This window comes from Bacillus rossius, chromosome 3, assembly GCF_032445375.1.
Source record: "Bacillus rossius redtenbacheri isolate Brsri chromosome 3, Brsri_v3, whole genome shotgun sequence".
Lineage (NCBI taxonomy): Eukaryota > Metazoa > Arthropoda > Insecta > Phasmatodea > Bacillidae > Bacillus > Bacillus rossius.
This window is the reverse complement of record NC_086332.1, coordinates 126,947,424-127,524,139: the sequence shown is the minus strand read 5'-3', so window position 1 is coordinate 127,524,139 and position 576,716 is coordinate 126,947,424. Positions and strand designations below refer to the sequence as shown.

Genomic DNA, 576,716 nt, shown 5'->3' with positions numbered 1-576,716 from the left:
GTTATTCCAAAAAATCAGTTTTTTCGATTTCTTTTAACGACGATAACTCACAAAAGAATTAACCGATTTTGACCTGGTTTGCAGCGATCGACGTAGTTTTTTATGCTTTAGAGCTGATTAGCTAAGCAGTTAAAAAGTTATTTAAAAAAACAGTGTTTCAACTTTTTTATTTTTGAGATTTCTCAAAATCTACTGGTCCGAATCGATTCAAATTTTTAGGAAATCTAAATTTAGTAGAATTCTTTGGAACCCCACTTAGTTCATTCCAATTGGTCAAACCGTTCAAAAGTTATAAGAGGGTTGCATACAGGGAAACGAGGGAAAACATTCAGGGAAGCTTCCTAGGGCCTCAAAACGTCTAGATCTGATAACAACTCGATTTTCGAAAAACTGGGAAAACCAATAACTTCCCGATTTTTTAAAATTTCCAATTTTCTTAGCGGAAAGTTAAAATACGCACCTACAGACTCTGTCTCATAGGTGGCGGGGAAAAGAGTTAGCAATGGATAAGTAAAGTTGTAGGTAGGGATTTAACAAAAATGTATTAAGAATATATTTATAATAAAAAAAGATCATCAAACTAAGTTAAACATTTCGTTTTGACCGGATTCTCATGAGCATTGACGAACCCGATCAACTTTGGAGCGCTGTAACAGCTTTTCAAATGAATGAAATTTAAAAAAAATATAGATAAATTTTTTTCTCAAAAGACATTCTACAAGATTGGTCTGAGGTAATTTTTTGTAAAATGTATGAAAAAAAAGTTTATTTGATTTTGGAAGGTTTTTTTAACAAACAACTAAATTAATTCAAAAATTTGAACTACTGCAAGCAAAAAATACTTTATTCAATTTTTATTTTAATATTAGCCATTGTATTCTACCTTGCTTACACTCTATCATCGAAAAAGATTTTTTTTTTGACAGAGATGAATACCGTAAATTAATACACAAAACATACATGTTTTCGTATGATACAATAACAGCTAGTGACAGTGACGAAACCAAAATTATTTTGATAGTTGTATAGAAAATCCCCAACAGTAGTGGTGGTATATTTACGGATTTCGTTGTAGATGGGTACTATTTCACAATAAAAAGGATCGATCGTCAATTATCAAAGCAGCCATATTTCGTATCTTCTTTGACAGCCTAAATACAGCACCAAATGACGTACTTGGCTAAAAATTAATTCCAACAGCATGTGTAGATTCCGGGAGGAGGGGAGAATCTCAGGGTGGCCCGAACCTCTCTGAAATAAAAAAAAAAAAGCCCGTCGGAGGGGGCCCGCTTGCATTTGCAAAATCTTCACGTTATCCCGCGGGCCTCATGGGAATCCTACAGATTTTCGCCCGTGATTCCAGCTATACATTTCACTGACACCTTGAGCACAACAGTCAGTGCACACTGAGTTCTTACATACCACCCGCACTTGTCTTCGATAAAATCTGAACTCAGGTGGATTCAGCGTAACTGACTAAGCCTGCAGTCTGAATCCACCTGTAGGCCGCTGTTGCAACAGCTAAGAAATTTACACTGCTCGTAAACAGTCTGTATGTAACTCGGAACGGGATTCCAGTTCATTCGTGTATATTTATTCATCATATTATGCAACGTTAAAGTCATTAAAAAATATTTAAAAAATAAAATGCTAAACATGTAATAAGTGCCAGAAAGTAATAATATGCTGTAATATTTAGTGTAACTAAATACGACGTGAACCCTAGAATACAAAGTTGACGATGTGTCGTTGGTGGGAACACTTGTTTGTTCGTGACATTTTTTTCTCTACAGAATTTTAAAGTGAGTTTGACATGCACTTTTTCTTCAGGAAGTAAGTTAAAAATTTGTTTGTCTTTATTGCGATTTCAAAAGTTGATTTGTGTCTAAGAGTAAAAATGTTTAATATTATTTTCATCATTTCATTCCCAGTTTTATTACTCAATCTATTAGTAAGACGTGATTTCTCGTCGCGGTGCGGAAGACTTTTATGAATGAAAGCATAACTGTTCGTGCAAAACCATTCATCACACAAATGTCAGTTTGAAAGTAAAATGATGGAAATTTTTTTAATTATAATAATTTTGACAATTTTTTTCCTGAAAACACAAGCTAACGCATCAATTTTTGGTGACAGCATTTTTTGTCATGTATGTAAATCTCTTAATTATGTAGAACGTTAATTAAAAAATAAAAATATATGTTTTAAACAGAATTGACGATTGTTTGCATTTCATGGATATGGACTGGATCGCAACACTAATTTAATGTTTCAAGTTAATAAACACTGTCAGGAAGCAAGCAAGGCAATGCGAGAACATTATCCTTTTGATTAAATGTAGCGAAAGGGAAAAACAGTCATCTTTCTTGCCACGATCTTGTTCGCAGATAAGGCAGGTATGAGCAGCAAATGGACTCCACACAATGACAAAAGAGCCTTCCCCTCCAACCCTCCCATTATTCCGCCCCCCTCGCTGAAACGCCCTCTCCCCCCTCCACCCAGGCGCAGGCGACAGGCTCAGGTATATCGCCCCGCCCAACCACTGGCCGTAGCACGAGGCCAGTGGCCCAACGCGCTAAAAAATTTTACTAGGGAGGCCCCTTAAATGGAACTGCATAACAACATTTGCTATACACATCTATAGCTGTAAGGATGTACTTGAGACCACTATTTATCTAACTGTACATTATCTCCACCAAATAAACCTGTAATAAATCACAAAGCCCATAGGTCAAAACACACCTACGAGGAAAAACTCTACGAATTCCGCGATGCAGCTCATTAGCAATCCCACATTGTGCGATGCTCATTTCGCAATATATTCCGCATTCTTCAACTCTTCAAGACATACATTCAAATTATCTCAATGCAAATCTGTAGGTATTCTGTCATATGTTTACCCAGGTAAAAAATGTCAACATGTGCATGTCTACACATATAAAAATACTACTGTATGATTCCTAGTTCCTCACACATAATATCGTCGAATCAAATCACTGAATTGGCCCTGGCCTCGCTAGGAGGTATTACATCAACATTTTCCGTGTATTTGAAATATCCCAAACCTTCCACGGCTCTAAGAACAGTAGCCAACCGTTGATACTTTGGTTGTTGCAGCGACTTTGAATATAGATACACATTCTCGATCCGAAGACCGTTCGGTTCCTTGATAAACTAAGTAGGACACATGTTTTTCCGCATTCGGACGGGCCGACAATCAAACATCTTACTGTCGAAGGTAATAAAGACCTATGCCGCTGGCCTCATCGGCCTGTGTAATTCGCACAGGCAGCGACTCTCACTGTGGCACTACTTCCATTACGCAACTAAACAGAAAACTATAAAAACAGTATTCTTATACCAAATTGAATCAGTAAAGTGCTATGCGTTGTACACGAAAGAAGGTACAAAAGGTGGAAAAATAATAAACTCTGTTATTAACAAACTGCCAGTAGAGTTACATCTGACGATATAATTTCTGCTGTCCAGCTGTCCAGGAACAAAACTTTCCACGAGGCTAGCACGCTGTGATACAGGTGTCAACTCCCTTGATGAGGCATGTAGTCTCCACGATAATAGCTATTCTAAAAGTGATACCCTAAGTGACAGACACATAGCCAATGGTATATTAACTAACAAATCCGCACAAAAAGCAAAGATTCCCGCAACGAAATTCAGGGGAAAAGACGCAGCATAGGGTGTCAATAAGATAATAAGAGTAAAACATAAGATTGGTGGCAGCTTCTTAACGAAGAAAAACAGTGCTAAAAAAGGTGGACTATTACATTTCATATTCCCAGCGCTGGCAGCGCTAGGCAGTCTGATAGGCGGAGCTGCATGAATAGCCACACCGTGAACAAGGCTAAAAACCGGGCTACCCCAAGTCCGGGGGAGGGGTCAAGGGGAGAAGAAGGAAGAAAGGTGGATAAAGGAAATGAAGATACTGAGTAACCTGCCAAAGCGACTCCTTACCAGCACAGACCTAAAGACAAAAATTAGGAAATTAAAAATTCCACATTTTAGAAATTTGTTTTTGAAGGATAATTTCTGTCGGCGCAGCTTCAGGTTGTGTACTTGTTCCAGACATTTGTTCCTGAGGGCTGGGAATTATTTCAGTAGTACTCTCGTAGGGTAATTCCTGTATGGTAGTGAGTTTTGCTCTCAACCTATGTGTGAGGGCGGGTATTTGTGGTCGGCATTTGTCAATTTATTTTCTGTAGACACCATTCAATTTACCTGCTGATAATACGGACAGTATTTGTGGAATCTAGTGGCGACGTGGTTAAGTCGCATGAGGATTCGTAATATGTTTGCTTTTTTTGTCTTGTTGTGAACATCATTAGCATAAGTGATTATGTCTTGAAATTGACTACATACAACATTGAACTCCTCTAGTGGGTAGGGTTACCAACTATTTCGCCCTGACCATAAGGGACACTGAACCCCACCTGACAGAGCGGGGGGTCCGGGGGCTCTCCCCCGGAAAAATTTGAATTTCTAGATGCAAATTGGTGCTATTTTAGCATTTTTTGTATCTGAAAATAAATTATGCACCTGGTTGAAATATTAACATTTTTTGTATTGGCCTAATAATTTTTTTGAGTGATGATTTTAATACATAAAGATATTTTTAGTTAACAAAGTATAAAAATTCCAGACAACTCATATGTGATTGAACATTGCTAAACTAACTTCAACTCTCTCCATTGCAAAATGTGATCAGAAAAAAAGTGGGGGATGGGGAGGTTGCTAAAGCCACTTAGCCCTTCCCCCGCCCCCTTAGATTAGAACCACCACTAGGGACACCATAACAAGCAACTTAAAAAAATATATTTTAATAAATGTATGCCTAACATATATTTTCTCATTTTTCATTTCACCAAATAAACCCAACTTTAAATTTAATGTCCTCTCGGGTATAGAGTACACAATATACAACATGCAAGACACAAACAACAATGTTTCACAAAAAAACTTAAATTGGCAACAAATGTTTTACAAAACTATCTACATTGACAAGGGGCTACTCCGCTACCTTGCATGTAGAAAACTCATATTTTTCTACTTTTTTTGCTTGAAGGAGTATTAATTGGTCATTTTTAATTTTTTCAAAATATTCCTGACAGCTGTAATTGTAATTAAGTGTGACAAAAATTTCTGATTTAATCAGTTTCAAGGAACACCTGTTTCTGTCATCGCACCATTTTTTTTTTTTTATAATTAAAAACATTCTTTCAACAAATGAGTTTGAGCCAGGTATGCTCAACACAAAAGAAATTAGTGTGTACATGTTGGGGATTTCAATGATGGAAATTTTTTTGAAAATATATAACCATTTCTTCTCTAAACTATCAAAAGACAGACTAGAAATTTATTTCCGAGTTTCTTTACACTTGCAAAATTCTTCATAAAAATCATCCGAATTAAAATTTTCAAAGCACACAAAAGATTTCAAGGAACTAACTACTTCTTCAAACATTGAAAACTCTAGTTGGTTATGCGTTAGATTCACAACACGTAGTTGTTTGCAAATATTTCCATCACTGAAATCAAAAGACTTGTCCAAATATGAAAGGCTGGCATGGTAAAAAGTAAGAAGATTGTCAATAACTATCGTTTGTTCGTGGGGCAGAAGATTTTTAAGCAATTTTTTTGCCTCTGTACCCACAAATTTGTCATTAATTCTGTTAACAAGTTTTTCTCTGAGGTCAACCATAACATCGAAAGTTTCAGTGACAGCTAATTTACTTTCTTCTAATTTAAGTATTGCTGCATGAAATATTTTTGAAACATTACAGAAGAAGGCTAAATAAACTTTAAGTTTATCTTCCCTTGTGCTGTCGTCATTTTGAAAAAACTGTTTCAAATAATATGGACAGTCCGTTATACTCTTAAAATAACTAGATACTGCATCAAAGTTCTGCCAAAGTCTGTCGACAGCTTTTCCTAACGAAAGCCATCTTGTTGGAACATGCCGTAATAGTTCACTGTATTCAATTTCCACAAAATCAAAAAATGATATAAGCTCTGCCCTTCTCTTAGCAGAACATGAGAAATGACCATAAGTTTTTCTGATAACATTTTCAACATCAATAGCAAGAACATCACTAGCATGTATACAACAATTATGAATCACGTGGGCATTGCAGTTCGCTTTAACTATCGTACTATTTTCAGTTTGCAAAAGTTTATGTACACTTTTATTTTTTCCAAAATTCACATTTTCATTATCTGCGGAGTATGACACCATTTTGTTGGGCGAGAGCTCAAATCGCTGAATACAATCATTCAGATTTTTGTGTATTTTGGCTGCAGACTCGTCAGAATCTTCTATGAAATTCAAAACCTAAAAAAAGCAAAATGAGTTGTGAGTGAAAAGTGTTTTACGGCTTTTAACAAGAATCTTAACAGATATTAAGAGCAGATGTGGATATGGAGCTGGAATAAAGGGTGGAGGAAACGGGAGTACCCAGAGAAAACCCACCCAACGGCATCTTACAGGCACGATTCTCACTTGCAAAAATCCGGAGATCCAGACGCCGCGGCCGCCACCCCTTCAATGAGTTAATGAAGGCTAGGACTACATAAAATGTAGATTGATAACATTAATATTAACGGTAAATTGCTTACCTTCCACTGAATTCCCTCGCAGGCATCAAAATAACGTACACAAACCGGAAACATTTTTCTATTTCCTTTGTTCGATGCATCTGTAGCAATCGAAAATAACTGTGCACACTTTTCCGGAGATTTCAGAAATGTTACGAAATCATTTACACTTTTAGGAGCCATAACATTCATGACAAATGCTTCGGCTTTTGTTCTTCCACACGATAATTTCCGCGCTGTTTCTGAATCACTGCCAAAAACATGCCGTATCGATTTTTTATTACAATCAAAACTGTTATAACTTAAACCATGCTTCGTATTGTGATAACATAGAGCTAGTTCAGATGCTACAACAGAATTTTGATCGCTAGTGCCTTGTTTTATGAAATAACTCTTTATCTTAGTTTTTTACTCGCATTTGCTTGTTGAACCGTGTTTCTATGTAACAATGTTGAAGCATGCTGTTTTACATCGTTTTCGCCGCCGTGTGCTATTGAAAACTCTCTTTTGCAAAGTAAACATTTGGCTTTGTAACTATTGTCACTACATGTTAGCCACTTATAGTAATGTTCCCATCGAACAAATAAACGCACAGCCGTTTCTTTTTTCGCGGTGGCGAATCGCACATTTTTTCAACTCAACGTTACCCGATTTACTCAACTTTATCCGTTTTCAACTCAACACAATATCAACATAAACATAACAGACTAAGCGCGGACAAGTGATGCCACCTGTCGGCGTCAACATGAACTATTTGGTGGCCAGTGAACTGCGAAGTAAACGGAGCCTCGCAATGTCGCAATACATATAACAGGCGGTGCGGCGCAGGCGGGAAAATACTTTTTCAATTTTATGCAGGTGTGTGAATTGAACTTTAAACAAGATACGGGAAATATCACGTCCCGTCCTGCCTACGTACGGGATAATTCTTTTAGTCACAGAATACGGGAAATGCCGTACAATACGGGACGGTTGGCAACCCTACATCAGAGTAATGTGAATGCAACCCATTCCGAAGTTGAGGATGAATGTGAGTTATACCTGACACACCTCGACACATCACAAAGAAAAGCAGTGGAAAATCTATGTCATAACTTCCCAGATGACTTGACAAAAAAAAACGGGTCGTTACCACAACGCCTAACGTACAATAACGCCGAATACCATAACGCCGAATTCCAAATTGACCACAACGCCGACGACCCGAAAACTGCTGTGTACCACAACGCCGAATGACCACAACGCCGAATGACCATAACGCCGAAAAATGTTGCTGCGGGAGTGCCAAATGAGCAAACTGAAAACAACTAAATGAATTTATGTGTGTTTCTCAAAAGTACCTTAACGCCGAAATACCACAACGCCGAATGCCATAACGCCGAATAGGTAATTGACAATAACGCAGAATTCAATGTTGACCACAACGCCGAATCCGTATTTGACCACGGCGCCGAATCCCTAGCGTGTTGCCTACCAGCCAGGAACCTAAACGCAGTATTTGGAAACTTATTTTCTTTATAACGAAAGCAGCAAAGTTTAGAATCTTATCTGTAGTTGTAAAGTGGCACAATTAATTAAAGTAAGTTAAAATTGTCAGTTATTATATGAATTGTTAGCGGTGATTAGTAGCCCCGGATACTTGGTGAACGGAATAGTTATTTATAAAATCATTCCTCTCGAGCTGTCTCCTCAGTTAATGCTTCGTTATCATTTCATTATAGCATTTAAACTCACTTCCATGTATCATTATTAACCCGCATGCCTAAGTTTCATTGTGCACTGTGGAGGTACATATAACTGAAGTAGCTATTCAAATGCTTGGAAAACATTTAAGTCTTGCAAGATGACTACATAACATAATTATGCATTGTATTAAGGTGGTTTGGACGCAATAATAGTTGTAGTTTTATATTTGTACCAATGTCCAACTTTTAAACATTGATTCCGGTTTTCAATGGTTTCCCGAAAGGATAATGCTGAAATGGCGCGGTTGAGATATTCGGGCGTTTTTAGGGTCTTGAAAATTACATTTCATAAATTCCTTACATATCGCAGGGGTTTGTGAATTTTTTCATGTTAATAATAAATCTTGTTCTAGCCGCAAATGCGTTCTTAAATGCGATATAAATGTTTTTAACAAAAAAAAAATAAGCATAGTACACCTAATAATTTTTTCTTGAACCATTCGTATTTATGTTACAGATTTTATGAAAGTATAATTAGCGAACATATTTTGCTGTTTTTTTTTTCCCCAGGGGCTTTATCTTGAGCCTAGCATAGATAGAAATTAGTGTGATGCAATAAATAATAAATTAAATATTATTTACTTGGCTACTGTAAATTGTATGCACCTAATTATAAATTTATATTATTAAAGCGTAGCGACGAATTAGTAAAATAGCATGTATGTAAACTGATCGAGCTAGAGTTAGGTCCCGTTCGTAAGTTTACTGCGCTCAAGAAAGGTAATTGGTTCGTGCAGGAGCCCAAGAACAAACTATTCTCTATACCACGAGGGTAAACGTTGCTTCCGAAGAGCCCGCTAGAATGCGTGGAGTGCTCTGCTAGGAGGTGCTTGGCGCGGCCAGTGTGCTAAGGAAGGCGCGCTGTTGTCACTTACTCGTCTGTTCTTTTCCAAGTCAACGAAGAGCGCCGGAAAGTCCAGAACACAAAACGTGACAACTTCGTAGTCGACAGTGTGAATATTTATTTAAACTAAATATATGTATGTTCAGTTCGAAAGCGTAGGTCAGAGATTCTATTGGGTTTGCCATAAATTTACGTTGCCGTGATGCAGTAGGTACTGTGCGTATAGTGAAAAATCGTTTAGTTTTTCTAGTAAGGCCTGTTCTACAATGCAACGGTAACGGAACAGACGGGATCGAAAACGAAAACGGATCGTTGTTCCGTTCCGTCCGTATTTTTCTCTTTCTACAACTACACAGACCCGTAAGAAAAACAGCCGGTAAATAGCAAGCGTGACGTCACATAAAACTAAGATTATCAAATTAATTACTTTTTAAATCTTTGTATATGTACGGTAGTATATCTGGAAATATATTAAATAGACATTTGGAAAGGAATTCCGAAATAATGGAATGCATAAATCTCCTCGTCTTACGTTTAAACATTTCATTTTAAAGTTTTTCTCCAACTTGTCATATATATAGTAAATATTTTACCATGAAAATCAGCAGTTCGTTAAAATTCATCACGACGAAAAACACGCGAACATTTAAATCACAACACTTGTTTCCATTTTGTTTCTGTAAAATAAAAATAAAAAATAAAAATTTAACAAAAATAAATCAAAACAAATTGCGGGAGGTTATGCTGTCCACCCTGGATAGTCAAGGTCACTGTGCGGAATGAGCGTTTTGTAGTAGGAGTGTGGGGGTGGTGGTGGAGGGTTAAACCAAATATTTTAGAATGACAATATAGGAAACTCGAGCCTTTTAACATGGTGAAAGCTGGCGACACCCGACAGCAGCGACCCTGGTGGCTTTGCCTAAAGGAACGCCCGCGAAATTAAAATTCCCATGTATTACAATGGGAGATACCAGCACAGATTTACTCTCGTCTCTTGAAATATTGTTGTTATCGTGAAATAAATTTACGGTCAATATATTTTTACTGAAACAGAGTATTCATATTTCAAAACAGTTACCCAATTTACAGAGCTATATTGATTTTTAAGACCATTAAATATAGTGTTACTGTAAACATAACAGACAACCAAATGACGCAAATCAGACAGTTTTTAATAATGAAACATACTTAACTCTAAACCTGAAATTTTGTAAATCACATATTTTATAAATATTCCGTGAAAGTTTAAAAAAAAAAATTTCCTCGAGGAACTGCTTAAAGTGAAAAAAACAACTTAAAAATTGAATATGAATTGTCCCGAACCAAAATTAAGTATTTTTAATGTTGCTAATTTAAGTCAACCAAACACTTATACAATTGAGATTAATTTAATTTATTTAACATAACCAAACACTTAAAACTAATTTACATTATTTTTATGTTGAAAACCAAACATAAAACCTTTGAAATCAATAATTTAGGTAAACTGCTTGAAATACTACAGTGACAACTAAGTCATTCAGCATGAGTGGAGCGCAAAAATACAAATTTGAGGATATTTAAATTATTTTTTAAGTAATGCTCTGGTTTAAAAATATACAATAAAAATTTAAAAACAAAATTATATTAAAAATAGATTAAAAAAATATTTTAAAACATTGAATGTTGAAATATGTATCATTGTTTCCAATAAGGCACCATCAGTTTTAAACAGTGGAAAAGGAATATTTGATTTAAACTATACACAAGTAAACATGGCTATAGCAAATATTGTAGTTCCTATTAAGATATTTGGCTATAGTTTCAGCCTTCGGAAAACTAAAAAACGACTTCTAGCAGCTAGATACATCGTAATTATTGCAACCAAACATTGCACAAACTTTTCCAGTCATTATAAATAACTTAAACAGGAGAAAACAAAGAAAAAACGTCAATTCAAAATTATCAAAATAACATTGTCTCAAATGCGCTTACAACGTAGGTCCAGGCTAGGCCGCCAGAATGCGCTGCTGAATGTGTCGCCCGTTTTTTTGACGACTTTCCTATATTGTCCTAAAATATTTGGTTGAACCATCCTCACACTACCATAAACCTGTTTAGGGACTTAAGTGGGGGGGGGGTGTGTGGTACATATCCCACATTGTAAACAAACAAACAACGTCTACCATCAAATACTAAGTACTATAACTACTATTATAAACGTTCATTTAGTAGTGTGTCAACGATGTGAGGGATATAATAGACTATAGATGATGATAATACACACAGATTTACGCAATTACTGAATGCTGGTTGTGATCTGCCATACCACTGGCGCTAAAATACTAAATTATTCCACGCTTGATAACTTAAAAAAAAATTATTTTCATATTTGAATTATTTTCACCTTGTAAACACCGCTCTTAAAGTGACAATAGATGGTTAAAACCACTATGCAAGACTAATTTATATTCAAAGTCATCCACCACTGCCGCGTCATAAGCTTGGAACAGTTTACCGACATCAGATTAGTCATCCCATGGCTGAGGGGATGACACTGACATCACGCAAAATGTTTATTCAGATCTGTATAATTGTGGGTGTGAGTGTACATGAACGTAATAGAATTGTAATTTTTTATATTAGTACTTAGTCTGCCACTTAGGAGTGTTTTTGTGTATTTGTAAAATTTATGTAATTGTATCGTTTGAGCATTGATTTTTAAATAACATATCAATAAAAATAAAGTGTATTTTAAATGTGTCCAGTGTAAGGAACGTTAGCATGCCCTCTGCGCTTTTAAAGACGTTCATAAATGAGAATGAATCACTGGAATATCAGGTGTAGGAATAGCGATATATATATACACAAAAGCATAAAAGTGACTGCCTTAGACTTTCTCATGCCAGGTAGGCATGAATACTTATCAGCAGAAGTACGTCATAAGCACAGGGATATTGCCGTTAGGGTCCTGTACAAGCAAAAAAAAAATAATAATATATAGGTATATTCCATATAATTAAACTGAAGACTATTCATGGTAAATTTAACACTTCTGAGCACCTGGTTACTTTTTTCTCTCAATCAATTTGTATCCTTTCACTACTTATTTATGCTAAATATTTATATTTTTCTATTCAGGATAGTCTGTTTTTTTCAACCCAACAAAAATTATATGTCCGAAACCTCCACGAAATATAATATTGGTCGTTGTTGTTATTCAAATAGTAGTGATTTTCAAAGTGTCCACTTTACCGTGAACGGCCTACCTTGAAAATGAATTATGTAACATGTTAGAAAAATATGAAGATATAATCTTATTAGATGATTTCAACATAAATATGTTAAAACTTTCCGCTGTGAAACAGTTCTACGCAGGAATCCTAAATATTGCGCAACGATTTAAGGTGGCCGCCTGATAGCGGGTATGTTTTTAATGTTCGAGGCGTGGGAAGGGCGGGAGAGCTAAGAGCGATACAGACACGCGCATCAAGGTCCTTACGCCTATATCCGCCAGGCGGTCTTCTGACATGCAGCAACATTGTCGAAGACTCCCCTCTAAGACAATTTCAGTGGGGATCCTATCATTTTATGACGAAATATTAAATATGAAGGTTTTCTACACGTTCCTAAACCATTTTCAAGTCAGTGAAACTTTATTTTCAAACCTAAAATTGACGGTGAAAATAACCATTTTAGCCATTTTCAGCTTCCAAAAGAGGTTATTTATATAGAGGATTGTATAAGCTGGCAATGGTCTAGGAACACGTGTAACATACGTTAAGTGGTATTGGTAGCAAGTGCCGAGCACACACGCGGTACACTTGTGTGATACGTGAACTGCTGAAGCTCTGCACAGTATTTATAGTGGCCGGTCTAAACAACCTCTTTAAACAATTTCACGTAACTGGATATAATAACCCAAAGATATCACATGAATACCAGAAGAACCTCGTATTTTACAAAAAAATTCGAAAACTCAGCAATTATAAAAAAAAGAAGAAATTATTTCGTTATGGGTATATTTCAGCATATTGCCTATCGCATGTAATTTCATTCTGAATAATTTAATATTGGTTTTTACTTATTGTATGCTCGTGTAACATGCATATTTTGTCTTTAACAAGCTGTTTTGAGAAAAATATGCAAACTATGCTTACAACTAATGTATACAGAATTAACGATATTTAAAATAAACATCAAACTGTGAATTTTTCACACTTGAACGCCTTTAAGGGGCCCGCCTATTGCAGCGCCCTTAAGTTCATTTGTATCCAGCTAGTACATTTTCTGAAATAGCACCCTAAACACCCCAGTTTTGGCTATTTAGACGCGACCTAAAAGGTGTTTATATTGCGCATGTTTTCTTGAAAGAAGTGTGTGTTTTTTTTTCGTAGATAAACAGCATAAAGACACTTTACTAAATCTGTAAAAAATTATTCTGACATGCTACAATGCAGTTTAGGCACATGTAGGAGCTCCTTAGGGAAATGCCAGTTAGTTTTACAGTGGTTATAATTTTTTTAAATATAAATATAGTAGGCTTATTGGTATTAAAGAATCTCTCCATTATTTCGACAGTATTATACAATTATGTATAGCCTATTTACATTATTTTATAGCAATGAATCAAATAGTTTTTAAATTTATGCACCTAAAGTATTGTAAATATTTTTATGAAAATAGCCTTAAATGGTATAATACTTTTTTTTTGCAGATAAGTGGTGCACTATTTGCAAAAAGCGTACATTTTAAAAAATACTTTATGTGTAAATTACGAACAACAAACTACTACACTTATTGAGACAAATGTTTTAAGACGCTCGTCCACTCACAGGTTACTTGTGTGAATGTGACACTAAATCGATATACCGCCCTTATCCTCGGTGCCTCCAACTCTGAGTCGCCCTTCACGCACAAGCAATTGAACGAGCATGCAGCGTGTGCCTACGGGACTTTAAGCGGTAACCCTATCATTTTTGTTATAACTACGTAAGTCTGAATCGAATAATATATTAGTAACACATCCGCACTGCAAGAGTGGAGGTTAGCTACAGCATTAGCCTCCCACCTAGGCGATCCGGGTCCAATTTTCAACGAAAGTTGGCAAATTTTTCGGGATCTCGTGTTTCTCCTGCCCATCATTCCCGGCGCTACTTCATATCTAATTTATTTCCTCAAATCAACTCTAAGGAGCTGACATTTCAAAAGGCCGCCTCCTCTTCTCGAAACCCTTGTAAAAACGTCGCATTTTCGAAATAAAAAACCTTCAACTTGACCTTGAATTGTAAAAAAAAATTATTCTTTTAAAAATATATTTCATTTCGATCAATGTTCCATTTGCCCTATAAAAAATAATAAAGTGTTATGTTTTAACTAGGGGAAAAATCAGTACTGATACTGAATGTGCAAAAAGATAAACATGTTGGCTGTATGTTTAGCTTCACAGTTGCAAGAGAGTGCGCTTATCTTACGAATACAGCATTTCAATGCCTGGCAGGTAGGCAACAAGTTATGGTTTCGGCGTTATGGTCATATTAGAATTTCGGCGTTATGGTCATATAATGGTTTCGGCGTTATGGTCATAATGTAGATTCGTTGTTGTGGCATTCGACGTTATGGTATTTCGGCGTTGTTGTACATTTGAATTCTCTTTCAGTATATTTAGTGACTTTCTTCTGAGTTTGTTTTTGTGGCAGTACTGCAATGACATTTTTCGGCGTTAATGTATTTCGGCGTTGTGGTCATTCGGCGTTGTGGTACACGGCAGTTTTCGGGTCGTCGGCTTTGTGGTCAATTTGGAATTCGGCGTTATGGTATTCGGCGTTATTGTACGTTCGGCGTTGTGGTATTTCGGCGTTGTGGTGCGTCCCCAAAAAAAACTAGGTCGCACTCACTTAGTGCAATATGATATAAAACTTCTGGATAAATCCCCAGTCAGATGTCATCCATATCAATTATTGGGTCCCAAAATGTAAATCGTGAGCGAACACATACAAGACCTATTGGACAAGGATGTAATTGAACCATCGACTTCCAGTTTTTCCTCTCCAGCATTTTTGGTCCCCAAAGGTCAAGGTCACCGCTTAGTTGTGGATTTTAGAAAAATTAACAAACAGATAGACATAGAAATTGTACCATTACCTGATTTGAATTCAGCTTGCCATTGGTTTAGCAAAGCCAAATATTTTAGCGTTTTTGATCTCAATTCGGCCTACCATCAAATACCACTAACACCGAAGTCATAACACAGCACCGGCTTTTGCATACCCTGGAATTTGTATCTATATAAAGTAGTTCCATTTGGACTAGCCACAGGCGCACAGGTACTGACTCGCCTCCTAGACCAAGTTTTTGGTGATTTAAAATTTAAATTTGTATTTAATTACCTGGATGACGTTGTAGTGTATTCCGAATCTTTTGAAGAGCATATAGCTCATTTGTCTGAAGTTCTCATCTGGCTGCATAAAGCAGGACTGACAGTAAACACCAAGAAGATTAAATTTGCAGTTTCCGAAATTTCTTTCCTGGGACACATAATTTCCAGTAGAGGAGTAACGATTGACCCAAGCCGCACTCAAGCCATAGCAGATTTCCAACCTCCAAAGGATCCAAAAGGGATTTTAAGATTTATTGGAATGGCTAATTTCTATGCTAAATTTATACCAAAATTTGCAGAACATGCAGCCCCATTAAATGCACTTCGGAAGAAAAACACATCTTTCAATTGGGGTCCTGAACAAGACTAAACCTTTAATTATTTGAAACAAGCTATAGCCAGCCCACCTGTTCTTCGAATGGCGGATTTCACCATTCATACTACAGACAGATGCATCGAGTGTCGCCATTGGTGCAGTTCTATCACAAGAGTTCGATGGCCACAGGCCCAGTGGCGGTTATTGCATTAGAGCACACTCGCACGTGAACCCCCTCGCCTCATTTAAATAAGCGCCTAATGTAATACTTAAATATCATACACATCAAATAATAAATAAATGCAACCCATTTGGTCTTATAACCATTAGCAATATTGTCCAAACCCGCCGCTATAGAGTAAGCGCAGCTATGCTGGGATCGCACGTGCGATGGAGGCTAGGCGGGCGACGGCGCGCCGCTCGGCTCGGAGCGACGTGGTGGGGGTAGCTCCCCATAAGCCAGCCTAGGAGCACAGTCCAGGCGTGCGCAACACTATCCTGTGCGCGGCGCGACATTTCTTGTCCTGTTTCTCCCATTTTGGCTCGCTCTTCGAGAATGATGACGGCGCTGTTTGTCACGTGTTATTGTTCTACTTTAGTGCGTTTAGTGCGACGTTTAAAAAGTTTGTTTTAACTACTAAGTTAAGTTAATCGTTATGGCCTTGAGTAAGTTAACAGTCTCGGACATAAAAACATTGGTGTTATCTAATTTGTCATTGGAAAGGAAAATCGAAATAAAACAAGCAGGCAGGCCAATGCCTAAACTTACTACAGTGCAAGTGACTAAGTCAAAAAATAGGGAGATCAGGAGAGAATTTATGCAGGACATTTACGAGAAAAACTCGTGGATCTGTGGATGCGAAGAAACCAACCGGCTCTATTGTTTTCCCTGCCTGCTCTTCGCGAAACGAAGTGGTAAATCTAGTTCTGTAAGTTTTGGCGTCTCAGATTTGTCTCACTTAAGTCAAAAATTAAAGAAGCATGAGAGTGCAGAAACACATTTGAATTCCGTCCGGGAGTTTCATCTTTTGGGGAAATTAGACATTCGCCAACAACTTGATTGTGCCTACCGTTTGAACATTAAACAACATAACGAGCAAGTTACAAAAAATCGTTATGTATTGTCTTAAATTATAGATTGTATAAACATTTGCGGGGCGTTGAACTCGCACTGCGAGGTCATGACGAGTCAGCAGAGTTAGACAAATCTTTGAAAGACCACCTTGCAAATGCAACTGTTTTCTAAGGGACTTGTAAAGAAATCCAAAACGATTTGCTAGATTGTATGCTTTAAGTCTGCCAAGAATACATCAAAAAATAAATTTCATGTGCAAGTTTTGTTTCAGTGATTGCAGACGAAACGACAGACATATATATCATCTTTATTCCAATTGGTTATAGTTTTTCGCTATGTGTTACCTAACGGGCAAGCAGTATAACGATTCTGGCAGTTTGTAAATCCTCCAGGTCATGATGCTGCGTCAATCGCAGAATGTATTCGCATTGTTTTGGAAAGTATTGTTGACAAACCCGAGAAATTGATATCTCAGAGTTATGATGGGGCTAGTGTAATGAGTGGGCATCACAATGGTGTTCAGGCCATTATTCAACAAAATTATATATATGCACATTATGTGCATTGTTATGCGCATCAGTTGAATTTAATTGTGGCACAATCTACAAGCAAAAAACAAGTCCGTGTATTCTTTTCCAATTTGAGTGATATAACTAACTTCTTTAGCCACTCACACAGAGAATTGCTGTTATTGATGGCGTTGTTGGCAGGATAATTCCTCGTGCTTCTTCTACAAGATGGAATTTTAAGAGTCGTACTGTTAACACGGTGTACGAGTAGGTACAGAAAACAACTGATCGAATGCATGAACAAAATTGAGTCGTCATGCAAGCAGACAACAACAATCTACTAGTCGTGAGCTATTCGGCGTATATTGAATGATCCAATGTTTGTATTTTGGCTGACAGTTTTTCACAATATAATGCCGCACGTAGACATTTTGTTTAGTCAGCTACAAAAAAGGAGCATCGATGCCGATAAAGTCAGGAAACATTTTGACAGTTTTCGACTTTCATTTGAGAAAGAAAGAGAGAATATGGATAAAGTGAGAATGCGAACTGAAATGTCGGTGCCAGAGCAGCATTCTAAAAAAAAGAAAGTGGAAGATGTTCATGTAAATAGAACTGTTGCAGCCAAGGAAGTATGTGATGTGATTACTAATCAGGTAAAGGAGAGGTTTTCTTTCACAACATATTATTCTGCGGTATGCCTTTTTGATCACGTCCGGACCACCCTCTTCAAAAAAAAAGGGGAGGGGGGTTTTGACGATTTTTTATTTAAAGAGCCCAATGCTGTGAACCCCCATTTTCAAAAGTCACCAGCCGCCACTGCACAGGCCACCAATAGCTTTCGCCTCTCGCACTCTAACTCATCAAGAGAAAAAATCTTCCTCGGTTTATGAACTCGAGTGCCTAGCAGTTGTATTCGGAATCGACAAGTTTCGGCAATACCTTGAGCACAGGGAATTTTTATTAGAGACCGAGAATCAGGCCCTTGCTTGGCTTTTGGATCACCCCAAGCAACTAGGAAAACTAGGCAGATGGATAGCAAAAATCTCCTCACTTAAATTCACAATTCAACATATCAGAGGTGTTGTGCGTATCTTTGAAAAACACTGTAATTATTAATTTTTGTCACATGAATGGGGGCCAAATACCATCACCCGGGGTCTTGAGCTCGATACCCGGGGTGAGCCTAGTAGTTGCTGGTGTCTCTGTTGAGGTGTTAGTTCGCCGGGAGGGCGCCAGGCTAGTCTTAAAGCGTCTAGCCATTGTTGTGGTGGGTCGTCGGCCCCAGCGTGCACTACTAAGCTCCTAGGCTATTGATTAGGATATGGTGGCTGAACACAATAAACACACGCGCGTAATTACCTGACAGTTATTACTTGAACGGATGAGAAACGCGGGGAACGGCACGTCCGTCCTAGTTGATGACCCGTTGTCGACTGCCGTTGACCGCGGCCGGCCTAGGAGGGGGGGCGGCAGCGTCAGCCTGCATAGGCTAGGCTAGGGGTGCGGTCTCGCAGCGGGGTCCGGTACTGGCGGGGTGGAGACCGGGCTTCACTGTCACAGGCGGTACGACGTCATAGTGAATGGTTTTTAGCGAGTACTTGTGCTGGACCTGGGAGAATCTCTCCTCGAGGTACTTCAGACCATACCAATTCCAGAGCATAAAGACTATGTACTAGTCGAAGCTCTTGAGCTGAGGTATGGCGACGACACATGGGCGAGGTGTATAGAATGGCCATGAAGACACGTCAGCAGCAAAACTCGGACACCCTCCAGAAATTCGAAGCTGACATTGAGTGACTTGTGCACCTCGCCTAGCCAGATTCACCAACAAAGTTCCGACAGCAGCTAGCCACCAGTACATTTATAGATGGACTCAGAGATTTGGAGGTTCAGCAGATGCTTTGTTTGGGCCAGCAGTAGAATAGCTGCGATAGCTTGGTACATGCCTTGGAAATAGAAGCAGCATACAGTGCTTCAAGAAACACAAATATCAGGACAACAAGAGCTCGACTGGAACCCTCTAATGGAGAGAATGCCAGCAACACAACTAAAGAAGGAGATATTTCTGGTTTTAATACTTTGATTATTAAGTCTATTTAAATTTACAGATGTATATTATGATAATGTTACTCTGCATTGTTTCCCCCCAAGGTCTGAGGCAATTCTGTTCAGTATACGGGGTAATACTGTGCAGCATATAATATTGCAAATATTGAGTGAAAAAAAAAAAATATATATTATAACTTCAGAAATTATTTACAATACCAAGAAGTAAAATGTAACTTATTATAACATGTCAGATAAGCATGTAACATGCCAAAAAACTAAAAATTCTTTTCCGGGTAAATTAAAACATGAAAAAAATGCACTCAATTTTTTCAATTGGCATTTAGGGCCCACTTTCAGCAGCAAATATCACAAAATTTTTAGCAGCTTCGTATACACTGCACTCGGAATACACCAATCCACTGCAAAGCTTGCATCGATACTAAAGCTGTTTGTTTTTTTCCTGAAATCTCCACAGAGAAGGCAAATTGAATCCCTGTAATAAGATGCTCCAATGTCTCCGAAATTATCAGAGTCATTTTCATCCATCTCATCATCATTGAAGAGTTTGCGTAGGGGTAGTCATAGGCCTAAATCGACATCTGATGATGATTCAAAAGATATGTTCTAGCGACAATATTTCTGTTAAATAGCTGAGGCCTTAACTTAGATGCTAACTTTTTGTACTTGCTCATTCCTTTAGGTTTAAAATTCTATTTCTCTCTTGATTGCTCTTTGTTTTCTTATTTCTTTTAAAATTTGACTTTTTTAATACCTTCAGCTTATTCTAAAACCTATTTGTTAAAGGTCAAAGTAAAAATTTAGGAATTCTGTTATCCAGCACTTTTTTTCAACTCGAAAGGGCTGGTAACGGTATTATTCTTTGAAGCTGAGTCCAATTGCAGTTTAAGCTCGTAGGCCTAAGTATTTGTTTACATCGTGGCTGTCTTTGAAATAGAAGGCACAGCATTCTCATACATTCATCATATTTAGCATCATCATCCTCAACCTCCTATAGGTGTAAGGCTGTCTCTTCTTCTGGATGCAAAAGCACATAGCTGTCGTCACTAAATCTGATAGCGTTTAGATGGGAAATTCCTGTTTTGCTGAAGTCAGAGTTAACCTTTTATATATTTGCATTCCTTGTGAAGGCTGTACTTAAAATAGAACAAATGCCATGTGGTGTTATTTTCTTTAAAATGTCACATTCTTGATTAAATGATGATTTTAATCTGCTGAAAAGGTAACATTATTGGTTGTAGCCTGTGAAAGCAATGTGGTGGTAGTGTAACGACTACAATTTCATTGTCCTTGCAAAAATTGTAGGCTTCTAGGATCACATGGGTAGTGTGATTGTCTAAAATCAAAATAATTGTATGGATCTTGAATGTTCTAGTAAAGTTCGCAAAATGCTTCAGCCACAATGGAAAGAGATGTTCGGCCATCCAACTATTCTTTCTACAGTCATATATTGAATTCGGTGGCAGTTTTTAAAGTAATCGTCATCCTAAGCCGTTAAGAAAAGAACATGGAAGCCACAAAATAGCCACTAGTGCTCACTGTGCATCACATTGTAAATTTTTCCCCCTACTCACAGCTGATTGCTGAGCCAAGTTGTTTAGCTCCTCTGGGTGCTCAAATTTTCCCTGGCTTTTGAACCGATATTATAATGGTTTAATCCAATTATAAATTCTAGAGACATCAAATTTATCGATTGCTGTCACCAAAGAGAGGTTAGAGAAAAAAAAGTTTAAATTTGTTTGCATTAAAAGCTGAGATCCGATTAAAACTCGTAGCTTCAGGATTTCGAACACTGACTGATGGATTTCTTGTAAGAAACTCAGTGAGCTAATCCTTCTCTGCCATATCGAATGACTGGTTAAAATTATGCTGAATATTATTTGCCTCAATATACTCATACACTAATCTTCTCACCACCACAGATTATTTCCCATAAAATGAGTTAGCTAACAATAACATGTGCTTAGTTATGTCTTCTTCCTGTTTCTTAGGAAATGCAGGCCTTCTGCCTAAGCTTACTTTAGGACAATCCCCATTTTCCAACTTCACTCTTAAAGTGGAAAAAATATATTCTGTACCTTCTTGCAGCTTGCTGATTTAGTTTTACATTTTCAATAACATCTTAGCATGTACAATTAATCTAATGTTCTGTCTACCCTTTTCTCCTGTCCAGTGTTCGGATTATTTTTCCACCATCTGTAAAATAACATGTAAGTTTTCACAAACTTTAAAAATTGTAATTATGTCGAAATATAACCTATTCCATAAAAAATAATAATAAATACTATATGAGGCAATAGCATTTACATTTGAGCAATACTGTGCATCCTGCGTGGTATTGCCCTATGATGATATGAATCCATATTTTTAATTCTAGCCCAAACACTAGGACGATTAACTACTAATGTTTGGTGTTTAAAACTATCTTATGAAAGGTGTAATTAAATGCAGTTACTTTAAATAATAATTCTATTTACATATTTATTTTACTTCTATACTTCTGATTCTCTAATTTATTAATACAATTTGGTTAAATAAAATAAAAACAAAATCGAACATCATCATGCTGTCTGGGACTGATTGGGATGCCTTCCACAATGTAGCAGCACTGCACACCTTTTGTTACTCCCTCTATGAAATTGGAAAAAGCGATGCACAGAATTACCCCACTGCACAGTATGGGGACGCGGATTTGTGTCGAAAAGAATAGTGACTATTCCGGGGCGACTGAATTGTTTCGACCCGGCGTAGTGACTATTCCGGAATTCCTACGGATTTCCATCGAACGGAATAGTGACTATTCCGTCTACGAAATAAATTCTGAAAGGTGGCCCGGATTTGTACCGACACGGAATAGTGTATATTCCGCACAATCGTAGGAATGACAGAATTGTGTCGAAACGGCGTAGTGACTATTCTGTTTGTTGTTAGCATCTACAAATAGCACACGGAAAAGTGTCGAAATATTTTAGGTGAAATTCCAGTGACTAACCTGTAAGCCAGAACCATACCGATCCGGAATTCTGTCGAATCTGATATTTTAAAACTAGTTCATATAAAATGACGGTAGATTGCAGGCTTTAACATTTTGAGCAATGCTGCCACCTGGCAGCGAAGCTAAAAGCTGAGTTTGACTTGAAGTTGAAATACTATACATCAGCAAATCTGGATATAAATTTGAACTATTATTAAATCCAAAAAGTAAACATACAGCCACGAAATTGGGATTAAATATTGACTGTAGTTTATTTAAATTATTGTTCTGTACATGTTGTATACAAAAATCTAAAATACCTAGATTTAAAACATATAGGCCTATATATTTTTTTTTAGTTAAATTCATATTTTTTAATTTTGAAATGCACTCTCATTGGTTGCCATTTGTAACGTTTCCGTGCATTGTGGAAGCAGCAGATGCGACAGTGAAATGTCAGGGAGATCCTTCTCCGTTTACGTTTTCGATGTCTCCGTTTCCTTGCCATTGTAGAACGGGCCTGAGAGTGCATTTCAAGATTAAAAAATATTTATTTAACTAAAAAAAATTATTATTATTAATTTTTTAAAATCTAAGTACAGGCAGAATTTGCAAATATATAAAATTAACGACAAATTAATAGAGAACACTAAAAATGTTAGTTTTTCAAACAAATGTTAACGTATTTAGGACATAAACAAACATGGCTACCACCATATCCAAATACTCGGCGTCTATTGGTCGCACGGAGCAACGTAAACGGAAGAGCTTAGCATTGCCGAGCTACTCATACAGACGCAAACGAAACTAGTACGAAATCAGGCCTTTATTTATTTATTTATTTATTTGGTTGCCTCCTGTTTTCTCCAGTACATACTAGAAGGGAGTTGTCAATATACAACATACAAACAAAAAATTAAAACATATAGACAAACACAAATCTTAAATACAAAACATAATCACACTCCTGGATACTACAATCTTTGTCTTGGCAATATTATTTAGGTTGCTGATACATCCTAACCACCATACTTGCTGAAATACAAAAACCAACATATTAATATGCTTATACCCTAAGGTATTCTTCAACTGAATAAAAGGATTTTTTTACCAAATATTTATTTAGTTCTTGTTTAAACCTATTTAAATGGACAATTCCCTTAATTTCAATTGGTAATTTATTAATTAGTTTGATACTACTGTAGTAGGGTCCTTGTGAAAATAGTTTTGTTCTATGTGTGATTAAATGTAAATCACATCTATTTCTAGTTTGATAACTGTGTATATTACTATTTGATATTACTGTGGAGTTACGAATTGTGTAAAGTATAGTATGAAAAATGTACAGGCAAGGAAAAGTCATAATATTTAATTGTTTAAACAATGGTTTGCAGTGAGTCCTTTGTGTCTTACCATTTATTATTCTAACTATCTTTTTTTGAATTTTAAACACTTTTTTGAACAGTGATGCGTTTCCCCAAAAAATAATTCCATATGTTAATATAGACTGTACATTTGCAAAGTATAATGCCATTACAACTTCTAAAGAGCAGATTTTTTGATAGTATGTATAACATAGCACATTGAACACAATTTTTTGTATATGGAATTTATATGTATATGCCAATTTAAATTTTTATCTATCTGTAGCCCTAAAAATTTAATATGGTCAGTCATGTTAATTTGTTTACCATTTACAGTAGCAAAATCATGTTTACTGGCTAGACTATTTACTCTTGTAAATTGTAATATAGTGGATTTTGATAAATTTAGTACTAGTTTATTTTTTATAAACCAATTATTTGCTTCCTCTAGTATAGAATTTACTTTAGTTATTAGTTCTTTTTTATTTTCTGCTATTGCTAATATATTTGTGTCATCTGCAAACATGATAGCGTCTCCATTTATTACTGATGTAGGAAGATCATTTATAAAAATTATAAATAATATGGGACCTAAGATCGAGCCTTGCGGTACTCCTATTGAAATAGTCATAGGTTTTGATATAGCATTTGTATATGTACCTTTATCATCACATTGACGTATTAATGTTACTTGTTTCCGATCTTGTAGATATGATTTAAATAATTTTAAATGTTTATCTTTTATGCCATAACTCTCAAGTTTTTTTAATAGTAAATAGTGGTCCACACAGTCAAATGCTTTGGACAGATCTGCAAATATGCCCATAATATGGTTTTTCTTATCAATAGCTTTTAAAATATTTCCTATGAATTTGTAAACTGCTTGTTCTGTAGATTTCCCTTTTTGGAACCCAAATTGACTCTGAGATATAATGTTATTTTTATCTAGATATAATATAAGTTGTTTTGAGATTATTTTTTCAAATATTTTTGAAAAATATGATAGAAGTGCTATTGGTCTGTAATTGTTCATATCAGTTATTGCACCTTTTTTATATACAGGAATTATTTTTGTCCATTTAAGTCTGTCTGGGAAAACACCTTCAGTTAAGCACAGATTGAATATATATGTCAAAGGAAGTTTTATAAAATGAGAACACTTTTTTAGTAGTGAGGTTGGTATTTCGTCAAGACCATAAGAGTTTTTGTTTTATAATTTTGCAATAGTCTCTAAAATATCTTTTTCTGTTATTGGGGTGAAATATAAGGAATTTGTATTCCTCATTTCTAAATTTAATTCTTCACATATTTTTTGCTGATTATCAGGGGTCTTCACTCCTTTTATTAATTTATTTGGAATGGTAATAAAAAAATTATTAAATTCATTAGCTATTTGGTTACCATTACGAATTTCCATGCCATCCACATTTATAGTTATATTTTTATGTATTAGTCTTTGTTTAGTTTCCTTATTGATTAATTTCCACATTTCTTTATTTTTATTAGAGGAATACAGTAGCTTTTTACTATTGTACTGTTTTTTAGCTTCCAATATAAGTTTATGGTAAATTTTCTCATATTTCTTTGTATATAACTTTAATAAGTCACTGTTTGTAGATCTTTTTTCTATATGAAGAGTCTTTAGTTTATTGTATGAGATTTGCAATCCTTTAGTCATCCATTTATTTGTTTTTGTTATGTTCTCTCTTACCAATTGTTTAGGAATACATTATTAAAAAGTAAAAAGAAAATATTTGAGAATTTTATTCCAAGCTATATTTGGGTCAAACTGTGTATACACATCAAACCATGTCTCATCATTTAATAGTGAATTAAAGAGAGTTATATTTTCCTTGGGGAACTCGCGGAAATTCTTCACTTATGCGATTATTGGAACCTTGTTCAGGCCCTTGAGCCATTTTACGTCCGCATCCGCGCCGCGCCGACTAAAAAAAAAAACAGCGCCAGACCATTTTGCTGGAAGCCCTTGCGAAAGTGCTCCAATAAATGGCTGTAGACATGGGGAAAACACTGCAAATTCTAAATTTTAATGCAAATGGCGTTCGTTCAAAATCCTACGAGTTAGAACAATGTTTATTCGTGTACGGGATAGATGTGGCATTAATTTCGGAAACAAAATTAAGGCCTCACCATCGTTTTAATATAAGTGGCTATACAATCTATAGAACCGACCGCGACACTATAGGGGGCGGAGGAGGCACAGCCATCCTCATTAAGCACGGAATAAATCATCATCCTATAGAAATAACTGGCTTAGAGCATATTAAGGCCACCAGCATAAATATTCGTAACAAAAATGCGCACATCTGTATGTCGGCAGTCTATAAACCACCGAACAAGCCTCTATTGTTTAGGGATTTAAATAAATTAATTAATCCAATGCAACATTTTTTCATAGCAGGTGATCTAAATAGTAAAAACGAAGACTGGGGTTGCAGGAATACCAACCCAGCAGGGAGAATATTAACTGAACATGCGGCTAGAAATAACTACGAAATTTTTGCTCCAAATTCGCCGACTATCTACCCAACTAATGGGGGCATGACGGAAATTTTAGATATAGCTATTACCAACATCCCGGGAGCACAGGTTACTTCCGAAAAATTAGATGAGTTAGACTCCGATCATTTTCCTGTGTTAATAAAATTAACTTTTCATGCCCAGTTTTGCGCGGCAATTTTTAGCCGAACTTTCGGAGTTACCGACTGGGACAAATTTCGCGACGATTTAGAAACAATTTTTATCGAAACACCACCGATAAATACTCCAGAAGAGCTAGACACACGGGTTAAGCTGTTTACTGACACGGTTACAGATGTGCGCAAAAAACACACGAAATTAGTAAACAAAAGAGAATTTACACGAATTCATTATCCAGATGTTGATATTTTAATCATTTTAAAACTTCAGGTGCGAAATTACTATCAGCGAACACGAACACCGCAGGCTAGGACGGAATACAATCGCTTTAAAGCCCAAGTTACTCGGAAAATTAAACAATTAAAAATAGATAAATTCGGGAATATAGTCACAGAAGTCGCAACACAACCTCGACAAATGTGGCGGCTCACGCGCACATTAAGAGGCAATAATAAATTTATTTCTACTCCCGCAATAATTACAGACACGGGCATAAAATATGGCGCAGCTGACAAAGCAAATGCAATAGCAGATATTTTTGAGAAACAATTTTCACCAAATGAGGATGTAAATGACCATCAGTTTACTAGAACCACTACAGTAGCAGTAAATAATTATTTAAAAATAGCCACACAAATAGAGCCGGAAATTATAACAATTCATGAGCTACTAAGAGTAATTCAATCGCGACCTCAAAACAAAGCAGGCGGACCTGATGGAATAAATTTCGAATCATTTAAAAAATTACCTCTTCCAGCAATCGAATATCTATTAAAAATTTTGAATGCTATATTTATTTTAAAAACCTATCCTTCCGAGTGGAAACTCGCGAAAGTAATAACGATTCCGAAGCCAGGGGAAAATGCGGCTTTACGCAAAATAGTACTAGCAAAATTTTCGAAAAAATACTATTAAAACGACTTAAAGAGCACTCCGACCAACACAACATTATCCCAGATAACCAATTTGGTTTTTGGAGTGGCCACTCAATATCTCATCCATTAATCAAGCTTATTGAGGATGCCACTGATGGATTTAATTCACGAGCGAAGTTTACAGTAGCAACAATGTTAGATGCGGAAAAAGCTTTCGACTAAGTCTGGATTCCTGGCCTAATTCATAAAATGGTTACTTTTAATTTTCCAGACACATATATTCATCTGGTGGCCCATTATTTATGGCGCAGAAACGTTTTTGTCGCGATAGATGGGGCGAAGTATTCTACTCGGGAACTCACAGCTGGGGTGCCGCAGGGCTCCCCCCTCTCTCCCTTCTTCTATACTGTGTATACAGCCGATATCCCACGCGAACATGCCCATGTACAGCTCTATGCGGATGACACTGCGGTAGTTTATCAATCCTCTAATTTAAATTTTGCCCTAACTATTGTCCAAAGACAGCTCACGTCACTAGAACAGTGGTGCACTCGCTGGCGCATTAAAATTAATGGAGCCAAGTCAACCACTGTAATTTTAACTAAAAAACGTACAGCTCCTGATCGCGAACTTAAAATATTTAATCAAGAAATTCCATACGAAAAATCTGTAAGATATTTAGGCCTAACTCTCGACTCAAGTCTCACCTGGAAACATCAGGTTAATAATGTTTCAAGGATTGCCCTAGGCACTTTAAGAACCCTATACCCAATGTTTAAGGCCCCTCAATTCCCTAGAAGGAAAAAACTTCAACTATATCTACAAATAGTTCGCCCTCAACTTCTCTATGCTTGCGAGATATATGACTATGCAGCCAAGTCACACATAAAGAAACTTCAAATAACCCAAAATAGATTCCTGCGGGTAATATCCGATTGCGACTGGTATAATAGCAATTTAGAAGTACACCAGCTCCTAAAGTAGAATATGTCTCGGAATTTATAAAACGCCAAAATAGGTCTTTTTATGGCCAACTCCCGGCACATCCTAATGTTTTTATAAATACTATCTCTGACTACGACCCAGCTGTCCAGCGACAATTTAAAAAACCGCGACTTGCCTAAGCCAAGGCCACATACATCCCAGTGCACACAGCACCGAAACGAGTATACGCAGCCGTAATTTGGCCTAGCGGGGCTCTGACTTGTTTTGATATAGTTAGCGGTGTTGCCTGGCCAAGTACTGTCCATGACCTTGGTGAAAGTATACACCGTTGAAGCTGGACTTGCCAACGAGTGCCATGCCTGGGCTGGGCACACGATTGCGGTTACTTCTGGCCCATGCGGGGCTCTATATTATAATGTAAAATCATTATTAGTGTTGCCCGGCCAAGTACTGTCCATGCCAATGGGGAAAGTTAATAGCCGTACACCACCGTTAGAATTTAAGCGTAGGAGTTGTGGCCAGGGACTCGTGATGAAGGATTGGGCAATTTCTCTAACTGCCGACTGCCTTTTGCTGGTGACAGGCGACATGAAGCTATGTCCTCTCCTGAGTGCGTCCCAAAGCAGCAACTCACGGGAAATTAAATTACATTTAATATTTCACGATTTAAATTTTAAATTTAAATGAATAACTCATTTCTCTATAGTGCCGAGTGCTGGGTACACACTCGCGGCTCCTTTTGGCCCACGCGGGGCGCTAAATTTTATTTTCAGGCCTTTATTAGCCCAGGCGGGGCTATAGTTTATGCTAGTTGTTTTCCCCAGATAATTTTTAATAAAATTACAGGTATCATCGCAGTGTTTATTAATACTATGCGCTCTTTCCCTCATCGGACTAACTGTACACGATTATATGACTCCTTGGTCAGCCGGGTATGTGCGGCCTTGGAGCTTTACACTACACTCAAACAACGAGATTAATTAGGCCATTCTTGCGCAAACTCCACACGCCTCTAAATACAGACATCACGACACCTTCATGCATCAGTTATCCAACTAACTGAGGGGAAAGGGTGACCTCCCCCCGCCTGACATCTACACTATTAAAAATAGAGCCAAGCAACATGCGACAGCTATTTTACAACTTGCAGGACCGTGAGCCACCATTAATCTTAAAATCGCACACTTCGCGCCCCCCGTAGTTTCCAATGATTCGAACAAAGTGACGGGGTCGCAATATTTATATTGGCAACCACATAGCGAGTTATGGGAACATAATAGTTCCTGGTATCGCTGTCACACGCTCTCGGCCGAGCATATGAGGAAACAGCGGCGTGCCGAGCTAATCCGTACGGGTCCGTCTACGTCTGCGTGCTACCATAGAAGTTCTGTTCCGTGAGATCCGTCTCTGATTACGTGATCCGTCTCCGTTTCCGTGAGTGCCATTGTAGAACGGGCCTTAAAAAGAACCGTATCATTATGTTTTTTACAACTGACTTTCTGAATTATGAACATGACTTTTGTTGCCTTATTTTGGATGTCAGGAGCCACAGGAATGAAATTTATTAGGAAATGAGAATTGAAATCGTTAGAGTTAATACATTTTTCGCAGTTGGAGCTTTGTTTGCATTAACATTATTTTTTAAATCACGCCTTATTTGAGCCGTGAGCCGGCTAGTGTAAGCAATTTAGCCTTGCGTACATCTTGGATACAACTGTTTCTTAGAACATGCTAGGATTCAAAAACTGTATTTGACACTTCATCGTCGGATTTAATAGCTCCCTTATATTTTCTGAAAGCAATATCCCCTCGAGCCATCAATAACAAGATGCCGGTGTCATCTGTGCAGACGGAGGACGCGCCACACGCCGGGTTTATAAGAATAACTATAACACTTTGTTAAGCAAATCAGTTTTATCAAACATTTTGATATTTCTGTAGCTAGAAAATTAGGTGCGCCAATGGAAAAGCATGGTAAATAAGATTGTGGTGCGATAGACCCGGTGCAGGGAGATGCCCATGGCACACAACTTTGTTAGAATTAGAGGTGATGATTAGGTCAAGCCACTAACTACCTAGATAGTAAAATAGACTTGAATCAAGCTTGAATCAAGCTTGCCATGACAAGCCTACAAGCTTGAATCAAGCTTGTCATGGCAAGTTTGTTAGCTTGAATCAAGCTTGATTCAAGCTAACTAGTTTACACTTGACAAGCTTGCAGCAGCAAGCCTGCCATGAAAAGCTTGCAGCAAGCTTGCCATAATGTGATTGAATCAAGCTTGCAGCAGGCTTGCCGCGACAAGCTTGCAGCTGGTTGCCATGACAAGCTTGCAGCAGGCTTGCCTTGACAAAATTGCAGCTGGCTTATTGTGACAAGCTTGCAGCAAGCTTGCCGCTACAAGCTTGCAGCTGGTTTGCCATGACATGTTTGCTGCTGGTTTGCCATGACAAGCTTGCAGCAGGCTTGCCGCGACAAGCTTGCAGCTAGTTAGCCATGGCATGTTTGCTGCTGGTTTGCCATGACAAGCTTGCAGTTGGTTGGCTGTGACAAGCTTGCAGTTGGTTTGCCGTGACAAGCTTGCAGCTGGTTTGCCGTGACAAGCTTGCAGCAGGCTTGCCTTGACAAGCTTGCAGCAGGCTTGCCTTGACAAGCTTGCAGCAGGCTTGCCTTGACAAGCTTGCAGCAGGCTTGCCTTGACAAGCTTGCAGCAGGGTTGCCATAAGCTTGCAGCAGGCTTGCCATGACAAGCTGTAAATGGCTTGACACTAGATGTCATGAGATGCTTGCTATGCAGCAAGCTAGTAGTGATGTGCTTGAAACAAGCTTTAACAAGTGTGCTTTCATATGCTTGTAGTAAGTCTGACTCAAATTATTATACTATCAAATTGGTTTTGCTGCAAATTAGCAGAAAATTTCAAGACTGCTATTAGTTGTCTGAAGAGTAAAATAAATTTTGTACAATCAGTGCAACACTGCTGCTGATACAGGCGTAAGAACACATAATGCTTATATTGTTCTGTCAATAATCATTATTGTACATCATTCTACAAAAAGCCAGCTGCAAGTAAAACAATTACAAATTGTCGATGTAGGACGACAAGCTGCATTAACTCTCTTTCTACTTTCAAGAAAAAAAGAACATCAACTATCGAATAAATCTATTTGCAGATTAATGCTCCGATTAAAGCAAAAAATACCTGGAAAAATAGTAAACTCGGTTTTGGACCTGTTTTCTACAAGTAATTAAATAAAATACTGCCCATCTTGTTATAATACACTAAAAAGTTAGTACCTACTCTTATCAAAATCCGTATACATCAAAAGGTAATCAAGAATAAAATTATATTTTTAAAAACTAAAAACACACGCTTTAATTGTATGAACTAAAAAGGAAAAAAAAAATCTTTAATTATATTACTTTGTTCAACAGCGACATAATTAATTACAGCTCTGTACAACGTCGGCGCTACAGGTCGTCAACCTGTGTGCGTAGTTAGCCGCCCAAGTATGAAAATGACATACTTTATAAATATAATTGTTTTATCATCATTTGATCACATACAATTATCATTTGATCAAATTTCAAAATCACAACTTTTATTATTGAATCTGAAATAGGATCATTTGATCAATTTTTATCAACCAAAAGTACCATTTGATCAATCATAGTTTCATAAATATATCGAATTAAAAAAACAACAGAGAACGCGAAGTCCCCCCCCTCCCCGCACACATTTCAAAATCTCAACTTTTATTATTGAATCTGAAAGAAGATCATGTGATCAAGTTTGATCAACCAAAAGACCATTTTATCAATCATAGCTTGAAAAATATATCGAAAAATAAAACTCGAAGTAAGGCCATCCTCACATTTCAAAATCGCAACTTATATTAATGAATCTGAAAGAGGATCATTTGTAAAGTTTGTTTAACCATAATTACCATTTGGTCAATCATTTTTTAATAAATCTATCTAATTAAAAAAAAAGAAAACGCGAAGGTGACACCCCCCCCCCCCCCCCCACATTTAAAAATCGCAACTTTTATTATTGAATCTGAAAGAGGATAATTTGTTCAAGTTTGATCAAAGAAAATTACCATTTGATCAATCATAGATTCATAAATACATCAAATTAAAAAAAAATCAAAAAGGATGTTAGCCCCAGCCGCCCCCCGCCCCCCGCCCCCCACATTTCAAAATCACAACTTTTTTAATATTTAATCTGAAATAGTATAATTTGTTTAAGTTTGATCAACCAAAAGTACCATTTAATCAATAATGGTTTCATAAATAGGCCTACATAGTTTTGAAAAATTCAAATGATAGTATAGCCCTCCACATTTTTAGAAATTTTACTTTTGTTGATATTGTATATGAAAGAGTATCAATTGGTAAAATTTTACAAAAGAAATTCCTTTTTTTAGATTTTTTTTTTTAATTTAAATGCCTAGTTATCTCCCTTACTTACACTGTAGAAGCTAACTAGTGTACCCAATAAACGTTATTAATATGAGTTTAATAACTTTCTACACGCTAGTTTTAATCTCACAATGTTTGTGAATAAATAGTGTTGACAGATTTAGTCTTAAGTTAAACTAGTATGTTCATGCTTTATAGTGATAATTATACCCTGAAATGACTTAAATTTCCATGTAATAGTTCGTGTATTTTCAGGTTTAGTTTTGTGTGTACGTTGATCAAGTACAATTGAACAATATATTCTGTTAAACAAATAATGTTAACGTGCTTTAACTAGTTTAAATCATTACTTAATAACTAAACCAGATGGAATTCGTTTAGTTTTCTGTCACTTAACCATTCAATTATTTTTTACGTTTAGTTTTATCTTTAAGATTGATATAATTTTTCTCAATATTCTATTTAATAAGAAATATTATGTATCAATTAATGACAAATAAGTTACAATATTTATGGGTTCAAGAAAATACTTAATTTCCAGCTAAGCTCACGGTTGGAAAGTTTGGACCTCTGAGTTTGTGAAACAAGAAATACACAGATAAAATACTAATGAAGGTTATTAAATAATGATCTGATTTTAATATTGTGTTACTAAAACAATTACACCTGTAGTAACTACTAAATTTTACAGGGATTAATATTCCAATAACGTAATTTAACAGTTAGAGTTAACTGTTGAAAACAAGATAAGAATTTACAGTCCTTATACAAACATTTAAAGTGTGTGATGATTTAAGAAAATTCACTTTTTATAATTAAGTTCCAAATGTTGGTTGTTGTTTAAAACAGGGTTAAAATCATTGAAACAGGGATGGCGTTAACCAACCTCGGCAGCTGTATACGAACGTTCATGAAGGTCTAGAATGATGTCTTGGATTAATCCCTGGAAACTGATGTTGTAAGTTCTTCAAACTCTTATAGCCTGCTGGACTACAACTGAAACACTACTCGTATAATTTTAATTGTGTAATGAGTTTTCGATGAGATTAGCCAGTATTTTTTTTCAACCACAGATATCTGCTTAAAATTACTTCGTTAATTAAAAAAATACCAATTTAGTTACGTACCTTCAAAATTCAAAACGTTTAAAAATCGAATGCTATTTAATCAGATTTAATAAAATTTTAAGTTTCATTCTATCGCCAACATAAATAGTAATAGTTCTATCAGAACCTAAAATATTTTGTAAAAATCTATTTAAACGCATTTGTGACGTATTGAAAAATTGAAAAGCAAGTATCAGTATTATGATGTTATCTGATTTCTTAGGTACTACACACAGTACAGATAAATAAAATAAAAATGCTTTCAAAGGAAAATACTTCAACATGATAGTCCAGGAAACCAAGACTTAAAAAGGCACAAACCTAATACAGCCATTAATGTTGTAAAAAGCATAAATTGTTAATATTAAAGATATGATATTAAGCGATTAATTCATGACATTTTTTTTATCTTTGCCACCCGGTTAAAAATACGATTTACACCAATTTGAAGAGCCCAATGCGAAAAACGTCCAAATAAATGTTTTTGGTTATACCTTTAGCTTTAAGACAGTATATTTATAAAGAGTCTAACGTAATTAGTTAGCTTATTAAAGCGGCCCGAGCGTTGCAGTGTACTGCGGCCGTACTGATCTCTCACGGCCACCGCCGTTCCAGCGCGGCATTGCGACACACTGCGTACTGCGACACTCATTCAACTGGGTCTTATTTAGGGATTACTTAAAACATAGCTAATTCATATGATAGGGTGTATTTATGTTACATGTATTGAGATTATGCATTTTTTTCTTATATGAATGTTTTTTGATACAATAGAATTAACAATAAACGATTTCTGCTTGGAACTTGTAAATGAAAAACTCTAGAGGACCTCTGGTTTTATATATGCATGGATTAATTCTGTTACAACAATTTTATTATTAAAAATTATTTTCGTAGCAACTAATTTTTTTTTCTGGTACATCGTTTTATTTTCGATCAGAACAATGCAAAATTTTAATGTGGCCTGTATTCGAAAATATTAAAAATTATATATTTACTTCTTTAAAATCAGTTTACTACATAGAAATTGAATAAAACGATACATCGTAAATGTACTCTGAGTTTTTTTTTTTTCACTTTTATAACATAATTCCTATAATAATAGGTAATATTTATTTTAAAGAAAATAAATAAAACACGAGTTGTGTAGTAAAATGTATAGGTAGCATTACATATTTTTTTTATAAGTTAATGTATTTGAGTGCTGCGCCTAGCTGACGTCTTGGATTGATAGTGGCAAAGAGCGGTAGTGGATGTTTTTGCAAGAGTTTGACCGTATTTTATGACCCTAGCTTTGAGAGGATGTTCGTCCCAGAAATCCTAACGGTTAAGGAAACTATCCATTCTCTGTAGTCACGTACGGGTGTGCTACTCGCGCAAAATCGTCAAATATCACAACTTTCCGGGACGCTCGGTCATTTCTCGGTTAGCTCTGGTTTCACCATAGTAAACGGAACAAAATCTTGTCTGTAGTGATTTCATATTCCTATTACCGTAGCAGTATGGCGTTTGAAGAAAAACCAAGTTTGCTGTTATCTGAGAGCCTACTTAAAAAAAGTATTTATGGAGTTATTAAATTATTTACGAAACACATTTTTGTGAATCGTTTGGGAAATTATCATTTAGGACTTAAATGCTCGTTATTGGTGTGATCACAAGGGTTACATCGGTAAACTTTTGACATGTTACTAAGAAACGTTCATTCTACAACTGTACAAAGTTTCTTCTTTGGGATAATTTTCCATGTATTAAAAACCTTTGTTTCTTAACAGCGAAATTCGTCCCGACCCGAGCCAACTTCGGCAACCTCGCAGTAGTACACACTACGCGGCTCGGATCGCTTCGGCGGTCAGACAAATTGTACTAGACTCTCAACAAATAAACTAATGTAAAGTTTAAGAACTTTGCAACTACTTTTTTTTAATGTTTTCACATCGGGCTTTTCATGCGTATTTCCATTTGTGCCATTGTTTTTTTCATAACACCTCTCTCCTAATATTGAATACATATCATATTTAGTCAAACGTAGTGAAAGGTTTTTAAATTTAATCATAGAGATTAATGTTTTGAGTTAATTTTGGTTTGCTATTATGAAGGTCTACTATAGTAATTACGTTTAAGGAGTGCCATATTGTTAAATTGCCAATAAAGTATTATTTAGTACTTAACTACATGTTTTCGGTGTTACGCGCAAGGTTTGCGGAGGTAAACATTTCACATGTTGCTAGAGAACGTGTATGTTACTACTGTTTCAAATTTAAGTTTGGAGCAAATTTTCCAAAGATTAAAACGCTTCGATTTCGTGGGTGTGGAAGTGGCCCCAGCGCTTGCGGCTGTGGCTCTGTCGCAGTGCGTAGACGACATTGATGCGCTCGGAAGGCTCTAGTGATGAAATAAATTAAGCTAGACCTTTAAGAGATATGTAGCTGTAAAGCTTAAGAATTATACAACAACTTTTGTTCAAGAAATATTTTCGGAAAATCCTTTATTTTTAAGTGAATAATATTTTTATTTCCTTGACTGGTGTAAAAAACTTATTTCATTAATGAAACAATTTTTTTCTTACCTTTTATATTAACACTTAGAACTTTATTCATTATAAATGTGTGTAGTAGTGCTTTAAGATTATTTTCATAAAGCTATCGAGAGTCTACGGTAAAGAGTGCGTAAATGGAAAGCATTTTAATGAACTGCTGTCAGTCGCTGTCATCTAGGGCTTACTGCAAATTTTCGGTGATACGCACAAGGTCTACAGCGGCAAAATTTCGGTATGTTATTAAGCATAGTCGACTCTACCACTGTGCTATCATATTATTTATCTTTTTTGGTATCCTTCCACCCAGCGGTCAAAGTAACGTTGTCAAGGGTCTAAAACTCGTGCCCAAGCGTCTATTACGGGAAATGTGAACATATTACAACTTTTATAAATTAACTATACACCAATTCTTACGCAAACTTCACTGTACGCAGTCACATACACCTTTACGCTTTACCTGTAACTATTTTTAAATGTAGTTTAAATAGAATATAATTAATGTCCATATGGTTTATATATAATACTAGCTGCAGTACCCAACGTTTGCCAGGCTGAACCCAGGGTGATATATTGTCCGCGAGTAAGGTCGGGCTTCAACCAAATTCACTCCGGCCGCGGGATAGGCATTTACATGCAAAACAAATTCTGGCGCGATTTCCACAATTTTTGTGATAACAGTGTCAAAAAAAAACATGTTGTAGATTTTGAAGACCTTTAACAGTGCTATGGCTTCAAAAGTTTTAATTTTTTTATTTCAAGATGGTGATATGTGATATAATATTCAAAGTATCATAGTTTTCAGGCTATTAATTTAATCGCTTAAACAACTGTACTGCACCCTTGACTGAGTTGAATTCTTTAAAAACGTCAGCGGGGCTGATACTATACTCTATCTCTAAAAACAAAGACACAGCATCAGCATGGTTATTTGTAATGGAAACATTGAGGCCGCGAGGCTCCAGCACATGGTTTGTTGACGAGGAGTGGCAGGGGGGTGAGGTTGACGCGCGGGGTGGCGGAGACAAGCTGCCGTGTTGCCAGCTCCTTCCTGGAAGGTCGCTCACCCCTCGCGACTGTGAGCCAGGGAGACGGACACGCCTTGCGCGCGGGGTAGTGACAGTTCTGCATTTACAACTTCACTGGTTAGTGTTTAACTCTTTACAGGACAGCAAATAAAAACAAAAAATGATAGCATGATGGTCATGCATTAAAAATAATAAAAATTGTGCTTGCGCAGTTCGTCTTCACAAATTAAATTTGTACATTACTTTAAATAGTTTTTTCATATTTAATTTAGGAGGATTTTATGTCACACTGTTATGCACACCGAGGCTTCTTCGAAACAATCCTGTCCAAACCAAATGCTTATTTTTTTTTTTTTTAACTTAACATTTATTGTGACAAGAGATCTCAAATTCCTATCTGAATATCTACACACACTTGATAAAATTTTATTTTAATAGCGAGTTTTAAAAATAACACAGAATAGTTTTTGCTATCTTTAGATTTAGGCTGCTCCTGAAAATTCAAATGTTTCTGAAGACGCACAAACGATAACATTTGTTTCAAACTTTGATATTTTTGGTAGAGCCGTGTAGATAAAAAAATCAAACGACACTCACATTCTGTCAATTAGACATTTTTTTAAGAAAAAAATTTGATGTCGTCGAGGTCCGTGGCTAGCTGCGCCCTCGGCTACCGAGCATGATGGGAAGGGATGGGGAAAGGTGTGTGACGCCAGCGTCTCACCGAGGTCACTCATTCTCTCTTGTGTAGTATTAGTGTTCGCAACGCTCGACTACGTGTGACTTATTCAACGAAGTTTTATCAAGTCTTGGTACGCAGTGTGCGATTATGGGCAGCACAAAATTCCTCAAGAAACGGCCACAATAAATTGTCAAAGCGAAAGAAATCCGCAAAAAAGAAAATGCTTCTGGCACGTATGCTAAAAATAAAATAGGTACCTATGTACATTGAGTGTTATAATTATTATTATGCATACACGGATATGAGACATTTATATGTGACCTACTGTAAAACTTTTAAAATAAGGTTGAAAACTGACGGTCCTAGAAATTCATTTTTAACATTATTAACAGTTGAAAAAAAATTTATTTGCTCTAAACACATTTCAAACGGATTTAAGGTTTCCATTTATGCTTAAAAATAATTTCTATATGCCTATCGATTGAAAATTTATTAATGATACATTACACTTGTGTGCTTGTGACAATGTTTACCGTAAAAGTGCGGATGCATACGGGACAATTTAGATTTTTATATGCAGCTATAAATACCATTTTTATTAGGATGCAATTTTATGTCTATAAAATTTTTTTGTAATCTTTACTGTCAATTTCACGTGCTGGCATTTATTGCCAGCGACAATAGATTATAAAACAGAAACTGAAAAAACAATCCAGAAATATTTCTGTAAACTATTCTTTATGTTATTCCATTTTAAAATTTTACCATGTGTATATTTTTTTTAGACGTATACGCAAAACAAACTTTTTATTAAAATTTCACTTAATGTAAGAATCTATTTACGTTAAAAGTAGTACTAAATTAGATTTTCTGAGTTTTGGTGACGCCTTTGCCCACTCACCGATGGACTGCCATTGTGATTATACACACGTCTTATATTTGCTACAATGTGACTGAGAAACGTTATATAAACGTTTATATAGTTTTATTTAACAGTAATGAATAGTATCAAAATGTATATGATTAATATCATGTTATAATTGCATGTCTAACATCTAACAGGTGCACAATGTTAGTATATTTAGGAGTATCATTTCTGTGACAAAACAACTTATGTAATTAAGGTTGATTGCATCCCATCACTGCAAGTCACTTTGGAAGAAAGAAATAATATCGTAGAACGAACAAAAATGCAAGCTGATTGTGAGCTATGGCACAAAATGAGACGTGTGCCAGTCATTTCGGCGTTGTTTGTCGCCGGAAAGAATCTACGTCATGTTCAAATCTTGTTAAACAGTTACTCTACAAGCCCCCGTTTTCGACACTGGCAATGTAATACGGTCGTCACAATGAGCATATTGCCATTCAGAGGTTTCAAGCACAAACCGGATTAGTTGTACAGAAATGTGATTTATTTTTTGATCTATAATACGGATATTTGAGTGCTAGCCCCGACGGACTTGTGTTCGAAGAAAATGCGATTGTTGAAATCAAGTGTGTGCCTTCTGTAGTTGACCAAGGGCTCCAAGAATCTGCAATAAGAAAAAGAAAGTTTTTTCTACGTGTGAATGACGATGGAAGTTTAATTCTTAAACGTTCACACCTTTATTTTTATCAGCTGCAAAGGACATTAACAAAGCGCGAATATTGTTACTTCATAGTGATGTCTGGCGTTCGTCAGAATTTACATTTAGAAAGAGCAGAAAAAGATAAGCTCATGTGGAAAACAGAAATGTTGTCGAAACTGACTAGATTTTATCGTAGGTGTTTACTGCCTGAGGTAGTGATGCCAAATCAAAGCATAGGCAGAGCCATTAGAGAACCAGACTACATTTTGGAAGCTGAAAGAAGCTTGGTAGAGAAACAGCAATCAAGACGTTAAAAACTGAGCTGGAAACAGCAAGGGATAAATGAATGTAAATATAATTGAAGTAAGATATTTTTGTTCTTTGAAACTCTGGACGATTAGCCATAAAATGTTCTGTTGTGTGTGTTCAAATTTGTTCTAACATCGAAAACATTAAGTTAAACGAGAGAGAGAAAAATATTTTTGGAAGTAAGTTCATGAGTTTTATATAAGGTTCTAATTTTATCTGAAGTTTATATTTTATGTTCTGTGGAGACATACCTTTTAAAATATTGTTTACAATGAATTTCGAATAACTGTTATATGTAGTTGTTTATTTTGTGTATACTACGATGTAAAAAAAAACGAAAATTGATTTATTTATTGAAATGGATGTTCTAGTAATATAGGTACATGTCTTTTGGTCTCTATGTTGATGTAAACTGCGTTTCTACTATCAGTGATATGGTTTTTCTTTTCAATATTAGTAATTTCTTATTCTTCAGCTTTTTTTCTATAGTGCTTTATAGAGTCTAGATTACATACAGACCACCAATTTTGAGATATATACAGGTAAATAACTATGCACTGGCAAAACGTCTGTCGGGATCTGAAAGTGATATAAATTATTTTGCACACTTGACATTCAAATCAAGAAGACAATTACTAACTACATCTGATTTCGAAAAAGGTCCCATTCACCCTGTGTTCAGCCCGGGCAACGTCGGGTACTGCAGCTTGTGTGTGTGTGTGTGTGTGTGTGTGTATATATATATATATGTGTGTGTGTGTAATTATTTTTCATGCATTAAACATAATTTTTACTCTATTGAAAATCTCTGTATGTATAAATAAATGCTGATATATATCATTATTTCCTTGGTAATGGGAAACAAAATGGAAATTATATATATATATATATAGGCTATATATACATATATATATAGGCTATATATACATATATATTACTTCAGTTTATAAGTTTGCAAGTTAAGAACAAATATCCATGAACGATACGGGGCTCTTGGTTTGCCTATTGTACTTTCACTTGGCAATTGTTTTATAAACTTAAGTTTTAATACGTCAATGTATTAGGTCCTCATTTTTTACATTTCGTTAAATTGTCAATGTGTAGCAAGTATATGTATGTACATCGTGTTTTATTTCTTACGAAATATTTGTGTCTTGACTCATCTCGACTACTGTTAAATTATTCAGTATTTTACAAATTGTTTAATATTTCAAAAATAGTCCTGCCCTATAACTCGAATCTTTATATTATATATATATATATATATATATATATATATATATATAACATAATTCAAACATTTGGTCACAAGCGTAATATTCGCATACATTATGTGGAGAAGTTAAAATATTCTAAATTAAAAAAAAATATAGGTTTGCTCATAAAATTAAATGTGTGCTTGTAGGAAAACCCACCAGAGTGTCCGGTGTTACGGGACGTGTAAGTGCACGTAATCCTTGAACATGATATGCGATAGAGTCCAGTTTAACTGACCATTGGTTGTAGAATTATAACTAAAATAATATATTAAAAAATACATTATCAATTTAGTATCTGAATTCATCTCCAAAAAACCCTGCTCTATACGATGCCCATTGAAGATTCCTGCTGTCCCGGGCTTCTAGTGCTGAAACACTGCTGAGTGGGTGTGCCTCGTCTGACGGTCCACCCCTAGCTAGACACGCGGCTGTTCTCAGTGGGACACAGAGCTGGAAACACCGGATGAACACGTGATCCCGCCGGCGCATCCCTTCCACCCTTCAGCCCACTCGCTGCCGCGGTCATATCTCTGTCTGCGATCTCTCGCTCTCATCTCCACCCCAGCACTACCTGTTGACCATGATTCACAACCGCGACCTTGAAGCTTGCCCTTAAAACGAAATGTATAGCACTATATGAGAGTGTGGTGGACATAGAGAAATAACACACAATTGCTGTTTGTATGTATATGAGCCTTTGTCCTATAAAAAAAACTTTTCATTTGAAAAAACAAATATTTAGGTCATTAATTGAGATAAAAACTATCCTACCCCTCAAGTTGGACTAAGTTACGTATATGTGCAAAATTTCATTAAAATCGGTTAAGTAGTTTCGGAGATTAGCGTGGACGAACATCGTGACACGGGATTTTTTTGTATAAAGATATATCAATAAAAATATACAGCATTTCAGCTACCTATATATTTATATTCAAAATCACAACGACTAAAATTATGATATTTAAAAAATTCTTCTGTCTGAATATGCTTACTCATATCAGCCTCAAGGGCAATATAATATTTTATAGTTATTAAAAATCAAAATAACTATATAATTATGTTACTAAAGACCAGAATTTTCAAACAGCTTTCAATCTATCTTAAAAGTTCTATTTTAAATGTAGTGCAATAAAATGTCTCACAGAAAACTCATTTATTAAATTAACAAGTTATTGTCATCTTATTTTTCTGAGACATTTGCCCAAAATGGCAGATCACGGCCATCGCTGTTTTCAAACCACGTTATTTCGCACTGCTTCACAAGAAAAAGTCAGCTAGAACTCTGTGCCTCTGGAAGTGTGACCCCACCCAATCAATATTTACAAGAACAATATAATATTAAGAAATAAACTCTTAAGTAGGTTTTTTTTTTTACGAATATGAACTGATTTATTTTTATTTATGGAAGGGCCACGGGGTGTTGCGCTTCGTCTCGGAAGCAATAGCATGGCTTTAGCAGAGGTTTAAGGTGAATTTTTGAATTCGTAGGCATCGTCTGCAGTTTGAAGTGCATTTCGGTTTGGAATCGCTGTAGACAGATAATTTTAAATAAAAATTTTTATTCTTGGTAAAATTTATGTGCACCTATTTGAGATACCAGACGTTTGGGATAAGTTACAATTGAACCTTAAATGTGCAACATTGCAGCTCGTAACCTATAATTAGTACTCAAATAAGAAACGAAGATATCTAACTTAAATATAAAAGATAAACTAGTTTTGAAATAATATCATCTAATCCAGGCCATCATAAAATGGCTTTACAGTTAAAATTATATATAAAATTATATTTATGAAAGCATGAAAGACAAGCGAACTTAATCAGAAACACATAAGAATTATCAATATCCAAAATTTAAAACAAAATATTTTTCCAAAAAATTGGTTGTTGGTTGTAAAGTCGGTTTACGGACTTGTTTAACGTGACAACGTCATAACAAAACATTGATGAAATGATTGCATACTTTTATGAATAAAATTGAATCATTTTTATTGAATTATCGCTATTTTGTATGGATACAAAGAAGGAGTGAAATGAAATCTACAATTTAATTGATAAATTTACTTTTATTTGAACTCATTAATTCATTAATGTTTATTACTTTAACGAAGAGAATATTTTAACTAGAACTTTTATACATGTTTGCTATTTAACTTCTTCCAATCTGTGCGTGCAGCTGGCGTTCATCGATTTATTAGACGTTGTCACGTCAAAAGTGTCCCGTAACGCGCGTTGTCCCGTTACACTGTGTCCCGTTACACTGTGTCCCGTTACGCTCATTATACGCTTCCACTCGACTGGAACAACCATCGATTTGACTTTTTCGAGGCACATTAAACTTGAAACACTCCCATTCGTTTCCTACTTTTCCTATCACCGTCCTATCCTTAACAGAATAACACAGATTGGAAGAAGTTAAATAGCAAACATGTATAAAAGTTATATTTAAAATAATCTCTTCGCTAAAGTAATAAACATATTTGAATTAATGAGTGCAAATAAAAAAAATTATCAATTAAATTGTAGATTTTATTACACTCCTTTTTATCCATACAAAATAGTGATAATTCAATAAAAATGATTGAATTTTATTAATAAAAGTATGCAATCATTTCATCCATACAAAATAGTGATAATTCAATAAAAATGATTGAATTTTATTAATAAAAGTATGCAATCATTTCATCAATGTTTTGTTATGACGTTTTGACGTTAAACTATCGTCCGTAAACCGACTTTACAGACAACCAATTTTTTTTCTGAGATGGTGTATTTCTATTTGTTGTAGCTTAAGAATTTACGAAATTATTAAAGTTTTTAAAAAATTTGTTTTTGAAAATAACTTTAGATAAAGGTAGTTAACGCACATTGAGCCTACCCCACACAAAACCATCAAATAGGCCTATACATCAGGAGAAACCTGAATGTTAGACACTGCAACTGAAACAAATGTTTTAATATTAATATAGTAAGCTATTTGTTTGTACTATTTTCGAGTTCCCAAAAATTGAGAAAATATTCACTTCCAACGATGGTCTTTGTAAAAAAAAAAACTCGCTTTATATATTACACAGAAAATAAATAAATATAAACACACATATACCTAACTATAATTTTATCGTATTGCAAAAATAATGTTTTGAATTAATAGTAATTAAGTAAGCATCAAACAAATAACAATAAAAATTTCTCCTAAAAACCGACTTTCCGCCTTATTTTCAACTCATTAAAACACCAAGAAACGAACGAAAAAGATGAACAAAACTTGCTGCCTACTCTTGCAAATTTGTTTTAAAATCTGCGTTTTTCAACCAAAAAGTATATAATGGCAACTTCAAAATTCCACAATTATTTTAAAATCGTACTTAAAAAATTAATTAAATAAATGTGTGGCATCATCAAAATTGCATACATTTAAATATCTTTCTTAAAATTGTTTAAAAAGAAGTTGAATTATAAAATATTTATGCTGTATAAGATGCAAGAGAATCGGCAAATTAATTTAAATTTTAAATATAAATCTATCAACATAAATTTCACATAAGTTAGCTAACTTTTGAATTTATTAAAATTTCAGTAATGATGTGGTAACACGTTTTATAATATTTTTTTGCAGAATTCAAAAAAGCTGAACCTGCAATCGGCTTAATGTTACAATAATAGCATTACCGTATGAATTCTACTCAACTTGTTAGTAAATATAATACAATATCTTTAATGAAACAGGGCTCACGCGTATACCACTAAGTCAGTTTTATAATTATCACATTACCATGTGCGGAAAACTACAAATATGTGCAACATATTATTATAAAACATAATACATGCCGTACGTGATCTAGAACTCCTGTCGAGCTGTGTCAACCGATTATAATTCAAGTTTTTGGTCTGGTATTGTGGAACAGGAGATTGGCAGTTTTGATGTTTCAGAGACATTTATTTTGTTTATATTTAAAAGTAAAAAATTATTCTGTATTGCACAGAAAATAGAGAAACATAGTCAGTGTATGAATTGACAACTTATGCACTTAAAAAGTACAGGCATAAAATAAATCATGTGTGCAAATAGAAACCGAGATACACAATAAATTATAAAATTATAAATGGAAAATGGTATACTGGCGCACCCTGCTCAGTGATAATTCGCAATGAGCTTCAACAATTAGTTATGAGTAACATGACAGATGGCGTTGCTAAACCACGCGAACACTGCACTCTAACGTCGTTATGTAGGTACTACTTGAAAAATTCATATTCGAATAAAATCCGGATCGAACCATGTTTGACCAAAATACATGAATTCCATCGAAAAAAATTCGACACTTTTCCGCATACAACTAACCCGACTTCCACCATACCCGGAATCTTCACTACACGGAAATGTGTCGAACCGGAATAGTGACTATTCCGGGTCGGCACAAGTCCGTGCCAACTTGTGAGATTTAAATCTTGTATGGAATAGTGACTATTCCGATTCGACACAAATCGGTTTTTTGCCATTGTTTAGGCGGAATAGTCACTATTCTTTTCGACACAAATCCGCGTCCCCACTATTCCTCCTAAACAATGGCAAAAAACGGATTTGTGTCTAATCGGAATAGTCACTATTCAATACAAGATTTAAATCTCACAAGTTGGCACGGACTTGTGCCGACCCAGAATAGTCACTATTCCGGTTCGACACATTTCCGTGTAGTGAAGATTCTGGGTATCGGTGGAAGTCGGGTTAGTTGTATGCGGAAAAGTGTCGAATTTTTTTCGATGGAATTCATGTTGTTACTGTAGTTTGGTCATACATGGTCCGATCCGGATTTTATTCGAATCTGAATTTTTCAAGTAGTACCTACATAACGACGTTAGAGTGCAGTGTTCGCGTGGTTTAGCAACTCCATCTGTCCTGTTACTCATAACTAATTGTTGAAGCTCATTGCGAATTACCACAGAGCAGGGTGCGCCAGTATACCCTTTTCCATTTATAATTTTATAATTTATTGTGTATCTCGGTTTCTATTTGCACACATGATTTATTTTATGACTGCACTTTTTAAGTGCATATGTTGTCAATTCATACACTATGTTTCTTTATTTTCTGTGTATAATTTTTTCTTTTAAATATAAAAAATAACTGTCTCTTAAACATAATTACTGCTAATCTCCTGTTCCACAATACCAGACCAAAAACTTGAATTATAATCGGTTGACACAGCTCGACAGGAGTTCTAGATCACGTACGGCATGTATTATGTTATATAATAATATGTTGCACATATTTTTAGTGTCCCGCACATGGTGATGTGATAATTATAAAACTGACTTAGTGGTAGACGCGCGAGCCCTGTTTCATTAAAGATATTGTATTATATTTACTAACAAGATGAGTATAATTCATACGGTAACGCTATTATTGTAACATTAAGCCGATTGTAGGTTCAGCTTTTTTGAATTCTGCAAAAAATTATAAAACGTGTTACCACATCATGTCCAGTACTGAAATTTTAATGAATTCAAAAGTTAGCTAACTTATGTGAAATTTATGTTGATAGATTTATATTTAAAATTTAAATTAATTTGCCGATTCACTTGCATCTTATATAGCATTAATATTTTATAATTCAACTTCTTTTTAAACAATTTTAAGAAAGATATTTAAATGTATGCTATTTTGATGTTGCCACTAATTTATTTAATTAATTTTTTAAGTACGATTTAAAAATAATTGTGTATTTTTGAAGTTGCCAATATGCCTATACTTTTCGGTTGTAAAACGCAGATTTTGTAACTAATTTGCAAGAGTAGGCAGCAAGTTTTGTTCATCTTTTTCGCTCGTTTCTTGGTGTTTTAATGAGTTGAAAATAAGGCGGAAAGTCGGTTTTTTAGAAGAAATTTTTATTGTTATTTGTCTGATGCTTACTTAATTACAATAAATTCAAAAAATAATTTTTGCAATACGATAAAATTATAGTTAGGTAAGTACATGTGTGTTTATAGTTATTTATTTTCTGTCTAATATATAAAGCGAGTTTTTTTTTTTTTTACAAAGACCATCGTTGGAAGTGAATATTTTCTCAATTTTTGGGAACTCGAAAATAGTACAAACAAATAGCCTACTATATTAATATTAAAACATTTGTTTCAGTTGCAGTGTCTAACATTCAGGTTTCTCCTGATGTATAGGCCTATGTGATGGTTTTTTTTGGGGTAGGCTCAATGTGTGTTAACTGCCTTTATCTAAAGTTATTTGCAAAAAAAAATTGTCTTAAAATATATCAATATTTAAACCATCTTTATGTTTATCGTGTTAACGGCACCGGGTTCGCTCCACTGTTGGAGAAATCTGCATGTCTGCGCTAGTTTACGATTGAAAGCTAAGATTTATGAATTAAGAATTAGTCGTATACTTAACATATTAATCTATGCATACTAGTGGTATGGTTTATGATTGTCGTGTAGGAATTCTGACGGGTCATGTGCGAACCATATGATGACACAAGACTGAACAATTTTTTTTTTTTAAGACATAAGAGAAGCGCCAATCAGAGCACCGTAGAAGGTGTTGGCACAAAAAAAAATGTTTCGCTGGGAAAATAGGTTATGATGTATTGCAAAAGGAGTTGGAAATACAGAATTATTAGTTTCAAGTAAGAAATGAGAAGAAACTTAAGAAAAAAATTGTACCTACAAAAAAATAAATAATTTTTGGAAAAATATTTTGTTTTAAATTTTGGATTTTGATTATTCGTAGGTATGTGTTTCTGATTAAGTTCGCTTGTTTTTCGTGCTTTCATAAATATAATTTTATATATACATAACTTTAACTGTAAAGCCATTTTATAATGGCCTGGATTAGATGATATTATTTCAAAACTAGTTTATCTTTTATATTTAAATTAAATATATTCGTTTCTGATTTGAGTACGAATTATAGGTTACGAGCTGCAATATTGTACATTTAAGGTTCAATTGTAACTTATCCCAAACGTCTGGTATCTCAAATAGGTGCATCTATATTTTACCAAGAAATAAAAAAATTTATTTAAAATTATCTGTCTACAGCGATTCCAAACCGAAATGCACTTCAAACTGCAGCCGATGCCTACGAATTCAAAAATTCAGCTTAATTATTCAGTTTTTTAAATTTTTAATAACGATAAAATATTATATTGCACTTGAGGCTGATATGAGTAAGCATATTCAGACAGCAGAATTTTTTAAATAACATAATTTTAGTGGTTACGGTTTTGAATATAAATATACAGCTGAAATGCTGTATATTTTTATTGGTATATCTTTATACATAAAAATCCCGTGTCACGATGTTCATCCACGCTAATCTCCGAAACTACTTAACCGATTTTAATGAAATTTTGCACATATACGTAACTTAGTCCAACTTGAGGGGTAGGATAGTTTTTATCTCAATTAATGACCTAAATATTTGTTTTTTTCAAATTAAATGTTTTTTTATAGGACAAAGGCTCATAGACACACAAACAGCAATTGTGTGTTATTTCTCTATATCCACCACACTCTTATATAGTGCTATACAGTAGTATAGGAATGACGGAACTGGCACAGGCGTCAGGCGGTGGAGCGTGGAGCCGGTCAATGACCGACCAAACTGACGTCACAGCGGCCATCTTGGATGACCTTGACCTTGACCTTTGACCTTGACCTGGAATTTGATCCTCAAAAATCGCCAAAAATGACCAAAATTGGGCAAAAATTGCCCAAAATTCCTCAAAAATCGCCAAAATTTCAATTTTTTTGAAAAAAATTTCCGCCAAAAAATCTCAAATATTTCCACAGTTCAAAAATTAGGATTTCGAAAATCCTCAAAAGTCGCTTTGCCCTAGAAAAAACGAAAACTCCTAAAAGCGGCTTAAAACTCCTAAGAGCTAGCCGCTTATAAGCCGCCGACCTTGAAAATAAGGATGTCATGGCAGCCATATTGGATGATGATGTCACCGTTGCAAATTTTGTACGGCCGCCATCTTTAACTTTTTTATTATCCGATTTTAATGAAAAAAAATTTTAAAATTATAAAAAATCCATTTAATAAAATTTTAATTTTTTTTTTTTAAAATGTACTTTACGACACGGAGCTCAGAGTCCTCGGTTCGAACCCGGTGAGGGCAAAAAATTAAAAATGACATCCGATCCTTCCCTCGTGGAGGGCGCTGGCATACTGACTCCCACCACTTTTTTCAAAGCATATATATCGTCACCTAGTATGACGTCATGTCCGCCATCTTGTCTTCGATGTTGGAAGCCATCATCATTGTATCGTCGGCTAGAGTGCGCTGATGCCATGTTAGTTTAACTCTTACCCGCTAGAATGCAGTAATCATTTATTACTAAGGTGCCCGCCATCTTGAAATTTGGCCGCCATCTTGAAAATCCGTAATTATTTAGCTAGAAATTCGGGAAAAGTTCCAAAATTTATTAAATAAATTTGCAATCAATATACTGATTGACCCGGTCAGTTCCTATCCTTGGTTCGACCCCTGGCCGATACAAAAAAATTAAATATAACATCAATTTAACATAATAGTAACAGGTTCGAGGAATTAAACACCGCAAGTTCTTTTACAAACAGAATATTTATTACATAACTTCTATTCTACTACAGGATCACTTACGAAAGCTAGCAAATTTATAATCAATCATTTAGTTCCGCATCGGTGTGAAATGACTTATTCTTAGCTCCAATCGGTTTATACTAGACAGAGTCCAACCAGATCCTTTACTGACATAGTTCTCCTCTTCTTGACAGAGTTTCTGGATACCGTGTTTAACAGTTTGCTTCACATCGTTAGAACTGTAAATTACTGTAGCCGATGTCTTGAATGCACACTTTTTCACTTTGTCATCTAACGGATATGGCTTTCCATATAGACAGTCCAACCACAAGTTATATTTTAATGGTCCGTTTGTTGCTACGTCATCAGTAAGCTGATTGATTATGTCCTGTCTGATATCATCAAGAAAAGTACAAATATCCTTCGACTCACCGAACGTATTTAGATAATAGTAGTCTTTCAACGTTCCACGAAATGCAGTCTGCGCCAAGTAGAAGCCATTATCGTTCACTTGTAATGCTCCGAACACAGTCTTAGGTTTAGGTCCATGTTCAGTCGTCATAGCAATCGGTTGCTGCGCATCTGTTTTTTTGATTGTACGCTCACGTGCCTTCAATCTAAAGCGAGGAGTCGAAATGTCTGCAGGTAGTTCAGCAGTAGGCACACGGACTTCACCTTTACATATTTTCGCATGTCGTCGCAAACTATCAATTCGAGTAAACCATTCATGACAATCATCACATCGAAACTTTATACGAGAAGGATTCTTTTTGCATTTGCTCCGCTCATGTCTTCGTGCATCATGGGAAAATGTGAACGACATATCACAGTAGCTGCAAGGATACCGTGCCGATGTAGACGAACCTTTCAGACCCGATCCAGATATGGACGTTGCAACAGTAGTACCATTTCCAGGCATACTCTTATGAACATCGACGCATCGCTGTTGCACCGAAACCTTTACTTTCTGCCGCACAGCAGGACCTTTACATGTCTTCATGTGCGTTTTCATATTATCTTTTCTGGCAAACTGCTTATGACATTTCTCACAAACAAACATTTTACGATATAGGTTCTTGGCACATTCTCTCTTCTCATGCCGTCGAGCATTGCTGCTGTTTGAGAAAATCTTGTCACAGTAACAGCACCGATGTTCGTTAGTTGTTGTCGATTCGGCATCCATTGAAGTCTCCATCGAGGGCGAAACGAAGTTCGTCGAGTTTTCCTGCACATCCAGCACTACCGGGATTAAAGTCTCTTCTGCTGGTGGTATCACGTCTGTTGAAATCTCCTCCAGTGTTGTCGACGTGGTTGTCAACGGAATCTGCTCCTTCTCCGTCGTAGCTGTCGTAAAGGTTCCCGTAGACGATGGTACAACCTCCATCGAGTTCGACGTTAAAGTCGGTAAAGATGCCATCGAGTTCGCAAGAACAGGTAATTACGTGATTAATGCACCAGAAGAAATAAACTAGGTGATCCTTACACCGCCGACGTCAGTAACAAACTGAGCGCCCTGCTGTCTAGGACTCGCTTATATACATGCACCGTATGGAATAATACGCTAGTCAAATCAAGAAACATCTACAATAATACTAGAGTCAAAACAACATTAAAAATAGAAGGACCATCAACAAAAAGGAAGCACATTCTGGAAGCACAATAAAAAAAAGGCAGCACATTTGGAAGCACCGACATCTAAAAGACAGCACCGCCATCGAAAAGGCAGCACATTTTGGAAGCACCGACAACGAAAAGGCAGCACCGTCATCGTAAAGGCACGGACCGCAAGTCCGTGTCATGTCAATATCAGACATATAGACCATGAACACAGTACACACAGGAAACGGATCGTACACACAGGAAACGAAACGTACACACAGTACACACAGGAAACGGAACGTACACACAGTACACACAGGTAACGGAACGTACACACAGTACACACAGGAAACGGAACGTACACACAGTACACACAGAAAACGGAACGTACACACAGTACACACAGAAAACGGAACGTACACACAGTACACACAGAAAACGGAACGTACACACAGTACACACAGAAAACGGAATGTACACACAGTACACACAGGAAACTGAACGTACACACAGGACACACAGGAAACGGAACGTACACACAGTACACACAGAAAACGGATGGCATCAACAGTCTTTTGGCTCCAATATTCATTGTCTCCAATATTCGTAGGCTCCAATATTCGTTGGCTCCAATATTCGTTGTCTAAAATTTTCGTAGGCTCCAATATTTATTGTCTCCAATATTCGTTGGCTACAATTTTCGTAGGCTCCAATATTCGTTGGCTCCAATATTCGTTGACTACAATTTTCGTAGGCTCCAATATTCATTGTCTCCAATATTCGTTGGCTACAATTTTCGTAGGCTCCAATATTCGTTGGCTCCAATATTCGTTGTCTCCAATATTCGTTGTCTCCAATATTCATTAGCTCCAATTTTCGTTTGCTCCAATATTCGTTGACTCCAATATTCGTTGGCTCCAATAATCATTGGCTCCAATATTCACGGGCTCCAATATCAATTGGCTCCAATTGCTCCAAATGCTCCAACAGGCTCCAAAAGGCTCCATCAGTCTTTTGGCTCCAATTTTCACTGACTCCAATATTCATTGACTCCAATATTTATTGGCTCCAATATTCATTGGCTCCAATTTTCATTGGCTCCAATATTCATTAACTCCAATATTCATTGACTCCAATATTTATTGGCTCCAATATTCATTGGCTCCAATTTTCATTGGCTCCAATATTCATTGACTCCAATATTTATTGGCTCCAATATTCATTGGCTCCAATTTTCATTGGCTCCAATATTCATTAACTCCAATATTCATTGACTACAATATTTATTGGCTCCAATATTCATTGGCTCCAATAGTCATTGGCTCCAATAGACATTGGCTACAATAGACATTGACTCCAATAGTCATTGGCTTCAATATTCATTGGCTCCGACAGTATTTTGACTCCAAAAGTCATTGGCTTCTAAAGTCATAGGCTCCAACTGCTTTTTGTCTCATCAGCGCCAAATATATTTGGCTAGAATGCTACGGGTCTAAGAGACTATGAACCGCAAGACTACAAGTCTAAAAGGATCTAGCTGGTTACGAGTTATACATGCCTGCGAGGATACAGAGCTACGAAGCTTCTAGAACTCAAGTTTAAGTGACCGCGAGGATACAGGACTACAAGTCTGCATGAGTACTTGACTACGAAGCTACTCATCTACAAGGCTCCAATTGCCGCATCTGTCTTCGTCGGAATTTTCTCTTTTGATCCATCTGCCCCAACAGCATTATGTTATAAGAATTACAAGGCTACTTGATTACGTAGCATCAAGTCTACAAGGCTCCATTGCATCATTACTACGAGACTACAAGCCATGAGGTTACGAGACTATGCGATTGCAAGTCTTAAAGGTTACGTGATCGCGAGGCTATAGGACTATGAAGCTTCCAGTACGCATAGTCACGAGACTGCATGACTAATTGGCCGCGTGGCTACGAAACGTCACGTCTCTAACTGACTACAATAGCAATATTCAGTGGTGAGAGTAAATTTATCTCATGCAAAGGTACTTGGTGCAAGTAGTACCGCTTTTCAGCATCAGATGACGTCACGTGTTGCTTGCAGGTAAATAATATTTCCTTTATGCGGGATGCGGGATGCTCACTATCGATCGCATAAGAAGGATGGCTTCGATAGTCTCCAAGGAGAAGGAAGTTCATCCTTCCTGCTAGTGCTTCTCAGATTTCTCACGGTCCGCCATATTGGAATTCATCGTCACGGCGGACATATTGGATGGGTGTGACCTTGACCTTTGACCGAAACCGCAAGATTGATCGCAAGCACACGGATTAACCATCAAAATATTGATAAGAATAATCAGGAGCACACGGAGAAAACCATCATAAAATTGGCAAGAATAATCAGGAGCACACGGAGAAAACCACCAAAATATTGTCAAGAATAATCAGAAGCACACGGAGAAAAACGACACACGTTTTCTTTGATATCATAAATTTACAGGAAAATAATATTTAATAAATAACAAATAAATTAATAAAAAATTTAAAATGACAAAAAAATACCAAAAATACATAAACAGATTCTGCTAGCTTGTGAACTTTTCATTGTTGAGCAAAGATATAGTTCTAATACAAGCCAGAATTTTATGTATTTTTGGTATTTTTTTGTCATTTTAAATTTTTTATTAATTTATTTGTTATTTATTAAATATTATTTTCCTGTAAATTTATGATATCAAAGAAAACGTGTGTCGTTTTTCTCCGTGTGCTTCTGATTATTCTTGACAATATTTTGGTGGTTTTCTCCGTGTGCTCCTGATTATTCTTGCCAATTTTATGATGGTTTTCTCCGTGTGCTCCTGATTATTCTTATCAATATTTTGATGGTTAATCCGTGTGCTTGCGATCAATCTTGCGGTTTCGGTCAAAGGTCAAGGTCACACCCATCCAATATGTCCGCCGTGACGATGCATTCCAATATGGCGGACCGTGAGAAATCTGAGAAGCACTAGCAGGAAGGATGAACTTCCTTCTCCTTGGAGACTATCGAAGCCATCCTTCTTATGCGATCGATAGTGAGCATCCCGCATCCCGCATAAAGGAAATATTATTTACCTGCAAGCAACACGTGGCGTCATCTGATGCTGAAAAGCGGTACTACTTGCACCAAGTACCTTTGCATGAGATAAATTTACTCTCACCACTGAATATTGCTATTGTAGTCAGTTAGAGACGTGACGTTTCGTAGCCACGCGGCCAATTAGTCATGCAGTCTCGTGACTATGCGTACTGGAAGCTTCATAGTCCTATAGCCTCGCGATCACGTAACCTTTAAGACTTGCAATCGCATAGTCTCGTAACCTCATGGCTTGTAGTCTCGTAGTAATGATGCAATGGAGCCTTGTAGACTTGATGCTACGTAATCAAGTAGCCTTGTAATTCTTATAACATAATGCTGTTGGGGCAGATGGATCAAAAGAGAAAATTCCGAGGAAGACAGATGCGGCAATTGGAGCCTTGTAGATGAGTAGCTTCGTAGTCAAGTACTCATGCAGACTTGTAGTCCTGTATCCTCGCGGTCACTTAAACTTGAGTTCTAGAAGCTTCGTAGCTCTGTAGCCTCGCAGGCATGTATAACTCGTAACCAGCTAGATCCTTTTAGACTTGTAGTCTTGCGGTTCATAGTCTCTTAGACCCGTAGCATTCTAGCCAAATATATTTGGCGCTGATGAGACAAAAAGCAGTTGGAGCCTATGACTTTAGAAGCCAATGACTTTTGGAGTCAAAATACTGTCGGAGCCAATGAATATTGAAGCCAATGACTATTGGAGTCAATGTCTATTGTAGCCAATGTCTATTGGAGCCAATGACTATTGGAGCCAATGAATATTGGAGCCAATAAATATTGTAGTCAATGAATATTGGAGTTAATGAATATTGGAGCCAATGAAAATTGGAGCCAATGAATATTGGAGCCAATAAATATTGGAGTCAATGAATATTGGAGCCAATGAAAATTGGAGCCAATGAATATTGGAGCCAATAAATATTGGAGTCAATGAATATTGGAGTTAATGAATATTGGAGCCAATGAAAATTGGAGCCAATGAATATTGGAGCCAATAAATATTGGAGTCAATGAATATTGGAGTCAGTGAAAATTGGAGCCAAAAGACTGATGGAGCCTTTTGGAGCCTGTTGGAGCATTTGGAGCAATTGGAGCCAATTGATATTGGAGCCCGTGAATATTGGAGCCAATGATTATTGGAGCCAACGAATATTGGAGTCAACGAATATTGGAGCAAACGAAAATTGGAGCTAATGAATATTGGAGACAACGAATATTGGAGACAACGAATATTGGAGCCAACGAATATTGGAGCCTACGAAAATTGTAGCCAACGAATATTGGAGACAATGAATATTGGAGCCTACGAAAATTGTAGTCAACGAATATTGGAGCCAACGAATATTGGAGCCTACGAAAATTGTAGCCAACGAATATTGGAGACAATAAATATTGGAGCCTACGAAAATTATAGTCAACGAATATTGGAGCCAACGAATATTGGAGCCTACGAATATTGGAGACAATGAATATTGGAGCCAAAAGACTGTTGATGCCATCCGTTTTCTGTGTGTACTGTGTGTACGTTCCGTTTCCTGTGTGTCCTGTGTGTACGTTCAGTTTCCTGTGTGTACTGTGTGTACATTCCGTTTTCTGTGTGTACTGTGTGTACGTTCCGTTTTCTGTGTGTACTGTGTGTACGTTCCGTTTTCTGTGTGTACTGTGTGTACGTTCCGTTTTCTGTGTGTACTGTGTGTACGTTCCGTTTCCTGTGTGTACTGTGTGTACGTTCCGTTACCTGTGTGTACTGTGTGTACGTTCCGTTTCCTGTGTGTACTGTGTGTACGTTTCGTTTCCTGTGTGTACGATCCGTTTCCTGTGTGTACTGTGTTCATGGTCTATATGTCTGATATTGACATGACACGGACTTGCGGTCCGTGCCTTTACGATGACGGTGCTGCCTTTTCGTTGTCGGTGCTTCCAAAATGTGCTGCCTTTTCGATGGCGGTGCTGTCTTTTAGATGTCGGTGCTTCCAAATGTGCTGCCTTTTTTTTATTGTGCTTCCAGAATGTGCTTCCTTTTTGTTGATGGTCCTTCTATTTTTAATGTTGTTTTGACTCTAGTATTATTGTAGATGTTTCTTGATTTGACTAGCGTATTATTCCATACGGTGCATGTATATAAGCGAGTCCTAGACAGCAGGGCGCTCAGTTTGTTACTGACGTCGGCGGTGTAAGGATCACCTAGTTTATTTCTTCTGGTGCATTAATCACGTAATTACCTGTTCGTGCGAACTCGATGGCATCTTTACCGACTTTAACGTCGAACTCGATGGAGGTTGTACCATCGTCTACGGGAACCTTTACGACAGCTACGACGGAGAAGGAGCAGATTCCGTTGACAACCACGTCGACAACACTGGAGGAGATTTCAACAGACGTGATACCACCAGCAGAAGAGACTTTAATCCCGGTAGTGCTGGATGTGCAGGAAAACTCGACGAACTTCGTTTCGCCCTCGATGGAGACTTCAATGGATGCCGAATCGACAACAACTAACGAACATCGGTGCTGTTACTGTGACAAGATTTTCTCAAACAGCAGCAATGCTCGACGGCATGAGAAGAGAGAATGTGCCAAGAACCTATATCGTAAAATGTTTGTTTGTGAGAAATGTCATAAGCAGTTTGCCAGAAAAGATAATATGAAAACGCACATGAAGACATGTAAAGGTCCTGCTGTGCGGCAGAAAGTAAAGGTTTCGGTGCAACAGCGATGCGTCGATGTTCATAAGAGTATGCCTGGAAATGGTACTACTGTTGCAACGTCCATATCTGGATCGGGTCTGAAAGGTTCGTCTACATCGGCACGGTATCCTTGCAGCTACTGTGATATGTCGTTCACATTTTCCCATGATGCACGAAGACATGAGCGGAGCAAATGCAAAAAGAATCCTTCTCGTATAAAGTTTCGATGTGATGATTGTCATGAATGGTTTACTCGAATTGATAGTTTGCGACGACATGCGAAAATATGTAAAGGTGAAGTCCGTGTGCCTACTGCTGAACTACCTGCAGACATTTCGACTCCTCGCTTTAGATTGAAGGCACGTGAGCGTACAATCAAAAAAACAGATGCGCAGCAACCGATTGCTATGACGACTGAACATGGACCTAAACCTAAGACTGTGTTCGGAGCATTACAAGTGAACGATAATGGCTTCTACTTGGCGCAGACTGCATTTCGTGGAACGTTGAAAGACTACTATTATCTAAATACGTTCGGTGAGTCGAAGGATATTTGTACTTTTCTTGATGATATCAGACAGGACATAATCAATCAGCTTACTGATGACGTAGCAACAAACGGACCATTAAAATATAACTTGTGGTTGGACTGTCTATATGGAAAGCCATATCCGTTAGATGACAAAGTGAAAAAGTGTGCATTCAAGACATCGGCTACAGTAATTTACAGTTCTAACGATGTGAAGCAAACTGTTAAACACGGTATCCAGAAACTCTGTCAAGAAGAGGAGAACTATGTCAGTAAAGGATCTGGTTGGACTCTGTCTAGTATAAACCGATTGGAGCTAAGAATAAGTCATTTCACACCGATGCGGAACTAAATGATTGATTATAAATTTGCTAGCTTTCGTAAGTGATCCTGTAGTAGAATAGAAGTTATGTAATAAATATTCTGTTTGTAAAAGAACTTGCGGTGTTTAATTCCTCGAACCTGTTACTATTATGTTAAATTGATGTTATATTTAATTTTTTTGTATCGGCCAGGGGTCGAACCAAGGATAGGAACTGACCGGGTCAATCAGTATATTGATTGCAAATTTATTTAATAAATTGTGGAACTTTTCCCGAATTTCTAGCTAAATAATTACGGATTTTCAAGATGGCGGCCAAATTTCCAGATGGCGGGCACCTTAGTAATAAATGATTACTGCATTCTAGCGGGTAAGAGTTAAACTAACATGGCGTCAGCGCACTCTAGCCGACGATACAATGATGATGGCTTCCAACATCGAAGACAAGATGGCGGACATGACGTCATACTAGGTGACGATATATATGCTTTGAAAAAAGTGGTGGGAGTCAGTATGCCAGCGCCCTCCACGAGGGAAGGATCGGATGTCATTTTTAATTTTTTGCCCTCACCGGGTTCGAACCGAGGACTCTGAGCTCCGTGTCGTAAAGTACATTTTTAAAAAAAAAAAAAATTAAAATTTTATTAAATGGATTTTTTACATTTTAAAATTTTTTTTCATTAAAATCGGATAATAAAAAAGTTAAAGATGGCGGCCGTACAAAATTTGCAACGGTGACATCATCATCCAATATGGCTGCCATGACATCCTTATTTTCAAGGTCGGCGGCTTATAAGCGGCTAGCTCTTAGGAGTTTTAAGCCGCTTTTAGGAGTTTTCGTTTTTTCTAGGGCAAAGCGACTTTTGAGGATTTTCGAAATCCTAATTTTTGAACTGTGGAAATATTTGAGATTTTTTGGCGGAAATTTTTTTCAAAAAAATTGAAATTTTGGCGATTTTTGAGGAATTTTGGGCAATTTTTGCCCAATTTTGGTCATTTTTGGCGATTTTTGAGGATCAAATTCCAGGTCAAGGTCAAAGGTCAAGGTCAAGGTCATCCAAGATGGCCGCTGTGACGTCAGTTTGGTCGGTCATTGACCGGCTCCACGCTCCACCGCCTGACGCCTGTGCCAGTTCCGTCATTCCTATACTACTCTATACATTTAGTTTTAACTCGCGGACAATATATATCTCCCTGGGTTCAGCCTGGGAAACATTGGGTACTGCAGCGGGTATTATAAATATAAACCACTGATGTAGTTAGTAGTTGTCTTCTTAATTTGAATGTCAAGTGTGAAAATTAACTTATATCACTTTCAGATCCCGACAGACGTTGTTCTGCCAGTTTATAGTTAGTTACCTGGTATGTATGTAATTTAGACTTTATACAGCAATATAGAAAAAAAGCTGAAAAATAAGAGATTACTAATATTGAAAAGATTCCATTATCTAGCAAATGCTCGGCCTGCATTGCAATGCCTCATTCAGTTTTGTTTTGTAATATGTTTGAAGTAGTTCCACATATACAAAAATCATCTATCCATCTCTCTCTATATATTTATCTCTATCTACATCTATATACATCTATGTATCTCTCTATCTCTATTTATCTCTTTATATCTACATATATTGTAAATATGCCATATTCACAGCACTATGAACCTGAATAATTTTTATTTTGTCTTTGGACTCGAATGAACGCTATGAGAAAAGATTATTTTATTTTATGTGCTTTGTTTTTGCAAAGGAGTGTAATATCTTTGCTTACCAGTAACAAAGAAGTTTTTTTAAATGAAAAAATGGAAGACTGGATTGTTAATAGTTAGTTCGGAATAAACTGGTTTTTCTGTATGAAATAATTAAGGAATTATATGCCAAGAACTAGGTGATTTAAATTGGAATGAAATCACCAAACTGGTATAATAAATGAAGAAATAGTATTGAGATGTCAATATGATTGGCATTAACGTATTGGTACATGAAGTTTCATCAAGGTATGTGTGTTACAAATATGAATAATTGCAACTAGATAACATCCCAGTGGTAGAGAAATAGAGGACTCATGGCTCCAACTGAGTTATAAATTAGCTGGCAAAAACTTTTAAATTTTGATATTTTTCAGAAAATTTGACTAGTGTTGTGCACCCAACTATTAAAGGCAACGCTAGATACTAATATTTAAATATTTCTTTAAATTACCTTCTGCAGTGATCATATTTTATTCATGTCAAAGTTTATATACACAGTCGATAGTAATATAGAGGTCAAATATTAAAAATGTATCTAAGTAATATAATCGTACATGCAAATCTATGACACTCAACTTTACACTTGCAATATTTATATTAAAAATAATATATCAATTATACTGTAAGGGTTAGCTTCCCTGCAGAACTGACATCATAACGTGGGGCCTTTCGAAAAATCTAGTTGTAATTTTTTTTGGTGATTACTATAAGTATTGTACAATGGAGACTCGTGGTCGCAGCCGTACGAGCTCTGTACGTTATTCTAGGGACAACAGTGAACAATCTGTTACCTATAGGTTGCAACCCATTGTAGCGTCTCCTGTACAAATAGATAGTTACGATATAGAGGCAAGCCAGCATCTGGAGCGGCTAGAGCCTGCCGTGTTAACTGAGCAGTCAGGTCCGTCAGGATCTCCGACGGATTTGTCTTCCATGATGCAGATGGTCATGGAAAGTTTATCACAAATGAAAACTGACCTTACGCAACAAACGCAGCAAATGAAAACTGACCTTTCGCAACAAACGCAACAAATGAAAACTGAGCTTAAAACTGAGTTTACGCAACAAACACAACACCTTACGCAACAAACACAACACCTTACGCAAGAATTTAGGCAAGGACTGAATGAAGTAAATAGCAGTGTTGTAACAATCAGTAACATGTTGGAGACACATATAGAAAGTATAAAGCAACAGCTGATAGATGTACGGAAACGATGTGAGGATTCAACTCAATCATTATCTCAGGCAATAACTGACCGTCATAATTAATTGGCAGGTCGGGTAGAACAAATAGCTGAGCAGGCTGCACGAAATAATAACAACATTAATGAAATAAACAGTGCATGTCATGCAATAGTTAACGAGGCAATAAACCAACACCATGCTAAAGTAGACGAACGCATTACACTCGTACAGGAAAAACATAATGAAACTAACGCACAGTTAGACGTACGTGTAGTACATCTGGAAGAAAAAGTGCTTCAGTTACGTCTAGATAATGTAACTAATACTAGTGTACCATCAGCAGATGTAACGACCAATGCTGATAAGCACGCACACGAGCGTACTCGCACAGTTAACTACACGCACGACGAGGCGCAAGACTCGCCTAGACCTACGTCATGTAATAGAGTATTAGATCAGGTAGCGGTTATGCGTCACCCTATTCGTCAATGGTCTGAGTCGATTCCACAGTTCTCAGCTGGAGAAAACGAAAATCCAATGCGATTTATTAAAAAATTTGAAGACTATGCGTCCATGTTTAGGTTGACAGACGAAGAATGTTTGAGATGCATTAATTCGGCACTTAAAGATCACGCGTATTATTGGTGGGAGTTAAGCCAAGTCTCAACGCACACTTACGCCGAATTCAAAGACAAATTCCGACAACAATTTTGGAATGCACGAGTGCAGGGAAATTTGAGGTCACGCCTGCATGCAGAGAAATATTATCCAGGAAAATCCAAATCCTTGGAAAATCATTTCTTACAAATGTATGAGAAAACGAGATATTTAGATCTACAAATTGATCTTGAAGAATTTGTGTCTATGCTTATGTCTCAGCTTCCAATTAGGTACCAAATACATTTTACCGGAAGACATTTCGACGGCATCACGGAATTTCGTGAACAACTAGTAGCATTCGACCAATTGGAAAGACTGTCACGGAACTCTACTGAAGTAGAGAAGCCAACACAGCAAAAACCAGCGCCCTTGTACCAGCCATGGAAGGGAAATAATTAAACTAGACACGTGACCCTTAACAGTTGGCAGTACTGTAAAGGTATCTATCCGAACAAGTTATACAACCATTATAGAGGAGGAAAGAAAAGAAACAACTGGTGGGGAAAACGCAACCGAGCTGACAGCGACGACGAAAATTATAGCCAAAGACAACTACAATAGCAGCCGCGAAGTAATGAGCGGGAGGAGCAGTCGAGCAAACAGCGGCCGCGAGGAGGAATCAGCTTCGCCTCGTCGGAAGTCAGACAGTGGGTCGTCACACCATCAGTACCGTCAGCCACAACAGCAGCTGACATTCTAATAAAACGTTGTGCTGGCCCCTAGTTGTGGTAGCCACTGCAATAAAATCTCCCTGATCTTGTATTATACGTTGGCCACTATCTAATTAATATTATGTGTTCTCATGGGGTTCTTGGCGCCTACCCTCTTTGCAGTAAATACCAGGAACGCTGCTACTGGATGGTCTGCCCAGACTGATAGTCCAGCTAGCACGTCACTGCCCTGTGTTACTGTCCAGAGAGTAATTATAAAAAGGAAATTTAGTAGTGTTGTGTGAATAGTGGACATTTGCATATAAATGAAATAATAATAAATGAAAAACATATGATTTTAATAGGTTCTTGAATATGGGTGTGAAGTTACGTTTAACATGTGATTAAGCGAGAACAACCGAGGTGTAAAACCTAGGTGTCGGTAATTAGATGCAAATGACGTCACTGGAAACACATTGAATATCATGCCGGGTCTAGCTATACGTTGTCGGAGGCTTGAGGCTCTCTTCACAGGACCTCCAGGTGGTCTGCTGCTACACTGGAACACTGGATGCTGTAAGCTGTAATTGACGAACTACAGAAGCTCTGAGGTAGCCGGGTATCTGCTGAAGACTCGACTTCCCTCTCGTCCTAGAAAGTCTGGTATAATCTGGATCGGTCTCACCAATCGTCGTGGCCGATCGCAGCTGGCGCTGCCCTCAGATGTCTGGAACCACTACGGGACGAAAACGGGACCGACGCGGAAGTTGGCACTCGACGTCGCCGATACTCCCTATCTAGGACTTATTTAGTCCAGATACAATTCTCTCAACTCGTAGAGCGGAGAATTCTAAGTAGTACACGATCGCGGATGACGCGAATCTTCTATTTCTCGGGCGGCAACCAAGGCTTTGGTTCGCCCCAGCCCGAGAAACGTCTTCCCGCTGCAAGATGGCGATGGCGTCTCTCTTTTTTCCTCCTTATAACTATTTACTTTCAGTCCCTAGCAACCAAGGAGCTATAGCTATCAGCAAACAGAATAAGCTGCATAGTGAAATAAAAACTTGGATGTTAGAGTGTAAGAGAATCAAACTAAGATCAAATGAATAAAGTTTCCAAAGAATAATTCTTAGAAGACCCTGAAGTTAAAAGTGTGTTGTCTATGGCAATAAGATGTGTTATATCTGTTATACCTTGGTTGTCCTCTTTACAATAAAATAGTTAAATACATAATATTCGCTCATGAAATATACAATTAATATTACAATAATAATAAAAATAATAATTATATAACTGTAAACAGTTGTACTGGTTACAGAGCCGCTTCAATGTTTGTTGTGATCTTTTCTTCCAGAAAAATCAAAATAAACTTTCTAAATATACAATGAATTAACATGACTATGTTTTCTTGAATAACAAATCTTAAAATTCTCTCTTCTCTTCGTTGAAAGTCAATCAGAGTCTGTGTGAGATAAATTTTACGAAGTTACAATCAGCATATTATAAAAATAATAATTATTAACATAATATTCAAGATAATAAAATAAAACATATCCCTTGTCTTAATCTAATAGGTAACAAGTTGTTATCTTTTCAATCAACATCATCACTTATTTAAAACAAATCAAATTATCATTATATATATATATACATATATATACAATATCACATATCATCAGTATCTAGTCCTGAATAAAGTGACTTAGTGTTTCTTTTTTTTCTTTTGTAGATAAAGATTAATAAAATAGTTATCTGAGAATAAACATGTACAATAGACACAAGTACGTCAAAATGTTATTGACGAATTCGTAGATCGTTGACAAAATACCTGACAATGTTTTCAGTTCAGATAATGCACGAAGTTACAAATAAAACATTACGTAGTTATCACGTATACACACTCGTGTTCTTGAACACTTTCTCTTTGTCGACGAAAATGCACTCACTAGTGTTCACTTTCTTTAGTTTGTCTGACAAAAATATTTTAAATAAATGGTTGTTCTCTGCTTATGCAAAATTGCTTATAATAGTATTGCAATGTCTTTATTACAAGCTCAATAATAATGGTTGAGTATAATGATCCTCAAAATTAGCTCATAAGGCAAGCTTTTTCTTTTGTAAGAAGCATGTGTCAAATGACCAATTTAATTAAATTAAATCTCATCAGATTCATATATTCATAACCAGAGTAATGAAATACTAGCTCTTTGTTTAGCTTAGCATGTAGAGTAGGAACAATTCCTAAATAGAAAAGAATATGAATGTCGAAGCTAGGAGAAATGAAACGAAGTAGTGTATGTGTAAGTGCAATAGTGACAGAACGGTGTTCAGATATGTAAGTTGGTTGAAGGACGAACGGTAACGTGAACTATATCTCAAAAGAATCTCAGGTATTAATAATTGTGTATGTGACAGTGACGTGTTTCGCCTGACTAACAGCTGGCTCTTCTCTCTTAGATGACGCCTCTCAACGAACGCTACTGGATCTTAACGAGTCATCCTCATGATCTTCAAATCTTCTATGACGTAGACATACAGCAGATATCAAATTCTTCAATAATTTCCATGATAAAATAATTATGTGGCATGGCTCAAATCTTACGCACTGGCTAATAAAAATTCACACCACCTATAGGTGTGACAAACATCGACGACGAAAATCGCATATCCGCGACAAATGTCCGCACTGGCCTACATGCTCAGTGGACAAAAAAAAATCGTCGATAAGTGCTCTACGCACAGAAATGTCCTCACTGGTACTCTGACACAGTGGACACTAAATTAGCCTCAAGCATGCGTGCTTGTTTTAGCGATGCAACATAGTGCTCCCTTACTGTTGGGATAAACATTAATTAAAGCCAAACAATAAATCTACTTCATGTCGAATGTCACTGATGACTTGAACAAACATCATCTCTTACATATACGTTATAGATCAGCGTATCTAAGCCTTAGGTTGCTTATAAAACCTTAGCTGTGTTAAATTAAATCTTCCGATGACCTTGTCACTGTCAGTTTCCTTGAGAGTGTAACAGTTCTCATTTATTCGTTCACAAACTTGAAATGGTCCTTCGTATAATAAAAACAACTTCTTCGTCACCTGTTTCCACATGTTACTAACAGGATTAGTTCGTTTAAGCACTAGGTCTCCTATATTTAACTTCGTTATTCGTTTCGGCTTCTGTAGCTTACTTCGACGTTCTGCAGCTAGATGTAGACGAGCTGTAACAAACTTCTCTATTTGTTCCCTCATGTCTTCGCTTATCGATACTTGTTCTTTCGTGTTCTTATCGTGGTCGGGTAATATGGTAATCGGTAACGCCTCTGATCGATCCGCAGTAATAATCTCATGGGGTGTTAATCATGTCGATTACCGGCGCTAAAAGTCACGATATTCGATGTAGACTTAGCCAGTATCGGTTCTATGCCTTGTGGATTTGCATAGTATGTGATAGGGTTGACGGGTTCTTGTCTCGCAAAATACCCTGCGTACTGTGATGACGATGAAGGTTGATTCTGGAATGTATTTTGTGAGAATTGAATAGCTTCATTACCGGCGGCTTCACTTCTCAGTTGGTTAACCGATAACTTGCTAGGGGAGTTTGTTTTGTGTGGCTGTCGGTTCCGCGGACTACCGGATGACTTCGCCTCTCCTCGATTTTCGTAATAATGTTTCGAGTTGTCGTAGTTTTTACTCGAATATTTGGGCGAATGTCTGTCGTCCTTATAGCGCGGCGACCTGGGTGGCCGTCTCGGTGAGGTAGGCGGGGTTCTAGACTGTTCGCCCCTGCCTTCTCGCCTAGGCGTTGAATCATAAAAAATTCCTCCGCGTCTGTATTCTCCGCGTTCCTCGCTGTTACGCCACGAGCGGTTGTGTTTTGAGCGTTCAAACTCGCGTGACTTCGAACCTCTATGGTAAACATCGTTGTTGTTACGGCCTGAATACCAAGTGTTTCGTCTATGGGCCGGCTTATTCTTGCCCCAAATTAGACTGTTCACGTGCGGCTGTTTACGTTGGTTGTTGTCTGGATAATTTTCATTACGCCGCTGATTCCAAGGCTGATACAGCGGTGGTTGTCTGTTTACCGGCGATTTTTCCGATTCCTCTCGCTGGCTATTTCTATTCTGACGGTCGAGCCTGTCAGATGCGAGTAGCTGTTCCCTGAAATCTGCTATCCCGACAAAGCTTCTACCTGTCAGATGTAATTGGTAGCGCATCGGAAGTTGGCCTAGAATCATTGCCACGAATTCATCGTCGCTCATGACAACGTCTAGATAGCGGGTACGCTCGAACATGTCGCTTAAATGAGCCTCCAGCGTTTTGTTTTTCTTTGGATCGTATTTTTCGCCGTGTAACTGAGCGCGTAAATTCCCCTGAATTTTTAAACTCCAGTGTTGTTGTAGGAAAGCTGCTTTAAACTGTCCAAATGACGATATGGAAGTTTGGTGAACTTCCCACCAATAATATGCGGTACTTTTCAAACAGTTGTTCAAACACCTCAATTTTTCTGTGTCCGAAAGATTAAATCTCTCCGCGTATTCTTCAAATAATGTTATAAATTTACGTGGATTTTCCGTGTATTTTGAGGAAAATACAGGCATTTCATCTGACTAATGCCTAGCAGGGTGATTTAAAGCTGCTGTATCCACTAATATTACTTGTTGTCCGGTTGCAGTGTTGGTAATCACGTCTTGTGAACGGTAAGTAGGCGTAGCCTGGTGTGACGACGCGCACGGGTCTCGCTGCGCTGACGTCATCGTTTCCGCCGCAGACGCGCTCGTTGTGTCAACGTTTATCGGTGTATGCGCTGCCGCGCCAGACAATGACAAATGCTGCACGCAGTTCTCGAGCTGGATCAATTTTCTGTTCACGGTTAGAATATCGTCTGCACTAGTCGCTTCATGTCGTTGTAGCGCGGTATTTACGTTCGCGAATTGTGTTTCGCTAAGTTGAACGTAATTGTTGAACTGCTCCTCGGCAGTACGTTTCGCAACCTCTATGCACGTAGTTTCTATGTTAATTACGTGTTGTTGTAGCTCGGTTACTTGAGCATCAATTTCTTCAAATCTGTTCATTACCGTTTCACGAATGTTATGAACTTCCTCCTGCGTGTCGCGAATTTGTGTCGCTAGTTGTCTGGTTACGTCACCAATTTTAGCTTCTACTTTGTCTATCAATTCAAGGTGTTGTAACCTGTTCTGTTCCGCCGCTTCCGACCTCTGGGATTCTAACGCAGTATTAATTTGTCTAGCCATTTCGTTAGTTAGTTTTTCTGACTGTAACTTGTTTTGTTCTGTTACTTCCATACACTGGGATTCTAACGCAGTATTAATTTGTATAGTAACCACATTCAATGCTCGCATTAAATCCTCCATGGAAATATTATTCGTGTTTTCTTTAGCTGCCTGCATAACTGGTTCGGAAGCGTTACTTTCCTCTATGCGCGCGGGTTCGGGAGCAAAGCTACTTTCCTGACCTGCCTCAATGCTTAGTGTGGGTGTGTATACGTTGGCCACTATCTAATTAATATTATGTGTTCTCATGGGGTTCTTGGCGCCTACCCTCTTTGCAGTAAATACCAGGAACGCTGCTACTGGATGGTCTGCCCAGACTGATAGTCCAGCTAGCACGTCACTGCCCTGTGTTACTGTCCAGAGAGTAATTATAAAAAGGAAATTTAGTAGTGTTGTGTGAATAGTGGACATTTGCATATAAATGAAATAATAATAAATGAAAAACATATGATTTTAATAGGTTCTTGAATATGGGTGTGAAGTTACGTTTAACATGTGATTAAGCGAGAACAACCAAGGTGTAAAACCTAGGTGTCGGTAATTAGATGCAAATGACGTCACTGGAAACACATTGAATATCATGCCGGGTCTAGCTATACGTTGTCGGAGGCTTGAGGCTCTCTTCACAGGACCTCCAGGTGGTCTGCTGCTACACTGGAACACTGGATGCTGTAAGCTGTAATTGACGAACTACAGAAGCTCTGAGGTCGCCGGGTATCTGCTGAAGACTCGACTTCCCTCTCGTCCTAGAAAGTCTGGTATAATCTGGATCGGTCTCACCAATCGTCGTGGCCGATCGCAGCTGGCGCTGCCCTCAGATGTCTGGAACCACTACGGGACGAAAACGGGACCGACGCGGAAGTTGGCACTCGACGTCGCCGATACTCCCTATCTAGGACTTATTTAGTCCAGATACAATTCTCTCAACTCGTAGAGCGGAGAATTCTAAGTAGTACACGATCGCGGATGACGCGAATCTTCTATTTCTCGGGCGGCAACCAAGGCTTTGGTTCGCCCCAGCCCGAGAAACGTCTTCCCGCTGCAAGATGGCGATGGCGTCTCTCTTTTTTCCTCCTTATAACTATTTACTTTCAGTCCCTAGCAACCAAGGAGCTATAGCTATCAGCAAACAGAATAAGCTGCATAGTGAAATAAAAACTTGGATGTTAGAGTGTAAGAGAATCAAACTAAGATCAAATGAATAAAGTTTCCAAAGAATAATTCTTAGAAGACCCTGAAGTTAAAAGTGTGTTGTCTATGGCAATAAGATGTGTTATATCTGTTATACCTTGGTTGTCCTCTTTACAATAAAATAGTTAAATACATAATATTCGCTCATGAAATATACAATTAATATTACAATAATAATAAAAATAATAATTATATAACTGTAAACAGTTGTACTGGTTACAACATCATCTGCAACGGTTCAGCAACGTTCCGATTTCGGCTGTCCACCACCGATATTATCATATCCACCTCACGGATATTTTGATAGGCAGGCTCCTATACCGCCTAATGGCAATACATTACAGTCAGATCAACAACTTAGCAACATGACTGATGACCTCACTGCTGTTATTAACGACAGGCAGCGGTCATCAACAAACTGTTAGGAATGTAATAATACCTACGAGGGAGGAAGTAGAATCACTTGTCCACGATCGTCTGGTGGCAGAAGCGAAAAGTCGCCAGAAGCGAAATAAAACCTCTTGAATTAGCAACTTTAAAGTTGGAGATCTAGTACTAAAAAGGACCACACCAACAAGCAACAAGTGGTCACAAGTCACGCGTAAACTATTCATGTTATACAGCGGACCATATCAGGTGGCAGGCATAATTATACAAAATTGCTACACGCTACAAGATGTTACGACTGGACAACATATTGGTAATTTCAACATAAATCTATTAAGGTCATATCATACTCCTGTAATATGAAGAAACATACAGCGCGGTATGAAGCTACTATTAAGTTTTAACTACGTCAACCTGTATTATTGTGTCAGTATAAATATATATAAAGAAAGTTGAGGACATTTATATTAACCTCAATTTGTTCAACGGTGTGTATAATGTCACTTTATTTGGTTAAAAGGAAAACTGATGAATACAAGTGTCTGGTGAACTGGATTAGTGTACCATGTTTAGTGTTTATTGTGTAATGTTTTGTATTCGTTGTCCAGTTTATTTAGTTTGGAGTCATGTGTGAACTCCCGGGCTATTTTAGGTTCAGTACGAACTTTAATGTTCAGATTCCTAGGCGTTGACCTATTTGGGATGTACTGTTAGCCTAAATACTTATTGTACCATTGACCCGCACTTCGTTAATCAAGGTTTTTATCTGCGATGAGTATTGTATACACACGCATAGGAAATTTATTTATACTCTAATAAGTATAAGTCTACCTATATTTAATGACACAATATATGAGAATCATATAATAGTAGTGAATACAGCCTCTCTAAGTAGAGTATTGGCATCACATAAAGTCCTACGTCAGCATCACATACGCGTTGCAGTGCAAACATGTCTGAACTAATCTATATTGATCCCAACAGTGTATTGCTTGATTTACTTACGGTGTGATTCTTTTTTTTTTTGTTAGCATACTTCCTCGTCTCGCAGTAGAAAAATCAAAACTCGTAATTGTAATCCCAGAGGGTTACGTGACACTGAAGTGGACGTCCCTTTCGTCTACATATCCTAAATACTTACAATTTGGTTTTAACTAACGAATATCCATACAATTTTATGAGATAACTAGTTAATTTTTTTATATATCCCACACCTACATTTTACGGTGTATGTGATTATCTTGTTTAGGTAATTTAAGAGTTGTGAATTTAAATACGTTATGGGATATAAAAGTTGTTTTAATTTATTAGGTTTAATATGATTTTTTTCATTATATTATAACCTAATCACGTATTGGCAACCATATGTTGTATGTAATGGTAAATTGAATTTAATTTAAACTTACTTTGTTATTGTCTTTAGAATGTAATATAGTGGTACATGCATGCTATAGATATCAATTATAGTAAATTAGGTATAATTATCCAATATTTGTATTTGCTATTGTTTAAGGCAAATGAAAAATGATCACTGAAGAAGTTTTTTTTAAATAAGTTTTATTAGGGTCGCAAGTGGTGAAGAGGGTCAATCTAATATTTAAGGCGCAAACGAACAGTTAAAGTAATCATGAACGCTTAACGTTAAGTGCGCGAATGACTAAACATAATGACAAATACAGTGTGAGACGTGTGTTATAGAAGAATTTACGACGAGTAACTGTACAGACGTAGAATACATCAACATAGTGTTCATGGTTGACGACAATGGTAACGAAAGTACATACCATTGTTGATCGTGCAAGCTGGTCTGGTATCTCAAGTTTCCCAGCGATCCCGGAGCGGAGATGCTCTCAGCAGTATTTCAGACATGGGATTGTCTGGAAATGCGACGACTCCTCGTTACGGCAACGATGTTTCAGTATTTGACATCGGACGAGGATACTCTCTTCTAGGAGCGAGGTACAACGATGGCACCATCACAACCGAAGATGCAAAACGAACTTATTTTGAGGGCAGGGTAAAGTATTTTCATCAAGTGTTTCCTGACAACAGTGGCAAGGTAAGCCGAGACTTCGTTTAAAACTTGCAACTGTGCTTGGAGCGGCGAGGAATCGAACCGGATATCCTAGCAGCGAACGGTTTCCGACGTCTGCACGCTCAGTGTTACCAACCTTCTGCAGTGATTCAGTTCCATAGTTTAATAGAACCATACAAACTTTAACAAACTTATGTGTAAATTTAGTATGGAAGCAGCAATCTGTAAATATGCCATATTCACAGCACTATGAACCTGAATAATTTTTATTTTGTCTTTGGACTCGAATGAACGCTATGAGAAAAGATTATTTTATTTTATGTGCTTTGTTTTTGCAAAGGAGTGCAATATCTTTGCTTACCAGTAACATAGAAGTTTTTTTAAATGAAAAATGGAAGATTGGATTGTTAATAGTTAGTTCGGAATAAACTGGTTTTTCTGTATGAAATAATTAAGGAATTGTATGCCAAGAACTAGGTGAATTAAATTGGAATGAAATCACCAAACTGGTATAATAAATGAAGAAATAGTATTGAGATGTCAATATGATTGGCATTAACGTATTGGTACATGAAGTTTCATCAAGGTATGTGTATTACAAATATGAATAATTGCAACTAGATAACATCCCAGTGGTAGAGAAATAGAGGACTCATGGCTCCAACTGAGTTTTAAATTAGCCGGCAAAAACTTTTAAATTTTGATATTTTTCAGAAAATTTGACTAGTGTTGTGCGCCCAACTGTTAAAGGCAACGCTAGATACTAATATTTAAATTTTGCTTTAAATTACCTTCTGCAGTGATCATATTTTATTCATGTCAAAGTTTATATACACAGTCGATAGTAATATAGAGGTGAAATATTAAAATTTATCTAAGTAATATAATCGTACATGCAAATCTATGACACTCAACTTTACACTCGCAATATTTATATTTAAAATAATATATCAATTATACTGTAAGGGTTAGCTTCCCTGCAATATACTTCCCACTATCTCTATATGTTCTATCTAAGTCTCTATAGGTATAGCTCTATACATCTATAGGTATATTTCTTTATCTAACCCATTTCATTCTCCTATCTAACCCATTTCATTCTCTATACCTCGCTCTATCTCAACTTATCTCGCCGTCTCTATCTCACTATATATATATATAAATTGACGTCGTCCGACCGAAGGCCACCCTAAAGCCCGACCTACAACCGCCAGTATTCAACCCCGCTAACGGAACGCGCCCCTAGCCATGGCCCACCCGAGTCAGGCGAGCCACCAGCAACCAAGGTAGAACCCGGCCCCCTAATAAACAGACCGACATTACAGCCGACCACGTTGCAAAAGCAAACACAGAATATTAAACAATATTACGTATAAATTAAAAGTTTATTAACGATAGTGCGACATAGGAGTGCCCGGGCACTCACGTGTGTAAATACGTCGATACATGTGTGAGTGTCCCCCTGGCGGCCTTCTGCCTAGATTAGTTAATTAACCATGTGACATAATTATTAACCCCTTGTGTTCGTTATTAACCCCCACCAGAGCAGTCCGGCAAGAGAAGAACAGTCGCTGGTGTGACGTATAATTTAAAGGACATAATTCGTAAACATACTAACTCCAATTTGTAGAAGGGACGAGTGATGTTAATTTAGCCTTAATAATTAATGTAGGAATTTAGCGCCCTTAAAATCTCTTATTAACGTGTCACATTAGAAACTAACGTAATGAGGTCAACCCTGGCGCGAGGGCCACAGAGCCTCGGCCGGGCGCCATGACATCACGCCAGTACAGCGCGACTCGTGGACCGGGGCGAACGCACGTCTCACGGAGAGACATCATCCATTGTCTGCATTGAACTCACTTCTGGTAATTATAGTCACTTCCTCGAAACCTCTTTTTACTAATCTCTCCGTGCGTACCCGGTCCAATTTTCGGTCCAGGACTTAATCCGGCCGCATAACTTTTAAAAAAACCCTGCACCACACTTGGTCTGCGGGGTAGTTTCAGCATACGGCACGGGCCACCTCCCGAACCACAGAACTTGAACTAAAACCAGTCGCTCCGGCGCTGACACCACCCCGTCAGGGAACTTGGACGAATTTAGCTGCGGTCCGCCTCCAATCGCCCTCACCCCTCTTTTGAGTAACTAGGCTCAGAACCGCCTAGTGCCACGCTAATACCTAATATTTAGTAACTTTGTGCGACGCCTTGAATCTGGAATGTCTTCTTTTGTAAACTTGTGCGACGCGCCACCGCGTAACATTCAATAAACTTGTGCCACGCACCTTCGCGTAACATTTTTTGTGAACTTGTGCCACGTCTTATTACGTAACTTTTCAGACTAACTTTGTGTAATTGTGTAACTTCTGTATTGTGTGACGTCACCCTCTGTACGACGTGGTGTGTAATCAACGGTATTACACCAAACCCAAAGTCGCATGAATAAACGACGCACGTCATTTGTTGCATCACTTCAACGTCTTATTAATTAACCATATGACTCCCAACCACCGCCAAGTAGGGAATTCCTCCTAACCCACGCAACACCGCCGACGGTCCTAGTGGGCCACACAGGGCAACCGACCCCACGACCCACCTATCGACTAGAAACAGAGCTAGTCTGGCACCCACCCGGAAACATTACACCGACAACAGCCATTCCCGCTAGGAGCCGCACCGGGACTCGATCCCGAGACCCCGGACGAAAGCTATATATATATATATATATATATATATATATCACTCTATCTCTGTCTCTCTTTTATATTTAAATAAATTGTGTCATGTGTGCGCACTTATACAATAAAAACAGACGAAGTGCCGCTATATAAAATTACATAAACACATTTTTTGACACGATTCGTGCCCCAACTATGGAAAAATAGTTATACCGTCTCAGTAACCTTCATGGGCATGCGCATAACAAATCACCAAAATTTCATTGCAATCGGATGAATGGTATAGGAACGCATACGGCACAAACAAACGAAAATTAAAGACATGACAAACACATCAAACGATGGTGCGTTTAAAATTCAAGGCAACTCTATCTATTAACGAAATTAAGAACAAAACTGTTATTAGCGCCTTTATTTTGCTAGCCGCTGCAAGCTCCACTAAGCGGACTGGTCTCACCAAGGAGAAAAATATTAATTTGCCAGACCTTACTATGTGTATGATCGTGTGTCAGACATAGAGAAATGACACTCACTCACTATTTGTATATCTATGACCTATGATTTTTTTCTGTTATAAAATGAAATTATCTCTTTTTCACTCCTTTAGGGATGAAATTTCATTTTAATATCGGGTATATGTGTTAATCCAGGTTATAAGCTAGCTGTAGGCCAAATTTCATTCAAATCCATTCAGTAGTTTTTACGTGAAAGAGTAACAAACATCCATCCATCCATACTTACAAACTTTCGCGTTTATAATATTAGTAGGATATGGACATTAATTATATTCTATTTAAACTCTATTTAAAAATAGTTACAGGTAAAGGTGTATGTGACTGCGTACAGTGAAGTCACACTCTATATGAACACTTTTTAATTGAACACTTGAAATATATTTTCTGCCCATAAATGCGTTTAATATAGCTTTAAAATCCCCTGGTAAATACCCGCTCAAATTGTTAACGATCGCGCTAAAGTTGTTTTGTTTAAAAAATGTCTTAAATTGGTAACCCCTCTAATCGGTGTATCGCTGCTTTATCAAATTTATTGAAATTTAAAAGTGTATTAAAAACATAGTTTCATTTATTTTATAAAATTGTTTTGTTTACTGTTCTTCCGAAGCTTTCTACAACGCACCAACTAGTTCTTACAGCTCTCAATAGATAGTGCTAAGTGCCACATCCGCTACCATCTTGCAGTGCAGCTTGGAAAGCATGGTTTTAGTTTTTCTTGCAAGCTCTTCTTTTGGGATTTTTTTTTTTATCCAAGAAAGTTATTTGGTAATTCAAAATGCTGTGTGTGTTATAAACGTGTGTACTTTAATCGTAAAATAAGAAATCATCTCTAAATGTAAATTTTCTAATATTTTTTTTTGTCTCAATGATACAGCCTCAAATGAGGTAAGAGCACTGAAATTGACACGTTGAAATATGATGTGTCAATTGGTTACGATTACGTGTCCTAGAATTAATTTTATTGTAAATAAAATAAGATTGCTTATTGTTAAAACAATTGTACATATTTACGACTTACTGGAAATTTTATTTCCTTTGCGAAACATATGTGTGATAAATAACACATTTACCGAAAAAAAAAATTGCTAGTTGAATTTAGAAGTAATCATAGTCCCTCAATAAATAAATTCTATGCTATTTAATTATTATGATTAAATTTAAATTTTATGAATTACAAAAGTATACAACTATGAATTTATAAACTTATTTTTCTTTGTAAAATATTATTTGGCAATAAACTTCACATTCATAGAGATATGACTTAGTTGGCTGGGTATTAGTTTTATTTTTTTCACAGATATGGAGAACAACAAAGATCTACCCTGTAGACCTTCACTTCGGACTGAACGCAGAAATGCATTGCAGACTCAAGAAGAAATGCTTGAATATTTTCAGTCGCTGCCATCAGATTCTGAAGATGATCTTTCTGCTGATGATGATGAGTTATGGGTTCCAGAAATAGAAGTGTCACGTAATTCCCAGAGAATAGATATTCAGAACAGTAATATTAGCCAACTTGACAGTGATAGTAATAGTGAAAGTAACAGTGAATGTCTTCCAAAGTCCCCTCAGTTTCAAGCAACTGGTGTGTCTACTTTGTCATCTGAACAGCCTAGCAGCTCTTTTGTGTCAAGGGAAACACCAGGGAAAGGAAAAACCAAACCAAGTCCTGAAATTTGTATAGCAAATAAGGACAATGACTTTGCTAATTAGATTCCTAGTTTCTCAGGCATGAAAAAGTGTAAAATAGCTGGGGAAATGCCTATTGAATATTTTACAACTATATTTCCTGATAGTTTTTTGAACATCATTGTTGGTGATACTAACAAATATGCAGTACAGAGTGGAAAAGAAAAGCCGTATCTTACGTTAAGGGAACTCAAGATCTTCCTAGGTATAGACTTAGTGATTACGTACTTACGGTACAGTAGGTTACGACAGTATTGTTCTCCACAGCATGGAATGCGTTTACCATTGGTGGCAGACAACATGTCATATTCCATGTTTTCTACCATCAGGAAATATATAAATTTTGCTGATAATTTGCAAACACCTTCTGACTGCTGTGACAGATTGTATAAGCTACGACCTGTTATTGAACATTTGAGGCATGCTTTCAGAGAGGCAGTAGACCCAGAAGAATTTCTGTCTGTAGACGAGATGATGATTCCTTTCAAAGGAGCATCCAGTACCTTCGAAACAAACCACACCCTTGGGGTTACAAGGTATAGGTATTAGCAACAGCTTCGGATTATGTGCTTTATTTCGAGATATATGAGGGTAACCCAGGAGGAATGAAGAGGTCCAGCGAACTTGGTGTCATCGGTGATGTAGTAGTCAGGCTATGAGAAACAGTGCAATCAAAATCTCACAAACTTTTTTTTGACAACTTGGTCACATCAGTAGCTCTGTTGAATAAATTAAAAGAGTTGGGCATTTTTGCTTCAGGAACTATCAGAACTAATAGACTTGCAGGGGCAGACGACAAACTGGCACCAGTAACTAAACTGAAAAAACAACCCTGTGGAAGTCATTCATACACATTTATTTATTTTTCTGAAGTAAACATACGTTTTTGTAATGAATGTCATAACAATAACTTACAATATCATTGAAGAAAATAAATCAAACTGTAGTACATTCTTTTCTAGTGATATGTTTTCATCAACAATACTTCTGCCTCATACGAGGCTTATGAATCCAAGATGACGACAGCACCACTAGGAGACACAAGCCTCATATGAGGCAGTTTCATTTCACAAAGAAATTCCTATAAAAAAATTCTGAAAAAATTTCAACTTTATGTACACAAAATAACTGTGCGAGAAACATGATCAATTTTTTTTTTATTCGTTTATAAAAATTCATGCATGAGAGGGTTAAAGCGTGTGTTTTTAGTTTTTAAAAATATAATTTTATTCTTGATTACCTTTTTATGTATAACAGCTTAGCTCTTGGTATACGGCATTTGATAAGAGTAGGTGTAACGTCCCTCGTGCCCCAAAATTATATTATTTTAATTTAATAAAAAAAAATCCTAGGAAACAGCTGAGCAAAAATATAAAGAAAAAGACAAGTATTACCAGAGGGGGCATGAGGTGGTGAACAAGACAATTTGATACTCCCTGCACACAAGCAACTTGGGAGCTAGAGAATATTTTAAATAGATATAGGATAATAAGAAATAAATAAATCACTACATAAGTAGATTGGTCTATAAGTTTTCTGGTTTATTTAAAAAGAATTAAATTAAATCTGTCTGTCATTTGTTTTGGATTATTTAAGATTCACAATGAAGGGTATTAACAATATATTAAATTTATTAAAAGGGAGCCGGCCCGATATTATTAAAACAAGTCATACTATACATTTAACAACAGATCAATCACAGAAACCAAAAATTTGAAGTATCCTTCCTGACATATTATAGCATGCTTGATTCGTCCACTTACTACAGTGATTATCGTTTCATCTAAAAAATTTTCACATATTCTTGTTGTTTTAAGTTCCTTATGCCACTGCTCGCTGGGATTCATTATGATAAGTTCGTTCGTTGGTTGTAAGGGAGAAGTTATATTTGAGTAGACCAGTTGCACAAGGGCGCCCATATGATAATTTGTAGGGGGGGGCCAGACTTAGGGGTATGAAGTATTTTTAATATTTTGGAAGACTTAACTGCGGCTTGTTACTAGCCATAAAATAGTTCCAGTTCTGACCCTGTTAAAATTTTTTGTCCTGTTACTAAAATAATAGACCACAGTACTCATTCGCCATAAAAAAATCTTTATTGGCTACTTTATTAATTAAATATTAACTATTTTATTGAAACAAATGAATTTTTAGAAACACAAATGCAGGAATAGAGTCCTTATACTTTTGAAGCGTTTCGGGTACACGGATATCAAGAATACAGTCCTTCAACTAATTGCTCTCTTTACCCCTAAATAAATGTCGCGTACAAATTAAATTAAAATAATTATAAAGTTTAAAACGTGTTGATCAAAAGATTCAACTTTGGGAGAGAAACGATTTGAGTATGTTATCACAGTCAGAAAACAGTTGTTTTTAAATGTAACACCTGAACTACGCTTATAATTACAGTCAAAAATTGTTTCACAATTAAATGAATATTACTATGTTTCGATATGAATCATAATTGCTTATCATTTAAAATTAGCACAGATGGATTCAGTAGTAAAGCACAGAAAAAATTAGTTTATTATTAAACTAGACTATTTAACCAAACAGTATTTAGATGTTAAGGAATTAAGTGACACCAAAACCAATGAAAATAATCGAAAATTTCTAAATGCTGACATAACTCATATATCAGCTTTCCACAGAAGAGTTTAGTTCGGCGCAATTAATCCACACAAAACAACTGGACATACTATGTCGACGCGTATTTTAAGAATATAAGAAGATCCACATCGCAGTATAATTTTTTTTTTCGTGTCGTGTGGTGCGGGCCCCCATTTGTGGTGCGGGCCCATAGGCTACAGCCTAGATAGCCTGCGCGTAAATACGGCATTGATAAACCCTTAAATAACATGTTCAGAACTTAACTTCAGAATTAAGAGTACATTAGAACCTCGATTTTACGGAGCCCGGACTGAACGAAGCCGCGATTTTACGAATACATTTTTTTCAGGAACCATCTAAAATTCGGAAAATTTGACACCAAAATATATTTTTAAAAAAATTAAAAAAACACTATGAAAACATATAAAGATATTAATTTTTAATGCACAGCGTATTCATATTTTAAAGCTAATACAACAGCCATTTACCGTTAGTGAATATTGTATAAGTTATTGCGGCATCAAACTCAAAATCGAAAAGAAAAAATGGACTAGGTACACTTTATTTGTCGCAAAGTTCGAAATTTCTTAGATTGAAAAATTATGCCAAGGCTGTAAAAATATTTATTTTACCGCAAATGAACTATACTCAACATTCCTTACCCATTCCAACATTTCCAGCTCGTGAACATAGCAACTGAGCTTGAAACCTTGAGAAGCGTGAGAGAAAGAAACGATATTGAGTAGCTACTTCCTCTCCTTTCCGCTAATATCCAGCAACCCAAGCCATTAGGCATTATCTTGACAATTTTCGCATTAATTACCTTCGCTGCATCGGTTTCCCAGTAAAAAACGCTCAAAAATGGTATAAGTGACGCAGCAAGTAGACGTGACGAGCGGATTTTCAACTAAGCTTTTTTTTAACTTACTATACAAACAAATAATTCCCTATGGCTATCACAAATTCAAGGGCTTCTCGCACTAAAATGTACTGTGTTTTTAATGAATGTCTGTCGTTAAAGAGCAGCGTTTTTTTTCACCAAATAAGCCTATGATTAAAGACCGTAAAAATTCGCGGATTCCTTTCGAGACAGGCTGGAATCCAAACTCGTTTAGCTTAATGCTGCGTCAGTGATTGGACCGCAATTTACCTGAAGGACTCTGAGCCAATGGCAAACACTCAACAAAAGAAGTATCGAATCATAAGAATCGCAGTAAACAGTTTCCCCGAGTCGGTAGCCAATGACCATGTGATAGTTGCCAGAGTACATAGGAGAATCGTTTAGTCTATCCTAGTGGTCATTGAAACCGCGAATTTTTCCAGTCCCTACCTATGATCACTTTTATGAAACAGTACAGGTGTACACTGAACTGTGTGCTTGTTCTCCTCGATTATGTTACTAAAAGTGCGTTCATTAATATTTTTCAAGCTGATTTGTTAAAGATTAACTGATAAATATGATAAGGTGAAGTCCATAAAAATGCAAGGCAGGGAATTCTTCCAGCTCATCAACCCGACCCTGGATAGTCTCGTCTGTGTTCAGTCGTCTCTGGCAAGGAGTGGACAAGTTTGCAAACTCAAATATAAATTTATTTTAGTAACACGCGTCTTACGAAAAGGAAAGATATCCAAGAAAGGCATGTCGGACAACCTACTGTCACCACACAAAAGTTAACATGATGCAATGCGTGGTGCAACTGTGTTTAGTCGCTGTGATGTCGCTTTTATATCACTCGTGCAATGAAGCAAGTTGTGGAATGTTAAAAAAAAAAAATAAGGGGAGGGCAGACAGCAGTCATTGTTTTTACTATTTAATATTATATATATTCCGTTCAATAAATTATAACATGTATCTTCACAGGGTGGGGTGTTTGAAATTTTATGAAGATAACGATTTTACGAATGCAATCCAAGCGACTGTGAGCATACGTAAAATCGAGATTCCAGTGTAAATTGCTTTCGAGTCTACTGAAGGTAGCGGAATCCTTATCCCTTTAAACACTTTTGAAGGGAAAAAGTGGTTTTCCTCTAAATTAAAAATTCCAACATAAATTTTACGTTGTAGACTTTTCTGAACAATAATTCTTATTTGAGTAACTTTAAAGGTGTTAGCTTACCTTAAAAATTGTGAATATTCTGAGCGGATGTGACGAATGAGGAAAACTAAGAAACACTACATAATAACAATGGTTTTTATCTTTACACTTTTCACTTATTTATTTGCACTTAAGTTATTTATACTGACTGAATACACTAAACTAAATCTAGACCAGATGCATAAAACTGTAGGTAGACCTAAAGACTATTGAAAAATCTCTGTTTTGAGATGTTATTTGTGAACATACACATTATTATGACGAAAAAGTAGCAAAACATTTCGCCGTCTACAAGCACATGTCAACTGTCGCGTCGTCTAACTCTGACTGGTCTAAATCTGTTGTGTTGTGTTATCGCGCGAGCTTGGGTAGGAATACGAAGGGGAATGACTCGCCACGGGCGTTGCGCTTGAACAGCGTTTTCTCCCTGTACACAACACCTTATATCGCAGCAGCAGAAACTAATGCTTGAACTAACATAACAAATGAAATAGACATGTAAAAAACGATATACAATAATATCTTCGTGTTGAATCACTTCTACATAATACCGAATTTAAATAATTTTCTTTAAAGTAAAACACCTGACTACACTATATTTTTTTCCTTCCCTGAAAGCTAGGGGGGGGCCACGGCCCCCCCCTGCCCCCGGGTATGGGCGCCCTTGCAGTTGCAAAGTAAGCCTTGTCCAGCACAAAACATTTTGCGTAATGCAGGAAAAACTGCTGCCACCATTTACCAAGCGTTAACAGTGATTTAAAAAAATACTACTACACTGCTAATTAGTCTTCTTTACACGGCACAAAGAATCATGCAAATTGTACAATGGGGGTGTCTTAAATTAAATAAAATTGTTTGGACATAGCCTATTTTGCAACAGTCAGCTGGACATGGCTTATTTTGAAACTGCTGGGTTTGGACAAGATGCACTTTGCTAAAGGAATGTACAACATTATAACTAATTAATTTTATATTGTGTATTTTAGCTACAGATGCAGACTTTGGAACAGACAGGTCATTTAAATTGTAAGTTAAGAACACTAAACAAACCGACTTGCTTACCATTGTTTTCAACACAATTTGAACATACATACGCAACTAAAAAAAATTACAGGTTTGCAATGAGCAAACAGTGAGTTTCTTAGTTTGTCCTAAATACTACATACTAAGTTCATCATCAGTCATCTGTCATGATACACAAAAGGCTTTCCACATCTTTCAGTTTCTCAGGTTTTATTGGTACTCCAGGGGCGAATATTCTATGTAAGCATTGTAAGCAGTGCTTACAGTTTGAAAATGTCCTACATATGTGGTAATGCATTCTGAAGTGGCATCTATCAATGATAAACGCTTGAATAGCTAACATACAGTCTTTTATCATACCGCCGCATTGACGATTTGCTGTTTGTAATTGTTAGACCGTGGACACCCCTCCCTAACCGCACGGCATCCCTACAGGCTGGCTGAAGCCGGCCGAGCTGCCTCCTCGCCCTCTCCCCTCTGCGGCAGCGCGACACCCCTCTGTAAGCACTTCTCCTCTTGAATACAGGCAGCTGTGAGCTCTTATTGGCTAGACAGTCACCCCCTCCCTCGAATGTGCGTGCCAGAGGGAGGGCGGTGGTCCGCTCAGCTGGGCATCCCGTTACCATCCGCCTGTAAGTTGACAACCCAGCCGTGCACACTGTAAGCAGATAGCTTCCTGCTTGCAGCCACTATCAGCCGACTGGAAATTCAGACACCGCTTATCGAAGCGGGGAAAGGGGAAACTCTCCTATACGACGATCTTAGCGCCATGATTGGCCTGTCAACAGCTTTCTTGTTTTAATCATGTAACGCACAGCGATTATCAATAATTGAAACGTGGTTAAAGTGCGAGATATTATAAACGCATCAGGAACAAGTTTTAGAAATTTTTTTATTTTATGTGGTGTTAAAAATGCATTGAAAGGGTAGAACAATTTCAGCAATATCTTGAGAAACTAGGTGACAGTTTCGATGATTTCTGGTGCAAAATTGAGGATAATTTGGTAGCTTGACAGAAGATAGTCAGCCCAAAAAAAGAAGGGATAGATAACATTTCGGATGACAAGAATACTTGTTAAAGACGATTATATTTTGAAATCATAGACACAATTAAAGAAAAAATAAGTCAAAGATTTGGTGATATTGGCAGTCTCTTCTTCATTGGTTTGCTCAATTTCATTGAATTTTCTGTTTATTCACGATCTTTTCCCGAAAAACTATTCCAGTCCTTAAAATTTTCTTATGGACAATTCTTCGATTTTGCCAGACTGAGAAGCGAACTTTCCGTTGTTTATTCTTCAAAAGAATTTCACAAGAACAGCCTGGCCGAGTTACATAAATATTTGTAACTTACTTGAATGATTTGCACGAAACTCTTCCCGAAGCATAGAAACTTATTTGTTTGGTGTTGACGATTCCGACCACTAATTCATCTGCAGAAAGATCCTTCTGTCCTGAAGAGAATAAAATTTACAGGTATGTCCGTAACTCTCAAGGGCAATCGCGGGTCTCAGCATTGTCTTTGTTATCAATTGAAAAAAAAAAGGTATTGCAAGACCTAACAAAAAATAATATGTTTTACGATGATATGATCAACATGTTTGTGAAGCAGGGCCGTCGAAATCAGCTTATGTATAAGTAGTGACTGAACACTTGGGTTACGTTTGGTATTTTTAGAACTAAAACATTAGTGCATAGTTTTCCTTTCATGACACAGAGAATTAAGTTCATGAGCGTCGTCCATCTTGGCGGAGCGAGTCACCACCAGTACCAGGCTCATCAAATCTGAGGGTGAGTTTACATCTACTAAGGCAGGGATTTACATCCACTCGTGATAAATTAGTAAATAAACATTATAAACATTTTACTAAACCAAATTCTCTATTCCTTAGGCATGTTAGCTTTCTGAACTGTCTCCTAGTAGTAAGTTCGTAATGATTTAGTAATTTAAGTTAAAATGGTTTAATGCATTGCTTACACATGCAATCAACCCACGCCTCGCCACTGTGGTACTCCCAATTTCAATTCTTGTGGTGTTATGTTTGAAATGGTTTTGCCACGCCTGCATATTGATTTAGCAGCTGCAACATCTCCTTTTACGAGAACACTTCCATTTTCTAAACGATGTATTACGAACCGCTTGCATGGAGCAAATTAAAAATGCCAGTTACCAGGTATCTTTAATATTACTTCAGCTGCACTCTTCCAATCATAAACCTTATAATCTTCTACGGGTCTAAATAGCTGGCAATGCTCCCTGAACAGTTTATAGTATTCTTCAGGAGCAACTATGGTGTCTCTCTTCTTTATCACTCGTTCAATGCGGCCAAAGACCCTATCGGGAGGGATGTATGAATGTCCCTTGAACTGACTAAATATTTGCCAATTACTCACCTGTTCCGCTTTTGTTGATTTCTTTTCCATGTTGATGGATTGCGACGTCTCTTCCTACCTTGTCTTGGCTCTGCAGGGTTAATGTTGTGCACCTTCCTACACTCATTTTCTGCTGATTCCATTTATTTCAATACTTTGTCTGCCTAAAAACCTGAATATTTTTCTTCATGCCTAAGTAGCGCAGGTAACTTACACAATTAAAGAATAAGAACATTAACAACAATGAATAAACAGTGTTACCTACTTAATGTTTAAATTATGTCTAATGGACAAGACCCGTTTTGACACCACGCATTTGAAAACACTAGATTTTTAAAGAACAAGACCTATTTTGCTACAGTATTCGGGATGGACATAACTTGTTTTGTAACAGTAGCAAATTTTAACAAGGCATGTTTTGAAACTGTACTGGAATTTTGTGCTGCTTTTAAACAGAGACAAGAATTATTTTGTTCCAGTTTCTTAACTGTCACTGATACATACCACACAAAGGTGCACCCAAAACCACCATAAACTCGTTTTTCACTTTTTGTGGACAAGGCTTACTTTGCAACTGGCCTACTCATTTTAAATATCACCCGGGGCTTCAAAGTTGGACGTCTGGCTGGGATAAGGCTGTTCTTTAAAAAGACTCGAAGCTCAAGGACCTGTTTTTTTCCCCCTTACCTAACTAAAACTAAGTGTATTTGGGAGGGGTCCGGGTTAAAGAGGGACCTAAGTGCGTCTCAGGCTGAAGTCAAACACAGTTGGTGCGAAAAGGCCAACAAACGGGAATTTAGGGAGGAAAAGAGACCGAAGTACTCACCAAACAGGGTGTAGCTCCTGGACTCACGAATAGTCTCGCGCAGAACTCCAAAAGGCGCTGACCGAGAATAGCGCGGAGGACGTGGAAGAAACCATGATTTAAGAAAAAAATAATAATACAATTTAAACTAAGACATACCTTGTTGCCTAATGACAACGACTTACAGGCTACTGCTACATTTTTAAACTGGGATCACATCCCTTAACACTGTGAAGCGTCAATATCGCCGCTTCGTTCGAAATCCGCGCGTCAGCGCGGGCGGTAACACGTCGTCACCTCCCTTCCCCCTCCTGGTGTGTGCTTGCTGGCTCCTCTCCTCCCCTCCTGCGGTCGGCGCATGCGCGCTGCACCGAACCCAGGCCTTATAAACGGCTGTAAAGCCTTAATTCGGTCTAGTTTGTCTTGTCTTGTCTCGTCTAGCTTGTCTGGTCTCGTCTTAGTCTCTTTCGAGAGCTCAAGTAGCTTTGTAATCAAGCATGTAGTCAGTTAGGCTTAAATTTGTCCGACGTGCGTGAGCGATCTTGGGGGAAAGAAAATGTAAGTTTGGAGTGAGGCGGTGGCCCTTGCCATAGTGTAAGCTTTTGTAAATTTTTGTCTGTTTTGTTTAAATTCCCTTTCGATCGCCACCTAGAAAATTATGTTTGTATTTAATTGAATAATTTAACTTCACTTTGTTTGTAACTGTTCTCCCCTGAGACGTCGACGTACGTTAAACGTAACATAATTGATCTGTTTTAAAATGTAACTTACGTCTGTAACGCATGTAACGCGCATTATGTAGTAGGTTTTCCCTACATAACGACTTTGTTGTAATTTTGCTGTTTTCAATGTGTCTACCTTGTGACACCCTCTTTTGATGGTTCGTAATGGGACCGCGCAATGTTTCGCCAGCGTAACTTGTAAAACTAGACTGTTCTCTATTTTTTGTGGCCTTGATAATGGCTCGTTCACTTGAAATTTTGCTGTGTGTATAATCACTTGAATTGATCTTGGATATTGTATTGACCATATTGGTTGTTGTTAATTAATTAATCAATTTGTTTTTTTGGCCTAATAAAATACGTAATTAATGTTGAATACTGTTGTTGAGAAACAAATACCATCCTTCAATCCTTGCCATGCTATGGACTCCCACCCCGCCTCTATGCTTTTAGGCATTACAACTGCTGACTACATGCCTTATTCGAAAGATTTCTTCGTCGCCGCGAAATGCCTCTCAACAGAGGGGACGCCGAGATGACGCGGTAAGTAGCCGAAGTCTAAGTGCCGCAATGGCGGACAATGCTCCTACTGTAGTTACCAAACGACGTGAGGGCTGGCCTTCCTAGTCCTCTTCCCCCCCACCTCGAAGAGAGCGATCTACCCCCCAGGTCAGGCATTCCGCTTCTCCCCTCCCTACAGAAGTTCAACAGCTATACAGCTTACTATGCGTCCTGAAAGCATTAGTCCAAAGGCTCAAAGTGCACTTCGTGTGTTCTTGGTTTGTAAAACCCGATAAAAAAATGTGTTCTGTTGCAAATGATCCTTCTGTCGACAAGAAGTCAAGCTATAACTTATTTGTCATTCCAATATTTAATTTTTCGAATAAATACATAAACACAACGAAGCTCTGCATGAGAAACTGTAGTGATACATTTAGTTTAATAAGTTCAAGCGGTAATGTAATGGTCTGACCATTCGTTTTCCAGTTTGGCGATCCTAATAAAATCCACTGTTTCATACCTCATATCATCTTCGTAAGCTCTCAAGCCACGCTTTTTAACTTTTATCAAAACCTCTCCACTCCGTTAAGCTGAGTAAATGTAGAATATATAACAGATATGTATATACAGCTGTCATAAATCATCTTAAAACTAGACTATAACATCCATCACAAACTGGAAACTTAGGGCGCGGTTACACGGGACCCTGAACTACTTCAGGTGAACATGTTTAAGTAAACACGTTTACAAACGCGAAAGTGTACGGTTACACGGTAGTTGCTGAAAAGTGTGTTCAGCTCTAAAACCGATTGTCTACTGTCAACGAATGACTGTTGTTGATCTTCTCTATTTTGTATCCAGAAAACGCGGGATTTTCTCACTTGTTTATACAGTATTATCAGCAGTAATTTAATGTGTTTTCATATTACTCAATATTTTTTTTACAAATCGGGAATTCAAACAACATACACAGTAATTTTTTTAAAACTTTTTTTTATTATTTTTGAGCGAGAGTACCTATCTCAGTTTTAAGATAATTAATGTCAGGATCAATTAAAAAAAAGTAATATAATTACCTGTTGATTTTTTTTTTGTTGCATTCGGTAAAATATTACTCTACTTGTGCCAGGATACTTTCCATCTTGGATTTCTGCAAAGGACTGTTTATATTCTAAACAGCCAATCAGAGGCTAATGTAGAAGATATGTCGATCTGAACTACTTTGCCAACCTGTTTGAGTTAAATGGGAAATGGCCTCGAACTAAACATGTTCAGACTGTGTGTAACCGCACTCAACAACTGAACATGTTCACCTGAAGTAGTTCAGACTCCCGTGTAACCGCAACCCTTATATATATATATATATATATATATATGTGTGTGTGTGTGTGTGTGTGTGTGTGTGTGTTTTCGCCAAGGCTCATCTCGTACAGGATTGGTAATATAAAATAATATACTATGTACAAACATGTTGACATGTCGTTAGTTTTATATAGAAATTAATGCAAACTAAAAATATTTTTTACACACGAGTTAAAATATGTATTTATGAGACAAAAGCAAAAAAAAATACTGCTTTTCTTCAATGGTTATGTCTGGTAAGTAGGGTAAGAGTTTCTAATACATTGACGATGTTTTCTTTATAATATTTCAAAAATAACTGATCTATTTAATTTAAATCCGTATCATAATTTTGAAGACAAAATTAAATGTACATATATAAATATATCCATTTAAATTATTGAGAGCAGACTTATTTATAGACTCTTGTTTTAACATCGTTTAAAATTCGACATGTCATGACCATTTATACATGTTTAATTGTACTATGATTACAAACATTTATTTCGTGATTATTCGTCACAAGCTTCAACAACACTCCTTATTATTTCTCTTTCCTTGCTATGAACAACTTTCTTAAACCTCTTCGGCCGCGCATTACTTGCCATTGTTCACAGTCCCATCACTACTGCAGCGCAGAGGAAGGTCAATGTGTTTGCAATGGCTCCTAGTGCAGCTTGTAGGCGGGGCCAACATTCTCTTCTACCCCGACCTCCCCTCGCAAAAGGGTTTCCTCACCCCCGCGCTGGTAGCCCTCACGGGTTCTGGCGACTACAGAAATAAAAACGGGCGCTCGGGCCTAGGGGAAAGAGGGGGATAGGTTCGGCTCTGGGTCGAGAACTTCCGGAGGTGACCGAGATGGGCGTAACAACAACACATAATTTGATGCGCCGAAGGACGACCACCGCGCTCTCTACCGGCAGGCATGAAAGGCAACATACAATCGACTTTTACTGAACGCGAGTGAAAAGCATAGGGCCTTATGGCGCAGCCGGTGCTGCTCTCTGGAGGCCTAAAGGGGAAGGAAAGAAGGAGGTTAGCAAAGTCGCCACTAGGTGTCGCTGGCGTTAGCTCCACTCGTGGGTGACATTTGCAGAAGTAACTGTTTCTGCCACTAGATGTCGTGGGTCGTCCATATCTGCACATATTTTTTTCTGTGGCAAATCGTCCTTGAAGTAGGCCACTACCTGGCGAGTTCACATCAAGGCAATGATCCTGGGCCAAATTCTGAGAACCAAGGGGGAGGGGAGGCTGGGGGGTGTGGGTGGACAAAAAACGCAACGAGGCTGGGAACGAAAGTCCACGGGATACTCTGTCATGCCAAGACTCGCTGAGGTCAGTGGGCCTCTAAGAAATAGAGCTTGCAAGCCAGAAGCTGCTCTATGCCAATTTAGTCATGTAGGGAAATAATATTACAGACCACGGACGTGAGGGTAAGCGGGAGAAATGTCATCCTGGCTGCTAACGTCGTCAGACTTGCAAAAGATCAGATTGGTCCCTGAGAAAAGGTGCCTCGGGCCCCTGCCGCAAAGTTTAACTATGTAGAGTACACTGCCTAACAAAGTGTAAATCACCCTTGTGTAACCAATAAATATGAAAAACAAGATTTCCAAAAATAATTTAAAATTATAATAAAAATTTTAAAAAAACATGCTGAAATACCTAATTTCCAGCACATAGGTACTTACTATTTAGTGTATTATAACAAGATGGGTAGTATTTTATTTAATTCCTTGTTGAAAATAGATTCAAAACCCGGTTTACTATTTTTCCAGGTCTTTTTTGCTTTAATGGGAGCATTCATCTGCAAATAGATTTATTCAATAGTTGTTCTTTTTACACGCATTATATTAGCTGCAGCTGTATGTTTCTTTGTATGTTTGTAACCGACTCCTTTGCACTCCATTATTATCCACTTTAAATGGACAGATTTAATCTAAACTTCGTACACTTATCGAGGACCAGTGACAATACACTATGACGTCGTACCAAGTGCTCCTCTGGCTCGCTGAGGCCATTATTGCCCGTTGCTGCTTCAGGCTTGCGTGTGCGCTGGCACCCGTGCGTGAAAGTGTAACAAACGGCCTTGGCCGAGAGGGGAACGCCCTGCAGAGGCACCACCATAACAGTGATGTGTCTTTTCATAAGAGTTTTGTTTATGTAATTATGTAGTGCGTAAATATCTATTTGTGTTGTGTACCTGTAGATGTGTTTCCCGGGCGACTGAGTCACGTCTCCCTGACTGTGACCATGTGGGCTCCACGCACTCGCACACGAAGGGAAGAGGAGGAATACATGTGCGCGCGCCAAGGGGGGAGGCCGCTGAGACGTCGCGGAGAGTGGGTCGAGTTAGTCGCCTGAGTGGGATGAAATAGTGCGGTCGCGTAGTTGTGAGTGAGAGTCGAACGGACACTGTCAGTCGTGTCACCGTTGTCACTTCCCCATCATTCGCTTCTTCGTCGGTCACGTCACTGTCATTCACGTTGTCGGTCACATCACCGTCAGTCACATCACGTCAGTCATGTCACGTCAGTCACATCACAGTCAGTCATGTCACCATCGTTCGCGTCGGCAGTTATGTCACAGTCTTTCGTGTCATCGTCATTCACGTAACTGCCAGTCACATCACCATCATTCATGCTACTGTCAGTTGCATCACTGTCGTGTCACCGCCAGTCAGGTCACTGCTAGTGTCGTGTCGCGCTTAAAGTGCGTGGAGCCAGGCCTCGCCCTGATGGACTGTCACAGATGGGAGCCGTGACAGCCCATGTACAGTATGTGACGTGTGCAGTAAACTCAACTTAATGTTATAATCTCTTTTATTTCACCCGAGTTAGGGTAGTTCCCTTGCCACGTGGCACGAACCTTCTCTGCCGGAGCAGCTGTGCAGCGACTCCGAACCACGGGAACGGCACTGACGTCGACAAAATGGCGCCCAACTAGTGTGGCTGACCATGAGCTATTACATAGAAACGGACATTAAAAGTGCGGATTTTCAAAACTTTCAGGATCCGCGAGGATGCTGCAGGGAGTCGAGAGGTGACAAGAGCGGCGCGGGAGCGGAAGCCGACGCGCCAAAATGGTGTGAGATTGCGCCATCAAGCGATAAGAGCGCGTCATACAGGTATCGAGTTTCGTTCGGCCCAGCGAGTGAGTTCACTCTTCCTCCTTTTCCCCTTCAAGGGATCGCGCCGGATGAGTGCAGACAAATTGCGCCCTTCGGGTCGAGCGGGAGCCGAGTCCAGCCGAGCGATGATGAGTACAGCCGAGTCGGACCATTCAAGATCACCGCGCCACTGGGTAAATGTCCGCGGGACGAAGAGCGTGCGGAAATGGGACCTTCGTCCGTGGAGGGGGGAGGCAGGCCCCCCTGCCTGTCTGTTCCCCGCCACCTGACGTCTCGGTCCACCGCTCTGGCCGGTCAGCCGCGCAGGACTTGGAAAGTTACACACCTGTGCGCGTGAATATGGACGGTGTCTGCCAGGTGTGTCATAAGCCACATGGGGCGGACAGCTTGCGAGGGGAGGGCACTACGCTATGGTGCTCATGTACCCCTAAGGAAAAGACTGTAAAAAAGGAAATATATAACTATGACACAAAGCAGGCCGTGATAAGGGGGCGTATGACGTGTGCGATGGTAGGCTCTCCCGGGTGACCAGGCGAGACGGCGCCGTGCTATGTGTGCGGCACTGTCGGACACTGGATTTGCACGACTGCATACAAATTCGGTAATTTCAGGGACGGACTATTTCTATGCGCAGCCTGTAAAAACAGTGTGCGGTGCTATGGGGAGGCACAACCGAAACCGGTACCGCAAAATGCAAGCATGGCGGTGTCACTACCTGTATTCACGGGGTGAGCACATGAAGATCCACATGCATTTCTGCAAGCATGCTGGAATAGACTATCAAGACACGCGGTGCCCAAGGACGAGTTCACGGACAGAGTTAGTGGACAGCTCCAGGACAGTGCCCAAGCCTGGTGGGCGATGGCAGGCGAATACCTGATGTCTTGGACTGAATTCGTTACCCGGGTCGAATCCCGTTTTGATGACACGTGTTCCCGTGCCAGCTGTTGGTACCAGCTGTACTGTCAAACACAGTGGGCCGGGGAAAGCGTGGAAGGCTTCATTTATCAAAAGCTACGCCTCCACCGACGTCTGACGACAAGCGGCTCAGTCTCCGAGATACTGCCAGTGATCGTCAAGTTACTGTCACCGGAATTACTACCTTTCATGCATAATTCCTCGGGGAGAAGCGTGGACGATTTCCTAGCCGTGGCAAGGGAAACCGAGAGAGACATCCAGGCCATACAGAGTGCAACGGAGACCACGATATAGTGGAGGCCCAAGCCCAACCTGGCGGTGCTGTCACCAGAAGATGCTGGAGCGGTGGTGCGGTACACTGGCCCGCCAGCACCGCCGGACAGATCCTCCCAGTCGTCGGGGTCGCGGGGACGCAACCTTGAGCCACAGGGCCAGTCGCAGCTGTCCTGGCAACAGGCCGACCGAGAGGAGTGACATGGAAACCCGACAGCCCGCGAAGAGCGGCCTCCCTGCTGTAGGAATTGTCCAACAGAAATGTACCACGAATGCCCCATCATGGCAGCTGGAGAAAGGGGAAACGGAGGTGCCAGAACACCATCGGGAAACGCCTAGGTGAGGGCGATGAGACAGATGGGCCACTCTCTCTGAAACTCCAACCAGCCACGCCGCCCCGCCTACCTAACATCGGCGGGAGCGGTCCCCGCCAGCCCGACAGGCCGTGCCCCGAGTCATCGGCGAGCTCTGCCGCTCGCCCCACGTCGTCGGCGTCCCCGCTAGCAGCTGCAGGCTCCAGTGAGCTACCGCCCCGCCCACCTGACGTCCGCGGGGGCGGTACGCACCGGCCCGACAGGCCGTGCCCCGATACTCCGGCGAGCTCTGCCGCTCGCCCTACATCGCTGGGGGCCTCGACAGTAGATGTGGGGCTAGAGGATACACTGTCCCGGCTCGGGCGCATGGGTCCCGAGGAAGGCAGTCTGCTGCACATACCAGTCGTGGTGGACGGCCGGGAACTGGAGGCGCTGGTAGACACAGCCGCCAGCCACAGCTATATTGCCGCCCACCTCGTCGCCGGTGCTGACGTGACGGCTGAGGCGGGGACAGTCCTGCTGGCCACCAGGGGAGCTTGCACACACACATCTGGGCGCTCCCAGGTAAAAATCCACATAAGGGACCATGTTAGCCAAACGGACACCATAGTGCTGCATGAGCTACTAGAGGAGCTGATCCTGGGAGCCCCCTGGCTGGCACAGGTCGATGCTACAATCAAAGTCCATGCCAGGTGCTTGCATCTTGGTACCCGCGGCCGCTGGACTGACTATGGTATCCACCGGCCTATTCCATCCCCACCAAGCACAGTTGTAGGTTTGGATGAGCTGTACCACGGAGTTCCAGCCGAGCACCACGTCGACATCGACGAGGTGATAAGGGCTCATTCGCAAGTGTTTGCAGCTGCGGACCAGTTATATAGGACTACAATTACAGAGCATTGCATACCCCTGGTGCCCCATGCCCCTCCGTTCCAGAAAGTGTTCGGGTTCAGACCCTGTGAACAGGATGCCATACAGGCGCAAATCGAGGAGATGCTGGCAAGTGGCGTCATTGAACCTAGCAATTCACCTTATAATAGTTGTATCGTAATGGCCACCAAGAATGATGGATCGCTGAGATTTTGCGTAAATTTCAAAGCAATAAATCACCTCACCATTTTGGCACCACCACCATTAATCAACATCACGGATGCCCTCGCTGGCTTGGGGAATGTCACCATATTTTCAAAGCTTGACCTCAAGTTGGGGTAGTGGCAAGTGCCAGTATGCCCCCCGACCGCCCCAAAACAGCCTTTACTACCCCAGACTGCAGGCGCTTCCAGTTCTGCGTGATGCCGTTCGGCCAGATGGATGCTCCTGCGACCTTCCAGACCATGATGGTCCATGTCCTGGATGGCTACATCGGCAAGTTTGCTCAAGCCTACCTGGACGATGTGATCATCTGGTCATGTTTGTGGGACTAACACGCACACCTCTGGCCTTGGTGTTTGAGCGGCTCACCAGTCACAGGCTGACGTGCGCCCCGAGGAAGTGCCACATTGGGGCAGAGAAGATCGAAATTCTGGGACATATTGTGGATGCGGATGGTCGCCGCCCGCTGCCCAAACAGCTGTCCATTATTGAGGGCAATCAGGCACCCAAGACACCGAAACAGCTCCAGAAACTCATGGGGCTGTTGAAATGGTTGAGGTCATTTGTTCCCCACTTCGCCTCGATAACCGCGCCCATGACCGACTGCATTCACCAAAGCACAAATTCCGGTGGACCCAGGCTGCCGACCAGGCCCTGGCCAGTTAAAATAACAGTTCCGCAACTGCCACACCCTGTCGCGGCTGGTGCCGGACGAACCACTGTTCGTGCAGACTGATGCCATCCAGGAAGGCATGGGGGTGGAGCTGTACCAGCTGGACGGCCAAGGCCAGAGACGTATCGTCGAGAACACAAAAGCCAAGTTTGGCCCAGCGGAAAGACGATACCATGTCAATGAGCAAGAGTGCCTCGCTGTGATGTGGGCATTAAAAAGATACCGACACTACCTCGAGGGGCGCCCCTTCATTCTCCGCACGGACAGCCAGTGCCTCAAATGGCTGTATTCCGTGCAGAAGGGCAAGTCCAAGTTCACCTGGTGGGCCCTTCTCCTCCAGAGCTTCCACTTCATAGTGGAACATGTTGTCCGGCCATGAAAATTAGCTCACTGACGAGCTTTCCTAGCACCCGGACCCCAGAACCATAGTCTACGATGACCAGGGGTAGGACAACCTCCTGCCCCCGGTTCCGATTACCAACTATTCGGACCCAGCCCCCGACGAGGCCCTACTGTACACGCTGCCTGGGCCCAGCACACCGAAACCAGCCACCCCATTCGCCACCATGGCATAGCTGATGGCTCACGTGCATGGTGCCCAGCAGGACGACCCACAAACGCGAGCCTGACTGGCCGAGTGTGGCGACCAAGCATTTCCCCATCAGCGTAGTCTCGATGGCATGCTTCAGATCCGTGGTGCTCGCATAGGAATCCGCTGGAGCATTCATGCACCTCCTGCTGCATGGCCAGCCATCCTACTGTTCATCCACAGTCATGAGCTGGCAGGGCTCCCTGGGGCTGAACAGGCCCTGTGAGAAATCCGCAGGACTTTCCATTGGCCGGAGGTCTTGGCCGACATCAAGTGGTTCGTGCGTGAGTGCCAACGCTGCCAACAGTGTAAGGCGCGTAGACCTGATGGTGTGGAGCAGCAGGTTTCCCGATGCCCTGACCACCCATTCCACGAGGTGGCCCTTGACATTATGGGCCCCTACCCACGCACCTCCCGGGGAAAGCAGTACATCATTGTAGTCACTGATGTGTTCACTCGACAGACTGAGGTGTTTTCTGTCGCCAATGTCAAGTTGGGAACAATCATCGCCCTACTGGACCGAGAGGTGTTCCCACGGTATGGGTATCCGCGAGTGCTGCTCACGGATAATGGAGTCCAGTTTACGGGTCACAGCTGGCGGAAGGCATGTGGGTGGTAGGGGGGTCCATCATCACACCACCCCTATCTATCATTGCAGATCAAATCCCACTGAACGCCGCAACCAAGACATTAAGACCCAGCTCCGTATCCACCTTGATGAGGACCACACTAAGTGGGACATTCACCTCCCCACACTCTTGTACTGCCTCCGCCGGCGCACGAACGAGGTCACAGGATATTCTCCAGCTGAGCTGCTCCACAGTCACAACTTGGCATTGCCAGCCGAACTGGGTGTCATTCACACAGAAGAACCTTTCCCAGTAGAGAACCTATGGGCTGGGGCACGCAGGCATCAGGCCCAGTTTCTGGATCATCGAACGCCCCAGTCCTTAAATCCACCCCCGCAGATCATTCCAGGCCAGTTTGTGCACATAAGGCTTCAGCATCTGTCGGCCAGGGGCCGTGGGTTTTGCGCAGGCCTCGCGCCCAAGTGGTCCGAGCCCAGGGAGGTGCTGGCTCACTTGGGAATGACCACTTACCTGATGCGGCAGCCGAATGGCTGAACGGCCAAATTACAACATGATGCCTTGCGGCTAGCCACGGTCCCGATGCCACAGCAGCCGTCAACTGCAGGAGCTGCGGATGGTTTTACACACCGGGACAGCCCCAGTGACCAACCACAGACACCGTGGGGAGGCCATGGTGCCAATTCTGACCCGATGCCTTTAGACACCGACCCTGGAAGAAACCACTGCAGTAGGGAAGGAAGGAGAGCAGACTCACCTCAGGTGCCGACGAACTTCGGTGACGAAATGGTCACTGGCAATACCAACCCAGTGGGTTGCGAACTTTCTTTAAACCCCGAAGCTCCAGCATTTTCCCAAGAAGCTATGCCCACCCAACAAGCATATGGGTAGGAGCCCAACAGTTTCACCAAGGACCACCTGAATGAGCTTGCTGACAGGCTGGACTCCAGGTATGCCCAAAACTCCGTCGTTAACTAATCCCATACCCCAATCCCTGATGGAGAGGAATCTGAGTTACCAACCATTGACACCATCCCTAAAATCATATTCCCCGAGGAAGTAATGGAAGGGTTAAATGGGGATGGGTGCCACCACCACATAGGTTATCCACCTGAAGGGCCCTGTGGCCCCGAGGAAGGGTTTCATCATTGAACTCCTTGATGAGGTGTAGGAAGGCAACCAGCACCCCACCTATGCACCCAGACACCGCCCCGAATTCCCAGGTTCTGTAAATAGCCCGCCGTTCCACTTGTCACCGCAGGCCTCCCTCCGACCAGTTAGACTATTGGCCATGGGTACCCACCCAGCGGGTTCCTCCTACATCCACCCATGGGACGCCAATATGAATGCAAGAGTGCCTGAGTGTTAATGGTGTATAGCGTCGGGTTCGCAGCTACTTTTAAACACCGCGCGTCAGCGCGGGCCTTGGCACTTCGTCCCCTCCTTCCTTCCCCCTCCCAGTGTGTGCTTGCTTGCTCCTCGCCTCCCCTCCTCGGGTTGGCGCATGCACGCTGTGCCACACATAATCTATTTAAACGGCAGTCAAAGTGTAATTCGGTCTTGTCTTGTTATATTTGTTGGCTGGTCTCTTTCGGCAGCTCGAGTAGCTGCATTGTCTTTGTAATCCAGCATGTAGTCGGTTAGACTTAATTTGTACGACATGCGAGAGCGACATCGGGGGAAAAATGTAAGTGTTGTTTGGCTTTGCGATTGAGGCGGTGGCCCTTGCCCTAATGTAAGCTTATGTAAATTCTCATCCATTTTGTTTAAATTCTCTTTCTGTCACCTCCTAGAAAATTATGTTGGGATTTACTTGAATAATTTAACTTCACTTTCAACCTTTTTTTTGTAATTGTTCTCCCCTGAGACGTCGACGTAGGTACGTAAAATGCCACATTATTAATTAATTTATTTTAGAATGTAACTTAACTTGCGCGCATTATGTAGTAGGTTTTCCCTACATAACGACTTTGTTGTAATTTTGCTGTTTTCAACGCGTCTACCTTGTGACGCCCCTTTATGATGGTCCGTAATGGGACCGCGCACTGTTTCGCCGGCGTAACCTGTACCTTGTTCTCTATATTTTGTGGCCTTGATAATGGCTCGTTCCCTTGAAATTTTGCTGTGTTCATTGTCAATTTAATGGATTCATTCATTGTTAACATAATTGGTTTTCCTGTCTCGCTGTTGTTCACGTGTTCATTAATCAATTTTTTGGCCTAATTAAATGCCAAGTTAATAATGTGAAATTATGTTATTATGTCATCAAATACCATTCCTCAATACTTGCCATGCTATGGCCTCCCTCCTCGTATCCAAGCATTAGGCATTCAACTGCGCAACTCTGCTAGGAATTGAGAAGGTTAACGTGTATTTGTTCTTTTTTTGCATGTACCATGGGGACTCCGGCAACCGCGTGGATATACCGTTTGCGGAGAGACGACCTAAACCAGGGTCTAACCGAGGAATCTGTTCCGTTCGAGGAGGACGCAACTGTGGCTACCCTTCGTGGGTTGCTTGTTCAGCCCGTGCGAGGCGCCTGGGAAACGTCAGAAGAGGTACCGTCTCTGCAGGTCCCAATCCTCGCTAATCCTGTTTCGTCTAATTCTAGATTTAATGAAAAGGTTTTCTTTGCTAATTTAAAACTTCTCCCTCGTCTTGACTGTTGTGAACCGTGTGCGGTTCTGGATTTTTTGATTGCGGCTGCATGCTTAGCTGGGTTAAAACTAGTCTGTGAGGCGGAGCTTCTGAAAGCTCTCTTAAGCCTCTGTGGTGCGGTTTTTCTGCCACTGCTCACTGACGTCATTAGCCGGAATTTAACTTTCGCGCAGTTCAAGACGTCTGTGTTACAGTTCGCCTGTCCGCCATGTGTCTTGGAAACGAGTAAACGTGAGTAGTATTCAGGTTTCAGATGCCTGATGAGCCCTTATTACAGTTCTTAATTCTGTTGCGGCCTATGCTGAGGTGCTGGAGTTGAACCTCCCTGAGGCTAAATTAACACAAACTATAGTATGCAACTTTTCACCGCTGTTGTTACAGTATAGCGCTATGCTAAGCCCTCCTCCCAGTCTGAGTGGTCTCCGCAAGTGGAGCTCAGACGTGGAGAATAGATTGTTGGTTGTTAAAAAGTATCAGGAGGATTCATTCCATGCCTACGCCAGGTAGTTTTGCTTCGAATTCTAAAATCAAATCTCCTAATTTTCACTCCGCTTCGCATGTCAGTTCTGAACCCATCCCAGGTGTGCCAACTGCTGTACCTTCGGCCACACAGTGTCTGAGTGCACGCAGTCCGCTATAAGCAGCGAACAGCGAAAATGTTTCCGTTGTAAATGCACAGGGCATTACAGAAATCAATGTCCGGGAAACGGGCCTTGACCGGGCCAGCGAGTGGTCGCCACGGTCGTCGCTTGAGGAAAGCCGCTCATCATTTGTTCAATAATTTTGTACACTTTCGTCTGTTTGGCGAAATTATTCCGGCCTTAATAGATTCTTGTGCTACCCATTCTTTAATCAGCTCTGAATTGTTCGATGCATGTTGCATCAAATCTCCGCATTTGCTAAGCCGTGTAAGTACTGGCTCTGACGTAAAAATTTGTGTCGCCAACGGCGTGATTGTTACGAAGACGTTGAAGTTGATCTTCACTTAAAAATCGCGGGTTTCTCATGGAATTGGCGATTAAATGTTGTTCCCGGGTTGTTTCACCCGCTCATTATAGGATTATATTTTCTGGGGAAAACTCGATGTTTGTTAGACGTCGGTAATCAGGAACTAATATTCGGCTTTCATCCTTCAAATTAAACTCATTCATCAGAACTCCACTCCTATCGTCATGTTGTGCGCCGACAATTCTGACGTCATTAATAGGGACGCGGTTATAGCTGACATCATGAATATGTATTCTGACGTAATTACCAGCCGGATAGGCAGGTGTGATGTCATGCCCTATAAATTCTATCTTAAGGACACGACTCCCGTCAGGGCAAAGGGACATAAAATTTCACCTCCCAAATTGCAAAAATTTAAAAATATCATTGATCGTCTCTTAGATGCAGGAGTTATTGCTCCCTCTGTTTCTGATTTTAGTTCGCCTTCTTTTTTAGTCCCTAAGAAGGAGGCTGGTGAATTTAGGCTTGTTCATAACTATAAAGAACTTAAAGATAAGATTAAGGAGGACGGCTACGAGTTGCCAACCGTAGAGAGCGCCCTTCAACATCTAGGGAATGCCGCCATATTTTCCGTCATTGATTTAAATGCTAGCTTACACCAATGTCTCTTGCACCCGGACTGTCGCAAATACACTGCATTTTCTACCCCTTGGGGGCAATTTCAATTCAATCGAGTGCCTATGGCAGGCACGTAGGAACCAGGGGGGGCGACCCAGGCGACTGCCCGGCCATAACATTTCATGGCCGGGCAAAGTGATGGTTTTGCCCAGCAATTGAATCAGGTGAACAAGAAGCATTGTCTTCGTTGCGATGTTAATTGGTTTTGTGGGATTTTCTTGTCTGTGCGTTACTTTATTCTTTGCCGAAGATTTAAATTTAGACAGTCTCCTTACACAGTTACAGCTATTGAAGAATCTTCGTGGAAATGTCCCCGACACTTGTGCAGCATTCGCTGAAAAGTTGAGTAAAGAGAGTGAGTGATACGACGCGTGCTTTGCTCGATCAAGTAACTCGACTCATGATACTCATCATGACTGTGCCTGCTCCAGCCGCATCTGCAGAGCATTCATTTAGTGCACTTCGTCGTTAGAAGACATACTTGCGATCTTCAATGTCCCAAAGACGTCTCACTCATTTGACTTTGCTTCATATCCATAGTGATAAAACTGCATCAATAGACATCAAGTCGGTTATGAAAGAATTTGTCTGCCTCAAGGACGAGAGAAAGACCGTTTTTGGTAAAGATTAATTTTTCTGTTGCTACTCATCAAAACATGAAGTCTGAGTGCTGTAATAATTATTTCCTTTACATCAAAACTTGTGACGCCATTTCTAGTAGCTGTGTAGTTGTCAATGAAAAAATACGGATTGTTCGTACAAATTATTCTGAGAATTTTGAGAATGTTTTAATGTATTGTAAATTAAGTTATGAGGAACATAAAAATGCTATGATAGTAATATGTCGAACGGCTCACTATTCCGCGTTTTGTTATATTGTGATTTGACTTTATCAAATTGAATTTGTTATTTTGTCATATAACTTATCATAAGATATTTAGATTTTCAGATTTATTAATGGTAAAGTAGTTTTTCTGTCAAGTTTTAAATTAATATTCAGTGGACACTAGGTACACCATATGCTTGTGTCAATACATTCTGAATATTGGCATCATCTAAGAATATTTAATTAAAGGTGTGTAACATTAAGAGTTCTCCTGTCCTGATATTCAAATGAATTTACTTAAGAGTGGGCAATGAGTGGGATAATGACGTCTTTATTAAATTGATTACTCAAGGCTCAGCCTCACTTAAATATTTGGTTATAGCTTCTTTTGATTATTACAGTTGTTTGTTAGCACATATTAAGAAAATGTAACTATAGCTATAGATAGTTGGCAAAATATATTATCTCACACTACAAATATTAATCTTCAACCACCGTCATGTAGTTATGATGCAATTAGTCAAACATATTTTTAATTATAAATACATCTTTGCCTTTTCTACAGCTCTAGATAACTTGATGATATCTGGGGACTAAATTTGAAGGTGCCTGTGATTAATGTACTCTGTGCAGTGGGAAAATTCAACAAATTGCCTTTAAAATGAATTCTATGAGGCGAAAACTGAAAAGTGAACACTGTTTTGTGATGCCGAGCCTTAAGTAAATATGTTATAAAAAAGTTAAAATTTCTGCTAGTAGTACATTCTATTTTTATGTACGAAATATTCTTAAATAGCACCATTTTTCTCCTTAGAATACAATTTTTTTTCTACCGGGAGAGAGCCCCCGGACACCGCCTTTGTTGAATCCACCACTTATAATGATAAACTCCTTTGCCCCCCCATTAAATATTTGCTTCCTACGCGCCTGCCTATGGGTGTGTCTTTTGGTAGCCTGGCGATGAGCCGAGTGCTAGATCACATTCTCGGCGACTTGAAATATAAATCAGTCATTAATTAAATTGACAATATTATCGTCTACAGTGCTAATCTGGAGCAGCACAAACAACATTTGTGTCATGTGTTTGACAGCCTCTGAGCCGCTAATTTAACGGTAAATCCCGATAAGATTCACTTGGGAAAATATTACATGAAATTTTTAGGTTACATAATTTCTAAGGTAAATTGATCATGGATCCCGATAAAGTTTCCCCTATTGTAAATTTCCCTCCTCCTAGGAACGTCAGAGGAGTTCAAAGATTTCTGGGCATGACGGGATATAACGCTCGCTTCATTCCCGATTACGCTGAGGTCTGTAGTCCGCTTAATAAGCTGCGTAAAAAGAATGTTGTTTTCGAGTGAGGCGATGCTCAACGGAAGGCCTTTGATGGTCTTAAGCCCTTAGTGTCTTCTCCCCCTGTCTTGGTTCTTCCTGATTTTCAACGCAGGTTCGCCCTCCAGGTAGATGCGTCAAGCATCGCGGTAGGTACCATCCTTGGGCACATTGAAAACGATAGGTTACGCCCTATCGCCTATGCCAGTAGAACACTCACTGACGGGGAACGATGTCTGGGTACATACGAGAAGGAGGCCTTAGCGTGTCTGTTTGGCGTCGAGAAGTTCGCGTCTTATCTTGATTGTCACAAATTTGATTTGTACACGGATAATCAGGCGCTCAGCTGGCTCTTTAACCATCCGAACCAGCTCGTTAAGCTCGGGCGCTTGGTGTTGAGGTTGTCTCGTTTTAAATTTAAATTTCATCACATTAAGGGTAGTGATTATGTGGTGGCTGATGGGCTTTCGCGAATGTTCTCGCCGGATTAGTTTGATACACTTGTTTCGTCTGCGGCTGAAACAAAGCCGATTTGTGCCGCTGTTTGTAAAGTTTTTCCCGAGTCATTAATTAGCATTCATCAATGTCAGCAGGAGGATCCATTGTGTATTCAAATCCATAAGGATTTGAGAGCCGGTAAAGCCGTGCCATACATTGAGGAACAGGATGTAGTGTATTATACCGGGACATCCGGTAGGCAAAAGAAGGCTGTTGTTCCTGCCTCCCTTCGCCCTATGGTGTTGAAATACTTTCACGACTCCTTGTTGGGTGCACTTGGGCATCGACAAAAGTTTTCGTCGAATTAGCGCGCATTTAGCCTGGCCTGAATTGCGAGCTGATGTTCAATAACACGTGAGATCTTGTCGATATTGTCAAGTCTCGAAGCCCCCGCAGTGTGCCAAAGTCGGCTTGTATTGCGCTGATGCTCCTGTTGCCCCCTGGCATGTGCTTCACATTGACATTTTTGGTCCTCTAACAAGTTCAAAAAAGGGTTACAATTGTATTTTGGTCATCTTGGACATTTTTTCTAAATATGTGTTACTCATTCCCATAAAAAAAAAACCGTTAGTATTGTTAGAGCATTACGAGACCAGGTGCGGAAATTTTTTGGTGCTCCTGCCATGATCACTTGTGATAACGCTCGTTATTTGCGTTCTGTACAGTTTAAAGACATGTGTTTTCAATGGGCTATTAAAGCCCATTTACAGCAGTCCTTACTGTCCCCAGAAAAAACAATCAGCGCATAAACAAAGTGCTTAAGGGTATTCTTACAGCTTTCTACAGGAATGATCAGTCGCTATGGGATAATGATCTGGATTTTATTAATGTAGGGCTTAATTCAGCTGTTCATTCCGCCACTCGATTCCCTCCTTCGATCCCATTCCTAGGTAGAGAGTTGACCCACACCCTCCTTTACCTGTGGGGACTGCCGCCACTGGAATCCACCTCTGATGACGAGTCACTGGAGGCAGTGCTTGATAGTGTGGCGTGCAACCTCACGAAGGCGCTTAAAACTGTGGCAAATTTGTATATTGCTTCCCGGAGACCTCATGGTTTTGTAATTGGAGATCTTTTGTTGGTTAAGAATTTTTTGTTGCCTAGTTTGGCTGATAACATAAATTCTAAATTAATTCCTCAGTATGTTGGTCCGTACGTCATAAATAGATTTTTAGGTGACAAAACTGTTTTATTGCATAGTGCTGCTGGCTCTAAGAAATTCAAAAAAAACCATGGTGGGCATCTAAAGAAATTTAATGTGTAGTTTAGCCTTGATGGTCTGCTTTTGTTTTGGTGTTCGCGCCTGGCCTTGTGTTTTTTTCAGCTTGTGTGGTTATCGTTTCCCCCTCCCCCCTTTTCTTGTCGCGAAAGCCACGCCCACAAGAGGATTTGCGCCGCTGTGGACCTTACGCTCCTCTGCCTGCCCGCACCGCCGTGTTGCTGGTGCCCGCCCTCGCCGCTGCGTCTACGAGGCCGCTCGCCACTTCTGCCGTCTGAGTTTGTGACTGCATCATTGCGAGCCGTCCGGATCGCCATGCACGCATGTGCGGTCCTTCGCAGGCTCTAAGGGCAGGGGCCCGCCCTGAGGAGCCTTCTTCGAGTCGCCGCGGTAAGCTCGATGGTGAGCCTGGCTGATCGATCGGCCGTCTACTCTGCGGTGCTGGCGTGCCGACGTGCTGGCATGCGACCCCCGTCCCGCTCGTCTGGAGCCGCGACACAGGCCGTGAACGAGTCCGCTCGACGCACGCGGTCGCAAAGGAAGTCCTTGCCCCTGTGAGCATGCAACTCGCTTGACAGGGGTGCGAGGTGAAGAAACGACTCAGCTGAACGTACGTGGTTGCACCTGGAAGTACTTGCCCCTGTGAGCAAGCAACTCACTCGACAGGGGTGCTAGGTTAAGAGCCGAGTCAGCCAGGCGCCTGGTCGTTTGCAGCTTTGGGGACGCCTAATGTTGCCGTGCCCGGAGGCGCGTCGGCTTGTCGACTTACGAACTTTGGTGCTCGAATCCTCTTATGACCATGTACTTTCTTGGGACGTCCCGCAAATTCAAGAAAAAACTTCAGCGCTGAAGATACATTCTGGTCAATGTAATTGGAGTTTGTAATAATTCAAGAAACATTGGCTTATGTATTTGGCATATTTAATCACGTGTATTTTGGACTGTATGTGTACATGTTTGAAAATTATTAGTTTGGACTGGCAGTTAAACCTTTTCGTGGACACTTCAAGTATTTTTGTAACCTATTTGACATTGAAATTGACATTCTGGTGGTGCTTGCGAGGGTGGCGGGTACAGCTAATCAAGGGCAGGGGAATTGTAGTGTCGGGTTCGCCGCTACTTTTAAACACCGCGTGTCAGCGCGGGCGTTGGCACTTTTCGTCCCTCCTTCCTTCCCCCTCCCAGTGTGTGCTTGCTTGCTCCTCGCCTCCCCTCCTCGGGTTGGAGCATGCGCGCTGTGCCGCACCTAATCTATTTAAACGGCTGTCATAGATTAATTCGGTCTTGTCTTGTTAAATTTGTTGGCTGGTCTCTTTCGGCAGCTTGAGTAGCTGCATTGTATTTGTAATCCAGCATGTAGTCAGTTAGGCTTAATTTGTACGACGTGCGAGAGCGACCTCGGGGGGGAACATGTAAGTGTTGTTTGGCTTTGCGAGTGAGGCGGTGGCCCTTGCCCTAATGTAAGCTTATGTAAATTCTTGTCTGTTTTGTTTAATTTCCCTTTCTGTCACCTCCTAGAAAATTATGTTGGGATTTACTTGAATAATTTAACTTCACTTTCAACCTTTTTTTTTTGTAATTGTTCTCCCCTGAGACGTCGACGTAGGTACGTAAAATGCCACATTATTAATTAATTTATTTTAGAATGTAACTTAACTTGCGCGCATTATGTAGTAGGTTTTCCCTACATAACGACTTTGTTGTAATTTTGCTGTTTTCAACACGTCTACCTTGTGACGCCCCTTTTTGATGGTCCGTAATGGGACCGCGCACTGTTTCGCCGTCGTAACTTGTACCTTGTTCTCTATATTTTGTGGCCTTGATAATGGCTCGTTCCCTTGAAATTATGCTGTGTTCATTGTCAATTTAATGGATTCATTCATTGTTAACATAATTGGTTTTCCTGTCTCGCTGTTGTTGTTCACGTGTTCATTAATCAATTTTTTTGGCCTTTTTAAACGCAAAGTTAATAATGTGAAATTATGTTATTATGACATCAAATACCATTCCTCAATCCTTGCCATGCTATGGCCTCCCTCCTCGTATCCAAGCATTAGGCTTTCAGGTGAACTGTGTGTGATCGTAGCATCAGCGGGCAAAATAGCCTCGGGGAGGGGGGGGGGGCATTTGACATCGTCCCAAGTGCTCCTCCAGCTCACTGAGGCCATTATTGCCCGTTGCTGCTTCAGGCTTGTGCGTGCGCTGGTGCCCATGCGCGAAAGTGTAACAAACGGCCTTGGCCGAGAGGGGAACGCCCTGCAGAGGCACCACCATAACAGTGATGTGTCTTTTCATAAGAGTTTTGTTTATGTAATTATGTAGTGTGTAAATATCTATTTGTGTTGTGTACCTGTAGATGTGTTTCCCGGGCGACTGAGTCACGTCTCCCTGACTGTGACCATTTGGGCTCCACGCACTCGCACACGAAGGGAAGAGGAGGAATACATGTGCGCGCGCCAAGGGGGGAGGCCGCTGAGACGTCGCGGAGAGTGGGTCGAGTTAGTCGCCTGAGTGGGATGAAATAGTGCGGTCGCGTAGTTGTGAGTGAGAGTCGAACGGACACTGTCAGTCGTGTCACCGTTGTCACTTCCCCATCATTCGCTTCTTCGTCGGTCACGTCACTGTCATTCGCGTTGTCGGTCACATCACCGTCAGTCACATCACGTCAGTCATGTCACGTCAGTCACATCACAGTCAGTCATGTCACCGTCGTTCGCATCGGCAGTTACGTCACAGTCTTTCGTGTCATCGTCATTCACGTAACTGCCAGTCACATCACCATCATTCATGCTACTGTCAGTTGCATCACTGTCGTGTCACCGCCAGTCAGGTCACTGCTAGTGTCGTGTCGCGCTCAAAGTGTGTGAAGCCGGGCTTCGCCCTGATGGACTGTCACAGATGGGAGCCGTGACAGCCCATGTACAGTGTGTGACGTGTGCAGTAAACACAACTTAACGTTATAAAATCTTTTATTTCACCCGAGTTAGGTAGTTCCCTTGCCACGTGGCACGAACCTTTTCTGCCGGAGCAGCTGTGCAGCGAGCGACTCCGAACCACGGGAACGGCCCTAACGTCGACAACTAATTTAATAAGTTTATCTCATTATCCTGATTAGGATCGACAGGATTACATAATTTCATTACCCAGCCACTGTGTGAGAGCAAGTGAGACAACCGTGCAGTCGGCGCATGCGTACCGTCTACCTACTTTCCAGCTCGAGCACTCGGGCTATTAGTATTATTACAATATATTATATCCTCGACAGTTGGTTTTTTGACCGTGCGGATTAAGGCGCGAGTTAAAACAATAATGAATGAAAAATAGTAGTATTATTTTGAAAAAAAGCGTGGGGCACTTTGTTCCATATTTATCGTACATCTAGCGCCCGATGGTAGAGCAGCCGACATGTCATTGGAAGGCTCTGGGTTCAAATCTCAGTCCAGGCTATCCGAATTTTTCTCACATATTCTATACACTAACATTGAGATGGTCCTTTCCTCATCCTTTCTCAATCCTTATCCTTCCCAAAATTCCTGTTACGTAAATGTCTAATGTTTCACATAATAATTAATCCGTAACTTCCAGCCTTTCCTGCTTCACAACATTAATTTCGTACAGTATGTAGGACTGGTCGATATGACTTGTTCGTAAATAACCTTATACCATTAAGTCTCACTGTATATATTAAGAACGTTAAAATCTTTGAATGGCTTCTAAAATCGAGATTTGACTATCAATACAACTGTAAACATCAATAAGTTGGAAAATATTTACAGTTACTTATAGTTATCACGGAATCAATAGTATATTAGAACAAATAACAGTTTAAAAAAATTTAAAAAACATGCTTTTATAAATAAACCAAACTAAAAAGTAGAAAATAAAAACTAAAAAAACACGCTTTTATAGAAAATCCAACTAAAAAATAGAAAATAAAATGTAATATTTGTAAATTAAAAATAGTGTAAAAAATGTATGTTATTTAAAAAAAAAGCTTGGGGTGCTTTTAAAGATATTATTAAAATGATAATCCTTCTACTCATATCTGTCAATAAAATAATTATAACTATTGACACCATGCAAACCCATGATTTTTTAAAAATAACCTACTTTTTTATTTAACACTATTTTTAATTAAAATTTATTAAAATTTATTTTATATTTTTTTTGTTGGATTATCTATAAAAGCATGTTTTTTTTAAATTTTTTTAACTATTATTTATTTTTCTTGAAAGTAGAAAGAGAGTTAATGCAGCTTGTCGTCCTACATCGATAATTTGAAATTGTTTTACTTGCAGCTGCCTTTTTGTAGAATGATGTACAATAATGATTATTGACAAAACAATATAAGCATTATGTGTTCTTCCGCCTGTATCAGCAGCAGTGTTGCACTGATTGTACAAAATTTATTTTACTCTTCAGACAACTAATGGCAGTCTTGAAATTTTCTGCAAATTTGCAGCAAAACCAATTTGATAGTATAATAATTTGAGTCAGACTTACTACAAGCATATGAAAGCACACTTGTTATAAGCTTGTTGCAAGCATATCACTACTAGCTTGCTGCATAGCAAGCATCTCATGACATCTAGTGGCCAGCCTCTGACAGCTTGTCATAGCAAGTTTGCTGCAAGCTGGTCATGGCAAACCAGCTGCAAGCTTGTCAAAGCAAGCTTGCGGCAAGCTTGTCATGGCAAACCAACTGCGAGCTTGTCAAGGTAATAAGCCTCCTGCAAGCTTGTCATGGCAACCAGCTGCAAGATTGTCAAGGCAAGCCTGCTGCAAGCTTGTCATGGCATACGAGCTGCAAGCTTGTCACTGAAAACCAGCTGCAAACTTATCACAGCAAACCAACTGCAAGCTTGTCGCGGCAAGCCTGCTGCAAGCTTGTCGCGGCAAGCCTGCTGCAAGCTTGTCGCGGCTAGCCTGCTGCAAGCTTGTCATGGCAAACCAGCTGCAAGCTTGTCACGACAAACCAGCTGCAAGCTTGTCATGGCAAACCAGTAGCAAACATATCAAGGCAAACCAGCTGCAAGCTTGTCGCGGCAAGCTTGCTGCAAGCTTGTCACGATAAGCCAGCAGCCATTTTGTCAAGGCAAGCCTGCTGCAAGCTTGTCATGGCAACCAGCTGCAAGCTTGTCGCGGCAAGCCTGCTGCAAGCTTGATTCAATCACATTATGGCAAGCTTGCCATGGCAGGCTTGCTGCTACAAGCTTGTCAAGTATAAACTAGTTAGCTTGAATCAAGCTTGATTCAAGCTAACACATTGCCATGAAAAGCTAGATTCAAGTTTGTAGGCTTGTCATGGGAAGCTTGATTCAAGCTCGATTTAAGTATGTTTTACTCTCTGGGTAGTTAGTGGCTTGACTTACTCATCATCTCTAATTCTAACAAAGTTGTGTGCCATGGGCACCTCCCTGCACTGGGTCGATCGCGCCACAATCTTATTTACCATGCTTTTCCATTCGCGCACCTAAGTTTCTAGCTACAGAAATATCAAAATGTTTGATAAAACTGATTTGCTTAACAAAGTGGTCTAGTTCTTCTTATAAACCCGGCGTGTGGCGCGTCCTCCGTCTGCACAGATGACACCGGCATCTTGTTATTGATGGCTCGAGGGGATACTGCTTTCAGAAAATATAAGGGAGCTATTAAACGTGACGATGAAGTGTCAAATACAGTTTTTGAATCCTAGCATGTTCTAAGAAACAGTTGTATTCAAGATGTACGTAAGGCTAAATTGCATACACCAGCCAGCTCACGGCTCAAATAAGGCATGATTTAAGAAATAATGTTATTGCAAACAAAGATCCAACTGTGAAAAATGTATTAACTCTAACAATTTCAATTCTCATTTCCTAATAAATTTCATTCCTGTGGCTCCTGACATCCAAAATATGGCAACAAAAGTCATGTTCATAATTCAGAAAGTCAGTTGTAAAAAACATAATGATGCGGTTCTTTTTAAGGTCCGTTCTCCAATGGCACGGAAACGGAGACGGATCACATAAACGGAGACGGATCTCACGGAAGAGAGATTCCACAATAGCACGCAGACGGAGACGTAACGGATTAGCTCAGCAATGCTGAGCTCTTCCGATTACGTTGCTCCGTGCGACCAATAGACGCCGAGTATTTGGATGTGGTGGTAGCCATGTTTGTTTATGTTCTAAGTACGTTAACATTTGTTTGAAAAACTAACATTTTTAGTGTTCTTTATTAATTTGTCGTTAATTTTATATATTTGCAAATTATGCCCGTACTTAGATTTTTAAAAATTAATAATTATTTTTTTAGTTAAATAAATATTTATTAAACTTGAAATGCACTCTCAGGCCCATTCTACAATGGCACATAAACGGAGACGCCGAAAACGTAAACGGAGAAGGATATCCCTGACATTTCACTGTCGCATCTACTGCTTACACAATGCACGGAAACGTTATAAATGGCAACCAATGAGAGTACATTTCAGAATTAAAAAATATGAATTTAACTAAAAAATATATATATATATGTTTTAATCTAAGTACGGGTACAGGGACAATTTTATATTTTTGTATACAACTAGTACAGAACAAAATAATTTATATAAACTACAGTCAATATTTAAGCCCAATTTCTTTGCTGTATGTGCACTTTTTGGATTTAATAATAGTTCAAATTTATATCCAGATTTGCTGATGTAGGTATATTTTAATATAATCATGTATAGCAGGTTTTCTAACATTAACAGTCAATGTATTATTTATGAAGAAATTATTATTTCATCTATAGGTATGTGACTATTTTTGCATTTAAATTACTTGGAAATAAACCTGATACTAAGATTCTGTTAATGGCATTTATAATCCTATTATGAGAACGTTTATTTTGATGTTCTTTGCGACACTTGCGAAAGACCGTGGATAGCAGTGGCGTGTATTCAATAGATGCTAGGTAAGCAGTGCTTACCCTGTTATGTTGCTTGGTGTAATTTAATAATTTTTGCTATCTGGTGATTTCATCTCGTGTGCCAATGCGATCCGATCACCATAGTGAGCGCATCGGGTAGCGTGTCACCCGGTTGTCATGGTAACGTGAAAGCCGGGCCGGCGAGGAGGCCGGGTGGAGGGGTGGGGAAAGGATTCGCGTATCTTCGTGAGACTACTTCGGTAATGTTCGCTCAATGCCCACTCTAGACAGAGCAGCTGGCCTTAGCCCTTAGCTGTGTGTGCGAGCGTCGGAAAGCAGAAGTTGCGTTGTGTCGTGCAACAAACAAATACCGGTAAAAATTTTATTTTTACAACTTATAAGGCAAGTTTTCATTGCGCAACAGTGTCCTTTTTAAGAAAATTTTATTCTGTTTGGTGTTTACTGTTTTCGTTTTAAGTGCTAGCCAGTCAGAATGTAAACTTCATCTGCGACTGCCGTCCATGTGCCAACAAGGTAAGCTGTGAGTTCTGCAGCGTATGCTGTCCGGGATGGAGCCGGACTCTCAACCCGGCCCCAGCCGGGAACACAGCCACTGCATTGTTTGCAATTTTTTGAGTACTGATTTTAATTATTTTTCTTTTGAAGATAAAAAGTGTTTGGTAGTGGGGAGACCAACTCCTGATTTAGACATAAAAACAACAGGAAAATATTTTGTTAGACATTTTAATTGTAATTTATATTCGAAAAATGAGTGCCCATTACTTGGAAAACGTTTTTGCTGGCCAAGTTCATTTTATATTTCTACCAGGAAAACTGCAAAAATAGCCCCATTTTGCACCTATAAATCCAAATCTTTCCGGGCGAGGGCCCCCCAGATCCCCCGCCTTAAGGTCGGGGATGGGTGAGACAGCTTACCCACACAATAACTCCACCACACGCCACTGGTGGATAGTATTTCAACTTCAAGTTGACGTCGTACCGACCATGGCCTTTAAGCCCGTGCTCCGCACCGCCAGTACCGTATCCCGTTTTCGGAGCGCGCCCCTTGCCCAGCCGGATTGAGTCAGGCGAGCATCCCGGGCGTGACCCCAATAGACAACAAACCTTATTAAAAGTCACCGCGGCCACTGGCCTTAATTAAAATGCCCGTGAATGTCGGAATAGGAGAAGTCCCTCTAAAACAATTCACAGTGGGACAACATGGTAGTAAATTTACAGTCGCCAACTTGATGTCACAATTTAAATAATTAAATACATTAAAACTATTGTTAAGCCTTAAGCACCCAATTACCAGGTGCTACATTTTAATTGGGCACCTGGAACATGTTTTAACTGGTAATATAGTAAATTAAATCAATATAAGTTTTTTGACGCCGACTCACAAAGAAGAGAAAGTTTCTCTTCCTTGCGAGGTGGCCATGTCCGGCAGTCTCGAACCACTCCGCGCCGGGAACAGACGTGTGTCCGTGGGCAGCATCCAAGTTTCTTTCATTTTATTACTTTTTATTCTGTACTAAATCTTTAAATTTAAAACCTTTTGTTAATTCACCGCTGCCCACGTCGACTCGGCGCGTATTTTGCGGAGCCGGGCCTATCCCGACCGTCTTAAGTGTGATACCGCGATACGTATCGTAGCACAAAACGTACGGTGCTGGCCGACTTCAGCGAAAGTGTTTTTACTTAAGGACGCGTGCATATGCCTGCCGGCTGCACACACAAAACGTACGGTGCTGGCCGACTCCAGCGAAAGTGTTTTATTTAAGGACGCGTGCATATGCCTGCCGGCTGCACACACGTAAGTGTTTCGCCGAATTTAGGAGCCCGCTCATAGAGCACCCCCTGCACCCGTTAATGTTCGGCGCTGGCCGTCTCCAGCGAGCATCGACCCGCGTCCCGCGAGACTGCCGCGGTAACCATTAATGTCAAGTAGCGTTGTTTTTTCTGTGTTAATCGTGTAACGGCTAGACGTCACCAAGTGTTGGTGAGAGTGTTTTGTAGCGGGACTAGATTAAAGGTAATTCTCACCAACTCGTGTATACTAATTTTCCGGAGTCTCCCGTCCTCCACACGGCCGAGCGGCCTTCACAGTCAAGGGAGAACCATTCAGGGTAGATTCAAGCCGTGTACCTGGCGGGGCACGCGGGGGCAGAGTACCCACGACCCAACATCAACGGCCTAGCAGTCCGCTAGCCTGGCGCCCCTCCGGACAACAAGAGCACCGCGACGCCCGTAGCGCCCGTCAGGTACCCCCCGGGCCTTTCACATAGGTCGGGTGACGGCAAAGTCAAACTCATAGCTTTTAGCTTCATTGCCAGGTGGCAGCTTGCTCAAACAAGATAAGCCTGCAATCTATACCGTCATTTTATATGAACTAGTTTTAAAATATCAGATTCGACAGAATTCCGTATCGTATGGTTCTGACGTATAGGTTAGTCACTGGAATTTCACCTAAAATATTTTGACACTTTTCCATGTGCTATTTGTAGATGCTAACAACAAACAGAATAGTCACTACGCCGTTTCGACACAATTCCGTCATTCCTACGATTGTGCGGAATATACACTATTCTGTGTCGGTACAAATACGGGCCACCTTTTAGAACTTATTTCGTAGACGGAATAGTCACTACTCCGTTCGATGGAACTCCGTTATTTTACTTAGTGATTCCGGAATAGCCACTACGCCGGGTCGAGACAATACAGTCGCCCCCACAGTATTGCTCCATTCTTCCCTTGGTGTTTATTTAAAGGTTATTTTATACTGATGCCGTCCCCGCTGCCTGTCCTGAAATTATGATAATTAAATTACGTTAACTAGAATTTGGTCTCGAGGGCGGGGTTCTTTGCCTCGTGGCTGCAGGCAGGGACGCGTCTACAATGGGCTCCCCGGGCTGTTATAGCCACCCAGGTCGCTGTAACTATTAAAAACACATGTGAACATAATTGGTTTTATTGCGGCGTCAAACGTTACAGTACTTCGCTTCGTACAATACACTTTTCACGTGACTAGCCATATTATCGTCGACCTCATCTCCGCTCACACGGCCCTCGATTGGCGGTACTGGTTAGCGTCTGGTGGTATTCCGGGAGACTACTACTTCGAGGGGCGCAGGCTATCCTGTCAGCTACGGCGACGACGATTAAGGCGCGCGGTGAATTTAGTGATTAGGACGAGGTAGTCTGGACGGTGCGTTATAAAGAGAGTTCACTAATTACAGATTGAGAAACTACACGAAGCACTAAAATGGACACTTACACATGGTTGATGGCGAACACTAACACTAACATTTGAACGATAGAAATTACGTAGTACACAAACGACTCGTAGTCGAGTCACACATTTTATTGAAAGACCGTATGACATGTCATATGGCCGAGTTAGGGCTGACCGTGGAGCTGATGAAAGTAGATTTAGAAATATTACCTATGGACGTTACATGCTGGATTAGGCGCGAAAAGTTGGAGGCTCCACGTGCGCGGGGCTGCCGGCCCTGGTGAGTGCTGGAAGGCTACTGACTATTCTCCCTGGCAACCCGACCAGGGAGGGGGAGAGAATCCATGGGAAACCACGGAGCGCGGGAAGATGATGCCGGCCAGTTTTGTGACGAAAAGAGTTTACAATATCATTAATTAATTATTAAAGAATATTTGGCATATTAAAAGTTTTATTTAGAGTTTGTTATTTAAATTGCATGTGCACTGAATCCCCTTTTGAGCATTGCCACACCTGGCCGGGCGCTTCGTATACACAGCCGGCCATGACTTACATCACGCCGTTCGCGGCACTGCTCCCCCCTGCACTATGCTACACGCGCGGGCGTGTTCGTAGCACTAGCACTGATTAAGGTGTTGAGGATACATAACGGCCTGTGCTCTCAGAGGGAGCACCGACGGCGGCGTCAATACTTTATTCATTAATAAATTGTTTAATTAAATTGTTAACCAAATTCATAAATACATATTTATTAATGTTATTGAATACATAAAACACATATATAAATTTTGTACGAAATACAAAATCCGGCAGTTACACATGTTCAAACCGACATTAAGTATAGATTACATGGAAATACAATTCTTGCCACTTCTATGTATGTGACATTGTACTGTTTTGTGAAATGGCCCAGGGAGGGGGGGGGGTATACATTATTATAGCCCACTGTGGATTACTATAAACCCTCTGTAATCTTATGTAGCTTTGTTTATATATTATATTTATAACTTCTTTTTTATTCTTTTAATCCAGGAAGCTTGGTATTCATACCCCATGGACCCCTCTCCAGGCTACATATATTTGTCCAATGATGGCTCGATAGCCTTATGAAATTACCTGTTCTCTATAGACCTTGTGTAACCATTTTATGGAGATTTTTTTATTGCATTGTAATTATTTAATTGTGTAGTGATGTTTTGGTTCTTAAAGTATCCAACCACAGTAGTGGAGACTTTATTGAAACTTCCACAAATATATATATATATGACTGTTATGCATCTTTTTTACTTGCAACCCTTTTACCGTCAAAATAGGCATTTTTAAATAATCAATATGCAATAATTCAATTGGAATTTCGCAGATGATAATATTTTTTTCTATTTCAAACTGAATCAAATTAAGACTTTTGGAGATTTCTAATTAAATTTAAAATATTTAACATTCCATGTTTCAATGTTAATGAAAATGTTTGCTTATATTTGCCTGGAAATTTATGTTAACGTTTTATTGTGTAATTTGTGATAGCGTTATACACAATAGTGTGTATATTTGTATGTAATTAATGTATATTAATTTATATTATTATCGGTAGTTGATGAACATGCATAGTGGTTTTCATCTCTATGGTGCAAGTGAGGTAATAAGTTGATGCTAGAACTGAAAATTTTTACCTACTAAACAAATAATTCTCTTTTAAAAGTGTTTGTATATATTTTGACAGAAAACATAGCATGATTAAACTACGCTTTGAAGAGAAAGCGTAACTGCTTATACTTGTAGTTTCTGGAGAGTTGGTTATCCTGAAAACTGGATTCTGATCAGTGAACTCTTGGCGAGTCTCCGCTTGCAATTCGGACTCCATTTTAGTTTAGTGGGGAGGATTTTGTTCTCCCGCGTTTCGCAACGTTTTTTTCAACGTGAACTCCTTTTTATATTGTGAGACAACTGTTCGCAAGTTCTTTTGGATAAGATTTAATTCCCGTGTGTGTTTAAAGAAGTTGTTATTGGTGAAGTGCATCTGTATTGTGGTGTGGAATTTTTTCGGAAGTTTCATTCGTCACTGAAACCACAAAGCAGCGTGGCTTGCCTTTGTTTCTGTCAAGTTAAGAGGTAAGGGATTTCATTTTGGATAAGTATGCTTAAGGAAAATTATCATTGTTTTGTGATTATTATTTTTTGTAGAATTTAAGATGTTTTGAAAGTTACTTCAATAATTTCAGGATCGCTTAGTTCTTGCTTAAAGTAGTCGCGTTGACCTCTATGTATGTTGCCTGCCCCAAAATATTTTCGGCTAATAGTTTAGTCGAAAATTTCATATCGCTGTATTTTCTAGTTTCGATATAGATATATATATATATATATTTTTTTTTTGCATTTTGATTTAATTTAGACAGAAGTAAATTAAAGGTTAGTGCAAGTAGACAACATATGCATGTTTTTTTTTTTGAAACAAATTGAGGTTTCGGAGAAACCTATTTTAGTTTCTATTCAAGTTGTACAAATCTTGAAATGCTGTAAATGAAAGATCTTCAGAGGCTATGTAATATGTAAATTTTAGCGGGGTAAGTTTTGTATAACGTTACCAGTTGATTTTTGGATGTTTTCATTGAGTTTTACATGCACATTCCGTCAGCTCAAATCAACAAAACATTTTCGAGGTGTGGAAAAAACTAGACACAAATTGGTAATTCGTTCAAGAATTGATTACATACGCTAGTACGTATTGGGGTTTAAAATTGGAATCAAAATTTCAAAGGAAATGTGACGTGAGTTTTATGTACAATAATGTAGTTCTGTGCTAAACGTCGTAATTGCACTGGGATTGCTTCGACGTCACACCCAGAGCATGATCTTCCATTGGCGACGCTTTGTGAACAGCTGGCTAGCGCCATCTTCTTCACGTGTCCTTATTTACTTGCGGAATTTAATTCCAACCAGAATTATTGTGTTGGCTAATGTACTAAGCGGGCCATGTCGGTAAACCTCCAGCCTGAAATGAAATGTAAACAATAATGGGGGCAAAATTAACCTCTGTGAAAAAAAAAAAAAAAAAACGTAATTGATAATGGCGACGAGTCTTATGTTTCTATTTCGAAAATTGCATTTTTTATTTTGCATATTTTGTTATGAATTTATTTTACTATGTTCCTTATTCAAATAAATGTTTTTGATAACATTTTATTTAATTTTTTGCATATTAACATGCATGCTGGTTATGGCAGTAAGTTATGTTTTTATTTATTGAACTGGGTGTTCATAAGAATTTGAACCTGTAGTTAAAAATTTTTAAAATGTCCATTCTAATATTTTTAAATTTTAATTTATTTGTGTACTAATAAAACAAAGTTTGATAATACTGAAGAATAGCCACTTTTCTGAATAAATTTTTTTGTAAATCCAGAATGCTTTATATTACTTCCTGACACATTTTTCAATCATTCTCTAAGAGGGTGTTGTAATTCTTTAAGTAGTTTACTCTTTTAATGAGTGGTTATGTTAGGGTTTTTGTATTACAAAAAATGTGTGATACAGTGGTGTAGCCAGGATTTGGGTCATTCTACAGAGAAGGTGCTATTCCGGTATGATTTTTTTTCGAAAGTAAATTTGGGCCAGTGAAGTTGAAATTTCTTTCCCATACTTTTGTGAGCATTCCTTATGCCTCTATACTATCAGTCATATTAATTCTCTATGCAATTGTTTTTAAAGTAATATTGTTAATAGCACTTTTGAACGGAGGAGACCAGTAAGTAACGGAGGAGACAAAATCTTGTTATGGAGCAGAGCATTTTTTAATGGCGGTGAGGAAGTAGTGTGCTTGAATATAAAGTAAACAATAGTACTTAAAACAGACCCTTTTAATTAAAATATTAAAAAAATATACTTTATCTTTGTTTGAAATACCTCAATTTAAAATGTGCATTTTTGTTGGTCTAAGTTTTGTCCATGTAATCTGATGGGCTGCAAGGGTCCCCTTGAATGCTGGTATGTGTTCCGAGAGATGTTTTTCAATTTCTGGAATGAGGATGCTGTTCATAGCCAAAACTTGAATCCCAGCTGTTGCGTTTGGAAGGCAGTGAAGAAGAATTTCAAAATCTGGGATATCGGTCCCTGTTGCCACCAGCCGGTCAGCTGTCCATTTTAAAGCCCATCCTATGCCATCTGGCGCTCCTTTGCCATGACCACTTTCAGAGAAATGCCATTCTATTATCTCACAATCCAAAATGTTTGACAAGTAATTACTAGAGACCTGCAAAATTCGCAGATTCATTCGGTGATAGGCTAGAATTCAAACACATATACCTCTTAGATAATTTTGCTATTGGCTTACTGTTCATCTGGACGAATCTCAACCAGTTATAAACCTTCAACCAAAGAAGGATCGAATCACAGACAAACCAGCTGGGACAACTTACATGTCGGCAGCCAATGAACTTGCGTTATTTGCCCGAGTGTTCAGGGGTATGTAGTCTATCCTGAAGACCATCGAAAACGCAAATTTTGCAGGTCTCTAGTAATTACTGATCAAATGAAACATTTTCCTGTTCCTATATTAGGTTGTAGGGCCATCACTAACAAAGTGAACTACTTTTAAACATTGCACAAAAGTTTTGATTTCTTGTAACACAGGATTCAAATAAGCACAGATAGCAACAGAATCGTGTCTCAGATTGTCAGATAATGTGCAAAATGATAGTGATTTTGGTAATTTTCCCTCTGAATTAGCAATGTATACCACTATTATGTGCATAGATACTTGTGGTTTTGAACTTCCAAAATGAGCTGATTGAATTTCATTTGCATATTTACATGCATAATTTTCAGAGAAATCCACGTGTATAAGAATTTCTTCTTCAGAAAGACTCTTCTTTATTGCATCTAAGGTTTTGTACTGATGAGTGATATTAGCACAATGTTGCATGTATCGATCAACACTATTCAACAAAGCATCAGCTAGCCCTCTCTTTGAGCATTTCAGGTCTTCTTTGATGGTCCGCTGGCAAAGTTTTTATTAATTTTTATAGTCACTTTCACCTTTTTCTTCGCCCATTTCTGAACAGATGTTTCCTCAATGTTAAATTCCTTGAAATACACTTCTTTGTTCTTGCAAATTTGACACTTTCTTTCCATACATTCCTCACTTTCAGATTTGCAGCACAGTGACATAACAACAGCTTTTGGGTCATTTTCTTTAATCATGTTTAGTTTGTGCAGTTTCTTTACCAAATAGGCAAAATTTTCATGTATCATACACTGGCATGTATCTCTGTCTTTAGACTTTGGTACAAGAATCCAAAATGGGCGGTATGTACAAAAAGCAGCATATGAAAGTTTTATGCTGGAATGGAATGACAGTCAATAAAATTTTTGTACAAATTCATTAAGGTGTCATTGAGAAACCTGTTCTGTTTCTTTTGTTTATTTTTTGTTATGGTATCCCTTTTCCCGGGAGACAATTGACTGGACTCGACTGTTTCCAAAAAATTAGCAACCAATTTTCATTTTTTGATGTTGCCTATTTTTGTAGTATTACCAACATGTCTCATTCCTTGTGGTACCATTTTACGAGAAGTTAGGCATTTAAACTACTCGAGACACTTATACTTTTTTACTATGTTCCCAGATAGTTTACACAAAAATTCTCGTTTCTTCTTTAGCTCTTTTTCTTCAACACTAAAAGCACCTTTGATTTGATGTGTCACAACTTCGCCAAAAATCAGTTTCCTACGTATTAGTGATGAATTCTTATGTCCTTTTAAAAGTTTTCTTATCTTAGTTTGTGGTGTTCCATTTCTCGTAGCAAATTTCTTGTTTGTATTCCTATAGAGCCGCTTCCTGTACTTCTCACACTGTTTTTTTCATTTCTGCAACTTTTCTTTCTAGTTTTGTAATTTTATCTAGAAGTTTCCTTCTGTTTTGTCTTCTTTTTTGCTATCCAATTGCTGAACGCTGAATACTGTTACCATTCTGGATGTTTTGCACAGGGTTAGGTTGAGGCTTGTTTATATCCACAGTTTCCAACATATTTTTTCTTCTCCTTTATTATGTTCCTACATTTCCGTGTTTTCTCTCTCCAGAGTTTCCTAATCTTTCTTTGTTCACGATCACTCATTTTGCTTCTAGCATTTTTTATCTTCCCACATTTAACACGTTCATGATATCTTTTTCGTTCCTTTTCCTTCATTTGTTCATATTTTTGTGTGGATCTTTTCTTATTCTTTCTCTATACCTCCTCATCCGTTCTTTTGCTTCAATAGTACTAAATTTTGCACTTTTTTTTCCATACACCTGCTATTTTCAGTCAGCCTAAAATAAGTAAACAAAATTATTTTAAAGAAGTTCGTCCAAATACTTTAAACATACAGACCAGTTGAAATAAACGGTACTTTGCTATACAAAGTTATATTGTTTAAGTACAAGCAGTCATTAAATACGAATGGATATAAACTATTTCACAGCTTCTAATCTTTCTCGATTCTCTTTTACAAGTACATTTGCTAAAGCGGTTATACACAACACATTTAGATATGCCACCACGATTTATTTCCACCATCTCTAATATTCCAGTTAATGTAGCAAATGTAGAAAAAAAAATTAAGATTACTGTACAATTCAACTAACTGTAAATTGCCTAGTTTTTTACATATTTTATTTTAAGAAAAGGACAACGTAGATCTACTACATAAATCAAAACATATCCTCCATTACAACAATGATATCCTCCGTTACACTACCTGTGTAATGGAGAAGACATCTATGGAGGAGACAGCAGACAAGTTTTCTTTTTTCTATGTTTTTATATTTTAGGTTAGGAACTTAATTTTTACATTTAATTACTGTGGGTAATCAACACTAACTGCCACACTGTACTACATAATACAAAATAAGTAATTTACAACTATATGTTATGAACAGTAAAGACACAATGCTGAAAACCACTTACCTACCAATATTTTACAGTGATTATAAAGTATCACCATGCTTAGTGCATTGCAGCAGCTTTTGCTCTCAAAACTTTAATATGGCTTCCTTTCCCTCCTTTTTAAAATAAACATCACACCACCTATGCACTCTAGTGAGAATTATTGCAACTTAACATATGAGTAACGGAGGAGACACACTGGTAGTGGGACACAATTCCAAATTATTTCTAAATAATAAAATTAATTATTTGAAAAACAACTAACATATCAATGGAAGTATTACATATTCTAGAATTCATAGCACTTAAAAAATTTGTGATAATGTAAAAAATATTACAAAATTCATCCAATTTATTCTGAGAACTGTATGGTGGGACATGTAACGGAGGATACTAACAACAACTTATTTGTGGGAAAAATCAATAAAATAAAACTTCTCAATAAATATTGTTCCTTTATATGCTTAGTATGTTTTGAAGTAATGCATTACCATGTACACAAATTCATTTTTAACAATATTTCTTTTACATTTTTGGTTGGACATAATATACACCTTTTTTTTAGAATGACCCATTTGTGTATGAGGGGTGTTAAGAAGCATGTCTCCCCCCCCTCCCCCCCCCCCCCCCCCCCGGTATTAAAGCGGGGGGCCCGGGGGTTCACCCCCGGGAAAATTTGGATTTTAAGGTGTAAAATAGTGCTATTTTAGCAGTTTTCGGTACTTAAATTTAAATATTGTAATGGTAAAAATTTTATTAATTTTAATATGAAATTTGTTTGAGTGATGATTAAGAAATTAATTAAAGATTTGGTGCTAAGGGGGGTTTAAACCCCTAAACCCCCCCCCCCCCTGGTTACGCCCCTGGTGTGATATCGTGAGAATAGTCTTTTGGGTTAGGTTAGCTACATTTAAAGTAGGGGGGAGGGGGGCACATTTCAACATGGGGCACCTTTCAACAGCTTGAATTTTATACTAATGGAGCCTAGTTTAGATTGGTTAATGGGAAACTAATCAAGCTCCACAACAGAACAACAGCTAGCAATGGATTTCCCTCCATTTCTTTTCATTAGTGCTTTGTGATTCAGTAAACACTGTTTTATGTGTTAAAAGTAAAAAGTGATCATTGTTTTCAGCACTGCATTTTACAGTCTCTACTTTGATGGATGTACCAAGTAGGATTTATTTACCCAATTAAATAAGAAATTCTGCATCTAAAAATTATATGAACATCTTTAAAAACAGTTTCTAAAAGTAGTAACATTACTATAACTTCAATGATTGCTCATGGGGCAGATATCAACAAACTGCTGGGGGTAGATTTCAACAGTGTTGAAATGTAACCCTTTACATGTATATGGTTCCTCTAAGCAATAACATAGGACTATTACAGCCTTTTTGTAGAGTTCAATATGCCTAGGCCCATAATAAAATGGCTGAGTCAAATTCTATGCCAAAAATAAGTGAACTATCATTAAAATTTTAGGCATGTGTATGTAATGTTAATACTTATACCTTTTGTGTTCTCAGTATTCCAACTCAAAATTATAATAAAATTAAAAAATATCAAAATTAGGGTTAAACATTAATGGATTTAATGTGTATTTACATTATAACTAAATTTACCAGTTAAATCAAAAATTGAAAATTGCAGAAAATGATTGGCGGTTATCAAATCCTGGCAAAATGGTAAACATTCATAACCTAGCTGCTTTGACGAACACAGCATATATTGCTTCATTTACTCCTATAACATCACAGCAGCTTTTAAAGCAACATGTACTTGGCAAGTGTCTCGTCTCAAGACGATTCTGCTGTTTCAAACTTCACACCAGAAAAATCAAAACACTGTGAAAGAAACACAAGTAGACCTGAAGAAATTCTGACACCTGAAGATGTTTGGCCTTTTCCAAAAGCAGAACCAAGAAGAAAATTAAAAACTGAGTTGAAGATGAAACAATGAAAAGGTTAGAAAAGAAGTCAAAATTAGGCATGAAGAAAATGTAATTAGAGAAAATAATCAAAACTGGAAAACACAAGCCTGCAAGAAAATGTTTCAATGATGAATATTGTGATAGTGAAGGTAGTGAAATTGTTTTGTAAGACGAGTCTGATTGTAAAGATATATAGATCAACTTTTGATTTCCACATCAGAGTTTGAAGAAAATGTATATTTGGAAAATAATGATACAGTAATTCAAGTAAATGATTTTGTGCTAGTTTCTTTTGCAGGAAAGAAGTACTAAGTCCTATTTGTAGGGCAAGTAGAAGACCAAGAAGAAAACAATTACTAAGTTAGACTCATGCAAAGGAATGAAGACTCGTAGAAATTTTATTTCCCCGAAAAAGACGATAGGACATTGTTGACAGAAGTGACATGATGAAACTCCGCAGTCAACCATGAGTGGAGGAACATCTCGAGCCATTTCTTCAATGGCATTTGCTGTAAACTACCTTCAGTTAACAAGAAAATAATGTAAAACATATATGTTATGCTTTAAGTGGATAAGATGATTTAACCATATCAATTAATTTTAGTTATATTTTTTATTTTGTTGCATTTGTATATTGTTATACATATATTAGCTTATTTGACTTATTCCAATAAATGTTTTATTGATTTGAATCCCCCTCTCCCCTACTGTACTTTAAAAAGTTTGGCTTTTTGATTAAGTTGGCGAATTACAATATAGTTAATTATTTAATGCTATGTTTGGTTATTTAAAATTTATTTAAACCTTATTTAAAATGTAGCTTTCTTAATGCATATGCAATGTAGAGCAGCGAGGTGGATGATGGGTATGTGGAGGAGAAGGAAAGGATAAGATGGGAAAATGCATAGTCAGTAATTGTTCCATATCACATATCAAAGTTCATTCCTTGATCCTGATGGCATGATCCAGTAAATATTGATCCTGTGGTACATGATCATGGTTACTACAGGACTAGAAAACTGGGAAATGTCAGGGAAATTAAAATGGTCAGGGAATTCCGGGAAATGTCAGGGAAAATTCTACGAATTATGGAAATTTTAAAGTTGCGTATAATTCAAACAAAGCTTTGTTTTGATGCGCTTGTACTGCTACCGAACGTCTCCGCTAAAAGGCTGCTGCTTAAGGCACACGGCAACTGCATCGTTTTTTTACTTGGTCTACGATTGTCCGTTGCAATAGGCTGTTACAACTACCTACCATAACTTCTGGCCAAACTAGGCACTCGTTTGTTCACTAGCGAACCCAGGCCTTCATTAGTTTGTGTTTTGATCCTTTTTAATTTGCCCTTGAGACTTTGTATTATGTTCCGTTCCATGCAGTGAACTACTGAACGGGCATGGTTTTGTTTATCTTTTGAAGGCTATTTTCACGTGGAATAAGGTGAGTACAAAGCTTATTACGTGAATTTAAAGGTGTTGTTTCAGGTGAAGTTAGTTTTTGATGCGATCATAAGAAAATAAAGTGCATTTTGATAGAGGCAATACCAATTCTCATTTTGAAAACTACCAAGCTGATACGAAAACACGTGGCTTTTGTGTGTGGTTAGGTTTTTGCATTTTTTCTACCTATTTTTTTAAATTACTTTTTTTTTCAACCGTTATAATCCGTGAGTTCTGTTACGTGACACTTACATTGTGTATAAAAAAATATGTATAAGGGGTATTCCAACGTAACAAACGTTACGGTTTCACACAGTTTGCAGCATGAAAATATTTTTTGAAGTAAAGAAAAAACAATTTCAAATCTGTGTGTCAATCCAAGTTGTATAGGATAATAATATGTAAGATTATAATATTAACAAAATTACCTTGAGCTGGCAGGTGTCATAGGATACACTTTGATGTAATGTAACAAACGTTACAAGAAATGACACACATTGTAATTGTAGAAAAGTTTTCTCAAATCTCTGTTCTCTTTTTATTTCAATGCTATCGAAAAAATTAGATTTTAATTATAGAAAACTATGAGAACAATTGTACGTAATGATTGTTTCTATTTAACATATTCACACTGAAAAAAAAAATTCAAACAGAATTTAACAAACGTTACAGCTCTGTAACAAACGTTACACAGTCAAATAAAACCTTCTTCACTCAACCTGTACAGCAAAAGTGTTCTTAAAAATGAACTTTCCTCGCACTTCCTGAGGCTTACGCAATTTGCACAATACCAAATCTGCAGAAATATCATCCAGATCATCATTTTGTGGATACACGAAATATGTGTTCTTTCCTTCTCTCCGTCGCATGAATTGCACTTTCAATGTGTTATTCATATTATTAATTAAGATTACATGTCCAACGTAGTTCTGTCCAGTTTTTGGATAATGAACCATTACATAATCACCAACTGCTAGTTCTGCAGATTCTGTATTCACATCAGTTACAGTAGATGTAGATGTGCTTCCATTGTCAGTGTCATGAAAGATATGACACTGTTTAAATGGTTTATCATCACATGTATTTTACAAGAGTATAGCTGTGTGTGGAACTGCAACCTTTACACACCGGGCTTGCTGTATTCCTACTGCTGGCAAAACATGTTCCCATTTTTCTTCATACTTGGCTGCTAGAACTTCAATGTAACTGACAGAAACGTAAAAACAGTGTATGTTCTTAGTGTTACATCTTGCAACATCGTAAAACTGTTCAGCATTTTGGACAGTTGCATTACCTTGTAGAACTCTCTTCCATACAATGTGCTTGAGGGTACCTCCAACCCCATCATGTGGACCCTTGCCATGATATGACTCTTGATAGTTCCACTCAACATTGCATCCTACAATATTTGTTAAAGTACCTACACATATATGACAGTACCTTTCGATTCTTGAAATGTTGAGCTGCACCATCAGTCCAAAAATAAATTTTAGTAATGGATGAGCACATTAATGAGGACAAATAATTCAGTAGCACTTCATTGAAAGCTGCAACTTCAGTGGTACGATGGTTCTGAGTATCACTGATGACTGCTAGACATACAGTTTTAATATCACTGTTTTCAGAGCACCGGAAGTAACACACTGCAGTGTAAATTGTAGTTGAAGTTTCGGGTGAAGCATGGTTCCAATGTACTGCCATAACTTCGCTCTGGAATTTTGCTGTGTAGTTCTCTGCAAAATCTGATAGGAAAATGAGTTGTCCTGGCTCTAGTGAATCCTTTTGCTGCTGTTCCTTCCACTGTCTTCTTTTATTATAAATGTGGCCAGTAAGTTGATTGAGTTCATACTTGAATACTGAAGACAATTCATTTATTGTTAGTACTTTTTCGACTAGATGCCCACCTTCCCACTGCTTGATACGGACTTCATCACAGTCATCATCAACTTTCTTTGCCATTAGAGCTGCAATGTCACCACATCCTTCACATCTCCTCTTCATGCAATTTTTATCTTCTACGTTGCATACAGTTCCTTCAGCAGTTCTGTGGTAGTTCTCGGTTTCTCATTTGTTTTCATGGTGTTGAGGAAATCAGCAGCTGCATATTTTCACAGTATGGACAACAGCACACACACTGATCTTTATCAGAAACCAACTTAACATGCTTTGGTCTCATTGCACAGAACATTGATAGGCCTATCTTTGCATCAGGATTGTGTCCTTGAAAAAATGCAAATGCCTCTTTTAAATTATACATGAGAAGCCTCTTTTGCTTGTGCTCCTTCTTTCCATCTTCATGCACTGTAACAAAATCTTTCTTCCCTGGAAGAAGACGTGAAATATCATCAGAGTTGTAAAATTCTTGAACTTTTGATGTAGTTTCTTCAGTTATTGCCAAGGAAGAGTGTCTGCTTTGTTTGACTGGCAGCAGTGGTACATGGAATGATTCAGCAAGTCGTTTCACAACAGTGGTTCGTTTTGTAGGGCTTTTAGGCAAGTTTCTTTGTGCTATTTTGACTGCTTTTCCAAAAGAATTCATACTCTTATATGGTGCACATACAGCAGTCTGCTCTGATGTACACGAGTTTAAAAGTAATGCTTTTTTTCTGTTTCGAAACTTCTGCACTCTTTACGAGTAGCCTCCCTTTCTGCTGCTTTCTGTGATTTGGATTTTGGTTGTTTTCTAACTTTCTTCATAATGTTTCGACATTTTTCTAATCTTTTTACATTTCTGTCTGGGCCCATCCGTGCTCTGTACTCCCGCATTCTCTGTGCAGCTGACTTTGGTGCTTTATTTTCCATTCTGAAAACACACACGCACACAGTGTTTTATCTTAATTATTTTATTATAATATCAGGTCTAAACAAACTATGCAAGCTACAGTATGGTGCAATAAGTTTAACACTACTGCTTCCAAGTATCCATTTATAAACACACAAAACTACAAAATGCAAAAGATGGCTAACTTTGAAATTGTTGTATTTTGTCTTGCATTCAACACCTAATTGTAAACAAATACAACCTGAAAACTATTTACTACATAATTTCTAATCCGGGCCTGGTCATTATTTAAATATTTTAGCCATTTAAGTCATACAAGTGTAACAAACGTTACAGTAATATTATGTAACGTTTGTTACTATTTATGTAACGTTTGTTACGCAATTTTTGCATATAACTACACAATTGAGAGGGATGAATCACCATCAGTTGTTAGTATACATAATAAGTGCAGATAATATGAAGTATCTTTTGAAAATGTACATTTGTTTTCATATAGCATTGCCAAACATAAGTTTTTTGTAAAAAACGTTACATAACCAAACACTTATCTTTTAGAGTAAATATTTCTTTCCAGTAGGTTGTATTATTGTACATTTTTGTATACACACGTACTAAAGAAATTAGTTTCAACACGGAAATAACATTTGGTTTTACATCATCAATTTTTATGGACATAATAGCAACACAGCAAAGTACTGATACTAACCTTGTCAACTGTGATGCATCCATCTTGTACTATGCATGCTGGGAAAAAACATATGCTGGTTCTATATTGAAGAAAAAATATTTTTTATTTAAAGGCATACAGTTAAGAATCTTTTGGTGTGCAGTTACAGTTATTTTTAAAAATTTCTCATTTTGTCCCTCTTTTCATGGAATGACCCATAACTAGGGTTACCAGACGTCCGGCAAAAGGAGGACATGTCCTCCTTTTTATGTATTTTTTTTGCGTCCGGACGGATTTTCCTTAATGATCCAAAATGTCCTGCTTTTTTATAAAGTGAGATGATTCCTGCAGTTACACTCTGAGTAAAGCGCGCGGTGCGCGCTAATGCGCTGTCCGCAGTCACCCCACTAGTAAGTAGTTCTATGACAGCTTGACAGGTAGCAGCACATGCAGAAGCACGTGTTTTTAATATGGTGTATATGCGTAGTTTGTTTTATTCTTTATACTGAAACTGTATTAAATGCTAAAACATTGTAAAATATCGTACTCCATTGTAATTAATTCATGGCTTTTTTTTTAAAAAAATATATTGTCCTCCGTTTTAGTGAAATGTCCTCTTTTTGCGAGGTGAATGTCCTCCTTTTTTGTTATCAGTGTCTGGTAACCCTACCCATAACTGAACATGTTTTTCCCCAGAATCGTTAGTTAAGATTGTAAGAGTATTGCATGTTGTAATGCTGCTATTGTTATTCTCTAAGTAGGCCCGTTATATTGCTAGTTGTGAATTTGTAATAGTTTTTGTATTAGTGTAGTTATATATTTTTTAAAAATTCATAATGTTTTAACCTAACCTGAAAATATTAATATGTACTTTTTTTTTTAGCTTAGAGATGTCAAAGAAAACTACTTTTAAGGAGCATTGGCTCAAGGAGCCACAGTTTCAGCATATCAAACCCTCTGCTAAAAACATAAATTCTGCGTACTGCACTTTGTGCTATAAAAGTATTCAACTCAGCAATATGGGTCGAGTATCTCTCACCAGCCATGTCGAAGGAAAAAAAAACACACAATTCTACCGTCAAAATAACACAAATAAACCTTATTTTACCTCATGTTGAAATTTTTATATTACATTTAATCATATGCACGTTAATATTTATGGTATGTACTTCAAAAGAAAGTTAGGGAATTTTTCTCTTAAATTTCTGGAAAACAGGGAAAATGCAGGGAATTCTAAGATTCTATTTCTGTAGCAACCATGATTGATGCTTTCTGTTTTAATTTGGTACGTGAAAAGTTCCTGCACATTAAAACTTGTCATATAACCAAAATAATGATCATAAGATGAATACATGGTGTTACATATCACATGAAAGGCCACACCAAATGCTGCAAAATGACACCTGTCTCACCTTTCTAACTTAACTTGGAGAAGAGTTATGGTAATTTTAAAATATGCCTGTCGTGCATTTTTGAGTTTTTTTTCGAAAATTTACAAAGCAATATTTTCAAAACGGATGGATATATCATTCTAAAATTTTATACTTTTGTTAGTCTGTATGGAGGTAACATCTGTGCAAAATTTCATCAAAATCTGAGAAGGTGAGGTAAAATTTTTATTAAAAGTGTGTTGATGTGACATGGTCCACTCTTCCGGCTAAAATGCAGTTTTGTGGCCTTAACTCGCAAGATTTTGAAAAACCAATACAATTTGTTGGGTATTCCCCATTAAACACATTATTCATTTCATTAAGATTTGTCAAAATCAGCCGCTTTTGCAGGTGAGTTTTTTTGTTCTCTGTCCTTCCGAATTGCAACAAAATCTTTCTTTCCAGGCATCATCCTGCTGATATCATCCCTGTTATAAAAATTGGTGACAAGCTGAACTGTTTCTGGATTTAATGTTTTCCCTTGTTTAGGGTTGGGGCTTGAGAAACAACCTTTTTCTTTCACTAGTTTCTTCACGGCTCTAGCCACAAAATCGCTAACTCTAAACTCATGTACAATTTTTTTTCGAGACCAGCCTTGGGGCAATACTGATAGAAGCATCATTTTTTCACTTCTACTAGTGAGTTGAGAAAACTTTAGTTTTAACTAACTAATAATCTCAGATTCATCCTTTTCATTTTGTGATTTTTCAGTATAACATTCTGTTTGAGGCCCAATTAATGTCTTCTCAAATGTTGCTTTAACTTGTTCAAGTTTTTGTTTAGTGTAAGAATGACTTAAGTTTCTGTTTCTTGATGGGGGATTCTCCTACCAGCTCCAATGATTTATTTAAAAACTCTAATGATGAATCAGTATCTATATAATTAATATCATGTTTACTACTACTATCTGCCATTACAATGTCCTCATCATTACTGCTTTCATGGTTTTAATCTAAACATTTTTTTAACTGCTTGTTCAGTTTTATTCTACACCCATCACTAATTTTTATTCCTTCCACAACATCTTCAAATCCCAAGGCACACATCCAATTAGTTACATTTCTTAGCTTACCTGACTGATTATGTCCTTTTGGTTTGAAAGGATTACAACACTTCACTGAAAACACTACCCAATTTATCTTTTCATCTTGATTAGTCATGGTGAAATAAAACACAACACAGACTGCAACCACTAAACCTAACCTAACATAACCTAAACAGTATGTACTGTTTAGTGAAATGGACAAACTCAGCCACTGTCAGAGGAGTTTTGGAATAAACAATAACTTTTATATCACTCTGCAAGGCCAGCTTTTAATTGGCTCAGTATTTTCAAACTGCAAAATTGCATACCTACTCTAAAGTAAGGTGTCAAAAAACAAATATAGGCTACACAAGTCATGATTAAACAAGAGCCTCATTAAATATCCAGTTATATAAAAAAAAAAACACAGATAAAGAACATTGTTTGCGGCAGCATGGAAATCAGTACAGGGTCATTCCATGTGAAATGACCCTAAATAGAATATTTTTTTCTTTTTTTAAAATTTAAATTCTATATAAATTCAATAACAGTATTCCAAAGATTATGTGGAAAGTAAAATGTAATGCTAAATTTGTAAACTAATGGCAACGGTCTATTTACAAAGTTTTGACAGTTAACTGAATGTGTTACTCTGACAATAACCCAGAAGTTGGTTACACTGAAAATTTTACTCTTAACAAACAGCTGATAGGTGGCAATTGGAATGGTTTCTCCAGGCCTAGAAGAATATTTCCACAGTATATAAAAGTTGATTGCAGGTAAATATATACATTTTATTCACATTTAAAAAGTTACTTGTACCACGTCACACCCGTAACACTGTTTAGTACTTGAAGTTTGAAACAAATGAAACTAAAAGTAATAGGGAACTGAAAATTTATATGCACTAACTAGCTCAGTCATATAACCTACAAATTTCAATCACAATTTTTTTTAGTAATACTGCTAATAAGAGCTGAAAATACTGTTACGGGTGTGACAATACATTAATAATCAATGTGTACATAGCATATCAGACATGTTTGGTTTAGATACACTGCACATTTCTTAGAATTTTTTTGGGTGTTTCTTAATACTCTTAGAGTACCTACCCATAAGTTCATAATTTTCTTGATACATGTATACTCATCTATACATTGGTAGTGCTAACTTAACCTATAATTAACATAACCTTGCTAATTTTTTCCATTAAATTAATAAGTTATTACATTTAAATTATTTATTACTATTTAATAATGATCTGGTAAGTTTAAAGTGCTTATGGCAGTGATCATGTACAGTAATATACTATAAGATAATGACTGATTGTCAATACTGGAAAATGTTACTAAGACAGCTTATTTTTTCCTTTGTTATAGCCTATATAGTACGACTAGATGTCTTCTACTGAGAGGGTAAAAAAGTATCGGCAAAAGTTACACCAGAATAAAGAATAACATGAAAAACATTTGGAGAAGGAAAGGGAAAGAGACAGAAAAAGACGCGACAAAGCAAGAGAAATGTGTCAGATAAGCAAAAAAGCATTAAAACGTAAAAGGCTGAACGATGCAGACAGACAAAGAAAACACAGAGAGAAAATAAAGAAGAGAGGAGCAGCAACAATTTCAACAGGACTGACACCTGATAGTCATATTCTTGTATCCGTTCTTTTGGAAGAGCTGTTAATAAAGTAAGAAAGCACCTTCCGTCTAGTCCAAGGAAGAAAAGTGCAGTGGTTAAGAAACTTTTGGAAAAACCCGGTCGAAAGGATGTTGTAATCATTAAAAATCTTCAAACAGGTGAAAAAGAATATTTTCAAAAGAGAATTATGATTACAACAATAGGAGAGGCGTACGAGCTGTTTATTTCTGAATATCCAAATCTAGAAATCAAGAAGTCCAAATTTTACTCCTTGCGACCCCCATATGTTCTGCCAGTAGCAGAAACACCACATAATGTGTGTGGCTGCAAATACCATTCCAATATGCAGTTATTAATTGATGCTGTGAGGAAAGCTGTTACGTTCCCTTGTCAAATGGATGATCTTCTAGTTACTGCAGTATGTGCATGGCTAATTTTTGTGACCAGTGTAGACACTTTCCTATAATTGGGCTTATTGATAAAGACAACATGGACATAGATGTCAAGTGGCAACAATGGAAAGATGTCAACCTCATAGAGCATACAGGAAAAATACACAACTGCATACAAGAAATTCAGAATCAATTTCCACAATTTAAACTGCACTGTTACATTAAAAGAAAGCAAGCACAGCATTTCAAAGCTACAAAATTAAAAGTTACAACAAATAATGCTGTTCTTCAAATAGACTTAGCAGAAAACTATACAGCAGGGTTTCAAGACGAAATTCAAAGTGCACATTGGCACAAACAACAAGTATCACTTTTCACTGCAGTTGCTTGGGTTGGTGTCTGCAGACGTTGTTTTGTAATAGTCAGTGATGACTTGAACCACAACAAATACAGTGTCTGGGTTTTCTTAAATAAATTGATCACTGTCTTGAAAGAAGAATTTCCCAGCCTTGCACGGGTTCATATATTTTCGGATGAAAGTGCAGCTCAATTTAAGAACCATTACATAATTCTGTCTTTGACATATTTTCAGCAAGATTTTGGTATTGATTGCACTTGGAACTTCTTTGCTACATCTCATGGCAAAGGGTCTGTAGACGGTGTAGGAGGGACAGTGAAACGTACAGTTTGGCGTTTAGTCAAGTCACGTCAGTGTGTTGTACAGTGTGCAGAAGACTTTTTTGACTGTGCTAGGAATGCCTTAAAGGGGATAACAATCCTCTTCACATCTGCCATTGAGATTATTTCAATGTATGAAACTGTGTCCTCAAGATGGGTTAATGTTGATCCGGTTCCAAGGCTCCAAAAACTTCACAGCTTCCAGCCTGTGACTGAAGGCGTTGTTAGAGTTGCTATAACATCTTATGGTGAAAACAGTTTGGTTGTAAACTTGAAAAATGCATATAATGAGTGTGAAGTTAGTGATGCTCCACAACCAGGCCCATCTGCATCAGTCAGCATAGAGGGCACAGACAGTATTGAAGTTGGCGACTTTGTATTTGTGCAACTTAATGTAATGGGTCTTGGGACCAAAACCACTAGCCAGAAAGACTATTTTGCTGAAGTGCTTAGTATTGACATTGAAACTAACCAAGTAGTTTTAAAATACATGCATCCAAGTGGCAAGATGTGGATCTGGCCAAAAGAAAATGACATTTCAACTGAGGACATTTCTGTTATTGTGAATAAATGTGAACCTCCCAAACTTGTCAATAACCGTGGACAGTTTACATTTAAATAATTTCTTTTTAGTCAAAATGAAGTTTAAAGGATGGTTAAAGTAGGTTTTTTTGATTTTAAATAAATAAATAATTTTTAAGAATTGATTTTACAAATCTATCTTCATTAAAATGTTTTGTCACACCCGTAACGTCACACCCGCAACATGTAGAAAATTTTTTAAAAATTATAAAAAAATAGTTGTGCTTGTTTAAAATTCATTTTCAGATAATTTTAATCATCAGAATACACTTAAGTTATTTTTTAAGAATTTAAATTATTTTTTCCAAAATTTTATTAACAGACATTTCCAGTCAAAAACACCGTTGTTCATAAAGAGAGGTATTTTTTGTCACACCCGTAACAATTTTAATTTTAGCACCACAGTACCTTAATAAAGAGTTTAGATATATTTTAAGCTTTTGGTTTGTGAACTAATCATTTAGAGAAGAGTACATCCACTTTAAAAAATTATGCTTACTTAAAATTTTTCTGGACATACTGTTTTGCATTGCAGAATCTACCAATTTTGTCACACCCGTAACAATGGAATGACCCTACAGCCACAAATTTAAACACAAATTTCCATTGTTAGTCATTTAAAAAATGTTACTGGCCTTACCTGAGTATTTAGCAGTCTTAGCACTCCACATTTCTTCTAAATTTTATTTACTCATGATCTCATCGATTCTCCACCTCAAAATTTGGCACAAATCTAACCAATATACAGGATGTATCAAAATTCATGTTACAACACTTGAGGGTAGAAAGCTCTTATTATTTGCAACCATTTTTGCCCATAAACATGTTGCCGGAAACGCGTAGTTAAGCCTCTGTAGCCCCAGAAAGAGTCAGCGTAGGCAACCCGTTGTAGAGTGTTATGTTGTGGATGTGCGGGCGTTCGAGTAGAGAAATAACCTTTTTAATTGTGGCACAGATTTTAATTTCACTCTGAAATCAATCACAGCTTCTGCTTTGTTTCACAACATTAAAATTGTTGCATACGTTTTAACAACGTGACAGCCTAAAGCAATGGTTCAAAAACACGCCCACCTTGAGAAACAGAGGTGGCAACTGCGAATCATGTTTTTACGCTGGAGCATGTGTAGAGTCGACCTTATGATTTTGAACGCTTTAATGATTCGCTGTGTAAGCTCTTCTACCGTTTCTACTGGCGTAACGTAGATAAACCATTTTAAGTAACCCCAAAGAAAGAAATCTAACGGGGTTAGGTCCGGTGACCTTAGCGGCCATGCGACAGGGCCCGCTCGTCCATTCCATCAGTTTGGAAAAGTTTGGTTTAAATACCCTCTCACAAATGAGGTGGTGCCCCGTCATGTTGGTACCACATCACACGTCGGACATGCAATGGAACCTATTCAAAAGACCTGGTAGTTCGTTCTGAAGGAAGTGGAGGTATCCGGCGCCGGTAAGTCGTGGCGGAAGAAAAAAAGTCCCGATGAGTACGCAGTCAACAATACCGGCCCACACATTAATTGATAAACGTTCCTGGCGAGCTGTAACACACGTTGCATGCGGATTGACATCATTCCAAACATGACTGTGTTGCGAATTGAGAATAGCGTCTTGAGTGAACTTGGCTTCATCGCTGAATAAAACCGCTAACTCGGGGTTTCTCAATACTCTTCGAATGTACCAACGAGAAAAGGTCATGCGAAGAGGATAGTCCGCCGGACCCATGTGTTGCACTTTATGAAGGTGGTACGGGTACAAGAGTTGCTCATGAAGAACTCGCCAAACAGCCATTTTGTCAGCGTCCATATTGGAACCTTCTGCCCTTGTGCTTGTATCCGGACTCTCCTCAAATCTCTGAAGTACATCTTCAAAACTGGGAGTACGAACCCTGCATGGAGCACCAGCATTTGGTCTTGTGACGGCACATGTACCAGTATCACGCATTCGCTGAGTACCTAAGTCTTGCAAACATAGTGTGAGCTGGAATCCTACGACCCGGATATCGTTCTTCGTACAGACGACAGGCGGCTCGTCCATTTTGTCTAGCCTTCCCGTAAACAAGCAGCATGTCCGTGTACTCACTAAACGTGTACTCCATTGAGCTCCACTAAAATGTTGCCCTTTTCAGAACCACAGCGAAAGAAATGACACCACGAGTTTGCTTGTACGACAGAACAGTCGACAGACCACAAGTGATATCCAAACACACTGCGACACTGCGATGTCACGCTGCGCAGTGCTATGGCACGGTACAAACTGAAAATGGTGTTTTTTAGAAATTCAATATTAAAAACTTTGAAATTAATTAAAAATATTTTTTTTCCCTGAAGTTGGCCATGTTACATATCAAATTGAAGCCCATTCAATGGCATTTTAAATGAGCTGTCAAACAGCCTTCTAGCACCATTGGTTGGAAACCTACAAGTATTTGAGTGATCCAAAACATTGCTAAAATTGGATATTTTTGCAATTTTCAAACATTTATACAAAAAAGAAATACTTGAAAAAAATAAAATAATAGATTTAATGTATTTAGTTTATATTACTAATACACAAAAAAACATGAAAATCTTAGGTGTTAAGTCCTCTGGTTGATTTCATATGGAATGACCCTTCATTGAAATTTTGTGTGGAAAATATAATGTCCTTTCAGAGAATAATTTTTTTTTTTACAGTAATTGTTTTTGCCAGATATATAGACAATATAATTTAGTGTTGGAAAGAAAGACTTGACATTTTAGGGTCTTTTTTTGCAAAGCTTCCATTTTCAAAACCAAAAAAGGTTTGAGTAGGGGAGGGGTAGGAATTATTTTGTTTTGTTTTGTAAGAGTATTAATAGCTTTTTGTCTTGTTACTTTGAGTGTTTTTGGCTTGTTGATTCCTACTGTGCCCTTTTCTGCTCTCAAGCCATCTTTATTATCTGACCACAATCAAAGATCAAAGAACAATTAAAATTCATACTGCCAACCTACATACATAACATCATGTGGTGATTCCATATAAAGTGAACAAATCTGAATAACCTCATCTTTTATGAGTTTGATCTTTTTATATTAGATATAGGGTCATTCCATGTGAAATCACCCAAATTTAATTTATCAGGTTGCATGACTATTTTATTAAATTTTTATATTTACACCATAGATGTACCAACTATTTTACATTGGGTGATTGCCAAAATAAGGTACCTAAACTATGTATGGTTCGAAAAAAAAAATTATATTTTATACACCTGTAAAGATTCTTAAATATTCCCCTGGTTGCGCCAAATTCAGTACAATAAGTGGTCAAGATCGATACATTAAATTGAATTAATAAAATGTAAATATAATTTTGGGGCTGTCCACAGAGTGGACTCTTACTGTCCACTGAGTGGACAAATTTAACCTTACCATTGATTTTGGTACTCTTTTTATTGCGTGTTTATGTACACAGCATTTCAACTTACTAGTGTGATAGTTAAACAATTAACAAGGTAGTTAGTTGTACTATGCACAGATTCTGACAAAACAAAAGTAAAATGTATTAGAAAAAATATAGCCTACACTTGAGACTTATTTACATTTTAAAAAATCTATAGTAATGTTGTACTGATAACAACTGAAGTTAGTTTGCTAACATAACACTTCACTTATGTAGAATGCTACAATGTTATAAAGAGAAAATGAATTACAGGATATCATATTGAACACTGTTTTGCAATACTGATATTGCAAAACCTTTTTAACAGAAGTGAATCATTAAGTTAAATTTTAAAGAAATTATACTTAATACCATAATTCACATATCATAACGAGAAAGATCAAAGTTAAAGGCGTATTGATTACGATGGAAGGTCACTGGCTGGCATAACACTTCACAAATGTCAGATGCTTCAATGTCATAAAGCTTCCTCTCGTGTTCTTCTGGGAGACAAAACTTCGAATAGCCAGTTTTTTGAAGAAAAATAACTTTATACTCATTACTGTCTTTGTCATAGGATTCTATGAAGGCAAGAAAGTTTTGTTTCATTTTCTTTCCGCTGCATTTAATAATCACATAATCATTAACACTTGGTTTCATTGCAATAAGAGACACTGATTTTTTCAACTCCTTTTTCAGAGGAGGAGGTTCAGCATCTTCATCACTGTCCAAATAAACGTCCTTGTAAAGCAACTTCCTTTTGGCGGCTGCTGCGACTTCAGTTAAGGAAATGATTAAATGTGACAAAAAAGTAAAAACTTTTAAATGTAAATGCACTATAAAGTTTTTGAATGATAAACCAATAGTATAGTTATTGCCCCAGTTAGTAATAACTTACTCCATAGAAAGCAACACACCTGAATTGAATTATGTAAACAAAATAATGACTAAAAATATAAGAAACCTAATGGTAATATTAATATTATTACTTAATATTTAAGAAAAGGATACACTTGAGTCCAAAGGTAGTAACTTCTCCCAGATGATAATGGCTGCAGAAAATCCCAGCTTCACACTCCAGGCATGTTAGATGTCGGGCTTGTAACACAAGGGAAGGCTTTTTCCAGGTAAGTTGGTGTACTTTCGCAGTCCCTTTGAAAGTTTTAAGGTTTTGGGGAATTTTGTTCTCAATATCATGTATCAATTTTTCTGCAATGGTAAACACACCTTTGCAGTTTTCTTCAAGTTTGGCTTCAAGCGTTTTACAGTTAGGAATATCAGTTCCTCTTGCAATAAGGTGATCTGCTGTCTTAAGGGTTGCTCCCACACCATCTGGAACACCCTTACCACGGCCACTTTCACTAAAATGCCAATGCAGTTCTTCAGTTCCAAACTTTTCTGAAAGATAACCTACAAGGTAGAACATAGTTTTATTCTTATATTAAGTAGGTGCACCATCACTTAAGAAATGTACACATTTCAGTCTCGGAATCCCAGCTTTTATGTCTTCAATGACAGGAGTCAAAAGAGCTATAACAGAAGCTGGATCATGTCTATTGCTCTCTGATAATGTTCCAAAACACCTAGGTTCCTTATCATAGCAGTACACAACAACAGTATGTATTGTAATTTGTGGTTTCAACCCTCCAAAATGCACAGACTGTATTTCGTTGGCATATTTGCAAACATAGTTTTCGCTAAAGTCAATATGCAGTAATACGTCATTTGGTGAAAGGGTTTCTTTTATCTTTCCTATGTGTTCATATTGTTGAGATATGTTGAATCTATGCAACATATATTCAAGTATATTTCTACAGAATATTTCAACCAGGTGCATTTGGTTACTTCAATTTCACTTTTGAAAGTTTTATGGCATATTTTTTCTTCTCCCTTAATCAAAATAGGAACTTTTTTGGTTACCCATTTATGATAAGTAGCCTTTTCATCTTGAAATTCATTTATTTCAGGAGTTCTTCCTTTGCATTTTCCACATTTTCTTTTGTAACAACTTTCTTTCATGAAATTACAACACAACTTTTTGAATACAGCATCTGGAGATTTTTCATTAATTATCATCAATGAATGTAGCTTTGAAGTAATCAGAAGCATATTTTGGTGTGTTTTGCAAAGACAGGTTTCTCTGTCTGTAGCTTTTGGGAACAAAATCCAGAACGGTTTCAACTGGCAGAATGTTCTGTAACTCATGTTCCTGTAGACATGATTTTCCTTGATAAATATCTTGTGTAAATTAAACAGGCTGTCATTGAGGAAACATTTCTGTTTTTTGTTTTTGGTGATTGTGTCCTTTTTTCCGGCACACTTTCTGCTAACTCTTGTCAGTTTCAAAAAACTTTTGTACATCATGTTTTCTTTTCAGAAATCTTTTTGCAATAGGGGAATCGTAAACTCTAACATTTTTTAACATTTTGTAGGATGTCAAAGATTTTATGTGATCACAGAGTCTGTACTTCTTGATAATTTTTTCAGTTAAAACTCCTACCTAACATAGTTCTCTTTTTTTTTTTTTTTTTGAAGATTTCTCAGTTTTAAAACTGTCTTTTATTTGGTCACGGATAACTTCAGCAAACAAAACTTTCTTTTTAACTTCTTCGGAATTAGTGTTGTTATTACTAAATAACTTTTCCTAGGGGTTAGAGTATCTGCATTAGGTTGTAATGAATCTCGTATTCTCTTTATTCTTTTTTTTTGTATCAAGTTTTCTTCGTAGTCTCTCATTGTCCTTTACCAACTTCCGTTTTTCTTCTAGCATTTTCTTTCTGTTTTTCCTTGAACGTTTTTTTCCACATTCAACTCTGCAAGTTGAAGGTACTACAGCATCTGAAATTTCTGGTGGCATTTCAAGAGAATTAATTTTTAATTCTTCAGTTTCTTTAGCTTTTTTTTTTCTCTTTTCGTTGATGTCGTTTCCGGTCTCTCCATTCTTTCTTGACTGATGGTTAATCCCTTTCACTCATATTCAAAATTAATTTTTTCCTCTTATGGTATCTTTCCCTTTCTTTAGCTTTTTCTTGTGCATACTTTCTTGGGTTTTTAGTTACCCTTTCTCTAGCCTTTCTCTATCTGATCTTTTTCTGCTCCCTTCGTTGTTTGATCTTATCAGCGGAATTTGAAGTTTTCTTTTTTATGGGAGCCATTATTTTGAAAGATAAATACAAAATCTATCAGAACGTTTATTGGGCTCTGTTGTAATGATAAAACATCTGAAAGAGTAAAATTAATGCTTTTTTTAATGAGAATATACAGACCACAACCGTGCTGCATGAACATTTGTCAAAGCAGAAAATAATCAATTCAGCAGATTGCAAGGTAAATTATTATTAACATTTAAGGCATTACAAAATCATGTACCTGTGACAATATTTAAATTGTCAAATATCTTTCTTTACAAGTATACTGGATCTAATGAATGTAACAAACAATACTAAGTGCAGCTGTATGGTAATTTTCATAATTGAATCGGTGATTGGAAAAAGGAAATAAGTCCAAATTTGGCGAAAATGAACTGAGATATACAAAATGTTCTATTTCTTTCTGCCTACAATGTGGTGTGAAAAGGAAAAAAGTCCGTTACATAGTGCAACTGCTGTGGTTACATCAAAATATTGATGAATGGAAAAAGGAAAAAAATGTCCAGGGTATATTTCCTTGTTCCAATCAATAAACATGTACTGAAACAGTACCACAGTTTTATCACTTAGCAGCGCCACATGTCAATAACTTTAAGGCAACTTCTTTTTACATAAAATACGGTTTTCAGTACCTGCAACACCTTGTTACATTATCTGTGATCTCTATGAACTTGCCTTCTTGTTCTGTTTGTATTGCAAGAAAGTATAAACACTGCAGCAAAGTAAAGTTATTCTGGTGTGTTTAGTTATTAGTGCTAGTGAATCAGAATTTGAAGATCGTAAGAGAAGAAGAAAGGTGTGAGAAATAACATGAATATGCAAAAGAAAAGAGGAAGTTAGCTGAAACAAGAGGATTGCAGTACACATCAAAAGGGTTTCTTGTACATGCTAAAACTACTGGTACACCTTGCAGGTGAGCATATTATCATTGTTGTATTTTGTCTCAATTTCTTGAAGGGGTCTCCTTAGATAATTCAGTTTGGAGGTCACTGCACACCTAAGAATATGCATATATTTGGAGAGTGTTTGGAAACAGCCTTTGTGTTAATGTGTAACATAGGCCTGTGCTTGCCAGCTGCACACAGTTAAGAGCATTATTTTGCTGTATATGTATAGATAAAATGGCCAGTATAAAAATATTTTATTTAAAGGAAGGTTTGAACTTGTGCAGCATTTATAAGGAGAGGGAAAGCTCATACACCAGGACATTAACATTTTTGTCTTTCTTTCCAGTTGTCGAAGTAAGTGTTTCAACAAATTCACAGAAGAACAACAAATAGCCATCATTTCAGATTTGTACGATGGAAAAACTAAAAATGAGCAAGAATTGTACCTTTGTGAACTTACTGAATGCCTTCCAATCGCAAGACTGAGAAACAGAAAAGAGAACCAGCCTTTGTTAAAACTTCAGCTTTCAACTATTACGTTAAGAATGGGTCACAAAGGACACATGTCTGTCGTAAGGCATTTCTATGTTTACATTCAGTTGGTAATAAGGCTGTTCATCGCCTAACATCACTCTTGGCAAGTGGGAAGTCCCCTAAAGATAACAGAAGAAAACGTCTTAATCGGGCAAATGTTTTAGGAGGTGAAGTGATTGCTGCCATTGATGACCATATCAAGTCTTTTCCCAAGCACTATACACATTACAGTGGGAAACCAGCCGTTTACCTGGATGCAGTTTTAACTGTAAAAAAAATGTACGAACTTTTCTATTACAAGTATTCAAGTGTTCATGTTAAGTATGAGTTCTTCCTGAAATACTTCAGGGAGAACTTTAACTATAGGTTTGGCCGTCCACAAGTAGATGTATGCTCTACAAGTGAAGACCTTGGGGCCAAGTTAAATCCACTTTTCTCAATGAGACAGCGCAAAGGGTGGCAGCGGCAGAGTTACTCATTCATAAGAGACGTGCATCAAAATTTTACAGAAAACTTCAAGACGTCACCAAGCTTTGTAAGGAAAGAGATGATGTAGTAGCCATTGTATTCGACTACATGCAGAACTTGCCTTTGCCATGTCTACAAGTTCAGGAGATGTTTTACTTGAGAAAACTGTGGCTCTATGTGTTTCGAATACATAACCTAAAGAACAATACAGCAACATTTTATTGTTATCATGAAAGGCAAGCAAAACGTGGCCCAGACGAAGTGTGTACATTCCTGCTCGACTATTTAAATGACCTTCCACCAACAGTTAAGGAAGTATATTTATTTAGTGACTCTTGCGGTGGTCATAATCGTAACCATACCGTAGTGAGGTTTTTACTTTACTTAACTGTCAGCAAATATTCAGTGTTATTCACCAGTATTTTCCAGTGAGGGGGCATTCTTTTTTACCATGCGACCGAGATTTTTCTGTGATAAAAAGAGAAGTAAGACGTCATGATCGTGTCTAATCTGTAATGGAGTATATCGAAATGATAGTTAACGCCAGGAAAAAGAATAGTGCCTATCAAGTGAAGTTAGTTGAAAACCAAGACATTATGGACTTCAAAAACTGGTGGCCGGAGTTCTTCAAGAAAAATAGCAAAGCACTTGGTTTTCAAACGAAGGAACAGTTCGCACTGGCTACATACAGACATGTTATTTATAACTCTGAAACGCCTGGATATGTTACAACTTCTACGTTCATTGATGGGATTGTTTCAAATACTTTCAAGCTGTTGAAAGCTAACGTAGAACCAAGGTGCCCCTCTTGAAAAGCTTACAATACAGAATACACACATTACATTGAACCCGCTTAAGATACAAGATGTAAATAAAATCATGAACTATATTCCACAAGAATATAAAGGTTTTTATCAGGGAATTGTTGATTGGTCACCAGCAACAATGGTAGATTCAGAAGTCGAGAGTGAATAAGACATTGTGATGTGTCAGCTTGCGAAACATGTTAAATTAGATCTGATAAAATTCTTCTGTGTAGTGGTATGCAATTTTAAGTGTTTGCATAGTTATTACTAAATGTGTGTAGCATTATTGGGTTACAATGTCTAACATATAATATATTTATCTATTTGTATTACATGTATATATGTATTTTTTCGATTTATTGGAAAAAGGAAAAATGTCCTTCATGCAACTATGTAACATGTTGTAATACAATGAGTAAAACATGGATTATTTTACTTTACTAGTATTAATCTTAAGTAGCACAACAAATTTTCTTTTCGACAATGATATGAAAAATTGTTTGTTAAAAAGATGAGGTTTTTCCTTGTTTTCTCAAAACAGTGTATTTGGACTTATTTCCTTTTTCCAATCACCGATTCAATTAATGTATAAATTTCATCAATGATTAAGTACATAAATATTTTATGGTCTGTTAATAGGCCTATGCTGCAATGTCAGCAGTTCTGGTACTCAAAATAGCACTAACACTTCCATACAGTTCTCATTAATTCAACTCTGGAAATATTTCACTACGTGTACAATGATGTCCCCTCCGTAGCCTGTGAATTCCATGGAGGGGACGTCCACGGAGGGGACAGAAACTGTACTTTTGTTTTCTAGTCCTTTAATTTTTAAGGTTAGAATATCACTTCATTTGTAAAAGAAATTTATACGTAGTACTTTTTATCTATTCATCTATTAGAAGTGACAGATATCATTTCTCACCTTCAAAAAGTTGTCCACAGTTGTCCAACCGTTAAATCACATGGATCAACAAATGTAAGTACCAATAAATCACACTGTTAGTTTGACATCCGAAACCTGCCAGCTGCGGAGTTACGCGAGCTGCCGACACGTGTTTTCGAGAGATTTCTGCCGTCGGGACGGCTCGCGATGTGATGAGACTGGCCCCGGCCGCTCTCGTGAGTTCTGGAATTGCGCCGGGGCCTATATATATGCCCGAGGACGTCAGGGCAGAGTCAGTTCAGAGTGTTAATTCGAGAGATCTCCCGCGGCAGAGTTTCCGGGCGATAGAGTCGCGGGCGCGGCGGAGTCCCGAGCGAAGTTGCGAGCGAGGAGTCGAGTGGGATATCGGCGAAGGGGAAGTGCGTCGGCGGCGGCGGAGTGTGGCGACGGAGTCCCGCGGCGGAGACCCACGAGGGGTGCTGCGGCGAGAGTTGCGCCAGAGGTGCGGCCCAGCGAGGTGTGGAACGAGTGACTGGGGAATAGACCTTTCTTTAAGTGTAATATATTATTTGCCATTTTAGAAGATTTTTGATAGTGATATAAGTAGTGGCAATAAATAAAACTGTGTAGTGTAATAAAATCTTTAATTGGGCTATCCTTTACGAACCCGCGGTAAATCGTAACAATATGTTGATAGAGCATGGTTTTAACATCTCAATTCAAGATACATATGTGTTTGAAATGTTAGTGAAAATGATAATAAAAACATATTTGAAATGTGTATTATGATTTTATCTTGAACCATAGTTTACATCGAATAATATGTACAGCACGTAAATATGTTGATGTCTAAAGTGCGCGCGAAGGTATTTCCCGAGGGAAGCCAAGATGCACATAAAGTTCTGCCATTCCAGATTACACCCAAACAATTTACCTTCGGCCAACCTCGGGTTTATTTATATATATTTATATTTCTCTGTTTATTTTGATGTAGCTATACTAACCTAACTAACCGTCCATAGTGTTTTAATGTAGCTAACCTAACCGACCACTTTTAATATTTGAATTCATTTTTCCTGCGCAAAAAATAAAACAAATCCCGAAGTTGGCTGAAAGTGAATTGTTCGAGTGTGATCGGGAATGGCTGAACTTTATGTGCATCTTAGGTCTCCCATTTCCCGACGGGCCGTCAAACTTCGCTCACCTGCGCGCGGATTGTCAACTTCGATCAGTCGCGGAGGGTCGTGGCCCTGGTCGGGTGGAGTAGAACTGCAACACTGCAACTCTCAGCCTGGTCTGCGCATGCGCGGGTAGAACCCGCACTTTATGGGGAGGGGGGCCAGCCGACCGCCTTCACGTGTCTGAAACAGGCCAGGAGGGAGGAGCAACACAACCTCCCCGTCTGAAGAGCCTGACTCGAATGACAGTTACTCCCAGTTACGCAGGTACTTATACTGACCAGGCGGAGTAGTCGGGTACTGTTGTTACCAAACGACGTGAGGGCTGGCCTTCCTAGTCCTCGTTTCCCCCCCACTCCGCGCTCTACCCCCCAGGTCAGGCATTCCGCTTCTCCCCTCCCTCCAGAAGTTCAACAGCTATACAGCTTACAATACGTCCTGAAAGCATTAGACCATCGCACACTGGTCCCAAATCCCGAAAAGCTGGCCAAAAGTGGAAAAAAATATGTTCTTTCTAGGAACATTTGACTGTTGGAGTAGTATAAGTGGTACCTCTAGCACGTATCATCATCGTTAGGGATGGGTAAGGGTCCCTACCTGGCTCAGGAATTCAGTTTGTTTCGAAGCGTTGAGCATTTCGCATTGTTAGCGTGTGACGTACCCAAACATTCCTCAAGTTCAAACACGTATAGAAAAGTGAACCGATTAGGATTCTGCAAAATGTATTGTTCTCCAGAATGTAAGTGAATTTCAGATGTGTTGCCCTTAATTTATATTATTAATAATTTTAATAACAAATTATTAATAAATGATGACGTGATTTCTATATCACTTTTGAAGAAGTTTTTAATAAAAGCCATAAGTTAAAAGTCCCACAAGATCCCACTCTGAAAACAAATGGCATTCGTAGTTCACTAATATTTTTAAAACATGTCAAAAAATTAGCTGCAGCTTTGGCTTCTGTTATGATTTTTATTTGATGATATGGATGCACTTTTAAACCCGCATTTTTCACATTCAGTTCTGCGTTTTTTTATGAAAAATTATTTACAATAAATTGGTAAAAACATATTTTTAAACACCTTTAATTCTTAATTTTCGGTATCTGCAAACGACACCAAAGAAATTTCTTGCACAAGAAAGGAAATTTTTCTATTTGTGAAAACTGTATTAAATGAAAATATTAACACGATGAATGAAATTGTTGAAACAGAGGTATCGTAAAAGTTTAGACATCAATACATTTTGCCAAAAAATTTAAAAGATGCAATTGCGAAATTGGTACCGAAGTTTAGAAAAAAGTGGAAACAGGTTAATAGAATTGAAAGAAAGTTCTTCGAAAAATTTGTTATTTGGCTCATCGTACCTACATTGATTTCAAAACCACAAGAAATTTCTTGCAATATAACGTGAAATCGGTTGATCAATTCTTCATCAATTCCTGTTACTAAAGCGGAAATTTGAGAATTTTCGAAAAAACTCAGAGCTGTATTTCCGTCATTTGAATTTACATATCCTTGTTTTGGTTGATGAACAATAAGCCCTAATTTATCACGGAAACTTTGTTGTATGTATTTTTTTTCTTCTCTCAACACTTTCCTTATCGTCCTTGCACCCTTGCCACTTTTCTATTTCTAATTTGTAACTCACGTGCAAACAACATTCAAAAAAACCGTATCCAAGCATGCAGAGGCGATTTTGAATTCGAAGTGATCTTCATTGATGGGTTTTTGTAAAATACTGTCGATATCATTAAATTCTTTTGATGTAGTTTGACAAAGGTAGCAACGCATACTCGACAATGTATTCGTTATAGCATTACAAACTTTACTATCTACCATTGTTAACACAAGTTTGAAATTGATGTTAATTTGTTTTCCATCCATTACAGTTTGAAAGGGCGCAATGTTTCTTTCTTGCATTTAGTTACTATCAACTTCGTGTCTGGTAGCTTCGGCAGTTTCTTGAATAAATTGAATTTTAATTGAGCGGCAAAATCTTGGCAATGAAGGTCGAGGATTTGTCCAAATAATGAGATGTGAACTGACTTTATCATAGATTTGCAACGGAACGAGCGAAATAACGAAAATTTTGGCATCCGATTTATGACCATCTTCATCGCTAAATGTTTGTTTGTAGGTGCTTTGACCAGAAGTGCCATCACATCCCCATTTGCATACTAATTCTAAATTAACAACTTCGTTTTCAGGAAGAATTTTAACTACATCTGATTGTACCTTTAAAATTCTTTCAACTGTATGATTTAACAATGCTTGAAGTGTAACTGTAGCTTCAATTTCAGTTACAGAAATTTCTAAATTTTCAGGGTAACACTTTTCCTTGATACTGACTTTTGGACAGTTTATTTTCTATAACAAATGATAATGCTTCGTTGCCTGACAGTGTATTCTCTGTAACACTTTGTATAGCTTTCTGGTACTTTGATGCTTTTTATGGACTGCCTTCTGTGACATCCTTAATTAATTTCGAAGCATGTACATTTCCTGAAGCCTGGAGACCCATTTGTGTAGCGTAGGCCAGTGCTTGACGCTATGTTCTTCTCGAACCTTTTCTGTCTTCCTCCGTTTTGACCGTTCACTCAAATCGTCCCAACTTAACGAAGGACGCCCTATTGTTTTGTTCGCGGAAGCCACCGCACCTTTATTTTCAACTGTGAAATATAGGCCTATAATATGTGAGAAACAATTTCTGAGCTATGATATAGTCGCCATTTTGATTTTGACTTTTGGCCAGCTTTTTAGGATTTGGGACCAATGTGCATCAGTTCAAAGTGCACTTCGTGTGTTCTTGGTTTGTAAAACCCGATAAAAATGTGTTCTGTTGCAAATAATCCTTCCGTCAACACGAAGTCAAGCTATAACTTATTTGTCATTCCAATATTTAATTTTTCGAATAAATACATAAACACAGCGAAGCTCTGCATGAGAAACTGTAGTGATACATTTATTTAATAAGTTCAAGCGGTAATGACGGTCTGACCATTCGTTTTCCAGTTTGTCGATCCTAATAAAATCCACTGTTTCATACCTCATATCATCTTCGTAAGCTCTCAAGCCACGTTAAGCTGAGTAAATGTAGAATATATAACAGATATGTATATACAGCTGTCATAAATCATCTTAAAACTAGACTATAACATCCATCACAAACTGGAAACACACACACACATATGTGTGTGTGTGTTTTCGCCAATGCTCATCTCGTACAGGTTTAGTAATATAAAATAATATACTATGTACAAAAACGTTGACATGTCGTTTGTTTTATATAGAAATTAATGCAAACTAAAGATATTTTTTACACATGAGTTAAAACATGTATTTATGAGATAAAAGCAAAAAAAAAAAATTCTGGCTTCTCTTCAATGGTTATGTCTGGTAAGTAGGGTAAGAGTTTCTAATACATTGACGATGTTTTCTTTATTATAATTAAAAAATAACTGATCTATTTAATTTAAATCCGTATCATAATTTTGAAGACAAAATAAAATATACATATAAATTTATCCGTTTAAATTATTGAGAGCAGACTTATTTATAGTCTCTTGCTTTAACATTGTTTAAAATTCGACATGTCATGACCATTTATACATATTTAATTTTACTATGATTAAAAACATTTATTTAGTGATTATTCGTCACGAGCTTCAACAACACTCCTTATTATTTCTATTTCCTTGCTATGAACAACTTTCTTAAATCTCTTCGGCCGCGCGTTACTTGCCATTGTTCACAGTCCCATCACTACTGCAGTGCAGACGAAGGTCAATGTGTATTAAATGGCTCCTAGTGCAGCTTGTAGGCAGGGTCAACTTTCTCTTCTACCCCGACCTCCCCTCGCAAAAGGGTTTCCTCACCCCCGCGCTGGTAGCCGTCACGAGTTCTGGCGACTACAGTAGTTGATTTCGAAGGTTTTATTCAGATTTTACCAAAATTATCACGATTTAGAAGAGTAGGGATTTTTAGTCTCTGAACCGCCACCTTAAGGGGCCCCCCCTCGCGGCTTTTTTTTCCCCCCATTCAAGCTCGAGAGTTGAAGTTGTGCCTTCTAGCATGGGGCAGGGGGAGGTCAGTCGGGGACAAGGAGCATGTAAGTATTAGCTCCATGGTCGGATAGTGGGGGACACAACCTTCCTCTTCCCTTCTGTCTTGACGCGACCTTGAGCGGAGCACGGGAGGAGGGGAGAAGACAAGCAGAGAATGATAGAACGGTAGCAGGCCGTGGTGTTAGGAACGCGTAGTTGGCGACCGCTCGCTGCCCTGTCCCCAGCAATGCATGTTTCTGTTCTGTATAATCTACACGCTAGGCTATCCCGTACAAGACACACAGTATTAGCCTTTATTACGCCAATAGTTTCCCTATTTATAATGCTCTATTTGCTACATTTTTTAAACATTTTTTAACATTGCTGCATAAATAAGGGTATATTATAGAAATACAAGTCTTGCAATTTTTTAAGATTGATATAACATTACCTTACAGACCTAATAGATTACTGGTAACTGAATGATAAAATTTTCTAACTCTGCTTGAACCCATAAACATGCCCAGTTTAATACATTTTCCTGTCATTAAACTTTAGCGTAGATTTAACTTATATGGATTTTAAAGACCTTGTTCGAAAGGGGAATAAGTATGGGTAAAAAAAGGTAAACATAGTTTCTGATGAAAAGGAAATTTTTTGGACTAGGGCAGGGTTTCCCAATCTTTTTCAGTCCGCGGCGCACATACATGTTTACTATTTTGTCTCGGCGCCCTAACCTATTTGGCTCGTCAAAATAGATAGGTACAATGATACTAGTTAGGTAGATAAGCGCAAAAAGTAAAATATCAACGATATGAATCTGAACTGTATATTTATAAGAATATAAAATTAACACAAAAACATTCAAGAGAGACTTAAAAAACAACAAAAATAAAATACAATAGCTACCTAGCTAGTCAATGTGATGGGTGAGCTTGGTGATCTTCACACATTTTTTCAAAACATGGAATAAGGTTTCACTGCTACTCGCATTTCTTTCCCCACATTGATCTTTGAGCAATATTTGCTTTTGAGTACAGCTACAGCTGAAAATCCAGCTTCGCACAAATAAGATGTTGCAAAAGGAATGAAAATTCTTATAGCTTTCGGAGCTAAAGTGGGATATTCATTTTGAACCGATATCCAAAACTCCACCAAATCGGAACATGTGAGAATCTAGTTCTAAGGCTGCTGTCGCAAGATAGTTCAATGAGACTTTCTTCTTCTTCCAATGTATATTCTGGCGGAGCTTGTGCATGTTATGGGTCTTGGATCCACGCATATTAATGACATCGTCTTCGGCAAAGTATTTTGAAAACCATTCAATGAACTTCGAAAGGTGTTCTGTGAAAAGGGTCAACAGGTCTTGTGAGACAACAAGCTCATTTTAAGGTGAGGTTTCGGAGAATGGTAAAGAGAATCGCTTCACGGAGCCCTTCTTAACTTTCTACGGCGCCCTTCTTAACTTTCTACGGCACACCAGGGCGCCGCGGCGCACACTTTGGGAACCCCTGGACTAGGGTTTTAATAAACTTTGAAGAAAACATTTGTATCTATTTAGTTTATAACCGAATCTGGAACATATGATTCGTACGTTGGCGTTTCAAATTCTTATACTTCAGAATTTAATTCTCCAGTTATTGTTGGTTTAGGTTAGGTCCGATTATTCTTCTCGTAAATTAAGCCCAATCCACATGATAATAAATTTCTGCTATACTTTCAATTTTACCCATGGAGATAAAAATGAGCAAAACTTTATGTAGCAGAAGAGAAGAAAGAATTAGTTATTCCATACACACGATACCTAGAATGCTAACAGAAAACCAGCCAACGCAGTTGCTGACAAATCAAGCTTATCGGGCTAGGATAGACATGTTAATGTCCATTTAACCAGTTACTGAAAATATATAAAAATGTCACGGGTGTATTTTAAATTAATGTAACCTGGTGGATGAATTTTGGTATTTAATCTTCTACACTTCACGTGCAAAAAAAAAATTAAACAAATTTTGTGCGGTATTAAAAAAAGCAGAGAAATTTTCGAATTAATGAGAATGAATATTGCTTAGAAAGTTGGTTTCAAAATCTAGCAATATAAAATTAAAACGAAACAAAGGAATTCGGGTTGGCTTAAATGTCGTTTATTTATTATATATTCATAATTTTACATTAATAAGACAGCTCATTCAACTAATTCACAATATTAAGTGTGCTATATTTATTGTTCTAATTCCAAATGGTCCCGATTCACTGATTTTATAGGCACGTACATACTGATTGGTTACTATCTTATTCTACTACTTTAAGAAATTGTAACTAATAATTTTCGTTAACAAGTGAGACAAAGAAACACGGTCAGTTTAACGTAGTAGTTCGTATAGTAAACTTAAATCTGAAGTGAAGGATAACCATCTCACATTTTCGTTTAGGCTAACAGGTGTGGGGTTTCTATGATTTACTAAGTTTATTCAGTAATAATATTTGGAGAATAATTTCCTGACAAACGTAGATAATTATTTGTTAAAACTACTTGTATAAAATAATCAAACTAAAGGACTGAGCTCTGAATTTAATGTTATTATAACAATAGGATAAACAAATAAAATATATTAGTAGGTATATTGTTTTAAGCACATCTTTAATCAGTAATATTTTATCCAAAAAGATTATTTTCCATTACCTAGGTTGAAAAATAGCGCACTTTATCGACGCACAACTAAGACTTTGGGAACTTTAGGAGGAGATTATGTATTATCAATAGAGTAATGCAAGTGTCCTTACGTATTTTAAAACTTGAGATTACTTCTTTATATGACTATGTAAGTTTACCAAATACATTTCAGAGTAGTCCAATAGCATAAAATTTCATTTAGCAAACTAATACGTTTCCTAATGTTTGCCTACACAGGTTTATGTTCTTACACGCGGGTCCACCATCTTGACAACATTGGCTCGTGAGTAAAGCAGAAAAAAATAAAACACGTTATAGTGTGGTTTTAACTAATATTTCCGGTATATAAACCTTTACTCCCAGTGTCAAACCCCCTTGAAAGGGTACTGAAATGCTACCCATACGAGAGCAGGCGTGCTAACAGAAAATTGGTATGAAAACTGCTGAGGGAATGGGTATCGTAAGGGCCTGGCGTTATTTTTACGTCATTGATCAAAATTATAACTATGGACCGCTTAGTATTCACAAAGTATCAATACAAGTGCCCTCTTAAATTGTTTTTATTGGAATGCTACATGCTGAAACTTCTATATGTGGTCGCAATCAGCATAAATATATATATGCATTTAATTATGTAAAATATATTTATGTATTTACACATTTATATATATAAATGTGGGTGTGCATATAAAACTAGATTTATTTTTGTTAATATTTTTTCCCAGTGTATTGTACAACTGTAGAGTTGGTTGAAAACCAGTGATTTTAAACGAGGGACCTTAAATACAGTACAATAAGTTCAAATTCAAGTTAAACATACCAAATTTAGACCAAAGTATCACTCTCGGATTTACTACACCTGTAATTTACGTAATAAACAGTAGGAAATCAATTATGGCATATCTCATTTTTATGGTTCATGCTTTTCCGAAATGTATGTTTCATAAGGTATGTGGCAGTATTGTTTTGTTGTTTACTACATAATTGACAATCTACAGGTCCCATTTCTGTTTGGTTCTACCTGCTACAACGACAAGTATAATATGTGGTTACGCTAGATGAATTGTAATTATTTCGTATGCTTTAGCCCGAATCATAAGATAAGGAACTTGTGTGTCGCTGTCATATTAAAACTTTCTTAAGCTTTGCCAAGTTTTTGGGAATATACTCTTTTGGCTGATATTCGTCCTCATGCTCGTGTGAAAACTACCGCGCAGACTGATTGTACATATTTACCCAAAAAATATGTGTAAGGAGTGTGTGTGTGGAAAACATTTTCTTGTTAACTTTTAAATTGATGAATGCTAATACTCAGCAAAGTTACACATTCAGCATTTTACAAAGGGAACTATTAACAATGATAAAAAAAATATTGGTAAACACATGTTTCTTTATTTATGTGCACAACAGTATGTTACGTAAAGGGAAATAGGAAGCCATTTTTGTAATAAAAACATAAGGGAGTTATTTTGTTAGGTCTATATGCCACATAAAAAATTTAAAAAAAATTAACTAATGACGCCTAAAATTGGTATCGGTGACATACTGAATTTTTTAGATTTATTTATTTTGGTCTTATGAGATCACTTAGATGCCTGTAAAGTTCACAGACGTAAAGCAATTACACCTTAAGAAAAATTTGGGAGTTCTTTTTTTCTACCAACCATTTGAAAGATTAATTATTTGATTTAATAAAAAAACATATTTTTTCTTAAATGCAATGTGTTTTGAATTATTGCCTTATCGCAGATTCCAAAAACAAACTGTGCATCGAAGTATAACTTGTTTTTTCTTTCTGAATTTAAGTTTTGTAGGTAATTGTAACAAAAACCAAACACTTCAGACATGAAAATGTTTTACTTTATTATTTTTCATGCAAAATCAAAACTTTATTTTTTTAATTCATATGCCTGAACACTTATTTTTGTCTATCTCATACCATGGAATTTTTTTTACAAATTAAAGAAAAGTTTTTTAATACCACTCTGTCACATTTTCAAGTAAAGACAACAAAGTTTTAAAATTCTTTAAATCAAAATTTAAATTATGAGGAAACATTTTTTAACATCCTTTATATTTAGTAAATAGTAGTTTAATTCGATATTTTTTTTAATGTTTCCAATAAATGGGAGTGATGCACTACTTGGACTCTTATTAATAATAGCAGGGACATATTTGTGACACAGTAGTTAGTAAAGTAACAGAGTGCTAGGTAATTAAGTACCTGACATACCAACTTAATGTTTTAATATTTTGTTGAATTACTAAGACAACAAAATATAATATCTCTTTTGAAAAGCTACTTTAAGACTTACTTGTTTGTAGAACTAATCAGTCTCATTATCTCTCTTTAGCCTAATAAACTTGACTGATAAAACTTGTAATAAAGGCACATTTCTCTTTTGAATTCCTTACAATTTGGAACTATTGTTAGCAAATTTAAGAACATCATGTCTCTTACATCAGTGCAACAGTTTTGTAAAACATCAGTCGAACATCTCAAGTCTTCATCCACATTTTTTTTTTGCTAAGAACTTTCACCAAGAGATAAGTACCATTATTTATTAAAAGTGGGCGAATCTTTTTCTTAGGCAGTTCAAATGAAGTACCTAGAGTTATGTCCTCAGATTTTTCCAAATTAATAAGAGGTTGTTCATCTTCATTTTCTAAAGTAAAACTAAACACAATGTCATAAAATCCCTTTGTGAGGCCTGTAATTATAATAGCTGTAGTGGTTCTTCCAAATCTGAAATTGGATAGACGACTTCTGTGCTTCAACAAGCTCCTGTCACTTTTTCAGGTAGTAAACTAAGTTTTCATATTGTAACATTAACAAAATTTGTTGCGAAAGCAGCTCAACATCTGGTAACTCGACGTTCCAGGCTGCTGAGCGAAACTTTGGTGGTCTTGAATAAGTCCCTTTCAATGGAATAATACTACTTGCAAATGTTATCAACAGCTGGACGATATTGTCTTTACTAACAAAAAAGAGCTTTGTCTTTGTGAATGACCAACAATGTCATGTCTGATGAAAACGTAATGGTCTGCTAAGAGTTTGATTGATATCCTCCTACGTCGTGAGCAACTTACTCCCTAGTGATCACCGAATTTTAAAAAATAATTTGCAGGTCAAACGTTCTGTTCAAAGAATCTTGTGGTAATGAGATGAAAATTATATTATATAGTTGCCTGTCCATCAGAATAAAATGTGGACAGTCTTGACATAGGGCGATTCTTTTCGGATGTAATCAAGTACCGGATGAAGGTGAGCCCAAATAGTTGGGCCATGTTTAAGGTCAGAAGAAACATTTTTCGTTTTCATAATTCAAGTAGTTCAATACTGCTGTATGCAAAGTTACTTGCTTACGCGATCCTCCAAAATACACTGACTGAATTTCTTCATGGTACTTACAGGCATAGTTTTCGCTGCAATCAATATGTAAAACAATTTCGGTTTTGTCAATCCATTTATACTGAGAACTATGTTACTCATCAAAAATTACAACTAGATCACGAAACATACTTCTCAGTCACACATGTCTTGATAGAGGTGCCTCAATGCCAGAGGTGTAAAATAGCATAGTGCGAGATTCTCAGTATTCACCTAATTATAAAGTGTACATCAAATTCGGCACATACAACAGATTTACTTTCAACAATTGGATGGTGTTATGCAGAAAGTAACCAGTCCACAAAAATGGAAAAAATGAGTTTATTGTGTAACCACATTATACACATTCATTCCTGTATTTTTCATAATAGAACCAGTCCACAATGTTGATTGGTGCCACCAAAACAAAGGATGTTTTAAATCCCAAATCAAAAAATAGTGTACTTTAATTTTGCTGAATGGAACCAGTCCTCAAGTTCCATTCTGTAAAATATCACAAATGCGACACATATTTTCTATTTGGAACCAGTCTACATAGAGTTCACTCTGCAAAACAGACTGTTTGTATTATCTAGATGGAACCAGTCCAGGCAGGTTCCTTCCTGGAAAACAGAGTTTGTGCTATTGAGTACATTGGTCTGGCCACAGAACGTCATTCTGCTAACAAAACGTTAAGTTGTGTTGCAGAAACTTGTTTATCTCTTTTACAAAATGTTTCTTTTAGTAAAATCAGAATGAAAAGATTGTTTTGTTTATTAGGCATGTTGATGTTACCATCGAATAACATGTGTTGTTTTTAGTGCTTGAAAAATGTCTCGTCACCGTACTTTGAAAATATTTCATTTGGCGTAATCATTACAAGGAAAGTTAGTAGCAAACTGTATATAGAATAAAATTTTTTTATAAAATTATAATATATAACTTGATATTTGATGTATTAAATATAGCTATTTTAATTCTATTAACTTAATTGGTGTATTTTTAATAAGGAAAACATATTACTTGTGTAGTAATATTGTGAAAAGAAACGTGAAAAAATTTTTAGGGAGTATCAACCTAGAAGCAAATTACATCGCCATCGTCTTCAGATTTGTCAGAAAGTCGTGAAGAAAAAGCCGATTGTGTATAAAATATTGTGTACAACGGTTCTGAGGAGGTACTCAATTCAACTGATGACTCCAAATCCAGTGGAATTCAGGTAGGCCTAATAGTTTCACTTAAGTTATTCATTTATTTTATTTTGTTCTGCTGAACCCAATTAATCAATCTATTTCGCCTTTTATGTATAGACTGCCAGCATACCTACAGGAAGTGACCTTCCATGTGGCGCGATTAATAGTCAGAAGGACCAACAACTACTGGAACTTGTCATGGAGTTAGAAGTAGAACAATGCTCAGCTGCACAGCAACCATTGTATATATTTGAACTTCCTGCTGATGATCCACTTCTTCAAGGATCTACAAACCCTAGTCATGAGAAGAAAATTGCTGACCAAGAGACAGAAAGAAATTGTGTCATTCAACATGAAATTTTGTTGGAGGTGGATTTAGAACATGTAAATACTCTGCAGCCACTTCATAAGTTTGATGTTTCTTTATTCCACGAGTCAGGAAATGGAAAGCCCACATTACAACAGAGTGTAGAGTGTGATACACCCCAGGATGAAGATGTTGATGAACGTGTTGGCCTTGAAGAGGAAAATGATGGTGTCGAGAAAGGAAAAGGAAGAATCAAAAAGGGAAGAAAACAGAAACATGTTCAGCAGAACAGAAGTGATTGTAAGAAAAAGCAGGACAGTAATGAAACCTACATAAATAGTAAAGGAACAGAAGTAGCACCACTTGTATTTAAAGATTATGACTGTCAATGCACAAACAAATGTTCGTCAATAGTTGATGTAACAAAAAGAAAACATTTGTTTAATGAATTTTATAGATTGGGGTTGTACAACAATCAAACGACTTTCATAACATCTCTTGTTTCAGAAGCAGAAAAAGTACAGTTTTATAGAATATATAACTATGAAAGTGCCCAAATATACATCACACTATACAAGAGAAGAAAACAGTACATCTGAATTCTTACCATTGGGCATGACCATATCTAAGATGTATGAACAATATAAAACAAAAATACCAAATACTGTGAGCTACTCTAAGTACAAGGATGTGTTTTATAAGAACTTTAATCTTAAGACCAAAATTCTGAACATGCAACAAATATGTTTTTTTATGTTCTCAAATAAAGAATGGAAATGACAAATGTCAGAAAGAAAGGCTCCAGGAGGAACACAAAACACATTTGTCATTAGCAAATATTGCCAGACAACAGATGAATGCAGATTTGCTTAGAGTAAAGAATGAAGAAAACTTTGAATGCTGTACTTTTGACCTTGAAAAAACTTTACCATTGCCTCGCCTGCAAACAAATATTGTCTTTTACAAACGGCAGCTGTGGGTGTACAATGCAGGAGTACACAGCGGCAAAACCGACGATGGCTTCTGCTATGTATGGATGGAAAATTAAGCTGGAAGAGGTGCGCAAGAAGTGGGTTCTTGTCTATTAAGACATCTCAAAGAATATTTGACAGACAACAAAACTGAACTGATATTATGGTCGGACTCATGTGGTGGCCAAAACAGAAATATCAAACTGATATTGATGTTGAAATGTTTCTTAGGGTCTTCCGAAGCACTGATCTTGCGTGAAATCACTCTTAGATTTCTAGTATCTGGCCACAGTTTCCTGCTGAATGACACAGATTTTTCCTACATTGAGCGATCATTGAAACACCATCAAAGACTCTACAACTTTTCAGACTACATTGACATCATGAAAGCAGCTAAGAAGACCCACTAAAAGTAACAAAAATGGCAAGTAAAGATTTTGTTGGGACAGCAGCTGTTGAAAAACTCATTACTAACAGAAAAGTTTCTGTAACACATGACAAGGTGAATTTGTTGTTTGCAAGAGAAATAGTGATCAGAAGAGACGAGCTATTTCTTTTCCATATGAAATATGAACTAGGTTCGGAAAGAGAGTACAAGGTTGACATTTCTAAGAAGAGACCAGGAAGACCGATGGAATGTGGCTCTTCCTAACATATGACCAGCTTGTTCCTTTGTGAGAAAACGGGAAAACCATAAATCCTGCAAAAATACGAGACCTAAAGAGCCTAATGCAACTTGTACCACCATGCTATCAGGGGTTTTATAAACACCTGAGAGCATCTGCTACAGAAGAAGGTGAAGATGTCAATGGTTTAAATCAAGACCTTGACTTCAAAGTAGATGATGAATAAACACTTAATATGTTGTTGCAGAGCTGGTTCGTAAAAGAAGTTCAGGATTTTCATGTACAAGGTTTTTTTAATCTCACCGGCATTTTAAATTTGGTTTCTAAAATCCCCTAAAATATTTTTCATGTTTATGCTATAAAAGATTATAATAGTTTCTATTTTAAATGTTATAATGACATTCTCATGTGAAGTGATGCTTATGATGGATAATGCGCAAAAGTGTAACACTGATATTGTTTTCACATTATCAACATTTTTGGTTGTAACACTAGTTTATAATGAATTATTGTCATATTATTTTGTTTAATGTATAGTGAAACTTTGAATACTAAAGTTATTTATGTAAAATTTTGTACATTAGTAGTGTAACGACAAAACATAATTCCTTCGAGCCTGATAACAACAATATTGCATAAGATACATACGGAACACATTTTTTCTTTCTGCAAAATTCATATGTTGTAAATACATATTTCTGCAGAAAAGAACCAATCAACTCATTACACTATTTTTAACTGATAATGAAATAAAATGTGGTTACGTTGTATGAGATAAGATAGCTTGTTTTAATCTGCTTTGTTTGAGAACACTATTACATTGATCTATGTTATGTGTGAATTAAAGTTAACCTTGAACTTTGGGCCTGTTTTTCTCAGTTTGGTTTCATTGTTGATTGGTTCCTTTCTGCATAACACCATCTAATTATATAATCATTCTGAATATAAATTACAAAACATTTCAAAGTATTAGCTTCCGTGACAGAGCGGTAGCCTAATAAACACTCACCTGCTTCCACACTCTCCGAGCGACTGGCGCGGCTCGGCTCGCTGGGCGCAGAGATGCACGGCACAGTGCAATGGAAGAGAGGGAAGTGCACTGCTACCTAGCACTCGAGGTCAAAATAGCTAACGCGCATTATCTGTTTTGTAAAATGAGTGACAAGATAACAAAATTCATATACAGCGGAAACACCCAGTAAAAAGTTCACAATAAGTAAAAAAAATAATGTAAATAAGAATGCAATTCTAAGATATAAGGGTATATCTGAATGAGATTTTTTAAGGAAAAAAAATATTAACTAAATATTTTGGACGAATACAGATTATTTTGTGAAGATGCATCATTGTCAATGGGAAAAAGTCCCCTTTAAAATTTAAAAAAAATTATTATAAAATTTTATGTTTTCCATACCACGAAATATTATTGTGTAAAACTAAAACACAGTATATATATAAATTGAAATGCCATTATAGTTTAAATACTGGGATGCGTCATATTACAATACTCTGTGATAAAGTTGGTATCCTGTTTTTTATAATATCCTTATAAAAAGAACATAATCACTATATGTTTAGCAGTGAAGAAACCTTGACAGTAGTGACGAAGCAGTACGTTTGTAACAATGAGCATAAAAATGTGTTGCATCAGGGTCGGCAAAAGCTATTTTGCAGTTGCAGTCACTTTCTGAGGGAGTTCTCTTATGGCCATACCTCGTGAATAACGAGGATCGATTTCCTCTGGTAGTAAACATTTAATAAAGAAACAGTGAGTTTTTCTTTTCCCTAAAATGTGTCGTCTTTTGTGTATTTTCTGCACTTATATTCCCTTCTGTGTCCATACTACAAAATAGCAGTACTGTCGTGAAATATGAAGTTGGCTTTGCACTTGGTACATGTATGGGTGATGTTACTTTAGTTGAAGTTGGTTATCCTTGAGTGTACAGTAAGTAACTTTCTTATCTTCCACTGCTTCTTGGGGAGTGAGGTTGCTTGCAGTTACTTACTGGACACTTCACTTCAACTATTGCATCGCTACCAATCAGACCATCAGGTGTCGCAGCAAGCCATGGTAAATCTGGATCAACTAAAATACCAGCTGTCTCTATTTTCTTCTCCAGTAACATCTGAAGCTGTGTAATTTCTAATGGCTCGTTAGCTATGCCGTAGTTGGTCGCAGTACATCCTGAAAATTCGTTATATAACAAACAAGCGACAGTTTTAGCATGTGGCGTGCTTGCCCGCAATCTGCATATTTTTCCACAATTTGATGCAGTTATTCGCTTCGATCTTTCAACAATCTACAATGGTGAATTTCTCTGCAATTTTGTTGGCTGCTCTAACTTTTGTATTTCTGCTTTATTTAGTGCTAATTGCGCAAGAAAATCTTCCTTCTTTTTTTCAAACAGGATTTTATTCCAGACAGTAGGTATTTTTCCATAATGTATATCTGGTCCAGAAAATTATAATTTTCTGGGTCTTGGCTTCTCATTTATGTTTCCTGGAACGCCTTTTCTTTGTAGAACTTTCTTTTTGATGTTCTCGTTGTTTAGTAAACTTGCCCGGGCTACTGCCTGTCATTTTCTTGTGAATGAATCTTTGCGATTTGCCACAAGTGTTATGTGAAATCACGGACAGTTCAGTTCTTGTTTTATAACTACCCCTAAGGGCGAAGTTTACCCTTTTGCCTCCAACATGTTTACACAACACACTGTTAAATCCTTCAACCATGTTAGTATTTACATTATGTATGAGTGGTATGCCCAATATTTTTAGCAGCAAGTATGTCGTCCCAAATCCCAACACTTTGTACACAAATCAGGTACGTACCAGATTATTTTCTTCTTGCTTAGGACCATTACAAAAGTAGTTCCGGTCATTGCATTTAGAATGGTCCCCAAATACATGATACGGGCCATTATCGATGTCTTTCCGAAGTTCTTCAGTACGTTCATGAAGGGGTAATTCTGTCTGTGATGCTCTGTATTTTACTGCTTGTGTGACAGCTGCGCGTAGGCGGAGAATTCGAGAAGAAAGTGCTGTACGTGCAGATAAGGGTACTGGGCCAATACATTTTTTTTTGAAACAATTTCTCTGATTCTACGGAGATAGTTCCTCTGGATATGGTTAGAGCTTTCTATCATCTGAATTGAGAAGTCTTGTCCATATGTTTTGGCCTTAGCAAGTAGTGTTGTGACACTGCTGTCTCCATCACCTGAAATGTGTGATAAAACATGTGTCACTTAGCGAAAGAATACAATGCACTACTTTTTATTAATTAATCTGACATTTTTGTGGCCTTGGGAAAATAGGTGGAATTAACACAAAGTTTACGTGTAACAAAACAAACAACATTTTGCAGGCACAATTTCTAGTATAGTACTGTTTTTTTCCAGTGGGAATTGGAAAACGAATATTTGTATTTACTTATTTTTGGAACTGTACAGTACAATAGTGTTAGATAGACTATTTGTGTTACTGTTTGCCCGTAGGGGAGTATCAACAACTTTCCGCATGACATGCCAATGTCCCGATACTGCTACATTCATTCGAATACATACTTATATGACTACAGTATCATTTTTCAAAAAGTGATATTCGAATTTTCAAAATAATAAAATCACTAAAAATATCGCTTAATAACTATTTATGGTATGGGGAGAATAAATAATTCCCCACTTAAAAACCTCATGCTGACATCATTATCTCAGTGATGATATACAGTTCGATAGAGAGCTGGACAATTTCTATGAGCTTTAAAGTATCATTGAACAATGAGAAAGCAAATGATATATTTTGAATTGTTTCTAAGATTATTTGAGATGAATGTGTTAGCTAAATAACCTTTATGTGCTTATACTTACTTACCTATTTAACACTTTTACTTTAAGTTGTGCATAGACACACTATTCTGAAAGCCTTGGACAAAGATATCTGCTTTCATTGCTGATTTTTTGTTCCAGTTCCTAAAACATAGGTGGTCTTTCGGTGTTTCATTCCTTGAATCCCTACGAGCGCAAATGCAGCAGTACTTGTTTCTGACACTCATGTAGAGTACCTTTTTAGTACGTACACCCATTAATACAAGCGTAAAAAAAATTATAATTATCACTGAACTAACACATACATTTCACTAATAAGAATAACACCATGGAAGTTACATTTTACTTACCACTCCTGGAGTGCATTGTAATTTGTTTTGAATGAAAGTTTACTACTTGCTCCATTAGCAACTACCGTGATACATGGCACCCCATCAGAATCTACTTCTCCTGCTGCAATGGCAAGCTCTGCTTCTTTTCCAGCAGACAGCATTCTCTCCCAAGCCATGTCATGGATCACACTGGACAGTTTTTTTTTGGTGGCTGTTAAATGTTTCTTTGGAACATACATGGCATATCCAATGTTGAAGTAATTTCCTGTAACTGCTTATTCTTGACCGGTCATTACCATGACATTTACACATGATGTTATATCAATGTTGTCCTTTTGTTTCTTTGTTATCAGATGTTAGTTTTTCCTTGAACCCGCACATGTTACAGAGTGAAAGGTACTTTCCATTCCTTTAATTTCCTCACATTCCAGTTCCATGTTTACAAAAGAGCAACCAAATACAGCACTTTGGTCACTCAGTTTTTGAATCTGTGCGAACATGTGAGACATATCAAAAATTCTTCGACCCGTGACTCTCTTTTTCAGAGTGATCTTCTTGTAGATAAACCGAATATGTTCCAGGACATAGCATTTCCACATTGGCTGATTCATGAAGTAAGTCAAGCTGTAACTTATTTTGTGTTTCACCACTGCTTCTCCTATCAGTATGTTGAGTATGCTTCGGTGTACTTGAATGCGTTTTAGAGCACCTGTCAATAGCAGTTACTGTATCTTCGTCATCTTCATGCATTGAAGATGGTAATAATATTGTACCATCTGGCTCCCTTGTTCGTTTTGTCACTGTAACTGGACAAACATATCCATCCATCAGCATTGGATGTAGGTGTGTGTAAACCTTCGACGTTGACCTATACACAAACATTACACTAAAAATTAAATTTGTAATGTAAAAATGTCATTTTGAATTAATACTAGGCCTAATGTACAAGTCATCATGCTGTGGACCTCTACTTGCAAGAGGCGCGAACTGCCACTGCGTGAGGATATGTTTTGACATGTGGTGGAATGACACAGAATGGCTGAAACAAGTTCTAAAGATGAGGGTTAATATGCTAAATGTATAGTGAATGGCCTTCAAAATTATTAATGTAGTGCACTAATATCTCGCGTCACTTCACATGAAAGAGGAAAAACAATTATTTTCTCGCATATCTGTATTGATTCATGGAATAGCTCATTTTTTTAAATATCTATACGAGGAATTACTCATGTTAATGTGCTGTGCTGAGGTTGAACCCAAGCTAAATGATTGACTTCTTATTTACTTCAGACACACACAGTACGTGCGCGTAGACCCCCTGAACGTTAAGTCATGTATGAGCCGATGTTAGCGCGCAGGAGAATAGTGCAAGAAAACCCACGTTTGCATAACGAAGAAAATATGGCGACAACTCATTCCGATTCCAGCCTGGATTGCTATGGCGGGGTGCTTTTGTACTAGCCATGCTGAATATGGTCCACGAGGTGCACACCATTTTTGTTTGTACATTGGGCTTTATATGATAAACACGCAAATGTTTCAGTTATTACTTCAATTCGTGTATCGACATTTTACGAATATTCTTGTTCAAGACAAACAAAGTGGGCATATTTCCTTTTAACTACATGGTGCGTGCAATAAGAAATATCTCATAAGAATATTTTCAAAGTGCAATTGTCGTTACTTACTCTACTGGTTTCTTCTCTTATACTGTTGCTGTAGAACAACTAGGGTCTACATCAGCATACAGTATGTGCGAAATATTTGTCCTCGGATCGTCGTCCTTCAGACACACATTGCTAAAATAAATTCATTACTAGTGATACATTTTAATTACACGTTTCTTTTGAATAAGCACAGCAAGTTTAAAAAAAAGGAATGTTACCTCATATTTACATAAATACATTTTACAATAATTTAACGAACGATCTTTTCGTCAATAGACTCTACACGTGTTTTACTTTACAGGAAAGTTCTATTAAAAATGCTGATAATCCTTCGATTTTTTAATGTTAGTTATATAGCATTCGTTATACATAAAACACGTAAAAACGACCGTGTTCATGAATATCGTAAATAGAATAAACGTGGTATACAACTGGCCGGTTTTTTTCAAAGCTTTAAAACTGTTATTATTATGAATATCGATGTTAAAGAAGGTAACATAAAAATTAATTTTAAAATTTGAGATATTTGCTAAATGTTTTCGTTGCAGGGTTTCAGGTGGTAAATTGTTTTGTATAATTCACAAGCAAAATTTAGGATTGCAGCTAGCGTAGCAACTGTAGGCAATACATAGTTGACGGTCAGCAGTCTGGAGTCGCCAGTCAAAATTACATAACATGATCAAGGGAGTATTTTATTAAACCACATCATCGCGGAAGATTTTCTGAAGAGTGAAAATATTTTGGTAACCGGCGGTCGGGCAGTCCGACTGCTGACTGTAACAATGTAACAATTTATCTACGACTGCCGCCTACCGGGTGCCGGTTGTCAAACTGCGGACTGCGCATTGTGAATAAGATCCTAGACGCCGAAACGCCCGGCGTCGCCTCTTCATAAGCAAAAGAAACTAAGATGTGAACATTTATTTCCAAGTGGTTTTATTCTGCGGGCTATAATGTCAAAAATCTACTCAGGCATGCAGTCCGACTGCCGGGCTTAGGTGCTTGATGAGAATGTAACGTGAGACGAGTAGAACGATATATGCACAGGCGCTAATTTTTTTCCGCTATGCGTTACACGACAGCGCAGAGAGACGTTTTGGTGACACGAGATATTGGTATAAACACTGTCGTTTTTTCTTATTTATGCCAGAACCACGAATGTGCATTTTACAAGTTTTGAGATATTTAGATTTGAAACTTTAAACCCACTTTAAAATTAGGAAATATTAATCTGATGTAATGTGTTTATTCACGTGATACAGTGACAAACTAAACAAATAGAATAAGTATTTTGTTGAATGTTAATAATGTCCTCTACCCTGACATTTAAAATGTTTAAAAATTAAGTATGACACATTTGTGCTTTTGGCATATAAAATCCAATTAAAAGACACAATTTTAATTTTAAATGTAAATATATTCATCAACTTTATTGGTTGGTTATCATTATCAGCTCTTTAAAAGTGTTTATTCAGCACACAGTATGAAAACACTTGGAATAAAATAAATTTACAATGGAAAACAATGGGTTCAGGTATAAATTCTGTCGATATTCTTCAAGCACTCTAAAAAAATCATTTCAGTACAACTTAACAATAGAATCTGAAAACAAAACACCATAGAGTTCTAGAATATTATGAAATATAAATTGTTATAGGTACTACTTAACAATACAAACTGAAAATTAAAAAAACACAACATTTAGTGCCGGTAGTAAATCACATCAACTCTTCATCTGGCTCATCATTGCCTGGTTCTGGAAGTGCATCACGTACACCTTCGCTAGTTTTCAATGCTCGGTAATATGCATGATGTTCTCTTGGAATTATCAACTTGTCACACAATGTACATAGAGCTTTGTACTTGGGCGCAGAGATTGAGAATGTCTCGTTGTGTGCTTTTGTGACTCCTTGTGTTTTTGAGGGCCGTCCTGCTGTCCTCTTTATTTGTATTGCCTGAAAAGGTTTGTTGAAATCAGTTTTAAAGAACAGCGATTGACGTTTCTATTTCTCGTAATGTAGCCAACATATGGATCTGGTGGGAATTTTCGGAACTCTTTTTGAGTCTAAAACAGACTCAAAAAGAAAGAAAAAGTCTCAAAAGTCAAGAAAATCGCCGTGCAACATTGTTCTCACTACAAGTGGGCGAGGATTATTCTTGTTTGTTTGAATTATCTGCGCCCACCCTTCAAGAACATAAACAGGAAAATTCTTGTATTTCTTTTCTATCTTCGAATGTATTGAATCACACTCCATTTCAGTATGTCCTGTTTCGAAGAGTTTATGATCAATGGTTTTGAGCCCTGGATGAGTCTGACAAAGTGTCATGCACATTGATATAAAAATTACATTCTTTTGCTGTCCATCACATCTATCTGACATCATTCGAACTTCTTCGATGTTCTGTTGACTCATTATATAATCATAAACGCAACTTTCTATTTCAATAGCTCCTCGCTTGCCTACAAGTTCATTCCAAAAATAACATGTTCCATCTTGATTTCCCAAGTTGTAAAATATTTGCCCACACAGCCCTTTGGGAGTATTTAAAAGAGCCTGCAAATCAAAGTTAAAGGCCAAAATATGTTGATCATCTTTTGCAGCTAATTTGTCTGTGTTACGTTCTTGGCGGACCATTTCTGCTTTTCTTTTATGTCTATCATGCTCTTCTGTTTCCTTTTGCTTATCTCCTTCTGTAAGTGAATCATAAGCCAGGCATTTGCAGCATTGGTCTTTCTTTGGGAAAAAACCCCCAAATTATACTCATTAAAAATTGCTCTATACTTAGCAAGGGACACAGAAGGTAACTTATTATCTCTGCATTCTGCCTGGAATTCAGGGTGCATTATGAAAATATTCAAACTGGAATCTAAATACTTTCTTGTGCTCTTCTGTCTGCATAAATGGGATTCAACACAAGGATAACATAAAATATGCTTTCGGATACGGTTCTCGTCTTCTTCCGAAAACTTATTATGAGGGGTATGTTTACATGTTGCATTTCCTTCGAAATGCCAAAATCGCGAATGTTCCACATTCGTGATTTTAGCTAAAGTATAATTTTATATTTCAAGACAATTTCACGAATGTACCACATTCACTATTTTGGCATAACAAAAAATGCAAATATTCCACTTTCGTGTAAAAAAAACTTGCAATTATTGCTACAGGAATAGAGATACAACATTCGTGTTTATGGCAAAACATAGATATTTAAAAATACTTTCTACCTATGTACATATAAAAAAAAGTGATTTTTGCACATTCGTGGTTCTGGCATAAGGGGGACGATGTCTATACATATGTTGCTAGACTATGACGTTTCTGGTTTGAATCACCGGGAAAAACATAGACGTGTGTACTAATCATACGTCCAATAATAACATGCAACAAATGCTATTTATGACTTTATTCTTTTTAGCTGTATAAAATTTTCAAATGTGTAGAGGTGTTCCCACTACAAACTATCACGGTAAGCCACGGACATCCGGCAAAAAAACTATTTGTTTTAATTGTGACTGTAGTGACAAGCTTATATGTCCAAATAAAACTTACACTGTCTCAAATACTGAAATGTTTAAGCACGTTTGCAAACACCGGAACAGGTTGTAGATCAGCTAATTGCTTTGGGCACCAAATTCTGCTTACCAAATAAGTACCCCCCCCCCCCACCCCGGGGCTAAAAACAAGGCTCTTCTTATTCTTACTTTCATTCGCCATTGCAGTTATTTAAAAAAAAAAAACTTTTTCCATTTTTCGTCAAATTCTTTATTTCAATTTGACGTTTTTAAAATGATTAAATGCATTTTTGTTAACAGTGTTAGTTGCATATAAAGTTATACCGTTAAAAATATTAATGGACACATATATAATAAAATTAATACTAAACTTACAAAGCCATGTAATAATTGATTTGAATATAACACTTTTATGATGAAATATTACTTACTTATTCCCAACGATTTGACGTTTTCTGCCTTTAATGGTTTTGTTCTTCCGAGGTGCATTCAGTCGTAACCTTGCCTTATGTCCCCGCCTGTAGTCACGCTGAATTTCCATGCCGTTCGGCCGCAACACAACTGAGGAATACGCGTGTACTCAGCCCGGTCTGGTGTCCACAGGCCCGCCCTAGCCGGGGTGTTCAGTCCAGTCGTGCGAAGCACAAGTGAAAGAGGACGGGAAGAAGGGGCAGCGCGGAGACCCCCCCCCCCCCCCCTTCCTCCCGTCTTATCATTCAAGGTCGGCATATGCCGGGAAGCACATTCGCGCAGTACACGTCGTAGAAATCACTGGTTTTCTCAAGATTTTCATTTGTGACCGAGTGCAATTTGCATACTCAGCGAAAGAGAAAGGATTTGTGCACGCCCCAAAACTTGTTTTACGCAACAGTAATGAAAACTGTGAGCGTGGCGCGCCCCTGAAAATACGCTAATTAGCTTTATTCGGCATGCATTTACTAATTAACTATATGTCTGAGACAGCTTAAGAAACTTTAGGGACATGCCCGGTACCTTAATCTCTTTTATATCCGAAATCGATAATCGCATGTCAAATAGTTTCGATAAAAACTATTAATTGTTAAATCTCTGCAGTTCACTTTGCACTGCATGTTGGCGGAACTCTTAAGAGGATTCATCTTAAGGCAATTTTTTCTGCTGTGCCTTTTCAGTAGTCTTCTTATATGAAGGAAAGTGAGGAAAATTAAGAAACCCGGTGGGCAGAAATATAGTCGAGGAAGAGTTGTAAAATCAGCTGGTGGTCTGAAGAGGAGCATTAATTAGAAAGGTTCCGACAGTCTCACAGTGACTAAGGTAAGGTGGGTAAGTTGGAAAAAGAAGGGGGGGGGGGATTTGGTGAGGGGGAAAAGGCTCCTTTAGTTTTTTTTTTTCGCTAACCACAACCAGTAAAATGATTTAAAAAAACTTGTCAATGGAGGAATTGAGGAACCCGCCCTCTGACGTCACGACGTCACGCGACTCGAGGGGCGGGGATGCACTGTGGGACGCAAAGCAGTCGCTGCCATGCTGCATGTGGTCGTAAAGGAACCATTTAATATTTTTCCGTTCAAGCGTTTAAATAATGGTAAAGTGTTTCGTTACTCGCCGTTACGCCTGAAATAGCATTTCACAACTTAAAAGTTATGCACATTGAAAATTAAACACTTAGTCGCTGCAGAGTACAGAAAAGATATTGCCGCGTTGAAGTTTTAAAGAAGAATACCGATCCAGTATTTTTACATTCACGTCGCCTAGGAAACTTCGTTGCAGATCAAACGTATTTAGGCCGACAACACGAAAAGAAAAATGCGAATGTCTAAGAATTATTTACTAGACAAAGACTGTTTCATTATTTTACATTGTATTGACATTGACAGGGTTCCCACGCTCCTTGAAAGTCCTTGAAAAGTGCTTGAAATGGTTTGAAGTAATCAAGGGCCCTTAAAAGTGCTTGAAAAAACATTTAGGTGCTTAAAAGTGCTGGATAAAATTTACACTGTTTGTAAGAGTTATAATTACGTTATATTTATTTGGGACAAGTTAAAAGTGGGGCACCGCAATTTAATTTTACGATATTTATGGTATGTTCGAATAGTTTTCATCACATAGATTAATGCCCCGTTTTTCGACGGCATACCATAAGATATCTTCTATGTACTATTCTAATCGGCAGTTATGGTGTCATCAATATTTTTGTTCTGATAAAAGTTCGGTATAATGTTAAACTCAGCCAGTTTGCAATGTTACTGTTCCTCCGATAAGATTTTATCTTTCTGTTTGTAAGTAATAGACAGAAAAAAAAACAATTTTGCACGTGTTCAAAATATACGTACTAAAATTATTTCATAATATTTGGGTCCTTGAAATTTTTTAAAAAGTCCTTGAATGCGCTTGAAAAGTGCTTGAATTTTTTTTAGCTAAAAGGAGTGGGAACCATGAATGTCTAAGAATTATTTACTAGACAAAGACTGTTTCATTATTTTACATTGTATTGACATTGAGATCAGTGAAAATAATCACGACCAGTGAGATTGAAATCATGCATTTATACAGACAGCGTGAAGGGTCTGCATGCCACGTTGCGCAGTCGCGTCTGTGTCTGCTATCTCATCTAATAAGATACAAGTTCAACAAATGAGATTACAAGGTTTGTAGGTATTCGTTTTTATATATCTTATAATTATAGAGTACATAAGCCATATAAAAATACACCTAAATCGTGAAAATTGTACATGACACCTGCATCACGACATAAAATAGGTAATTATTGAGTGTGGGGGCTTTGCAGTAAAAATAGCTGTAAGTCGGAAAATTGAATTTATGAGTTCATCGTTACAACGATTATAATTATTGTATTCTTATTCAATATTTTCGTCGTTTTTAATGTTTTCAACAAACCATATCTGGACTTTATTGCCATTTACACCATTAAGTATTTCAGAATACAGTAGGGAATTTAGAATCGCTTTTTTGCAGTGACAACATCTAATAAATCGATGAACGCCGGCTGCACGCACGAAAAAGGATGACTCGTCCCGTTACGCACATTGTCCCGTTACGCTCATTGTACGCTTGCGCCGCATCTATCTCTCTTCCACTCGATAGGAACAACCATCGATTTGACTTTTTTGAGGCACATTAAACTTGAAAAACTCCTATTCGTTTCCTACTTTTCCTATCATCGTCCCATCCTTAACAGAATAACACAGTTTGGAAGAAGTTAAATAGCAAACATGTATAAAAGTTATAGTTAAAATAATCTGTTCGTTAAAGTAATAAACATATTTGAATTAATGAGTGCAAATAAAAGTAAATTTATCAATTAAATTGTAAATTTCATTTCACTCCTTCTTTGTATCCATACAAAATAGTGATAATTCAATAAAAATGATTCAACTTTATTCAAGAAACTATGCAATCATTTCATCAATGTTTTGTTATGACGTCACGTTAAACTATCGTCCGTAAACCGACTTTACAGACAACCAATTTTTTTTTTGTAAATTAAAGAAAATTAGTACTATTCAAATATTACTTTTTTTTTTCATGGAAAGGCCATGACTCTCCTGAAATACCTTGTAAAAAATTTTTGCGAGTGCGTGTAAATCCACAATGGACAGGAGGTAATGTACACACACACGCACGCACGCATGCATGCATGCACACACACGCACGCATGCATGCACACACACGCATGCACACACACGCATGCATGCATGCACACACACACGCACACACACACACTTAGAGTAGGCAACATATTTGAATTATCAGAAGTTAACGCTAAAGAAGTGAAGGAAATAAATTTTTCCAATATATGTGAGTTAAAATAACGTTTAAATACATATGTGGGATGGCGGATGAAGTCCTTCAGATCATCATAAATCGACTTCGGCTTCAGTAACATGGACTTAAAAAAACATTTTTTTAGTTTTGAGGACAACTTCATTGTAAAAAGCATACAGGTTTTCTGATTTTTTTGTTTACTGGAAATTTATTTTGCAGTAATTTTTTTTTTAGTAATCAGCCAACATTTTCCTTATAATCAACACTGCAACATTTCTACACAAAACGAAAATCAAAACTATGTGCCCTGCTTTAACGCATAGTATGCGTGAGGGATTTCCAAACCATTAGGTTTTTCCCCTCCACAAAAGTAAATAAATCTGGAATTTTCGTTTTCTTTGCCGTGGATAGCAAAAGGCTTTCACAAACACGTCCTTTCCGCTTGTCGCTATCCCCACATCGTTATAATACTTAGAAACACGAAAAAAAACTTTACTCTTTTTTTGCAAAGGACCAAATGTTTTTACGTCCGTGTGTATGCTGCCGTGCCGTACCGTTGTCGCCTGGCCACAGACCGGGCCGTGAACTCAGTCTAGCCAGTGGCAGGGAATTCACTCAACCAAAAGCATCGTCTGCCCATTCAGCTGCCGGTAACAGTACGTGCTTGATCACTCATAATGCCTCGTGTTCAAGTATTTGAGACATAACTATAAATATTACGGCGCGCAGATTGTCATGAAGACTACGCTTATGTTGGTCGCACTTTAGTTTTAAGCAAGTCAACTGTGCGCACAATAGTACGAAATAAGGACTCTTATCAAAAGTTTATTCATATTAAGTATTTTTAGTAGGTGCAAAAGTGGGTATGATTTTTATCACATTACATTAGAATACCAATATTTCCTCATTGTCGGACATAAAATATCGTCATTGTTTCCTATGATAATTATTAGTTTCTAATTAGTCACATAGCTTGGATACATTTAATTTCGATATCGATTTCAAAACTAAAGGTTGTGTATTAGAATTTGTATTAATTTAAGTAGTTTAGTTTTAGTAGTTTTTTAGTTATGATTTTTAGTCTTCAGAATAAGTTATTACGAGGTTAGAAGATAGTGATTTGTATATAGCGGGTGTGTGGGTGTGCGTGCGTGCTCGCGTGAGTATGAATTAAGAAGGAATATCGGCGAATAAGGTAGATACCTTAATATGAACGGAGGTTAATAATATAAATACACTTGTGATTTAGCCTACATGTTCAGTGTTATGTAAACACGTAAGTATGCTTTTTGCATTATATTTTTCACGTCCTAATATTGGTTGTATTTATAGCTATTTAAACAAATACAGGGGAGCTGAATTTTTGCCCCTTGGAAGGGCAGCCCTTCAAGATTTTTCTGGCAATGGTTTGTTTGTACAGCGACGGGAAGGGCAGCCCATCCAATTTCTGAAAACATGTTTCTTTAAGTGTTTAAATAATCCTGAAAACTTGCCCCTTGGGAGGGCAGTCCATCAGGATTTTTCTGACAGTGGTTAGTTTGCAAAGCGACTGGAAGGGCCACCCTTCGGGAGTGCGTCGTTTGCCCTACAGGCGTTTGCCCTAAACGCATTTTCGAAGCATATTCTCGCATTCCTCATTCCAAACAGGCGTTTGCCCTAAAAGCGTTTGCCCTAAAGGCGTTTGTCCTAAAGTCGTTTGCTCTACAGGCGTTTGCCCTACAGGCGTTTGCCCTAAAGGCGTATGCACAAAATTTTTGATAATCACATTCGGACCAAGCTCCGGCATTTGCCCTAAAGGCGTTTTCCCTAAAAGAAGTTTTTCGACAGTCGTTTGCCCTACAGGCGTTTGCCCTACAGGCGTTTGTCCTAAAAGTTTGCGAATTTTCAATAATCCGAAAATGAATGCTTGCCGGCGTTTGCCCTAAAGTCGTTTGCCCTACAGGCGTTTGCCCTACGAACCGTTTCGAAGATAGATGTCTTTACGTGTGTCGCCCCTGTTGACAAATGTTGGAACCATTCTCCAAATGAGTACAAAGTACAAAATTCACAAATTAGATGGCAGCACATACGGTTTGCTTTCCCAACGTTGAAGTCTAAGAATGCAGCTGGTAATTGAACCTTACTTACAACAGATGGTGCGCCAATCTCAGTGACTGGATTGTATTTTTTAAATCATTTTTTAACAGAGATGTTGACGATTTAATATTTTCCATTGTTGGGGGGGGGGGGGGTAACTAGCGAACAAATTAACTTAATTTAATATTGCTGCTATATATAAAAACAAGCGTTAGCAAAAGGAGCTTACAAAATTTTATTATCCTTGCCTGCTGGAATTTTCACTTGAAGTCGTCCAAAAAAACGATGACCCTAAAATAATTTAAGGCAGAGGATTATACATATGCATTTATCAAAACATTTTCAGTGTTTAAAAGTTACTGTTAAAATAGTCTTTTAGACCTTCATGCCTATTTTCAATTTTTATATAACATGTGCCCAACTGAATCTGTCGTTTTATTAATATGTTTGTAGAATGCGGTGAAAATACTTCCATCGAGAGTGTGCATATTTTGCTAATTCGCCCAGACCATCTATAGCTTAACCCCTAATAAGTTTTATGGGAACAAGTGAAGTATAATAAAAGACTGATTTAATGTGTGACATCCAATGAAATGTACAACTTTTCAAAATGCATTTAATCATATCATCCATATTGCCACAATATTTGAATGAATGTCATAGGTATGAGTGTAAACTAGGAACGATTTTGATATATCGTGGAATGTACAATAATGAATTACGTAAAAGTATAATACACAAAGACAGATCATTAATTATAACTCTGTTTCAGATGCTAATGAATCAGCATATTCGCAAAAAAAGTGCAATTATAGTTAATATATTTTCAAAACAATTAAACAAACAGAATTTACTGGAAAATATGTTATTCATAACTTAGTAGGAGCAAGTGACGTCTTTTCACCATCACCTATGTTTAATAAATAAATACGTTATTTGCTATTTTTGTTTTGTCTCATTGCTATGTTCATGCTGTGCTGGAAAGACTTCTAGACTTCTAGATTGCAATGACAGTTTTATTTTTGAGCGCGCAGTGTATGCCATGTTGTCTACGTGTCGTCTTTGAAATCGTACAAATGACTTGTAGTTTTTATTAGTTTAGTTTCATATTTTGACATGGTTTATGAATCAAAACAAAACATCAATTTGTATACAACCTTAGTACACATAACATGGTAATTGTATGGTTTCTCAGCCGTATTTATAGTGATATGCGATTACGTAATAGAAAAGGTGTTTTCGTGTATGCTGCTGAAAGAGTTCACTCCTTAAAATTTTATTTATGTGCTATGTGATGAATGCCCTATTGCGATACTTATGTAGGCCCTACCCGGCAGCCTAGTATTGAGAGCTAGGGCGGTTTAGCATTGAGCTTGAAACCATTGTCATCAAATCCCACTCGCAGAAAGCAGTGCTTTACTTGTTTTTATTTCGTTCTTATTCATGGACACTATTACTAAAATTATTTAATACCGCGATTTGTAGTTTTTTTATAAGAATATATGTATAAAGTTACACAAATGTTTCAAATTAATAGTTTTTAGGGTATTCCTTAGTAGGCATACTAGGCAGAGATTTGCTTAATTAAGTGTGGTAGGGACGACATTTGGAAATTTCTGTGATCGGAAAATGTCTTATATATAACATTATATTATTTGTTTATATTTATATATATGCAAGTGATTGATTACTATCATGTGTTGAATATTATTATTACTAATTGTGTGGGCTAGTTTCAAAATTTCCCGATATTTTATAAAATTTATTTTAATTTGTAACTTATGTTTTAATATTTGTTATTAAATATGAATATATTTTGTCGCATATAAGGCAGGTTTGTTACTAACAAACTCAACATTTTCGGTTAATTGGAAAACAGTATCCTTCCCCCTCCTTTTACCCATGTATGTGAAGTATAATTACTACAGTTCATACTAGATAACTTATTATCCATCTCAAGTTTCTTTCGACACATAAATAGCGTGACTTAGATAAATCGAAAGTAATTAACCTCACAAAAGCTTTGAAGATAAAGGCTGTATTTTTTTTTGTCCTTTTACATTTTGTTTCCGTGTCATACTCATTTGAATCGTAAACAATATGGATCGGTATAAACTGATAGACTGTAGATGATACCGGCCCAACAATATGTCACATTCATATGAAAGCAGTTAACATTTTTGCATTGTTGCAACGAATGTATTTGTATCAGGAATTCAAATATGCGCTTTTTTTATTTTTTATGTGCCTTCTTTTCTTCCACTTCCCCTTCTCCCTCTAAGGACATAATGTAACGCATTAAATAACAATACAACGGAGTTGACAGTTGTCTTTCTCGGAACATAACCGTCAAATATCGAGTAAAAAATATATTTAACAATATATAAAGTATTAATATTGTATAAACGAACATATAATTTAACGTTTTGAGTTTATTATTCGCACATTAACCATCATCACTACTAATGCATTTTGACAATTCAGATAAGCGCTATATGCGTAAGTAATTACTTATTATGTTTTTCTTATTTTTATTATTAATAACGTATGCTTCCCAATTAATACTTAACTTAGTAATTTTGTTTAATTTTTCTTTTCAGGTATCAATATTATTTATTTATTTATTTTTGTTTTGTGTCTGTCAGGTTACACAGCTTGTTTACCTCTTGTAACATGGGAAATTACCTCGGCTACCAAATCTATAGATTATCTATTTTCGAGATAAAAAGTCTATACAAAAGTACTGACGAAACAACTATTAAAAGCCTATTTACGTTATTGTGAACTAGAAAATATAGTTTTTAATTTTTTTTTATGTTTGTCTATTTGTCTGTATTTCTCTTCCGGCATCAATTGAAAACTACTGGTGGTATTTTGATAATTTTTTTTTCAAACAAAGGTCTTCGGATATCGTATATACTATGCTATATGAAATTGCAGAATTCCACCCCTAAAGGGGTGAAAAAAGGGTAAATATGGTTTTAAGATTAACAATTGAATCTCCAAATTTAATGTAGCAAAATGAAAGATATTTGGTACCAATAATAAACGTAACTTACTGGAACTAATAACTGCAAATTTTAATTACTAAATTCAACCCCTAAGCGGTTAAAAAGGGGTGAAAATTGTGTTCATGATTATAATCATATCTTTGAATTTAATAAAGTTTTACAAAATATAATGGGAACCAATAATAAACACACAAGAACTATAAACAACAAAATCATCATATTTCGAAATTCAACCCCAATGGGTGAAAAAGGGATAAATATGGTTTGAAAATTGAAAAATTATATCTCCGAATCTAATAACGCGCAGTAAAATACCATGGGTACTAATAATAAACATTCAAAAACTACCAACAAAAATTTTATCATTTTGCAAATTTCAACCCCTAAAGAGGTGAAAGGGGTACATATATATGGTTTTAAAATAAATGTTTTATCTGTGAAAATAATCTATTATAAGAAAAGATATTGACCACCAATAATAAACATACTAATTCTACCAACCACAATTTTTCCATTTAGGGGAATTCAAGCCATAAGCTGTGAAAAAGGGTTATAAGTATATATATATTTTTTAAAATAACTAAGTATAAAGAAAAGAAATGTTAGTAATAATAAAGACTTAAACACTACTAATCAAACTATAATCATTTAGCGAAATGCAATCGCTAAGAGGTTAAAAAGGGGTGAATATGATTTTGAGGTAATTAATGCAAATTATGGAAACCCCAGAACAAAACGAACTGGAATACTTCTTCATTGTGTACTTCAGCTGTATGTTGTGTACACATTACGAAATAAAATAGTATGAACAATATGTAGGAGTTTAACCGCATTAGTACTATTATGCTAATTAAGAAAATGTTTAACAGCTAGTATTCGCATTATTTACCTATATGCTCGTAATATTTTAAGTAATGATAGCGTAATGTACGTCTGACAGCTGAAATTGAAATAAGCAAAGCCCCGGGAAAAAAGTTGAACCTTTTTCCAGCGATATTTTTGTTAAATCGCCAATACTGTTTTTTTATTATACGATTTCTTTTTTTGGTCGAAGACCTTACATCATATAATGTCCCGAAATATTTTACAGGAAAAATATTCGATAACATTGAACTTAGCGCAGGGAACCATCTGTTGGTGAGTCTAGGAAGTTCATACCAAACGAATTCCCACCAAACCTCCATATAGGCTTACATTAGTGCCATCTAGCGACGTTTTTGTAAACTTTGCATTTAGAGGGAAAACATTTATTGAGGTACTGCCACCTGCGGAGGAAATATAAACTACAAGAACACTGTTTGAATCGATACATAATTGAAAAAACCTACATTACCCAAAATAACCTAAACTTCATTTACCCTAAAGTCATTTGCCCTACAGGCGTTTTCCCTAAAGGCATTTGCCCTACAGGCGTTTGCCCTACAGGCATTTGCCCTAAAGGCGTTTACACAAAATGTTTGATAATCCCATTCGGACCAGGCTCCGGCATTTGCCCTACAGGCGTTTGCCCTAAAAGAAGTTATTCGACAGTCGTTTGCCCTACAGGCATTTGCCCTACAGGCGTCTGCCCTAAAAGTTGGTGTGGTTTCGTTAATCCAAAACATAAGTGCTTGCCGGCGTTTGCCCTACAGTCGTTTGCACTAAACGGCATTTGCCCTAAAGTCGTTTGCTCTACAGGCATTTGCCCTACGTTTAGGGCAAACGCCTGTAGGGCAAACGATGTGTACCCCACCCTTCCAGTATATTAAAATGTGTCTATTTTCGTAATTTTAAAATCCTGAATTGTTGCCCCTTGGAAGGGCAGCCCATCAGGATATCTTAACAGTGGTGTTTTTGAAAGGTTGTCTGAATTGTTGCCCCTTTGAAGGGCAGCCCATCAGGATTTTTCTGACAGTAGTGTTTTTGAAAGGTTGTCTGAATTGTCGCCCCTTGGATGGGCAGCCCTTCAGGATTTTTCTGGCAGTGGTTAGTTTAGGTTAGGTCAGGTTAGGTCACTTTACTAACTAACCACTGTCAGAAATATCCTGAAGGGCTGCCCATCCAAGGGGCAACAATTCAGACAACCTTTCAAAAACACCACTGTCAGAAAAATCCTGAAGGGCTGCCCTTCCAAGGGGCAACTATTCAGGATTTTAAAATAACGAAAATAGACACATTTTAAAATACTGGAAGGGATGCCCTTCCAGTCGTTTTACAAACTAACCACTGTCAGAAAAATCCTGAAGGGCTGCCCATCCAAGGGGCAACAATTCAGACAACCTTTCAAAAACACTACTGTCAAAAAAATCCTGAAGGGCTGCCCTTCCAAGGGGCAACTATTCATGATTTTAAAATTACGAAAATAGACACATTTTAAAATACTGGAAGGGATGCCCTTCCAGTCGTTTTACAAACTAACCACGGTCAGAAAAATCCTGAAGGGCTGCCCATCCAAGGGGCAACAATTCAGACAACCTTTCAAAAACACTACTGTCAGAAAAATTCTGATGGGCTGCCCTTCAAAGGGGCAACAATTCAGACAACCTTTCAAAAACACCACTGTCAGAAAAATCCTGATGGGCTGCCCTTCCAAGGGGCAAATTTTCAGGATTATTTAAACACTTAAAGAAACATGTTTTCAGAAATTGGATGGGCTGCCCTTCCAAGGGGCAGCATTTCAGTCGCCCACAAATACACCGCCGTCACTGTGTTGTCTCAAATTTCACACTATGAAATTTCTTTTGTCCTTCCTTATCCCTTTCTGTGGAGGATTACTCATTATTTTGCCTTTCTGGTTTCTGTAGTAGATATGCTTATGAATTTCATTTAAGTTATTTTAAAGAAATATTCAAAATATTTAATGTGAAGTGAACTTAGCTGTTCTAGTAGAATAATTTACAATCAGTTTACCAGAACTAATGTTAAAAGGTTTATTCAATAATCGACTCTTTAAGCGGCAAATTTTTTACTAATGACGCTTGTTTTAAAGTAGTTTATTTTAAAACAAAACACACTAATTAGCTATCTTAAAAACTGGAGGTAGCCTGCTCGTTTGTGCATATATAGTGTTGATTCACGTAAATGCTTGAAATGAGTTTTCTGCTCAAGCTTATTTATTCATTTTTCAAATATTGGAACAAATACAAACAGCGTATGGTAAAATGAAGTATGTCCCTTCCTGCAGACTTTGCCTGTGTTATTGAACGTGCTGCCACAAGTCTGTATAAGGACTTCTTATAGCTCATTAGTAAATATGCATAGTATTAACCATGCAGCATAGAGATACTGTAGATTATTGGTAGGGAAAAAATTAAGTATGTTTGAGTTTCATTGAAAATGTACCCACGAAGAATTCTCATTTTTGCTGTTTTCATCAAAGAGTGGTGGCAAATCCTCATTATAATCTTCAAACACAGCCGATCTGTAAAGTTAAAACTTACTGAGCGCAACAATAACGAAATAAAGAGAAGTTATGCTAACACAATAAATACTTAAACGAAATGTTATATTGGTAATCAAACATGCTTATAATATAAACATTTAAGTTGACAGTTTATTGATCGGGAAATATAGTTCCAGACAAAAAGTATGTTCATTTAAAACAGTAATATGTAAATGTATCGATGCAAAACCTCGATTTTGTATCATTCTATGGTCTCATTTGAAAGTATGAGGAATCTATGAAAAAGTAAATTTTTTAATGATTATTTGTTTTTACTTACAAGACCTCATTATTAATGCAATGGCGAGGATAACATGCTATCAAAATATTTTGTCCTGTGTTTGAGATTGACGATGGATAAGACTTCTTTGTATTAACCAGAATTCTTCATAAAATGTTTCGTAATCTCGGTAACTACCACTTGGGCCAATAATGCTTCATTCTGTGCATTAATAATAAACATAATATTACTTCCGTAGCATGTTTCCTTTAAAAACTTATACTGATATGTACATATAAATTGCCCTAGTTAAATATGTAAGTTATAAGTAGTTGATCGATTAACAACAGCAAGGCGGGCAGTGGAACAAGAATAACGCAGTGGTACTCTGTTTTCAGTGGGTCGTTTATTACTCCTCTCCTGCCATAGTTTTTCTACCACTATGCCGGACGACACAAATAGCTTACAAATCGTAATCAAAGCAGTCAGTTTTAACGGACGTTTCTCTGCTTCTTCAAAAGAAAATTAGATTGTTCGCTGCTTTACTTATATATATTTTTTTTCAGTTCAGAAACAATTAAGAAATTGCTATTCAAGATAAAAAAGCGTTTTCATTAAATAGCTTTACAAAAATCCTTACTTTATACTTTTTTTTCCAGATCGTGACATGGTACAAAACGTATTGCATTTTATTTTGTGTGAGCCTGCCTGCTTGAATTTTTATGTAGGTTCTGTTTTTGGTAAATAAATTATTTGCGTTCATTTGTGAGACAAGAAGAAACTGAAGAATACAATTTCTTTGGGGTTTTAAAAGCTCAGAAATATTACAAAATTGTCTTAAACGAATATGATGAGTTAAATAATTCACTTATAATTATATATTTCTTAATAATGGTGAACAGCGTGCGCTGCGAACGTAATAAACAACATTTATTAACTTACGGCTCGGTCTCGGGTATGAGAAATTGGCCTAGTGGCACTCTGGCCGTTGAGGAGTGGAAAGATGAGCAGAATTCACAACACAATACCTTACCCCCTCTCTAGACCAGCGAGGGAGGTAGGTTTTCCTTCGCCCCTTGGTTACCCTTCACCCACTACGCATGGAACCGGTATTTATGCACTGCACCCCTCCCCCACACCATCCCGTAAGTTGTTATCTCACTGGCGACCGCGAGGGAAAATCCTTCCGTCTGGCCTAGGCTGAGTAGCCTCGCATTTCAGACATGTGATTTGTCACGGCCACTATCGGTAACACACCGCGCCAGTCTGAAGGCGTCGTCTGCGTTTCAATCTGTTCTGCTTTGATATTAGTTTATATAGACCTAGTAACACAGGATTTTGCCCTGGTTTTATAGCTGGTTTGTTTTTATATCTCAGAGCTATGGATAAGCAGACCTGCCAACTCTCACGATTTTGGTGTGAGGCTCACGATTTTAAGGTCCATCTCACGCCCTCACGCCAAAATAGTGTTTCCTCACGATTTTTCGGAGCCCCAAGATTTTGTTTGTAAAAGTTACAAAACAAGTTTTACGAAAGCTTACAGTAACGAGTTTCCATCAATACTCGAGTCACGTAAAGGAAGCAATTTTGCGTTTTGTAGCGTGTGCCGTGCTGATTTTTCTATCTCGCATAGTGGAAGAGGAGACATTGTGAAACATGTCGCTACAAAAAACACAACTAACACGTGAAGTGTATTGCTTCCAATAAAAAAATTAATTTTGTTGTGAACAGTGATAATAGTGTTACACAAGCAGAATGTTATTTTACATCTTTTTTTTAGTTGCGGCCCTGCATGATCACTACACGACAGCGCTAAATTATGTTCAACTAAATTAAATCTGCAACCTATAATTTGTTGAAATAAATTTTGAAGCAGACACAATGTAACATATGTACTGGTATGTCACTTAAATTTAAAGATTCTCATTTGTTGTTTTTTATATATAACCTGTATTTATGGGCCTGAAAATTTTTATCGAGGGCCTCATGATTTTTTTAATTTGAATGTTGGCAGGTCTGGCATAAGCGTATCAGGATAAATAGTTTCGAATAACATATTGGGATATAATAATTAAAAAAAAAAATAGAAATTCATCTTATTTTCAGTAAATATGGTGTTTATAAGATCTTGTTTGGCTAGCCTTGCCCTGCATTCCTACTCCAGATATTACAATCTGTAAGTAAGAGGTTTACTTTGTCCAATGCCAAACAGCAAATCGACACATAAACACACTACATTTCTTGAAAACACTGTATCGTTTTCATGTAATTTTCATAACACGTCAAATTCGGCCATTAAAAAGACTTAAAGGAAACTACGCAGGCAAGATTTAAATATACACTTTTGACAATTTTCACAATTTTGTTTTCTTTTCATATACTAAATAGGATAAAAACTAAAGGATCATCCCTAGATAATAGATGTTTAAATTTTATTTTAAAAAATAATTCACACTGTTTACTTCCTGAGATTCGCGCATACGCATACAAGCTGAGTCACTATTAAAAAAAACTACGTCCCCAGTCCTCTTGAATAGACGTATGGGAACGTTTTCAGTTTTCTGTATAATCAGTTTTAAGACACAGTAATTTACAATTTAAGAATGTAAACATCAACGCAAGTTACTCTCCAAATGAACAAAGTTGTCCGATTAAACGTAAAACGTCAAAGAACCATATTCTAAACTCATCAGCTTAAATGTCATTCTGTAAAAAAGGGAGCATGAAAATGTTCTGCATTTCATGGAGTATCGAAATTCGATACTATATATATATTTTTTAAGAAATAAAATCGTACATATTTGGTACTTACTACACCAGAAAGTGAACTATAGTTGTTTCTGTAAGATCTCTACCCCAGGCAGCAACAGCTACAACTGTGAATAATGGAATGCCATCATGTCCTATGTGACCACGTTTCTTGGCCTCTTCAATTTCTTCCTTCACAGCTGTTTTCATTTCAGCTTGCGCAGCCTTCGCCCAATGTTTCTCCGAATTGTCATGATATTTTTTAAATGTGTTCGGTGCCATTTATGGGATATCCATTGTAGTCATCATTTCTTCTAGCTGAGACTGTCCTCCGCCAGTACTTATTGATGCTGACACAGCAACAGTGTTTATGTACATCCATGGATGTAGAGCTCCGTTTTATATATCCATGGATGTAGAGCTCCGTTTTATATTCGTCCAAACGGTGGATTTCAAATCGCACATTTGGGATTTCAGTACTATTCCCGAATTAAGGCCTTCTATTTTCTCAGAAATGGGAATCATATTTTTCAATGAACAATGAAAGGGAATGTGATCACCTAAGTGTTTTAACTATTGGAAAAAGAAGCCGATATCAAAAATAGGTACGTCTACCTTTAAAGGAGACCTGCCAACTCTCACGATTTTGGAGTGAGGCTCACGATTTTAAGGTCCATCTCACGCCCTCACGCCAAAATAGTGTTTCCTCACGATTTTTCGGGGCCCCAAGATTTTGTTTGTAAAAGTTACAAAACAAGTTTTACGAAAGCTTACAGTAACGAGTTTCCATCAATACTCGAGTCACGTAAAGGAAGCAATTTTGCGTTTTGTAGCGTGTGCCGTGCTGATTTTTTTTATCTCGCATAGTGGAAGAGGAGACATTGTGAAACATGTCGCTACAAAAAAAAAACACAACTAACACGTGAAGTGTATTGCTTCCAATAAAAAAAAATAATTTTGCTGTGAACAGTGATAATAGTGTTACACGAGCAGAATGTTATTTTACATCTTTTTTAGTTGCGGCCCTGCATGATCACTACACGACATCGCTAAATTATGTTCAACTAAATTAAATCTGCAACCTATAATTTGTTGAAATAAATTTTGAAGCAGGGACCATGTAACATGTGTACAGGTATGTCACTTAAATTTAAAGATTCTCATTTGTTGTTGTTTTTTTATATCCAACCTGTATTTATGGGCCTGAAAATTTTTATCGAGGACCTCATGATTTTTTAAATTTGAATGTTGGCAGGTCTGCTTTAAAGGAATATGCACATTTCTGTGTACTCGTGGTATCAACATCATTGATGTTTCTGGAAAAAAACAAAGGGCACCATATACGGCCAATGATAAATGCGTACTGCGAAGTGCAATATAAAACAGTTTATTTATATGGTTGCTATTTAATACCTAAAAAAAAAAACAATAAACAGTACGCTGGTACAATTTGTAATTCTTCATATACTTCACAAGTTTAAGGACAGTTTAACATAACTGGAACCGGAATAGTTTTTTTTCCTATGGGTAAAACGGCAAAGTTCCAGTAAAATAATATTTAGATCCTAAGGCAACGCACAATGGAAAATGAAGTGGTAAGGACTATGATAGGCTGTTCAAATAGACAACTTTTGCAAGGCATTGCTTAAATTCTAGATTGTGTGTATCTAACAAAGTATGCACAAGACAATGCAACTAGTTTCCCCTCGTAATTCTAAAACAAACACAACGCATTTTATAACAGTCGGCGAGTACGTTTAATTTCAGGGACATACAGGGTCCGGCAGGAAAAATTTTCAAATGTTGATTTCAAAAGACCTAAACTTACCGTGAACAGCCTACACTGTAAAACAATACATACAGTAAAAAATATTTATACTTTTTTTTAATTTCGAAACTAGCTGGCAAGAATTTTATGGTGACAATACACATTATTTACGATAAATTTTGCAATTAATTTGTGTGTGGTTTACCAGCATCATATATCTTGTAAAATGAAAATATTGTTTAAATATTTGGCTATAATTTATTTGTAAAATCGCAAAAATCTGTATGTGCAATTTTATACAATTTTTTGACGTAGCTAATACCGCCATATATAAGTGTAAATTATCTAATTTATGTAACTATCTTAGTTTGTATTATGGTATTTCTGTTAAAATAAATAATAGTTTTAAAAAACTAAAAAACATGCTTTGATAGAAAACCAAACTAAAAAGTAAAAAATAAATAGTTTAAAAAACTAAAAAAACACGCTTTAATAGAAAACCAAACTAAAATAAAAAGTATAAAATATTTTCAATAAATTTAAATTAAGAATAGTGTGACTATCAAAAAAATTATTTAATTGTAAAAAAAGCGTGGGGTGCTTTTTAAGATATTTACATAATGACTACTTTTACCAATATCTGTCAATAAAATATTATAACAATTGACATCAAACACCCCACGTTTTTTTACAATAAAATATTTCTTTGTTAATCACACTATTCGTAATTTAAATTAATTGAAAATGATTTTCTACTTTTTAGTTTGGTTGTCTATTAAAGCGTGTTTTTTAAAAGTTTTTTTAAACTATTTATTTTTTACTTTTTAGTTTGGTTTTCTATTAAAGCGAGTTTTTTTAGTTTTTTAAACTATTATTTATTTTTACTTTTTAGTTCAATTTTTCATTAATATGTGGTTTTTAATTTTAAACGATGATTTATTAAGCTCCCTTCGGAAACTTTATTTCATACGAGTACATGGTGCAAGACACTACCGTGTCTCCGGGTATAAACATCGCTAATCCTGATCATCCTGATCAGGATAATGGGACAAACTGGTACTTTGTATAGAATGAAACTCGGTGGTGCTTTGTCGTCTCGAGCTAAACGGGGCCCGCTCCCGCGCCGACAAAGCTAAAACAATAAAACAAATACCTAGAACGCGGGAAAGACGACATCCTCCCGACCGACGACTTCGTGCATCCTCGTGTATTGTCGTAAGCAAAAAAAAAAAAAAGAGGGTCGCATGTTGTGGCCACAGCGGGTGGTACCCCACCCCCTAATCCTCCCTTGCGAAAGACCGTAGCGCGGAGGGGAAGGATACTGCCGGTGGTGGGGGAACAGATCTCAGGGTCGCGCATTCTTGAGGCAAACGCCGGAACTAAATATAAATATTTGAAATACTGTTTATAGGCAAACCATCTATCGAATGTACACAAATGTATATTATTCAATATCGTCCTAAAATTTCCTATAGCTGTATTTTAAAATAAAACAATTTTTTAATAATTAAAAGATTAACAAATATAATATTTTTTTAAACTTATTAAAAATAGTTAAGCAGCAAACTTTTATAATGCAGCCAATGTCAACAATGTCTCCTTGCTGTAGATAATTAATTTGATTTTTTTCCGATGTTTCTAGGCTGTGCTAAGAGTGCAGCAAAATGAACACTTTTTCCCATTGTATATGTGCTATGAGACCGAGCCTTAAAAATCTGAAATGAAAGTTGATACTGTTCAGTTCACCTATCTATTTACATGCTTAAAAATGTTGTACAATTTGTCTTGTTTTCCTTGTCGTTTGTTTGTTGGGTTTCAGAATATAAATTCATAAATAAAGGTTTTTAAAAAATAGCTTTTATTCATTACTGTTCAAGCCAAATGTCATGGTACTCGCCCATTTAGTTGTTAATTCATTGGTCCTTAGAAAAATACAGTTAACAAAATAACGACTGGACGTTTGAGTCAAACGTTCTCTAAAGCACCGCAACGCGAAGTTTCGCCCGCCAAAAAGTTTGACACTAACTATACCATGGATTCTGAAAAACTTTTGTAGTGACTAAGGCTGGCTTGCACAGTTGTGACTTGAGGCAAAGTAAAGTATGTATTTATCCTTTTGAATATCCTGCAAATTTTTTTGCTTAGATTGTCTTACCTGACTCGCAAGCGGCCCTAAATGACCAGTTGGCAAGTTTGGTCATGGGCTAGTCTCTACCCTCTATTTTATATACAAAACCATCTTACACTACATAAACCAAACCGTGATGTTTATTCTATATTACAACCTCATTAACCATCTAAAGGGTGTGAAATCGTTTGTAAATCATGGACTAGGCAATAACTTGCCAGACGCTAGCTGAACTGATAAGTAAATTAACTTTCTGTACATTTTTTACATAGGCCTTATGGCTACCATATAAAAGTTATTTTGAAGGTACTGCCGAATTATCTCACATCCATAATTTTAATTCGTATAGTGAACAGAACTAATTTCTGTTGTGAATCGAGCCAATTCAAACTATGTTATAAAAACAGCGGCTTAATATCATTCCACATATTATAATTGCAGCGATTGGTGTTTCAATAAAATGGCATTTTCTTGTAAGTAGAAAATTTTAACGTTATTACAATAAATTTATACTCTATTTAGTAATCTTAAATTTAAAACACCCAATATTTCATATTAATTATTTTCAGCGATGACTTTGTTTGAATTATTTTGATACATTTCCTTTATTTTATAGGTTATTAACGTTTTTACCTTGTGCCGGCGATCTTATTGGGCTTATCGTATAAACTAATTCAAGGAACACCGGTACCTAAAGCTTGTTTCATACCCTCAGATCGAAGCCTGTAGTTTTTCGAAAATTTTAATACATTTATGACATTTTTATGTTTAGCATTAATTAAGCCTAGTCAGTTAATTACGAAGTTGTTGCTTTTCAACTCTCCCGCTTTACGCCTGCAAGTCCGAGGCGGGTAATCAACGAAACTCTACAAAACATTATACAAAAAGACGTCCACATTCATGGCATACCCGAAATTCTGATCCGAGTCCATCCACAGACACTTAGCGACTTAGCTACGGTCACCTGAAATAGTTCTGGGAAATATCGCACATGAGTGGTCAATTCATGTTGCACATTCGGATTGCATTGCCTACAGTTTTTAAAAAAAAACTTTCTGGATTATAGGGAGGCAAAATAATTAATCCCTAAAATTTGGACTGCAATTATTGCTAAGCCTACACTGCCAATAAAAAAAATTAATGAACGAAATATATACATATTTCTTACTAGAAACTTTTAGCCCTAAGCTGGTTATTCGACTATAGAATTTTATTGTACTGACTGTTTGACATGCGAAAGTAAGAATTCTCTCGCCGTGACACATAACGAGTACATAGGCGCGCGGTAAGTGGGCTAAAATATGTGAAGTGATGAAATAAAGTGGTATAATAATGTGTCCACCCATTTCCTCAGCCCCATTCCTCTACTCGCCTCCGAGTGCCACACTCATGATCTTTGCACTTTTCGTCACCCACTCAGCTTTGTCACCGCCTCGATTTAATTTACTGCTGTATAAAAGTTACAATTCAAACGTTTTAAATAATTGTTACATCATAGAAATACGTATCGTAGATTTTGAGTTAAGATTCTAGCACAGGCTTCATTCGCTTCTTCATGGACTTTCTACGATGAGATAAAGGTGGCTTGTTCTTGGAACATTTACGCCAATTTCTTCTCATAGCTTGAAGCTTAGCAACGAGAGAACACAATCACTTGCAGTGACGGGTTCACTGTTGCACACCCAGTCGCGTGATAGTAAAGAAAGGGCGTGGGAGCATTCTGGCATTGAATATATATAATGTATAGAAGTCGCGAGCCCAGGTTAAATTTTCTGGACAGTTTTGCAGAAGAATTGTCGTAGTAGCAAGCTCCGTCGCAGCGATCGCTTCAGTTGCTGGGTATCGGCAGTGCACGCCCCTAAGGCCCTCCTCACACGGGGATACTGAAGTTGCTTAGATACCGCGAGACTCGGCGACCGAGCGACTCGTCATGTAGATAGGCATGGCGTCACTCAGACGGCGATACTGGAGTGGCGGAGACTGGAAGTCGTAAGCAACGTAAATCCCGGCGACTCAGCATGCTGGTCTCCACGCTACTCCAGTAGCCTACGCGGCGCGATACTGTATTGTAGCGAACAATGGGCGAGCAGGCGTTTAATATCAAATTTGTAAACGAAGTTGAGAAACACCCAGAACTCTATAACTACAAGTTGAAAGGGTATTCAAAAAAGGATGTGACTGACAAAGCATGGAATGATGTCGCAAAAGAAGTGCAACTCACAGGTAAGTTGACAATATCTTAAACAACAATAATTAGATATAAAATATCTATCATAATAAACTAACTTGTGAAAAACCAAAATGTATATGTAAACAGCATGTTTTATATTTAGTATCTCACAAATACATTATTAGTAAAAGAAATATAGTTTTTATACAATGGTTATTCGTCCTTCGAAGAAATACCTTATTCTAAAACGTTTGTAACGTATAAAAATTACTTTCTATTGATATCTTTTCTTGGTTCCCAAGGGAATTACGCATGGTTTTTACGAACTTCGATAAAACTTACCACATGTTCAAAGTTGTTGTCATACTCACAGTAACCTACAAAAACACATGAAATACTTTAATACCTAATTAGTTATTGTAACAGTATTTCCACTGCCATGGAACAGAAGCCCGGGGTGTTAGAAAATAGTTTGCCAAGTAATTCCGCACTTCATGAGCAGTAGACCGATCATGTAACGTTAGGTCTTCTAGTGGCTGTGGATTGATGTTGGGCGTTTCTGAGTTGCCAAATGGTTCACCAGCAAAATATTTAATACCTTCACTTTTCCGAATGAAGTTGTGAAGAATGCAGACAGATTTTATTACATCAACCACTCTTTCCGTAGTTCGGCAGCGAATAGCAGTGTTCAACACTTGGAACTTTTCTGCCATCATTCCGAAAGCGCACTCCACTGTTTTCCGTCCTCTGCTCAATCTGTAATTGAATATTCTTTTAACATCATCAAGTGTTCTCTGAGGGTAAGGACGCAGCAAATATTGTGACAATGGAAAGGCCTCATCTCCAACAAAGTAAAAAGGAAAGTCAATCTCATTGTCGTCATCTGGTAATCGTGAAGGCGGTGGTATGTCTAGTCCTCCATTTGCAATCCAGTGTTTGACAGCTGATGCGCGAAACACTCCTCCATCGCTGTTTCTACCTGCATAGCCAGTTTCAATAAGAGTGAAGAAACCATCTGCATCACTGCTAGCCAGCAGCACTATTGAGTGATACATTTTGTAATTAAAGTTACTTGAGCCAGTTCCAGGTAATTTTTATATTCGAATATGCTTACCGTCCAATGAACCCAAGCAATTGGGTAAATTCCACAGTGAATAGAAACGCTGTGCTATCATTCTCCACTTTTCTTCTCCTGGGACAGGCATGTAGGACTCTTTCAACGATTCCCAAATTAATTTGGTAGTTTCTCGTATGATGTTGATAACTGTGCTTTCTCCTCTAGCAAAGTACATCGACAGCGATACAAATGTACCTCCTGTTGCCAAATACCTGCAACAAAGTTAAATTAAATTTTACTTCATAATACATTCCCCATGTACCATTTATATATTTTTTCTTCAAATAATAAACATATGTTGTATATATCTGGATTATACTTAATACTACTTCACTTTTGTATTTGTTTTTTGTTTACTGTAAATTAGTTAGGAATTCATCCATTGCAACGATTTATATTTATGTGAACAATGTTGTTTGTTTTCAGTTAACGAATGCAAAGAAAAATGGAAAAATCTCCGTTCAGTTTTTGTCCGTCACATAAAGCCACCTCCAAGTGGTTCAAGTTCCAAAAATAAGAAACCATATTATCTATCGGAGGCAATGAAATTTACCCTACCATTCATAAAAACGCTTGGTACACCATCGGGGAATTTGCCAGAAGTCATCAATGAACAAAACCTGGAACACAGTTCATCTGACCCAACACAAAATACGGAAGACGTTGCGGCTGAAGAGGAGGAATATATCTCAGATAACGCAATACTAACTACAACACCACAACTTTCCCTTCCTTCACCTATGCTGCCAAATACTGACTTCTCGCAAGAACATGCTCATCATTCCCAACAAATGACTCATGATCCCTTTTCCAACCCAAAAGATAATTTATCAAAGCGTAAAAAGCAAACAGTGACGGAAGTGGACAAGTCCTTTATGGAATACATGAATGCAAAGAAAAGGAAACTTGAATCGAATTCAAACGATGATAGGCAAGTAAAAAAGTCGTTTCTTCTAAGCCTTTTACCAGAAATCGAACCTTTGACAGATGCACAAATGAAATCATTCCGACGTAGGGTTCTGCAGCTTATTGATGACATCACGAATCCAAAAGACATGCACCAACACGTACCAGCTTACCAACAGACCCCAACTTACTCCTACAGTGTTTCCACGCATTCATCGTTGGCTACAGATAATGCTTCAATTTGTTCGTCGCCTGGAAATCAAACTATTCCACAGAAAGTACAAGATACTGAAACGCAACAGTATTTTGAAGTCATCCAAGAGACTTTACAATATGAGCAGGAACATAATGTGATGTGATGTTTTGTTGGGTGTGTAAACATATAACTTTGGTGTACGTGTTTTTATCTCTATTATGTTGTTTATTTTTGTGTTTACAGTCATGATTTGAATGTTTGTGTAATGGGTATTCTTTAAATAGTTTATATATATACATTTTTTCTTTTGCAGTACATTATTTGAATGTGTATTTCTTAGGTATATTTGAATTTAACATTGGAATGAATTTATGCATAAGATATGTTTATACTTTCACCTTTCAGTTGACTGGAATACTTGGGTATAAATAACTTTAGATTATTTAACCTGTTAACGTTAAAGTGCACATTCTTAAGATCCATACAACAGCCATTTTCCACAGATAAAATAAGTAATTGCGGCCTCAAGTTAAAATGCATACATTGTTTTTATTCGCCAAGCATCAGTATATACGTTAAAATACTTGGAAAGAAATAGATTTGTGTTGAAGGGAAACATTTAGAAGTGCCTTAACAAAAATTCGTAATAATTTGTATTTCTTAACTTACTTACCTCAAAGTTATCAGCAATCGTTCACCGGGGCTCACGCATTCCCTCATAGTGGTATCCCTATAATACATCGCAGGTGTAACAATTTCCGTTAACATTTGGTAAGTCTCCTTCGTCATTCTGTAGAAAGCGATGAATTTTGAGTCTGTCTCTTGCAATTCTTTGGCCGCGACAAATAATCTACAATTAATGTTCCTTTCTATATATGGATGAACCCACAATCTTTTCCTACTTCGTTTTCTATAATGTTGATAATATTGGATAACAATATCACTATCGTCACTGCTGTTATCACTGGACATTACATACAATATATAGGCACTTCACGGTTCCACAAGATACTCGGGCTGTACTCACGATGCATTTTTTCCTCCCAGTCTCTGATATTTTAGTAGCGTCGTGTGAAGATAACGGGCGACTAGAGTCACCCAGTCACACAGTTGCCTAGTCTCCAGGCTACCAGCGATCGTTTTGTAGGCAACTTCAGTATCCCCGTGTGAGGAGGGCCTAACGATCTTTGGCTACACTAGGCGTCATACCACCACCCTCCTCCCCTCTCCAAAGTCTTGCTGGATCTAATATCCCGGCAACTGTTACAGCACCGTTAGGCGACATTCAAGAGAAGTTTTCCTTACCTCTGCCTTTAGAACGATGAAACTCCAAGAGAAGCCAGCGACTGAGATCTTTGAGTGGGAGGGATTTTGTACCCGATTAACGTGAAAATTAGCTCCTAAAAACTTAATATCGGGCCTACAGTCAGTCTTGATTGGAGTTCACTATTAAAATTTAAATACCTACTTATTCAAACTTTATCTCGCATTGATAATTTTGTACATTATATAGAATACGAAATGTGCATAAACGGGTTGTCCGAATGTGAGGAACAGAGTTAACGAGGCACATCCATGTTCATTTTTTTTAAAGTAAGAAATAAGGTCAGTATTTTCGTTTTACATTATTTATAGGCTGTATGCGATGTAAGTCCTAAACTATTTAATGTAAATTATCAAAGTATGTAATCCTTTAGTTTTTTTATTAAAAATTTCCACATTTTTTTTTTTGAAAAATAATTTAATTAGATTACAACAATCACATAATTTAGATTTCTTCGTTTTGACTAATATCGAGTAAAACCGAACAATGTTAACTGGCGAACGCTAGTTAATGTTTAATTTAAATTTTAATACAGCAGATTGTTTCCCACTTTGACTGTTTCACATAAGTTACATTTGATTGGTAAGTATTTCAACACAAAGCTAGAACTCTATACCATTAAATGTGCTTAAGAAATCAACTAAATAATGAATGATTTTTGATTATCTATAATGGAGCTAATCTATTATTTGTACAATGTTATAATGTCAATAGTTTAATGGTCATTGTTAGAAACGTTTATGTGAAATAGAGTGCATTTATTTACCAAACAGAGAAAATACTTTGTAAGTGTAAGACAAACAAGTTTGAACTTTTTATCTTGTACAAAAATAAAAATAAAAACCTAGTGGAAAAACTATCATACACAACTTACCTCAGTAAGTAAGCCTATAGATTTTTAAAATTAAAGTAGATTAAACCGTTTAAAATATATTGAATACTGTTTTTGTTTACCTGTATTCATTAACAATTTTTCTTTATATTCAAAAATATTGAACTATGATTGTAAAAAAACGGAAGACTTAAAAAATTTATATCGAGATTCTAAACAGTAGGTACTAAACACGAAGTATTAAAGACTTCCTTCGTTAGAACTATTGTTAGTTTGAAAGCTTTCAACACAAGTTTCAGGTAAATTAATGTAGTCTTAAATTTGACAGTCGATTATTTCTTTGGTTTTACACACATGCTAAAACAACTCTTGCATTTACGAACGAATCACTGATTTGTGAACCTCTCTCTACATGCCAGTGAGTGTATGCGTATCAGTCGTTCGTTTTAGTTTGAAAATGGAATATTTTACAATAGTTGATGTTAAAAAAAGTACCTAATTACAAGATGATTTTACTTAACGTATAAAATACTTTAGTACAAACAAATATGTTTGCAATACAGTATTCTTAAATGTTGGTAATAAAGTTTATATTTAATTTTATTACCAAAACATGTTGCAAGGCGACACTGTCCTTTGTGTATAAAAATTAAAATGGAAAATTGTGTGTGGCACAAACAGATTACATTTTAAGAAAAACTTTTTCTTTTTAGATGTCTCAAATGGATTTTGAGGAGTGGAAACGACAAGCTTTTGGAACTTCAAATAGTTCATTAATACATTATGTAATATGTGCTGATCATTTTAATACCAAAAATTAAAAAAAAAAAAAATACTGAAGAACTCTTTGAACTATTTTGCAATTACGAATATGCACAATCCTAGTGCAGAAGAAAACTTTAAGGATCAAGAAACGGCCAAGATTACTAAATGTGACGACGCCACCCACAAACTTAAGTCCTCCCAAAGGTCATAAACCAGAAATTCTCGGAATGATTCCGAAATACATAATACTTATTTTAGCAATAAGAAAGTAGCAGCATCGCTTATTAGTAATGGTAGGACTAACGAGCCTACCACACTGCCAAATACTGATTATACACTATGGAAAATATGACTTATGGTGAAGTTTCGTAAGAGAGAATTGTTGCATATAAATAGTTTAAATAAATGTTCATCTGAATACAGGATCCAGGTTGTGGTTGATGTGTATGGGTTTATTGACCGACCGCCCTGATGTCACGGCGGCCATCTTGGATGATCTTTACCTTTACTTTTGACCTTAACCTTGGACCTTGACCCTGACCACAGTCGCCTTTTGAATTATGCCATATTTAAATCGAACGTCTCACTCCCCGAACGTTGCAATTTTCGGTATGGTCGCCATATTTACATCGATAGTCCCAATCCCCTAACGTTGCACTTTTCGGTACGGCCAGAACATTGAATTCTAATGTCACGCCCATCTTGGATCTGACATCACAGCCACTTTAATTCTGACGACACATAAACCATCTTATTTTCTATTTGGAGGCAGCCATCTTGGATGACATCATGACCGCCATATTGGTTTATCTGTTATGCTGGAGGCCGCCATCTTGGATACTGACTTTTTCTTTTGTTCCTAGAGAGTGCCAGTATCACACTGTATCATGCATGTAAGGGCGAGGTTCCATTATGTGGTACTATTATTGTGGTCCTTAGACATATCAAAATTAATTTTTATACAAAATACATTGGAACCGAGGTGATTCGGACCAAGCCAGTTCAAGCTGAACCTGTGTTGGAAAACATACACCTTTGACCGCATGGCCATCCAGACATTTACCAGACCGAGAATTAAAAAGGTATAAAAAAGAACACTCACATTCGGATTTGTAAATTTTTTAATTTGAAGGAATAATAGCATCACCTACTAGAGTGCGTTGCCGTCATATTAGTTTAATTTTTACGGCATAGATTGCAGTATTTTTTATTACATTAATAAACACCATTTTGTGGGCCGTTTTGGCCTCCATATTTTCGGCGTCTTGGCCACCATTTCGAAGTTCTGTAATTATTAAACTAGAAAAATTCCAAAATTAATAAAAACAAATCACTTCTTAATATACTGATTGATTCAAACAATAACAGTGTTTGGTTCGATCCCTGATCAATACAAATAACGATAATTTAATTAAAATTTCCATAAAAGTGACATGTTTGAGAATAAAACAACAAAATAGAAAATTATTTTTTGACGTGATTTATAGTTTATTACAAGAATAAAAACCAATCACTTGTGTTTCTATATTTCTGCATCTGCTACCCACGAATTAAAGCGACGTTATAAACCCCACCACTTGTCGTAGGATAGTCCATTTCTTCATTTGAGAATCTACTCCACCAAGTACGTATCGGGATGCATCATAGGCTGAATCTCTTCTGTATAAAATTCGTCACAAATAGGCTCGTGGTCCAAATATTCGAGGTAGTAGGTTCTAGGGTGGTATTTATATTTACGTCTTGAGCAATTCCTTCGTCAAGAAATTCTTATATGCATTCTTATTTAAACATTTGTGTACTATAGAGGTTGCTTGAGATGATCTCAAGTGATCGTAAACAAGACAATCTTGATGAAGACCATCTTATGATAGTCCCATATGTCTTATTTCTGAGAGGGCATTCTCCTGTTTCATAGTTGTTGCTTGAGAACACCACCGTAGAAGCATGTTTCATAGTCACTGAGACCGTGCTTAAGGGGCCTCCCTAGTAGCATCAGAAGTTAGCGGAACACTGTTTTTTAAATAATGATGGGACTTTATTAATCGACACTACGAATCTGAAAATTTTTCACCCACGAGAAGATACTACACGAATTGTGCATAGACGTTAACATTTTTGTTTTTTTCTATCAAAATATGAAATAAAAAACCACCAATTTGTCCAACTTTGGGGCCATTTTATACTGCTTAGGAGAATGACAGAAAAAAAGTACAAGCCTAGAAAAAAAGATAATTTTTTTCTGAAGAAATTCATGTATTTAAAACATATAGTCATCGCTTTAAATTCCGAGATTTCTTTTCCGCAATTTCTGCAAATCCTGAAAGTTTTCCACCGTCTCGTGCTGCCGCTCGGCGAAGCCAGCTCGCAGCCCACAGCTCAGGTAGCGTGTTGGGGGAACCCTGCTCGGAGGGGAGGCAGGCTACCTGTGTGTGCGTGCGTGCGTGAGAGGGAGACAACCCACAACCAGCAACAAAAGATAATCCCGTGACCGAAAGAAATTCTCAGAATTGCTTTTAGTATGCCTCGCCACAGTACTGTGTGCTCGACTTACTCTATGACTATATTCGTGTATCTCTAAAAACAAAGCTTACAATACCATATCATGCATTATGAAATAAAGTATTGAAACTGATCAAACAAAACATTGAAAGTTGGCGTACAAACTATTTATTGGTGGCTTTACAGTCTCGCTAGCTAATTCGACAAAATTTATATTTAACTTTTAACATTAAAATACACTTAATTGTTTTTCCTTCTATTTTTAATAAAAATTAAAAAAAAAAAAACAATTATTATACCACCCAATATTTTTTGAAATTATTTATGTTTTCCAAAATTATTTTACACATCTTACAACGCCGGGGGAAAAATTTTATACTGGTATTAACCAAATGGTTAACTATTTACAAAAGTTTTGATACTTAAAAATGTAGGTTTATATAAAATGTATGTTAAATTAAAAGAAAAATCGTATTTTAAAACTAAATGTCATTTTGCTATGCTTTTTGGTTAGATAGATGTCTGATGGTCTGCACTGTTTTAAAAATGTTCATGGAATGATAAATAAAAAAATAAAAACTAGGAAAGTTCTATATTAAATAATTTGTCAGAAGTATATAAATGTTCCTCCTGGTGCAGGAGTCACGAGGAGGATTGAAGATGGGGTCAGTAACCGATCGCTCACATATGTAGTTATGGATGGTATGTTATTAATTACAAAATTAAAAAAAAAAAACATTTTGAATTTAAAAGGTATAAATAGTGGCAATGTTTAATAAAGATAACGTAAATTTTCAGATAAACTTATTTCTACAACTCGATTAATTAATAAGGGCAGGAAATAAATTTTTACAGCAATTTTACAAAATTATTAAAATTTTACTAACCACAATTAATTTATCCAAAAACCAAAATTAAGTAAATATTGCCCATACATTACAAAATCCACGAAAGAACCGTGCAAATTATTTTTGTTAGATGCATTATTTTTCTTTCAAGTTCTTTATTTTTTAATACTTCACCTACTTATAATTATTACATATTTGGCACATGGTCCTTCACGCCCAATTAAAGGGCCTGAATAATTAGAACGCGAATCTGATCAAATTTCACGCCTGTTACTTTACCTGCAACCCGGAGCGGTGTGAAATAAATTATCGTACTCTCGTGACTTTGGCAATCAACTTAAATATTTATGAGTTAAAACAAAACATAACTATAAAGGATAATCAAAAAAATTGTACAATTTTGAAAGCTTGTTCTGTTTTTATATAGTACACAAAGCAGTTAAACCATAAATTATTTGTTGTTGAAAAAAAAATTATCCTTAATCTTTCATGCTTTTTTCCTTGATTTTTATTTCCAGATATTTCCGTTGTAGTAATTCTTATATATATAACAATATAGCAATCTAGAAAAAAAAAAGGTAGCCTTATTCCAAATATATTATGATAGACGTTAGTTAACTAAGAATATAAATTCGCTTTACAACCACAGCTTGTACACAAATCGTAAAAAAAAAAAAAATGGGTTCTACTTACAGGCCGTATTGAACGTAGTAGGTTTATGACAAATACAACAGCAATAAACATATGGCTGAGTCTGCTTCCATGTACACGTTTTTTTTAAGTTATCACTTTTAAAGCGGGTAAAGTTTACCTATCAAGTAGCTTAGCATTACCCAAAGTGAATGTCGTGCAGCAGAAAATGTTCGAAATATGTAATATTTGTATCACTGTTGCGTTACAGACCTGCAACTTTTTTCAGTGCGCGATGTCACTCTTATGTAAAAATATGTCGTGTTTAGCGCAAACGTGTTCGAATGAATCCACATCGATTTGCCAAAGAATACCAATCGATGTCGGCAAGATACATAAGTATACAAACCATCGTTTACAAGTGTATTCATACGTAAGTATAAAACTGGCGGCGGGCCATGATGCAGTTGGTTCTTCACGTACAGTCCACTGACGGGATAAGAAACGTCAAAGATCTTATATGGCTATTCTGTAAACTTGTATGTCATTTCACTGCCTGCTTTAGACAAACAACATCCATTACTTTTAGCTTTGGCTTGAAAAGAATTACTCCGGCCGGCTTTCTTATAAGACTTATTTCAGCTCCTCGTGCGACCAGTGTGTATAATTTGTCCGCGGCCTTATCTTTGGGTGAAAGTTATTTGGAAGGGAATTTGTATCGGTAATGTTATTGTTCATCATGTATTACATAACAATTCGACTTACATACGCACATGTGTTTTTAAAATATATGTTAATAATTTGCAATACAAAGTGTGTTGAATTTCATGTAAGTATTGAATTTTTTTACATTATGTACGAACATAATAATCACAATATTTCATGAGAAATTTTTAACACATTTTACAAAGCAATCTCTAATTTCTTCCACACCTCATGGTTAACCTTACTATTTTATTTCATGTTTCAGTTGATTTAAACTGTTTGGAATCATAATATGACGGACAATGAAGAATATTAGTTGCAGTAAATTTTATGAGAGGATTTACTTATTACATTAGATATACCTCAATTTTTACCTCAAAGGAAAATGTTGCATATCATTAAATGATAAATATTTGTTTCCCATTAATATAGTTTATGAACATAACTTATTGTGATAATACCTACATTAGTTAAATTGTGTTTTTGTAATGCTCTCCTATTGCAGTAAAATTCTTGGGCAAATTGAATAGCATATACTTAGTTGATCTTTAACATAAGCTTTTGGAATACATAAATGTAATAAATTATGTTCTCGTGATTTTAACAATTAAATATTTCTTCGCACGAAAAAATTAATTAACTAAAAAAATATTGCAGTAAATTTATACTCAAGGACTAAAAAAAATTATTTTTATTTTAAATAATATTGTATTTATGTATACTTTTCTGAAAAAAAGTAGATTCAAGAAAACAAATTTTCTTCTTTTTTATTTTGTTCTTGAACTTACTTGACAATCAATATTGAACTTCAACTTTATACTTTCGGTATAGCACTTTTCGATTTATTCTACAGATTTTCGCCCGTGATTCCAGCTATACACTTCACTGACACCTTGAGCACAAGTCAGTGCACACTGAGTTATTCCATACCACCCGCGCTTGTCATCGATAAAATCTGAACTCAGGTGGATTCAGCATGACTGATTAAGCCTGCAGTCTGAATCCACCTGTAGGCCGCTGTTGCAACAGCTTAGAAATTTACACTGCTCGTAAACAGTCTGTATGTAACTCGGAACGGGATTCCAGTTCATTCGTGTATATTTATTCATCATATTGTGCAACGTTAAAGTCATTAAAAAAATAGGCAAAAAAATAAAATGCTAAACATGTAATAAGTGCCAGAAAATAATAATATTAGTAATATTTAGTGTAACTAAATACAACGTGAACCCTAAAATATAAAGTTGACGATGTGTCGTTGGTGGGCACTTGTTTGTTCCTGACATTTTTTTCTCTACACAATTTTAAAGTGAGTTTGACATGCACTTTTTCTTCAAGAAGTAAGTTATAAATTTGTTTGTCTTTATTGCGATTTCAAAAGTTGATTTGTGTCTAAGAGTTAAATATTTAATATTATTGTCATCATTTTATTCCCAGTTTTATTACTCAATATATTAGTAGGACGTGATTTCTCGTCGCGGTGCGAAAGACTTTTATGAATGAAAGCGTAACTGTTCGTGCAAAACCATTCATCACACAAATGTCAGTTCGAAAGTATAATGTTGGAAATTTTTTTAATTATATAATTTTTACAAATTTTTTTCTGAAAGCACACGCTAACGCATCGATTTTTGGTGACAGCATTTTTTGTAATGTATGTAAATCTCTTAATTATGTAGAACGTTAATTAAAAAATAAAAATATATGTTTTAATTAGAATTGACGATTGTTTGCATTTCATGGATATTGACTGGATCGTAACACTTATTTGATGTTTAAAGTTAATAAACACTGTCAGGAAGCAAGCAAGGCAATGCGAGAACATTATCCTTTTGATTAAATGTAGCGAAAGGGAAAAACAGTCACCTTTCTTGCCACGATCTTGTTCACAGATAACGAGATAACGCAGGTATGAGCAGCAAATGGACTCCACACAATGACAAAAGAGCCTTCCCCTCTAACGCTCCCATTATTCCGCCCCCCTCGCTGAAACGCCCTCTCCCCCCTCCACCCAGGCGCAGGCGACAGGCTCAGGTATATCGCCCCGCCCAACCACTGGCCGTAGCACGTGGCCAGTGGCCCAACGCGCTAAACATTTTTACTAGGGAGGCCCGTTAAGGCGATTGGTGCAGGGTGAAAAACAGTCATGCGTCCGAATAAGCTGAAAATTGGCTTATTTGCTTCATAAACGCTTGCTTATCAATACTATATAGTCAGCCGGATCGTATATAAGCTAGCGGGTGAGATATCACAATTTAGTGGCGAGACAGCTCTCGTGGGTGAGGGGTGTCGAAGTTGCTCCGCGGCCTGCGATCTAGCGGACATCGCTGGAACGTCTTGCAAAACTATCGTAGTCTCTCTCTCTCCCCACATTTGTCCGCGGAGCGGACAGAGGGAAAGAAGCCACGAAGGGCCTTCTCCCCCATCCCCTGTCAGAATCCTCGCAGCGCACAGCCGTGATGCGATAACCGGTTTTAGCCAGCCTTACTTTCGTTCGACCCTCAATGGCAAACGAAGACATAAACACAACCATTGTAAAATTCTGAACATATGAAATTTTTAACTTATTTAGAGTCGACTATGCTTGTGTTATAATATAAATACATATCTATTTTTAATATAAAATGTATATATAGTATATTATAATATATGCCTATGTTTACTGCTGTAGACATTGTGCGTATCACCAAAAACGCGCAGTAAAGTCATCAGGCACAAACAGACTGATAATGGGAATAGATCAGTGGCGTAGCATTTGTGTGTGTGTGGGGGGGGGGGGGGGGCGGAGAGGGCGGCACTTTGGCCGGGGCGGCATTTCACAGGTGGCGGTAACATAAAGTTAATGTTTTTCAAGGTTTTTCCCCGTAAATTTTTTATTGTTATTCCCATATATCCATGTACAATTTTCAATGCATGGATATTGCAAGGTTTCTCAATAACTAATACTTAGGAAACTTATTTGGTTTCAATTTTAATTTAAACGAACATCTCTCCTTGCCAATTCTTTGTACTTCGCCGTAATGACTGAGCGTATCTCTTTATTTTATTCAGTCGTGTTTCAATTTGATACGTCTTACAAGGTATCGATGACTTTGAGAAAAAAGCGAAAAACGAACACAAACTATTTCGCGGCCTTCATATGAAACTATACGTAGCGTACATATTGAATTTCTGCGTATCTAGTTTGCAGAGCTGTTCGTTTTATGTAGGCGATTTCTCTTTCTCCTATCGTTATTGCATTACGTTTTCTCTGTAATTTTTTTAATAGGTATTCTGCCATCTCTGTCATGTTTGTTTACCTGTAGAATAAAATGCAATATTATAAATTAATTTTTTTACAAACATGTTGTTCATATGTCAAAAAATGTCATTTTCAAATTTAAGGTTACTGTTATTCAATAATTACCATGCCCCAATTTTTTATAATCAATTAGAAAAATAAGAGGACGGCAAATCTGGGATCCGCGCCGGGTGCTAGTGACCTGTGCTACGCCTCTGGAACATAGGCCAGTTCCCGAAACGTCGCAACAGTTTTGTCATTGGAATCCTACCGTGTTAGTCGGTGTTGTCGTTATGTTGTCCATATTACCTTTTTTTTCCATCGTTGTTCGTATGTTTTGATTATATTTAGAATATTAAAACAAACATTTAAATGGCTCTAACTGTATGTACTAAGGGCGTAAAGGTGTTGTTTCGCGTGCGTATTATGGTCACCCATAGCAGTAAGGGTTCAATAATTGTTTCAGACAATATTTTTGTATAATATTTAGAACGTTTAAAAACTTTGGATGGATTTGCTGAACTATACCTGCTAAGAGGGTTAGAATTTATCAATCCCTCAAAACTTATTTTTTCATTATGTACAGCTAAAATGCGCGTATCGAAAATTGGTTTAGAAAATTTTTCGTTTTAATATTTTAAATGATTAAAAATTTTAATTGATTTGATACTGTGTCTAATAGTGGAGTTACGTTTTTTCCTCCACCCTCTCTGTTTTCTATCCGTACAGTAATAGTTAGTCGTACACAAACATTTTTTGGAAGACATATGTGGATAATATTTAAAAGGTCTGCATGAATTTTCAAAGCAACTGTTACTGTGGCTACTACGGTAATAATATTTTTTATCGTTTTCCTTTCGTCCATATTTTTTTGTCTTCCCGCTGTTATTGTTGTTCGTTTAATAATTGTTTCAGACCAATTTTTTTCATAATAATAGCCAGTTTACAATATTTGACACCAATTGCAAAAGTCTACAATTAAATGAAATTAATTTAGAAATATAAAAACTGTATGCAACTATTGTTATAAAGCTATTAGTATCGAATTCAAGAAATATGGGTGAGAGCTAAGAAATTCGATATCGTAAATGAGCTCAAATATTGTTACCAATTCCTCTTTAAAGACTTTATATTTATATAATATATAACACTTGAAGACTAAATATCGAAAATAAAGGATGTTTTTTCTTTCTCACTATTTTTCTATTCACTTAACTCTTTTTATGCATAGACATAAAATGATTAGTCATAGTGGTTAAAGTTAATCCTTTGCGTGAATATTCACTTGCACCTAACTCGCTGAGCGTCGGCAAGTGTAAAATAAGTACATATTTCACTAGAATTTGATTTACTCATAATAAAAATTCATAACTACACTCTTAACCTAAAAAATTGTTTCTGTTATTGATCCATCATTAAATTACCAAACTGCGGAGGATACACAATCACTATGTTGGGTTGGAAGGTTGTTAGCGTAAAGCTTTTTAATTTACTATTTTCTTTTATTGCTAACAACATTGGCATTCACAGGTTACAATAAATAATTAATATTGCACGACAGGTACAAAACTTGTACATAGGTATATATGCTATACACTGCCACGCATTACTAACAATTAAAAATTAAAGGACATACATTATATGAACATGAACATAAATTGAATATATGCAAGCACTCATTTTCTTTAGCCCATAGAAATATATTTTCCATGATCAATTTGTAATTTATGAAGTACTTATTTGACATTGTTGAAAGTTAGATTTATTAATTAATATTGAAGGTATGCACAATTTGCATAGTAAAATAGATATTAATTATTGTATTTAAAGGCACACACGTACTTTGACATGTATAGGAATCTTAGCTTACCACAAAAAGTCGAAAATGTCATTCGCAGCATACCGCAGAGAAAAAAGTGTGAACCTCTATTAATTTATCAAGCCTTCCAAAAATTACAGTGCAGTGGTTACATAATGACATTACAATAAACAGTAAAATAAAGACTCATGTGTACTTAAATTAAGAACAGTTTTATTTCTAATTTTGTTAAAGCATTTTAATATAGTGTGCAGCACTACATGTACATCCCAAGACTGATAACACACCACTTCCAAATGTTTGTTTCTGTTTCTCCACCTTCTAGAAATTTTACATAGAATGAACTTACTTTCAGACTGTTATTTTTAACTGTAGTCTGGAGATTACACCACAAGTCCATGGAAAACATAATGTATTTAAAAGAGAAATATGTATTATTAGTCTGGATTGCTTTCTCTAAATTACTGATAAAATTTTCAAATACAACAAATTATATACTAACAATAATAAAACTAATTAGATTCAAGAACAAAAAGTGTCACATAACTAATAAATTTTAAAATGTCTTCACTTCTTTGTTAAGTTTCTTTGACTTTGCTTCTTCTATGTATTCAGGATCTCTGCATTTCAGTCCACGAACATTCCTCGGGTCAACAATCTCAGGAAGAACACAGTTAAAGTAAAACCGTTCTAACTTCGGAAGCATGTCTTTTTTCCAAAAGGTCTCGTCGCACTGAACGTGGACGAATTCGGTATCAAAGTCACAAAATAAAATCAGCACACACTGCTTCCTTTTCGAAATATTCAATTGTCCTTGAATTTGGTAGAAAAAAGGATGTGTTCTTTTCAGTTCCAACATGTCTTCACTGTCAGTGTGAACACCTATGTTTTTTACTTTGGAAGCCTCTCGTATAGATTTTACAGGAGAATTGTTAACTTTAAGGTTGTTGATGGAAGGGAAACATTTAACTTCAATGATAGTGTCGTTCTCAACTGTTCCATCCGGACTTGCTCCAAGATAAGGGTACGATGGGTGAACAAAAAGTCCACAAGGGGACACTTTTTTTTGGAACTTATTTTCGTAAGCTTTAATTGCGGTACTTTCATGCATACGTCCGTACCGTATTGCGCCTGTGTTGATATCCTTGGGGTGCACTATTGAAACCACCATATTGTGGCAAGATGTGTCACATCTCATTTTGCAAACTTTAGAGAATGACGATGCAGTCAGTCTGTTTAGTCTTGCTTCCCTCCAAACAACATTACAATGTTGGCCGACCGTATTTCTCTCCAGTTCATTACACAGATGTGCGGAAGAAACTGAACTTTCGAGCCGCTTCAAGACCTTCGTTTTCTTTCTCTCCATTTCCTCTGTAGAAATATCGGGTTGGGCAGCTTCGGGTCCATAGTCACAATCTGGCTGAGAAAATACACATTTTCTTTTGGCAGATCTACGACTGTCAGATAACCTTCTTTTGCGATTCCTTTCAACAGCTGTCGCGTGTGCATTTAAAACTCGCTTTGTCACTGAACCTGGGCTACGACCTAATAGAGTTTTTACTGGTGAAAGGTGCCAGTTCGGACCTTTGATGTGTAACAGACTAGCACCCAAGCAGCACCTTTTGTACCGACCACTTTTTGAGACATCTGTCCATTTGCCACCGGAAAATTTTGAAATCAAACTCATGAAGCGTTCTGCTTGGTTAGTTGTTTTATTACCTAACAACTTGTCAGCCTTGGTAATGAGTGGGTCTAGTGCTTTCATTATAGCTGGCCATATAGTTGTTGCAGACATAATTGGAACATTGTTTAGCTCGCCCGTACCTTTCCTGACACAAAATGTGTCTCGACAATTCTCGTGATCGCCAAATACGTGGTAAGGACCATTCTTCAAATCTTTTTGCAGCATAGTACTATTGCACTCTTTATTTGCAGAAGCAATAGCTGCTCGTGCCCCTCTCGTCAATCGAGGAATTAACTGGGACAATTGACGCCTTGCAGTGATGACGTGAGTGGTATCCTTGGTAATGGCATGTAGTTTGCTAGTGTAGTTTCTTATCATATGGTTGGGACATTCCAATTTCACTACATGTCTACCATATGAAACACCTCGCTGAATCTTCAGATACGAACTTGAATCACCGTCACTGATAATGTACAAATAACGTACCCCATGCATCGATTCGCTTTCTTTAAAACCTTGTACAATAATTTCTTGTTCCATTCCTGTTGAAGTTCCTTTATAATTTTTGTAGCATTTATGTGGCCTGGATTTGCTGCCTGGATTTTCTTGGTTGTTACATATATAACAATACTTGTTGCGTATTCCAACGTACAGCAAACCATTAGTTTCGGCTCCAATTATGCAAGCCTGCAAAAAAATGAAATATAAATAGGAAATATATAAAAAATACAAACATTGTTATTAAGCTCTTTGTTTGGAATAAACAAACAGAGGCGAAAGTTGCGTAAAAAAAATTCATTATTGCGGCTTGTGGTACTAAGAAAAACAGATGTTTCTGTATGTACATGTGATAAAGTTTCAATTGCATAGTTCAATTAAATAACAATGCAGTTCTTAAGATTAAATGTATTTATTGGTGTTATACAATTAATGTAAGATTAAGTGGTTACCGACTCCGTCCTCAGTAACTTTTTGAGTCATGGCTCTAACATTGAGGCCGTGACTCTATTCATATTTGTGTGAAGCTCTGGAGCCGTCGCTCTGGCCCACTTGCGAATGATTTGTGACGCCCGCCGACAGCTCTCTACCTGTGACACACTCAATGGAAACGCATTATGTTGGGAAAATGGAAAAAAAAAAGTTGAAAACAGTTTTTGTGTACCTTATGTGCGTAATTTTATTGTTAGAATGCAGGAATATAGTTATATATATATCCAAGTCGCAATTTGATTTAATTATTAAGAAGTGATATAATGATAAATTATAACGATGTAAAAGTTATAAATCTACGGAATGTCTAGCATAGAGCTTTCATATGACACGAATTTCCCTTAACATTAAACGTATTTATTAAATTAAATATTTGGTTTGAAAAAAAATTAATAGGAAACCTTTATCACATAATAGGCTATAGTCGTGCAATGAGTGTACTGTAAAGTGTCTTCTAGTGTGGAGTTTGAGATGGAGGGAAAGAGTTTTCACGAGTTTAAACACGGCTACTACCACCATTGGTCTTCACGCCGCATATGTTTAGCTATCAGACACGCCTACATTTAACACTCAGTGACCCTTCCTTACTCCGTATGTAAAAAATATAGTTTACCTTGTTTTAAAATAACATATACGATTAAAACCAGAAATAATAATGCTAGTATTATTTTGAGCTGACCTGATTCTTGACAGTAACAGCAGGAAAATTCACAGGATAGCAACAAATTTTAATTGTGTACAGAAAATTTTTAGCTTATTGCATTTGCAAAAAAATATGTATTTATTACATTACAAAAAAATGTGTACAAAACAGGCGTATAAATGGGTATTTGAAATTGTTTTATTGTTTTAAAGTATGTGGATTCGAGTTCTGGGTAGTAAACACATTGAAATTAGTTAGATTTATTTCCTACGAAACTTTACTTGCATAATTTTGGCAGAAACATTATAAGCCATTACAAATAAACACTAACAATATATATAAAAATTCTAACAAATACTTACAACTCCTGATTTTGCAGTAAAACCATGGCCGTATGATCTTGTACACCAACCGCCATCTTGATAGACTGTAATGTAAGGGATTCCATCTTCATCTATGTTGCCCTTCTTTAGAGCGATTTCACGTTCTTGGACTCCATTAGCAAGCATGTATTTTTCCAGTTTGTCTTACCATGCCTAAAAATATAAATAACAGGTTAGTTGTTGCTGTTACCTTTATTTTGATTCATTACAGCCAATGACAAAAAATATTTATTTCTGCAGAAAAATCATCTAATATGTACTATTAAATGAGCAATTATTGTGTGTGTATGTGTATATGTAGGCCCTATATATAGACACACATATGGGCAACTCCGAATCGGCTCTAACTATTTGATGAAAATTTATATTTAGTAAACGTGTTGCCTTTAAAGTTTATCTTAATAGGTATCTTCCCTGAATAAAAGCGATTTTAAAGCAAAAAATATAAGACACGAACGATGCTCGGTCGCCCAGGTACCAATATTTATATAATGCAAAATAAAAAACAAACCATAGTGCTTTTTCCTACCTTTTCAACTCGCTGTTCATGTCTCGTCCATTTCCGTTTACTCATTACAGGGACTTCCATTACTGCCATCATTTCTTCTACTTGTTGGTGTCCAATCCCAACTGATAATGATCCCCACACAAATAAATCATTTAATTCCTCTTCTTCTTTTTCCGTTGAAATTATCCTTGTTTTTTCACACATCATGCATTTATAAGTGAAGTAGCTGACAATGCCAATTCTTTTTTCGGACTGAAGTTCAAAGCGACCTGTTGTGCACTGTAGCACATGAGTAGCTAAAGATGTGAGTTGGTTTAACATGTGATTCATATTTACAAAACGACGTCCTTGAACGATTTTTTCTTTCATTGTCACAGTTTCAGCAGTTTCATTTGGAAGAATTTCAACATTCGATACTTCTTCACTTGGCAAGAATGAGCAATCCAATCCAGAAATATCCTCGCTGAAAAAAAAATCAGTTTAATCACACGTCTGTCATTTGAAACTTTTATTTATCACAGTGAACTGTTATGACAACATACAATTTAAAACGAATTTTACTTAGTCTGTGTCACTCCACGTTTTAACACTATGTTTATTTTAATACGCCTTGCGAGATACAGTTGTCACAACATCCGATTTCCATGTGCCTGCTTCTCTAAGTACAGTGAACTTTTTTTGCTGCAGCTTAATTACTTATTTATTCGTTGAAAAAAAAATGCTAATAACCAAAAAACAACTCTTCTTATGCGTAACCGACTCGCAATTCATGGCTGTCTAAAAATTGGTTTTATTGTGTTGGCGAGGGTGGCGGACGACTGTGCTAGCTTGGTGTCATCAATGAGTGAACGGCTGTTGTTATTACATTCTTACCCAGCTTCCCACCAAAGCTTTGCATGATTTCAGATGGTTACTTTGAATATTTTAAGTGTAGTGGAATACCAGGTGATTTAGAGAGTTGGTGCTTTAGAATACTGATAATGAATTTTATAATGCTACTGTATGTGATCACTAGGAACACGATAAACTGTGAAAAAGTTGTGTAAATTTACACAATAGTCTGCGGCAGCAGAGATTCCACCGATGTTAGTGTCCTTTTGCACCTACAAAGTTCGTGAATTCTTTCACTCTATGCAGAAGTAAAAGTTCCATCAAAAGTGTTAAATTTCTATGAATGGGTAATTTTACCAGACTATTTTTATATTAACGAGTATATGTTGATACATATTTAATGCAGGGGTGAATTTCATTTTCGGCTAGTAGTTAACTTACATGAAGTGCATTTATACAGACAGTGTATGCTATTTTTTTAAACCGAGAATAAATCACTGTCAATGTATGACAGTCAACCATGATTATGAGGTTCTCTAACATTTTGTCACCGGATTATTTCATAGTTATATAACGCGATAGGAGGTTTGGAACCCACAACCACTCAATAAGTTACCTAAGAAGCATTCTGACAAATCGACCAATCTATTTACATATAAATTGAATTGCAAAATAGGGAATTAAAACATGTACAACAAAACACTTTTTTCTTTATAAATAAGTCTATGCATGAACAAGTTTGAACGAAAGACATTTAGATTTTCTTGATACACAAGGAATTTTTGAGTAAAATTACACAACCTGCAGCATTTTTTTTGCATCCGCTTCAAATATTTTTTTTGCTTGTTAACTTCTAATTTATAATGCTGATAAACTAATTGTAAGATGACTTACACACTACACACTGACTTTATCTGAGGGAGCCTCAAAATCCTCAGTCAGAGTGGTACTCGAACCCATCATCTGTGCCTTACATAACACTAACAGCACGATCCTCGCATCATGCTTAGGTAACAAGCACTATACGAAATTATGTAATTAAATTACTTACTCGGTTATATTTTGGACGTTACCGCTGGTGGTGTCGTGATCGCCCTGGCATACAGGTGGTACGTAGGCAGACGTTTCCATCTGTGTAGCAGCAGCAGGAGCATAATCTGTTAAACTGGAAGATGTCCTGTGGAATTAATTAATAATATTAGCACTTTTGCACAGCTAAAAATGTGATTTTATAATACATACATGTTGTGCTGGCAGAATTTTAGTGAAGATGAACACACTCAAAAGTTTGCAATCTTACCTTTCCACAGAGTTGAAACCAGCATTAACAAATTCTTTGTATGTTTCCTTCAGTCTTCTTATGCACTTCGACCGTTTAGTTCTTTTACGGATCTTGCTGAATGGTGTCTTTTTCGGCATCGTGTTGGTATTTAACTTCTATCAAAAATGTAACAATTAAAAATAATTTCGCTACACGAATTTTTCTCCACGAAAACCTATTCCTTGCTTGAGCGACGATAGCCTCCATCCACTACAGAGCGTAGCCTTGTCTGACAGTGAGACGCGGTGTCATCGCCCGCCTCAGCCTGCCTCCCTCTACCCCCGTTATTCTGTCCCTTTTACACTCCTTTCTTCTCCCTCCCCCCTCCCTCATTACAGCGGCTGCCGGCCGGATCTCCGCCTACGTGGTTCCAAGGAGCGCCACCAGTTTGCGCCACGCCGCAGGGACATTCTTCCCGGCAAATGAAGTTTTCACGCGCAGTGCTAGGAATATCACTCCAGCGTATGTGTTTTGAGTCAGATCATCTCAAAACCAAAAGGATACGAGAATACATGCGTGACTCAATGGTGTGTCAGATAGTATCTTTTAAACTTCATTGCAATTCTTTCGTAAAATATATTTTAAAATAGACCGGCAAAGAGCCATGGAAATTTTCAAAACTCAAATGCAAATTTAACAATTAAAAAAAGAATATTCTGTATTTCTTGGTCCGACAAATTATTTGTACAATCATTACTTGAACTATACTTAAGATAATCATTCTTTAAGTTTTCTCTTTTTTTTTGGTGGTTCGGCAAGAAAAAAAATACGTTTACAAGAACATAACTTAGTAAAAAAAATTATTAAAAAAATAGGTAATTTTCATTTTAACTTAAAAAGAAGATTAAAAAGTAAATATGTACTGTTCAATATGTTTTGTCGTAATATTTTCCATGCACCAATCGCCTTAAGAACACGAATAAAACCGTCTTTGCCAAGACCTCTGCAGGCATGTCTCAAGCAATTGCTTGTTCTGATCGCAATATAGAAAATGGCGGATTCTCGTGAATCTCGTATTTTTAAACTTAAATAAATCCTGTATGAAGTGCTGAGCAATTTTATATGTACCATTTTAAATGAGTTTAGTGTTTGTTTGTGATCAGTGGTTACATTTTCAAGTGCTAAACAGACACGTTTATTTACATATCGATCACAGAACGAGTACAATGGATGTGGAAAACGATGCGTTTAATGATGGTTGATGGTACATATCACAATCAGAAAATTTAATTCTACATTCGTGACACCCAGAAAAAGCGACATTACACTGTTGATATAAAATAATTTTCCACAAATTTTCGTCGGAGGTTTAGTAGTGTAATGGTTAGGGAGTTGGGTTTCAAGTCCATGAAAAGAGGAGAAAATACAAATTTGGTTCAAATCCTGACACCACAGTGTTTTTTTTATAGTTACAGTTAATGAAAAATGCTAATATAGCTTTAAGAGAAATTTTATTAGATTAATTTTTTTAAATCTAATTGTTATAATATATTTAAATACATGGCTCAGTTTATTGGTTTGGTTATTTCATACGCAGTAGGCTTTGAGACATACTGTAGTCTATATATATTACTTATAATACGATTAAATTATAGAATCACAAGTAACTTTAACAAGAAAAATTAACCTATTATATGAGGAAATTAATCTCTTATATTATTGATGAACAAACACACACTTTATAAAGGGTTTTACAAAATTTTAAGTTTCTTACTATGTAACATTATCAGATTCGTTCAAACTTATTGTTATAATTCTAAACATATATTTTTCTTTCTTTAATTAAAATTTTTCTTTTACTGTGTAATTAAATCTGATATTTTTATGAAACTAACATTTACTGTACCTTATCCTGAAGCTGAAGGAGAGTGACATTTTCTAAAAAAAAAAAAATTTTTTTTTACTACCTGAAATATTTTTTGATAATTCTGTAAAGACAAGTAGCTTTTAAACAAGTAGTAATTTAGTATTAACAGTTCTGAAAATGCTAACTTAATTTTATTGCATTATTTTGTTAAAGGGTATTATTAAATCGTTAGATACATAATTTCTTAATGTTAAACTTGCACAGGAAAGATAGAAGTCTATAAAGTTCTTAATTTCATTCATCTCAAGTGACACAAGTTGAGATGTACTAGAAGGTGTGCATATTTGTGTTCGCAAAACATCAATTTTTCCATGTGTGATTCGAGAGTATTAAAACAGTAAACGAATTCCTCACATCAACGTACAAACGCACTTCGAATGTAGTGATATATACTCACTAAATCTTGTTACTATAAATAGCCTCAAATTCTGGGGTTTCAGTGCTTGGTGTGAATAGTACCAGAATATTTAACGAAAACAGTTCAATCGGCAAAGTTCGTGTATGCTCGTGTCTTTTCGGCTGTCTCAAGTAAGTGCTTCGTCAAGCCATAAGTACGGCAAACAAGCTCTAGCTTGAGCATGCAATCTTCATGAAGCTCGTCTTGTTCGCGGACTATGAAACATGGAGATTGAAATCGCTGCCTTGAGAAACAAGACCGTCTTCGTCAAGACGGTCTCAAGACATTGCTCAAGATGCGACTATAAATACCAGCCCTAGGCTCCGATTCGCGAACGTGGGTCACACGGAAAAAATTGGGACTCAAATTCGCAGTGAAACCTTTTCTCGAACATGCCTTTCTGCTTAAAAATTCGCAGTATCACCGATGTTAGCTTTAGGCTTTCGTGGATCTTTCTTCTTTGTGTTGGGAAACACTGTTCGAAGCAAATGATCATCCTTCACGTCTTTACGCTTCATTTTCGTGATAGAATGCACCGTGGTATTGTATTCGCTTACTAGTTTCGGGAAGATATCCAACCACTTGTAATTTACGTAGAACACTGTAAGATTCTGTAGTGTACTTTTTAGTTAGGTAAAAAACTGTTTTTGAAAAATTCCTTTACACAACTTGTGAAAGTGTGTTAACGGAAAATACAAAGGTAAGTATAAAGAGGAAAAGCCTTTAAGTATTATAAGAACTAAATCTGTAAAGAAAAATGTCATCCACCTAACATCAAATAAAGCCATTCAACTCTAACGTCCAGAATTCTCACCTGTCAGGTTCTATCAGCTAGATTTTTTTTGTAATTTGTTTAATAATATGTCACCTAATTGATAAAGAATTGTATAAAATAAGGTACCATTGCTATCTTCAAACGTGGCGTGACAAGTGTCGTAACTACAAAGAATTTTATTATTGCGGACCTTAGTGCGATGTCGTATAGGGGAGAGCAGGGTAAAGTGGCCATCATAAAATAAAACGATACATAAATTTTATATTGTAATTAAAATTGAAATATAAAATAACCCTTCATATAATATAGTTTACGTACAATCAAAAAAATATTAATTTCTTTATGTCTTGCAAACAATTATTTTTTTATTACATTTTTAAATTAATTGTACCAAATGGCCACTTTGCCCGCATATGTCGGGTAAAATGGCCATTGACTGGCCATTTTACCCGATGTAGGTAAAACATTAACACAACTCATTATAATAATAAATATAAAACCAAGGTGTGTATATACAATTTGTTAGCAAGTTCAGGAGATAGAATTTAAAAAATTAAATGTTTCCACAATATCTAAATAAAATAATATTACGAACTAAAAACCCAACAAAACATCATTTAAAAAAAAGCAATTGCATTTACACTATGTTAACAAACAGAGTGCTAAAGTTTTAAGTGTCTTCAAATAAAATGTCTTGACTTTACTTAAACAAGAAACAATTAAAAATTAAAACCTAACCTATCAAACATAACTTAAACAGTTTAGCGGCTACAGCCTTCACATAAAAAGTCACCATTTTCCTCTTCGCAGCAAGCACTCTCTTCGTGAGCCCAGCAGTGACATCCGAAACACCTAATCCACACTTCATTTGTTTTTGAGTTTGAATATGCTTCCAAACAATATAAGCAGTCAGCGTCATCGCTCTCACCTTCGTCCTCTTCGTTGAAAAGGCTTCGCGTATTTTTGGCAGGTTTTTTCATCATTTCAATTCTATTTTTTTGGGGGTTTGAGATTTGTTAATGTTTTTTTTTGGACTTTTGTTGCTTGTTTTGGTTATCTTTTTTATATTTTGGCCTTCCCTTATAGACTTCTCCTCCAAAAGTTCTCTCTTGTACGGACTCCAAGTAAGAATCTTTGCTTTACCTTTCTTACGGTTAGTTTTGCGTTTGGTGATGTTGGATTTTGGCAAAGGTAATATATCTCTTGGAGATATTGCAAATGATGTGCTTGGTTCAGAACCAGTCACTGGACTCTTATATAGACATTTTCTAATGTTTTTGGACTTTCCACTCTTAGTTGATCCATCTTCACAGCCAGCTTCTACATATTCACCTCCAGTAATTGTATCTTCACCGCCATCAACTTTGTATTCACCTCCAGCAGCTGTACCTTCACCAACATCAGCTGTATCTTCACCATCAGCAGCTGTACATTCACCGTCAGTCATTGTTCCTTCACTACCAGCAGCTGTATCAACTACACCACCCACTGTTACATCTTTTCCTTGAGCTATTTCTTCACCGCCATCAGACATTGCATCATCGTTACTGCAAACTTCTACAGGATTAACATTGGCCAATGAAATATCCGTGGGTTCTGCAGCGAAAAAATCTGAGTCGGTAAATATGTCAGGGTCCAGCGGAACAATACCACATTTCCGAAATCCATTAATAGCTGTATCTGGCCAAGCTGCTCGTAAAAATGCTTCTCCAAGCAGCTTACTTACTTGGGACTGAGTAACAACTGTCCCAGGGTTGTTACGGAGAAACTTCAGTATGAGCTGAACTCAAGCGCTCTGCGCATGTGGGGTCACGTGGCCCCCCGCCTGTCCTGGCCGTAACCGCCAATCAGGCTTCTAGATATGCTATCCATTGTAGGCAAACTTCCATATTTGTAATGCTAATTTATTTTATCTTAAGGTTCCTATCTACCTGCCTTTGAGGTTTCAAAAACATGTACATTGTTTTATGCAATTTCCAATAAAACTATTAGAGCAACAGCTCTTAAATTTTTTATCCGACAAGTAAAATGAATTCTTTCTGGAAGCATATTTTTACATTTTCTAATTTCGTTATGTAATTAACTAAAATTAATTGCTCAAAGCAAGCAATTTGATGCCTGAATTCCCAGTTACTTATCTAAAATTTGTGAAATATGAAACAATAAAACTAAAGACGACATTGTTATGATCAAAATGATAGTATAAAAGTGTAGGGTCACCGCTTTGAATTTTAAAATATTCGTTTACGAAAATTGGATATTTTGGTGTTCTTTGTGTCTGACTCGTGCTGCCTGGCGGGAGAGACTCGTCAAGCTCAGGCGAGGACTAGAAGGGAGGGGATGGCGTGGTCTGCAGGGCCTGGCGGCGCTGGAGGGGTGGTTCTGACCTTGAACATTGCCGCGAGAGATAACTGTAAGCTGATTCTTCCCTGCTCGCAGCAGCAACTTGTGTTTCCTGCCGTTGTATCCTGTACTTTGATGTTTGAGATACCTCAAACCATTCCGCACACGAGAATGTGGATGTTTGTAGAGGAAAACACTCCTAAATAATTATGTAATGTTTGTCTAGTATTCCACTAAATTGCCATCCAACATAAAGTGAATGTAAAGTATATAAACGCATGAGTTAATAGTGATTATATTAAATTGGTTAGAGAACTATAGCAGAAATATTATTAGAAGTAAGTAAAGGCTCCGGTTATTAGTCATCAGTAGAGCCACGGAATTTTCGCGTATTCATTTAGTCGCAAGCTTGAATGCAAACCTCCACATTGTCGCACTGTGTTCATGATTGGACCGTAGTTATCTGGACACGCCCCTCTACGACCGTGAGCCAACGATGTCCAGCTAGGAGAGAAGTAAGCGAATCAGGTAGTGCCAAATAACAAGGATAAAAATGTTCTCGCTAAGAAATCAACCAATGGGAAAGTAAACATGGGTCGAGCACACCTATAACTTTGAATTCTATCCTGAGGCCAGAGGAATCCGCGAAATTTCCGGGACTTTAGTCATCAGCTTCATATATAAAGATGGAAGTGCATGTAGACAAAATAAAAGCAAAATCGGGCAAATTGTTTATGAGTGCAAGAAGGAAGAAGAGAAAAGGAACAGCCTTGATTGAATATCAGAAACAAAGGTGTGTCGCATTTTTTTTGCATGGACTCAAATGGGGAACTAAATTTTTTACCAACCGCCTTTTTTTTATTTTGCTCCTCTTCAAAGTGGGTTAGTAATAATAATTTTTCGTGTTTTCAGAAAATACAACAGACTTCAGGAAAATTCGCAAGATATTCTACCGCAAGCCAGTAGTACAGTGCACAGCGCAACTCATGTTTCGCACTCTGAAGTCGGTACAGTGATTGATACACCTCAATGTTCAGTACATGAAACGTGCGACATAGAGAACTCATGTCACGGCTTGAGCACCGGAGAAGTGTAAATAATAATAGTTTATTTTATTCAGCCATGAAAGATTTTTTCCTAACGTCCCCACTTCTGCGTACTGCAAATCGCTACCAGTACCTACCACCATATTTTTTTTGCACTACAATGTTTTTAATGTCATGTTGTAAGAAAAATTGAGTCTTATTCAAAAGATTAATTTTTAGTAACTTGCGCGTTTGGATGATATACGAATGCATACCATGTGTTTCTATATTTTTAATTAATTTTTACTACTTTGTTTCGTAAGTTATTACCGTAGTTTTTGGTTCCATGTTTCTTTCTCAATCCAGCTACTTTGACTTGTGAAAATAATACAGTAACATGTTCGAAAAAACATTACCACCAATAAGTACAGTATTTTTGCTTGTTACCACTTGCTTCTTGAAAGAAATTTGCTCTCAACGAGTTCTAAATAACTGACGTGATTGGACAATGCCATGGTTACTTCTCTTGAGTTTTTAGTTCAGACTAAATTGAACTATTTGAAAATGAACCTTTGAAAAAATTAAAAACACTGCTTGTTACTAGAGTGGATTATGCATTGAATATTAGTAGTATTAAAATATTTGGGGAACAAATTATAAGAAAAATTGCCTTACAATTATTATCATGGTAAATTTCTGCCCTTGATATATTATTTGAATAGGTTTTAAATATAAAATAAAATTATTTTTGCCCTAACTCCCATAGTCTGCTAGGTGTGATTAATTGTTTTCCACATTACGTTATTGCACGTAACTGTAAATAGAAGCTAGTTTAACCTACAGTGCTTCACTGTGGCAGAGTGATAAAACATTCTTAACTTTGCAACTTATTTTTAAAATAAGTATTTGTAAATAACATTGAAAACATGTCATATATATATTTTTTAATTTGTGTTTATATCCGCTGATCTTTCGTTATGGGTAGGTTTGCAAATTTAGTACGGGAATGTGTAACATTTACAGGAAAATTCCAAAATCGTACACGTTACTTCAGTCAGTACTTCAGTCAGAGAGTGAAAACGGTATTTCCTACTGGAGCAGGCGGGTTGCTGATGATGTAATTATGAAAGACGAAATGGTCGATGGTGTAGAAGATGAAATGCTTGATGGTGTCGGCATAGGAGCAGTAAATGGAACAGTGCTCGTGGCGATGGACGTATTTATTATTAGCAACAATAAAATAACTAGATACGTAGGCTTATAAATCTTTTATAACAAGGCCTTATGAAAATGTTTCTCGTGATATTTTAGGATGAAAATATTACGTCTCATGTTAGTTCTGTTTTGGATTGGCATTAGTTTTTGTAAGATTTTGTCTCAATGATTATCCCCCATGTGGTGGCGGGGTAGAATCCCACCATAGCCTGGTGGACTTGGCATATTACATATAATTGCCAACCTTTTTTCTTTTTTGTTTTTAAACACATTATTAAGTATTTCTCAAACCAAATAAAAACTGAAGTTGCAAAAATATAAGCTTCTGTGCATACCGTCTTTCTACATAATTCGAGTTAGAATGTGGTTTGCTATAACCTTCTGCAATTAATTTCAGTCACTAAAAAAATTCAATGTTTTTGGACAGCTATTTTATTTTTTAAAGAACTGGAATTATCACTCGTAAATACTTGCAGTATACCTACTCTGTTACTCAGGGCCGTTAGTACATCTAAAACCTCTACCGAAATCTGATGTAACCAAAAACCTGAGAGTTTTTTAGTATGCCAGAAATCTATTAAAACGCGCAATTTGTACCTCGTCAAAAACTTCAGGACATAATTCAAAATAAAGTATTTCATAATATTGATGCTATCTATAACATGCTCATAACCTACAATAGAATTCCAGTTATTATAACAAATATGCCATCTTCTGACATTAAAAAGAAATGAGTGTGCACGTTGTAAAACTACGAAGTCTCAGATTAAACGGGACTTTTTATAGATAAACAATACCCCTTCATCGGTGCTACACCTGATGGCCTCATTGGAAGTAATACAATAGTGGAAACAAAGTGCCCTGCATCTGCATATGGAAAGGATCTAAGAGAAACCACGAAAGAAGGAAAACTGAAGTACCTGATGTTTTCGGATGATAAAATGAATTCTGTCTTTTTAAATAACAAACAAGAATATTTTTATTAAATTCAAGGTCAGCTACATGTCACACAGAGAGATGTTTGTTTATTTGCTGTCTGTACATCTACCGAAAAGGAAATAACAATCACGAAGATCGAAAAAGATGACACATTCTGGGAAAACAAAATGAAAAATAAACTTGTCACATTTTATGAACACTGCATGTTGCCTGAATTGGTGGATCCGAGACACACGCGTAGCATGGAAAAACGAGACCCCATTTACATAACTGATGATTTACTTCAAAAGAAACAAGATAGGATGTTAAAATCATCCAAGAACACGCCTTCAAGTTCTCAACAACTGGCTCATATTGAAGTGAATCATTAACTTAGCTATACAGTCAACAGACTGATGTTAGGTTCAGTTGGGATACAGGCTTGACAGCTCTGAACTTGAGCAGGACTGAGGTACTGCACGGAAAGTAAATGCAGAATTTTTTTTGTTGCAATAACGATTCCTATCTCCTAATTAACACTTACGACAAAATTACGGAACTAAATAATGCATTGCAATCTAACATGCATTCAGGGAAATGTTCGGCAGTGCTTGTGGACGATATGGTTTGACAACAGTGTAAGTTATGCTTTGTTATAGAGCAATCATCTATTTTTATATAAACTTCTAAGACGGAGGAACATGCGTGTTGGGGTGCTTTACGTCACAAATGTCTTCTTTTTGTTAAAACAATTTTTTGTTAAATACTGTAGTTGTACAAATAAGTATTATGACTGTAAATTTAAATATATTTGTGTAATTTTTATCGTAAAATTAACGACGAGATAATAACAGCAAGTGTTTGTATTTTGAGATACTACCTATAGAATCTAAAATACTTGGTTTAACAGTTTTATCATGTGAAATTATATGCTATGTAAGATTTTGTACATAACCTAGCTGAATGTTTTAAATTTGTCTATATCACTCGTTACCTGTCAACAAATTATTACAGCAGGCGTATGTATTTTATGATGCCATGGAATCTAACCACTTGCGTGAAATTGCCCTCATGTAAAAATATGTCTTCTATGAGATTGTATATACAAAATTGCGGATTGTCTTAAAGTTGTCTGATTCCTGTCGACGAATTTACCACAAGTGTAGCCTATGTATTTTGAGATGTCATACAAATTAACCATTTGGTTTAGTGTTGTTTTCATGTGAAAGTATGTATTGTATATTATTGTGAATATGAATATATATAATATATATAATGTAGTGGTTGCTAAATCGGTCCACAGCTTACTGCTTCTCAGCCTTTCGTTTACAACTGATAAATTTTGGAAAATGCATGTACATATATAAAAGTATATATATATATATATAAAATTTAGCTTTAGAAATTAGGCAACAAAAATTCAAAATAAATAATTTACGTGTTATCTTATTTCCATTAAAATATTTATCACTATTCCAGAGTAAAAAGACCAGCCAGTTACTAATAACGCAGGTGAATTTTTTTCGTTTTGCCGCATAATGCTGGATTCAGGGTACACAACGACATTCCAGCTGCTCTGGTGATACTGTGAGCAACACCTGTCCTTAACATGAATAAATAAAGGTAAAGCAGATGGAACAGGCAAAAAAAAAGTTTTGGAAGTGTGTCTTTTGCAAGAACCTACGTATATTTTCTAATAATATTTAATTTCCAGTAACCATAACAAAAAAAAAATACCTGTAATGTCAGGAATTTATAGCTTTACAGAGTAGAGTTAGATTACAATTACAGTCAATTTATGTATACGTTCTTAGCATGAAGTATTCAGTTTATATTTATATTGCAGTTTATTTTTTGCGACAGAAATTGTGCGAGCGGGAAGCAATGTTTCAGAACTATGCGTACAAATGTCATACGACTGTGCTGGGACGAAAGCCAAACACAGGTACTGTAACGGAACTGGTGGTGGATTCCAGCCTTCCTTCCTCCACGGCGCCTGCAGCCGACTGTCTGCCTGGGAGGGGGGGGGGGGGGGTAACGCGCCGTCATCCCCTCCTCTACTGCCGTAGATGCGCGACGAGCCAAGAACTGTGACGCCCCCAGCTACAAACTCCGCCTCCAGGGCGCTCCGTTCAAGGTCATCGGGACAGATACCGAGTTCTCACGCGTCTAGATAGGAACCTTAAAGAAACTAAATCACGGGATAACATTTTCGGCCACCTGCGCTTGTTTCTGAAATGTGAGCCGTCCTAGAAATACTGCCATTTTATCTGCCAAGCCTCTCCTGCTGACAAAGTTTGGTGTAAGGTCGTAGCCTACACGAAAACAACACACACACATTGCCATACACGTTAAACATTTATAGTGCAGATTAAAAGAATTAAAATATTCAATAGTTTCTTTTATCATTTAGTAATACATACATAAATAGAGCTAAGTATACAGTTCGGGCAAAGTTAACATACGGTCGGGTAAAATGGCCATGTAGTCGGGCAAAGTGGCCAGCCACCTGGTCACTTTGCCCTCTGAGACGCCATTAAACAAAAACTAGCGGGGAAAAAAACCTATGACATCTTCTACAGTTATTAATATGTGGTTATAAAGTATAAAACTAGCTCTTTTCGCTAGGCTATATTAAATAATTATGGCATTACTAAGCATTTACACATGACCAACAGTAATTATCACTTACCGTACATCAGAAATAATAAAAACCGTAAAACCTTAATAAATCAAATAACTTTCTCTGCAAACAGGCCGGGTGCTCTCAGGACACTAATGGCGTCTCTTACAAATGTTTCACATCCTCGCCACCAGACTTCAGCACTCACCAGCGGAGTAACGGCCAATGGCCACTTTGCCCGCCCTGGCCACTTTACCCTGCTCTCCCCTATTACAATAGGTAGTGTATTTACAACCAAGACCCTGTCACCAAACGAAAAAGAAGCAGCATGAAAACAATTCCAAACTAAAGAAGATTTAACAAAAATTAAACAGTTTAACAACAGTTAAATTAGATTTACCTCATCTCTAAGATTCTTGCAAACATTCTTGAAAGCAATAGTTTAAGGTGAAAAAACTATGCATCATTCTTCAAATAATGATCACAAATATTGGTAAAGTTTTTTTATTTCCTAAAAGTTTACTAAACAGGTTGACATTGCAACAAAATTAATTTAGTAATGTTTTCTCGTAGTGTTATAATTTCGGCTAAAGAAAATTATATTTGTATTCAGAAAATTGTGTTACATTTCATTCTTGTTTTCTTCACACGCTTTAAGTTTTAAGTAGTTATGTGTTTCGTCTACTTAGTCAATTTTTGTATTTAAATTTCACGAAGTTTCACTGACGTGTATTATGTCAATTTAACAGTACTGTATAGATTTATAAGCTTTGTAATCACAACACGTGTAAACATTTTCTATTGAGGACGTGTTGTATATTCAAATCTTTTAAAGATTTTGACTTATTAAATCAATTAAGATTTTAAATAAAATAGTTAAATGTCACTCGTTGGCACTGTGCATGTTTTAAATCGTTAAGAATGTGACAAAGCAGAGTCTTGTACGGAAGTAATACTTCTGTACGTTATGGAAGTGTTTTACGCACAACTATTTAGAAATAAATTATTCATTAATATTTACTTTGTACTTTGTTACTGTGCATATAATATAATGTAAAGGCAGCTCTGATAAACAGAAGAAAAAAAATCACGCCGACAAGATTTTTACATGAGAAGTTCGCTCAAAATTACTGGGCCTCATTTAACTCATATTACTAAAAGTGCTATTATTTACAATTGTATAAACCTAATTTAAGACTTTGAGAGCTAAATATTTATTATAAAATTAAAAAAAAAATCTTTCTGTTTTTAGCTAGTCTTGTACTACACGAATATCATATTTTTTTAAGTTTATTGCTTCACAATATTCACCTGCCAAAGTCTCCAAATTCGTTGATGCACCTGTCAAAAACATTACCCAATATGATAGGTTGATTATGTGTTAATATCATTGAAATTTTTCGTGCATGTAAATAAACTATTTAAACAGTTCTAGAATACAAAGAAAACTTTTCAGGGATTTTTACGTATCAACTTTACTCAAAATCCAGGGCCCTTCATTAATTGAAATTCGTAAAGTTATTAAAATAGTATGTATAATTATTAGTTTATAGTATTTTTATATAATATCCCACACATTTAAAAAATGATTTTCATGTGGCTCAAAACGTATAATGCATTTTAATGCATTGTGTTGTATAATGTTCCTGATGAGAAGAATTTACAAACATTACATCTGTAAAGTATAGGTAGTAAATAGGTTTGAAATTTTATATAAACATTTTTATGGATTTAGCTGTGGTTGTTAATATCAATTTATTACTGCAAAATATTATTCACTGCAGCTATGCAAACTTACATAATATGTACATAAATGTTTCCTGTTTAATTATTTGATTAACACATAATTTATTCCCTCAGATAAAAGAGTTTTTCTTGTGTTATAATAGTTTGCTAAAATTATTATGACTGTATCGCTTAAGTCCATGCACAGATATACACAGAACAGCAATGTAACTATCTGTATAGGGTATTTTATAGTTTATTGATTTGAATAACGTAAATGTTTTTGAATTCATAATAAAGTTGATTCATTGAGGGACTTGAATTCATTTCATAAAAAAATATATTTTAATTTTATAAAATGCACCAAATTTTATTAAATTACATAATATCACACCAGCTGGAATCATGCACCAATGAATAACTAGATTGGCTGTTTTTAAAGAATTGTGTAACACTTCAATGAATCATTTCTTACCTTTCGTCGGTTCTTTAAAGAGAAAAAAAATAAATATTTGTATTTTAACTGTTAGCGCATTGTTTTGACAGCAAATCTTGTAAACTAACCGTCCGCCAGCTGATGAACTGCCCCTCCACTGCAACAGAAACAAAATCCAAACGAATGAATGAGAGAGAGCGAGAGAGTACAGCGCGTGACCTTGAGACAAGCGACGTTATAGCCCTCTCGCGTGAGATCTTGAAACTACGATTAGGTGCCTTTATTTTGAAAGATGAGCTGTCTAGCGGGGGAGCTTGCAACTATGGCAGTTTTGGATCCGAAAATTGGCAGAATAAATCGTATCCCCTCGCGACTTCTATACATTATATATATTCAATGATTCGGGCGAAGTGGTAACAAGGCCGTCCCCCCTCCCCTCCCCTCCCCTCCCCTCCTCTGTCTAGTAGTACCCGCTCCTATCCGCATATACATTTTAAAAATTAGTTTTTTCTTGTATATTTAAAGAGATACAATGTCGTTGCCACTGACATTTCTTAAGATTAATATATGACTTCTCATTATCAAACATAAAACATAAAATAAAAATTTAAGTTCACTAATCATAAGTTCTTACAAACATGTTGCGAGTGGGAAATATCGTATTCGTAGAATAGCACCATTTTAATAAAGGCTATGCGTATTTTGTCACAATTATTTAGTAAGTCTTTTGTTTCACTACATTACTATACTTTATACTAAACCTTAAAATATATAAAGTATTTTTTTGTTTGACATTAGCTGATTTAGGCCTGTTCTCTTTTTCATTTTTTTTATTTCATACTTGCATTCATTAATTTTTTTTTCCCATGTCAAGCAGTAGAAAACTGCAATGGTGTTGGTCCAAGAAATTGTATAATTCCCCCATTCCTCCCAATGTTGGTTAATTAAAAGAAAAATCCATTACTGTACTATTCACATAGGTCACAAGAGTCTGACTCTAGCTCATCCTTGTTCACAACACTGTTTCACCGCTACCTTTTTGCGCACCACGACACCCACAGACACCACCAGACACCACCAGACACCACCAGACACCACCAGACACCACCACTTCTGCCGCGAAGCTCCCCTTGCCAACGAACAGTCGCTCGTCGCCTGGAGATCGCACTTAAACGCTGGTATTGTTAACAGTAAGACCAACATTATCTGGTCGCTTGAGGAAGTTCTCGTAGCTTTAGGCTGAACTGTAAACACACGTCTTTAATCTGCTGCCTGGGAAGTTGTCAGCTGGGAAGCGTCCAAGGTTGTGTATCGGAGCTGGGACTGGCTAGCAATCTCGAATCAGGCGACACAGTGGCGCAACATGCAGTATCTCCGCCGAATGGACTGGCATCGAGTCTTCACGAGATGTGCAATTAGAAACAAAAACGAGCTGGCGGGAGAAGCCGGCGAAGGAAGTTGGCGGCGTCAAGAGGCGTGTACACCCCTGGGCCTCTGGCAGTCCTCCTCCGGCGTATAGCGGTGTGATTGTTGCCGGGTCAGCTTCGCCCCCCCCCCCTACACCCAGTTACCGAACAACCGTCTCCGTTATTGATCTACTGCGCCCGGGCAGCCGGCTTATCGCGCACTTTGTCTCCACTTGCCGCCCTTTCTTCATACATACCATGCAGTTATGTAAACATTTTAAAATAATGTAAAATGTAGTTCTGACAGTTACCCTAAAACACGTGAATTAGAGATGGAATATCTGGGACGTGTAGTGGCTGTAGAGCAGTCATTCGCTTGCGCGGCCTAGCAGAGATGTGGCGGGATGTTTCTGTTTCTACCTTTGGCATGAGTTCTTGTAGTTCGGCAGAGGCACGGAGGGTGAGCCTAGCCTCGTGAGCGTATCTCAGAGATACGACCATTCAACATGCATTCTGCTTTTCTGAAGCACTTTAGTAACGAAATGCAAGACCTTCCACTTGCTGTCGCTGCCGCTGAGAGGTCATGAACTAGTGTGTTTATTCTCATGCGAGTTGCAAGTCGCATGTTATTGCCCCAAACGAAACAATTGGACTGCCGCGCCGCCGTCTGCCACAGCAGAGTTCTGTCTCGCGCTCTACAAGCCAGCAGTGCCGGTGTCAGCTTCCATGAACACGGCAGTGTTTTAGTACCTGATTATCTTACAACTAAAACGAAGTTTATATAAAAAAACAGGTGTCCGAATTGCATTGTTTTATAAAATGTATGTCCTGTATGTTTACTTTATTTTGAAGGTACAACTGTATGATAACCAAGACAAATTTGAAGCTGTAGGGATTGGTGTAATTTTTTTCAGTTGTATATTTTTATTTTTGATACCTGATGGCAGATGCTATACAAGCGTTTTACCTTAAGGCGAATGGTGCATGGAAAATATTGCGACGAAACTAATTGAACCGTACATATTGTTACGATTTACCGCGGGTTCGTAAAGGATAGCCCAATTAAATATTTTACAACACACTACACTGTTTTATTTATTACCACTACTTGTCACTTACAAATAATCTTCTAAATTGGCAGATAAATAATTACACTTAAAGAAATGTCAATTCCCCAGTCACTCGTTCCACACCTCGCTGGGCCGCACCTCTGGTGCAACTCTCGCCGCAGCACCCCTCGTGGGTCTCCGCCCCGGGACTCCGACGCCAGACTCCGCCGCCGCCGACACTTGCCTTCGCCGAGATCCTCTCGATTCCTCGCTCGAAACTTCTCTCGGGAGCGGGACTCCGCCGCGTCCGCGACTCTATCGCCCGGGAACTCCGCCGCGGGAAAACTCCCGACTCCACTCACTCACTTTCTGCCCTGAAACCTTCGTCCAAGGACTTCGCCACTCTGCCGCACCCGCGGCACTATCGCCCGGAAACTCAGCCGCGGGAGAACTCCCCACCCAGACTGACTCGAAGGTCGGCTCTACCTCCTTATATAGCCCTTGGGTTCCCGTCCAGAACAATCGGGCATGTCTCCGAGATATCGCGCGACCTTCGCCGTCTAAATTCCCAGAAATGCGTCGTGAGTCCTGTCGAAGGATGCAGCGGCTGCTCAAAGAACGCCGATAAATGCAACAAGCATCGGGTTCCCACAAAACGTGACGATAAACATGTCTGAGTACTTTTATGCCGCAGTGCGGCCTCTTTTAAGTAACTCGATCTGAGGCAGGTGCGCGCTGCGAAGGTCAGGATGTCGCGAGATAGTATGACACGAGATACCAGGGAGAGGATGCGGGTGGAAGGTGGCGCAGACAGGCCGAACGAGCGCGGCGGCGCTAAGCACTGCAGCCAAGCGCGATCGTAACCATATTTACTTTTGTTTCTTCTTTTTAAGTAATGAATATACTGTTACGATCGCGCTTGGCTGCAGTGCTTGGCGTCGCCGCACTCGTTCGGCCTGTCTGCGCCCCCTTCCACCCGCATCCTCTCCCTGGTATCTCGTGTCATACTATCTCGCGACATCCTGACCTTCGCAGCGCGCACCTGCCTCAGATCGAGTTACTTAAAAGAGGCCGCACTGCGGCATAAAAGGACTCAGACATGTTTATCGGCGCATTTTGTGGGAACCCGATGCTGTTGCGTTTATCGGCGTTCTTTGAACAGCCGCCGTGTCCTTCGACAGGACTCTCTGGACATTTCGACGGTGAAGGTCGCGCGATATCACGGAGACATACCCGATTGTTCTGGATGGGAACCCAAGGGCTATATAAGGAGGTAGGCCCGAGGACGTCAGTCAGAGAGTGAGTGAGTGAGTGGAGTCCAAGGAGCATGTAAGAAGATCTGGAGTGGACATGTGTAGGGCGAGAGCGAAGCCAGCCGGTTGCGAAGAAGGGTTGAAAAGAAAGAGGAAGAGAGCGTATTTCTACTGCAAACGCAGCCCCAGCCCACTTGTCCTTGAGGTTTGAGTGGCGCTGGTGTGCGGTTACAATGGTGATTTCCTGTAGCGCATATGCTGTACAAATCGATGGAATTCCAAGCCGGATGGCGTTGCTTTTCACATGTATTAAAGATTTTTTTTTTTCATTTGTTAACTAAATTAATTCCCAAAACTTTTGAAGCATCAGAAAAAAGTGGCAAATTTTTTAAACGGAAGTAACTAATCTTCGAACTTTTCGAAAAACCTAAGAAAACTATTTAACAAAGATAAGTTGTTTCAGTTGTAAGTATAATTCTTTACTTTTTTCATAGATTTCCAAAACGTGACGATCAACGACAGATCTGGGAAAAAGCGACAAAGCGGAAAAATTGGACTGCGTCTCCGAACCATGCATTGTGTACAGTGCATTTGGAAGACAAATGGGTCTTAAGAAGCGAAAATCTAACTCGATTAAAGGATGATATGGTGTTCGGTATATTAAGGTTTCCCTCAAAGGAACGGTTTCACAATGCTTTTAAGATATTAGATAAATCCCAACATAAGTTTAAAACATTTCTCTTAAAAGTGTGCTTCGTAGCATTAAAAGTCGTGCCTTAATTATTTTGCAAATTTATCATTGTTATGGTGACGATGTCAGGGGTTTTCGTATTTTTTTTAGAAATATAGTACAGTATGTATTAGCAACTACGTTAAGAACTGTTATTTTATTCACACAGAGAAAAGAAATACAAAATGCTAAAATTTGGCGTCTGTCTTTTTATATCCTATATAGGCTTGTTATTATATGTGTGTTGTAACATGTATAAAAATTTTAAATATATTCAACAATATTTGGTAATTATATATATTTAAAAACTTTCATGTACGCTACTTGAAACTACGTGAAAGGTTTTCAGTCTATAAAGGCCTATTCTATGATTTTTTAAAATTATTAATTCTTATGCAAACAATTAATAAAATTGAAAGTTTCTTACATTGTCAGTATATGCATAGCATTACAGTTATTACAAACAATTTTCTACCAGTGTTTAGCTAAGGTTTGCATGTTACGTTGGTTGAGTAAGTAGACTGGAACATGAACATGATATTGAAAAGACTTCTAACTTCTACTAATACACGTATATTACAAGAGATTTGTAATAGATTAAATGAAGTAAGTAAGAATTAGTTTTTTATAAACGTTGTGTATGAAATTATAAAATTTGAGAAGTATAATAACAAAAAGAAGTGCGTTACGAAGACATATGTCGGTAGTGTTACCCACTGAAACATTATTCCCACTTCAACTCTCTGTAAAAATAAAAGTATGGGGTTGAATGCGTCAAGAGTGGTAAATAAATAAAATTTGAAGCTTCTTCCTAATTTCATACGCAGATGTCCCCCACCTATATTTGCAAATAAAAATTTTTCCTCGATGTTGAAATTTACTCTGCGTATTGACAAAAAAATTTGGCAGTAAATAGGTATTTAATTTTTAAAAATGAAAGTATTCATGTTTCGAAAAAAATATTAAAGCGGTGTGGGGAAGAATGTTTACAGATAATCCAGTAAAATTTTCAGTTTGATTGTTTTGTTAGTTTCGGAGCTGTTGCGAGTTTAGTTTGGAGGATTTTTCGGCCGCGCGAGACAAGTTTGGCTCGTTTTCGTTTTCTTCCAGCGTAGGAAGCAGGGAATAAACGCCGATACCCGGCTTCACCTCGCATCCTTTGCTGGCCTTCCCTTGTCCTCTCCAGATGTATTACTGTATATTAGCTCCATGGTGGAGTCGGGAGTTCTCCCGCGGCGGAGTTTCCGGGCGATAGTGCCGCGGGTGCGGCTGAGTGGCGAAGTCCTTGGACGAAGGTTCCAGGGCAGGGAGTGAGTGAGTTCAGTGGAGTCGGGAGTTTCCGGGCGATAGAGTCGCGGGCGCGGCGGAGTCCCGGGTGAAGTTGCGAGCGAGTCGTCGTGTGGGATCTCGGCGAAGGGGAAGTGTGACGGCAGCGGCGGAGTGCGGCGACGGAGTCCCGCGGCGGAGACCCACGAGGGGTGCTGCGGCGAGTGTTGCGCCGGAAGTGCGGCCCAGCGAGGTGTGTGAAACGAGTGACTGGGGAATTGACATTTCTTTACGTGTAATTAATTATCTGCCAATTTAGAATATCATTTGTAAGTGACAAGTAGTGGTAATAAATAAAACTGTGTGTGTGAAATAAAATCTATTAATGGGGCTATCCTTTACGAACCCGCGGTAGAATCGTAACAATACATTAGTTATTTTTTAAATAAATTTTTAACTGAGTTTTGGGCTTGTAAACGTTTTTATTTTTCTGACGAACCTACAATAAAATGAGAACTTAAATAACATTAATATAAAGTGTAGTTTAGGTAAAGTGTGTACAAAAAACTGCCGTAACAAGAATCAGATAAAAAATTATTTTTGGATGTTAAATTTTCAGTTATGTTTTTAAAATACCCATGGCTCATTGCTAGTCTATTTTAAAAGATATTTTAAAAATGAATTTAAATGAAATTGAAAATATACTAGGTGGTACAACACTGAATTGGGTATTTATTCTCGTATTCTTTTGGTTTTGACACGATCTGACTGAAAACACGTATACTGGTGTATACTGCGTGTAAAACTTTAATTGCCGGAATGAATGTCCCCGTGACGTGGCGCTGAGGTGCGACAGTTTCTGGAACTACGTAGTCAGGCGGACCCAGCATGGCCGCTGCCGGGCGTGGGAAGAGAAGGATGGGTTGGTGAAGGAAGATGATGAGAACACGACAAGGGGGGGGGGGGAAGGTTGTAATGGTGTATAGCGGGATACAATGTCAGTGATAACAGGAGAGCGACGAAGACACGTCGCTTCAGCGACACGATGTCGAATAGGACACCATTCAGCAAGATCCGTAAAAAAAAAAAAGCTGAACAATTGAAATGCATAAAAAGATTGAAGGAAAGAAACAACTTGTTAATGCTGGTTTCAACTCTGCTGTAAGATAAAATGATAAACTTTTAAATGTTTTTATGTGTAATAAAAATCTGATTGCACATTGTATATTTATTATAACGTCACGTTTTTTTTTCTAACTGTACAAAAGTGCTAATATTATAAATTAATCCTATAGACATCCAGTTGAACAGATGATGGTCCTGCTGCTGCTACACAGAGGGAAACTTCTGCATGTGTGCCATCTGAATGTCAAAGCAATCAATACGACACCACCAGTGCTAACGTCCGAAACATAATGGAGTAGGAAATTTAATCACATAATTTCGTACAGTGCTTGTTACCCAAGTATGATGTGGGGATCATCGTGCTCGTTCCATAACGCAGCATAGATCATGGGTTTGAGTCCCACTTCTGACTAAGGTGTCTGTGGCTACCTTAGGCTAAGTTAGTGTGTAAGCACTCCTCCAATTAGGCTATCATTATTATAACTGAGACGGTAATAAGCAAAAAAAAAAATCCTTTAAAAGGGGCAAACGTCTCTTAAAATATTCCTAAATACATAAACTCAATGTTTGTTTTCAACTGCACTTAATTTAATTTTTTTGTTTTAGCAAGTCACTCTGCGTACACTAAAAAAACATGGACGATTACTAATATGAAGGTTGAGTATATTTACATTTTGGTAAAGTTATTTTTAAATAAAACTACAATTTGTGTAATTTTACAGAAATTATTTCCAAAACTCCTAACGCTTCCATATAAAATACGTTCGAGTTTATCTTAAATTACACCTAAAATTACCTCACTTGTCGCAAAGAAACAGTATGTCTCAAGAAAAAAAAACATTTGCCAACCGGAAATAAGTTACTAATATAGTTACGAATTTCTATTATTAATATGCACAAACAGTCGGTTCTCTCACTACAACAAAAAAACATTCAAGATAAGTCTGTAAATAGAACTTTTAACAATGTAGAATATTTCATCATTTACGAATTGATAATGCAAGATATATTGGTGTGGGTTATAGAATATTAGAGTATGCATATATTCAATTTATGTTTATGTTATACAATATATGTGCTTTAATATTTAGTAATATGTGGCTGTATATATAGCTATATATGTATGTGTGTATACATACAAAAGTTATGTACCTTTTATCAAGTATTCAATCTCTTATTGTAGCATGTGAATGTAAATGCTGTATACAATGAAACAAGTTGCATTCGTTTGGCACAATAAATTTGTTATACTCACTTTCTATTATTTATACTTCCTACTTATTGCACTCATAGAGATGAACGCAAGATAACGTCTCTCATTCTACAAAGGATAGATTATAATTTTCCCTTTTATTTAATCGCCAATTGCCTTAACACAAAAAATACAAAAGTAATGTAACAGCACAATTCACTATATTTAGTTAAGATTACCATTATTATCATTACTGCTATTGCTCTGTATTTCATATATATATATATATATATATATATATATATAAAATTCAGGCATGGGAAAGCTTACAGTTTTAATCTTGTTTCACGATGTCCATGCATGTCCATTTATAATTGAGGAAACAAAAAACCAGAGGCACAAACCCATCAAAATTTTGTCTAAACCTACATTTTCGCTTAGTTTTAGAGTTGGACTATGCTTAATAATATACCAAAAGTTTACCGTTTGTGCGTCATACCGAAAACATGCGTAAAGTCCTTTATGACAGTGTCTTACAGCCATCCATTAAAATATTTTCATTAAACGCACTTTCTGCCGTAGACTCTCCATAAAAAGTATCTAAATAATCTAGGAACGTTATTCTACACAACCATGTAAAAAAATTTCAAAGCTGAAAACTAAATTTGAAATAAAAATCGATAAAGTTATTGATTATAATTCTTTTACTTATATCTGGAAATAAATTTATGATTTACACAAAAATGAAGGGCCGAACGTAAAAATCATCTAAATTAACATTTTTGCTTATACTTTAAGCTTTAAGGCGGTATAATATAAAGTGTCTAGCGCATTTAGTAGAATCGCTAGAGTAGCCTATAAGCGACTGATTATGAACCGTTTTGTGGTCGCAGCAAGCCAACGCAACGTGCGTTATTCGCGAACTTAATGGCCAAGTTAACAAGTTAGTAAATTAATTTTGTTTAGGAAATGCTGCAAGTATGTGAAGTTTATTCGATTTAGTATATTTGAGTTACATTAACGCAAGTAAGATAATACTTTAACACTTTTCTCTTGCGAAGGGCTTTGACTTGGTTATATAAAATGGTAATGTACTTACTTGTTAACAGTGCTATGTCAACAGGAACAGGGGTGCGGCGTTTGTCCTAAAATCGTTTGTCCTAAAGCGTTTATCCTAATTTCGTTTGTCCTAAAAATTAGGACAAACGACTTTAGAACAAACGACGCACAGACTGGTATTTGAGCTAAAAAGCTGGCCAAAAATATTTTTTTGGGTTTTTTGTGCCCAGGTGTTAATTATTCAATTAAAAACTATTTCTATCAATAAAGTTATAGTTATATACATACTTATAGCTCTTTACTCAATCACAACCCATATAAATTATACTGGCTACAGTCTTGATTGGTTGTATAACAAAAATAAATAATTAACCTAAATAATTCTAAGTACAAAATTAATATATATTAAACAGACACGGGTAAACAAAAGTTACAATACAACTTTATGTATATCAATAAACTCACTATAGTTATAGTTATATAGATACTTTGCCAACCTTTACGATTTTTTCGTAAAATGTACGAAAATCACGTCCGTTTTACGATTGTACGAGGATGTCTGCATTTTTTACGAATTTTAAGTACGAGACGTTTATTAAAACTATTTTCCGTCTGCCTTAAATGTTTTATTGTATGGTTTGTGAAAGCTTTTGCCACCTGTTGTTGCTGTGGAAATGAGTGCGGTAATTGAGTTATATTATTGGTCGAAGGCCAGCGAACCACGTAATTTGTTGTTCAATTGTATATCTTTCCTTATTGGCCGCCTGAGTTACATTGATGCGCTTACAACCAATCACGAACCAGTTTAAATAGCATTTTTAGTTTGGCAAGATGGTGTCGTGCATAAGCGTATGTTGTGTTTCTTCAGTTAAAGTTGAGCCAATTTTGATTTGGTTTATTACAGGTTAGGAAACAAATTTATTGCATGTTTTTAATATAAACGTGTTATGTGCACAATTAACGGAAGTTGAATCAAGTGAAGAAGAAAATGCCCCCAAAACGTGATACGCATTATTCTCAGTGATACATACACGCGGGATTTTCCGTGTATTCTTAAATCAAGCAAGGGAACACAGTTCGCATTTTTTTCAGTGTGTAGATGCGACATCAACATTGGGCACGGCGGAAGATATGACATCAATCTCCACGTGAACTGTTCAAAACATCTCGCAAATGTTAAAAGTGTCGCAGTCAGTTGAAAGGTTAGTGATTAGTTCGCTAAAAATAACAGCACAGACAATGCTGTAATACGTGCAGAATGTATGTTTACAAACTTTTTTGTTGAACATAATATTTCTTTAAATGTTTCGGATCACGCCGGCCCGTTATTCAGAAAAATGTTTTCAAATTCTGAAGTAGCAAAAAAATTTAATTGCGCAAGGACAAAGTCGACGGCTATCGTGAAAGAAATGGCAACAGATGCAACTATAAAATTGTTTGTAATTTACAAACTGTGGCATTTTCAGTCGCGACCGACGGCAGCAATGACTCTGAATCCAAATTATATCCACTAGTAGTAACATTTTGTGATGCAAGTTTGAAGATGATAGTGTTAAGGTTGTTTTCATTACCAGTACTCCAGGGAGATTCTACTGGAAGTTAACTGATATCAGTGTATATTGTAACAAAGGTACACTCGGTTGAATTGTAGGGTACCACAAAGAACGAAGTTTTTTCTTTGATGTGATACTAAGCAAAAATGTTTCCATAATGGTAAATAATGAGAATGATTGTTGGTCTGCAATGCTAATGTATGTTAAAACGATTACATAATTTCGATTACTAGAAAAAATGTGATATCATGAAAGTTTATTAATTTTTCAATTGCCGCGAGCAGTTTACGCGTGTTATATTATTTTTTATGTATTTTACTAATTGAGGGTTTCAAAAGTTGGCAAGTCTGGCATACTCATAGCTGATTACTCAAGCAAAACCCATATAAATTATACTGCCTTCTGGTTTGATTGGGTGTATAACAAAAAAATTCATGAAATAATTTTAAAGTACATAAAAAAATAGATATTAAACAGACACAGGTTATCAAAAGTAATAATACAACGTACAACATTTCATCATCATTATCACTATCATCAAAAGAACCAGCTGGTAGTAAAAATTCTAAGACTTCCTTTGATATTGTCTGCCTTTTTCTTTTTAAGTTAGATCTAATGCCACTCAAAAATGGGTCCGAAGTTAACAAGAGCCTATTTAAAACGTCCTCATTACAATCTATCCTGGAAAATTTTCTGGAGAAGCTTTCTCTGTACTGGCGAAAATGTTTGTTCCTCGCTTCTGCAGCCTCTTGCGACAACTGACCAATTGGTAACAAAGCATGCGATATAATACTCGGAGCATGAGTTAATATCTTGTGAACTGTTGGTGACATAGGTTGCCAGGCATACAAGTCTACATAATGCTTTGCAGTATCCATGATGTATGTACCAAATTTTTCGACATTTATGTCGTAACCCGAAGAAATCACCTCCAATATTATTTTAAATCAGAGAATCACTTCGAGATCTATCCCTGTAATGGCAGCTGCTACATTAACGTCACCGAAAAATCTATGGGATGTATTGCCGTCATTTGTATTGCCATAACCAACTTTAGGTACGTCAACCAACAATCCCATTTTTTCCTTAAATTGTTTTTGGATTTCTTCTTTGGCGACTTTTATTTTTTCTTTGTCATTTTTAGTTGTGACGCGACCTTTATGTACTTCTGCTTTTATCTTATGCGATAAATGTAAAAGGAATTCAAAGAATCGAATCCTAGCGTGCAAAATGGATAATCCGAATTTGAAAGTCTCCGGATCTTCCGTGCTTCTTATTGATAAATCATTAAAAGTTTTTGTCGTGCTACCACATATATAGCAGCGCATTGTTGATGTAGTGTGAGTGGCTGCGTTGCACACTTTTCCGTCCACCATTGTGGAGTAGTATAGGAATGACGGTCCGGAAACAGGGTCCGGTGCCGGTGTCCACCATCTTGGATTGTGACGTCACGGCGGCCATCTTGGCGGGGCGTAACGGGACATAACACAACGGGACAAGTAGATCACGGCGGCCATCTTGGATCCGCCATTTTGGATTACGTCATTGTGTTCTAGAAAATTCCGGCATTGTGTTGTCCGCCATATTGGATGATGTCACCGTTGCAATTTTCGTTTCGGTCGCCATCTTTAACTTTTTTATTTATTATCCGATTTTAATAATATATTTTTTTTAAAAATTATAAAAAAGTTAAATAATAAAATTTTAATAAATTATTTATAAAAAACAAACATTTACGACACTGAGTTCGGAGTCCTCGGTTCGAACCCGAGTGCAAAAAAATAAATAAAAATGGCGACCGATCCTTCCCCCGTGGTGGCTGCTGGCAGACTGACTACCACCACCTTTTTTCAAAGCATATATAACATCATCTAGTATGACATCATGACCGCCATCTTGTCTTCGATGCTGGAAGCCATCATCATTGTATCGTCGGCTAGAGTGCACCGACGCCATGTTAGTTTAATTCGTATCCGCTAGAGTGCAGTAATCATTTATTATTGCTGTGACACCCGCCATCTTGTCATTTGGCCGCCATCTTGAAAATCCGTAATTATTTAGCTAGAAATTCGGGAAAAGTTCCAAAATTCATTAAATAAATCACTCATTAATTTACATATTGATTCGATCGATTCCCATCCTCGGTTCGATACCCGATCGTTGCAATAATGTTTAATTTTATGAAAAAAATAAAAATTTCAATAAACCATGTTCACTGAGAGAAGGGTATTACTTGTTACTCATGTGAGGACTGTTTTGATAGAGGAAGGAAAGCGAGTGAATAGAAAGGTACTTACATATATATTGATTTCAACCTCAATAACTAAGACTCAAAAACTACTTCGTTATGTTTACAGAAAAAACGTCTAGCAGAAGGTACAATCAACCTTTATGCTTTACCAACTCATGCTCGCCAAGTTTGCCCCTGTCTTACACACAGCGACGCGTGTGAAAATAGTTAAATTATCTGTTTCAGTATAAACTTACAAGATGTGGAAAGATTACGAATCGCGTGGTGAGGCGCACGTTTTAAGTGAGTCTTCTGTAACGCCTGGTCTCCATACCTATAATTATTCTATGATAATTGCTGATATAAAATTTTCAAACTAAAACTGTAGCTTTATTTTAAACCTTAAAATAAGTTACATACTTATGAATAAAATGTTATTATTTAAACTGATTAATAACATTTTTTAGTATTCAAATTCCTTAAAATGAGATTTTTAATTTATTATTAAATTCAGGTACCTAGATAAATCAAATCATACCCTTAAAAAGAAAATACTACCATTATATTGCAAACAATTTTTTTTAGAGACTGTATTAACTAATAAAGTTTCATTAATGAAGGCATTATCAAAACAAGATACAGCTTTCGAAAATGTTGTTTAATTTTTATACTTCAGTATACCCGTATTAAAGTTATTTATTATATTGCCTGGTAAATAATTTCACTGCTTGATATTAAAATATATTTTCATAATGATTTCAATTTAAAAATATTTGTGAATAAAGTATTTGATTTAGTCGGAAAAACATTAACAGTGACTTTTGCCGACGGCATACACAGGTGAGGATTTGAGATGATAATCCCCCTTCCGCCGGAAAAAATTGTTACGTACGCTCCTAAGAATAGACGTATACAAAAATATATTATTGAAATTTTTAATATTGGTTCAACCCGAAACATAAAGAAATTACTAAAGAAAATATTAAATGTGTTATAACTAGGGACCGGAAAAATTCGCGGGTTCAATGACCTCTTAAGATGAACTCCATAGTTCTAAGTACACTCGGTCAAATGTCACACACTCATTGGTTGCTGTCTTGTGAGACGTCCCATTGTAGCAGCCTGTGATTCGATAAAGCTTTGGTCGGGTGTTTCTCATTGGCCCAGAATCATCCAGGTGAGTTGTGAGCCAATAGCAGAGGCGGCACTGAGGTATAACTATTTGTATTTTAGCATATCGTGAAATGAATTCGCGAATTTTTCCGGTCTCTAGTTATAACTATAATTTTCATGTTACAGTACTTTGCAAGCCACTTTCAGCTATCCAAGTTGATGTGTTTCGTTGATTAGTTAATAGTGACATAGTACAGAACATGAATATCTATGACGATTTTTATTGTGACAGATTTTCTTTCATTGCAACTTCATAAGTGAACTGAAACTAGACAAGTGAAGATAGGGCATGAGATAGAAGCGAGTATGTAACGTTCGCGTGGTTATAGAATAAGAGTACACATAATGACGGTTGCTACTGTGATAAAAAATTAACCTCGAGTGCCACACTCACAGGAAGATTTAAAAAAATAATATCCTATATTTTTACTTTTAAATACCTTTATAATTTAATGGCCTGCATCTTTGTCTCAAAGACAATATTGCCTTTCTAAAAGCTACAAATCTAAATTGGTTATTTTCGTAAAATTTACGTTCAGACACGATGCGTAGCGGATTTGAATCAAACGATGTAAGGTAATTCACTTTATAGCAAAAGGAAAAAAAAACAGATTTAGGTCGTTGAAACCGTAGTCGTCCATTCCTAGATGTCTAAAAATTGTAACGATCGTAAACGCTGAATTTTTTTTTTTACATAGAATGTAAAGTAAATCCCCAGTATATAACATTATTTTTTCAAACTTTTTTTTTTTACTGTAAGTTCTCACATGCTCTGTGGTTTTCAAATAAAATAGTGTGACTCAAAGTTTTTTGGTCCTAAAGTCATTTGTCCTAACTTGGTTTTTCATAATGTCGTTTGTCCTAAAATCATTTTTCCTAAAAGTAGTTTGTCCTAAAGTCGTTAGTCCTAAAGTCGTTAGTCCTAAAGTCGTTAGTCCTAATGTCGTTAGTCCTAATGTCGTTGGTCCTTAAGTCGTTTGTCCTAATGTGGTTTGTCCTAAAGTCGTTTGTCCTAAAACTCAAGAGTAAGGATTTATCGATACTGGAACCGTCGTTTGTCCTAAAGTCGTTAGTCCTAAAGTCGTTAGTCCTAAAGTCGTTAGTCCTAATGTCGTTTTTCCTAAAACTCAGAGTAAAAATATTTTAAAGCTGTTCCGTCGTTTGTCCTAAAGTCGTTTGTCCTAACGTCGTTTGGCCTAAAGTCGTTTGTTTTAATTTTTAGGACAAACGAAATTAGGATAAACGCTTTAGGACAAATAATTTTAGGACAAACGACGTTTACCCAACAGGAACACCCTAAAATCCAAGTTGAATTTTTATGTATGCAAAAATCTATAAAACTCAGGTAGGCTGTCCTCGTAAAGCCCGATTTAAGTATTGATTTTAATTTAGCTGGTAGGCCTATACATTTGGAATGGGAAAACGGAATCATTAATTAGGTTTAAAGTAATATAGATACTCTAGGGATCGAATATTACGTCACATTTAGGATAAGGCATATCATACAAGAACATGTTTTCAGTATGTAAATCATCAAGAAAAATAGTTTTATCTAAGATTAAAAACCATGATTTAAATAACTAAGTACTTAAATCAATTCCAATACTAATCATCAAGTAGATAATTTCTGAAAGTTAGGTACCGACTATCACTTGAGTAAAGTTATCGTTTATAATTTACCCAGACTACGTGGTCAATAAGAAAGCAAGACACTACTAGTTCTAATATGACCAATTAATGTTTGTATTTATAATCATAAGGAAATATTTTTATTCTGGTGTATTGTGATAAAAAAACGTTTTTGCATGTACTTACGATACACAATTGAAGCAATCTACTAGTAATTTATGACCTACTTAGATCTTTGTTTCCTGGGATATAAACGCCACAACCCAACAACTCTAGAATGGCCCCCAGTAGGTACATTACACACTTCGACGCTGGGACCGTTTCAGCGATCTGATCGATAGTGTGGGACTCTTATTAAAATGTACCATTTTAAAGCTTAATAAATGTACAACAGCAACATTTATTAAAGTGATTTTCACGTCAGGCCTTTCGTAGTTATCTAATCTGTATTTTTATTTCCCGTTCATTCCCTGTAAATTTGAATAAAATATTTTTTTCCCTTTATTAATTATTATATTGCATTTTTAGTAAAACCAATTATAAGATTTTTTAAACACTTTTATGTATAATTATTTTTGTGGATTATTTTGGTTTGGTTTACTGAAGGGCTACTATAAATATTATGTTAACGGAATGCATTATTGTGGGGCGCTGCAAGAAACTACCATAGGACTTAACTGCGCGTTTTCAGTATAACTCAAAAGGTTTGCGCAGGTAAACTGTTCACATGTTACTAGAAAACTTTAATATAACCCCTGTACTAAATTACAGTTTGGGGAAAAATTTCCAGAGATTAAAAATTCTCGATTTCGTGGGAGCGAAAGTCATACTAGCCCTTACGGCTATAGCACTGTGGCAGTACGTATACAACACTGCAGCGCTTGAAACGCTCCAGCGATTAACTAGATTACCTTAGGTTCTTGAAAAATATGTCACTTTAAAGCTTAAGAAATATGCAACAACTTTTGTTCGAGTGATTATTACGTTACACCTATTTTTATATGAATCGTGTTTATATGTCCTTGGCTGATATAAAAATAACTTATTTAATAAATTAATCAATTTATATTTAAAATTTTATGTTAACATTTGGAACATTTTCAACAATAGTGTATATAGTAACGTTTATAGCTTATTTTGGTAGATATATGGAGTTTCTATGTTGAAAACTGAGCACATGGGTAACATTTTAATGGAATGCTGTAAGTTGCTGTCATCTAGGACTTAACCGCACGTTTTCGGTGATTCGCTCAAGGTATACAGCATTTAAAATTTGGTATGTTATTAAACATAGTCGACTCTACCACTGTGCAAACTTCAGCTATGGACAAATTTTTCACAGGTTTAAACTTTTATTTCCTGGGCTAACAGCGGCAAGTCGAATCGACCGCCTAAACAATGATCGAGTTCCTCGAATCATGCTCGCAAAGGTGATCTCAGCAGTGGGGAGCCGTGACTGACCTCCCCCCTCAACGAAAGCTGATAAGCCTTCCTCTCCTCCGCACTCGTGAGAAACCGTATCGGCTGTGTGTAGAGTGAGACCGAGATATGTCCGTCGAGCTTCTGCTAGTTCTTCATAGATGGCAGGCCTCAAGACACTTTAGTAAGCAACTGATCCAAAATGCATTGTTTTCTGAGCGGTGACCGTTTTTTACCGTGCTCCAATCGCCTAAACTTGATGGTAGGTTGTAATAATGGATATTTTTTTCAAATTATGAGAGCAAAAGGAATAATTGCTTATTGAAACCGAAGTAATACATGCCAAGTCATAGTAACCGTATTCTAAGAGAACGAGGAGATCATCGAACTAACAACAGAACATTGTTACACGAGCACCCTATTTCATAAAACTACAAGGCTACAACTTAACTGGCCAAAATCAAGTATATTGTCTCATAAAACTGCAAGTAATAACTTACAAAGTACTGATTCACAAGCAATTTCTAAGAATGATAATTTACGTGTTTTTCATAAAGTTTCTTGCAACCTAGATAGACTTGTAACATGTGTAGCAATTTCGACTAGTCTTAACACCAAAGTAAAATAACTTATTTTACTAGTATGCTTCACATAGAAGTATAATGGATCATTCTTATTCAAAAACGAAAGTTTCTTGGTAATTTGCATTCGTCCCAGGGAAATTGGAGAGGGTGGGACGAATCTCTTCTCCCCCCTCCCACACCATCTGTGAAAGCTTCCCAACAATTGAGAAAAAACTCTTCGAAGGTGAAAATTGGGCTTAGAATAATTTTCACAGCCGGTATGTATTGTGGATTGTGCTGCTTAGTTTTGGTATGTGTCTTCTATGGCATAGCAAAAATAGTATACCTTTTAATATTCACTGCTACTAATTATATTGATGACATTGAGGTTAGACATCAGAATTTCAAACCCCAGATTAATGATTCTGTGGCAATTTTTATAATGCAATGAGATTTTCCTAGTAAAATCAATTGCAGTTTAAAAACTTTGTGAAGCTATCTAAATCAAACTTAAAATCATTTGAAGAAATAGAGTTTGGTATTTTAATTCTGCTGTAAATTAACATGATTAAATGTGTATGAATTGCAGTACAATAATTTTTCTTGAATACCTTGGACCCGGCTTTTGCTTGTTGCCTGTAAGAGAATAGGTTTTTATGGTTTGTGTCCTTTTTTCCCTTTCCATCCTTGGTTTGTTGGAACAAAAATTATAAAAATATATGATAGTACCAACGTACTTTGAATACAATTTTATAGGCGCTTCCTTATTAATGATATATTGGTTCGCTTACAAGTTAATAAAATTGGATTGCCCAGATGTAGCACTATGAAACTTATATATTTTAGCACTAGACATTTAATGACTCAACAGCTTATTACATGTTCAAAATAAAACATTTACTTAGCTCACACTTTTCATGTTAAAACCAGGCGCGTAGGAAGCAAATATTTAATTGGGGGGGGGGGGGGGGCAAAGAAGAGTATCATTATAAGTGGTGGATTTAACAAAGGCGGTGTCCGGGGACTCTTCCCCGGTAGAATGAAAAATTGTATTCTAAGGAGCAAAATGGTGCTATTTAAGCATCTTTCGTACATAAAAATAGAATGTACTACTAGCAGAAATTTTAATTTTTTTATAACAAATTTACTTAAGGCTCGGCATCACAAAACAGTGTTCACTTTTCAGTTTTCGCCTCGTAGAATTCATTTTAAAGGCAAGTTGGAAAGGTCTATACAACAATCAAATCTCAAGTAAGGCTCCAAATTTTTGAAAATATACTATTCAGTATTCATTATATTTTTTTATTGAAGGGAGTACTAGAAAGTATTTAGATTACATTCAGAAAGGTCAAAATAATATTTTATTTTTTAGCATTTAAAATTTGAAAGTTAAAAAATAATAATAATTTTCGAAAAATGCAGTTCAAATTAAAAAAAATAAAAATATATATAGACAGACCTGCCAACTCTCACGATTTTGGTGTGAGGCTCATGATTTTAAGGTCCATCTCACGCCCTCACGCCAAAATAGTGTTTCCTCACGATTTTGCGGGGCCCCAAGATTTTGTTTGTAAAAGTTACAAAACAAGTTTTACGAAAGCTTACAGTAACGAGTTTCCATCAATACTCGAGTCATGTAAAGGAAGCAATTTTGCGTTTTGTAGCGTGTGCCGTGCTGATCTTTCTATCTCGCATAGTGGAAGAGGAGACATTGTGAAACATGTCGCTACCAAAAAACACAACTAACACGTGAAGTGTATTGTTCCAATAAAAAATTAATTTTGCTGTGAACAGTGATAATAGTGTTACACGAGCAAAATGTTATTTTACATCTTTTTTAGTTGCGGCCGTGCATGATCACTACACAACAGCGCTAAATTATGTTCAACTAAATTAAATCTGCAACCTATAATTTGTTAAAATAAATTTTTAAGCAGAGACCATGTAACATATGTACAGGTATGTCACTTAAATTTAAAGATTATCATTTGTTGTTTTTTATATCTAACCTGTATTTATGGGCCTGAAAATTTTTATCGAGGACCTCATGATTTTTTAAATTTGAATGTTGGCAGGTCTGTATAGATGAAAAAAAAGTTTTGCAATAACACTCATATAATTTTATTCAGGAAAGTGTTAAGTTTTTTTTGACATAAAAAATGAACAAAAAACTTATTTTTTTTTTTATTTTTACTGTCAGACTTAATAAATCAAGGTCAATACAGGAAATGTCTATACATACACCAAATCTGAATTAAGGCTCCAAAGTTTTGAAAATTTACTATTCGTTATATTTTTTATTGAAAGAAGTACTAGAAAGTATTTACATTGTATGTATTCAAAAAGGTCAAAATAATTTTTTTAGCATTTAAAATTAAAAAAGTCACAAAAATTAATTTTTCGAAAAATGCAGTTCAACTTAAAAAAAATAAAAAAAATAAACATGGAAAAAAGCTTTTCGCAATAACACTCATATCATTTTATTTAGGAAAGTCGAAATTTTATTTTGGTATTAAAAATTAAAAAAGTCAATATTTTAATATTTTTACTGTCAGACTCCCCTTAAGAAGAAGTTTAAAATGCGAACCCCACATAATAGGCGAGTGAAGATGCTTAAAAATAACTGCAAATCTGCTTGATAAATTCTTGTTCAATGATTTGTAGATTCAAAGAAATTTTTTTATTACTCGATGGAATAATCACGAGCGACGAGCGGAAAAAAATAATGTACCGACATACTAAACTTTAATGTTAAATAGGTATATTACATATTATGGTTTTCGGGATCATGTAAAAATTCGTCTCAGTCTAAACTGCTCAAAAGTAATACCTGAGTTAAAGGAATCCAACTCTTCTTTAGGATCTTTGTCTTCACAGGCATTACAGCCTTTTAGCCGCAGGACTGTGCAGAACGGTTGTTGAAGAAAAAGTTTATGCTTTTCTGAGTCATTGTACGCCGCAAAAATTAAAATACTTTTATAAATTTTCTCCTTAAACCCTAAATGTTTTCATCACTGCCATTCCACACTACTCACTCACGATACTATAGATAAATAAGTTTATTTCAAACAGTTCTGTAGTATGGCTCACAAAGTTTCTTGGACTTAAAAGCAAGACGTACAGCTGTTGAATGATGACTGATGTGGAAAGCGCTCTGCACTTCTCTGCACTTCAGGTCGTTACCGTTAGGTAGAAACGAGGCGGGGTGAATGCAAGGGTCTGAAGGTCAGGTAGACAAGGGTGGACAAAAACTGAGCGTAAGCTACTAGCGGAATCATTTACTGGTCTTATATCCCACAACAATATTTCCTCTATCAGCACTGTGAAACGTGAATATTTAGAAGAAAACAAGAACAGTTGCCGTATTTATTGTGCCTGTACACTTATCGAAAAGTCTTAATTTATTTAAAGAATAAGGTAACGCACAGACAAGAAAATCCCACAAAACCACTTAGCATTGGAATGAAGACAATGCCTCTTGTTCATCTGATGCAATGGCCGGGCAAAACCATCACTTTGCCCGGCCATGAAATGTTATGGCCGGGCAGTCGCCTGGGTTGGCGCCCCCCCCCCCCCCCCCGCTCCTACGCGCCTGGTTAAAACACATTTTTATCATAACAGTGATGTTTATTGCGTGTGTTTCAGGATTCGGCAACATGAACTGCCAGTTGTGATGCCGGCCTACAGCTCGCTGTACTACCTCCTTGGTGAGTGACAAAACAACAGATACATAAAAGAATGTGTTAATTATAAACGCTCAATTCGTTTATAGATAACTAACTTGATATAATTAATGTAACAAATTATGTACGGGAGTTATAGTTCTGGAAGACGTACGAGTGAAGCCTACATTTTATTTATTTTATGGTTTAAGGCGGTAAAACAGTTATGGAAGTATTGGTTAGTCATTCATGTCTTCTATGGAATTTATAAATTTTTATATTTCAAATTTAGCGCTGTTATCTTCTTTTCCTTACTAGTTTTGTTTTATGAAAGTTTTAACGTCGATCGTTGTCAAAATAATTTGGTTGTTTGTTTTAGAATGTTTGAAGGATTCGGGAGCTTTTAGTAAATATCTCTGAAGGGAATAGACATGTATTCGGGTCGAACCATTTTTTTAACCCATTATACTATAAATTGATCCCGGACAACCGCGGAGTTCGTTTTTACATGCTTTATATTAGCTTCACCTGTATGTTTGTCTGTCCGTCTGTAACTCTTTCGACTAAGTTTTCTTTTCTTGCAAAGCACATACTTTTACCAGTTTCAATTGTTCCTTCCTCTGTGCTAGCCTTTCAGCTTGCTTAACTATTTTTACATGTTACATGTTACATGCTTTATATTAGCTTCACCTGTATGTTGTTTGTCTGTCCGTCTGTAACTCTTTCGACTAAGAGTGAGTGGCCCATCACTGTAAAGTGTCCCACCAATTTCATTACGTTCGTTAGCCGAGTGGTCTGAGGCGCGCGATTTCTGTGGAGTCAGCTTTCGGATTCAGCGATCGTGGGTTCTACTCCCGGCCACGCCGAAAAAAAAAAGATTTTTTTTTCTCGGTAAATTCTAAGATTATATCCATACATCTAACTGTAAATGTTTCGGATAGACTTTACTATTTCTTTGTGACGTTGCAACTCCAAATAGTTATCTCAGATGGTAATAGGTAGTGTCGGTAACTCATTTCCCTATGATAATTATACATAAATATAGTTTAAAAAACTAAAAAAAACATGCTTTTAAAGAATATCAAACTAAAAAGTTAAAAATAAATATAGTTTAAAAAAACTAAAAAAACATGCTTTTAAAGAATATCAAACTAAAAAGTTAAAAATAAATATAGTTTAAAAAACTAAAGAAACATGCTTTTAAAGATTATCAAACTAAAAAGGAAAAAATAATTTTAAAATTTAATTTATGACAATAGTATATAAGCAATACTAGTATAAATGAGAAAAAAGCATGGGGCGCTTAATATACAAAAAATATGGCACAAAGCGCCTCAAGCTTTTTTCTCATTTATACTAGTATTGCTTATATACTATTGTCATAAATTAAATTTTAAAATTATTTTTTCCTTTTTAGTTTGATAATCTTTAAAAGCATGTTTCTTTAGTTTTTTAAACTATATTTATTTTAGCTGACGACGACGAGTGGATAGAAACTTCTGCACTTTGTGACGGAATTAGGGAAATTTTCGAACTTATGGAAAACCATACAACCGCGTCGGTCGTTCCGTTCGTAGGGATTATGTACGAGAAAGACATTTAAAATCTTCGTAAGAGCTCGAGAGGAAACCACCAGGCGTGCCTAGTGTTGGCGATGCCGACTCCGAACATCCGGAGGACGAGTCTTGGCCGTGACGACATCCCGCTGTCCACAGATGGGACTGCAGTTTGTCCAGTGAACAGACTGTTGGTGAGGTCCATCCGTTTCTGATTTCACCACTTTCCAGAGCCAGAAGGACGTCCAGTCGCGGAAGAACGAGACGACGAATTCGCCGTAGTTTTGAACCCTCTTTTCAGTTCGAATCCAGTGTCTACCCAAATCCAGGAAAAACCCAGGAGTCCTATGTTATCACTCATGTTCTCCGAGACACTAGTTTAGTCGGTAAACTGCTGACGTGATTTTAGACAATACTAAACCCACAATACAGGTGTGTAAATACTATTATTTAGGAAAGGCTTTACTCTTACGTACTAAAGGAAGTTATGACTCTCACAGTAATATTAAATAATAATGGAAATATAAATTGATAGTTTCAACTATATGGTGATTACTGTAAGAAGTAAACGAAATTAAATATTAATTGTACGAAGGAATCCTTTTTCGTTTGTCTGATTCACAAGTCAGTAGTTTCAAGGCGCCCTTTAACCATACATTTATAAACCGACTAAGTTTCGCTATATATATATATATATATATATATATATATATATATATATATATATATAGCACTGGCAGTCAATGGCAGTGAAGTATTATGAAACTATTAACTATGTATGTATAGTTTATATTCATAGAAATAATGATATTAACTATATCATATTAAGCCTCTAAGATGAGCAATCAGTTTCTTTCAGTAATAATATAAATATTAAAAATAATAAAAGTTGTGTTTCTGATATGTAATTTGACTTTCTTGTGATTTCAATATCTATGGATGAATATAATTTAAGTGTAATAGTGTTTAAACAGTGTTGCAGCGACAGTTACTTGAAATTAAAGAAAAACTGTTTAAAATTATTTTACTTGTATCTGAACGTGTGTTTCAATGGTGACAATGTACTTATTTACATGAACATACAAACTTACACTGCACAAGACAACTATCCACACATTACACATATTACAGTATATCATACATTTGTGATATCATTGGTTTTTATTTATAAAATGATATCTCTAGTATTTGAGTCTTTAGTTTAATTCAAGTAAATTCAACATCAATAAAGTAAATACTTTTTGGTTCGATTAACAAATTTGACGATAAATTACAACTTGCTATTCAAATATCACTATTTTATTTAAAAAAAAAAAACAATATTTATGCCAACTAGTGCCTCAGTCTTTACTTTAGTGCAAAAGGGATCCTCTGGTTTTGGAACTGATTATTATTGTCATGACTCGATTGGCTCATTAACATTGTCTTTTACTGAATATCAGTTAAATAAGAAAATATCTCAATGAAACAAATTGTGTTGACGTTCTAAGATATAACACTTAGACATCATCAGTTACTTATGCAAAATTTCCTTTTGATTAGCTTGTTAGTGAAATAATAAGGTACTTAGTGTTGAAAGTTTTACTCAATTAATAAAACAGACTCCTTGTTGGGCAACTTCGAGTAATTTGGGGTTGGAAGACAAACCTTAGTGATCCATGTCTCGATTTGGAACTGATCGAGAATACTTATCGGTGGTCTCCTTCTGTCTTACTGATACGGCAATCACCGCGGTCTTTCTCTAGTCACGGCTCTGGTTCTCTCCTTTTCGTAACAGACGTTGATCGACCCGCGTCGTCGTGGTGAATGCTGAAATCCAGGGTCCGGGGTTCGTGCTGTCTCCTCTAGAAAACCGGCATCCTTCCTTCAGCATTGTGGTGATGTGGGCGCTGAAATCGGGTCTCATAATCCGCAATGTCTTTATTTATTTATTTTATTATTATTTTTTATTTATTTATTATCTTCCTGTTCTATACACTCACAAAGTGAAATAGGAGTTGTCAATTGATTACAATATTATAAATGATAAAAATCATAACAAACAATATAATAAACATCACACAAAGTATAAAAAGGACATATTATGTAAAAGCTAATAAATATAAAACAAAAATACACAATAAAATAATAAAATTTACAAGGCAATTAATAAGTATCTATACATTAATCACAATTATGAGAAGATATTAGGTATTCATCCACACTGTAATAGGCTTTCTTAATAAGAAATTGTTTTAAACTTTCTTTGAAAACCTTAAGTAGCGGGCATCCTTCCTTCCGCGTCGTGGGACTGATATTCTTCTTTTTACTTCGTCGGATTTGAATAAACACTCAAATATAAGGCCAATTACTATTGCCTTTATCACGTCGATCTTGAGGTATAATTCGTCAAGGACGGTCACTACCTCTTCTCAAACATCGTAGTGCCGACAAAAATTAAATCATATAAATATAAAATCTCTACTGAAACTTCTTTACCTTAATCTTGAAGTTTTACGACGATTTTTCCATTTTAGCTTTCTCTATCTTCTGAGGCTTAGCTATAATGAGTCTAGCTCGGACGAAAGTTGAACAAAAACTGACTTTTCAAATTTAAAACAGTTCAATATTCTGTGTCATTCCACATCTAGCTGCCAATGAATTGCGATCTATTTAGTGTTATATCGTAGAGACAATACAGAATTGTAGTAACGTAATTTTTTCATTGGTCATTACCAAACAAGGCCTTAATAAAATTTTACTCTGAGAAAGTAATAATATTAAAGTATAAGACAAATTGAAATACTCAAGAGAAAAAGGTTGCTATTAACTTTCATAATAAAGCAAAGACATCTAACATAGAGAGTGAAAATAAAACATGTGAAACCAATATTATACTTCTATGGGTGCTTTTCAAAGTACCTCTATAGTATTTAAGGTAATATGGATACTAATATATCAAGCCATTGAAGAAAGAATTAGTTACCAAATGAAAATCATACGCTAATGATAATTTATTCGTTTGTATTACGAATTCCCATACTGCCAGCTTATCTGTGGACTCACCTGATTGGTCTAGCCAGAAGTAGAGTCATCTTAGTATGACTAACAAAATTTGAAGCAGGTGAGCAACCATATAATCTAAGGTCGGTGCCGCACTATGCCACTGCAGCAAGTTTCTTGTGGCATGAGACCTACCAGAAGTGAGAACCTTCTGCAAATTACAGACCACTGAATCAAGAACCGCTTGGAGGGAGGTGCTGTCGAGTGCGGAGTCGAGCGGTGGCTAGCCCCACTGGTTAAGGAGGGAATGAGTCAATTCCCTGCCTAAAAACGGGACAGACGGAGGAAAACCAGAGGCCGAATTATGAGCCGAATTAAGGCCAACAATGATAGTCAAGGTCCGAGTAAAACGAGGTGAGAATACCTTTTAACACCTTGTTTACATGCTCAGATTGGTTCCACTAGGGGAAATAGGCACTGCTAAAAACGGGTTTAGTAGCCCATTCCAAACATTTCTTTGTTCACAGTGGATTGGAAGTACCTAGCGTTATCGGTGACCAGCCTCGCTAGAGCTCCCTCAGCAGCTTTCAAACATAGTCCTTCCTTTGTCTGCTGTTAAGCAACTTCAACTGAGAATAAATAAGCTTGATCCACTTCGATATAGTTCCTAGATCTAAATACCTACCTGCATCAAAGAAAAATGTATCAGTGGTCAATCTGTAAAAACTTGGATGAGCACATACTTGCCAAGTATGTGAAGGGTGGGCATCTGAGTATTTTAATCAACACTACCATGATTTGGAGGGGAAGTTCAACTTCCCTAACATCCAGTTCCCTACACCAATCCAGCAAATACCACTGATCGAGAAACAAAACCCTGGTGCTTACATAAACATCTACAGCAATGATGAGAAACAGATGATTGTACCAGCACGAGTTGCTGTAGAAAAGAAAAGAACATCACTTCAAACTTATGCTCTTGGTCTTGAAATATGCAGTTTTTGTGGATTAGTGTTTGAAATATGTGAATTAATATTTGAAATATGTAGATTTGTGTTTTAAATATATGGATGGAGTGTGACCATAAGTAAAATCAACCTCGATATTCGTATAGGGGTATGATCTGAGTTTTAAAAATAGTTTAATGTAATGTGCTTCCAGTTTTTCTTGAGTCATATATTTTTCATTGAAATTTTTTTTTGGCCTTGGAATATATTGAGAGATATCCATTTGTATTACATATTCCTGACACCAAATAAGAAATTTCCACATTTTAATCGGGCGGTACTTGAATAAAAATATCCATTACTCATTCGATAACTAAATTAAGTACAACTGAGAAACACTTAATTGTAAGATGATTCTCATCCCCCTTGAGGTCTAGCGAATACCTCAATCTGTAAAACAAGGCTGATTAATGATAATAAGGATGTGTCTATAAAAGCGCAGAAGTGAAATTATAGAAAAATATTAGATGACTATAATGATCACGAGAAATGTGAAGATGATGATTCTAACAGTACTATCCCAGGTCTTGTTAATTAATTGGAACTGAAAGTTAACGAAGAAAGTAGCATCTTCATGGGAAATTAAGAAAAATAATATTTACACCTATTTCTAGTCGCCTCCATTGAGAACACTCTAAAACAGCCTGAAGCTGAAAAGGTAGCAGACTGCGATGAAGCAACTGAAGCTGACAAGAACGAACTCTATGATAAAGAATTTGAAGCTCACAAGATCTGAGACTGTGCTAAAGTGCTGAGACCAACATGATGGAAACGACTCATTATAATAAATTATTTGATCAGGCTTATGATGATCAGTGGGGTGATGGTATTAAAACAGGAGAGTTTAGGATCTTAAAAGTATTAGTAATAAAAATGTAAGGATGAAGGCAGAAGCCGAAGAGATTGATTACACTACATGGAAAGATTCTAACATATTGGTTGATATGTTTAGACTTCTACTTGCCTCGCAAAAATGATTGAAATTTATCCAATACCAAACAAACATGCTTTATACTTCACTTATGAAATAAGGAGTGTGTGCTACATACAATAATAACTTGTTTTGTCTGTATGTGTATAAAAAGTGCAAAACAAAATATATTTTGGATATAAAAAGTTTGTGTTATTTAATGTAATCCAATTTCTAGCTTAGATTGGGTTCATGTAGTACTACACCTAACTTAAATTTTTAAAAATCGTAGTCAATGACTAACAAAATGGATAGTAATAATGACATTCCAGCAATTGAGACGAGTTCGCGAAACATTGAAACTGAAATCATTTGGAGCCAAATGTAGATGGCGATATTGTAGCCAGGGTGAGCTATATCGTATTGTTTCCTTTCGTATTTTAGTGAATGTATCCTACCATTTTTAACGTTTGTCCAAATGTGTGTTCTTTTCACTGAATGTTCTTAGTCAAGTCTGTAGCCAAGGAATGAATATATTTAAAAGTTCAAAACCCCTGGGCCTAGTAGTAAGCATAACATTATATTTCAGGAATGTTTCGGCTCTACAGTAAGCTTTAAATTTTCTGATGTGGTATTACTATACAATTTTTCTTATGTGTTTGAAGAATATTTTTGTAGCCTTTTAGCCGTGCAGTCATTTTTGTAGCCTTTTAGTCACGTAGTCATGTTTGGAATAAATAATTATTTTATGTTAACCGAGATAAAAAGATGGGTGGTTGAACAATTTAATTGTACTCAAAAAGAAGCCATGTTGAGAGCAATAAGTTGATTGGTATGTTACAGAAAGCACCGAAAAATTGGCGTGGTGCTTGTTAATATAAAAGATAATCCACTCCTCAAAACTGTTTATTCTAATGTAATTTAAACTAGGCGTAAGAAATCTTAGAACTAAAATGGAAGACTTTGTTCGTATTTCTTAATGGTGAAAATAAATATTTCGTGTTAGTAAAATACGTAATTACCGCCTGAGATATTATTCGGAAGTCTAAATGACGTAGCTATTTGGGCTGGGATGGGCTGCATGTCTTTTTTCTTCCATTAAAATTTTTAGGGATACCAATATATACACAAACATAAATTATCTGCATCCATTCAGCTTTTTAAACACGAATATGCAATAATGTTCCTGCTTAGAAGTGTGAAATGTAAAAATGTATACTCAAGAATTAAAATATCTGCTTCCATGCAGCTTTTAAATACGAATACGCAAACATGATCATGCTTAGAAGAGATACTTACTTGTGGGTTATTACTGTGAAAATTTCTGGTCCTGTGACGACTATGATGGCGTAAATAAATTATCTGTTTGAAGAATAGTTAAGTATTATTACTATAACCATCGAATCTGAAACGATGTGACTATTAATTTTATAATATAACATATATCAGACTGCTGTAAACATTATATACTATGTTAAAGAAATAATGTTGATTACAATTACCATCATAAACAAAATGACCGTGGATTTTGTGGATGTTTTAGGTCTGTAAGGTTTATAACAAGACTGGTAGGAAATGGAAACTCGACCCTACATGCACTGACGTACTTAAGGAACCAACACTCAATGGTAATATCCATTAGATGAAATCAAGATTATGGACTATACTAAACAAGACGGTTTCCCCCTACAGACGATGCCTGTATAATTTAATTAAATTTTTATTATCTAATTTGGTAATGTGTTTTTAAGCTGGTGGACATAACGAAAAGTGTAACGCATATATGTGGGGTGTTCGATGATGTAACGAAAAGTGCAATGTTTAGGAGTTGGGCGTTGGATTGAAAAGGGTAGAAAGTTATAGAAAAATCAAAATGGCGGACATGACGTTATAATTCAAAAGGGTATTTTCGGTGCAAAATCAAGTGTTTTTAGGTCTTTATGCTGTAAAGCCTATCTAGCTTAGGAGCATTGGGATGGGAGGCCACGTGAATGGAGCAGATTAGGTATCAAGGTAAATGGTATCAGGTACACAGACAATTTATTCAAACATCAAATCATAACATTTGGTTATGATGAGGTTAAGTGAATACAATTTAGGCAAGGCTAAATACAAAAATAAAAAACAATGACTTTAGACAAAACGGGCCTCGAAGGTAAGCCGGCTACACCGTAAGCGATCCCATCATACAACGCGCAGTTGACGCGAAGCAAAAGCAGTGCCAAGTATGCAGTTAAATTCAGACATTTTACGTTTTACAAACTGCTGCAATGTGCAGTTACAATTAAACAATTAAGGAAAGAAGTTACATTAATTACATTGTACAAAACTACTGTGAAGTGCAGTTACAATTGAAGAAAGACGTTACATTATTTACGTTTTACAAAAACTACTGCAAAGTGCAGTTACAATTACAGAGGGAATTTAAATTGATAAGAAATAATCAAATACGTGCGACGACGTCTCAGGGGGAGACAGTTACCAATAAAAACCAAGTTGACAGTGAAATTACGTTAATGCATTAATCCAAACTAAACAATTTTCAAGGTGGCGGCCGAAAAGGAATTTAGACATACCAATTCAAGAGTAAATGATTCTACATTAAGGTAAGGGCCACCGCCTCACAACTCAAACCAACTTACATTTTACCCTGAGGTCGCACACCCACGTAGTTCAAACTGAACCTAGCGGACTACATGCTAGTAGATTACAACAGATCAGCTACTGCAGACAACCGAGCCTGACTAAAACCAGAAGCAAGAAAGAGGCTCCTGACATGGTTGCAGCTCAATTTATAACATTGCGCCGCAGCGCGCGCATGCGCCAATCAAAGGGGGGGGGGGGGTGAACGAGTAGACATAGAACCACTAGGAGGGGTTGGGAAGGGAGGGAGGAGGGGAGCGGAGTGCCGGAGGCTGATGCGGCGCGGGCAGTTCAAACCGCTACAATGCTGCCAGAAGGGACCTAATTCAAGATGGCCGTCGTTACTCCCTAAATCTGAGCCTGAATAAATTGGTTAAATGACTGGTATAGGGATTTACAGGGTAAACTAGCACTATACAAAATAGAAGAATAACCCTCTTTGTGAAACTTGCGACCCCCCCCCCCCCTCCTCTTGGGGAGCTCGCGACATTCTCTGGGGAACTTGCACAGCCGAATATTTTTCAAGGGGAAAATGGAATTTTTTTTTCGAAAATGTAAATTTCTCCCGAAAAGGTAAATTTTCTTTCTAAAAGATAAATTTTGCCTCGAAAAAGGGATTGTTTGTATACTGAGGTGTTATGAAGTATTTTTGCCACCGGAAGCTTTGTTATCCACGATGGCCGCCGGAAGTGACATAATCTTAGATAGCCGCGGTGGCTCCCTGGCTCCCGACCCAGGACCCGGTGTCCCAGAACATACATAATATACCTACTTACCATAGTACTATACTTGCAGAGCTCGCCTACCGTACAGTACCCCCGGCTGCGACACCTTTAGTAACCGCAGTGCTCCGCCTAGTCTTGTCTCGCTTATCATACCTTACCCCTGGCGGCCACACCCCCAGTAACCACAGCGATACTCGCATTTATAGGGTCGTTCACAGCCTGTTATATTGTATTAATGTATGCATACTGTGTTTTAATGTTTTGTAATTACCTCATTTATTATACAAACCTAAATAAATACACGCCTCGAATAGTAAAATGTTATTTAAATTATAATGTACACACCTCGACTAGTAAATACAAGAACACCAAAATTACATTAGTGTATGTGGCTACCTGGTTATGAGATGTTTGATTTTTTAAGTGCTGTTAATAGTAAGATAGTAAAGGTTTGGTTATTGTTAACAGAAATTATATCTTGTAGTTGGAGTTTTATTTATGCTTTTTTATAATATATTATTGACATGATTCTGAATATATTCAAATCATTGTGCTAACATGCATGGCATGTATATACCTTGTGTATCTTTAGAGTATGATGTACACTAAAACACTGTCATTCATACTTCTACGTGAGTCTGACTGTGATCATTTTTTGTGTTTGATGTGGAGGGGGGTGAAGGATCGTGATTGTGGCGTGTTGTCTCATTGCATTGCGCGCTTCCTCCTTATCTGTATTGCAGCAGCTCCTCTTTTGCTTTTGCATGTTGCTTTTGATTTTGTAACCCCTTTGTAACCCCTTTGTGACCCCTTTATTTCTAGTGACGAATGTGTACTACTTTGTGTGTTCTTTTAAAGATAGGTTAGGGACCGACGAGCGTACGTTCTGATGGACATGCTTTTGAATTACTTCGTTTGGCAGGAGACGACGATAAACCAAGCATGTGTGCTTAAATGACACTTAACCCACCTTAACCCACCAGTTCTTGCCAGGCACACTGCACGACCTAACAGCCCTATGTTTTGGACATTTTCGTCAATGGCGTTTACAAAAAAAAATGTTTGCAAACCTAACTTTTGTTTACACATTGCAACATTAATATGCAGTAGATAAAAACGAATACCTATTTCGTGCAGCTTACATGTAATTACTCGTAGTATTTAAATGCTTGGTGTGGGGTATAAATGTGCGTAAATTTGTTTGCTGCATTACTTCGTGCATTTCATCCCGGACTACAGATATTTATTTTATACTTTCTTTCCTACTATCGACTCGTAGCAGCCACCTTTAATCGACAAAATCGTAAAAACCTTTTTACGTTTTGACAAAGCACATAGTTAATGTATTTATGATTTTTGAATATATTTTTTACCACATAATGTCGGCATTTGTAATGTTTTCTGTTATTATTTACAAGAAAACCTAAACATAACAGAAAATAAATTACATTTTTTTAAAGCTAAAAACACAGAACCAATTATTTTTGTATGTTTGTACTTTCCTTGAAACCACGCAATTACAGATCTCAAACTTTAATCTGTTGTCTGAAATCTGCGCATTACAATAAAACAGCTACTCCCACCTCTTTTCCCACTTGGAGGGTGGGGGTGGGAAACTAAACCAGATATAGGGAAGGCAGCCATTCTTTAAAATAAAGTTTTGAAGTGAGCATCCATGCAGCAATTGGCTTTTCATCAAAGTTAAAAAAGATATTGATGTTCCCCTGAAAGTGGGCAAGTGTAAGTTTATATGTGCAATAAAAAGTTCTGCGCAGAAGAGGTGCTAAGGGAGGGGCTGAACTGAACACGAACAAGTTATCCCACTCTTACTGGCGGGCGAAAAGTCGAAACTGCCGGCGAAGTTTGCGGCGAGAAAAGACCAGTAACTTGGCGAGTTACAGCTAACCAGAGAGCCCTGCTAGCTGGTGCCACGTGGAATAGAACCAGTGCTAAGTTCTACTGCAGTCCTCTCGCTGACTGGTAGTAGAGTTGGTACGAAAGGGAAGGACAGTAACTTGGCGAGTGTCAGTCAGAGGGCACTGCTAGATGGTGCCACGTGGAATATTACCAGTACTAGATTGCACTGCAGTCCTCTCGCTGACTGGTACTAGAGATGGTATGAAAAAAGGACATTTTGGCGAGTTACAGTTAGCTGGTGCCATGTAAAATAAGCCCAATACTAGTTTCTACTGCAGTCCTCTCGCTGACTGGTACTAGAGTAGGTATGAAAGGGAAGGTCATTAACTTGGCGAGTTACAGCTAGCCAGAGAGCACTGCTTGCTGGTGCCATGTGGAATATGCCCAGTGTTAGGTTATACTGCAGTCCTCTCGCTGACTGGTAGAGTTGGCATGAAAGGGAAGGACAGCAACTTGAGTTACAGCTTGCTAGAGAGCCCTGCTTGCTGCTGCCATGTGGAATATGCCCAGTGCTGGGTTATACTGTTACACTCCCTAGGTACATTTTGGGAGTTGGTGGATCTTTAAGTTTCAAATGCATGTATAACAAGTGCAATTTCGTCTGTATCTGTGATTTTATTTATTGGGTCTTTTTATAGATGAGGAAAGATGAGTACACACATTATCTTAATAACAATACCTTCAAATACATAATCGAATCAATACATGGATACTAAAAAATTTGCTATATGGGACGGCCCTAATCATAATAATATTATCATTTTTTCTTCATTTTTTAAAACAAAAAAATAAAATATCCCAGTATTTTTAATTCTTAGAACATAGCTTAATCAAAGTCCTGTGGTTAATAATTGTCAAATCTCTCAGGATCATCGAAGTAGTAGCTTAACTGGCACGCTGCAGGTATCGCGGAGAACGTGGGGATATCATGTTAGAAAATAGCTGGTCGAAGATGATGATTTTTGCTATAGATGGGCTACCGTAGCAGTGCTTGGTCACCGTGGATGAGGAAAAGCTTGTGGATGACATGTAGGCTCCAGGCTCTTGAACCCTGTCTGTGAAAGAGCCAAATTCAAAAGGATTAGGACTGTTTTGCAGACAGTCATTAAGCGAGCAAAAATGCTCACAAAAACGGAGATGGTTGGGGAAGAGTAAGGTTGTCAAAACTCACCAAAACAGGGTGTTGCTCCTAGCGCTCAGGAAGTGGTCCCGCCGGGAGGTGTGCGACGACAATACCGAACAGGCGCGGTTGATGCGTAAGCACTCATAATTTAGAATAATAAAATTTATCCAAAATATAAAAATTTCTACATGGAAAACACAGACTAACTAATATATAAATTAAGGAAACATCCCTTGACGAGGCGACTACATTCTCGTATGAAGACAAGTGAAATCTTGCTGAGGGCTGGCGGAGAAGCGAAGTAGTCAGTCTGACGTGGTGGCTTGAAATCCCTCATAGGGCGAGGTGACGCTTACTTAAAAACAGGCGCTTGAATTAGACTGAAAAAGGGGGGGGGGGACTTTGGCTTCAGGTCTGAAATGTTCCGGAAACTTCCTAGGGGGTGGTCGAGAAATACTGACTTCGATATCTCGACGTTTCTTCTGGCGCCCACTCGCAGCGTGACCTACTGAGTAGTAGACGAACCAAGAAGTAATCGACTAGTGCATATCTCGCACAAGGCTATTTCGAGAGCATGGGGCTTATGGAGGAGACTTGTGGAGTGCTCTGGCGCCTTGGAAGAGAAACACAGGGAAATGTTTGTTGGGTATGTCGCCAAAGGGCAGGCTGAGATTGACAACCGCTCGGAGTAATTGCTAATTTCGCCACTAGAGGGCGAAGGCGGTACATTCGAACACTAGTGTCGAGACCTTGACAGGCCGCCCCTGGCCGGGGTTAAGAACCTGTCACTTCTCTGGGCAGTGTTCCCAGGAAAGGGTAGAGAGAGGGAGGTGGAAATGCGCAACGACAGTGAGAAACTAGCTTTACAGAGCCTGGGGACGTGCCGAGACATTGGAGAAACTGAGACTTAATACATGTCAGAAATTGCTTGCATAAGGCGGCCTCTTAGAAAAGCAGGGTCCTGGGAGACTTCAGGGACAAGCAGTCTTGGTCACGGCGACAGGGCTCTGTTACCGTGCCCAGACGTGCGCCAAAGCGAGGATAAGACGAGCCTGCATGTTGGCTCATGAGATCGTTGGCAAAAGTCAGATACATCGCTGGGAACAAATTGGGGAACTAGCCTGACAAATATTAATTGGGAGTGTGCTTTGAGTGGAATAAGTTTAAGTTTAGCTACAAAATTACTGCAAAAATTCAAATTTACAGTTGTGCCAAAAATGCTAACTGTCGGCACAATACTGCAGTCCTCTCGCTGACTTGTAGTAGAGTTGGTATGAAAGGGAAGGACAGGAACTTGAGTTACAGCTAGCCAGAGACCTGCTTGCTAATGCCATGTGGAATATGCCCAGTGCTAGGTTATGCTGTTGTCCTCTCGCTGACTTTGTATTAAAGGAAAGGACAGTAATTTGTTCTGCTAATTTTTTCTGACAAAGTATTGTCAACCAAAACAGAATACTATGGAATGCCACCCAGTATTGAAGCTGAATAGAACCTTTGAATATATATACTGTATAGAAGTCGCGAGTGGATAGGATTTACTCTACGTTTTTCAGAAGCGTATGATGAGCAGCTTGGGAACTTCACCGCTGCAGTGCGCTGCCGTAACGCCCTGTATCGTCTTAGTTGTTATTTACACGTTAGAGCGCAGCTCTGTCGCCCGCTGTCATTCCCCGCACCCCCCATCTATCATTCACTGCAGCTTAAGTTCGTTCAACAGGAGGGGGAAGGGGTGTTTGAAGAGTTCGACACTTGTCCGCTAGGGACCACCACAAGTCGATGCCCTAGAGATGGTGGCGATTGCGGCGGTGAATTAACCAACTACCTCAAAACCGTATTAGAAATTTTAACCTGGGCTGGCGACTTCGATACAGTATATATATTCAAAGATGGAACCTTAGTTTTGGTGTAAGATTATTTTGTGAGCAAAATTTCTGGTCATGTACACAATGATAAAATATCAGGTGAATAAAACCAGAAAAGACTCATGCTATTGTTTTTAATATATTTTATATTTTTGGTAACCATGATGTCACAACAAAACAGCAAAGTGAGTAAACTTTTCGTTTAAAATAAAGAGTATTTTATAGTGACTTTTTTCTTTGCAAACTTAGTATAAATATTAAAATACTAGAACTTTTTTGGGAAATTATTAATTATGTTTTACTTCTTGGTAACCACATTGCTTTAATTGCTATGATACTTACCTCCGTTAAAGTCCAGAATATAAACAAATTTAGATTATGTTGTCCAATTATGTATCACAACCGAAGTTTGTTTTGTTAGCTGAAGGCAATTTTGCACATGCCAAATTAAAGAATAGGATGAAATCTTTCCTGAAAGGTTGCGTCACTTCATGTCTGCGGGACATTGAGGAATCTTCTCATATAAATTAATGTATCCTTGGTGTCGTAAAGTTTCTTAATTTTAAAGTGAAATAAGTCGACCGGGTTTTTTGGAGGTGGTCGCAGCATGTTAACATCCGGTGCTCGCAGGTCCAATGCAGTTTCTAGGGAAGTGTTAATGATCCTTAACTTTATAATTGAATGTAGTGAAGCCTGCACATTTTTTTTACTTTCCTTATCGTACAGAGTATAACAGCACACTAAATGATTTGAGTAAATGTAGACTTGTTTCATAGTTTTCAGGCTTGGTAGTAAAAATTGAGATCGTTAAAGAACCCTCTTTACCTATTTATCTGATTCATGATGTAATTAATAAAAACGAAAAATGGAATCGTTATATCTTGCCTTCCACTATTAGATGTATAGTGGCTGGTCTTTCAAACTCTGGCAAGACTAGTTTTATTATTTCACTTTTGAAACATCTCAACGACATAACTTATATTTATACAGCAAGTCTCTAGAGCAGCCGAAATAATAAGTTTAACTCTCGTGTTGCAAAATGTTGAGGGTATAAATTTTTTATAATTTCTTGAGAATGAAAACGTGATCAGCCCCAGTGGAGTTCTTCCAAACTCTGTACTAATTTTCGATGACATTCCTTGTGACAAGTAAGCAGTCGTGCAAAAATACTGCTGTATTATGGGTCGGCACTGTAAAGTCGACTGTTTCTATCTGGTGCAAACATATACCCAGATGCAACCTCAACTGGCGTGGGAAAGCTGTTATATAATTTGGTATAAAATGGACATACATGATTTGAGACATGGTTTTTTTTGTGTCCATGTGGGCACAGATATATGCTTTGAGAAATTTAAATATATTTGCGGGCACTGTTCGGGTGGTGCCTACAAGTATGGCTTTATAGTTAGAGCTAAATCTTTTCTTTTACATAAAGAATGTTATCGATGTGTTTTCGATCAGTTTATATTTTTATGTTCGTGAGTCACGGTGTCCAATAGGGCAGATTCCGACAACACAACAGAGGATCCTATTATTGATGTTTGCATATCATTGATACACAATGATTTGGCACGTCACTAATTTACAATGATTGAAGTTTTCACATAATTTAATTACAGTTTTCATTAACTGACTGCTGTAGTTGTTCAGTTATACACATATTTCCTAGGTAGTTTTCGTAGGCTTCTGATAATAATTAGTTGATTTATAACTATTCCACTGTTTGCTCTGAAGTGTAAGTGCAAGGAACTGTTAATGATTACAACCAAAAGGTTTTAGTCATATATTCAGGAAGGTGAGAAGTCCATCATGGTTATCACCCATAGCCCCATACATATGGCATTATTTGATTGATTTATTTTTATTTAATATTTTTAAGTTAATGTTTATAGTACTTAATTTTACCTTTCGTCGAGGCTAGAACCAATGATCCTAATTATCAATGATGCATTGCATTTTTTTTTCAAATGGTGGATGTAAAAATGTAATAATAGGTAGATGACCATCGAGATCGAGATCTTTCAAGATGGCTGGCTACACTTTTCTCTCTCATTCGTCTTATACTCCTTCCACCCTTTCATTTGAATATTCACACTATAAACCTTTCCATAATTTCATGCCGCCGTCCTTTCTCAAAAATTCCTCCTTCGGCACTCCTCACTAGTTATTAAATACCATATTTCATCCTCTCATTCTGAATTGAATTCGTAGTCTTGGTGAAAGTATGCTCTCCTCAAAACCACGAGATGACACTGCTCTCATGGTTCGAGTCTCACATGCCACACTCATGATTTTAATGAAAAAAAGTAATATTAATGTGTGGCGACGGTGGTGCTATCCTACAGAAACTCCCTCAGCATTCCGTGACTTCATCAGGACACTACCTGCTACATCTATTAGAGAAATTCAGAACCAACAACTAAAGAGGCTGACTACCGCACCCATCAAAAAATTTGAAACTATGGTCGGGAGAGGAGAACGACCAACTCCTTCAGTTAGCAGTCAGGTGTTGAAAATACAGGGTGTATCAATAATAATCATCCTATTTAGCACGTCTATATTTCTGAAACTAATAAACATATACAATTAATTTTTTTTGCTGAAAGAGAGACTCAAAAAGGTTTTTTTTTCAAAGGTGTTCCATATGCCCCCCTTTAGATGCATGTAATATGTCAAGGCATTATTCAAATTGGTCCCACACTGCAGCGAGCATGTCTTGTGTTACTGCTTCCACGGCTGCTTTTCATGCGATGTCTCAGTTCATTCATTGTAGTTGGTAACGGAGGCACATAAACAGTCTTCTACTTCTATAAATCCCCACAAGAAAAAATCACATACAGTCAGGTCCGGTAACCTTGGAGGCTAGTAATGTAAGGCTGCATCATTTGGTCCAGTGCGACCCATCCATCTTCCAGAAATCCTTTGATTTAAAAATTCCCGCACTTCCAGATGCCAGTGTGGCGGTGCCCCATCCTGTAGGTAAATGAAGTCGTTCGAATCAGTCTCCAACTGCGGGAAAAGATAGTTCTCAAGCATATCGAAATATGTTATTCCTGGGACAGTGTTCTCAGAAAAAAAAATGGACCGTACACCTTTTTCCGTGAAACCGCACAAAACACATTAAATTTTGGAGAGTCCCTCATGATGTACAACTTCATGTGGTTGTTCTGTACCCCATATTCTCACGTTATGGCGGTTCACCTTTCCATTTAAATGGAATGTTGCCTCGTCACTGAACACTAAGCGTGGAACAAAACTGTCATCATCCTCCATCTTGTCAATAACGAACTTACAAAACTCCACACGTCGTTCTTTGTCACCTCCACGAAGAGTTTGCAGTAGCTGAATTTTGTAAGGTTTCATGTGTAAACGTCGACGCAACACACGCCACACAGACATCGAGGGCATGTTGAGTTGTCGAGCTGCACGGCGAACGGATTTCTTCGGACTGCGTGTGAAACAATGGCGGATGCGCTCCACGTCTGCGTTGGGCACTCGGGGATGGCCCGGCGATTTGCCTTTACACAAACAACCTGTTTCTCGGAATTGCTCATGCCATCGTCTAATGCTCGGTGCAGTAGGAGGATCAAACACCATACCTAGTACGAAAGTCACGTTGAACTGTTATTACTGACTTGCAATGCGCAAAACGTAGAAAACAAAACGCTTTCTGTTGTCCAGACGACATGTTTACTAGAACTGAAGTGAGCGCTGCTACCTAGCGGGAACCATGTAAAGCTCGAGAGTTTTCTCTTTCTAACAGTACGTTGTTCACGCAAACCTATAAAAAAACTTTTTGAGTTTCTCTTTCAGCAAAAAAAAATTAATTGTATATGTTTATTAGTTTCAGAAATATAGACGTGCCAAATCGGATGATTCTTATTGATACACCCATTATAAGACTGCACTTAAAATTGAAATTAACTGGGCAAGGGTCTTGACAGGGGTTAGGGAAGGGTGGTGGGTAGGGAGGTATTGACAAAAAAAAATGGGTTGAATGGTGTTTAAAAATAATTGTTAGCAGATGCTGTCCTTTATAATCAAAAATGGTGTTCTTGAGTTTACAATGCAATATTGCAACTGACTTCACTCTACACCGCATGTTGAAAAATCAGCATTATCCCACTACTGGCAGGGCAGTGATTTGACGATCTTCAGCGACGATCTACAGCCACCCAGAGAGCCCTGTTAGCTGATAGAATGAGGAGTAGGCACAGTGCTAGTTGCTACGGCAATCCTCACACTGACTGCTAGAAGAGATGCCATCTAGGGGCAGGACAGTAACATTGAGAGCCAAACCCTTACACAAGGTTCCTGACAGTCCTGATAGCTGGTGGTGTAGACTCAGTGCTATTTGCTACTGCAGTCCTCACACTGATTGCTAGAAGAGAAGCCATCTAGGGGCAGGACAGTAACATTGCGAGCTAAGCCAGCCAAAAGGTACCTGTCAGTCTTTTTATTGGTAGTGTGTGGAATAGGCTTAGTGCTGGTTGATATTGCAGTCCTTTCACGGATAGCTAGAAGAGATTTCATCAAGGGGCAGGGCAGTAAAGCGAGTTAAAACCATCCACAAGGTCTCTGAGTGTCCTGGTATCTTGTATGTGGAGTAGGATCAGTGCTAGTACTGCTCAGTATTCACATTGACTGTTAGAAGAGATGCCATCAAGGAGCAGGGCAGTACATAACCTTGATAGCCAACCCTTACACAAGGTACCTGGCAGCCCTGTTAGCTGTGCGGTAGGTCCCATCTTGTTCCAAACACTCACTGCTAGCACCAGCTCTTTTACCAAATCACCTGCATATTAAATGAAAATCAGAGGAAATAATTAAAGGCTGAAGTAGTAATATTGGTTCCTCCGAGGACAGGCTTCTAACTGTGGTTCTTGTTCTCAGCCCATCTCAGATTGTGACATCATGGCGGCCATTTGTTTGACCTTTACCCCGGTGGCTATCTTGGATCCGCCATCTTGGATTCTGTCCATTATTTATACCATTTGGTTTTCTAGAATTTTCTGCCATTTTGTATTATGACTTCACTAATGCAATTATCGTTAGGGTAGCCATCTTGAAAGTCCATAATTATCAGAATAATGTGAAAAATATTAAAATATAAAAAAATTATTAATTGATATTTTAATAATATATTTATAATAGCACCTACATCTTTGAGATCGGCATCCTCCGTCCAAACCTGGTGAGGGCAAAAATAAAAAGGACGATCGATCCTCCCTCCACAGATGCAGACCTCCCACCACTATTGCCATATACATACATATATATCGCCAGCAGTTATGTATATATATATATATATCGCCAGCAGGTATGATGTTATATCTGCCATATTTTCGTATACCATCGTGTTTTCGTCTGCCAGAGGCCACCATCTTGTTTTAGTCTTCCATAGGCCACCATATTGCTTTAGTCTGCTACAGTGCATTGTCGCCATGTTACTTTTACACCCATTATAGTGCCGTAAATATTTATTATTACTTTGGTGCCTGCCATGTTGAAATTTGGATGCCATCTTGGAAATTTTGTAATTATTTAGCTATAAATTCGGGAAAAATTCCATAATTCATCAAAAAACTGCAATTAATATACTGATTGATTCGATCGATTCCTGCCCTTTGTTCGATACTTGATGGGTGCAAATTTTTTTTTGTAAAAAATATTTAAATAAATATGTTGAAAACTCCTAAAAGAATCTTAAATTCCTCTACTACCAGCCTCCAGTAAGTCGATAATGACATTTGACAGCCAATTTGGACATTTCTAATTATTTAGATAGAAATTTGGGAAAAAAATTACACAAATAATAAAAAATAATGCTTTATTATTTATTTGATCTATATCCTTCCTGGGTTCGATCTGTGGTCAGTGCTAAAAAAATAAATTTAGGCAAAATTCCTTATTTAATAAAATATAGTGGAAACTCCTAAACGATGCTTAAATTCATCTAGTACCAGCCTCCAGTAAGCCGATGATGACATATTGATCGCTATATTAGAACTCCATAATACTTGACCTAGAAATCGGAAAAAATTCGAACAATCAACCAAAAATCATATATTAATGTATGATTGACTCGATAGATTTCCGACCTTGGTTTTATTCTCAACCAGTGATTAGAGTAACTAAAGTTTAAAATAAATATTAAATTAGGTTTCCCATTACCTTTTGCGTAGTTTATTAATCATTCACTTAACGAAAACTGACTTAATACAAGATACCTGTCCGACGAAATAAATACTTATCGCCGTGCCTACCACTGAGGTATAATTTTTCAATACTTGGAATATGTTCCAACCAGGTATTGTTCAATGTTAGGCGTATATACCAAGCATATCCGAACCAAGAAGTATTTTTCGTTGATGCTCGAAAAACCCTTTTAAACAGGCAATGTCCTGCATCAGGTGTTTAGACCAGACCTCTCCGAACCATGAGACCAATTATGTCCTGAATACAGACTTAATGATCCACAATCAATGAAAAGGAAGCACATTTGGAAACACAATAAAAAAGGAAGCACAATAAAAAAGGAATCATTTTCGGAAGCACAATCAACGAAAAGGAAATACAATTGGAAGATAAAAAACGAAAAAGGAAGCATAATTGGAAGCACATTCGACAAAGAGGAACCACAATCAATGAAAATGAAGTACAATCAACCTAAAGGAAGAACAACCAACTAAAATGAAGCACAAGAAAAAAAACTGGAAGCACATTTGGAAACAGAATAACAAAAAAGGAAGCTGTTACGAGAAATTCAGTCTTAGTTAGAATCAGATTACAAGAAATAAAACAATAAAACTTTGAAATCTTAATAATTGATTTATTTATCAATATTATACTGTTACGAACGTGAGCAAGGCCGCGACACGCGCGGGTGCAGAGCTGGCTGGCGGCTGCCGCAACATGATATGCGCCGCGCGCTCCTGGAAGATTACAAAGATTGTCACTTTCCCCCCTCCTTCCCACCACTTCTCGCGCGGCGCCCGGCCTTTGACATGTAACTGACACCTGACAGCTGCGGAGTTATGCGAGCCGCCGACACGTGTTTCGAGAGATTTCTGTCGTCGGGTCGGCACGGAATGACGCGTTAGGTGCTAGCCGCGCTCGGGAGTTCTGGAAGTTGCGGCTGATATATAAAACGAGGACGGCGGCCTCGGAGGAGAGTTTTAGAGAGTTGAGTCAGTGAAGTCGGGAGTTCTCCCGCGTCGGAGTTCTCGGGGCGGTAGTGCCACGGGTGCGGCAGAGGGGCGAAGTCCTTGGACAGAGGTTCCAGGGCAGGGAGTGAGTTCAGTGAAATCGGGAGCTTTCCCGCGGCGGAGTTTCTGGGCGATAGAGCAGCGAAGTCCCTGGACGAAGGTTCCAGGGCGAAGAGTTCAGTTCCGGGTTATAGTGTCGCGGGCGCGGCGGAGTTCCGAGCGAAGTTCCAAGCGAGGCGTCGAATGGGATCTCGGCGAAGGGAAGTGATGGCGGTGGCGGAGTGTGGCGATGGAGTCCCGCGGTGGAGATCCACGAGGGGTGCTGCGGCGAGAGTTGCGCCAGAGGTGTGGCCCAACGAGGTGTGTGGATTGTAAGAAACGAGTGACTGAGGAAGCAACATTATTTTTAAGTGCAATTTATTATTTGCAATTTTAGAAGATTAATTGTAAGTGACATAATAGTGACCATCAATAAAACTGTGTAGTGTAATAAAATCTTTAATTGAGCTATCCTTTACGAACCCGCGGTAAATCGTAATATACATATGCAAGTTAAACATGCGATAATTGTATGTAGCCTGTATTCGTCAGTTCTTTTAGTATGGTTGGAGGCTACTTTGTTGATGTACGAGTAGTTTCCTCTACTGACCGATGCCACCAACAGTCTCAGCTGATCAACTAATATGTTAATATCTTCCCATGATGTATAATCTATCTCTTCTGCCATTATCATCTTCCAGGAATGTCTATTATTAATATTTTTATGATCACTATTGCCCAGTGTTCATTGTAAGCTTGATCAGAATAGTTTATTTTATCATGGTGTTTCCATCCTTTCGGTCTCAGGGCTTCATCATAGCTTAAGATCTTGCCAGCTTTAGATGCTTCATCACAACCTTTGGTTTTGTCACCAGCCTCAGTGTCACTGTCGCCATCACCGTAGAAGTCAGCGTCTTTGCCCAGATTACTGTAAGAATTCTAAATGGTTGACGTCGAAGCTTCTTCATAGTCTTCAAGCTTCCTTATTAAGAGTCAATCATTTATACAAATTACGAGGATCTACCTGAATTCGGCTTGAATGTATTCTCACTTTTCATGCTAAGGATACTTCCATTATCTTCAGTCTTCCATAAATCATCAACGTCCTTCAATTTCAGTTCTTTGTCGAGACCGGACAAACTATGAACTTAAATCTCGTTCAAGACAAAGAAAATTATAGACGTAATGCAGAACACTTTTCTTTAGAAAAGTAGCCTTGTCGTTCCCCTTTAGCTTGTGAGCTTGTTTGCAGTTACAAGTTCTGTCGTGTATTTTTAGCTCTAGCTTCGCGTAAACGACTTGATACAAGAAACACAATTTATGATTTTTGTAGTGGATGTTTATCACAGTCATTCATTAATCGGACAGGGATACATACTAGCTACTGAGACTTATAGAAGATGTTTACTGAGAGTTTTAAATTGGAACCTTCAGTTAAAAATATTTTCTTTTTTAATATTTCGCCAGTGAGAGTGATTTAACTCATACAAGGAACTTGTTGAAGTATTTGAGGTAAATATTATTTTTTTATGCGGGATGTAGAATACTCAAAAGAATGGTGGCTGATTTAGACATTAGAGAAAATGAAGTGCATGATAGTGCTTATCAGCTGTCTCAAAGCATATTATTAGACAGTAATGTTTTTGATGTGATAACGTCTAATAAATCGATGAACACTGGCTGCACGCACGAAAAATATTCCCACTACGGATGTCCCACTACGGATGTTTACGCATGCGTGGCATCTCTCTGGTATGTTGCGGACGGTACAGAGAACTCGGCCGGCACGTGGAAGCAAACCGAGGTTATTGTTGTGCACCGCGCCACGGGAGTATATTCGCAAGGAAATGGCGTTCTCACAAGTAGGTATTATTTTAATTACTAGTGTAAATCAGTATATTTAAACAGTGTTGTATGAGTATTAGCTGTGTAACTAAATATTTATTGCTGGTATGATACTTTTCACGCTTTAGTTTGACATTGGTAATTATTTGTCATGAGTTATTATTTGATCAACTAAATCACACACCGTATTATAGTTACGAGCCCACGAGCGTGTAAATATTTCGAGTCCAACAGAGAATATGCTAGTCCATAGAAATTCAAACAAATATCGTGCGTGGAATATTTTAAATTTATATCATCTGAAACAGTTATTTCAATATGTCCTCGTGGCCGTGCGGTTAGAATGGCTGACTTTCAATCCAAAGGTTGTCGGTTCGAATCCCGGCAGCTGCGAATCCTTTTTTTTTGTACTTGTAAAAATAAATACGACGCATGCAACATTTCAAAAGTATTAAATATATTTGAAATAATTAATACAAATAAAAGTAAATTTGTTAATTTAATTGTAGATTTTATTTCACTCCTTTGTATCCATACAAAATAGCAATAATTCAATAAAAATGATTCAATTTTATTCATAAAAGTATGCAGAGGTAGATTTTATCATACAATAGATAGAAAATTTAAAAAAAATTCTTCCTCAAAGAATATAATATTTTTAATGCCTAAATGGTTTGGTTGCAAAAACCTATTACGGCTCAGTCTCAGGCCGAATATGATATTTCCTTTTCTTCTGGATCAATAATTTCATCAATGTTTTGTTATGACGTCACGTTAAACTATCGTCCGTAAACCGACTTTACAGACAACCAATTTTTTTTGTTTAAAAGGCACCTGTTTTAAATATCGTAATTGCTGATTTCTTAAAAGGAATTCATAAATTTATAAAAAACTCCGAATAAAATTGTGTACCTAATAATTAAAACTTTTTTTATGCAGAAAGTGTTTTCTCAGAAATAACCAGAAAAACTCTGAAAACATCAGCAGAAGTCTCGACACTAGTTTAACTTGCATGTGTATAATATTTAAAAAAAATGAGTTGTTTAAATTTTTTAATTTTATTTATTGTAATCTGATCTTTAACTGAGACTGAGTTTTCGAAATACAGCTTCCTTTTTTGATTTTGCTTCGAAATGTGCTTTTTTTTATTATGCTTCCTTTTTGTTGATTGTGTTTGCTTTTCGTGATTATGCTTCCTTTTTTGATTGTGCTTCCTTTTTTTGACTGTGCTTCCTTTTTTTGACTGTGCTTCCTTTTTTGACTGCTTCCTTTTTTGACTGTGCTTCCCTTTTTGACTGTGCTTCCTTTTTTGACTGTGCTTCCTTTTTTTGACTGTGCTTCCTTTTTTGACTGCTTCCTTTTTGATTGCGCTTCCTTCTCGTTAATTGTGCTATCAATTGTGATTCCTTCGCGTTGATTGTGCTACCGATTGTGCTTCCTTTTTTACCGTGTTTCCACTTGTGCTTTCTTCTCGATTGATCTTCCGATTGTGCATCCAAATGTGCTTCCTTTTTTGATTGTGCTTCCTTTTTTGATTGTGCTTCCTTTTTTGATTCTGCTTCCAAATATGCTTCCTTTTTTGATTGTGTTTCCAAATGTGCCTTCTTTAATTCATTGTGGATCGTTAAGTCTGCAGTCAGACAAGATTGGTCTAATGGTTTGGTGATGTCTGGTCTAAACGCCTGACATTGTACATTGCTTGTTTAAAAGTGTTTTTAGAGTCTGAACGAAAATTACTTCTTGGTTCGGAGATGCTTGGTATATACGCCTAACATTGAACAATTCCTGGTTGGAACATATTCCAAGTATTGAAAAATTATACTTCCGTGGTAGGCAAAACGACAACGTATTTATTTCGTCGGACAGTATCTTGTATTAACACTACCTGACGCCTGTCCTCAGAGGAACCAATATATACTAATTTCTAAAACTTAAGAAGATGGAAGAACATTAAAATGACAAAACAAGTAATTTTTATAAAATTTTGTTTAAAGTGTAAATATCAAACAAATATTAAAAAATAACTTTCCATAAACATACAATAAGAATCAATCTGGTCTCATTTACGCTATCGATTTGTTATTTTGGAAATCTTACTGCTTGCACTCCTAACAAGTTGGCAGGTATGATTTTCTGATTTAGCAACTCAAATAAAACCAATTGAAGCTTACCTAACTGAAAAACGTGTACCAGGGAAAATGTAACGTCAGCTTAAAGCCAAAGTGGCCGTATAACTGATGCGCCATCTTTGAACGCCATTTTGGGACATAAAGCTACCGTAATCTACTGAAAAAACAATAAAATGACACCTCACTCGTCTTTACCGCACGATTGAAGGCATTTTCGTTAAAATCGGGGTCTAGCTGATGGACTATATTGTAATTTTTATGCTATTGTAAAAAAGCTTTTTTATTTTGTACATTTTATGCTAATTCTGTTCAATATTTTTGTTTTGGTGCTTACTGTTCATTTGTTCTGGGGTATGTTTAGTTAGCAGTGTAAAGTTAAATACAGTAAACTTCCTATAATCCGCGGGCGGATGATCCACGGTGCGGATTATCCGCGCATGCTACGAAAAAATACAGCACATATGTAAATCTGTATTTTATCACAAGTGAGGAAATTTGAACTCTACTGACGAGTGTATTGTGTGCAGTATACAGTAAAATGCCACAGGCCTTCTCGGAACTCACGCAGTGTCTAATGAAGTCTCTGAGTACGTAGGAAGCAAGTACCGAGCACTTTTATGTTTACATTACTGAAATGTATTGTATGTTAATTATTCAGCTAAATACTACAATTTTAGCATCATTTAAAATTTTTTACTGTTAATTGTAACTTTTACTGTAGGCTTACATACATTTTTAGATTTTTCAGTTGAAATTAATGCTTCCTTTTTTGTTTCCCATTTTTGGCTCTTTTGCGGACTATACGCGATTTTCACGATCCGCGGTGGCCCTGCCACTTGATTTCGCGGATAATCGGGAGTGTAGTGCATAGAGAAAATGTTTTGTGGTTCGAATTTTCATAGAGACGCGGTTTCTTTAAAGTTATCTAGGGTCTATTTTCTTTAAAATTCCATTAACGTATTTTTAGTAAATAACCAGATGTATAAAAAAGTTTTAAGTGTAATTTTTTGTAATTTAAATTGTTGTATTGTTATTTGAAAGCAGTGTACTTCGCCAGTGTTCAGGCCATATGCACTTATTTCAGATGAAAACCGAGATAATTATTTTTTTCCCAAATAAATGACAAACTGTCGTTGAAATTTATAGGGTAGTTAGGATGATTACAGCAGTACGCATTCAGATATGTTAATAAATTTAACTAATATACACGTTGTATACTAAAATAGTTGCAGCAAAGTCTTAGCATCGCAAACGAAGTGCCTATTTAGTTACGAGCAGTTTTCTGGGCACAGGAGTTTTACATTTAATTTTAAGTTCTTATTTATTAAACGGCTGTGCAAGTAATGATTAGGCCAAGTTCGTTCTACATTCACACGTAAGTGTACACATATTCGCATCCGCAAGCATAAGAGAGATGGAGAAATGGGCAATGTCGAACTCTTGTGCATGCGTTCTTCCATGCAGGTAATAGCAATGCACTATTTTATCACTACGTATACCACGTACATGTCCATTTTATTCTTGTTTTTGAATAGTCGTGTTAGGGTCCGCGGTGGTCGAGGGGTGAAACCCCGATCTGGGTTCGATCCGGGTTCGATCCCAGCGGGGCAGAAGCCCGGAATTTCGCATGTAGGAATCGTTCCGATTTCGTGGTTGGCGGGGTTTCTCGGGGATCTCCCGTTTCCACCGCCCCGCTCATTCAAGCGCTTCGCCATTGCAGGGCTTTATTGCTTTCATCCCAAGGCACGCAGATGCCTTCAGGCGCCCAATAACAAGTCTGCACACCCGGGCTACGATACCCTACCCTCAGCTACCTTTCCCATACGATATTTATGTATTTGCTAGTTGTTTCCGCTTTATTATTTAAGACGTCATTTCTTCTGTCTGGGATATCAAAAAAGTCTAGTTTGTTGTGCACCTCTCTTTCGGGAATACCAGTTTTGAACGGCCAAAAAAGGCTGGGTAACGACGATGTCTCAAGTTGGGGGGGGGGGGGGGGATGTAAATAAACAAACAAACAGAAGTATATTTGTGGCACACTTTTAACGAATGGAAATATTTAGTTTTAGAGATAGATTAAGCGCAAAATTCCAATTAATGCCTTCGGCATGTCGGTTAATCTACATACATCGTGACTTTAAAACCGGTGGATGTAGCAATGATTTTATTAAATCTAGGTTGTTTACCTTGTTTGTTATGCGCTAATTCACACAATTTTATGTTTTGATACAGTGTGATATATAAAACTTATTTCTTTAAAACCAAAAGCAGGGTGGCCAGCCAACCGGGAAATCGGGAAATACGGGAAATAGCCAGGATTTCTTAAAAAAACCAGGAATACCTGGAATCAACCAGGAATTTTTATTAGAACCGGGAATTTTTTTTATGAAGTAACGATCACAATAACATACGGCTGTTAAATGAGCACGTTCACCACCCGTCGAAGCACGACAGTGTGCTCGTGTGCTATATTTTGTGAAAGTTAATTTGTTCATATTGCATTTAAAAACTTTTGTAGTACGTAAGAAACCGTTAACAATTCAGACTTCCATACTTATTATGTTTCTGTATTCAAAAGCAACAGCATTTTGGCTGAAAATGTTGTTGTAGGATGGTAGTAATTTCTCGCACGGCATGTTGGTAGCACTAGTTTTGTATGTATATTTGTTTTTACTTTGCGCTCATGTTGTTGCGTCACGGTATCACGTATACTTTTCTCGAGTTTTTTTTAAAAGTTTAGTTGTGCGGGACGTTGTTTTGAATCTTTTAATCTAACATGTAATTGGCGCAGACTATCAAAATGTAAACGAGTTCGGTCACCACATACAATGACAAATGTACGGAAGAGTTTGAATGGGTGGAGAAAGATCCAAAGTGCGGGACGAACGCTATTTGCAATTTCTGTAATCTTAAAATCTATATCGGTAGCATGGATGGGAAGAACAGCATTAGCCAGCCACGCAAGAGGGGCAAAACACGTGCGTTTGGTGTCAAGTAATTTTTGTGACGTGAGATTATAAATTTTTTGTTGGTGGTAGGTTTTGTTTTAAGCAAGTTCATTGATTTAATTTTTAAGCCTATAGTTAAGTTGTCTATTGTTTAACGGCAATAAAACATCATATTGTGTGTGCTTTGTGTAACAAAAATGCAAATTGTATGCAAATATTGATAAAAACCACCCTTGAAAAAACCTGGAAAAAACCAGGAATTTTATTATCCCAGAAGAGTGGCCACCCTGAAAAGTGACATTTCAGTACATTGATAAATTTACCGTGAAATACAGACAAGTTAATTGTTTAAGTTTTATCAAAACGAAGCCGAATGTGCTGTGTATAAATGCATTCCGAGATGTACAAATTACAGTAAGTGATTATTTATAAATTAGCGTACGTGTGGTTCGATATTTGACATATTTTTTTAAGTGCCCAGACGCGCGAGAGTAACAAGCACCCAATCAGTTACGTGAATACGAGATGCAGTGATATGCAATACAACCAGTCACGAAATCTATTCGCGAAATTCAGGCGTCTCTAATTATAAGCCGTTTGACTAGTTAAATGCATCAAACAGAAGTCATCATGCACAATTCAACGTAAACTGAACATAAAAACAACCGATGCATGTTTAAGATTTCACGTTTGAGCTTGTTTACAATGATGTTGCGTGACGTCAGTATTTTTTACGCTTATTGGCGCAAGTTTTGTTATGTATCCGTGAAATCCGTGTAGAACGAGCTGACGGAGTACCGTGAATAGTCGTCTTGCGTTTACGAGATGCGTTTCCGTTTGATTACGTTTCCGTGTCATTACATAACGGGTTTTAATGATAACAAGGTTTACTGTCACTGGCAATGAAGGCGTACTGAGAGTAGGGAGGCAGATGTGTGAGATAAACCAAATTGTAAGTGAACAGGGAAAAAATACGGTAACGTTATTAAAAATTAATGTTAAAGAATAAATATGATTACTAATTACATCTTTGAACATAGAAGCTGTTGATGCAAGTTTCTTTCGACTGGCACAGGGAACTTAAACGACAGCACTGATATACTCTGCACTTCCATGGTTCAGTGGTCAGAAAAAGGCAGGTAACAGTGCACTGCCCCCTATTAAAACGAAATTTTTTTTAGTATACAAGAAGGTTACATGCTTATATAGTTAACGCATCAGACACGAGTCTTTTTAAAATTCTGTATAAAACTGCTTTAAATTATTAAAACTTAAGGTTTAATATCTCAATTAAAATGTAATGAAAAATTTCGAAACTACGTCCAGACAGCAACAGTAGATAAATAAAACTTTTGACAAAATTTCATTCCAATCTGCTGCAAAAAATTTAACTAACGCTCACTCTTAACGGCTTACAGTATGGGTGCAATCTGTGGCAGAATTTCTAACTGTCTGTAATCAAATTGCAATGCGCTTACGTTCGTTGCTGCATTGCAGCATAACGCAAGTGTTCTAATTGCATTACTTAAGGTGTATTATGTGTGACCTTCATTGTCGGAAGACGGATTTCGTAGTCCCGTTATTTCCGTCAACGATATATCGTCGTGTGGTCTATTTAATAATTTTTGTCGTCTAATTCTGATAAAGCTATGCCTTCCGAACTTTTGACGCGACTTAGTGCAACATATATTTGCCCTTTTGCAAAGTTTTCTTTTACCAAGATCGATTATTGATATTTTCCCTGTTCAAAACTTTTTTCATGTAAAGCCGCATTTTCGAAAGTCTAGTTTTGCGCTCTTCGCAAGTCTCTTTTGGAATTGTCATCGAGGTCGATTTCCTCTGTTGAGATAGGCGTTTCTCCCTGACTTCGAACGTTTCATTTAAACGGCGCTGTCTCATATGAGCAGCACGTTTAGTAGGTCCACCCATATTCAGACAAATTAGTTAGTGTACTTCAGATTCTCTAAAAATAAAAGTAAAAATAACAAAAAAAACACGGACTAAAAAAAATACCAAAAGAAATTAATATGCACCAAAAAGTAAAAAAAAATGCATATTCTTCTACTACTTAATAATCAACTTACTTTTTCTACTCATCAATATGTAGGTACGATCTATGTATTTACCACGCAAGCAGGTAGGTAGGTAGGTACCTACCCACTTAAAGTCTAACTCAATACATACATATGAATAACAATGATCAAAATATTTTTTTAGAGTTCTCCTAGATAAAATAAAATGAAAAATTTAATACTGCTTAAAGTCATTATTACGATAATATAATGTAGTTACAATTATTGTTATTTTTGGAGTCGGTGTCAGCCAAGGAAACACTACAATATACTTAGCAATAATAATACGAGAATACTTTAAGAAATAATATTTTTTTTACAAAATAACTTTTATGCGAACGACAATATACTGTGAGTGCTGTGACAGAATACCAATACCTAATTAAACCTATTTACAAATTAGCTTTTATACAACTGTATAATGTTACAATATCTGCGACCTTGAAACGACATAAATACCAATACCTAATTAAACTAAACAAACGAACTTTAATACGACACTATGCTGAGACATAATGTAGCAAACGGTGATACGAAAATATAGCCAACATTAAAGACAAGGAATTAGTGTAAGAAGGTCGGTGTGGATATAGAACGAGAAAAGAATCTGAAACGGTTCGTAATCAAGTGACTCGGATCGCTTGTTTCTCTTGACTGGCGCGGCGCGTGTCCGGCGTGCCCCCTCCCGCCTCCCCCCTCCCGCCTCCCGCCTCCCGCTTCCCCCCTCCCGCCATCCCGCCTCCCGCCTCGCGCCTCCCGCCTCCCGCCTCCCGCCTCCCGCCTCCCGTCTCCCGTCTCCCGCCTCCCGCCTCCCGTCTCCCGTCTCCCGCCTCCCGCCTCCCGTCTCCCGCCTCCCGCCTCCCGTCTCCCGTCTCCCGCCTCCCGTCTCCCGTCTCCCGTCTCCCGCCTCCCGCCTCCCGCCTCCCGCCTCCCGCTTCCCCCCTCCCGCCATCCCGCCTCCCGCCTCGCGCCATCCCGCCTCCCGCCTCGCGCCTCGCGCCTCCCGCCATCCCGCCTCGCGCCTCCCGCCTCGCGCCTCGCGCCTCCCGCCTCCCCCCTCCCGCCTCCCGCTTCCCCCCTCCCGCCATCCCGCCTCCCGCCTCGCGCCTCCCGCCTCCCCCCTCCCGTCTCCCGTCTCCCGCCTCCCGTCTCCCGTCTCCCGCCTCCCGCCTCCCGCCTCCCGCCTCCCCCCTCCCGCCTCCCGCCTCCCGCTTCCCCGCTTCCCCCCTCCCGCCATCCCGCCTCCCGCCTCGCGCCTCCCGCCTCGCGCCTCCCGCCATCCCGCCTCGCGCCTCCCGCCTCCCCCCTCCCGCCTCCCGCCTCGCGCCTCGCGCCTCCCGCCTCCCCCCTCCCGCCTCCCGCCTCCCCCCTCCCGCTTCCCCCCTCCCGCCATCCCGCCTCCCGCCTCGCGCCTCCCGCCATCCCGCCTCGCGCCTCCCCCCTCCCGCCTCCCGCCTCCCCCCTCCCGCCTCCCGCTTCCCCCCTCCCGCCATCCCGCCTCCCGCCTCCCGCTTCCCCCCTCCCGCCATCCCGCCTCCCGCCTCGCGCCTCCCGCCATCCCGCCTCCCCCCTCCCGCCTCCCGCCTCCCCCCTCCCGCCTCCCCCCTCCCGCCTCCCGCTTCCCCCCTCCCGCCATCCCGCCTCCCGCCTCCCGCCATCCCGCCTCGCGCCTCCCGCCTCCCGCCTCTCGCCACCGGCCTCCGGCCTCCGGCCTCTCGCCTCTCGCCTCAAGTCGCGCGTGCCAATAACCATGTGCCTACCTCGGCTGACACCAACTCCAAAAATAACAATAATTGTAACTACATTATATTATAGCAATAATTTGATTGACTTTTAAGTAGTCTAATATTTTTAATTTCATTTTACTTAGGGGAACTAAAAAAAATATTTTTATCATTGTTTGTTATTCATAGGTATGTGTTGAGTTAGATTTGAAGTGGGTAGGTAACTACCTGACTTGATGTAAGCTTTTGGACATACACCATTGCTAAGAACATGTATGCCTGTAGAAGAAAACTACAAAAAACCACAGATGACAAAAACACAAATTAAGCAAAAAATTGCTGGTGTCAGGATATAAACACCACACAATACTCTACAACAGGAATATGGTCAACATACAAAGAAAAATGGACTAGCAGAACGAAAAAACCCCACAAATGATGACAGCACAAAAATACCCAACCCAAAAATTTGGCACAACTGTTGAAACGAGACAAAAACACAGAAAAACGAAAATACGAAACAAACATAATAGTTTTCCAAAAACAGAAAATAAACTAAAAAAAACCCACAAATGATAACACAAAAAATATTGAACCCAAAAAAATTCATCACAACAGTCAAAACGTGACAAAAACACGACAAAACGAAAAGACGAAACAAACACAACAGTTTTCTAAAACAGAAACAAGCGACGTTTCGGGAACTGCTATCTGCTCCCGTCCTCAGGCAGAGATGCACATGGTACGAAAACACAGGTGCGACTGAGTAGGGGCTGCCGCCGATCCATCATATTGCCATCCGGGGCAATTAGTGTGTGCGAGACCAGAAACCGAAGTTTCTATAACTCGCTTAGTGCATTGTAAATCAGGTGCACCCCACACTTTTGTAAAATCACTTGGATCAACGGGCGGGGCGCGTGTCTTGTGGGATAAGTTTGGCACACGGGCCTGTGTGTGCGCTGGTAGGTTGTGTAATGCTATATAAATTACGTGTACCTAATTCGGCGGGGGAGAGATGCTCCCCACCAGCTAGATCGGCTAACTGGCGTGATGTAGTGTCATGTTGGTGTGCAATAAAGGCTTGATAGTGTGCTATAATTGCAAGTGACCTAGTTAAACTCGGGTGTGGCGTGTACTGTAAAGCTGTGCGAGCCGCTCCTCCGAACCCCTAGGAACACAGAACATGCATGGGTAGTTAGACCATATGTGCATGTAATAGGTAGTCCAGACCGACACTCGCGCAGGCAAATCATCGAGTGGTCGTGTTGGTGAACGAGAAAAGAAAATACATAGGTTAGTACACTTCTGGCCGCCTTAGGGACCGAACTATTGCGTTCCAATATAGTTCGGTCAAAGTTAGGCTAAACCAGTATTGCTGTAGCTAGCCCCCAGGCTGTTGTCTTCTACACCTGAAAATAGAAAGTGAAAATAGAAAATGAAGGTCGTCCTATTCTATTATTAGTTCATATGGTGGCAGGGGAGGAGGGAAGGTGATTCGGGGATTATGTCACTTCCTTCGACCATGCACACACGAAAAAGTGTCCCGTTACGTTCATCAGCCATGTACGCACGAAAAAATGTCCCGTTACAGTAGTAGGAAATAGCCGATTCTGGGACAGGCGCAGGATCCAGGATCCGACCTTGACCTTGACCCTGAACCTTGACCTTGAACCGAGTCCTTGAACTTTGGCCCTGACATTGAAATTAGACCCTTGACCTTTAACTATGACCTTGAAAAATGACCTTAAACCTTGACCTTGACCCTTGACCTTGAAATTTGACCGACATTCAAAATTCGACCCTGACCTTTAGCCTTGCGACCCTCGATGTTGCCAACCTGATGACGTCATCTAATCCGTATGCTAATCCATATGCTAACCTAACCTAATCCATATGCTAATCTATGCTAACCTAACCTAACCCATGCCAATCTATGCTAATCCATGCCAATCTATTCCAAACAGTATGCCAATCTATGCTAATCTGTATGCCAATCTATGCTAATTCGTATGCCAATCTATGCTAATCTGTATGCCAATCTATGCAAATCCATATGCCAATCTATGCTAATCCATATGTTAATCCATGCTAATCCATCCGCCATTTTGTATTTCTAGAAATTTCCACCAACTTCGAATCGTGACGTCACCGTTGCACTTTTCGTCACGGCCGCCATCTTGGATTCGAATTTTTTTTCGAACTTCAACTTTTGGAAATTTGATGTAAACATCAGCCGCCATCTTTTGCCTTCCTTAATGCATACCTAAGGCGCCACATTTGAAATTAAAATTATTATACAGCCACCATCTTTAATTCCAGCACAGACTACCAGATGGCGCTTAATTCAAAAATTAGTTGCCAGAGGCGCCGCCATCTTGGTTCTCAAGTTGGCTGGTAGATGTCGCTAGTATCGCGCGCCAAATTCAAGAATTAGTTGCCAGAGGCGCCGCCATATTGGTTCTCAAGTTGGCTGGTAGATGTCGCTAGTATCGCGCGACAAATTCAAAAAATTGTCAGAGGCGCCACCATCTTGGTTCTCAAGTTGGCTGGTAGATGGCGCCACCGTCGCCATATTTTAGTTCATATAATCGATACCAGATGACGCCACCGTCACCATCTTTAGTTCCTAGTGTTGCTACCAGAGTGTGCCACCGCCGCCATCTTTAATTCTTAAAGTAACTGCCGGAGCGCACCACCGAAACCATCTTTAATTCTTAAAGTTACTGCCGGATGGCGCCAAGTGTTATGTAGTCAGTCGAGACAAGTCGGGAACGAGTCGAGACAAGTCTAGACAGTCGAGACAAGTCGGGAACGAGTCGAGACAAGTCTAGACAGTCGAGACAAGTCGGGGGGGGACAAGACGAGACAAGTCGGTAGCCTGTATTCACCAAGTTCTCCGTTGCCGCCATCTTTAATTCATAAAGTCGCTACCAGATGGCGCCACTGTCGGCCATATTTAATTCAAGGCATTGTCGCCGGATGATGCCAAGTTTGAATTTAAAAACCTACAAGTGTTATGCAATGTGTAACCAGTCGAGACAAGTCGAGATAAGTTTGGAACATGAAGCCATATTCTAAACTACGTTTATTATATATATGTATGCCTTTATATGTTTAGGTTTGATGATAGAGTAATGCAAGGGAATGGCTTTTCATTTATATTTGCGACAAACAAACCATCCATCCGATTACATTATTCCAAGTGGTCATATTGGATGATGACATCACCGTTGCAATTTCCGTTACGGCCGCCATCTTTAAATATATTATACGAGTTTAATGAAAAAAATTTTAAAATTTATAAAAAAAAAAACTTTTACGACACAGAGCTCGGAGTCCTCGGTTCGAACCTGGTGAGGGCAAAAAAAATGGCGACCGATCCTTCCCTCGTGGTGGCTGCAGGCAGACTGACTCCCACCACTTTTTTTTTCAAAGTATATATAACGTCATCTAGTATGACGCCATGTCCGCCATCTTGTCTTCGATGCTGGAAGCCATCATCATTGTATCGTCAGCGAGAGTACGCTGATGCCATGTTAGTTTAGTTCTTATCCGCTAGAGTGCAGTAATCAGTTATTACTGTGACACCAGCCATCTTGAAATTTGGCTGCCATCTTGAAAATCGTAATTATTTAGCTAGGAATTCAGGAAAAAGTTCAAAATTCATTAAATAAATCACTCATTAATTTACATATTGATTCGATCCGCTCCTGTCCTCGGTTCGATACCCGATCGATGTAATAATGTTTAATTTTATGTAAAAAATAATAATTTAAATAAACCATGTCCAACATTCGTAAAGAGACTCTAAATCCTCTACGACCATCATCCTATCAGACATGAGAGTTCTAGCACAAGCCCGCTTGTGAACTCTGCTTAAGCAAAGAGTTCTAGCACAAGCGGGCTTGTGAACTCTTTGCTTAAGTAGGATTAAATTTGGACTTTTTTAAAAAAAATTGGTAATTTATGATGTTTATAAACGACTTCATCCCTGATTTTTTTCTCTGAGTGCTTCTATTTTATTTTTATTAGGTGGAATTTAAAAAAAAATCATTATTCAGTAAATAATAATATATACCCTGAGAAATCTGAGAAACACTAATTGGAAGAACAAACTACCTTCTCCTTGGAGTCTAGCGATGCCATCCCTCTATTGCGATCGTTAGTGAGAATCCTGCATCCCGCATGAAAGAAAGAAATATTATTTACCTGCAAGCAATACGTGGTGTCATCTTTTGTTGAAAAGCACAACTATTTACAACAAGTACCTTTGCATGAGATAACTTAACTCTCGCTTAAGAAATATTTAAAAAAATTATATTTAAGTAATGGTTCCATTTGGAAAACTGTCTGTTTGTATCTAACATTAGTCACAGTTACTAATATGAATCTTGATTCGGTGTCTGTCGCTGTATCGAAAGGACACAGGTGTAAGTTTTGCAGCAAAGAATTTATCTTGAGAAAGAATTGAAGACAACACCAGAAGAATGACTGTGTTAAAAATCCACTACACAATATGATAAGTTGCGTTCGATGTAACAAGTCGTTTACGCGGAGAGAGAGCTTAAAAAGACATGGCAGAACTTGTAATATTAAGCCTGCGTACAAGCCAGAGTACAACGATGGATCTACTAGACTAAGGAATAGTGATCTGCATTACGACAATAATTTTCCTTGTCTTGAGAGAGATTATGTTCGTGGCTCTTCCGATCTCGACGAAGAACTTAAATTGAAGGACGATGATGATTTATGGAAGAATGAAGACAATGGAAGAATCCTTAACGTGAAAAGTGAGAATACATTCCAGCCGAATTCAAGTAGATCTTTCTTACTTTGTAAAAATGATGGACTCCTAAAAAGGAAGCATGAAGACGATAATGGCACTTCGACATCATCGATATCGAATTCATATGGTAATCTGGGTGAAGAGGATGTCTTCTACTGTGATTGTTACAGTGACTCTGAGGCTGTTGACAAAAGCATAGACTTTGATGAAGCACCTAAAGCTGACAAGATCGAAGAATGTAACGGTGTCCTGAGACCGAAACGATGGAAACGATGTGTTTTAATAAATAAATCTGATAACGTTTATTATGACCACTGGGACGATTGTGATGTTAAAAGTATTTATAATAAACAAGCAAGTGAGATGTTGGTAGAAGAGATTGATTACACATCGTGAAAAGATCCAAACTTATTGGTTGACCGGCTAAGACTTCTACATGGCATCGCTTTGTGCAGGAAACTATTCGTGCATAAAAGAAATATCCTTCATACTCGAATAACTGAGGAAAGCTGGCTACATACAATAATGGCTTATTTTACTTCTATTTGTATATTCTTAAGAAATAAATTAAATATTAAAAGTAAACATTTAATGTTTTTATTTCTTGCATTCTGATTTCTAACTACGACTTAGTTCTCGTAACTTGTGTTACCAAATGTGTTGCCTTTCTGATGGTGCTTCCAAAATGTGCTTCCTTCTTTTGTTGATGGTGCTTCCAAATGTGCTGCCTTTTTTGATTGTGCTTCCAAAATGTGCTGCCTTTATGATGGTGCTTCCAAAATGTGCTGCCTTTTTGAAGGTGCTTCCAAAATGTGCTTCCTTTTTGTTGATGGTGCTTCCGAATGTGCTGCCTTTATTGATTGTGCTTCCAAAATGTGCTGCCTTTTTGATGGTGCTTCCAAAATGTGCTTCCTTTTTGTTGATGGTGCTTCCAAATGTGTTGCCTTTATTGATTGTGCTTCCAAAATGTGCTGCCTTTATGTTGATGGTGCTTCCAAAGTGTGCTTCCTTTTTGTTGATGGTGCTTCCAAATGTGCTCTCTTTATTGATTGTGCTTCCAAAATGTGCTGCCTTTTTGATGGTGCTTCCAAAATGTGCTTCCTTTTTGTTGATGGTGCTTCCAAATGTGCTCTCTTTTTTGATTGTGCTTCCATAATGTGCTGCCTTTACGTTGATGGTGTTTCCAAAATGTGCTTCCTTTTTGTTGATGGTGTTTACAAATGTGCTGCTTTTTTTTTTTGATTGTGCTGCCTTTTCGTTGATGGTCCTTCTATTTTTAATGTTGTTTTGACTCTAGTATTATTGTTGATGGTTCTTGATTTGACTAGCGTATTATTCCATACGGTGCATGTATATAAGCGAGTCCTAGACAGCAGGATGCTCAGTTTGTTACTGACGTCGGTGGTGTAAGGATCGCCTAGTTTGTTTCTTCTGGTGCATGAGTCGTGTTAATTAGCTGTTCTTGAGATTTCGATGGCATCTTTACCGACTTTAACGTCGAACTCGATGGAGGATGTACCATCGACTACGGGAACCATGACCTCAGCGCGGACGATGTTGGAGCAGATCCCGTTGCCAACGCCTCTGACAACACTGGAGGAGACTTCGATATGTGCTGTTCCACCATCAGCTGAAGTTTCATCATCAGCAATGGATTCTTCAACTAATGAAGAGCGTACATTGCGTCAGTGCAAATACTGTGACGCATCATTTACTATCACCTCAAATGCTCGCAGACATGAAAGAAGCAGTTGTTCTAATAATGTTAAAAGAATACAATTTCAGTGCAATAAGTGCAAAAAACTAATTTCACGTCTTGATAGCTTACATCTTCATTATAAAAAATGCTCCGAGAAAGTAAAGTGCGAGTATAATGAACCTGGTTATTGTTTTGACTCATGTGTTGTACCAGCTGATGAGACTGTATAAGTGAGATTCTGGTGATAAGGACTTCAGTCCGTCTCTGGCTGCTGTGATGAACAGATCGGATAGTTAGACTTGTATAACATAATAGACCTGTATCTAGCTATTCTTGAGAACTCGATGGCATCATTACCGCTATCTACACCAACCTGGATCGAAAGGTCTACCATCATCAGTGCAGAGCACGATGACAAAGACGTCTACAGCTACACCTGCTCTCAGCACAGCAGGAGATTTCGACGCGTGCAACATCTTCCGCAGAGCAGACCTCAACGGCTTCAGAAGTTAACATGTCAGCAGTGTTACAATGGTTGTCAACAGTTCCAGTGGCATTGATGAAGGAAGAAGCAACCAGTGGTGTTCCATCACCCGACTGCACGTACTGTGAGAAGATCAAAAACTTGAAATTACAGGATTATGTAATACACAATTGTAGTAATAACTCTTAACGCATTAAATATCAGTGCAACAGGTGTTTAAGCAAGTTTGTACAATATGGAAGATTAAAACGGCACCTAAGGAATTGTGATAGACTGGCTGTACATTCATCGGAATCAAGCTGTATATTTTGTAACAAAACATTGGCAAATATTCGAAGTGCACAACGACACGAAATGTATCACTGTCCTTTAATGAAGTCGATAATTCGACTTTGTGTGCAAATTGTGGTGTACCAATATGTCGAGCTGATAAACTGAATATACATTTAAAGTCATGTAAAGGACTTAGTCCGTTTAGTAAGAAGACTGTTTGAATCGAGAGATCCACGAAACTTTGGTAATTTGTCTGTGTGTTTTTTGTACTTGTGGTAGTCTATAATTTATGTAATAAAAGTTTTTTTAAAAGAACTTGCGGTTTTTTATTTTCTCAAACCTGACACTTTAGTGGTACTTTATTAAAATATTAAAGTTGTTTTGTATCGGCCTGGGATCGAACCAAGGACCTAAGTCGATCTAATCAATCAGTATATAGATTACAAAATGATTTAATGAATTTTGAACTTTTTCCCGGATCTCTAGCATTAAAATTACGCATTTCCAATATGGTGGTCTTGATGTCTGATAGGATGATGGTCTTAGAGGATTTAGAGTCTATTTACGAATGTTGGACATGGTTTATTTTAATTATTATTTTTTACATTAAATTAAACATTATTACATCGATCGGGTATCGAACCGAGGACAGGAGGGGATCGAATCAATATGTAAATTAATGAGTGATTTATTTAATGAATTTTGAACTTTTTCCTGAATTCCTAGCTAAATAATTACGGATTTTCAAGATGGCGGCCAAATTTCAAGATGGCTGGTGTCACAGTAATAAATGATTACTGCACTCTACCGGATAAGAACTAAACTAACATGGTGTCAGCGTACTCTCGCTGACGATACAATGATGATGGCTTCCAGCATCGAAGACAAGATGGCGGACATGGCGTCATACTAGATGACGTTATATATACTTTGAAAAAAAAAAGTGGTGGGAGTCAGTCTGCCTGCAGCCACCACGAGGGAAGGATCGGTCGCAATTTTTTTTGCCCTCACCAGGTTCGAACCGAGGACTCCGAGCTCTGTGTCGTAAAAGTTTGTTTTTTTATAAATTTGAAAATTTTTTTCATTAAATTTGTATAATATATTTAAAGATGGCGGCCGTAACGGAAATTGCAACGGTGATGTCATCATCCAATATGGCCACTTGGAATAATGTAATCGGATGGATGGTTTGTTTGTCGCAAATATAAATGAAAAGCCATTCCCTTGCATTACTCTATCATCAAACCTAAACATATAAAGGCATACATATATATAATAAACGTAGTTTAGAATATGGCTTCATGTTCCAAACTTATCTCGACTTGTCTCGACTGGTTACACATTGCATAACACTTGTAGGTTTTTAAATTCAAACTTGGCATCATCCGGTGACAATGCCTTGAATTAAATATGGCCGACAGTGGCACCATCTGGTAGCGACTTTATGAATTAAAGATGGCGGCAACGGAGAACTTGGTGAATACAGGCTACCGACTTGTCTCGTCTTGTCCCCCCCCGACTTGTCTCGACTGTCTAGACTTGTCTCGACTCGTTCCCGACTTGTCTCGACTGACTACATAACACTTGGCGCCATCCGGCAGTAACTTTAAGAATTAAAGATGGTGACGGTGGTGCGCTCCGGCGGTAACTTTAAGAATTAAAGATGGCGGCGGTGGCACACACTGGTAGCAACACTAGGAACTAAAGATGGTGACAGTGGCGTCATCTGGTATCGATTATTTGAACTAAAATATGGCGACGGTGGCGCCATCTACCAGCCAACTTGAGAACCAAGATGGCGGCGCCTCTCACAACAATTTTTTGAATTTGGCGCGCGATACTAGCGACATCTACCAGCCAACTTGAGAACCAAGATGGTGGCGCCTCTGGCAACTAATTTTTGAATTTAGCGCCATCTGGTAGTCTGTGCTGGAATTAAAGATGGCGGCTGTATAATAATTTTAATTTCAAATGTGGCGCCTTAGGTATGCATTAAGGAAGGCAAAAGATGACGGCTGATGTTTACATCAAATTTCGAAAAGTTGAAGTTCGAAAAAAAAATTCGAATCCAAGATGGCGGCCGTGTCGAAAAGTGCAACGGTGACGTCACGATTCGAAGTTGGTGGAAATTTCTAGAAATACAAAATGGCGAATGGATTAGCATGGATTAACATATGGATTAGCATAGATTGGCATATGGATTAGCATAGATTGGCATACAGATTAGCATATATTGGCATACGAATTAGCATAGATTGGCATGCAGATTAGCATAGATTGGCATACGAATTAGCATAGATTGGCATACAGATTAGCATAGATTGGCATACTGTTTGGAATAGATTGGCATGGATTAGCATAGATTGGCATGGGTTAGGTTAGGTTAGGTTAGGTTAGCATATGGATTAGCATACGGATTAGATGACGTCATCAGGTTGGCAACATCGAGGGTCGCAAGGCTAAAGGTCAGGGTCGAATTTCAATGTTAGGGTTAAATTTCAAGGTCAAAGTTAAAGGTCAAGGTCAAAGGTTAAGGTCAAGGTTCAAGGTCATAGTTAAAGGTCAAGGGTCGAATTTCAATGTCAGGGTCAAAGTTCAAGGTCAAGGACTCGGTTCAAGGTCAAAGTTCAGGGTTCAAGGTCAAAGGTCAAGGTCGGATCCTGGATCCTGCGCCTGTCCCAGAATCGGCTATTTCCTACTACTGTAACGGGACATTTTTTCGTGCGTACATGGCTGATGAACGTAACGGGACACTCTTTCGTTTGTGCATGGTCGAAGGAAGTGACATAATCCCTGAATCACCCTCCCTCCTCCCCTGCCACCATATGAACTATATATACCTACTATTATTGTTCGAGCAGAGAGATGCCCTCGTCCAGTTTTTTTATTATTTTTTATTTTTTATATTATTATTTTTAATATATAATGTCATTTTATTATTTTATATTTTATTATTTTTTTTTAAATTAAATCTAGACTTAAATCTACTGTACATGCCCCCAGAGCCCTGCCCTGACAGGCATGCATGCCTCTCGGCCCGGATCCCCAGCGAGGGCTGGGGCAGCTCTCTCTACCAGTTCACCTGCATGATTCTGCCTTGACAAGGTGCTACGACGTGTGTGTGGATTGTCGCGCGTTTTGTAGTGGTGTGGCTGTAAAATGTTACGTACCCCGGGGAAGGACAATAAATATTTATTAGGTGATGATAGATTTACGGAACTAGCTTTGTTAATTCAAAATCCCATGCCTTTCCGAAACGCGGCCGGCACTGGAGGTGAAGCCTGCCAGGCGGGTCTCGCCCTTCAGGCATAGGGAGTCAGCCCTAAACAACACAGGCAGTGAACCCGAGGGGGTTGTACATACACCTGCGTGCTTCGGACCATTTTGAATTGTATAGGCCGTGTAAACTTTAAACTTTAAACTGTAGGCTCTGCGCGGTGTGAACACGCCCGGAGCTGGAGTGCGACTGCCTTGGGGTCGGGCGGAAAAAACAGTTTTGTTTGGAGGCTCTCAGCGCCCCGACCAATCAGAGAGCTTCTAGGCCCGTGATTGGCCGGGGGCCCGCAGGCCCCCGCACGAGGTGTTCGGAGAGCTATTATATGTTATTTTAAAGTTATTGAAGTTCTTTTAAAAACTGAATCCATGTCGCTTTCGTTTTTAATATTTATCGTTTTAATTTAAACGAGGCTTTTTATGTTTACGTTGCTCGGACGGGTCGTAAATCGCTATTGAATTTATCAGTGCGTTTTCGTGCTGTGGTAAATCTAGATACATTTTATTATTATTCTTTGATATTATTTCGCGGATGTACGGAATTTTAAGTGCGTTGTGAATAGTTTCGTTACTCGTAAATCTATTGCAATCTAAAATGGCCCTTAGGAAATTATTCTGTTTAACTTGTAGCCGATTTATATGGTGATTTGCAGCATAGCCCTAGACCTCGCATCCATATAGCAACTGCGGGCGTACAATTTGGGTGTAAAGTTGGAGTTTTTTCCTGCGTGGTAAATTATGTGCTTTTAACATTGGGTACAGGCTTCTTAAGGATCCTGTTGCAATGTTTGTTGCTCGAGCGATGTGTTTTCCCCATAGTAATGTCCTGTCTAGCGTGAGTCCTAGATATTTTGCCTGTGTAACATTAGGAATGGGTTGATGAAAAATTTCTAGCTCCCTGTCTGGTCTGCCTCTACGTTTTGATATTACAAGCGTGGTTGATTTAGCTGCATTAATTTTAATTCGCCACCGAGTGTAGTATTGCTCAAGTGCAGTTAGCTGCCTTTGTACGCATACCATGGCATATTTTAGGTTACCAGATTGTTTTAATTATGACTGTATCGTCCGCATACATCTGTACGTAGGCGTTTTCGTGCGGTATGTCGGCTGTGTAAATATTATAGAAGAAAGGAGAGAGTGGGGAGCCCTGTGGCACTCCAGCTGTAAGTTCGCGAGTAGTCGATTTAGCCTCGTCCAGAGCAACATAAAAGTTACGACGCCATAGATAGTGGGCCATTAGGTATATATATGTGTCTGGAAAATTGAAGTTTATTAATTTTTGAATAAGACCCGGAATCCATACTTTGTCGAATGCTTTTTCTGTGTCGAGCATTGTCATTACTGTGTAGGCTTTAGATGGGTTATTAAATCCGTCGGTAGCATCTTCAACGATTTTAAGGGGTGGATTGTTGAGTGACCTTTCCTAAAACCAAACTGAATGTCTGGAATCACGTCGTGTTCCTCTGCGTGTGTTTGAAGGCGCGAGAGTAAGGCTTTTTCAAAAATTTTACTCATACTGTTTAGGAGACTTATAGGTCGCCTGTTTTCTGGAATTACTGGGTTTTTCCCTGGTTTGGGTATCGTGATTATTTTTGCTAGTTTCCAGGAGTCAGGATATGTTTTATGTGTTAGGATAGCGTTGAATATCGCCAGTAAATATGCAAGTGCCTCTAGAGGAAGTTTTTTAAGTGTTTCGTAATTTATTGCGTCCGTGCCGCCTGATTTGTTGTTCGGACTGGCTTTAATTAGCTTTAAAAGTTCCCTTAACGTTATGGGTTCAGGGACAGACTGCCTGCCTGTTTGTAGAAAGTTATTTACCGCCTGTGTTGTTGTAAAAGTGAAATTTCTGTCATTTACGTCTGTTCGGGGAGAATTGTTTCTCCAGTAGGTCTGCTACTGCGTTTGCCTTGTCCTCTGCAGTGTATTTAGCCCCGGTGGCTGTTATAATAGCTGGAGTTGAAATACAATTTTTGTTACCGCGGAGCCTGCGAGATAGTTTCCACATTTCCTGCGACTTGGTGGCTACTTCGTTTATTAAGTTTCCGAATTGATTTATTTTTTCCTGTTTTAATTGGCGCTGTACGAGATTATTTAGTCTGTTGTATTCGTTTGTTGGCTTCTGGTGTGCGGAGTCATTGTGCTCTGTTTCCGGCTTGCCGCCTAAGAGAAATGTGATAATCCAGATCGGGGTAGTGTGTTCTAGTGAACTGCCTTTTTGTTTCAAAGCGGGAGTGTTTTTTATGGCATTTTTTTTTTACTGTGTCTGTGAATAGTTTTACTTGTGGATTTATTTCCTCAGGTGAATTGATTTCGGGGGGCTGATTCAGGGTGTCTATTAGTTCTTCCTTAAACCCGTCCCAATCTGTGATTTTTAGGTTATTATTTAAGTGATCGTAGTTTATTTCATCTAAGGTTTCTGTATTTAGCTGAGCGTTTGGTATGTTTGTTAGGGCTATGTCTTAAAATTTCTGGAGTGCCACCACTTACTGGATAGCATGTCGGGGAGTCAGGCGCAAGAATAATGTAGTTTCCTGCTGCCGCGTGGCCGTGTAGAATGTTACCGTTGGCGTTTGTTTGTGTGCAGCCCCAGTCAGTGTGTTTGCTGTTTAAGTCCCCTGCTATAAAAAATTGATCCTCGACTTCCATTAATTTATTGAGGTCCTGTGGTGTGAGTGGGTCTTGTGGCGTCTTGTATACCGCAGACATGCAAACATGTGAATTATTATTACGGACGTTTATGCTGGTGGCCTCAATGTGTTGTAGTACATTTATAGTTATCGGGTGGTGGTGAATTCCGTGTTTAATTAGTATGGCTGCACCGCCGCCGCGGAGTGCGGGGTGGTCTGTTCTGTATATTGTGTAACCGCATATGTACGCTCGCATATGTGGTTTTAGAAACGTTTCAGAGATCAAAGCGACATCGATTCCGTAGACAAAAAGTAACTGTTCCAGTTCATAGATTTTATTTTGGAGGCCATGTGCTCCAGAACTATATGACGTCACAAGATGGTGGCCTCCAGCAGACGGAAACAAGATGGCGGTCACTAGCAGACGACACAAGATGGCGGCTGATGTTTACATCGAATTTAGAAAAGTTGAAGATCGAAAAAAAAATTCGAATCCAAGATGGCGGCCGTGACGAAAAGTGCAATGGTGACGTCACGATACTAGTTGGAAATTACTAGAAATACAAAATTGCGGATGGATTAGCATAGATCGGCATACGGATTAGCATAGATTGGCATATGGATTAGCATAGATTGGCATACGGATTGGCATAGATTGGCATACGGATTGGCATAGATTAGCATGGATTAGATGACGTCATCCAAGATGGCAGTCGGCTCCTGGCTCCTGCGCCTGCGCTTCAATCGGTCTTTCCTATCTACTTACCTATAATAACTGATTCGAGGTAGTAGGTTTTAAGGTGGTTTAACTAGTTTTTAAAGTTTTTGAAAGGACAAAATGTATGAATGAATACAATTCATAAAGGAAACAATGTAGTCTCCATCTCCCTCCCTCCCTTAAAACGACATCAACCACACCGTTCCCCTGTGACGCAAGGGATTCCATTCCCCTTCCTCGTAACGACATTCTTCACAAAAGACACGACCTTGAGCTGGAACCAACAGTAGAACGGAAACTCGGGTGCCCCGCTGCGGATTACCGTGGAACACAGAAGACATGCAAACATAGCAAGAGGCTACAGTGCTCAAACGTAGTGAAAAATTTATAGGTTTCTTGTTCATTCAAGCTAGGCCAATTGATGTAAAAAAAATCTACTTCAACATTCCAGAATTTTTATTTCAGTAAATATTTTGGCAAATAAAAACATTATTTCGCTGAAAGAACACTGACATCACAAACGCAGGGAGGTCAACTGTCAAACTTAACCCAGGGCTTCTCCACTAAAACTACCACTTTCATTTCTCTAAAACTAATAAAGCATTTAGATTACAGTTCAATATTATTTTTAATTTATATATTTTGTTTCCATCATAACTCTTTCTTCAATGTTTATAAACACAACCATTATGTAAATAGTTTGCATATAATACTTTTTTTATATTTATTTCAGACATAATATTTATAATATTAATTTTTAAACTACCAAATGCTTTGCGTACAGGCACTAAAATTCACACTTCGCCTTTTCACCAATTGGTTCGGGGTTTCATATTGAAAATTATTTATAACTAATTACCAGACTGATTTACTTGAAAATATGGAATACCGGAAAGATGTATTTACAATATGTATATTTTTTAGTGTTCGATAAAATAACCTACTGCAGTCCCCCCCTCCCCTTTTCCATGGGTAGTCACAAGCAAACTGAAAATGCCACACGGGTGTGGCAGCAATATTCTTTATTTCTTTTTCACAGCTGATTACATTAGTTAATTTTTCACTTTAATCCAAGATGTGTCTTCTTTTCATTAATATTTTTAATTTGTATGTATTTATTAAAGATTCTAATATTTCAGACTTGGATTCAGGCAATAGTAAGCTGTTCCATAATTTTCTACGATATTCCAGCTACCACTTCATTTAAATAATGGTTGTATACCGATGGTGTGTTTTCAACAATTTAATGGTATATATTTTCTTGAAGTATTTTTGAAAGTTAAATTTTAGTCACAAAATATTGACCAATTCTTTGTTATGTAGTATATTTTAGAATTTTTCGAGAAAAAATCTATAGGCACATGAATTTTATTCCAAAAAAATATTATTTCTGAAAAACCCCATCTTTTTTTTACCAGGAAGTTCGTCTTTAACACACACACTTATATATATATATAATATATAATAAGATGTGTACCAAATATAATTTAAATATTCTATTTATTTCAACATGAGCAAAGCGTTTGATACTTTCCAACACAATCTTACGATTGAAAAATCATCATTTTTAGGCCTTGTCAAGTAATACGTGGTTTGTGTATGTGTGTGTATGTATGTATATATTAATTATATTACAAATAGATGCTTTTAAGTAAAATTTTCAAATGCACTTTCGTGGTATTCGGTGTTCCGCAAAGTATTGGTTTATCTCTACTACTCTTTAATATTTAATAAATGATATTCCAACTGTAATCAAGAATTGATCAAGCAAAGATGCTGATGAAAATTATATAATTGGGAAATATGTTTGTGAAACTATTCAGCCAGATATTTCAGCTGTCCAGATCTGGTTTTCCAGTTAACAAACGTCTCTGAATTACGATAGCATTTATTGTATAACATTTAGTAAAAAAACTAATTCAATTAATTAGAACTATCACATAGTAAGAAATGAAATTAAAAGTGGTGTCCACTTTTAAGGTAGTGCCACTTGAATGGCGTTGTGTAGCGAGGGGAGAGGATGGTATGCAGGTATGTTTGTTTTTTAATTAAAAAGTTTTAAATATTTTTCATATGTTATTTACTTCGAATTTCTGTCACGACTTTTAAAAATGTATTATTTTCATGTGACGTAAAGTGCATCTCGCAAAGGCTGGCGTAAGTGTTGTAACGGCATCATATACAATATAGCGATCAGAAATCAAGTTAAAACATAACATGTTATGGGCTGGATATAACCTCTCTTGTGGAGAAGGAACACATCTAATACTCTACAAATATGAATCAACATCATATTTGTTAGTAGCATAGTATCATCGTGCACGATTAAGGATGCATGTGTTTTTAACTTTCATTAAAAAACATTCCGGAAATGGATGTATATGCAAACATTTAAAATATCTGCTGTCATGCAGCTTGTTAAAAACTAATACGCAAACATTGAATTGGAGAAGAATAAAAAGTGAATATATACACAAACATTAAAAATATCTGATTTCGTGCAGCTTTTACATACGAATATGTAAACACGATCAAGCTTAGAAGAGATTCCTTTTTTGTGAGTGAGGACTCTGAAAATATTTCTGGACCCGAACAGTGTAACATGAAGTAAATATTTAAATTATATTTGATGGAAGAGAAGTTATGACTTTACTTTAGCCCTTGAATGCGCAATGATAAGACGATTAATTTGATATATAACATATATATCAGACTACACATATAAATATTATATGTTATGTCTTTATGAAAAAATGTTAGTCACAACCACAATCATATACAAAATGACTGATGTTTTTATGGATTTTTTTGTCTATTAGGTTCATAACAACACTAATTTGTGAATTTTTTCTGTGGTGTCGTGAAAACGCTTAAATATATCTAACAACATAATATATTATAGGCACTGAAGTGTATAAATGCATATTTCACGTCAATCACTTAAAACTGTTCCCAACAATGAATAGGAACAAATGCAAACAACTTACCTACATTAGATCATAAATGGAAACCTTCACATTTCACACGTAGGTCTGCGCACAAAATAATGTTATTTTAACTAATTTACATTTGTAGTTTGTTAGAGGAAACCTTATGTACTAAAATAATGTAATATTATTTTGATTATGAAATTGGAAATTGAGGATGCATTAGTATTTCAGCACATGTATGGGCCTACAAATTAAATGCAGATAATTTTCACTTCAACAATGACATGCATGTTGAAGATTTAGCCTTCTTTAAAAAATTTGCATCAAAATTATGTTCATAACAAAGTCTTCCCTGTGATGATTTCACTTTGACCAGTATTTCTAGAGTTGCATCGCACGTTAATGCTCTGAATTGGGTTCTTGTTTTCTTAATTTGTGAATAAATCCATTCACTCTCTGCATTGCTTTGTGGGATATAGAAAACGGCAAACATTGCCCTGGAAAGTCTGCCATGTTTTAAAGTATTGTCTGGATTTTTTATTTGTCTAACCAATGACCACTTCTTATCCATTCTGCTCTGTTTTGCCACCTCTTCTGGAATCTCTTGCACCTGAAAAGAGCAAAACTGTTTCCAATAAGTCTACTTCTGAATTCACATCTTGGTATTCATTCTTCAACCACAATGCTGGGAAACTTTAACAAAGAACCTTAGACTGCAGAAAGAAGCAGTACGAATAGAGTTCATATCTGCCACTTCTATGTGTGTCAATATGTCACTTTGTTGTAGAAAGTAACCACGATAGGATACAGTTTTGCATCACCCAGATTGCTTCCATCCGTCGCCACTTAAAATACTTCACTTTTCAAGATCTCAACATTAGTTGCATGAGTTTCCTCTTCCATTTCTGCATTTCTGATGTTTTCGTACTTGCGCAGCTGTTTTTTTTTTCTTTCTTCAATTTCGTTGTCCGGGAACATTTTCCTGAACAACGAACCCGCGTGATCAGCACAAGTTATTGGCAAATTGTGTTCCACAATAAAGGACGTAAATAAACATTCCGCACAAATTTTACGGTTCTCAGACATAACAGAAACATAATTCAGCTTCTTATTTGAACCAATGCACTTTACGCTATGAACATGTTTTTGTTTTGTTTGGCAGTGTTTAAATACGTCGTTTCTGCCAGCATGAGCGAGTGAAAAATCATAACAGCACGCAACACAAGACGCATAGTTTTCACCTTTACAAGACAATATGATGTGCGGAAACTCTTCTGCATATAACTTGTTGAAAGTTGTTTTATAGTGTTTCTTCACACTGCTGCGACATCATAAACACAAACAAAGAATATATACGCTAATCCACTACATAACCAACACAACTATAAACAACCATGGCCACCATTAACGATCAAATGCAACAGGTCTAAGTTATTCGATCTCAATATATCACCGACCAATATAGTGCGATAAGATTGTATCGATACTTTTACAACATATTGACACGAAAATGTATTAGGTATAAAAAAATACGAAAAATTTTAGGAAAGGATGTTTAATCGTGAGGGCGTAACTTATACCTACAAAAAGTGAGCCTCACGCCAAATTCGTGAGAGTTCACAGCTATGTCACTGGTAGGAAATAGAAACTTGACCTAACATAATTAGCGTACTTTATAAACCGACACTCAATGGTGATATCCATCAGATGAAATCAAGATGGTGTACTCTACTAAACAAGAGGGCTGCCACCAGAAAGTGATGCCTGTTTAATTATTATTTTTATTGTATATTTTGATAATAAGTATAATTTTAAGACGGAGAACATAACGAAAAGTGTAACGCATAATAGTCGGGTGTTCGATGATAATGGCATTGTAACGAAAAGTGCAATGCACAGGAGTGGAGGCGCTCGATTAAAAGAGGTGTTTTAGAAAAAAAATGGTGGATTAAAAATGGTGGAAAGTTCTAGAAAACAAAATGATAGAATCCAATATGGCTGCCGGAAGTGATGTAATTCAAGATGGCTGCCTCCAGCATATGATGCCTTCATAATTATATTAATATTTATTATTATTTCAGACCTGCCAACCCTTACGATTTTCCCGTAATTTTTACGGAAAATTTTGTATCTTACGATTTTACGGGAACGCTCCAAATCTTATGATTTTTCTCTCGGCCGACGTCCGGATTTTAAAATTCATAAAATTGCGGTCGAACGCCCTGCTGTTGGTTCTGTAAAAGTGTCACGTAAATGTTGTACTTGTACGATAATACGTAACAACAATGTTACATGGTGTGCCATAGTTAGGTGATATCTTATTCAATCCCGAGCGTAAATACCATAGTTATAGGAGCGTGACGTTATTAGTTTGTTATTGTCTTCACGGCGGGCTTCACGTGACGGCGTTGTGTGATTCGCTCCGCTGTTGCTGCAAAGTTGTTGAAGCTAGCCTCAAAGTATTATTGTTTCGGTGTTGTTTTGATGGCACGTGCATATGTATTATACTAGTTTTTAAAAATATAACCTGTGTGGCGGGAAAGCATGAGAATGGGTTTTCGTCCAAGCGATACAAAGAAATTTACGATTTTGGTAAGTAAATAAGTTGCATCATACTTTATTTCTTGGTTAGGTATATGTTTGCGCTAATTTTAAAATAGGTTTCCTTTCTAGCAAAATAACTTTTCGTATAACTTCCTGCATTTCAGCTATTGTGGCATCTTTTAGCAGCCATAAGATAATACATTATAAATAACCGCGAAAACTCAAACTTTTGCTGCCGCTTCGCCAGTATGTTTTATTTCGTTCCTATGTGGTGAAAAATGTAGCGTGAAGGTACTGCGGTGTTTGTAAAGTGAACTTGAACGTGGACTACTAAGTATTTGAAGTGCATAGAAATATTTTAATAATGTTGCGGCTAAAATAAATATTTCAAATTTGTCTAGATAGTCCTAAATATGTGCGAGAAACAGAAACAATACGTGCAAGTATTCAGGTCGGCATATACCGAGCAGTTTCCATTTATATTGAAATCGGATAAAGGTGATAAATTTGCATTTTGTAGTACATGTCGTTGTGACATAACTATTTGTCACGGGGGAAAAAGTGACATTAGTAATCATATTAAGAGTGCAAAACATGTCAAGAATTGGAAATGCCATGAGGAAAACAAAAAAATTAGTGGTTACTTTGGTAACACAAGCTCAATTGAAAATGATGGTATTAGAGCAGAATGTTTCTTCACTGGATTTTTAATCGAACATAACATTGCTTTTAGTGTGGCAGATCATGCCGGTCCCCTATTTAGGAAAATGTTCCCAAAATCTGATGTGGCTAAACAGTACAGCTGTGGACGTACTAAAACAGCTGCCATTGTAAATGAAATTGCTGTAGATGTCACATCTACCATTGTAGAATGTTTTCAAAATTATACCCTATTGTAGTGACTTATTTTGATCCCAAGAGCCAGTTGATAATCACCTCCCTGCTTTCTGTTCCATCACTACATGGGGATTCTACTGGAAAAAATATTGGTGAATTATTGTTGACAACTTGGTCGTTTAGAAGTCCCATTTTGCAACTGCATTTCATTCTGTTCAGATAATGCTGCTGTGATGGTGGGTTCGAAAAATGGTGTAGTTGCTGTATTGAAAACAAAACAGAAAAATTTAATTTCAGTTGGCTGCATTTGTCACTTGATCAATTTAGCTGCTGAGAAGGCATCATCAAATTTTCTTGTAAAACTAGATGAACTAATCATAGACATATATTACTACCTAGAGAAGAGTTCTAAAAGGAAGGAAAGGTTGCAAAAATTTCAAGAGCTGTATGACACAGAAGCTAGGAAAATTCTTAAGCATGTATGCACAAGATGGCTGTCCTTAGGTAGAAGCTTAGGAAGGGTTATTGAACAGTGGGAACCACTTCAGAGTTTTTTCAATAAAGAAGTAAGTCTTCCCAAGTGTCAAAATTCACTAGTATCGTACAGAATTCCAAAAGCGAAAGATGCTAACTGTGACGATAAGGTAGACAGAACCAGTGAGAATGTGGGTAAGAGGAAAGCAGATTGTGGTGCTGGTACTAGTGGAAATAAAGTGGCAACACAAGAGCATAAGTCACATAGTTTGTTAAAAAACAAGAACAGCATTCTTTCTAGAGAAGAAAATATTTTTATGTTTCTTTCTTCTTCACTGAATAAGGCATTCTGTCTGTTTGCCTTAAATGTGATTCCTGTGTTTGACCAGCTAAACTTGACAATGCAGACTGCAAGTCCTCAAGTTCATATCTTGCAGAAAGCGTTGCATGATTTTCTGAAAGAATTGTATTTCAGATTTGTACAAGTAATCAGTATTAAAGGCACTGATTTGTTGGTTGTTAATTATCATGATACGGTGAATCAGAAATCTGACTGTGATCTTGTAGTAGGTTGTGCAACACGAAGGATTGTTGATACCCTTGCAGAAGAAGAGAGAACAATTTTTTTTAGTTCAGTTCGTAAGTACTTCGTATCTGCTTGTGATTATGTCATCCATAAATTTCCCTTGAAAAGTGATGTTTGTAGAGCTCGGGTTGCTCAAATAGAGAACATTGAAAGTGCCCACTTCCACGATTTTCTATATTTTGTTGAATTGTTCCCTAGTATTTTACCTATGCATGGCTGTGAATCACGAGATGAGGCCTTAGATGAACTGGAAAAACAATTTGTAGCTTTACAGACTGATGATTTGTCAGGAGTTACTTCAAAACAGGAAAGAATTGATGCTGCATGGGTATTCATTGGAAACATGAGACGAGCTGACAGAACCTTTAAGTATGACAGAATTTCAAAGGTAATGTTAACAATAATTATTCTTTTGATACCACACAGCAACGCAGAATGTGAGAGGATATTCAGTGTTGTCAAGAAAAATAAAACAGAATTCAGATCATTGATGAACATTCAAACGGTGAAAAACATTTCTGTTTTGAAAAGCAGTTCTTCACCTGTTTGTCATAATAAGTGCTACAGTGCAGATTTTTTGAAGAGCCAAGAAGTCTACTGTGAAATACTTACAGAGCCAGAAAGATTAGTGTGATGGCTTTTAGTGTAAATTTGTGTACAGCAGGTTAATATGTTTTTTGACTCAGGTTTTTTTAGGGGGCTAAGAATTCAACAGTAAAATTACTTAACTAGAAAAGTTTTGTGGATTTTAGTGTAAATATTTGTAGCAACTGCATAAAACTGTTTTTCTTTATAATATTTTTTGAACCATTGCCATTTTGTAACCGGGAAAAATTTTAGGACAGTGATGGACTGGAATATAAAGTATGTGAATAGATATAGGAATAGTTGGTAAGTTACTAGAAATTTTTTCTTGAGAAAATAATTGTTTGTGGGTAGGCTACATGTAAGTGTATTATTATTCGGGTTTCAGTTAATGCTAAATTATATATTTTTTTATCTAGAAAGAAGGGCCTGTATTGTGGTGAGTTGATTATAGGCTAACTGATTGTATGCAAATGGTGTAGCATAATATTTCAGGGTGTCTACTGACCGGGAAATTCGGGAAATTCGGGAATTGTACATGAGTTTCACAACCCGGGAAAAAAACGGGAATTGTACATGATTTTTGCTTAGTGTACGGGAATTTTTTTTCTTTGCTCGTGCAATTTTCAAAGTGTTTCCACTTTTAAATATATCTCAATACAGAAGCCTTCGCACAGACCAATAAGATTTATGTCAGTTGCTTGATCAGAAGTCCAAGAACGGACTGATAATTTTAGCTAAAACATACTAGAGACTCGTAATTGCTTTAGCTTCTAATGCACGTCAATCCGTACTTCGGTCCAGAGATGTGAGGGGAATATTAAGAAGAATTTGTTGGCGACACTGTATTTTCTCTCGCTCTGTTTTTCATTTCGTCAGTAGTTTCAACGTCTCTAGTAATTCACTTTGTTGTTTACCTACCTAATCAGGGCTTACTGCGTAATAATTTACTTTTTTTTCTCTTTAAGGATGCCTTAGTTTTATGTTGCGTGTGTTTACCTAATCAGTGCTTACTACGTAATAATTTACGTTTTTTTCTCTTTAAGGATGCCTTAGTTTTATGTTGCGTGTGTTGTTTACCTAATCAGTGCTTACTGCGTAATATTGTACGTTTTTTTTTCTTTGAGGATGCCTTAGTTTTATATTGCGTGTTTTTTGAAGCGGATTTGAAACGTGAGTACCATCATTATTATTTATTGATCTCGTTTACACCCGCTCCTTGAGTAACGTTGTTCAATTTCTGCTGTTTTTAAGTAACGACGTCTGTTATTTACAGCATAATTTGAAGTAGCGCCCTTTTGTCTTCTTTCATTTATGTGAAATTTTATTGTATCCGTTTAATGGCAATGTTATTCGCGTAAGATTAATTCAATGCAACGAATTAATAGTGTGATGAAAAACAAACGCTATTTTGCTTTCCTTAATAACTTTTCGCGTCTTTCAGAGTTTATGGTCTTAAGCATATTTCAGATATATTTCTATAGTTTGCATTATGTAGAAATATCTCCGATGACCGAGTTTTCAGCCACTGTTTGTATTACATTTGGCATGTCAGCAGCTGCTCTGGTGAGCAAAGCCAGAATCTTCCAGGGCTAGTTTAACTTCAGTCATTAGGATTCTCTAGTGGCTAGTTACAAACAAATTGTTCTAGTAAACAACAGTCGGGAATTACGTTAACTGATTAAATAATCTAAATAATAATATAAAGTGTTTAGTTTATGCTTTGTTAAAGCATACTGGAGGTTAAATGTATTTCCTCCATTATAACATACGCGATAGTATCTTGATTAAAATGGTGTTAGGCAAGCATGATTGGAAAACAAATTATTTTCATTGACTAACACACTTATGGAAAAAAAATATATTTGACTAGCGCTCTGTTTTTCACTAACCAATTATGAAATTACTATAGGGGCGGGTGTAGCTACTTTAAATATTAGTGTCTTACAAAGTATTATATGGCCTGTATAAATTCTTATATCCTATTTTACTTGCATTTATAAATACTCCTAATGTTAACTGTCTTCAAAATTTACCCTTTTTTCATTTTTATGTTTTTGTAGATACGTGATTCCTTTATACTTGCCTCAATGGCTAGGCGTATTCGAGGAAGAAATTCATTTCAACCACAATGGAAGGAAGAATTTCCATGGCTGCAAGAAGTCGATGGAAGCAATCATTCTGCCAGGTGTTCAGTCTGTAGAACTATTTTCTCGGTTGAGTCCATGGGAAGAACAGCTGTTGTCAGTCACTCAAGTGGTAACAAACACAAACTTAGATTAAGTAGCTCTGAGAAGTCCACCTCTCTTGACACGTGGACTACAAAAGCCGGTTCAGTTCATGTGGCAACTGCAGTAGCAAATGCTGTAGCTGAAGCTTCCTCTGTGTCTTCACTATCGAAGCTCCCTTCATTAGGTTTGGGCTCTACTGTTGCTAGTAGTTGTGAAGTTTCACAGGTAGGGCACCAAGTAAAACAGCATACTGTATCAACCAACCGTGGTTTAAGTAGTTATCTTAAAAGAGATGAAGTCACACGTGCTGAAACATTGTGGTGCCTCCAAACAGTCATGAACCACGATTCCCTCAGAGGAGCTGCTAGTAGTGTTAGCCTCTTCAAAAGAATGTTTCCGGACGATTATATTGCTAACAGCATGCAACTTCAAAAAGATAAGATTTCCTATGTTATAGTATATGGTCTATCTCCTTACTTCCATAGTGAACTTAAAACTCGCATTAACAGTTGTGACTTTTTTAGCTTGGGTTTTGACGAAAGCATGAATAAAGTAGCACAAAAGCAACAAATGGATTTGTCTGCAAGATTCTGGGACATTTCACAAAACAGAGTATGTTCTCGTTATGTAACATCAGTGTTCCTGCATCACACCACTGCTGAAGATCTTCTTAAAGCTATAAAAGCAGGCCTAGAAGATTTGGATTTTTTGAAGATCATTCAATTGTCGATGGATGGTCCTAATGTAAATTTCAAATTATTGAAACTTTTGGCTGAAGATACCCGATCTTTTCCAGATGCTCCACAATTTCTTGACATTGGATCTTGTGGACTGCACACTGTTCATAATGCATTTAAGACTGGTATCAAGAAGACTTGTTGGGACATAATGGAGTTCTTCAGAGCTTTATACTATTTGTTCAAAGAGGCTCCGGGTCGACGAGGCGACTATACACAGGCCTCTGGATCTAATGTGTTTCCTCTGAAGGTATGCTCAATCCGCTGGGTTGAGAATGGAAGAGTAGCAAAAAGAGCTAGGGAAATGTTGCCACATGTTGACAAATACATAAGTTCAGTTAAAGGCACAGCCAAGGAACCAACATGCCGTAGTTTTTCAACAGTTTCAAAGGCAATTAAAGATAATCTTCTTACAGCTAAAATAGCTTTTTTTGAGGGACTGGCTGAAAATGTGGAGGAATTCTTAAAGGAATTCCAATGTGATGCTCCAATGGCACCATTCCTCTATGATGCTTTAACAGTTTTAGTGAAGCATGCTATGACGAAAATTGTCAAGAAGAATGTTCTTGAGAGTACTTCTCTTCAAAAAATAGACGTTTTGAAGCAAAATGAGAGCAATTCATTTATCTGTCTTAAAGACATTAAAAATGTTGACCTTGGTTATGGGACAAGGTTAGCTTTGGGAAAGTGCAAGAACGTCTCCGAAAAAGATATTTTACTCTTTCGTAAAGATTGTCGCACTGCTCTACAGCATTTTGTAGTAAAACTAATGCAAAAGTCTCCTCTGAAATATCCTTTGACCAAAGCATTAAATTGTCTGAACCCATGCCACATGTCTACAAATGCTGATGCTTGCAAACAACTTACATCTGCTCTTGAAATTGTTCTTAAAGCAAATCTTTTTTCTGCTACCACAATAGAAAGGGCTGACCGTGAGTACAAGGTTCTGTGTTCACAACCACTTGTAATGGAAGATCTGAAGACATATTCACGATCCGAGACTCGACTGGACGCGTTCTGGATGAAGTTGATAGATGGTAAAAAGGAGTATGAAAACCTCGTTCCAGTAGTTAAACTTCTCCTAACCGTATCACATGGGAATGCACCCTTAGAGCGTGGATTTTCTGTAAATAAAGAGATTTTAGTAGAAAATATGAAAGAAACGTCTGTCATTGCACAGCGTCGTATTTATGACCATGTAACCTATGAGGGTGGATTGATGAAACTTGACATTACAAAACCCATGATTCTTTCAGTAAGAAATGCGCATTGCAGGTATACAGAAGCACTCAATGAACAACGACAAGCGAACGCAGATGCTATGAAACTTTCGGAGGCAAATAAACGTGCTGCTGCTGAGCTTCGAGAGCTTAAGGAGAAGAAAAGGAAGTTGATTGAGGATGCTGAACGAGAAGTGTCCATCATCAACGAACGTGTTAAGGAGCTGCAGAAATAAGTACCATAACTTACTTAGAATTGAAATCGAGTTTTCGGACTATTGTGGACCTGTGAAATAATTTTGTCATTTACAAAAAATTGAAGGCTAGAATTTAACTTTTCATAAAAATTGTATTTTTGTGTTATCAATGGTGTAATGTATAAAATATTACAAGGTCACTTATGTTTTTATCATAATTTGTTTTGAAAATAGTGTCGTGTAGTGTGTTTATATTGTTTGTATAAATGTCACAGTGTTGAGGCAGAAGTGTTATAAGGTATACAGCTGAACTTTATCAGGATACGTTACTAAAAGGGTTGTTACCACGGACAGGTTTTTAAATAAACCTTTTAAGACCAAGTGTTCAGGCATGTGTATGTATGCTTGCATATGTTTGTAAATTTTGTTTAATCATCTTTATTTTTGTAAATCTTCTGAATATCTTTGCAAATTAAATTTTTGAAACTTAGAAATTACTATAATTTAGTTTCTGTTATGTCAGTAAAGTGCAAAACTTTTGTACAGGAATTTTCTCAGAAGTGTACAGGAATGTACAGAAATTGTACAGGAATTTTGCTAGCTCAGTTTGGTAGACACCCTGTATTTTTATAATTTTGTAGGTATCAGTTTAATGAAAAAATTAATAAAAGACCGCGACCTGATCATGCACTATTTTGAGCATCCTTCAATCTTCTTGATTATCAAGTTAACAAGTTGGCAGGTCTGTTATTTATTTTGATAATAATAACGAAAAGTACAATGCAGAGAAGTTTTGCGTTCGATTGAAAAAGGTTAAAAGTTCTATAAAACAGAATGGCGGATGTGATACCACAATTGAAAAAGGTGGAAAGTTCTAGAAAACAAAATCGCGTGATCCAAGATGGCTACCATAAGTGACCTAATCTAAGATGACAAGATAGCCGCCTCCAGTAGAGAGCGACTGTATAATTTTATTAACTTTTTATTATTTATTTTCGTAATAAATATACATTTTTAAACTGGTGGACACAAAGAAAAATGTGTAACACATATGAGTAGGATGTTCGATGAAGTAACGAAAGATTAAACACACAAGAGTGGAGCATTCGATTGAAAAGGGCGGAGAGTTCTAGAAACCAAAATGACGGGGAAAAATTATACTTCAAAAAGGGTTATATTTGTGCATAATGGGGCCTTTTGAGGTGTTTTTTGTCGCTCAAAATGGCGTCATCCTCAAAGGCCGCCGGAATTGACGTAATCAAGATAGCTATCGTGGCTACCTAAATCCGAACCTGAATAAATAGGCTAAATGACTGGTATAGGTTAAACTAGCACTATACAAAATAGGAGAATAGACCCTCTTTGGGGATCCTTCGCCCCTTCGACCCCCCCCCCCCCCAGCTGTGTGCTCATGACCACCCCCTGGGGATCTTGCACTCCAGATATTTTTTAAGGGTAAAAAAGGGAAATTTTCTCTCGAAAAGGGTAAATTTGTGTGCCTAATAAGGTGTTTCTTGTCGCAGGAAGTGACGTAATCCGCGATGGCCGCAGAAAGTGACGCCATCAAAGATAGCCGCAGTGGATCCCTAGACCTGCTACCAGTGCACCCATACATACTATATTCACCTACTCCCGAAACATCGAGAATGACTCCAAGTAACGTTCTCTAAGCTCGGCAGCATTCTCGTAGGCCCACAGAATTCCCAGGCTGCTAAATGAATCATTGACAATATACCGAGGCCGGACAGTAAACGGGGAGAAGAGGGTGATGGGTAGTGTGGCCGGGACCCTTGTAATCCGGCCGGGCACGCATGACATGCGTGACTTCAGCGCCCTTGCGGGGGCGCTGGTCAGACTCGCTGGAAGGCCCGCTCAGGTACCTGGCACGCGTCGTGGCCTTGCCTCCTAGCACGCATGTAACAATACATTATAAAGTATACTACTGTTTGTGGATACATAATATATTATTAATCTGAGGTGTTGAGTTTCATGCTATAGAAGCACAGTCGCCAATTTAGTCGCCAATTTTGTCGCACTGAATAAAAACTTTGTTAATAAAAATAAGTGCTCCTTCAAAAATGTATGGCAATGAAACATCAAAATAATGACGCAATTTATTGCCACCTTCAATTCAAAACCTCACAAACCACCTCGTTTATTCAATAAAGGTGCATAAAGTAAAAAAAAATGTGTTTTGTCTAAATTGTGTATTTTAATTCACTGTTCTCAGTAAATAAAAAAATAGTCACGTATAGGTATTAAAATTCCAGATTTAAAATAAAATATAATTTCTTGCGTAATATAAATAAAATGTTAATATATGCAACTACCACTAACATAATGGTAATATATATTACAAAACAATAAACACAAATTTTAACAACAAAAAACCGACTTAAAAACTATTCCAAAACAAATTAATATGCATTAAAAAGTAAAACAATAATTGTATATTATTCTACAACTTAATAATCAACTTACTTTTTCTACTCATCAATATGTAGGTACAATCTATGTGTTTACCACGCAAGAAGGTAGGTAATGAAATTTCGGCACTACAGCTTGAAATTCAGTCCATCCTTAATACTAAATAATTCAATTGCATTTTATTAGTCCATCACGAATCTTGTCCAAAAGAAGTCTCTACAGTGTAAAGAGAAGCAAAAAGATAAATTAGCCAAACTGACGAGTATGGTGAACACAAAAACACATCCCACAACACAGAAAATTAACACTGTCGTTAATTATTCATCTTCAAGAAAGCTGTCCAAGAGCGAGGAAAATGTTCTACAAAAAGGCCTCAATTTCAGCATTGTTCCACGACACATTCCTGCACTTGACATAGTTTCATCAGTTGAGAGTGTAATATACAAACTTCCTGCCGCCAAACAAGATGAATTTCGTTGGAATGTGCGTACAGCAATCACCTCAGCTGGTCCACCTAAACCAAATCTGCCGCCTGATGAACTCAAGGCCATCAAATCTTTGAAATCCGACCATACCATTGTAATCCTCCTAGCTGATAAGGGTCGTGCTACAGTCATACTTGACAAACCAGACAGACTATGACCAAAAAATTACTGATTTGATCACCACAGATCAATATACAAAACTGGAAAAGACCCCACAGCCAGCATTGAAAGAAAAGTGTACCAAACTCTAAAAAAAACATCAGAATCACATCCCAGAAAAAACTAGATCAGAACTGACGCCACACAGCAGTAAAGTACCCCACATTTACGGTCTTCCAAATATTCATAAACCCGACATGCCTCTGCGCCTGATCATCAGTTGTTGTAATTCCCTATGCCAGAAACTATCAAAATATCTCATGAAAATTGTTGAGCCACTAGCAGGACAGACAGATACTTTTGTCAAAGATTCCAATCATTTCATTTCTATAGTCAAAACACTGAAAATAGAAAAAAATGATACCCTGGTGAGTTTTGTCGTCCAAAGCCTCTTCACCAATGTGCCAGTAGCCGAAACACTCAGCATTGTCAAGGCCAAATTGGAGGCTGATCCAACTCTAAAGGACATATCTATAATACCAATCCCATCCATCATGGAAACGATTAGGTACCCTCTGTCACCACGACATATTTCCAGTTCAAGGATATTTTCTACAAACAGACCGATGGCATGGCAATGGGCTCTTTTCTTTCACCATTTATGGCCAATATATTTATGGAAAACTTTGAGCAAGAAGCACATAGCAAAAGTAATAGCCCTCCTAAAATCTGGCTCTGTTATGTAGACAACACCTTCACTGTCTGGCAACATGGACTTGGAACTTTGGAGGAATTTGTGAACCACCTTAACTCCCTGAGGCCATCAATAAAGTTCACCTATGAAAAAGAAACCAATGGCAGCATTCCTTTCCTGGATGTAATAGTCAGCAGATAAAACAACAGTCTGGAAACCAAAGTATACAGGAAACCTACGCGCACAAGCCCAAGCCAATACCTTAATTTTGCATCCAACCATCCCAAAACAACAAAAACTGGCATAATTCACACACTAACCAACCGAGCTGAGATTATTTGTTCTGATGAGAAATCTATTGCGGTTGAACACAATCATATAAAAAAGGAACTCATAGCCAATGGTTACCCTGTCAACACCATCAAACAGCATATGAAATCTAACAAAACACTCAAATCCACAGAAACCGAGAAACCGGCAGGAACCTTAGTCATCCCGTATGTTCAAGGGCTTTCAGAAAAATAAGATGCCTGGGAAACAAATATGGACTTAAAACAGCATTCCGTTCTAAATCTTCTATTAAAAGTATTGTTACCAATGTGAAACCAGCCACAGAAAAATTACAAACTCACAACTGTGTGTATCAGATCCCCTGTGAATGTGGCCACATGTACGATGGTGAAACTGGCAGAGCTCTATCCACCCGAATCAAAGAACACAAAAACAACTGCAAGAAGGGTGAAACCCTAAAATCCAGACTTGCTGAACATACATGGGAACATAGCCACAAAATTCTCTTTGAAGACTCCACACCACTCAGACAGGAACCCGATAAAATAAAAAGGAAAATCAAAGAATCAGCTTTCATTATTAGCAATAAAAATATTTTTAGCCAGCAGAGAATTGAATTAAAAAAAATATGTGGATCCCTTTGATTAAGAAAGAAACATCCCTGCAACACAAAACAATAGCCTACTGAACCTACCATAACCAATTCGCTTTAACTCCATGGTGCACAGCCAATGGGGAATCAGCTTGTCTGCCATTGGCTGAGCAAGATGTAGTCCATTCTGTGATAAATACCCTCATTTCTCCAGCCCCTACACACTAAGCACCAGGCAGTGGTGCAGAGAGGTCAGCCTCTCTAAGGCCTAGCTTCGATCTAATGATCAGTGTTTATCAGCCACCACTGCCCTTAGGTTTTAGGCGACCGGCGGGTCGGATAGCCCGCGAACTGGAACCGCGACAGGGATGGCGACCAACAACACAATCCAGACCAGCGCGGCCATGGAAACACAAACCACGAACACCAAACGACCTCGAGATCAGGATACTGAACATCAACAGGCGGGGGTGGGGAAAAAGGTTCCGCGCAGCAGGTCAACGGGACACCAAAGCAGGCGACCGAAAGAACTAGGAAACAACGAAGATGCGCACACAACCAGACGCGATACAACGCACACACAGACGGCAGGACTGTCTGGAATACCTGCACATGACAACATTTACAGTCATCTGGTAAATCAAATACCAGACGACACAGCACCGCAAGACCACAGACATAGACACAGGCAACCCAAAACAGGTACAAAGGTGTGCCTATCATAGTTCGAGACACCACAAAGCTCAAACAGATTGCGGAACACCTAACCCTACACAGAGTAAGATTCTCAAACACCATCACCCGGCGTAGGGAACTGCGGCTCAGCTTTGAGTCCAGAGAGGGTTACTTGGCAGCCCTAACTTTTCTCAAGGCAAAAGACATTCCACACCACACATTCGCGCACCCGGAAGAGCGAAACTCGAAGGTTGTGATAAAGGGCCTATACCCAGAGGTCACGGAGACAGAACTGGCCACGGAACTCACACAATTGGGGTTCACAGTCATTGACACCAGAACTTTCTGGTCACACGACACGATGCAACAGGGACGCCCACACAGACTCATTCAGGGACTTTTTGCGTGACCATTGCAGCCACGGAAAAAAACATCATGGAAGTCAGGACTCTGTACTACACAAGAGTCACAATTCATAAATACCAAGCCCGACCACAGGATATCGCCCAGTGCAAACGCTGTGGCGAATTTGTTCACACACAAACGCGCTGTACTAAACCACCACGATGCGTACGATGTGGGGAAAATCACACTAGGGGGGACTGCCAGAAAGACCAGGACGCAGACAAGTTCTGTTTCAATTGTAAGGTGCGGGGCCACACTGCAGCCTGGAAGCAGTGCCCAGTGTTCCTCAAACTAGTAACAAGCAGAACAGAGCGCAAAGCCGGACAGCCACAGCACCAGACACAACAACAGGGGCCACATGCGCAGCCAGGCGGAGATCCCCTCCACCCTCCGCTCTCGCACAGCCGCGCGCCCAGGTGGTCAACAAGCCGCAGACGCAGCCACAAACAACAACCACTGAGATGACACGACCGGAACGCAAATACTCACAAGCGGTGAAAGAACCACGCACCACACACACTCCATCACAAAACAGAATTGAAGAAAACACATTTAGTGACATGTTCGAGCTGGTGGAAATTCTAAAACTCTGCAACTTTACACAGCTCATCGCACAACTCAAACCACATTTCGACAAAATCCGAGCTGCGACATCTCTACAAGAAAAACAGTTTATATTATTGTCTGCACTCATGAATCTCTCTACACCTTAAAATGGCACAGAACCCGGGGAAGTCTTTACAGGTCCTAATATCGTATTTTGTTGGTCGCCACCAGGTAGCAGCAGGGATTATTTTTTTCTTTAACTAAAATATTTTCAGTGCCAGGGTTGGGATTCGATCCATGGGACGTGAAAACGTCTAGGATGTCGAGGTTAGAAAGCAGGCACCTTACCAACCAGACCACGAGACCAGTAGGGATATAGTGGAATAAATAATCTATATATGCTACGTACTGACAGCAAGTTTATGATAAAAGGGGGGAGGGTTTTTTTCCCTTCCTTAATGCATACCTAAGGCTCCACATTTGAAATTCAAATTATTATACTGCCGCCATCTTTAATTTCAGCACAGACTACCAGATGGCGCCAAATTCAAATATTAGTTAGGGAGTCCGCAGACAGATGTCGCACGCCGCCATCTTGGTTATAAAGTTGGCTGGTAGATGTCGCTAGTATCGCGCCCAAAATTCAAAAGTTAGTTGACAGAGGTGCCGCCATCTTGGTTATAAAGTTGGCTGGTATATGCCGCTAGTATCGCGCGCCAAATTCAAAAATTAGTTGCCAGAGGCGCCGCCATCTTGGTTCTCAAGTTGGCTGGTAGATGGTGCCACCATCGCCATCATCTAGTTCATATAATCGATACCAGATGACGCCACCGTAGCCATCTTTAGTTCCTAGTGTTGCTACCAGAGCACGCCACTGTCGCCATCTTTATTTCTTTAAGTTACCACTGGAGCGCGCCAAATTCAAATTCAAAAACCTAGTAGATAGCGTCACTAGCAACCATATTGGCCGGAGAGGTGTGGCATGATACGTCAAAGTATACGTACCCTTATGCGCATCAGACACACACATGAGAATTTTCATTGTCAAAGTCCGTAAATGTAGGCTAATAGGGGATTACTCGTTTAACTGTATATACCTATTAAGTAAATAACCTACAAGTGTTATGTAGTCAGTCGAGACAAGTCGGGAACGAGTCGGGGGGACAAGACGAGACAAGTCGGTAGCCTGTATTCACCAAGTTCTCCGTTGCCGCCATCTTTAATGCATATAGTCGCTACCAGATGGCGCCACTGTCGGCCATCTTTAATTCAAGGCATTGTCGCCGGATGGCGCCAAGTTTGAATTTAAAAACCTACAAGTGTTATGCAATGTGTAACCAGTCGAGGCAAGTCGAGATAAGTTTGGAACCTGTAGCCATATTCTAAACTATGTTTATTATTTATGTATGCCTTTATATGTTTAGGTTTGATGATAGAGTACTTATAAAATATTGGTGTTTTGAATAGTGTTGTGGAGTCTCTCTCTTCTCGTAGTGGCAGAAGACATCTCGAAGGTAGTGTTAGAATTTATGTATTAAAGCAATCACTCTAGCTGAGGAGGTTAATAACTTATAGTTACAATTTTTTTTTTAAATACTCTGAATTCAAAACAATTTTTAATAAGAGGGACCATTAAATGTTTTTTTTTGAAATTAAAGCAAACATCGTAAATGTTACACATATTTATTTAAATCTTATTACAAACAAGGGATAAGAAAAATATCTGATTTAAAAGAAGTAAATAATGAGTAATAAAAATTACATATATTCACACACTACACATCATAGTGAAAAAGTCAACATAACCTGTTTACATAAACCAGAGACCCAATACCTAAATATTAAGCATAACTACAAATTACATAGAGAATAATATACTCTGAAATACATAATAAAGAGAAAATTATATAAATAACATTATACTTTGCTTAATAGTTCCAGAAGTAATGAACACTCTGCTACACGAGCAATTTCAACAGTTCTTTCATCACTAGTGTTTTCTGTGGAACATACTTGAGTGGTGTCTTCACTGATCGGACCTAGATGACTGAGATCTCGGGTTTGACTCTTGCGAGATGTACGAAGGCGAAGCTGACGCCGGCGTTTATGCTGGAATGCTACTGATGTGGTAGGTGCTGGCGATGTGGGACTCATCTGGGTACAGGCAGTCGATGTCTGTACTGACGAAGTCTGATCACATGCAGATGCTGGCGGTGACTGAATAGCTGGTAGGTTGAATGCATGTGCAAAAACCTCTTCAGGCGTTGCAGGGAGAACTGTATCGTCTCTCATCATATTCACACAACAATGTCCTTAGCCCAGACAGTTGATAACTTCTAGAGGCATATCTTGAGGCCCTTGGTTTAAAACATGTTTCACGTGAAACACAGCATCACAACTCTTCGAAAAAATGTTTTAAAACCCCGTCGATCCACTCACTATAATCAACAGTGCCTAGCCCAGGTGTTACACTGGAGTATATCCTGTTTGGTTGATAGTTAGACATCTTGGTTAACTACTTCTGCTGTAGGTCCTTACACCACCACAGTTTCAGCTCGACTGCCATCGCTCCAGTCGAGGGTTGTATTTAAAAATATATGTATCACTTGGATAAATATGTCTTATGTAATTCCATAGAGTAGAACATGTATTAGAACTGTCCATTGTTAAAATTATTTTTAGTTGTATGTTAGACTCTATGTGATGTTAATTGACAATTCACTCTCGTTTATACAGTTAGATGTTAGATTCGCTTCTAGCATGAGATGCGATGTCTGTGCTGGTCTCCCCACAATTGAGGGAGGTGATGGTCTCTCGGTAATTGATGTAGGAGGTGATTGATGAGATGCAATTGGCAGTAGTTCGACAGCATCGTTACTAATGATGGTTGGTGGTTCACGAGCAGGATTTGAGGTTATGTCTCCAAAAACTTGACGTGATGACTATTGGTGAACGATCACGCTCAGGGGATCGTTGCCACGGCTCTTCACGTGACCACCGTCGCCCACGTCTGGAGTACTCGATTTCAAACCAATTGTGTAGAAATGTTTCCTCATCCTCTGCTTCACTTGGTATGTCCTCTAAGGGTATGGTCCTAATACATTCACACGTATTCCACCACAAGCTGTTGAAATCAATGTCATGGCGTGAAGACATAATAACAACCACACGAGCCCCTCAAATTTCTTCTTAGCTTACAAATTTAACTGTAGGGAGTGAAGCGGTAGAGCCTTCACAGCAGAAAGCTGCAGGATGTGTACCAATGATGGTTAACGTATGCGGTGATTTGAATAAGCCCGTCACACTTTTCCTTCCAACTAATAATTGCCTCCGGATCGGTGTTGCGCTGCAACTCGCACCTTACTGAGGAATAGTCTGGTTCCGAGCTTATAGTTTCAGTCGCTGATGCAGCCTTAAGCGCTTCTAATGTTGTAGGGAATGTACTGTCGGGTTTTAGATAATGGACGACACAATCTACCTTGTTGCAGGATGTCTCGATGATGTCCGGAGCCTCCTCGTCACAATCACTGGTCCAGTGATGACCGAAGTTGCAGACCTCTAGTTGGAAGTAGCCATCCTCGGTGACGTGCACACGGCGGAATCCCGGCGTTACTTCCGCGTACTTTGCAGTTGGATCGAACGAAATTTGCTTGAATGACATCTATTATTATTATTATTGCACGCGTACAATTTATTTAATTCTTTCAATGATGGACAGTCATATTCTGCTTGTACATATAATATTAGCACATGTTGTTTACAATAGTTAGTTAGCCACCGTTTCTGCTCTATTCCTACAACCAATACAACTCCGTTCAGATGACTTGCCAATATGTCGGGTATAGAAGCATAAGGAAAGAGCCCGTGTTCCCACTGTAAACCATGAAAATTTCTAGTGAGCCAGGCATTTGTTTTTTGATGCTTCCGGGTGAGATATCGCCATTCAAATGGAGGTTGAAAGTTACTTGTTATTACATTTCCTTCATCTGCAATGCTAAGTTCCTTGATAATAAATCCATACTGACTAGAGAAGCCTTGGAGGTTTGAAGCAATGTTTTACTAGACTCAATAGCTCACTCACTGACATGAGAAGTGTACAATTAGAGCTTACCAACTACTTGCATACTATAGAAACGAATTAGCAGCACTCGGTGGATCAACTGAATAAAAATCTTTCTGAAATGCTAATAAAATTAAGTGACATGTTTACTTCGTTGTAGGAAAATAAGCTCTTTTCATTTGAAGGAAAGTTGCGTGAATCGATTTTGACTGGGGTTAAAGATATTCTAACATCAAACTTAACAGATTATTTGCAGTCAATAAGTGTAAGTAGCACAGGCAACACTCAGCAGTTTACACTAATGGTTCGCACTATCGATAGTATGAAGAATGATATTCATAAATTACTTTCGCTCATCAATACAGGTTCGAAGCCTGCTGCTCCTTAACCAATAGCTCTACCGAAGCCTGCGACTCCTAAACCAATAGCTCCCCGTACTAAGCCTTAGACATTGTAGGATGTAAATCTGGGCACACAAGTGCGATCGATCTAACATTTATTGGTTAAGGTTTAGAGCTATATAAGACTTCAGTTATCTTGTTTGTCTTCACTTATGTCGCTCGAGGCAGATAAGCTAGACCACGTCATTAAGAATATACATGCTAAATATTTATTAGCAAAATGGGCTCGCTTAGAGCGTAATGAAATCAATGAAGCTATTTTTCAACCAATTACTTCCCGACTAGAAAAGGTAGCACCTACGCCCATTGTGAAACAAGAACCCTTACAATCTACTTTTAAAAACCCTCAACCTAAGGCTACATCTAGTAGCAGCAATGATGATTTACCACTGAATCTATGGTATAGGAAACATCAGAATTCAGAACCTACTAAATCAGATGAATCCAATACCGACGAAGCACAAACATATCTAAGTAATTTTAACCCTAGAGTAAATGATGTGATATATGGAGTATATCGTCGCAAAAACCGATGGTTTATAGGAAATTCAGAAATATTCTTTCTCCCCAGAAGTGAGGTGCGTGTGAATGATGAAGTTGTTCGGGCTGCACCTGGCTTATACGAACTACTATTCGCACGAGATCCATCTGTATACTCCGACATGGCCTTAAAACAGTATAGACATTTACTTGAAATCACAAATGGATATTTAAAAAATAATAATGCTTTGACTGGACAGTATAAGACATTGGAACATCCAAAATTCGGCATTATATATCATATGTTTGGAGGTATCGAATCGCAGCAGAAAGGTAGTGGACTGGTGCAAAAAACATTTGATTTGAAGCGCAAAAAGGATTATTTACTGGGATGATCCAAATGAATTAGTTTCTCGACTTCGCTTGTTACTGGCTTCGCAATCAGCCGGTCATACTGGTCACAATAACGAAATACTCTCTATTCTGGAAGAACTGCGTGAAGCAGGTTACATATGAGTAAAGCCGGGATTGCCCGAGAGCTTCCTGCTCCTGCAAGACGGAACTACAAACGTCATAAGGTTATAGTGTATGGTCTTAATGATTTATTTCAGGCAGACCTTGTTGAGATGATTCCATATTCACAAATAAACAATGGTTTCAAGTACATGCTAACAGTCATCGATGTGTATAGCAAGTTTGCCTGGGCTAGACTTGTACAATTGAAGAATGCAACTGATGTAACCAAGGCTATGACAGACATTCTGTGTGATGGGTGCATACCGTCACACCTACAGACAGATCTTGGCAAGGCATTTTACAATGCAGCCTTCAAGGCTTTGATGAAAAAGCATGCTATCAATCACTACACATTTAGTAATGTTAAAGCTTCTGTAGTAGAAAGGTTTAACAGAACATTGCGCACCAGGATGTGGCATCAGTTCACAGTTTATGGTAATTACAAGTGGTTGGATCTTTTGTCGAAACTTACAAGTGAATATAATTCCACAGTGCATTCTACCACGAAAATGAAGCCTAAAGATGTAAATGATGATCGTCTGCTTGGGACTGTATTCACCAACACAAAGAAGAAAGATACACGAAAGCATAAAGCTAATGTTGGTGACATTGTGAGAATCTCCAAGCAGAAAGGTGTCTTTGAGAAAGGTTTCACGGCGAATTGGAGTTGTGAACTTTACCGTGTGACACGTTCGTGAATCGGAACCCAGGACCTACTACCTCGAAGACTTGGACCACAAGCCTATTTGTGGTGGCTTATATGCTGAAGAGATCCAGCCTACGATGAATCCGGACACATATTTGGTGGAAAAAGTTCTCAAACGAAGAAATGGCCGGTCTTTTGTGAAATGGTGGGGTTTCCCATCTCAATTTAATTCGTGGGTAGCAGATACAGAAATCGAGAAGCGCTAAAGGTGAATAACACCTCACTTACATTTTTTTTCTAGTACTTAGGAATGATTATTGTTTATACATACATTACATTATTTAAAGTATGATTATCGCACAGAAATTATCTCATGTCATTTATGAAGTTGGGCAGTCTAAATATATTTGGCTATTCAGTTGTTCTAGCTCCTGTAGCGTACATCTGTTTTGTCTGCTTCGAGAGAGAGGGGTGGGGGGAGGTTTGGATTGTGTAACAGTTCGTTGAGGCTGTTGTTAACTTTCAGGAATGCATTGAAGGTTGAGTTCTAGGGCCTCACAGCATCGCTCCGCTAACGTGGTAGTCTGCTTCTAACCGCGCTCCTATCATCATGGCTTCCACCAGTGTTTGCGCGGAGAGTGTTTGTGATTGTAATTTAAACAGTGTTACGATGGACGATGTTCGGGAATTTGTAATGGAGGTAGTACTTTTTTACATAGGTATGGACTTTCATGATATACATTACCACCTTACATCCTCTGCCCTCAACATTCTCGCTGAGTTCCCTGAGGAAGAGGAATTTATTACTTATTTATATCAGGCGGTTATGACCTGCATCGAGGCCGCAAAGGAAGCGCAAGAGGCGAACGAAGATGTGGATGAAGGAATGGACAGTGGCTTGGGGGATAGTGATGATGATGACGAATAATAAATTTGTGTGTACTACGACACCAAGGGTTGTTATAACCAGTCTGACATTCAGCATCCTAGAGACAACATCAGCACTACAGCCTTGCAGCCATACCTGTAGAGCTAGCATCAGCCTTGCAGCGCTAGCACTCGGCAGCTCTCAATATCAACTACGCGCAGCTTCACACATCAGTTATCGTGGTTACTGGCAAAAATGTCATTATTTCTCTGCAACATTCAGTGCCTCACATCACAAAAGGGGTATGTGGTTAAGCAACTTGCAGCAATGTTCATCGAGGATGGTGATGTATTGAGGACCTACAAATACATATTCAAACCGCCATGTGACTGGTCCGAACTAGACAGACAGTCGCAAACTGACTTATTAAGTGCATGGACTCTCGTGGAACGAAGGTGAAGTGAGCTATGACCAAATCTCATCAGTGTTATGTGACATCGTCAACCCTGAAGGAGATGTAGTGTACATCCTAGGAGACAAACAAAAAATTATATTGAGTGAACTGTGCAGTGCCAACATTGTTGATTTACATAATGAAAGAAACTGTCCTAGCTTCAACAAACTTTTAAAGACTTATGGAAACGGACTGGATAAATGTATAAAATGTATGGAAAATTCCATTGCGCCCATTGTAATGTTCAGCTATTTAAATTCTGGCTATTCGACCATCCATACTACTATGTATAATTGAGTCTCTGGTTTATGTAAATAGGTTATGTTGACTTTTTCACTATGATGTGTAGTGTGTGAATGTATGTAATTTTTATTACTCATTATTTACTTCTTTTAAATCAGTGATTTTTCTTATCCCTTGTTGTTTTAATAAGATTTAAATAAATATGTGTTTAACATTTACAATGTTTGCTTTAATTTAAAAAAAATCATTTAATGGTCCCTCTTATTAAAAATTGTTTTGAATTCAGAGTATTTAAAAAAAATTGTAACTATAAGTTATTAACCTCCTCAGCTAGAGTGATTGCTTTAATACATAAATTCTAACACTACCTTCGAGATGTCTTCTGCCACTATGAGAGGAAGAGAGAGACTCCACACAACACTTCAAAACACCAGTATTTTATAAATACTCTATCATCAAACCTAAACATATAAAGGCATACATAAATAAATAATAAACATAGTTTAGAATATGGCTACAGGTTCCAAACTTATATCGACTTGCCTCGACTGGTTACACATTGCATAACACTTGTAGGTTTTTAAATTCAAACTTGGCGCCATCCGGCGACAATGCCTTGAATTAAAGATGGCCGACAGTGGCGCCATCTGGTAGCGACTTTATGCATTAAAGATGGTGGCAACAGAGAACTTGGTGAATACAGGCTACCGACTTGTCTCGTCTTGTCCCCCCCGACTTGTCTCGACTGTCTAGACTTGTCTCGACTCGTTCCCGACCTGTCTCGACTGACTACATAACACTTGTAGGTTATTTACTTAATAGGTATATACAGTTAAACGAGTAATCCCCCTATAAGCATACATTCAGGGACTTTGACAATGAAAATTCTCGTGTGTGAGTCTGATGCGCATAATGGTACGTATACTTTGACGTATCATGCCACACCTCTCCGGTCACGATGGTTGCTAGTGACACTATCTACCAACTAGGGTTCTTGAATTTTAATTTGGCACGCTCCAGTGGTAACTTCAAGAATTAAAGATGGCGACGGTGGCGTGCTCTGATAGCAACACTAGGAACTATGGATGGCTACGGTGGCATCATCTGGTATCGATTATATGAACTAAAAGATGGCGACGGTGGCACCATCTACCAGCCAACTTGAGAACCAAGATGGTGGTGCCTCTGGCAACTAATTTTTGAATTTGGTGTACGATACTAGCGACATCTACCAGCCAACTTGAGAACCAAGATGGTGGTGCCTCTGTCAACTAATTTTTGAATTTGGCGCGCGATTCTAGCGAATCTACAGGCTAACTTGAGAACCAAGATGGCGGCTTGCGACATCTGTCTGCCGACTCTCTAACTAATATTTGAATTTGGTGCCATCTGGTAGTATGTGCTGAAATTAAAGATGGCGGCAGTATAATAATTAAATTTGAATTTCAAATGTGGAGCCTTAGGTATGCTAATGCAAAATCGGCTAGCTTGTGAACATCTCATTGTAGTGCAAAGTTAGAGTTCCAGTTCAAGCCAAATTTTGTTTTTGTATTTTTAGTTTTTTATTTTAAATTTTTTATTATTATTTTTTTGTAATTTTATGATATCTAAGAAAACTTTTGATGGTTTTCTCCGAGTGCTTCTAATTATTCCTGACTCGACATCTTATGGTTTTCTCCGAGTGCTTCTGGTTACAGATGATAAATTGATCTCTGCATGAAGGATTTTTTTACTTAATGAGGTATGTCATTTTTTTTCAAGGTTACATGTAATTTGTGAATTTCTGCTACTTAATCAACACTTGTAATATTTTTAACAGGTGGAAATTAAAAAATAATATCATTACTTAGTCAAATAATAATAATCTCTGAGAAATCTAAGAAGCACTAACAGGAAGGACGAACTTCCTTCTCCTTGGAGTCTAGCGAAGCCATCCTTCTTTTGCGATCGTTAGTGAGCATCCGGCATCCCGCATAAAATAACTAAATATTATTTACCTGCAAGTAACATGTGGCGACATCTGTTGTTGAAAAGCAGAACTACTTGCAACAAGTACCTTTGAATGAGATAAATTAATTCTCTCTGATGAAATAATTAAAAAATTCTTTTTAAGTAATATATCTAATTTAAAACTATTAGTTTGCATCTGGCATTAGTTTCAGTAACTAATATGAATCCTGATTCGGGATTTGTTGCTGTATCAAAACGTCATCACTGTAGATACTGTAGCAAGGTGTTTACCTTGAGAAAGAATGCTAAACGACATGAGAGAAGCGAGTGTAATTTGGGTCCTTGTCAAAAACCATTTCATTGCAGTCAGTGTCAGAAATCCTTTGGTAGAAGATATTACTTGGATAGACATTACAAGACCTGTACAATTAAGATGAATAAAGATAACGAAGACTGGGCTACAACATCGCGGAAGAGGAACGAAGGCGAAAAAGCTAATGCTAAAATTACTGATATAGATCAAGATAATAATTTAAAATTTAAAACAAACGAAGGAAGTTGTAACCACATTAGAAATGAAAATATATTTACTCCAATATCTAGTCGTCTCCATGAAAATGTGAAAGATGGAGAACCACCTGAAGCTTACAAGGTCGAAGACTTTGATGAATCATCTGAAGCTGGCATGATTGAAGATTGTGGTGACACATCTGAGGCTGACATGATTGAGTACTGTACTGAAGCACCTAAAGCAGGCAAGATCGAAGACTGTGATGGAGGTCTGAGACCAAAACGATGGAAATGGCGTAATAAAATAAATTATCCTGATCAAGTTTGTGATGCTGACATGATTGAAGACTGTGGTGACACATCAGAAGCTGGCATGAACGAAGACTGTGCTGACACATCTAAGGCTGACATGATTGAGTACTGCGCTGAAGCACAAAAGCATGCAAGAGCGAAGACTGTGATGGTGGTTTGAGACCAAAACGATGGAAACATAATAAAATAAATTATCCTGATCAAGCTTGTGATAATCACTGGCAAGATGACGAAAGTGACCTTGTGGTTGGTGTTAAAACGATAGACACCAGATATGATAATATTTATTATAAACATGCAAGGATGATGAACGCAGCAGAAGAGATTGATTATACCTCATGGGAAGATCCTAACATATTGGTTGACAGGCTACGACTACTACATGGATCGCTTTGTGCTGGAAACTATTCGAACATTAAAGAAATATCCTTCATATTCAAAGGACTGAGGGAAGCTGGCTACATACAATAATGGCTTAAATTAAATGTATGTGTATAAACTTGAAGATAAATTAATATATTTTCTTTCCAGATGGTATCTACCATTTATCGAAATTTGATTTCTAAATAAAACTTATAACTTAAAGGTGTAAAATATGTTACCACTGCCAGTCAAAATGTATACTAATAAAGACATGTTAGTAATCATGCCAAGTTCGATAAGAAAAGTAATTGGAATCAGTTGGAACCAATTGAAGATGGAGCTGTTGGAGCCATTTGGAGCCTTTGGAACATTTGGAGGCTGTTGTAGCATTTGGAGCCTTTTGGAGCATTTGGAGTCATTTGGAGTCATTTGGAGCTGTCGGAGCCATTTGGAGCATTTCGAGCTGTCTTAAGCATTTGGAGCATTTGGACCATTTGGAGCATTTTGAGCCATTTGGAGCTGTTGGAGCCATTTGGAGCTGTTGGAGCCATTTGGAGTTGTTGGAGACATTTGGAGCATTTGGAGCTGTTGGAGCTAAGAAGTAGTCGTTGCACGTCTATGTAGGGCTAAATGTTTATAAGATTGCTGGCTTTCGCAAGTGATCCTGTAGTAGGATAGATATTGTGTAATAAATATTATGTTTGTAAAAGACTGTGGTGTTTTATTTCTCGAACCTTACACTTTTCTGGTATTTAAATTAAATTTATTTTAGCTTCGTCCAGGATCGTGCCAAGGACCTTAGTCGACCTAATTAATCAGTATATTGTTTGCAAATTTATTTAATGAATTTTTAACTTTTTCCTTAATTTCTAGGTTAATTATTACGAATATTCCAAGATGTTGGTCTTGATGTCTGATAGGATGATGGTAGTAGAGGATTTAAAGTCTCTTTAAGAATGTTGAACGTGGTTTATTGAAATTATTATTTTTTTCATAAAATTAAACATTATTGCATCGATCGAGTATCGAACCAAGGACTGGAGCGGATCGAATCAATATGTAAATTAATGAGTGTTTTTTTTCGATGAATTTTGGATTTTTTCCCGCTTTCCTAGCTACTTTATTACACGATTTCAAGATGGCGCCCAAATTTCAAGATGGCGGGGGCACCTCGGTAATAAATGATTACTGCACTGTAGAGGATTAGAATAAAATTATCCAGATGGAAATGTACTCTATAATACGAGTACACACACAAGATGGTTTACTCCAGCAGGTGGTAGCTCCTGGTAGCATGTACTGAGCATAAAATGTCGTTTCCGTGATGGTCGACAAGGACAAAGTCAAATTTCAAGGCCAAGGTCAAATTTCAAGGTCAAGGACCATGGTCAAGGACAAATGTGAAGGTCAAATTTCAAGGTCAAGGTCAAATTTAAAGTCCAACGTAAAAGTTCAAGGTCAACGTAAAAGTTCAAGGTCAACGTTAAAGTTCAAGGTCAAGGTCAAATTTCAAGGTCAAGGTTGAATTTCAAGGTCAAAGTTCAAGGTCGAGGTTGAATTTCAAGGTCAAGGTCAAAGGTGTGGTGACCAGATAATTATACTAACATGGTATCAGCACACTCTAGCGGACGAAAACAAGATGGTGATCTGCAGCGGGTGATTTCAAGATGGCGGCCGTCACCAAAAGTGAAACGGTGGTTTTAAGGATTTTTTTATTATTTAATTAGGATGATTAATTTTTTTTAATGATTTTTAAATTTTTTCCCGAATCTCTAGCATTAAAGTTACGTATTTTCAAGATGGCGGACATGACCTCATGCTCACTGGTGAGATATATGCTTTGAAAAAAAGTGGTGGTTGTCAGTCTGCCTGCAGCCACTGTGAGAAAGGATCGGTCGCCATTTTAATTTTTTTTGCATTCGTCGGGTTCGAACTCCGTGCTCCGTTTCGTAAATGTATGTTTTTAAATTAGTTTTCATTAAAAAAAATTTTAATAAATTTTAAATCTTTTTTTATTAAAATCGGATAATAATTAAAAAAGTTAAAGATGGTGGCGTAACGATAATTGCAACGGTGACGACATAATCCAAGATGGCGGTCATGGTATCCTTATTCCTAGAAATGGCTTATCGGAGGCTGTAGACATGCATGCTTAAGCCAGTTTAAGGAATTTTCAGCCGCTGGGATTTTTTTTGGACTAAAACGGGAAATTTTCCCTTTAAACGGGACATTTTTCCCTCGAAAAGAGAAATTTTTAGAGAATTTTTGGCGGAATTTTTTTCCTAAGAAATGTAAATTTTGGCGGATTTTGAGGAATTTTGGGCAATTTTTGCCCAATTTTGGGAAGTTTTGAGGGTCAAATGTCAAGGTCACAACCATCCAAGATGGCCGCCGTGACGTCACAATCCAAGATGGCGGACCGACAATCACAATCCACACCCAGAACCCAGTGCCAGCTCCGCCATTTACATACTACTATTAGCTATTTCAGACCATCCGCAACAAAGGATGAGTTTTTTTCGTCGTGTTAAATGTTTACTAGTTTGTTAGGGCGTATTCTGACGAATATGTACCCAGGAATGATTAGTTTATGTAAGTAAAAACCCTCCATACCATGTGAAACAGCACCATACTAAAGTTGTTATAGCGAAGTACTAATTGAATGAACATTGAGTTTAAATTATATTATCAACATTTTAAAAGACTTTAAATAACCAAAAACAGTTAATGTTATTGTAATTGTAAGCAATCTAATTTATCAATTTTAACCTAGAGGTGAAACAAGAGAGATAGTTTTGTGTTCTACCGATCGTAAAAACTGAGCTAAAGCCTAGGTACACGAACTGAAATTGTTATTTAAACACTTGATTTTGTGGATTGTTAACTCGTTCATCACGCAAAAGTGCAACATATTACGTATTTTTGAATGGACCTAAATGAACTGTTGTATCGTAATCATGTGTGCGAGGTAAATATCCAGATGATTAACGAACATAATAGTCATTCCACAACCCAGTTCAGTAATTTATTGATAATAAATTTTATTTAAATATTTTTATTTAATATTTTTTGTAATTAATAAAGTTTCAACGTATGTTAATTTTCCTGACCAATTTCCCGAGTTGTGAATGAACCTGTCATATTACCCTATGCTTTGTGTTGTGTCTAATACTCATTTGTGTTAAGTGGATTAGGCCCTTGTGTAGCAATAGGGGCCGATGTAATAAATTGCCACACATGTAATTAAATACTACACATAATTACCAGAACCTGAATAATATCTGTGTTGTTTGACCTACCCTTATACACTATTACAAATTATATATATATATATATATATATCGACAGAAAGTGGTAGTAACCAACAGTCAAACCTATCTAGCATAATAATAGTAGAAAGTAGCTGAGTGGGGAAGAGCACAGCACAGCTTAGAATTTCTATAAATTTTCGGTTATTGATTAATTAATTATTGTTTAATAATTTATTATTCTTTATTAATAATCCTGTTTCAATTAGTATTTATTTATTAATGGTTAATGAATTCAAGAAATTATTTTTTTATCGTTTTAATAATTGTAATCAATTAACTATTGATTAATAATTATTGTTTGATAACCTGTTGTCAGTTTATTAAATTTAAGTACTAAATATGATTATTTAATTATTGTTAATCGATTTATTATTGATTAATATATTATTGTTTAGTAATTTATTATTTATTAATTATAATCATTAAAATTATATTAAAATTTTCTGTTGTAAGGAACGAATTATTCATTACAAAATTTGCACGAAGTTGAACGTTCTATGAGATATTTTTTTGTTAATATCTTGGGAACACGGATACATTTTGCTACGCTTCTATTTTACACGTTGTTGATACGTGGTTCTCAAAACAATTGCTGTACGCACATGTTTTTATATTGTAGGCGGGACCTTTGTATATTTTGTTATGTCTACAATATCCTAGCCTAGACATTTTATTGTTCCTATTTCTTTTATTTCAGAAATCTTTAAAGTTTCAAAAAAAAAAAATCTTTTAACGATATGTTGAAATGTTTGGGTAAATTTTTTTTTATGTACAAGCAAACTTATTAAGCTGCCATTTAGATACAGTTGCGCTTTTCTAAGCGAGTATAGTTTGAAACTCTTAAAATATTATGTCTTAATTATATTCTATGTAAATAGTAATAGAATACACATTAAAAATAATAATTAAAATATATTAAGGAAAGACTTGCCCAAAATTAGTAAACGCTTTCAACAAAAATAAAAGTACAACGTTAATTGTTTGAACGCTAAGATAACTATAAACGAACTCGAATGAGTTATAATTAACAAAATTTTAGTAACAGTTGATGACTGACTAAAAATTTTCAAATAATAAAAGATGAGATATTTAAAATTATTAATAAATAATTATAAATTGTTAAACAATCATTAAAATGGTTTCGGAAACTGTTAGTTTCTATTGAAATGAAATATTGTTGTATTTTTATTTGTTTATGGTTCACTATTTTTTTAAATAAATAAGAAAACGACGTGTCAAGCATCACGATTCTATTTAAAAACGGCGCGCTTATACGCCGATATAAATATATACTAGCTTTTACTCGCGGCTTCGCTCGCGTTATGTCCTTAAGTATCAAAGATCATTGCAAATAAAATAAAATAATATGGTAATTGTTTTTTTATTGAGTGACTGGATTCATCAGAATTTAAAAATTCTAACATACAATTTAGCTTAAAAAACTGAAAACATGCTTTATTGAAATATGTTTTACTATTGCAAAAAAAATCAATCCTAACATTTTAATAATTTCAAAGTATCAACGTAGAATAAAAAATAAATAAATTAATATTCTGCCCCAATCTTGTGATCCGAAGTCTCGTTCCATTACATAGTCGAGGAGCATCTAGATTTCGTATAAGCGTAACTTGTACATTTAGTTTCATTTGAAGTTTATGTGAGGGTACACCCGAAAGTTCAAATGAATTTAAAAACTCCGCAGGATATCAGGATATTAAGTGCTTTGTTCTGTATCCATGATTGTATCTATTGACAAATACTACTCCTTTTCCCCTTGAACCTCCTTTAAAATATAAGTGTAGATTTTATTAACGATATAAATTTTTTGGCGCCAAAATTGCTCTTGCGTACAACCAACGATCACTATTCAAATTTTGTTTGAAGTCCGGGAAAACTTGAACAATTAGATCCACATCATTTTCACTAAATTACAAAATTCTCTTGAAAGTAAAATATAACCTTCAGCATCAATGTCCAAACAACAATCACCGAAGAAAATAGACACCCAACCTCAAAAATTTAAAAAGTTTAAGTATTGTGTGGTGGTGACAAAAAATAAAATTGAATAGTAAATTGACCGCCGGTATTATATTAATAAATTGGCGAATTATTTAATTAACTTATTGAAACGCCAAATGGCGTTAAATTTCATTCAAATTACCCAAACTCGCAGTCGGACAATTATACATATAAATATAAATTTTTTTGCCCTTCGGGAATATATATATATATATATAATATATTTATAAATGTCTTATGTCCTTTACTAGGTATACCCTTGAAAATATGCGCACAAAATTTCATGACGATCGGTTGAGTAGTTTCTGCGTGAATGTGTAAAAAACAAACAAACCCACATTCGCATTTATAATAATAATAATAATAATAGTAAGGATAAGGATAAGGATATAGAACGCTCGACACGCGACGGCCAAAGACGAAGTCGCTGACGCGTGAGACAATAGAAAGAGAGAACAAACTGTTTCGTCTCCACTCGCACTGGCTAGTCATAACGGAGAGGCCCGAGAATAGCCGAAGAACCTTCGTTTGTGTTAAGTTCACACGTACGCTCGCCGGCACACTAGCCCCACTTTTACAATTAGGCTTTACTACTTTCTCTCCAATATGTATCGCTCATGTTAACAAATACGAAGATGGACCTGGGAACCTTTTTTTATGTATTTTTTGATTCTCCACAACTTTTGTTTGAAACTTTTTTCGCTTAAACGCCTAGATTCTGAGAAAAACTGAGTCAAACCAATTAAAGCTTTTCTCCAAAAACTTCACGCCCGATTTCAAAAAAATTAACACCATTCGATTCAGTGTCCTCGAATTACCCTTATATCAAGTTTTCAGGTCTGCTGGTAAAAAGTGCTTACTTTGCCTCTTTTTGACTGGCCTATAAGCTTTATGCAGCTAGGGAAGGCCTGTATGAAGTCTTGAAACGGTTAAATGACGTGGTCTACTGCATCCAGAGAGGAAAGAGGGGATGAATGAAAGTGGTACAATTGGACCGATGGAGGGAATATGCCATAAGGGAGGCGTTACCTGTTTGATACAATTTGTAACGTAAATATTACGAATAAAACCGTTCTAAAATTTAATTGAGCTATCCCTTACGCATCCAGTTCTCCCTACGTAAGTCCGTAACAGTATTCACAAACATTAGTATACTCAATTGTAAATTGCTTCCTTTACTGCTTATATATCTTAGCCCCAAGTAACATAGTACATTGGTTTATATTTTACGTAGAAATATCTTTTACGTCTAAGTGTTAAGCCAATGTCTATATATTACGCATACCTTTAAGTCAGCGTCAGTTTTGGTGAGAAAATTCAAAAGCTCTCGGTGCTAATTTACCTTTTTCCATAATATGGTTAGAAAATAATGGCAGGTAGCATTTAGTTAGAAACAATCGAGAACTATGCTAACAGATTAAATGTTTCTTTAATAGTTCAGCATATAAAACAATTTTGAATAACTTTATTTTGAAGTGCACGGTTGTTAGCACCTATGTATTTAGGAAATGTATGCACAAGGCCTGTTGAGTAAAATTTTAAGCCCGTAATATTTTAGTTAAAATCTAATTTTTATGTAATTAAAACTTTTATGTAAATCTACTTGATTCTATTTAGAAACATAATACATTTTGTAGTTTGATATGAACTGGATCAGTGTCTTTAATACAATGGTATCAAGCTAACACACTACCCTGCTTGGAAAACAAATTATTTTGATTAACATAAATTATTCTGGAAAAGAAAGTATTTGGTTAGCATTGTTAAAATGAGTGCTTTGTTTTCAGGAATTAATTACGGTTTTACTTCGTGAGGCGGGTGTAGATAACTAACCATAGCGAGCTAGAAACTAGAGTTTAATGGATGTTTCCCTTGAAAGAACTAGAGTTTAATGGATGTTCCCATTGAATGTCAATACTGTAAATTTGAAATTTAATAATTGGGAATGTATAATTTTAGTGTAATAGACATTTTTTTGTTATATTGTAGAAGAATTAAGGTGAAAAATGGTAATCTAATGTGCACTATACACAGAATTGGTGATAAATATTTGCCAAGCTGCACCTGAAGAGATTTTTTTACAGAAAAAATTAAACACTTAAATTATTCTTAAATATAATGATAATCATATACATTTATGGAAAGATTTTTGTCACAGCCACACATTTCCGATTTAACTAAAATTTCTCATTTCACATTTTAAGTTATTAGCTTGACAAACCTTTTTTCGTTAATTAAGGCTGTTTTATAACAAATAAATCAAGGAAAATTTTGATTCTCAGTATGGTTTGCCAACCTCTTATGCTAATTACTTCTGACAGCTTTTTGTTCATACTGTGCACAACATTTCCAGTTTTCCGTCCAGTATCAAAATTTTATTCAGAAGCAAGTTTATTTTTAATTTGAGCTTTTCTAGATGTCATGTTTTCGTACTCCTTTACTGTTCTCTCCACAGGGATTGAGATTAGAGCTTTATGGGGTTTGCAGAGCATAGAGCATATTAAACAACATCTATTGTCGAACATTTTCTGCTGTATGTTTTAGAAAATTGTTGTTCTGGAACTATTATCGATACAAAGCCCCATTTTTGAATTTCGTCTATAATCGCTGTCTTGAATCTTCATACAATTAAATTTGTACATAGTTTGCTATATGAAAACTAACTCCTCCACACTACATGCTGCTAGACACACAGTAATTCGTGTTTGCATTAATATTGTTGACGGCAGTTGCTGTGAACTGTGCTTTTATATAATTTACCGGAGAACTCTCACTGGTTTTGTTTCGATCTGATATTTTAAGTGACCTGTGCTTGGTTTTACTCGCATTCTATCACCCTCTCACGCATGTGCCACGATTGTGAAACAACCTGTAGAGTATCCCAAAAATCATGTCTGAAATTCAATTTATGCTTTTACAATAAAACAAATTTAAAAAGTACTCTTTCTTAAATGCAATATTTATGTTGTTACGGAGCAAGGCGTGTGTGTAGTAAGCAGGGTAAAAAAAAGTGGATTTACAGTAGTCGGGAATTTCCCACAAAACAGGATTTTTTAAAAATATTTTAAATTTTTTTTTTTTACACTTTTGATTACAGTTTACTAATTAATTTAATTTTAGTGGATTTTTTTTAGCTTGGTTTCATTTAAAACTTATTCATGTGATTTAAATGATAAGATCTTGATTAGTATAAAATTATTCGTTTCCGTAAATCACACGAAACATGATGAATCAACTATTGTGGTTAGAGTAGAATTAGACCTGTCATTAAAATTTATTAAGATATTAAATTAAAAAAAATTTGTTTTTAAATCCACTTGATTTAAACCAATGTTTAAACCGTATTTTATACCATTGTGGGTTAAATCAGCCAACCCTGGCATTAAGACACTCGATACGCATTCAAGCCTTATCTGGTTCATAACCAGATCCAACCATCCCATTTTCGGTTGTGCGTACAATTTCCCGGGAAGGTTTCTTGCAAAGCCTTGGTCGAGCTTTGTGTGTTTCCGCCCATAATGGCTTCTAGCAACTCGCTTTCGGTCTTTGAAGGCCTGTAGACGGTTGCTGCTCGAAACCATGCCTTTCGCCAGCAACTTTTAAACGCTGTAATGTAAGCCGATGGCTGACTTGGATACTTGGGCCCAACTTTGTAGCGCTGCTGCCGCGCTCTATATAAACTAATATGAAGTTGGTGGTGTGTCCCTCTGCTCGTTAAAACTTACCAGGATAATGTTCTTTACTTGGAGGAGTATTAAAACTTTCGCGGCCCCCTCGCAACTGTTTTATCAGCTACGGCGTGATATACGACCGGCTCCTCGCAGCGGTAAGAAACAGTTGGGGCCGAACTGACTAACTGTGCATTCCACTTACTGACCTTTCTTGAAGTAGCAAGTCAGTTTCATAAGTTTTGATTTTAATTGCACAACTACTCTAATGCTAGTTACATTTAAGTATTGTAATACCTCACAAATTGTACTATTTCGATAAGCATGAGCACACGATGTGTTTGTTATTTGCTTTTTTATTGCGGAAATATTGTTTATATGGTGTCGTATAAGCTCTCTACTACAAATTAATATGTTCTAAACAGTTGTTTGATTCAGAAAATAGAGATTCGCATTAACGATCTGAGATAGGAACCAAAAATGCTATCTTGATTTTAGAAGTTTTTATGCCATTGGGTAACGATTCAGTTGTGATACTGTTAATAGACACTATGGTATTCTTAATGTATGATATTTGCTTTGTCGAATGCCAGTTTGTAATGCTAAACGATACAAAAGTTACGCCGGCCTCCGAGCGAAGGCAAGTGCGACATCGGCTGCGAGGGCGAGAGACTCTCTGAGAGTGTGAGAGTGTGAGAGTTGGCGACTGAGTGGCGCGAACCACTGTTGAGCCTATCTCTAGTGAGGAACTTGACAGGATAAACATTTTTGTGATCGGAAATTCTTAAGTACAATTATTTGTTATTAATGTAAATATTAGTAATTAATAAAACCATAATTGGGCTATCCCTTACGAACCCAGTTCTCGCATTACATAGGTCGTAATAATAAGTTAGGAAAAATTACATATTACATTTAAATGACATTAACTTGATAGTTGCTGTGTATTATGTCTTGCATGGCACTATGTTACAACATTAATTTCAACTACCTAGCGAGTAAGTAACTTTCACGTGGTGTATATAATGAGAGTATATTAACGGCCGCTATTGTAATAAAAAATAAAACCTCGAGTGAAATCGCCGCCTTGACATGTTTTTATTAAACGTTATAATAAAATGGATGGTTTATATACGTGTGTGTATATATATATTTTCAAAACGTATTCTCTTGGTTTTTGACTTGCACTTTTGTCTCATTACGATATTGCCCTTCTTAAGGGCTGCAACATAGTACTGCGAATGTTCTACGAATCCACGTTCAGGTGTGCTGGGTACGTAACTTTGTGCTTCAGGCGGGTGAGCTGACATCGGCCTGTGGTTGGAGACAGTGCTAAAGGCGAAGCACGGTCGACCAACATTTTCAAAATTGCTTTCAAACGCTCCGTAGCGGAGTCTAATCAAACTATGAACTTTGACGGGTGTTAGCTGCCAACTTGACTTGTGCTTGCAATTTGCCAGCATTGAGTAGCATTGAACAACTTTGAACTGCATTATTGATGTCGCCTATCCATGTTCTTGTCATTAGTGATACATGCGGAATGCAGTAGGTGAATATACTATGGCTGGGGCTGGGAGCCGGGGAACCATGGCAGCCATCTCGGATTTCGTCACTTCCGGAGGCCATCGCGGATGGCCGTGACCATTTTGGATCCGCCATCTTGTATTCCGTATTTTTGTTTTCTAGAACATTCCGATATCTTGACATTTGGACGCCCTCTTGAAAATTAATAACTATCCTAGAAATTTTGAATTTTTGTTTATAAATTTGAATTTAAAAACTTGAATTAAAAACTTGACTTTATCATCGAACACCCCACTCCTGTGTGTTTTTTCCCCATTATATAATCAAATACCCCACTTCTGTGCAAGACACTGTTCGTTATTTCCACCACCCTAAAATATATTATCAAATTAAATAATATATTTTTTTAATAAAATTATACATGCACTGTCTGCTGAGGCAGCCATCTTGTTTAGTAGAGACCACCATCTTTATTTTAATGTGATATATGTCGTCATCGAGTGTCAGTTTCTAAAGTATGTTAGTGAATGTATGCTAAGGTCGAGTTTCTATCCTTTACCAGTGGTGTTATGAACCTTATAGACCATCAAAATAAAAATTCAGTGTCATTTTCTTAAACGTTTATGCTTTTAAACTCATATATTTTGAGGGAGCCTTATGTGTACAATAGAAAATAATAAACTGCATTATCATGGAAAAGTGGGAGAGAGTGGGTGAGGCGGATAATCAAGCAGTGTCAATACTATCTGGGGGAAATAACAATGTAACTCACGACAAAAATCTAGGTAGAGACTCGACAAACAAGAAATCACTGAGAGAAAAAATACTGCGAGAGGTATTATAACAGGTATAATTAAATCAATACCGGGAATCGTGTAGTTTCCCTTCCACACGAAAGGTGCCGGTGGTATGACTCTACTTATTCTAAGGATTTAAAGATTAGTTTAAAAATAATAACTTAAATCTTAAGTTTCGTAAAAATAAACATTTATTAAAAATAAAAAAAAATATATTGGGGTGTGGCTGTGTCATGGATACGGCCGTGTGTTGTACATGAATGCGTGTCGATATAGAAGCGATTTCTTCATCCACTTGCATAATTTCAACCGCCCCAGCTGCAGATGTACTGGCACCGTCGTTGATCCGCTCGGCCGCATTGATTCTTTTACGGTCCCGGCACTGCTTCACTCGGTCATATGGTGTTTTATTTGTATCATTCGATTGCTTTTGGGAAGCCCTTTCCAACCGTATACGATCTCTGTATTTGGATTTAGGTTTTTGACGCATATAGGCCGATATATATTTTTGATTATATTTTTTATTTGAAAACCATATATATTCACTGTAACTATTTTACACTAATGTTTTATGTATGCAATCATAGATTTTGACGAGAGCTGACGATTGAAACCTAAACGAACGTCGTAGCTTCTACGAGTCAAAAGTTATACTAAATGGAAATCTCGAAACGCAGAAAAATGATCTCAAAATGGTGGCGCTTCCCCCTTCACAGCGCGCGATGCATCACAGTCCTCACTTAGCGTAACACCAAACTGTATCCCCCGAGTTTGTTATTATTATTTTTTTTGGATTGCCTGCCACTATGGAAGCAATTTTAAAACGTATTCACGTCAAAAACAATAAAAAAAACCTCAGAGTTACGAACTTTTGATGTCAGTACAGGCAGGTCATTAAATAAATAATCTTATGAGTTCTAAAGTGAAATAACACGAAACTTATTTATATCCGTGCGTTATTTATCGCAGGAGTGTCAGAAACTTTTAAGAGACATTGCAGGATTTAGACTTAATCGAATTACGAACACTTAAGCTTAAATTACCCTTGTTTCAGTGACTACTACTGTTATGCTGTACCATGTAATTATTTCATGAAGACAAGAGATTACTAACATTTGTGTTCCCCTCCCTCTGGTATGGCCTCGGGCCGTATACATCTTCCCATACTACTCGTGACCACCCGTGGCCCAAGTCCCCCGGAGTGGACCACACATCACATCACTAACGACTCGTTGCCACCGGCTCCCTCCTACGTTTCATAATGATCCGGCCCCACTGCCCCCAGATTTCGCAATTAGGGCACATGCTAGCTGACTGGCCCCATGTCGATCACATCCCGAGTGGCAAAGACCCCGCGTTTCGCCTCGAGACGTCCCAGATACGTCAGCATATGGCTGGAGCAGCCGCATGGCCGGGCCAGCGACACGCACAACCGCCACATGTCCCCGTTACTGAGTCGCACCATCATGAAGCTATGGCAACCCTAACATCGCCTGCACCAAGAGAGGCTTAACTCTAAGGACCCTAGACCCGAGAATTTCTGAAACGCGACAATATGTTATCATGTTTCCAGACCTGCCAACTTGTACGATTCTGCCGTAATTTGTACGGGTAATTGCAGTTCTTACGGGGAGAGGCATTAATTTTACGCATTACGTTTCTGCTGGCCTGAAATTCTACATTGACTCACTGGCTAGCGTTTTCAATCTCGTGCCATAAAATAGTGTACGTGCATCGGTAAATACCATATGTACAGTTTTTGTACCGTATTTTTCTTAGAACAGTGCCGTAAATGTCACGTACAATACCACAGTTTTGTAATGATTTTTATGGCAAGAAGAAAGGAAGTACCGATTTTAACGTGTTTTAATTGCATTTTGTGGTACACGTTCTGTAGTTTACAGTACAGAATCCATATATTTAGCACTGACCCGGCGATATTTTGTGCCGCGCTTCCACAGTACTCCGCTGTGGTGAATACTTTATAAATCATTAGATTCAGACATCAGATATGGTAATTGTAGACTGGACAGTTGTATGTGCGACAATGTGACGTCATTCATTCACTTTAAGATAGTAACCTTTATCTATGGGATAAGGACACGGACCGCCCAGAGGCCACAGGTTCGGACTGTTGTAGATGGGCCCTTCGTGTACGAGATTGCAGGTTATGCTCCACACGTGTAGTGTTGTGTTTGATAACAAATAGTGGTTTGGTTTACAATTATTAAAAACTATAGTGGTTCAGTGAAAGCAAAATATTTACGATACAGTTATGTTTGGGAGTGTATTTGATTGTCACATACATTTCGTTGTGTAGTGAAGCAAGAAAGAAATAAAGTTGTTTGATTCAAGACGTTGATTATTTTTCTTTTTTGTTGCATAAATATAGTACTGTGCTGGGGATCTTTAAGGTTTCACAATGATATTAGATATGAACAGAAACAAGGCGTGATTCCATCTGAATGTTATCACGTCAAATTTATTAAAGGAAAATTTATAACAGATAGGAAAGTTATTAACATACAATTTCAATTACTTAATTAATTAGCTCTCAGATATATTAAAAAAATATGGACCGGCCCTAAATTAAATTATAAAAAGGTTTCATAAAAAATACATAAACCAATAAAAAAAATACAAATATATTTAAACCATCCCAGTATATATTCTTAAAGTCCAGAAATGATGTTTATCTGATGAACTTCGTCTGACGACATAATTTAAGAAAGTTCAGAAAAAGGTTAAAATATACAGTAGCACCGGAGGTCGGGGCTTCGTTTCCCGGAGATCACGCGGGAACATGATGCCAGGGCGTTTGTGTGTTGTTGAGGAAGGGTGCTGAAAATGCCAATACAGCATCTGGCTCTCGGACCCTGTCTGGAACAGTCCGAATCAAAACTGATCAGAACTGGTACACAGACAGTATAAACAGGGCAGAGAATGCCCGCAAAAGTTAAGGGGAGTTTGGGGAATATCGTGGATCGTAAGCCACCAGACAGGGAAGTTGGCTTCTATTTTCTAATGCGTCGCCAGTCAGGAACTGGGGCCCGCGATAAGCGGCTGGTGCGGAGGTTTCTATCATTTCAAGAAAAAAATGATTTAAAAATAACTACTATTCTTGATACTATGCAGACGGACTAAACTCAGGGTGTCAACTGACCTGGAAAACCTGGAAAAATCAAGGAATATTGTAATCAGGGAATAATCAGGGAATTTTTTTAAAAATCAGGGAATTTTCGTTTGGTAGGTTGTAGTTGGCAATACGTTTTTTGTTTATTGATCTGCTTGCATTGACATAGCATCAAGTGAATCGCGCCCAATTTTTTTATTTTTGAATGGAAAATAACAAACCATTCCCACGTCCATTTTCTTTTATTTACCATCGGATTCGGAAGTGGCGTTAAATCATGTGATACAAACTGGTTCAAGCTGGTCTGTTATCCTGCTGACGTACGTACTGCAGCATGTGCTTCCCACGTTCTGATTATACTGACAGGTGCATCAATGGATGCCCTCAACGTAAACTGGGCATTTTTGTTAGCTTTGAAAATACATATCACAGACACTTTTGGTGAAGATTCGCCATCATTGCTACAAAATTGGTAGCTGTGGGCTTCATACGGTCCATTGTGCTTTCAAAATTGAAATTTCTGCTATACAATTGGACGTTGTTAGTTTTTTGAGGCACAGTTACTATTTGTTTATGCATGTACCTACCTGCAAGGAGGGCAGATTACATTAGAATAACTGGATTAAAGCTTTTTTCCAAGAAATTTTGTGCAATCAGATGGAATACTGCAGTTGCTGAGCGTGCCATGAAAATGTTACCCCACCTAAAGAAATTTGTTAGCGAAGTTTCTATTTCATCTATGTCTTTCAGTGTAGTGAAAAGTGCTCTTGAAGATAATCTTCTAGAAGTAAAGTTTACATTCTTCTACTCTTTGGCATCAGAGCGGGAATTGTTTCTCACAATGTTCCATGGCACCTTTTCTCTATGATTCACTGGTAGACATTTTATTAGCTTTGGCAGGAAAGTTTTTTTAAACCAGAGGTACTGAAGAGCTTTAGGGAGAAACACAATGTATCTCGGTTGGATGTGGATAACCAGGAAAATCTATTGACTGCTAACAATATCAAGTTGGGTTATGCAGTATGCCATGCCATCAAGAAAGAGAAATTACCAGTAAAGTCTGTCCTGTTACTGAAAAATGATGTTAGGACTTGTCTAAAGGTTATGGTAAAAAAACTTCAAGACAAAAGTCCCCTGAAGTACAAACTTACCAAGGGAATTTCCTGCTTATGTCCGTCTGTGGCTTTAAATTCGGGTGTGAGGAAACAGCGTGTGAATTACAGTTTAGAATGTTGTCTTCAAAACAAGTGGCTATAAGGACAAGAAGCTGATAACATTGAGTGATCATATCAGTTGGTATGTTCCTCGCAAGATTCTGAAGCACTGTTCTCGTCTTTTTCTCGAGAAGACTGGCGCCTTGTTCACTTGTGGATGCTCATTCTTAAGGCACATACAGTAGCTGCCAAAACAGGCCTTCTAAAGTTTGTGAGGATGATGTTGGTACTTTCCCATGGAAATGCATCATTGGAAAGAGGATTTTCAGTAAATTCTAATTTGCTGACTGAAAACTTGCAGGAAGAAATACTGATCGCACAAAGACAGATGTAAGAAAAGGAAGCTACAGACAAGAAGAAGGCAGAAAAAGAAGAGTTGAAGAGGAGATCAAGGCATTGCAGTTGAAGAAGGCTCGAGTGTTCAATTTGGCTCATTCTGAAGCAAGTACAATAGACGCAAAAGTTGAGTCACTGCGAAATTGATGGGAGCTTCCTTTTACTTATGTTTTTCCAAAAGTAAGTGTTTGAAATATTTGTAGCAGCATGTTTTATTTGTCATCAATTGAGTCACTTTGGCCACGTCTGGTAGAAGGTATTTTTTTACTAATTTAAGTGAGTTGAAATACTTTGAAACCCGTAAATGTATTGTTATGCAGTTTTTTCAGTTTCGTGGAATGTCGTAATTGTGTTACAGAAAACCTGGAAAAGTTCAGTTTTAGACCTGAAAAACCTGGAAAAATCAGGGAATTTCATTTACTAGATCTGGTAGACACCCTGTAAACTACTTAAAGAAGATTACAGGGATAGCATCCCTTATTTAAGCGACTACATCGTCGGTTGCGGCCGGATGGAAGAATAGTTGAGCTTCTCGTCGACTCGCCGATAATCACAAACGGTCTGTCTGCAGTCGCGACGCGAAGTGTCTCGCGAAGAACCGCATCTCGTAATTAAAAGTAAATGTTCAATCAAAAGTGTGGGGAGGAGACTGGGGGGTCCGGACCGAAAGGTTCCGAAGTTCCCCGAGTGGGAATTATAAAAAACTCTGACTTAGATGTCTGGAAGTTGGTAGCACTGGCCGACCTTAGCGCTACCTGTTGAGGGGTGTCTGAAATAAAAAAGGAATCGACTCGCCCAAGACATCTGCTTTAACCTGGGGATAATGGCACAGTCTGGTGCTGCACTCTGGCGGCCTACAGGGGAAGGTAGCTGGGAAGTTAGCGAGTTTGCCATGAGATATCTTGGGGGTCAGCTCCACGGGCTTGCCACAAGAGAAGAAGTTACTAAGTCTGCCGCTAGATGTCATGTGTGGTCCATCTTTGCACACACATTTTTTTATGCCAGTTGTCCTTGGAGTCGGTCGCTGCCTGGCGGGGTTTACGACCGGTCAATGATCTTGGGCTAAATTCTTAGAACCGAGTGGGGAGGGGGTGGACAAAAACGCAACGACGCTGGGAACAAGTGTTCATGACGTGACTTTCGAAGAGTGATTCTAAGACGGATGCGTGACGGTAAAGGCCATGGTCAGCTCGTCTCTGAGAAATGGTAACAACTCGTCCACAGCTGTTGTATGCCGTTTTAGTCATGAAGTGAAGTAATGTTACAGGCCTGGGACGTGACTGCAAAGCAGGAGAAATGTCAAATGTGCTGCGAACGAAGTCTTAGATTAGCAAAAGCTCAGATAGATCCTTGAGAAAAGGTGCCTCCGTCCACTGGCACAAAGTTTAACTAAGGGGAGTACACCAGCATAACAAAGAGTAAATCACCCAAAGTAACCAAATTATAAAGAAAAAATAAAATTTCAAAAAATAATTAAAAATTATAGTAAAATTTAAAAAAAAAGTGACGAAAAACCTAATTTCCAGCACAGTACTTATGTGCCAACAAAAGGTATAAAATGTGTTATAAAAAGAAACAATACGTTCAAGTATTTAGATCGGCATACTCTACACAGTTTTCATGTATCCTGAAGTCGGAGAAAGGTCAGAAGCATGCGTTTTGTTCCGTCTGTCGCTGTGATATTATGTCTCATGGGGGCAAAAATGATATCACTAACCATATCAAGTGTGGGAAACACATAAGTAATTTCAAATACAAACAGGAAAATAAAAAGATTAACACTTACTTTGGCACAAATAGTGTTGAAAATGAGGTTATTCAGGCTGAGTGTTTGTTCACTGGTTTTTTAGTGGAAACAACATACCCTTCAGTGTTGCAGATCATGTTGGCCCACTGCTTAGAAAAATGTTTCCTAAGTGTGATGTGGCTAAGCAATATAGCTGTGGTAGAACTAAGACAACTGCCATTGTTAATGAAATAGCTTTAGATGCAGTTTCTAATATTGTTGACTGCGAAATGGGCCATTTTGCCTTTCTATAGATGGTAGCACCGATTCTTGTTCCAAACTTTTTCCCCTCTTGGTGACATTTCGATCCAAAAAGCCAGTTAATTGTGAGTTCTTTGCTGTCGCTCCCTACATTGCAGGGGGATTCCACAGGGAAAAATATTGGTGAACTGTTGCTCACAGAGCTCAAACGTTTGGAGGTGCCTTATGAACATTGTGTAGCCTTTTGCTCTGATAATGCCCCTGTAATGGTTGGAGCTAAAAATGGTGTTGTTGGACTGTTAAAGCAAAAACAGCAAAATTTAATATCAATTGGCTGCCTTTGTCATTTAGTTAACCTGGCAGCAGAGAAAGCATCAGCCAGCATTCCTGTGAAACTTGACGAGATAGTTGTAGATATTTACTACTATCTGGAAAAAAGTTCCAAGAGAAAGGACAAGCTTTCAAAATTCCAAGAGCTGCACAATAAGGAAACGAGAAAATTTTTGAAACATGTTGGCACGAGGTGGTTGACATTAGGTTCAAGTTTGTGGAGCAGAGGGAGCCACTTCTTAGTTTTTTCAACGAGGAAGTTAAGGTTATATAATCTCAAAACTCTTTGTCATCATATAGAATTCCAAAGAAAGCTGCAATCAGCGATGCCAATCCTGGCCTAAGCACAAAGAAAATAAGCAAAAGAAAATCAGAAAGTGACGAGGGTACAAGTATGAAGAGGCAAAAATATTCAACTGAACAAAAATTGAAATCATCACCAAAAAGCACTATGACAATTCTCTCACGAGAAGAAAAACTTTTCATGTTCCTGTCATCGTCGTTAACAAATACTTTTGCATGTTTGTGTTAAGTGTCACTCCATTGTTTGACAAACTCAACTTAACTTTGCATCCAGTCAGTCCACAAATTCACATATTGCAGAAGTTGTTGGATTTTTTGAAAGAGTTGTACTCAAAATTTGTGAAACCAAGTGCAGTAAAGAACATTAATTTGCTGGAAGTAAATTACCATCAGGAGACCAATCTGAAATAGAGGTGGGTCGCTGAGTATCCACCTCCTACTTCGTTACTGATATACGCCTGTTCAGGTACTGCAAACGAGTACACTATTCAAGTATCAAGTACTTTAGTATCAGTTTAGAATTCGCCGAGCAACACCTCGACCAATGTGCGCAGAACCCGATCGCAGATGATGGTCACTTGGACGGAGCTTGTGAAAGGAGAGGGAGCGGCACGACGAATAAGGGATAAATAAGGGAAAGAATGTAAGGGAGGAAGCGGAGGGGAAGGCGTTGAAGCAGAGGTGCAGAGTGAAATTGTTACGAGTCGTTTTGTTTATTGTCCCACATCAAAGTACGGTCAGTGCGCAGTGCGTGCTTCTTGCGAAGATTGAAGACTCTAGCTGGTACACTTATAGCGATACAAGACCAAGGACACTGGTTCTAGATCCATCATCCTTAGGTGATAGATATGTGATAGATATCTCGTTCAATAATAAAACTAATGAAATTTTAATATTAAAAAGTACATTAATAAAATATATATTTATATTTGTGCACCTAACAGCTATGAAAATTCAAATAAATTCTCAGTTGACCCTAATAACAGATGTAATCAACATATGGACTTTCTTTTTTCGAAAACAATTAGTAACTAGTGTTTTCATTCATTAAAAGATTACGATTTTATCAAAAATTAAAAATAAAATAAAAATATAGGTACATTAGTGAGCATACTATATCAATAGACATTTGAGTTACATCAGGCAGATAGCAGTGCCAATATCGATAAAAAAAACAAACACTTTGCAAGTTCAGTCACTATTTAACAAATAAGTATTGAATTATTTTCTTACACGTTTGATGTTCGGGAACATCGGTCAGACACAATAAGTCAAGTTCAGTCACTATTTACAATATTTCTAATTGGCATTTAGAAAAACAAGTTTCTTGACTTTCTCGCTTGATGTTTGGGAACGTCGATCAGACACAATAATTCCAGTTTTTGAGAATAATCGTTCACAAGGATCAGAGGTAGCAACTGTAGCAAACTTCTCTAGGACTACTCTCTTGAGATGTGGGTAGTTGTACGAGTGTCGATCATCGCTCCTACTTCTGGACAGTGATAGTGATGTTAAACTATCTTGATTCTGATCAGGTAACTGTACAGTTGGATGTTTACGTTTCAAATGTTTCTTCAGATTAGTCGATGATGATTTATAACTCAGTTTTTGTTTACACAAATTACACTTAGCAAACTCATTATTTTCCGTGAAAAAAATCCACACAAATGAATTCTTTTTCCTGCCCTTATACATTCCTTATTTCACTATAAAGATACTAACTGCAAAGCATGACACCCCGCAACAATGTACGTGGTAATACACGGCCAGGACGAACTGCAGTGAATCTTGAACTGATTAATACTGGCTGTATTAGGTAGAGAAGTACCGGGCGTGATAAATAATGTATCAGATTCTCCTTACGGTCGCGCGGTTGCGTACGCGGGGCTTTTTTTTTTTTAACTTTTGGAAAGAAGTAAGAACAGGGAGGAGAGGTTGGAAGAGAGTGAGAAATATACTCCTTTAACAACGGAAAGGGGGAAATGAAGTAGGACGAGGAGAAGGGGGGGGGGGCTGCAGATTACGAAAGGCGTGGAAAGAGAACACCGATACCTTTTTACGCTGGTGATGACGGCACGGAGGATGTGTAACCTGTAACGAGAATGCTGATTCCTTTTTGCTTCCTGGTACCGCTACTGCTCTAGCTGATACAGAAGTTTCAGCTACTTGTAACTAGTACATTACTGTATCAGTAACTGGTTTGAACAGATACCGAAAATTGCTGTAAAAACCCACCTCTAATCTGAAAGAAAGTGGTGACTTAGTTGTTGGATGTTCAACAGAAAGGATTGTCGCTACACTACCATAAAAAGAAAAGAAAAGATTTTTTTTCTACAGTTCACAAATACTACATTTCTGCTTGTGATTTTATAATTCACAAATTTCTGTTGAGAAATGAAATTCTTAAAAAGGCACAAGTTACTCAAATAGAGAATATTGAAAGAGCCAACTTCTGTGATGTTAAGTATTTCATTGACTTGTTCCCAATCATTTTACCTGTAAATGGTGGTGAATACAGAGATGTTGCTGTAGATGAGTTGTAAAAACAGTTTACATCTTTGCAACTGGAAGATTTGTTACCTAGCTGTTATTTCCAAGCAAGACAGAATTGATGCTGTTTGGTCACACATTGATATAATGAAGTCTGTGCAGACACGTCGTGTAAGTATGACAAGATTTAGAAAGTTCTGTTCTGTTAGTTCAACAGTAATGCCGAATGTGAAAGAATTTTTAGTGTTGTTAAAACAAATAAAACTGCATTCAGGTCATCTTTAAGTAATAATACAGTTCAAAACATCTCTGTTCTTAAGACTTTTCATCTGAGTGTTACAACATAAGTTATAGTGAAGACTTTGTGAAAAGAGCTAAGAGCGCAACAACACATTATTTGCAGAGCCAAAAGGAAAAACCAGCAGTGTGATTTTTGACATGTGAAATTTGTGCAATTACTTACTTATATCATGGGCGTAGATCCCGTGGGGGGGGGGGGGGGGCAGGGGGGCCCGGGCCCCCTGGAATTAATGGGCCCCTCCTTGGGGGGGCCCACTTCGTGATTTTAAAGTTAATGGTGTACACAACATATATATCAGATTATTATTTACAACGACGACAGACACTTTGACATGCTTTACATTCCTACCTTCGAGTTCCTTAGTTATTTTCCCTTACCCCTTCTGCGAAAGCCATGGTATGGAGTTTTCCAGTGAGAACTTTGAAACCCTTAATTCCTAGAAACGTTCATTCCAAAGGACGAAGCTAGGGTAGGGTTCCGTTAGCATTCCCTCCCCATTGTTACCCACACTACCTTTTCCTCTGAAACGACAGTATTATAGGTTTCAGGTAGTCTGTTTTTAAAGTGGTTTTGCTCTCGTGTGCGCCAGTCTTCTGCTTTCTTGGCAAACATCAACATGGATAAGTTCGTGACGCGGAAGAAACGGAAAACAGAATCTGATTCTCACCTGGTAAGCTTGATTGTTTTATAAGTAGTGACTATTATTTAGGTAATATATTTTATTTAAGTGATTATGTAACGTTATTTTTTTCCAGTAAATAAACAACTTAATACTTTAACAGTAATTATAGTAGAATTTAGTTTGTTTACGAACTGAAACTTATATACCATTTTCTGGAATTTTTTAGCTCATCTCCATTCTGTAAGACTAGCTTCTCTGTACGTTACATGTGAATATACAAGGAATAATTTTTTTCCTCGTCGATATGGAATTTAAAATCATTCCCCTTTTATTATCAAACGATAATTTTCACAATTCATGGCCGATAATCACTTTATAACATTTGTTATTTGATAACTGCAACACTGCACGAGTAAACAGAAGTAAGAGTGAGTAAGAAGTATTTAAACTTTACACATCCGTATTTAAGTTAATAAGGAAGCAAACGCGTCTCTTTAATTTCTAATCAAGCGGCATATTTTAACTAAATAATTCACTGCCAAAATACTGATTATACTAAATATTAGCCGAGAAATGTATGTGGTTCAATTAGCTGTAGGATAAATTTCATAGTTCTATCTCCGAGATTTTTCATTTGTGTCATTAAGTTTTTTCTTTATTACCTGGTTGATGCCTTTACTAAATAAAATAGTCTTTAAGGGTTGTAATATGATTCGATCTTTCATTTGATGTTGATCCGTTTATTAGCTTTGGCGCTTTGTGTTTTTAGGGCGCATCAAAAACTGTGAACAAAGAATTTCACGAACAGCATTTGAATCGCAGTAATTATGTGATGTGGCATAAAAAAAACCCGACAAAGTGCGAGTCGAACTCGCGCACGAAGGGTTCCGTACCATTATCTATAAAAACTGCAAAAAAAAATCATGTCTGTTGTATGGGAGCCCCACTTAAATATTTATTTTATTCTGTTTTAGTATTTCTTGTTATAGCGGCAACAGAAATACATCATTCGTGAAATTTTATTCTGTTTTCACGTTTGTTGTATGGGAGCCCCCCTTAAATATTTGTTTTATTTTAATTAAATCATTTATTTTTAAAGTGAATATATAACTAAATATTCTGTGAATATTTCAAGCGTCTGCCTGTTGCCGTTTTCAATATCGAGCAAAAACGAACAAAAAAATCACGTTGGTTGCATGGGAGCCCCCTTAAGGGGCCCGCCTACCTGGGCACACATACGGTGTGCAGAGCTTCAGGAAAACAACGCGATTTCAAAACTACTCAATATATCCGAGTGGGGCCTATTTACGAATAGCATTTAAGAGTTCGCTGAGGGCCGAAAAGTACTTTTAATTTCGGATTAAGTTTTTAAACTGTATTTTCAGAAGCGTTAAAATGCCTAAAACGCGTGTTTTCAGAGTAATTTTTAGGCATAAAACAATCAATACAGATTTTTGAAAGCACTTAAGGGGCTTGCATAACTCCTTTATCTTCATTTCTCCGCCATATAATGTTACGGTCACCGCTCAAATTTCACAGTTATCCTGTGACGACGAGACGAATGCGCGCCAGTTCAGAGCCTTGCGCTTAGAGGCTATACCGCGCTGGAAGCACCAGCGAGCGTCGCGCTTATCATCCCGCCTCACTAACACACATACACCCCTGACGAGGCGGGCCCCTTAAGTGAAAAGAAGGCTTCTCTTTATCTACAGGAAGTAGTTCAGCAGGCAGCAGAACCTTGGCGCGGCTACCCCCACCACTGTCTGAGGAGGTGGAGCCTTCTGCCTCCCCCCCTGCGCTACCTGTTTTCCTTCTTTTCACTGATAAACCCTGCGGAGCTGAGGGGACAACCAGGAACTACCCGTTAGTGAAATAAAGTCTCAGAATGCATATTTCGTCTAGATTTAGTAAGAAGGAAAAAGTGAAACACAAACTAAACCTGAGTGCCAAGCCCAAGAAAAGAACTAATGCAATTTTATTGGCGTACTGGAGAAAGAAACGGTTAAGTGGGAAAATCTATTTACGTAACTAAATTTTTAAAACCATCCATGCTATGTAAATTGATTATTTTAAATCGTTAAATAGTGTTTAATGTGAGTTATTCCGACATAGCTACTGTAGGTACGCGACGTCTTGGCGGGTAGACTCCCTAGAGCTCAGCGACCTTGTAATCGACACGTCCCGCCTTGCCTGCTCCGCAGATAGCAACGGCCTGGAAGTCTTCATGCCGTCCCGAAAACATTGGTCGAGTACAATCTCACATATGGTGTAACACAGCGCAGATCTTAATGACACAAAGGTGCGATAATGCTTTACAGTAATTTATTATGTAAAGGTAGTGCACTAGATGCTCGATTGGGCAGCTTATTTAAACATAGTTAAACATAGCTATACAATAATTTAAAGTTAATAACTAAATTTGTAATTACGGTTGCTGTAGTAAACACAATTAAGACTTGCAGGTAACTCCCTTGCTGATGATTTCTTTTCCATTTGGTTTAGCTGAAACGTGAAGACGATCGACATGACACTTTCACGCACGTCAAGAACCTTACCACTTTTATACACTTGGGTTGGTATTTTCCATAACAGCACTCTGGAAGAACCATTTTATTCATTTCGAGGGGGCCGAAAACCATATTTCTAAAAAAACCATCGTCGGGTATTATATAAAACACTGACACATAGATAAACTTATATTCTTTTCATGTATAATCCTACTGTCAAACTTCAGTACTTTTACTTAGAAAATAACACGAATGACATGCTATTATAACACCATTTAGTAGCCAGTTGAGATTTAAGTTAAGATAAATGACAGCAGTGTGAAATAATGTTAACTTTAAAAACACGATAATAGTAATAGTTTGGCAACAATAACAGAGTCATAACACAATAATAACATAATATAATAGTTACAGCATATCCTAGCAAACAAAGCCGAAGTACTCTGAAAAAACACTTCTTTGACAAATAATTTTTAAAACATTTGTATTTAGATTAATAGAACTCTCTCATACATAAAAGTATGAATTTAGGCCGTTTAGAGAATCTGAAATAAACAGTGATGTATAGCAGCATGTATATGAATTTCACAATGGGACAGCAAGAACAGATTCATCACTATTGTCAGTAGTTGCGTCACTATGTTCAGATGCACTGTCATCACTGTCATTACACACTTTTATTATAAACGCTTCCAATACATCCTCCATGTCCCAGTATTTTTTCCAATACTCGTCCTCTTTACTGACCACGTGTTGACAGTAACCTTCCCAGTCGGTGCTTGTGATGGAATCTAAGGCCCTAGTGGTTTGCGACTGCAGCGCTTGCAACGAAAGTTCACCAGAAGTATTGTCTCACGAATTAAATGCTTTATTTTGGCCCACGCGAGCCCAATAGCATTTAATCCACAATTATAGGGAGGCATACATATTACACGATGACCATGTAGCTCACCTAACCTGTCTACTCGAAAACGTTTTTCTCTAGGTCGATGTTTTTCAACAAGTTGGGAAAGTATTGTTTTCCGCATGTTATTGTCACATTGTATATCTTTTCTCTGCAACCAAGCTATTAATTATTACATATTTACTGTCGTACTTGGATTACAGCTTGTCTGCCTGCTTTCAATGGTATGGAGCATTATCCATAACCAAGACTGAAGCGGGTGGCAAATTTGGAATCACTTTTTCCGTAATCCATTTGTCAAAGTTATCAGAGTTCATCTGGCCGTGGTAGTCTCCTGTTGTGCCTGCTTTATAAACAAGAGAGGCTCCGGGAAGGAAGCCTTGCCTAGAACCAACGCTTACAACTGTCAATCTTTGCGCTGCATTTCCTGTTGCCATTACGCCTTCAACGTCACCTTTCTTTTGCCAACATTTCTGAAAGGTTAAATTATTGTCAACCCAGGATTCAACCATGTAAAATATCTTCTTCCCAGGCTCCCTGCACTGATTCATCTGAGTCAGGTACCGCGATCGCCAAGCAACAATGTCATATCCTTTTGAGAAGCATTCGCTTATTTTGGCTTCTTCTCCACACAAATCCCATTTCTTTGAGTATTTTACGCAGCGAAGTCTTTCCCCAACTCCATCCAATTTTTTATTTTCAAAACTGGCAGTAGTTACCTTGTTGTGGGAACCACTTTTTTTACTGCATAAAATTCGTGGATAGTGTCTCTGATCACTCTTCTATCAAAGTCATCAACTGATAACAAACGTTTCCCAGTTTTTTTGGCCTGAAATGAATAGTTAAACATGAGACTATTTCACGGTCAAAGAAAGAAGTGTTTTATACCAAAATATGTAAATATATACTTATAAATGGTAAATAAATATAATGAACAATATATAATATACATTATATAATACATATACCTAATATAATATATATTATATATACATAATGAATAATGCATGTAATGTAATATAATGTAAAATGATATAATGCAATGTAATATAATATAATGTAATATAATGTGTAGCAATATCGGCTACACTTGTAGCTAACAACAAAATATTCTAACAAGCGTTGCAGAAAGTCTGGAAAATTACCAAGTAAAAACCAACAAACCGCGGGTGAAATTACGGGGAATTCGTCGAGAAACTTATAATGTAAGTATTATTATTTAAAGTCTTTAATTACCTTTTTTTTGCCTGGTGTTGTTTGTTTTTTATTTGGGGTCTCTCTGTTGTTTTCGGATGCTCGAAACTGATCTTTGGCTTATACCTGTGAATCGCGCAGCTCTTTCGGTTGCTTTTGCTAGAGATACTAGCAGACATTTGTTGGAAGCTTCTTCATTAGAGCACTGGATTACACTTCTTATAATTCCCCTCGCCGCACTATGTAGGCCTATTACTTTATTGTATCTTGAATGTCCTGCGTCAGGCTGTATTGTTCACTTCAGACTGAGAGCGAGGCGCCTGATGTTTTTGCTATGAACCGCATAGCGGTTGATGTGCGCGCGCTTCTGGTTCCCCTCTCACTAACGCTTCCCCGCATCCTGCAAAGCGACCCCCATGACGTCGCGGCCCTACAGTACTATAGCAGAAATTAAAATATGAATAAGGGAAAGTAGATGTAATTTACAGTTTAGGGTCTGTATGTGACATTGCTCGACCACTTAACAAAATAATCATTTTAAAAAAGTTTTTACCTAATTTAATCTTACAATTTTAGGTGTTTTTATCTTAAAATTGACACAGTTTTTTCTATCGCAGTAGTCTTATAGTTTTGGTCTGTAATATTTTGAGCTGGGTAACTGGGAAATATTTATCTTTAGTACAATGTACGACTGACTTAAGTCGTATACGGAAATAGGTATATGGTTTTTAGGATAACCTGACATGTGCAATCATAGGTATACAAAAGGATAATTGGAATTCGTATTTACGACGAAAATTGATATTTTCTAAATAGGGTTTCATTTATTTTCTTTTACGTTAGCGTGCAGATTGGTTTTGTAAGTTAATACTATTAGGCGCACAAAAATGTCACCACTGGACTGAACAGTGAATATAAACTCTTAGTTAAGTTTGTTCAAATGCCCGCAGAGAATTGCAAATATACATCCAAGGCAAGCTGCCAAAGATGGGATGTTAAGAGATTTAAAAGTTACTCATGAAGATATTGAAAGTTATAAACAACATAGTTACTATTACCAGATTCATGGTCAACTACGCGTGGCAGGCAAAAAGTATTGTCACATTTGTGTCTGGTCGTCAAAGGATATCGAGGTTTTGCTAATTCTCAGAGATGAGGCATTTTGGGAAAAGCAAATCGAACCATACCTCACCAGATTTTATGTGGACTGCGTACTACCTGAGCTAGTCTATCCGCGCCACACACACTCCATGCCAATCAGAGATCCGGACTGTATAGCTACAGCTGAAAAGAAAATGTCACCAAAAAAAAAAAGGCCAGCTAGGAGAATAAAGAAAACTAAGCCGGAGAACATGATCACAAATGCACAAGTGGAATAAATAATTCAGTTATGAAATTTTAATCCAAAACCTTTTCTTCCACCAAAAAAATTATGGGAAATCGAATTCAAGTTAAAAAAAAATTATATATTTCTGTGCTGCACAACTGTTCAAGCATGCATTGAATTTCCACTATTATGGAGAGTACTCATTTGTTGCTACAATGTATGAATTCGTGTAAATATTAGTTCCGCCTACACATCTCTTTCATAGTCCTCGAACATAAAATGATCAGAACAAACATATGAAGTATCAGGATTGAATTTATCTTGTCGTTTGCAGCGTTGCACCCGTTGTCTTCTGAAAACAATTTATTTTGGGAATCTGCGATAGGTGTATGACGTTTTCTTTTTGTCACAGCGGTTTTTTACAAGCAGCTACAGCACACCTAGTCCCGGGAATTTTACTACACAGCAGACTAGTATTGAACCTGCATTAATGTTATAAAATATTCGTTCAACAGCGAACACTGCACAAGTTGACGTTTATCAGACCAGGAAATAAAACTCTAAATACGCACGCGACAAACTCCCATGAGGTGGCTGAATTCGTCGTGCACATAAATATGATACTATAAATAAGCGTGTCATGAGATCGCCTCTATGACAGTATGTCCACTTTTGTCGGAACATAAATATATATTTGTGAAAGCGCGCGCGTCTTGACTGGGGGGACAGGACGGGAGCAAAGTCGAGACAGTGGACATCACGCGACATCACTTCACTGCCTCCGCATAAGGGATGGGGGTTCGGAAAAATCACAAAATATCACAAGGGGGGAGGAGGGGTGTAGAGAGATATCACTTGTATTTATTTATTCACGCGATTTCTACTAAACCGAAAAGCGACGCGTGACCTTGACTCGCCGTAGCCAGGCAACAATATCCCCGCCCGCCGCAACATGAACCAATATATCGACCAATGTGTTAGAATCTTTCCATATAGAGTAATCAATCTCTTCGGCTTCTGCCTTCATCCTTACATTTTTATTACTAATACTTTTAAGATCCTAAACTCTCCTGTTTTAATACCATCACCCCACTGATCATCATAAGCCTGATCAAATAATTTATTATAATGAGTCGTTTCCATCATTTTGGTCTCAGCGCTTTAGCACAGTCTTAGATCTTGTGAGCTTCAAGTTTTTTTATCATAGTCTTCGTTCTTGTCAGCTTCAGGTGCTTCATCGCAGTCTGCTACCTTTTCAGCTTCAGGCTGTTTTAGAGTGTTCTCAATGGAGACGACTAGAAATAGGTGTAAATATTATATATATATTTTTTAATTTCCCATGAAGATGCAACTTTCTTCGTTAACTTTCGGTTCCAAATAATTAACACGACCTGGGATAGTACTGTTAGAATCATCATCTTCACATTTCTCGTGATCATTATAGCCATCTAATATTTTTCTATCATTTCACTTTTGTGCTTTTATGGACACATCCTTCTTATCATTAACCAGCCTTGTTTTACAGATTGAGGTATTCGCTAGACCTCAAGGGGGATGAGAATCATCTTACAATTAATTTTTTCTCAGCTGCTTAACATAGTTATCGAATGAGTAATCGATATTTTTATTCAAGTACCGCCCGATTAAAATGTGAAAATTTGTTATTTGGTGTCATGAATATGTAATACAAATTGATATATCTCAATATATTCCAAGGCCAATATAAAAATTTCAATGAAAGATATATGACTCAAGAAAAACTTGAAGCACATTACATTAAACTATTTATAAAACTCAGATCATACCCCTATACGAATATCGAGGTTGATTTTACTTATGGTCACACTCCATCCATATATTTAAAACACAAATCTACATATTTCAAATATTAATTCACATATTTCAAACACTAATCCACAAAAACTGCATATTTCAAGACCAAGAGCATAAGTTTGAAGTGATGTTCTTTTCTTTTCTACAGCAACTCGTGCTGGTACAATCATCTGTTTCTCATCATTGCTGTAGATGTTTAGTTTATGTAAGCACCAGGGTTTTGTTTCTGGATCAGAGGTATTTGCTGGATTGGTGTAGGGAACTGGATGTTAGGGAAAAATGGCGGAATCCAAGATGGTTAATCCAAAAAGGCCGCCAGGGTCAAAGGTCAAAGTCATCCAAGATGGCCGCCGGATTTGACGTAATCCAAGATGGCCCCCAGCCCCCAGCCCCCAGCCCCCAGCCCCCAGCCCCCAGCCCCCAGCCCCTGCCCCTGCCCCCATACATACTATTTTCATCTACTGAATGCGGGTAATGCGAGCATGTCAGATCACCCCAAGACGCAGAGAACTGGAGTGCACTTGCTGCCACTAAGCAACATTTCATTTTGAAAGTTTCCTAAACTACGGTGTGGGAGGGAGCAGTAGCAACTTCCATTCCCCCTTCTCCTTTCTTCCTCCGCGCCGTTGCAAACTTGGCGAACACAAACTTTTAGTTTCTCTGCGCTTTCCCCCGTGCTATTACCTCTCCCTCCGAGACAAACTTGGCCGTACTTGCCTCGGCGTTTCCCGCGTGGTTGGGAGACTGCGTTACTCGAGCGCTTTTTTGCTCTTCAACCAATTGTGTTTAAAACATATGGCATAGCCACTCAATTTACAAAGATAACGTACAGCGAACGGGTCGCGATAGCTATAGGGATTAGATTGTTTAAATTTTTGGAAAAATATCTTTTGTATTTTTATTTAGTTTAGATATGAAAATTAATATTTTTTTCATCACTGAATGACAATGATAATACGAATGTAGCAATGTAGATAGATACGGAGCCTAGTGCGGAGCGACGGAACGAAAGTGTGTGTGTGTGTGTGTGTGTGTGTGTGTTTATAGCACTTTTTTGATGGGTTCGATGTACATTTTGCAGTCAAATATTGATGCATTCAGGTACATTTTACAGTCAATCATATATTAACTGATCATCATTCACACTTTGTGTTATAAAATATTTTTGTTCATTGAAGTTTACTCTGACAGTTTTTTAAAACAAGTGTTATTTGATTTGTAACCGATCCGGACACACCAGGTCGGCCACAACCACTAAGCGGACATATCACCCTTATACACTTCACTAGTGAAACACTAGTTCGGCAAGCACTGTAAGTGTGAGTTAAAGACGTAATGGGGCTGACCCTAACGAACAAACTTAATACAAGAGGTACCAAAATATATATTTTATTTTATAACAATTCAGAACAATATCATCACAAATAACAAATGTATAAGATATTTATATAGTGGAAATAGATACATTCATATAAAACAAATTTATGTTAAACGCCCATGTCTATATGATTTGCGCTATAATTACGGGCGCACAGTCACATACGAATTACAAATGCAACACACATATATGTCTGCAAAATCTGACTTACTTCCTCTAGACCTTAGCCTTAATAACGTTAGTAATACGATAAGTTAGAGCGCATATACAAATCAACGCACTTGTACGAACAGTACATGCCTTAAACGCATACTTATGTACGCCATTCAAGTGTTTGGTAGCTAAGTAATTTATCATAAACAATTATAAATACACCCGTATAAATATCTGTAATTAAGAACTCTTCATACACAACACGAATAAAACAGAATGCATCTCCTACTAAAGTTAGATGAGCCTAACAGCCCCTAGCAAATTTAAGAACGTAAGGAGGTACTATACCCGAAATTACAATAGAAACACCGGACATGTGTAGCACAAAGACCGTCAAAGACAGACACCGCAAAAACGGAAAGTCCAAGAACAACCTCAAAATAAAAACACCTAATGAAAACGCGCCCGAAGAAATCCGCAAATCCCGAACACAGACCACTTGCTGTGTTTGAAAAAGGAAAAAGGCGCAGCTAAAAAAGCGCAGCTAATAAAGACGCGGCTCTATGTTCAAACAAGTAACGGCTTACAACCACTGCCATAAGGGCGATCAAGGAGCCGACGGGCATAGTAACGGTGTCAGAACGAGCTCGTAGTGCACATGTCGGTGGACAGCCTAGCTCAGAGGGAGCGATGACTGCAAGGAATAGCCTCAGGCCAGGGGCTTAAATACCAGCACAAACTAAGCCGATAGGGGCGCTAAAATCGCGGTACACAGGGGAAAGGAGGAGAAAAGAGGGGAAGGAGGGGCGGCATAGCTGGACTAGAGGTGGGGCGGGCAAGTTTAAGAAGGGGAAGGCGGGGAAAGTATTGGCGGGCCGCCGGGGCTTGCTGAAATTGGCTACAGATTGTAGTAGGATACTTTTTTAAATGTTATTTTATTTTCATCAATAATAATTTGATTTCCAACTATTTTTAAACATAGTCGATAAAACTAAATGTTTGACTATAGTATCACATAGTGTAGGCAAGGAACTCAATCCAGTTGATATTGAAAGCTTTAAAAATGGCCTCCATCTGTAAAAATTGACAAATTTCGAAACAACTGTAGTTCAGTGTTCTTTCCAGAAATTCAAACTATGTTGATGTGAAAATTTTTTAGCTGTAACAATTAAGTAATTTTTGCATGAAAGAAAGACAAATCACATAGAGAGATAGGGTCTTACGTGAATTTGTATTCAAGATGAGTCTGAATTCGACCGACAAACTTCGTGTAAAATATATTCATTAAAAAATAAGTTGTAAACACACACATGTTGTGTGGTCTGAAGTTGTTGCCTAGGCTGATATACGCCTTGAACGTTGGATCAGAACTGGCTTATTGTAAATAATAGGGAAAATATCTGAAAATGTTACACAAAGTGTTAGGATAATTTATTTTATTTTATGGTTTATTTTCATAAAGCATAGTCTTACACTTAAACACGCAAATGTTATAAAGTATGTGCATTTAAATTTATAACTGAATAAAGTTCTACAACCAACACAAAAGTCTTCACTGTCGTAAAATGTATTTATTGAAATAGCACAAAGGGAAACTCTTTTCACCCGAATAGTTTTGTGAAATTTGAAAATATTATAGTTTTAAATTCCATATTGTTAATTTGCATTTTAGAAATACTAAATTGTGCATTGGTTTAAGTGCTGTTAATCCCATCGTTTCGGTAAATACTAGTATCAAATTTAGAGCATTAAACTACAGCGCCCGGAGGGTATGTAACACACGTAACACCCAGTATGCTAGAGTTGCCACGAATAAGAAGCACATGTCTCGTGGCCAGAACTTGCAGGCAAGCATATCGTGTGTGAAGGAGCGGGAGAAAGCATGCCTATCAGACGGCTACCCACTACACCATGTTTGTGAACCTACATCTGAGGGGAAGTGAAAGATTAAGATACCACACGACTGTTTCGATGAGTAGAGAATGCACCAAGCACCAGTAATCTTACTGTAGTGTGGGATAATCACTCAACAGAATACTATTCTTCGAGTTTATCACAGAATGTAGGCCATTGCTTTCGCCAGATGGAGAACCCAGAAGGGTATTAGACCTGAAGTTCCGCTGGAGAAAGGACAAAACCCATTGATCTCGCACCATACGAGACCATCTGTATTATGTATTCCCTGTACATTGGATTGCAAAATAGTCTTATTCCTGGCTGCCATGCTCTGCGACTCCTGCGACTCCTCCGACTCCTCCGACTCCTGCGACTCCTGCGACTCCTGCGACTCCTGCGACTCCTGCGACTCCTGCGACTCCTGCGACTCCTCCGACTCCTCCGACTCCTGCGACTCCTGCGACTCCTGCGACTCCTGCGACTCCTGCGACTCCTGCGACTCCTCCGACTCCTCCGACTCCTCCGACTCCTCCGACTCCTCCGACTCCTGCGACTCCTGCGACTCCTGCGACTCCTGCGACTCCTGCGACTCCTGCGACTCCTCCGACTCCTCCGACTCCTCCGACTCCTCCGACTCCTGCGACTCCTGCGACTCCTGCGACTCCTGCGACTCCTGCGACTCCTGCGACTCCTCCGACTCCTGCGACTCCTGCGACTCCTGCGACTCCTCCGACTCCTGCGACTCCTCCGACTCCTCCGACTCCTGCGACTCCTGCGACTCCTGCGACTCCTGCGACTCCTGCGACTCCTGCGACTCCTCCGACTCCTGCGACTCCTGCGACTCCTGCGACTCCTGCGACTCCTCCGACTCCTCCGACTCCTGCGACTCCTGCGAATCCTGCGACTCCTGCGACTCCTCCGACTCCTCCGACTCCTGCGACTCCTGCGACTCCTGCGACTCCTCCGACTCCTGCGACTCCTGCGACTCCTGCGACTCCTGCGACTCCTGCGACTCCTGCGACTCCTGCGACTCCTGCGACTCCTGCGACTCCTGCGACTCCTGCGACTCCTGCGACTCCTGCGACTCCTGCGACTCCTCCGACTCCTCCGACTCCTCCGACTCCTCCGACTCCTCCGACTCCTCCGACTCCTGCGACTCCTGCGACTCGTCGCAGTGACGAGCTGTGAGAGATATGTGTGGTGTTGCTGCGTCGTCGTGAACAATGTTGAGCCATTCTTATGAAATAATTTTTGCTTTGCTACTTGTGATAACGTTACTTGCATTTCTCACAAACATCAAAATTAAATGTCTTGAACCTATCAACTATGGTTATCCCTGAACAACTAGTGCTTGTCGTGAATGCAGCAATTATAAATGCGCTTTCTTGTATGCAAACGGCAGGAATCAGGAATATTTAACAAATTAAATGTTTGAAGGCAATGGCGCACAATTATGATTGTTCCTGGGAGAAAGCATTTGCTAACAAATGAAAAGTTTAAACTTTACATTTTCTTGTGATTATTGATTACACGTGTGCCATATTTTTGCACATACAGTTTTGTCTGTTGTTAGGTTTTCATATTAATGAAATGTCTGGAGTTATAGTTACAACAGGCATTATGAAAAAGTGATGAGGGTGAATTTTTATGATGTGCACGCACCATGCAACAAAAATTTTAACTGGCTGAAAAAAAGGGCTACTTGCAAATAAGATTTTAAAAAATATATGTTTTTTTGATAATATATTTTAGTGAGTGATATTGAATACTGGACTAATAATATTTAAAATATTTGTTGTAACTACTTTTTAGTCATGAAACATCTGGTACAGATTTTTAAAAATACTCATGATACTTGCATTACACCTTTATCTCCGATACTCCTCCATGTAATGTGGTTATCGCTCAAATCTCATAGTTACCTTATGTCTTGGTCTGAGTGGTACCACAAATATGCAAATTTAATTGTTGACTATTGCATCTGCAATGGTAGTGGCCTCATGGTTAGGAAGTGCATAAACCTATGGCCACTTACGGAAGTAATCCATTGCTACCAGAATATACTGATTACCATCTTAGGTCTTGAGAAATAGTTGAGCGATTTCTATGGCAATCGTCTCAAAGGGGCATCTATAATTCCCACGATTCCAGTGTTGTATCCCCTGTCTATCCAAACATGCTTCGCATTGTCCATACCAAGCCTCCACATCCTGTGTTGATGCGATGGTGGACCAGGATTTTCTCCCAAGGTCAGTATCCCCTAAGGAAAATACATACTGGTTGCATACCAGAAAAGCTGTGATTTATTATATTTTTCCACCTGTTAGATTATTTCAGACAGCGCTGTTGTAGATTTTCTAGATTTGGGTTCAGTGGTGGCACGTCACATATAAAGGGTGAGGTATGTATAACTGCTGTAAAGACTTGTCAGCGATATTCTGAAATGCTCCAAAAATTCCAGACCGACATTGAGTGACTCTTTCATTCGCTTAACCAAGAAACTGGTTCGTAGCTTGCTATCGGGTCTCCCTGTTTAAGAAACCTTGTTCGATAATAGAAGTTGGCCACCCTGACTGGTACAAACTCGCAGAACCTTGCAATGCTTCGGGCAAAAAGCAGTATCGTCAATCCTAATATAGGTATCTGACTCTTATCAGGTAGATCATGTTGTTCCAAGGGTTTCCCATAATTCTATGTGCTTTTGCTCATGGTTTGCTGTAATTGAAATAGATTCGCTAACTACTTCTTGCATCACAGGAATGCCTAATTATTTAAGGGTAAACAAGGCCACATCTTCGACAGCCCTACTGGATGTTTCTTGGTTCATTGTAGACGAAGCACCGCGGGTGTCCTCTTTCTTCTGATTTGGTTGCCGGGAGTGTCATTCAGTAGCTTCCTCAATGCCCTAAGAATATCCACTTAATTTGTGGTGTTTCTGGCATTTGCTTCATTGTAGAGCTCCAGTCCAGATCTCCTTGTCCTGATGCTTGTGTTTCTTGAGGCATTGCATGTTGCCTAGATTTCCAAGACGTGGACCAAAGCCTCGCAGCTTTGAACCTCCGCATCTCTGAGTCCGTCTATAAAATAACTGGTGGCTAGCTGCTGGCGGATCTCCGTTGGTGCTTCTTGGTAGGCGAGGTGCACGAGTCGCTCAATGTCGACTTCGAATTCTTGGAGTGTTTCAGAAGATCGCTGACATGTCTTCAGGGCTGTTCTGTACACCTCGCCCATGTGTCGGTCGCCATACCTCAGCTCGAGGGTCTTTACCAATACTCTCTAGTATTTCTGGTCTGGAACTGTTATGGTCTGCGGCAGCTCTAGTGGAGATCCTCGCAGGGCCAAGACGAGTGCCACAACCTTTTCTTCCTCACCCTAACCATTTACTTCTGCAGCTGCCTTGACCTGTCGCCTGTAGACAGCCCACGACAATTGGCCATCAAAGTTGGGTGGCATGAATTTTGGGTGACCAATTGCGCCTTCCACCTTCGTGTCTATGGAAGAACTACTCCCCTAATAAACGGCCACTATAAGAAATAAACATGTCGGACTACATACGTTTTTAAAACTGCCACAACACAAAACAAAATTTTTATAAGCATATATACAACATCTGAAACTATTATTTCCAATATGGCCTCGTGGTCGTGCGGTTAGCTTTGCTGACTACCAATCCAAAGGTTTACGGATCGAATCCCCGCCGCCGCGATATCTCCCATTTTTGTACTTGTAAAAATAAATACGGTGCGCGCGACACTACAAAAGTAAACATATTTGAATTAATGAGTGCAAATAAAAGTAAATTTATCAATTTAATTAAAGATCTCATTTCACTCCTTTGTATCCATACAAAATAGTGATAATTCAATAAAAATGATTTTATTTTATTTATAAAAGTATGCAGAGGTGGATTTGATCATACAAAAGATAGAAAAATAAAAAAATATATATTTCCTCAAATAATAACATATTTTTAATGCCTAAATGGTTTGGTTGCAAAAACCTATTATGGCTCAGTCTCAGGCCGAATTGGATATTTCATTTTCTTCTGGATCAATCATTTCATCAATGTTTTGTTATGACGTTGTCACGCTAAACTATCGTCCGTAAACCGACTTTACATACAACCATTTATTTTTTTTTAATTTTATTTGAAGTACCTAGTAAAACCCTTGTTTCAAATCTGTAATAGTGAAATTTTTAATTTATAAAGAAAAATACATTTCGGAATCTTATTTCAGATGTTTTATGTTTTTATTGACTAACTTTGTTAATTTTTTAATTATTTACAGAAGAAACTGTAGAATCGTTTGCAGAAATATATATTTACCAAAGAGCAAACCATTTTTTTTGTAAGATTGCTGCATTCTGGGAAGTGTAACTTTAAAATTTCAGTACATAACATTTTAAATGCAAGTAAGTAAATTACAAAGAAATTGAAGCAATCGTGTAACCATAAAACATACATTGTAAAGATCGCTGAAGGAGAGGTGGTCAGTATTGTAATAGATTGGTTATTGTAATATGTGCATTTGTGATATATAATGCCACAAATCCTTTAATTTACCTAAAATTTCTTCAAAAATTGTGGGGCTGCAGTGGCATGCCAGTTAGGTTCCATATGGGTCCCTCAGCAGACCGAGTTCGACTCTTGGAGGGGACTCGCGTTCGCATGCGCGTCGCTATATTGTCCAGATTATTTGTTAAGTAGAATCGGTGGGTTCATCTTTCTGTCGCTGTGTTGTCAATTTGTTGTTAAACTGTATTTACTGGTTTTTTGTTGCAACTGTTTTGTTGATGACAGCTCACTGAATTTGTGCTGTGGTATTGTTCTAATCACTTCCACTAAATTTGTGCTGTCTTTACATTTAATTTTTACAAAAGCTAATTTGGCTTGTTTTCTGTGTGTTTGTGTGTTCATATTCGGGTTTTCCCAATGACATTCAGTGCAAAGTAGCAATGGCTTATGTCCAAAATAATTTAAATCAATCTCCGTAATTGCAAGAATCATTCAAAGAAGTTAAAATTTTATTTTGTTTTAAGTCTTTTTTAGAATGACATCTTCATTGTGGTGCAGTTTTATTTTTAGTACGAGCATATACAAAATCAAAAAAATAAATTTATTACATTTATTGTGAAAATATTTTTTTATTAACACGATATCTTTACTGGAAAAGGGGTGACTGTTCTTAAAAATAAATTGACATATTTATATGTAAGAATTCTTTTGCATCATGTTTGTAACAAAATGTCTGATAAATGTTGATTAAATGAGAAAGTATTCTATAATCATTCCAACGGTTCCTCAACATTCTCTAGTTTCATGTTAGAGGTCCATAAAACACCCCAATTTCATGTACTTGGTTCGGTGGCATCACTGCATTGTCTTTAGCTTAATATTTCGTAAATTTTTAAGCCTATTTGTGTACTTCAGTATTTAGTTTGTTTACATGAATAAAGCTGCGATGTTTACGTGAAGGTGACCGTGTGGAGGGATGCGCGCAGCTGTATTCTGTCTCAGCAGCGCGCGGCCTACACTCGCCAGTGTCACCGCGACTACTTCACGTTATGTTGTCTATGACGTGATGTAAGGTTTAAAGCTCGCCTCGCTTGGTTTAGGGAACAAAGCACTGACATTGGTGCTAGTGTTTGGTGGAAGTAATTCGTCGACATTTATTAGTCACAACCGCCAATGATTTTTTTTTTTGAGAATCATTGCTATATGAAGGCCATATGTATGCTATGGTTAAGGGGTCAGCAATAGGAACAAGGCAGTGTATAATGCTCTCCGCTGTTGGCAGCCTTGCCGCCGGCCACTGGCACTTGGTATTGATTCCCGCGCGCGCGGCCTGTCCTTGACGCTCCCAGGCCGGCCGAGCGCTGCTAATCACCCTCTCCCACCACCACCACCACCACCACCGTCTGTGCCTTTACCACTATAAAGAAAGTATTTCATTACTTCCAAACGTTTTTACTAAGAATATAAACTAATTAAAATATCAATGTGTGCAAAATTTGAGGGTCCCCACGTAATAGCGGTGTAAGTAAAAAAAAGCTGCGGCTTTTGAGTTGCAACTTTTATACAGCTGAAATGTCATAAGAATTATTTTGAATGGCAAACTGAAACACGTTAAAATTTTCTTATCCCACTTTGTTCTCGAGCCAGTCATTTAATTCACAACAAATTTATTTGAGGTTGAATTTCTAAAAGTTGGTAATGTGTGCATGATTAATTTTTATCATAGAATATGTATGCCGATTTTATAAAACCCCATAGGTATATGAAAGAACATCATGCTACAGGTTCAAGGTTTTAACTGGTTGTCACCATCTTGGATTGTGACATGATGGTAGCCATGTTGGATGACCTAAACCATAACCTTTGACCATGACACCGGCGGCCATTTTTGATGGTCACATCTGCCATCTTGGATTTTGCTTTTATGTTTTCTAGAATGTCCTGCCATAATACTAATAAAGGCTTCGCCATTATAATAGATACTGACTGGATTGACCCTGACCCGAATATATTGTGTATCAGCTAGGTCTGCTCTCTTCGCAAATAATGTGTAATATCTCATATACAATAGAAATTTTCAACATATTGTTACGAATTAATATGGGGAGAACGGGGTTCGTAAATGATAGACTAATTAAGTTATATTACAATTTTATTAATTGCTAATATTTACGTTACTGATAAAAAGTTGTATTAAAAAAAGGAAATCACCAATTACTCACAATTAAAAATGTTAATTGACAAGTCGCTCTCCTCACTGGAGTTAGGCTGGACCTCGCACCTGGCCACGCACAGTCGCACAGTCGCACAGTCGCACTCGCACGAAGCCGTCGCTCTCGTGGGGTGTCGCACTTCCCTTCACTCGGACAGACCAAAGTGGCGGTGACGAGTCGCGTTTTTCCGGGCTGACCCTACGTTTGAAAAGTCCAGAAAGGCGCGGTTTATTCATGCTACACGGTGCGGCGGCCTTGGGAAACCCGTAAAATTCCCAGAACGCTAAAAGGATCACTGACTGGCATGAGGCGTGGCTATGCGAGGGGGGTACGGCGCGTGCAGGGTCGCCAGCCAGCTGCGAGCCTGGCGCGTGTCGCGGTGCTGACTGCTTCCTTCCCGCGATGCTTCCCTTCCTATCAGAGTGAGTCTCTTTTATCAGTCTCAACTGTCTCTTTTTTGTTCTTAAACTGAAGAATTTTTAAAATATTCATACATTTGCTCATTACTAATTTGCAAAATACTACATTACTGCAGAATGCAGAGCATGCTTGACCTTTCCCACCAATAACTGTATGGAAATCAATCTAAATCTAAATAAATTTGTTCGTATCAAGTTACATTACAGAGAAATTGCATTTATTGTAATATAGTTTACCCTCTGGTTGAGATCCTGGCTGTGGTATTCATTATTAGCAGGCAGTGTATCTCACATGGCATGTGTTGGAGGGATTATAAGTCTGGTTAGAGAAGATCCCTTCTAACCAGTGATGGTAACAGTTGATGGAGATAGGCATTAGCTGACCTCAAGCACGATTTTTCTCTGTTACTGTAAGTTTATGACTACAGTCGAACCCCTGAATTACACTTTTCGACGGGAAAACTGAAAATGGTGCAATTCAGAGGAAAGTGTAATTGAGGGGAAAGTAAAATTTTACAAAAAACTACATGGAATTATTCTTCAAGTCAACGCTTGCTGTAATAACAATTTAAAATTTTTTACAGCATTAACTATATTATTTTTGTTTTAACTTTAGTAGTTAATGCCAACCTCAAAACTTGAGTAAAAATAGTTATCAGACCTAACATTTAACAACTTGATATTTTGAATTTTACTTTAAGCAGCAGCAATAACACAAACAAATGGGATGAAATTAATATAATATTTAATGTAGACACAGGAATATCCAATGCCTTGGCTAAGGCCACAAGCGGTCCAATATGGTTGTCAAAGTGCTTTAAAATATTCAAATTCTGCTCAACTGTTTAAGCTTTTATTTCACGACCACTCGCCATCGCACGGTTATTGCGAAAATTAATTACAAACGTGAATAAATTATCTGTAGAACGTGTCAATAAAGCGCGAAAATTTACGTCGAGGTAAACAAAAACAAAGCCCAGAATCACTGGTACCAAACCAATACAGTGGTGTGCAGTGTGTGTTGCCAACGTTTGCCAAGAAACAAGAAACTGTATTTTCTACACGGACGTGTTCTTTTCACTGCGTGGTATGATATTAAGAACAAAATAATTTGGTATTAATCTACTCAAGATTGAAAGTGCATACATTATTTATGTAAACCCAAACTTAAATAGTGTATTTTTTAATTTAAAAGTTGGTTGTCATTGTTCTGTCATGTTTGATGTTTTCGGTGTCATGAGCCTTTCATCAGTGCCACGACATTGTTTTTGTTTGCGCTTTGAAACTTTTCATAACTCCTGGTAATTTTTTTGTTGCAGATTAAAGATTTATTTAAGACCAAGATATTCAGGCTCTTCAGAAATCTGTTGGAAAGAAAACAAATAATCTCATCACTACGTTCTTTACTGCCCATTCTAAAAAGAGTTAAACATTATGAGAAGATATGTGCTGCTAAGCAAAATAATCAGTCAGTTTCCTTTTGTATTTTTTCTTGAGGCAATATGTTAACATGATAATTGAATATTTGTATATGATGTAATAATGCAAAATTGTGCTCAAGTTATATATTTTCTTTTGTTGTAAGTTTATGAAATATTTTTTAAATGATCTTGATTTTTTGTATGTTCCCGTTCCGTTTTCTTAGTGCTTGTGAAATTAAGATTAATAATAGTGTTTCTTCGGATGGGTCGGGAGGGGGGAGGGCAGCCTATCCCCATCCAAAGCCATAAATGAATTGTTCAGCGAGATGAATGAAAATCAAAGCTTAAACTCCACAAAAAAATATTTGTAGTTATTTTAAAATAAAATATATTTTTAGTGTTTATTAACTTAATAAATAATCTGACATCTATTTTTTTAAAGTGCATGTACATTATTTCTAGTCTTAACCGGCAAATTGGTAGGGGTATATAAAGAAATCTCCTCTTAACATTTTTAATTTTTGTCGTTCTTGATGATTGAGGCTTGATTTTTGAAGTATCTTTTATAGAGATTTGATGGTCTACTAAGTCTACTTTTTTAAATATTTAGTCTACACTTTACCTTTTTTTAAAGCCAAGGGCCACTCCTATCCCTGCCCTCGTGAAATCCGGTTCAGTTAGCCTTCAGGTTGAAACTCATCTTCATTTGATTCGACGCTAATCGCAGGTTTTTGCGAGCTTGTTCGTGTATAAGCGCCATTCGCTCCTAGACGATTCACATAACCATTGTTACTGGTGGGCTTTCTTAGAAGACGACCGAACTTGAAATCACAGGGCATCCTCAACTCCTGTGGTACCTACCCTCTGCACCTGGTAGATAACACAGACTCAGCACCCGACTGGTTTTATTGAAATAGAATGTTAAACAAACTCAATGAAACCAAAAATACACACATGAACCCAGCCCGAGTGTTAAAAAAATAACGTAAAAAACACATCCTTAAAAGGCAGAGCAAATACATTACTGTGTCGAAGTGAGCATTTTATGGAATCAAAAACAATTTTAGTAATCATAATAGCTCTGTTTTATTTGACGCAATATTTTACGAAAAGGCTTGGTTTACATACAAACATGCATTAAAAAAAGTTTGTTCACATAAAAATAGATTTTTATCAAAAATATTTAATTATGTAACAATATTTGTATAAACATCTTATAAAATGATTATTCCTAAACTGCTGCCAGTTACTAAGAGATATCAATATATATAATTGCATTTATATTAAAAGATATAATTAAGAAAAATTACAATAAAAAATACACCAATTTAAATTGACTAAAAGAAATTCATCTACCAATGTCCTATACAAAGCACTGGGGGAGTGCACAAAAATTTCATGTTTAAGTCAATAGTTTTCTTCTCGAAATACACACACACACATTCTGAACCAAGTTTATGTTCGTCCACTGAGGTGCACGCAAAATGGTAACAGCGATTCTGGCCCACCACAAAGTCATGTAGCAAAAATTATAGTTTATCCAGATCAACACCATCTGCATTCAGATCAGATGTACTCACAATTTCTCTCGTTGCTCCAGCAGAAACTCTCATTGCTAATCTCAAACAAGGCATTAAAATTTCTTTGTGCCTTTTAATAAATATGTCTGGCATGTTCGAAAGCCGAACAAACGTGCTCGAGGCTCATCGTGTGAAATTCAAAGTCTCGTGAAAAGTTCTGCACAGCGCCCGGGCATGACCTGTACACTCCAACAATCGCGGATCAATTTTACTCCCGGCGCGCACAGGCGCTACAATGGGTGTTGCCTCGACTCGCGGCGGACTCGAATGTTTCGTCACATGTCAGCTAATTATTTTTTTACAGGCTGTAAACCTGTCGGGCCGAGGTACGACAGGTCGGAGGGTAGTCCGAGGAGATGAGGACATCCAGTGGAATTATTCTGAAGAGTGGCGGTCGGCTAGCATGTTGGCGAACGGTCTCATGCCGTATAGTCACCAAGTTGGTAGTAGTACACGAAGAATCCATGAATGATTGAATGGTGGTCTGTTGAAGTTTCCTCTAGGTCCAGGATTCTGATTGGGTAGGACTCGTACTTGGTAGTGGTGCTCCGATCGCTTGGAGCAGACTCGAGGGTTCTCTAGCCCTATGCAGAGTTGACATGGTGAACGACGACACAGCTCCGATACTAGTCTGGACAGCTAGCAGAGGTTGGATAGGCTTCCACCAGACCACGGGTGCACTGGGTGTTTTGATGGGTCCCAGTGTGATGTTGGAGATCGGGGTAGGCGCCAGCAGTGCTGATAAGGTCTAAGGGCTAAGGACACAGCCAACTGTCTGGTTAGCTGATAGATGTAGGGGGGCTAAGATGATGACTATTCTGGGGTAACCTACGCTGGTCTTGCTGAATGAGCTCTTAACACCTTCCTGATCAAAAGGGGGGAGTAATCCCTTGATATATATTTTTCAATATATTACTTGTTCTTGAATGTATAAAAATTGATCTGTAAGCAGACTCCCAATCTGCCTTAAAGGGCGCATATTTGGGAGGACCGGTGAATGGTGCCGACCATAGTTTGGAACACATGTCACGTAAACTCTCTACACGAGGAAACTGATTCCGCACTCCCGTACAACTCCCCAGCGATACAATAGGATTAAAAACAATAATGAATAATTAAATAGGCTAGGATAAATAATTTTTTAATTACAAAACTAATCTAACAATTAATTATAAAATTTAGGTATTTAAAAAATAATTAAACAAAGATAAACCCTTTTTTATGTATATAAAAAATAGGTTTCAAAGCTAAAACCGAATTTTGGCTAGAGGCCTGGCCACACTCCTGACCAAACACAGGGGTCCTCCCCACGGGGTCATGGATGTCAGACCTATATGTCATCAGAAACAACGAGATGTGTTGATCCCAATCTTGTTGATGCTCGGCCACAAGCTTGGGAAGGTGTTCTTGGAGAGTTCTGTTGAACCTTCACCATGCCATTAGACTAAGATTGTAGGGCTGTAGTCCTGGCGTTATTTATTCCCAGCATCCGATACATCACCTGACATATTGTCGACTCAAAATTGCAGCCTTGGTCTGAGTGGAGCTCCATTGGTACCCCAAATCTGCAAATGAATTTGTTGACTGTTTCATCAGCATTGGTAGTGGCTTTTTGGTTAGGAAGTGGATAAGAGTCTGGCCACTTACTGAAGTAATTTATTGCTACAAGAATATACCGGTTACTCTCAAGTCTTGGGAGGTCAATGGATATCCTTTCAAAGGAAGCCTCTAACATTGTAGGCCCTCATTTTCCCACAACACCAGTGTTATGGCCCTTATTTAGTCTAGCATGCTTCATATTGTCTGCACCATGGCTCCACATTGTCTGCACCATGGCTCCACATCCTGGCGACACCTTATACAATAGTAATGTTGACGGATCTTGGCTGGAGTTTTGTTCACCCCTAGATGACCTCCTAGGTATCATCATGGATTTCGTTCACCACCTTTGCTATTAGACTCTGTGGAAGGAGTAGTTGCATGGCAACAACTTTTTCCATTTTGACTCTCCCATGCCTTCATAAGCAGTCCATTCACCATTCTCAAGGAATCCCTCTGTATCCAGTAAGCTTTTGCAGTACTTGATGTAAGTTCAACTTACATCAAGTCATGCACTCCCATTGAACAAATCTTTTAAAGATAACAAGCTTTTGCAGTCCTTTGGTCACTGGAGATCTCATGCCTTATTGGACATCCAGTACAATTCTTTAGCCAGTTTATAATGGATGCCAGATCAGAATCTTGCTACTGCGCTGTTTTCAAGCTGGCATTATCCCATGCATCTTTCCCATTAGTTATAGTTTTCCACCAAACACCTTTGATTCCCACATTTTTCTCCATGTTATTGCAATGGTTGCAGTCTCTCTTTACAAGGTCTTCGAGAGAGGGCATCAAAATTGCTGTGGATTCGGCCTTTCCCTAGTTCTTTTGGACCATATTGCTGGATGTGTTCAATCCAGCTAGCAAGTTGCCCCTCTGGATTCTTGAACTGTAGTAGCCACATAAGTGTGGAATGGTTAGTGCGTAAAAGGAATTTTCTCCTATATAAATATTTGTGAAAAAGTTGCAGAGACTTCACTTCAGCCTTGTGACGAAATAGTTGTTTGTAGGTTTAGAGAAAACTTTCTGTAGTGTGCCATTCCTGGTTAATTTCCATCTTAAACCTGGGAAAGTACAGCAGTTAACCCATCTCTGCTTGCACCTGTGTCGAGGATAAACACTCCATGTTGACAGGGGTTGGCAAGCATGAGGTTAGTACACGGGGATTCCTTGAGGTCTTGAAAGGCAGTCTTACATTTTGAAGTTCATATAAATACTCTCTTTCCTCAGTTAGGTCAGCTGATGCAATGGTTTTGCGATTGTCGCGGACCTAGGCAATTACCTCATATAGTAGGTTCAAAGTCCCAAAATACTCCTTAATTCATGCTTATCTTTAAGTTGAGGCGACTCCTTAACAGAATGGATCTTTTCAGGATCTGTTTGAACTCCATCCTACGTAACACTATGTCATGTTGAACAGGAAGTACTTCTTAGGACTTAACTTAAGATGGGCATGGCGAAGCCTATCGAATAATTGCTGGAATTTCGCAAATGTTCCTTTACAATCTCCCATCATAATAATGTCGTCCGGTATACTAGGCATATTTTCCAAGTCAAGTTATACATAAACAATTTCTCAAATGTTTCATAAGAATTACATAACCCGAATGGTAACACAGTGAACTGGAACAGCCAACTGCCTGTTGTAAAAGCAGTCTTCTCTTTATCCTCGGGGTGCATCTCTACTTGCTATTAATCACTTTTCAGGTCCAGTGTAGAGAAACATCTGGTGCAGTGCATGTACCAAGTGTGCCATCGATATTTGGGAGATGGTAGCTGTCCTTTTTGGTGATGTCCTTTAGCTTCCGATAGTCCACACGGAACCTTTACTGATGGATGTTCTTCAAACTTTCTGTATAGTTCTTTTAAATTGCATAGGATTAAACATTTTTGCTTTAGTTCTTTCTTTCCATTTGTGCCGTAAATTAGGGATTTGGGCACGTTTTATTTAAAATTTTGTAATCTTAAATATTTTTGGAAATTTTTTTTTCTCATCTTATTTTCTTTACGGCCAGGTCCTCAGCCTCTGTTCTCAGAGGCGAGCTGATTTTCTTTCCCAGCTTCATGCTAGCTTGGCATTCTGGCTAATATTTCTCCCGCCTCCAGGCACGTGGGGGGCCGGTATATTTATTTCTTCGCGTGACTTCTTTTGCCTACAGCAGCTTGTGAAGCAGTGCTGAGCCCTGCTAACTCTGTCACGAATCGGTATAAGTTTCACTAGCAGCAAGACACGACAGGAGGATCCCGTGGGCCTTGCGTCCCACAGACCATGGGTTTTTTGAAGCCATCCCCCCCTGCTCCCCCACCCATTCTTCTCAGAAGTGAAGCACGGGGACGTTAACCGAATTCAAGGCCATCTCAGGCTTGACAGCCGCAGAGACGATTCTGGACTTTAAACGACATCTAGCGACGGCTGTGGTCACTAACGCCACTTGTGGGCGTCGGCAGCGCCGACACCAGCGCTCGCGCGGAGGTAACGACAACCTCTCTCCCCCTTATGTCTCAGGCTGCTAGTTGGCACCTCTGGTTACTCCTAGGTTGACACTCTCGTCGGTCACTAGTCGATTTATTAGTACTTCTTCTCGCCACCAAAAGATAGCGCCTCAGTAGCGCAGTCACTCCAGTAAGATCTAATTTTTTTTTATGCCGGACACCTTCGGGTGGGCTCGGTAATTTTCGGCTCAGAGCCTAACCCCCTCCCATTCTCTAGAGACCCCGCGCTTATGATGTACTAACGATATCCCGCGCTGAAGTTAGTTCGGTGCGCGCCTCCTGACTGACTGGTACCGTTTGTAACTGCGATCTTCGGCGAATCATCGACATCGCATCGTATATTATGTAGTCTTCTCAGACTAGAGGGATGAAGTCCCTATCTAAAATTAAGAGTAACCAGTCAGTAGTTTAGTTATGAGTAGAGAAACTTAGTATTTTTATATTTATATATATTTTTTTAATTAATCATGATGACTTCCGTGTCTACCGCGAATCGTGGTTCGGGTTTTCGGAGACGAGACTCCCTCTTCTGAGCGCCAGGACCAACACCCTGTTTTGGTAAGTCTTGACATCATCCCCCCCTTTAATTTCCCTCTATTGGCCTTTTGCGCCATTTAAGTATACTGTCTGTAAACAGGTCTAATTCTTTGGAATTTGGACTTCTGTTTCAGACAGGGTTCCAAGTTTGGGGCAGCCAAATTCCTCTGCCAGAACCTCTGGAATCGGTTCCTGAGCAGAATCCACCATCTTTCGTCCTACTACTTTGATCACCGTCTACCTACAGCCCCGGGTGATACCCGCATAATTCTATCATTTTATTCACGAACTCAAAAATAGTGTAACCCAGTTAAGACAGCGGACAGTAAAAGCAGTTCGAGGAAACAAAATTTATATAATGTTTTGCAAGGACTATATGTACAATCTGTAAAGTTAGCAATGTTAATTTCATTCATGTTTTTAAATATTGTTATTTTTGTTAAACATTTAGGGCCGGCCCTATAGTAAATAAGTTCAAAGAATATATAATAAGTGTAATTGTGAGGAATTTAAGTAAGATCACTTATCCATGAAAAACAGACGTTATAAAGGAATATTTAATCTATAAAAAAAGAAAGAACTATGATTAATAAAATAAGGAAGTCTATAGATGTAACTGTTGTTTTTATTTAATTAATCTATAATAATGATCCCTTTTTCTCCCTAGTGTTCGTAGGGAGTCTCTAAATTTGCTTTGTTTACTCCTAGTGTCGCCTCTGTTGTTGACTTTTTATAGTTATTAATTGAGGGCCCCAGTATTAAGAGTTTCAAAATCTTTTTATCTAATTACTTAATTATTCTTTAAGACACTTGGGGTATTACACATTTTCAAGACAAACTATTTAGTATCCTTCATTCCAGGACACATTCTGCTAACTTCATCACTTTCATAAAATTCAACAGCCCACTTTCTTTGGACAATTTTTTTCCCTGATTTCTTAGATGTAAGCTGTGGAATGACACCATGTTCCTGAACTATTTCGTGGGTTTTTCTAACTAGGTATTCACTCAGACCTAACTCTTGTGTAGTTTTTTTTATTGACCAGCTTTTGGTAATACACTTATAACTTGTATCTTCTCATTGTTGTATGTGCTGGTCATTATTCTTCGCTTTAGATCTTCAACAAGATGTTGTAAGTCTATTGTGGCAGTATCAACAATCTTCAGTTTTAATTCCTCTTCCTTATCTTGAAATTCACAGCTGATGTTAAAATGTCACTTAATTTTTTCTGAATAGCACCAGAAAATTTGCTTACAGTTCGCTTTACTTCTAGGTGTTTCTTTTCAGCACTAAGTTTCATTATTTTAGTAGGCGAAACTCCTAAAACAGAGCCTGTGTCATTAATAGATTCCACGAGAATTTCAGGTGAAAGGAATGGTTCTTCTTCAACACTTTTTCCAACATCAAAGTTCTCATAATCACTACTTGAAGGTGTTGAGAGTTTTTTATGGCAAGAGCAACAAACATATTTACCAGGAATCAGTGTGGGCCATCTTTCAGACAACGCTAGGGTTATTTCCCTCATCTGTTTTTTAATAACTTTTTATTGCATGAAAATGGACAACACGAATTTCCAAACAAATGATGGTATTTCTCCAAATATTTATTTTCGTAATAAGTACACACACTAGCTAAATAATCTATTTTAACTCTTTTTCTGTAAAGGTAACGTTGTGATTCATTTAATTGTGATGCAGTCTTTAATTCTGACTTTCCATAGGACTGATTTTCACAGCATTCATTTGTAACCATTCCCACAGAGCACTTCATGTTTCTTGTAGTATTGTTGTTATATATTCATTTTAAAAGTGTGTATTTAGAAACCAGTAAGAAAACCTATTTGACATTCAAGAAAGCTACTTCACTGCAGAACTTCACACAACTGCAAATAACAAACAAAAAAACATACGTAGCTGCTTAGGATAAAAAAATACAGAAACACATCTTCATTCTTTGAGAACACACACAAGTTGAGAACACACACAAGACTGAACTGGTTGGCACTGTCTGTGGACATGTTACAACTTGCCAGGCGGATGATTAAACTAGCCTTGCTTGTTAGAACATGCACATCCATGTCTCCTTACACATACGTGGGTATCTAAAGTGTACAAGTGAATATCAAAATCTGTAAAGAATGTTATTGTGAGTTTCGTTACTAAACCTTTTTTTTACATATATTGTACAAGTGTAATTTAATTTTAATGACAAAGACATTTTTAAAAATAATATGAAAACATGAATAGCTGTTGAATTATAAGTACTTACGTGTATAGCAATTTAACACATGTTTCAAATAACTCTAACTTTTAAACCAGTTTGAACCACAATATGAAACTTGCACTTTTTGATAATCACTAATAGATGTATTTTTTGGCATGAACAGAAAATTTTTATCCAGCTTTTAATATATTTGACCTTGAAATTAGCAAAATTTGGAAATTTGGAAATTTTGATGCTAAAAAAAAGGAGGAAGGGCTTAAAACCTTTACTTTAACTGAACACAGCTGGAAAGTACTCTAGCCGTAATTATTACACAGAAAATTTGGTCTTTTGGTTCCAACACGGTCACCTTATAAGGTCATGAAAATTGCTGAAAATGTTGAATATTTTGGCATATATCAAGGTCATTTTTCTTATGTTTTTCAAATGTATTTAATATATTTTTATACATTTTATGTAAGCCTATAATGTTCTCTTTTTATCAGTAAAGACAAGAAACTTCTATCTTTTACTCAAGGCCAACAATAAACTTTTAACAAAACCTCTACGAGGCCTTATTTTTGCACGTAGTAGCGAAGATAATCGAGCCCTGATTCAAAATGGTGGCCGATAAAAATTAATTAAAAATAGTTTTGAGCTATTTACTGATAAGACTTTCTTGGGTAAAATTTTAAATATTTTTAAAATGGTCAAGCAACTATTAATTTTAAAATTCGATGATTTCACACGGAATGACTCAAATGTGATACCAGTGTTTGACAAGACTAATATAATTTTGCAGTCACAAACACCTCACATACATGTTTTAAAGGACTTATTAACTGAAATGTTAAAAGAATTGCTTCTAAAATTTCTAAAGCCAACTTTAATCAAAACAACTTCAATACTAGATATCAAGTACAGTATTGCAACGAATCAGAAGACAGATGAAGATCTTGTTGTGGGTTGTACTACATCCAAACTAGTGGATTTATTAGAACCATCTGACAAAGCAAAGTTCTACACATCAGTGAGAAGTTTTTTTACATTATCATGTGATTACATTGTACTGATGTTTCCCTTAAAAAATGACATTTTAAAGCACGCAGAAGTGGCTAATTTAAAGAACATTGAGAGTTCTTCATTTTCGTCACTAAAATGTTTTGTCAAGTTTCCGACATTTCTCCTTGTTAAGGATAGTGAAACCCCTGAAGAAGCATTGGACTTACTTCAAGAACAGTTTTCTGTGTTGCAGACAGATAATGGCATTCCTTTTGAATCAACGGAGGGTATGTATTATTTGTGGTGTTCAGTTGGTTGATGGTAGTAGTATGGTAGAGTTGCACATGTAATGCTTTCAATATTAGTCATACCACACAGCAATGCTGAGTGTGAGAGGGTTTTCAGCAGTGTTAAAAAGAACAGGACAATATTTAGAGCATCAATGTCACACCAAGTGCTGAACATTAATTGTTGGCGAAATCTGATAAGAAGTGTAATGAGCAAGAATTTCAACAACAGTTACTGAAGAAAGCTAAAGCTGCCACGTACAAAATGCTGCAGAAGGCAGAATGATTAATACCTACTTTTTTTTAAAAACCACCCAGATGAAGAAGGTTAGTTTAATTGAAAACAATATTTTTAGTAAATATTTTCCTATTTTGTTTAGTGTTAAACAAAACCATATTTTAAAAATTGTACTATTTTTCATTTTCACAAGTTGGCAGCTATGTAACTGGTGGCTAGCTGCTGGCGGATCTCCGTTGGTGCTTCTTGGTAGGCGAGGTGCACGAGTCGCTCAATGTCGACTTCGAATTCTTGGAGTGTTTCAGAAGATCGCTGACATGTCTTCAGGGCTGTTCTGTACACCTCGCCCATGTGTCGGTCGCCATACCTCAGCTCGAGGGTCTTTACCAATACTCTCTAGTATTTCTGGTCTGGAACTGGTATGGTCTGCGGCAGCTCTAGTGGAGATCCTCGCAGGGCCAAGACGAGTACCGTAGCCTTTTCTTCCTCACCCTAACCATTTACTTCTGCAGCTGCCTCATAATGTCTTCTGAACACTTTCCACGATTGACCGCGGAAAGTGGGGGGCTAAATTTTTGAGTGGCTGCTGAATGTTCCCCACACCTTATCATCCTCAGGCAACTCTTCCGGCTTGCAGTAGGTTTAGCTTCCTTAATCTTTCAATGGCACTCCTTGGCTACAGCTGCTACATCTGTTTGGGGGCCTACTCGAGCTGATTTAGCTGTTGCTCCTGTCTGGTAAGTGGTTGTTTCTGTTGTACTATGTGCTGCTTCAAACACAGTACTTTACTTTGGCACTGAATGCTTGATTCGTCAATCTTCTTAATTTATTCTTGTGGAGCAACTATTTCGTTTTCGCATCTTTGCTTGGTTTTTCGTGATGTACTCTGTCTCGGCCTTCATGGCATTCTTCACCTGTTCTTGGCAGTTCTTCATTTCATTCTTCATCTCTTTTTGGTATTTTTAATTTTTTCCATCTTGTCTTGGTTACTCCCTATTTTATTATTTATCTTGGCCAAAAAAGTTATTATGTCGGCTGCCATCTTTTGTGTCCACATACAAAACCAGTCTCTCTCTCTCACTATTGTCCTATGATATATAGTGTAATTTAACCTACAAGCTAACCTAAACTTATACTGAAAACATAACACTAACTTTATCAAACCCACACTCAAATTAACTATAGTTCTTAACAATAATTTTAAAAATAAAATTCTAAATTATATATATTTTCAAATTCTGTATTAACTATTCGTAAATTAATTAATTAGAGCTATCCCACTTCTGACACCAAAAAATAATACAAACTAATTTCGGGAGAACTGGTTCTTAAGGGATAGACCAATTAAGTTTTATTACAATTTTGTTGATTACTAATACATATTTACATTAGGGTCAATCCATATGAAGTGGCAAAAAAATTTATTGGTAGCTTCATAAATTTTTTTAAAAAACTGGATACTTTGTACCTTGTTAACATTATGTATTGACATTTTAAAACTGTCATAATAAAATTTTTATTCTCACTGGTTTGATTATGGTAGCCATTTTGTTGTTATTGCGCAACAATTTTTTACATTTACAAAGGTTTACGTACATTGCCATATCGTAGCTTTGGTAGGTCATAGCATGATGAAAAATAATCTGAGGTGTTAAGCACATTATATACTACAATTGAAGAGTATAATTCCAAAACTCGCTAAGTCCATTTTTTTACTTTGTGGGAAAATTCACTTTTGTTGCTGTCCTTCAACTATTTAACACATCATTGTGATATTACCAGGTGTAATCCTTATTATATTTGGAAAAATTTTGATAAGGTGCGTGTGGATCAGTACAGTTTTATTAATTGTATAAATATAAAAAATATATCCCAAAACCAGCTCAGTCCTATGACTGAGCAAGTTTTGAGTGTTTTTATTAGAGTTAAAAATATTATTCACATAAAATGTTGATTGATAAATTAATTCCAACAAATTATGTTACAATGCCTCTGGATTTCAATTATACTAATTGTTAATATAAGCAGTGTTTGGTTATATTTAACAAAAGTATATTTTTGATAATATCAAAGGACAAATAAACATAATATCCCAATCACTCAAACCAATTTCAATTCTTTGACATGTACATTAGCAGTCAGTTACATAAAAATTATACTGGATTACATACTCAAATAAGTTCATATCTATTGTTATGGTTCATTTTCATAGAATTCAACATTATCATTTTTTTTTTTGCTGTGGGTCATACTGCCTTCTTTTATAGCTGATAACACGGTGTTGTAAGTAAAAATCTTGGGTATCTTCTGGAACCGTAAAAAATTTAAGTAGTTCTTCAACATCCTTTGCTTTCTCTGAGGAAACTTGATTTGCAGGAGAAATAATCTCAGCACTCTGAAGATAATCGGAAAAATTTTGTCCTTTTTAGAAAACTATGCACGAAGTCTCCCCCCAATCGTATAAAGCCTGCACAGTTACCTTCACACCAGATGTATGTTTAGTATATGTGACGACCTTTTGTTGGAATATTTTGAATGGTAGAACAGCTTTAAAGCGACTTTTCGCCCCTGATTTATAGTCTTTTACTTGCACTGAGCAACCATTCCATGCTGCGATAAAATCTCATTATACTCCTGAGGACTAGTGATTGATTCTTTTCTTCTTAGTATTTTTTCAACTCGTCCGAAAACCCGGTCAGGCGGCATAAAACTGCCCACAAACTGGAAAAATATGTTCAATTTTTTCCCACCTTGACGTTGCATGCATGTAACCACAAATAGTGCCTAAAACTATACTGTTTTTCTTTTGTGAAGCAGCACTGTCACTGAATAAGCGAACCACTTTCACGTTTGAAGGTGTCTTGTCTTCCAAATGATGTAGATAATGTACAAGTGCAGATGCAACTTCATTTGATCCTCTGCCATGCTGTGTTTCCAACCATGTACAGAGCATTATGTGATCTTCTTTCTTCTGCTGCCAATGGTATACCATCATTGTTAGATTATAAAACCACACTTGTCTGCTGTAAAATATGTCTGAAACAGAAAGTTTTGGCAGTGGTTGATTTTGTTGACAGTCAAAAGATACAGTGACTGTACTAGGCGGATCATGCTTCAACATTTGGTAAAACCTCTTTGCTTTTTGTTTGTGGATCCTTTTGTTCAGAATAATGTTTTTTTTTTATCAGCTTCAGTTTTTGCCAAAGAGAGTTTCTTTGTTTGTTCCTCACAGTAAGAACAGATGTCAGTTCGTGGGTTACCGAAACCAAGATTGAACCGTGTGTCAAATACTCTCAAAAATTTATTATAGGAGCACAAGTCAGATGTATTTTTTTGGTCCACTTTCTACTGGTGCCACATCTTTTTCACACTGAGCTCGGGTGGCAGGCAGCGTCTGATTGACTTTGTTTGACCATAGTGACTCTCACGGCATTTATACTGCTTAATGTGATTTATAATACTCTCTGTTATTCGCAGGTGTTTTTCTCTTCTATTCTTGTCCATTCCTCCTCTACATTCGTTCGGCACAACACCACATGTCTTGTACGCTCTTGCAAGTCTGGCTAGTCTGTCCCTGGATGTACATGTTATTGATCGAAAACTCTTAGCACAAACTTTAACTTGTGTACCACTTTTTTTTAGAGCAAAATAGTCCTCTTGAATAGGCTTGCGCCTCACAGAATTCTCTTTTCTTTTACGGCTTCGCTTAGCATCACTAACACGCATGAATGTTATTAAAAACCGGTCTTGCATTGTTTTTGATCCATGTTAATAAATCTTCTTACAGAAATAATGTGTATCTTCCTCCAATAAACTTGCAGCATAGCAACCTTGTTTGCCATCAGCATGATTACAGCTAACACTTGGATGTTTCCCTTCGTATGTGTATCTTGTAGTTTTCGATTTACTGGGTGGTTTTCCAAGTGCGTCCTTTTCCTCCCTCTGTCACTAATCTCTACTGGAACACTGTACACTTCATCCATTGTTATCTGGAAGCATGAGAAAAGTATGTTTCTTTTTATAGCTGTATTTTAACATAATAACTGATGTGAAAAGTGTACAGTTGTAATGAAAATAAATAAAACCATTTAACAAACATAACCTACAACAACGTTCAAAACACAATGCAAACTTTTAGCTGCATTTTCATCAAAAAAATATTTATGTTAATACTACATTAAGTGTATACATTTACACACAAAGCTATTAATAAGGGATACTTACTGTGTTAGTATAATCTGTTATTGCACAGGTTCCAAACAAGTTGAATACAGGGCCATAACCAAATACGTACAAACACAATAACGAAGTGGGTTTGTTCCAAAATGTGATGCACCTATCGAGCATGCTCTGTTACTGCTTGTTATGATAAAAAATAGTACAGTATTAATAAAATAACATCAGTGAGTTAATATGAGGTGAAAGTATAATATGTGTAAATTTTTAAAATCAATGATTAATATCAAAAACTACAAAAATATATTCAACTATTATTATTGAGGATAAATGCCATAATTTTAAGTAGGTACATGGTTATAATAACTTGTAAATATGATATTACTGACGCAACTACCACCATCAGATGGCATACTGGATGGGTTTTTGGACTGAGCGAGTTTTCAGGACGACAGTGCCAAGGACTGAGCAAGTTTTGAGAAATACTTGCATCTTTCGAACCCTATAACACAGGGACTGGGCTACTTTCGATGACGATTGAACTGCAATTACCTCAGTTTAGCCAAAAATGGACTTAGCGAGTTTTGGAATTATACTCTTCAATTCTGATCATAAACCATCTTTCTAAAAATCACTTAACCTTGTCAACTTTGAAGGTTGAACTTCTGCCTCACAATTGCAAAAATTTACATTTTCAGAATGAAGGCAGTATGTGTTGGGCTTGAAATATTTTAGGAAGTACTTATGTAATAGTAGTGTAAACACAAATTATTTGGAGTGTGAGACTTTACTACTTTTTTTTACAAGCTTGTAAAAATGAGTTTTTTCATTGTTTTGCTTATTTTACAGCTTATTATCTATGGTGGGCAGTTATCTAAAAATCTGAAATTTGCACACAATTAAGTACTCCAATAAATGTCATTGTTCACAAAATTAACTTCCTCAATGGCTCCTAGCCACACTGTTCATCATACACACAGGCAAAATATCATTGTTCCGAAGATTCGTGGGGACAGACTTGGTTGAAACTCTTCTGGTTTGGATGTTGCATAGCATCTCAATATAATATCAGTGAGTGGAACAAAGCGGTTGAATTTCCTTGTTCCTGGGAGCCGTTGGCAGTTGTTAAACCTAGTTTTGAGCTCTTCTTGATGAGCAGTAATTTTCTCTTCTTTAACACACAAACACACACATATAAATAACTTTTAATTGTCTGTGTACAGTGCATAAACATATCTTCAGGGGAAAGAATTTTATCCTTGTCTGTTCTTTGAAGACTTGCCTTTGTTACTTCCCTTTATGTTGTTCCTCCAACATCATCACAGGCATTTTTTCCATGTGATGTGAAGAAATTCCACTCTGCACTAAGGCTGAAATCATTCTTATGGTGACAGGCATTCATAAAATTCTTTTTATTTTTATACTGGCTTGATGATCCATCTGAGAAGTAAATTATAGGTTGAACCCAATGAACAGTGTCTTTTAAGTATTTCATAAGATGAGATTGAAATATATGCACTGTTGTTGGGTTATGGTCCAAATGATTACTGATCACACAAACACAATGGGTTAGAAGCTTATCATTTTCTTTGTAATAATATACGAAGGGTTGAACAGTTACTTGGCAATTTACCCAGTGGTAGCTCTGAATCTCGTCTTGGATAACGAACGTAAAGTTTTCTGCGAAGTCTGCAAGAACAATGCACTCTGTTTCCATAAGTTTCTCGTTCTTCTTTCTCAGGTATTGACTTTGAATCTTTGATGTAAAATGATGAGTTGTAAGTGAATCAAGTTTTTTAATAAAGGACTCAAAGAATTCTTCTTTTGCTCAAAAACAGTTATCATTTCAGCTCTATTTGTTGTGGTCCATCGTTGAAAAATTAAGTTGTCTGGAATGGTATCTCTTTCTTCAAATTCATCAAACAGAGATACTAGGTCTTCATTTCCTGGACATTTAACACATTTGCCCATCATACAGTTATATCTATTCATATCACAAATGAGTATTTCAAGAAGGTCTTTGTAGTCTTTCATAAGCTTTGCACCATCCACCATTAGCTTAACATTCTGATGATTAGTACTAACACGAACATTTTGTGTTCCCAATCTGGCTGTGACACACCACTGAGTTCTGAGTTCTATGAATTTTGATCTTCTAATTTTACAGTTTTAATGTTTATCTTTAAATTCCACAAACAATTAATTTAAATTTCACAGCACCAGCCTCTTCTGCTTTTGACATTTCATGTTATTTATTTTCACAGATAAACAGTTTTTTTTCCGGGACAAAGACAACTGTATTCATCACATTCATAGAATTTACGGATTGAATGCCAAAACCCTTTTTCTTTACCAACTCGGGTAGAATTCCCTGATCTCTCACTAGGTATCTTGTCATTTTTACCAAACGCTTTGATTCACTGAACTCTTCAGCTATTCTGTGACTTGTTTTTTTATTTGTTAAATTATTTCGTCATTGCTTTAGTAAATGTTTTCTGGATTTGGGTTCAGTGGTTGCTCGGCATGTCTAATAAATGAGGAAGACTCACACAGGCCTACCTAAGAGACTGGTGCACAGCTAGCTATTGGGTATCCCTGTTTCAAATTCCTTTTTTGTGAATCGAGGTTAGCCACCCTGACTGGTACAACCTCGCAGATTACAGTTTTATTAATTACTAATATTTACATGAATAACAAATAATTGTACTAAAAAATGTCTGATCACCAATCACTCGCACTTAAAAATGTTTATTTGCAGGTAACTAAATGTCTGTTAAGTTCCCACTCTTCACTGGAGCTAGGCTCGTCAATGGTTCGCCCCTCATCTTGCACCTCTCCAAACAGACTTGCGCCACTCAGTCGAACTCTCACGGTCCCGTCACTCCGCATCACGCCACTCTCGAGGGGTTCTCTCACCCTCTTCGCAGATGTCGCACTTACCTTCACTCGCGGAACTTTCCGAACTCTTGAACTCGCTCGGAACTCCCACGGAGGCTGTCGTCGCTTCTTAAGTACCTAAGGCGCCCTTCTCGATCCCACGACGGCGACTGTGACAAGTCTCTCATCTTGGGCCGACCAGACTCCAGAAAAGTCCAGAAAGGCAGTGTTTATTAATGCAACTCCGCGTCGTGGTTTCGTTAATCCCGAAGTATTCCCAGGCCGCTAAAAGGGTAATTGACGATGAATTGTGGTGTGGTGGTGCGTGAGGTTTTGAAGGGGGCTGGTGGGGGTTAGGGAGGATCCTTGCTATCTGGCCAGGCACGCGTAGCATGCCTTATGTCAGTGGATGACTTACCTTTGTATTTTCCGTTAACACACTTTTACAAGTTGTGCAAGAGATTTTTTGCAGACACAATTTGGCTGCGTATGCAGCTAAAAAGTACACTGCAGAATCTTACGTGTTCCACGGAAATTACAAGAGGTTGGATATCTTGCCGAAAATAAGTGAATAAAATTCTATACTGCATTTTACCACAAAAATTAAGCCTAAAAACTTGAAGGACGATCATCTCCTTCGAACAGTGTTTTCCAACACGAAGAAAGATCCATGAAAGACTAAAGCTAACATCGGTGAAATTTTGCAAAACTGAAAGCAGAAATGTGATAAATAATGTGAAACAAAAATACACAACCTAACTGTCCTTGTCTTTCACTATAATAATAAAAAAAAACGTAACATTCATGTGTGACTCGCTAACTGTTTCTCACATTCGGACAACCCATTTATGCACGTTTCTTATCCTATATCATAAAAAATTAATTAGAAATAAAGTTTGAATAAGTCTTAATAGTGAAACCATAATTTAAAGGAATACTGACTGTAGGCCCGATACAACAATTTTAGGAGCTAATTTTCACATTTATCACGTACAAACTCCCGCCATTGAATTGTACCAGTGGTTGGCCTGGGGTTGCAATGTTCTCAAGGCAGAGGTAAGGCATTATTCTCTTCAAGGTCATCTAACGGTGCTGATAAGCGCTCCCGGGATATTTGAACCGGCTGGTGTTGGCTGGTGTGGAGAAGGGTGGCGGCATGACTGGGCTGGTTAACGTAGTACAGCCAAAGACCGCTAGTGGCGTACACTGTTGATACCCAGCGATTGATGCAATCACTGTGACAAAGCTTGCTACTACGACAATTATTTTGCGAAACCGGCCAGAAAATTTAATCTGTGCTCGCGACTTCTCTACATTATATATATATTCAATGATATTACCTTACTTCTGCCTTGAGAACAATGCAACCCCAAGCCAGCCAATTGGATATTCAAATAGGGGAATTTTGTACGCGATAAATGTGTAAATTAGCTCTTAAAAATTTTGTATGGTCAGTCGTACTCTTCCTTTAAGTTATGATTTCACTATTAACAGTTAAATACCTACTAATTCAAACTTTATTTGTAATTGATAATTTTATTTGTGATTAGGATAAGAAATGTGCATAAACGGGTTGTCCGAATGTGAGGAACATGTTGCGAGTCACACATGAATGTTACGTGTTTTTATTTATATCATAGTGAAATACAAGAACAGTTAGGTTGCGTATTTTCGTTTCACATTATTTATCGGTTAGATGCGGTGTAAAAAAATTGACTAGTATGCAATGTAAGTTTTAAACTATTAAAATGAAAATTATCATAGTATGTAGTCCTTTAGTTTGTATTAAAAATCTCCACATTAAAATTTTTTTGAATAATAATTTAAATAAATTACAACAATTATTTCTACGTTTTGACCAAAACCAAGTTAATTTTTAATGTAAATTTTAATAAAAGCAAAGTATTCCCCTTTTTGTCTGTTTCACATTAGTTACATTTGATTGGTAACTGTTTCAATACAAATCTAGAATGCGACCATTAAATGTGCTTAAGAAATCAACTTAATAATTAATGATTTGTGATTATAAATAATGGAGCTAAATGAGTATTTTTACAATATTAAGATGTAAATAGCTTATTGGTCACTATGAAAATACCTTATTATGTGAAATAGTGCGTTTATTTACCAAAAAGAGAAAATACTTTGTAAGTGGATCAGTGTAAGAAAAACAAAGTTCGAACTTTTCTTGTTCAGAAATAAAAAATGATAACAGAGGAAAATCTAGCCTATACAGTCACCTAAGTTAGAATTAATTAAAAATATAAAGTATATAAAACTGTTTAAAATACATTGAATACTGCCTTTATTTACTTGCATTCATAAACAATTTTTCTTTATATTCAAAAGTATGTATCCAAATAATTAAATGGGAGACACAGATATTGAGATTCTAAACAGCAGGCACTTTGCAAGGTAACAATGTCCTTTGTGTTTAAAAGTGAAAATGGAATATTGTATGTGGCACAAACGGAGTACATTTTAAGAAAATAGTTGTCAGTTTTAAGATATTTCAAGTGGATTTTAAGGAGTGAAAACGACAAGCTTTTGGAACTTCCAAATAATTCATTAATACATTATGAAATACTTACTGACCATTTTAATATAAAAACTTCAAAAATGTACTGAAGAACTCTTTTGAACTATTTTGCAGTTACGAATATCCACAATCATAATACAAAGGAAAACTTTGAAAATCAAGAAACAGCCTAGATTACTGAATGTGATGATGCCACACACAAACTTAGCTCTCGCCAAGATCCTATATCAGAATGTGTCTGAATGAATCCGAAATACGTCATACTTTTTTCAGTGACACGGAAGTAGCAGCATCACTTAGTAGTCTGGGTTGGGGGTGGGGGGGGGGGGGGGGCATAGACCCTGATCGATGTCAGGCAATAATCCTGCACAGTCTTAATATAAACATAATATGTATTCATAAAAATAGGGTTAGCTTTTGTTTTATATGATGTTGATAGCAAAAAATGATGTTGGATGTTAGAGAGCCTGAATGACTTGCAAGGCGGCATGTTGGTGTTGCAGGTGGGCTGGCTTGAGCATCGTGATGAAGCCGAGAGTCTGCCGGGCCTTGCGACAGGACTGGTGACGTAAAGGACGCTAGCGATAGTGCTCGTGTACGCTGCTGCGGAGACCGCCCCGATGGACAAACGGAAGATGTTGCCGAAACGCCCGCGCATGGATCTGCGGGGTCCCATCGCCAATGGTCCCATGCAAACCCGCCCCCTGGTGGCTCTGCTGGACGGCAGAGACTGCTCCATCGAGATGCCCATTCTGAAGGACGTGGCGACGGTCGCCTTCTGCGATGCGCAGTCCACCTCTGAGATCCACGAGAAGGTGCGTCCTGACACTCCATTTCCAACATTTTCCTTGCATGGCAAGTCTCTCCTCTAAAAGGCTCTATAATCCATTTTGTGGAAATTTGAGTTTTATAGGCAATTATGTTGGATCTTAAATGTTGCACTCATTACTGTGCTCTCTCTAATTGGACCTCGAATTGGGAGCGTTTTTGAAAAATGTTGTTTATGAGTCATTCCAACATTAACTTATTGAATATTGAAACTGGCTCCAGATTAACCATATTTGATTTTGTTTAAACTTTGACAGAATGCTGTCAGATGTAATTCAAATGGATTTGACATCAGAGCAGATCTGCCAACCTCAAATCACACCCATCAGTAATGACAATTAAATGAAAAAAGTACGCGTGAATCACGCACGATAAATTTTTCCTTGGGAATTATAACACAAACAAGATAAAAGAAGGACAGGCATTCCATAGTAATGGGTGTTACATCCGGACAACAAAAAAATTCAATATTAAATAAAACATATTAAGAAATCATTTAACATACTTGTTGATAGCACTTTGCTAAATGAATATAAGTATTGCTGTAGAAGCAGTTTATTAGCATATCAAATGCAAAATAAAGTAGGGAAAATATGGTAACGGGTGTTAGCAAATGGACATCTTACTTTAGTTCAGAGTGATTAATCTTAAAACTCTGTGAACTGAAATTAAAAAAAATTGGAAAAAATTATGAATCCAAGCCAAGTTATAGTCTTTGCACTGGTATAAAGAAGTTGTTTGTAGACAAACTATTAACCAATCCATTAGTAAAATAGAAATCCGTTAGTGAAATAGAAATCCATTAGTAAAATAGTAAAATAGAGCCATTCCACCTCAATGCAGGCAGTTAGCAAGATAATGTGTCAGGTCACCATCTCAGATTTGCTTTAAAAAATTACAGCAGTTACAACCAGTGCAGACAAGAAGTATGCCAAAAGGATTTTGTCCCAAAAAATTTTTTCCCCATGTTATAGCCTTTTGAAGTTGGTTCAAAATCAAAAAAGGTGGAAAAAGGGGTGTTTTTTAAATGAGCGGCATTTCAAAACTATTTTACTGATTTTGTTGATTTTTTTTATTTTGTACCTATTATAGTGAACTACAGAGTGGAATAGTTCCAATGAGCCCAACGACAATATCTTTAAGGGGGGGAAACTAAAAAATTTGGCAAAAAATTTAGATTTTTTTGGATTTTCAAAAAAAAAAATTTTATGTGGAATAATCAATTTTCATAAAAAGTAATTCTGGTAATATGTAGACCTATTACAGTAGTTTTACAGGAAAAATTGTTTTTAATTCTATGATGCATGGAATTATTAAAATTTAACTTTAAAATTTTCAAAATTTGACAAAAGTGCCATTTTTGATTGAAAATTACTGAAAAACCCCATATTTTAAAAATCTGAAAATTTGTAACTTTGTAGTCCTCACCTTTATTAATAGCATGCACTTTGTTGGATAGTGTGTTTTTGCCTGTAAACATTTCTAGAATTTTTTGAAAATATAATGTCATTACCTTTTGTATGTTGTGCATGCTCAATTAATAAATGTTTTGTTGGTATCTAAATAGTATGTGATAATTTGTAACTGGTTTTGTATGAGGGGAAACCTTGGGAAATATGAAGGGGGAGTCCCTATCTGAATATTCCCAGGCGCTTGCTGTAAGGGGAATCCCTGGTAGCTTGAGGGAAATCCCTGGTGACCATAGGGGGAATCAACTACAAGACTACAAGGGAATTCCCAAACTTTTGCTGTTACAGTTGTGTTGTGTGTGTTCATGGGTGATGTTCAGCTAGTGAACTAAATCATGTCTGACTTTCATAGTACGGAGAGAATTAAATGTGTGGACTACATTAAAAGGCACAAAAAAAGTGTGTATAAAAGTAAATGTGTGAGGATGTGTAAGGTGAATGATTTAGCAGATGATATTCAAAAGTTTGTGGGTGTATCTGTTTCAGTAAATAAAAATGATATTTTGTGTAGCAACTGTGTTACTTTTTATAAAAAGAAATTTCTGGAACTTGCTGAAGATGCAGAAGAAACATCCATGGATTTTTTCTGCTACAGGGCATGGCAAAAGTGCATGTGATGCAATAGGTGGTTTGTGTAAACACTTTGCAACTAAGTTCAATCTTCGGGCAGAGTGTGTTAATGCCATTAGAGATTCTGCTTCATTTGTTGCTGAAGTAGGTAACCTTGTACCAAAGATAACTCTATTGGCTCTTGAAAGTAAAACAATTCAAACGTATAGGTCATCTAAGGAAAAAGAATGGGCTACTGTAAAACCAGTTGTTGGAATACAATCTAAACATTACTGGCTGAATCAAAATGAGACATACATGGGACGCACAATTAAAGATAAAATAGAAATAGTTGTACAATCTAACCAGATTAAAACACATTATTCAATAAATGATTTCCAAGTAGGCCAGTTTGTTGCTTGTGTATACGATCAGAATTGGTGGATGGGACAGATCACTGGTATATCTAAAGAGTTGAACGACATGACAGTGTCTTTTATGCATCCCCATGGTCCAGCTAAAGGGTTTCAGTGGCCACAGGAATCTGGAAAGAAGAAGGATGAATGTCCGGTGCCACTACAAAATGTTTTGTTAGCAGTAAGCAATCCTACTCCACTTGGACAATCAGCAAGACTCCACACTTTCGACAAAGCTGAGTTGATGAAGATCCAGCAGATCTACTGTCTTTAATCAGCCAAATAATATTTTAGGAAGTTTGTCAATATATGTTACATATAGTTGAGGAAGGGTAAGCAGCCTACATATAATTAATTATAGGTACATATTGTTGGTTTCAATTTTACTTTGAAATTTTGGTTTTCATGCAAGTTAAAGAGTATGCATATGTATTATATGTGTGTATATGTATTGTGCATATTATGTTAATGTGATAATGTATACACACTCTCTCCTTTTGTAATTCCCAAGGTTTCCCCAATTTACAAATTACATCTCACTTTTTGGAAACTAACAAAACATTTGTTAATTGAGTGTGCAGACCTTAGAAAATGTAAGAAAATTACATTTTCAAAAAATTCTAGAAATGTTTACAGGCAAAAACACACTATCCAACAAAGTGCATGCTATTACTAAAGGTGAGGACTACAAAGTTACAAATTTTCAGATTTTTAAAATATGGGATTTTTGAGTAATTTTTAATCAAAAATGGCACTTTTGTTAAATTTTGAAAATTTTAAAGTTAAATTTTAATAATTCCATGCATCATAGAATTAAAAACAATTTTTCCTGTAAAACTACTGTAATAGGTCCACATATTACCAGAATTACTTTTTATAAAAAATTGATTATTCCACATAAAAATTTTTTTTTAAAAATTCAAAAAAATTCAAATTTTTTGCCAAATTCTTTAGTTCCCCCCCCTTAAAGATATTGTCGTTGGGCTCATTGGAACTATTCCACTCTGTAGTTCACTATAATAGGTACAAAATAAAAAAAAATCAACAAAATCAGTATAATAGTTTTGAAATGCCGCTCATTTAAAAAACACCCCTTTTTCCACCATTTTTGATTTCGAACCAACTTCAAAAGGCTATAATATGGGGAAAAAATTTTTTGGGACAAAATCCTTTTGGCATACTTCTTGTCTGCACTGGTTGTAACTGCTGTAATTTTTTAAAGCAAATCCGAGATGGTGACCTGACACGCTCCTGCCTGAATTGAAATGGAATGGCTCAGTAACGGATGTTACAAAGTTAGTAACAGGTGTTACACATCCTAAGTACCCATGCATATTGTCCAAGTTATAGGTCCTATAGGTCCAAGATGACAAAATAATGAAATAAAAATAAGGTAGGTGTAACTTGTGTATTCGCTAAAAAATATGTTTAATTTCAAAATAAGCATATAAATATATTGTTAGTTCTCACAGCTTAAATTAAATATATTTATATACATGTACTCTTCATTTTAACATAACTTATCTAATATTTTCCAAATTTCAACATCATTGTGTACGTATACTGTTTGGTCATTTACTATTTAAGTACTTCAATTAAATTTTTCTGTTGAGTATATTTGTTTTATGGACAAATTGAATTGTGTATGTTGAAAAAGTTTAGGTGAGGAATGGTTGATATACAAGTTTCAAAGATATTATATTAAAGTGTTCCCAGAAAAATAAACTAAGGGGTTGTTTAAGGACTAAAGACAAGACATGAAAAACAAGTTTCCTGTTACTACCTAGTTTTAATCAAAACACGTATCTTTGGTACCAAAATAAATGGACAGCTTCAACTACATCTTCTGAGAGGTGTTTGCCTGGTTTGGGGTTAGGACTTTCTAACATTCCTTTTTCAGCCAAGAGTTTTTTTGATTGTCTTACCATGTAGTTTGGTGCATCAAACTCTCACATTATTTTTCTAACTCCCCAATTTGGTGGTAAACAGGTTAATATCATTAACTTCTTGCTCCTACTAGTAGAACTCAAGAAATTGGCTTTGAGGTTTTGCAAAACTGATTCCTCTAAATCTTCACCATCAACCTCAGAGAAATTATCTGGCAACTCAAAAAGTTTCCTTTTGATTGTGGAGTCAATTGTTTTAATTTTTCTGGTTGCATAACTTTTTGATTTCAATTTTTTCTTATTAATAGATTCTCCTAGCCTTTGTAGTGAAATATTTAAAGAACCAATCACCTCTGAGGATGCAGAAAAACTGGGATCTTTATCAGAATCTGAACTTGATTCGTTATCCTGGTGAGTAGAAGAAGAAGCAGCAGCAGCAGCAGTTTGTAATGTTGTAATTTCTATTCTACAGCTATCACAAATTTTTGCTCCCTTTGGCAATCCAGAAAACAAACTGCACATCCAACTAGTAGTAACCTTTCTTAATTTTCTTTTTTCCCCTAATGTTGTGATTGCTTTTTTTTAATGGATTAAAACACTGTAGCTTTAAAAATGATTCACTTAGGGCCATTTCTTACCGTAAACTGCCCACCTTTTCATAGGGTTTCAGTCACTATCATGATGAACACATTACCTTTTTGAAAAATAAATATCAACATTCTCAATTCAGAATGCATAAACTCCACTAATAATATAAATCAAATCGTCACTTTTTATTTAGGCGTAGCACTGATACTTGTACTAACAACTTTGATACTACATCAGAACAATACAGACTCCTAGCATAAACTAGCTGAAACCACTACTGTACAGTAGTACTCTGAAAGAGCTAGGAGGGAATCCCAGGGAAAAGCAAGGGTATCACAGAACTAAGGGAATCCCAAGGCAATGCAAGGAGAATCCCAAAGCTAGGGAAATTCCAAGGCAAATTGAGGGGAATCCCCAGTAGCTGGATGCTTGTCTGAACTAATCTTTGAAATCCTGTATCAGAGACAAGCAAAGTGTAGCACTAGAATTAATTACAATTGTGTTATTTGTGATAGTGATTTTTAATCAATTTTATGTGTTTATACTTTGAACATAACTTATTATCATAAAAATGGTTAAATATCATAATTGTTTAAAGTAAAGTTTAAATATGGTTACAATTACCAATTAATTTTGCTATGAACCCATTAACTCTCCACTTTGAAACTTTGTTGACAATTTAATATTTGGACAAAAAATTTATAGAATTTTTTAAAAAAAATTTAAAATGCACTTTTTCCAAAATTTTGAATTTAAATTTTACAAATTATTTTTTAAATATTTTTTTTCTCTATATATTGTGTTACATATCACATGAAAGGCCACACCAAATGCTGCATGACACCTGTCTCACCTTTCTAACTTAATTTGGAGAAGAGTTAAGGTAATTTTAAAATTTGTCTGTCGTGCATTTTTGAGTGTTTTTTTCGAAAATTTACAAAGCAATATTTTCAAAACGGATGGATATATCATTCTAAAGTTTTATATTTTTGTTAGTCTGTATGGAGGTAACATCTGTGCAAAATTTCATCCATATCTTAGATGGTGAGGTAAAAAATTATTAAAAGTATGTTGATTTGACATGGAATGACCCATTTTTGAAATTTTATGTAATTATTTTGAGAATGAATTTTGTTTGGATGCATAAAATTATAATATTTGGTCTTGTTTGATTTTATTTTGCCTTTATGGTTATTAATTTTTCATTTACCAGTAATTTTTTAAAAGGTTTTCGTTTTATTTATTGATAAAATGTTAGCATTATAAAGACGTAAATGAACTGATATTTGTAGCAGGAGTGCAAGAACATCACGTTGGCACTTGGCGGACAATGAACTGCGGCTTGCATGCGTGTGAGTAACGACAAGTTGGTCAGTGGGTCAGCTTCGCTCTTATCAGAATTATTGAAATATTTCTCCTATATTAATAACCTTTTTTATTTTGCAACTGAGGAATGTTGTCAGAGCCTCTGAGGAACATTACGCACAAGCCCAAGGCCTGCACCGGCGGTAGACTGTTTTACCTGATTGTTTAAGAGTGAGCGACAGGCCGGAGACAGGAGGAGCCACCGAGGTCACAGAAAAGGCCTAGCAAACAGTTCTAGCATATCCTCATAGAGGGCACTGTGTCTAGCTAGAGCGGTTGGGGTTGGCTTGGGCCTTTATGAAGAGCAGAACAGGAAGGGGGGAGGGGGGGAGCGGTCTCGTCCTGTGGCGTAGCTGGGATGTGTAAGGCGCAAGGAGTGTGCGTCCGCTATTTTTACACGCTTTATATTAGCTTCACCTGTATGTTTGTTTGTATGTTTGTGACCGACTCCTTTGGGTGCGATTTTGACCCACTTTATACGGCCAGATTTCATTCAAACTTTGTAGATTTATCGAAGACTGATGACAGTACACTAATTTGATAAGATTATTCCATTATTCAATTTGCAAAATAGGTTTTTTGTCAATTTATATAATTTCACAAGAAAGAGTTCGCACATGAGCAAAATGGTTTTTTTTACAATGTGCGAACTCTTTTCTTTCAGTTTGTCTTTGGCGCGATATAAACAAAGCCTACTAAATATTGTGACATTTAATTAAATGAAAAGTGAGAATGGGTTATGTTTATTGTGAGCAATATAGGTACTTTCTTGAAGAGAATATTATCTATATTTGTAAAGATATGAAGAAAAAAAAAACCTGAAATATGGGCTTTAAATGTTGTTTCTTTCGTTAAATAGAGAAACACACTTACGTCTTTGTTTCATTTTACCAATTAACCAAGAGTGAAACATTATTATAACACAACATTTTAAGCAAATATTTCACGAAACATGGAAAAATTGAGTTTTGATTTTGCTGTGAAACCAACAGCAGATGGGGAATCAAACACCATACGCATAACCTCATTAGCTACACCTGATGGGCAGATTTTTCAAATTCCACTCGAACACCAACCTGCAAATCTACACCAAGCAGTTACAAATACTCCAAATTATTCCCAGGTCAGTAAATCATTAAATGAAAGACAAAACACGGAAAATATTGCTAAGTTTGACAGATATATCAAAAAAAAATATTTGGATGGAGAGCAAAACTTATAGTTTAAGGATTTTTACCTGGAAGAAATTGAGGAAAAAAAAGTGCTGAATCTATAGCTAGTGGATCAAATAAAAAATTGGAAAAACTGTTAGACGAAAAATTTCTTGAAGAAAAAAAAACTATATCTGAAACTCAAAATTTAGGGAAAATTGCAAAAGAGATCATGATTGAGAAATTCACGGGCAAAAACTCAAAAGCCTACCAGTGGATTAAAGATTTCAACAAAGAATGTGAACATTTCTAATCAAAGAAGACAAAAAGAAAATAGAAATTTTAAAACATTTCTTAGAATACTCCAGTGTAGTTTGGTACAACTGCATGCAAATGAAACTTACAGTGGAATCGGACTGGAACAAATGGGAGAAACGTTTTAGTGAGACATTTGCAAACAAAGGATGGTCACCCATCAGATATGCTGAATTAGAATAAACATCAATGACTTCCCGAATATACTGATTTTCATAGCAGGATATTGAAATTATTGAGGACTATAGTTCTTCAACACGCTATATTGGATATATATTTCAGAAGCAGCCAATATTTACTCAAATTCACTTTAATACCAAAGTCATATAATAAACGAAAAATTGAGACACATCTAGAGACACTTCTGAGATAAAACATTATTTATCGATTTTATTTTAACTGCAGCCAATATCTATTCAAAACCTACTTTAATAGTAAATTGATGTAATAACTATCAAGTTTTTTTACATTGTTATAATATTTCTTGCATACATCGATAAAGAAGTATCACTTTAAATTATAAATAAACCAAACTAAAAAGTAGAAAATAAATAATAGTTTCAAAAACCAAAAAACACACTTTATATAGAAAACCAAACTAAAAAATATAAAATAAATTTTAATACATTTTAATTAAGAATAGTGTAAAAGTTTGTAATAAATATAAATTAATAATAGTGTATATAAGAAAAAATGTATTTTATTTAAAATAAAGCGTAGGGTGCATGGTGTCAATAGTTATAAATATTTCATTGACATAGGCCTATATGAGTGGAAGGATTATCATTTCGATAATATCTTAAAAAGCACCCCACACCTTTTTTTTTAAATAAAATACATTTTTTTCTTATATACACTATTATTAATTTATATTTATTAAAAAAATTTTACACTATTCTTAATTCAAATTTATTAAAATTTATTTTCTATTTCTTAGTTTGGTTTTCTGTATAAAGTGTGTTTTTTAGTTTTTTAAACTATTATTTATTGATCATCAGTTGCTAGCGCGTGCGGTACATGCTCACGCGCATCAAAAAAATCTGTCAACTCAACTCGCCATAAATCAAAAACCATTTAGTCAAACAACGTCCAAATTTGTCAGTATAATTGTGAACTGTTTTGCCAACAATAATATCCATTAATCTTCTTAATGTAAATAATTTCATTTAAATATATATAATAAACCTAGGAGGCCTTAAAAAACCTAACCGTGACTTGATGTATTTGTTTTTTCATTGCGAAGTATTTTAAATAAAGAAAAGATAATTTTTTCCACATGCATAGATAATATTGCTAAATTTATAGATAATATTGCTAAATTTATAGAAATAAAAATTGTATAAGTTTCAAAATCTGTTCCAAAATGCTGCAATTTAAAACAAAAATATTGTTGAACACTTATACAATGAGATATGGCAATTCTTGTTGTAAGGGTGCCAATACATGTTTTTTAACACCATATGTCTTGCTGACTGCTGCAATATGTGATTTCGATGAATCAAGAAAACCGAACCCTGACAAAGAGAACTTTTTTTTCAGCTTCGTCTTCAGAAAATGGTGCGATATGGTAAACACTGCATCAAAACACAATCATAATAACACGAAATGGTTAATCGGGACATGACTAAGCTTCGAGGCGCGGCTAATAGTACAATATCGACCATCTTTGCAGCTTGGTATGCTGTTGATCATATGTAACATTGATAATATTTACTCAGTCACTGAACTGTTCATTAGTGCTACATTCGTTTAGTCACGAACTATTTATTGGTTGCCGCAAAAAAAAAAAATCTGTTCACACAAAATGTATTTTCCTCAATATAATAACTGTAATGCAAAGGGGCCGATTTGTAATTATGCTGCTTTTCAAAAATGTTCTGTGGTTATATCATTTCTTGAAAACTCATGCCAGTTTTGCGCATCTGGCGAGACAGCTACAGGAATACGGAATGGTATGATGGATGCTACAGGACTTATTATAACAAAGCGCGGGCGAACCGAGCATTCAGACCAATACTGTGGACAACACCACGACGACAGCACTAACAAACACAGAAGTTTTTCAATGACAGGAGTTGCGACGTTTCGGGAACTGACACCTGTTCCCGCCATCAGGCACAAACAAACTGTTTGTGCCTGATGTCATTGAACAACTTCTGTGTTACACCTGTGTTTCCGTACCATGTGCGTCTCTGCCTGAGGACGGGAGCAGATAGCAGTTCTCGAAACGTCGCTTGTTTCTGTTTTAGAAAACTGTTGTGTCTTTTCGTTTGGTCGTGTTTTTGTTTTCATTTTGACTGTTGTGCTGAATTTTTTTGGGTTCAATATTTTTGTGCTATCATCATTTGTGGTTTTTTTTTCGTTGTGTTAGTCCATTTTTCTTTGTTTTTCTTTGTTTGTTGACCATATTCCTGTTGTTATTGTTTGGCGTTAAATCCTGACAACAGCAAAAAATTTTTTTGCTTAATTTGTGTTTTTTTCATTATTTGTGTTTTTTGTAGTTTCTTCTACAGACATACATGTGCTAAGCAATGGCGTATGTCCAAAAGCCTACATCAAGTCATGCACTCTTATTGCACAAATCTTTCAAAGATAACGTGCATTACAACTATGCCATAATAACAACTTCCGTGACATCACGTGTATGGTATTAATTTTACGAAAATACAGCAGAACGCATTCAGAAATGTTAATAAATTTAACTAAAATACACGTTGTATACAAAAATAGTTGCAGCAAAGTCTTAGCATCGCTAACGAAGTGCCTATTTAGTTACAAGCCGTTTTCTGGGCACAGGAGTTGTACATTAATTTTAAGTATGTACCTAAGTACTTATTTATGAAACGGCTATGCAAGTAATGATAAGGCCCGTTTGACCATGACACACAAACGTATACGTATCACGAAAAGGGAAACGTAAATCACTCTAAGTTCGTTCTGCATTCACACGTAAGTGTACACATATTCGCATCCGCAAGCGTAAGAGAGATGGAGAAATGGGCAATGCCGAACTCTTGTGCATGCGTTCTTCCATGCAGCACTTTTTATCACTACGTATGCCATGTACATGTCCATTTTATTCTTTTTTTTTTTTAATATTCATGTTTGGGTCCGCGGCGGTCGAGGGGTCAGACCCCTCGCCTCCCACCAAAGCGATCTGGGTTCAATCCCAGCGGGGCAGAAGCCCGGAATTTCGCATTTAGGAATCTTTCCGATTTCGTGGTTGGCAGGGTTTCTTGGGGATCTCCCGTTTTCACCGCCCCGCTCATTCAAGCGCTTCTCCATTGCAGGGCTTCATTGCTTTCATTCCTTAGGGCACGCAGATGTTTACAGGCGCCCAATAACAAGTCTGCACTCGGAGTACGATACCCTACCCTCAGGTACCTTCCCCATACGATATTTATGTATTTGCTAGTTGTTTCCGCTTTATTATATAAGACGTCATTTCTTCTGTCTGGAATATCAAAACAGTCTAGTTTGGTGTACACCTCTCGGGAATACCAGTTTTGAGCGGCCAAAAAAGGCGGGGTAACAACGATGGCTCAAGTGGGGAAAGAAAGAAAGAAAAAAAGAAAAAAAAAAGAAGTATATTTGCGGCACACTTTTAACGAATGGAAATATTTAGTTTTAGAGCTAGATTAAGCGCGAAATTCCAACTAGTAATGCCTTTGGCATGTCGGTTAATCTACCACATACATTGTGACTTTAAAACCGGTGGATGTAGCATTGATTTTATGAAATGTAGGTTGTTTACCTTGTTTGTTGTGTGCTAATTCACACAATTTTATGTTTTTATACAGTCTGATATATAAAACTTATTTCTTTAAAACCAAAAGTGACATTTCAGTACATTGATGAATTTATCGTGAAACACAGACAAGCTAATTGTTTAAGTTTTATCAAAACGAAGCCGAATGTGTTGTGTATAAATGCATTCCGAGATGTAAAAATTACAGTAAGTGATTAATCATACATTAGCGTACATGTGGTACGATATTTGACATAGTTTTTTTTAAGTGCACAGACGCGCGAGAGTAACAAGCACCCAAACAGTTACGTGAGTATGAGATGCAGTGATATGCGATACAACCAGTCACGAAATGTATTCGCGAAATTCAGGCGTCTCTAATTATAAGCGTTTGACTAGTTAAATGCCTCAAACAGAAGTCATCATGCACAATTCAACGTAAACTAAACATAAAAACCGATGCATGTTAAAAAATTTCACGTTTGAGCTTGTTTACAATGATGTTGCGTGACGTCAGTATTTTTTACGCTTATTGGCGCAAGTTTGGTTATGTTTCCGTGAAATCCGTACACTGTAGAACGAGCTGACGGAGTACCGTAAATGGTCGTCTTGCGTTTACGAGTTGCGTTTCCGTTTGATTACGTTTCCGTGTCATTACATAACGGGTTTTAATGATAACATAGTTTACTGTCACTGGCCATGAAGGCGTACTGAGAGTAGGGAGGCAGATGTGTGAGATAAACCAAATTGTAAGTGAACAGGGAAAGATACGGTAACGTTAATAAAAATTAATGTTAAATAATTCAAAATGATTACTAATTACATCTTTGAACATAGAAGCTGTTGATGCAAGTTTCTTTCGGCTGGCACAAGAAAATTGAACGACAGCACTGATATACTCTGCACTTCCATGGTTCAGTGGTCAGAAAAAGGCAGGTAACCATGCACTGCCCCCTTTCCTGATCTTGAAGAGAGATAAGCGGCTTAGCGCGGTCTCGCCAGTCCCCACCACGAGCAGGTAGTACCTGGTTCAGGGAAGTTCCCGCTGCTCAATCCTTAGCAGCACTGTTCAGCGTTCTTCAGCGCGTATTATTTTCAAATGGCTCGTGTAAGATTCCAAAAACAACGCAAATTGGACTTTCAACTAACCTTCGATTAGAGTTTCCAGGCAGTGCACAGACATATGTTAGGTATAAAACGATGCAGTATTCTTTCTACTGTATAATAGTTTAACTTCTATTTTGTTTCGTCAAATACGAACTTAGGTGGAAATTGTTTCACAGACGTCTGCACTAGCTACGTGTGAAAAATTGGTAATATTAGCTGATCATCGTTTGGCTTTCCCAGATATAGCTCTGACATATTTTAGCCTTAACAAATATCCATGGTGCTTTGCTTCTATAAGGGCTTCATCCCATCTCTTTACAATATGTTAGTAACTTGTAAGAGGCGATTTCATAAATGACTGCACTTCTACATTATGCAGATATTTATAATTTAATTATTTTATAATAGAATTATTGCACCTATTAAAACGAAATTTTATTTTAGTAAACAAGAAGGTTACATGCATATATATTTAACGTGTCAGACACGAGACTTTTTTAAATTCTGTATAAAATGGCTTTAAATTATTAAAACTTAAGGTTTAATATCTCAATTAAAATGTTATGAAAAATTTCGAAACTACGTACAGACAACAACAGTAGCTAAATAAAACTTTTGACACAATTTCATTCCAATCTGCAGCAAAAAATTTAACTAACGCTCACTCTTAAAGCTCTCCGGAGTGTTTTAGTTCGCACGACTTATGGAGCCAGGCCACGCGGTGTCCTGGTCAGCATTTAAGTCAAACTAATTGTCGTTTGCAATATTAATTATTTTATACATAACAACTACTTATTGTGTTGTCAATGTGCCTGACCACGCCAAAAAAACCGATAGTCACCCTGATTCGCTCTTTTCCATCTCTGGACCACGAGCTTCCCGGTGCAGAGACTGAGGTGTGTGGGACACTTGAAGACCCCGATAACATAGCGTGCCCTGTGCTGAGAGCGGGCCGGTGCGTTCCAGTGTGTCTGCACAGGGGGCAGTCGGTCACGTCACAGCACCTTTCCTCTTTAATGGTGTGCATCATCAGTTATTTAAATACAAATTTCAACATCAACCAGTTAAAAAAACATTGGACTAGTTCTACTCTTTTTGTATTGCTGGTTACATCATAATATCTGTTGGTTGTGTTAAGTTCTTTAAACAGAGAAATACAAGTGTGTATGCTTTCTCTATGTCTAACTTATTGCGTAGTTTAGAATGTACCAATCAAAATGATAGACTCTACACTCACTGAAGAAGCTTTTTTCTATACGAAGGAAAAATATGTCATTAAATTTCTCAATGTCATTCTTCTGACCTTTGCACCATGCATAGGTTGTGATGATACTTCATTCTCGAAAAGCTTTTCTTGAAAAGGTAAGCTTTTTGATTGAAATTTAACAATAATGGAAGCAGTGAACTTGTGTACCTTGATTTTTTGCAAACTCTAATGCTATGTTTTTTTCTTCAATCAAATAATCAAGTAATGATTTTTTTCTTTAGGATCCAGCATGTGAGCTAAAAATTAGCATGTGTCAGTGCCATTTTTATATATATATATATAAAATATATAATTATATATATAAATATAATATGGAATTTTTGCATGACATTTTTGTAATTTGTGGCTTCCATTTTCATTTGGAGATACTTACTCATGAGCACTGACTAAGAAATAGGCGTTTATTTTTCTGATTATCATCATGGGCCATGCAAAAGGCTTCAAAATATTAAGTTAGCCCTTTACATGCCTTTTTAGATAAAGTTTCCCAGACTTTAACATATTGTTTCAAGACAATCTACCATTGTATTACTGCACTCTTAACCTGGAAGGAATAATTTTTAAACATTATATTGTCTGTAACATGCATTAGTAAGGTGATTATTTCTGAGATATTGATGTTATGTGTTCTGTCCCATTTTGAATATTCAAGTCATTTGCTGAATAGTTTAATATGTGAATTGAATTGTTTCGTGATAATACTCAAATCTTCATTATTTGACAAAATTTGGCGCATATTCGACACATTGACAGCATTATCGGTAACTGCAGAGCAAACTTTGCACCTAAAATCATGCTTGAACATTTGTTTACTGTTAATAGCCACATCTGCTAGATAATTGGCACTGTGAGCTTGACCAGATGTTTCAATTGTGTTTGCTAAATATACGTTACCCGATTTCGTCGTAACTGTAGCACACATTTTCGGTTCATTATGGACATTTGACCAGTCATCAAACCCAACACACACTTTCATTTGCCAGACTAAGGGAACACTTTGCTATTCTTCAGAAATGCAAATTTCTTTTCTGATTGGAGGGGTTTAGTGTTGTACAAGCTGTTACATAAGTGAGTTACTTGCTGATCCAAAGAAATTTTCTTCATTGGTGTTTTTCATACTTTATAGGAATCCATCAATATGTTACTTTGAACTTTTTTTTTTGGCAATAGCATATCTTTATTCATTACAGTCATTAGATGTAGTCGCAGAGAGATGTAAAATGAGTGGAGTTTTTTTTTTTTTTTTGGAAGCTGTAATGCAATTTCAGAAATGAATGTTTCTCGTATTAATTTATTTCCAGCTCTTGGGTTTGAGCTGGCTGGTGGTGTTTGCATTTTCCTCAAAATCTGCCATGAAAATGTTGACTAAAAGAGAGAGGTGAGCCCGTGGTGATGTTGCTTGCACAGAGTGGCCACAGACTGACAACTGGGAAAAGTCAGGGATTTTTTTGATGGCTCAGGGAATTTTTTTATATAAAACTTGTTTCTGCATTGCAATGGTTTCTTCAATAGCCATTCGTTGTAAAAATGTGAGTTAAATGTATCATTTTCAAAATTTTATCTGCATATTACCATATTTACACAATAATTTATGCAGAATTTTTCTTAAAATGTGTGTTTAAAAGCATGTGCACGGCTTATTCAAAGCTTGACGATGCTCCAAGGCTACGCGGCATTGCTAAAGTTCTTTCAAGCTCTAATGTTGGTTAACTTGCTGTTGCCTAATGGACGGCAAACAAGTCATTCTTAGAGATGGTGATTTATAGCATTTAAAATAATAACATTTAGCATTTTGAATTAGAAATTTAGCATTTTTTAGCATTTTTAAAAACAAGATTTAGCCAATTCTCTCATTTTACATTACTGAAGAAAAGTATGTTTTTAAAAAGCATTAAATAATACACATTAATTATTAAAAACCACAGAAATAAATATCTAGCACAACTACAAAGATAGCCTATCTTGGCAGGTTTCCAAACCACTTTTTAGCACTTATGAGTGCAATAAATTGAATACTTAAAATTACAATAAATTACAATAAATATTTTTTAGCCGTGTTCATGGCCATATTTGATGTAGAGTGCACAAATAATGTTATTGAAACTCGTTTTTTCAATTCTCGCCTTCTTTTGGTTTTAGCCAGAAACCGTTGCTTGCCGTTTTACCGACTTTTTTTTCCATCCAATTTCTCGGTGAATCTTTTTTTTTTTTTGCAGCATGATGTCCCTTAGATTTAACGTGCTTTTCAAGTACATCTTTTTTTCCCACTCCAGACGGCGATTACATAAATTGCAATTAAAATATTCGTTTCACTTTCGTAGAAATGTTCACTTTTGTATTCATTTATGCGATCGCGAATGTAAATGACGTTTCGTCCCATTTTTACAACGAGAAATAACAGTATACAACACATTCACGAGTATGCACGTATTTGTAAACACACCACCTTCCACAGACTACACAAGAACGTGGCTTTCACGTGAAACAGCCAGAAAATGGGCGCGGTGAAGCAGAGATGTCGCAATATGGTGGCCTAAAAACTTGTACTCTGCAAGATGACGGACACTCTTCCAGCTAGTTGTTCTTTGCTTTGTTTACAATCGCGAGGCACGGATGGCCATTCTTCATTCAATATTTACGAACAATATTTGTTGTGAATGACGTGACAATAAGATACTTGTGCTGAATATGCCATAAAATGATGGTTTCTTTTGATACTGAACTGAAACGAAATACAATCGGTAGAGAGGGTGAAAAATAGCATTTATTCTGGTCATTTATAGCATCTAAATATTTACTTGTAGCATTTTTGTAGCATTTATTACCAATAATATAGAATTTTATAAGCGCTAACTATTCTATGAAAAAAAGAAAACTGGACATACAACTAAAACATTTATCATTTAACTTAATAAAAAATCAACGTAATTGGCACACAAACACAACACAGAAGTGTTTTTATCCATTTTTCATGGAAAGGAAAATAATTGGGACACAGCAACACAACCCATTATAAGTTTTTCCTTCAGTCAATTATCATAATAAACTGTATGTACATTGCAGCACAACTCCAAAAAAATTATTCTTCGCACTAAATTAAGAGTTGTAAATGGAATTGAAAGAAAGCATACAACAGGTCTCTACAGTCTGTTCACTCATCCTGTTTCTCCTATCTGTCACAATCAAGTTATATTTGCTGAAGAACCTTTCAGCTTCGACGCTGCTTACTGGTGCCCATATGCTGCGAAGTGCTGCTTCTGAGAATTCAGGATACTTGATCTTCACAGCAAGTAGTAACTGAACTACGTCGACTTCACATCCTTCTCTCAGATTAGTTGACAGCTGCTTGTGAAAGTAGCAGTAGCCCTCAGAAAAAGTGTCTGTATTCATGCCAGACATAAATGTGAGTCGTTTTTTATGTTGTTCAGCTTTTTGCATGTCAACTTGTAGTCTTTGGCCAGCTGTAGCAGGATTGAAAAGAGCACCTACCCCTTGATAAAACCGATTGGCTTCTGTGCCACCCATGTGGTTTGCCAATGTCTGAAGGCATCTTTGCATGCATGACTTGATCTGTACCTTAACTTCTTCCTTCTTAGTCATGTTTGAATACTCATTCAAAAGCTTGAGCGTACCTTGTGGGCAAGCACCATCAGCATAACGCTGCAGACTGTTTTGCAACGTAACCAACTCATCTTACAACTTGTGAGCATAAGGGTATGCTGAACCTTCCAAGTTAGTGATAAGAGCTTTCATTGTACCACATGTTTCACTCACAAATTTTAATTGTACTTTGAGCTTCTGGCTCAAGTACTGATCCGCAAACATTTCAACAATATAGGCACTGCTACTGTTGCCAAACTCACATTCTGTAAAGAAGCTTACAAGTTGCTGTATATACCGAGCCAAGTATTCTACTGAAGTAAACCATGAATTCCACCTTGTTAGTACAGGTGCTGGAAACAAGATTGCAGGTAATTCAGGATGGTGATGATCTAAATATGCAATATATGCATTCTTTATTTTTCTTGAATGAAGAAAAGCCATTTTCATTTTTGCAACCAGTGTATTAAGTTCCTGAAACTCTTTGAGGTAACAGTCACCAATCAGACTAATTTTATGTGCCCAGCACTGAAAGTGAATAAGATTTTCACCAAGAATTGTCCTTAAAGCAGCAAAACAAGTTCCCATGTATCTGGCTGAATCAGATACAAGACCCACTACATTGTCATAAGAAATGTTGTACTTATTTAGAGTCTCCAGTATAGCCTGACTGCATGTTCATACCTGCCAACTTTTACGGATTGTCCGTAAGTTTTACGGATTTTAATACTTTTTTACGGTTTTACGGACGTCTTTAATATCTTACGGATTTATTTTTGCGTGGTGGTTTATTACCGTTCACTGTACCGGCCATGTATACCTGCCAACTTCTACTGTACCGGCCATGTTACGGACGTACCGACGGAAGGCGGAATGAAAACAAAACAAGAAATAGTTAGTTATTTGTATATGGTTTGGACTGGACGGTCTACGTTTGTTTTCCACTTACCGCAACGGAAAAGTGCTTCCTTAAACGGAGGAACGGACCACAATTGTGACGTCAGCCCTACCTCCTTGGTCTGTTCCTTGTTCCTTATGTTATGTTCAAAATGGCTGACTATTGTTCGTAGTTCCAATGTAGTGCTGCGCAACCTTTTTTTTTTTTTTTTTCGTTTGTATTTACGTGGTGGGAACAATGAGTAAGCTAGCCAAGAAGAAATATATTCAGACTTACCGTGCTGCGTATAACAACGAATTCTCGTGTATTCTGAAATCGCAAAAAGGAGAAACTTTTGTGTTTTGCACAGTGTGCCGATGTGATTTTAGTAGTGCTCATGAAGGTAGGTCCGACATAACTACACACGTTAAGTGTCCTAAGCATAGGAAAAACGTGCTTTCTGAGGAAGAAAATAAGAGATTGATAGTTTTTTCACCAGTACTGCACACACGGGGTTGGAAGTGACGAAAGCAGGCACTGTTGATGTCAAGCGGGCTGAATTATCAAGAGTTCGTGGAGTAGATGGCTTCCTGAAGTATAACAGACTGTCAAAGATAATGCTATCAATTCTGTCAATCCCCCACAGTAATTCAGAATGTGATCGCATTTTCAGTATGGTAAAAAAAAAAACAGAACCCAATTTAGGTCCTCCATGTCATCTGAAAATTTGCAGTCTATTGCTGTGTTGAAATCAAGGAATTGTGTTTGTTATGAATAAAGGTTTACCTCAGATTTGTTAGGTAAAGCAAAGAAGGCAACTGCTGCACATTCTAAGTCTTAAAATTGCATTAAGGATTATAATCAGGAGACGACTGAAATATGTAACAAACATGTGAATAGCAAGGTTTAGTTTCCCAGTACATTTACAATATTGAGTGTATGAGGTTTTCATTCTAGGCCATCGATATGCCCTTCATGTCATTAGTAAATTAGCAGAAACCAAATGGAATAGAAAAATAGAAAATAATTGCACATAAAGCATATAAAAAATTGCCGCATTTGATTTACGATACATTTTCCCAATTTAAAAGTTTTCTTGATGACCAAACTAAAAAGTTGGCAGGTATGCATGTTGTGCCGTTTGCTTTATTTAAAAATGAGCAACTGGCCAAATACACTTCTTGCACTGCTGTTGCAGACACTGTGCGAAAAAGAACTGCAAATACACATCTACCTAAACTGTCTGTAGTTTCATCCGCCACAACAACAACTTGTTTGTTTTGCAATGCTTCCTTTATTTCCTCTTGTATTGCTTCACCAACCCTAGGGACATAATTCTTTCTGAGTGTAGATGCTTGGGGTATGTCCCCAGAACCAGGAATGTACTTGATGTATTCCCTTACAGCTGGATCATCGATTTTTATAAGAGGAATATTAGCCTTGAGAAACATTTTCACAGTCTCTTCAATAAATTCCTCTTTCTCAATTTTTGCTTTTTTTTTGGTTATTCAGCGTGGTTGGTAATGTTGCCTGTCGTTTCCTGTCATCTTGCTCAGAAAATTGCTTGAGTCTGTCAATGTGACCCGATGTTTTAATGTGTTTTTCCGACGTATCCTTTTTCTCCCAGTTGATGCGAAGGTTGCACGGCTTGCACATCAAAATATTCGTATCGCTAACATAAAAATGATGGCCCTTATATTCCGATGCGCGCGAATGTACGGAAACGGACTTGGTCCGCCCCATATTAAAATAAACAAATAAAAACAATTACTGAATGGTAAAACGTGAGCACTTTATATCAAAAAACCCCGCACAAACTACACTTTGTTGACAAACAGCGTAAAAACCAACGGTAAAAACAAAGCAAAGGTTTACTACACCGCATGTGTACTGTAGCAAATGGCGCTACGGAAATACATCGAGAATCGTCAATCGATATATCGAACCACGTAGTACCGTTACCTACGAGATTAAACGACACTACTTGTATCTCGTACGCAGTAACTTCAATAATTTCATAGAGAGAATATACCGCGGCTATGGTTTATTTCTCTTGTATTGTTTGTAAAGTTGTTGACAATGCCGAAAAAAGTGTTGGCAGCAATTCTTTGGCAACATGGTGGCGTGGTTTGTTTCTAAAGTAAATATTAGGGTTTGATTACAGTCATATACGTGAAAAATTAACATTTAAAATGTCAAATTTTCCATGAAAAATTATCGTAAAATGTATTTTTAATGTTAGTTTTGCCCGGCAAAGTGTTTATGAGACGTTTTTAGTGTAAATTCGCAGGAATATGGGATTTTCGCATTTAATCGCAAGTAATTAACGAGTCGCATTAATTCGCGGCTATATCGTTTTTACGATTTTTCACCCTCTCTAACAATCGGTATATAAATTGTGTAGAGTGAAGACAAATCTACGTTTTTTACCTTGATTTCGCATTTATCTCGGAATAGTCTATATTTCGCATTTTATAGCGGAAAAAATATAATTTAGCATATTTTCGTATCTATTTCGCGAAAACGAAAAATCACCATCCCTAGTCATTCTGCATGTGGTTTTAAAGTGTATATTTTTGTCAAAAAGACGTTGCAATTATTTACGGCAGCTGAAAAGCTCTAAAATGATTAAAAATGATGAGGAAATGCTATGGTAAGAAATTTAATGTATATGTGACTGGAGGGGGGAAAAAGATAGTGGCCGAAATTTTAATGATGCTTTACTGCAGGAAACAAATGTCTTCGTTCAGTGCGGTACTCATTTTGCTTTCATGACCATTTTTTTCTCACTTCAAGGTAAACATATCATTCTCATAAATAAAATATTGACTGCCTAATATCCGTGGAGATATGTATTTACAATTTTCTTTAAGAATCATAGTGGCACTACTGAAACTTTTAATAGTATTCTTGTGGCAAGAATATAGTGCTGAAAAAAATAACTGAATGAAGTCTAAAAAACTGTACTGAGATAGCTATATTATTTTTACAGAAAACCTTTGAGGCATTTTATAATTTGAAATAATTATGCAAGTCCGGAATAAAAAATTAATAGAAATTTGAAATATGTTTCTCAGGTTTAAGTTTGGGGTAAGGCTTATTCTAATAAAAAATATTTTTGGTTATGGTCTAAATGTCAGGAATGCGAGGCTTATTTGATAGCGGAGCTTAGGTTATTCTAAAGAAGAGCTACTTTTCTTGAAAAAAATAATTAAAGTCTCCAAATACCATTTCTTTACTTCCTGACATGTTTTACAATCATTCTTTAAGAGGGTGTTTTGACACAAGTGGTGAAATTAGGTTACATATTACAACTACAGTGATATTGTGAAAAGGATCAGTTCAGTTAGGTAAGCGACATTAAAAATCCTGAAATATTGTTTGAAGAGTTGGTTTGGAAAACCATTATAATGTAGCTAACTTAAACTAACCAAACATCGTTTATATTTTATGGTGTTTTTAATGGAGCTAACCAACAGTTAACCCAATTTAAAAATAAATCTAATCTAGGTAACCTAAACTAAACATCCATCCACATGTTAAGAATTTTTAATGAACCTAACATAACCTCTAAACAACCATTCTCACAATTTTCTATCTTGTTTAATGTACCTAACATAACCACTCTTATAATAGTCAATTACTGGTAAACTACTTGTAGTAGCACAATGGCTTCTTAGATAATAATTGGAAAACATCTCGGGAAGTAAAAAAAAAGAAGGCATTTTGGATTTTTTTATTAAAGTTTTGTGGAAAAGGGCTTTCGCTTATTTTGTTAACTAAATTGTCTGCTACAATTCATATGGGTTACTTACATAATCTCCTAATGTTTTTTCTCTCGATTAGTTTTGTACATCAATAATAAAGAATTAGAAGTACATATCACTTTGATGTTGTCTAATCTTAAATAAAATTATGTTAAGTTTTTGTTTGCTCATTTGTCTGGTGAATAATTTCAGCATAAAAATAGAATGCTGATTAATTTTTAAAGTGAAGTAGCGTAGCCTACTAGTGTAAAATCAGGGTCGGGAAAAATTATAATCAGGTCAGAGAAAATCTGGAAAAGTGAGCCAATTTCATTTTAGGTTTTGTATGGCCACCGTGTTTTAAATCTGCCCCATTAACAAAAAAAAAATAGGTAGAAACACAGTACTTATTCTTTTAGCAGACACATCATGACTCATTGTGTCCACAAGCAACAGGAAAGCCACCTTTGTGATCTGGAGCCAAGACTTTTGGTTATAATTGTTGAATTTTATATATTATATTCTAGATAATACAGGACTTACGATTTTCCCAACTCAATAGTCGGTTATTCTCCTTGTGTACAGTCCATAACAATAATATTATATATAGGCTAATCTCCAATTTTAATAAATTTGATAATTTTTTGTTTGTCAATTCAGTTATATTAAATAAGTCATTATAAATATACACACACACACACACACACACACACACACACACACACACACACACAATATTTTAACTGATAAAACCTCTTTAAAATATATATGTGCTAAATAACTAACTATGTATGATATTTTATTGTCCTTGTATAATTTGTAATGTAAATTTTTTGTTTAATGGTTATGTATTTCATATATATGTTGCATGAGTAAAAATGTTAATTGTGATTGTCTCCTCTTTGGTACCATATTTGTTATTTTAGTTCTGATTTTGTCTGTCTGAGTTCCTGCAAGTATGTGGTACACTGCCCGCAGGATAACTTGTAGCTTGGGTGACGTCACGAATGTTCAGAAAGCTTGTAGGGGGAAAGGGAGCAAGCTGGCGTAGGATACACAAACCAAAAACATTGAGTCTATATTATAGATTAATACAATCACTATAAAAAACTGAGAAATTCCAAGTTCTTCGATTAAAAAAAAAGAGTAGTGTACACAACCAAAAAACATTAACTTACAGTCTATTATTGATTAATAATAATAAAATCACCAATTTACTCGCTCACCTCAAGAATTCCAATTCCTTCCATTTCATCTTCCATAGAGTTCAAATCATCACTGCTATTGTCTACACTGCCAAGTGTAATAATTATTTTGTCGATTTCAATGTCAAAACGAACATCCCGGCTGTAATACTCCTGCTCTAATTTTTCAACATGATTACAAAATGGAACTTAATCTTCTTTTCCCATGCTCTCAAATTGTTCTTCGCAAAGTCTTTTCACGTCATCTATTTTGAAGGACACATTTTTGATGCAACAATACCGTTAACGTTACCCCAAATACCTTCATTGGGATTCAAGTCTTGATGGTAGGGTGGAAGTCGGAGCGGTGTGTTACCGAAACTTTCAAGAATCTGGTCGATGGAATACACTATGTGCCGTGGCTTATTTATCTTAATAAGTTCATACGATGTTGGCTTCAGCATGTCTTCAGTAAATGAAATTTTGTTTTCTCGCAGCCATTTTTTCATATCATCTTTTTTTGACGAAGATGTTGGCGGTTTGTTTACGCGGACATTGTCCAATACCACGATGCTATTTGTTGGCATGTTCGGTACGAGTTTTTCCCTAATCCACTTCTCATAATTGGTCTGGTTCATTTGGTGGTGGTAGTCACCAGTAGCTTGATGTGATTTCCACATAACGAGGGCATTTGGCACGAATCCATCTTTGCCACCATCATGTATCATAATAAGGTGTTGCCCTTTCGCTACTGGCCGAAGGGCACCGTTTAATGTTTCATCTGCCCAGCTTTTTTGTTGCACATGCGAGGATAACACATACAATTCATCTACATAGATTATATTCCTGTTTTCATTTCTGAAATGCATAATGCTCTGTATATAGATAATTCTTTTCTGCCTGATATCATGCTTTTCGATAACAACGAGGCGGTGAGATTTCGTTTTACGCCACTGAAATCCTAACTTTTTCAGAATTTTACGAAGGGTGCTATCGCAACCTTGAAACCCTACCTCCATCTTCAACTTCTCCCTAAGCTTTGGTGCTTTGGTACACATTTTTCTGTGATTTAAAAGTTATAAATTATCCTACGAACTACTCCTTCGTCAAACCCATCCAGTTCGTATTTTAAAGACTTTTTTCTTTTCTTGTTAGGCGTCTCGAACAATCCTTCACCAACTTCGTTAATGTGTTGACCTTCTTTCTTTATACGTTGTACAGTAGCTTGAGAAACTCCCGTTGCTTGCGCCGTGCACAGTTGCACACGTTCAAGAGGAATAGATAACGACATCACACCATTCCGAGCTTCATTTTCCATAAAATTTAACACATTAAACACTACCTCTCAAGTTTTTTCTGTTTAATTTTAGATAACATAGGCAGCATTTTTATATTCAGCACGTGGGGTAAAAAACGTCGCAAGAGAACACTTTACAAAAAATAACTAGTATTTTATACATTACAACAAAGAACCACTACTGCGAACTTGTTGATAGCTTACGTTTAATACGTATTTAGTTTACTATTCTCTGTTTAGCAATAAACATGAAACACATCACGATATCACGTAGCGGACTGGTCACTGTTTTCATTCAGGGTGGTATGCGAAGGAAAAGTCGCGGAATACGTTCTCTGCGCATGCACGCTGGGCCTCCCTCCCCTATACTCCCCTACACACCCTTCCCAGGCAAGGCTACCGTAACGGTCACTCAGGCATCATCTTATTCTGCGGGCTGTGTAGAGGCTGCTTTTGCAGGTTGGCCAATTGCGGTAGTGTATATCTGTTGCGGTGCTTCCCTTCATGTGGTGCCTACCGGAAGGCAGTGCCCACCGTAAAAGACTCCCAACTGTTAATGGGCATGTGCTAAATAAAAATAAGTAAATAATAAAAATAAAGAGTCTGAATACATTTTGAGCTAGTGCACATATATTTCAAAATCATGTTCACCAATAGAGATTTTATGTGAGTTTGAAGTACACTGATTTGTATGGGATTTAAAGTGGTAATAGAATACCCATTAATCTATGTATTGGTGAGTAAAATATACCACAATCAAAAAAGATGTTGCGCTGGCTTAATGCCAACACTTGGATACTCTAGCGAAAAGCATGGCCTGTGAGGGCTCATTAGCTTTTTTTAATGCCCGTCCAGTACATTCCTACTAATACATATTATAAACGCGAAAGTTTGTAAGTATGGATGTTTGTTACTCTTTCACGTAAAAACTACTGAATGAATTTGAATGAAATTTGGCCTACAGCTAGCTTATAACCTAGATTAACATATAGACCCCCATAGCTGCCAACTCTCACGATTTTGGCGTGAGGCTCACTATTTGTAGATATATGTCACGCCCTCACGATGGAACATCCGTTCCTCACGATTTTTCGTTTTTTTGTACCGTGTACGTTTTCGTGTCAATAGGTTGTAACTGTATCAATACAATCGTATCGCACTAGATTGGTCGGGGATATATTGCTTGCGACTTCGATTCAAGATCGAATAACTTTGACCTGTTGCTTTTGATCGTTAATGGCGGCCGTGGTTGTTTCTAGATGTGTTGTTGGTTATGTAGAGGATTAGCGTATATATTCTATGTTTATGATGTCGCAGCAGTGCAGCGTGAAGAAACACTACAAAACAACTTTCAACAAGTTATATGCAGAAGAGTTTCCGCACATCATATCATCTCGTAAAAGTGAAAATTATGCGTATTGTGTTGCGTGCCGTTGTGATTTTTCACTCGCGCATGCTGGCAGAAACAACATGTTTAAACACTGCCAAACAAAAAAACAACATGTTGATAGCGTAAAGTGCATTGATTGAAATAAGAAGCTGAATTTTGTTTCTGATACGTCAGACCCGTATAATTCGTGCAGAATGTTTAGTTATTAATTTATCGTGGAACACAATTTTGTCAATAAATCCATTAATCACGTGATGTTTTTTTAGCAAATTTTTAACCCCCCCTCCCCCCTAGTTATTTGTGGTGAGGTTTCAGACAAACACCCCCCCCCCCCAATAAATCACATGTATTTTTTGGTGCAAAATATTTTTAAAAATTTCGGAATATTATCTTTAAATATAGGTATAATCTAATTTAATTCTGGAAAATTAAGCACAGCATGTATATTCAGCGCCAAAATCACAGTCTTACTGGTGACTGGCAAGCCGAGCCGGGTGGTTCATGTTGCGGCGGGCGGGGATATTGTTGCCTGGCTACGGCGAGTCAAGGTCACGCATCGCTTTTCGGTTTAGTAGAAATCGGGCGAAAAAAAATACACGTGATATCTCTCTTCACCCCCTCCCCCCTTGTGATATTTCGTGATTTTTCCCGACACCACCCCCCCCCCCCCCCCAATCCTCCTCGTCCTTTCGAGCCTCACGTGATTAATGGACGATCCCAAAGTGAAATAACAGTTAAAATAGTTAAAATATAAAATATTAATAAATATAATATAAATATTAAATAAATATTAAATATTAAATAAATTATAAATAAAATATAAATTATTATAAATATTATAAATATTAAATAGTTAAAACAGTTAAAATAACATTTTGTGTGCAGACCTACGTGTGAACTGTGAAGGTTTACATTTATGATCTTCTAGTGTAGGTAAGTTGTTTGCATTTGTTCCTATTGATTTTTGGAAACAGTTTTAAGTTATTGACGTGAAATATGCATTTGTACAAATAAGTGCCTATAATTTATTTTGTTACATATATTTAAGCATTTTCACGAAACCACAGCAAAAATTCACAAATTAAAAATTCTCAAGATTTTGGATTTCTCAGGGTTGGCAGCTATGGACCCCATATTAATATGAAATTCCATCCCTAAGGGAGTGAAAAAGTGATAATTTCATTTTATAACAGAAAAAATCATAGGTCATTGACATACAAATAGTGAGTGAGTGTCATTACTCTATGTCTGACACACGATCATACACATAGTAAGGTCTGGCAAATTAATATTTTTCTCCTTGGTGAGACTAGTCCGCATAGTAGAGCTCGCAGCGGCTAGCAAAATAAAGCTGCTAAAAACAGTTTTGTTCTTAACTTTGTCAATAGATAGAGTTGCCTTGAATTTTAAACGCACCATCGTTTGATGCATTTGTCATGTTTTAATTTTCGTTTGTTTGTGCCGTATGCGTTCCTATACCATTCATCCGATTGCGATGAAATTGTGGTGATTTGTTATGCGCATGCCCATGAAGGTTACTGAGACGGTATAACTATTTTTCAATAGTTGGAGCACGAATCATGGCAAAAAATGTGTTTCATTTTATATAGCGGCACTTCGTCTGTTTTTGTTGTATAAGTGTGCACGCATGACACAATTTATTTAAATATAAAAGAGAGACAGAGATAGTGATATATATATAGTGAGATAGAGACGGAGAGATAAGTTGAGATAGTGCGAGGTATAGAAAATGAAATGGGTTAGATAAAGAGTTATACCTATAGATGTATAGAGCTATATAGAGACTTATATATAGAAGAAATAGAGATAGTGGGAAGTGTATATGTAGATATAAAGAGATAAATAGAGATAGAGAGATACATAGATGTATAAAGATGTAGATAGAGATAAATATATGTTTAGAGAGATGGAGAGATGATTTTATATACTTCAAACATATTACAAAACAAAACTGATTGAGGCATTGCAATGCATGCCGAGCATTAGCTAGATAATGGAATCTTTTCAATATTAGTAATCTCTTATTTTTCAGTTTTTTTCTATATTGCTTTATAAAGTCTAAATTACATACAGACCAGGTAAATAACTAAACTGGCAGAACGTCTGTCGGGATCTGAAAGTGATATAAATTAATTTTCACACTTGACATTCAAATTAAGAAGACAATTACTTACTACACCCTTGTTCAGCCCGGGCAACGCCGGGTATTGCAGCTAGTAATAATTACTTCAGAAGCTGTTGGCGCGGAAGTGCTTCTGTAGTGCTTCACACATGTTTGCAAATGCTCATGCGGATGTCTTCTCTCTTAAGTAGCCCAGGGTGCACTACAGCTGCAACACCATCCTAGACATGATCACTGCTTAGTGAAACATTTAAGTGCATGTAAATATAACCAGTTTGTTTAATATAAGTGTAATATATATTACTTGAATGGGGCATTCCATATCAAATCAACCAATCAAATAATTATCTTAAACCTTGGAAGTTTTCCAAATGTACAAAAATACAAAGTAAAAATTTTTTTAACTTTTCGTTTTTGATCTATAAATTTTGGAAAAATTAAAAAAAAAAAAAGTGTGTGGGAACGTTTAGAAATATTTAAAACATGTAACTGTAAAACCGTTTGCCCTGGAAAGCGCAAATTTGTATCATTCTCTTTAGAATGAGAAGGGCTTTAATTTGACATACAGCTTGAGTATATCACATCACTATATTTTTTCAAAGAACTCATTTTTTTTTATAAAAAAAATTGAAATTTAATTTTGATGAAAAAATATATATTTTATACCAAACCTCTTTAGTCAGTTGTGTGCAATTCGGTACATGATGGTATTTCAGTGGGATCATATTAAAATGAATTTTTATGAAAATTGATGCATGTGAAAATTCTGCTAATTCATCATAATAAACTATCCAACTTTGTTCTTTAAACTTATCGTAACGATTGATTCTCCACTATACCATTAAAGTTTACGTAAATTTGTACTTCTTGCCACTTAGTCAAGTAAGAAACAATAATACTGACGTCCTGAAAGTGATAAAATTATTCATGGTGAACCATTGGCTCAAAATGTAAATACAAAACCAGACTGCAGCAAAGACGATCCTGTATGCATTTAGAATCAGGTATACTTTATATTTCAATAGGTGAACTGTCTGTTGTTAAAATAAAATGTAAATTAAATAAGAAATACTGCAAAGAAAAACTTCACAAAATTAAATTAAGAATTAATTAAATTTTTTTTAAAATCTGGTAACATGGAAGAGAAAAACAAGAATCCACCAGACAACTCGTAGGCAGAAATTCTTAATCAGCTGAAAGAAAAATTTGCAACAGCAAGCAAGAGTGAAAACCTTTAGATTTTAACAATTTTACCAACTAGTTGGTCTTGTACAAGAATGGAACGTGAATTTGGTATTAGGAACTATATGGTGAGGAAAGTAAAAAACTTGTTTGAAGAAAAGGGAGTGCCATCGACACTTGATCCTAACCTGGGAAAACTCTACCTCATGAAACAGGTGTGTTGAATTTTATAATGATTACAAGTGAGTGGGCAAATGCCTGGGAAAAAAAAATTGTCTCCATGGGTAAGGACACTGAAAATAAGCATCCATGTTCAAAAAAACGTTGATTTTGGGAAATATGCCTGAAATGTACAATATTTTAAAATCAAAATTCCCTTATTTAAAAATTGGCCTTTCAAAGTTTGGAGAACTGAGGCCCAAGAACTACATTATTGCTGGTGCCAGTGACACTCATTCTGTCTGTGTTTGCACTGCACACCAGGATATAAAACTCATGTTTTCAGGAGGCAGGTAAAATAAATTGACACTTCCTGGCTTTGTAAGTACTGTATTGACTTACAAGGAATGTATGGCTAAAATTATGGGGAATCCACCATTACAGGAGTGCTTCTTAAATGAATGTGAATACTGTCCCGATATTGAGGAATTTAAAGAAGCTTTAACCAGGTTTTTTGAAAAGCAGTGTTTATGTGTGCAACGTGTAAATAAAACACATGTTAAATTTGTTAAGGACCATAACTTTTAAATAAAAACTGTTCAAGTGTTTAAACTGAATATGGTTTCAAAAAAATGCTTAAGAAAGACTGTAAGAAGTGGAACTTGATGGATAGAGGGAGAGGATATTTGTAACACATGTGTTTTTAAACATACAATCTTACATGCAAGTGTATAAGAATGTGTGCCAATGTCAGACAGGCAGTATGCGAGTGCGGGAGCGAGCTTGCTGTAATGCAAGCTTGAAAGCTGCTGCATGTGTGTTTGGCTAGTAATTTGATAGCTCAAATATGATTAATGAATTGGCCTTTATTAAAGTAAATAATGAATGTTCACACTAGAGAAACACTATTATAACAAATATGATGACAAAACTTATCTTGTGTCCTTTCCCCATCACCATCACACTCTTGTATTATGCACCTTTTGTTTTTGGTGTACACTTCTACCAGCTGCAAAGGAAGATTCACTTCAAACTGTATCACTGACTAACCACTGGACTTGATTTGGTGTTTTTGAGGTATAAAAATGTAAAATGCTGAGAATCTAGGAAAATGTGTTGTTTCAACTGAACAGTTGTAAAGGAGATATTAACTGTGGGCTTGAGACTGAGTAGCATAGAGGAAGATAGTGAGTGATAAAGAGATGAGAGTGTGTTGACCAAATTACCATGTTTTTTTTTTCAGTATTCTACAAGAGGTCATTGTGACCACAGAACAATTCATTGGGTTACCAAATAGTTGGCACTAACATGATAGTAGTTGTGGCTCATATAGCATTTAAAGAACACACCATACACTGCTTTCTGAGACCATTCTGATATCTCCACAGTAACAGGAAGAGTTCTATAGAGTGTAATGGTTATAACAGTAGATAAGCAAGAAACTTTGTAAACAGATGAGCCGTGAGACTAATGATTACATTTTCCATAGTAGTGATAGCTCGAACATATACCACTACTGCATATGATTGTTCAAATGCAACTGTAAAACCACGAAACTACACCCAACAAGGTAGTTTAGAGGGTTTTAACTTGGGTAAACCTTCTATAATGATTCCATTTGCTTTCAAAAGGAAAATGGGCTCATCCCGAGTCCAGTTGTTTACAAATGGGAGAGCCAGTCCAGGGGGTCATACATGTGATACCACACAGTGCTTTCCCATTTCTGTTAGTGATCTCACGGTTACCTAGGCTGTTCACACTGCATGTATAATGCTCATATACTTTTGCAAGCATCGCTGTACGTAATCACTGAATATGACCAGCATTATCAGGTGCACATAAATCAAATTGCTCACTGCAGACTAATACAGTAAAACCCTGTTAAGATGTTTTTCAAGGTACTAGATGATAAAAACTTATTAACAGGGAAAACTTCTTAAAAAGGAAATAGTAATGCTCAGTTGCTACATTAAAAAAAAAATCATTGGAATGACATACTTAGGTTATGCGCTGTTTGTTTAGCTTTCTCTTTTAAAATTTGACCATTTGTGGGGATTCCATTACTACAAATATTTGTTGTCGGTTAAAAGCCTCTCATTACTATTAAATTTTAATTATGGAATTAAGTAAGTATTTAAAATATTGAATTACCTTTTAACTCTTTCGGTGCAGCATATTTACTCGTAAAACTACCCTAAGTGCGTAACTTTTTAAAAAAAAATATTTGAAAATTGAAAAAATTATTATTATGTTTTAAATGAAATCTTTTTTCCCTTGAAAATTTACGATTGGTGAAGAATTTTAATATTAATTTATAATTTAATAAATTGACAGTTTTATGAATATATTACCAAGAAATTTTGTCACATGATAATTTTTAAAATCATTTATTTGTTTTATTAGTAAATTGATGAATAATTTTACTAGAAATAAATAAAACAACTATTATTTATAAAATTGAACTCTTTTAATTTATTATTTAGCATAACTTCAAAAGTTGCGAATGTATAAATGAGTAGTTGCTAAAACACTATTATATCATGACAGACCTTTTTTGACACTGAATTATCTGGGTGTTTGCCAAAATAAGGTACCTAAAGCATGTCCCTAGGCCTTAAAAATATTATACATTTGTATTAATAGTAATTTTTACTATAAGATATATGCTTGAATGTAATAGAAGCCTATTATTTATATTATTTCTTAAATAAATGTGTTTGTATTTAAGATGTGAGACCAAGAAAGTGCTAAATGTCCCCTCCGTGGACTGTCCCCAAGTACAGTTTGATAACATTTTAATTATCCACAACAATATAATTTTATGTTATTCAATATTAATTCTTGAAATTGTAATGTCCAAAGATTAAAAAAGAAATCATAAAATTGCTGGACTGCAAAGGTTTGAATTTTCAAGTAAGATTAATGTTTATTAATTGTCCCCAGGAAATGGGTCCTTTGTGTGGACATACAAAATAGTTTCAATATAAACCTCCAGGGTGCAGCTTTGGCCACTGAACCCTACAAAAAAGGAGGGAAAAGAATCCATCTTGTTTTCTATCAAGTCATAAGTGGATGATTGGTGATTTATTGGTACTTACATTAGTTGATCCATGTGATTTAACGGTTGGTCAAGATCGCTTAGTCCACTCTGTGGACAACCTTTGGAAGGTGAGAAATGATATCTGTCACTTCTAATAGATGAATAGATAAAAAGTACTACGTATAAATTTATTTTACAAATGAAGTGATATTCTAACCTTAAAAATTAAAGGACTAGAAAACAAAAGTACAGTTTCTGTCCCCTCCGTGGAATTCACAGGCTACGGAGGGGACATCATTGTACACGTAGTGAAATATTTCCAGAGTTAAATTAATGAGAACTATATGGAAGTGTTAGTGCTATTTTGAGTACCAGAACTGCTGACATTGCAGCATAGGCCTATTAACAGACCATAACATATTTATATACTTAATCATTGATGAAATTTATACATTAATTATGAAAATTACCATACAGCTGCACTAAGTACTGTGTTTGTTACATTCATTAGATCCAGTATACTTGTGTTGAAAGATATTTGACAATTTAAATATTGTCACAGGTACATGATTTTGTAATACCTTAAATGTTAATATAATAATTTACCTTGCAATCTGCTGAATTGATTATTTTCTGCTTTGACAAATGTTCATGCAGCACGGTTGTGGTCTGTCTATCATCATTAAAAAAAAGCATTAATTTTACTCTTTCAGATGTTTTATCATTACAACAGAGCCCAATAAACGTTCTGATAGATTTTGTATTTATCTTGCAGAATAATGGCTCCCATAAAAAAGAAAACTTCAAATTTCACTGATAAGATCAAAAAAAAAGGGAACAGAAAAAGATCAGCATGAGAAAGGCTAGAGAAAGGTTAACTAACAACCCAACTGAAGAAGAATTAAAAATTAATTCTCCTGAAATGCCACCAGAAATTTCAGATGCTGTAGTACCCTCAACTTCCAGAGTTGAATGTGGAAAAACAGGAAGAAAATGTAAGAAGAAAAATGGAAGTTGGAAAAGGACAATGAGAGACTACGAAGAAAACTTGAAAGATACAAAAAAAGAATAAAGAGAATACGAGATTCATTACAACTTAATGCAGATACTGTAACCCCTAGGAAGAGAGTGGAAAAGTTATTTAGTAATAACAACACTAATTCCGAAGAAGTTAAAAAGAAAGTTTTGTTTGCTGAAGTTATCCTTGACCAAATAAAAGACAGTTTTAAAACTGAGAAAACTTAAAAAAAAAAGAGAACTATGTTATGAGTTTTAACTGGAAAAATTATCAAGCAGTACAGACTCTGTGTACATAACCACGCACTAAAAAAAGTACCAAACTCAATGGTAAGGTTAAATTTGTCCACTCGGTGGACAGTAGAGTCCACTCCGTGGACAGCCCCAAAATTATATTTACGTTTTATTAATTCAATTTAATGTATCAATCTTGACCACTTATTGTACTGAATTTGGGGCAACCAGGGGAATATTTAAGAATCTTTACAGGTGTATAAAATATAATAATTTTTTTTTTCAAACCATACATAGTTTAGGTACCTTATTTTGGCAATCACCCATAAACAATATTTTACATAAACCTAGAAGTGCATAATAAAATTAATGTAAAAAATTATGTTTCATACAATCATTTGGTTTTCATAGTCCATAGTTTTTGGCATTCGTTAGTAGATATGTTCAGTAACGTATGATTTTATGTAGAACAATTTTTTTACGCAGGATAGTATTTCTTTTACTCTATCTCTCTTCAAAATGTTAACAAAAACTAAATAGAAACATATTTTTAAAGCATATAAAAATACATAAAAAATATTTAGTTTGTCTAGCAATTTTTCGTAATCTTGTTTTGATGGATCATAAAAACGCTTACGGTCTGCCATGACAAAAGTTTTTTTTTCTTACAAAAAAATGCAATGCAAATTATCTCTTTTGTCTAATAACAAAAAAAATTCTCTGAAAATATTGCTTTGAAATAATTTATAAATCATGTATCCTAACAAAATGGAATAAAAACAATTATTTTGCGCAGGATAGTATTTATTTTACTCTATCTCTCTTCAAAATGTTAACAAAAACTAAATAGAACCATATTTTTAACGCATATAAATATACATAAAAATATTTAGTTTGTCATTTTGTCATCATTTTTGCTATAAAAATTAAATAATTTTGTAAGATAAAGAGACTAAGCAGAAAAATATCACAGCAACAATTCAGTGACATCATCAGTATTATAACAAAGAAAAATTATTTTTTATCCACTGAACCACCGGCACACTAACTCAAGTAGTTGACAATTTCCTCAACAGATCACAGGCTATTACAGACGTAGAAAATTATCAAGCCGGGAATAAAATCGACTTCCGCACTGAATTGAGTGTTGCAAATTGACATTTGTCGATCACAGCACTTTAGACTACAGTCAATTACAGCACTGAAAGAGTTAAGTTGCCATGAAACCACACAGTGGAGACCATCAGAGGCCCTGGTGCAACCTGCACAGTGGTTGCCTCTCTAATTTTATTTTTTATTGTAAACAACTGGACTCGGGATGAGCCCATTTTCCTTTTGAAAGCAAATGGAATCATTATAGAAGGTTTACCCAAGTTAAAACCCTCTAAACTACCTTGTTGGGTGTAGTTTCGTGGTTTTACAGTTGCATTTGAACAATCATATGCAGTAGTGGTATATTTTCGAGCTATCACTACTATGGAAAATGTAATCATTAGTCTCATGGCTCATCTGTTTACAAAGTTTCTTGCTTCACTTCTGTTATAACCATTACACTCTATAGAACTCTTCCTGTTACTGTGGAGATATCAGAATGGTCTCAGAAAGCAGTGTATGGTGTGTTCTTTGAATCCTATATGAGCCACAACTACTATCATGTTAGTGCCAACTATTTGGTAACCCAATGAATTGTTCTGTGGTCACAATGACCTCTTGTAGAATACTGAAGAAAAAAAACATGGTAATTTGGTCAACACACTCTCATCTCTTTATCACTCACTAAAGTGGGTGGGAAAAAAAAAAATTAATGTTTGTGACAGATTCCATGAAAACCACACATTGGAGGCTCTCAGAGAGACTGATGCTACCTATACAGTGTTTGCCTCCTGAATTTTATTTTTTATTGCTATGTAGTAGACACCTGTAGGAAAATTTTTAGGTCTATCAGCATCATTGCACATTTTGATGTAAAAAAAAATAAAAACTGCCACAGGATTGGCCTTAGTTGCATGGAATCGTGTAGGGTTTTGTCCCAAGCTCTCAGTACAATGACACCCGGGTGCTAAATACATTCAGCGGATAGAGCTAACTTTAGGACAGTTATAATCCGTGGTACTGGTGTTAACTTCTGCAGTTATGTTTTTGCAGCATTCTTTAATTTTGCTTAATGGGTATTACAGAATGTATAAATATTTTCAGTACAATTCATTGTCGTAAATACATGTATCTAACTGTACCGGGTAATAAATATTATATTAATGTATAACTCTGAATAACATTTTTACCATGATAGACCGGAAGAAAACATCATGAATGTAATGGCTACCGATCACAGTTGTTTTGTTTACAGCAGTAAAGTTCCATAAACATCTCGGTCACGGACGACCAAAATCAATGCCATGTTAGAAAGATTATAAACAAAATATATTGAAAATTGCTGAGGAAGCACACCCTATAAATTCTCACCTTTTAAATAAACCTTTTATTGCAATAACACATCACTCAAAACCATACCACCGCACGCACGCACGCACGCACGCACGCGCGCACACACACACACACACACACACACACACACACACACACACACACACACAAAATCACCTGTACAAATTTCCGTGACTTTTTCTACCCGTGGCACGAGTTTTCATATCCTGAGGTTTTTAATATCATTTTAGGTTTTTTTTTTGCTTTCAGCAGGCATAGATGATCGCTACCACAAACCTTCAGCAATCATTGCAACCTCTTATTACAGAGAACAAAACCACAAAGCACAATCCACATGCAAGATGCCCGTCGTTCCTTTAAGCAGTAGCAGGTCAACCAACCGTAGAGCTTGAAGAAACCTGTGCATTATGCAGCATTGCCATGCATAGTTGTCAAGTTTTGAATTAATCTCGTACCATGATTTTTCAACACACATTTTATGAAAAATTGTGCACAATTTACGAGTAAATACGTTGTAAGTCTGGCCAAAAACGGAAGAAATAGTAGGACTAGCAAACTAAGATGTTCATCATTATGTCCACCGTATAAAAGTTTTACCACATTCCTGTACCAATTTCATCGCATGTCATGCAGTCAGGTCAATAAACAGCTAGTGTTTTGTTTTTGTTGTGTATTTGTCAGACGTTATGAGGGAAATGGTGCACAGATAGAACAGCCTCAAAATTAATACAAATGCAAGCAGATGATTGGTCAAAAAAATATCATAACTGCATCTTGGATGTGGCAAAGGTTTTGACGGTTATGTTTGTTATTGTTTTGAAACAATTATCTTAAATTTTAACTATAAATAAATTTTAAGAGTGTAAAGATGCTTTATTACATTATTTTATTCCTGAAATTATGAACGTTATATGCGAAAAGCATCTATAAACGCAAACGTTTTGAGTGAGAAAACATTAACATTTGATATATGGAAGTGATTAAGAGAATAATTATTTAAACGTTATAAACTGGAAAACTTGTGTGAGAATCTCTTAAGCGAGTGTTACTTTAGCTGACAATGCAGCTCAGTCTCATTTCTTCCTCCCCATAGGAGATACCACTTGAATACAGCTGATTTCAATGTGCAAGGCCAAGGTCATAGTTAATGTGACATAAGATGCTGACTTTGCAATTTTACTCTATTTTAGACATTTTTCTTCATATTTTTGATGGAAAAATCATCACATCTCATATATATTATGTGTTAATAGTGATTTAGTGGTTTACAGAAATATTGGAGAGGAAATGAATATGTTAGATCTCATTCCACTGATGACTGGGACGGGTTGTAGCCAGGATTTTTGGAGTACAACTATAGTATCACTTTTTTTGGGTAGGATTTACTTATAATATGATTTAAAAAGAAGTTTTGAGTGTCTTGCTAAAATTTCATGGAATAGTGGACTCCTAGAACTCCAACGTTTACACATAAAAATTTAAGTAATGATTTCGCTTGAGAAAAGAAAACTGAATATTTTATATTTTAGTTTTTATTTTATTGTTTTTAATACTGTGAGCCCATGTAATTTGTTTGATTTTGTTAAAACAAGTCATAAATACATATCTATATTGTTGCGATTTACCGGGTTCGTAAAGGATAGCCCTTTTTAAAGATTTTTATCACACAGTTTTATTGATTTCCAATATTTATAACACTCACAATCTTCTAAAATGCCTAATAATTAACTACACTTAAATAAATGTCTATTCCCCAGTCACTCGGTTCTCACAATCCACACGCCTCGCTGGGCCGCACCTCTGGCGCAACTCTCGCCGCAGCACCCCTCGTGGGTCTCGTCGCCGAGGGTCCGCTCGGAACTGCGCTCGGGACTCCGCCGCGGGAGAACTCCCGACAACTGAACTCTGACTGACTCTGAAGCCGGCGTCCTCGTACATATCAGCCCAGGCGCCTTCTCGAATTCACGAGCGCGGCCGGGGCCAGTCGCATCGTACCGCGCCGACCCGGCGGCAGAAATCTCTCGAAACACGTGTCGGCGACTGCGTAACTCCGCAGCTGTCAGGTGTCGGAGGCAGGGCGTGGGAGTGAAGGAGGGGGGAAAGCGACAATCCTTGTAATCTTCCAGACGCGCGTGACGGCCGCCAGCCAGCTCTGCACCTGCACGTGTCCCGGCCTTGCTCACGTTGTGAAATTTGTCTGAAAGACTCTTACAGTAATACGTGGCAAACCGGCATTAAATATAGACTAGTTGGAAACACAATTCTTGGAGCGTCTGTGTATGAAGGTTATAATGGGTAGGAAATATATTTTTGTAGTCCTTTAATGATTAAAATAATCATTTTAAAATAATCTCTTTGTAACCTTAGGTAGCTAGGTTGCTGTACTTTTCTCATTGTGTCTTGCCATGTTTTTCTCTTAAAAATCCTTGAAGGCAGGACTGGACCCAATTGCATGCAACTGTGTTAAGTGCACAAGCAAAATACATTGAGCCCTTTGTTATTGGTAGTGTGTGTGTTTTGGATTTTCTTAGTTCATTTGTAAAAAAATTTGTCTTGAAACAATATAATTGCTGGTGTGAAAACAGGGAAGGGCCGGGGATTTTTGCATAGTTGATTCTGTAGTCACTGCACAGTGTTAAAACATTAAATATGCAGACACTTATAGAGGATTAAAATTTCAGCACAATGAAACATGGTGATAAAGAAGAAAGATTTGGTCCCTCAAGTACACCAGCGGACTAATTATGAACACACATTTTGTGATACCAGACATGGTAAACATCAAAGGTTGTGGAGATTGTCGCAGGAAAAAGCTGCGTGATTTTTAACACAATATTTTTCGTTAAACTCTGACAATTGATGACGTTTTGATAGTTGGTATGTACCGTAACCTTTGAGCATTAACACATTTTTGACAGTATTATCACACCGGTGCTACGTTATATATCACATGTATATAAGTTGGTGATGTGAAACGAATAAGAATTTAGTGATGTAATTTAACTATAATAAGTATTAAATCATATGAAATTTTAGTGGCACAATTTCATTTTTATAGTAGCTGGGTCTGTTAAAGGAGCCAAACCTATTTACAATGAAGTTTAATGTAAACAATATTTGGGGCCAGGAACTGTAACCGTATTATTTTTATCTACAATTTTATGTTTCCTATGTCAATACATAGACATTGAAAAATTGATGACTCAAATTTATTCCACTCCATCTTTAAATTAAATAATTATCGAACAAATCACTCATAGTTTAAATGTTAAAAATAAAATTAAGTCAAAAAACATATATTTACTTTATTAATGAAAGAAAGTTTTCATATTTCACAAAGTAATTTAACACAAACATTAATTATTCAGGTTTGCTGGCTTTTTGACTTCACTGATTCATTCCATGCCTCACCATATCAAAACACACTTCATGTTGGCTTGTAATGACCAAATTTGGTACATGTTCTGGTAGATCGTGGAATACCACAAGTCTCCACGAGTGTTCGTTATCAGCCCGCAGGTAGCCCAAAGAAAAGTTAGTGTAAAATACTGAATGGTCAGTGCATATCCTTGAATTTAAACTTAACTTCTCTGAATGCAGGAATCATTCACTAAGAGAACACAGTATTCTGTTTTTACAAGCAAATACAAAGAATAAACAATTATTATTACTGTTCATAAAATAATTGTTTTCAACTGTCCAAGAGATAATAAAATTCCATAACAAAAAGTGTATAACAAAACACTAACTGATTTGATGTGCAGCAAAGTTAATTAATTAATATTTTTAAATAGAAAAACAAAAAAATTTTTGAATAAGTGCTGCACACTCAAACAGTGACACGCATGACAACTTGTCGCTTGCAATCAAAATCACCAGCAAATGAAACAATTGCTCCCTCATCATGTTATTTTCTCTACTGGGACATTAGGAAGTACCCCAGAAATGAAATTGAAATACAATTATAGCCTGAATAAAATTATATTAAAACAAAGTATTGAAAGTATTGAGTGTGTATTAACGTATCCAACTAGCTGAAAATAAACAATTAAAACATCAAAATCAATACAAAAAGAGTAGGCTTCCAGTATTTTAATTAAATACTGTTATTAGTAGGTGTGTGTTTTATGTGTTAATAAAATAATTTTAGGCATATTATACATGCAGAATACACTTGTGTGTGTGTGTTAATTGGAAGAATTACTGTGCTGAGAGAAATTTTTTTTTGTTCAGGTGTTGAACGAGGCAGTGGGAGCTCTGATGTGGCACACTATTATACTCACGAAGGAGGATCTGGAGAAATTCAAGACCCTCAGAATCATTGTCCGCATCGGCAGTGGAGTAGATAACATAGATGTGAAGGTGAGTGCATAGTGTGAAGTAGTGAGACAAGTTCTCGTGTGCATGTGTAAAATTTTAGAGCAAATAATTATCTATTTACTCCATTATCAGTGAATGTAGAGTAGTTTTCAATTTTCTTTCATTGTCTTTATTTGTAGATATTAAAAACAATATTTTATATCGTCATCTTAATAATTCTCAATTTCGAATTAATCTGCAGTTGTAGGGAATGAATAAGAAAGACAAGCACTTAGTGAAAACTGCAACATGAGCAAACATAAATTGGCACTATTTTGCCACCAAGAATTGAAAAACAGTGTCCCAATTTAGGAATCTGAAGTCAGTTTTTTCTAGGTACTCCTGATTCCTTAACCCATTTATGCTGTCCATGCTCCATACTGCTGCACACTCTCCTCTCCTGGTGTAACGTAAATGTCCCCTTTAAATAACTTTGGGAGACTGGTGGATCTTTTAGTTTCAAATGCAAAAGAATAACAAATGTGATTTTGTCTAAATATAAGTGCTTCTATATTTATTTTACTATTAATTAGGGATGGGTCGATTCCATGTTTCCTCGATTCCGATCCCAGTTCTAGAATTTCGCTCGATTCCAGTTACGATTCCGATTCCATATTGAAATTCCCCATTATTGAAGATTCTGTAATTTCACAGCCTCACAAGTCACTATTAAGCTGTATTTATTTTATTGTGTGTCCAAAGAAAAGTTAAGTTGAATAACTTTTTCAATTAAGTTTAATGAAAAATACTATTATATTTAATTTGTTAAACCTGAGTTTAAGATGTTTTCGGAATAAGGAAAAAAAAAATTAAAAAAGTATACAGTGGACAAAACAGTCTACAAATTTTTGTTTAAAAAAATCAACATTTTCACATGCTCACGATCAAGCCTGCTACGTTTAACATCACAATGTTTCCAGCAGTGCTGAAAAGTCTTTCACTAAAAACAGTTGAAGAGGGAATGCACAAATATTTCTTTGCTAGCAACTGCAAAGTTGGAAAGTTTTTTCTTGAATTCCAGTATTCTGCTACAGACGTGCTGGGTGACACGTTTTCTGCGAAGTAGGTATCACACTCATTTTCAGCTGTTTGCGAGGGAGAGGTTCTTTCAGCTTGGCCAAATAAGCTGCTGTACTGTGACCAAATTTCTGTTGGAATTCCTGATTTATCACTGGTCTCAAAATGGGAACTTTCCTCAGCCAAAAACATTTGAAATAAAAATTATTTGAAAATAGCTGTGTGTGTAAGAATTTATTTAATAAGTTAGAATGTTTGAATAAAAAATATAATTTATCATTACATACTGTGCTTTGAAAAACTTTGTTTGCTTCCTCCAGAAGATGTGATTTGGCCATAACCAAATCATCATGTCTTTAAACGGCACTTCCTTAAATCTTGGGTCGAGTAATGTGGCAATCTGGTAAATAGGGTGCTTGTAAACATCTTCAAAACAAAGTTTTAATGATGCCTGGAAATCATTTTTCATACCTTGTAGGCCTGAACCTACAGGAGCTGGTTTGCTAAGTTCATAATCAACTATTTGCAGCAATGGGATTACCTAGACAAGTAAATAAAATCCCAAATTATAGTCACTTATAAATAATAGCATAGAGCAATAAAAGAAATCAATGACACCAAGAAATCATACCTCAGAAACACGTGCACTGGCTGAGCTCACTTGCAGTGTCGCAGACTCAAACACTTGTAGAACTGCAATGGCATTGTCCAGTAAATTCCACTGAGCAGCGGTCAGTTTTGGTACACCCCTCGTGCCTCAAAATTGAATTATTTTAAAAGGAGCCTTGGAAACTGCTGGGTAAGAAAAATAAGTTAAATAAATTGATTTACCAGAGGCGACACGAGGTGGGGAACAAACAAAATTTAGGAGCTTCCTGTAACAAGCAAGGAGGAAGTTGCTGGATCGTTAAAATTAATAAATAAAAAACTACACGATTAACTTGATCTATAGTTTCCCTGTTTTATTTGCCCTTATGAATTATCTTGTTTCCATTATTTTACATACAAAAGGTTTTAACAAGTTTCAAAGATTAAAAAAAAGAACAACGAAAAGGGGGCCGGCCCGCGATTATTTAAAACAATTTACATTCTTAGTTTGAAATATACACATTTGCATTATGAGTTTCACACCCAAAATTGGATGGATCCGATGATTACATTGATAATTAGTTCTATTCGTTCTACATGATTTTGAGGAAAACACTGGTCGCTGGTGGGTTGGTCATCCGCTTAAGATAGTTCGTAGCTAGGTAAGGGGGAAATGTTGAATTTACATTACCATCCGAGGTCTTCAAACGATCACGTCGGGTAGTAGAAACGTTTCTTCTAATGTGACCCACGGAACAGGAAGGGGAGGGGCCTCGAGATGGGAGCACTCAGTCTCTCCCTGTCATCGACCCTGTCTGCAAAAGTCCAAATCAAAACTGATTAGAACTTGTATACAGGCAGTCTATGGGGCAGAAAATGCCCCAAAAAAAATTTAAGGGAAAAAAAAGGGGGGGGGGGGGTCGCGAATTATCACTCACCAAAACAGGGGAGTTGCCCAGCACGCTGCAGTCGTGGAGTCAGCCAGGGTCTGGAGCTCGCGAATTGCGCGGCAGGACGCGGATGATTTCTTCATGATAACATTTAAAAGGAAAAAAAAATTTCGAAGGCAAATAATTAAACTATGCAGACAGACTAATCTACTAGGATTGACTTGAGGGATAGCATCCCTTATACAAAGCGACTACATAGTCGTTAGCGGTCGGATGAAGTCTTGCAGAGTCTGCCGATTCGCCGATACTCGATGGAGATCTGTCTGCAGACGCGACGCGAGTTGATCTGTGTCGCGGCAAACCGCGTCTCGTAATTAAAAGTAGCCGCCGGCGCTTACAGGTGGAGGGGAGGTCTGGGCCGCCGAAAGATTCCGAACTTGCCCGAATGCGGGCGGAAAAAAAACTCTGGCAGGAGTTTTGAAGTTGGCATCACTGGGCGACAGTAGAGAACTCTGTCGGAGAGGTCTGAGTTGAAAACAATCGACTCGCCCACGGCGTCCATATAACTCAAGGGAAAGCAGGTGCTGCTCTCTGGCGCCCTAGAGGGTAGACTAGCGGAGAAGTTCGCGACTTGGTCGCTAGGTAGCTCTTGCGATCAGTTTTGGCGCACTCGTTTTTTGCGAGGAGACCTTGAGGACGCTCACGGTTGACCAGGGGGTTACGACCGGTCATTGGTCTTACTTGGAACTGCGAAGGGGGGGGGGGGGGTGAGGTTAAAATGCAACGCTGCTGGGAATCTACGTCCCGTCGTGGCTGCAGAGGAGCGAACATAACACTAACACGTGATGAAAAAGGCCAATCTCAGCTCGTCTCTGAGAACTGGTCGCCTGCAAGCTACAGGCTTGTCTATGCAGTTAGGGTCACGAAGAGAAATGATATTACAGGCTTGAGGCGTGACTGAAGGCGGGGGAAATGGTAAGCTGTCTGCCAGTCAGGGATTAGGCCAGCAAAATATCCGATACGCCGATGGGAAAGGGGCTTCAGAGCACTGAGACAAAGTTTAACTCAGAGGAGTACACCAGACTAACAAAGTAAAATCACACTAAAGTAGAGCAAATAAAATTTCCACACAAAAAAAAATTTAAAATCATAATAAAAATTAAAAAAAGGTGACGAAATGCCTAATTTCCGGCACAGTTTAGTTGGTAGTTAGTTTCAGCTCTCCTGCTGCCAGGAGAATTGCAAGCTTTTGTTCTTGCAATCTTTTAAACATGTGGAGTGTCACATTCCATCTCGTAGGCTCGTCTTGAATTAACCTATGATGTGGAACACCCACTGTTTCCTGACACTTGCGCGGGATTTTGTTGGCTTTCGAAGAATGTTTGAAATTTCCAACAATCCTTCTGCATATTGCAGCCAAATTTGTTATGACTTTGTTAGAGAAAAACCCATTTTTCAAGACAAGTTGAAGGGAATGTGCAAAGCATAAAGTGTGTTGAAACTGTGACATTTCAAGACCTGCTTGTACATTTCCTGCATTGTCAGATACAATAGCAACAACCTTTTCTCTCAATCCACATTCTTCCAGAGTTTTTCTAATGAAATCACAAATATGTTCTGCTGGGTGACTTATTTCACTGAAAGGGATGACCTCCAAACACACATGTTGAAGATTGAAACATGTGTCCATGTAATGAAGTGTCAAGCTCATGTAATCATCATTTCATGAAGAAGACCACATGTCAGTTGTTACACCAATTAACTCAACCACTTTCAACTGTGAAAAAACTTTATCCCTCACTTTCTCGTACATTTCTGGAATGATTTTCTGAGAAAATGTTTTTCTAGAGGGAACTGTGTTCCTAGGTTCTAACTTTGAAATCAGTTGGCGAAACCTTTTGTTTTCAACGATACACAAAGGCTGATTGTCCAAGCAAATCATTTCTCCAATCAAACGAGTGATGTCAGCTGCTCAGTGGTCGCCAGGCTTAAATTTCATCCTAGCATCAAATATTGCTGGGAGAGTACTTCGTACACATTTAGCATTTTTTGTGTATTTGATAAAAAAAAACAGTTAAGTTTATAGGTCTACTAAGTTCATTAGTTACAGCTGTCTGTACACACAGAGAATCAGAACCAGATATTTCATTTTCAGGTGTTTGGTCTTGGTGTGAAGGCCCAAGGATTGATATATTGGTGTGATGGGCCTTGGACTGAAATATCAGGCAGACTCTAGCTAGGCCTAACCACACTCGGATCATCGAATTCAGATGAATCCACTTGGATTTTTTTTGTTGCTGCAGCCGCAAGTAGTTTATGCTGGTTCCGAAAATGTTTTTTAGGTTTGACGTAGTTTTTGAATGACCTCTGGATATTTTAGTTCTGCAGTAGTTACACCTTGCAAATTTCTCGTCATCTTGGCAAACTGTCAAATGGTTCCAAACCTCCGACATTTTTTAATTTGATCAAAACTCACAACAATAATAAATTTCTCATGTAAACAGAAAATCTGGTTGTCTTTTATATCTCATTGTGTGAGTAGGCGTACAAAAAAGGCAAAAAAAAAGCTTGTATCGGCAAAAAAGCAAGTCCAAGAAGCAATATTCGTAGGCGTAGTGGAAATATTTAAAAAAAAGCCCGAATAGACAAAAAATTAATAGGAAACAGTAAATCGTGGTGAAAAATTTAAGAAACGTATTTTACCGTTTGTGCGGAACTGCTTCAGTATTTTCGACAAAAGTGAACAAAACACGGTTATGTTCATTGTTTGGAAACAAAAGTTGAACTGAAAAACATGACCAGAGTAGCCAACTCCAGTTTTGAAAATCCGTCGAATCATTATTAAATGTTTACTAAATCTATACTAAATATAAAAAGAGGGGGATGGGAATTGGACAATTAATTAATAATAATGTTTCCCTGCCCGTCCAGTAAAAATTTTGTTTGGCTAAATTTCACCAAAAATGGCATAATTCCACTACGTTGGCCACTCTGATAATCACTTTTGCGGCAGCCTGCATAAAGGTAGCACTAGTGATGCTAGTTATTGATTGCGTTATGCATTTGTTGATGTCCCGTTGATGGAATGGCCACCTTGTTATGTAAATGTTTTTGTTTTTAATTACGGTGGTAAATCACAACGCTGTTTTACAGAAGTTACTGCAACATGTTCAGTCATATTAAAGAACCTTTTGCCACTGTTTGGTTGCACAATCATTGACGATTCGAGCGTTTTCATCGTTACTGATGGATCTGACCAGTAGACTTGTTGCTTTGTGGCCTACTTGGACGTGTACATTGCGTGTGCTGCAATTTTTTCATATAAAAATTTGAATTAAAATATGGAAACAAAATAAAGAGGAATGGAATATTGCAATCATGTTAGAAATAGGGCGTGAATTTTTTAATGTATTCCTTGATAAGTACCAAGTAAAAACAAAACACAACATTTTCGTAGGCCTCATAATAATTAATATACTAAGCAGATTCTTCAAAACGAATCGACAATCCCGATTCGTAGCAGAATCTGTGGAATCGGAGAATCGGTAAGACCCATCCCTACTATTAAGTAAACATAAACCAACAAAAAAATTATTTCAACAAACAGGTTAAATAGTAACTGAATTTACATACATGTATTGCCAAATATATTAAGATTATAACATTTAATGTATGGGTTGACAAATATATTAAAATTATAACATTTAATGAATTGGCCAGCCCTAATTTGAATGTTACTATTGGGTTTCATTTGGCATATATAAGCAGAATCAGAAACAACGAAAAGGTTAAAATAAACAATCCCAGAGTTTAAAATATTAGTGCTTAGAGTTATTAAAGTCTCGTGAGGAAATATTTTGGATGTTCCAGTCTCTTCAAAGTAGTGATTTAATTGTCACGCTGTAGACATCACTAAGAATTTGGAAGTGTGGAGATTTGAAGTTAGCTTGTCGAAGTAGATGTGTTACGTGCTACCAGGGCGCCTTAGCCGTCCTGGGTCCCTTAGGAAGGGACCGAGGATGCGATAATCATGTCCACACCAGGCTCTTGAATCCTGTTAGACAGGGAGTGACTCCTAACGCTCAGTAAGGATGCGAGGCACAAACAAGCGCCGAACACGCGTTGTTGCCCAGGGTGTCTACTCGGTCATGAATGACACGAAAGTCACGAAAAAGTCACGAATGTTGTAAAAGGTCACGAAAGTCCAGAAAAAGTCACAATTTTGAAGTATATTTCGGTAAACGTCACGAAAAAATTAAATACAAGGCTAATGTGTATTTCTTGTGCACTGATCTTGTATATACCATATTTTTTGAGCTTTTGGCAGCTTGCATTTTCAGGAAAATCATCGCTTAAGATGTTCTCACACAATACATTTTCCCGTGTTTAACTAGGCCAGTCCCGCCATATTCGCCATAAGACGTTTGCTTTAAAATAATTTCCTGCGTTCACTATACTATATTTTTAAAGATTTTCCACCCAGAAGAGCAGACTACACTAAGTCAAGTGGGTCCACCGAGTTCCCTCTGAAAATGTTCCATCAGATGGGTGGAAAACTTGAAAGTCATTGAAAGGGCTTTAAAGATGATCCCACATTTGAAAAAATATGTAGCTTTTGTTCAGCCCAAACGACCAGAAACAAAGAACTTCAGTGTTGTCGAAGATTTTCTTGAAGACAGTTTTCTTAAAGCGAAACTTTTTTTCCTTGCAATCAGTGGTAAAAGAAGTTGAGCCATACTTGATAACCTTCCAGAGTGACAATCCAATGTTGCCATTTCTATATGTAGAACTGTATATTCAATGGCACACAGCATTGCAAGCCGGTTTGTGAAAAGGGATGTAATGAGTTCTGTGAAGAACACAAAATAACTACAGTCAAACCTCTATCTATCGAACTCACATGTATCGATTGTCCGTGTTTATCGTATACTTTCTACGGTCCCGGCAAAATTGCCATACAACTAAGGTTAAAAAAGTCCGCTTGTACCGATGTTCGAATTTCCGTTTTGTCCGCATTGATCGTACAAAATATGTGGTCCCGTCACTATAAATTATAATAGATGATCGTTTAACCATAAAGATTTTGCAGAAATAACCATTTCTTAGAAAGAAACCGTCATAAAAACAGTAACGATAGTATACAGTAGTAAAAATCACCTTAAATCTGCAGCCAAGTAATGGAGCACGTAAATATGAAAAGACAAATGAACAACAACTTACGAAGAAATATGGATGATGTACCATAACTACAGTACAAACCCAATTGTTATCCTAAGATAATTACCATAAAAAGAACTAAAGATTCTTTGTCGATACCATAATTACTACAGAAGCACGATAGCTACCACATTTGCACTTTAGTTACCGTAACAACCGAGATGTATATTTACCGTGACGGTAATGTATTTATTTATGACATATTAAAATTAAAGAACATTATTGAAAAAAAAGGATGTTAAATTTTTATATGTACGTTTGGCACATGTTGCGAAGAAATAATGCGATCTGAAAGAATGCAGTACTACTACGAAAAGTGAAAAGGGTACTCGTGGATTTTTAGGTTATGGCAGTATCTCTCGTTTTTCAGTAATTTCGGCCGAAAATTAACAAACGTATCGGAAGTCGACAGAAATGCCGATTCAACTAAATATTGGTAAAATCGGCTTCTTCAGTACAGCTCTACATTTTATGACATGAGTAAACATATTTCAGACTTCAGGATATTGAAAAAGTCTTTAATTTCCATGTAGATTTTTTGCAAGTGTAAATTGAATTAAGTAAAATACTTCCATTTTTATTTATTTTTCAACTGATTTAACTTTAATGACAAGTAACTGATATATTTCTGACACTAATTTTGGCTTGAAATATTATTTTTTAAAAATTCTTAGAGTGAAGTTCACATCTATTGAATGTCCGCATCTACTGAATTTTTTTGTTGGTCCCCTGAAAAACGATAGATAGAGGTTTGACTGTACTTGCAATTGATGTGAAAAATAACTTGTCATCTACACAAAATTTGGACATAGGATTCGGTGTGAAAAACAGTTGTAAGAATGTAAAAGAACTCGATGTGCATCTATTTAGAAGAGACTGTAGAAGTTTTTTACTTGAAATGTACATGAAATTGACTGGACCAAAGTCTCCATTACGTAAGAGTATGGTAAAAGGAGCTGCTTGCCTTTCACCAACAGTTATGTTGAATGACACATTAAGGGTACAATATGTCAAAATTGCCCTTGATGAACTAACTTAAAAAAAATCATGTCTCCAACATTGAGGCAGACCTGGTTAAAATAAATTATCTTGGCATATGTGAGCAATCTGCTGTTAAAGAAAAGTTGAAGACTTTTGACATAAGTTCACACAGGTTGGATTCTTTCCTCTTTGACATCTTCACAGATGCTAAAGCTAACCAGGCATTGTTGTCATTTTGCACAATTATATTTACATTATTTCATGGCAACAGTGCAGTTGAGAGGGGATTTTTGATCAATAAAGAGTGTTTGGTTGAGAATATGAATGAACTCTCTCTTATTTCTCAACGTAGCATTTATTCAGCTGTGCAGGCAGTGGGTGGAATAAATAATATTGAAATATGCAATTGAATGATACAAGCAGCTAGGCGTGCAAGCTTCAAGAGGAAGGAAGCCCTTGAAAAAAAGAATTTAAAAGGAAACCAAGAGGCTAACAAGGTAAAAACTGCCATGGAAACGCTTGCAAAATTAGCAGTCAGGAAGAGAAAACTTCTCTTGGAGGCTGAGGAAGAAGCTTCTGCACTCCAGAAGGAAATTGACATTGAGAAGAAGAAAAAGCTGAAAAACATGTCAACTAATTAGAAATTTAGTTTCATACTTAACAGTTTGTTAGTGTAAATACTCTCAGAATTTTTCAGTGTAAATACTTGTTCTTCACGGAATACAGAGAAATCAGTCAAGAATTAGTTTTGTATGTATGTAGATTAACTTATGTCTTTTTTTCCAGTACTTAGGCCTATACATTTTGATAAAGAAAAGCAAACGTTCAATTTTTCATTTTATATTTTATGTAAGGTATAGGCTACACTTAATTTTATAACATTTAATAATTATACCATTTTGACAAGTTTCGTGATCACACTTCAGTTGAAATTGTCATGTAAAAGTCAAGAAAAAGTCACTAATTTTTATTTTTGTAACTCAGTAGACACCCTGTTGCAGCGGATGTTTCCTTAAATTAGGAAATTTAGCAAAAAAAAAACTATTTCTAATAGGCACACAGACTGACTAATTACTGGTTAAAAAAATTAGGGACAACATCCCTTGACTTGTCGACTACATTTTGGTACAACAACCGACTGAAGTGTTGCTGTCTGCTGGCCGATGATCCCAGGTGGTCAGTCTGCTGGCGCGGCGGCAGCTTTCCGAGGGGGCGGCATCTCTCGCATGAGGCGACTAGTGCAGCGCTCCGGTGGCTTGGAAAAGAATTACGTGGCACTGCTTGTGGCGTGAGCCGCCAGGGGGCAGGTGTTTAGCGGGCGTTCAAACACCCGGGGGAAATAACTCGCAAATCCGCCACGAGAGGGCAGAGGGCAGAGGCAGGACTTTCGAAGACAGATGGCTGTCCTTGGCTTCACCTGGGGCAAGTGGCCGGTCAGTGAACTGGGCAGGGTTCCCTGGAAAGGCTAGAGAAGGGGAGGAGGGTGGAAACTGCACGACAAGAGGCCGGATGCGTGCTGAGACGTTGAGAAAAACGATTCGCCGGTGTTCCTCTAGGTGCTTGCCCCTGGAGAGCTCCATGAATAACAGGGCTCACAGGCGACAGGCATGCACCCAAGATACACAGGCTGACTCGCAAATGACTCTGCAAAATCAGATCTAGGGCTGAGAATGGATTGGGGAGACTGGCCTGACAAAGATTAAATGTGAGTGTACAGAGAGCGGATAAAGTTTAAGTTTCTAGCTGCAATATTACTGGTAAAATTTATGTTTCAAAATTCAAATTCAAAATTGTGCCAAAAATGCTAATTGGGGGCACAATACTCATCTGATTATAACTCATTTCTGTATTGATAAAGCCATAAAAATGGTCCCAGAAGAGGGCCCGGCCTATTGCGGGCACAGCATCCGGCTTCGTGCGTGGATGTCGCAGTCAGCGTGCCAACTGGGCTACGGCATGGATGAGGTGGCTGACACCGTGCTTTTTCTCGTGAATGAGTTGTGTATGGCGTGTGGTGCTTCTCAGATACACTTTGTGGAGCAAGTAGGGTGCCTGGCATGTTGTTGCAGGCGGCGGGTGAGCTGGGCATCGCGGTGTGCAATGTCCCGGGCTACGGCGTGGAGGAGGTGGCAGACACCACACTCTGCCTCATCTTGAACCTCTACCGGCGCACCTACTGGCTGGCCAACATGGTGCGCGAAGGCAAGAAGTTTACAGGGCCGGAGCAGGTGCGCGAAGCGGCTCAGGGCTGCGCTAGGATACGCGGCGACACGCTCGGCATTGTGGGCCTTGGTCAGTACAGCCTTGTTGTAACCTACAGTATATATCATATTTCCAAGTTTGCATAAGATATAATGTTTACCAAAGATTAGTTCTGATTCTTTACATTTATTTATGAACATTAAGAATCTAAAAAACCATTTATGGTCTGTGTAGAGTGGAAAAAAACTTTACTGTTTGCATTTTTTGTTTGTAAATTGGATAGCCTCGCTGTTTTTTTTTTACTTATGTATTATTTTTAAGCATTAATTTAATACTTGAAAAATCAAATTTTTCTTGTTTGGGATAATTATTATTTGCATGACTAAATGTTATGACTTCAGTCAAAATATTTTAAAATGCAAAACATCACCAATCAATAAGTTGCAAGCTCAAAAATTGTAATGAAAATATTTACATTTAATAAAACTGCAGTTCTTGCAGTTTCTTGCAATTTTTTCAGCATGAATATAGCACCTAATATTTTTATCATGCTATTGGATGAAAGTTGTATACATGAATGTATGAAAAGAATAAGATTTGATTTTGATAGTCCAGCAGACAGGTACTTTCTACTATTCTGGAGTTAATAACATTTTGGCAGTCTTTTGTGGGTAGTCTGCTGGGTAGAATCAGAGTTTTCAAACTTGAGAACTGTGTGCTAACTTGACGGGAAGCTGAAAAATATCGATATATTTGGACTTTTTTGTTTTGTTGCTTATGCATTTCTTGTGGAATACCTGTTTACGAAGTTGAAGAGCATTAAATGTACTTCAAATTTCACTGTTCAAAAGTATTTTTTGACCCAATAGTTAAAAAGAGTGTGGTTCAAAGATAAAACAAATTTCTCAAACTAACAAATTATACATAGAAAAAAAAAAGCAGATAAATGCAGGTGTTTGCCTTATAAATTCTTATTTTTCCAATGATAAACATTCAAAAAATAAAATGTAAATTCTACTTTCTCAGCCAATTTCACATTTGGGTGAAGGTGTTTTTTTTTTTTTGGGGGGGGGGGGGGGTTTCTAGGTGCCTCACGTGATAATTTGCAATTTATATTCTTCATTTAGCTAGTTCTGCAGTTTTTACTTTATGTGTGACTTGTCTCCATCATCCCAAAACAAGTAGGTAGGTAGACCTTTTGTGTTTATTAGCATTAATTTTCTATCAATTGCACTTGTCAAATATATTGTCACTTTAAATATTAAATAATGTACAGTGCTTCTGAGAAACTTAATTTTTCTCAAGTTATTGAACAATTTAGAAAATACAAGATTTTGCAGTATTAGGTACTTTCATGTTCCTACTTTAAAAGTTTCAGTTTCAACCTATTTGTGTATAGTCAATTAACATTAATGATCGTAAAGACTGAAGTCTAATCCTCAATAAAATTACAGTTTATAAACAAACATCACCGTGTTATTGATTTATATTTAAATTAGTAACAGACCAATCAACAGTCATAAGCTCACTGGAAAAAAATTTCACCCCTGGAGAAATCATTACACTTATCTTTTAATACAGAGTAACTCTGCCTCTGGACTTGATAACCGCCCGGATTTGGTTAGGAAGTGAGTCCGCAGAGTTGTGCAGGTTCGTCGCATCCAGCTGAAGGCACTCGCTGGATTGAATTGTTGGGATGCTGATGTCTGCATTTTACCCGCTGTTTAACCAGTCACATGTGTCCAGCCCAATGAACAAGTTCCTAAGGTCAGCATCTGATTATTTGGTGATGCAAAACTGTTGAAATAGAGTCAAAGGGTCTACTGTGAACTTTTTCTTTAATCTTAAGAAAACAGGAATTAGACACTAGAGTAACCACCTTATCCTTCTGCTTTAACTTCATATCCTCGAAATTTTCTTTTTCCAAACAGTTCTTCATACATGTGATGCCAAGAGTTCAAGCTAAGTGGCAGTTCACAACAGAAGCAACGGCTTCTGTGCCTATGACAATAGCTTTTGTGGTCAAGGAATGGTGGATGGTCAGCCGACCAATCACTTAGTTTCTTGATGTCAACATTATCCCTGGCAACATGGGATCATTCCATTATAATGACTCATCTAACAATTACCCTTGCCTGAAAAGGTTGGAAAGTTCTGCACCTTACTAGCAGAGACAAAATTTTGTGCTGATATTTGAATACATATTTCATGTAAAGAAAGCAAGATTTCATGATTTTATTTTTTTACTCAAAATATACATGGAAATATTTTAATAATTATTTTATTTTATTATTTTTTTTAATAATTAAATTTAGTAAAAAACTTAAATAATCACTAAAAATTCGTTATATATCTTCAATTATGTACACTTCAAAATCACAAACTGAAGCACTTTAATAATTAATAAAAATTCATAGTATAATTATAATTATGTAAATAAAAAAATCACAAATTCAAGTATTTTAATAATTACCAAAATTTATAATGAAACCTCAATTATGTACACTACAAAATCACAAATTGAAGCACCTGTGAAGTTACTTTTTTATTGGAATGCTATCATTGTTAAATTTTCGGCATTTTATGTTGTGAACTACCAATAAATACTTGGAAAATGAATGTTTTGAATGATATGGTGTTGGGAACCAGATTGCCTTTAAACTGGTGTTTACGAATTCACTGTAGTCTCCTATAACGGAGCAAAGTACCTTTGCAACATCGATTTGACTTGTTTCTGGCAATGAAAGTTCATTCTGACACTGCTCTGATTTCACTTTTTTCGGGGATTACTGATTACTTATACAGATATTAAAGATTGGAAGACATACTGGTGAATACCCTAAATTTACAATACCAGAGGCAGAAAATAAAATGTGCTGAAACAAATGTAGCTACATCATATATATATATGATGTAGCTACATCGTGCGTGTGTGTGTGTGTGTGTGTGTGTGTGTGTGTGTGTGTGTGTGTGTGTGTGTGTGTGTGTGTGTGTGTGTGTGTGTGTGTGTGAGAGAGAGAGAGAGAGAGAGAGAGAATTGGGTTGAAACATAAAATTTGCTAAAAATAGTGATTAAAAAAAGAAATAAGATTAGGAATCTGGTTGACTTTTGTGTATTTGCATGTGCATTATTTAACTGTAAGGTAAAACAAGATTCTGGTTATATTGTCTTGAAAACAGCAATTCTACAGTTAAAAATTCACAAAGGAAATATTTGAATAGATACAGGATAGTTAAAATAAAAATTAAGGGGTCGGTTGCCGTATATTAACTTAATCATATTTAAACATTTGACTCAAACGTCTACTTTGCAACATATAACCACATGGTTTCAAAAAAGAAATATCTAAAAATTAGTTCTTTTTGACTATGATTACTCTTCCGGTATAGTATTTAAAGTCTAAAACTGAGGTTTGTTGAGATACAGATTTCAGACATAAATTGATCAATAAATTTTATTCATTAACATTACTTTTTGCAAGGAGTTCTGTGCCTGTCTGCTAAGCCAGCAGGGATGAGCGGTCAGTGCCCCACTAGGCCATTTATGGTGGGAGCCGGGCGGAACGTGAGGGCACAGTCATCCAGAAGGGATGACGAGACACGGGGAGAGATGCAAAACTCTGAACCCCACTGTGAAACAAAGGGTGATAAGAGTTATTAAAAAGGGCAAGGACAAAAGCAAAAACAGCTACCTAACAAGATAAAGAGTGAGTGGGTCGATGGTAGGGTGAAATCCAGACACCATGTCATCAGAGCTCTTGCAGTCACACTGAAAGCTGAGAAGAGCTGGTAAAAGTTCCCTCTGAACCGGGTTGACATCCCTTAAATAACTCGGCCCTTCAATCTGAAAACCGCTGGTGCACGGAGACGGACGAGCACTGGCGTGGGGCCTGGAGTATGCGAAGTCCAGGTGGAAGGATACCAGAACACATCCCTGGAAGGGAACAGAACAGGCTCGGATAGCCAAGAAGGAGGCAGGTCCCTGAAAGTGGTGCTGTGGAGCAGGAAAACAGAGGCCTAGGGTGCTGGATCCTTCGGGAAGTGTCGCTCCCGAGGACTTGAAGGAGGGCAGGTATAGTCCGACAGTCCTACAGATGGCACGGGAGCAGGTGGGGCGAGCACTGCGTGAAGGTGCTGCTAGCGCCAGTGTCTGGACAGGAAATCCTATGACTAGAGGCACGATTATATGGTAATGCACGATAAAACGAAATAACACCGAAAACACGAAATAAAACGAAATTGTGCGAAATCCGCGATATGTCACGAAATTTTGTCTATCCTGATTATTTACTTTTTTTTTTTTTCCCATTCCTTAAGGACAATTCACTATCTTCAGCACAATAAAATATTTCTGACAGTAACTAGCAGCCATATATATTATATGCGACGGTGATTCATTATAGATTTTAAAATGAAGTCTCGGAATTATCGTAATATTTTATTTAAACGGTAATCTTGTGTACCATAATAATTTAAGATGTTGATAACTATGATACAATGGCAGCCGTTCACTTTCTGTAAATACAAAAATAACAAACGTCCAAAATATGTTTTTCTAAGATTACGTTTTTAATCATTAAAATATCACACACTAAAGCGCATTGCTTTTACTGTTTATTTAAATAAAGTACGCAGGGTACGAAAATAAAATTAACCCTGCTTAGCGTAACGATTGTAAATAATAAAAAGTACATGTTTATGTCTGTATTAATTTTCACGTACGTATGTTGGTATTCGGTATGCTTTTGTATTCGCATCTATTCTCCATGGTTTTGATCTTTCCAGCACGGCAAGTTTTTGCGTATTAAGAGGTTAAATTCTTCCTATGTGATTAAAAATTGTTGATAATTCCTAAAACGAAGGTTTCTGCTAGTGACTGATTGAAAGAATTTTCCAGTGAAGTATTTTATTTCAGTGATAAAATTTTAATGTGCAAATTCTGTAACTGCAGACTAGACTACGAGAGACGCGATATGCTTGTGAAACATGTCGCGAGTGAGAAACATAAGCGTTTGAGGCAAAACTCATCTGTTAAACGACATCCTTGTCTAGGAGTCTTTAATGCCATTAATTTGCTGTTCAACCCAAGAAATGTGAGTAGGGTTAGCATAGAAGATGCAAACCTACAGAAGTCTCTGCATAACTTGCCTTCTGTTTCCCCTCTTTCCATTGATACATTCATACATGGCTATGTTGCTTTCAAAAAATAATTGAGGATGAACTTTCATTGCCAGAAACAAGCCAAATTGATGTTGCAAAGGTACTTTGCTCCCTTAAAGGGGACTACAGTGAATTTGCTCAAGCCAGTTTAAGGGCAATCTGGTTCCCAACATCAAATGTTGATGCAGAACGTTCATTTTCCAGGTACTCAATGGTAGTTAGTGATAGAAGACAACGTCTCACTCCAGAAAATGCGGAAAATTTAACTATGATAGCATTTCAATAAAACCGTCTTAATGGTAACTTTGTAAGTGCTTAATGGTGTAATTTTGTAGTGTATGTGATTGTAATTAAGTTGTGAAATTTTTAGTAGTTATTTAAAAGTTTGAATTTATGAATTTGCAAATGAACTCAATTATCTATGAATTTTCAAATGAACTTAATTGTAATTAGATTGTGAGGTTTTAGTGTTTATTAATATTTGTTTTAATAAATTTGCATGTCGTACAGAAAAGCAAGAAAATTTTGCCGTGGGTATTTTGAGCAAAAAAATAAAACCATATAACACCGAAATCTTTATTTCTTTACACCGAAATTTGTCTTAAAATAACACCACAAAATCTTGACTCTACCTATGACATTTAAAAAAGGTTAAAACAATTGACCATCGGCCCGGGCCTCAACAGGGTTACAATATATTGTTGGCGAAATCTGATAAGAAGTGTTATGAGCAAGAATTTCAACAACAGTTCCTGAAGAAAGCTGCTGCCACGTACAAAACGCTGCAGAAGGCAGAATGATTAATACCTACTTTTTTTAAAAAACCACCCAGACGAACAAGTTTATTAATTGAAAACAATATTTTTAGTCAATATTTACCTATTTTGTTTAGTGTTAAACAAAACCATATTTTATAGATTATTCTATTTTTCATTTTCACAAGTTGGCAGCTATGTAAATATCTCATGCCAACTGCTCACACATATTAGGTAGTTCAGCACATGCATGTTTTGCAGCCAGATGTTTAACATGACAGGTGCCATGTAGAAACCATATTTATCCTGTTGGCCCCTTACTCTGAAAAGCACAGAATTGAACTACCCAACCATTGCCTTTGCACCATCTGAAGACATGCTTAGACAGTTCTACCAAGGTATTTCATTTGCTCGAAATGAGCTGCTCACTATGTTAAAACAGATTATCACTAGTTGCTTTGCCTTCAATAGCCACCACTTCATAGAACCGTGTTTCTACTTGCTGATCTGTGAAAAATCTTACCAAGATATGATAATCATTTGTCTATGAACTGTTGTCAGTAGACTCATCAATTAAAAGAGTAAAGAGTGGAGTTCTCATTGTATTCACAATGTCTTCTTCACAAGCGGCTAATGCCTGCTGGATAATCATACCCATTTTTGTGCGATCACAATAAAGTTTTTTGTATGTCACTGGGAACAAGCAAAGCTATCACTTAAACTTATTAGCAGGTTGTTTTCACAAAACAAAATTTGCCCATTGTAATTCAGCATCAATCACACCATTATTTTATTTCAATACAAAACTGGACAGCGAGGAACTCTGTTCTATGCCCCTTTGATTTCTTATGTGACATTTGGGGATTAACGTGATGTCGCAGATCCTTCAGCCCCCCACTGACACTGTGCACTTAGCTTGGTAATCGCTGCTTCTTGGCTTTATCCATTCTAGTTGATTTTCCCATTCTCGTTTATACTTCTGCTTAAGCGGAGCCCGATCTGGTGACGCCTTACGTTTTTTGTTCATCGTAAGAAAGGCTGCAAGTATTTAATTCTAGTTTATTTCGCCAAGCCCTAGAAATTTTACGAAAGCAACACAACAAAATCAAAAGAAAATAGCTAAACAAAGGCAATAACCATAGATAAATGGATAATCAACAATATAACTTCATTTTTACCCAGGATTTACGAATTGCTGTGTTTAACCTTTTTTTTACTTGCATTGTCATTTTACCTATATTACATTTAAGTGAAAGTATGTCCCAAAATTGTGCTACATCCAATAGCAAAACATCATAAAAGTTTACTCGGAATATTAAAAGTTGTAAGTGAATATTGGGAAGATTTTATTTATTTTACATTACTGCGTGTGGTCACTGCAGCTTTGTTTGCCATTGTAAACAAACTATGTTTTTTTACGTGCCACAGTAATCCATACGGCCATGAACCAAAATGTTGTTGATGTGAACAAAAAAATTACATTCAGTTTTACCGTGTTTTATCGCTTAATGGTCGCACGCGCATAATAGTCGCAACCATATTTTAGGCGGTCAAAATTGGGATAAATAAACTTCTCGTGTAAACGTTGCATGATGTTTTTGGTCCCGCTAGTAGATGCCGAACGCTTTGTGTAGGTATCTTTTCCGTATAAAACAATGTATTTTAAAGTAGAAATTTATTCGGTCATTACGGCTTACTTAATAAATTAACTGAAAAATACTGCGTTGTTTGACGTGTAAATTTTCTTATAAAGACGTTTTTAAACGTTATTTCCTTTATCTGCTAGTCTGCGTCGCCGCGGTGTAGGTATAATCTATAATTTGTTTCGGTCATTACCACCTATTTATTTAATTAACGGAAATACCAAGTTGTCTGACGTGTAAATTTTCTTTTAAAGACGTTTTTAAACGGTATTTCCTTTATCTAATTGCGTTACCGCGGCATACCGCTTACAAAAATGTAGCCAGCGCATCATTCATGTTTGGTTATGTTGCTTCCCGTATAGAGCGCGCGCACGTAGTCGAATATCAATATCTCTCCGATTCATGTAACGCGTGCTCTCTATCCAGTGCCGAGTTAACTACATTTGATAGCCCGCACTCTTTCGTGGTAAGTGTATACTACGACGGTAGTTACGCGTTGTTCACGTTACAGATTGAAGTCGCAGGCGGTCGGGTCACAGATTTTGTTTTTCTTTTTAAAGTTGAAGAAAGGTTTTTGTTTAATGAATTATTAATACAAATAGCTTGATGTGCTCTTGTATACTCCACCTTTTTTTAAATAAACGTACTTTCCATGAACGGGTTTTGTTTTTATGAATAACTTTACCTAACAAAAAATGTTTTTTCCGCATAATGGTTGCACCCCTACTTTTCAAACTTTATTTTAGAATAAAATGTGCGACGATTATACGAGAAAACACGGTATATCTCTCCCTTTTAAACCATTACGTTTTATGTATGAAATGAGTTTTAAATGCGGTTTTTATAAAGATAAACAGTGGGTTACAGTGCCCATGTTGAAATAATTTTTAAAGCAACACAACCAAATTCCGGAAAATATGGCATCTTCATGCATGTCCGGCATTGTTTATTTTGCTTTAGAAGTATTTTGGAAAAGCAGTTGGCAGCACTAAATTTTAAAATATGCTCTACTTTTAAAAGCCAAAACCAAATATTAAAAGCCTAAAATAATTTAAAACAAAATTAAGTAACTTTATTAATGAAAAATAATTTTTACATCAATACAAACAATATACCCCTGAATTATCTTTCTTAACTCCTGAACTAGCTGAAGGTAGGGGCATTCATTTAAGTTCTCATTGGGTTGCTAGTCAACTTCAGCTAACTGCTCAATACAAAACTCATACATACAATATGCAGTATATTGTATATATGTATATGCAATAAATATATATGCAATGTGTGTGTTTGTATGTTTGTGTTTTTTGCAATTTTCAGTAATTGTGATTTGTTGAAGTGGTTATTCCTTGATACTCAATATGACACGATTTTGAAGAGGAATTTGTTCGAAAGTAATGAACTGTTAGCGACTTGAGGATTTATGTATTTAGGCTATTAAACTTTCACTGTGTTAAGATATCAAATTGGGGACGAATCGATAAATAATTACCATAACAAGATTATTATTGTGAAGAATTGTAGTGTCGTAATCTTCAGTTAGAAATTGATACAACTCTTTGTTGCATTCTCATCTCACACATGAATCTGCTATTCGGAAGGAAGGCCACAGAGTTCAAGGATATTCTACTGATGAAGGAAACTCAGAATTATTACAGTCATGATATGCATGACGGACACTTAATTCTAGAGTGGTCATGAGACGAGTTCTGCAATCATCTTTAGTGACGGCGAAGGAAGTACCAAGAGCACTGAGACAAACCGATAATCACACAAACTTATCTGTATAATTATTATTTTTTTTTTTAACTTTTTTTAAGGATGCATTTTTTTTAAATTTTAAATTAACATTAACATTAACATTAACATAAGTTTCTTTTGTACTTGTTGAATGTAGTGTGATGTATTTGTGCAGTTAGTGTTGAATTTGGATATCATTCAAATTGATTAGTGTGATTATCAATTTATTTGGCTTATCATTTTAGTTGTGCTTGCTGTACTAACATTTTAATTCATGTATGTACTTACTCACTGAATTACATTTTATTCCCATTTGCTATTACTATTTTAACACTATTGCTCTACCATTGCTTGCTAGACCAAGGTTAAATGCTATTTATATACTCGTATTAGAATCTGTAAACACAAATAGTATACAAGTATTACATACAAATATCCTGAGCTAGTATATATTAAAAAAAATAAATAGAATTTGAATTTTATCAAAATGATCAATATGATAATAGTCTTTGGGTAATTCATTTATGCATAACTCACTTATTAGTTAAATTGTAAAATTCTGTGCCAGTTTCGGACTATATAAATAGTTGTTACCTTGATAAGGTCATATTACAAATTATTACATTATTTGCACTTTTTTTTTAAAAGAAAATTGTTTTCGTGAAATTTTAAAACCTTACTAATGGTAAAGGTAGTTTACACTTCTGAGTATTTATGGAGTTATCTTTATTGCACGTGTAAGGTACTTGCTTGAGTTTATTCACTTCAGTTGTGGAAAATAGTAGTCTTTAAAAATTTATGGCATAATGAAAATGATGCCCTTACTTGAAACTAGTATAGAAAAGTACCTTCATAGCAATTTGTCACTCCAATGAGTGGCAATAGGTAATTCTAATACAGCTACTTTATACTGCCAGAATTATTTCTTTGTGCTGAAGATTGTGAATTATCCTTAATATAGTGAAAAAAAAGAATCTTAATTCATTAGAATAGACAAGATTTTGTAATATATAATGGATTTCTTCTAATTTCATTTTATTTAATGTTTTCAAATGGTTCTTGGTGTAATTTTGTTTGATTGCACATTACCACATAATCATGTATCTAGTTATAAGACAAATATCTCCATTTTTCTGCTATTTTTTATTATAATTTGAGAAATTTGTTTTATCTTTGAACCACTCTATCTCGGTACTATTGGGTTAAAAAATTACTTTTTAACAGTGAAATTTTAAGTAAATTTAATCCTCTTTAACTTTGCAAACAGGTGTATTCCACTAGAAATTCATGGTTTAGAAGTTATAAGCGAAAAACCAAAAAAGTTGGAAAATGTTGAGGTTTTTTGTCTCGCCCCAAGTTAGTAAGTAGAACCTCGTTAATTCGTGATGGTCGGGACCGAAATAATCACGGATTACCAAATTTCACGGACTAGCGATTATAAGCCCGGAAGGTCTTGTCAAGCTTCTCAGACACCGGCGTGCAGCTGGGTTAAGGCCAAGGTCGTGTGACGTAACATCTCCCTGGGCTTACTGCGCCTTGGCGCACAGTTATAAAACAAATGCAGCAGATGGATAAAAAATATGTATTTACAAATTTTTGTGATCATAACATTAGCCAAAATTAACGAGTGCATTCATATGCAATTGTCCCTAGAAAACAGGCGCATGCTCTATATTTGTATGTATATACAACTTTGTTGTTGCACTGCTGTCGCGCTTGCTGTATGCCACAGCTGTACGCCACAACCTGGCGACATTCTTATCTACATGACTCATCAGCAAGCATCCATGGCCACCCACAGCTGTCTTGTGGTTCCTTATCTCTGCATCCCATCTATCCTCATGGGTGATCCCTCTCCAATACATAGTACAGACCTGCCAACCCTCCCGCTTTAGGCGGGAGACTCCCGATTTTATACCCTTCCTCCCGCCCTCCCCATTTGTCATTCAAATCTCCCGTTTTTTGGTTCTGTTTCTCTTGAAGTTTTTAATGCAATAAATTTATGGAATTAATATGTTTGTACCATTATTCTGTACAATCGTATAGTAACTACTGTTCGTACCATAACGTGTAGTTATTTTAATAGCCTAAATGCCCACAATTGTCGGCTAAAAAACTTGGTTAAGCTTACATCTAAGAAAGAAACGTAGTTATTTACGATAATTATGGGAGCTGTTTTGGTAAACGTTCGTCATTGGTGTTTATTAGCCAACCAGAAAAAGGTTTCATTTGTTTTCCAAGATGACGTGTTTTGTCAACATTGTAAACTGTGTTTTCGGCGGTGTTGGTTTAAAATAAAGACGGAGTGTATTAATAATGAGTTAATGATACCACTGTTTACATTCGTGCCCAAATTCGCTTCAGTTTGTCAGCCGGCTATGTGTGAATTGTTTGTTCGTCCCCGAACAAATTCGCCTTTGTTCGCGTCTGTGCTCACAGACGAAGTGTCGAGGTAGCATTATAGTACAGTCTTCGGATTTATTTAACGGTGTATTCATAAAAATATTATTTTGTGGAAGCAGTTACGTGATGAGTATTTTGTACGCGTTGTTTAGTTGTAGGCCTACTCCGCAATAGGGATTTAATAGAAATGGCTCTAAGTAACCCTACAGTTGGAGCATCTTACTGTGTACAAGAAGACATTTAGTGACGAATTTCCGTGCATTTTGCAATCGAGGAAAGGTGAACATGCTGCATTTTGTTCTTTGTGTTGTTGTGGTTTTTCCGTCTCGCATGCCGGAAAGGGCGACATTGTGAAGCATATAAATACGAAGAAACATGCTGTCAATTCTACGGCATCAAATCAGAAATTAGACATTTTTCGTGACACAAGTCGGAAAGAAGATAGTGTGACAAAAGCAGAGTGTTTGTTAACGTATTTTATTTTAGAACATAATTTGCCCATTGCTTGTGCTGATGATGATGGTTTACTCTTTAAAAAAATTTACAAAATTTACAAAATTAACAAAATTTTCCCTGGCTCCACTAAAAAACCTCCCGCTTTTGGACTGGCCAAAGTTGGCAGGTATGATAGTAGGTAAACGCACTCGCACACAGACGTTTCTGTTTCAGTCCGCAGCTCGTTTCGCTCGGCTTGTTGTCTTGCACTAAACGGAAAAGCATGGCATCTTGAAAAACAAGGTTGGATGTTACATATTTACAAGTCATTGTGCAAAGTATATGTACTGACATTAAATGCAATAAAATGTTATTAAATGTTACTTGTGCTTGTACCAGGTTTTACTGTTGAATTTTCACTGCGAGCAGGTTCACACATTGTCAGCTTACCAGAACATGACGGCATGTTCATCGCTGCAAACTCTGCTTCAAGTGTTTTGGTTTCTCTTGAATAAGAGGGCTTTGCAACACTTTTAAATTCATTATTTGTTGTGGCATGATAAAGCTTCGTCTTTCAAGGCTGGAAATAAGATGTCCCGTGAGTGTGATACAGTCGTCGATGGAAAGAATTTCATCTGCCGGATCATCAACTGCTTCTTCATTTTCATCACTTTCACAAGGAACGTTTTTGTTCATCGCCATGTCAAAGATTTCTCTATCAGTTAAATGGTTAACGACAGATGCATCCTTATCAACCTGAAGCCATTCTTCAATATCTTTGGCTGTAAATTCGTAAACTGCTGGGTTTACAACACTTTTGGCATACTCTAACAAATTGTTAACCTTTTTTTTTTCTTGCGAGATTTTAAATCCCTTATATTCTGTCTGTTCACTACAATCATGGCCAAATGTTGTGCCAAGCATTGTTTAAAGTTGAGAGTGGTATGCTGTCCCATGCTCGTGCCAATGCTCAAATAACATCTTTCAGGTTGTATGACTTCATGATTTCCCAGAATTTACACTGTTTAAGAAATTTCGCAGAAACTCTGTACAATATTTGTATTTCAGTGATCTCAGAATGCCCTGATCTTAAGGTTGGATAAGAGACATTCAGTTCGGCGGAAGGTACAACATTGACACATTATCTTTCTCTAACGTCTGAGCACACGAATGGGCAGAGCAGTTGTCCAAGAGGAGAAGAATTTTACAGTTTTTTTCCAGCCCTATGCTGTTACAGTGCTGACGTACCTGCCTTACAAAGCTGTCACACCATTCTTTGGTTAAAGTAGTTGTAACCCAAGCTTTATTACTTGTTCTGTAATCAACTGGAAACACCTTAATTCCTTTTAATGCTCTCGGCTTATTACTTTTGCCAACAACAAACAACTTCAGTTTGTGTGTTCCTGCAGCGTTTGAACATGCGATTACAGTAGTAATACAATCTTCAGATACTTTAATTCCCGAACAGACATCTTCAGCAGTAGCCAGTGTATTCTTAGGCATACACTTCCAATACAATGCTGTTTCATCAGCGTTGTACATTTGTTCTGGTGTCAGTTTTGATTCTGTAATTAATTTATTGAAGTCGATTACAAACTTATCAGCTGCTTCCTGGTCAGCCGAAAGTTTTTCCCCGCATACACTGAATTGTGAAATGCCATGCCTGTGTTTAAATCTTTGAAGCCAGCCTTTGGAAAAGCCACAGTCAGTAGGTGTATCAAGTTCACTATTAATAATTTTGGCTTGTTCAATAAGCATTTCACCAGTAAAACTGACGCCCTCACTCCTCCGTAGCCGAAACCACTGCATAAGAGCTGTTTCAAAATCTGTCGCTTTGCCTGTTTTCATTGTTTTTCGAACATTCATGCTGTCCTTTGAATCGGCTTCCGAAAAAAATTTACAAAGGCTTTGTTTGTTTTTACGGATGTCATAAATTGTCTGTGTACCAACATCGTACATTTCACTCAACTGTTTGGCAGTTGATCCTGCATCTAGTTTTTTTAGCACACCAATTTTTTCTTGGATAGATAAAGTTTTATGCCGCCGTTTTGTGCTAGGGCCTGCACTATCATTAACAAGACGTTTTCTACCGCTCATTGTTGAAAAAAATACACTTCACTACTGAACACTATTTCTTTTTGAACACGGTGAATAACTGAGAAAACATCCGGCTGTAGACAAAACACAAATTAGCCGACTATGCACACAATCGGCTCAGTAAACTGATCCCTCTCCCCTTCTTGTTATCACTCTGCCCGGGTGGTGGGCGGCCTTCCGAGGGAAAACCCCTTCTCCCACAAAGTCTGATTGGCTGCGGCCCTACCAGTCCTTCACACACCCACTACCTTCCCCTCCCATCCCGGCCGCACTTCTACCGTCCCCTCCCACCCCGGCCGCCCTTGATTTTTCCTTAATCTCTCTTGCCATGCTTTTGACGCACTGTCCATTATTCTTTGTTCCATACTTCCAACTACCGGTACAAGTGCCGTCCTGCAGAGTTTGCCGGCCCGCGTGACATTAATTTTAAGTGCTCACAATTTATACTTCTGTATGCTTTTTTTTCTGCACTTTTAAATCGTCCCGGATTATCCGATTCCCGAATTAGCGCGTCACGGATTAACGAGGTTCTACTGTACAGGGTCCTCAAGGTCGAGAACTCAGTTCCACTCCACAGATGCCACAAACAACTTGCCAAAATATCTCTAACTTCATTTATTACCCGCCGCTCTAACTATGAGTGATGGTGGTAATGCAAAACTGTTTATTTTATTTGTTGGAGAGAATTTGCTACGTGTGCTTCTTCAGCCGTTTCCGATTTATTTATTTAATAAAGTAACATTGATTTGGGTGATTCTTGGTCAAAATGTTAATGGTGCTTCACTGCAGTAAACAAAACAGCTGCGGTCGGTAGTCATTTTACAATCATGACTATTTTTTCCGTGTATCAAAGTACACGTGTTAGCATTCACAGTTAATCCATAAATTAAATTACTACCTGATATCTGTAGGGAACTTTATTTACAAATTACATTAAGAATTCTAATGGAGTATTGAAACTTTGAATAGTTTTCTTGTAGCAAGAATATAGTGCTTTTTAAGATAAAAATTTTTAAAAAGCTGATAGATGTCACAAGGGTATCTAGAATGCTATTATTTTACAGAATATCTTTAAGGCAATTTATAATTTGGCATAATTATACAAGTCAGGAATAAAACAATGATTAGACAGTTGAAAGTGATTCCAAGGCTTGTTTTTAAATTTTGGAGTAAATCTTATTCGAGGGCTCAGCTTGTGTAATTTTAAAGGAAATCCTATTTTCTGGAAAAAATTAAGAATTCCAATTTTATTTTTTCCTTTTAAACTTTCTGACATGTGTAACAATCATTCTTAAGAGGGCATTGTGATACTACAATTGTTTTACCAGTTATTTTATTAATTTTTTTATTTACACTGTCACATGTCTACCCACTGCTTAATGCCAAGGTGGTAGATACCATACATAGAAAAAACACACACACAGACAGATAAAATGTGTGGACAAAATGTAGAAAAACACAGAACATGTAAAACACTTAGAAAAAAAAACACTATATGAAATCAATTAAATTAAAACAAGCAGAAAAATAAACATATATGCAGTATAAACAAAACCGTACAATACAATAAACAACAATATATCTATTATCTATTACACATTTAACCATCATTATAAGTATTCAAATTAATAACTATTGATTAATATCAAGTAGGTTAATGTTTGCAAGGATTTTAGTAACACTGACTTCTTTTTCTAATATGGGACAAATACTATCAATTTATTAAAATCATTTATTAATCTGTAAAAATATCATTAATTTTACCTGTATAACACAAGAGAGGATGATTGCGATTATTAAAAATATGAACTCTAATGACAATATTTTATAACAAGTCCCTTCTTTTATTGCATAATTGTTGCATGCACATAATTGTCACACCTATATTTTAGGGTGACGAAATTTGGATAAAAAAGCCTCTTGCGTAAACATAGCATGGATGTTTTTGGTCCCGCTATTAGTTTCAGAGCGCTTCGTGTAGGTATTTTTTCCGTATAAAACAATGTAGTTTAAAGTTTAAATATAATTTTCGGACATTACCACTTTCTTATTTAATTAACAGAAATACGAAGTTGTCTGCTGTGTAAATTTTCTTTTAAAGAAGTTTTTAAACGTTATAACCTTTATCTGTTCTTCTGTGTCTCCGCAGTGTACCATTTACAAAAATGTAGCCAGCTCTAGTTGGCATCATTCATGTTTGGTTATGTTGCTTCCCGTATAGAGCGTGCACACGTAGTCAAATATTGATATCTTGCCAAGTGCATACAACGCGCGCTCTCTGTCGAGTGCTGAATTAAGTAGAACCCCGATTTAACGAAGTGCTACGGTTACCGAAAATGTTTACTCTAAATCCATGTTTCGTTAAATCCGATTTACCGATTTTCAATGACCCCCGCACTCATAATCGCGTACCTACGTTTCCATATCGTAGACAGGGTCGACGTTGATATCTTGTGCTGCCGTGCTATCTCAGACTTCGTCAACTTTCCATCTTCAACGTTTTTGATCTCGCTCGTACGGCCCCCGGTTCGTACGTACACCTCGGTCGTACATACAGATTTTTAGAAACCGTGAAATATGAGGCATAAAAAAAGTTTAAAAATATGTAAAGTGTAAGAAATACGTTAAAGTTTATTAAAATACAGTCGCGACCTGCAGCGTTTATAACAAAAACGAACTACATACACATTGCGTCACAGTAAAAAATTAAAAAAAAAAAAAAAAAAAAAAGGCCGCAAATTGATGGAAATTTACCGTCCATAGCGCGCCGTACGCGGAGAAAGGTCATTGTACTCGGTCAGCTGCTGTTACGGCGTGGCGTGGCCGCCGGCTGACTCTCTTTGTTCGCTCAGCTGCGCAGCACTTATAAAAAACGTATTCCAAAATAAACACCGCGCACAAAGCTCTTACTGAGAATATAGAGCTGTAGCCAACCGTATGTATTCGGTACTGAATAACGGGTGCGCCATCTAGTAACGAGTAACGAAACGTTACACACGGCTGCATCTCGTTACTCGCATTTTTCGTATGTTTTACGCATGCGCGCGCATATTCGATGAATTTGCGTTACAAAGAACGATGTTTGTTTATTAAGTAAAGTATAATTTGGAAATTCGTCGTCAAAGTTTTTTACTGTTTATTAAAGGTATTGTGTGTGTAGACAAAGTTTGAGATTGGAACAGAAACAACGTAAGAATGTATTGTTTACAAATTAGAAATATGTATGTTTTTGTTTTTTTATTATCGCGTATTTTCACGTTTTTTTGTTATTATCTTAAAAGAGATAATATAAAAAAGCCGCATTAATGAGATTTAATTGTTTCTTGGTTAACAAAAACTGTTAATTATCAAATATTGTTAATTGTTTATATTCTATTTATTATTATTTACGCGACGTCATAATGTACGCGTACGCAATACGACCCGATTCGTTGGTGCAACATAACATAGCTTTTTAATGCGGTTTCAGAAGTAACGAGTAACGTAACGATACGATAATAACGAGTACTAATTGTTATAGTAACGAATACATACGGGTACGCTTTTTTTCGTTACTTTTACACATCTAGAGAATAATGATAATGGCGTATTGGTGTGACGTGGTCACAAGTTGAAAAAACCTGGAGGATGGGAAAGGGAATATTTGGAAACGTGAGATTATTGCCTAGCACTGTTACTATGCGGGCGTGAGTGGAAGATAACGTGGTGAGTCAAGCCAGGAATTGCTGAGGGGGAGGGGGATGCGGACAAAGAAACCCTTCATGACGTCATGTGTCGCGGACAGTCTATCTATCCAGGCGCGCGCAATGGCACGCACCTACGCAATTCAGTTACAGCGCCCGGAGTTTTTAAGCAATTTGAACAATTTTTTTAATTTTTTCGTATTTGGACAGATGATGCAAAGGCACATATTAATATATAGTACCTCCATTCTATTACTGACACCACAGAGTGTATTTTTTAATAAGATTCCATTACTATTTACTTGCATTTTTTGGAAATCTATATTATTATTTTAATAAATTGGTGATTTTTGTTGGTTCCTGAAAACCTTTACGTTAAATCGCTGTTTTCGTTGATTCCGTGTTCGCAAAATCGGGGTTCTACTGTACATTTGATGACCCGTACTCTTTCGTGGTGTGTACTACGACGATTGTTACACGTTTGTTCAGGCTCGCATTCGGATCACAGATTTTGTTTTTCTATTTAAAGTTGAAGAAAGGTTTTTGTTGCATGACTTATTAATTTAATTTGTTTGGCATGCTCTGTTATACTTTCAAATAAGCGTACTTTCCATGAATGAGTTTTGTTTTTATGAATAACTTTATCTAACAAAAAAAAAATTTATCGCATAACTGTCGCACCTCTTTTTTTCAAACTTGATTTTAATATAAAATGTGTGACGATTATGTGATAAAACACAGTAATTACAATCTAATTGGTGTTTCAAGCAGTTACAAACATTGCGTCTAGAATTATCCTTCTTGTTCTTATAGAACCGAGTATAGAGTTTAAATTTATTTTATGTTTGAAAGATTTATTATTAATAATATTTATTAATTTTGTTGATTTAAAGAATATTTGAATTTCTTAAGGTGTTCCAAATAATGGAATTTATTCTAATTTTGATCTTTTTAATTATATATAAAGGCATATAGTATAATCATAATTAGTAGAAAAACTATATGTATGTGTATACACACACACATATATATTATATATATATATATACACACACATATACACATACACACTATCAGTGTTCTGTTAGCACTGGCAGTAATAAAGATATTATTCTATACATCTTTATGTCTTCAGCAAATGGGACGCCATAGGAATATTTTAATATATTTATAATAGCATCAATAAAGGTATTAAATAATAAAGGTGTTAACTACCACATTGAGGAACACCACAACTTGATTTCTGTAAATCAGAATTATCATTATTTATGGGTACATAATATTTACGATCATTCAGATGGCTGGTAAACCATTTTAGGTATTCATCTATTTATCTGAGATTCTTATAGTTAATAATTTCTCAAGTAACTTTTTATGATTAATTGTATTAAAAGTAGTGGTGTGTGGGATCCCGAGTTTCGGAAAAAACTTCCGAAGGGCATTACTTTATTTCCTTGTTGGGAGAGAATAATATTTTTCCTGGTATTTTCGGGGAAAACCAAAAGTTACTCACTTTTAAAAATTTTTTTGAACTTCTATTATTAACAGCGGGCCGTTTTTGACTTACAACAAAAGAACAAACAAATGTTTATGAAAAATTCCATGTTTAATGCCGAAAATGTTTAAAATTTACAATTCTTCAGATAAAAATAATCCCCAGAAAATGATGTATACTATGATTATCGTCAAAACTAAAAACAAACGGGCAATGAATGGCTTGAAGCACAGCCCTGAACAAGACATTATTTTCATAGTTTACCACTTTATCATTTCCCGTGTATAATAACACACATTTGAATTATACATCTGTATTAATTATTGCATTTACCTGAATTAAATCAAAATATCTAATACAGTAGAACCTCGATGATACGTTCCCGTTTCATACATTTTCCCGTGTCATACGCTGATTAATTTTGGTCCCGCCGAAAGTACTATATTTACAATGGTTTACTTTCCCGGAACATACACTTATAAGATCCCGAATTTCCCGTTTCATACGTTTTTACAAAGCGGAAAAGTCTTAAAATTCACAAATTTTTTTGTTATATTCCTCCTGAAAAAATACGTTTTAATGCTTTTATTTTGAAAAACGTTCATTGTTTACCTTTCCAAACGTAAGAAAATAACTTTATCGCACCATAGATATGGATGGTATCAGGAAGACTGTGCACCTTGCTACTAGCATATATGGCCAGCACCAAGCGAGACTAGTGGCGCAAACTAGCAATGATTATGAAAATGGTCAACGCGCTTTACAAAGGCACGGATCTCATATTTTGTGCATTCATTAATCTTTGAACTGAATATAGCCGTTTGTTATTGTTTTCTTACGATTGAATTGTTTTGTATTGTACGTTTCTCAAGTTAACATTTTATTGAAAATTGTTCTGTTGCATAAAGTTGTTTGTAAAATGAAACAAACAAGCAAAAATTTCTGATTTTCTTTTTACAATAGGCTAATTTTTTTAATTTCTAATTTAGACTTGGTGACCTTTCCCCCCCTCCAAGAAAGGACTGCTTTACTTGGTTATGGACTGTATTTTACATTTCTGGTGGTTTTATTATTTGTATATATAATGATGAATTCATATCTTTCATTAATATAATGCAATTATTTACACATTATGTATTTAAGTTTAATCAGACATTGTGCTGGTATGCTAGATTGAAAAAAAATGTTATTATTGCCATTCCCTTTTCATACACTTTCCCGCATCATACACCATTTTTGTGCCCTCCGTTGAAAAGTGTATGATAGGGGTTCTACTGTATCTTGTTTCATTGAAAAATCAAGAAAAACAAATTAACGAAAATCATCAGGGACTGCTGTGATTGGCCCTTGCGTCATTAAGGGATGGGGTTATGCTACGGCCGACCAGACTAGATTTTTTTTTCACGCACCTAGTGAAAAAACGATAACCGTGTGTTGTCACCTGAACTATCTCCTGTATGGTTTGTTAGGTCCGACTAGCTCTGAACGGGTTCCTGGCCATGTGGCGGGAGACAGTGGCGACGAAATGAAGAGTTTATGAGTTAACTATGTTGTGATTTAATTACACCTTCCCCTTGGTACATGGCGCTGTCACAATCCTAGCCCTTTCCGTCTGCGAGTGCACGGGCATGGCTCTAACACATTAGTGGTCGTTTTCTGGTTGATTCCGAACGCACAGATGTTTGCAGTCTGGCCTACACAACACGAGTCACACAGTACATTTCCTGACCAATCGGTGATCCGGTACACGACGATAGTATTCCCGGTGCGGAACGCCCGGTTTACACGAGCACGAACTAAAAGGTGTTTACAGACTAGCCTACACAACACGTATCACACAGTATAATTACTGACCAATCAGTGGTCGACACGGATTACGCATAGAGATAGACTAAGACACTGAATATTTACAGTTTCGCTCCCTCACACCGATCACGCGGACGCGGTGAACTCTTTCACTACTCCGTTACACGGCAGACTTGATATCACCGAAATTCAGGGCGGACTTCAACGACAATGCGAACGAGTTCGAATGGACCGAAAGTTAATGACGGATCCTCAATGGTTGAGGGATGATGGCCTCGTGTTGCGCGGCGCGTCCAACCCCGAGAGCCTCGACGTGAGAACTGCCTCTCCCCGCCGGAACTTCGCGCGCGAACCGTGCGGAGCGCGGCAGACGGTCTGGGCTCGAACTGCGGCCTTGTCGCGCGGTCAACAAGAATAAAACAAAATGACTTATCAAACATTACAGGAAGGATTGTTTATAAAATGTATTATAAATATAATATAATTAATGGTTTCACGTAACTAATTGGTCCCAGGAGGGGAAAATACACTGATTCCATAACTCTCACAGAATAGCCATGCGGGCGGCTATTGCACTTCCGGCTCGCGGCCGATCGTCGTGTTGCACCTTGCACTGACACTGCACTTTGTTCGCGCTACAATACACGCCTCTGCCACGGGTAGGAGAAGGCGTTGGCACAACATGACGGACTGCGGAAATTAGGGCGACACTTGGGTCGACGTCACGTGTTTTATCGCATAATATTCGCACTCGCATAATCATCGCACAATTATTTTAGGACATCAAAATTTGGAGGAAAACATTTCTCGCATAAACGTCACATGATGTTTTTAGATTCTGAGCGCTTCGTGTAGGTAGTTTTCCTGTATAAAATAATGTATTTTAACAGAATTAGGAAGTTGTCTGATGTATAATTTTTCTTTTAAATATGTTTTCAAACGTTATAACCTTTATCTTTTCGTATTCGTCGCGCTGTGTACCGCTTATAAAAATGTAGCCAGCACTAGTTGGCATCATTCATGTTTGGTTATGTTGATTACCGTATAGAACGTGCGGACGTAGTCCATTATCAATATAGATAGCTCACTGATTGCATGCAACGCGCACTCTCTGTCAACTGCCGAGTTAACTACATTTGATAGGCAGCACTTTCTTGTGGTTTGTACTACGACGATAGTTACGCGTTCCGACTCACATTCACGTCACAGTTTAGGTTTTTTTAAATTTAAAGTTGAACAGAAATGTTTTTGTTGCACGACTTACGATGTTTGTAATATATTCCATGAAAACAACACATTGGAGGCCTTCAGGACTCCTGGGACAACGTGTACAATAGTTTTGTCAGCAAATTTTTTTTTTTTTAATAGTCTATACCTATAGGAAGGTACCTATGTATCAGCTCTATTGGTACCAATGGCCAAAGAGGGTGAAAAAAAATAACTTTTGTGATATACTTCATGAAAACAACACATCGGAGGCCTTCAGGGCTCCTAGGACAAACTATAAGATGTTTCGAAGTCTCAATTTAATTTTTATTGATAGTACTCACATGTATGAAAGTCGCCATGTAACTGCTTTATCGTTATGTTTGCAGATTTTGTTGTAAAAATATAAAAACTCGGTTTGAAATTGCTGTAGTTATGTGGAATGACTTAGGCTGTTGTTGTCCCAAGCTCTCTGTCCTGGGCGGCTGGATAGAGCCAGTTGATGGAGCTAACTTCTGCTCAGTAACATTTCCTTGAAAGATGATGCAACTCATATGTGTTAAGAATGTCATGTATATTGTTTAGTTTCTTGAGGTTTAGTTCATGAAATTTTTGACTCACCAGTGTGGTATTTTTTTTAGAACTTAATTTTGTTGTGTTTTAAATATTATAAAAATTATAAGTTTGCTCTCATGCTTTATAGCTTATAATTAGGGTTAAGAACTTTTCGGTAAATAAAATTACTCAAAAGCAGTAAAACAAAAATTAGAAAGTGTTAAAAAAAACATGAAACACTGTGAAAAAATATTGCTCTCACATCACTTAAAGCCGACTATTTACAATAAAACAATTATCTTTCAGCACAGATCCATGTTTAAGCAGTGTTTGAATTCTGTACACATTATTTTGCCACTAATAAGTCACTTAAACACTGTAATATTATTTTACACCCTTAAACTATCACAACACAACATGCATGTACACATAAAACTTATATGAATTTTAATAAATGATGAGCTGGAATTAAATTTTTGCGTTGAAATAGTTTTTTTTTGCCAGAAAAAAGTTTAGAAATGTCACTAAGACTGGTCAAAAGAAAACATATTCATTATTTCTGTGTTTTCCTCCAGTAAGTTGTGCCGCCAATCTGTCACAACTGTACCATAGGAAGAAAAACACCTCTCGCTGTCAACGTTCGAACATGGCAGCCAAACTGCTCTCAGTGCAGCACAAACAAAAGCAGGAAAGTCAAGCTTCATGGAAAGAAGCACTTCTACATCATCATCCGTTTCTTTTCTGCCTCTACTTTAACGATTTCCTTAAATCATGTGTAACCACAAGCAATGTCGGATAGTGTCTAGACAGTAAGTTTCATGGCAGGAAGGGTTTGAAATGATGTGACCAAGCTGCTGTTCACGTCATTGAGGACAACACTAGAAGGGCTGAACAGCTTTCCCACCACTTCAAATGTCTTCCTGCAAGGATCTCTTGTCATTTGCTCTTATAGCTTATCCATGGAAAGTGATGCAGTACGCTGGAGTGTCTGCTTTACTTCGGCCTGTAGAACTTTGCTTCCTAAATATTCTAGTAAAGTAGCAGTTTCAGATTCAAAAATCCCATTTGCTGCTTCTGAAAAACCATCTTTCAGTTTCGAAAGTTTACCACAAAGAATATGGCTGGTTGGATATTAAGACCTCTCCATACAGTCTATAAGTTCCATCAACTGTGCAGCATGTTCTCGAACAAACACTGCTTGGATGTGTACTTTCTGAATATCTGACTTCGGAATAGCATTGAAAAACTCTACTCCCGCATATGGTGAGTTTGCATTTAATTTGAACCGAAAAACTCAACTACAGTAGAACCCGTTTATAGTGAACCCGCCCATAATGAATTCCCGTTTATTGTGAATTTCCGTCTCAGTCCCGGCAAAATGATGTGAGGTTATGTATTAATTTATTGGATATAGCGCACAACTTTTGTCAATATTGATACGTTTTCCCGTGTAATTTGAACAAATTTTGCCGACATAATGCACATTTATCTCAAATATTTTCATATAATTACAAGTTTTTTTCACAAAACGTCTATCCTGGATCACATTGAAGTTTTTCTCCGCAATACGCTACTCGATTGTCCACTGTTCATATTATAAACAAGTCGTATTCAAGTGGCCTCGGTAGGCTACGTGTAGCCAAAAATGGTGATCAGTTTAGTGAAAATAAAAAATAGTTTTCTCTGCATAGTTAAGAATGGGCAAACGCGTGTACCTTTAATATTTTATCAAAACTAAACATAAATTACAGCCACACAAATACGTATGTACATTATAGCAGCAAATTCAATATTTTTACGTCTCATTTTTATCGTTCACGTTTCGGACATTTTGATCGAGTAAGGTTCGTAAGACTACCACTAGATAGAACTCTGTGGACTAAATGTTTCCATAGAAAGTGAGAAAATTTCGTTCCAGCTTTAGCAACTGCGATACTAAATGATACGTAGTGATCGTTGATGCGCCAGACTCGTTATTTTTCGTTTATTTACTTTTGACGGTGAAAATATTTCGTGTTTTTAAGCTGCAAATGTCTTCAATAAGAAATACGTACATAAAAACGAGTGAAAAATGTGGTAAAAAAGTAAGGCATTATCTGTGCGAGATAAACTGGACATTATTGAAAAAGTAGACTCCAACCCCACTGTCCCGCACGTGTTAATAGCAAAGGAACTGGGAATTGCAACATCCACATTAAGTACAATATTAAACAAGCTGAACAATCTTCTTTTTCAAGCTGCGAATACGTCACAGAGTATTAAATGCCTAAAAAAAGGAAAATATGCGGTTGTCGAAGAACCATTAATAGAAAGTTTTTACATGTGTAGTGCATTAAAAATAATAGGCCTATCTGCATTTGCTCATAAAACTGTTGCTTTGAGTATTTTCATTCGTTCTTTTCTTTTCTTAGGCCTATGTGTAGTTAAGATTTTGCTTTTGAGTATGTATTGCCAATATAAAAGTTTTCCCAGATAAAAGTTTCCCCTCTATAGTGAACATATAAACTACTCCCTTCAGATTCATTATAACAGGGTTCTACTGTATGTCAGTCAGATACTCAGAAACATACAACACTGACTTGAACCAGCTTTTCCAGCGAGTGAGGCCTGGAACAGGAAACTGACAAATTTTCTTGTCAGTGCCTGAATATTTCTCCATCAGAAACTGTGTGTAAAGATGTTTGCATTTCCTAGTATTGTGAAACGCTGCCTTGCACTTAACAACTGCATTGTTGAGTTCAGTACAAACTTTCGGCCAGATATTGCCTACAATGCAGAGCTTATGAGCCCAGCACTGCACATGCAATACTTCGTCACCCAGAATGACTTTGAGACAGTCACTACACTTGGCCATGTAACGAGCCCCATCACTGACGAAAGCAACTACTGAATCGTAGCTAACATCATACTTGTTCAAAGAATCTAGCACAGCTCTGGAACAATGGGTAGATTTGGCAGCTTCTAGGAAATGAACACCAGCAAGAAAAACTATCTGAGACGCATTTGGTTCCATGAGGCGGAAAATTACAACAAAGACGCACTTCCCTCTCTTGTCTGTGGTCTCATCAGCCAAAACCGCTAGATATTTCCCAGCAATTTCAGCTTTAATGGTGGCAAATCTTTCCTCAGCTGCTATTGGTACGTACTTTTCTCTCAATGTTCTGACTGTTGGCAAATCTCCAGCCCCTGAAAAATAATCCCCAATAAATGTAGCTATTTTAATACTACTATTACTGAAAGAGATCAAAAAATTATGCTAGAATTTGTTGGCTTGTAACAATTTGTAAAAGTCGAACCCAATTTGCAATAATTAGTAAATACATATGGCCTGATCTGTAGAGGTTCTAGAAGAATTTTCGACAAAAAACATATTTACAACTAACCTTCAACAAATTCATGCATCCAGTCTCTGATGCTAGGTTCCTGTAGTTTCTCAAGAGGAATATTTGCCTTCATAAATGCTGATGTAGTCTTGAGTGTAAAATTATCCGCTGCATATTTTCTTTTGTTAACAACCTGGAAACTGCTACCAATCGTTTGCTGAAGTATGGCCTTTTTTGCACTTGAATTTCTTTTATTATTGATATGCTTTTCACTTTTTATATGTTTTACTATAGTGTCTCTTCTTTCCCAAATCACACATGAGTTACAGAACTTTCAAAACAAAATATTTCTGTCACTGGAATGAAAGGCTTCAGCAGAGAACTCATTTGCTCGAGTCAAGGCAGACTCTACAACTTTCGGCATTTCTGCCGATTTCTACCATACATGAAATCGCAATCACAACTTGTAACAAAACAAGTTATTATATATGACGAGCCTAGTAACACCAACCTTTCACACAAACGTTAAAGGAATTCAAAAAATTAATAACGCGAAAACATGTTTGTAAACATTGCACACAGCCCTAAAAATACAGCATCCATAGGGATCAGTAAACTGTAACTACCGCTGATTAGTTAACAGGTTATTCACGTTTGCACGCAGCGATAAATTAAAAAAACAGCACGTTTTGAAATAATATTTAAAAAAATTTTACTATGAATCTCATTTTGCCATTATATCAACTTTTTTCCCCTCCCATTTTAACTACGTCCAAAAACTTTATTTCCCGAATAATACAAAGTTTAAATCCATTGCATTGTAAGTTAGAGTATAACAGTTTAATTATTTAACAGTAAAAAAAATTGCTATGTGTTAATTCCGTTTCAAACACAATTTAAATCTTCATAAAATTATCTGTTTTGTCGCCGTATGAGAATGAAAATCCAGCCAGGCTCTTCTGGCATCAACATCACAAATGTTTAGTTACATTGATGCCTGTATAGAGATCGTGAACGTAGCGTGATATCGATAGTTCTCTTTGCATGCACAGCGCGCTCTCTGTCTCCAGCCAAGTAAACTACATTTGAAAGCTCCGAATGCACTTTTTTGTGGTTAGTATTAGGGCTGGGCCGATACCACTTTTCACCGATTCCACCGATAGCGATTCTTATAGGCCGATACTGCCGATACTCGATGCCGATACTAACCAAAGAAATGTTTGTGTTATGAAAGGATATTTTACTTATAAAGTATTTTTTAATTTCATATTATAATGACGGTACCATCAAACGGTCGAAACACTTACTAATATGCATCTTACAATACATAAATACTTTTTTTCAGCCCACATGTTTAAGCATTTCCCCACCTGTGATATTTTTACATGGCAGAAAGTGCATGTAGCCTTGGTATCTTCATTTGATTGAAGAGTGAAGTATTTCCAAACTTCACTTCTCTTCCCAGCCATATCATCACTCTCAGAAAAATCCTTAAAATATCGCTTTAGGTTTAGATTTTAACAATTCAAGCTAACGTAAAAACTAAATTGTAAACAAACACAACAACATAACATCAGCAAAGCCATAGATATATAAATAACATGGAGATGGGGCAAGCTACTCAGACGTTCTTCAGCAACTGTTTCTATGATCGCGAGTGCTGTAAATGTGATCATGAGTCCAATTTACTTTATCGCGAGCACTGGTAAACATAACGTGAGGCAGTCTTTGCTCCACAGTTGGCAATGAATATTTTTTTATTTATTTATTCAGTTTTTGTTCAGTGGATCCCATATGGAGTTAAGGGCTCCGGGATATAGAACCAGTCAAGTCAATTTTATACAGATAATACATATATACATACATAAATACATACTCCATAAGTACAATTATTAAGCATTATAGAGTACATTGGTACATAAGAAATGGTATAAACTCAAGTTTAGGACATTTATACATTTATAGTATCCATGTCTCTATGGTTCTCGGGCTCCGTTGTATTTTTAAAACAATCAACACGACCGGTTTTCTTTAAAACAGTAGCGCTGTGTGAAGGAAACTTAGGGTAATAGTGCATAAATTACAAAATTAGGCAATTATTTTAAAAATTAGTTTTGACTTTAAAAAAAACCAGTTGCGTGAAATACCATTCCTTAGTGATTTTTTTCTAACAAAAACAATATAACACAGTTTAAGAACTTGGACTGAGGTATCGGCGCGAAGTATCGGCAAATATTTTACAGATGCTGCCGATGCCGATACTCTGAATATCGGCCGATACTTAAGAATCGGAATCGGCATCGGCCCAGCCCTAGTTAGTATGTACTACGACACCAATAGGGCACGGTACGTTTACGTTAGTTACGTTTCACACTCGGGTGAAGGTTTTCATTTTCAATTCAATTAATATGAAGTATGTTTTTGTTGAATGCCTCATTAATTTAAATTGTTTGACGTGCTTTTGTATTCTGTGATTATTAAATAAACGTAATTTCCGTGCAGCAGTTCTGTTATGAAAAAAAATAACCTCAATAGAAATGCTTTTCAAACTTCAAATTTCGTGAATAGATTCCAAAATTAACGTTTCGCGAAAACCCATCAAAACGATGAAATTCGCGTTTATGCGACGAAAATTCGTGATCACGAAAAGTTCACGAGTCTACTTATAATGCATTTTCCCGATTTTTCCAGATTTCCCGAGTGAAATATGATTTTCCGTCCCAAATTTTTCCTGAAGCTCAATTTCCTTTTCCGCACACCCTTAATTAAAAGCTATTGCAAGGTCAAATAACAGTCATCGGCCTGACCTATAGAAATAAATTCTGCATAAATAAGATTCAGAAAAGTCTAAAATTTTGTTGTTTTACTATTAGAGAAACCATGTTGACTATCTGAGAGTCTGTTTTTTTTTTAGTTGAAGCAAAGATTTTTAAAAATAATTTTGTCAAAACTTCAGCAAAGCCATTCATAAGTGAAATTGGTCTGTAATTAGGTATATCTAGTTTACTTCCTTTTTTGTGTAAAAGGATCACTTTTGCATTTTTCTATTTATTTGGGTAAACAATATGTTGTATTAATAGAAAAAAGTTATAATAGGATTACTGAACTGATGTTTACAATTTTTGGTAATTCATTTGTTCCACTTCTAACATCAATTGAATTTACTTCTGAGCATTTAATTACATTTTATAAGTGGTATTTGAAATCTGCGTAAAATTCTGAATAAGTATGGTGAATTTCATGATTCTACATAAAAACTGTTATTACAAATGTTAAGTTGAAGCAAGATGTGCCATTTGACTTTGGTTGTGGATTAAAAAAATTCCACCAAACAGAGAAAAACTTTGAAATGCTTAAAATTCCAAACTAGAGCTAATATTCAAATTGAAAAATATTGGTTCTTATATTTGTCTGAAGATACTATGTACCAAATTTCATCCAAATTTGAGATGGTAGGGTGGACACTTTTGGATGATCTGCCTTGGAATGTCCCATACAGGAAAAAAAAACACATTTTTAATAGGTTGTTTAGCTTCATTGGTTCAGTTAGCTTCTATTAGTGTAGTTAGTTTCTATTTAAAATCAATATGTTGACTGCAGTAACTATTTTTTTTCTATGTCAATGCTAGGTTTATTGAATAACTGAAGCACATTAATTTTAATTTTTTTTTCCCATAAAGATGCATAAAGATTAAAGAAACCCAGTCTTGCAGGTTGTAGGTAGCTGTTATGTCTCATGTTGTTTAGTTTTTGGGCTGAATCCCACTATAAAATTATATTATAATAAGTCGGTTCATAGCTGTCTCTTGCACGAGCTAGAGCAGTGAATTTCAGTGACCATACAATATTCTGAACCAAATAATGTCATTTGAGTTTGTGTCCACATTTTATGTAATATTTTTTTTAAATTTATACAGCAGTATTAAGCATACATGCATCTATCTCCCTTTTCTAGTTACGGAATTTACACAAACTGTTACCGGAGGATAAAATTATGAAATGAAAATTATGAACCTCTAATGGTAGTTACTAATGTTAGCTGTTAAATTGAACAGTTTAGTGTGTATTGGGCATCATGTGTGAACTTCTTTAATATGACTTTTGCAGGTCGAATCGGTTCCGCCGTAGCTCTGCGAGCCAAAGCATTTGGCTTCAACGTCATCTTCTACGATCCATACCTTCCCGACGGAATTGAGAAGTCGCTGGGTCTCACGAGAGTGTACACACTGCAGGTGCATTTCATCATTCAGTTTTACATTTTAATTTTAAACCTTTAACCTTTTTTTTTTATTTTTTAAGATTGTAAATGGTTTGAAACCAGTCCATAGCAAAGGCGAAGTTAATTTTGTGTAAAACTTTTAATGGATATGTGGATGCTCATATCACCGTAAGGAATTACAACTCAAGTATGAGAGAGATAACATGGTCTTTAACTAGGGCAAGTTGATAAATCAGAGGAAGTTTTTGTTTTGACTGCTGAATGCCTGAATCAGCATGGGCCACAGAGATATCTGGTTATCTTTCCATCCTTCCTGGCAGCATCTGCCAAGGAACAGCACCATTACGTGTGTGGGGTTTAATCACATTTTAAAATTTACAATTTTACGTTCCTTTCTAATTAGTTTTTATAACCATAATTATTTTCTTAAAGATTAAAAAGAAAATGTATAAACAAGAGAGAGATATTATTTGTGAAATCCTGAACTACAATTAAAAAATAATTGTATAATTTTTGCCTTCCGCTGCTGCTCAAATCAGGCTGATGCACTACAGTAATTATCTTCTGCTGTGAAACTGCATTCACATTATCTATTTAATAATTATAAAAAAGAGTACGTAAAATTAGAGCTGTACCGATTCACAAAATTTTGCAGATATGCCGATATACCGATTCAACTGCTGCCAATTCACCGATTTCGAACCGATACTGGAAAAAACACAGTTTTGTTGAAACAATTCTATAAATTTACTGAATTACTCAATGCAAGCAATGTGAATACACATATATTTTATTTCGAATTAACAAAATTAAATTTAAAACACAAAATAAAACATAAGATGAGCAAAATGAGATTGCTTTTCCCATACTAGCAGTAACAAATACAACAAGTGAAGACTTGCTTAAAATTGTTCTTATTAAACATTTTATAATACATTTAAACACAATTTAAATAGCCATACAATGGCTTACTACAAAAATTCATTTAACTAAATTAGCACAGATTAGACATTTCCTAGATTTATTTTGAGAAAAACCAACATCGTTAATTTTTCTGGCTTCAATGAATGTCTTTTAGTGCCATAAAAATTTCCACAGGTACCTACTGAAAAGTCTCTATGAGTTAACACTTGTTGCAGGTACACACAGGTACTTTGCAGCCAGTTTCTTTAGAACACTATGGGAAGTCGTCTCCCAGTAGTGGAAAATATTTCCCTCGTCCAAAATCAAAGGTTTATCTAAATATTTCTGAACTTCCAGTTCTGCAGGATTTTGGCGAACACTGCTACTTGTTCCACAGCTATTTTCTAGCAGCAGTGCCCTGAATTCCTTCAAAGAAGTTGGCTTCAGTTTCTTCGTTGGAGAGAGAGGGGTGGACGTTTCAGAACACTGCATGATGGTATCTAAAAAAGCCTTTGCTTCTTCTAGCAGCATGTTAACTGTCATGTCTGCAAACCTTGGCTGTGAAAATATTTTGTTCTTGAACCTGGGGGAAAAAAATTAATGCATTAAAATGTTTTTAATTTTAAATAATTGAATTTAAATTACATCAAATAAAATAATTTTTTACAAATGATAATTTCAATTATTACGTATTTGTTGTTGCACTGAATGAACTGTTTAAATTATCAAATATTCTGTCTCAATGCTCACATACAGTCTTATGTTTTATTTATAATTACATGGGTTCATAATATAAAAAGTTAAAAACACTTCTTAATAAGGCAAAAAGTAAACAACTTAATAAATTTAAATGATGCCTACAATGGTTAACTGGCTCCCATTGATAAATGTAAATCTGTAACTTTTATCAACTTGGCAAAAATATTTAATCACTGAAATATGTGTCTCGTAAGACATCAACATATAACAAAAAAAATCTTACCTTGGATCAAGGATTGTTGCTAAAGCGTAACACTTGTTACTTTCAGTCTTTTCACTCGGAAAATACACTTGAATATTGTGTATTGTGTAGGTATGTGCGAATCCTTGATTTTCAGTTCGGTTCGAATCCGATTCGAATCCCTGGCAATATTTGAGATATGAATCCGATTCCGAATATTAAGCACAGAATAATTAAAAATAACTGATTAATTTAATAATAATGTCTGTTCTCTTTTTTCTAACTGTAACTACTGGCAATTATTTATGACACTGAGATTGAAATGTTTATAATTATGTAAACTTAATTAATAATAAACACTTTAACCCCTTAACATATGTATTATGGCTAGATATATGTGTCCAAAAAAACATTTTTTAAAATGTTTTTTTTTGCAGTAACGTATTGTTTTCAATATGCAAATAAACGTACCACATGTAAAACATACATTTTTACATTTTTTACAAAATTATGTAATTTTTAATGCACACTGTTTTACTACCCGAGTATACTCGTAATTGTTGAAATACAGTAGAACCCGTTTATAGTGAACCCGCCTATAATGAATTCCCGTTTATTGTGAATTTCCGTCTCAGTCCCGGCAAAATGATGTGAGGTTATGTATTAATTTATTGGATATAGCGCACAACTTTTGTCAATGTTGATACGTTTTCCCGTGTACCACGAACAAATTTTGCCGACATAATGCACATTTATCTCAAATATTTTCATATAATTACAAGTTTTTTCACAAAACGTCTATTCTGGATCACATTGAAGTTTTTCTCGGCAATACGCTACTCGATTGTCCACTGTTCAAATTATAAACAAGTCGTATTCGAGTGGCCTCAGTAGGCTACGTGTAGCCATAAATGGTGATCAGTTTGGTGAAAATAAAAAATATTTTTCCCTGCATAATTAAAGAATGGACGAACGCGTGTACATTTAATATGTTATCAAAATTAAACATAAATTACCACCACACAAATACGTATGTACATTATAGCAGCAAATTCAATATTTTTACGTCTCATTTTTATCGTTCACGTTTCGGACATTTTGATCGAGTAAGGTTCGTAAGACTACCACTAGATAGAACTCTGTGGACTAAATTTTTCCATAGAAAGTGAGAATATTTCGTTCCAAATTTAGCAACTGTGATACTAAATGATACGTAGTGATCTTTGATGTGCCAGACTCGTTATTTTTAGTTTATTTACTTTTGACGGTAAAAAGAATTTCGTGTTATTAAGCTGCAAATGTGCTTCAATGAGAAATACGTACATAAAAATGCGTGAAAAACGCGGTAAAAAACGTAAGGCATTATCTGTGCGAGATAACTGGACATTATTGAAAAGATAGACTCCAACCCCACTGTCCCGCACGTGTTAATAGCAAAGGAACTGGGAATTGCAACATCCACATTAAGTACAATACTAAACAAGCTGAACAATCTTCTTTTTCAAGCTGCGAAAACGTCACAGAGTATTAAATGCCTGAAAAAAGGATAATACGCCGATGTCCAAGAACCATTAGGTAATAGAAAGTTTGTACATGTATAGTTCATTAAAAATAATATCTGCACTTTCTCATAAAACTGTTGCTTTGAGTATTTCCATTCGTTCTTTTCTTGGTTTAGGCCTATGTGTAGTTAAGATTTTGCTTTGGAGTATGTATTGCCAATATAAAAGTTTTCCCAGATATAACGTTTCCCCTCTATAGTGAACATATAAACTACTCCCTTCAGATTCGTTATAACAGGGTTCTACTGTATATGTAAATACAGTATAAATATTTATGGAATATAATCAAATAGATAAATATTTAGATAAAAAAACATTTAACACATATTGAAAGTTGAACAGTTATTATAACAACATTAGTAATGTTCAGCATGATTAGAATTATATCTTAAAAGTAGTTATCTGAAAATCACTATTATGCAGCAATATAATGTACCTATTCAATATGCAAATAGACATACCACACAAAATACATTAAAATTAACGTTTATCACACCATCATGTCATTTTGAATGGACACTGGTTTACTAACCCTTGTATACTCGTCAGTGCTAATGTTCACTAAGATTACTAAAAATATTTATAACATTAGCCAGATTTAATATAAGCTTACATAGAAACCAATGAAATAACGTTTGCAAAATACCATATTTCTTTTACAAAATTACATCTACTTTTATAAAATTGCCTGAATAACATGAATAACAAAATACAGTAGAACCATGTTATAACGAATCTGAAGGGAGTAGTTTATATGTTCATTATAAGGGGAAACTTTATATGTGGGAAAACTTTTATATTGGCAATACATACTCAAAAGCAAAATCTTACTACACATAGGCCTATGCCAAGAAAATAAAGAATGAAAATACTCAAAGCAACAGTTTTATGAGCAAATGCAGATATTATTTTTAATGAACTACACATGTACAAACTTTCTATAACCTAATAGTTCTTGGACATCGGCTCATTATCCTTTTTTCAGGCATTTAATACTCTGCGACGTTTTCGCAGCTTGATAAAGAAGATTGTTCAGCTTGTTTAATATTGTACTTAATGTGGATGTTGCAATTCCCAGTTCCTTTGCTATTAACACGTGCGGGACAGTGGGGTTGGAGTCTACTTTTTCAATAATGTCCAGTTTATCTCGCACAGATAATGCCTTACGTTTTTTACAGCATTTTTCACTCAATTTTATGTACGTATTTCTTATTGAAGACATTTGCAGCTTAATAACACGAAATATTTTTACCGTCAAAAGTAAATAAACGAAAAATAACGAGTCTGGCGCATAAAAGATCACTACGTATCATTTAGTATCGCAGTTGCTAAAGCTGGAACGAAATTTTCTCACTTTCTATGGAAAAATTTAGTCCACAGAGTTCTATCTAGTGGTAGTCTTACGAACCTTACTCGATCAAAATGTCCGAAACGTAAACGATAAAAATGAGACGTAAAAATATTGAATTTGCTGCTATAATGTACATACGTATTTGTGTGGGTGTAATTTATGTTTAATTTTGATAAAATATTAAAGGTACACGCGTTTGCCCATTCTTAACTATGCAGAGAAAACTATTTTTTATTTTCACTAAACTGATCACCATTTTTGGCTACACGTAGCCTACCGAGGCCACTTGAATACGACTTGTTTATAATATGAACAGTGGACAATCGAGTAGCGTATTGCGGAGAAAAACTTCAATGTGATCCAGGATAGACGTTTTGTGAAAAAACTTGTAATTATATGAAAATATTTGAGATAAATGTGCATTATGTCGGCAAAATTTGTTCGTGGTACACGGGAAAACATATCAACATTGACAAAAGTTGTGCGCTATATCCTATAAATTAATACATAACCTCACATCATTTTGCCGGGACTGAGACGAAAATTCACAATAAACGGGAATTCATTATAGGCGGGTTCACTATAAACGGGTTCTACTGTATGTACATATGATATGCAAATGTTGTCAGTCTGAATAGATCTTCGTATAAAAATTTACCTCACAAGGTTTGTACAGTTTATACTAATTGCAATAGCTGAACATTCACAAATACACAAAAAATCATTGTAATGTCAAGGATGTTATTCTTTACAAAAAACAAAAGTTTTTGTTTGAGACATTCAGTTTTTTTCACAGCACAATAAATAAAAGAATGTTTATTTGAATACAGTAGCTGTATAATGTCACGAGTCTGTATTGACATTTGTGGAGTTATTCTTGAATGCATTTCACTCTGACTGTAGGCCTAACTAATTTCTGCCTAAATGTCTGCTGTTGTATGATAAACTCTGAAGCACGGCACTACACACAGTGGCACACCACAGTCTTCACACATGTACCGTGTTTCACGCTGTGCATCAGTCACCCTGCTGCACATTGCACACTGGCGTGTAGGATTGCTTTTTTTGTCAGTTGGCAGGATCTTAGCTGGAAAGTGACGTTCAGTCATTCTCAGTGGATTCGTTGATTTTCCAGGCCTACCTCGTCCTGGCGACATTGTTGGCTTGTGAAACTGTTCAATCAAATTTTTGACAACAGCCTCTCTGTAATCCAAATGTGACTGCTTCCCTCCCAACTTTGAATATAACAATAATAAATTCCATATTGCTAGGTCCACTAAATGTAAAAAAATCTTAAAGTATATTTTGCCCCTCTTCCTGGGTACTGCATAGTTTGTTGTGTGCTGGTCAACAATGTCCACACCTCCCATTGTACTGTGGTAATCTAACACAACTTGTAGTTTCATGTGCTAATGTGAATAGATTATAACACTTTTCATTTCAGAATTGTGGATTGTAGACAACACTGTGACTGGTTTTTTGTCCATCCACTTCAATGCCAATAGTTTCCCTCTTTGAGAAGCCATGACACTGCCTTTCGGCAATTTTTGTTTCTGAAATTCGGGTGGTATTTCTTTTCTTGTAGTTTTCACAGTCCTGTAAGAATTGATTCAATGTGATAGCAACATATCTGATAGCTGTGGTGAGGTATAGAAATTGTCAGTAATGACTAGCGCCCCCTGAAAGTGGTAAATAAAATTTTCAGATTTCGTCATTTAAAATTACCAAAAGCGGTGTTAAAATTCACTTTAAAACACAAAAGCGGTGCTAAAATTCACTTAAAAACAAAAAAGCGGTGCTAAAAAAAAAGCACGTGTTACTGTAAATATATCTGAAATTATTTAAGTTAAATAATTTTACTTGAACCTACTCATTACTGAATACCCTAAACAAATAGGTTACATATATTTATATGACAATACTTTTGATTTAGACACTGATTGTTAGTTCGTTCCCATAAACTAATCTGGAAAACTATTAATCCCTTTAACAAAATCGAAGACGCACCACAACGCTGAAATGCAAAATTAATCACAACGACGACAGCTAGAAATCTGCTGTGTACCACAACGCCGAAAAATGTCATTACAGGGCTGCCACAAATGTTAGGTTAGGTAAGGTAAGGTAAGGTAAGGTAAGGTAAGGTAAGGTAAGGTAAGGTTTGATTGTGGTATTTCGGCGTTAAGGTACATTTCAGAAACACACACAAATTCATTCAGTTGTTATTTCGGCGTTGTGGTCAATTTTGACATTGTGTTATGGTATTTCGGCTTTGTGGTCAATTTTGACATTCGGCGTTATGGTATTTCGGCTTTGTGGTCAATTTTGACATTCAGCGTAATGGTATTTCCATGTTATGGTAACGACTCAACAAAATCTATAAAAACTGTTGGCCAACTAATCATCATCATCACACCATTCGAAAATTAATGTTTGTTTACATTTTTCCGCTTTTTGACGCGATTTAAAATCCTTGTACCTGGTTCGCCCGATAATCTGCTTAATACTACGATGCTGTTCCAACTATATGCCAGCGCCCCCGGCTGACCTGATATGGCCACTCACGTAAGGCTGTTCCAACCACCGTTCGCCCAATCATCTGCTTGCTTTTGTATTTATCCGGTGTCGCTGTTCCAAGCTGACGTCAGTGCCCCGAGCGGTGTGCGTACGCTTTAAAACTTCGCCTGTTTGTCTTATCTATCCAAATATTATGCCGGAAAGGAAAATAAACGCCGTAGTTTTGCGTATTTTTACAGTATATTTTTGGGTTTAACATTATAACGTGAGCGTGTGTAAGCTTTTGTTTGCTTTAGTGCATTTATGATTAATGTTCAGTGGCGGCAATGTTGCGGTGTTTGTTTACCATTGACGAGACAAGTCTTTTGCCCAATATTTAAATTTCGCGTAAAAACACTGCCATTTCGCGTTTTAATACAAAATTTGGTGTAAAAACGCTGTGCTATGGCGATTTCGCGTAAAAACTGTATTTAACAGTGATTTCGCGTTTATCGTAGTTTAATCGCGATCGCGAAAAGAACAGGCCCCTAGTAATGACACAATAACCTTTCCCAAGAAGAGGTTTCAATAATGACATAACTACTTGTGATGACATTGGCAAGCCTTTGTATTCATCATCAAAATTTGCTCCTCGTCTGGTGTAAATTACGAAGGAATATACATATCCACTTGACGATTCACATAACATGAATGACTTTATTCTGAACCGCTCCCTTTTGAGAGTTAAAGTACTGTTTCCAACCTAGACATCCTTTATATAACATAAGGCTTTCATCTACTGTGACATCTTTTTCTGGAGTGTAAAGTTCAGAAAATTTATTTTGCAAATGAATATTTATAGGCCATGTTTTGTTCAGTTTAGGGTTTGGATGGGTGGCTGCATCATATGACTCATTATTCACAAAATGAAGAAACTGTTTCAGCTGAACAAATCTGCGAAATTGCATGGTTTTCCTAAAAAATGGTGTGTCAAATATTGGGTTCTTAGCCCAGTACATTTATTATGTAGGTTTTTTTTACTATGCTTTGAGCCACAACTAGTGCAAGAAAAACATAGATTTCCTTTTTGTTTGTTGGTTTCCATTTGGTTTGAGGATGTGTTTGAATATACTGTAATGCAAAACGGTTCGTTTCTGTAGCTATAAGTTCAGCCAAATCATTATCAAAAAATAAGAGAAAATAACGAAGAAAATTATTGTCGACATTTACATTTACATTGACGCCTGGTTTACCTGTAAATGGGTATCTTTGAGGAGAGATAGTTGGCACACTACAGTTTATCTCACACCACATTCTGCCAGATTTCTCTTCACCACCTGATTCTTCTGAGCTTGAAATGTCATTATAATTGTCGCTACTATCAGATCCCGATTTATCAAGATCACTCACGTCGCTTCCTTCACTATCGGATTCACTAATTTTGAACAATTTCTTTTATTCACATTACAGTAATGTTGACACCTTAGCTAAAATATATAAACATTGGCGGGAACATCATAAATTCAAAATACATAGTACTATTAGAGACATCTAATGTAACAATTGTTCAAACACAAACGGCGAACGCGTGTAAGTAGGCTACTGTGATGGATCGAATCTGCCCTGACATCTAGTGGGTAATATAAAACTACTGGAAGTCTGTTTCAATGGCTGACAATACCTACCGCGACATCTAGCGAGAGCTCATGTAACTGTTTCGACGTTTCGAGAAAACTGGAAATAATATGATCAGACGCACATCTTTGTTAGTCAGACGAGAAAACTTGGGTTAATAATTATGTGCCAAATGTAAAAAAATTAATATACTCGGGTTAATATGTTAAGGGGTTAAAATATGAAAATCAAAACATATCCAATGGTAATAAACTGCACGCCACAGGCAGGGGCGTAGGGACAGGGGGGACAGGGGGGACTGAACTTTTAGGGAGGACCCCCCAACTTTCTAGACCGTGATATTTTTATTTTATTATATTATTCTGCCCAACTTTATTTGTAATTTCTTCACTCATCAAATTTTATCTTAAAGAAACAATAATAATTTTAACATCGATGTATCCAATGGTTAGATACAATAACTGCTTAAAAAGCGCTATTTTGCACTTTTAAAATCAAAATTTTCAGCGTCTTAGTAAGAGGGGAATGGGTTTACATGACATCAAAATCATTATTTGTCCCCCCCAACTTTATGAACACAGCTACGCCAATGGCCACAGGGAAATCTCAGTTTTATAAACATTTCAGCAAACTAAACAATTTTTTCTCCAATAAATAGCCAAGACTTTTTTTCTTGTAGGTATGTAATTGTTTTTAGTTTTTAGTTTGCTATACAACGGAATTCGTGAGTATAGTTTAAGCTCTCAAAATTCTTTTAATGTCACTATGTTAATTATTTAATTTACATATCTTTCTTTGATACATCATATTATAAATACTTACGTAATAGTAGCCTAATTTTATTTTTCACTGCTAGTATTTTTCAGCCGTATTAAATAAATTTATAACTTATGTGAATATTCGTAATACTGTTCGAATCCATGTACATTCAATGATTTCGGGACCGGGTAAGTGTGGATTCGAACCATACCCGAAAATATTGGGTACTCGCGCATCCCTAGTATTATGTCGTTCTTCATGTTCTGCAATTCCATGGTTGTATCACTTTCACCAGCTTTTCGTAAACTATTAATTACACGGATTACTTCACTTATTGTGCAATTTTCGCTACTAACAGTTTTAGTCGTTTCTGTGAAGAACTTTAGAATTTGAAGTACACTTTCAATTAATTTCCACTCAGATGATGTCAGGCTGTTCAAATTTAATTCAGAGCAGCAAAGTGAAACCACACTTTTTTGTTCTAAAAGTCGCTCAAGCATAGTGTACGTAGAGTCCCATCTCGTAGGCTCGTCTTGGAGTAAACGTTTCTTTTTCATCCGCAGCAAATCTTGTGCCCTGCCAAGAGCCTTTGTAGCATTCAAAGAATGCTTAAAACTACCAACCAAGCATCTGCATTTTGCCACTAGAGTTGTAACACTAGGCATGTTAAAGCACCCATGTTTGACAATCAGCTGTACAGTATGTGCTGAGCATGGAATTCCACGTAACCCTAACTTTTCTACACCACTGGTTATATTTGCAGCATTATCTCGTACCATAACGTCCACTTTGTCAAGAATGTTCCAACTGTTCATCACTACTTCCAAAAACACTTTAATGTTTTCAGCAGTGTGGTGGTCTTGTGTGAAAGGAATGGCTTCCAAGCAGAGGCTCTGGAGTCTGTCACTTGTAGAAAGTGGCAAGTCAGGGCCAAGAAATCCTCATTTTAATGTGAAGACCAAAAATCACATGTTACAGACATGTGCACAACATTTGCCAATTGTTCTTTCACTTTTGTAACAGTTTTAGCATACATTTCTGGTATTAGTTTGTGTGAAAGTTCTCTTCTAGTAGGTAAAGAAAATTTTGGCTCAGCCTTTGACATCAAACTTCTAAAACCTTCATTTTCAACAAAAGAGAAAGGCTGACAGTCTAAAACTAACATTTTACAGATACCATTAGTTAGTTCCTGTGCACTAGGATGATTTTTTGAGTATTTTTTATTTTTATCCCACATGGCTGCTAAACTCAGTTGTAATGTTGATTTGCAAGAAGATGTGGGAAATGTTGCATTATAGGTGACAGTTTCTTGAGAACATAAACTTCCAGGTTCACTTGCAGTTGATGTTGAAGCTGGAGGTAAAGCTGGATTTTCACTCAAACTGATGTTATGTTTGGTGGGAAAAAAATTATGCAGTCCCTTTTGTGCAGTCTACTTGTGTCACTGGCATTTCATTTGGACACGGCTAAAAACAATCAGTCGTAATTAGACAAACACTTCAGCAATGTAATTATCACAAAATTGATTTAGTAATTTAAAAAATACTTTACCAGAATTAATTTTGATTTGTGTTCCCTTTGCAGATGTTTCATTAAGTTCGAAGTTGTGAACCCATTGCTTTTTTTTCCCGCCACGTGATCATACAGCACCACAAATTACACAACGTGCTTTACTTACATCATCTTGCAGAACTGTAAAATACTTCCATACGAAAGACATAGTTTCTGTTTTGAAGAAAATCACCTAATTATTTGCAATTACTCCTCTGAACTGATTTTCGCAACAACATAATTGTGAAGTCATTCTAATTAAAAATGGAATAACCTCTTATCTCTCGTTTATTACTGTACTACTGGTAGTTTTAACTCATTTTCAATTGTTTCTTGCCGACACGTTATTGATTATATTGAAACTTTAAATTACAAATGTAGGTTGGGAAATTTGTTTTGTTATTAATATTTCTAAAAATATAATTTAATAATGCGTAACTACAAAATACATTGCTTCACAAAATATTAAATTCAAAAGAGAATTTAAAATGGTCAAAATTGGAGAAAACTTTGTCAATTTTTACAATTTAAGAATGGCAATTCCATTACCAAAATAACGCAAGCGACGACGAAAATTCACGGTATAATACATGTAAACGGAATAATATTTCATGTGGTCGCTTTGCAAGAGAAACAGCAGAAGTGATTTACGTTGTGTGAAACCTTATATTTTTACGTTATTTTATAAATTTAATTTTTAAAACTGGAAATTTGTTATTAAAAAATGTCCCCGTCACGATATTACAAACGTTTCTTTGTAGTTCAAGTATTTGGTATTTTTCGTTGTTAGTGGTGGCAGCTGTGCTCTGAATAAATAATATTTATTTTTGTTTTGTATATACCTTTACTGTGATGGCAAAGTATTTATTACGTACTAAAGTTAAAGAACGTTATTAAAAAGGATGTTAAAAGTTTAATATGTACATGTAGCTAAGAAATAATGTGACTTTAAAGTATGCAGTACTACGAAAAGTGTAAAAAGGGTATGTTCGTGGAATTTTAGGTTATGGCAGACACTCGTTTTTCAGTAATATATGCCGAAAATTAACGAGTGTATCGTGAATTGGCGGAAACGCCGATCCAACAAAATATCGGCAAAATCTGCTTCTGCCGATTCGTTTCGGTACAGCTCTACGTGAAATATGTAAAAAATTTGTGAATATTTCTGAATGGTTACAAAAATTTGTGTGGATACAATCATTTTCAAAGAAATTTGCTATTTCAGAATTTCCTGAAATATTTAACTGGCATTAAAACTCATTCCCACTGTTAAATAGTGTTAAATATTTTGTCTTAAATTTACTAGACACAATTGTTTCAAGTCTCTACGGTTGTGGTAATTCAATGCATCCTTAAAATTTTGTTTTCTTTAATATAATTTAACATAAACAAAATTATAAGAAAATAATTGTACTCACAACTATTTCTCAAAATGGGGTAAAAATATCCTTATCCACAATAACATAAATAAGGTGGCCCGAAAAATTCCATCCGTCCATTAGTCAAAAGCTTGGTAACTTCATACTTTTGACGGATGCACGGATGAAAACCTCTAAATGTCACTTAGGTGTTTGCATGTCAAATCTTATTATATTAGAAGGTATTAAAGTTTGTTTAATTGTTTTGCTGCTTCCAAAATTATTTAACTTATGTTTGAATACATTTGAAAAGCTGTTTTTTGAAACAAAAATGGTCTGTCACAGAAGTGTATTAATTATGCATTGTAACAATTGACTTTAATGACTTATAATTACTTAGTTTACATGATTGTTTAACTAATATAATTACATAAGAGACTATTTCCCCAGCAACAGTGCAGTGTGTTGTGAATCACTTGGCGTGTGGCAGATGGATGGATGATAGACGCGACGGGCTATTGTAATTCAGGTTTGACACACGTGAAGTGAAAACAAATGAACAGCAAGTAATGAATAAATTAAGACAAAATTCCATAGTTACCATAAATGGCCTGATATATATTGTGCAATTTAAATGTTACGGTACAATAACCTCAGCTGCAGTACCATAGTTACTGTGAATGACCTGATACATTTTGGGCATGTTGGATTTTACGGCACTGCTTGATATGCTGAGCATTCATATAAACAAGTTTAGCGTGCAAAACAAGTAGTCACTATGCTCAGAATGTGTTTGGGCATGTAATGGGTCAAAGTTTGATATAAAACAAAGAATTTTTGCGTTGATTAATGACTTTTAATGTTATCTAATAACTCCAAAACTTATTAAACGAGGGATGTTAAAGTTAATGGAATGGGAAACTTTTGGTGCTTTATTAGTCTGATGTTTTAGGCGGGAAAACGTCTAAAGCGGTGTCGTCTTAAACTGGTTTTACTGTACTGGTAAATATGGGATCTTACTGCATGTTTGCAGAGCTGCCAACCGTTACAGATTTTCCGTAATTATTACGGATTTAACACCAAATTATGGAATTACGGAACATCGCTGGTTTATTACGGAAACGAGGCTTTGTGCTGCATGGCAACGGAGGAAATTTAGTTTCTGCTGTGCGTGTTTCGTGAACGCAGTTCGAGTTTCGTGAACGCAGTTCGAATACATCGCGTGGTTGTGCAAATAACGGAACTACAGTAGAACCTTATTTTTACATATTTCAAGGGACCAGGAAAAAAATATGTAAAAACCGGGAAAACGCAAAATGAGGGAAATGTTCAAATTTTTTTTATCATCTCACTATATGGGAAACAATAAGAAAATATATACCACACTAAATAATATTTCAGAGACGGTTATGTTTTTATATATTAACTAGAACTTCACTATCTCACATAATTGAAATTATAAATATGTATATCCAATATTGCCGTTCTTCATTATTGTCGAAAGTTAAATATGAAATTTGCTGTTCTTGTGTAAGAAATGAGAATGTTAAAGCATCTTGATATAGCCACTTGGTGCTGAAATTTTGTAACACAATTGATTTTTGAACTTTGTATTTAATTACGTGTTAAAGTTTTATTAATTTCAGATTTTTTGAGAAATAATACTATAAAACAATAGCTACCACCATCAATATAATTGTTTACGTTGAGGAATAGAAGTTCAATTGCCATTGCATTGTTTGGATATTCATTGCAGCCATTTGACTTTTCAGAATGTTTCTAATGTGTTAAAATGAACATCGCCGAATATGCACGAAGATGCCATATTTATAGGAAACTCGTACGTTGCTTAAAACGTATTTTAATAATGGAACAGTAATCCGCTCTTTTGTGTATTTAAAATGTGAGTTTTCACCTTTATTTTCATGCATAATACATTTAAGATTACAGGGGAACGTTAAGAAAAGTACTTATTAATTTTCATGTTTATGTCACCAAACGTTTGGTTCATGGTCGTATGGTGTACAATAGCACGTGGCACAAAAAAAAATAAGTTGTTTACAATGGCGAACGAAGCTGTGGTGACCATACACTCATGCAGTAACGCTTAATAATTAAACTTCACGCTATTCATTTTGAGAATTTATTGTTTTGCTCTAAATTTTCCGATGGTTTGCCACGAAATACAACACTAATTCTATGTAAACAGTGGGAAATGCTTTTGCACAAGGCGGGAAAAGAATGCATTATTAGTACAGTCAAACCTCTCTGAAACGACCCCTCAGGGTTCCCAGGAATATGGTCGTAATAGATATTTTCCGAAATTTTCAGTTCATTTCAAACACCCCCCCCCCCCCCCCAGTTCCCTAACCGCTACTCGCTAACCAGCCGTACAATGGCGGGATGCTGTCACTCACAATGTTAGACGGCTTTGCTTTAAACCCACTTCAACCTTCATGACAAGTCCGTCGCCCTACAGGCCACCTCTAAAGAAAATATGTGTTAGTTTACATGTACGTTTTCTGCTTTCCGTAGTTAAATACACTAGAACCCCGATGTCACGAACCCCGGATTAAACGAAGCAGTGATTTTATGAATACATTCTCGGGAATCGTCAAAAAATTGGACATTTTGACCAAAATGTGAAAATCAGAAAACAAAATTTAAAAAAAAACGAAATGAAAGATCATTAAAATCTGTTAATTTTAACACACAGCATATTTTTGTGTCGGCTTTAATACAGTAGAATCCCGCCGATGCGACCCCCCTCTGATGCGTCCATTCCGTTTATACGACCGTTTTTGGAGAAACCGTGAAAATTTTTAGCAGAGAAAGTCGAAAATTTGAGTAAAATCGGCTGAAAAACAAGTCTGTTACACTTTGTTGGGCGCTATGTGTTCACGTTTATCTTGGCGAGAGCTGTACTCTAAGCAGGCAGGCATACAAAAGACGGCTAAAAATAGATACCACCCCTCTAGACTGGCCACGCGGCAGTGTCTAGCCGAGCTCGGCGCGTCCACTATCGCACGAAAGCCGACTCAGTTGTCATGTTATCTTACACCTTCTGCGTGAGAAACTGTCAGCATCCTCCTCCCCTCCCACACCGCGTGCGCCAAAAGCCAGGTTGTATGGTCCATTCTCGGTAAAATAAATATTTTTAGGGGCTTATACGACTGTCCTTCGCCGTTAATAAATACTTTATAAGTTTAAGTTATTATGATACAATTTGTTTATTAGTCACACAGCAGTTTCTGCTGAAAAATCATTAATACCTCGAATTTTATTGAATAGAAAAATTTAGCAGGGCCGTAAATATATTTATTTTACTGCATAGTTACTTTTCCATCTGCGTTCGAACGTGTTTTTTTTTCTTTTTTTTTTTAACGCTGTGAAGGGTGGTGGTAAAGATAATTGCTTGAGCTGTCAAAATAAACATCGCTGACGGCAAGGGTGGGAGCGCATCATGTCGGTCTGTCGCTGTGATTATCTACTCCAAAAACATGTCAAAGCATTTCAGGATAGCATTGTTCTTATATCTTTCGTTTATAGCCGAATGTTTTCTACCTGATCCACACATGTTCCTTCGCCACGTTTTGAACGAAAATAACAACCAGCCGGCTAGCATAGCCGAACTCGCGTGACGTGAATTCACTTAAGGAAATGGGTGTCGTGTGGGGCTGGCTTAAGAGGCCGTGTCAGTAAATGTTTATTTCCAATATTCTGCTTTAGAAGTTCTCTCTTTTAACAGTGAGATTTAGTGACTTATTCAACCGTAGTAACTGTAGCCGCAGCGCGTGATAAAGCTACTATACCCTTATCATAGGATTAGTGGGACGGTTGACAGCTCCAGTTTACTCGATGAATAAATGTATCTGGTTCCTCGACAATCTGACCGGCGGCTCACTAGGAAATTGCGGTGCAGGGATTCAGAATCAAGAAACCTCACATTTATAACTGTACTGTGAGTCGTATCTAAAAAATTTTAATACTTTAAACGTATCGGAATACAATTAATCTTCAAACATGTGGTAATTATTCTTTATCTGAATGTAATATTCTGTGAAAAATAAAGTTAGTTGACATTAAAAAGTATACAAAATTCATCATGTAACGTTTTAAAAGGATAATAAATTCATATGCTTAGATATTGCATATGCATTACACACAATCCAAATACAATCTCACTAAGTCAGACTACCTATTTTTTTACAATGCACCATCATACAGTTTAACAGAAGTAGGAGAACCTCTTATCGACGTTGTTTCAAAGAATTAAAATTTACAAATATTACTATTTATCTTATTACGATATGTATCTTTATGAATACGAATTTACAAAAAAATATTGAATTGATTACATTACACTTTAACATTACACAAGACTAAAACACTAACAAAACTTAATTTTATATATTGCTGTAGCATATTAGAAGACGAAATAACTCACAAGACTAACATTAAGAGAGCTGCGTTACAAATTTACTTTACAGAGGAGAAAATATCCTTTAAAGATACATATTTCATTACCTAATTGATTACATAATACTGCCGTTGATGTGATCGTAGATATAAAGTATTGAAAAAAATATATTCCATTATGTTTATGTAAATATTTAGAAAACGTTATTGCTTATAGATGCTCATTATTTAAATAGTAAATAATCTTTTACTTTTATGTACTGAACAAACAAAATACTTATAAGTTAATAAGAATAAGCTTAGTTGAGTAACATCTTCAATTTGTATTGAATTCAATGTACATATCAAAATCATGTACAATGAATGCAACTGATTGAATTCAATAAATATTTGATCTTGTGAAGCGGCCATAATGGTGATGTAGATAATTATAGATGCTCACATGCATTTTGAGAGTCCGTATAAAGCCTATTACAATTCTATAAGTATACATTAAAATGCTTTTAAAATAGACATGTGTAATATAATTAAAACTTGTTTAAGTAAGATCATCACAAAAAAAAAGAAAATCCTTCAACAGTAAGTTATGTTTTATAAGTTTTAACAAAACACACATACCATAAGAGAATATTAATCATGCCACATAATTCAACACAAAATACTCATTCCAGTAGGCGCTAAGTAAAAATAACTTCTATTTTTATGCTGATAACTTTGCATTGTTTTATATATATCATTATTTCTAACTTTTAATATTCTCTACACATTAACTGAAATTAATTATTTACAGTCTCTTAGCAAATGTTGGTCTGTACCACATACAGTTCGTACGATATCTCTAAGTGAAACACATACAATTCATTATTAGTAATTTCAATTATATTTCCATGAACATTATGAAATTAGTATAGGGCCTAGGTTGTTTACTGTTAATTGAATACTTCTGAAATATTTTCATTGTGAGTTAACATACATACCAAATGCCATTCTTCCAGTAAAGTTACAAAGAAGACAACAAGATAATATAAGTATGTATGTAGTACCATATTTTAAACCCCTATTAAATGAATAATAACTCAATCTCTTTTCTGGACTATTAAGTAATAATTTTTTATTACTGTTATTTGTAACTTAAATAAAATGACAACTAACAAATTAGTAAAATATATAATTATGTGCGATATAGTGTGACATTTATACTTGGACGGCAAACGAATATAATAAAATGTCTATGACAATGTTAACTTTACTCATTATTATGGAAAGAAGCAAAATGGGCAGATAAGCATATTCTACGCTGACATTTAAAAATGCTCAATTCAAAATGAACATTAAATGTTTTTCTCGAAATTTTCTTCCCGATGACAAACAAAAAAGTTATATGGTCGCGAATAATACATTCGTATGGTGTTACATCAGCGAAATATTCCCTTGGCATAAATGTGTGAAGTCTATGGCACTTGTGGAGACGTAAACCTTCGCTCGAACACAAAAACAAATGAACAGATTTTTTTTGATGGGATGTGCAATCGGAGACCCCTGGGGTGGTTGAAGAGTGTCAGGTCGGGCGCCAGACCAGATAGTAAAAGTTCAGGGGCTGAGGATGAAAAAGGCCTATCTCCAAATTATTAAGTATAAATGTTGTCATGTAATAGTTAAAGGGTTGATTACACCCAGGTTTATAAACCCATCATGATCATGAAGACACTGATCGGAAGGTAATGTGCAATACATTTCAATGGCCTTTTCAGTTTTAGCTAATTAATTATAAATATAAGCAAAATTTCACTGTATCTGGACAAATCAAAATATTGATAATATTATTTTTATCACAGAAATAATATGTGATATGATAACTAAATTTGAAAAAAAGCGGTTATGTTAAATGTGTTGTATACATTCAGTAGGCAAAATTTCCTGCCCCTACCTCTTATAGACTTTGAGAAAAACTGTCTTTTAAAATAACATTGATATAGATAGGAGCGCAAATTTGTGACATGGCCTCTTAAGCGCTGACAGCGGTCGTAAACACGCTGCCACAAAAACCTTTATCTGCACCCTGCCGGCAAAGGGACGTGGAATGGGGGTTGTTAAGCGCTGACAGCGGTCGACAGGAAGCACTCGGCAAGAGAAACGCAGTAACACGCTACTCACCACAAGAAACTTATTATCTGTCCGATTTTCTTCGGATTTTCGGCAATTTTTCACGGTTCCTCGAAATCTGGTTGTAATAGAGAGGTGGTCACAATAAATGAGGTTGCAACAAAAAGGTTTTACTGTATAGGGAAATTGACAGTGCATGTAAAAAAATATGTTAATCGCGGGAATTCGTATATCGCGGGTACGTAAAAATGAGGTTCCACTGTAGTAAGTGTGTGCATGTACTGTTGAAATAAGTACATTAATTCTCGTGTTTTGAAATAATAATGGGATGTTATTACGTCTGTTGTACGATACAACTAGTACATATTCTCTGACTTTTCGTTTGTTAGCTACTTATCACGATAATATTTGTATGGTACTTTGGTTAACCTGTGTTGTTTTAATTTATTTCATTAAAGCCATTTTTTTCATCATAGTGTTTTTGTCGTGTCTACAGACGTGAAATTTTTTTTATGTTTTTTGATAGTGTTGTGTTCTTCAGTGCTGGTTGTAGAAATGAAGCGTGTGACAAAACCATGTGTATGTGGAGGGGCGGGGGGGGGGGGGAGAACACTATTCTTCAGAACTTTCGACCTAACTATTCAAAAGAATAGCCATGCTTGTCAGCTTAAAATGTTTCGGAACTCCACACATTTTGTAATGTATGCACGTGTGACTTTTTGATTACACATAGGGGAAGGGATGACTGTAGAAGGCATATTGAATCAAAGAAACATGTGGAACATTTTATATCCATGACGAACAATAAATCTATATTGTCATTTTTTCGCTATATCTGAATAAATTAAAGCTACGAACGCAGAGTTATTGTTTACAAGTTCTTGTGTTTGTCTTCTGTTGTTTGTTTACAAGACAGTTCTTATCCAACCAGTAGGGATGAAAAAATACTCCGGTGGAATCGATACTTTTACTCGATACCGTATCGGTCGTAAAGAATCGATACATACTCAATATCGTATGAAAAGTATCAATACTTACTTGTATCGCAAATATCGGTTGGTTGTTTTTCAAACAAAAATCATAACGGCAGTTTTAATATTATGTTTATTAATAAATGCAAAAAACTAGACTAAGAAAAAAACTCTGCGTTAGATGTACTCCCCAAGAATAATAATTTTTCAAGTTGTTTTCCTGTTAAACGGTTTCTCGATGCAGTGATTGTCGCACCAGCTTTAGAAAACTATCTCTCGCAAGGTACAGAGGTAGCAACAATGTGCAAGTACATTCGCATCTGTCTGTATGGCATTGGAAACACAGGTTTTAATTCTTCCCATTCTTCTAATGGGTTGACTTTTAATGAGCAAACAGGTTTAGCCAAATATATTGACACTTCATCAGTTTTGAGTTGGCACATCGCTACTTTTGGCCCAATGCTTGTTGTTTATGGTGCAACCAAAAGTCAAAATCTTTACTCAAAGTTTCTTCTTTAGATCCACTATTTGAATTTGCCATCTGTGAATCTTCTTTAATGATGTTTCTTAATTTTGTATTTCCCTTCCACATATATTTACATCTGGGAAATGAAGATTTTGGAAGTGCGTGTCTAAAATTGTAGCTAACGCCATAAGCATATTAAATTCAATGAGACCAAATCTTTTTTTACAGTCAGCCAATAGTTTGTTTTGAAACTGAGTAACACATTCTTTTGATAAGGAAAATGTCTTTAGCTGCGATCTTGAAGCATTTTTTGCAGCTAGCTGTTTTATCGTCTTTTCTTGTGAAGTATTGCCACACATTACTCCTTTGAGGCCCCATTTTAAGTCAGGCAATAAATATTACACTCACATTAGTAGAAAACTTAATATATTATTGTTTCGCAAAGTAAACATAGACAAAGCCAAACAAACAAAGCTGCCAACTGTGTAAAACTAGGAAAGGATGCGTTCAGAAATTTTTAAATGTACAAAACTTAGGCCTGGGTCACATCAGAGATCGAACCTCAGTATAGGATTGTGGATAAAGTAAACACGCTTAGAAAACCAATTGAGAAACGCGAAAGTGTACTATTACACGGCAGTTATATAAAATATGTTCAACTCCAATATCATTTGTCTACTGTCATCGAATTAATGCATTGTTGATCATATTTATTTGAGTAAGTGTACTTCTATTAACTAATTACTGTCAGCATAGCATAAATTTCAAAACAATAAAATATTTACCTGTTGATCGTTCTGTCACACTTTATACTTGTCTTCTGACCCGACTAAATAAATCTTAGTGGTTTTTGGATACCGACTATCGGTACTGTCCGATACAAGTACTTTTGGCCGATACCTACTTGGTATTTGATGCTATCGAGTAAGTACTGATATTTAATATTATAATTTGGTCCCTACCAACCAGGATAAAAGAAGCAAATAAAAAGACAGTTGTTCAAAAGTTTAACTTTGAATTGAAGATTCATAATTTCCAGTAAAATTATTGACATTTCTTACATATTATGATGATTGTATTGTTCAAATTGTTTTTTTATTAATTAATTTGCATTGTATTCTTATACATGTGCCTATATTTTTAATTTTTTTTCATATTATTGTTTTTGTTTTATCTTGTTTGTGTCATAATTCCCCAGGAAAAATTTATCGTGCATGATTTACGCATACCTTTTTAATATAATTGTCATTACTGATGGGTGTGATTTGAGGTTGGCAGCTGTGTGTTTGCCGATGTTCGTTTTAACTTGGCAGCACTGAATTTCCAAACATTACATCTGAATAGTTTTTCCTAAATGTAAACAATCGTGAAAGTAGTTGTATTATGAATTACTGCAAGATGTGATGGATTTATTGTTTTCACCGTGTGAGATAATGCAATTCTAGTTAATATGATAAATGTAAGCAACTCTGACATTTTATTGAGTGTGGTGTATTTTTGCTTAGTGTTTCCCATCATAGTGAGAATAAATATTTCACTTCCTTTTTTTTTTTTTTTTTTTTTACATTTTCTTAGCTTTAAAATATTTGTTCCCTGGTCCCAGTGGCGTAGCGTGGGTGGGGCGGAGGGGGCGGCCCGCCCCGGGCGGCAGCCCACGGGGGCGGGTCGCCGGTGAAGCGGGTTGAGATCTGATCTATGATTCATTCATTACATGTGTCAGACACACTATAATGTTCCATTTTTATCTCAAATTTTGCGCACCAACTATTTTTTAATATTTATTTAAAAGAAAAACTGCGAAATCACTGACAGAGCTCTTTATAACGTTTGTTTGTTTACATACGAACGGCAACATCGCAACAGCGCGAGTCGAGTTGAGCGGCACTCCTTATTATGTTCATTACTCATACAAAATCTTTTGTTTCACGCATCGGCCCGTGTCGATGCCTCTCTTTCGCACTCATTGAACTTAGTACTACGCATTGTACTGTAAAGTTTGACCCAGGGCAAACCAAACAACTTCCGCAAACCGGGACACAGTAAAACTCATATATTGGCCCGTACCGCGAGCGCAGGTAAACCCAAAAAAATATTAAAACCCAAACTAATAGCAGGCTTAAAAAATACTAATAAGGTTGCGAACAGTGAGAGGAGGCAGCAAGTTAAAAAGACGCAAAATTTATATGACAACATTTAATATATATATATATATATATATATCATAAAATCGTTTCATCACAAATCGGTGCATCCATCAATAAATACATACCCTATTACTACTTATAAAAAATAGCTATATAATAATACTAAAAAAATACTTTAACAATTCCCCCGAAAAATTATAATTTGATCATATACTTCGGAGCTCCGAAAATTAAATATAATTACCAAAAAGGCATTAAAAACATATAAGAACATAACTCCGCTAGACTATCAAACTTTATTGTCGATTGAACAAGAATTGGCTGCTAATATTGATTTTGACAAAGTTATTTCTGACTTCGCTGCTCATAAGGCCCGTAGAATCCGCTTGTAAAACCGCTCATCCTATTTTAACTTCAATAAAAGGTACCTCATTGCATGTGAAATTTAATTTTAATTAAGCACCTATAGAATGGGGGCGGCAAAATGAGTTTCCCGCCCCAGGCGCCGAGATGGCACGCTACGCCACTGCCTGGTCCCTTGAGATAAGTAAAAATAGGTTCTACTGTATAATGATTTTGGGCTTTAAATATTCCTTCCTTTTTTAATAATAATAAATTAATATGACAGTTACAAAAAGTAAAATTTTAATATGAAAATATTTTGGCACCAGAAATAAACTTAAACCATACAATGAATCAAGTTTTTTCCACCACTGCCTTAAAAGTTAAGTAGTTTTAATATCATCATTTATTATTTATATATGTGAGTACTTTTTTATATTAATGCATGATTCTTTAAAAAATTAAAACAATAAAAATTATATTTGTCAAAATAACTTTTAAATTTTGACTCAAGATAATGCATTTAAAAACCATTTTCAGCTGTACTTTTTTCACTGGTGGTTGCAACGATGTGGTTAGTAATATATATCCCCCCTCCCAAGTTATGGAAAAAATTTGCAAAATATCGGTGAAGACAGTATGTTACTGTGTGTAAAACCACATTGTCTACAGCTACTACTGTAGGCCCATATGCCAGTTTGTTTGTTAGTGTCAATAGTAATTACAGTAAGTCCTCTATTTACGTCGTACCGATTTACATCGTTTCGGATTAACGTCGCTAATGTTTGAGTACTCATGTTTCAATTTAAGTTGTCGCCGATTCACAATAACGTCGTTTACAATGACAGTAAATCTTTATTTTAACCAAAACACCGTATATAATTCGTTTATAATTCTTTGTTTCCTTCGGTAGTTAATTTATTCTATGTAGCGTAAGCTACACGTTCACCGCCTTATCTTATCATACATCATGAGGGACGCTTCCTGCTCTCCGCTGCTCTCCGCGCGGTGATGCAATACTACCAGCCCGCCCGCTCGGCCACCCACGTATCTCACACGTAGAAGTGTTATCTACTTCCCGCAACGACACAGCATTTTCTCCTACCCCTTTTCGTCCAACTCCTTGGCACTTCAGTAGAGGTGTAAAAGTAACTAAAAAAAGTGTACCCGTATGTATTCGTTACTATAACAATTAGTACTCGTTACTTCTGATACCGCATAACATGCTATTTTATGTAACAGCAACGAATCAAGTCGTATTTCGTACGCGTACAGTATGACGTCGCGTAAATAATAATAAATCAAATACAAACAATTAAAAGTATTTGATAATTAACGGCCTTTGTTAACCAAGAAACAATAAAATCTCATTAGAGCAGCTTTATTATAATATCTCTTTTAAGATAAGAAAAAAAAACATACATATTAATAATTTGTAAAAAATACTTTCTTACGTTGTTTCTGTTCCAATCTCAAACTTTGTCTACACACACAATACCTTTAATAAACAGTAAAAAAAATGGACGACGAATTTCCAAATTATACTTTTCTTAGTAAACAAACATCGTTCTTTGTAACAAATAAGCGCGCGCATGCGTAAAACATACGAAAAATGCGAGTAACGAAATGCATTCGTGTGTAACGTTTCGTTACTCGTTACTAGATGCCGCACCCGTTACTCAGTAACGAATACATACGGTTTGCTACAGCTCTACACTTCAGTCGCTATGATATCATTGAGTTGGCCGGAGTTTTAAACGTGCCGTTGTTAACTTTATCGTGATTAAATGCGTTTGTAGTAGGCCTACAGTATCAGCTCACTGCAATTTATGATTTTTTCTTCATAAGATATCTTCCAAACGACTATATATCTGTTTTTATATTTCATTCAATAAAGGTAATAAAGCAGCTGGTTAAATAACGATTCTATAAAGCTGAGAAGTACTAGTTGGACTTGTTTCCCACGCTGTGGGTTGTCATTTGCTGATAAAATTGCCCGTTGTCACGTCTGTATGCCAGCGCTTCCGGCCGACCTTGGGCCGTGGTCGGCCGGTGGCATGAAACATGGCTCATTTTGCGTCGTTTCTATTTACGTCGCGGTTTTCAGGAACGTAACCCTGACGTAAACCGAGGACTTATTGTATTTTTTTAAATACAAGTGTTAAATTAATTAATTAATTAATTGGAAATTCCTACCCCTTTACCCCTCGCCCCTCAAAAAAATCCCGGTGTTGCCACAGTTTTTTTAATATTTATAACTTTTTCATGATTTATGAAACTTTATACACGAATACTAACTGTTGTAGTTGCAATTTTGATTTAACTTATTCTCGTCAATATATAGTATTGTTTAATGTACACATTTGAAGTGACATACTGTGAATTGTTGTAGTAGTTGATAAACATAATTGTGCTCAGTATGTACTTATTATATGTTTTAATTTTTAATGACAATGAAGGGGAAATCAGCTATTTTTAGTAATGAAATTTGCTTTTTAAAACACTATAGAATCTTGAATCTAACAGTTGGTCAGTTTAGGATTGGTTAAAATATTTACTTTTAAAATACCTGCTGCAACTTGTTTTAACAGATAAGTGGTTTAGTTAGTTCAATTTTTTTTTTGAGGTTTTTTTGATGAAAGAGTGGCTACTCAAGTAAAATCACTTCACACCTAAACTTTTGGAACTTGTGACCCTTGCCATAACTTAGGTCATGCTATTTGTCAGTTTAGTCTCCATGATAGTTGTTCCGAGCACATTGGTTAGCTTTTCAAGGACGTAAACCACAATAATTGATAACTTATTCATCTTCTAAATCCGTTATGTGCAACACTAAATATTGACAGCACACTTAGTATTAGTAATCAAATGTTAACATCAGGGTTCATATACATCCTGAAAAAATCTAAAATTCAAAAAAATTGTTTCCGGTACTGGAAATTTTATTGATACCCTTGAAAATTAATTTAGCACACACTCTGTTGAAGTAAAACATCTCATTAAATAACTACAGTTTCCTTTAACTGAAGTAAATTCTCTGTTCATGCAGCGTGTAGTGTAGACAAACAATAATTCATAGATAACCTGTTCTTTCGGTACATGTCATGCACTTTCGATAGGCTTTACTTCTTTTCAACGAAGTGTTGTATTATCAGTGGAACTCTTATCTATGGATTCATGAAATGGTTAACAAACTTAGATATTTTGATTAGCCGTTGCTTAATTAACCGCGAAAATTTGTAGGAGTTTTGCACTGTTTTACACAGATTGTCACTGGTAATGTTATTATGCAGCATTAATATTTCCACCAGATTTTGTTCGCATGTGTTTATTAAATATGAGTGCCTCTGCTAGAACGTGTAGTTTCAGGATAGAATGGTTGTCGGACCTCAAATATAAACAGTGATTAGAAGAGAATAAAACTGATTGAAATGTGGTTTTCTGTAAACTATGTAAAAAGAATGTTTATATTGCAAATATGAGTGTATCAGCATTACAGAGTCATATGAAATCAGAAAAACATGTACAGATGGTTGAATTATTATACTCACTAAGTCAGTAGGGGATTATTTCAAAATTCCCAATGCATCCACAGTAAAGGAAAACGCTGTTGCAAGTTCATTTGAAAATTGCATTCATAGTGGCCTGAGTCTACCGTTTGTGAGGTGTCGAGAAAAAAAACTGAGTACTTTATCGACTCATGTTCTTGCTGAATCCACACTCAAGGCACCGATTTTATGGAAACTTAATGTTGTAATGAAACATGTCATTCAACTCTTGTAAAGACAACAATGAACTTTGTGCTGTGTGTTTTGATGGCAGTGTTAATAAAGTTCTCCCACGAGATCAACTGGATATTATCATCAGATTCTGGTATGTAAGCTCTCAGGTAGTGTAGGTAGTGTGCACAAGGTATATTGGTTTACAGTTTTTTGGATGTGCTAGAGCCGATGATGTAAGGAATGCTTTAGAAAAAGGAATGGAAGAGGTAAACTCTATGAATATTGTGCAGATTGGAATGGATGGACCTAATGTGAATTTAAAAGCTTACAAGGATTATATTTGCCAAAGGAAAGACCAATATCCGTACTATCCACTGCTAATTGATGTTGGTACATGTAGTGTGCACACTGTACATAAAGCTTTTCAGGTTGCAGTGGAGGAAACAGGTTGGGATATTGCTAGTAATTTGCGATGTTTGTGGCAAATATTCAAAGATTTGCCCACAAGAAGAAGTGACTTTTTACAGAATAATGAAAAAACTCAGTTCTTTCCATTAAAGTTTTGTTCAACTAGGTGGGTGGAGGATGTTGTTGTTTCAGACCGGGCTATTGCTATTTGGCCACAAGTATCAGCATTTGTCAACTCTTACAAAGGTAAACCTAAATATGCTCTGTGTACCAAGTCTTTTCAGTGTTCAGAAGGCTACTAAAGATCCACTGATGGTTGCCAAATTGTCTTTCTTTTCCTTTATTGGAAGTCAGATACAACCATACCTCAAGTGCTACCAGATTGATTCTCCCATGATTCCTTTCCAAGCTTCTGACAAATAGAATTGTTGTATGGACTAATGTCATTATTCATAAAGAAGGAAGTTTCGGTTAAGGCAAACAATGATGTAGATTTATGTGCACTTGATCCCAATAACAAGGATAACACAATATTTACGAAGAGTATTGAAATTGGTTTTGCAACAAGAAAACAACTGAATATTTGGGTTACAGAAAAAGTCACAGACAAGGATGTTTTAGTGTTCAAATCTGAATGTCTACAGTTATTGAAAGTATTGGTTTAGAGAATTCAAGATAAAAATGCATTGAAATATCCTGTAGTGAGATTTCCTAGGTGTCTTGACCCTAGAACTGTACTACGCAACGAGACTGAAACAATTGAAACATTTAAAAAGTTTCTTCAGCTGATATTGAAAATAGAAAACTGATCAGTACAGGTGTGTGTGATGCAACTTTACTACAGTTCAAGTTGTTCCTCAGAGAAGTGTCACCAGATCCTTCACAGTTTACAAACTTTGATAGAAATACTCAAAGGTTAGATTTTTTTATTTTAATATTTCCTTAAACAACAAACAGTAGGCCTATGCAGATTTGTGGAAAGTAGTTACTTATTTTGACTCTGCCTCATGCCCAAGCATCTGTAGAACGTGGTTTCTCTGTCAACAGAGAAATGCTTTTGGAAAATTTAACAGGAAAAACTCTAGTAGCCATGAGGATTGTGTACAATGAATTTAAAGATAAAGCAGTAAGTGATGTTGTCTTCAGTAAAGAACTGGCAAATGCTAGATCATCAAGAATGCGCTATCAGCACTTCTTGGATGAACAGAAGAAACAAACATCTAGAGAGGAAAGTAGTAGAAAGAGGTCACAACTGTTAGAAACTGTCCAAGAATTGAAGAAGATGAAGCTGCAGAGGAAAAATCAATTGATTCAATGAATAAAGAAGCAGATTCAATAGCATTATTAGACGGTGTTGCACCATGGTGGTAAGAAGATGATTTAATTAGGACATAGTAGCGAAGTCGGCTGACACACGTTGCATGAGAGTCGTGTGCTGAAACTCGCTGTTAGGCATGGGCATCACTTGCCCGGTGGGGGGTTGTTGGTTGTTGGGCATTGCCCAGCCCTGTGAGTTCCTAGAAGCACTGGCACAAGGGGGAACAGATGCTGGTGAAGTGCCTGACAAATACCCCTTGTGTTCCGGCACAATGAAGGGCTGACCGTAGCAGAACTGCGAGATGGGACCCGTACGAAAGGGCACGGCACCTGTGGGGAATATCACCCCAGAGACGTGCACAAAGGCACAAGTAATTTGAAAAGGTTTGCTGCCCCTGCATGAGACCGCTAGCAGCCGGCCAGGAGGGTAGTGTATGCAGAAGATACTGTAGGGAGAAAAATTTTAAATCCAAGTCTCTGAAATCACGTCTTTAACCTAAGAATAATAAGTGAGACTAAATGATGGCGAAAATTTGCTAATGTGGCACACCACTCATGGGCACTGCAATTGAATACACATAATATTTCAAAACAATATGAAGATTCTGATGTGTAAACCTTGAAATGAAGTTTAACTAGGGAATAGATTTCCTGAGAAACATATAAAAACTGTGATGCATCTTGAAACGTTTCTTATAATTTATAAATAACAATAAACACTGTTGAACTAAAAAAAAAAATGCTATAAAGTACACTTGTAAATGCTGTTTTATATCAACTCTAGGTATAATCTGTATGCATCAACATAGCATTGTCTGTCTGGTGTTCCCAGTTAGTGGTTGCAAGCGGTTGTGTGTGAAGTGTGTCATTGTGACAGTAATGTGGTGTGTTGACAGGACTTGCTGTTCCAGTCGGATTGTGTGTCGCTACATTGCACTCTGAACGAGCACAACCATCACCTTATCAATGAGTTCACCATCAAGCAGATGAGGCCAGGTGAGTTCACTTATCTCACTCACGTTAGTGGTTTTCTGGGGGCAAAGACCATTTTGTTTATTATTCATATAGAAATTAAATATCGCCTAAATATTTTGCTATATCAAGAAAACTCCATGGATTCAACTCGTGGGTGCTTTAGTGCAGGCCTGTCACTAAGATCTGTTTACAAATCTTGTTCATAGCATTTAAAAGTCCTTTAAAATCCACTAATATTTGACATTTATATTCACCAGGTTTTGAGGTAATTTAACTGTACAAAGTAAAATAAGGTTGAATGTTGACAGTACAGGCATATTGAAATTAAGATAAATTAATGAAATAAATTTTCTCCTGTGCATGCTTCAGTAATACCATGATTTTTTTTTGCTGAAAGGGTGTTACGTGGTTTCTTTTACTTGAAAGTTTCTTGATTTCCATTTTCTGAACAAAAGCAAATACAGCAAATTCTCTCTAGTACGTCCCTCTTGTTAACGTACAATCCAGTATAACGTATAAAGCTGCCGGTTCCTTGAAACGCCATGCAAATTAATAGGCATCATAAATATATAACGTACGTTTTTCAAAGCCCTGGACTGTAATTTCTTGTTAATACGTATCGTTTTGCCGATGTTTATACACAAAATATTAAACATATTCTCATTTCATTCACAATTCTATAGCTTTGTTTAACGACAGGTCTTGTGGAAATTGTTTACAGACGTTTTCTTTATTTCGTTGAGTAAAATGGCAGTTGCAGTGCTGGTAACCGTGCGGATAGAAATTTCATTCATATAAAAAAATGCCAGTTTTTTTTGTGATTGGTGTAGCAACATAACATTTTTGCGGAATAACCAAGATTTATAAATAAAAAACGCTTAACTTTCAATTAAGAAAAAAAGATTTGATTATAATATTTATCCTACAAAATGCGTATTTACGCGTTTGAATTTGTAGCAATGGATATTGGCCGATGGCAGCCATATCTGGCTAGGTACATAAAACGTGGATTATACGATGTTCAACGACTACTAATGCGTTTTTTGTTACCGTTTGCAAACATCATTTCAGATTGACATTTTTTGGCAATCGTACACAAATGTAATACATATACAACATTTATTTAACAGATCTAGTGGCACACAGTTTCCGACGCTAGTGAACATTTTGTGACGTTTCGTGAAGCTTGTTTAATGGCGACGTGACGAAGTGGATAACTAGTTTATATTTTTACATTTAGTTTATTACGGCAGCATATGTAGCTAGGCCTACCCGTAGAAGTTATGAGTACCCAAAAGCGTGTGGGTATCAGCATTGCAAAAAGTTATGAAAGAAATTTCTCAAAGGAAAGTTCAAACAAACATTCTTGACTATATGAAAAAACTGTAGGTACTGTATGTTGTACAGTTGATTAATTTATAATTGGGTTTGAATATGTCCCGCTATTAAGGAAAAAGTACACACAAAATGCAAATTCTGCCAATTATTTCTCATGGACTGGTAATGTTCCATTGCATGTCAGTGCATTTGGCATGTCTAATTCAACTGTAACAAAAGGTCGTGCAGGATTTCAATTTTTTTTTGGATTGTGCTGTTTAGTCTTGAAATTTAACTTTTTTTTATTTTATGTCATTAGTTCACTACTAGAAATTATTATAATAATGTAGTAATTAGGCCTACAATAAAAAAGCCATCAGGTTGTTGAAATTGGCATGAAGTGACAAATTGTAACATTTCTTCTGGATGAACCCAATATAAAGTACACCTCCATTAAGTATTGTGTAATTTTCTGGTCTCCTCAAGTACTTAATAAAGGGAATTTACTGTAGTAACAATAATAATACGTAAATTACAATTTCAACAAAAGTGACAATTTTTTAATGTAGCTTACCTTACTCAACCAACCTTTTACTTAGTTACTATTTTAGTTATTTCCCAGAAGCAGTGACTCAAAAACTCTAAAATTTTCTCGGGTGAAAATCACTTGTAACAATTCAAGCCTTCAGCGAACAAATTGGCAATGTTTCTACATGCAAATGCATTTAAATAATTTCTTACTTGGTTCAATAAGCTGTAACTTTTAAAATTTACCACAATTAGGTACATAATCCTTTATAAAACATTTATTTAATTTAAATTAATCTTAAATGCCACCTAACAAACTATTACAAGGATATGAGCTGTGAACAGTTTATAGGCCTATAATATAGATGCTCTGAATCTAAAAAATAAGTCCTTACTTCTCAAGTTGTTGATTTTTTCTTCAAAATTTTAAATATCCACTTTGTATCTGATTATTAGATGCTGTGACTACAAATTTCAGGGTGGCACCTAACCAGGAATATCTGGAATCCTTGAATGACCTCATTTACAGGCAGAAGAGTGGCCCCTGCATAAGGGTCTCGGCACCATGTATCTGTCTTAAGGGGGCGGTTCGGAGGCTAAAAATCGCTACACTTCCAAATCGTGTTAATTTTGGTAAAATGTGAATAAAACCTTCGAAATAAACTATCCGACCACTTCGCCCGGTTTGTATAAGTACATGCGTAGCTGGAAACAACGGTCATTCGAGTCAGGCTCTTCAAACGGGGAGGGTGTGTTTCTCCTCCCTCCTGGCCGGCTTTAGACACGCGAAGACGGTTGGCTCCCCCCCTCCCCGAGGGATGTGTGGGTTTCACCCGCGCAGGCGAGCGAAGTTCGACGGCCCGCCGGGAAATACCTTCGCGCGCACTTTAGATATTAACACATTACCGTGCTGTACATAATATTCTATGTTAACTATGGTTCAAGATAAAACTATAATATACATTAAAAATATTTTTTTTTATTATTTTCACTAACATTTCAAACGTAAATCATAATCTCATAATTAAAAATTTTCTCACGGTTACTCAATTTATAAAGACATGAAGTTATGAGACGTAATTTATACCTGATACTTAAAGAGTCAAGTAAATAGGAATAATAATGGCAGAACCAATTTATAAATAGTGATTAGCACAAATGTAAAATAAAATCTTCACTGAGTAACTTAAATACAATTATTACAATAGTGAATTGTCTAATTAGAGGTGTTACTATTAAATATCATAGCAGACATTTTACACTAATTAATACTTAAATCATTGAAAATTTTAATTATCTTAATCAAAATCCACAAAGAAAGATGTATGTGAAATATATAATTTCTTTATTATTTGCATATGACACAACATTTAAATTTTTTTAACATCTTAAAACATGTATTGTTTTGTGTTTAAATTCTGCACCATCAATCGAGTAATTTAAAGATGCATTTATTACATTTCATAAATCCCTTATAACCAGTAGCGGATACAGAAATTTATTTCAAGAGAGGATCTGAAGAATATTAATAAAATAATAAGAATATATATATATTTTTTAAAGTTACATGCGTGAAGAAAAATAAGTTAGGACAGTTGCATTATCATTCTCAACGTGCATCACTGCCCTTGTGGTTTGCGATTCCAAGTGCTGTAACAGCTCACATCTGAGTCGCCCAAAATAACATACTGCCTTCGCCCAGTTATCGCATATTTTTCTTCATTATTTCAAAGAATCTGCCTAAGCCACTGTTTATAACCTTACAGAGTAGGCATACACGTGAATCCAGTGGGGAGTGCTGCACATTCTCGGATCAAACCCAATTAACAAATAACCATTTCTATTATTACAATTATACTTTATTGAACACTTAAGCGAAAACCTTCTGGCAATTAACATTAACTAAATCATTTATTGTATAATTTCTGCCAGCCTTGAAGTAGTCAAAACTAAATTTCGTTATGATTTCGCTATTTTTTTTTAATACTGTGGTCTTACAGCCTATTAATTTTAAGGTAGATTTTGAAGAAAATAATGCTTATTGCAGCAGTTCAATATGTTGCAAATTCCAGAAAATATTTATGTTTGTTTTAGTTATATTTATAGTTATGTAAATACAATAACCATCATAAGTTTGTATGATTTACTTACAGATATATAATTATGCAAAATTTTGTCTGGAACAGTTTTTGATAGGACCAGCCCTTATTTCGAGGGGTGACCAAAATAGGAGTTGAGGGACAGAAATATTCATAACTCCCTTAGTAAGCACAATATCATATCCGTTCAAAGTTATTGTAAACTTTCTAATAACTATCTAAAACTTTTACTTGAAACTATTTTTGATAAGACCAAAACGTACTGCAAGAGATGACCAAAATGTTTTAAATGTCTTCATGGCCTTTAGTTCCAACATACAGAAATACAAATAAAATTCAAATTAAATCTGATCTTCTCGGCCGAGCGGAAAGGAATATTTATGAGATCGGTTTATATTCCCACTAGAACAATCAGTACCTGCCCTCCTGATGGCCAAGATGTGTAAAAATGGAGAATGCCGTAGATTCTTCGACATTGATGTTACATGTTCACACGCGCGATTTTTCCAAGGTCACGAAACAAGTTTTTGCTATGTAGACGTACAGTAATTGCTGTCTTCATAGTCACAATGTTATATATATATATACACAGTAGAACCCTGTTATAATGTTTATCAAGGGAGCACAAGAAAAAAACATTATAAGCAGGAAATCTCAATTTAGCACTTAACAATGTTCGAGCTTTGTACCAATGGACTCACCAAGCTATGTAAACAACTTTAATGTTAAAACCAAAGATAGTATACTTCATACATGAATTTTCTGAAACAAGCCAACAATTTTTCAACTTCGTCTTGTTCCCTGGTTAAATTTTGTTTGTCTTTAAAGATACACTGCCAAATTTTTCATTTTTTGTAAAATTGTCTCACGATTCATGATGACAACATTAAGAGTGAGAACATCTACTCCTTCGCCACCTGAAAATGTTTAATTTTGGGATTCCTACGTATGAATGAAAAAATATATATATATTTGTAAGCAAAAGAAAACACTTATAGTTATGCCCTCGCTCAATGGTTGGCAACTTAAATATTGTAGGACTATGTACGTGCATCTGAATACCCACTGGAATGGCAAAGAAGAGAAGCGTTGACTAAGGGTGCCAACTGACACGTAACTATGAACATTGTGTACCTTCAGTATATTGCATAAAATTGTATTTTAACAAACTTCATGTATTGTATGGCAGTGATTGTAAACATAAACATACATAAAGGAAACTTTTGGAATAATTTGGTCTTAAAACATTTTTTCCCCATTTATTGAATGTTAGAAAGCAAACATTATAAGCAGGAAATTACACTATTTATCAACGTTATATGCAGGAAATAAATACATTGTCCTTATGGGGGAAATATTGGGACTTTAAAAATATGACATTATAAGCAGGAAAACATTATATGCAGGAACATTATAACAGGGTTCTACTGTACTACATTACGTGATGCACAAACAAATATTTACGTGTTTATTTGGTGCCTGTATGTCTCTTTATATGTGGATTTTATGGTGAAACTACAAAAATTTATACTTTTTGTGTATTTTGTCGTGAAATGTAAAATTTATTTCCATAAGCCTTGTAAATAAGTGATCAACCACAGGACACTAAAAAATATAAAACACGTTAAAATTAAACATATTTATCTATAAAACATGATGAAGGTGAAACATAATTTTAAATTCTTTGCCAAATTGAAGCAACTAATAAATTTTGTGTTATAGGCAGTAACAAGGTTTATGATTTGGAAGCTTGAATTTGTAACTTATTATTTTACGATGTACAGTTAGTAGCTAAAATTAACTGTAACCATTCGGCCAGTTTACAGATAAATTATTTTATTATTTTATTAATATTTTTAATTATTTATATTTTGTGGGTATATAAGGGGTGAGATGTGCAAATAGGCAAGGAAGCAAAAGCAACAATCACACATACTTTCATATTCAACCTGATTATTCTTTACTATGAATTATATAAGGGCCTTCTTATAAATATTATTTTGATTTTATTCTTTTTTACACTAATAATTATTACAAGAGAAAGATATTTCAGTTTAATTTCCCTACTGTTTAACATTATATGTTTCTCTTAGCACACACTTCCTTGTAGTTGCTACAACCAGGACAAGGAAGCTTCGAAATAGAAGGTTTGCGAGTCTAACTTTCTTTATTCTATGGTCTAGCCGTCGCCATTCAAGTATGTTGTCGTCTTTACACGTGGTGTTCTGCCAATCCCTTGGTATCCACGTGGAAGACAAGAAGATTAGAGGCTACCACGTTGATTAGTTGGCCTATTCTTCAATAATTACTTTCGATATATTTTCTGACCGTTTCTCGTCAGAACTAAGGGGTTCTACGACCGTGTATGAGATACCAGGTCAATGCTTCGGTGCGTCGGTTGATGATGCATTTCTTCATTCAGATGCCAGACGTCATTACCTTGGTGATAAGTTTTCAATTATACAGACTTTACAGGCTCCCATAGATCGCTGATATATTCTACCAGTCCAGCATCTACAGCAGTAGTTGTAGTACTTCTTTTCATCATTGACGGTGATCCCGTTCCAGCAACGACTATCTGGGGGTCCTGAATTCTACGAGATACATCATCTCTGCCCTTTTCCTGAGCACATGTTGGCATTATCCAAAGTGTGAAACAATTTTTATGTGTATATTCCAGAAGTCTTATCCTTAAAAATGAACAATTTGTAATACTCAGCGATACCATGAGTATATAAAAATGTAGGTTATAAAATAAACATTTAAAAAGTTATAGAGCCATTCCACCTCAATTCAGGCAGTTAGCAAGATAATGTGTCAGGTCACCATCTCAGATTTGCTTTAAAAAATTACAGCAGTTACAACCAGTGCAGACAAGAAGTATGCCAAAAGGATTTTGTCCCAAAATATTTTTTCCCCATGTTATAGCCTTTTGAAGTTGGTTCAAAATCAAAAAAAGGTGGAAAAAGGGGTGTTTTTTAAATGAGCGGCATTTCAAAACTATTTTACTGATTTTGTTGATTTTTTTTTTATTTTGTACTTATTATAGTGAACTACAGAGTGGAATAGTTCCAATGAGCCCAACGACAATATCTTTAAGGGGGGGAAACTAAAAAATTTGGCAAAAAATTTAGAATTTTTTGGATTTTCAAAAAAAAATTTTTATGTGGAATAATCAATTTTCATAAAAAGTAATTCTGGTAATATGTAGACCTATTACAGTAGTTTTACAGGAAAAATTGTTTTTAATTCTATGATGCATGGAATTATTAAAATTTAACTTTAAAATTTTCAAAATTTGACAAAAGTGCCATTTTTGATTGAAAATTACTAAAAAACCCCATATTTTAAAAATCTGAAAATTTGTAACTTTGTAGTCCTCACCTTTATTAATAGCATGCACTTTGTTGGATAGTGTGTTTTTGCCTGTAAACATTTCTAGAATTTTTTGAAAATGTAATGTCATTACCTTTTGTATGTTGTGCATGCTCAATTAATAAATGTTTTGTTGGTATCTAAATAGTATGTGATAATTTGTAACTGGTTTTGTATGAGGGGAAACCTTGAGAAATATGAAGGGGGAGTCCCTATCTGAATATTCCCAGGCGCTTGCTGTAAGGGGAATCCCTGGTAGCTTGAGGGAAATCCCTGGTGACCATAGGGGGAATCAACTACAAGACTACAAGGGAATTCCCAAACTTTTGCTGTTACAGTTGTGTTGTGTGTTAATGGGTGATGTTCAGCTAGTGAACTAAATCATGTCTGGCTTTCATAGTACGGAGAGAATTAAATGTGTGGACTACATTAAAAGGCACAAAAAAAGTGTGTATAAAAGTAAATGTGTGAGGATGTGTAAGGTGAATGATTTAGCAGATGATATTCCAAAGTTTGTGGGTGTATCTGTTTCAGTAAATAAAAATGATATTTTGTGTAGCAACTGTGTTACTTTTTATAAAAAGGAATTTCTGGAACTTGCTGAAGATGCAGAAGAAACATCCACATCAGAGAATTTTATTCCGGAGGATGAACTAGTAAGTGTTTTAAATAGCAGTCTCATTAAAACATTAAATGTAGAAGTATCACCATTGAAATCCCCTTCAGAGGTGAGATTGGATAGGAGAGAAGGTTATGCGAGGAAAAAGAAGATAAAATTAGTTGATGAGTTAAAAACTTCTGCTGTGAACAAATTACAAGACATATATCACGTGCATCTTTTAAGTGAGTCTGATGATGAAATGCCTGTGTGTGTCAATTGTAGTCTATGGTTTTCGAATATTGACTCAGCTCTTCATACTTGTAACTACAATGGAAAAGTACAGCTACTAACATTGGTACCACAAACAATTAGTAAAACTGTATTGAAGGAAAAATTACCTTCAGTGTCAAAGTACCTCATTGATAAATGTCGCACAGTTATAAAAAATAAGGGAATTTATGCTCAACCTGACCCCTATAGTGGACATCCTTTACCTACACAGGTACAAGATCTAGCATTATCATATTACCTAGAAGATAGTAAAGACTGTTCAAGGGAAAGTCCAAACAAAAAAGATGTTATTTGCATTAAGGATGGTAATGGCCAGAAAGTAAAAAAGGTTAAAAGATTCATGACAAGGTCCATCAAAGAGGCATACAAAGCATTCAAAAAAGATAATCCTCTTATAGAAATTAGTCTTTCAAAGTTTTATGCCTTACGACCAAGATGGGTGAAAATTCAGCCAGAACATACTGTGTGTTCTTGTATTTACTGCAGTAACATGCAACTTATCTGTGTAGCTCTTCGAAATGTAACAAATAACCAAATTGATGAAGACTATCTTCTACTGAAGTGTTTGTGTGACGAAACAAGGAATGAAGATTGCTGGCTCGAGGAGTGTGGTGACTGTCCTGGCACAGAAACATTAACTGTTGAAAACTTTGGCTTGGATGAAGGACAAGAAGTTACATTTGCGATTTGGGAACATGGTGACCTCATAAAAAAACTGTATCTGTAAATAATTTTCTGGAACATGTAAGGCATTGGGTTAAAAAAGCTATTCCTCACAGTTACATTAGGAAAATACAAAGGGAAGGAATAGCTGAAGCAAGAAGTTCTGTCCAACAAAATAATGCTCTTGTTTTACATTTTGATTTTGCTGAGAACTGGTCAGTTGAATTGCCTGATGAAATCCAAACTTACCACTGGCAAACTGATCAGCTTTCACTGTTTACCTGTGTTGCATACTTTGGTGCGGAAATAAGAAGTTTTGTTATAGTATCTGATGATATAGCTCACGACTCTGCTCACGTTCTCTGTGCTTTAGAGGTTATAAAACTGGAAATTTCAAAATTTTGTCAGTTAGAACTTTTGAGTTCAATAGTGTACATTACAGATGGGGCAGCTGGACATTTCAAAAATAGGTTTTAGCTGTATGAACTATGTAAAAATACTCAAACTGTTGAAAAAAAATGGATTTTTTCTGCTACAGGGCATGGCAAAAGTGCATGTAATGAAATAGGTGGTTTGTGTAAACACTTTGCAACTAAGTTCAATCTTCGGGCAGAGTGTGTTAATGCCATTAGAGATTCTGCTTCATTTGTTGCTAAAGTAGGTAACCTTGTACCAAAGATAACTCTATTGGCTCTTGAAAGTTAAACAATTCAAACGTATAGGTCATCTAAGGAAAAAGAATGGGCTACTGTAAAACCAGTTGTTGGAATACAATCTAAACATTACTGGCTGATTAAAAATGAGACATACATGGGACGCACAATTAAAGATAAAATAGAAATAGCTGTACAATCTAACCAGATTAAAACACATTATTCAATAAATGATTTCCAAGTAGGCCAGTTTGTTGCTTGTGTATACGATCAGAATTGGTGGATGGGACAGATCACTGGTATATCTAAAGAGTTGAACGACATGACAGTGTCTTTTATGCATCCCCATGGTCCAGCTAAAGGGTTTCAGTGGCCACAGGAATCTGGAAAGAAGAAGGATGAATGTCCGGTGCCACTACAAAATGTTTTGTTAGCAGTAAGCAATCCTACTCCACTTGGACAATCAGCAAGACTCCACACTTTCGACAAAGCTGAGTTGATGAAGATCCAGCAGATCTACTGTCTTTAATCAGCCAAATAATATTTTAGGAAGTTTGTCAATATATGTTACATATAGTTGAGGAAGGGTAAGCAGCCTACATATAATTAATTATAGGTACATATTGTTGGTTTCAATTTTACTTTGAAATTTTGGTTTTCATGCAAGTTAAAGAGTATGCATATGTATTATGTGTGTATATGTATTGTGCATATTATGTTAATGTGATAATGTATACACAGACTCTCCTTTTGTAATTCCCAAGGTTTCCCCAATTTACAAATTACATCTCACTTTTTGGAAACTAACAAAACATTTGTTAATTGAGTGTGCAGACCTTAGAAAATGTAAGAAAATTACATTTTCAAAAAATTCTAGAAATGTTTACAGGCAATAACACACTATCCAACAAAGTGCATGCTATTACTAAAGGTGAGGACTACAAAGTTACAAATTTTCAGATTTTTAAAATATGGGTATTTTGAGTAATTTTCAATCAAAAATGGCACTTTTGTCAAATTTTGAAAATTTTAAAGTTAAATTTTAATAATTCCATGCATCATAGAATTAAAAAAAAAATTTCCTGTAAAACTACTGTAATAGGTCCACATATTACCAGAATTACTTTTTATGAAAATTGATTATTCCACATAAAAATTTTTTTTTGAAAATTCAAAAAAATTCAAATTTTTTGCCAAATTCTTTAGTTTCCCCCCCTTAAAGATATTGTCGTTGGGCTCATTGGAACTATTCCACTCTGTAGTTCACTATAATAGGTACAAAATAAAAAAAATCAACAAAATCAGTATAATAGTTTTGAAATGCCGCTCATTTAAAAAACACCCCTTTTTCCACCTTTTTTGATTTCGAACCAACTTCAAAAGGCTATAACATGGGGAAAAAATTTTTTGGGACAAAATCCTTTTGGCATACTTCTTGTCTGCACTGGTTGTAACTGCTGTAATTTTTTAAAGCAAATCCGAGATGGTGACCTGACACGCTCCTGCCTGAATTGAAATGGAATGGCTCTATATAAACACTTAACTGCTTAGTTTTACATGAAAAGCAACATATTAAAATTTAAAAATTGTATACCTTCTCATCTTCTACTTCTTTCTTTATGAATGTGTTCTTACTCATCGCTGGAACATCTAAAACTTCTAACATATTTTCAAACTGTGCAAAATCAATCCCGGAGGTAAGTGCAGCCCATGACACTGCACTGTTTATATCACAGTATCCACTATCTCCATTGTGTATCGTATATTTACGATGACACATGTCGTATTCAAGTAACCACTTACAGAGGAGGCCATTTCGAATTTCTTTTTTTCATTGGATATTTCCTATTTTGCACTGTCTTGCATGCCCCTGTCCTATTTGCACGACTTTCAGGAACACATAGCTTGGGTTGACAATTCTGTTTCCAAGCTGCGAATTCGAGCTACATGTTTCTTTTTCTTTACTGCGTTCTGTACATAAAAGTGGAAAATATTCTAAACTTTCTGAATTTGTTGATATTGGTTGCTGACTGATGCTTCTTCTGAAATAGATAATTTGTAATCAAATAAGGTTGAACAAAAGTGCAAAACAATATAAGTCCATTAGAAACAATTTTTTAAAAAGATTTATAATGATATTTGTATACCTAAAATAGAGCATATATCTATTGTAAAAATTATTCACTGTTTTGCCTGAAAGAGTTATTTGTTGCTATACAAATTTTTTGGGGAAAGAAATGTACATGATTTTTTAATTAGTAATACTTACTTTTTAATTGTAACAAATAACCCCAAAATATTTTACCACAACAGTATTTGCTCCCTTTTCCTCCCTAAAACTCTGGAATTGGTTCATTCCGGCATTACATTTCATACACTTAACAGATTTCATGCCGGCCGGTTATGTACATCTACTAAATATGAACGAATCTGTTACTGTCCAAAGCTAGATAATGACTTTTAGATTATTCAGGCCTGCTTCCAGAACATAATATTTATGTATATACATATTGAGAAAAATTAATGTATGAAACATCTGTCTCACGTTGGTATTGATAAATTGACAAGAAAGTTTAGTTGCGACGAATACGAAAGGTGCATTTGACGCTATTCGAGGTAGATCCTTGCACTGTCAGTTCCGTATTATGTTTTTTAATAATACTGTCAAACTTAAATGTCTATATGTCATTCATAACACTACCGAATCTAAAAACCCACTAACGCTGTAAGGAATACTAAAAAATAAGTAGGAAACATATCTGAGCCATTCCGGCCAAAATGGGAATTCTTTTAAAAAAAAAATATTTTTTCAAGAAATATGTATAAATTTTTTTAATGTAGATAATACTTAAAATTTAAGGATAACACTGTTTAATTTAAGAAATACATATACAAATTTTAACATGATTTACAAGCATTGAATCTAGTGGTGTTGACTTTTTACAGGCACTACATTATTTTCTAAGCGTTGGTAGTACCTACTGAATAAAAAGATAAGCTTTTAACAAAGTTTTGAAAGGTGCTATGGTTCAAGAGATGTTTTAAGTGTGTGCACTGGAAATTTCATTGATACAGGTGAGTAAATTCAAAATGTATATATTAAACAGTAAGTACATGTTTGTAAAGTAACATCCGTGACAGAAAACTTGAAAAAGTTTTTCTATTCAGTAATGGACTTTCATTCCTCTGTAACAATTAGGCCATGTTGGCATCTAGGTCAGGTGCTGACTGCCTACTATCTTTAAGTCACTATACAAGTTTTTAATATTTAAAAAATAAGTGTCACGGATGTTACACATTTAAGGTGTTACCATTTTTACCACCAGTATTTATATGTCAGAATGTCTCTGGGCTTTAGCCTACATCATCATAACCTACATAACTTATATATATTTCAGTATGTGATGGATGTAAATAACCTACATTATCCCATTTTGTTGCAGATAATGGCACCTGTCACATCTGCTGCAAGAACAGCGAAGATGAGAGCAGAAATGAAGTCGGAAAATACAGAGAGGTGGGCTGAATATTTGAAAAAAGACAGAGAAAGAAATTGGTTGAAGAGGCAAGCAGAAAAACAGAAGTGCATTAATGATAAGAAGCTATTAAACACTAAACGAGAAAAAACAAGACTTAGAGTGCAGGAATGGAGGAAAAAGAAAAGACTAGTAACCAACATTTGTAAGGAGCCTACAAACCTTTCAGCACTGGGTTCCTACACTTCTACCAGCACACTTCGTAAAGCTGTCCACAAGGCACGTAAGAACTTGCCAAATAGTCCTACGAAGAAACAAGCTGTTAGGCAATTGATGAAAGAAAGTTTTTTAACTCCAGAGGATGAGCTTTTTAAAGCACAAAAATTTCTAGCACCCAGGGGAAAATTGTACAGAAAAGAAGATTTGGAAACTGCAAGAAATTTTTTTGAGAATGATGACATTAGCTGGCAAACTTCTGGGAAAAGAGACTGCATAACAGTGAAAAATGAAGTCACAGGAAAGAAAGAAAAGAAGCAAAAACGTTTCCTTACGATGAGTGTTGTTGAAGCTCAATAAAAGTTTTCTGAACTCTACCCTGAAATACACATATCTCGTTCTAAATTCTTTGAAATGCGCCCAAAACATGTAAAACCCATTAAAGATACTCCACATAATGTTTGTGTATGCATTAAACATGCAAATTTCAGATTTTTAGCTGAGGCTATCTCTCCTTTTTGTATTGGTTATCAAGGAAATTCTTTAACACCAACATCGCTGATTCAAATAATGTGTTGTAATACACATGAAGAACGATGCATGACTAATAAATGCTCTGTTTGCCATTATGATGTAAAAAGTCTGCTGGAACCACATTCTGACTTTTCAAGGGAGGTGAAATGGAATAAATGGATAAAAACAGAGGGTCAGTTGGTAGTTGAAAAGGTATCTTCAAGTCTACAAAACCTTGTAACACAACTAAATACATATATCCCCAATTTCAAGAAGCATGTGTTTGTAAAATGTGAGTAAGCAAGATACTTTGAGGACAAAAAGAATAACTTAAGGAAAGGAGAAGCTGTGATGCAAGTAGACTTTGCTGAGAACTACAGCATCATTTCACAAGACAAAGTGCAGTCTGCCCACTGGCAACACTCCCAAGTGACAATTTTTACGTGTTGCTTGTGGTTTGAGGACATGGCATTTTCATATGTGGTAGTAAGTGACGATGTGAGCCATTCCAAACAGTCAGCTTGGACTTTCATAAAAACAATAATTTCTCACTTTCAGCAGAACCCAAATGTGTCTTTGTGTGATCTTATAATATTTTCAGACAACTGTTCTTCCCAATTTAAGAGCAAGTATACAGTTTTTAACATGTGCTTTTTGGCTGACGATCTCAATGTGAAGACTGTAGAGTGGAACTTCTTTGCTGCTGGTCACGGAAAGGGTGCAGTAGATGCCATCGGAGGCCAAGTAAAAAGAATGGTTTGGACAACTGTCAAGGCTCGACGTACTACAGTCAATAATGCTGGAGAATTCTTCAATGTAGCTCAAGCTCAGTGCAAGTCCACTGAGGTACTTTACGTAAGCAAAGAAGAAATAGAAGAGACTTCAGTGTTTCTGAACAATCGGTGGGAGAAAGTGAGAGGTACGACGGGTATAAGAGAAATTCATTACTTCAGGAAAATCGATGACTTGCATGTTGCTGCTGGGTTTACCTCAACGTCTGCCAAAAGTAAAGTTCAAGTTGCTTTCAGAGGCAAAGCAGCGATGACAAATCAGAAGTGTAGGTGGAGTGATGTGTATTCTTCTGATACGGACAACAGTGTTGCAGAGTCAAAGTTTGAAGATTTTGAGCAATCTTGTGAAGATAATACTACTGAACTCTTTCATTCCTCAAACACAGATGACAATCATCGACCCATTAACATTGCAAATATTACTGCTGGTATGTATGTAAAAGTATGCATTACTGGTCATGGAAAGTCCAAAGCTAGCCATCATTATTTTGCAATATGTCAAAGTGCATTGAATGTAAATGGTGATCTACGTGTGCTCTTCTTGAAACAGTGTGGTAAAAGTGGAAAGCTATTTGTTCCTGATGAAGACGATGAGAGAGATGTACATGTTAATCAGGTGGTATGTACTACAGTCAAACCTCTATCTATCGTTTTTCAGGGGACCAACAAAAAAATTCAGTAGATGCGGACATTCAATAGATGTGGACTTCACTCTTAGATTTTGAAAAAAATATTTCAACCTCAAAATTAGTGTCAGAAATATATCAGTTACTTTTCATTAAAGTTTAATCATTTGAAAAAAAATAAAAATGGAAGCATTTTACTTAATTCAATTTACACTTGCAAAAAAAAAACATACGCACAATAAACTTACATGGAAATTAAAGTCTTTTTCAATATCCTGAAGTCTGAAATTTTTACTCATGTCATCAAATATAGAGGTGTACTGAAGAAGCCGATTTTGCCAATATTTAGTTGAATCGGCATTTCTGCCGACTTCCGATACGCTTGTTAATTTTTGGCCGATATTACTGAAAAAACGACTGCCATAACCTAAAAATCCACGAGTACCCTTTTCACTTTTCGTAGTAGTACTGCATTCTTTCAGATCGCATTATTTCTTCGCAAAATGTGCTAACCGTACATATAAAAATTTAACATGCTTTTTTTTCTCAGTAATGTTCTTTAATTTTAATATGTCTTAAATAAATACGTACATTACCATCACGGTAAATATACATCTCGGTTGTTACGGTAACTATAGTGCAAATGTGGTAGCTATCGTGCTTCTGTAGTATTATGGTATTAACAAAGAATCTGTAGTTCTTTTTATGGTAATTATCGTAAGATAACAATAGGGTTTGTACTGTAGTTATGGTACATCATCCATATTTCTTCGTAAGTTGTTGTTCATTTGTCTTTTCTTCATGTTTACGTGCTCCATTACTCGGCTGCAGATTTAAGGTGATTTTTACTTATACAATCGTTACTGTTTTTATGACGGTTTCTGTCTAAGAAATGGTTATTTCTGCAAAATATTTATGGTTAAACGATCATCTATTATAATTTATAGTGACGGGACCACATATTTTGTACGATCAATGCGGACAAAACGATAATTCGAACATCGGTACAAGCGGACTTTTTTAACCTTAGTTGTATGACAATTTTGGCGGGACCGTAGAAAGTATACGATAAACACGGACAATCGATACATGCGAGTTCGATAGATAGAGGTTTGACTGTATTCCGATCCCAGACATTAAGGAAATAGGAAGCAGAGTGGTGTATAAATTCAAAGACAAAGTTTGTTTGTGATGTGATGTTCTTACAGTTCAATATATTATGTCTTTAAATTTCTGTACACTTCAAATGCTTTAAATGTGTAAGTATACATACTTGGCATGTGTTTTCTTTAGTTGGTTAAATTAGTAATTTTAGTCTCTTTATGTTTATAACAGTTATATTCAGTATTTTTACTTAGATTTTTCAAATTGGCCTGTAAATTTGGGAAAATTTAGGATAATAATACCAGCTGTAACATCCGTGACAAAATGTGTGTAACATCCGTGACATGAAAAAAAGAGCTATAAAATATTTACTGAATGTGTTTTCTTTGCGTTCGTGATAGTTATGAAACTACCATAGCTTTCAGACAAACATTATGGATAAAAAAGTATTCTTGTGTGAGGCAGAGACCAGAGTTTTTTGATTTCATTTGACAATGCCCGAGGTGAGTTCACAAATTTTGTAACATCCGTGACACAGCCTTTTATTAATTTTTTTTGCAAAATTTGTAAAATATAGTCAACAAAATGTTTGCTGTATGAAGATAAAGATATTTTTCATGGAGTCCAGTAATAAAATAAGGCAAAATAAATTCTATTTTGAACATATTGAATTTAAAATTAGTACTAATGTAACATCCGTGACAACCGGAATGGCTGATCTTCTTTCTTTGGTAATTTTATAAGTATCAATAATAAATTGTGTTTACTGTGTTAAATAAAAAAAAAAGATGAATACATATTTTCAAACACAAAAATTGCCAGTTCAACTGTAAGGCTAATAGGCATATAATCCTGAAATAATATTCCTATGAAGCTTATGTTGGAAATTTTTTGTTTGGATCACACATGCCTGTGTATTAAGCTACTTATCATTTGTTACAATTAATTTTTGAATAATTTGAATAAGTTGTATTTTTTAAAGAAGTTCAAGTGGATGAAATAACTACATGAAGAACAATATTAGTTACATCCTTATTTACATTGGAAATACTAACTTCGGAATCACATTAATATCTGAAACATTGAGTAATTATTGTACCGGAAAATTACCTTTTTCTACCACTACACGAAAAAAGTTCATAATCAACATCACGTAGAAAATGTGCTTCTAAAATTTGTATTTCTTTAGTAACATATTTTCGAGGTTGAGTGAGATTGCATCCCTGATATGAGGAAAAGAATTTAATTTTCTTAACTAATTAATAAACGTAATAAATTGTGACTGAACCGAAATTCGAACCCACAACCTATTAGTCGCGCAAGTCTCCGTACGCGCTGCGAAAACATCGCTGTCAGAGACGCGTATGCAGAAAACTCATTGAAAGAGAGAGGAGCGTTGACAACTCGCGCATGCGCAGATAGGTACCACTGATAGTACAGAGCTATATGCTTCGTTTGAACTTACTCTTATCGTATAAACTAACACTTACTCAGGTAGTGGAGACATAAGGACTGGGAATTAATATTTGCAATGATTACATCTAAACTTCCACAGAATACTTAATAAAAACCATGCCTAAATACCAGAGATGTCAATGGGGACTAAATAGCGAATGGGGGATGTAATGAAACCATAGCAAAACTAATTATTTGGCAACAGCATGCCACAAAACACAATAACATATCTTTGGTCCCTGGCATATTTGCGCGCGTTGTCACGTGTTTGAAGAACATTCGTGTGCGCCTGAAATTTTCTGTGCCCATGACATTCACGATATACGTTTCATCATAATTACACATCTGAATCGATTTTGATAAGTTTAGTGCAGAATAAGCAATAAAGTACAAATCAAAACTGACACCCAGTTCGACATGTCATGATATTAATAATTTTTTTTCTTTCAAACATGTTAAAAATAACAATAGCATTTAAATAATGTATTATTTACTGTATATATTCCTTTGATAAGTTTTCTTCATTGTCTTGCACCAGGCTCTTGTTTTCTTGTTCAAGACCTTTCCTTTTTCGCCAAGTCCGTGCTACTGCTTTCGCATGCTTATTTCTTTTTCTCATATGGTAGGTTTTTTGTTACCCATTACATGCATTCACACGCAATGCAACAGGAGAACCAACAAAAAAACGTCACTGGTACTCTACGTGTAGGCGGGCCAGCGAGTAGCGGTGTGACTTGGCAACTCCGCGCACTCTCTTGACGGGGATTGCAACTGCGTATTTTACCTGGCGCGCTGCTCTTCAGTATTTCCTGTTTTACGCGAGAACTGTAACGCTTTTGGTTATTACCAATATGTTAAATTGAAGAATAAACTTGGTGTAACGAACTGTGTATTATATTGTGTACAAATTTTTATAATATTTTACAAAAAACGCTTGTTTAGTAACCCGTAGTAAAACTATCCAAAAGAAAAAAATTCATTAAAAAATATTGGGTTGGACAACAATGCTAGTATTACACAAAGGCAAGTATACATAATCATTTAAAACTTTGATTTGAGTCATCACACAATAATTGCACTCCACATCCATAAATTACTGTCACTTCGTGGACCTAATACAGTCATGTTTATTACAATTTTTTCTACAATTTGCGAGAGTGTATCACATAAATATGATACATCTTAAAAATCTACTAAGTTTTTTCTTCCAGCATATGAATTTTATTTCTTATTCAATTAATTAACATTATTATTATTTTCAAAAGAATGTAGCGATTTAAACTGTGCGCGCCGCATCGGCCTCCAGCACTCCGCTCCCCTCCTCCCTCCCTTCCCTCCCCTCCTAGTGGTTCTATGTCTACTCGTTCACCCCCCCCTTGTGGATTGGCACATGCGCGCGCTGCGACGCGATGTTATATAAAGAGTTGTAAATTGGTCAGGAGCCTCTTTCTTTCTTGATTTTTGTCAGGCTCGGTTGTCAGTGTTGTAATCTACGAGCATGTAGTCGATTAGGTTCACTTAGAACTACGTGTGTGTGCGACCTCAGGGGAAAAATGTAAGTTGGTTTGAGTTGTCTGTGAGGCGGTAGCCCTTCCCTTAATGTAGAGTCATTTGTAAATTGGTTTGTCTAAATTCCCTTTCGGCCGTCACCTTAAAAATTATTCTGTTTGGATTAATGTTTTAACGTAACTTAACTGGAAACTTATTATTTTTATTGGTAACTATCTTCCCCTGAGACGTCGTCACACGTATTTGATCTTTTCTTAATAATGTAACAATTTTCTTTAAATGTAACTGCACTTTGCAGTAGTTTTGTCAATGTAACGCTTTTCCGTAATTGTAACTGCACCTTGCAGGATTTTGTAAAAGTAAATAAGTTTGAATTGTAATGCATACTTGGCACTGCTTTTAAGTCGCGTTAACGGCGCGTTGTATAAAGGGAACGCTCACACGGTGTAGCCGGCTTACCCTTGAAGCCCGTTTTGTCTAGAATCATTGTTTTTGATAATTGTATTTAACCTTGCCTAAATTTGTATCGGCTTAACTTCATCAGTAACCTTATGTTATGATATGTTGTTTGAATAAAATGTCTGTGTACCTGATACCTTTTACCTTGCTTACCTAAACTGCTCCATTCACGTAAACCCCAGTCCTTGCCAGGTTCTGGCCATCCGTCCCAATGCTCCAAAGCTAGACAAGCTCTACAAGAAAAACATCATTATTGTTGCCATTTTATGAACCACCCCCTTAAGGCGATTGGTGCATGGAAAATATTACGACAAAACTAATTTAACTGTACATATTTATTTTTGATGCTTCTTTTTAAGACATAATATACCTAGGATATTTTTAATAAACTTTTTTTTACTGAGTTATGTCATTTTAAATGCATTTATTTTTATTCCAAGCCAGAATTATTTAGAAAACACATAATTATGTTAAACTTAAGTATAGTTCAAGAAACGAGTGTACGAATAGGTTTCTGCACATATAAAAGTAAGAAGAAAAAATTTTCATCATCAAAATTACAGTTTAATATTGACAATTTCCATTGATCACTGCTGGACTACTTCAGGAGCGATTTAAAGAATAAATTTAAATGAAAATGAAAACATAATTGGCAGAACACTATTGAGTTATGTATATATTTTCATATCCTTTTGTTTTTGTTACGATCCGACTCAAAACATGCCCTCTGGAGTGACAGTTCTAGTGCTGCGTGTAAAACTCTCGCCGCCGGGAAGAATGTCCCCGCGACTTGGCGCTGAGGGCGGCGCTTGTCGCAACCAGGTAGTCCGGCGGAGCTCCGGCCGGCGGCCGAAGCCTGCGGGTGGGGAGGGGGAAGAATGGGGTGTAGAGGGATGACGGAGAGGAGACCGAAGAAACGAAGGGACTGTCAAGGTCGCGCTCATGGAGCTAATATACAGTAATACATCTGGAGAGGACAAGGGAAGGCCAGCAGAGGATGCGAGGTGAAGCCGGGTATCGGCTTCCTACGCTGGAAGAAAATGAAAAAGAGCCAAACTCGCCTCGCGCGGCCGAGAATCCTCCAAACTAAACTCGCAACAGCTCCGAAACTATCAAAACAATCAAACTGAAAATTTTACTGGAGTATCTATAAACATTTTTCCCCACGTCGCTTTAATTTTTTTTTCGAAACATGAATGCTTTCATTTTTAAAAATTAAATACTTATTTACAAAATTTTTTGTGATTACGCAGAGTAAATTACAACATCGAGGAAAAATTTTTGTTTGCAATTGTAAGTGGGGGACACTAGCGTATGAAATAAGGAAGAAGCCTCAAATTTTATTTATATATACCTTTTGACGCATTCAACCCCATACTTTTATTTTTACAGAGAGTTGAAGTGGGAATAATGTTTCAGTGGGTAACACTACCGACATATGTCTTCGGAACGCACTTCTTTTTGTTATTGTACATCTCAAAATTTATAATTTCATACACAACGTTTATAAAAACGAATTCTTACTTACCTCATTTAATCTATTACAAACCTCTTGTAATATACGTGTATTAGTAGAAGAACCAACGTAACATGCAAACCTTAGGTAAACACTGGTAGAGAATTGTTTGGAATAACTGTAATGCTATGCATATACTGACAATGTAAGAAACTTCCAATTTTATTAATTGTTTGCATAAGAATTAATAATTTTAAAAAAATCATAGAATAGGCCTTTATAGACTGAAAACCTTTCACGTAGTTTTAAGTCGCGTACATAAAAGTTTTTTAATATATATAATTACCAAATATTGTTGAATATATTTAACATTTTTATACATGTTACAACACACATATAATAACAAACCTATATAGTATATAAAAAGACAAAACGCCAAATTTTAGCATTTTGTATTTCTTTTCTCTGTGTGAATAAAATAACAGTTCTTAACGTAGTTGCTAATACTGTACTATATTTCTAAAAAAAATTACAACCCCTGACATCGTCACCATAACAATGATAAATTTGCAAAATAATTAAGGCACATTTTTTAATGCTACGAAGCACACTCTTAAGAGAAATGTTTTAAACTTATGTTGGGATGTAACTAATATCTTAAAAGCATTCTGAAACCGTTACTTTGAGGGAAACCTTAATATACCGAACACCATACCATCCTTTAATGGAGTACGATTTTCGCTTCTTAAGACCCATTTGTCTTCAAAATGCACTGTACTGTGTAAGTAATAAATCAGTCTTAAAATCAGTTAATTATTTTATCTTCCTATTTCGTATTCTAATTGAGATAAATATCAGATAAGCATGTGTTACTTGTATCACGACATCAAGGTATTATTTATCAGTAATTAATATTTCATTTTATTTTTTTGTTAACTAATGTGCATAGAACAGTGCACTAGACATCATTACCTGTGTGTAGTGTTGCGTTACACTTTTTAACGCATTAGAGTTTACATAAAATAATAAATTCAAAATTCCGTTTAAAAGTATAAATATCAGCGATCAATTTAATTAATGTCCAGTATAACTGTCAGTAAAACATTCGGAAATATGTATAGGACCTGTTAACCTAAATATTTGTTAACAGTTAAACTGAACTAAGATGTGTTAGAGTGGTTTTTTCTCTGTCCGTATATTAGAGGTATGGAACATCAATAAATATAGTTTAAAAAACTAAAGAAACATTCTTTTAAAGATTATCAAACTAAAAAGTTAAAAATAATTTTAAAATTTAATTTATGACAATAGTATATAAGCAATACTAGTATAAATGAGAAAAAAAGCTTGAGGCGCTTTGTGCCATATTTTTTGTATATTAAGCGCCCCATGCTTTTTTCCCATTTATACTAGTATTGCTTATATACTATTGTCATAAATTAAATTTTAAAATTATTTTTAACTTTTTAGTTTGATAATCTTTAAAAGCATGTTTCTTTAGTTTTTTAAACTATATTTATTTTTAACTTTTTAGTTTGATATTCTTTAAAAGCATGTTTTTTTAGTTTTTTAAACTATATTTATGTATAATTATCATAGGGAAATGAGTTACCGACACTACCTATTACCATCTGAGATAACTATTTGGAGTTGCAACGTCACAAAGAAATGGTAAAGTCTCTCCGAATCATTTACAGTTAGATGTATGGATATAATCTTAGAATTTACCAGGAGAAAAAAAAAAACATTTTTTTTTCCGGCGTGGCCAGGAGTAGAACCCACGATCGCTGAATCCGAAAGCTGACGTCTCAGAAGTCGCGCGCCTTAGACCGCTCGGCTAACGAACGTGATGAAATTGGTGGAACATTTTACAGTGATGAGCCACTCACTCTTAGTCGAAAGAGTTACAGACGGACAGACAAACAAACATACAGGTGAAGCTAATATAAAGCATGTAATAAAATACCCATCTGTCGCCCATTTACTATAAATACAGAATTATAAACTACATATTGTGAAAACATTCTGCAGCAGTTTTTGCTGAACGGAAAAACACGGATGAGAAGACAGACGAAATGTGTTTGGTAAGTGATTTTTCGTCAAATGAAATGGAACAGGACAGTGCTTATCAGAATGAAATTACAGAACTACTTTTGTGCAAGGAAATGTATTTTACAAAGACATTTCAAGAGAAATCACCTTTAAATGAAATAGATCTTGCTGACATGGAAGAAATAGACTTAGATTTAGAGGCCAGGCCCCTTTCAAGTGACGAAATTTGTCTTGAAGGGCTGAAATATGTTTCTGGCTATATAGCTCACCGTTTCAGAAATAAATATCCTGACCTTGGCACTACGGATTTCAATTCGGAGGACGATAGCTGGATACATGTGCAATCAAAGGGTAACTTAAAATGTCCCACTAATGAATTTTTTGAATTAATAAAAATCGCTGAAATGTGTTTTGATAATATTCATGGCAACAATTTGTGCAAAAAAGAGCGGATTTTTGAATCACTGACTAAAATTGTTTGCGGAACTACTTAAAATAAATATCCAGAAGAAGTTATATACTGTTTTGTCAGGACAAGAACGTATATGCGTATCAAGTATTTGAACATGAAATATTTTAACGAACAAGACCAAAAACGCAAAGAAAGAAATAAGATGAGGAAAACTACCCTCTAAGATTTTTCAGTTTGATAGTGTCCACTTTTCTTCACCATAATATGTATGTTCATAATTTATTTACGATGGTTTTTAATTACTATATTTAAGAAAAGCATTTATTGTGAATATCGCAGCAATTATGTAGGGCTTAAGGTATTTATTGTATTCCAAATATTGAGTATGTCATTTTTATTGCCTTTATTAAAAATAATATATATATTAACAATGTAACAAAATTGCGATATTTTTGTATTGCTATTGCAATTTCGTTTCTTGTAAACATTATTGTAGACTTTTTCATATTTAAATTAAATTTGCTATAGGGTTGTTTGTATTTTAATTTTATAGTTATAAGATTTTTTATATGTTGTTTACTGTTTACAAACATTTGAAAAATATTTACTTAAACATATTTCCATTTCCATGGCAATAGTCTGGTTAGCTTTTCGGGTAACTCTTCTACATGGATGATAAGATGGTGCGACATCTAAAACATATCACACCACCTTTACATAACTACAAAACTAAGAGGTGTTTTCTTTACATAATATTAAAGCACAATGTTTCCTTGTGGCGTAGGTGATTTAGAATTTCCATTTATCTAGAAAAATGGGCTTTCAGAATGTTTTTTAACACACAGTGTTTGGGAAGGTTTTTGAAGAAAAAAATTGACTACGCGTTTTATTTTTTTGCAGCTAAATTCGGGCACTTGCATGAAATATAATTAATCCGTAGGAAGCGCAATGTTTTAAAGTATTGATGTTGAAGATTTGAAAAGATTAATTGAAATATTGTGAGAGAATGAGCGAGTTGAGTGAGAAGAGTGCGGGAGTGGCCACATAACGTCTGCACAGTTGCGGACAAAATAATCCATTCCGCCTCCCCATGGCGAAGAATGAGTGAAAGAGAAACCTCATAAACCTTCCCCTCCTCCGGGCACGATAGAACCTTATCGGCTGTGTGTTAGAGGGAGAGCGAGATACAACCTTCGAGGTTTTGTTAGTTCCCGCTAGATGGCAGGCCGCAGAGCGACCACCAGCGACAGCCTTCCCGTATGAAGGCCATCTCGCCACTGACGAGCTGGAACTAAGCTCCTGACCTCCCTACATAGTAACGGTCACCCACATAGGCATCTAGACTCTTTAGTGGTCATATGATACAAAATTCATTGTTTTCGGGTCTGTGACCGTTTTTTACCGTGCACCAATCGCCTTAACAGTGCTTATAAGTGAAGTGTTCCTTTTATTAGCTTATTGGCACTTAAGTTTGACCCTAGGCTCTTTGTCTTTTTACTACTGGAGAGTGTTAGGCAGGCAACTCCCCCCCCCTTCCCCCCTTTCTCTCCATATTTACAACCCATACAATTATCACACTTCCTAACAAGACAAAGGAGATGATTTCTATTTTTTATACCCTTTTATCCCTTTCATCCATTTTTTTTTTTTTACCCATCTCCCTTTGATGGCTGGAGGAATATAAAAGTTTTTCTTATAATCACTTTATGTTCAGTTGAAAGACTGGAAAATCTCATTTTAAAAAAATAATGATTGTGCACAGTTTCATCATAAACACCTGTCAAAATAGACACGTTAATTGTGTGGGTGACAGTTCACAGGAATTTTACAAAGAAAACAGGGAGGGAAAATCGTCAACACTGCCAAACGGCCTACCTCCCTCCCCCCCCCCCCCCCACATACCCCACCACACACACACACCCACATACCCACCCCACACACACACACATACACACACACACACCCACACACACATACACCTACACACACACACCCCACACACACACACACCCCACACCCATAAACACCTCCCCACCCCCAGACACACACACTCCACACACACACTTACAATCACCCCCACCCCCACAACCTCACTCCACACACACCACCCCCAGCAACAAACACCCCCCCACAACCACACCCCCCACACCCACACACCCACCCCACACACACCCCACACCCACACACACCCCACACCCACACACCCCACTCCCACACATACCCCACACACCCACAAACATTCCCACCCCACACACACCCGCCCACACACACACCCGCCCACACACACACACCCGCCCACACACACACACACCCGCCCACACACACACACACACGCCCACACACACACCCGCCCACACACACACACCCGCCCACACACACACCCACACCACCACACACACACAACCACACCCCCACACACACACAACCACACCCCCACACACACACAACCACACCCCCCACACACACAATCACACCCCCCACACACACACTCACACCCACACACACACACCCCACATACACCCACCCACACCACCACACACACACACACACACACACCCCACACACCTATACCCCACACACACACTCCACACACACATACAACCACCCCCTACACACACATACAACCACCCCCCACACACCCACACCACCACACACACACACACACACACCCACACCACCACACACACACACACACCCCACACACACACCCACCCCACACACACCCACCCCACACACACCCCCACCCAACACACACACACACCCACCCCACACTCACACCCCACACTCACACACCCACCTCACACTCACCCCCACCCCACACACATACAACCACCCCCCACACACCCACTCCACCCCACACACACACACACCCCACACACACCCCCACCCCACACACACACCCACCCCACACCCCCACCACACACACACACACCCACCCCACACACACACCCACACCACCACACACACACCCACACACACCCACACACACACACCCACACACACACACACCCGACACACCCATACCCCACACGCACCCCACACACACCCACACACACCCACACACACCCCACACCCACCCCACACCCACACACACCCGACACCACACACACACAAACAGCAATGATATGACTTTCTTCCTCGCCTCCCCATACACGCAGACAGTCAAGTGTTGTGTGAGGGGTAAGCATGGCACAGTGTTGGCACACTTGCGGAGGAAAATTACTAAGAATAAGCTTAACAAATTCAGTTCAACTGCATAAACGGTGCCAGCGGAAACATACTGCACGATAGATTCATGGGGTTTTTGAAAACTAAAAATTAGCTCACGCTTACACGTCCAAAACCTCCAAAACCCTAGGAGGACAAACTGAATGAATCAGAGATTTTTTAAAATCTCTGAATGTCGTTCCTTGTACAATGGCCTCAGTTAACATAGGTACATAGGTAACGGAACACTAAGCAGAGCCTTCATGAAGGCATCAGACGACACAAGCTTAAGCTTGTATAATCATTCGGCCTCGATAATGAAGGTTCCAACTGCCTTGCGGTTGCTCCCACCCAGGATGGGAAGAGGTTTCAAGGCAACAAAAAATTTTCAATTAAAGGACGACGACGATGGTTGACTCACGTCAGACGGGGACTCCTCACATGTCACGGAGAAACCTGACCAAGTGGCTCCTGAGCTCAATGACGTTACCAGTGGGCGCGACGGGCAGACCCTTTCCCTCCAAATGTTTGATGAGCTCGTCTAGACCCAGCTCACTCCAACGGAAGAAGCCATAGCACACACAGAGAATGCTATGCAAAGGCAGCAGAGTAGCGCAGAATGGTAACGTGATAGGGCACGAGGTCCCACCAAGTCACAATAGTGCACCTTGAAATCACTATATATATAAAAAAAAATTAAGAAAAAAACGCTAGACAACGTTAAGGCCGCACAAGCGACGTGAAACTACTCCCTACTGGAAGGGAGATGTAAGCAGTGCTGATTGTGAGTGCTATGAACAAGAGGTAGTGGGAGAAAACACCTGACATAGTAGGCAATTACACAAATCAATATAAATTCGATAATATTAATCAAACTTGCCAAAAGTTTGTAACAATAAATATCTTTAATTAATGTGTCACAGTAAATTCTAATGAATTATCAATAGCTATATTAATGCGTATTAACATTGGGGCAAAATTACAAATGTGAATGCAAGGGGCAATACAAATGCCTCTAATGATGAATAAATACAAATAAATTCAATGTTACATGTATGCAAGTTAGCTAACATTACGTTGCTGAATGCAGCAATAATAATAATAACACGTGTATTAACATAAGATGTGCACATCACCAAAAAACACAAATAATTTAGATATGCACATTAATGATAATATACACAAACGTGGTAATGGATATTGACCCATCAATCATCATAGCATGTCATGCCCCGGAGCAATGCAAGTGAATAAACTATAAGAAAACGTGCTCTTCTTCCTGCAGCTAATTATAACCGTTACGGACTGTACAGCCATGAAACAATCAACAATTCACACGTAAAAGCAGGAAGCGCTACAGCGCCGGTCAGGGGGAGGGCTTGGTCAAACCCCAGGGAACATTCATCAAGGCAAGTAGAAACAAATAGGAGTGGCGTGGCTACACAGAGCAAGGTTAATTCCACAAAATCAAGAATTGGCACAAGGCCACCACGTGGAAATGCAAACCACTGAATAAGTATGATAAAGCAAATGCCAAGAAAATTCGCTCCTACAAAAGTACGTTGTCTCATACTAAGTCTTAAGGGCATGCTAAATGAAACACAAGGCTAAGCAACCTAGCAAAACAAGGATCTTAAGCTTACGTAAAAACGAACTACGGCCCTGTGGGGCATTGCAAAGCTGGAGAACCAGCATATAACTATACCGACTGGGCACGAACAAGGCTGAGTGAGTGACCAATAGGCCTATTCATCAACCAACACAGGTGGCGCTAGAGTCGGCCGGCATCGGCGGGGAAGGCAAAGGAATGGAGAGAAGGCTAGCCAACTCGTAGGGAAGTAGGAGGGTGTGGGGAAGGGGGGAAGGGTGAGGGGGCGTGCACCGTGACGTTGCAGAAGCGGCGGGCTGCTTCAAAGTCTAATATAATTGCATGTCTTGTCAGCTTCTAAGTAAACCTATTAATAGAGCGTTAATATTTTGATAACTAATAATTTTATCATTTCAGTAAGTTTGTTTATATTTAAATTATTTGCAATTACCTAGATTATATTTCTACCTAAAGTAGTGATTTGAATGTGTTCATTATGGTAGGTGCTGTAATGATACTATGTTGCTAGCTGGAGTGGGTAAGGACATGTGGTGGTGCAGGGGCGTTCCTGGTGAACACGGCGCGCGGCGGGCTGGTGGACGACGACGCGCTGGCAGCCGCCCTCAAGCAGGGCCGCATCCGCGCCGCAGCCCTGGACGTGCACGAGAACGAGCCCTACAACGTGTTCCAAGGTCACTCTCATTGCCTATTTTATATTCTTAAAAACATCCAAGTTGGTCTTTATTAAAGTCCTTCAAAGTCTATAAAATTCACCAAGAACCCATAAAAACTCCTTAATAAGCACTGATAGTGTGCAAGTATTTATTTTGCTTCAACTTATCTATGGCGCATCTCATAATAAAGATGGCTTACGATGTTTTGGTTTACTAAACGAATTCGTTTTGTGGCAAAAGTATTAGTGTGAAACTTAATATTCATATCGCGTTAAAATTCTGACATTTTGCGGATATTTCGTGAAACGACGTGAATATCGCGAATGGTAATGAATTTCGCGGCATCGCCAGTTATTTCGTGAAAATGAAATGCTGTAAAATCAAAATAGGCATTTGGAAACACATTTGTAAGTGCTTAGAATGTAGTTCCAAAATCGTTTGTAAAATTTTGTGATTTCGTCATTAACGAAATTCGAGTACCTCAAAGTATAATTATAGATCAAGCGCAATTACTGGAGACGTAGGAGAGTGTACCGTCCTGTGGTGGTGCTCTGGTAGCAGGAAGCCTGTGCAACCTGGATGGTCATGTTCACAAGTTACTGTATTTTAAGGATTGCTGCAAATATTTTATGTTTATTCCATTTAGTATATTTGATTTAAATTATGCAAATAAGCTTCTATTTTAATCACTTTTCTCTTGAGAAGGATTTTTGATGTGGCTCCATAAAATTTCATCAAACTTATTTTTTAGGCCTTTTCAACAGAATACCCTAAAATTAAAAAAAAATAATTATTATGCATGTAAATATAGATAAAACTTTAGTAGCCATTCCGTTTCATAAAGCACAATTTAAGAATTTATTTTTAATTTGACTGATGAATTTTTGGAATAGGAAAATGGGATCACTAATGAAGTTTAAGACCACTGTTATGTATAGACCACGCGGACATGGCGGCGGCTGATGCTCGACTGGCTGAGTGGCGCATCGGTCTGTGTTGCCAACCTGAGTCACCAAATATCCTCATCCATACTATATACAACACTTCCCCCCATTTAATTTGTCACGTAATCATCTAACTTTCTTGGTGGCACTCGATGTCTCCTCGAGGACCTGTCCTGAGTACGGCCTAGTACAGAACTGGAAGGAAAACCCCTGAATGGAGGAGATCCTTGGGAGATCCCCGGGCTGTTTCCATATCCAGGCATCTCGGAAGCTGATTTTACGGGTGTCCCTGCTGCCGCTGTGGACTCATCTGCAGTCGTCCGACCCCGTTCGCTAGTTGGTTCTGCTGCTGTTATGGCCGCCGCTGCTGGCTGCTGCGTACCTTCACTGCTGGGGCGAACTCCGGATGCAAACCGGTGTGGCTGCTGCAAAAACGTCTGCTCCCTACAGGACACTGCCTCCCCAGGACACTGTCCCCTGTCTGGCTGGCTACTTCTTCGACGTAACTGATCGACGTGCCTCCTGTGTAAGCCTCCTTGCTCATCTTTGACCCCATATATCAGCAACCCTTCTACCCCAGAGATCCAGCCTGGTATCCACTTTGGGACTCTTCTATAATTCCGCAGCCACACTGCCTCACCTTCTCTGAAGTGTCGAACCCGCGTTGCTACCGTATTGTCCGCCTGACTTCTCTGAACTGTACCTGTTGCTGGATGGAGTTTTGTCAAAGCTGTCTGTAATGATCGCCCCATCAACAACTCCGCGGGAGTTTTCCAAGTGTTATTTTCCCCTTGTCTTGGCGTAGTGCGCCATGCTAACAGCGTCCGCGCTATTCGAGTTCGCCAGTCACCCAATACCAGTTTACGGAGTTTCACCTTGAAAGTTTGCACCGTCCTCTCCGCCAACCCATTACTCGAAGGATGATAGGGTGGTGCGAAAACCATGTCAATGCCATTATTTTTTAAAAACTGTGCCATCTCTTGGGATCGGAAGGCTGTCCCATTATCTGCCACCACAGTGTCTGGCAGTCCATGATAACTGAATATGTCTCGTAATTCTTGAATTACGGCTGTTGCAGTCATACTTCCCACTTGCCTGACCTCTGGCCACTTGGAATACGCATCGACTACAATGAGAAAATTAGCTCCTTGAAATGGTCCCGCAAAATCTATGTGCAATCGAGACCATGGTTTGTCAGCTGTGGGCCAGGTTACTGCTTTAACCTTAGGTGGATTATTTTGACACTGCTGACAACTTTTGCATTCCTTCACAACCTGTTCAATTGCAGCATCTAGTTTTGGCCACCGAAAGTAACTCCTTGCCAACGCTTTCATATGCACCACCCCATCATGGTTTGCATGAAGCATGCTCATCACCTCTGTCCGTAACTGTGGTGGGATTACTACCCTGGATCCCCACAACAAACACTCCTTGTGAACAGACAGTTCCAGCTTCCGTCGAACATAGGGCTGCATCTCCTCTGTCACTTGATCTGGCCATCCATTTTGTGTATATGTCAACACCTTGCACAGTAAATGATCCTTCCCAGTCTCTCTTGCTATTGTCTGTGGATCGACAAACACTTCCCCCGCTTCTTCCAGCATGAGAATTTCACTGGGACCTGGAACTGGGAATGCAGGTGACTGCAGAGGCAATCTGCTAAGGGCATCAGCATGCTGTATTTGGGTCCCTGGTCTGAATTCTAGTTCAAAATCATACATTCCTAACATCAAACTCCATCTCAACAATCGCGGTGAAATGGTATCTGGAACGGGCTGCTTGGGATGGAAAAGGCGCAAAAGTGGCTTATGGTCAGTCACAATCTTGAACTGTCTTCCGATCAAATATTGTTTAAATTTGGACACCCCAAAAATGACAGCCAAGGCCTCTTTGTCCACCTGCGCGTAGTTTCGTTCGCTCTTTTGTAGTGTCCTAGACCCAAATGCGATTGGAGCTTCCGTCCCATTTCCCAGATCATGGGCCAGCACCGCCCCTACCCCATACTCAGATGCATCACATGTTAAAACTAAGGGTTTGTTTAGGTCATAGTGTATCAAGACTTGCTCCGATCGTAAAAGCTGCTTGGCCTCTTCAAACGCCCTTGCGTGTGCATCTGTCCAGCACCATGGAGTGTTGGCATCCAGCAGTCTGTGAAGAGGCTCTAATACATCTGCTTTGTGACAAAGAAATCTCTCATAAAAATTCAAGAGACCCAAAAATGCCTGGAGCTCTTTTTTGTTACTAGGTTCTGGCGCATCGTGAACTGCTTCAACCTTACTTGAAAGTGGATGGATACCCATCTTGTCAATTCTGTGTCCCAGGAAAACAACTGAATCCACCCCCCAAACACATTTTTCACTCTTTAACCTAAGCCCTGCACTTTGCAACCGTCCCAGGACTTCACGGACACGACTCCAGTGCTCATTGTCACCTCCTCCGGATATTAATATATCATCAAGTAATACTACTGTACCAGGTATGCCAGCAAGCAAGGTGTCCATCAACCGCTGGAATATCGCTGGACCACTACTTATGCCAAATGGTAATCTCTTAACCTTGAACAACCCCTTCATGGTATTTACCGTAAGAAATTTTGCTGTGCCCTCATCTACAGTTACCTGCAAATATGCTTCCTCCAGATCCAGTTTTGAGAACAGCTGTCCTCCCTCTAGTACTGCTAGTGCTTCACTGACAGTGGGCAATGGGTACACACTAGTGTCACACACGCTGTTTACAGTGCCCTTATAGTTCCCGCAAAGCCGAATGGACCCGTCTTTCTTCAAAATGGGTATGACTGGAGTCGCCCAACCCGAAAAGTCCACTGGTTCATACATTCCACGCTGCACTAACCTATCTATTTCCTGGCTCACCTTGTCTCTCAAAGCAAATGGTATTGGCCGGCTCTTTTTAAACACAGGGTCACATTCTGGTGGAACTGTTATTGTCACTTGTGGTCCTACATATTTTCCCAGCTTATCTGCCTTAAACACATCCAGAAACTCCCTAACAATCCCTGCTGCCAAGTCTTCCCTAACCTTGTTCACCCCCACTAACTTAATTCCCAGAGGTGCAAACCAATCTCGTCCCAGCAAATTCGGCCCTTGTCCTTCCACCACTACCAACTCTAGGAGTACCGCTGACTCACGCCCCTTCAGTTGTACAGCAACTTCCATAACCCCCATCACCTGTAGATATTCGCTGGACCAGGTGCGTAATAACATGTCCTTCCTTGTCAGTGGAGGTTCCTGAGGCCACAGGGCCTTGTAAGTTCTCCCGCTGATAATCGATCGACCTGCCCCCGTGTCAACTTCCATCATCGCTGATTTCCCATCCAGCAACACTTCCACACACCACGGTTTCCTGGGCTGTTGTTCCCGCATATTGTACAGCGTATATTGCGTGGCAGCACCTTCCGAACAATCCTCTTCAAAATGCTGTACTTCCTGTGCCACTTCTCTTTGCGCTAGGTCGTTTGTTTTCGAAACTCCCTCATGCTTTTTTTTGTGATACAAGCCCGCTCAATGTGTCCCCTCTTTTTACAGAACCGGCATACAGTGTTCCAATGTCGGCACGTGTCTGCTGCGTGCTGCCCATTACAGCGCCAACATAGCTGGTTCTCGTTGTCTCTTCCCTTCCTTATCGCTTCCCTTTGTCTTCCCAGTGATATAGTGTTCGACTTAACCGAACCCGCCGGTTTTGAATATCTTGACACGCCATTGTTCACTTTGTGTACACTCTCTTCCACTATTGTACTGTCTCTCAAGTCCGCCATGTTCTGTCCAGTCGCCTCTGTTGCCATCGCAATATCCACTGCTTCTTTCAGGGTTAGTTTCTCTTTAACGAGGAGAGCCTGTTGCACTGATTTATCCCTTACGCCGCAAACGAGCCGGTCGCGAAGCATTCGGTCGAGGTCCGAGAAATTGCAGTGTGTACTCAGCCTTCGAAGCTCTGCTATGTACACGGCGATCGTCTCCCCATCTTTCTGATCGCGCTTCAAAAACTTAAAAGTTTCCACAATTTCACTAGGCTTCGGGTGAAAGTGATTATTTAATATGGTGAAGACGTCCGTCAAGGAAACCGACGCGGTCGACTTTGGTGATACTAGCGACGTCACCAGCCCGTACAAATCGGCGCCGCACACAGTATAAAACACTGCCCGCTTGGCCTCATCCTCCGTGATAGTGTTCGCGATAAAATAAAACTGTAACCATTCGCGATAAGAATTCCACGATTCTTTCTCGGGCGCGAACTCTCCGATGGCTCCGATTAAGGCCATATTGTACACGAAATTGTTATCCGTTTTAACCTCGTCGCCAACTGTTATGTATAGACCACGCGGACATGGCGGCGGCTGATGCTCGACTGGCTGAGTGGCGCATCGGTCTGTGTTGCCAACCTGAGTCACCAAATATCCTCATCCATACTATATACAACAACCACATACTCAAAGAATCAATTATATGACATAACATTTCGAATGAGGCATGACATCTAGACATCTGCGAATTGTGATTTTTCAGTTCAAATAGAATTTGAATCGAATTTCAAAAAAATTCACGAATTTGAATTTTTTTCAAATCGAATTTGAGAATATTTATTAAAATAACATAAATCATTAAAAAAATTTAACATACCACCTTTGAAAAACTTGTCACATAATTCACAGTTTAAATAAAGTAACTAAAATTAAAGTGAGACTATATTGAAGAAAATTATAGGTCTATAGCACTAACATAAATCACTTCGCAAATCATTTAAAATTGTCATGGAGAAAGGTGAGTTCATCGACATGGTGTAGCAACAACAATTCTGTGCGGCTGGTAACTATGTTGTATGATGTAGAGAAAACTCTCTCACTTGCCACTTGGGTGGCTGGCAGATTTAGGTAGTTGTCTGCTACCTTGGCAATGGCAGGATAATTGTGACGGTTGTTTCTCCACCACTCATATGGACTGTCATGTCTTGGTAGGCGGGGTGCTGCAAGGTAACTTGGCAGGGTGCTGCAAGGTAACTTTCAATGGCCTTTATAGATGAAGGTTCATCTATTTGAGGTTGTGCTAGGGGATGTTTGTCCAGTTCATCCCACAAGTATCCAGTATGCATGACTTGAAGAGAGTTCGCAAACTTCTCAGGTGCATTATCGATGTGAGTATTCTGTAGTGCTTTCTTAAGTAGAATAATTGAATGTTGCCTTTCATTTTCATCTTCAAATAATGTAACTTTGTATCTTGGGTCAAGAATGGTGCATAGGGCATTTACATCATCCATTTTGTACAATGGAAATCTTGTTGCTAAAGCCTTCAAAAGGTTTTGTCCAAATGCTACACCGGGTGTGTTTTCATTCTGTATGTAAATCAGTGTTGCTGCTTTCAGGCAGTGAATCATTAGAACAATCATTGAAGCTGTTGGGTAACTGTTCCCACTTGACTCTTTTTTAAGTTCATGATTAATGTAATATACAGTAAGTCCTCGGTTTACGTCGTGGTTACGTTCCTGAAAACCGCGACGTAAATAGAAACGACGCAAAATGAGCCATGTTTCATGCCACCGGCCGACCACGGCCCAAGGTCGGCCGGAAGCGCTGGCATACAGACGTGACAACGGGCAATTTTATCAGCAAATGACAACCGACAGCGTGGGAAACAAGTCCAACTAGTACTTCTCAGCTTTATAGAATGGTTATTTAACCAGCTGCTTTATTACCTTTATTGATTGAAATACATATAAAAACAGATATATAGTACATACTGTACGTAATATAAACGCATAATGCATTCAAAGTGTAAGGATACAAAGTGGTTTAGCGCTACACAGATTTTACTTTGAGTCATTCGCGGGAGAAAACAACTGTTTTCTTTTGGAGGCTGGTAAGAACAAAGTCAAAAGAAATGCATACATACAATAAAAGTACTATAAGGATGACAAACATTGAGAGCCCTTGATTTAAAATAATCACATGAAGTAATAAACACCTAAAAGAGGTTATACAATAGCGCGGCGCAATTCTTACAATTTACGTACGGGAATAATTCTAATAAAAATCAATGTAAAATATTTTTCATGAGAAACACTACTTTAAATTTACGTCGCAAACAATATAAATAATATCATTTTACGTAACAACGGCACGTTTAAAACTCCGGCCAACTCAATGATATCATAGCGACTGAAGTGCCAAGTAGTTGGACGAAAAGGGGTAGGAGAAAATGCTGTGTCGTTGCGGGAAGTAGATAACACTTCTACGTGTGAGATACGTGGGTGGCCGAGCGGGCGGGCTGGTAGTATTGCATCACCGCGCGGAGAGCAGGAAGCGTCCCTCATGATGCATGATAAGATAAGACGGTGAACGTGTAGCTTACGCTACATAGCATAAATTAACTACCGAAGGAAACAAAGAATTATAAACAAATTATATACGGTGTTTTGGTTAAAATAAAGATTTACGGTCATTGTAAACGACGTTATTGTGAATCGGCGACAACTTAAATTGAAACATGAGTACTCAAACATTAGCAACGTTAATCCGAAACGACGTAAATTGGTACGACGTAAATAGAGGACTTACTGTAGTAAAGAAATCTGTAGTAGGTAGGGTCACTAACAGTTTCATAAAACACCCTTTTTTAAAACTATTATTTAACTATGAACCCATTAGCCTCTCATTTTGAAATTCTGAGTATCACTTACTAAAAGTATAAACTATGTGTAGGAATTTTTAAAAAAATTTCAAAAATGTTCTTTTTGAGAAAAACAATAACATAATTTTGAATTTGATTTCTCCAAACACTTTTTATAACAATGTATGTTGTGTTGTACATCAAAAGAATGAGCATTTAAAACTGAGTAAAATGACACCAGCCCATCTCTCTAGCTGAATTAGGAGAAAAACTGTGGTGATTTCAAAATATGTGGGTTATGTTTTTTGGCGGATTTTGGGAAACTTTACATAGCCGTAATTTTGAAACCGTTTGAGATATACATTAAAACCCTGTTACAAAGTTTTTCAAGGGACTGGATGCTTAAAACTTCTTAACAGGGAAAACTTCTTAAAAGGGAAAAGTAATTTCCAACGTAAAAATTGATTTTACTCAAATGACATGTACTGTATTCACACAAAAATACACTTACTATCATTGGCATGCTGGAATAACGGAAATACTAATTACATATTTTTTATAAGTAAATTGAATTACCTATTAAAACTGTATTTAATTTAATATAAACATTAAAATTAGTATTATCAAAACACTACCAAAAAAAGCAATAACTAACATTTATTGTTTTAAAAAATATACGCAAATAATTCAAAGAAAGTAATAGCTGGCGGTATATGGTTTAATTTGATTTTGTCACGTGACTTGAATTGGAAAATTGGTGTACTGATGGAACAGCATCTAGTCCCTGAGAATGCAAGCAGATGATTGGTCGTGCGGCATGCGGCACAGGTTTCGAAGATCGTTGGCGTTTCTCATTCGTCAGTTAAGCCACGAATGGGGAAAATGGTCTGCAGGTGGAACAGCCTCTCAGTCCAAACAAACGCAGGCATATGATTCGTCGAAATACACACAAGTAACAGCGTGTGGCGTGCGGCGCAGGTTTTTCGACGGTCTTGTTCTGTTCAAATTAACTACCGTATTGGCCCGAATATAAGGTGACCTGCAGTTTCAGGAGGCCAAACAAATGTAAAAATAATTTTGGTAGAAATTAATGTGAAAATTCATTAGACAAACATTTTGTTTTGATAAATCCTTTTTGCATTTATGTATACCACATTTAACTTTCCGTTTCACTTAAGCTACGTATTACTATTTAGTAGTGTGTTAAACGTAACAAAGCAAACAAAGAATGCAGCTTGCCGGGACAAAACAAGTGGCTAGCTGCCATGGTGAAGCATACGGCCATGAATAACTTCAGTGACGTGACCGCGAATATTTGTCCATATTACTCTCTGACAGAGTCTCTCTGTCCTGTGAATTTTAAAGAATAATCTATGATAATTATGTTGTTTGAAAGGTTTTTACATAAATAAAGAGTGGATCACCGTGAAATTATTAAAATAGCTTTTGAAGCAACATACCAAATTCCTGTAAATATGGCGTCTTCGTGCGTGTTCGGCAATGTTCGTTTTACAACAAAGAAATATTGTGGAAAAACAGTTGGCACCCGTGAATTTCCAAAGATTACGTCCGAAATGTTCTTAACATTTTCTGTTTGTAAACGTAAACAATCGTTCTGAAAATAGTGATATTTTAGTACACATATATCCGTTAAAAATCATAAATTAAATTACCGTAAATATTGTACACAAAGTCAAATATGAATTGTGTAATAAAAGGTTGCCATTTTGAGATGTTACAACATTCGCATTTTTACTCAAGAACAAATATTTTAATTTTCAACTTTAAACAATTTTGATTTCCTGCAATATTGGGTGGATTTATCGTTTTCCCCGTGTGAGGTAACAATGTTTTAGTTAATATAAAAAATTGTGAACATTTTGTTTAACAATGTTTCTACTGTAGCTTTCATCTTGGAACTAATGTTAGCGGTGCTGACGTCTTGGGTGCGAAAATAAGGCGACTTCCAATTTTCGCATCTCTCGTTTATGTAAAAGAATGGTTGCCTTATATTCGGACCAATACGGTATTAAACGTTTGGAAATATGGAAATTTTTAAAATTAACCTTAAAAATTGTTCAAAAGCGTAAAGATAAACATTATTTTATTTTTTTTTCCACAAACGCTGAACGTTATATGTGGGAAGTATATATAAAGACAAACGTTATGAAAGGGAAATATTAACATAGAGATATATGGAAGTGATCAAGGGAATAATTGATTGAACTTAATAAACGGGAAAACGTGTTATGCGGGAACGTCTTAAGCGAATTTTACTGTGTGTGTGTGTAATATATATATATATATATATATATATATATATATATATATATATATATATATATATATATATATAAATTGGCATTTTTCTTAATCGCTATGAAAACAACCTTCATACCAAATTTCATAAAATTCTGAAGTGGTCAAGTAATTTTTTTTTATTTAATGTATTGATTTCATACGGAGTGACCTACACTCTCAGGGTAGTCCAAAGCCCTTCAGCAGACCATGTGATGAAGAACAAGTTTAAAAAAAGGACCTCTACTTAGGAGGCTTTTCAGTCCCTAAAGACAGTCTTGAAGTGGTGGGAGAAACAAGAAGAGTGTTATTCTAAAAATTGCTTTCATTAAAATGTATAAGAGATTTAGCAGCAAGAAAAAGTGTCCCCTCTGAAGCTTCCAGCTTCTATTTTATTTGTCTTAAAGACACATTGCCACATTTCTGTAAAACAATCCCATGATTTGTGACGACGATGAAATAAGTTAAACTCTTATGAGCAATAAAAAACACTTTTTTTTGTCACTGTGAAATAGTTGAAAAACTAAAATATTGTTCATCTGAAAACGTACTAGAATGGCAAGGAATGGAAGGATTTATAATTATTTTTCCTTCAAGACAAGGGCCAACAGATAGGTAACTGCAAACATTATGTACTTCGGATATATTGAATACACAGCGTTAGCTAACACTAACATGTAGCGCTTAGTAGGGGTAGTCAAATTTCGTTAATGACGAAATCGCGAAATTTAAAAAAAATCACTTGCACATGAAGTGTAATACAAATAACCTTACTTGGTAGTGATAAGACGTTAATATACTGCATTTCGTTTTAACGAAATTTGCTGTGATGCGCGAAATCCGTAGTTTTTCACGAAATATGACGAAATCGCGATATTCGCGCAAAATTAACATTTTTTATCGCGAAAAATCACGTTGAAACATTCTGGAACCTGCACAAAACGTTTATTATTCCAAGAGGTTATATGTGAGACGCCATCTTTGCTTTTGTTTTTCTCTAGCACCTATAGAGTAGAGTGTAGAAATAAACATTATCAGTTAGCTACTGGTGGACAAATCACAGATGGCGTTGGTAGTTACGAGTGTCGAAATGTTCTATGATTTTGTTTTCACGAGTGTGTGTCTGTCGAGTTTAAGTTCTTTATTTCCGAGTGGATGCAATATGTCTCTCTTCCGCATCTATGATCGTTTTCCGTTAAAGTTTTTGTCATTTTGGTCATATTACCATGGTCACTGGATAAAAAACATATAAAATGCCGAAAGTTGTGTTTTTGAAAGAGCTAAAGAATATGACGACAAAGGATTTTACGTGTTCAGTAAAGAAAAAGGCATCATGATGTGCAAGTTCTGTAATGTGCAAGTCGATTGGAAAATAAAATACACGTGTGAAAAACACTGTAAATTTCGAGCATCGCACTGGAACTAAGCGTCAAGTTACTCTAGAACCATATATTTCACGAATGAAAATTATTACATCCAGACGTACGCCTACTCAGTCTCCGTCGTCGCATACGTTCCTACGAGACGTAATAGGCCATAAAACGGCAAAAATTACATTATTTTGCCGACCGCAAATGCGTCTGGTGACGCAATCGTCGATAGGCCTTAACTCAATCTTTGTTCCTTTCTCTGAATCGGCCAAACGCAGTCCAGAAAAATAGCGTCACTTCCATATTAGCCAATCAAATCATAACTGTCAAAATGCTAATTGTTGTATATGGGCGTCCTAGCCGAGGCGACTATTTATTTTCGTAGTTGTCACGGCAATGCACGAAAATAAATGCCGGCCAAGAGTGCCAACATATACATGAACAAATACCGCACACGCAGTTGAGGCGGTGAAAAACGTAAACAAATAAAAAAAACAATACTCTGTAATGTTGAATAAGTACAGTGTTTTGGTGGGGACTAGTTTGCAGGAAATATATAATAGCTGATTTTCAGAGATAGTCAAAATGGACTTGAGACACAAACGTTTCTGATCAGTTTCCGATTTTTTTTGTATGTAATCTTGAGAATTTTAATTACAAATGCAGCGTGCTAAATTTTAGATGTGAATGTACTTCAAAACAATGTTTTTGATAAAATTTGACCAAATAAAGCAATTATTCCATCAAACATATACATGTGTATAAAATTATAATGACGAAATAGTTATTTTTTCTAACTAAACAATTTTTTTTTTCACCGAAATTTTGCACCGAAATAACTCTTTTTATTCACCGAAATGGGCCTTTTTTATTTACCATTTTTCATTGGCCCTAGCGCTTAGTGTTGTGACATATACTTACATTTTGTTTTTTCATACAATCCTATTCAAACAATGTACTTCTATGGTACAACAGTTATTGTAAGCAAAAATGCACAAAGATTTTAACTAGGGATGGGACGAATCCACATTTTGGTCGAATCCGAATCCTTGTTCGAATCCTCAGTGTTTGTCATCGAATCTCGAATCCCAGTCCCACACTAAACTTCACCACATGTTATTAAAAAAATCACACATTTATTTTAAAAAATTACATAGGCCTATGTATTAAAAAAAATCACATGTGTATTTATAAAATTATAAAATAAGTGCATAGTGTATACACCTGATATAAAATAGAGACAAATAACCTCAAAAACCACACATGTAAGTGTGCATCTGTCTAATTCTCTGTTAAATTAATCCTTCCTATGTTTTCAATAAAATATGTTTGTATAACGAACACCATTTAAAAAAAGTTACGTTTTTTTCTGCAATGTTATATTATTGAAGGTTGGAAATGATAGAGTAGTTATGCTAATTGACAAAATGCAGCGTATTTTATCTTAAGTTTGTGCTATTTCCGTTACCTTTATAATATAGTTTAGGTATACAATTTTCTAGAGCTGGACGAACCTCAGTTCTCTGGTTTCGAACCGAGCCGAACCGAACCTCATACAGAAATAATTTGTTTTGAATTAAAATGAACCGATGACCAGAATTTTGGTCTTTAACTGAGTGGTGAAAAAGAAAGGTTCTCCAGCCATATGTAAAATTAAAACATTATATAGCTTAGCTTATATATATACCAATTTTTAATTAATGAAGAAGTTACATCTAAATTTCAAAAAGACTATCTTCCTTTTTCAGTGTACACTAACCTTCATTTAAAAAAAATATAAAGATGACGAACATTCAGCATAAGGCCACATAACATATTTTTGTGGTACACATAACCTAACATTTTTAATAAGTAAAACTTTTTAATAGGACATCAAAAAAAAGGCGAATGTGAATAAGTTACCTATCTACATATTTTTGTGGTAGACATAACCTAACATTTTTAATAAGTAAAACTTTTTAATAAAACATAAAAAAAAGGCGAATGTGAATTAAGTTACCTATCTACATTACAAAACCCGCTGACTGCAGTTGCTGTTTTCTTGGAAGAATGCTGCTCGTCAGAAGAAACTTTAGACGGTTTTTTGGGGTGGTTTTGGGTCATCCGGGTCGTCATTATCTTTTCTCAATTTGGAAAACTTAAACGACGTTAGCCTGCTCATCGCAATTCACCTCAAGAACAATAATATTGTAAACGTAACGTAAAAAGTGTGGTTATAGAAATTTGCGTCGGAAAAAAGAAAACACGAGAAATAATGATGGCTGCCGCGACTACGCTAGTCAACTTAGTACCGTACTGTAAAATTTACTGGACCAGTACTTTTAATACACAAGATTAAATTAATATTTTCATTACCTGACTGTTATAACCAAAAAGGCAAAAGAAAATAAATACATCCCAGTAATTTAAAATACGTAATTTACGTAATCATTTCCTATCGCATTTGTCTTGTGTTAACTTGATCACGTTAGTTTTGCCGAAATACGAGAGTTCTCGTACATGCGCTTTAGTTTAACGTATGGGGTACGCAATCTTTGGTGATTTTACAACACTTCTCGTACACGCACTATAGTTAAAGGTATAATGTACAATACCTTTGGCATTTGTACGATAGGTTATATTACCTAGTACGACAAATGCATACAAAATTCTCTAAAGCAAACAAAAAACAAAGCGCGCCTATATGAAAAAATGCTATGCGAGTTATGCGACTATTAATAATTTTTTTTTTATTTTGTTTGCTCTTGAAACTGTTGAGGCGACGACTATGCGATAAAAGTCGGAATATTACAAGTAATAGAATTTTGTTGAGCTGTTTTGTGAATGGTCTCAAATGGGGGTTAGAAAATTAGAAAAACGTAATTTTTTTTAAACGAACTTTCGGTTTTTCGAATATATTTTAAGAGGTTTCGAACCGAACCGAACGTAAGGGTTCGGTTCGAAATTTTCAAACTTCGCCGAGCACTACAATTTTCAATTACTACCTAAAACTCTTAAAAACCCACCTCGAATCCCACCTCGAATCCCACCTCGGATCCTACGAATCCTCGAATCCATAGGATTCGGTATATTCGACGAATCCAAGATTCGAAAATCCCATCCCTAATTTTAACATGTTAACTTCACAGATGGGATAGGTGTTGGAATAGTTCCATTTTTAAAACATTTTTTTTTTGTTGTGTTTATTGAAATTTATAAAGTAAGCATAAGACGGAAATGAACTATTCTTGAAATGTAATATGCAAGAAATAACTATAAGGAAAATTTTGGGACTTAAAAATTATGACATTATTGACAGGAAAACATTATAAGCACGAACATTATTACACAGTTCTACAGTAGTTCTAAATCCAAATGACATTGCAACATACACAACTGAAAATAAATGGTTTGTATTAGTACAAGCTTAAATCAAAAAAAAAAATTTTAGTGGCATCCAGAGCAATCCTTATGGCAGCACTCTGTGCAAGTAATCAGTGTTTCGCCTGTACAGTCAGAGGAATAGTTACCACGGCAGTAAGGACACTGACAGTCATCATCACTTCTTTCTTATCAGGTGTTGTAGTCAGCGGATCTGAGGATTTAGAAGAACTTTGCTGTCTTATCTTATGCCCATGTGTCTTATTTTCCATTGAAGAGGCAAGTGCTGAGGTTGCAGAGCTAGCCTACGGGTAGTCCCTGGTTGATGAGTTTTATCAACTTTATTCTTTAAAAATTGTTGAAACCACCTCAGAAAGCTCTCATTGTGTATCTGTGATTAAACCATTTGGAGCTCTATAGAGTAGTTTTGTTTCATGTTTTTTTCTGGAAAATATAAGAAGTGGTAGAACAAAATGCCCCGCGTCACTCATGTAGGTAACTACCATTACTGAAGAGCCCCTTTCTGCTGATAATACAGCTACCACCTAACATTTTCCTTTCAGTGAAAAGACTTTACTTGCTTTATGTTGTACAGCTGTTAAACCTGTCTCTTTACAGTTATAGAATTTATTAAGCTGTTGTTAATAAGTTCCAATGAAGTTTCGTAAATGTCAAAAAAATTATTTACATTTTCCTTCGTTACCTGTCACTCTCCTTAAAGACATTGCTTGAGAGGCTCTAAGACTTAACTGAGGATTTCTCGTCATAAAGGTGCGGAGCCATTTCCACCCATCTGCTTCGTATTTGTTGTTAAAAGGATGTGCAATCCCATTTCTATCTGATAACCAAAACACCATTCTTTTAACATCCTTAGCTGTCAGTCCATGAAATCTTTTCTCCATATCTAAACAATTTGTACCAGACCATCTTTTAAATCTTTTGTAAGATCCGGATTTCTGCCTAGCTGTGTACTTGTTAATTTTATTTAAATCTTCGTCTGTAGAGCTAACCTTGTAGAGCAATATTGATTTGGGAACATCATAAATGTTGGATGCTTTTTTTTTTGTATTCCCATGACTTTCTCCTGATTGCCTTGCAGGCTAACGGGGAGGGGAAAGCCCACAGCGCAGCGTGCTACCTCAGCGCCCCAGGCAAATCACAAAAAAATCCCCCGAACCGCAGGGAATACCAAACTAGAGCGCATCCCTTCAGTTAGGCACGAAAGCAGAGCTAGGATGAAGTGAGCAAAAACATGAGAGACACCCAAAATATTCATTTCAATAGCCCTTTATTTGCAAAAACAATTAATCATAACAAGGTAATACAATGGGAGAGAGGACACGGCCTCAAACTCCGCAAGGAGAACAAACCCGCATACAAAGTAAACAAAAGAACAAGCATATATATCCCCTATATTACTAACCACACGGTCCCACAGCCCAAATGGCCATTTACAAACAAGTCGCATCAACATTAACTGGAGGCTAATCCTCAATAAATTATAAGTTACCCTAGTGAGAATAGACAGTATGTGCAGTCATCGGCAATACCAGGAGTAGATCAATGTACAAACCACTCAAACAGGCTCAAGGTCACTAAAACCTTCTAGAATGGCCTAGCTCAATAGTAAGACGAGTCCCAAGGCCTCGTGCCGGAGGTAACATTCTTACATTTATTACCACAAATTCAACATACAATGACGAGTAGATCAACACTGAAGTACCGTCACATAGGCACCCGTAAAATTAAGGGTGACACACAAAAACAAACAAAAAAAACACAACATTACTCACGCAACAAACTCGCGTGCAAACGTAGAGTCAAACGACACTAGAAATGAAGTATCAGGTCAGGCAAAAGGGGCCCTAACAAAGAACGGCGTAACTCAAGAACGAACACCGCACAAACACGCGCGAGGACCTAGAGAAACACCCGTGTCTACTAATGCTTATCAAAAATAGAGAACGACTAGCCTGCGCGACGAAAATACCACAAAACAAAAACTACGCTTCGCGCCTCGACCGGCCGTCGTCAGCAGAACGCGGCAAGCCACGGACACAAAAAAAAGAAAATGTACAAGGCACATATATAAACTGGCATGGTTGGCACAAAGCAAAAACAAACGCACAGTTACCCGAAACAAAATTTAGAAGTGACATGTCGAAAGAAAAATGTAACCAAGATGGAGAGGAAAGACGGCCTAAAGGAACTGTCACCGCGCTCCAACCATACCTGCAAGCGAGACCCGCGCCCTGCCGAGCCCGGAGACGGCTGGCCAACTCGCCGCAGAAACGTCAAAGGAAGCACAAAAGGGGAAGGAGGGGAGGAACGAGGAAACCAATGGAGGAGGGGAAGGGAGGGGGAGGGAAAGCCAACGTGCGCGGACAGTAGAAGCTGACCGCTGCAGCCTGTATTGCACTTTTTGTGTTCTCTTCTAACTACAGTTTCCTTTTCTTTGTCGCGTCTGTAGAAAACATAAACATTAAAGATTTAAATAACGAGTTTTTTCATTTAACAATATTTAAAATATATATACACCAGCCCCTCGAAGTAACGCTCTAATTTTTCCAGGAAAATAGAGCGCTAATCAAAACAATGCTAATCAAATACGTTTTTGCCATACGAGTGTATGTTATTCATAATAATTGGTTCTCCAGCCACTGAAATCAGTTTGTTTACTATTCCTTGTATGACATTTATTTTGTTTATATGTACGTATTTACATACTCTTAACACATCTAAATACAATTTAAGAAAAATTTAAATGTATAAATTGCATTTAAAGTTCAAATAACCTAAAATAATACTATATTTAAATCACAGGCGGCATAATTGAACTGTACATACCTACTATCCTCATATTCCCTTACAAAGCACGTGTATACATCACATTTTTTAGTTAAAAATAGGGATGGGGCGACCGAATCCAATATCCGCCGAATCCTAGGGATTCGAAGATTCGGCAGGTCTGATCAGTGGCGTAGCGTGCCATCTCGGCGCCTGGGGCGGGAGACCCATTTTGCCGCCCCCATTCCATAGGTGCATAATTAAAATTAAATTTCACATGCAATGAGGTACCTTTTATTGAAGTTAAAATAGGATGAGCGGTTTTACAAGCGGATTCTACGGGCCTTATGAGCAGCGAAGTCAGAAATAACTTTGTCAAAATCAATATTAGCAGCCAATTCTTGTTCAATCGACAATATAGCCAAGTTTGATAGTCTAGCGGAGCTCATAGTAGATCTGATGTAATTTTTTATTAGCTTCAACTTCGAAAAACTTCTCTCACAACTTGCAACACTAATCGCCAAAGTCAAATATATACGAATCAAGATGACTATATTTGGAACCGAAATTCCGAGATTCAGTTTTTGAATGAACTGGAGGAGCTCCAGTGGTCCAAACCACTTATATCTTCCTCTGATTCAGAACAGGCAACAACAACAAACTGCTGAAGACGCTTCCGCTCCATCTGAAACTCGTCCTTGTCGATGTCTTCTAATACATGGGAAAGATCACACTCGAACTTGCTGTCCAAAAGTTTCGCTGGCATCAAAAATCCGAACTTGTCCGATATTTCTTGAATTTGCTGGAATCGAGTCGTCATTTCTTGAATGATCTTGTCGAATGATGAGATAATCTCTCGACGGATTTCCTGTTCGTGAGACAAAGCTGCATCTTCAGAAGATTCATCGCCATGCATGCGTTTTTTCCTGCGAATTCTTCTCGTTTTGAGTTCGATTCCGAGTTTATCGCAGAGAGTCTTAGCAAAGTCAATTGCTTCTTGCACGAAACGGTCTCTACTTTCCACTAAGAGGGTTTTCAAAGCACAGAGTTTCTGAGCACACTTATCCACACTTGGTCCTCGTTGCTGCAGGTAAATCTGTGCGTCATCTACTTCAGGTAGCACTGCAGCCCAAAAGCCAAGAAAAGTTAGGAAGTTAAATGACTGCATGACTGTCAGGAGAAGACTGGCTCCCGATCTTGTTTCGGAAGTTTGAGATGAATCTGTTAATTGTTCCAGTACCTCAAGAACTGCCTCAAACTTATTTTTAAGCATCTTGACAGCTACATGTCTAGCGCTCCAGCGCGTTTCAGTGTCTCGTTTTACTGCTTGACCTATGACGGCAACCAAAGCGTTCCATCGAACAGTTGATGCGGAAAAGAAGGCAAACAGCTTCTCCAGAGTTCCAAAAAACATCACGGAATCCACTGATTCAGAACAGCGTGTACCCCAGCCAAGTTTAGTGAGTGGTTTGTGCATGCAACGAATATAGCTTTCGGATTCAGTGCTTTAATCCGGGCTTGAACTCCATTGTGTATCTCTGACATTGTGGCAGCATTGTCATAAGCCTGTCCTCTCAGATTCTGTATGTCCAGTCCGTCTGATGTTATCTTCGCGATTATATCGTTGCTGAGATCTTCTGCATTTTTTCCTTTTGGTTCGAAGAAGTCAATGAAAGATTCTACCACGGCGACTTTTTCTCCTTCGATATGTACGTATCGCAGAACTTGGCTCATTTGGTCATTGTGGGAGATGTCTGGTGTACTGTCGAAGATTACGCAATAATATTTAGCTTATTGAATACGACGGATGATGGTGGATCGAACTTGCTGTCCCAGTAAGTTTATAAATTCATTCTGGGTTTCTGGAGATAGATACGAAACTGAGACTCTTGCTCCCAGCTTTATCTTTGTCAGGTGTTCCATTAGAAGAGGGTCGTATTTAGCTAGGAGGTGCACTAACTCCAGAAAGTTCCCGCGATTGCCACTATCATCTCCTCGAATGTATTCTCGATGTCCTCTGAAGGCCAGATTCTGTTTGGCTAAGAACTGGATAATATTCAGCAACCTGTACAGTACATCCCTCCACTTCTTCTCCTCACTTTCGAAAACTTCTTGTTGTTTCTGATCGATGGTTGCTTTACAGTTCAGGCAAACTTCCAACTCCTTCCATTTCAAGAAGCTCTGTTCATGGCCCAGGCTATTTTCATGGTCTCCTATTCTTGGATTTAGCTTCCACCATTTGTTGAATCCTTCTTCAGATGCGAAGTTAGAGCCGGAATCGCCAAACAGCTTGCAAGAAAAACAATACAAGGATTGCTTCAAAGGCGAGTTCACCATCCATGTTCGGAGAACCTTTTCGCCGTTAGATAATGGTTTGTAGAACCACTCTTTGGTTAGTTTTCGGGTACCGCCTTTCGTTGAAGTCCCTGAGCGAACAACATCGGCAAATTTGGAATCGATGTGCTGTACTGAGTCAGATCCGCGACGTACTAGAAGCGTTCTTACTTCGTCGGTCATAGGAGAAGGCCAGCAACCTACATCGTCGAGATTCACATCTTTGATTTTGGCAGGAGCAGAAGGCACGATTTCAATTATGTCTTCAATGGCAACATTCACTTTTTCTGCAGGCTTATGACTAGATGCTTGAGGTACTTTTGATGAGTCGACTTCGTCTTGACCCTGCTCTGTGGTGGGACCAGAACTACTTCCAACTGCGACGGCAGGTACGTCTTCTTCTTGTACCTGTAAAATAAGTTATGTATTCCCATGAATATTGGCCGGAGGACACGTTCGAATTTCAAATAAGTATTTTATATATCACAAAACAAAAGTGGTTTTGGTGACGGCGCGGTTTGCCGGGCTTATAGGAAAATTTACAAACAAAATTAATTTTGTATGGCAGCTACCTTTTTTAGAGTTTCCCGGTAAAAACTGACTAAGCCATGTTATAGATGTTATTAAAAGATAAAATGACGATAAATTTGAGAAAAATCGTTGGCGCCATTTTTGAGCTAAATGAACAATTATGTTTTCTTTGTATAACAGGTACCATAAATAATCAAGTTATCCAAAAACAAAAAAAAATATTCCTAGACTACTACTAGATTTACAAAACATCCCCTATTGAAGTTTTATATTCAAGTAGCAGGACAAAATTCAGTCGTAAACTTAAAAAGATGTACCTTAACTCAATGTAATTTATGTTAAGTAAGTAAGTGCCAACAGTGCCACTGCCCCGTTGACCCCTTTGACCCCTGGTGCGAAACTATAATTTGTGGATTTTTGGGATTTAAATTAACGGACTAATAAATCTGAAACTGGGATTTTACGTTCAGCGTGTTTCACCCAATCCTTGCCAGACCTAGAAGAAAAAAGGCGTCGACCGTTAGAAAATGACTTAACTGAGAAGGGCTTGTAAACCCATAATTTGTAATTTGCTAAATTTTTGGTATATTTATTTGCATGTTAAGGTGTGTCAATTTTTTGCTATATTTCGCCTATGTTAATTGGTATTTACAGCGGTGATACACCCGGTGCGTATCTATATTTGTATTTGTATTTGTATTAATATGTTCTTATATATTTTTAATGCCTTTTTGGTAATTATATTTAATTTTCGGAGCTCCGAAGTATATGATCAAATTATAATTTTTGGGGGGAATTGTTGAAGTATTTTTTTAGTATTATTATATAGCTATTTTTTTATAAGTAGTAATAGGGTATGTATTTTATGATGGATGCGCCGATTTGTGATGAAACGATTTTATGATATATATATATATATATATATATATATATATATATATATATATATATATAATAAATTTTGTCATATAAATTTTGCGTCTTTTTAACTTGCTGCCTCCTCTCACTGTTCGCAACCTTATTAGTATTTTTTAAGCCTGCTATTAGTTTGGGTTTTAATATTTTTTTGGGTTTACCTGCGCTCGCGGTACGGGGCAATATAGGAGTTTTACTGTGTCCCGGTTTGCGGAAGTTGTTTGGTTTGCCCTGGGTTAAGCTCAAACTTTACAGTACAATGCGTAGTACTAAATTCAATGAGTGCGAAAGAGAGGCATCGACACGGGCCGACGCGTGAAACAAAAGATTTTGTATGAGTAATTAACATAATGAGTGCCGCTCAACTCGGCTCGCGTGCGCCGGGCGGCGCGGCGCGATGCGATGTTGCCGTTCGTATGTAAACAAACGTTATAAAGAGCTCTGTCAGTGATTTCGCAGTTTTTCTTTTAAATAAATATTAAAAAATAGTTGGTGCGCAAAATTTTAGATAAAAATGTAACATTATAGTGTGTCTGACACATGTAATGAATGAATCATAGATCAGATCTCAACCCGCTTCACCGGCGACCCGCCCCCGCGGGCTGCCGCCCGGGGCGGGCCGCCCCCTCCGCCCCACCCTCGCTACGCCACTGGGTCTGATATAGGATTCGTCAAAGGATTCGGTTTTTTACTATTTACGGGAAAAAAATACAGTAAAACTCGCGTACGAGGTCCCGCATGGTAGGTTTTTCCGTATAAAGCGTTTAAATTGCCCGAGGTCTCATCATTTACGCCATTAAATGTGTGATATAAAGTCAGTTAAAAATTTTTCTGAAACCTCCTGTCTCAAATAATGGCGCACGTAAATATGAAGAAAAGACAAATGAACAACAACATACGAAGAAATATGGATGATGTACGATAACTACAGTACAAACCCAATAGTTATTTTAAGATAAATACCACAATAAGAACTAAAGATTCTTTGTAGAATACCATAATTACTACAGAAGCATGATAGCTACCATATTTGCACTATAGTTACCGTAACAACCGAGATGTATATTTACCGTGATAGTAATGTATTATTTATTTATGACATATTAAATTAAAGAACATTGTTTAGAAAAAAAAAGGATGTTAAACTTTGATATGTACGGTTGGCACATGTTGCTAAGAAATAATGCGATGTGAAAGAATGCAGTACTACTACGAAAAGTGAAAATGGTACTCCTGGATTTTTAGGTTAAGGCAGTCTCTTTCGTTTTTCAGTAATATCGGCCGAAAATTAACAAGCGTACTGTATCGGAAGTCGGCAGAAATGCCGATTCAACTAAATATTGGCAAAATCGGCTTCTTCAATACAGCTCTACATTTAATGACATGAGTAAACATATTTCAGACTTCGGGATATTGAAAAAGACTTTAATTTCCATGTAGGTTTATGTGTGTATGTTTTTTTTGCAAGTGTAAATTTATGAAGTAAAATGCTTTTATTTTTATTACTTTCAATTGATTAAACTTTAATGACCAGTTACAGATATTTATGACACTAATTTTGAGGTTAAGCAATTTTACTGAAGCATTCCAGCCACGCAGGTTGCCAGCGAGAGATGCTTCTCTTCTGCTGGAAACACTATCTCATCTCCACTCGTAGAGCTAATTTAACTCCTGAACGTGCAGAACAAATTATTGTTCTGCATGATAGATTAAAGAACAGAATTTAATACTCTGTGACAATCTCTCAGAATTATTGTGCTGAAAAGTGGAAATGTTGAAACAATGTGAATGTACTTTTCAAACAACATGATTTTTGGTGCTAAGTTTGTTGAAGCTCATTAAGGACTCCAGAAAAATTGACAAGGATGAAATTTTCCCAAAGATATGTTACATTTACACAAACATATACTTGGTTATGTTAGTTGGATGATATCAGTTACTAATGAACCAATGGCAACAGGTAAGATTCAATGGAAAAAAATGTTATTTTTTTCTAGCAGTGCAAAATGTAAACACACACTGTAAATAGTTACCCAAAATTAATAAGCCCACTTCATTTTAATACTTTATTCAAGCATTATACTAAGTTTAAGATAAAAATAATTTCCCAAAAGTGTAACTGTACCACAAAAGCTCGAGCTCGGCTCGAAGTAAAATTCTTAGGCTCGCAGACCTCTAGCTTATTTATAGAAAAAATCCTAACCGCTAATCTGTACTAAAACTGAAATTTCTCAAGAAAAAATTTTTGTCTTTATATACACTTATACCAGAAATGTACCAAACTACATGTAATAAAGTCAAGGGACTTTTAGTGCAAGTAGAATACATCTCACTTACATTAGATATGTGGACATCATCTGTTAAAAGATTCGGGTTTGGGTTCGAGATTCGGCAATTCCAGTCGAGGATTTGAGTTAGGATTCGGATTCGAGGAAATCAGGATTCGCCCCATCCCTAGTTAAAAAGAATAGTATTTTTAACATTTAAGCTCTGTTTGAATGTTTAAGAATAGAGAAGAATAAATTTTACGTTTTCTATTAACAAAATGCTATCTTAAAACAATACCGTAAATAAGGGTTTAAAATGAAATTCGCAACCGTGTAACTTCATGTACGCACGACTAGGAGTCAGCGCAGCCTGTCATGCAAGATGTGAACTAGCCTCGAAAGCTTCCGGCATTTCCCACTAGAGCTGCTACTGAGTTGCAAGACGGCGTAGTATGTATAAACATTAGCTAAACACACACGTAGGCGTCGGAAAATGTATTTACGAAATATTATTTACTGTGCAACTTTAATTACGCTTTAAAAATATGCGATGGAAGCGAATAACTATTACATAAAAGGGTAATATCTTTTTTTTGATTCGTCATAATGTTTATGTTACACAAGTGCCGTCTTATTTTTAATTTGTTGCATTTTGTTTGTTACATTGTGCACGTATGTAAATAAAATAAATTATGTGGACGAGAAAGAGCGCTACTTCGAATATATGACCGCGCTACTTCAAATCATGCCCTAATTAATTGGCGTCATTACTTCGAAACAGCGCTAATCGAATAGCGTTCCTTCGAGGGGCTGGTGTATATTTATTATTTGCTATGTTGATGTGGTAAGTATACAGTGCATACCTATTGCAGATTATCCAACTGTGAAACTTATTTTTTGGATAAACTAATCTGATCAGAATCATATTTTCAGAGTACACCCACCCCTCAAAGTAATGCTGTTTGATTAGCGAGGTTTTGAAGTAAGAAAACCATAAATTATAGCATGATATTAACTAGCGTGGTCATAGATTTCAAGTAGTGTTATTTTCTTTTACATGAATTTTTATTTCCATGTGTAGACAATGTCAATGACACTTGTCTAGCATTAAATGCAATGCAACAAATTAATAATGTGACTAATCAACAAACAATATTTTTCTTGTTTCTTAATAGCTATTTGCGTCCTTCATTGAGTATTTATTTCTGATGACATCTATGTGTTTAGTCAACGTTTATTTTACACCATTCCACATGTCAGCAGCAGGTCTGGAGAGAAAAGGCAGAAATTTTCAGGGCTAGTTTACTTCGCGCCTACTATGATGCGCTAGTGGTAAACCATGGCATACACACATTTATTGAACAACAGAGTGGGGAATTACTTTAACAGGTTAAATAATCTTTCTAATAATATAAAATGTTAAGTTTTTCTTTTTTTTTCTAGAACTGAAATGTATCTCCTATATAAATAACTCAGAATTGTTGTTAGTACACCTATCCCTTACTTAGCACGTCTTTAGATTGCGCATATTTATTTAGCGCTATGTTAATTTTACTGCCCCAGTCTTGAATAGCACGTCTGTAAATTTCAGTTAACATGAAATCTCCGCAGGCAAAAAAAAAGTCGGGAACGATGCCACGAAGTTTGTTTCAACTTTTGTTAACAACATATGTGCTGTGGGATACAGTTAGCCAAACAAGGGGGTAAGAGATGCGCGCACACGTCTGACTACGCAATCGGCTGTTGTACAAACATCAGCCATGGCAAGTTAAATTGCTGCTATGGAGTGTAAAGGACCAAATGTTTTTACGTCCGTGTGTATGCCGCCGTGCCGTACCGTTGTCGCCTGGCCAAAGACTGGGCCGTGAACTCAGTCTAGCCTGTGGCAGGGAATTCACTCGAAACAAAAGCAACGTCTGCCCATTCAGATGCCGGTAACTGTACGTGCTTGATCACTCTTAATGCATCATGTTCAAGTATTTGAGACAAAACTAGAAGTATTACGGCACGCTGATTGTCATGAAGCCAAGTCTGATGCTGTTGGTTGTACTAGAGGGAATATATTTGACATTAGATACCGGAACAGAAATTAACAGATGATTCACATGGAAAAGGTTGTTAAATGAATGTTGCATGGAAAAAAAAATAATCATTGGCCTGACAGGGTTGGTGTGAACCAGGTGGTGATACGCAAATAAGCACTTTAATTTTTGAGGAATAAAATGTAAATATCTGGACAGTAATATCGGGTTCACTGTCAGTAAAGGATTGTTTGGAAAGTTACGCGACGTGAGTTGAAGGTTACGCCCGGGCGGGCAAGTCAGCCAGCTGACTGATAATAAAGTACATAACCACGTATCTCCCGTTATGCGGTCGTATTTGTCATACAAAGTGCGGTGGGAGGAATATAAAGATAAATGGTGTGACATATTTGTAGTTGAGTGTTATTCAGCGCATTTATATTACGTAAAGTATATTTTCCTACACAATTTTGGAACACATTAAATAAATTTGCCTTGCTATTTATGGAAACAAATGCTTAAGAATACGTGATTTTGAATAACACGAGAATTTTTAGGAATGAATTAGTCATGCTAAGTGACGGATAGGTGTGCATACTTATGAATGCAATGCCCAAGTCCTTATACGTGAATTGTTTAAATGTAGGTTGTGTAATCTCTAAATGTTATTCAACATTTATTTAATTGTACTTAAAATGTATTTAGATAGATATTAGTTCAGTTAATAAATTGTAACATGTGTATGTAGTGTCTTGATTAAAATACTCTCTTATGGAAAAAATGTATTTGATTAGAGCTGTTTTGATCAGAACTCTTTTTTCCTGGAACAAATTAGAGTGTTACTTCAAGGGGCAGGTGTATTGGTATCTGTTTTATTTCGATTGTAGACATAACTTTGGTGTATATTTATTGATAAGTTTCATTTGAATATATTCCACGGAAGGAATTTTGTTCTTCAGAATTGACAAGTATGCTTAAACCGCAGATGTATAAAAAATTGTGTTCCTATTATTGCACTGTGCAATGTGTGGCACAAGGATAAGCGATATTAGGAACGTGGGTGGTATTAGGCACGCATCCCCTTAGTGGCTTAAAGTAATTGTTAATTTATTGTACATTAATTTCATTTATTTGGTTAGCTTTTGTCACTGCTCTAATACAGAGAGTTTAGAATGTATGTTTTAGTAAGCAAACATTTTTAAAAATTCATTACTGTAGAAATTACTTATATCATATATTCATAGCAGTTTTGTATTAGCTTGAATAATTTAATTTTTGTGTGTTCATTAATGGACTAATATTCCTGTGAAAAGCACCCCGAGTGCCATGAACACTCGGGTATTCCCGCCAGTGTCACGGGGCTGTGAACGTGTGCGCAGGTCCCCTGAAGGACGCTCCCAACCTGCTGTGCACGCCACACGCAGCCTTCTACTCGGACGCGTCCTGCACGGAACTGCGCGAGATGGCGGCCAGCGAGATACGGAGGGCCATCGTGGGACGCATCCCCGACTGCCTGCGCAACTGTGTGAACAAGGAGTACTTCCTGGGCTCGTCGGGCTACCCCGAGGGCATCAACGGGGGCAGCTACTACACGGCGGGCGGGCTGCCGGTGCAGCAAGCACACTCCACCACTCCGCACGACCAGGTGCCCCACTCGGTGGCCGGCACGGGAGGTCCCGCCCCTGCTCAGCCGTCTGCTCCCGTCCCGGGACTCCCCCACAGCCTAGTGAGTACTCATCCACGTGCACCTACCTGAGTCCTCCGCTGCTCTGCCTCTATACGTCGCTTCTTCTCTTTCAGCCTCTCGGCACTCCCGATCCATCTAACCATCACTCGCAAAAGCCGGAGTCGTCGGAAGTGCACTAGCGCCGAATTTCCGACTTCAACGAGATGATTCGGCCCTGAAGCAGCGTGGGACAAGGAAGCCGATCCTCGTCTGCTCTCGGCATTTCTCGGGACGCTCCGCCGCACGACCGAACTGCGTAGAAACTGTGTTTCATTGTTGAGGTTTGAGGGAGTAAATATTTCAATTTCAAAATAAATGTGTTGTGACCAAAGGCTTGCCCCGATCAAGTTAAATGCCAACCCAGCAGTGAGTGCAAACATGTTTCTTGACATCCAAATTATGATGTACTGTGCTGTGGCTATGAAAACTGTCTTAACTTTTTTATCCTTTCGTGAACTGCTACGTGTGTGTATATGTGTGTTTGGGAGGGACTTCGTGATTTATGGTACTGTCTCACTTATATGCTTCTCAAATTTTAAATTAGTTTTCTTAACTGGCATGAAACACACTCCTTGTTTTCTGGTATTTTTGGATTTAACAGTCTCGCTGAACCGGTTTCTCTTCATCACTGATGATTATGTTTTCTTTTCCCAGGAACCATCAAGTTCTGTTGTGGCAATACTTTGTTTATTAGTCTTGCATTGTAATATGAATAGAGCAAATAACTTGAGTTTGGACAAGTTAGCAACATGGTGATGGATAGTGATTTTTCCTATTGCATTATGATGAGTGCATATTGTAGCCAGAGAAAAACTTAATTAAATACAGATAAGTGGAGTGTAAATATTCAACCACTCGCCGGTTTGAAGCAGTGCATTACTTTGTAACTGCTTGTGTGATGTTAGCCTAGTTCTGGTTTATCTGAAGACTGCAGTTGCGATATACTGATCAGTTTATTCTCTGCTGCAATCATTTGAACAAGATGCGCTTTGCTTCCCAGTTGTGGTCTTTTCGATATTGGTGATTTCAGCCTTCGCTGGCAAACTGAAGGATTAGTGTTTAAACAGAACAAACATTTACTAATGTGATTTTCAAGATTTTTATCATTTTGTGGAATGCTTTCCAGTGTATGACTGGATGTATAAAGGAAATGTAAAAACAATTCAGGTATCTTTATGCTTCTCTGTTTCAGTAGATAACTGTCATTTAATTTTATTACTAAATTTACTTTCCATCTTTCTCTTGCATTTTGGAATTTAGTTGTCAATATTGGAATGCTGCAACTTGTGTGTAAAAGCAATTTGCTGGTCCTAACGGACAAGACCAATACCTTCGTATAGGTTTGTTGGTCGCAGGGAACCTACGTCTCTTAATAAATTACACTTAACATTTCAGCACATACATGTATTTATCTGTGTGTTGTAGCTAAATCTATTAAGGGTGGATTTCCAACACTTAATAAAACTACAACTCACTGTTTTATAACTTAAAAATGTTTTCTGGTTTATGATTATGCAAAGAAACGTAGGTTTCATGTGTTATTTGGTAAATTATTTTATATTCATTTATAGCTTAATTTTTAAATGAGATTTCTGTGATATGATTTTGCAAACTGATCATTGTTCTTGTTTGATAATACATTCTGTACATGACCATTCTAAGTATTTTCACAATAACATTTAAAGTAATTTTACTGTGCAAAAAGTGTATGTTATGGAATGAAATATGTAAATTAACAAATTATATTTTTCTTAACGGATACTCAGTTACAAAAATGACCATGGAATGTTGTGAACAGACTATTCTTTCTAAGTGTATGGTTTTAGCAATGATGGCTTTGGTTGTTTCAATGTGTTGACAGCAAGGGTGTTTTAATGTGCCAGTGTAGAAACTAACCAACATATCGGGATGCCAGCATAATTTTAATTTGTTGATCCATAGTGAGGGTTTTGGACTGCCAACCACGTGGCACACAAGAGGATGGCTTGTCGAGGAAGCAGGTTGGCATTATTGAAACATCACAAGTAATGAGTAACTTATTAACCTCGACTGGAGGAGGACAAAGTGGGTGCAAGATGAGGTCCAGGAATCTGGTAGAAAGGTGTTATTTTTGGTCACCTAACGGGCTATCAACTAAGAGTAATTTTACAACTGTTTTGAATAGAATTAGTTTTATGTCATTCAGTATCACACTTTTGTGTCTATCAAAACTATGTTTTTTTTATTTTTTGTTTTTTTGTGTGATACAGTGAGAAGGTGTAAAGGTTGAATTGTGATTGTTTTATGTTGTTTGATAAGCACGTGTGTGTGTGTGTGTGTGTGTGTGTGCATGCATGTGCATGTATGTGCATGTGCATGTCTGCAAGCAAAATTTTGAGAGTACTTCAGGTTTTAAATGGTTAGTTGTAAGATAATTTTTTTCTTTTGCTCATTGGTACGTATTAGTTGCAGCATTAGTCAGGTCCCGACACAGAGCTGAGTCGTGCAATATGTCTGTGACGTGTAATACTTGGTTGATCTCTGCATTCTGTTTGTATGTTTCTTTGTGTGTGCAGTAAATGGCATTTGCCCGTAACGTGCATTAGTGTACATCTTTATGTATCTGAAAGTTTTAATGTTGCTCTGTCTCTGGAATGTTGCCGATCTTGCCTCCACTACATTGCGCCAAAGGTTATTGTTTGTAATGATGTGCTAACAGTTAGTTTATGCACTTGCTCTTGACTTTGGGACGAAGTCTCTGGACAAGTGCGCCGTGTGCCGACTGCTCCAGTTTGCATCTGAGCAGAGGCTTCATTGAACATTTGTATAAAATATTTCTTCTCAATTTTTTTTCTAATTGAAGAAAAATATTTGTTGTGTTGTAATCATAAAAAAAATACTCAAATCAACACACTTGTTTTAACATCAGATATTTATTTTATTTTTAATTAAATTTTTTGCTTGTATTTGAAATTTCAAATACCTGTGTGAATAATTTTGAAATACTTACTCTTTTAAAATAATAAAAAGGAATTTTCTTTCAATGTATTGAAGCTATTGTGTAACTATCTACATTAAGGTTAAGAATCATTGTTGTACATTGAAAATGTGTTCTGCACATTTAAATTATTACGTGGCTTGTAGCAACTTGCAATATTTCATTTTTACATGGGCGCAATGCACCATAGTACGAGTCCATTTCAGATGTTGGGACAGTCTGCGATGGGGATAACTCTAAAAATAACAAAATTCCTTGATCTTGCGAGCCCAGGTAATAAAGTATGTACTTATTACGTCTACACACAGTGAAGTAGCAGTATTATGAACAAAGCAGTGATGTGAGTCACAAAAACTAGTAAAGAGAGCTGTAATTAAAAATTACTCCACAAAAAAGTTTGATCAATTGCAGTAAATTCCGCTAAAGAAAATCCCACTTTAGAAAATTTACTGCGTAACTAGTTTAAAAAATTAAGCACTGGGCCTATAAATACATACAATTTTACCCTTTTAGTAAAATTTCCTTGTTACAAAATACCAAGCAGAACAACTTCACAGGGATTTATTGTAAATGTTTGGGGGAATGCCAAGCGCTTGTAAAATATCTTAGCTGTCACTTAATTTGCTCAATTACCCAAAAGATGAATGCAAGAGAGCATAACTGTTTTTTCTTCATACATTCATGGCTTTGGTCTATTAGACAACTATACAATCATCGTCCAGCTGTTAAAAGCTCTACCCATCTGGGCACATATGCAGTGTTGCAGAGCTTCAGAAAAAACCGCGCAGTTTAAATATTGTTCAAAATATCAACAGTGAGTTCTGTTTTTGAAAAACATTTACGAATTCACTGAGAGCAGGTTTCATTTTTAAACTGTATTTTTAGGAGACTGAAATTGGCTTAAAGAATTTTTTTTCTTCCAGAATAATTTTTAGACATGAAACATCTGCTAAATATTCCTGAAAGCACCCAAGGGCCTTGCATCTTCATTTCTGTGCCATATAATGTAATGGTCACAGTTGTGTGCAGAACGAGAAGCCCTACGCTTAGAGGTGACTGCACTAAAAGCACCAGTGAGCATCACACTTATCCTGGCTCCCTGATTAGGCAAGCCCCTTAAGAGAAAATCTGTTGTTACTTCGTAAGCATAAAACTATTCATTTTGTATTACAATTTTTTAAAAATATTTTACTAAGAGTTTTTTGAAAATGTATGAAATATGAAAGTATTCAAAACTGAAGGGATTCGCAGGTCAATCAAGTGACCTGCATTATATCTGATGGTCCAGAAAATTCCATCAGTGTCTGCCAAAAACTTGCAAAACTCTAACTTTGACATACAGCCAGACAATTAAAATTGTAACTTTGAAAAATATTGACAGGTATTACCGGTCAATTATTGTTATCTTAAAAGGTATGGAATTTTAAGTTTAATGATTTATTAGTGTTTAGCTTACTTGATCGTCAAACTAATACACTATTATGGAGACTTTATTTTTAAAACTTAAGCCTTATTTTCAATTTTTACAATTAAAATGTAGAAGTAATATGATGGATGTGCTGAGTGTTTTACGTAATGGATAATTGTGATTTGAGCCTTAATTTTTCTTTAGATTGCTCGTACAATTTTTCCCGTAATATTGTAGTGAATTAAGTCTAGACTTCTAGTATTACTGAACTTGAATTTTATTCAAACATTTGCAGACTTGTCCATCTCTTATAATAAATTATGTATAGTAAAATCTCGCGACTACAGTAGCTGAGAATGGCAACTGATTTTGTCATAACTGCAGCACTCGTATTTGTGGAATAATGATACATCTCAAGTTATATTCTCACACCTTCTAAAATTGTTAAAATTGAAATTTCATATTTTATCTCACACTGTGCATTCTTGAGAAAAATTTTCAAATTTAGTAGTGAACAAAATTCATAATAGCTTACCTTTTTAATGTTACTGGCAAATTGTCATAGCTTCATCTTTATGAAATAGGAACAGTTTACTTGAAAAACTATAAAATCTGTGTCTAAACTGCATTTCTTGCATCATTAGGGACCGCTGCATAAACATTTTAGTGGAAAATCTGCTACTGTGCCAGATTGGGCTGCTTGTGATTACTACTGCGAACATGCATGGATGGGCCGAATAATGCGTGATAACACTTTGGCTCGTGAAAAAGGGAGGGGGGGGGGGGAGAGAGAGTCGAGAGCACTCTTCTGCATAGCCTCTCGTGGTTCATCTATTGCTGCATTGTCGGTTTTGTTCTAACTGCCAGCTTGCAGTCTAAAGAGGTCAAGCAAGTGCAGATCACTGCTAATGACGAAAATGGCACCAGAAAAGCTGTTGTAAACACCCTATGAATTCTTTATAGTAATGCACTAAACACTTCTAAGTTTAGTCTTGTAATACATTGACCAAACCATTCTTTTATTAGCCAAAAGTGAGGTTTCACTATTCAGTGGTACTTCGCTAGTTCGGAAACCTGGGTAATCTAAACCGAAATCCGCAAAAATTGAAAATTACAAATCGTCTGAAATAAGTTAATATTAGTGACACTCAGATGCAATTTTTTGAATAATTATTATATTTTGCTGATTATTTCGAGAATTATGTTCTTACAGAGGTGTTTAGATCTATTTACATTACAGAATGTACTACTGCAGCAGTTCCCAAAAGGTGTTTCACAGAGCCCTGGGGTAGGGTCACGGATGTTCCATGAGTCAGGAGGAATGTCATATAAAGCAGGCACAATTATTGTCAAATAACTCTCTTTAAAGAGTTGGCGTTCCACCAAAATAAAAGTGGATCACAGGGTTCACAAGCCCAAAAAAAATTGGGAACCGCTGTACTACTGTACTGCACTGTTATTTGCATAATATTGCTGGTGTATGGGATGGTGTAATGTAATACTGTACCAGAATTAATTTATGATTTTCTGCCCTCTTTAGGCTAATAAAGATTCAACAGTGAATTAACACTGGTAATCCAAAATTCTGCTGATCCGAACTGGTATTGGTCCCAATTAGTTTTCACTAGAGAGATTCTGCTTTATTTGAAACAATTTTTGATTAAAACTGAAGCTACCCATTTAAATATTAGGGGGAAAAGCTTTCAATTTTTGGGTCTCATAAATACTGTCCCCTGAAATCAGGGTTTTATTTTAGTTTATTTCTGTCAAAAATTTGTAGTGGAATCTAATATAGGCAGGTTTGGTGATACTATTAAATGTTGACATCTGCTGATTCAGTTCGGCACATCTCTAGTTGTAATGAGTTTTCACTGTATTAGGTAAATTAAAATTAATAGTGTATGAAATCAACATACAGAATAATTTCGTCATAAAACATTTAATCAAAGATAATTTTTTATTTTACTTTTGTAGCACTATTGGTGCTACGTAGTCCATGGTTGATTGGTTGCACAGTTGCTGTGCCTGTTAGTAAAGGTTACAGAATAGGGTGTTGGCATTGGTCAGAATCACTAGCTAAGTAGCCTTCTTACTTCCTCGCTATGTATCTTCCCTCGCATGGAGTTCAGAGCACAAGCACTGCCCCTGCTCAGTTTCTTGCCTCCTACTTGATTTGCTTCATAGACATATTTATTTTTGAAAAGACCACCCTTACCCTCTTTACAACCCTCAACAACTAAATTTTGAAAAGAAAAAAAATCGGTCTGAACTCTCTATTAATGTTGTTAAAGTCCTAGTTTCTTCCTCTAGTTCTATTCTGAAAACTGAACATGCTCCTTTTTGAACTCCTTAAGGCTGGAATCTCAGAAAAATGTTAAAAATAATGTTAATTATTATGTTTATTATACTTAACCCTTCATTTTAGCTCCTGCATCATTATTGTTTTAGGAGATAGGACTTTTTGAAATAAAGCAAAACCTACCCCATCTTTCACCCCTTTTAACAATCAAATTTAAAAAAATAATAATATAATATAATAAAATGCATTATGTAACTTGATATGCATGTTCAGTCTAAGTTTTGTACCGCTGATTCAAGTGGACTCAAAAGTATCCATTTTTCTTCTTAAAAGCATACTTATCCCTTTTACATCTCTTAGAGGTGGAATTTTGCAAAATTTTACAGAAGTTCATCATTATTTTGGTATTTTTGTTATTGATAACCAATATCTTTTCCTAAAGCTTCATTAGCCTCTGAGATATGATTAACTATCTAAAAACCATATTTACTCCCTTTTCACCCTCTTAGGGGTGGCATTTTGAAATTTAATAGTCTTAGTATTAAGATCATCACAGACCTTGCAGGAAAAAAAAAATGCTTCAAGATCTGTCCATTTTTTTTTAATCTCGTCTGAACAGACAAATCTATATTATATTTCCAATAATGCAAATAGCAGTTTGCTATTTTTTATATATATAGATTCCGTGCAGTGTTTATACATTTCATCCCAAGCAAGTTCGTTGTTAAATATATTTGCATTTCAGTTTTGATTATCTCAAGCATGTAGACTTATTTTATATTGCCAAGCATTTGTGAGGTTGTTTTTTTTATAATTTTAAATTGTTATATTTTCTGTGTTAGGGATATTGATAATAAATCTAAATATTATAGAAGCATATTACCTAACACAAAATTTTTCAAGTGCCACGAGTCTGACTTCTAAGTTTAGTCATGCCAAAGTTGCCATTTTATATTTTACTACAATTCTCACAATTGTTACCTAACTATATATAAATATCACATACAACAGAAATGTGTTATGTTTTACTGTACCGTAGTTGTGAGTGTAAGTACCATAATTCAATTTTTGCACAACAATTTCGGTGTGCAGTTTTACTTTTTTTCTTTGTGAATATTAGAAAGTTTGAGAAATTGATGTAAATTATTTTTTCTTATCATTCTTAGTTTTACCTTTATATGTTAGTCAATAACAATCACAAATTCTAATAAAGTTTAATTAGTGTTTGTGAGAGGATACATTTTTTGTATTTAATTTTTGTTATTTTCTTAATACTATTCTTATCTTTAGAGAGACGGGGTAGTGTCTGTGTCAGCAGTTGATGTAATTGAGCAGATATGAAGAACTCGCAATCTAATAATTTTTTTACGTAAAAATGAGAAGCCAGATATTGTAACAAACAAAAAAAATTATTAAAACTATTTGTTTAAATTAATATTGCTTTCCTTTTTTTGTACAGTGTAGGATTAATGTTTCCATATTATAGAATACACCCGCCCCTTGAGTAAAGCCCACCGCACACGGTACAATATTTTCTACTAGTTTGCTTACTGGTTTCTGTACTGTGTAGGCTACAAGCTGAAACACTAGGTGTGCTACAAGTTTCTGCTGCACACGATTCTAGCTGCCTTACTAGTTTTGTTAAGAGAATATTCTCCACAACAAATTTTGATGATGATAATTCACATTATTTACTGCATACAAACGAGGCTCTTCTTTGTATGCATTTATTAAAACGAGGAGTTGGTACTATTCCACTTATTTCCATCCATGTTTATCACGACATGCGCACTTAAAAGTGTAAACAACCCCTCGTGCTGTTTTCGTGAGTTCTGATTGGCCACTCCTTAAATATTGTAACACAGCAAGCAACGAAAATAGGACGCAGTCTATTACGCAAAACCAGTAGCCCAGCTAGTACAGCTACTAGTATCCAATTTGAATTTGAGTGAAGAAACAAGTAGTAGAGCCAGTACGACTCCTAGCATACAATATTGTAAGGAATATTGTACCGTGTGCGGCGGGTTTAACACTGTTCAATTAGTGAAATTTTGAAGTAACGACACCAATAAATTAGAAACAATTTGAAGTTGCGCTGTTTTATTTTACGTGAATTTTTTATTTCTGTGCACACACAATGGCAATGACATTTGTGTAGCATTAAATGGAATGCAGTGAGTTAATAATGTGAAGAATGAACAAACAATATTTTGCTCTTTTGTTAGTAGCTGTTCGATTCCCAGCCGACGTTTATTTTACACCATCCCGCATGTCAGCAGCGGCTCTGGAGAATAAAGCCAAAAGCTTTCATGGCTAATTTACCTCATGCCTACTAGGATGCACTAGTGGCAAATCATGGCAGACCAGCATTTAGTAAACAACATATTGGGGAGTTATGTTAAAAGGTGAAATAATTTTTCTAATATAAAATTTTAATTATGTACTCTTTTGATTCTTATTAGAACTCAAATTGATTTCTCATTTTAATAACATTATTTTTTTGTACCTCATAAGTGTTGTTAGCACCTATTCAGGGGATGCTTTGTCCAAGTCCTATTATGTAAACAATGTGGTATGTGCATTTTTAAAAATTAATTTTGGGTAGTTTATTCTCAAAATATTATTAAAAATGTATTTAAATGTACTTCAAATTTATTAACATGTATATTTGTGCTGTAAATTAATTTTAATGGCAACAGTGTCTTGATAAAAATGGTAGATGTTTCTACTCAAAATAAAGTTTCATATAAACTGAAACTAAGTTATCCAAAATCATTAACATTTCTAAGGTCTAGCCTCTGTGCTACTTCACATTTTAAAGGTAGAGATGGAGTATGTATTGCAAATTTTTTTATCTTTGCGATCACATTTTAATGTTTAGTATTGCAATAGTTAATCACAGGATGTAATATTTTGTAAAAAAAAAAAAAAAAAACTGTTTGTGTTGCCACTTGACACAGCCTCACTGTTGAAAAGTTACTGAAAAATTATTTTGTGTATTATTTATGTAATACAGAAGCTATGAATGTTAAACATGAATGAATTTTGACAGAGTCCGAGTTAAGTTATCTATGCACATCTCGCACTGACTTGTTACTGTTGTAAAGAACTAGTCAATTGATGTGAACAGTGACATGCATTTGTTTACTTGTGAACGGTTCTCCAGTGTGAAGTGCTATGTAGTTATGTAGTGGGAGGAAGCGACTGGAGGCAGGTGTGTGTGTGGAGGCAGGAGCCGGCAGTTCTCGGGTAATGGCGGCCGTGCCGACCATTACCCTAAATAAGTAAAAATGTTCTAACTTCACGGTGGTTTAACTTTTATATTTAGGTTAGCAAATGAGTTGTTTGTCATTTGTGTGTGCTCGTCATGCACCTGCTATAGATATATTTTTTCCTCTTGCGGCATTCACGTTTGATTTGTCTGTTAAGTAGATTAAATTGTGTTTTTATGTGCTTAAGATGAATTGTGTGCAAATTATATAATTAGATTTTTTTATGAAAAATTTTTGTGACAAGTGCGGTGAGTATCTGATGAAGAGCGTTGCAAAACTACACACATCAAAGTGGCAGTTTTAAATGGAAGTGGATGGAGCGAGTATTTGTAAACAAAACTTTTGTAAGTTGCAGGAGCCACGTACCTACTTGTAGACCTGCCAAAAGACACGTTCTGTCTGTAACTTCGTTGGAGTTTTTGTAGATTCAGTAACGTAAACTTAGCTAGAAAACATCAGATTTTAGTTGCTGACTTAATATAAGAGAATGAGAGTAAATACACTAAGATGATTGTAAATGATGTAGGGCTATTGGATCTTCCACAGAAATTTGAAATAAAAATCTTGTAATGAAAGCTTTGTAGTGTTCTTTTCTTTACAGGAGAAAATGTATTGTGTCAAAATCTGTCATACTTCAAATGATTCTAGGTAAACCTCAATGAATATTCATATTTTTCAAAAAAGTAGCCTGCTTTATTGCATAATCGTCGCACGGATATTTTAGGGCGTCAAAATTTGGGTTAAAGAAAACACACTTTCGCGTAAACGTCGTATGTTTTTTGTCCTGCTATTAGATTCAGTGTGTTTTGTGTGGGTATTTTACCCTATAAAACGATGTATTTTAAAGTATAATTCTAATATTTATTCGAACATTACCACTTATTTAATAAACAGAAATACGAAGTTGTCTGATGTGTAAATTTTCTTTTACAGATGTTTTTAAACATAATGTTTATCTGTTAGTCTGTGTCTCCGCAGTGTACCACTTATAAAAATGTAGCCAGCGCTAGTTGGCATCATTCATGTTTGGTTATGTTGCTTCCCGTATAGACCGCGCACACGTAGTCGAATATCGATATTGATATCTCGCCGATTGCATGCAACGCGCGCTCTCTATCGAATGCTGAGTTAACTACATTTGATGGCCCGCACTCTTTCGTGGTGTGTACTACAATGGGGAAGCCTTCATTTCACAGACGAGAGAGCCGCACCTGAAGTTCATGCTCACTTTTTTTTTCCGTTCTATCTCATTGTATAAGCCGGTGTGGCATTAAATTTTGCTGTCGATTAGGATAGGTTAGCTACATTATAAATACTTTAAAACATTGGGAATGGTTGGTTATATTAGGTAAGTATAGCTACATTAAAAATACTGTAAAATCATTTTATGGTTGCTTAGCAAATAACTTTTTAATATGTAGCTATCCAGGGCTAGGAAACCATTAACATGATTTCACAGTATCTTTAATGTAGCTATCCTAACCTAATCAACCATCCACAATGTTTTAAAGTATTTATAATTTAGCTAACCTAACCCAATTGACCATTAGTTATCATGAGTTGTCCAAAATAAACATTCACGGAATAAAAAGGCGTCCCGAGAATATTTGTGGAAGACAAAGACTTCCTAGATTTTATACGTTATGAAAAATATACAAATCCAGGAAGTACGTTTCTTCAATTAGGTATTTTCCTCTTAAAACAATTACAAATAAATACCGTTGCCTTGTTTATGGTCTTTCCTTTTATCGACACACCCTATTTATTAACAATGAACAAAAAAAAAACGGAAGATGCACGATGGCTCTCTCATCTGTGAAAAGAAGGCTTCCCACTACAACGATAGTTACGCGTTAGTTCAGGCTCGCATTCGCTTTCGTATTTTGTTTATCTATTTAAAGTTGAAGAAAGATTTTTGTTGCATGACTTATTATTTTTAATTGCTTGGCGTGCTCTTGCATAGTTCACTTTTTTAAATAAACGTACCTTTCATCAATGGGTTTTGTTATTATAAATAACTTTACCTGACAACAATTTTTTTTTTTGCATAAATGTTGCACCTCTACTTTTCAAACTTGATTATAGTATAAAATGTGTGACGATTATGCGATAAAACACAGTATTCAAATTCGAATTGAAATTTAAAATATACCAACACTTCGAAATAATGAATATTAATTTTTTTACGAATATTTTTCATATCTTATCTTATGAGTTGATTGTATACAAAGTTTCACTTTTGCGGTTAAGAGTGAGTGACAGGCCGAAGACAGGAGGAGGAAATGACAAAATCGAGGAGGAGCCACAGAGGTCACGGAATAGCCTTGCAAACAGTTCCAGCATATCCTCATAGAGCGCACTGTCGTAGCTGGGTAGCTGCTGTCAATCAAGCAGGATAAGCTGCCGCCACTGTGTCTGGCTAGAGCGGTTGGGGTTGGGTTGGGCTGTTATGAAGAGAAAAACAGGAAAGGGGGGAGGGTAGGAGCGATCTCGTCCTGTGACGTAGCTGGGATGCGTAAGGCGCAAGGATTGTGTATGCGCGTCCCCTGTTTTTGATAGTCAGTTGCTAGCACGTGCAGTACATGCTCATGCGCATCAAAAAATCTGTCAAACTCAACTCGCCATAAATCAAAAACCATTTAGTCAAACAACGTCCAAATTTTTCAGTATAATTGTGAACTGTTTTGCAACAATAATTTCCGTTAATCTTCTTAATGTAAATAATTTCATTTAAATATATATAATAAACCTAGGAGGCCTTAAAAAACCTAACTGTGACTTGATGTATCTGATTTTTCATCGCGAAGGATTGTAAATAAAGAAAAGAGAATTTTTTTCTGCATTCATTATATTGCTAAATTTATAGAAATAAAAATTGTATAATTTCCAACATCTGTTCCAAAATGCTGTAATTTAAAACAAAATTATTGTTGATCACATTTTACAGTTAGGTCTTTTGTTGCAGACGATTTGGATAGAATTTCAAAGAAAATATACATGTTATGTGGCATGTCATCTGCAAAACGAAGATGCAAATTTTGTAATTTGGTTTCAATTTGTATAATATTAATATATGTCTTCCAGGTAATGTAAAACACCTAACAACATTTGAATCGTTAAGTGCAGAAGTAAGTAAGCCACTTTATGCGTTTATGCATTAAATTTTTCAAGGTGAATTTACTAATTTTCCAATTTAATTTGTTTTTATTGTGTTTATCATTATGCATTAGGCAACATCTATTTAAAAAAAAAGTCAAAAGATATATTTCGAAGATAATATATTAAAAGTTTGTATTGATATTACCGTTTGAAACATATTAATTTGGAATTGGTAACTTGTTGACACTGGATGATTCATTTATGTTACTATCTCGTGTGCATCTGTAAATAGATATAAAAAATCAATTTCAACAAAGCCTACAGGCGTACGTAGATTTCAAAGTGGAAGTGATTTGAAGATTTTTACAAACTCCTGGAACATTTTAAAAACTTAATGTACATAACATCCTATTATAGATATTTTACCCAATATTAAAAACTGTCCGACTAAACATTTTCTTGCATTCCAGACAGCGAAACTATTTTTAATGTTTTTTCTCAACTCAATGCATTCAGCATTTAAAGTTGTAATGCCCCTGGTGCCTCAAAATTATATTATTTTAATTTAATAAAAAGGCCTTTGAAACTGCTGGGCAAAGTATAAAGAAATTAAAGTTATTTACCAGAGGGGGCACGAGGCGGTGAACAAGACAAATTTCATACTCCCTGCACACAAGCAACTTGGGAGTTCGTGGATCGTTATATAGAAGAAGATATATGATAAATAAATACACTACATAAGTAGATTGGTCTATAGGTTTCCCTGGTTTATTATGAAGAAGTTTTGTTTTCGCATTATTCTGATATCACAATCAAGAACTTAGCATGTAGCAAAAAATATGGGGGCGCCCCAAAATTATTTAAAACAACACATATTCAACTTTAACAAGGAATGATTACATAAACAAAAATTTAAAAATGTGAAGTATCACACCAAAATTTGATTCGTCCAATGATTACATAGATAATAACTTTCCTTGATTCTACATGTTCTTGAGGATTAAGTTCTTAAATCACTGCTTGCTGGTAGGCTACTCATTCTTTTAATGTAGTTCGTAGATAGAAAGGGGGGAGATGTTTATTTTACATTATCACCCGGGTCTTCAAGGTAAGCCGTCGGGTCGAGAAAGATCTCTTCTTAAGGGGATTCGGGTCAAGGTCCCGAAGAATAAGCGGGGAGCAATTTGTCTCCTCCAGCACTTGGACCCTGTCTGAAACACAAGTCAAATTCAAAATGAATTAGACCTGCTTCCAGACAGTCATACACAGTCGGCGCGAAAGGCCGACAAATGGGAATTTGGGGAGGTGAAAAACAACGCTGTATTACTCACCAAACAGGGTGTGGAATCAGGGCTCACGAGGTGTCTCCGCCGACATCAGGAGGACCACGCTCCTAATTAAAACAGGCGCTAAAGCCCCTAGGGAGGAGGGGGAAGGTTCGGTTCTATGCCGAAAATCTCCGAAGGATTCTGAGGTGGTCGTGACAACATGACATGCGCACTCTCTACCGGCGGTAACCGGAAGCTACAAAGAATCGACTTTAACAGGACGCGACTAGAAAGCATAGTGCCTTAAGGCGTAGCTGGTGGTGCACTCTGGCAGCCTAAAGGGGAACTAAAGGAGGCGGTGAACTGAACCGCCGCCAGGTGTCACTGGCGTAGTCTCTGCTCGCTGGCCACCGGGGCCGAAGTCGCTTTTTCTGCCGCTAGATGTCGTGGAGGTCTCTGTAGGACCAGGGAGAATGTCCTTGAAGCAGGCCACCATCTTGGTTAGGTTCACGTCAGGTCACTGCTCCTGGCATAATTTCTCAGAACTGCGGTGGGGGGGAGAGAGGGGAGGGTGGACAGAAAATGCCACTAAGCTGGGAACGGAGGTCCGCTGGAGACCCGTTTGTGACGAGACTCGCTATTCTCAGCAGGCCTCTAAGAAGTAGCAGCTTGTAGCCCACAAGCTGCTCTATGCAATTTTAGTCATGTAGGTAATTAATATTACAAACCCGGGACGTGACTGCAGGCGAGAGAAATCTCAACCGGGCTGCCCACGTCCACATTAGACTAGCAAAATATCAGATAGGCCCCTGAGAAGGTGCTACAGTCCACTGGCACAAAGTTTAACTACGTGGCGTACACCGGCCTAACAAAGAGTAAATCCCCCCCTTTGGCAACCAGGTTAATTTAAAAAAAAAAAAAAATTTACAAAATTAAATTAAAATTATAGTAAAAATTTAAAAAAAGGTGTCGAAATGCCTAATTTCCGGCACAATGTCTAAACGAATTTAATATTGTACCTACTAAGTATTTATGTAATTGTTTTCAACCTTCAAACACTACTTTTCATCCTTGCCACTAATACGTGGTCGTACAAAAATATCCTTTGGACTAAAATTTAAGGTAATATTAAAAAAAGGTGATAAAAATAAAATTCGTTTAAATTGATACTTATTAATGTTAGGTATTGTTTTTTATAATCCCAACTTCGGTTTTTATTGTTCTTTTTATCAACAATTATTTGAGCTTAACGTTTTAGGAAAAGTTTTATAAAAATATTTGTTAAAAAAGTAATAACATTTTTAGATTTCTATCATTTTTATTCCCACCCCACGCAGTAATGGTTTGTAACATAAAATTTACTTAGGAACAACACTAAAAATGTAAACAAAAACAAAAATTAATTCCATAGAGTACATGATAATTAGCTTTTAATTCTCATATTCCATACCAAAGTTTTCAAAATCCCTTGCAGCAATGGTTTGTATTATCAAGAATGTTCTGAGACAAAATGTTTTGGATGAATATTATAAGATTTAAGCACAGTTTGAATGGATTTTATGGTATGCCTAAGAAGGGAATTGTAATTTTATTAAATTATATACCACTCTTTTTTCAGTCCCTTGCAGCAATTTTTGTGTAATCAAAACTTTTTCTACACATAAGTTTAAGATTAGAATTATTAAATTAATACAAAAATCGTACGGATCCGAAGTTGTGCCCTTGCTATGATTTTTTTTCTTTCGTTCTCCAACTCTTGTTTTTTTAACCCCTTGCAACATTGGCTCGTCTCGTAAAAAATAATTTTAGTCAAAAGTTTTAGATAAAAATTATAAGTTTTACAAAAAATTTGAACAGATTTGGTAGTGTTTCTACTAAGGGCATTTATGAATTATTTTTAATAGTTCACCCATATTGACCCCTTTCAGAAAATGTTTATCTAATCCAAAAATGTTTTCGACAAACGTTTTAGATAAAAATCATAACAATAATACAAACATCGCATAGATCCGAAGTTGTGCCTACATTGGGAGCTATGATTTTTTTATTGTCCTTAAACCCTTGTTTTATCAACCCCCTGCAGTTATGGTTGGTCGTATAAAAAAATAGCTTTGACCAAAATTCATTGCATTACTTGTACAAATTTTAATACGTTCAAACAAATATGATATTTCTTATATAATGGGCGTTATAGTGATTTTTCGGGTTTTCGAAAAACCTTCCCCAATTCTACCACTTTGGTCAGATATCGTCTATTAACGAACTTGATTGAGATTTTCCACATTCAGAATTTATTTATCAGTTTAGAAGTGATTGGTAAAAAATTGCGGCAGTTATCGTGTCCTCAAATTGTATTTGAGGTCTATGGACTATGAAACGAAAAACTATATAAAAATTTCCCATAATTCGCACCGTGGGTTCGGCTACAAAAGGTAGTATTTACTTGAAATTTACATAATAACAATCAGTGTAAATAGTGTCAGTAGTAATAAATATGCTGTGAAAGAAATTTCGTGAAAAGTTGTGTATAGAATTAGGATTAAAAGTAATGCGTACTACATAAAATATCAAAATTCATTCTAAAGGTAAAATTGTTTATTCGTCTAGCTCTGCAAATTATGTGTAAACAGTTTTAGGGGAGCATTGTTTAAATCCTATTTTAAATAATAATATTACTCAAAATAAATTATTAAAATTTTATGTTTGTTTCGTTTTCCATGAAATCTTAAAACATTGACAAATGTGCATTTGAAAAAAGAAGGGGAGGAAAGTATTTTCAGTACATAGTTGTAAGTTTGTATTGTAAAAGTAAATACACAACGAAGACATTTTAACTGAATCTGTGTAAACACCAAATTGAATTTTCCTTATGTGTGGTTGGCCTGAAATTGGTGAAGAGACTTGTTAAGCAAAGATGTAACTCGGATCACATATTGTAGAACCAAATGTATTGTTATCATTAGTTTTGCATGGATTTAACACAATATTACATAAATTAAATATGATGTATTTGTTAAGTAACATAAGTATGCTGACAATATTTTAGTGTTCTCGTCGTATTGTTTTAAATGGAAAATTACTATGTTAAGTTTAGCCATTGTTTTCATTTAATATCGTAATTTTTCAGAGTACACCATCGTGCCAATTATCAATTGTAATATATTGACATAGTCTGTAGTCTTGTTGTAAACGAAATACGTTAAACTAATTTTCTGGGCATAAAATTTCATAAACTGTAATTCATTTTCTGTGTTATAATAAGCACATGATAAAGAAAGATAAAAAAAAATGCAAAGGTCTCGTTGCGACTTCATCTTATCATCCTTAATTAAAGTAGTAAAGTAACATACCAAAATTTGGTGTGTAAATAAATGCATTTTTGTTGTCATTCAATTTGATTTTTTCTAGTGTTTTAGTTGCAGAGCAAATCGAAAACAAAACATCATTATTTCAAGTCAGTCTGCTAGCAAAAACCTCCCAATTGTAAATATATGTGGTAAAATTATGATATTGTATTAACACAAATAATACAAAAAATTTGTAACAAAACGTAGAATTAATGATGTGGTAGTTTAATTGCATGAATGAGCCTATGGTGAACCTAGCATCCAACCAAATAGTGGTCAGTACACACTTCGAACTTTCTTGTACGAAAATGTGTACCCTTAAATATTTTTAATGCATATTTGGAAGTTGTGTTTGAACCAGTTGGAGTTTATTCGCTCAATATTAATTGTTTAGACATAAGGGAAAATAATGAAGGTAAAAATGGAAATATAGATGTTAAGAGGACTACGTCATTATTTTAGCGACATGATGCAAAACAGGCAATATTTTTTCGAAAGGCGATCCGAGATTTTTTGCATTTGAACGTTGCCGGGGATCTCCCGTTTCCCCCGCCCTTCTCATTCCGTCGCTTCTGTATCCTTCAGGGCATGCAGATGACAACGGGCGCCCAGTTACAGTCTGCCCTCGGGGTATGAGACTCGTGTACCCTACTCATAAAATTTTTATTTATTCATCCACTTAGACATCATTATTTTCAAATTACTTTGTTCTCCGAAAGTTATTTCATATAACAACATTTGCGTGTATTCGTAAACTGTTTGTTTACATTCGACTTGTATAAGAAATATAAGTAAAAATATAACTGGCACTGTCCTAATTTTGTTAACTTATTGAAGGGAGGTGAATTATTTTATTGTGACAGTGAATAACTGCAATGTTGCAAGTATAAGTTCAAGGCTAGGAAATGGTAAACACTGCATCAAAACACAATCATAATAACACAAAATGGTTAATCGGGACACGACTAAGCTTCGAGGCGCGGCTAATAGTACAATATCGACCAACTTAGCAGCTTGGTACGCTGTTGATCATATGTAACATTGATAATATTTACTCAGTCACTGAACTGTTTATTAGTGCTACATTTGTTTAGTCACGAACTATTTATTGGTTGCCGCAAAAAAAAAAAATCTCTTCCCACAAAATGTATTTTCCTCAATATAATAACTGTAATGCAAAGGGGCCGATTTGTAATTATGCTGCTTTTCAAAAATGTTCTGTGGTTATATCATTTCTTGAAAACGCATGCCAGTTTTGCGCATCTGGCGAGACAGATACCTACAGGAATACGGAATTGTATGATCGATGCTACAGGACTTATTATAACAAAGCGTGGGCGAACCGAGCATTCAGACTAATACTATGAACAACACCACGATGACAGCACTAACAAACACAGAAGTTTTTCAATGACAGGAGTTGCGACGTTTCGGGAACTGACACCTGTTCCCGCCATCAGGCACAAACACTGTTTGTGCCTGATGTCATTGAACAACTTATGTGTTCGTTAGTGCTGTCGTCATTGTGTTGTTCACAGAATTTTTTATTTTCATCGTTGTGTTTATGTTTGCTGCGTTGTCTAATTTTTCTGTCTGCTTGCATCCAATCTGTCTCACTGTATGTCCACTGGGTTCGTCTGTGTTTAGTACATTTTTTTTTGACTAAGTTCATTTCACGGAATTCTTGTACTGTCTAGTTTTTTTGAGGTTAAATATTTGGTCTTTGATGTTTATGTTGTATTGTCCATATTTATTTTTATTTTCCTTGCTGGTTCAGACTGTGTTCGAATACATCTGACTCAGTCTTGTTTTTCTTTGAAAATAATTTTTTATGTTTTTAATATTTTATTTATTTATTTATTTGGTTTTAAGAGGTTTTTACATGACTAATAGTTCAATACATAAATGGTGTTATGTCCAAAATAATACACTAAATCATGTTTGTTATAGTAGTATTACAACCAGGCACTATAAGACACTCTCATCCGCGCTTATTGTATATTGTACTTTTTATGCTATTGTAAAAACACTTTTTTATTTTTTACATTTTATGCTAATTCTGTTAAATATTTTCGATTTGGTGCTTACTGTTCATTTGTTCTGAGGTATGTTTAGCTAGCAGTGTATAGATTAATATAGAGAAAAGTGTTTTGTGGTTCGAATCTTCATAGAGACTTTAAAGTTAACTAGGGTCTATTTTCTTTAAAATTCCATTAACGTATTTTTAGTAGATAACCAGATATATAAAAAAGTTTTAATTGTAATTTTTTTGTAATTTAAATTGTAGTGTTATTTGAAAGCAGTGTACTTCGCCAGTGTTCAGGCCATATGCACTTATTTCAGATGAAAACAAAGATAAAATTTTTTTCCCAAATAAATGACAAACTGTCTTTGAAATTAGGATGATTATATAAAACAATAGAGACTTCATTAACACGTGCATTACAACTATGCCATAATTACAACTTCTGTGACATCACGTGCGTGGTATTAATTTTACGAAAATACAGCAGTACGCATTCATAAATGTTAATAAATTTAATTAAAATACACGTTGTATACTAAAATAGTTGCAGCAAAGTCTTAGCATCGTTAACAAAGTGCCTATTTAGTTACGAGCAGTTTTCTGGGCACAGGAGTTATACATTTAATTTTAAGTATGTACCTACTTATTTATGAAACGGCTATGCAAGTAATGATTAGGCCCGTTTGACCGTGACACACAAACGTATACGTATCAAGAAAAGGGAAACGTAAGACCCTCTAAGTTCGTTCTACATTCACACGTAAGTGTATACATATTCGCATCCGCAAGCATAAGAGAGATGGAGAAATGGGCAATGTCGAACTCTTGTGCATGCGTTCTTCCATGCAGCTAATAGCAATGCACAATTTTATCACTACGTATACCATGTACATGTCCATTTTATTCTTGTTTTTGAATAGTCGTGTTAGGGTCCGCGGTGGTCGAGGGGTGAAACCCCGATCTGGGTTCGATCCCAGCGGGGCAGAAGCCCGGAATTTCGCATGTAGGAATCGTTCCGATTTCGTGGTTGGCGGGGTTTCTTGGGGATCTCCCGTTTCCACCGCCCCGCTCATTCAAGCGCTTCTCCATTGCAGGGCTTCATTGCTTTCATCCCAAGGCACGCAGATGCCTACAGGCGCCCAATAACAAGTCTGCACACCCGGGCTACGATACCCTACCCTCAGCTACCTTTCCCATACGATATTTATGTATTTGCTAGTTGTTTCCGCTTTATTATTTAAGACGTCATTTCTTCTGTCTGGAATATCAAAAAAGTCTAGTTTGTTGTACACCTCTCTTTCGGAAATACCAGTTTTGAACGGCCAAAGAAGGCTGGGTAACGACAATGGCTCAAGTGGAAAAAAAAATTGTCAATAAACAAACAGAAGTATATTTGCGGCACACTTTTAACGAATGGAAAAATTTAGTTTTAGAGCTAGATTATGGGCTAAATTCCAACAATTAATGCCTTCGGCATGTCGGTTAATCTACATACATCGTGAATTTAAAACCGGTGGATGTAGCAATGATTTTATGTAATCTCCGTTGTTTACCTTTGTTATGTGCTAATTCATAAAATTTTATGTTTTTATACAGTCTGATACATAAAACTTATTTCTTCAAAACCAAAAGTGACATTTCAGTACATTGATAAATTTACCGTGAACTATAGACAAGCTATTTGTTTAAGTTTTATCTAAACGAAGCCGAATGTGCTGTGTATAAATGCATTCTGAGATGTAAAAATTACAGTAAGTGATTAATCATACATTAGCGTACGTGTGGTACGATATTTGACATATATTTTAAGTTCCCTGACGCACGAGAGTAACAAGCACCCAATCAGTTAAGTGAATATGAGATGCAGTGATATGCAATACAACCAGTCACGAAATCTATACGCGCAATTCAGGCGTCTCTAATCATAAGCTGTTTGACTAGTTAAATGCATCAAACAAAAGTCATCATTAACAATTCAACGTAAACTAAACTTAAAAACGATGCATGTTTAAAATTTCACGTTTGAGCTTGTTTACAATGATGTTGCGTGACGTTAGTACATTTTTACACTTATTGGCGCAAGTTTTGTTATGTTTCCGTGAAATCCGTACACTGTAGAACGAGCTGACGGAGTACCGTAAATGGTCGTCTTGCGTTTACGAGATGCGTTTCCGTTTGATTACGTTTCCGTGTCATTACATAACGGGCCTTAATGATAACAAGGTTAACTGTCACTGGCAATGAAGGCGTACTGAGAGTAGGGAGGCAGATGTGTGAGATAAACCAAATTGTAAGTGAACAGGGAAAAAGTACGGTAACGTTAATAAAAATTAATGTTAAAGAATTCAATATGATTACTAATTACATCTTTGAACATAGAAGCTGTTGATGCAAGTTTCTTTCAGCTGGCACAAGGAATTTGAACGACAGAACTGATACACTCTGCACTTCCATGGTTCAGTGGTCAGAAAAAGGCAGGTAACCATGCACTGCCCCCTTTCCTGATCTTGAAGAGAGATAAGCGGCTTAGCGCGGTCTCGCCAGTCCCCACCACGAGCAGGTAGTACCTGGTTCAGGGAAGTTCCCGCTGCTCAATCCTTAGCAGCACTGTTCAGCGCTCTTCAGCGCGTATTATTTTCAAACGGCTGCGTGTAAAATTCCAAAAACAACGCGAAATTGGACTTTCAACTAACCTTCGATTAGAGTTTCCAGGCAGTGCACAGACATATGTTAGGTATAAAACGATGCTGTATTCTTTCTACTGTATAATAGTTTAACTTCCATTTTGATTCGTCGAATACGAACTTAGGTGGAAATTGTTTCACAGATGTCTGCACTTGCTACGTGTGAAAAATTGGTAATATTAGCTGATCATCGTTTGGCTTTCCCAGATATAGCTCCGACATATTTTAGCCTTAGCAAATATCCATGGTGCTTTGTCTCTATAAGGGCTTCATACCATCTCTCTACAATATGTTAGTAACTTGTAAGAGGCGATTTCATAAAAGACTGTACTTCTGCATTATGTAGAGATTTATAATTTAATTATTTTATGATTGAATTATTGCACCTATTAACACGAAATTTTATTTTAGTATATTAGTATATATATATTTAGTATATAATATATAGTTAACGCGTCAGACACGAGACTTTTTATAATTCTGTATAAGACTGCTTTTAATTATTAAAACTTAAGGTTTAATATCTCAATTAAAATGTTATGAACAATTTCGAAACTACGTACAGACAACAGTAGCTAAATAAAACTTTTGACAAAATTTCATTCCAATCTGCAGCAAAAAATATATCGTAACGCTCACTCTTAACTTATTTATATGTTTTAAATTATATAGTTATTTTAAGTTTTGTAGATGTTTTAAGAGATTAAATATTTTAAAAAAACAATAATTAGCATTTTAAAAATGCAATTTGTATTCAAAATTATTACATGCTCTCACACTAAACAATAGCAAAACATATTACGGTGACGATTTAAAGTGTGGATTATTTGTGGCGTTTCCAACTGAAACAATTTTTTTTTATTAGTTTCTTTCCATTACCAAAAGGAGTGAGTAAAATTAAATAAACGTCTACAACCATTGACTTCAACGCTAACACGGACACTCCTTTGTGATGGCCTTTAAAAGAAATTAACTCCAATAGTTGCAGTGACGTATAAATCAATATCACAATCTTCCACCATGCGACACTTGTATCTATGATGAAAAACAAGTTGCGATGTTGTGACTCGGAAACAAATAAACCAATTGAAATAGTGTTTCCATATTCCAGAAGAAATCGACAGAAAGTACAATGTTTTGTCGCATAATCGTCGCACATTTTATACTAAAATCAAGTTGGAAAAGTAGAGGTGCGACGTTTATGCAGGGGAAAAAAAAAATTTTGTTGGGTAAAGTTATTCATAAAAACAAAACCTATTTATGGAAAGTACATTTATTTAACAAAGTAGAGTATACAAAAGCTCGCCAAACAATTTAAATTAATAAGACGTGAAACAAAATCCTTTCTTCAACTTTAAATAGAAAAATAATCTGTGACCCGAATGCGAGCCTGAACTAACGCATAACTATCGTCATAGTACACACATACCACGAAAGAGTGCTGGCCATTAAAATGTAGTTAACTCGGCACTTGACAGAGAGAGCGCGTTTAATACAATAGGCGAGATATCGATATTTGACTATGTGTGCATGCTCTATCCAGGAAGCCACATAACCAAACATGAATGATGCCAACTGGTGCTGGCTAAATTTTTATAAGCGACGCAGACGAGCAGATAAAGGTTGTTACGTTAAAAATGTCTTTAAAAGAAAATTTACATATTAGAGAACTTCATATTTCCGTTCATTAAATAAGTAAGCGGTAATGTCATAAATATTAGATTTTTACTTTAAAATACATCGTTTTATACGGAAAAAATACCTACACAAAGCGCTCGGAATCTAATAGTGGGACCAAACACATCATGCAACGTTCACGCGAGGTTTTTTTATCCTAATTTTGATGCCCTAAAATATCGGTGCAACGATTATGCGCGTCTGAAGATTATGCTATAAACAGGGTATGTTGATGATATTGCTAAACTAAAATACAGGTTATCTGACTGCTGTTTACAACAGTAATAACTAGGTTTTATATATGTAAATTAGCCCTATGTGAATATCAAATTTTTAGTTCGAACCAAATACGAATATCAAATTATTCCCAAATAAGAATATTGAATTCCAATAGTAAGAATGGAAAATAGAATCCCATTAAAAAAGTGTTTTCACATCGTGTAATAACTTCTGGAAAATTAGACAAATAATACTAAGGAGAAAGATTGGTTTCGTTAGCTACATTAATTATTTGGAAAAAGGTTTGTTAAAATAATAAAATTATGATATATTGGTTTTTAAACTATGTAGTTAACCTAACGTAACTTAACCAACCAACCTTTCATTTCAGTTCCTATTCACTATACTTTCCACAACCTGCTACTTTATATACTGTTCCAGAAAGTATTTGCAAACCACTAAATCTATTGCAATCTAATAGGTACATTTTTTTTTAAAATGCTATATTCCCAAATTAGTGATTCAATGAGCTCATATTTGCATAGTAAAACCCTAGCTATTTGAGAGATTTCGTTTTTTAACGACAACTGGGTAAATTGTATCTTAATTCAGCGAAATTATAAACACAATTTTTGCTTATTTCACCTGGAATCTTACACAGTTATTTAGGTTTTTTAAATATATTTTTGAGTTGCAACATTTGTTTTGTTATAAATGTATACAGCAAGTACCCTGTTTTATTGCATAATCGTCGCACCAACATTTTAGGGCGTCAAAAATTGGATTAAAAAAACATTGGGTAAACGTCGTATGATGTTTTTTCTTCCGCTATTAAATTCCAAACACTTTGTTTTGGTAGTTTTTCTGTATAAATCAATGTATTTTAAAGTATAAATCTAATATTTATTTGGACATTACCACTTACTTATTTAATAAACGGAAATTCGAAATTGTCCGATATGTAAATTTTCTTTTAAAGATGTTTTTTAAATGTTATAACCTTTATCTGTTTGTCTGCGTTGCCACAGTGTACCGCTTATAAAAATGTAGCCAGCGCTAGTTGGCATCATTCATGTTTGGTTATGTTGCTTCCTGTATAGAGCGCGCACACGTAGTCCAATATCGATATTGATATCTCGTCGATTGTATGCAACGCATGCATGCCCTCTGTCGAGTGCCAAGTTAACTACATTTGATTGCCCACACTCTTTCGTAGTGTGCACTTCCACGAGGGGTGCTGTCACAACTTGGAAACACAAGATAGAATCTTCTAAGTTGTGTGGTTCTGTGTTGCGTGTTTCTAAGTTATGACAGTGCTAAGTTGTGAGTTTCTAACTTGTGATAGTTCTAAGTTATGACTTTACTAAGTTGTGTGGATATTGATTGGGGAAACGTTTGGTTGAGTGTTTGTGGCAAATATTTTCATATGGTCTTATATCCAGCCCCTTCAAAGCTTCTCACTTTGAAAGTTAGGTAGCGATGTATAACCATCTTGACCACCAGTGTTCTCTATGTGGTTAGTTGAAAACTACATTTTTGAAGACTTGTTTGTTTCTCAGCAGATGGCATTCTCACACAGTCGGTGCATTTAATGGTGAAAATATTGTGAAAAATAAATTTTATAAATTATATAAATTACACCCCACATAAAAGCACATTTTTTTCTATTCAAAACAAAATGAAAAACCGTAAAAAAAGGGGGCCAAATTATTTAAAATTATTTCTAACAAAAGAATACAATTAAAAATTCAGAATTTTATTTTTTTAAAGATTGCTGTAGACTTTTAATTCTGTATTCACATATTAATTATATGGTTATAATTTTATATGAAGAAATAGCGTGGAAACAAATTTAAGAAGTTTTTTTCGTAAACATACAAAACAGTGCCTTTTCTTTCGTATTCCATAATAATATTCAATGACTTACAGTGTACTAAACTAACTGTAAATAATTTTGAATGATTCATGCAGTATTTTAACAATATGCGAGTGCAATATTACGTATCAATCTGTCCATGCTTAAAGGGCTTCAGCCACTAAACATTCAATCTGGAAAATTAATTATCAAGGATGTATGTTTTAACAAAACTTTATGAAAAATATATAAATTTTATACATAAATGGCATAATGAGGATTGGACAAATCTTTTTTAAATATTCAGACTTTTTTTTCAATACCTAAATTAATGAGCCCAGATTATTTACACAAGACCTATATGTGTGGACTGATTAATATTTGATCTATTTTAAAAATGTTGGATTTTGTATAAACTTTACTCGCCGACTTCTGCAATCACAAAAATTTTGTCAATATTTTTACCATCGACAACGTTCCTTTAAATGAAGTGAAAACGGTAAGTAGCATTCCAGCAGGTATTATTTTTATGTTGATTAACTTGATAATGTAACGGTGCAAAAGAGAGCAAATTACAAAACATTTTCTCGGACTTCTAAATTTCTACGTTGTTACAAGTAGTTGGCGAGGTGAAAACAGAATTTAGAGTTGTGCAAGTCAGGTTCAACCTCGAATCTTTGACATTTCACCTTGACAGAAAAATCATACACTTAATAAAATTCGATAAATCATGCATAATTTGATGCTCAGAGAGAAATCCGAATCCCAGAATTGCAATTTTTTCCAAGAAAATAAAAACAAAACTTTAAATAACTTCCAAAACTGTTAAATTATTTTAAAATTTTGAGTTTATTTATATTCATCCTCTTGTATTCAGATCACTATTTATAAATATAACTCGTATTAAAACGATTTTGAAACTAGTCACGTGATAAAATTTATCAGTGCCAAT

The 576,716-nt window shown here is 36.8% G+C and overlaps 4 protein-coding genes across 4 annotated transcripts; 3 read left to right on the top strand and 1 right to left on the bottom strand.

Annotated features, from left to right (window-relative positions):
• Nucleotides 1-115,042: 115,042 nt before the first annotated feature.
• LOC134531232 (C-terminal-binding protein) lies at nt 115,043-560,168 on the top strand. The gene is made up of 10 exons (XM_063366907.1): nt 115,043-115,541; nt 243,951-244,012; nt 381,706-382,017; nt 422,439-422,567; nt 433,327-433,549; nt 463,865-463,989; nt 493,320-493,419; nt 522,350-522,481; nt 549,287-549,633; nt 549,708-560,168. The coding sequence occupies exons 3-10, from the start codon at nt 381,823-381,825 to the stop codon at nt 549,771-549,773; spliced, it is 1,317 nt and encodes a 438-aa protein (XP_063222977.1). The 5' UTR covers nt 115,043-115,541; nt 243,951-244,012; nt 381,706-381,822; the 3' UTR covers nt 549,774-560,168.
• LOC134531230 (uncharacterized) lies at nt 184,356-203,886 on the top strand. The gene is made up of 2 exons (XM_063366902.1): nt 184,356-188,106; nt 189,597-203,886. The coding sequence occupies exons 1-2, from the start codon at nt 187,962-187,964 to the stop codon at nt 190,433-190,435; spliced, it is 984 nt and encodes a 327-aa protein (XP_063222972.1). The 5' UTR covers nt 184,356-187,961; the 3' UTR covers nt 190,436-203,886.
• On the bottom strand, nt 275,557-276,213 carry LOC134531375 (uncharacterized). The gene has a single exon (XM_063367077.1). The coding sequence runs from the start codon at nt 276,211-276,213 to the stop codon at nt 275,557-275,559; it is 657 nt and encodes a 218-aa protein (XP_063223147.1).
• LOC134531229 (uncharacterized) lies at nt 298,960-323,342 on the top strand. Its single transcript, XM_063366901.1, has 2 exons — nt 298,960-299,646; nt 300,537-323,342. The coding sequence occupies exon 2, from the start codon at nt 300,564-300,566 to the stop codon at nt 302,895-302,897; it is 2,334 nt and encodes a 777-aa protein (XP_063222971.1). The 5' UTR covers nt 298,960-299,646; nt 300,537-300,563; the 3' UTR covers nt 302,898-323,342.
• Nucleotides 560,169-576,716: the final 16,548 nt, after the last annotated feature.

What these genes read in the sequence shown, in the direction of transcription:
- LOC134531229 (XM_063366901.1), top strand. Translation starts at nt 300,564, where the DNA reads ATGGCTAGGCGTATTCGAGGAAGAAATTCATTTCAACCACAATGGAAG.
- LOC134531232 (XM_063366907.1), top strand. Translation starts at nt 381,823, where the DNA reads ATGGACAAACGGAAGATGTTGCCGAAACGCCCGCGCATGGATCTGCGG. An exon ending in TAGATAACATAGATGTGAAG is followed by an intron (nt 422,568 to 433,326) that starts GTGAGTGCATAG and finishes ATGTTGTTGCAG; the next exon opens with GCGGCGGGTGAGCTGGGCAT. An exon ending in CGGGACTCCCCCACAGCCTA is followed by an intron (nt 549,634 to 549,707) that starts GTGAGTACTCAT and finishes CTTCTCTTTCAG; the next exon opens with CCTCTCGGCACTCCCGATCC.
- LOC134531375 (XM_063367077.1), bottom strand. Translation starts at nt 276,213, where the DNA reads ATGGCGGGAGGCGCGAGGCGGGAGGCGCGAGGCGGGAGGCGGGATGGC.
- LOC134531230 (XM_063366902.1), top strand. Translation starts at nt 187,962, where the DNA reads ATGGGCGAGCAGGCGTTTAATATCAAATTTGTAAACGAAGTTGAGAAA. An exon ending in AAAAGAAGTGCAACTCACAG is followed by an intron (nt 188,107 to 189,596) that starts GTAAGTTGACAA and finishes GTTTGTTTTCAG; the next exon opens with TTAACGAATGCAAAGAAAAA.